General features: G+C 41.7%; 3 protein-coding genes across 7 annotated transcripts; 2 read left to right on the top strand and 1 right to left on the bottom strand.

The window, feature by feature from the left end:
* The first annotated feature begins 3,968 nt into the window (after window positions 1-3,968).
* Window positions 3,969-59,252, top strand: RXFP2 (relaxin family peptide receptor 2). Of its 2 annotated transcripts, XM_040979895.1 has the most exons (18): window positions 3,969-4,046; window positions 16,466-16,612; window positions 19,581-19,658; window positions 22,219-22,324; window positions 23,118-23,189; window positions 30,437-30,508; window positions 31,119-31,190; window positions 32,983-33,054; window positions 34,112-34,183; window positions 36,835-36,906; window positions 37,796-37,867; window positions 41,286-41,357; window positions 41,461-41,532; window positions 44,175-44,246; window positions 46,769-46,998; window positions 47,578-47,988; window positions 52,234-52,452; window positions 58,312-59,252. In XM_040979895.1, exons 1-18 carry the CDS (start codon window positions 4,004-4,006, stop codon window positions 58,569-58,571), a joined length of 2,214 nt encoding a protein of 737 aa, XP_040835829.1. In that variant the 5' UTR covers window positions 3,969-4,003; the 3' UTR covers window positions 58,572-59,252. The 2 variants fall into 2 exon arrangements, with proteins under 2 accessions (XP_040835829.1, XP_040835830.1); XM_040979896.1 differs by lacking the exon at window positions 37,796-37,867 and having other exon boundaries at window positions 58,312-58,571.
* A 31,480-nt stretch (window positions 59,253-90,732) lies between these two features.
* On the top strand, window positions 90,733-523,128 carry FRY (FRY microtubule binding protein). 4 transcript variants are annotated; one of them, XM_040979819.1, is made up of 64 exons: window positions 90,733-90,871; window positions 192,677-192,849; window positions 323,535-323,734; window positions 342,340-342,393; window positions 355,221-355,360; window positions 360,948-361,038; window positions 361,196-361,275; window positions 361,367-361,447; window positions 367,551-367,719; window positions 370,201-370,293; window positions 370,388-370,486; window positions 372,005-372,106; window positions 381,418-381,521; window positions 381,951-382,059; window positions 383,227-383,313; window positions 387,320-387,491; window positions 388,549-388,681; window positions 391,475-391,582; window positions 399,488-399,746; window positions 400,975-401,157; window positions 404,613-404,699; window positions 407,005-407,264; window positions 407,696-407,885; window positions 408,480-408,604; window positions 411,652-411,709; window positions 413,143-413,234; window positions 414,430-414,602; window positions 416,238-416,398; window positions 417,542-417,652; window positions 422,983-423,137; window positions 429,050-429,149; window positions 429,453-429,624; window positions 435,954-436,210; window positions 436,696-436,842; window positions 437,934-438,102; window positions 439,317-439,407; window positions 446,387-446,469; window positions 449,606-449,756; window positions 451,198-451,301; window positions 452,027-452,212; window positions 455,094-455,292; window positions 456,661-456,782; window positions 460,166-460,353; window positions 462,017-462,111; window positions 463,581-464,188; window positions 465,021-465,118; window positions 465,429-465,599; window positions 468,863-469,003; window positions 470,760-470,939; window positions 472,214-472,375; window positions 477,656-477,730; window positions 481,990-482,160; window positions 485,112-485,120; window positions 486,395-486,595; window positions 487,338-487,499; window positions 489,878-490,044; window positions 491,433-491,622; window positions 494,330-494,479; window positions 495,313-495,411; window positions 503,259-503,342; window positions 509,389-509,406; window positions 511,050-511,160; window positions 520,884-521,086; window positions 521,682-523,128. In XM_040979819.1, exons 3-64 carry the CDS (start codon window positions 323,615-323,617, stop codon window positions 521,938-521,940), a joined length of 8,919 nt encoding a protein of 2,972 aa, XP_040835753.1. In that variant the 5' UTR covers window positions 90,733-90,871; window positions 192,677-192,849; window positions 323,535-323,614; the 3' UTR covers window positions 521,941-523,128. The 4 variants fall into 4 exon arrangements, with proteins under 4 accessions (XP_040835753.1, XP_040835754.1, XP_040835751.1 ...); XM_040979817.1 differs by lacking the exons at window positions 90,733-90,871; window positions 192,677-192,849; window positions 485,112-485,120; window positions 509,389-509,406 and adding an exon at window positions 272,504-273,649; XM_040979818.1 differs by lacking the exons at window positions 90,733-90,871; window positions 192,677-192,849; window positions 485,112-485,120; window positions 509,389-509,406 and adding an exon at window positions 272,504-273,649 and having other exon boundaries at window positions 404,613-404,703; window positions 407,009-407,264.
* A 43,662-nt stretch (window positions 523,129-566,790) lies between these two features.
* ZAR1L (zygote arrest 1 like) lies at window positions 566,791-574,679 on the bottom strand. The gene is made up of 4 exons (XM_040979894.1): window positions 574,012-574,679; window positions 573,430-573,522; window positions 571,000-571,074; window positions 566,791-567,029 (listed from the first exon to the last, which is right to left on the bottom strand). Exons 1-4 carry the CDS (start codon window positions 574,648-574,650, stop codon window positions 566,886-566,888), a joined length of 951 nt encoding a protein of 316 aa, XP_040835828.1. The 5' UTR covers window positions 574,651-574,679; the 3' UTR covers window positions 566,791-566,885.
* Window positions 574,680-576,716: the final 2,037 nt, after the last annotated feature.

The following is a 576,716-nucleotide window of genomic DNA, read 5'->3' as shown; positions in this document are numbered from 1 at the left end:
GCTCCTGTGGTCCTTGTTGGCTCATCTGCTACCACTCGAAACTTTCCTTCACAGTTAATCGCCTTAGAGTCCTTGATACGACTGATGTTACAAAACTTGAAAACCAAATGTTCAGATTTGTCTTTCTGTCTTTGTTTACAAAGCTGCTCTTTTCAGATCTATAAATTTCTTATATTCTCTCGGTGATTATTTCCTCAGATATTATCTCCTCTTCATTCTCACTATTTTCTCCTTTGGAGATTCTAATTAGTTCTGTGCTCCAACTTTTCATCCTTTTTTCCAAATCGCTCAATCTGTTTCATCTTCTCACTCCCTGTTTACATGTGCTGTCTCCTAGGAAATGTCCACCTCTTCCTTGTTTCGATTTTACAACTGATTTTCTTAACAATGTTCTGACACTGTGTTGTTCAAAGAAATACTTGCTTTCTATTTCTTTTGCAATTCCACTTTTCTTTAAACATTCTACACTCTATAATTGATTGTTTCAGTGTTTGATGTGTTTGGAATGCATATTGCTTTGGTTTCTATTAACCCTCATGCGTTGATGCTTGACTGAGATGAGATATCAAGGCGTTGTACTTTATGTTAGTCTGAGTACCATCTAGGGGTCTAAATTGGCGTTTCTTGTGTATACTGCTTCGGGGCCCCACTTCTGAGGTGCTCCGTTCCATCCTCTGGATAGTTAGATTTGGCTCTCACACCTCGCCAGGGACTCGAGCTGCCGCTTTGCTAGCCACATCTGTTGGCTGGGTGATTCTTCCTATTACACTTATTGACTGCTCCATGGACGCGTTGGCATTTGGTCTGTGCGTTTTATCTTGTGTTTTCCCTCAAAGATTTAATTTTCCTTACTTTGAAAACTTTAGAAATGACATAAAAGTTATTGTGAAGGAGCTATTGTTTTCATGAAAGAATGCCTTTCCTATTTCTCTGGGTTTTGTTTTGTTTTTTGTTTTTAAGTCCTGGGTTTGTGGCTGTGCTTGGAATTGCTGAACTTGCCAAGAACTAAAATTCCCAACTACATAGACCACGACTTAAGTTATTTTAAAATTGGAACATCAGAGTTGGAACACTTAAATTTTGTGTTCAAAGTGGAGCATGTACCAGGACTCAACTGATAAGACACTCTTCACTGATTAGACCCTGTGAGTCTGGCAGGTTCTTTTCAGCCTGTGAGCTACAAATAAATGTTACCGTAGGTGAATAACATTACTTAGAATTTTAGTCTTAATGAATGGTAAATTAAGGCCTTAAACTCCCTTGGAGAGGCTAGCATATAAATTTACTCACAAATACTTAGCTAATACAGGGGGAAATACTCTGGCTAACTGTAACTAATCCTCAGGGGAATTCTGTCATTGTTGGCCTGCTCTCAGTAAGTTTGAGATCTTTATCTTATGACCTATCTTAAGTGAAATGTTATTGATTATTATAACTTGCTAAGTGATTATCACTCGTCCTTTTGCTCCAAAACTGAAAGTGATACTAAACAGTTAAGGGATCGGATGTTGTAAATAAGATTATGTAGTCTATAGGAGTGAGCAGTACCATCGTTAAGTAGAGTGAATGCTTCATATAACCTTGATTTGGAAAAAAAGCGATCTATAGCCAATATGAAAAAACAATCATAGAATTCCAAAAGTGTAAAGAATGAACAACTTCTGCCTATGTTTAAATATATTCTTCATTTAATAGGTTGTACCAAATAAATTTTGATAACACACACATAAAAGTTACAGCAAAATCTTTGAAAATACCTTCCCGCTTCTCCCCACACAAAACCAGGCAACTAGCATTTTTCATTAAAATCCCTGAATTAGCTAGGATCCCATTAAATTTTGCAGCATAGGAGTCAGTATGTTTATGTAAGGTTTCATTGTGTAAATGCCACAAGTACCAACAGGAGAAGGAAGTGAAGGAAAGGGCAAGAATCAGGCAAGGATCAGTAAAAGAAACTTCTGCACATTTCCAAAGTTGATATTCAGGGATATGTCAGCTTGCACAAGTCTTCTGCCTAAGCTATGGATGAGGCCCTCCTAGGTTCTTCCTCAGGAATTATGTCTCTAGGGAAAAGGGAAATTAACTCACATGGCTTTAAACATATTCGTTACAGTCCCGTGTGCCTTTCAGCCCTCGTAGGTGCAGTTCAAAAGGCTAGATAGTCACACTGCGTATTTCAACTGAAAATGCTGAATGAGAGGGCTAATCATGACTTGCAGTTTCTGCCTTTCAAACCCAAATAATGAGTTAAAACGGTTCTTAACCATTATTTACAATTACGGAGTTCCAGATCCAGGAATGTTAACGTTTCAAACATTATCTCTGAAAAATCTAACAAAAAGCGTAACTATTCCCTTTTAGTGATTTAAATCTATTGCTCAGGCTTCTATTCACAAAGAAATCTAAACTAAATCTTAACATCTCCTCTTATTCCAAGACATTTTGTCCCATAGGAAACATATTTAAGCTTCAAATAGACTTATGATGAATGATCCATGAGACTTAATTTCACTTTAATGTTCACAGTCAAGTGTCCCGTACCGGCAACTAGCATCCATCATCTCTGGGGAACAGAGTGTAAGACAACCCAATCGTCTTGTTTTTTTTTTTTTTTAAAAAAAACAAAGTAAGGAAATTTGTGTTATCTGAAAAAGATCTCAAGGTTAGGAAGGGGAAAAGGTGCTTAAAATGTAAGAAAAGATCTTGAAATATTTCTTTTCATCTTTGACTTTTTTTCTCTCTCTCTCTCTCTCTTACTTCTTGGGGCTTGAAAAATCCGATGAGAATCTTTAAATTATCTGGAAGGTGTCCTGGGGAATTAAACTTACCCATTTCTTCAAAGAGAGAAGAACTAGCTACATTATGTGATGAATAAAATATTTTCATTTCAAATTCTCTTTGCCTTCTCATTCTGTCAGTGCTGGAATGGAAGGAAGGACAAGGAAGACCCTCGTCTTCTATGGCCTGCGATGAAACGAGGCTTTCATCACAAGATGGTTTCTCCAACAGTGTTGTTAGGAGATGGTTAAGAGCAAGAAGTATGAGAATCCGTATCATTCTGTTAGAAAACCTTCTGTCCAAACCAGGGCTACGTGGTGTTATCCGTGGGAGTATTCTCCACTGAGGGAGGCTTGTACTCGGAAGAGGACAAGTTCTACCATGTTCTCTGGGAGAATTCTTTGAGATTTAACCAGGATCGACATAATCCCACAGCCCACCGCCCTGCCTATACTTCATCTTGCACTAACCATGATGTTTATGATCTTGCTTTCCGGATGTAGGAACTAAATTCTACTGAGTGTGTTTTAATAGGCGTGCAACACAGAGTTAAAGCAAGAAATATCGACGTTTAAAAAGGAATATTCTGGGGAAAGTAAAGTGCAAAACTTTGTGCCAATGTTTTACAGAAAATAATTATTGAGTGCAAAGCAATGCGTTTTCATTGTTACTATATTTCTGTGTTCATTTGAAAACATTTGTGTGAGTGGAAGATGTTCTTCAGGAAGTTTTCAGCAAGTGGCTCTTGATCGCTTTACTGCTGCAGAGAAAGTACGCCTGGCCCATGTAGAGCTATTCCCATTCATATTTCAGAATTTCAACACATGTCCATATCTAAATTAGTGGAATTACTCTGCGTGATTTAAGGGAGAAAGGCTAAGTGATCAACACACATTTCTTATCTTAATAATGCCAAAGTTTTATGTATATCTGTATCTTTACACACCATGTGGAAGTAAGGAGCAGGCACATAATTACAGATTTAAAATAAAATGAAATGTAAGAAAGAACAAGATAATCAGATTGCGTGGTGACAAGAGGTGGCCTCCCGCCAGGCCAGGGGAGAGCTGACTGCGAGCATGCTCAGACACATGGGAGGCACCGAAGTTGCTAGATCAGAACTCCTTGTGTACCAGAAGGAGGACACACCAATAACTCCACACTGAAAGCGCCGGGATCTTGCTGCTACGAACCGTCTCTGCAGCCTCAGTAGGATCACCATACCATGCTCTTTGTACTTCACTTCTTCCTTCTGATCAATGTCAAAGGTAAGCTTGCTGATTTCTCACTTTCAGCGGATGCGTTTCCCAAAGAATATGGGATGTCTTTTTCCTCCCGTGGCTGATTGCCGGGTCACAGGGGCACACACCAAGCTTGCCTTGTCACTGTCGTTATCACTAACTGCTGGTAGCCTCATGCAGTCACCCAGCGATTTCTGGATGCTACAAATTATTTTTTTTCCGTGGGAATGTGCCTTAATCTATTTACAAAAGTTGTAGATGAAATTTTTTTAAGTGTGCATCAATTATAACAGACAAGAACTTTTAGTATTTTTAAAATACAACAGATGAATAACTAAGATTTCACCTCGTTAGAGTTCAACCTGTTGAAATGTATTCATAAAATATTTGTTGGTTACAAACCAGACTTCGAAATTGACAGTTAACAGGTAACAGGAAGCCACAGATAAATCTAAAGAAAAACTATCCCTTAGAGTAAATCTAACTCAGATAAAATTGTTAAAAAGTATGCAAAAGAGTAGGTAATTCTCCATTCTGTTTTTAATTTGGGGAAATTTTTATGTCAAGCAGACTGCTAATTCTATAAAGCTGACTTCCCCCCAATTCCCCCCAAAAAACTTAAATCCACCTGGTTTTAAAGAACTTGTTTTGCCATAAGCTTACACACTTGTGAATAATCTATTCCTTGTGTTCGAAGTCTGCTAAGTTTTGCCTTACTGTCATTCCAAATTGCATGTATTTTAATTTATAAGTTTTCATAAAGATATGCTGAACCTCTCAGAAGAAAAGAAACTGAAATTATCTTTATTTTCTGAGAACTTGGTTTAAAATTTTTGAAATACTCAGTTTTATGGAATGAATTCCAACTGGACATTTTTAATCTTAGAATGAATTATAATATTTGTGAGCAAGTGTTTAATAACTTCTAGCAAATGAAAGATTTTTGAGGTATTAAAATATTTAATTTTTATTTAGAACCTAAAGTGATGGTAAAATTCAGTTCAACTTATTTGAACATATCATCTCAGTGCTCTATGAGATTGTTGTTTTGTATTTTAATCTTCTCACATTAAAAAAAAACAAGTATTTTCTAAGGAGAAACAATATTGAAAGTTGCATAAAATTCACATACAGAAAACATTCTATTTCTTTAAGGTATGAACTGAGACATTTAGGTTCTATCCACATTTGGAATATGCAGGATTTTTAAACATAAACAATTTAGAAGTAGTTTCTCAGCTTATCACTCATCTGTGTCATTAAAAGATGATGTGATTAACGATGGTACAGTTCACTGGTTTCTTGTACTAACGAACTTTTACTAATGCATTTAACTGATTAAACTCAAAGAAATGTCAACCACATAATTCGTATTTTTTAAATTTCTAGCACATGTCATATTTCAACCAACCACATAAATATTTATTGTAATTCTTATGTCATCACCTCACATTACTTTTCACTGTTAAAGTATTATACTTAAAGGGACTTCAAAGTAATGCCTATTAATACCATAAAAAATAACTTTTGCTAGTTATAAACCAAATACCTGTCTTTTTCACAGTTGAATTGTTGAAAGGTAAAATATTAAGGCAGTTTATAATAAAGGAAGATCATTGGGAATTATGCAACTACTGCTTTAAAAATTTAAGTCACGAGTTGTGATGGGTTCTTAGCTCTGAATATGAACATTTTAAAAATTATATGATTACCATCCCTCTTCTGGCCACGTTGAATCTGGAGGGTCCAACAGAGGATTGATATTTACTGTCATTAACTGATGGCTATAGAACCTATCCTATTGCTGCATTTCCTGTTATCATTGTTAGCTGGTTTCAAAGCACTTAAATGCAAAGGTATTTTCGTGGACTGTTAGGGATAATATTGCAAATGAAAAACAATTTTATCTGGGAAAATAAAGGAAAACGTATTGAGCATTCCGCCTGTTAACTCCTGATTGTTACTCTTACAAATAATTTGCTAACCTAAAAATTCGGACAGGAGGGCCCAAGCAGCACTTCTCGCAGTGAGCAGTGTTGGACTGCCCCCTAGTGGCCGCCATCAAAGCAAGTCGGCGCCTGACTCAGTTCAGTTCCTCTTGGCGCCTCTGGCTAGAGCAACAGTTTTTGCTACATTTTCGTGTCACTCGATGTCATTCGTGCTGCAGATGGCTGTGAAAATCAGTTATGGCTCAGAGCTGACTTCCCGAGGGCCTAGTGCGGCACCTCTAATGAAGAAGAAACTCATCCGCTTGAGGGTGACGGCAGCACGCTGTTGAGAGAGGAGGGCAAAGTGACTGTGTTGGGAGCGGCACTGTGTGGAAAAGCAGCAGCTGAATACATCTCACCACAGATGTTTCCTCGTTTGCTCATCTCACTGTGAACAAATATGACCAGATGCGTGAAAAAGCAGGTTAAGACCCCCACTGGAAGCCACAGAAGTGCCTACCACTTGAGAGAGAAAGCGAGTCGGCTGCTTTTCCAATAAGATGATACTGGAAGTACTACATTCTGTCATGAAAAATAATGGCCAGAATAACCCTCCACCACAGTGGTAAATGCACAAAATACATCAAAGTGAATATTTGTTTAAGCATCCCTAGGGCTTGGCTGGCTTCTTTGATAAATAAACAACTTAACATGCATGAAGCAAAATGAATGTGCTTGTTTTGAATGAGAAATAATAGTGACCTTGGAAGCCGACTTACTAGAAAATGAAAAATAAACTTTGCAGGCATCCAGTTCTCACTTTATACTCCTGGAAGTGAGAAGTATCTTTCTAAAAATCTGAGCTTAAAAACTGTTTGTGGTGAAGGTCAGTGTTGGGACATGCCCCTTGGGATTGCAGCTCAAAGCTGAAATCAAGCAGTTGGATTAGTGTTCATGTAATAAGCAGCCTTTTGAATGTTTTAGAAAGAAATATAAATAAAAATGAACCATATTGCAAAGTTAAAAGTCTTTCAGTTCAATATTATAAAATTAGAGCTTTCTGGGCCCAGTGTGGTAGCCTGGCTGCTCAAGTTCTCACCTTGAATGCACTGGGATCCCATATAGGAGCTGATTCTAATCCCAGCAGCCCTGCTTCCCACCCAGCTCCCTGCTTGTGGCCTGGGAAAGCAGTCGAGGACGGCCCAAAGCCTTGGGACCCTGCACCCACGTGGGAGACCCGGAAGAAGTTGCTGTCTCCTGGCTTCGGATCCGCTCAGCTCCATCCGCTTGGGCAGTGAATCTTTGGACGGATTCTCTTCCTCTCTGTCTCTCCTCCTCTCTGTATATCTAGCTTTCCAATAAAAATAAATAAATGTTTTAAAACATAAGAGCCTATTTTGTTTTTAAAAATATCAATGAACATGGAATATGGGCTGCAGTACGATATTCCCACACACAAGTCATAGCATGAAAAGACTGCCTTGTCAGCTAGCATTTCCATTGTGACTCAGCTTCTCCTTCTCTCAGCTGTCTTTATACAGTGTGGACTGCATGGCTGTGACCTGTGGTTAACCCAGCGGGTTGCAGAACCTGAGCTGTGATAACTTCTGTCTGTGTTTTGGTCCTCATTGTCCTCCCTCTGTGCCTCTCCTTCCTTAGTCCTTCCCACTCTCTCGTAATCACGATGCTAATTCCCCATACAGCGTGCACACAGGAGGGAGAGGATGCAGTGCTTATCTGTTTCCCAGAGCCCCTTGGTCTTCAGCCCCCTCATTTTGGGGCAAATGCCTGGATTTCATTCTTCCTTTCGCAGCGTAATATTCCACTGTGCATAAAAGCCCTGCGTTCCTCATCCGTTTACCCATCAGTGGGCTTGGTGGCCTTGCTCTCCTCCTGCTCTTGTACGCTGTTCCGGGGAGTGGCCCTGACCTCTCTCTCCCCCTTCTCCACATCCCTTCCTGCCACTCTTCTTCCCTGCTGCTTCCCTCCACATTTCACCTCTGCACACAGCTCATCTCTTCCCACCATTTCTGCATCTCATCTGCTTGCTCCCCTTCTCCTGATGTCCTTCCCCTGGGCTCTCCATCTCCCATCCCCTTGCCTGCTTCCCACGTCTCTAGCTGTCTGTTCTCGAGCTCTGGCTCCACCCCAACTGGCTCCCATGCTCTGATCCCTGCACATGCTCCGTGCTGATGGTTCCTTTAACCTCAGTGAAGACTTCCTCCCCCATGAGTGCCTCCCCTCCACTCCCCTGCCTGGGCTGAGCATCCTCCTTTCCTGTTATTGGTTCTGTTCCTACTATTTCCTGCCATTTCTGTGGCCAGAATGGCTGAATGTGTGCCCAACCAAAACCAAACGACTATCCCAAAGTCTTAGTACCTCTCTTTTTGTTCGTTCTATGGTGGTTTCTTCATGATCCTGAAATCCTGAAAACTGCATATTTGAATGCCTATAAAATCTGGGAAGAACTGACAAGAGGCTATTTAGTGTCACATTTGTAATATACTTATTGCCAAACTTCATACATTGTGCTGTAGGCAACCACTAACCTATTTGAGTATGGAATTTTGCTCCAGGCCTATTGGGAGATGCAATGGAATTTATAGGTTAGGTATTGTATCAACTTTTTAAATTAAATGATTATGTGCATAAGTATGTGCATGTTTGTGTATCTGTAGATGTGTGTGAAGACTCCACTCTATCTAACCTAGGGATTTCTGCTGAAGTGGTACAGGCCAGAATTTGTTATCAGCCAATTCAGAGCATCCCTGGACTAAGCCACATCCTTCTTACCAGTGGTAGAATTATTCTTGTCATTGCTCTAGGAAATTTGATGTTAATAAAATTTGTTTAGACAGGAAGAGACAATTTTAAATATTCCTTTCTCTGACTCTAGTTTACTAAATCTGTTGTTTTTTTTTTTAGTCCCCATATTTCATTCCTAGAATTTCAATCGTGTTTACAGTGATCTGTTCTTGTTTAATAAACTTCCATTCTTTTTCTGAGATTTATTTTATTGGAAAGGCAGATCAGATGTACAGAGAGGAGAGACAGAAAGATCTTCACTCTTCTGGTTCACTCCCGAAAGGGCTACAATGGCTAGAGCTGAACCAATCCAAAGCCAGGAGCTTCTTCCAGGTCTCCCACATGGGTGGGTGCTGAGTCCCAAGGCTTTGGGCCGTCATTCACTCTTCCCCAGGCAGTACGCTGGGTGGGAAGCATCAGAGACAGGAAACAGTGCCCGTAAGGGATCCTGGGGCTTACAAGTTGAGGCCTTAGCCATTGAGACATCATGCTGAGCCCTAAGCATCCTTTCTTATTTTATGCTCTTTGTTCCCTAAGTTCTTTGACAATTTTAATCACACAAATGTCAAATTACTTTTCCATTTATTGATGAGGCAGAGACACAAACATGGAGAGTTTGCTAGAGCTCCCGTCTGCTTGTCAGTACCCACCATTGTCAGCACAGGGACAGTCCAAATATAAGAGCCAGGAATTAATTTGGTGTTTCCCAACTACTCAACTACTCGAGCCAATGCCACTGTCCCCAGCATGTGAATCGGTGGGAAGCTAGAGTCAGCAGCTGAAGTGGGCTAGGTAGTGTGGAATGTAAACCTCTTAACTGCTAGAGCAGATGCCCACCCTAAGCTCTATCACCAGGTCTGACATCATGATGCAGTGATTTAAGCTATTGCCTGTAATACCAGTATCCCATATGACTGCCAGTTCAACTTCTAGTCATTCCACCTCTGATCCAGCTCCCTGCTAATGCACCTGAGAAAGCAGTAAAAGAATGGCCCAGGTGTTTACGGCTTTGCCACCCATGTGGGAAAGCTGGATGGAGTTCCAGGCTTCTGCTTCAGCCTGACCCAGCCAGTCATATGGCCATTTGGGAAATCAAGCCAACAGAGGGAAGATTGTTCCTTTTCTCACTCCACTTTGTCTCTGTAACACTTTCTTTTAAACAAATACATTGTAAAGTAAAAGCTCTAAAACTACTTCATTTCTCAGGTATAAATTTCCCCTTTGTTTTGACACCTGGGGCATTTTCTAATGTGGGAAGATTTTTAACTTCCCACATGTCCTCATAACTGCCTCCACATAGCCCATGGAGCGTTCAGATCAGAACCATGCTTCGAGTTAGCACCATGGGGGCATTTTCTTTGTGTGTGATCAGTTCTAAAGCTCATGCCCTACTGGCAGAGGTAGCACCACTGCTTTGCCAGCACCTGCAGGCAAGCGGCATCACTCAATTCCCAGTGTGGAGTGGACAGAAGAGCCGTTCTGCCCCCTCTTCAATACGTAAGGCTTGGTTCCAGCACTGGGCTTCAGGTAGACTTTTTTTTTTTTCCTGCAAGATATACTGATTTTTGTTGCATATTTTATATATAGCAGGATTGCTAGTTGGGTTCATTTGGATCATTTAACACATGAATTCTTTGTTTTAAATTTGAGGGTTGTAAGGATAAATATTTGTTAAGGGAAGAGCTGAACCTAAAATGTCTAATAATCTTCACTCAGCTTTTTAATATATGGAATGATTCAGAAACGATGACCTTGTAAGGTGTTCCTACAGTCTTGATGTCAGTGGTCACTCCCTGCTTCTACAGAAATGAATAAACCCAGAGCGTGAAGTGTTCGAGAGGAGGCTCCTCTGATTAGGGGCCATGTTCTCTTCCCCATTCACCACCTTGACCTTCATTAGCTCCTGTTTTGTTCAATTATGGTCCAGCCAGACAACACTGAATAGGGCACTACCTGCTTCTTTCTTTTTATTCTGTTTGTTGTTATACCTTGAGAAATCCGATCTCACCCACATAGGCTAAATATTTTATAACACCATAGATACTTATTTCACTAATTTCCTTCTATTTTTACCTTCACAGTTTGTAAAAAAATTTAGAATATATTCGCTTCTATATTCTGCCATTGAACACCATTGCAAAAAATCCCTTCAAATTATGCCTGAGGGTGAAACAAATGAGACAGTCTTTATGCAAGCTTCCTTACAAGCAGGAAACATACTGGATGACACTGAAAAACCTCTGTGCCTTTATCTTAGGCCATTTTCTTTATGATTATTTCCTGTGTTAAAATTCTGTTCTTACTGTAATAGCTAAAGCTAATGTTGTCTACTTAGAATAGTAAGTTGGTGTTCCCTAAAAGAACAGGGTTTCCACAAACACTATGGGATTTTTCTCCACGGTACGTTGTAAGTTTTTTTAAAGTTTGTACACTGTGAAGACCAGACTCCCAGATCTCTGCGGGCTACCTTGTCCTTCTCAAAAATTCACTGGAAAATTAAAAGAGGCTTGGCCATGACAGAAATGTCATAATGTAAAAAAAAAAAAAAAAAAAAAAAAAAACTTAAATAAAAAAATTAAAAAGCAACTAAATCACCAATAAAAGGAAAATAAGAAGAAAAATTAGCATGAAGTATCTTTATGCACTTATCCAATGTCACAGTCAGCAGGTGAATAGCAAAGTTTGACCAAAACTAATCTGGATTGGGATTGTTATTGAGGGCTCTTTGGGCGCTCTCTCTCTCTCTCTCACACACACACACACACACGCACGAGTATATGTGATTCAGAAGCACAAATTACACACAAAGAACTGAGTCCTTTCCTAGCCACTGGAAGACGCAACATCAATGAAATAAATTTCTTTCCATTAGGAGTGCACAGCAAACTATGGGAAACATAAAAACATCTAAAACCATAATGAAATGCCATGAGTTTTCTGTAAGACATTTTGGGAAGAAAAAAGAGGATGTTGCACTTGGAATATATCAATAAACTTTTCACCAAAATGATTTCCAAGATGATTATCAATGATGGCAGAAAGCAGGATAAATGGTGTTTCTGATACAGAGAGCAGTACACATTACCATCTAAGTCTCTTATTACCGTCAAAGTCAGAGCTGCCACAAATGTTTTATCAATGGCACCCAAGAAATCTATAGAAGGTGAAGACCTGCCCACTGACTCAGCTGGGGCTGAAATGATTGTGGCTACTTCCATGTTTTCATTTGCTAGTATGCCATAGAGGAATGTGGCACCATTTTTAAAAAGTCAAGTAACAGAGAGAAAGAGAGACAGGCAGTGGGGGAGACCTCCATCAGTTCACTACCCTTATGGCCAGTCCAAACCAGGAGCCAAGAACCCCATCTGAATTTTCTTCAAGGATAGTAGGGGTCCTGGTACTTGGGCCATCTTCCCCTGTTTCGTCAGCAGGGAGTTGGATCAGAAGGAAGGAAGCCGGAATGTCAACAATTACTCCTCTGCAGATTCCAGCATCCCCAGAGGAAACTTAACCTGTGCCACAATGACACCACTTTTTAAATTTTAATCCATTTCCTTTTTGGGTTGTTTCTCATCTGGGATTGTTATGAATGATGCTTAATTATTCCTAATTTTTAGTCTTTTCTTTTCATTTTAGTTAAAAGGCACATGAGGGTCCTAGAGAGAAAGATATTCCATCTAGTGATTTATTCTCCAAGTGACTGCCACACTCAGGGTGCACCAGCCAAAGTCAGAAGATCAAAATTCAATCCAGGCCGTCCAAGTGAGAGACAGGGACCCAAGCATTTGAGCTGTGGTCTTTCTCTCAGGATGAGAATTAGCAGGAAGCTGGATCATGAAGCAGCCCCAACTCTAACCAGCACTAGGATACAGGAAAGGAATGTCCCATCATTAACTGCTATACTAGAAGCCCACCCCTCTGTGAGTATTGTCACATGAGTCCCTAGTCCCACCTGTTGTGCATGCCTATGCGCATATTCCCAGGAGGAAAACTTGATTCTTAGGATTTGCAAAGCTTCAATTTTGGTAATCAGTAGTGATATTAAGACATATGCATGAAGACATTTGTGTTTCTTTGGCTGGGAACTGGATGCAATGCCTTTTCAGATGCTTCTCACCAGAGTGTTCAGTCTCTTGCCTGTTTTCCCATTCCTTAATGACTGGTAGCTATCCCCATATAGTCTAACTAAGACTTTGTGCAAATATCTTCACTCTGTCGCTGATATTTCCACTCTCTTACCTCTAAATATCTCTTCTATTTTTAAGCAGAAGTTTGATTTTCATTTGTGGCTAGTGCTTTTGTTTGACTTTGCCTTTATTTTTTTTTTCGTGTTCCCCTAAAGTTTCTTAAATTATCTTCCAGAGATTCTATTGTTTAACCTTTCCCATTTAAACCTATAATCCCTTCATATCAACCTTCGCCTCCCATCCTGCTCTGCCATGCCAGTGACCAAAACTTCTGTTCTGTCCAATTAATCTACTTTCCAGTCTCTACCCCAAGAATACCCTACCTGACTTATTGTACCTTTATAGCAAGACTTGACATACAAGAGACACAGTCACTTGCCCTGTCCTTCAAGAGTGGCCAGCTCTTTGTGACTCTTAACTTACCACATACCTTTCCAAAGAAACAGACCCACACCTGTGCTTGTACATGCTCAGATCTGGGCTTTGTACTGAGGTTGCTTTGAGTGTATAGCTCAATCTGGAGAAAAAATTAATGTAATTAAAGCATTAAGTCTTACATTTATTAGGCCTTTAATAGCTTTTAATAATATTATGTACATTATGTAAATGCCCTGCACATGTTATTAGATTCATTCCTAAATATATAACACTGTTGATGTTAGACTGTCTTTGTTAAACATTTTAATTCCTAATGTCTTGTTGTTAATGTATAATTGACCTTATAGAAACCTTGCTAGATTAACTAACCAATTAATATTTTTGGATATCTTATGTTCATAGATCATTCATGAATAATGACAGCTTTATTTTATCTACTGTGATGGCTAGACCACTGGTGTACTTCCACACTGGCTGTGCAAAAGCAAGCAGCCACAGAAATAGAAAACCCTCACAATAACATACACTGTGCACTAAGGCTGTGTATAGGTAACTTTTATTAAATCAAACAAATTACCTGCTCCTTTGAGCTTGCACCATTATTGTAGAGTCAGCGGCTGCCCTCCCTGGAGGCTCTCTCTCAAGCAAAGTTACAGTCAAGTGACAAGCAAGGAACAAGAAGGCACCAGCTGCGGAGCAGAGCGCTCACCTCCCTCGGAAGGCTGGTCCCACTGGCAGATTCTGTTTTCTCACACAGGGTTCCAAACACTGTGTTCCAGACTCCTGCTGTTGGGGAAAAGCCTCTTACCCATCCATGAGCATGAAGAAGTTTCTCATAGAACAAAATGTATTCTTTTGAAGGGCTTGCCTCTTCTTCTATGAGTGTGTGTGCTCTAATTTCTAACAAAGAAATGGTATTTTTTTTCTGATAAATGAATATGAAATGTATGGTAAAAAAGTGGTAACACCTTTGAATATTCTCATTTAGCAAAAAAAAGAAAATCTGCAGCTTTTTACAAGTTCATGTAAAGTATGTCCTTGATGTCACTGGTCTGAGTAATGCAAAAGAGTGGATAGCTCTGACCTGATGTGCAGCATGTGTAGAATGGGCAAAACCAAAGCAGCTGATTAATTCAAGAGATCATTGGGGAAGAAAGGAAGCTGCAGACATTATGAAGGGAGAGAAAGCCAGGAATAGTGAGAATTCACAGCTTAAAGGGAAAGAGCTTTCATCCAGGGGGACAGATGGGGACAAATAAGATGAGGGCTACAAATGCTGAATGGATGAAGAAACCAAAAGGACTTCAGTGAATTCATTGTTTCCATGAAGCATCAAGGCCAATACTGAGAGTTCCGAGTCAGAGAATGGAAAGGTGGTCAGGAGGCAGAGGGCCTGGCTTTGTGCTTCCTCTAAGAAAGCCAGCCATGAAGAGGAGTAGAGCATCAAGCATCTTCGTTCTACAGGCCTGGAGATATGACAGGAACTGGGCAGGTTTGCTTGGTTGTTTGGTAATAGAATGAATGACCTGAATAAAAAAAAATGTAGCATAGAGGCAAACATTTTGAAAATGTAGAAGGAAGAAATTAATGGAGAATCTGAGGAAAGGTATACAAATGGAACATAGAGCAGACATAGGAAGTTTTACTGTGGGCAGGAGGGGAACCTTCACCATTGGCACATCGTGAAATATGTGTACCAGTCCAGAATGTGGTTTCTAACTGGCTTGTCAGAAGCAGCCTGTACAAGCATGATCCTCTCTCTGTGCAAGGCACAGCCATCCAAGGTATATGCAACAAATCAGTAAATGGGTGAGATGAGGATTTGGAAAAAGGTTTACCAAGAGGACAAATGGACAATGGGCTATCCTGGAGACAAGCTATCAACAAATCAGAGCATAGAAGAAAGAACACTGAAGGAAGATGGGATCTCCTTCTCTCCTCTGTACATTTCCTGGGCCTGGTTTCCAACAGGCCTCATCTTGTCTCTCTCCTTCACAGCCACACTTCTCATTTTCTCCTCCCTTCATCCATCACTGTATATTCTCAGAACTTGCTGTGCTCAGGTAGGATTTAGGAAGAAGTAGGCTCTCATGGCAAGTTGAAAAAGTGAGTATTTAAACGCCAAAAGACAAGATGTTGATCTAAAAGAATGCACGCCTAGGGTAATGTTTCTGATCAGAGATTGTCAATGAAAAGACATTAGAAGAGAAATTTTCAAAAGAGAAATGGTGTGGGTCAACAATAAATCATTCCCTCCCCCACAGAGAAAAACACAGAGAAAAACACTTGGCTTTGGTAAGAGCAAACAACCAGTGAGCAAACAACCATCCTGAGGCCTTGCTCTGGGGTCAATCTGCTTATTCCAGAAGGTGCTGGAAAGTGCAGCAACAGCTGCCTGAGAAGCAGCCACAGCACCTCCATCTGTCCCCAGGAAGCGAGGCCATCTGCCATCATCCAGTTGATGGATCTCTACGATCATTAGCACCAGTGCTTGTATAATCCATTCACGTTCTCGGTCACACCAGCTTCACATGCTTCTGCGAGTCTGGCTTAGCTTTGGTGTCCCAAACTCCTGCCCTTTATAAAATGGCTTAATTTGCTGATCCAGGAGAGGCAGCAGGCCTCTCTCACTTAAGGAGAACCCTTGGCAAGGCTGTTGGGGGTCACCACAGGCAGCTTTTGCCTATAGCCCAAGGCTTACACCCGGACATTTTCTCAAGAATCAGAGTAGAAGTGTCTTTGTGTTCTCAGCCCACATTTACTCTATCCCTGGAGATAGTAATGTAATGTAGACCCACTGAGATGGTAACTGGATTCCTTCTACCCATGTGGGAGACCTGAGTGGAATTTCCAGCTCCTGGCTTGATTCTTGGCCCAACCAAAGTCATTGTGGGCATAGGAATCTAGCAAATGGGAGTTCGTTTCTGTCTCACACACTCTCACTTTCTTCCTCTCTGCCTCCCCGCCCCCCCCCCAACTCTGCCCTCTCAAATACAAATTATCATTCAGAAGATTAGACATCATGCACTAAAATAATACCAGGCAAGCTCAACTCACAAGAAAATCAAATGGGAAGACATAGGAAGAATTTGGGCACAGACACTGCTGGTTTCTGTTATGTGATAATCTTATCCTCTCTTTTGCACAGATTTTGCGCTAACTAAAAGCAATGTGGTCATTCCTTTGTGCCAAAAAGGATATTTTCCCTGTGGAAATATGAGCAAATGCTTGCCACGTGCTTTTCACTGCGATGGTGTAGATGACTGCGGGAATGGCGCTGATGAAGAGAACTGCGGTGAGTTCTCCCTCTGGGCTCCCCCAATGCTGCCTGCAATCATGAATCAGAAGGAACGGAATTATAATGAGAGTTATTATGAACTGCAAGATATGACTTGGTATTCAATAGGAAATCCTGCTGCAACACAAATAATCACTTCCCAATTTCTGTGTGGCAATGACCTGCATTTCCATGTGTTTAGACCTTAACCTGTCCTTGCATGCTTATCCATCAAGTGGTTGACTATTTGATTTAGCCATAAGAATATCCAGTTAGTATAGACAAGCCCAATTAATTGGTTGAAGAGCTGTCTAGTTAGTGCCCACTATGTGCCAGGAGTTCTGCAAACCCCCAGGACTCAGGGGGCCCAAGAGAGACAAGGATCTCAACCATGTGGGTTTCTAATGGCCAAACTAAACCAAGGAGAAGGTAAATATGTACATAAATAAGTTAAAGTATCTCCGAGAGCAATACATACCATGAAGAAAATAGAATAGAATCATAACATTGGAAGTTATTGGGAGAGGGGTGTTCAGAGTAATGGCTCAATTGGATAAGTCCCTTTTCAAGCACTGGGATAACGTATTGGGGCTGATTTGTGTCCCAGCTGCTCTGCTTCCTATCCAGCTCCCTACTTGTGACCTGGTAAAACAGTGGAGGATGGCCCACAGCTTTGGATTCCTGCACCTGTGTGGGAGACCTGGAAGAAGCTTTTGGCTATTGGTTTCAGATCTGCTCAGTTCTGGCCATTGCAGCCACTTAGAGAGTCAACCATTGGACTGAAGATCTTTTTCTCTGTCTGTCCTCCTCCCTGTAAATCTCCCTTTTAACAGAAATAAATAAATCTGTAAAAGGAAGATAGAAAAGGAAGTTGTTTGAAGGGAAGCATCCCTAATGATGCAATCAGAGAAAACCTTTTCCAATGATGACATTGGAGTTGAGAAGTAAATGAAAAAGAAAACTGGCATGAAATATTTTGGAGGACTAGAATTCTTGGCAGAGAAAGCAGCCGGTGACAAGGCTCTGACGATGAATGAAACAAGACAGTGTATTTCAGGGACAGGAAAGTCAGCATGACTTGAGCAGAATTATCTAGTTTATAAATAGAAAATGGAAAAAAAAAAACAAGAGTGAGTCCAGATTACATAGGGGTGTACAGCCCAGTTTTAAGCACAAATATTGAGACCATATTTCTTATAGAATCTAGCTTGTTTTTTCTGTGGGGGAAAGTGATGCCAGAGGTTGACATGTCTAATTGGAACCCAGACTTCCTAAATCTAAAACAATGCCACATGTTGTTTTCCCCACACAGAACTATCCTCCCTTTGGCATTTACTGCCCAACCAGCAGTCAGACTGGGGCTCCAGGCCCAGGAATGCCAGGCATCTGGCTCTCAAGTCTGCGCTTCTGCCTCTGCATCCTTACACATGCCTCCTTTCCAGGGAAACCACCTCCTGGCCAGGGTTCCAATGCAATACTCCTAACCGGCCTTTAGGACAGAGTCCAGGTGTCATATTGGCCACATGGAAGTTTGTCACCTGTCTAGACTGGGAGCGATTCCTCCTTGTAGCCACAACACTTCGGGTGTGCCTGTGTCAGCACATGCAGTACCCTGCCTCGTCTCTGTAGTTGCCTTCCAAAACATCAAGGGTCTCTGCAAAGAAACCTGTGTCTTCTTTGTTTTATGTCAGCAGAATCAAAAATAGTAGCGTAGCCGAAAGGTGCTCAGTGTTCAATTATGGGGGAAACCCTTTTGAGTAGCCACGAGTGAGTTCCCCATATCCTCAGCCTTTTCTCTTTGTTGCATGAGTGTCAGAGACAATGAATATTAGTCTAAATCCCGAGGATGTTCTGAGCATAGATTTAATAAGCCACATGAAGGTGCATATAATGCTATTGAAGGTGTAAGGGTGTTATTAGCTAATATATTAATGAGAGTGAGAAATTAAAGAAGTTAGAGAATGAAGTAACCTGAAGACAATTATTTTACTGTTTGGCTTGTAGAAATTTGAGTGTCATAAATTGTGATTTGTACAAGCTTCAGGATAAGACATTATAATGCATATCTTACCACCTTTGTTGTACATGTTTAAGATGCTTCAAAATTAGGCCTTCTTTTTGTGGGCTAAATTTTTTACCCCCAAAAAAGAAAGAAACTTGGCCAATAAGTAGATCACATGAACACACGACAAATTGAGAAGTTGTTTCACCAGGACTCAGTACCCTTTATTAACATTATAACTTTAGTAGCAGTAGTGGTTTATAATACAGTTCCATAGACTCTGGGGTTTCCTGTCCACCTCCCCGAGTCCCCCCACCCCCTATTGACTTCCCCTCTAGTATCACAATGGGTAATCCTTCGTGAACAGTCCTAAGTCCATCATTCTGCTATTGAAGTGTTTCCATGGACAATGTCAGATAGTCCAGCTTCCTTGTGTCAGGCAGTATTCAACAGTTTCACTGAGAGCCCATCTTTGGCCTGCATGCAGAGATGCACCCTGCACTATGTCTCCACATCTGGACCTGTCAGTAGCCTTTAACTCTACTTAAAAATATCAGGTGACATAAATTTTATCCTAACTCATTATTTCCTTCAAATATGTATCTACATGTACTTGTGCAGAAGATTACACATGAGAGAAAGAAAATTTAGATTATATTTTCTTCTGAGATCCTCAAAGATTTTCTGAGATTTAAAATATCCTAATTAGAAATAGGTGATATATTTCAATGAATTTATATAAAGTAGTTATACATTTGCATTGTGTATTTTGTGATCTATGTACCTGAAATATTTATCATTGTAAAAAGGGAAGTGTTGCAGATGTTTGCCTACCTTTTTCTCTCATACTATCCATTTAAAGCCTCGATTATTCTATTCTGTGACTTAAATCTTTCATTTCATTATCACAGTTTTATATGTTTGGCTTGTAGCATGATGTGTGCTTCCTAGAATGACTGACATGTGTTAATCACCATTTCACAGGTGACACTAGTGGATGGACAACTATATTTGGCACGGTCCACGGAAATGTTGACAATGTTACAGTAACACAGGAGTGCTGTAAGTGGTGTTGGTTCAAAGACAGTATCAGCATGGTGAGAAATGTGATTTGTAGTGATGGATTGATATGGGTACAACAGTCCCCATTAAAGCAATGGTTACCCTATCCATGCTTCCAGTTACCTATGATTAATCACAGTATGAAAACAGTGAGTGGATATTTTCAGTGACAAAGATAGATAATATTCACATATGTTTTATAGAAATGTACTGTTAAAATGATACTATTATTTGTTTTTTATTTCTTATTCTACCTAATTAACACATGGAACTTCTCCGTAGCTATGTCTATATAACAAAAGTATAGCACAAATAAAATGGCACTATTTATAGTTTCAGGCATCAACTTGGATCTCAGATTATACTCTCTGCAGATAATGGGATCCTCTGTATATGGTGAACTTTTTCAGAATGTAGATTTCAGGTCAAAGTATCTGACTCTGCTATAGTCTGTCTGTGGTTCTGAAATTAGTGAAAGAAGAAAATGTCCTTCTTTGAGTCCATATTGAAAGATTCCAGGTCCTACTTAATGTTTTAGGAGTACAGTGACTACTAAGGTGTGGCTTCAACCCACAGATGCTTCATACAGTAACAAAAAGCTAGATCGTGGCAAAATCAGTGATGCTACCGTATAAGTGCTGAAACAGAGGAATGATATTTACCCAAGGGAAATGGAAACCCATTGGCATAAATTATGGTTCTCTATGGAAGGGGAAATGTTCCCAGGAAAGTTGCTAGTTGAGGTAGACTTTGAAGTCTTGAATCAGTAGGGAAGAATAAGAGGTAGTAAGATGAATTGGAGAGTAAGACCAGCATGACTAGAGTAGGAAGGCGAGTGCATACTTCAAGATACCTGTTCACAGTGATTCCCAGTACATGAGGAAGAGACACAAGAGCTGTGCCACGGCTGGGCCAGTGCCCAAAGTGCTTTATGTATACCCTTTGGACTGCATATCCGTGCATGTGTATGTATTCATCCATAATTTACGTATAAATACTTGTGTAGATTAATCCACAGTTGCATATATGCATTGATATATATATATAATATATATATGTATATATAAAATGTAGTATAAATACTAAACCAATGGTATGTAGTCATCTCTCCTTGTCCATGGGTTCCACATCTGCCAATTCAACCAACTATGAGTTGAATATATTTGGAAGAAAAGTAATACTATAGTAGCATTAAAATGTTTCCTTATTCCTTAAATGATCTAGTATAATAACAACCATATAGCATTTATATCAAATTGGATATCTTAAGTGCCTGGTGAGGATTTAAAAGTTTATAGGAGCCAGAGTATAGGCTCTCTGGAAACACTGTACCATTTTATAGAACGGACTTGAATGTCTGTGGATTTTGGTCTACACAGTGGGAAGAGCCAATGCATACTCAGAGTTGAATGCATTGTGCATTTTATGGTAGAAGTTAATAGTTATCAGTTACTGTATGCACAGACATTATGTGTCAAGGTATAGATGAAAAAAGGATAAGATTTAAAACTATGTTACAGAACGTTTTCTTCCTGAACTACAACAGCTTGAGTCACACACACACACACACACACACACACACACACACCCCTCATTTTGTAGATTAGCTGGATACACAGAAAGCAGCCATTGAAGCAATAAACTTTTGTGTTATTTATTTATGAATAGGAAAATGCCTGTAAGTAAGATTCTTCTTCCGTCAAAACTGGAGAAAACGAAATAGAGCAGTGAATCAGTCAGCACAGCTTTGCCCTGAAGACGGAGGCATCTTTGGTATCTAGTGGGGAGGGGCAAGAACACTGCAGAACATCCTGCAGAGGCCAGGACAGCTTCCTCAATAAAGAGGGATGTGACACACACTGTCCTTGTGCTCAGGCAAAGGAGACAGTGATGACTAGAATCTAGAATATACCACTGAGAAGAGTGAGGTAGAGAGAGATGCATGAAGCATTTCAGCAGGACCCACAGGCAGTGGGAACATGGTTTACCTGCAGGTAAGGGAGGATGGAAAGTCTTGCCCACTGTTCTGGTGGAAGCAACAGATTCTTTTATTTTCTGTTTTGATCTTCTTGGGAATAAAACACAAAAAAGCATAAGTGAGATGATATCTGACCAGACTGTAATAGTGGCTGTAGCAGAACATGTAGCCAGCTCTTTTCACAACTCCTAAGTTTAAAATATGAAAGTTTTCACTTTAACCTTAATCAGCAAGCATTTATGAAGCAACTGCCTTGTGCTAGTCAATTGAAGTAACCCAATAATATTCATTGATTTACTCAATCTTCTAATATTTTTCAATGAGAATTTAATCTTGCTTTGCTCTGTGTTTTTAACGCAATGCTTCTTTAATGAATACTGGAAACTAAAACTGAAATAGACACCATATTGATCTGTACTGATTTAAGGAGAACTCTTGTTTTCTTTGAATAAATCCATTTGATAAGGTATATATAAACTCATAAAATTAAAGTGAAAACAGAACAATGTCATTTATAGAGAAAGTCATACTTAAACCAAAATACTATTTTTCCTAGTGAAACGTTCTTCTTTTTACCCCTAGTTCTAAGCCAATATCCACAACATTGTAACTGCAAAGAAACTGAATTGGAATGTGTTGGTTCTGACTTAAGGATGGTGCCAACTCTTTCCTGCAATGTGACATCACTGTGAGTACAGCTCGATTCTTGATGATTTTTGTCCCTAAAGTCACATGAAAACCAAAGGAAACTCTTTACTGATGCTATAGAGCCAAATTATGAAATGAGAGAAAGTCTATTTAAAATTACCAGTCATCAGAGAATTCTGTATGCTTCCCTCCTGTGGGGGAAAAAAAAATGCTGCAAAGCACAGTATGTTGGATTAGCCTCATTAACATCTAGCTCAAAAACATCTGTGGTCTAGAATTCTTATGTTTGTTTGCTTTCTGATTTATGCATGGTGACTAATGTGCCTGTGCTGAAATGCTCTCTAAAAGGAAGCACACTCACTTATCCCATCTCATTTTTAATGATGATAACGTATCCACCTTTGCAAAGGTATAAAATCTAGCTGTCTCAGATTGTGCAAACTTCTGTTTGCATACATTTCTAAGAGCCTCAAAATTGGCAGCAATGTCCTCATTTAGCTACACATAGTTGGAATATTTGGTTATTTTTCATTTTGTTTGCTGTATTTTGCTAACTTATCCATGAAATAAAAGAAAAAACAGGGTGGGGGAAGTCACCATAGGCTTTCCATTGTGTGTAAGAGAGACAAATAGGCTAATCTTGTCATATCTTTGCAAAAATAAATTTTTAATGAACATTCGATACTTACATGGAAAGCTTTCAGTCATTGTCATGCTCTTTGTTTTAAACACTTCAGAATAGCATCACATATCTTCTTTCCAAGCATGTTGCTTCTAAGAAAGAGTTTGGCCAGAAAAATCCATAATGAAGTCTGTTTTGCATGTTATTTTAGGTCTCTTAAGAAAAACAAAATCCACAGTCTCCCAGATAAAGTTTTCATCAAATACACAGAACTTGAAAAGATGTAAGTAGATCTTAATAGGGAATTTATGGGAAAACCCTGGTGATGTTTTATTTAAGATGTTTTTGTTCTAAAAATAAAATATAAAATTTATTATCTCCATTGCTAAATATATTCCTAAATGTGGTTAGGATTAGAAATAGAGCATTTAAGAGCATGTTATCTTTCCATTTCATAATTTAAAGCAGCTGAACAGATTTTAACTTCTTCAGAGTTAATTTGGACTAGAGTTAGAGATCTCAATAGGAAAATACACTGTCCCATGCTTTTGCTCAGGATTATTTGGGAAATGACATTTAAAATCAGAGGCACTGGATGTACTTTTTAATTTAGAAAAAGAGTGATAACACAGACAAGAACAGTGCGATCATGTAAATCACACAATAAGACACAGGCTGTCTCCTGGGGGTGGGGAGGAAGAGCAAAAACACACTCGTGCAATCAGCAATGTCAGTTTACTGGAGAAAAATGAATGTTAATAACTAGGGCATAGTGAGATAAGAAACGCTATTAGTGAGAAAGAAGATGTGAATATGCTCCCAGAATTATCTGGCAGATAAACTCATGATTTGGGGCATGTAGTCCTGGAGACCGTCTCTGTTAGAGTTGTAGAAATGAATCATCCTTTCTATCACAATCTCCATGAGTTGTCCAATGCTGCACATAGCTCTTCACTTTGGTTTCCTAGTTAGTAGGCAACTTCAGGACGATTAACTTCATAACTTTTTCATGCTGAAGTATTTGAAAAAGTTCGTTGGATATGGAATAAGAAAAGTTCATTGGATATGGAATATCAGTGGTATGAAATACCTCCTACTCTCATTAAGAATTTGAGAGTATTCAGAATCAATGCATATTCAGTCATTTATCATTTGGATTAATATCTGTCGGTCTTTCTGAGCCCAGTCACTCTGAAGTAATAAAGAGGCCACATTTGCCGAATGGTCGATAAGGTTACAGAATCACTCTAGCGTGGTAATGCTACATATGCTGCCTTAAAAGTACCATGACCTCATTGTGTTATCCTTCCACAGCTACTGTAGAAGATAGAGTCTCTAAAACTGTAAAGTATGTTAAAGTACAGGTATAAAAATGAGCCAAAATTATATTGAGGCTGAACAAGCACATTGGATTGGAAACATCAAGGATTCCATGTTAATGAGTTTAGGTACAGATTTGTGCATGTAGGAAATGATGCAACCTGAGGAATTTTGAATTAGAGTTGTGTGTGAACCCAGGTACTTAATCACACTTGGGTTGGATTATTGCTTCTATCAACCTCACCTACAGTCAGGACCCTCTGTCAGTCCGAGAGCACACAGTCATGAGGGCATTGTTACATGGAAGCAGTGGGATATTCACTCCAGATTTCTAGAATCCTGTAGAAAGGTCATTAAACCGTATTGCTTCTAGTCTTCCTAGAAAATTTCCAACAGCAACATGTTCATTCTGTGAGACAGCATTGTCCTTGTGCTGCCTCAAAAACTCTCCAGAGTTACAAATAAAATAACCCTACAGGGAAGGAAGGGAAAAGATTATTGCTTAAGAGTACCTGGTTATATCCTCTTTCTGGTGTCATACAAGTTTTAAGAATTTCTTAGTGAATCTCCTCATGACCAGTGAGATACTTAAAGATGGCAATGATTCAGTGTTCAACCTATGAACAAGCACCAATTTGTGCAAGAGGCAGAATCAGTGCCCATCTAGAACAATGATGAAACTATAGACAAAACTAGAGACTAAAAGAAATTGTTCTAACAGTTCATTGAACCTCTTCTGACACATACTGTCCCATCATACATTCCTGTACCATGTTGAATTCCTGCCTGCATCTTTTGCTACTCACTTGGGAAAACCCAGTTTCTAGAGAAGAGCAAGCAGAGAGCTGCATAAGCTTTTCAAGCTAAACCCTTTCTTGGTATATAATTTTCTTTTGTGTCAGTACTTTCACAGTGCCTCTAGTCAACTACAGGAAAGGGTATGGAAACACTTGGAGAGTGCACATTCCAAAATTTTTTAGTGAAAAAAGGGTAGATATTAACTTTCATTGCCAAGATAAGCTGGCAACTTCTCCAAGTAAACATTTAGTTCTACTTTTGGGAAACTTAGGCAACACATCACGGCCTGAACATCATCGACACAGCATTCTCACAATAAAAGTTGCTATTTGATTCTCCCAGAGACTCACAGAAAAGATTATCAGTACCTCCTCCAATACACACACAGCAAGAAATACTTAAGAGCTGTATGCAGGCTATAGCAGAGTGATCAAGTACAATGAAAATTTAGATGTCATTATTTAAAGTCTATAATTCCAGTCTAAGAATTCCAAATACTGGAGCTTGGATTCACAAAGTCTGTGAAACATAATCCCTTTCAGGAATGAGGAAACCTAATCTTGAAAAACAGTTCATCTTCCCAAAGTTAATGAGCACCAGAGCTTGACCTCAAACCCAAACCTTGTCACTGTGTGCTTTCAGAAACTTCCCCATATGGTCAAGCCTCAGAGTGTTGTCACCATAAACTATTCAGTACCTAAACTTTAATCCAAAAGTCGCTCCATTTCTTTACTAGAATTATCCAAATACCTTAAAGTAGCTTACAAATTCAGTAAGTAATCCTTCCTGGAACCTCCTCATTCCTCGACTCCTCTGACCTCTCTTTCCCAAACTCCCGGAAAAATTCCCTCCAGCCCCCAACATACTTCTTGTCCCTCTTGTCCTTTTGTCCTTTTCTTCCCAATTTTTCACCACAAAAAGTTCACTCCTTGGGGTGCTTAACTTCTAATGGAGAATATCAATAAATGAAATTTCAAAAGTATTTATTAAACTATAATTAGGGCCATGGACAAAAATAAACCAGAAAGAGGATCAGGAGGTTCTAAGTAAATGATATTTCAAAGAATAGTATAATAAATTTTGTCCACATTACCATGCTCAAAGGATCTTTAAAGCTCCCATCATTCCTATGAATCAGAACACACTTAACCAGTCTTCAACAAAACTGTACAGCCATTTTAAACTGTCATCCGCTCTCATCCTACCACAAACAACTTGTCTCAGCATCCCTCGTTCCTTGAGTTCTTCCCCAACATGCCTTCTTTCAAACTTGTGTTTTATTCTGATGGTCCTGTTTGCCTGAATTTTCTTTAATGTTTGATACCTAGAATAGACACATAGTGCCATCATGAGAGAATATTATCATAACATGATGAGAGCAAGCTGAGCAGAATTAGAACCCTTTCCTTTCTATAGTCTTTGAGCCATCGGGTTGTAGTATCCTTGTGAGGATTGCCTGAACCTGTTAATTCCTAATGCACTTGCCACTACAATGCTTATTTCCATTGCTATGTATGTACATTACTAGTAGTGTGTAGTCCATCCTATACCTGTGCACTTAGCATTTAAAAAGTATTCTGAGTTGAGTCCTTGAATGTATACAGCTTTTCTTGTCGGACTGTGAAGATCTTTTTGGATCATCCCATGTATTCCCTATTCCTGCCAGATTTCTGTCACCTGAAAATAAGATGAACCATCGTTACCCAAATCATGCAGTAAAACACTGAAGAGGACAGCAACAAATTGTCTTTCCATATGTCTTCTTCATCATCATTCAGATAAGGATGTGTCTCATACTTTATTTTGTCCTTAACCACATCATAGCGCCACCTGATCAATGCAATGCCTGACGGGCATGTCACACAATGTCTATTACACTGTGTTTTTTGGATGGTCAGTGTTTCCAAGAAGAAAATGAGGTTGGTCTGAAGTGCCCTATTCCTCATGAACTACCCTGTTCCTTTTCTCTTTCAGATATCCACAAAACACACTGAAAAACCTGTTAGTTTACCAGGCTGACTTTGAGCTCATTCCACTGTAGCATGTGAAACCAAATTCTATCCTGTTTTAAACATGAAAACCACACTTTGTCACTTTTAATTTTCTAGCTGCTCATCATTTCTCCAGATTCCTCAGTAATTTATTATAGTTTGTTGTTTCCATTTCCCAAGTTTATCTGTTTCTGGAGGAAATTTCTAAAACCAGAGGACTTAAATCCCTTTTTACCAACATCTTCTACATCCCAAACTCACACTGCTCCTGTTCAATAGCCTTTCTGTTTGCTTCAGCCCTTGAAATCACCTTCCTTGAAAACACGGGGACAAAGTAGGAGTTGGGCACTGAGTGGTTGATACTTTAATCTTGTCTCACAATGTTCCAAAATAAATCCCAAGAGCCAAGCTTGAATTTTTCCTTCATGTTTTCTTGCTTCTACACAGTAAGTGGAAATACACTTTATTACCCACAGCTATTTTACTTTCTGAATTTAAGCATGACTTGCATCAACTGTGATCACATGTCATGAAACCTTCACTCCTTGAATTTGGGAGGAACCACTCGCTCTGAGTTGGATGGTCCTCCTGGCTCCCTCATAGTGCCATGCACCTCCCCACTCCACTGTTGCATATGTTGTTGTTCATGCAATAAGTACCCTGTTAAAATCAGTGAGTGCTTGTTGAATCAGTGCTGGGCAGTGTAAATGTAAAAAAGAGAGGGTGGGGATGATCCTTAGAAGGAGGAACAAATGTGTGCGAAACGACTCAGGATGCTGGGAGAGACTGCACAGTTTGCCCATGGAAGGATTCCCACTGGAGATGGCGGAGCACAGGCTGGGGAGTAGAATCTGGATTGTAGAGACATGAATATCAGCTGAAGAATCTGGACTTCTTTACTTTTTGTGAGCAGGGAAGAGACATACACAAATACATGCTGTCGATTGTAGTGAGTCAATTAATTTAGTCTGCATTTTTAGGTAGTATTGGGAAATAACCTAAAAGTTATTGTCAAGTGAGTCTCCAGTCTGGAATGTTCTAAATGGAATTGACGTCATTTAGCCATCCAAAAAATGAATTCCTAAATCAAAATTAAATTTTAATTGCCAGATGAACAAATGTTACTGAAATGATCTGAATATTTTTGCTATTGATCAGCTTATTCATTTAGTGATTTTTAAAAAATGTCAAGCTTTTCTAAAGTTGGGGAGGAAAACGCAGTTTCAGATGACCTTTCAGAGAAATAAAATATAATTTATGGCATTGACCATGATACTGTGTCACTGCTACCATGGAAACCAACAGCAGTTCTTTTCATTGTAACATAAACCTTATATAAATTACGAATTTCTTCTTCAGCTGAGTTCTTGTTAAATTGTTATTGGCAGCAAGATGTGATTCAACGCGTCTGCTTGGCTATTGAATACAAAATGCCACATTTGAAAAATAGCTTATAAACATGCATGTCATTAAAGCATTTATTTGCTTTTGTGTCAGGTACATAAATTCCTGGTGTTTTTGCTCTGAAAAGTCCTGATAGCTGAAACAGCAGGAATTCATGAACCAGTAAGTTATTCTTAGAAAAGCCATTCAGAGAAAGTATATTAAATGGGTTCATATCTCAGCTCTGAATAAAAAAGTGGGCACCACTTGCCAAACTGTCATGCTTCCAAATTTCTCTTCACACTTCTGAGCTCCTATTCTACAAAGAAGAAAGCAGAAACTTAAAAAGAGTTTAAGTTTAGCAATCTAAGTCAGAGACATGGGACCAGGGACTCTGGGTCTCTGTGGGTGACAGCCAGCTGGTTAAATCAAAGGTTGGGGACTTTGTGTTATTTGAGGAGTTTAAGTCCTACCTGGTTTCAGTGGAGGGAGATAAGCTGTCCATATGAGATGAGTCATTCCAAACATTGTTTCACTCTTTCCTTTCTTTGATGTCTAAGACAAAAGACAAGGTTAAATTCATAATGTGTGACTTGCACCTATCCAAGATGGAACATATAGGTAAAATGTGCATTACACTCTTGAATTAACCATCTTAAATATCAACAGTAATTTGTTAGATAGAGGAAATTTAATATACCTTTATTAGAGCAGTGCATTCTGTTTCTTCTTCATGTGCTAATATAATATAATTCACATTATTAACTTTCATTACACCAGTCCAAACTCTGAAAACACTAAAGCAGATACTGATCTGTGAGAGTTTATCATATTTGTAATAGGATCTTAATTCAAAAGCAGAATTTATTCTGCTGTGTGAAGTAGCATCCCCACAAAGTACAGAGACTGGGGTTTCGGAGGACACAATGTTACGTTGGCTTTCAAGTTTGCTCTACAGTATAGAAATTGAAATTTTGGGCCTCACCATGGCTATGATGCATTTGCACTGAAGTACCAACCCTTTCCACATGGTGGTTCATAAGAAAAATGGCCATATTTTTACAGCATCCTGGGTAAAGAATAGGTTTACTGAGAATTGGAACCTGATCTTGGCTTTACTTGCTAAAGTCTAAGTGTGTGAATATCCTGGCATCCTTAACATAGTCAAGATCTAAAGGCAAAGACTGGGAAGTTCTCCTAGGGAAAAATTCTGGTATAACAAAATTAGACAACAATGAATGAGCACTTATTCTATCCAAAGTTTTGCAGTGAAGTCCATAGCAGTCAAGACTGTGTTATATAATATTTTAGGAATCAAAATGAAAATAAGAGGATCGAGAGCCATTCAAAAGACTGTGTAGTCATTAGCATGGATATATTTACTGCCCCCTTGATAACCTTTCAAAAAAATGAATTCATGGTTAACCTCCCATTGTGTAGTAAAGAAAATAAAAAGGAAATCTTTTTATTCTATATTCCTTCCAGTGTTATGATAGATCAGTACTGCATTATTAAGTTGCTGCACAAGTTAGAGGATTTATGCCATGAGTTAAAGTTGGTGGACTAGCCCACTCCAATTACTGGTGCTCTATGGAATCTTTCACACCTCATCAATTCACTTGGTGCCTCCCCAAATTCACTCCCTGCTTTGTTGAAGGGACTAGAAAAAGAGAAATAATCTCATGGAGTAAGTTCAGCAAGGAAAGCCAGAGAAATCTCACGTAGGCAGCAGCTTCCCCAGCCCCCAGTCAGAATGGAATGATGCCATGGATCTAGTTTGCAGAAAGAAGACTGACTCCTGTCCTAAGCACAGCACCTTTGAATTCAGTGGTACAAGGCAGGCATAGCCAAATATCCTACAGAAACTGTGTGTGCTGACTAGCTTCATAGCTCTCACTGGCACCTCCACCCTCCCAACATGACAATGGGGCCTTCTGCTTTATAAAGCAATTCCACAAATGGTCTTCAGGCAACAAAAATGACATACTAAATTCCATAAACTTTCATCTTGTGATTTTTTTATCTTTATTCCTACCAGATATCTTCAGTATAATTGCCTTAGTCACATATCCAGGAAAGCATTTTTTGGATTACACAATCTTCAAGTACTGTGAGTTGTTTCTCTATAATTATATTATTACTGCAATTTTAAGTGAAGACTAAACTGCTAGAGATGGTACTTCTTAAAGTTTGACCTGGTTGTAGAGAAATGGGAAGGACAGGTTGTGACAGTGTGCTTAAATTAGTTATTGCAATTTAAGTCTTCTTTGGCCAGAAGACTTAAATAGACTGACCTGCTTGCTTCTCTAGCTTGGTTCACTTTCACATTTTAGCTTCTTACTTTTACTCTAATCTTTGTTAATTTACTATATTTTTTTTTCTTACAATGCTATCCTACTAAGGATATGATCATAAAAAGGACAAAAGCAAAAATCGCCCCATGTACTTAGTTGTTATACTTTTGTAGTCTAACGTAATGCAATATCTTAAAGCATCATTTGTGAACAGCTTTCCTTTCTCTATCCCTGATGCTACATCTGTAGTTGTCTGTACCTCCCCATTGCCCATTAATTTCTAGCTTCTCCCAGCCTATCCAGCTGAGCTGTTTCAGAAGCAGATGTCCATAATTCATAATCATCATAAGTGATTATTATTATAATTGTATATGACCAAAACAGAGTGTTGGGCTTTCCTAATGAACTAATTCATGCTATCCGTAGGTATCTCAACCACAACTGCATAACAAGCCTCAAACCTGGAGTATTTAGAGATTTGCATCAGCTAACGTGGCTGTAAGTATTCTAGTTTTGATTTCCCAGAGCCCCCAGAAATGACCACAGTCTTCAGTAACATACAAGAGTGTTCACAGAGTTTCCACTTCGGGGTGTATGTTATTACATCTCTTTTATCTCCTTCCTTTTTTAAATTTCGTCTGCTCACTTAAAAGACACAAGAAAAAAAAAATCTATTTGCTGGTTCATTCCGCAAATGCTCACAGTACTGGGACCTGGGCCACACCCAAGCCAGAAACCTGGATCTCAGTCTGGGTCTCCCACGTGAGTGGCAGAAACCCAAGTATTTAGTCCTCATCTACTTTTCCTTGGGTGCACAGCAGCAGGAAGGTATGGATCAAAGCAGAGCCACAGCTTAAATGCACAAACGCTGGTATGAGATAACAATGGCCCAGAGTCTTAGCTGCCACACCAAACCCCCATTGGATATGCTTATTTTTCCCACAATAGTATGCTTTGTTCAAGCAAATCAGACAATGGTATTTGGGTCCCTTGTATTTGGAAGTGAAGCTGGCCTTGTTTTTCTGGGTTGCCTTTGCATCCTGTGGTATTTTTGCTGATCCATTTATCCATACAGTGTTAACCAAATGCAGGATTCTACAACCTCAGCTCTGTGAACATTTTGGTCCAGATACTTTGCTCAGGAGAGGTAAGGAGAAGAGTGTGCCCTGTGCACTTTAGAGTATTTAACACTATGTGTGCCACCTGCTCCTTAGATACCAGTAATAGGACCCATCTCCCAAGAACTGCAGCACTAAAAATGTCTTCACGTGTTACCAAAGTCCCCATGTAGAGAAAAATTTCAGTAGGAAACCACCGACCGAGAAAGGCAAAGACTTGTTCTGACTTCTGGAACATTCAGAGAGTTCCCAAATATGCATTCATAGTATTTCACCACTTGTGAAACTGAGCAAACAGCTCCATCTTCCGTCCCCCCCCACCCCCCGGCCCCGGGAGTCTCATATCAAATGTCTGTGCTCGCATCAGAGTGAGAAATACAGTTGAATGGCTCTCAGTCACTTGGCCATTATTTTACAGGCTGGCCTGATCTTATGGAAATAACCATGACTTTAGCTTCTTTGAAACTTGTGTGTGCCTGATCCCATGGCTAATCTTGCAGGCCATGTTCTTAATGTCTTACACCTCTTTATTTTTACACCTGGAAGCTATACTTACTTTGTTAGAGGGTTGCTGGCATGCCTGGTGTATCCTGCCCTCTCCTAATCCTATTTTCATGGACTTCTGAGAGCAGGAGGAAACGGTACCTGGCTTCAAGGGCGTGAGAGCAAAGGAGACCTACTTGTCCTTATTTGAACTTATTCTGGAAAAAATGTCACATATAGTTAAAAAACAATGGTTTAAACATACAAATGTTTTCACTCTTTGCTTCTCAAAATTACTTGTGAATGGTTTGACATTCATTCACTGAGTTGTATGAAATCTATTGAATTCATCATTGGAATGGCATTGAGACAAAAAAAAAACATTTCTGATTTCCTAAGAATTATATTTTTGTCCAGTGGAAGGTAGATGCAAGAAGAGCAAGCAGGTAATCAAGATCCAGCTTGATAAGTGCTGCAACAAAGTTGTAGGAAATTGAAGGGCAGTGTAGCTGCCACCACCGCATAGTAAAAGAAATCTCTCATGAAAGAGACCCCTGAACCAAGTATACAATACCACAAAGAAAAGGGATTGGCATTGCAGACAGAAAGGTCCATCCTACCTCTTTTCTTGGTTTTTTTTTTGAAAAAACATCTCTAACATTGAACATATTTTCAATGTGTTTTGTCAGAATTCTAGATGACAATCCAATAAGCAGAATTTCACATCGGTTGTTTGCTGGACTAAATTCCTTGTTTTTCCTGTAAGTATTCCTCCATCTCTCAACATCTCTCCGTAAATTGCAGTGATATCTAACACTACCTTAGGGAGAAAAAGCTTCTTAAAAAAAATCAAGCTTTCTAACATGTTTATTGGCCAAAATCTTTCCTGTGTTCCTAACTGCAGCTACTGTTGCTACTTCCTGGCCATGAGTCTAAGTGAATAGCAGACCGCAGTCAAATGCATACTTTAAGCCTACTGCTTGATTTTCTTCAACTCCTTTAATTTATTTTAGTTCCAAGGTATGCTATTATTTGCAGTGGTTGGCCAAATGTATTATTCATTTTTAAATCCTAGCTACATTTAAATCTACTGCAATCGCCCAGATTCTCATCTCTCCAATTTTAACAATAATAAAAAAAATCTCCTTTGCTAAATAGTGGTCACTGAAACTCTAAAATCTTAACAGAGCTATTATCACGCTTACATTCATTGCCAATGTTTACTAACACACTAGAAGGATTTATCAGCAAGGAATTTTGATGTTCCTTTGTAGTTGATCATATAGCATCATTATTTTTCCATTTGCCCAAAGAGGTCAAAATATCATAAATTAGCTATACAGCTTAATATGCTCATGAGTTATTTCCTTTCCCCAAGTCCCCCCTACTGTCACTTTCTAGATTTAATGCAATTTCTAGTGTGGTCCCGTCATGCTATATATGATTAGTATTTCCCTTAAGAAGAAATATTGGATGCATGACACTGGAAATGACTACAAATTTAAAATTTACAGGAGGAATGATCATGAACTTAAAAATGATTACTCAATATATAATTTAGACTCATCTCATAAAATCAAGCCATGTACTATTTATTACTAGGAGAAAGTATATCATACTTGGGCATTCTTACAGTATCTGCTTCCTAATTTTGCTGTATACATTATTTAAAGGTCATCATGAAGGGGTAGTTATGTTTTTATACTTCATCCTAACATTAATTTTAACACACACATTTCCAAATTCTAAAATAGTGAAAATACTATTCTGAAAGTGGCTTATCATTTTGTTTCTAATTAACATTTTCTTTTTATATAGGTCTATGGTTAACAACTACTTAGAAGCCCTTCCCAAGCAGATATGCACCCATATGCCTCAACTTAACTGGATGTGAGTGTTTGTTTGATTTGATTTGTTATTTTCCCAAATGAGAAAAAGTAACCATAAAGTTAATGAAGAATTATCCAAAAAGTGCATCAGTGTTTTCTTTCCCAAACCAAAATTTTTTCCCAGTTTAAAAATCCTTGCAGAGTTTGCATGGGTATAAAGATTGTGATTGACCTTCCTCCTTGAGAAATGAAGACCCTTCATTTTCTATTCCTTACCCTATCTGGTCTTTTAGGTTGTTTCTGTTCCCCAAAATGGCTTTCTTCCAGATATACCAAACTATTGCTTCTGCAATCAATGCCTTGTGCATATGGTGTTGCTTGAACTTGAAAAGCCCCACTCCCTTTTACTTTTGGCTAGCTCCAACATTTCTCGGGAGCCAACTTAAACATTACCATTCCATGAAACTGTTCCAGACATGCCACCCAGTTTTGGACACTGCCTCTGTCCTCCCATTGTGCTACATAAAAAACTGCTAAGCCACCCATTTTCTGCATGCCATTACTACTTGAGGTTCATAACCACGTAATTATTGGCTCATTTAGTTGTCTTCTCCCTACCATTCTGTAAACTGGATAAAAGTAAAAAAAAAAGTATCATGTGATTCCAAACCCTAACATTAGGATGATGACCAGCACTTAGCAGTTACTCAACAAACCTTTGTTAAATGTATTTGGCCATTTCCATCCCAATTATCTGTTGTATAACAACTGTTTTGAATCATTACTTATGTTTCAGTCTTATTTCATCACCAGGTTTTCCAGCAGCAAGCAAGAGCTGTCCCAGTCATATGTTCTCTGTGCTTTTAGAACGTGGACTGTATCATCCACAGGACTCTCCTTATCATCAAACTGGGAGACTCAATGCCCATAAAATGATAAAATTTCAATCTGATAGCTTGCACTCCTCTCTAGATTAGCCTCAAATTTTCTTGTGCAACATTATTAAATGATGCTATGTTTATTTATTAACTTATTTTCCTGTATTTGTTAATTTTATTATTTATCAGAAAACTTTTAGAGCACTGAAGATTCCATGTGAGTGTACCAGTACTAAAAATGAATGCAATGATCTGACAATATCAAAATTCATTAAGATGTAAAAAAATAATTAGAAATTTTGAAACTGCATACATAAAAAGGGAAACAGCCAGGAAAGAGGAGATTACCGAGACCCCATCACACTCTTCCTCCATACCCCATAAGAAACACTCAGCAACATCAACTTGGAGGAGGACAGGAACCTGTGCCAGAAACTCTGGTTCCTGGAATGTTCACTTTAATTTTGCATTGCCCTGAACATTAGGATAAACAATAGATACTCAATGAAAATGTAAGAAGTCTTCAGACAGTTTATGGAAATGTATATTATAAAAATTTATCTATGAAAATCAAAATTACATCAAAATAAACTTAACATTTAATTTTACTTTCCCATAAGCCTCTAAAGAATATTTATCTATGTGAAAGACACAGTGACAGACATGGACACAGAGATCTCAATAGACAGATGCTCTCAGTAGACAAAGGCAAGCCAGGCAGAACCCAGGAGTCCGTAATTCCATCCACATTTCCCATTTTGGTAGCAGGTCCCTGACCAGCGAAGCCAACATATGGTACTTCTCAAGTTAAGTACTAGCAAGACGCTGCATTAGAGGGACTGGTGGCAGAACTCAAATCAGCTCTCTGGCATGGCATAGAGGCATCCCACACAGTGACTTCACACACTGGACCACAGCAACTGCACCACCAGGAACTTTTTGAGTACCTGTGGGTACAGTTAGCAAGATGACCTGATCACAAATAAGAATAGGCTTTCAAATTTCGATGTAGAAAGGAGAGAGGTCAGACACTCATGTTCTGTCTGTGTTAAAGACAGGGTGATTTAGCCTTGCAGGAAGGTTGTGTTATGCACACAGAATATACAGTACCTCATCCTGGAAAAACACAATAATAGATGGTAGCATGATGACAGGGGGCTATTATTGTTACTAACAGGGCACCTAGCACAGAAAGCCACTCACTAGAGATTACACTATTCTTTCCTTGAACTTTATAAAGTCTTCACATTAATTGGAAGGGGAAAGAATCAGGATGTCATTATAATGCTTTGTTACTAAGGTTAAATGCCTACGGCAGACTAACTGTATAAAGAAAAGATGTCGCTTTAACTCATACCTATGGAGATTCAAGAGCTCATATGGGATGAGAGGCTTCTTGCTGGCAGAATGGAGACAGCACATGGTGTCAGCACCTGTGTCTGCATTTATTCTCTGTTGACCTCTCTTCTTACAGAGTCACCAGGTTCAGCAATGGGGGTTCCACTCTACTGACCTTATCACTTCTAGAAAACCCTAATTCCAAGCACCATGGTCAGATTCAGTTTCCACCTTGTTAATACCTCAGAAGGAAGATTAAACTTCAATCCATGAAACCTGGCTGGGAGGGGAAGGGGGAGGACACTCTCAAATCAGATTCAAACAGCACCACACAATATTATCAGTGCAAACTCTGCAACACTTACGAGGAAGGAAGAGTAGAACTTGTGAAGAGCAGTAGCAGTGAAGCTCAGAATTGTCGTGTTCAATGCAAAGTAGCTCTGCACATCCAACTTGTGCAAAATTATTAAAAATGTTTTCCGTCTGTGACTTTCAGGGACCTGGAAGGCAATCGGATAAAGCGTCTTAGAAATTCCACCTTTGTGTCCTGCAATTCACTCACAGTGCTGTAAGTCAATGCAGATTTCAGTTGCAATGTGGAAAACGTATAGGTTTGGAAATTGAAACATTGGCAAAGAATTTTGCAATGGTGTTTCACTTACAGCCTTGGTTTGAAAGCAGCAATAGAAAGATGTACACCTTGATTTGTTGATTTAGTGGGGGAGGATGACAGCTTTAAATTGCCCATGGGTTAGGTGTCCAGCTGGTCTCCCTGGTTCTATAGCAGTTATCATTGTTGTACATCGTCTCCATTGAAAATGTACTGGGAAGTTCATCAATGGAGTAAAATCATGTGTATGCAAATGGTTAGCTACACAATGACCAGCAAGCTCTGCAGATGATTCTCATCACTTAATATCTCTCTTCCCAAAGAAAAAGATATTATAGTTTTATTCAAAGTGAGAGAACATCTAATGTATTCTGATTGGCCAAAGATGCTGCTGCTTTTTTTGCTAAGTAGCTTTTTAAGGGGTAGGGGATAGGGACAGGAAGGCAAATGGATTGGTCAACTAACACGTTTGGAGTGGCAATCTTAAAAACGCAAGTATTTGGTTTTTATTTTATTCACAAATAGTTTTCCATAGATAATAAATAGTCGGTAATGTTTGTTGGTTGTATGGGTGCTTGGAAAGCAAAATGGAAAGAGAAAAATTAGAAAAAGACACTTGCTAACATAATCCAACTACAACTTTATAGACCATACTCAGAAGCTCCAATTGCTTGCAGCAGCATTTCCTGGAGAGACCTCGTGTATGTCCTCGGTGAGACTCCTGCCTTAGGTTTCTTTGATTTCCTTCGAGACTTGGAAGGAAGCTGATTCGATTCCTGCCACATCCGTGGCATCTCCCAGTGAGAACTGATGATTGCACAGTGCTGATTCTCACCATGTCTTACAGGTTTCTGCCTAGAAATCAAATTGATTTTGTTCCAGAGAAGACATTTTCTTCATTAAAAAATTTAGGAGAACTGTAAGTAGCATCGTCTACTAGGAAGAATATGATTGCTTCTTCCAAGATTATAAATTTAAATGGCTATGGCGACTGCTCTTCCACTAGTAGCAATCAAAATCCTGCAAACTGCTGATATTAAAAACCGATTCAGGGAGCTGGGCTTGTGGCAAAGTGGACTAAGCCACCATTTGCAACACCAGTGTCCCATATCAGCAGAGTGCTGGTTTAAGTCCTGGCTGCTCTACTTCTGATCCAGCTCCCTGCTAACGCACCTGGGAAGGCAGCAGAAGACGACCCAAGTATTTGGGGCCCTGCCACCAATGTGGGAGACCAGAAAGAGTTCCTGGCTTCTACTTGGCCCAGGCCTGGCTGTTACAGGCAGTTGGGAAGTGAACTAGCAGATGGAAGATCTCTCCCTTTCTCTCTCTCCTTTCTCTTTCTCTTTAATCTCAGCCCCATTTTCTTCTCTTCCTTCCCCTTCTTTCTCTCTGTATCTCTGCCTTTTGAAATAATACAAAATTCATTAATCCATTAAGAAAATCAGAATTATCCTAGAGCCAAAAGTACCTTCAAATCAGGCAGTGGGGTAAATATGGACTTAATCTACCATAGTTTTATTATTTTTCTTTGAGTAATTTTATGTGTTTGTTTTGCAGTAAATTGCTTTTCTATAGCTTCTTAAAATGTATCATGTATCTTCATAGTTGGAGTATACTTGACTTTCAATAAATGTTTGTTGGAAAACAGTTGACTAAAATTATAAATAAGTGAAAAATACTATCCTTTGAAAAATTATATCTGTATCACATATGAAGTAAGGCATACATCTGGGAGAGAGAATTCGTTCCCTTGGAAAATATTCAGAGAACTCACGTAACTTTGTTCATATTTTTCAAGGATCTAATTTTTAAAAAAGCATTAGTATTATAAATTCATTCTTTTATGCATAATTGTATATAATTTAATTGGACATTAAAATTAAGTCTGTTACACTATAAATAGTAGCAATAGGCAATTAGGATATAGAGGCCTTAAAACAAGGGCTACTTAATTGCCCTGCTCCCAATTATTTTGCCTTGTATGATAAATCCACAGATTTTTAACATTTCAGGGACCTGGTATGTGCAATATATCACATTGGATTTAAAATGATTCTCATTTTATGAAAGAAAAATAAAAATAGCTCTCTCAGAAGAGACTTTCAGTAGAGTTTTAGTCAGAGTCTAGAAAATGGGCATGATTAGAGGGTGGGGTAGGGTAGTGTTGCAAGATAAATAGGTTCCTAATTTATATATAAACTGGAAGAAACCGTATTATCAAGTCTACATTTTGAAGATTTTCCTAATCCTTTCTCCTCCAACATGAAGGAAGAGCCACAGCAAATATACTACAAGTCAAAATCCACTTGTAAGACTGCCAGTAATCTATTCCAGTTCAGGCTTTAGGAATTCAGCTGCTAAATTCCTTGAACAATGTAACTCTGCATCTGGGATGTACAAGTGTAAGATCATTGTTCCCTTATGATAACAAACTGATGAACAAGTGTAGGTCCCTGAGATCCCTGAGCAGAGATTGCTTTGTCCATGTTACAGTTTGCAGGACCTTTTCTCGGTGTGGCCAATTGGTATCATCACCATCTGGCTCTATTGTCAGACTCTCTGGCCCCCGCACACCTGTGGCCTTCCCGGTGAGCTGTCAGCTAGGTGTGTGCTTCCTATCTGGAGCCTCAGAACAGCAGTCCCATCTGTCAGAACCTCGATCTTGGATATCGGGACAGCACCCTAAGAGCAACCTTTTAAAATTTAAACCAACAGGATGATCACCAGCTTCTTCCTCCTTGATGCTCTCAGTGCCCTTCCTGGCAGCTGGGCCTGAAGGCTGTTCTCTCACTGTGCGTGTGGCATACCTCTCTCTTGGCACTTCAAGCTCTAAGACCTAAGCCTATCCTTTATAAAGCTAGCAGCTCCCACCTGGTTCTTGAGAAACCCCCTGTCTGGTCTTCCTCTACCAGTACTCATACTTTCCAACCTATCTTTCATGCTTCTTTCTAGCAAAACCGTCATGTTAGAACAACAAATACATTATATCACTGTCCTATTTAATGTCCTTGTTGCCTGTTGTTTAGCAAAGACCTTAAAAATACAGTTCTCAAATATAAATGTGTAAAAGAATCACAGAGAATATTGGTTTCCACAAATATTACCAGGCTCCCTCCCAGAGCTCCTGCTATGATCCTTCTGGGGTGGACACCAGGAATGTGCACTTTGAATAAGCATCCTTTGGATTCTGATTGCCCAGGCTGTCCTCTGGGACTGTGTCTTGGGTAGTTGATCCTCACTTCTCCTCTCCGTGTGCTTTCTGGGGATCACCTCCTCAGCAGCTTGCTACACTTCCTCTCTTGTAACACGTTTTGCTACATGCCTGTTCCGGAAGATGTCCCTGATTCCAAGTATCTGTTTCTTCAATTGTACTCTAAACTGCTGCTTTTTTTTTTTTTTGCCCCACCTAAAATCATCAAACTTTGTGCAAATACTTTCTGATTTCCCAGGGAAAGGTTGATGACTTTCTGCTCCATATTTTCTCTATACTTCTTTACATGTACCTGTTTCATGTTTTTCCTTGCTTTATAATCTACTGCTTAATCTAAGTGTAAGATTCTTCAGAGAAAGAGCTAAACCTTGGTTATGTGTAATTCTAACATACCAATAGCAGCTCCAGAGTATCAAAATTCTATGTTTTGTTTGACTCTTACCTTATTGCTCATCTCTTTTTAATTTCTTCTATGGCTCACAAGTATATCTTGAACCCTTATACAATGTTGACTTTTGATGCTCAGAAATCTATTTTCCTCACACTATGCAGTTTCTTGCCTTGATTCTTTCTGTAACTGACATTCCTAAAGCATTGGATTTTAAGGACACAATTTGTTCTCCAGAGGTATTACTATATAAAAATATATTGGAAATATGAAGACTTATCTATTCAAGATTGTCTATGCAAATACTGAACATCCAATGTTATCTTAATTGGAATGCAAAATAAGTAAAAGACGTAAGTCTTGACCTCAAAAGTTTGGTTGGATAAGCAAGAGATTACATACATGAAGCAAGTCGGAAACCTGAATTATAGAAACGTACAAACAGTACCCAAAACAGGAAATTAATCAAAGTAGATACTAAAGCCAGGATTGTTGGAGAGGGGGTAAGAGGAAATTCCAGACAAGAACTGGATGAGCAAAATATCACATGTCTGTAAGTGATGGAAAACATACCCATTTGGTTGGCTCACATGGCCTTGTTGTGTAACAAGTTATCAGATTGGTTAAATTGAATTCATATTTTTTTGTTGCATCAAATAGGATGATGATAACTGAAGAATAATAGCTAGGTCACTTATTTCCGATGTAATTGCTTTGGGTTTTGTCTGTCACCAACAGGGATCTGTCTAGCAACATGATGACAGAGCTTCCAGCTCACCTTTTTAGAGACCTGCCGCGCCTACAAAAACTGTAAGTTCTTCTCACCATCATGAGATTTAAGGGGCAACATCGTAACCTTTGAAAATAATAACATCCTCATGCTTTTCCCCCCCTCCCTCTGATGGTAAAAAAGGAACCTGTCATCCAACCCTCTTTTGTATCTCCACAAGAACCCGTTTGAAAGTCTTAAACAACTTCAGTCTCTGTAAGTAAAATGTTACGTTGTGTTGGCTATGATGGCGGTGGATTTGTTTTCCATAGAGATCCACTTGTTTGGAATGGGTATGTCACACACAGGAGAATGCATTCTCAGATGGCTTGAGTATCATTGTGACGACAAGTATGTGCTGAATAATAGCAATGCCTCATTTTGTTTTTACCATTCAACATATATAAAATTTATTTTAGTGTGGCAGGACAGAATCATCCCTTCCTGAAAACTGGATTCCCGTGGAAAATTCTCATTGTACAGCTTTTAACAAAGAATTATAGTTGTAAGATGTAAATTTGCTATTGAAAGTTTGACAGAAGTAAATGATGTGAAAATTTTGGTTGCTTTCTCTCCCTTTCTACAAGAAAATCTAATAGCAGATGACAGTACATGCTTTTACATTGTAAGTGTAAAAAGATTATTCCACCAATATGAACATTCAGATAACTAATGTAGGTTATTAATTTTAGATTTCAGCCATATTTGATTCGGATGGAGCCAGGAACTCCACCAGTTGTCCTTTGAACTTCATGAGCCCTTTCCCATGGATGGCAATTGTTGGCAAAGTTCGTTTGCTTGTCATTTTTAGCACAGCATACTACAGGATCTAATGCCAGTGTTTTTTCACTTATTTCTAAAAACAAAGTTGTAATGACACCGTTCATTATTACTAGTTTTCCGTTGTCAAGTAATGTAAAATTTAGGTTGTCACTTAACAGATATTAGTGAATACCCACTAATGAAATAGATTTAGTGCCTGCATATATATATATGTGTGTGTATGTGTGTATATCTATATATGCACGTATGTGCATATATATAATATCCCATTGTTTTTAAAATTAGGAAAGCAGCCTCAGGATATAGGCAGCCTGGTTCTTTCCTTCACTCACCACATATTGCATTTCTCAAAATCAAAACACCAATGCATCCTTTAATGCCCCTTTGAAAGTATAAGCAGTAACCATTTACTCCATAATTTCCTTTCTTCTTTTTTTCCTTTCTTTAACTGTCTCATTTATTTTTCCTAAGATTAACTTACAAATGTATTTTCCAATCATTTATTGGCCTCTAAATTCTGCACCACATAGTCTTAGGTATTCAGAATACATTAGGCTCTGAATACATTAGTGTCTTTGGGACACTATGGAATATTAAACACATCGTCTGAAGAGCAAGATGTCGCCTCTGAAAAAGACACAGTGGGCACAGGAAAACTCAGAACTGCATTCATAAATCTTTATTCAAGTCCACCAAAAAAGAATAAGACATATTTCAAAATAAATACTCAAAATAGAAACTTGATTTTATTAGGTTTTCCCTCCTCCATCCCTTTTCTTATGTGGCAGCTCTAAATTCAAATCATCTTAAAGCAGTGTCCAAACTATCCACCTGTGTGCACAATCCAGACAAATTATGAGAGTGGGAGCCTACAGATGATACCTGACGGGTCTTTGATAACAGTTGTCCTGAATTAGAGCCATGCTTGCTCACTCCATGTATTTTCCATCATAAATACCTATTTCCCACAAAGAAATGAGAACATTTAAATTCAGAGTCTCATAAAACCAACCTGAATGATGCTCTGAAGTTGGAATTAGCAGCAGCTGGGTGAAATATTCTACATATCATGATTGTAAGATCAAACAATTTCTTAATCGCACAAATCACCATTGCCATTTTTAATCAAATAAAGGAATGGAAGAAAGCATTCTCTTAGGATATAGTTTTACATTTAAAATGACAAAATCAGCCCCAACCTATATGACATATAAGTAGAAATGACAATTGCCTAAAGAATTATAAAATTTTTATCTGAATTGGAACTAGTGGATTTAAATCATTGCATTTGGTATTTGACAAGAAAAGCAATGATTTAAAAAAAAAGATTTATCACAGGGATGTATATTTGGCATAGCTAATGCACATCCTGAAGGGCAACAGTGGTGAGTCAAACAGGAGCCTGGAATGAGTTACTGGGTCTGATTCACCTAGCTCCATCTTCGCTGTTGTGGGCATTTGGAGACTAAATCAATGGGTAGGAGATCTTTCTCTCTCTTTTTCCCCCCCCTCCCTTCCTCCCTCACTCCTTCCCTCACTCCCTTTCTCTCTTCCTCCCTCCATCCCTTCCTTTCTTTCTCCATCCTTCTCCCCCTCTCCCTTTCTCCCTTGAAATGTTTTTCTTAAAAGAAGTAAAGCCATGATTAGTCTGAGGTCCCAGAGCCTTCACTATTTACAGAATGATTGAGACATTTGCCTTAAAGGAGAGCTTTTGGCACACACTGGGGTACCTGAATCTCATATCAGAGTCCCTGGATTTTTGCCCTGCCTCCATCAGCTTCCTTTCCATGCACACTGGAAGGTTACAAGTGATAGCTAAAGTACTTGAGATCCTGCCACCACACAGGAGACTCAGAATAAGGTACAAACTCCAGCTTCCACTGGTCCAACCCTGATGGCTGTTGCAAGCATTTCAAGAGTGAGCGAGTGGATGGAAGGTCTCTCTCCCCCAACACCCTTGCCTGATCTGTGTGTCTCTTCCTCTGGTTTTTTTTTTTCACATTTTAAAATGAATAACTTCATTTAAAACAAAAGTTTGATCCAAAAACATTAAACCTATTGTACATGTTTTCCAGAGACCTGGAAAGGATAGAGATTCCAAATATAAACACACGCATGTTTCAACCCATGAAGAATCTTTCTCACATGTATGTATGTATGAAGTGGAGAAGAGAGCATGGGAAGCATTTTCCCATGCTCTCATGTTAACTGTATCACTGCAATGTGTTTTTATGCAACAAAAGTATTTTTATTGAGAACTTTTTAATTTTGTCACCTTTGGTCCCTGTCAAATAGAGTTCAAAATTATGATGTGCCGACTTGAATGACCCTTCTCCCCGGAAACACGATGTTTATCCAATTGAGGCCCAATATGAGATCAGGGTACCAGAATGCCACATATTACACAAGATGAAGTCACTGGCTAAATGGTACCCACAAGACCTGGAAACATTAATTCACCTCATTGAGCAGTGAGCCAGTCGGGCTGCTCTAAGATTTGAGCCCTTAGGAAGAAAGGTGCTTTATAAATTCCAGGTGTTGTTACTGTTACTAAGTGCACTACAAAATGGAGGTAATTAATCTTTATAGTAGTTGTTGATAAGTCACTTTCATATAAAGTGCACTGTGTAAGTTGTGTTAATATGTGTTTATAACATGATCATTTTTATCAATTGTATAATGTTTTCATGATTTCAAAAAGATTAACCCTTGTTATCCACAAAAATAGGGAGAATCCGATGTAAGATTACAAGTTGGGTGCAGCAAGTGGATCAAAGTTGTGGATATGAAGGTGCTCTCTTGAGAGAACGTTTTGTTTTCAGTGTGCAGTAGGTGTGATCACAAAAACACAAGTGCTTGATTCATATCCACATGGTTTGGTTAATTTCTTTTTCTGTGGAACTTCTAGATAATTATTTAATAAGGATATTCTTTCTTTGTTGTAGGTAGACTAATGAGGTCTTCGTAGAAAAGAGAAAGTCCTTTTAAAACTTGATAGAGAAGCTGCTATCTTAAAGATGGGCCTTAGATCAAGGCCAAAGTTGAGAAGGACCAAATGATGAAAGAAATACTTGTTAGCTTACTTACCTCTCCGTGAAGTAATCTGCTTATTCTTACCTAATTTTCCTTGTCCTTCACTTATTGAGACAGCTCCACGTCATCACCTCCACCCCTTCTACCTGCCAACTGTCGTATAGTCACAGGGGGAGGAGACCCCTGGGCACTCTCCTAAAGGCAATGGACGTAACGGAACCTAGAGGTCAAGTCAAGTGTTCCAGGGCAAGAAAACAAGACAATGTTATGTCAAGTTCCTTTAAATGTTGCTAGATATTAGAAAGCTCTGCTGAAAGACACTTGAAGACCAGGACTATTTGCTCTTTCTCTCACACACTCAGCACTAAATTGCCCAAAACCATCTTCTTATAAAAAAAAATATCGGTGAGAACCTACTATGTGCCAGGCACTGTTTTCGATAACACAGTAATGGACTGATGAGAGAGGGGAGCTTCCACGTAGCTTTGGAAACCGGAATAAAAGGATAAATTAATGCATAGTTCACAAATGCTAGGAAGATAAATAAGCAAGCAAATTAAGAGGCTAGAATGGAGGTTTTAAATGGACACTTGAAAAGCAAATGATGTGTCCTTTGAGCAGACCTGAGTGGAGGCAGCGAGTTCTTCTGAAAACAGGTGAGCTAAAAATCTTCCAGAGGGAAAAGCAAAGCAAGGCCCTGAGCAGGAGATGATCCAGGCTGGCGTGGAGAATAGGAAGTGGCCAATGTGTCTGGGTGGAATGTGTGATGAAGGCAGGGAGCCCAGGAGGCTTAATTAGCACAGGGTCTGAACATGGAGCTTCCTGAGGGAAGCTTTGTTTAACTTGTTGGGCTAGAAACTGTATTGAGACATACAAAAAGATTAGGGAAAATAGAGCAGAAAAATAAATTAATAGATATAAAAAATAATACACTAAAATGAGTATGAAGGGAGAAAATCCTGCATGCATGACTTTGCAATACAACCTTCCATCAAATGACCTCAGAAATTTCAACAGCTCAAGCTCCTGTACTCAGACTATAAATACACTGGCCAGGTTTTTTTTCCTCTACCAACTACTTAAGGCATTCAAGATGCTAGTAAGAAACCTGTGTTTAAGGCAGCTGCTTCTTCTGGCAGTGGAAAGATTGAATTTTCTTAGTCTCAAAAACCTTCCTTTTCCATTAGAGACAGGGAGAAGGGGGCTGAAGTGAGATTGCAGTTTCAATCCACCAGCAAGACAGGAATGGTTTCAGTGATTACAGCAGATTTCTAGTATCACAAACCCTCCCCCTTCACCTTAGCTGGACATCCACTTAACACTGATGGCCCACCTTTCACAGTGCCTTAAAGAGTAGCTTATGGGAACACAGCAAATCGCAGAATCCTGAGGCTTTATCTCATGCCTTTCCCTGACTGCCCTTGACCAACCCTCCAAATGTCTCGCTCTTCATCTCTTAGAAAAGGATGCTGGTGAAGTAACATGTTATTTAGTGGAGCCTCACGTTCCCAGAATCACTACTAAAGAAGCCTAGCAAAATTCCATACCTAACCCAGACCAGTACCCCTGACGGCACTGCAACTGTACTTTCTGTATCATTACTGCCAAGTGACTCTTTTTTTCCCTTTGACTTTAGTTATTTCAAAAACTTTCGATACTGCTCCTATGCTCCCCATGTCCGAATATGTATGCCCTCGACTGACGGCATTTCTTCATTTGAGGACCTCTTGGCTAACAATATCCTCAGAGTGTTTGTCTGGGTTATAGCTTTCATTACCTGCTTTGGAAATCTTTTTGTCATTGGCATGCGATCTTTCATTAAAGCCGAAAATACAACTCACGCTCTGTCCATCAAAGTCCTCTGTTGTAAGTATGTTTCCTATCTAAGTAGATTTAGGATGCCTTCTGGGAGCTACACTCTACATATATATATATTATTGGAATACATATGTCAAATGGCATTTAATATGAATGAAAGGTGCTGGGAAAGATTTTGTTTTTTTTTTTTTTAAATGTAAAGTTGCTTCTCTTAGTGGTTCTGTGGCCTGCCTCTGGTGGTTAAATCATGGAAATGAGACAATCAGGGTGTTACGTTAGGTGACAGAATAGGAAGAATTTTTGGTGGGTTATAAAACTAAATTTCTTGAACTTCTCTTCCATTAATCCATGATCCTCAACATGGAGGATTTCTCTTATGATTTATACAAGCATAAAGTTTTCTACTTAAAAAACCACTCCCAAATTCCCCCTTTCATTTTTTTAAACTGTAAAGCAGACTCTGTGTGGCACTTCAGAAGCAATAGAGAAGTTTATTGGCTGCTTGGTCTTCTAGCAGGTGTTTACCTTAGTTCTGCCAAGACCACTTGAAGGAGTTAGACCTAATCAACAGCCTGAATCCAGAGGGGCTAGAGTTATGAACATAACGTTGTATGGATTCCTGCACAGGTGCCGACTGCCTCATGGGTGTCTACCTGCTCTTCATCGGCTTCTTTGATATGAAATACCGAGGACAATATCAGAAGTATGCCCTGCTGTGGATGGAGAGTGTCCAGTGCCGCCTCATGGGCTTCCTGGCCATGCTGTCCACTGAAGTCTCTGTCCTCTTGCTCACCTACCTGACTGTGGAGAAGTTCTTGGTTATCGTTTTCCCCTTTAGTAACTTTCGCCCTGGAAGACGGCAGACCTCATTCATTCTCATCTGCATCTGGGTCGTGGGATTTCTGATCGCTGCAATTCCCTTTTGGGATGAGGATTATTTTGGAAACTTTTATGGAAAAAATGGAGTGTGTTTCCCACTTTATTACGACCAAACTGAAGAGATTGGAAGCAAAGGGTACTCTCTTGGAATTTTCCTAGGTAAATTACGTTTTTTTTTTCCTGTAAAAGCATAATGTTGATACAAATGCCATCAATTTCAGCCTAGACAGACTGTCCACATGTGAACGCAAACTGCCAGTCAAGATGGTGTCCTCTTTCAAGAAAAGCTCTGGCATGCATTTTACGAGTTCTTCTTAAGCTTGTGTTGTAGGGATTCAGTGGGAATCCAAGGAGCTATGTCCAGGATCTTTGGGTAGTTGTGTTAGTCTCCCTAAATTTCTTTGATTTCATGTTCATATACAGTGACTTTGACCTAAAAGAATTCTAGGATAGTGCCTAGTCCTGTGACTGTATCAAGTTATTTGGATGCATTTACTTTTAACAATCTAGTGATGAGTTAAAGAAGTAATAGCAACAATTGTGGAAACTCACTAAAAGGAGATTAGTTAAATGGAAACACCAGAAAATTGGTATCTTTCCATAAGTACAGCTCTTAAATCACCAGTGTAAGGATGCTTAATGAAACAATTTTGTTTTCCTACATACTACATTACCGTGAATAACAAATTAAGCTGCTTAAAGTTAAAAAGAAAAACATTCTAGTTCTCTGTGATGTCTTACTTCTGCTTAGAATTAAGTCTTTTTCCATGTCCTCTATTGAATTGTCGCATTTATCATTTTGATATCTCCTTTTTTCATTTTTTATTATATTTTTGACAATCTTTACATAGTTAATTAGAGCACAAAGGTTCAAGGGATACAAGGATACACACATTTTTTTCTATATCTGGGGTAAAGGGGAAGGTAGAGAGAAGCCCCACCCAGTCTCCCACCCATCCCAGGTCCCTGATGTGGGGCATGCTCCGAGGGTCTTGCTCAAGTGGTTTTGGTAGTTCAACAGTTATGAATTGCTGCCAGGTTCATGTTTCCAAACACAAAAAAATTGCCACAGAATCCACTGGTTGACATAGTCCATCTTAGAGTCTCTGCTCTTTTTTTCACTGCCAACATATGGCTGGAGTAGTTGATTGATTTGTTCTGTCCTCTGTCTTTTCATGGTTAGGGATCTGAGTTCAGCAATTCGATTGAGGGGATCCCTAAAGAAACTTTGTCTGAGGTGAACCCAGACCAGATTCTTGCGTATACTTTGCAAGTACAGGGCCCAGTGCAGTCCATCACCCCAATCAGCTGGTAGTTGCAATTGATGGGTCGATTCTGTTTCCAGCCCTGTCTTCCACATGAACCAATGGGTGTTGCAGTCCAGCCTGATTCTGCCTAGCACACACTCGGCCCGCACATAAACCAGTGGAAGCTGCAGCCTAGTCGAAACGACCCACAATAACCCCCACCAGGCCTGCCCCCTGTCTTGGTTCCCATGTTTACCATTATATGCAGCAGACTAGTACAGTCTGTCCCACATCTGAGACTGAGCTCTCATACATGTCAATGGTCATTGAAGCCTAGTGCAACCCAACCATCTCGACTATCCAGCCTGAACACTCGCTGTTGGGTGCCCTTTTGTCTAGCCACCCCTGCCCCTGTCGTGGTTTTCCTGCCCTCCAGTGGGAGTGGTAACAAAAAAGAGAGGAGCCCACTACTTCCCTTCTAGGCCACTCCCACTCCCGGATTATGCACTCTGCAGGTGATATCCCCTTCTTGTCTTTTGTCCTCATCCTTGCAGTTAACAAGCTCCATTGTTCTTTTTGTCCCTCAAATGTTTTTCATAAAAGTTCTTTTTTTTCCTTTCCAGTCCCTGCCATTGGCTGTTGCCATGGCTTGAAGTCTTACTTCCACAACCCTGAGTTATGATCTTAGCCTTACAGTTCTTTTGACCTCCAGGGCATTCTCCCTCTTCCCATTTGTTTATTCGTGAGCACTGCCACTAGCTCCCCGAGCTGCCAAGGGACTCTGTCTGTCCCTACTCAGAGACTGCCAGTGGTGCCCTACTAAAAAAAACACACACTATTTTGCTAGTTGAGTCCATGAAGATTTGTTTAGCACCTATTATGTTCTGTGCCCTCAACTGGATATTTGAAATATAACAAATCTGACCCTCACAGACCAGAGAAGGAACAGCGGACAAGTAAACATATTCTTCATCACCTGCTGATAAATGCCATGAAGGAAGATTACAGAATGTTCTAGGAGCTGCAGACCTAAGTACTAAGGCAAGGCTTTCCAGGAGAAATGAATACAAACAGAGGCCCAGAAGATGAGAAGGCATTAGCCAAGGGCAACCAGAGGAACAGAGAGAGTTCCAGGAAAAGATGAAGTAATACAGGGGCCCCAGGCCAGGGAACTCATCCAGATGTAGGGCTCAAGAAGGTTCCCATGGCTGGCTCTCACAATTAAGGTATAGAGATCATCTAAGAAGGGTTAAGCATCTGTGACATATTTCATATAGATAATCAAGGCCTACCTTGATAAATGTACCTGTCATAATTATCATCAATTTTCATGTTATAGGAGTCTAGCCTCTAGATAAAACACATGTTTTTCTGCATTGTTTTGTCTTGTTTTAAGATATATTTCTTGGAGTCAACACTGTGGCATGGCAGGTTAAGCTACCACCCTTAGTACTGGCAGCCCATGTGGGGGCCAGTCTGCTTCCTGGCTGCTCTACTTCCAGCTCCTTGCTAAAATATCTTTTAAAGGAGTGGAAGATGATCCAAGTTCCTGGCCTTCTGCACCTGTGTGGAAGACCCAGAAGAAGCTCTAGGCTCCTGGCTTCAGCCTGGTCCAGCCCTAGCAGTTACACCCAGCCATTTGGGGATTGACCCAATGGATGCAGCTCCTGTCTCTGTCTCCATCACTTCTCTCTCTTGCTCTGTCTTTCAAGTAAATAACATAAAATGACAAAGCTTGGGGATGGGGAGGAGAGAGAGAGAAAGAGGAAGAGAAGGAGGAATGGAGGGAGGCGTGAGAGAAGGAAGAGAGAGAGAGAATGAGAGCAAGAAATCTTTCATCCACTGGTTCAATGCACAAACAGCCAGAACAGCCAGGGGTAGACCAGCTGAAGTCAGGAATTAAGCATTCCACACCCCACCCCCCCCCCGTGTAGGTAACAAACCCAAGTACCTGGGTCACCATCTGCAGCCTTCCCTGGCAAATTAGCAGGAAGGTAGACTGGAAGGGTAGCAACTGGAACTTAAACAAGTTTAACTAATTTTTGGATTTTTAAATAGCTTTTGAGAAAAGTTACAAAGATAGTAAAAATTTCTATTTACATCATACCTACTTTCCCCTGTTAACACCTTACACTACTGCGGTACATTTAGAAGAAAGAGACTTTTGATCCTTTCCATAATTAGGCTTTTAGAACTGAGGCAAAAGAAGCATCCTCCGAAAGAGCCATCTTATGTGTAAATTTCCTAACAAATGGCCTAAGGCATATAATTTTATATAATCCCAAATTATATGGCTTATCATAAGATTATGTGTAGAGTATAAAATAGCTTGGCTAAAAAAAAAATGTATCATCCTAAACTTGAAGTATTTCTCTAGATTTCCCCAATTTTGCATAGAGTCCTGGTTCAGATGAACATTTTTAAACCTTTGAAAATATGTGTAAGTTTTATGATCATATGAGAAAGAAAATGATCACATTTAGAATTCATTGCAGTAAAATCAAGCAAAGGAAGCAATTAGGACGTCAGCATTTTAGGAGAGGATGATGTTTCAGGAAAGTTTTATACATACCTTTGGCCTAAGAAAATAATTCATACAGTAATTTTTAACTCCTCTGTGTTTCAAAGGTCTCCGAGTCACACTAAAGAAAACTGTATTTTTGTTTTAAGCACTATTTCTACTTAAAACCAATGCTGTTGCTGAGAAACATAATTATGTTTGTGATAAATTCCAAGGTAATTTTACTCATATTTATGAGATATGGAAATGTAGTTGGCTTTATTTTTTTTTGAGACATGCCTATGATTCCAGTATTCCCTGGAGGTTTGAATTGACAGAGAACAGAAACAAAAAGAGCTTTTCTTTATGCTTTCAAAAGGCCAGAGGTCACTTCTTCGTATACCTAGCTTGAAATTCAGAAACCTATAGTTCTTTGTATAAGACTTCTGTGTATGAGATCTCTTTTGAATTCAGAAAACCCAATTATTTTACCTTATTTCTTTGGACAACGGGATTTTAGCTGAATGCCACTGGCCTTACTAAAAAGACTGCTTCTCAGAACAAGAGAAGGGGGCACCATGTTGATACACAGGTGCCAGGATCTTTTCCTGTTGACACATGCACCAGATACGCTAAGAAGTGTGCTTCCCTCCACAGGTGTGAACTTGCTGGCTTTTCTCGTCATTGTGTTTTCCTATGTGACTATGTTCTGTTCCATTCAAAAAACCGCCGTGCAGACCTCGGAAGTGAGGACTCACATCGGACAAGAGGTGGCCGTGGCAAAGCGTTTCTTTTTTATAGTGTTCTCTGATGCCATCTGCTGGATTCCTGTGTTTGTTGTGAAAATCCTTTCTCTCTTCCAGGTGGAAATACCAGGTCAGTCCCTCCTGTCATTCCCATCTATACTGTCTTTTCCTTGCAGCCTTTGTTTGACAAGGCCGGAACCTAGAGCCTGTAGGAAGTCCTTCATACATGTTTACAGCACCAACATAAGAGTTATCATTGCCCTCAGGGTTGTTTACTTGGTGTTCTGATGTGGAAACTATGTAGTGGTACAATCTGGCTAGGAATAACAAGAATAGTAAAACAGGAGTTCAACTTGCCTCTACTTAAACTAGATAGTAATTCTTAAGCAGCAGCACCCTTGTTTTCTTTTTCTTTTTTCAGTCCAGTTCACTTTTTTATTTGAAAGGAAGACTTACAAAGAGAAAGAAAGAGGTAGTAGTTCACTCCCATCTAGTAGTTCACTCCCAAAATGACTGCCATGGCCAGGGTTGGCCAGGCCAAAAACCAGGAGTCAGGGGCTTCATTCAAGTCTCCCACACTGGGAGGGGCCCAGGGACTTAGAGCACTTTATGCAACTCTCCCAGATGCAGTAGTAGGCAGCTGGACCAGAAGTGGAGCAGCTGTGAGATGAGCCAGCACCCATATGGAATTCTGTTGCTGTAGGTTGTGGCTGAATATGTCATACCAACACACCAACCCCAGGAGGACACCTTAAAAAAAAAAGATGTATTAATTTGTATTGGGAAGGTAGAGATACTAAGAGTAAAAGATCTTACATCTGCTGATTCACTTCCCCAAGTGGCTATAATGGCCAAAGGTAAATCATGTGAAGCCAGGAGCTTCTTGCAGGTCTCCTACACGGGTGCAGGTCCTAAGGCTTTGGGCTGTGCTCTACTGCTTTTCCAGGCCACAAGTAAGGATCTGGCTTAGAGTGCAGCAGCTGGGACACAAATCTGCCCATATGAGATGTTGGCACTTGCAGGCAGAGGATTAGCCAATATAGCCATCTCATCAGACCCCAGCAGCACACATTTAAAAAAAAAATCAAGTTATGCATGCCCAGGTCCTACCCTAGCCTCTGGAGTTAGTCTGTGAGGGCCTAGGCTTATGCACACTGGTTTCCCATAGCTCCCTTTGTGATTCTGTCACACGCACAGTTGGTAGTGCTAACCAAATAATGCTGCTGTAGGCTCTAAGGAGCACAAGATGTTCCAAGCAAATGCCTCATCCCAAAAGCCCGGTTCCTGATCACATCCCTAGTTCAACCAGAGAAAGTCACTTTAATTGGTTAAGACTTCACATAGGGCCCTTTCTGGGATCTAGGGATGACAGCCATTTAGAAGTTCTCCAGAACTTCAGCTTGATTCTTGGTGAAACAGCTTGGGATTGTCTTCAGCTCACTGTTGCATCTGAGTGAAGATTTACTTGGGCAGTGGACGCAGTACAGGGATTAGGGCTTAGTCATCTTGGCACTCCACTGGGGCACTGCACCGTACTGAAAGAGTGATGAATGCACAGATGACCAACAGCTGCAACTGCCTCTGTGCCTCTGGCATGTGCCCTGGGTCATGTAAGCCCTGGCCCTATGCTCTGCTGCCAAATACCACCCAACATCCTTGCCAGCTCCTTAACCACCCACTTCACCTCCACAACCAGCTACAGATGCAGAAGTGAAACTCAGCAGGCAGATGGGGGCTCCTGCTGGTGGGGAGAGAAGAAGCCATAGAGTGTGTGAGATCAGACAAGGAGAGCCAGTTTTACATAAAGAGAAGATCCACTCTATTACTGGTCACAGATGTTCGCTTGAACAGCATCTAAGCTATTACACCCACATGAATATATCAATTTTATGTCCTATCATTTCAAACACAACAGGACTCAAATGTTCATTGACCTTTATTTCTCTTGGAATAAAGTTCAAACACTGGCATTAATAGTTCATCTCTCCCACCCTCCTATATGCCATGATCCACAACCATTGAACTTATCGATCCACTTACCATTGAACTTTTCTCTACTTTTCTGATAGGACATCAACTTTTGCTGAAACGGTTCCCTGCACCTGGATTAAACTTTCAATCCATAATACTGCCTGTGTGTATTCTGGTTCTGCAAGGTTTAACCCTAGAGATACCCTTTTTTATGCTGCCGTTACAACTTCTCTCAACTCCTGCCACATCCCACCTAGGTGCTTAGCTCCACTTATTAACACCATTGAAGCTGCCTCATAGCAGTACAATTTTTTCCTGATATTTATTTTTATTTGAAAAGCATAGTTAGCAAGCAAATAAAAGACAGGATCTTGCATCTAGTGGTTCATTCTTCAACATGGCCACAATGGCTGGGGATCAGCCAGGCTTAAGCCAAGGGCCAGGAGTTTCATCAGGGTCTCTCAGGTCAGTGGCCGGGGCCCAAGCACTTTGGCCATCTTCTTCATTCCCAGGAACATTGGCAGGGAGCTATATTGGAAGTGAAACATCCAGGACCATAATTGATTTTTATATGAGATGTTGGCAGTAGTCCCTCAGCATTACTTTAATATTGATTTTTTTCTTACGTGTTTTCATTGTCTGAAAGTCAAGGAAAAAGAGAGTCAGATCCCATCTGCTGGTTTACTCCCCAAAGGCCTACAGCAGCTGGGGATAGATCAGATTGCAACTTGGAGCCCAGGACTCAATCCATGTCTCCCATTTGCGTGGCAGGGACCCTAGTATTTGTATGGCATTATCAGGAAGCTGGGATAGAAAATGAAGCTCAAACTCAAACCTGAGCACACCAAGATGGGATGTAAAGTCCTAACTTAATCTTCACCACTTGCTGGCTGTTGACATTTTTTTTTTTTTTTTGGAGGGTGATCCCTTCCAAGGATAATCTTCAAGAGTATAAAAACCATACCTCTTCATCTTTGCATTTACCACAGTGCTGTTCACAAGGTGTTATTCAATATGTATGCTTCTGCTATTGCTGAGCTAGGGAGGGGTCATGTAGCATGAACACACGCAGGCTGTCAAAATCACTGACAGTACCTGGATCAGCCAAGGAGATAGCCAGCATTAACCCTCCTGCTTCAGGACTCAGGTGCTAATGTTAAATTAGGGTTCCCCCAGAGTAGAATAGGATGCCTCATTTGGAATAGAACTCACATGTGGAGTTGGGGGACCTGTTTGTCTTTGCCTCACTGAAAGCAAGGGTAACCAGGAGTCATTCTGTCAGATTGGGATCAAATAACGCATCAAACTTCCATTTGGAGCACAACAGAAAAATAGAGCTACTTTTTCTTCAACTCTTTACTGTCTAGACCAGTTAACTTTAAAATTGAAGACAAATAATATTACATTTAAATTCATCTAAAATTGGATAACTATAGATTTCTTTTTCCTACCCATTTTTTTTTTCCGGCTCTGTAGTGCCACAGGTTAAGCTACTGTGTGTGATTGTCGCCTCCCATATGACAGTTGGTTTGAATACTGGCTGCCCCTGATCCTGATCCTTTTTAACGTGCCTGGGAAAACTGGGGAAGGTGGCTCAAATACGTGGGTCCCGACTACCCACAGGGAAAGCCTGAAAGGAGTTTTAGGCACCTGACTTCAGCCTGGCCCTGCTCTCTTGCTGCAGCCATCTGAGGAGGGAATCAGTGGAGGGAATATCTCGCTCAAGCTCTATCTCGTGTGTGTGTATGTGTGTGTGTGTGTGTGTGTGTGTGTGTGTGTGCGTGTACACTTCTCATTCTTTAACTCTGCTTTTCAAACAAACAATTCTTTAGGAAAAAGATGAAGATAAGAGAGGAAAATGTAGGCAAGACAGAAGCAGGAAGAAAAAAGGAAAGAGAGGAAAGCTTAGATCAAAAGAGACTAAATGAAAGAGACACAGAATTGAGGGATGCAAGGAGTTAAGTCAACATGATGAAGAGAAAAGCAAAACAACAATGTGTCAAAGGATAAAAAAGCTACAGGGTGGAGAAAGAGGTAGGGAGACAAAAGTACCCTTGACCCCGATGTTCTGCTCTTCACCTGAATAAGCAATACTTTGAAAGTTTGAAGATAAGGGGAGAAAACAGGTGTAATGAGTTTAGAACATGCCAGAAGTTGGTGCTCAAATGGGAATTCACAGATCCTAATCTATGGCTCCTGGAACACAGTCCAGGAAGTGTTAACCAGTTCTGAGCAGGTCGAGGGAACATGATTATTTGTCCACGCGCCTAAGAGATATATGTTGACAAAAAAAGGTTATATAGAGAGGAGGATAAGCATTTCGTCCTCAGGGAACAAACAGTAAGGCCAGCATTATGTCACTGTAGGTTAAGCCCTAGCTGTTACCATTCCATCTCAGAGTGCAATTTGAGTTCTGGCTGCTCCACTTCCTATCCAGCTCCCCGATGAAATACCTGGGAAAGTGGCAGGAAATGAATGAGATTTTGGACCTCTCTCACCCATCTGGGAGACTTGGATGGAACTTGGGGTCAGCACTAGCTATTGAGGTCATGTGGGGAGTAAACCAATGGAGAAAAGACTTGTCCGTCCATCTTTCCTTCCTTACTTCCTTCCTTTTTCTTGTCTTGTCTTGTCTTTCTTTTTTCTCTCTCTTTCTTTCTTTCTCCCTCTCTTTCTTTCTTTTCTCTCTCTCCTTCTCACTCACACACACACACACACACACACACACACACCCCACACACAATCCTTTTCTAAATTAAAAGAGCAAATGGTGTCATTGCAAGTTTCTTCTCATGGCCAACCTCTGTGGCCTCTTTTCCTAAATATTGTTTTAGCATTAAAAGGCTGCACACAAAAGAAACTCAGGAAGTTTCAAGGATATATCTCTCTGTGCCCTTCTGATCTCATTGATAGGATGGGGGGGAAACCAGCACAGGGCAGTAAGCCTCAAGTACTAGAAAGAGCTAAGATCAAAGTCAGATCTGGCTTAGGAACCGTAAGTTTTATGAATTTTGTCATATTCAGAATTGTTTCACTCTGATTGTGACATAGCAGGTGAAACTACCTTCTGCAATGCCAGGACCCCATCTGTAAGTGGCATTTCAAGTCACAGCTGTTCCATTCCCAGTGCAGTGTCCTGGTAATAGCTTGTGGAAAGCAGTGACAGATGGCCCAAATGTTAGCTTCCTGCATCCACTTAGGAAACCCAGCTGGCCCACCCTTGGCTATTGCAGCCATCAAAAAGGTAGGGTATGTTTGGGATATGTCAACCAAAAGATGGAAGATCTCTCTCTCTCTCTCTCCCTCCTTCTTTCTAAAGTTTCTCCAACTTTTGAATAAATAAATCCTGAAAAAATAAATATTTTTATCGGAAAAGTCAGATATACAGAGAGGAGGAGAGACAGAGAGGAAAGTCTTACATCCACTAATTCAGTCCCCAAGCAGCTGCAATGGTCGGAGCTGTGCTGAGCTGAAGCCAGGAGTCAGGACCTTTTTCCTGGTCTCCCATGTGGGTCCCATGGCTTTGGGCCATCCTCAACTGCTTTCCCAGGGAGCTGCATGGGAAGTGGGGCCACCACGATTCGAACCATCACCCATATGGGATCCCAGTACATGCAAAGTGAGGACTTTGGCTGCTAAGCTACTGCACTTGGCCCTCAAATAAATAAATCTTTAAAGAAAAAGAAAAAGGAACAGGTTCCTTATGCTCTTATCTTCCAATAAAAGGAAGCAATGGTTACCAAAAACACTATTACATTGAAAATTAGAGTTCACAAAGTGTACCCACATATTTCATCTTATTTAGACTCACAACAGCCTACAAATGAGCGATTAGAACTCAGCAAGGTTAAATGAGAGAACTGGGATGCATAGCTCCTGTGACTGTCAACACAAGGATTCCCTTGGGTAGCAGGCAGCCTACGCAGAGGTAGAATCCATTGCAAAGTGTGGTTCATGCTGTATGTCTGCTTAAAATCTCAACTCCTAATTTTTTTTTCACATCTTGTTTCCTTTCCAGGCACGATCACTTCCTGGATAGTGATATTTTTCCTTCCAGTAAACAGTGCCTTGAACCCCATCCTCTACACCCTCACCACGAGTGTTTTTAAGGACAAGTTGAAACAGCTCATGCACAAACACCGCAGGAAATCCATCTTCAAAGTCAAGAAGAAAAGTTCATCCACATCCATTGTGTGGACAGATGACTCCTCTTCACTCAAACTGGTGATTTTGAACAAAATAACCATTGGGGAGAGTCTAATGAAACCAGTTTCCTAGGAATGGTTTGGGGTCTGTAGAGACTTCATGAAGGACCTAGAACAAGGTACAGCTTTAGGAAGATGATGTCTGCAATGCTCTCCATCTTTACCAACAGCAAACCTTCCTGCACAGGGAGCAAGCAGGGCCCTGGCACCACACTCCAAAAGCAGCTGCGTAGTGACTGTGCTAGAAAGTGTGCCCAACGGTCCTCTCTCCTCATGTCCCTGAAAGGCACACGTGGATCCATAAATAGTAGCATAAGCAGCTGGTCTCTAGCTTATCGACATACCGGCCTACCAATCAAGGCGCACTCGTTAGCATGTCACAGTCTGCTTGAGCATCGAGTCGCACTGCCCACAAACTAATAACATTCACGCCAACGTAAGCTTGTGTGGCTGTAAGAGCATAAGTCTAACACCTCTTTCCTTTTTCAATATCAAATAACACCATCAGTATCCTGCTGAATTGGAAGGCAACGATTTCCAGGATGTTTACCCACTCCAGGTCTGACTTCAAGGAAACTGGTGGGATAGCAACTTGGAAAGCAGAACTTCATATGGGACTTTGAAAATGAGGTTACCACATGGAACACGTGACTAGAGAGGCACAATGAGGAAGTCTAGTAGCACTCACATTTCTGACTTTCATTTAAAGTCAGAAGGACCAAGAACTTAAAAAAAAAAAATTTTTTTTTTTGCCCCCTACAGTTTATTAGACCACAAAACAAGATTTAGCACTCCAACCACAAAAATATTATATACTTCAAGGCAATTTCTTTGGAATAGTATCCCGGCTATCGGTGAGTTCTGCTTTCATAGAGCACACAGACCAAAAGTGTTAAAAGAGATGTAAGAACAATGGTTTGGAACCATTTGCTTACACAGATAAACTACTATTTTTTTTTGTAACAAAAAGGCCAGTTAGTTTGGAATTGTGTTTTTTAAAATGAGCAGCACATGTAAAGGTGGAATATTTTTATACTGAATGTATGTAAAAAGAGTTTATGGTAAATAAAATTATATTTTGCATTTGTCCATACATTATTTTACCAAAGGCCTTGAAATGGTGTATTGATGGCTAAATGTGTTTTTCCTGATAAGAACATAGCTAGGACAAACATTTTCTGTTGGTTACAAGTATATCTCACAGTTTTCTTTCTCTTCTTGTGAAAGTTTGAGGCAAACCTTAATCGCTTGACCCAATTCTGAGTTTCTGTGCTGGGATGAAATGTGGGCCGCTGACTGTAACATCACTTTATTTCCTATTACATAGGAAACAAGTGACCTTTTACTTACAAGTGTCCAAGAGACCAAAACATCAAATTTATGTCTCACAGCCATTCTGGTCATTTATTCGCTGTTAGTTAACAGAGACTGAAGCCATCATGTGAGTTCCTTCATTGTGATTAAAATAATACTGATACTAGTGAAATTTTCCTATTATGATTACAGAAGAGAGCGGTTCTACCCATTGCCTGTGCTACCATTTTCTGTTACGCTCTCAAACTCGTTTCCCTCTTTTCTCTTGAAGATGAGGAATTGCTTCATAACTTGTCTTCTGGATTCACTGACATTTTATTACATGTCATTTGCCCGTCCTTGACCATTATATAATTTATTTCCTAATGTCCAGTTCCAAACTGGACATCTGAAAACTGAACAATAGCAGTTATTTGCGTAGATGAGGCAGCCCGTGCATACCAACAGATCACAACAGTTACATTCTGACAGCTTAGAGATGTTTGTCCCAGTCCTCACTGCTTCAAAAATAGAAAGCTATGAGGGAACTTCAAGTTGTTCATGAAAAACATGGAATTAAAATGTAATTTATTTTGATGCAAAACCATTTTGAAATCCATGCACAGACTTTTCATAAGATGTATTTTTTATGAACTATTTTTGACACTTTCAGTTGGAAGCATATTTAAAGTATTTTAACACAAAAATGCACATGCCAGATCTAATAGGCAAAATGTGCATTGGTAATGAGCTCCTATTCTGTCCTCCACAGTTCCCGTTATTCCATCTTGTGGTAGAAGGTACAGCTGGCTGGCTCGCTCTTCTCCCAAATACATAGGGATTCAATGTCAGCCTTATACCTGTAATGCATTTTGTCAGTTTCACATTTTCCTCCATGACATCTCTCTTTATAAAGCAAAACAATGTATTAATGGTCAGAGACCTTTTCATCCACCTGGCATCATTTCTAGCCATAAAACATAGTAAGGAGAACTTCCAAATTAGTTGCAATTTAGTGAAAGGGGTGGTATGAAAATGGGGAATCCTTCTTCACCTCCTCTTCCTCCATCCGACTACATCGTAGAAAATAACATTAAAAGTTATATATATATAGGCATTTAAACATTTAACAGCTGAAGTAACCATGAATGTGGCTGCACCTGGTATCAGAATGAAGACAGGAGCAAGAACTTAGAACATTTTGGAGAGCACAATTCCAAGTTGGGTTTCTGCAACAATGTTGGGGAATTCTCTCCACAAAGCTTGAATAAGCAATGTGCCAGAGTTAATATTTAAAACTTTGTTCAAAACACTTGACTTTCAAGCCTCTCCCATCAAGGCAGCTCAAACATCGCAGCAAGTATCTAACTCATTCCGGGGAATAACGGTAGAACTCCTGGTCTCCCTCCAGATAGGCTCTGGAATAGGCTCTGGAAGTATTTGTTGTTGCTGTAGTTGCTGTTGATGCTCCATTTGCAACTTCTCAGAGACAATGGGAAGAACCAGAATCATAAAGAAAGTGGCCCCAACCCACAAGTCTATCCTGGAAAATCAGTAAACATTACTAGCCACAGAGAGAAAGATATTAAAAGTGGTCCTGGCTGCAGACCAGAGCTTTTCCAGGAACATCACCAGAACCCGCAGCCTCTCCAAGAGGGTCTCATGCAGCTGGTTGCTGTCCTCTACTAGGTCCTCCTCTGTCTTCTCAGCACCTGTGTCTCCAACTTGGTAACCCAGCTCTGCTGCTCCATTCACCTGGTCTCCATATAGCACCATGAAGGCATGAAAGCAAACCCAACATCCTAATGTTTGTGTCTTGGATGACTGTGCCAGATCAAGTGCACAGTAGGTGATTTGCTACAAACACTATGTTTTGCAGAATTTCTCTCATCCAAGGTGACTCTTCACTCTGCCTTAGCATCATTGAATTAGGAAACAAAGTAGAGATCTGGCAAATGCACACAACAGAAATGGAACATGGGAATGCATCACAAATTACACTCAACCCGTCATTTTATAATGACTCCATGAGAGTCTGATGGAACTGACCCTTCCAAAGTTAACCAGGAATATATGTGAGACATATTTCTTGTTAGCTTTCTATGGTTAGCATAAATTAATCTGTACAACATTACCTAAACCTTACTCAAGAAACAAAATTTTATTAGTTAAGTGTATGTAATTTCGTCTTCCTTTACCCTGGTGAATAAAAGTGGGGAAGTGATTCTAAGTCTCATTGTATTTATTCCTATGTATACTGCTTGGTTTATGCCAGTTATCAAGATTGTAAATGCATATGCAATGATGAAAACATTACTTTCTGAACAAAGAAAATGAAAAGAAGTTAAGACTATTCTCCCTTAAATGAATTTTCAATGGGAATGAGACAGAGGATGTTAAATAAGCAGTCATTTTTACTATAGATCAGACTGATCTCTTCATGTACCTGTAAAGATAGAGTAATAAATCCTACATTATCATCCAAGACAGAAATGCACAGGTATATGGCATTCTTATAGCTGAGTGTGAATATATATATATAAGTCTATATATTAAGCAAATGAGCTCAACATGCAAAATTTACATAGGTAAGTTATTTTGAAGGTTTGTAATAGGATATAAACGATTATACATTTAAAATAAGAGTACAAGATTGCAGAATGGTGATGAAAACAGTCATGGTACTGTACGTAACTGTCTTCTCAAGTCTCTTACGTTTCAATCCAAGACTTCAATTGTCATAACGTTTTTATTTACCCTTCATTTTCCTCTGAAGCTAAATGAGAATTTGCAAACTTCATGGGACACATCTGTGAATTGTTGTAATATTGTAATATATTTTCTCTCTGCTTTTCTTCTTCCATCTGCTTTGAAACTTCTGACATCTCTCCTGCTTTGTCTTTTCACTCCTCACTCCCCAGTGCACACGTACGTACGTGCCTACTCATGTCTCTTTCCCTCTCTCCGAATCTACTGCTCTGCCTTCTGCCCTCTGTCCTCCTTCTCTTCCTCTCATGCTGCCTTTGTAGGCAGTGTTTGAGACTCTGCATGTGTGGGCTGTGTCTGGAGAAGGAGTATGTGACCAAACTGAGTCCAAAAGCAAATTGCATACTGTGGTGAGCAAACCCTGAGGCAGACTATTTGATTACAATCATTTTTGTGTTCTCTGCCTGTTGTAAGTGTCCTCTGTTGATAATATGAGTATAACTTGGTGACTTAACAAATAGCAACAGAATCATAACTGAAGTACATCTCGTTGGAACAACACTTCATAAATTGCTGTAAACTTTCATGTAACATTTAATTTTCTAGAAGACAAGTATTTTTGCAAGTACGTGCTTTTGCAGGCACAAAAAAACACAGAAACATCTTTCTATGCTGGAATTTATTTGACAACCATTTTCACTTCAGACACAACATAGTTGAAAGAATAAAGCTGACAATTTTTAAATTTCTTTAAGGAGCTAAAGACAAACGGTTGTCACAGATTCGTAAAATAAAATTCAGAAGTCAAATGGTATAGGAAAAATCACAGAGCAACTCTTGATGTTTAAATACTGGCAAATATCTGAGTGTCCATATAGTAGGTAATATTCTAGGCAATAGAAACATTGCTGTAACTGTATATGCATTTTTTTTCAGTAAATTTGCATTCTTAGTAGGAAACAAACACTAGCAAAGGAAAACGGAGCAAAGTATATAATGCACCTGAAAATGAGATGCTGTAATTGGGGAAGTGGAAGAAGTAGGGAAGATGAGAACAGAAGTCTTGGGCAAAGGTAATGTTTGAGCTTCACACTGCCATTTCTTTTCAGTTTGCTCATCTTTAAAATGGGAAACAATAATATTTCACATAATTCCTGAAGGCTTTAAATGAACAAAAACATATTCCAGCCTTTAGCTTGAAGCCTACAAATAGCTAATCTCGTTTTATCCATTACATAGATCTTTGTATGTTAAGAAATTTTTATGTAATTTCTTCTTTCCTAGTTCAGAGGTTTTAAGGATGTATGCAGATACTATATACATGCACACACACACACACACACACACACACACACACACACACACACACGGATGTCGTGTTTGCCATTCATGTGAAGTTTAGGCTTCTGGAGGTCCACAGCAGCAAATCCAAGAAATTCATCTATAAATTGATCCTAAAACAATAATACCTCCAATATAACTGAAAAAAATGTAATCTTCTCTAGATCATATATTCTCAACTTAGAGCTTACAAATCTTTCCAGAATTTCATATCCGCTTTTATCAGTCTTTTACAGGGAATTGGAATCGCAGAAAAGGAGGAAATGAGTATGGAAAATGATGTTTTGAGAAAAAAAAATTTCAAGATTTCTCCTACCTATGTGAAAGATAGAAACATATGTATTCAAAAAATTTGACAATCACCCAGGTAGGTTAATAAATGCAAGCAAGATTTTCAAATCTTAAATGAGGTGTTGCACTATTGATTCTAAGTAGATAATATGAAAATTGACAAGAAGTGAATATGAGAAAGTTGTTTGACTTGGCATTGAAACTGACAAAGGTTTGTATTACAGATGTGTCCACATTTCTCAAATTCAGATACAGAAAAGATTTGTAATACAAATAAGTTTTGCCTTAAAAATTATGAACAATATTAAGTATTAACATTGCGCGCTATAATATTTGAAAGTGTACTAATATACATATTTTAATTTTAAATGCATGAAAAGTAATAGAAATTGATGAATAGATGGAGGGATGCACTGATGGAGAGATATAACACATGTTAATAACAGCGTTTAGGTGGTATAAATTCTTAGGTTCTCCATAGTTTGTGTGCCTAGCCCAACCTGAGCTCTTTTGGCCTCTATTTCCCTTCCTCTGTCTCTTTCTTCTTCTCACATAAAAGTGGAAAACAAATGAATAAAACTTTTGGTGCTGCTGCTATTCACAAAACGTTGCATTTTTTTTTCTTCCCTCTTTCACTTGCTATTTCTTCAGTTCACCATCATAGGAATGGCTTCCTACTAAAGTGCCAGTACTAATGCCTAGCCTTGAGCCCAGATTCCTTTAGGGCTTCCAGACTAACATACACTAAAGCCCAGCAATGCAATGGTCACTGTTTACCTAGAGAGCTGTGTGTAAGATGCCCAGTGCTACACTGTTCATATTAACATGAAAGTGAACATAACTTGCAGAGGAAGAATGGAGAAACAAACTATAGATTATTCAAATGATCAGGGCTAATCCAATAGTTAAAATGGCCCAATGTGTCAAATTGGAATCTGTTATCAACTTAATATTGATTAGAGTTATGAAAGATTAGCTACAGTTTTTATATAAAATCCGAAAAATATACAAAACTCTTTAAAAGTTTTTTGCATAATATGTAAACCAGCATGCATGGTTTTATTGAGAAAAAAAAAAGCCACACATGGTTTCTAAAACTTTTTGTCTCAAAATAAACTTACCTTTTAATTCCATTGATTTTCACACACTTTTTGAAGTACCTTGGTATACCTAGTGCATGAGAATAATCTATTGCTACTTCAAAAAAGGATTTACTCTTAGGAAAGGAGAAATAAAACGCATCATTTTAACTGTACCTTCATTACTTTTTTTTTAAGACATTAAAAAGTATTATTTACCTGCTGAACTTTACCAATACACACACTGTCATCTTTTACACACACACACTCGTAACTTTTTCTATGATCATGAGATCTTTTCAAATTAAAGCCCCAATGACCCAAGCCCTTGCCCTACATTTCACAGAATAGAATATGCAGAAGTTTCTTCAGGATTCCTGCTGGAGCAGCAGGGGCTTCACAATCGGCTGAGTTTGTTTGGTGAGCCTCTCTCCTCCTGTGTTCTCTGGCTCTGGGCCTCTGCTGGCCTTCACAACCTGAGCCAAAGGTCTCCATCCTCCCCACAGAGGCCGCTGCCAAAGCACAGCCCCACAGCAGAGGATTTCCTTGTCACCCAACTCCTGACATTGCCACTAGCACAGAACTGTAGTCTACAGCATGCACATGCTTCTAGGTGATTAACAAAGATTACAGCTACTTAAAAAACAAAACAAAACAAAACAAAAAACAGGCCCAGCGCAGTGGGCTAACGGCTAAAGTCCTCGCCTTGAATGCGCCAGGATCCCATATGGGCACCAGTTCTAATCCTGGCAGCTCCACTTCCCACCCAGCTCCCTGCTTGTGGCCTGGGAAACAGTTGGGGATGGCCCAAAGCTTTGAGACCCTGTACGCATGTGGAAGACCTGCAGGAAGTTCCTGGCTCCTGGCTCTGGATCGGCACAGCACCAGTGGTTGCTTTCATTTGGGGAGTGAATCAACAGCCGGAAGATCTTCCTCTCTGTCTCTCCTCCTCTCTGCATATCTGGCTTTGTAATAAAAATAAATAAATCTTTAAAAAAAAGTTGAATGTGTTCTCAAAGCTCTTGCATTCATTTCTACCACTGTATTTAGGGCTATATTACTTGAATTTTCTTGGAGTTTTCTCTTTGGAGACACTTGCATGTGTATAAACACATACTTATCTGAACACCAGCTTCTTACTTCCAAAAGCCTGTTCATTCCTTTCTGTAGAAGTTTTATTCTTTGTTCCCACCCACAGCTAGGATTTAAGCCTGCCTTTGCATATCCAAAACATGACTCTGCTTTACTAGACAAAGAAATTCCATTCCAGGTCTCTATCCTTTAGCTGCACAAAGCAAAGGGAAAATTTTGACATACTATCCTGTCTCTAAGCTCACAAAGCCAACAAAAGGTTTCAGTTAGTACCTAATATCACAGGTGAGCGTCAGAAAATAAAATGAAATAAAATAAATAAAATAAAATGAAAGATTTTGCAAGGAATTCATTTCAAAGTTAGGTGTTTGGTGAATAAATGAGCAAATGTCTGGAACAGTATCTAAGGCATAGGAAATGCTAGATCATTGATTATTGGCTGAGTAAACAAATGAATGAAATGTATCATTTGTTGCCTGAAGTCATGGCCTAGTTTTCACTCAAGAGCTGTGGATGGCTGAAATGCCCTCATGCAGGAGTTACGGAGCTGTGTTTCTGTGCATAGATGTATATATACATGTATGTGCATATGTGTATAGGCCCATAAATTATCCCGAACTACTATTCTCTTCCATTCATCTAATGGTACAAAGCCACATTAGGAACTGTAGGTTGTGAACAATCAAGAACACATAGCAAAAGATATCTAAAGAGAGAGAAAGAGATGTCTAGAGGAAGACATTGAGATCCAGGTAAGATTCTTACACAAATTTATTATTTGATGAACAGAGGATCTTTCTTATTATCTGCAACGGAACTTTTAAAAACTGAAACCATATCTTCTTCCTGGTGGTGACCACAGAAATTTAGGAGGTAAAATAAAACTCTTGACTTTGACAAAGTCTTCTCCAAGAATAGAAACTTACCAAAGATCAGACCTTGGTTCCATGCTTAGAAGTTTTCCAAAGTTAGCAGACATTTAATACAGTGGTGAGCATGTCTCTTAAGATGCCTGCATCCCATGTCAGAGTGGGTGAGTCCTTCTCTGCTCCTACCATAGCAGACAGCAAGTAATGGTTCAAACACTTTAGACCACACTGCACAGATGGGAGATTCAGACCGAGTTTCTGGCTCTTCGGTTTTACCTGCGCTAGCTCTAGCTATTGCCAGCATTTTGGAGAAGAAACCAGAAGATAAGAAAGCTCACTCACTCACTCTTTCTCAGATTCAAGTAAAATAAATGGAACTTTGCATACATTTTTTTTAAATCGCTGAAAGATTCAAAGTCTTGGTGCTAAGTTGACATGAACATGAAAAGAAATAAAATTCTATGGACTCTGCGATTTTGAATCCATAAATTTTGAAGATTAATTTTTAACATTATCAGTTTTTTAAATAGTCTTTGGTAATGTCTTTCTGGCAAGTGAATTGGGAAAGCAAAGCAGGGCCCTTTCAGAATTCCCTGGAGACAGACTGGCTTTGCTTGACACTCCTGCCCTTTGAGCTCTGGAAGTCTGCAAGCACTGCTGAAAAGCACTAGGCTGTCTCCCAAGCTATCGGGGACATCGGGAAAGCCATGCACTGGTGCTTTGTTTTCTTTTTAAAAATGCAATTAGTATTACACAAACTAAATTATACCAATATTGGAAGAAATTAAAGTCAAGAATGGAAAATCATAATCCTGTTTAATATAATGACTATTTTCATTTCTTTTCTCACCTGTGTTTTGTTATATCATCAATCCAGTATACGTTTATGTTTTACTACCTTCTTTTTTGCAGGATTGTAAATCTTTTTCATGATGTTGCACGTTGTTATTTTCCTAGAAAAAGACCCATAAATTGTCCTAAGGAAATTTTCAATTAACTGACTTGAACAAGTCCCTGTTGTGAAATATTCCGGTTCTTTCCAGCTTTTCTTATTTATTCAGTAAGTAGGGAAGCATGTTTTATGTGCTGAACACTGCACTAAACATGAGGGACATACAGATAAATAAGAAGTGGTTGCTGCTGTTGAGAATTTCAAGATGAGAGAGATGTGCTGGCTAAAAGGGGACCAAGAAATAGTGAATTGAGGACCTTGGATGATTCAAGCATCAAAAGGTAGGGATATTTTTAAGAGTCTTAAAAAGCATTACCTTAAATACTTAGAAAATAATATAAATAGATTTTGTGTGAAAATGGTGCTCCAGAATCAAGTCAACTTTGGAAGAAATAAAGTTAAATAGAATTTTAAAAGCCAGAACTCCTACAAAATCAGATGCACCAGCAACCTCAGATGGGACATACAGTCCATATCATCATTCCACTGTTTTTGAACACAATATTTATTGCACATCAGCTGTCAAGAGATTTTAAAAGACACTAAGAAAACTGCTTTGGCACAATCTGCAAGCAGCTGTCCTAACAGAACCAGCGAAACAAATCGCCCCAGAGTCTTAATTTTACAGTTCCACTCATGACATTACCACTGGTAACCTTACAAATTAGCTAGGTTTAAAAGGTACTAAATTATTTGCTGCTAATATTTCCAAAATGCTTCCAGTGCTTATTGGATTCCCACTCCCACTATGCTCAAATATTGTTATGAGCTGATTGTGTGTCCCTAAAAGATACATGCCATGTTCTGAACCCCTAAAACCTATAAAAGCAACTTTATTGGGAAATAAAATCTATGTGGAGATAAGCTAATTAAAATTGAGGTCAATAGGTAGAGGCCATAACTCAACATAACTGTTGTCCTTGGAAGAAGAGAGAAATATTGACACACTCAGGGAAGATGGAACTGTGAGGATGGAGAAGGGATTAAAGTGATGCTGCCCCAAGCCAAGGAATGCCTGCAACTAGCAGGAAAAGGAAGGTATGAGAAAGGAGTGTCTATGTTTTTTGTTTGTTTGTTTTAAGATTTATTTTTATTGGAAAGACAGATTTACAGAGAGAAGAAGAGACAGAGAGAAAGATCTTCCATCTGCTGGTTTGCTCCCCAAATGGCTGCCAACAGCTGGAGCTTAGCCGATCTGAAGCCAGGAACCAGGAGCTTCTTCTGGGTCTCCTATGCAGGTACAGAGTCCCAATGTTTTGGACCATTCTCTAGTGCTTTGTCAGGCCATAAGCAGGGAGCTGGATGGGAAGTGAAGCAGCTGGAACACAAATAAGTGACCAAATGGGATCCTAGCACTTGTAAGGTGAGGAGTTAGCCACTGAGCCATTGTGCTGGGCCCAAAAGAGGAGTCATTTTGATTCTATGAGAAAGTGCCTTAACTTTGGCTTACACCTTGATTTCAGACTTCTGGTCTTCATAACTTTGAATGTCTCACTATGTGTTGTGGGATGAGAGAGGATAAACAACCAAAACAAAAATGGAAAAGAAAAAGAAAGAAAGATATTTGATGAAGGAGGATCAAGTTTTAGTTTTGCTACCCCATTCAGTACCAGCATCACCCAAAAACCCGACAAAAAAAGAGAATTATGTGCCTTGCACCCCACCCCTACCCAGGCTTACTCAGCAGCCTTGCATCTTCATTAGATCCTTGGCTGACTGATGCACACAGGGGGTCTGAGAAGCACTCCTCAACAGAAGCAGGGGTTGTGCTCACGGCGGTGGACTCATGTTGCACATACAGCCTTATCTTCTGACACCACTTCAACGCGAGAGTAAGGCTTTACCTCTTTCCTTGCAGAAGGTAGCTGAGCCATTCTGAGTCAACAGTGGCAAGATCTGCAGAATGCAGCTCAGAGTCGTACCACGTGGGTGTAATCAGCAAACATCTTCAGGAGCTTGTACTTGACACTTAGGTGAGCATAGCCTTTTCATTTCTTTTCTTGGAAACTAAGCAGAATGAGTCATAATCTGCTTTCTCTTTGTTCTCTGCCAAAGCCGAAGAACTGTACCACCTACCACCATCCCTTCGAGAAGGGAATTGTTGCCCCAGCTGCACAGGGTGCACTCAGCAGATTTCAGTTTCAACCAGGGATTGCCTCTTCTGCAGTGATCTGCCTCTCCTGATCCTCTCAAAAGCAGCTGGCTTCTTATGGCTAAGGTGAAAGAATAGAGGCAGACAAAGTGTGACATAGGCTGAGGCAGAAATAAAGACCCCATCTGCTGCTTCACTTGCCCAGATTCCTTCAGTGGCCCCCAGCTGGAGCTGAAGCCGGACGCTTCTACCCAGATCTCCTTCATGGGTGTAGAGAATCATCATAGCTGCCCTCCAGAGTCTATTTTAGCAGGAAACGAACTGAGAGCTGCAACCCAGAACTGAAGCTGGATACCAAAATAGGGCATGTCGGCAACTTAACTGCTAGGCTAAATGCCCAGCTACTTGAAAATGCAATGTACTGTCGGCTCTGGTGGGGCATGTGTGACAGAGTTATGGCCTTGGTCCACACTGCTAGTACTGTGTACTAGTCCACTCCTCTGCCTGCTTTATTCTCTTCCTTTCCCTTAACAGAGATTGATCTGCAGGCCACTCCCTGAACGCTATACTCTGCTCAAAGCCTGCTTGCTGAAGATGCCTGTGGCATATCATGAATAAAATATAAGCTGTCTAGCCCTGTAAGAAGAAATAGAACATAAATTTCACACTGGCCATCAAAAGACTTATTCCAAGTCCCAGACCCGCCACAGAGAGGCAGTGTAATATCAGACAAGCCTCTTATTGTCTTAGTACCTTGAGGTCTGTGAGACAAGAATAATTTCTTTCCTCTGTCTCAAAGGCGGTTGTCACAAGGCCTTAATGATGAAATAATGTGTCTTTGGAGAGTCTTCTACACAGTGCATACAGTAGATTCTAAAGTTATGGGTTTTTTTTTTCTTTGCCTTTGGCTTATATCCACTCTTCTCAGCATTAATCCAGCCAAATCATGTTAGAGGAATATTTCTCTGAGATAACCTCACATAAATTTGGAGCTGTCTAAAAAACTTATAAAGGAGTGTCAAAAATTAAGAATTTAAATGGGCTAACAGTTAGCCTAGAAGGTGAAATGCCTGTGTCCCACCTTAGAGAGTGTGGGTTCAGTTCCAAGCTCCAGCTCCTAATTCCAGCTTCCTGTTCATCTGGACCTATGAGGCAGAAGTGGTGATGGTTCAGGTGATTGATTCCCCACCATTCATGTGAGAGATTGGGCTTGTGTTCCCAGCCCCTGCTTCAGCACCAGACCAGCCCTAGCTCCTGCATTCATTTAAGGAGTAAACCAGCAGATGGTTTATGTTCTGTCTCCCTCAAATACATTTTTAAAACATTTTGAGTAACTCGGGGAATATCAAAGTAATCTGCAAAATTACTAAAATAATATATCATGACATCATCATGTTCTAGGCTACATAGAGCTCCATAGTTTGGGGTATTAAAAAAAAACCCGGAGAGTTTAAGATGCACACTTTGGAACAGGCATGAAGGAGGATAGGGCTCCATGTCCTACTAAGGTGCGTGGAAGTGAGTATTGCAGGGGGAAGAAAGCATCAGGTTCATATTTGAGCAACCTCATCTGCAGGGATCCTTCGTAAGGGCTGGTCTCCTCTGAAAGGGGGTAACCATCTGCATGTCAGGAGAACAACAGCTATTTCAGTTCCCAACAGAAGGAGAGATGGACACAGTGAGACAGGACCCAGGAGACATGGAGCTCTTTGGCACAAAGGACAGCAGTAGCCCCTGCAGGGAGAAGCTGTGCCTCTGGAAGCTCTGTCCTAGCCTTCCTACTTCCTACCCATCTCCTACCTGTTTTTAATCACTCTTTTTCCTGAGAGGATATTGATTTCAAACCACTGTAATAATTCATTTATTGACAAATCTCTAAAAAAGAATAGTGGTGGGGGGCAAACCGGCACGGTAGTCTAGTGGATAAAGTCCTCACTTTGCATCCACCAGGATCCTATATGGTTGCCAGTTTATATCCCAACTACTCCAATTCCCATCCAGCTCCCTGCTTGCTTGTGGCCTGGGAAAGCAGTGGAGGACGGCCCAAAGCCTTGGGACCCTACACCCTCATGGGAGACCTGGAAGAAGTTCCTGGCTCCTGGCTTCAGATACGTGCAGCTCTGACTGTTGTGGCCACTTGGGGGAATTAATCAGTGGATGGATCTTTCTCTCTGTCTCTCCTTCTCTGTAAATCTGATTTTATGGAAAAAAAATTGATTTTAAAAAGAAAAGAAAAAAATGGGATTGGACAGACATTACATAGCAGTTAGCTAACTGCTTAGTATGCCTGGATTCTGGCTCCAGCTCTGCTCCTGAGTCCAGCATCCTATGAGAGTGTATCCAGCAAGCAGTGGTGGCAGCTCAAGTAACTGGCTGCCTGTCGGCTGGGTGAAATATTAAAAAAGAAAAATTGGGGTATAATAAAGACCTGTACAAAATAAGCCACCTTTGGAGCCTTTATAAATTAAACTTTACAATTAAAATTTCAGTTTCCTTTTGACAGTCTTTAATTTCCCTTGGCTAAGGCCAAAAATCTTTGAGTTAGGATTTTGTAGCATTGATAAGTACAAAGCATGTTTATACCAAAATCCAAAATAAACCGTTCACAGCCCAAAAAAAAAAAAAAATAAGCAAGAACAAATTCTTTTGATTTCTTCCCCCAAATACTAATAAATTATGAAGAAATAGGTAAGAGTTTACTTGGTGGTCAGTAGAAGAAGGATTAAGTTACACAGAGAAAAATGAAAAAGGCAAGGTCTCTTTAGCTGTCTCTTCCTTCCCCTATCTGATTAAGTCTGTTTTCTCTTCTCCTTAGGGTCTTGTAAACTTTTAAAGGTTGACCTCATTGCCTGCAGAGCCCTGGCCTCCTGAACTCCCTACCCTATATTAGTCCTATTTGTCTCACTCGCTTCATGTTGCCTCCACTCCTCAACTAGGGGCGTGTACTCCTTCCCACTCATGCTCTCATCCCACTAGATGATGGAGTCACAGGTGCTCTGATTTAAAGGTTAACTAGCTCACCAGAGGCTAATAAGTACCACACAAAGAGGCTGCAGAGGTGGATAGGGACAGGCTGCTTTCAGGTAACAATAGGCACCTACAGACATGTGGTCCAAGGGAGCCACTTTGACCATCAGTGATGCTAATGGTGATTTCAGATGCGACAAGTGAACCAGGCCAGACTCCAGCTGGGCAGCAAAGGGAGAGAGAAAACTGCAAGCAGCAAAGCCAACCGCCCTCACTTGACTGAGGGGCTACTCCCGACTCTAACCTCTCCAGGTGATCTGCCTCACCTGCTAGTTTCTTCCTTTTGAGGTTTTGGGAGCATCAATACGAGTTTGCCAAAACCCATTTTGGTTCCCTTGGTTCCCATTATACTGGTTGTTTCCTTGGCTTTAGAACAGAGAGAATTTCAGTCTGTTCATGGTAGCCTCCTGTGTTGCAGTGGTTCTGAAAGATAGGCTTACCAAGACATGAAAAGTAAAGGAAGACCATCACATCTGTGAGAGCCACCATGCGTTAAAGAGCTGGGCATCACACAAAAGATAAGCAGAAAGTCGCAGTGCCCAAGACACTGGTGTTAGACCAGTGAGGTTACCGGGGTCCCGGGTCCTTGATTTTGCTTTGAGAATGAATTTAAAGTGAGCTGTTGAGTTATAAAAAGTGAGCACCAAGTGCTTTATTGGTAAACCAAAACACACGCTCCATAGTTACAATGAGTCCTACTCAGAGCAGCCTTGTCTCTGAATTGTGTTTACTATTAATGTGGCTTGTTTAATAAAAAGAGAGATGCATTCGCATAGGGGGAGGGATATTTGTGGTTTTTCTGGGAAGTAGATGGATATTTCCCAGAATCCAGCTCCTGCCCCTTTTCGGCAGCTGGTGGGTGTGGCAAGTAGCATACCAAGGTATTACGATGAGTGTATGCTGACATGTACATCAGCCTAAGTCAGGCCTGCCCCTCTAAACTACGTGGATAGGCAGGACATCCATCTTCAGATCAAAGGGAACAAATTTATACCTCATAGGCCTTGAAATAAACATGAACTATTATCTCAGGTGGTCCAACTGCTTTCTCTACCTGCCTGTCTCAACAATGTCTTCGCTTTTACGTTAAGAGAAGTTATTTGGCCTGGTGTGGTAACCTGATGGCTAAGACCTTGCCTTGCATGCACCAACATGCTATATGGGTGCTGGTTCGTGTCCTGACTGCTGCCATCCAGCTCCCTACTTGTGGTCCAGGAAAGCAGTAGAGGATGACCTAAAAGCCTATGGACCCTGCACCCACATGGGAGACCTGAAGGAAGCCCCTGACTTCTGTCTTTGGATTGGCTCAGCTCTGGCTGTTGTGGTCACTTAGGGGAGTGAACCAGCAAATGGAATATGTTTCTCTATTTTTACTCCTCTCTGTAAATCTGCCTTTCCAGTAAAAATAAATAAATCTTAAAAAGAAAGCGAGAGAGAGAATTAATGAAGCCTTTAAATACCCTCAGTTCTGCATTTCCCAAGTAACAAACTGTGTGAAGTGCTGCTGACTGGGGAACTTTACTAGGTGACGATCAGTGATACGAAGGCAGTGGGCTTGTGTGAGTGGCACGTGAAGACAGCGAAGGAGGACAGAAACCCAGCAAAGGGGACTCAGTGGAAGAGATCCAATTCTGAGATGAGAAGGGACACATAGATAAATTAGGCACAGGAAGTAGCAAAGCATCGGTGAGGAGCTCACCCAACACCACTGTGCCCAGCACAAACCCCGTCATTTATGACTTGGCTGGTCCAGCAAGACAGAGTACTCAACACTCCTGGGTAATGAAAGCACAGAAATAAGCATGGAGAGAGGTACTGTCCTAGGCCTCTCCTGTTTGTATAAATAATTGTAAAGGTCATATCACTCTGATGTTCCCCAACAGTCCTGAGAAATCCGAATGACTAAAAGCAACAGCAGCTCATTCAGTGAATTGAATGAAGAAGAAAATGGGAGGAGGACAAATGAAGAGATGTATTTGACCAACTTACTTGTATTTTGAAGCGATCTTTCTGTTGGTCCTCATCCTCATTTCAATTGGTTGAAATTGAAAGGTAGGTGGTTGAAAGGTAGGTTTTTGTTTTTTGGTTTTCTTTTGCATTAACAACTGCAGGCAGCTCTGTTACACATGATGGATATGCAGATAGATATGAATGAAATTTCACTTAAAAAGGTCTTGTTTACTAAGTTATCACTGAATGTCAAACAATATTAAAATGTAACACTGTAAATGTAAAACTTACAGGGCCTGCACAGTGGCACAGCCAGCTAATCCTCAGCCTGCAATGCCAGCATCCCATATGGCACTAGTTCATGTCTCAGCTGTTCCATTTCTGATCAGGTTCTCCACTTATTACCTGGGAAATCAGTGGATGGTGACTCAAATCCTTAGGCCTTGCATGCATGTGGGAAGCTCAGAGGAAACTCCCGACTCCTAGCTTTAGATCAACTCAGCTCTGGCCATTTAAGTAGTGAATCAGTGATAGGTCTCTTTTTCTGTCTCTCCTTCTCTCTATAAATCTGTCTTTCAAATAAAAATAATCTTGCCTTTTTAAAAATGCCTTAGAAAGGAAACAATAACTTACCATTTTGCAAGATTAGAGTGTTATCTATTTTTGTTTAATATCTGAGTATCAAAATTCATAATCAGCTTTATATAAGAAATATATAGGTACTCTAATACACAGTTGTTGGAAATGTAAACTAACAAAAGACAGTACTGATATATCTCAGAAACCTAATAAGAGATCTCCAATATGACTCAGACATCTATGCAAGCAAGGCATGAAGCAACCTTACATCTTACACACACACACAAATCAATGACTTAATACCATCAAATGACTGGAAGAAAGCATCAAAGAAACTCTGTGAGAGTTTGACACGGGCAGAGCCTTCTTCATACAGACCCCAGAAGTACAAACAATAAGAGGAAAAGTAGACAAATAGCGCCACATCAAGAAGAGAATCTTCTGTATTGCAAAGAAAACAACAAAGACACAGCCAACAGAATGCGAGAAAATGTTTACAAACTGTGCAGCTGATGAAAATTAATATCCAAGATCTATACAGAAATTCAATAGCAGGGGTTTGGGCCTTGGGGTTGGGGACAACTGCAGCTCACTGCAGTGTGGCGGCTGTGGGGGGTGCTCCTTCCGGGTCGGACCCAATGCTGGGGACTCAAGCCAAAGACACTGCGGAAGGCAGTAATTGAGTCCTCGGCCTTGGGTGGCCAGTGCACCAAGTAGTGCCAGGCTTTGCCTGCTGGCCGCCCAGCAGCGAACTCTGGGGGTTTTAAGATATGTAGTGGCTGCCTGGGGACACCCATGAATAAGGCCAGTTTTAGTGTAGGTGAGAGGTGAATTTTGGATGATTTGCAGTGACAGGGTCATGAAAGTTTCAGGCATGCATGAGGACTGAGACCAGATGGTTTGGAGGGAAGTATCCATAAGATAATTTGGGTTAGACTGATTCACCAGCCCAATTAGGAATCCAGAGATGGACTGTCAGCATAGAGCATGACTGATGGCCACATACCAGTCTACACCAAAGCTATGGATGGGGGCCTGTTTGGCAGAGTTAGGTACCATTGCCCGACTGGACGGTGGAGTGGTCACATTTGGCAGGGTCAAGACACTATCCAGCACTCGAGAGAACTTGGTCTGGGGGTAGACTTTGTGGGGTTGTGTGGGCCCAACCCTGTGGTAATACAAGTCCCCCTGGTTAGCTTGCAAGCTGGGGTTGTGATGGACTAAGCTAGGTGTGACCATAAAGGAACCCATAACAGTCTGGGTAGGTCAAGGCAGCAGCACCCAAATATGCATCCTACAACAGGATGTGGGGTGGGCTGGGCTGCAACTGGAAGGGGACAGAATGGGCAGGGCTGAGCAAACCTTAACTCACAAGAAACAACAGAAATCAGGTTGTAGCACAGCTCATGCCATGTAGGTCCTTGCATATACTGATCTGCGTGAGGCAGAGGCACTAAGCCACAGCATCCAAGGGGCTAGGACAAGTGAGGGGCTCTTCCAAGAGGAGACAGAACAACCACCAGCCTGCACCTGATCCAAGGCAGGGAAGAGGCCCAGTCGGAGATCAAGGGGACACCCTAACTGGGTTGAATTTCCCACCAAGGAGCACATGGGCTGGAATGGGGGCTGCATTCTAATCAGGATACGGTTGTAGTCTCCCCTGGCACAAGTGTGGACTGGGACTGGAAGCACCAAACCAGCCTAGACTCCAGCACCATCTTGTGCTCTGGTGGACCAGGGTAGATGTGTGACAGACTAGGCTAGGTGTCAGCCCTTACTTTACCATGTGTGAGCTGTATGTGGGTATGGAAGAGCCATGGCTGGGTTGAAATATCCAACAGATTGAGTTGAAGCCCAGTCAGGAAAAGCCACTGGTCCTGCTAGAACAGGAGGTGAACTGAGTAGGGCTGGCTCATGGACCCACTGGTATGCGTGAAATCTGGCACTGGGAGAGATTCTGATGGAGGAGCCTGGGCAGCTTCTCTGGCAGGACACAGTCCCTGCAGGTAAGCGCAAGAAGCACAATAGGAAACAGCCCAGAACAGGCTATGGAAATTATCCCAATGGCATACACTTGGCATTGGTTGGGGCCAGACCAGGCTGAACCCGTTCACATCACCTGCTGGCGAATCCAAGCACCAGAACAGAATGTGGGTCAGGAAAGGTTTAGTTGTGACAAATACCAATACACATTAAGGTATGCCAAGGTAAGATGAACCATACCAGATGTGGTTGCAGTGCCCAAATAGCACATGCGAAAACCAGGGGGAGGAGGCAAAGCTGATAGGGGAATTTGGGCTCCCAGCTGGACAACTACTTCCATTGGAAAGCATGAGTCGGGATGTGGGCAGACCAGACTAGGCAGGGCTGTAACACTTGGGGGTCTCATGTGAACTAGATAAGGGAAGGGCCATGGTGGGCTGACTGTCCTGACTGGTGCAAGCAAAAATTAGAGAGAGTGGGTGAGGGTTGGTTGGGCTTAGCCACAGCATTAGCTGGCAGAGGCTGGCACTGGGAGCTAATTCTGTCAAGTCAAATGCCAGAACCACCTGGAGAGTGCATAATCCGGGAGTGGGAGTGACCTAGTAGGAAAATAGTGAGCACCTCCCTCTTGGGTTACCACTCTCACTGGACAGCACAAAAACTAGGACAGGGGCAGGCATGGCTAGACAGAAAGGCACCTGCCAGTAAGTGTATGGGCTGGATAATAGGTTGGTCGGGTTGAGCTAGGCTTCAATGCCCATTGACATGTGCGAGAGCTAAATGGGATGTGGGACAGACTGGACAAGCCTGTGGTACATACTGGCAAGCATGGGAACCAGGGAAGGGTGCAGGCCTGGTAAGGGTTATGGGGAGTTGCCCCAACTAGGCTGCAGCTCCCACTGGTTTGCGTGAGGACCAAGTATGAAGTGTGTAGGATCGAGCTGGACTACAACACCTGTTGGTTCACGAGGAAGACAGAGTTGGAAACAGAACTGACCCAGCAATAGCAACAACCAGCATGTGTGTAAGCTGATTGGTGCAATGGATGGTGTTGGACCCTGTACTAGCAAACTTATGCAAGAATCAGGTCTAGGAACATCTCAGATGAAGTTTCTTTGGAGATCCCTTCAACTGAACTACTGATCTCAGAACCCCAACCATGAAGAGACTATGTCAGCCAGTGGACTCTGAATAGGTTTCATTGCAATTGGAATGGCGAGATTGGCAGCAATCTAGAACTGTTGAACTATCAAACTGCTTGAGCAGGACCCTCAGAGCATGCCTCACATTGGGGATCTTGGATGGATGGGAGGCTGGGTGGGGCTCTTCCCTTTGTTTCTTCCATTACCCCAGATACAGGGAAAAAATGATAATATTAGTGTGGAAACAATGGTATTATCCACTTTCACCCTGTAGCCCATGGCCCTTTGTACCCTGAACAACTAAGTAAGATTATTAAAAAATAATTTAAAAAAAGAAAAATAAATGGAAAAATATACTTTACAAAAATAGAAGAAATTCAACAGCAATGAAACAAACAAGTTGAGAAATGGGCAAAAGATACATTTTGCAGAAGATAAAAAATAAATACCAATAGACACATGAAAAATTGTTTAGGATTATTAATTATCAGGGACATGCAAGTAAAAACAAGCATGAGGCTTAACTTTATCCCAGTTAGGATATGACTTTCATCCACAAATCAATAAATAATTAATGCTGGCAAGAATGCAGTACAAAGGTATTCTAATACAGTTGTTGGGAATATAAACTAATACAAGCATTATGGAAGACAATACTGATATGCCTCAGAAAGCAAATAATAGATCTTCATTATGACTCAGACATGCCAATCCTAGTAATTCATCCTATAAACTGAAATTAGCATATGAAAAAGTTAATTGACCTTTATGTTTATTGAAATTCTGTTTGCAATAGCTGAGATATGAAATCCTTTTTTGCAACAAAATGAATGCCACTGGAAACAATTACGCTTAGTGAAATGAGCCAGGCCCCAAAAGATAAATATCAAATGCTTTCTCTGATATATAGTAATTGAAATAGAATTAAAAAATGTGGAGGGATTAAGAAGGTATCTTGTGATTTGATTACTGTAAGCCCTTGTTTAAATTCCTGTGAAGCTATGGTCTTTCTGCTTTTCACTTGTTGAGTATAATGGTTAGTGATGCATTAGTCTGTGGCTTGAAATCCTGCTTTTGTACAAATTAAAAAAAAAAAAAAACCTGAAGAGGAATTGAGGGAGGAAAGTGGTTATCTTTTCAGATCTATATGTTAATACGAATTTTAACAGTAGACAAGTACCATGTGTTCTCTCATGTGAGAGAGCTCGAATTCAGAAACAAACAAGAACTAGAAAAGGAGATGTCCGTGTGGGCATCACTGCATCCATGTCTGCATTCAGTTATTGATAGCCATGAGCTGCGTTTCCACAAGTCAATGTCTTATTTGGTGAGTATTAAGCCTTTTATTGCAGTGTCAATCTAAATTATGTTACCTTGAAAGTTTAAAGGTAGACAGAAAGGAAGAAAGAGGGAAGATGAGGGAGAAGGGAAGAAAGAATGGACTGTCTTTGTATCTTTAAAATCACATAGAATTTGTTAAGCAATAATTAAAATTGGAAAGTGAAATAAATCAATTTTTACAAGGAAAAAGATTTTTAAGATTTATTTATTTATTGGAAAGTCAGATATACAGAGAGGAAGATCTTCCGCCCGATGATTCACTCCCCAAGTGAGTGCAATGGCCAGTACTGCGCCGATCCAAAGCCAGGATCCAGGAACTTCTTCCCGGTCTCCCACATGGGTGCAGGGTCCCAAAGCTTTGGGCCCATCCTTGACTGCTTTCCCAGGCCACAAGCAGGGAGCTGGATGGGAAGTGGAGCTGCCAGGATTAGAACCTGCGCCCATATGGGATCCTGGCACATTCAAGGCGAGGACTTTAGCTGCTAGGCCACGCTGCCAGGCCCCAACAAGGAAAATTTTTAAAGAATATGTATCACAAGCCTACTAGCTTTCAGCCTCTAACTCCCATTCAGCTTCATTTAGTCTTATTTCTTGTCAATAAATGGTCAAGACACACAGGGGGTGGAGATGTCCATGCTGTGCACACGTAACAGGGGTGCTGATGCCCTGATTTTCACCTCCAGCTGCATTCTCTTTCACAATATACATGTCATTTTTATCAGCAAAGCTCCAGAGTTTGGTCTGCTTATTTTAAGTGCTGTTGGTGATAAACTTCTGACAGCTCTTGTCATTCAGTGGATCCCACTTCTGAATCATGGTAAGAGTCATGGGTGCAGAACAGAAAGCTTCAGAATTCAACCTGCAGTCACTCACATGTGTCATTGTCAGATGAAAGCAGGAAAGTGCTAACTAGAAATGAGATGTAAATCTGCAAGGTTAATGAAGGTGTTTAAAAACTGCCGGAAACAAGTCAGCCTCATTCAAGACCCATTCTTGCAGCTTGTTGGCATTTGTTGCATTAATGGTTAGAGTTTGAGCACCTGAAGCCTTCTTTCATTGCTGGGAATGACACCCTTTGAAATAAGTCAACGTACTGTGGTTACCTTAAGTGACCAAATGTAACCTGACCAATGAAGGTGATTTCTTTTTCTATGTATTTGAAAGGTGCAGATAGAGGGAAGAAAGAGAGCAAGCTTGCATGCTAAGTTCACTTTCCATAGACCCAGGTCTTACAGCATTGGGTCAGGCCAGAATCAGGAGCCTAGGACGCTATCTGGGTCTTTCACATTGGTAGCATAGATCCAAGGACTTGAGCCAACATCTGTTGCCTTGCATGGATACACATCATCAGGAAGGTGGACTGGCCAGGACTCCTTCAAGGCACTCCACTTGGACGTGGGTATCCCCAGCAGAAGCTTGATCACTGTACCAAATGTACCTCTCAATTTTTCAGACCCAAGAGGTGATAGAAATTCTTGCCCTTAGATTGGTTTATAAGATGTCTGTCTGTCGGGCCTGGCCTAGTGTGGCCTAGTGTGGCCTAGCGGCTAAAGTCCTTGAACACACCAGGATCTCATATGGGCGCCGGTTCTAATCCTGGCAGCTCCACTTCCCATCCAGCTCCCTGCTTGTGGCCTGGGAAAGTCCTCAAGGATGGGCCCAAAGCTTTGGGACCCTGCACCCGTGTGGGACACCCAGAAGAGGTTCCTGGATCCTGGCTTTGGATCGGCGCAGTACTGGCCATTGCACTCACTTTGGGAGTGAATCATCGGGCAGAAGATCTTCCTCTCTGTCTCTCCTCCTCTCTGTGTATCTGACTTTGTAATAAAAATAAATAAATCTTTAAAAAAAACAAAGATGTCTGTTTGTCCACCTTCTCATGGTACCTTGTTTTCATCATGTCTACCTATAGCAATTCCTACATCTCTCTAATTTGTCTTGGCTTTGAAGAATAAAAACAGTCACAGTTATTCCATAAACCCAAGTTTTCATGGAAGTCATATAAAAACACTAATGGGCAAAGCTTAAATTTTTCAAAATTAGACTTCTTGTATTTATATCATTATAAGATAAATAAATAGGCAACCCTAATTATAGAGCAATATTTATTCATTTATTCATGCATTTCCTCTGTTTTTTTTCCTTAAGGAGTTCACAGTTTTAATTTTAATCTAATTAAAATTAAGTTCAGTAACACCTCTGGGATTTCACTTTAAAACAAAATTTCTCCTAGAAAAATGAACTCCTCCATATAAGATTTTGAATATAAAGCTTTAAGTGAGAGTAGGCATTTAGATTAGATGCCTCTGTTTCGTATCACAGTACCTAGCTTTGATTCCTGCTCTGGCTCATGACTCCAGCTACCTGTGCAAGTAAATCCTGCAAAATAACAATGATGACTCAAGAAGTTGTGCTTCTGTGGATAGACCTAAATTTAGTTCCCAGCTCCTTGCTCCCCGCTTTGGCTCCAACCCATGGCAGACATTTGGGAAGAGAGCCAGCAGATGAGGGTGCTCACTCATTCACTCTCAAATAACTGTTTTTGTACAAACATTTTAAAGAGTTAATAATCATGTAGGGCCTATTAGTAAAAACTGTGTGAAGACCTGAATGTCCACATTCCTGCAAAATTCGCAAGATAAAGCCGTAACAGTGCAGTGGTATTTGGAATGGGGACTTGGGGATATAGAGTTAATCAGGAATCCTCATAATTAATTCATTGACTTTGGAAAAAGGGAAAGAGATCCCTTCCTCTTAAGGTAGAGTTAGCATTGCCTGTCACTTTGCCAGGAAGGGGAAAATGAAAGATGCAGGTGAGGAACTGTCGTAGAACTCTGATCTGTGTGCTTTTTCTTGGATGTTTTAATTTAGACTCCTCTTATTTCACTGGGAGCAATGAGGATTTCTGGGAGTCCTTTAAGACAATCAAACTGAGGAAAACCTTGGGGAGTCCCAGAGTTGCCTATTTTTATTGGGAGTAGGGGTAGTCTTGGAGACTGCTAAACTTCATGTTTGATGGGAGAACTGCAGGTGTAACTCTGTACCTATTAAACATACTGAAATTATGACTTCATGAGGCTAATTTATGAATGATCATCTGGATAATCTTAGAAATTATCTTTAAAAACTGGTGGATAGAAGGAAAATGTAAGCATTTATTTTGCGTTGGTTATATAAACATGATAATCAAATATTAGGTTATATTTTTAAGAGCAATACAAGAATGAAGAAAAAATAACCAAAAAAAATGGAATGTCACCAGAAATAACCAAAAATGGAATGCAACACAGAATGAAAAACAATTAGGTAATAAATGCTTCCTGATGAAAGTATGTAAGAATATTTCAAACTATTCTTGGAAAATGGGATTAAAAAAGAGAAGCTGCGTTGTCCACAAACTTTTTAAAGATCCATTATACTAGAACTACTTTGCCAAACAATCATACCTAAGTTGAAAGTATGTGTGTCCCGATACCAGTTTGCAGGAAATGTCAAGGAGAGAAGAACTTCTCAAACCATTAGGAATATTATGCAATCAACAAAATCCAGATGATGGGAAACTCTGTAGTTCAGACTACCTGGTTCTGAAACAGATTAATTAAAAAAAATAATAAGGATGAATGAAGTATTTGTAGACTAATAGAAACCTATCAGATTATAAATCGGAAAAGATTCCACTATTGTGTCTATGAACATTTAGATGATATAGACTTGTGAGGAAGCAAATAATAATAGAAAAAAACAGTGGTTCCCGTGGCAGAGGTGAGTAGTTCTGATTATAACAAGCATGTGCTGGGCCTTCCTGTGGCTGACAATGTCTACCACTGAGTATGGATGGCTGGATAGTAGAAACAAAGTATTCATTAATGCAATTCATTAAACCAAATGTTTGTTTTGTGTGGTTTTCTTTACCTTGTGATGTACTTAACTACAAAATTTACATATACTCTTCCTCAATTTGTGTCTCTAGAATTTGAAGTCATTTTAGAGTAGTTTCACGTGACTCAACATAATTGTTATCCCTCTTGGCTTAATGCTAGTCATGAATTCCAAGGCAATGCATGTTTTCCTAAACAGCTAATTTAAGAAAGAATTTGACCATCTTGATTGGGGATATGTTCAAACAGGTTACACATTCATCCAAACTCACCGACTGTATACTTAAAATGAGTACATGTCTCCTTCAGACGTTTGTTTTTCCTTCCTTGCAGCAGGACAGCTGGGACTCACTGGGATTCATTCTCAATCATGCAAACAATTGCCTGAAGATGAGGAAGCCAATTATTAGAAAACTCTCCCTAACCTTTTGGGATAAAGCTTCTTGCTGACTTGGAACTCTAACCTGGTAAGAAACAATCATCTTTCAATTTTGGGCTAATATCATTTGGTATTGTTAGGATAGCAATACAATCTAGCATTATAACTAAGATTCATGGTTACAGCCTTGAATGCTTGCAAGTGCCAAGCAGGGAACATAAAAGTATGAAGAAGCTGGTGCTTGATGGTAGGAACTGTGGAGAGTTTGAGAGCTAGTATAAAACACAAACTTGGTCTGTGGAGGCATTTATTGAACAGGTGCTGATTGAATGAAACAGGCAATGACCATAAATAAACCTTGAACTAGTTCCTGGGAATACTCCAGAGAAAAAATAAATGAGGCTTATCATCATGATGCCTATATTCTAGTAACTTATACTTTTGTAATTATTTTCTTACTATCCTGAAATAAACAAATTAAAATGCTTTTGATGAATTATGCTTAAAATATCTGCAAGATCAAATTTTACCTAATGTTTTTAATTTTCCATCCCTGCTTGGTCCTGATGGTTTAAGATTAATCTTCTAGCTATAAACTTATATTACCATCTTGTACAAATTCCTTCTCTATGTACAGAAATACATCATCTGAAATCTCAGAAAATGTTTTATAGACATGTATACATTTTATTAGTTAAAATAGAACCTAAGCTGTTATACATCAAGACTTAGGATCCTGCTCCTGAATATACAGAATGGAGATAAGTGTCCTTAATTGCTGAGGTCATCCAGCGACTCACAGACCCTCTATATAATGTTCTACCAATCCCTGAGTGTTGTTCTTACTACCTGATTCGCTGCCAGGCTGTAGGAGTAGGAAGGAGGAAGGCTAACCAGAGGCAAGGATGTATCATGGATTCAGTTATCCCGTTGTCCAGAGCCCAGTCACACCACTATACTCAAGAAAGGAGTCTAGGAATTAGCATTTCTAACCTACCGCAACCACTCTGTTTCTGACTAAAGCTCAGATGGTTCTTTAGTCAAAAAGGTAAGGAAGAATGCCGACTGGCAAATAATCACAAGTCTCTGCTACACAAAATCTAGCCTCATAAATGTACGATTTATTAGTGCAGTCCAAGGACGGGGAAGCTAGCACGATAATCAGGTTTTCTTTATTCTTCAGCTATCAATGCTGGATCCTGGTGGTCCTTGCTATCTGGAAGGTGTTCACATCTGGACTTTGAAACATAATGCAGACCCTTACCTACCACAGTGACTCTTGTTTCCGATTTGATGTATTCTCACTTTCCAAGGAGCACTCTTACTCCCCGGGAATCCTTGAAGATCAACACCTTGGTGAGTCCCTTCTTAGTCTCCTGGTGCCACAAAATAAAGTGTTTATAGTCTAAGAAGAAGAAGAGAAAGAAAAAAGAAAAATAAAGAAATGGAACCAATTTAACTAATCAAATAAGCAAGCAAAGACAGTTACAAAAATTTTTAATGGATAATTACATTTTTGGAGCAATTTGTTACATCAAGAAAAGTCTCCAAGTCACTTACTGAAAAGATGGAAAATTATTTGATGTCCATTTCCTTTATACACACACAGCCCTGGGGGTTTATTTTGTAATCACTGAAGGCAACCAGAATTGCAAACCTAAGTGTCTCTGAATAATCAATACAAGGTCTTCCAAAAGAAAGGCAAGGGCTATAATCCTAGTGTAAATTTTTTGGTTGTCTTCCCAGTTAAATGTCACAACCAGTGGCCTCCTCTGGGGGCTCTCTATTCTTTTATTCTACTGAAAAGACTTTTTAGTGGTCGCTTGTGAATAATTATATGTCATGCTTGACTTTCACATAATAAGAAAATTTTTATTTTTCTTGTTCTCTATGGTAACTGCTGAGATACTTCCAGCCTGTTTTTTCTCTTTCTTAAAGCATTTATCTATTTCCCTAGAGGGGAGAATCTGGAAAAATACAAAAACAGTGAGAATGCCAGCAGCGGCAGTCCACAAACACGTTTATTTTAAGCTATGTTTCACAGCATCCCTTCCATCCTGCATTCATTTATCCCTGAAAGGCAGAAAGGTTTTCACACTCGGAGACTTCAGTTGTTGTTGCTTCCTTCGTGGGGAATCATTTTTGTCTTATTTTGTTCCCAGACTATTGAACCTCACTTGTTCTTCCTTGTCAATTCCATCGTGATGCTTTCCCTATTATTCCCACACACAACCAACCGTGGTTCTGTCATGGAGGGACTAGATGCCCACTATTCATTTTGTGAAAGAGAGTAGGTGCAACTCTATTTTTTACATTAAAAAAAATGTAGTTTGCATATATAGGTTACATTCAGGATAATTCTGTCTCATGAGATTACCACTTTCATTGTGGCTGTTGACAGGCTTTTATTCTTGAGATGTAGCCAGGAGGTACGTCGGTTTTGCTTTAGAATCCCTTCCGGATGATCACAACTACTGAAATCAGGCAGACAGCTCAGAAGGGTGGTATTCTGATTCCTTTCCTCTGCCTCTCTTTGGTTGGCTCTTCACCCATAGGGATCCCCCAAAGCATCCTGAGGGGCAACAGATTCTTGTCCCTGTAACTCTGCTCTGTGAGCTTGGAAGAGAACAAGTCTGCCAGGGAAGGCTTCAAAGCCACAGCCGCACACCAGGGTTGACAGCTGTCAGCCAGCTGAGCCCCAGGAGCAGTACACTCTCCACTTCCCAAGGCTTGTTTCCCACATGCTGTCACGTGTGATTCAATTAAGTTGGTCCTTTTGCTCCAATTATTTCTGAATATATTTAGAAAGTAGTCATGTTCACCTGTGTTCGTGAATCTATCAGTAAAGAATACAAACTCATGTCGAGTTCTATCATTTTGGTGCCGATCCTATATGGTAACATTCACGAAGTAGCTTGTTTATTTTCACTGTCTCAATTCTGTCAGCTCACAGTAACTCCTAAGGGAGCTATTGCCTCAGGAAGAGTTACAGCCTTCCCATCGGTTTTTCTCCAAGTGTTGACACCAGGGAGGATAGCACCTCTTCCTTCTTTTAGATTCCCTGGATTTCTACACAGAAATTTATGGAGAGAACTGAAATGCTGAGATGTTAGGTATAAAGAATTTTACAAAGGGGTGAGGCATGGAGATAGTGGTTAAGGTGCCAATATCCCACCTTACCAGAGTACCCGGATTCAATACCTAGCTTCACTCCTAACTCCAACTTCCAGTTAATATAGACCTTGGAGGCTAATGTACAGGTTAAACCTCTGCCTGAAACAGCGTTATCCTATATGGGCACCGGTTCAAGCCCCAGCTGCTCCACATCTGATCCAGTTCCTTGCTAATGTGCCTAGGAAAGCAGCAGAGGATGACTCAAGCGCTTGAGTCCCTGCCACCCAAGAGGAAGACCGGATGAGATTCCAGGGTCTTGGCTTCCACCTGGCCTAGCTCCAGCTGTTGAGATCATCTGGGGAGTAAATTAGCAGATGGAAGATAATCTCTCTTCTCTTTGTCTTTCAAATAAAATGTTTTTTTAAAAATGTAAATTCTGGGAGGTAGCCAGGCTGTTTTCAGTGCTTGGATTCCTGTCACGCATGCTGGGGACCTGGATGGAGTTCCCAGCGTGGAGGTTTTGGCTCAGAATAAGCTGTAATCCCAGACCTTGAAGGTATTTGGGGTAGTGACCCAGGGGAATGGCATTCGCTCTGTCTTTGCTTTTTGAATAAATATAGTTAATTAATTGGAAAGAATATCTGGGTAAAAATGTGACCCTAAAAGGAGGTGCTGAAATATTGAAACAAGAAAGATATAGAAAATGTCTAAGGACCTTCAAAGTAACTAGTGAGCCATCTCCTTAAGGGTTAACATTTCTGCAATAAAATTCTGCTCCCAAGTGTTTAGCTCATTGATTGAGCCATAGACACCATGCTTTCCTAGTCTGAGACCGGCTTTTCAAGCTCAGGTGTTTAGATATAGAGTTTAATTCACAGCCTATGGAAAGGTGGAAAGCATTGACATCATTCTCGGATATTCCTGCAACTCCGTTTCAGCGTTCTACGTCTCTTTGCTATGTGGGGCAGTTCACAACCAGCACTGAAAAACCCATTCTCACTCTGATAACACATCTACATTAACATGGGGGGAGGGAATCTACGGAAGGCCCACTCTGGGTGAAAAAAAGGGTGGGGAGAGGAAAAGAATGGGGCTGGGAATGCACTGCGAGGGGAAGAAATAAGGAAATGAGACCCACGAGGAAAATTCAGCTTTGAAAAGGCATTTACAATCCCACGAGGGATGGGAGGGGACATGGAGAGAAAGGCAAATAGTCACTGTGTTGACACTTGTAAGTGCTGAACTTGTGACTACTGGTAGTTCCCAGTGGTTCACCCACAGGCCCACTCTGTTGTTTTGTTGTTTTTAATAAAGCCAACCAAGGAGCTAAGATCAGTGCTAAGACTTTCCCCAGGTTGTGCAGCGTTTCTGCTTTCCCATCAAAAAAGTACATGAACCCCAAGTGTTGAAGCAGATTTCAGCGGCAACGATGTGGTCTGCTTTGGGTGCCCCTGAGTTGGCTGCAGTTTTAGGGACGTTCACAGCTTGCACGGCTGACAGTGTCTAGAACAGGCGATGATGCATCATCAGGAAGCCGAGTTCCATTTGAGCCCCATCACAAAGCCTTGAGTACATTCAGGTCACCTCCCAACTTCACTGGAGAAAAATCCCAAAAAGCTGTAAAGGGAGAAGCAGAAATCGGGGGGAGAGGGGTACCCTTGCTCCTTTCTGGGATGTTGAATTGCTTTGTACTACCATTCGCCAATATTCCATACTACCTATCAGGGACAGCAAACACCCTGGTGGTGGCGGAGGGGAGATCCAAAGTTTACTTTCTAATTAGTCTACTTGTGTTGAATTGAGCTCCAGCCCAGTCTCCCTTTGTCCTGGGAGTGACTGGCCAGCTGCACTGCCTGCCTGTCTCCCAGGCAGCTACGTGAACTAACTGCTAAAACACTCCTTGACATTCCCACCTCCCTGAGTGGGCACAGCTCCTGCCTTTTGCCTCCATGCTTTCAACCTGAAACACTGGGCTTTCCTGCCTGCAGTGACTCGGACTTCAGAGCTGGCCCCCTCAGGAAGCTGGGAGTTCCACGCAGACAGTGAGAGCGGCACATTCATCTTGTTGCCTGGGGTCAGAGGCAACTTGCTACAGAAGCGCATGCTCCACTGAATGAATGGGCAGGTGTCGGCAAGTAAACCCCAAGTTCTGCCTATGGAGAACTGTAACAGGCTCCATCTCGGCCTGTGGGGACCCTTCTACCAGATTTATCAAGATACAAAGCCTATACCATAAAGTCCACTCTCTTACAGCGTATAAACTCGGTGGTCCCTACAATATTCAATGTTGTGCAACCACCACTACTATCAAATTGCAAAACATTCTGTTAGAGGAAAGGGAAAAAAAAAATCCTACACATTCGCTCCCCCTCCTTCCTTGCCAGGAACCACCCACCTACTTTCTCTGCGGATTACTAATTAGTTCCTTGCTATACAGGACAAATGGTATTACATAAAAGAACGCGTCTCTTTGCATGAACCAAATCTAAAGGAGCTGAGATGTACAGAAATGCATCTCCAATTAGCTTCCACCTTGGGTAAGTTGTACAGCTGCATTTGGCTTCCTCGGGAGATTAAAAAAAAAAGTTGAGCAGGTGTGTTAAGGGCACTTTCAAACTCAAAAGCAAAATCAAAACCCCTAAACCCAATCACTTCTAAACTCTCCTGGCTGTAATTCCAGTCCCGCACCATCCTCGCCGGCCAGCCCAGAGTTTTCCTAACGAATGTCTACATTGAAATAAGATCACCCCCACAGCTGCCGCGGCCACTTCCCTTCCCGAGAAGAGCCAAACGGAAGACGTTTTCTCTCTCTTTTCCCCTGCGTGGTCCATTTATCTATTTATTTTTTTTTTTTTTTTTGCGCTAGCTAGCAAGAGGGAAACTGCAGCGCCCAGGAGCGCAGGCTCGGCGCGCGCCGGTGCCCGCAGGAAGCCGCGCCCAGCCCGGGTCCCCGCCCTGCGCGCCGGCGCCCGAGGAGAGGCCGGCCGGGCGCGGCAGAGGCGTGGCCAGGGCGGCCCGCAGCCAATCCCGACGGCGGCGCGGCCCGGGGGTCCAGGGCTGGCCGGGCGCGCAGGGGGCGGGCCTGCGCTTGACAGTGGCTGTCGCCGGGCAGCGGAGCCCGGGCGAGCGCGGGCGGCCGTGGCGACGCTGGGCACCCGCGCCACAGGCTCTCGGCAAGGCGCAGCAGCCTCCGGTGGCGGCGGTGGGGGCGTCCGGACGATGCTGCGGGTCCTCTCGGGAGCCGGTGTCCTGGCTTCTTCCTAAGGTACCCAGCGTGATCCCGGGGAAAATCTCCGCGCCGCGGGAAGCGCTTTTGTGGAAGTGCCCGCTGGGCTCCGCGGATCCGGGCGGGGGTGGGCGCGGAGCGGTGGGTGGGGCGGCGCGGGGCTGCGCTGTCTGCCCGGCTTTCCCCTGCGAGGAAGCGGGTGGGGGCGGCGGGGGGCGGGGAGAGCTGTCTCCGGCTGCAGCTGACGGCATCCCGCGGGCTCCATCCTCCTCACGCCCTCGAAAGGGGTTTTGTTGCAGGAGAAAGTTTGGTGCCCAGACTGGGCGAGCTCGTGCCCTCGGTGTGGGCTCACGGCACCCTGTGCCACTATCCTACACGAGCAGCACGCGTCGGCGCTCCCTTTCTTGGGGGGATGGGGGAGGTCCCTGGAGACAGCAAGTGGAGCCGGATATTGTGGCTTTTGCTTTACCAACGCGTCAGGCAGTCGGTGCTGTGTTCGGTCCTAGTGAAAGGACTCAACCTTGTCACTGTGCTAAGAGCTTCATTTCAAGCCGTAGCAGGTGCCTCTGGCTACTTCCTCGTGTTTTGTAATTGGCGCGAGCTTTCCACCGGCTTTCTCTGAGTGATGACCATGCACACGCGCTCCGAAGTAGGTAGCGGTTAGGGGCCACCTGGAAGAGGGAGGGGTTGGAACTGGGATGCGAACACCACGTGCGCCCACTTGGAGACTAGAGAAAGTTGCAGCCTGCCCACTGTGCTGGGTCAGGTGCAGATTGTTGTCTAGAGTTCAACTCGGGCTTGAGAAGTAATGAGGGGGCGTTCTGACCGGGTTTTAGACAAGATAATAGGAACACGTGTGTCCTCAAGTAGTTCAGGGTGTTGTGGTTGGGAATTAGTAGGTACTGGGGTTGTCTATTCAAGGCTATTTTTAAATTTCCTATTTTATTTATTTGAAAGGCAGAAACAGAAGTATCTTCTTGACACAGGTTCACTCCCCAACACAGCAGCCAGGGTCCAGACAGGCCAAAGCCAGGAGTCTCAGACTCAAGTTGCGTCTCCCATGTAAGTGACAGGAACCAAAATAATCGAGCTATCTCCTGCCTCCTTTTGTGTGTCTTAGCAGCAAAGTGGACTCTAACACATAGCTAGAACTTAAACCCAGGCACTCTTAGTGAGATGTGACCATCCCAAGTGACACCTAAACCCTTACCCTGAGTTCTGTTGAATTCTCAAAAATAGATCACTGAAGTGAGGTTTCAGATTTTAATTTTCCTTCTCAGGACATATTCTTGCCTCAAGGCAACTTCATGGCATTCTGCAGACCCCTTAGCCCAGGGGCGTCTTGTCGGATCCCTGTGATTACCCACCACATGCTGGCCATAGTACTAGTGTCTTACATGTATGATTAGTTCTGTCAGTTGCTCCAAGTTCTGCTCCCACTGTAGAATTAAAAGAACAAATGATGGTGGTAAGATTCAAATCTGTGCCTGTTTCGCCTCCTGCCTGTGCTCTCATATGCTGCTCTGTGCTGTCTTTCAGCACTGTATGAAAGAGTTGCCTTATGGAAAATACAGTGAAGGAACCAAATATAGGAAAAGATACGGTCTCGGCTGGCGTCGGGTAGCATAGCCTTGTATGCAGCTCCTTTAGCCTCTGGAAACCCACACCTGAGGGGCCACACGGGAGCCGGTGCCTGCTGCCACCTCAGTGCCAGCATAGACATCAGGTGGCAGTCTCCATTCAGGTCAGTTGCCCTCACTGCTGCAGATAAGCTCGTTCTGAAAACAGGTAGGTGAATATTGCCCTCAGTTGCATTTAAGGAGCCATCTGCACTCCCAACCATTCAGGTCTGTTTCAGCTATGCCCATGGAAATGCAGCCTAGGGGTTGGCAGCAACACGTCCCCTGCAGCGTTCATAGCGGCGCTTGCATGCTCCTCAACCAACCGTCAGAGGATTCCTGACGTGAACTGGCCTACTTAAAGGGAAGGCTGAAATGGAGTTAGTCGCTGGGGAAGGTGGTATTAGTTCAAGGATTCCTGAATCCACTAGTGCTGATTAAACAGGAGATTCCCATAGGGCCCTAGGAACAGGCAGCAGATCTTCCTAATGGGACTCAGCGCCTACATGGGCCACCTGTCACCAACACTGTTGAAATGTATGCTTGTCTCGTAAAAGCCCATTTACCTGTTCCTGATTTGATTATTCCCTTTTAGACCAAGGCAACTGCCACTTGACTGTAGAATATGAAAACTTACGTTGCAGATAAATCACAGTAAGCTGTGCTTTAAAAAATCCTCTCTGTCTATCAGCCTTTCCAATGAAAAAATAATAAAAATAAATCTTTAAAAAAAAATGCTGTCTAATATAATCGACAGCTATTGTTTATAATGTCTCTTTCCAGGGTGCATGCGTGCGCATGTGTGTGTGTGTGTTCTTTGTCGGTATGGTTTCCAACTTGCTCTGGTTCCAGATTGATTGGCAGAATTATGCTTCAAAAGAAACCAGTGCATTTTTACAGCTGTGAGCAAATGCTGCCTAGAAACGTATCCTTAGAGTTGAGGTTTTTTCGTGTTACCGTGGTGCTAGGAATCTTAAAGTCCTGTATGCATGCTTTGGGATCGCACATGGACTCCCTAATTATTTGACTTATTTCACTCCTTCCTGTGTAGCAATGAGAAGGCTTGAGCTCAGCCTACAGCCCCGGAAACTCTCTCCTATTTTCTCTAAACAGCTAAAAACTGGAGCAACACCAGTTAAAGTTGCAAAAGTAGAACATGAGGTTTGCTCATTGTCATACTGTTGCTCCAGAATGGAACATGTGCCAAAAATAATTTTAAAAAAATAAGAAGGAATAAAATGTTCAATGACAAGTAATATGCAAAACCACATAAAATTATGGAATTGGGACATTTTGCCTGAAGTCGTGCATGTACAATACCCTCCGAAACTAGAAGCTGTTCAGAATCAATCACTTTGCATTTACTGTTTCTCAAACTTCTAATTAACTAGCAACTTATCCTGCTCTCCACAGCTCATCAAATCCAAAGTGCCATCCATTGTAATATGCAGCATTATTTTTATGCAAAGAAGCAATTGCGACATACTACTTTAATGCAGGTCACACTGATGTCCTTGATTCCATCAATGTTTGTTTGTTTGTTTGTTTTACCGTGATGTAAGTAGCATTGCTAAAGTGTGATGAGCAATCCATTTGTATGAGTCTCAGTAACAAGCCATCACATAGCTTCATCAATTTGTGTCTTCAGTCTGGTGAAGCTTTTGAATCTGAATTTGCAAGGAATTATGAAAATGTGAAACAAAGAGAATATTTATGCCCCAGTACTTTGCCTGTACCTTTACATATACAGTGTCTCTTTGCAGTGCCAAATCATAGAGAAGTCATTTTGAAAACCATTTAAATGGCAATTAAACAGAACATATGCTGTGCCAACAGTGCTTATAACTTAGTAGAAGTGAAAGCAAAGTGAATCTCTGTGAGCAAGTTTACGTATGAGCAGGGACATGGCAATTGTGCTGTGACTACTGCCAGGTTGTCAGCAATTTTATATACATGTTAAGTATTACTCAAAAAGCTTAAATCAGCATGTCTCAGATGTTGGATTTTTTTTTTATTTTATTTTGGAATATTTGATAAACCCTACCAAGTGAACATTCTTAATCAGAAAAGCTGAGTTTTGAAAGGCTCCAAAATTTAAAACATCTCAATTACTTTCTGTATTTTGGAGCACTTGAGAATTCTGCTTAAAGATGATAAACTTTTTCCATTTATTTTAAGGCATGCCCTGAGTTCAGGGATGTCAAAATGTGTATGGTGGTGGGGACCCGTTTTTCAGTGAAATAAGCTGAATATGGTATGCCCACCAAGTGATGTCGTGCCAACCTATCTACCTTTACGCACATGTCAGTCCATCTGTTGATGCATAAGGCCAGCCAGTCCTGGTTGGGTGTCATGCCCACGGAGTGAAGGACTTGTCCCGTTTGGTTCTTTGTGCTAAGCACTCAGGACAGACTGACACAGAGTGAATCTGCCTAGCAAATGTCTGCGGAAGGAGTGAATATCCCCCCATGGAGGGAGACCCCTTGTGTAGTTCACTGCCTCCTGGTTAGAACGCAATATTCTTAAAGACACAGCACTGACAGAAATGCTGAGCAGAAACAGGGATGGGCCCACAACCTAAACACTTTGATTATAGAACCTATTCAAAATCTTGGATGCTGTTACAAAACTACTTCAGGGTAAAACAAATTCCATGGTAGCTTTTATTGATCTTTGTTCTTTGGGGGGAATTTATAATGACATGTGTCTTCATTCTTTTGCATGACCCAGATTACCAATTGCTTGAACTCTGTTTAGTCCAATTTCATATTCTTGGCCTGTGATACTCAGTGCTCATGACCTTGTCTGGGTAGAGAAACTCCATGAAGGAGAAATAGGGAGGGTATTTAGGAAAATGCATATGATGAAAAAGTTATGTGTGGATTTCAGAATCAACATTTTTAAATTTCATCTTTGAATTGATAAGCTTTTGGACATATCCTCATGTGTCCACTTAAGGTCTTTGCTTTACAGTCCATGTTTTACAAAAGCTATTTATTTATTTATTTAATGGAAGTCTAAAATTAGAGATCTTTCAGCCACAGATTCACTCCCCTGATGGCTGCAAAGGCCAGTGCTGTGATAGACCAAAGCTACTGGTTTCATCTACATCTCCTACATGGGTAGCAGGGATCCAAACACTTGGGCCATCTTATGTTGCTTTCCCGGGGCCATTAGCAGGGGCCTGTATCCAAAGTGGAGCATCCAGAACGGGAATGGTCCCCCATTTGGTTTGCAAGCGTCACAGGTGGGAGCTTTATCTGCTATGCCATCACATTGGTCTGTACACCCCATTTTTTAACCACCCAGAGAACCACTGTTATATGTTGACCTTGAATAGCTCACTACCTCCTGCTAGCCAGGACATCACATTCTTAAAATTATGACAGGAGTGAATGCTAAATGTTACATAGAAAAAGATATGGAAGAGACCTTGCTGAGTAAGACAGTCTCCATCTGTCAGTGCTTCCGCTAGCTCACTGCTGCCTGGCCAGGCAGAATACCCCTCTCTGCCAAGGAAAGGAAGCTAAAGGGAGATGCCAGCTGAAGATCTAGCAAGGAGAACAGTTTAGCAGCCAGCTGTGAGGGAGTCCCGAGGATCAGAAATGAATTGGGGCTATCCAGACAGCCTTACCAGCTCTGCAATAACTGCATGTGCAAAGACACACTCAGCTTCTAGTCCAGTGAAATGTGGTACTTGTGAACACATATGTGACACATTGAGGTCACCCATGGACTTCTCTGGTACATTCCATCCACTCAGGGGTGGAGAGGGTATGAATGATGCAGAAGCGGCCCTTTGCTGCCCATTCCCAAACACAGGTGGAGTACTGTGTGTCAGGTGAAGGGACATGGAGGATAGGCCAGAGCTAGCTGTTTGGTGTAGCAGAAATAATTATTAATCACATCTTTTCAGTTACATGTTGCAGAAAACATATAAGTCAGAGGGAATATAACAATACCACAAATGTTTTAAAACATGTATTAAATACAGAGGATGGTATGAAAGAACCAAAATAATCTTTAGCTGCTACTTCTGTAATCATGTGAGGACGTTTTAATGCTCCCCCGGATTTGTTTTAACCAAGTATGGCAAGACATTCACAAACGGAAATGACTGTCGTTAAAACAGACGTGTGTTACACTCAACAGTGTGCCAGGTGCAAGAGGCATGGCACGCTGCTAAGTGGGAACACACACAGCATTGCCAGAGTCAGGCAGGAGGCAGAGGGGACGCAGACCATGTGGGCCAAAGCTCTGACTGTGGCTTCTGCAAGGGGGGAACAGGTAAAACATGTGAAACAGGTTAGGGTTAGCTGCTTAGAACAGTTTCAGCAGTGGATCCAAGGTGCTCCCTGGATGTCTGGTACCTGGCCCTGGAAAGGACAGCAATGTCCTTGGAGAAAGAGAGCCTGATGAAGGAGGGGTGAAGGATGGATTTGCATGAGGGTGAACTCTCAGGTAAGTCCTTCACCATCTCCAGGCATTGACCGACCCTGGGGGAATCAGTCCTTTCAAGATCAGCCATGTCTCAAGCTGTCAAAACACCAGAGTATAGAACATAAAACTCGTGATTAATACAAAGGGATTTTTAAAAATAGTTGCCTAATGAATTAAGCCATATATATATATATATAAATATATATATATATATATTGAATGTTCAGCCAGAAGTGCAGAAAAGCCTGGTAGAGGGTCTGACACATGGTACTTATTCAGTAAACATTAATTAAATCTGAGTCATGGTGCCAGATGGCCTGACCATGCTAGCGCAGTCCTTGATGGATACGTAGTCAGGTGTGCAGTGTTTATTTTGAGCAAAAGAAAAAAAAAGGACATACAGCACACCAAAGATCCTTGGATGATGGATGAACCACCTGGGGTGAAAAAGGAAGATATTAATTTCTTTTGAGATCTTAGTGAGCTTTAAGCAAATACATACTTAGCTGAAAGTTATTAACATCAGGAGAGTTGCTTATTCGCTGTGGACTTGGAATACCAGTAAATGTCAGAAGACATGAAAGTCACCTGGAGTGAAACTGGAGTTACAAGGTGAATTGTATGTTGCGAATTGTGTGTTCTGGAGTAGGCTGCTAAGTGTGGAAGAACTCAAAATAGTGTGAGACAGTGTTTCTCCTGAAGTGCCTGTCACTATCAATCAAGTGATATGGAGCAGTGGCCTTACAGAGTGTTACATGAAGGCAATGAGCAAGATACATGGTGGTGTCAGGCCTAGGCACAGAGTGCTTCAAATGCCCCTGCATTAGTGCTGATGGAAGGTGGCAGTGAACGGGAAGCACACGGGATCAGACTGAGGCCATTGCTTACAATGATGAATGGCACAAGTGCATGAAGGTAGGTGAAGGCACAGAGCTGAGTAATTTAAGCGACTTGAGGCTTTGGTCAGCCTCATGACTTCTTGTTTGGTTAATGATTATAGCACCTTTAAAGTCCTGCAGTGTTTCCTTAGCGTCTTGACCTTGCATGTTAAGAAATAATAAAGGACACATAAACAGGAGGCCAGTTCAGCGCTCTGAGATGGGCAGTCCCTTCACAGGGCAAGCACCGAGCTGGCTGGCTGCTCACAGTGCTTCCGCCGTGTAACTCTACACACCTTCTCCTTTGCATTGTGTAGGAGCTTATCTGTGTTGGTGGAAATTGTGCATCTCCCAGCAGCACAGCTGCTCCTCCATTCTTTTTCCAACATGATGTCATCACTTGTTCCCTGAAATGGCAGTGTCAGCCTGCAGTGGCCGGCAGTGTGTGTGGCTGGATGGCCCTCTGATTTATTTATCCACATTGGTGATATGAGATTTTGAACCCAAGACATGTATTTTTCCATGCTTCTATGGCTTTTTAACTTTTTTTTATGTTGTGTGAAAATGGAGAATTGACAGAAAATAACATGCAAAAGTTTTAAGCCTTTCACTTCTTGGAGTCATCTTCAAGTATTTGTTCCTGAAAGTGGGCCTCGTAATGGTGGGGGCTGTGGGACATCTTTCCTGAGTTGTTATTTTATTGTTAAAGATTTATTTTATTTATGTGAAAGGGAGCATTGTAAAGAAAGAGGGAAAGAGAGCTGCTCCGTCCCCTGGCTCACTCCCCAAACGCTCACAATGGTTAAGACTGGGCCAGGCTGAAGCCAGGAACCAGGGACTGTATTTGGGTCTCTCCCATGGCTGGCAGGGACCCTTGTACTTGGGCCAATTTCTGCTTTCTCAGGTGCATTGGCAGAAGTCTGGTTGAGAAGCATTGTAGCTGGGGTTCAAACCAGTGCTCTGGTTTTAGATCTAGCTTTGTTACCAGTGGCTTAACCCTCAGTGCCACAGTGCTGGCGCCCATGACTTTATTTTCTTTGTTTGAACCAGTAAAATAAAAATAACAACAACCGTTGCATGACTGGTAAAGAAGGTAAGTTGTAGGATTGATACAGGGAAGTTTCTTGGCATAATTGTAGAAGCTGGTCCTGTGGCACAACAGGTTAAGCTGCTGTCTATGTTGCCAACGGACCATATAAGCACAAGTTTGCAACCTTGGTACTCTACTTCGAATTCAGCTCCCTGCTAATGTACCTGGAAATGTAACAGAGGATGGTTCAAGTGCTTGTGGCCCTGTCACTCATGTGAGAGTTCTGGGTGAAGTTCTTTGCTGCTACCATCATACTGACCCTGAGCTGGACTGGCTGAAGTGAACCAGTAGATGGAAGGATAATCTCGCTTGCTTGCTTGCTTTTTTGCTTTCTTGCTTTCTTTCTCTGTCTCTCTAACATGCATGTGCCAAACTCTGCTTTTCAAATGAATAAGTACATGCTCAGAAGTTTTTCATCTTTCTCTTTTTGTATCATTAAAATGGTAGAAATAAATTCAGCCTAAGGTTTTAGTTTGGACACTGATCCTGGTAGCAAGTTGGACATTGCTTCTGCTTTGTTTATATCTCTTTAAAAATAATCTTCCAAAACAGTATGAAAGATTCTAAAATTTCCTTTTAGTCCCCAAGAAATGTTCACTCCAGCTTTGTTTTTGCTTCTGTGGAAGCTGGAGATATAAACAATCTTTGAATACTGCACAGAAATGGAAAACAACTTCCCTGGCCTTCAGAATGATCAGAGCTTAGCCTGGCAGGTGCCTGGGATCCTGGGGATGTGTATGCCTTTGGCTCTTCATATCACCACAGTTCAGGTTTACAGACAGAACTGAGCATAGATATGAAGCATTTGGGAAGATTTCTGTAGTAAATATGCATGGACTTTGCCATCACTTCCTCAACAACATATTAACTTACATAGTGTTTACATTGTGATAGGTGTCACATTATGATAAGTATCCAGTGATTCAACTTATACAGAAGGATTGCACGGTTCATAAGGAAATACTATACCATTCAGGTGAAACCTGTGCACCCTGATTTGGTAACCTCGGGGTTTTCTGCAACCAGTCCTGCAGGGATGCTGAGGCATGGCGTTAGTGAGCATGTTTTTGGAATGGAAAGATCTTTGACTCACTGACCTGAATTTGCTGTCCCCTCAACCGCAGAATGAGAAGGGCAACACTGGAGAAGGCCGGATGGTTGATATCATCCCAGGGGCTTTCAGTTCTTCCCCTACATCCTCTAATCCCAGCAACAGCTTCTGGGAAACAAAGAGGCTTAGGTATTCTTCCCAAAGTCACCCTGTTTGTTGGTGTAGAATCTGCAAGGGAAACCCAGAGTGTCCTCAGTTGTATGCATTGAAGGTCTCTGTTATGCTGTGGTAGAATATCCGCAGGTCTCCATTTGCCATTACTTGTCTGTGCACGTGGCCCATTCATTGCCACTGCACAAGCTTGTTGGGAGTGTGCAAAGTAACTTGTGCAGAGCAGTGCAGTGGTGGTGCAGTGGTGATGCCTGCTTTTCTGTCTGGGGCAGCCCAGCCACGCCCAGGGCTGTGGCAGTCACCCTGCCCTTGCTGTTTGCCATCACATGTGGAAAGCCTCCATAAGTCTAGCCTGGATCCCTGTTCTCCACAAAAGGTCCTGTCTTGTTTTTCTAAGACATGTGATGATGAGGTGATTGGGAAGCAAGGATGGGAAAGGAAGTCTGTTGAAGCAGAGTGAGTTTAAAATCTTTCTTCTCTGCAGCAAGGTGCTCCCAACTCAGCAGAACAGTGCAATTAGATCCACCGAAAGTAGAAAGCAAAGGTTTCTACCCAATATTCTTTTTTTAAAAAGAGTTATTTGTTTTATTGGAAAGACATATGTACACAGAGGAGGAGAGACAGAGAGAAAGATCTTCCATCTGATGATTCACTCCCTAAGTGAGCACAGTGGCCGGTGTTGTGGCAATCTGAAGCCAGGAACCAGGAACGTCTTCCGGGTCTCCCACACGGGTGCAGGGTCCCAAGGCTTTGGGCTGTCCTCATCTGCTTTCCCAAGCTACAAGCAGGGAGCTGGATGGGAAGTGGAGCTGCCAGGATTAGAACTGGAGACCATATGGGATCCTGGCGCATTCAAGGCGAGGATCTTAACCATTACGCTATCCTGCCGGACCCTCCACCCAATATTCTGTTGCCACGATTGGAAACTGTCACTTTTATTTACCATCTTTTTACCCGTGGGTAGTGTATTTTTTTAAGTGAGAAGAAAACCACTGGCTAGAACCTCTAGTTTCTGGTAGAACCACTGATTAAGTAGAAAGTTTGTTTAATTACAGGTTCCTAAGCTCTTAAGTGGTTAGTAGATCTTAAACATTCTTGCAGAGATACTGTAGCCAATGAAGCTTACATTGTATCTCCTTGTTCTTTTCCTTAAAAGGATCCTGGGGAGCTTTTTAGACATTAAATAGCTCGTTTATTTTCAGAGAGTATAAGACATCTGATTGCATTTTTAAATGCACTATTTAGTATAAATCCATTTAAAAATTATTTTTCTCCTGCTTCCTAAATATAGTTACTATTTGCATTAAAAATTCCTAGATTTCTTTTTTGTAAGACTGTCACATCATATAGACTTTAACAGATAATGGAGTTATCTTATGACCTATTTGTAAGCTCTTTGCGTTTCCCAGAGGCACAGCTGATCCCACATAACTTTCCATGATAGGAATTCATCACATAGGTTTTCAGATGCACCAGTTCTCATTCCTTGATTCTTGTGTTGAAGACGCTCGAAAAGCTTCTGCTCAGCTTTAGAGCTGGGGGCTTTATCTGCCTCTACAGAGGCCTACTGCCTACTTCTTGGTGTTTCCAAGAAGTCCAAACTTGGCTTTCACTTGCTAGGGGAGAGCTGGCTGCTGGACTGCTGCTACCTCTGCCCAGTATTCCCGGGCCCCGGCTTTCAGGATCAGCTCAAGGTCTGAGAATTTTCTTGGTGGTCTGACCGACAAGTGCAGGTGGATGTAGCTCTGCCTTGTGTTGGCTGATAGATGACTGTCAGGAGACGTGCAGCCCTGCTGGCTAGCCTCTTAAAAGCAAGCCCATCTGTCGATGAAAACTGCCACTCAGAATGCTGGTGCCTACAGCTGACTCTCAATGATTGCTTCTCCTGGGAACCAAGATGGTGAAGATAATTGAAATTACAGATGAGAATGTAGATCTCACCCCATCAGTCTTTCGATTGGAATTGCTCACAAATGGACCAATTAGAGCCTGTCCTCTTATCTCCTTGATTAGCCCCTGACTTAAACTAATGAGCAATGGGGTGGCCAAAATGTAGTTCCCAGAGAGACGAGCAGAATGAGCCTGTCTTGAGTGGATCAGTCTGTGAAACCTCCACTAGCTGCCCTGTGTGTAAAAAGTACTAAGTAAGATGGATTTTTTTTGCTTTTTTTGCTTTTAAAAACTTTTTAAATTGATGTTTTACAGTTTAACTGACATAAATATTGTACAAATTTATGAAACATGACATTTTACACAAATATATTCAGACACTGCTTCATTTCTTTATCCAAATGTTCTTCCCACTAATGCTTCTATGGTTTATATATTTGGGTGTCCCCCCAAATGCCCAGGTGTTGAAGGCTTGTCCTGGGAGTATTGTTAGTGAGTAATGGGTTAAGGGTGGAAACTTCATTCCCTTATGGTGCCCAAAGCCTTTGGGATGTGATTAGATTAGATGAGGTCGTTAAAGTGGGGCTCCTGTGGACAGAATCGTGCGTGGCGGCTTCACTGGAAGAGGCTGCAGACACATTGCTGAGGATAGAGCTCCCCTTGTCTGTGCCTCCCCCGAGAGCCTTTCTCATGTATGCTGTCCCCTGGGCATCCTCTGGCCTCACCAGATGGGGCCTGCCTGCCACGTCTGGAACCTCGAGTCTTCAGCATTATCAGCCAAAGTAAACCTTGCTTCCTTTCGAAGTGTGGACTTCTCCCAGGCATCTTTTAATGGTAATACAAAGCAGACTAATGCAAGCACCTGCTACCTATGTTTTTCAAAAGCTCTTCAAACTTATTTTCACCCATTGATATTGACAAGAAAATAACATTGGCCATTGGTATTTTTGACAGAGGTCAAAGGAAATAGCATTTATTTGAGATAGAAAGAATTGCTTGATTGTCGTTCAGATAATATAAATCAAGACAGCTCCAAAGAGCAGCTAGAATAGCCAACAGAAAGAGATTGTGTGTGTGTGTGTGTGTGTGAGTGTACACGTGCGTGTGTGTCTTTCTATAGTTTTTGGAGGCAGTTCCTGGTTTTGTGGACATCTTAAATTGCAAACCTGTTCTGACCAGTTAGTTAATTAAGTGAATCCCAGCTGAGAGATGGGCAAGGCTGCAGGATACCGACTTTAACTGTTGATCCAAGCCTGTGGGAGCATTCTGTAGTTTCAGTTCTAGCAGGTCTGAGTCCAGTCATCTCTCACAATTGCCTGACTCCATTTTAGAAAGTCTTAATTTTGTTGCCTGTTTTGTTTTGCAGTCTTCCTTTTAACACTACCTCGACCCTTTACTTTTTAATCTGCTTCCATTTCACCCCCACAAATGGCCTGAAACACACATACACTTTTAAAACATCACTGTTTTGGGGCTGGAATGATTATTACACCTGAACTTTCCCCACTGTGGCACTGGGCCTTGAATCCAGCAGCCACCAAGTGTGCCCCAAGTGGGCAGCCCTCTGTCTTCCCTGACCAGCAAAGGGCAGCTGCTCTGACATTAGCTGTCCTTCTCTCTCTGTTAAAGTCTGGGTGGCCAGATTGGTTTGGTTTGGTTTTTTATATTTCCACTTCTCTTCCCTCCTCTTTCTTTTTCTCTTTGTAATTTGTCTTTTTCTATTTTCCTGACATATTTGTCTCCTCGGTGAGATCACAGTATGTATCTGAAATTTCTGAAGCTATCGGAGCTATTAAAGTTTTCTAAACCAGCACTGCCTCTTTAAAGAATTTTGTTTTTTAATGAGGAATCACTGGGTGCTTTGGTTCACAGGATTCCCTTGCAGATATTTGGGTTGTGACTGCAGGAAGGGTTACTGCCCAGCGATTGCATCCTGGATGCTAAGAAGGGCCATTTTGGTTACTTGCTGTGCTGTTCTTCTTTCTGAATACATTCTCCCCATGTTTGCTGGAGGAGTGGTTGAATCCTCAGCAGTAGTAGTGATTGAGGCCCATGGGGCTGCTCCAGCCCATTTGAATAATCTATCAATAACATTAAAAGCCTTCCCAGATGCGAATGGTCGCCAGCACTTACAGGCTGGTGCAAATTGGATGGGTGCCTTTTTGCTGTTTTCAGATTTTCCTCTGAGTTTGTTAAATAGAGCATTTATCAGAAATGGCAATTGGACACAAACACATTATCACTATGAACTTCTAATCATACTTTTTTTTAAAGCTGAAACTATGGAATTTGATTTGTTGGGTAGTATCCCTTGCGCCAGAAAAGAACACTAAAAGCAAAGAAATCGTACGTGAATTACTGCTAGTCAGTGAGATACTCTTGGAGTGGGCCCAGCTTCCTAAGCTGCTGACCAGGACCAGATGCAGACATTGGTTGTTTGGGAGGCAGAACAGGCAAAACACTGGTCTCTGCTCCTCTTTCATCCCCCACCCGGCAGGCTGCCTCAGACACATTGACCCAGCAAGGGGCTGATGCCAGCTGGACCCTAGACTTGAAAACAAGAAATGAAGGCTAACAACGGACTGAGGAGAAATGACCATATGCTATTGATTTCTTCTAAATCCTAGTTAAGATTCAGGACAGCAGCGGTTTTCCCGTTGAAATCTGCATGGAACACAAGCAAAGTGTATGTATCCCTTTTTCCTTTTGCATTCTTCTTGTTTCTCTTTGTCTTGAAGAAAGGCTGCAGTCTTGATTAGGGTTATCAAAGAAACCCATTTCAAGAAGGCATTTGTAAGAACTACCATTTTAAGATTCTGCCTCTTCAAAGTGTTCTCTTTGTTGACGGTGAGCAAGTTGCATTCAGATTGCTCCTGGAAAGGAAGAAGTTGGAGATGGCATCCCAGGATCCCAAGTTCAGCTATGGACGAGTGATGTCTCAAACCCAAATGCAGTGAATCCAAGACATCACAGAGGATGGTCAGTGGTGTGCACTCCCAAGGTGTTCTGAAAGCTGTAGGGAGATGAGGAAAGGTCAAGTGGGGCTGCCACCTTCACTTTTATGAACACAATTTGATTTTGACTAGGTAAACATAAATTGCTACAATTTGAGGATTTTCCTTTATTGTGTAACACATTATCTAGGCCTAATCTGTGTATAGGAAAAAGAAAACATGTTTTCAGTTTGAGAAGTTTTATGTTAAAGAAGAAGCAACTGTATCTTAAAAGGGGGACACTAAGTAGCTTTTATTTTGCTGGATCTGTTTGGCTGTTCCAATTTGGTTGGCTCATGGTATTTGTGAGCCTCGGTAGAATTTCAAGGCTTAGTGACTGAGGAAACTGTGCAAAGCTGCCTCTATCTCACCTTCAAACATGAACACATGTTAGAGTGTATGCTTTACTGGAAGGAAAAGTGCCTCTGAGGATTATCCAAGGAAAGCAGAAGGAATGGCTCATACTCATCTAATTATGATGGTAAGCTGATGGTCTTATAGTTGATCCCAAACCTTGAACGCATGAGTGCCACATAATCTTTGTTTATAAATAAAGGGCTCTCCTTGGTGTCAGCAATAGCTCAGGGCTTAGTGTACTGTTTGAGGGTTTAGTTTCCTCTTGCTATTATTATTTTAAAGATGCACCACATGGACCTGCTAAAGTCCTCACCTTGAGTGCTCCAGGATCCCATATGGGCACTGGTTCATGTCCTGGTGGCCCCATTTACCATCCAGCTCCCTGTTTGTGGCCCGGGAAAGCAATTGAGGACGGCCCAAAGCCCGGGGAGCCTGCACCCACTTGGGAGACCAGGAAGAAGCTCCTGGCTCTTGACTTTGGATCAGCTCAGCTCTGGCCATTGTGGCCATTTGAGGAGTGAATCGGTGGATGGAAGATCTCCCTCTCTATATATCTCACTTTCCAATAAAAATAAATAAATCTTTAAAAAAGAGAGATGCACCGCATTTATTGGTTTTCAGCATATAACACATGATTTTACAAGTACAGTAAAGCCTCATTTATTCACCATCACATGGCAGCATGTTCCAGGTATGTCCATTTTCAGATGGCTGAAGTGCCTACTTCCTGAAATGAAGCTGTTCTGCTTAAGTAGCCGTTCCCTTTGTGGAGGCTTTGGGCAATGTGGTGTGCATGGTGTGTGCCTGTGACGCTGCCTTGTCTGTGTGCAGAAGCTGGGCTGTCCCCAGATGTGTAACTGCTTTCCTTATTCTCATGGTTATTCTTCATACCTGCTACAGCATACTGCAATGCACAGCTATTTGCGATGGCTATCTCTTTCTGCTCATCTTTTATGCCCTAAGGGTTGCTTTAAAACTGCTGTAGTTTTAGAATAATAAGAGAATTAGGACTGCATCTAATTCCGACAGCTTTGGATATTGGTTTTAATCATTTTTGAAATGAGATTAAAAAGAAGGTTGTGGTTCATTGTAAGGAAGTGGGTTTATTTCACGGTCAATTTTAAACTTTGAATCCCTTAGAAATGATTCATGCAGACTCACTGAGCTCTGCCTACAAACTGTACCTTGTTTGAACCTCTTGACTTCATGTCTTGTATATTGTGCAGTATAAGTAATGCAAGTAACCATTGACTTAACTCTTATGCAAGTAAGTAGAGACATTTTTATTCATATTGATAGTTGTATCTTTGACATATCAGGCACTGTCCATGAACTACATCACTTGAGGCCTGGGTGTGTGTGTGTGTCCTTTAGTGTGAATTCCAAGAGAAATTATTTTTCTTAGTGTGTCACAATTCAGAAATTTGTTTTCAATAAATTAACTTTCTCATTGAGGGAGCACAACGCCTACGTATTTTATTATTCACCTTAGAATATTGATTTCATGCTCTCGTCAACATTTTAACTAGATGTATTTTAGCCTAAAAATTAGACAATTACCAATTGCTTGCTTAAAACTTCTTTAAAGTTTTGGCAGCAGTGAGTGCAGCGAGTGTAACTAGATGTTCTTAAGTTAGGAGAAAACATTTTTTAGCTGTTTCGAGAAATCTGATTATTGCTGTCACTGCCGCTCTTTTTGTCTAGCATTGAGCTGCTTTTTTCTCTTGTTCAGTTCCAGGTTAGAGTTGCTCATAGGTTCCTATGTCTTTTTTTTTGTTTGTTTGTTTTTCTTTTCTGCATCATGAACATCAGTCAACTGGCGATACTTATTCTACAAAACTGGTTACTCTGAAGGCTTAAATCAGATAATTCAGGACTCCAAACTGTTCAGGACTGGAGACATTTAGTTTGTGTTTTTTGTACTAATAGCATTCACAAGGTAATTATAGATCGTTCCTTTTCTTCTTTTAAGGCTTCTTTATAGTTTTTTTTGTTGTTGTTGTTTATTTTCCGAAAGTGCTCTATTCATTTGATTCCAACAGGAGAATATGTAATCATTCATTAGCTTGTAACTTTCCTTCCCTTGCAGTTTACCTAGATGATCCTTCTCCTGTCTCCTTCACTGCACAGTAAAAACACAGCAGGGCTTGATGGACAGAATCTCTGCCCAGGTGGACCCAATCAATGGGTGAGAAGAGGCAGATTTCCCAGCACAAGCGTTTGCTTTGCAGGCTAGTACTGAGGGTGGCTGACCAATGTGGACATCACACTGGAGATAAATCTTGATTTGTTCCTGGGTTCCACCTTTGGTAGAGTTTGATCCTGGCACTGTGAGGTCAAGTGAGCAGGGAAGAACTCCACTGCTAAGCAGAGACCCTTTGTGCTAAGCTCTGGTGTTTGATCACTGAGCTCAATTCCAACACCTTGAGTGGGACCTGGCACACAGCAGGCACTGTGCTTTCTCTTATATAGTAGGAGAGCACAGTGCCTACTCCACTGACTTGCTGAAAGAGCAAACGAGAATTTAAAGTGCGCATAGTAGGCTGTTGTGCTCAAAAGCTCAAACTCCTAAGTAGTTTGTCTCTTAGTTTGGAAGGGTGTTGAAAGGGACTGGAGGTCCTGGCTTTGGTATTTTAAAATCGTCTCTGAACTCCCATGAATACTTTCAAGTATTGTGAGTCTGAGTGTTTGTATGTGTGTGTTTGTTTTTCTCCTAAATAAACATTTGAAAGCAACAACATAGATTCCAGCAATAAGGTGGTGCAGGTTGGTTGAGGGTGATGCGGAGGCAAAGGTGCTGGGAATTGCTTCTTCATCTCACTCGCCTGAGCAGGAAGTGTACTCACACATCTTTGTGAAAATCTCTCCACCACATGTGAGCAGCTGGCTGGCCTAGGGGCTGCATTCCTGGACACTGATTCCCTTGGGCAGGCAGGCCTATCCTCCCTTGGAGCACGGAATGGAGAAACATGAGGCCCTGGGTTTGCAAGTTAGGACCTTGTCATGTGCCATTTAGCTGGTGGAGGAGGTGCTGGACTATCTAGGCAAGCCGTTTTAGATGAGGAGGAAAATCAATAGGTTAGCACAATCTGCAGAGCAGGAATGATGTGAATGTCCAGTGCCATTGTCATTAGAAGTACTTTCAGAGGACACCACTTTCTCTGCTGTACTGATTGTGGGGTTTGGGAGCGGGTGGGAGTATGATCATTGTCTGATCAAGTGTAACTTTTGGCTATAAAGTCTGCAGTGATGGTTATAAAGTCTGCAATGATGGGGCAAATGATCTTTAAAGAATGATGCGTGCCTAAGTAGTGTCTCAATGATCCTGAAAATTATCCAAGACACTGTAATCAGTTATGCTGTGCTGGCTTATCAATATCAACTGTGTATTGTGTTTCTGCATTTCTAATTTGATTACTTGGAAACTTGAAGCACTAAACTGAAAGGCATCTGCATTTTATATCTCAAGAGGGAAAATGACACATCACTTTAGGAAATTGTCTGACTGAAGAAATGATCTTTCCTCTTTGATTTTGCATTCCAAGCTTTGAGCAGCCCTGCCTGGCATTCTATAATTAGAAATATAATATTTAAATCTGCGGCCAGGAAAAAAATGTCAAACTAATTTTCTCTAACCTCACATGTGCTATATTTGTTTGGTTTATTGTCTTCTTAATGGAACAGATTTATTTAAGTTTGAGCAAAGTAAAATTGGTTCATAATACTTCCCACTTGGGATGCATTCTGCTTTTATATTCCCTCACTGTGTTTGGGGACATAGCACAGGAAAGGCTTGCATGTGGTGTTTACACAGCCCATAGAAGTGTGTTGTATTTTCAGCCCAAGTGACACAGAAATGCTTCTGCCCAGAATATCTGGAAGGAAGATACTCAGTGTGATTTCCTGTGCATCAAAATGTACCTTAACGTGCTCATTGTACAGCCTGCAGGGCTACGATAGGGTTGTCAAGTTGGTTTTGTGTTTAGACCACTCTCCAAACCTAAAGTATTTAGAAATTAGCAGTTTCAAAATAACACACTGGTGACTAAATGTACTTTTACAATCGCATAGCCTCATAATCTCTTCTACATCATCTTTGTAACTCACCTCCCACCAGTAGTCTGTGGCCTGATGCTTGAACTTGATAATACAGTGTGGCACACAGCTGCTTTCTAAGACTGATGTTTTGAAGACATTTTTGCTGGTGTTATGTAGTTCCAGGAGGGTTTTGGACCTCAAAGCCCCATTCTTACAACCTGTACCCACCCTGGAGTGTGCTCACTTCACCCCTACACACTGGGTAGGCCCAGAATCCAGTTCTGCCCAGGAGTCAGGGGTATGTAGTTACCTAAGGAAGATAGGAGAGGATACTAGGAAAGTACAAGAAGAACTGCAGCCCTCAAGCCCTGACACTTTTTAGTAGAGTCATGGATTCAGTGCTGCCACACAGGACCCTAAGGTCCATCTTTCTGAGCCCCTTGAATCTTGAGCTTTGTTCTGGGATGGTTTAGAAGAGGCTGTTGGGCATCAGCCATGAGGCTGTACTTTATCTTGGGTAAAAATAGGCATGCTCTTCACAAAAGACTACATAAGAGAAGAGGTTGGTCTGTAATCTTCCTGGGAGTGAGTGGTACAGGAGGGACTCAGAGAAACTAACTTATTTGCATGACATTCTTTCAAGATAAATTGTTTTGCTGATTGTAACTTTTTGATTGAAGCCAGTGTCCAGATCCACAAGATTTCTGGTAAAACGTGAGCATGCAAGTAAAATTTCTATAGGTGTGTTCTCAAGAATGCTTTACTGATGCCTCTTGATATGCCAGAAGAGGAAGTGTTGATCCTGACGCAGCTCTGGCTGGGAACTATTCCAGGGACTTGTAGGTTACACTGTCCCTGACAACCAGGAGAACGTGGTGCATTCTAACTCTGCTATTTGAAACCTCCTGAATCACTTGTCATCCTCGTGTCCGCAGCCTACTTCCAGACCTCACCGGTAGTCTTTGCTTGTCCATGGAAATCTTTGCCTGAGTGTGCCCTGAAATGATGCCAGGAGTCTAGCTCCTTGCTTGACTTCACCTTTCTTTCCTTGTCTTAAGGACTGGCCCGCTGGGACAATAACCTGATACACTGAGCTCGGTGTAAACAGGAAATCTGGCAGCAGTCACTGGATCAAGGACTAACTTTGCAAAGCCAAGTTTTCAATTACTGGGTAATTTGCAAAGTAATTAATCCGGAGTCTACTCTCCCTAGGAAATGGGGTAAGCGTGCCCCACACTGCCTGGGTGCTTCTCTGGGCTGCCTGAGGCTGCAGTGTTGTGCAAGCTGGCTCTTCTGGAGACCAGGCAGCTTTCTGAGGAAATGTTTTCAGGATCAAACACAAGGAGTTGTGAACTCCAGAGCCTGCTGCTTCCCTCTTGAAAGACTGATGATCGTAAACCCTTAATGACTCAGTGGGCCAGAGACTCAATTTAGTGAGTTAGGTCAGGTGGTTTTAACACTTTAAATAGGATAGACTAGAAATGTCAAAAGGTAAAAACTAGACACACACGTGAATATGTATGTCAGCCCATGGGAAGTGGGTATCGCTGTTGTAGGTGTGTATTCTTGTGAGTGCTGGTTAAAGAAGTTTGAGAGTCATTGATATTAAACATAAGCTGTTTGTTTACATATCTTGAGATATATCGAAGTTATAGTCATCATTTTTACTACAAAGTATATGCAAATTACACAAATACTTTAAATATTTAGATACTTCAGATAGCATTTGTTTTTTTTTTTAAGATTTTATTTTATTTTTATTGGAAAGGCAGATATACAGAGAGGAGAGAGAGAGAGGAAGATCTTCCATCCGATGATTCACTCCCCAAGTGAGCACAATGGCCGATGCTATGGCGATCCGGAGCCAGGAGCCTCTTCCAGGTCTCCCGCGCACGGGTGCAGGGTCCGAAAGCTTTGGGCCGTCCTCGACTGCTTTTCTGGGCCACAGGCAGGGAGCTGGATGGGAAGAGGGGCTGCTGGGATTAGAACCAGCGCCCATATGGGATCCCGGGGGGCATGTGAGGTGAGGACCTTAACCACTTGCGCCACCGCGCCGGGCCCCAGATAGCATTTCAAACACTAAAAAAGAAAACAATAAACTTCAGTGTTAATGCACAAAGAAAACCAGTATTAGTTCTTCCGAAGAGTAGAAAATTGGGCTGCCACCAATATTGTTTCCTGTATATTGTCATGGGAATTCTATAAATCCCTGTTACTTTTAGTATAGGGACAATTTTTTTATTGCCCTCAATGAAATATTTATTTTCTCTCAGGGAAGGAAAGCAGTTTTTTTAAGATTTTAACTTTTTTTACTTTAATTATGCAGCAGTGACACAGTATAGGAATATGCGCTCTGGAGCCAGGTTGCTTGCACGATATGACCTGGTGCTACTTGTATAATCTTTGTGTGCCTCAGTTTCCTCATCCAGAAAACAGGGGGATTAGCAATCTTTGTCAGTAAGGACTGAGTTTGTATTTATGAAGTTTGGCACACCAAAAGCATTCCTTCAGTATTAGGCGTTGTTACAGCACTTAGTCAACCCTCAGTCATTCAGTGGACATTCAGAAGATGAGATAGAAGATGAGAGATAGAGGCGACTTTCATCATCTCATGGGCATGATGATGGAGCAAATTCCTGGGCTGGTGGCTAAAATGATGTTGAAAGATCAGGTAATGAAGGGGATGCTGTGATGGGTGGCGAGGATGAAAAATAGACTTGTTAAATGCATGCCATCAATTCACTGAAAGAAAAAAGGTTAAATCTTGGTATTTATTTTGGATTTTCCCACCAGCCAAGCAAAGTACTTTTTGGACTTTGTTTTGCTAGTCTCATTTTTCTGTAAGGGGATAAGCATAATGGAGCTGTTGAATGGCCAAATCCTAGGGGGAGGGGTGGAGCTACACACAGAGGGGACTTCAGGTGGCTGGTTTAATTCATTGAGTGCTGCTCCATATGCCAATCATACACCACAGTTGATTGACCCACCTGTTGGACATGGAATGAGGAATCACTGCTTTATTTGGCAGACTTCCTTTCTGCACTATCCCAAGCCAACTGCTACACTTATTTAATGCTTCAAATATTTTCTGATTGTATTGGATATGTGGCACAAATCCTCCAAGGTACATTTCACCTGGGAAAACATAAGCCCTGTACTGGACTGATCTGATTTCCCAATAACGACGAAGTCGTATTACAAAGTGTATTTCTGAGTTAAGATCCAGGGTTGGAAAATAAAGAAACTGTCAGAGAAGTGATCTAAGTCACATTTGTTAACCTCTTTGCCAATCCCAATGAGGAGAATCCAAGTGTGAATCTAATACTCAAGGAACTCATGATTGGGTAGGAGAAACACATGGTTACAAATGTTAGGGGCACAATCATGGGTTGACTAACACGTGTCAGGGATGTCACAGAGAAGGGCGTATTCCATTACGCTAGGGGTAAAATGCCTGCTCTGGCATCTGTGGCACAGAGCTCAAGGCCTTTGTTGGACACTGAGATGGTTCCACAGTATTGTAGAACAAGACACAATTCTTGTGTGTGCATTGGCCCATCAGAGGTAATGGCTCAGCTGTCAGCATTCCTATGCAGACACATGTCATTTCTGATTCTACAGGAATGGGTTATAAGTCATGTCCCTGACTACTGATATAGTTGAATTTTTTTTTATAAGACTTGTTTACTTGAAAGGCAGAGACAGAGAGAGAAGGAAGGACACAGAGAGTGATCTATCTGCTGGCTCATTTCCCAGCCAGTCACAGCTTCTCACTCTGAGCCTGTGGAAGCCAGTAGCTGAGAACCCCAACTGGGTCTCCCACTAGGGTGGAAAGAGATCCATGTAGTTGAGCCATCATCTGTTGTCTTCCTTGGCACATTAACATGAAGTTGGAGCAGAAACAGAGAAGCCAGAGCACAAATTGATGCTGTAATATGAGATTGTAGCATTGTAGGTACTGATTGAACCTGATGTTCCATAATGCTTCACTCCACAAATGGTTGCAACAGCCAGGATTGGACCAGGCTGAAGCTAGGAGCCAGGAGCTTCTTTCATATGGCTTCAGGGGCCCAAACACTTGGGCAGTTTTCCACTGCTTTCCAAGGCACATTGACAGGGATCTGAATTAGAAGTGGAGCAACCAGAACTCGTAACAGATGCCCATGTAGGATGCCAGCATATCAGGCAGTCGTTTAACTCACTACCACATAACACCAACCCCTAGATGTTTTTCTTCTATAGAAAGTGCAGGTGGTATGATCAACAACACCAGGAATGTAGAAAGTTGATCCTGATATCATTATGCAGTAGCATGTGTCATAAACCAGAGAAGAGTCATTTCAGCCTGTCAGTTACGTATGCAGTTGCACTAACTCTGTATCCTCAGCATGTTAATGCAACTCAAAGGAGTCCCGAAAGTGGGACCAACTTTGGAAGAAGTTCCAGGAGAATGACAAAGTATTCAAGAATACTACTCACCTTTTTTGAAAGTACACCTTCCATAAGGCTGAGACTGTGTTGCCAGGAAGGCGAAAATCAATAAGAAGGGAATGAGAGGAAGGCACTAGAAAGGGGAGGGTCAGATGACAAGCCTGAACAGCCTCGGGGAAAGTCCTGGTGAGTGGTAGACAACCATCTTGGTCAAGTTACACTTGAATTGCCAGTGAGCTGCCTCAGAGAAGATGCTGCAAAGATAGCAGGGAGTCAGGATTCCACAGGATGAGAGATCTGGGGCACAGGGTAGGACTACAGTCCTGTACACCTGGGGAGGGGGAGTAATGCATTTGGAGTACAAGCAGTCCATAAAGAAAACAGGCATAGACTGACAGTAAAGTTGCTTTTATAAACTTCATACAAGGAAGAAAGAGCCACATCTGTAAGGCTATGTCTGCACTACAGATGCAAGGAAGCTCAGAGCGTCCAGAACTTCTTTTAGTGTTCCTTGCAACCCTGCAACCTGGAGTTTCCCAAGAAGTTTTTGAAACGGATGCTCCGTCTGCAATCCAGGTAAGGTGCTTGAAGGTGGATCCTGCTTCCTCTGTATCTTGATTCTCTTAATTTGATCCTTAGAATGTTGGATTCCTTTGGGATTTGAAATGTACTTGGAAAGATTACGGGGCCATCCTGGAGCAGGCCATGGAGAATACTGGAGAGAAACTCAAGGGGAGATCTCCAAAAGATCCCCCTGTGTTTTCACGAGAATAAAGACAGGACCAAAGTGGTTAACATTGTTCTCAGAAAGAATTGCTGACTTCAAGGGGAGAATAGGTGTATTCAAGGAAAGCCTTCATTCAAAAACTCCAGTGGCATTCAAAGAGTTATCAGAGAGTGTATCACAGCCTTCCGTTCATGGGGAAAGGGAAAGTGTTTGCAGAAATAGCCATGGGCTCAAAGAAACTTTTATGAAAATTAGTTTGAGAAAGTGACATCCTTATCTGATGATCAGAAAGATCATAAAACATTGCCAGCACTCACTTGTCTTTTTACACAATTACTATTTTCTGAGATATGTCAAGGTATTGATTTTGCAACATGTGTTATCTGTTCAAGTTGAGTATTACAGATGTACATGGTTATGTGTGTGTATTATGTAATGCAGAGGGAAGATAAGTCTGTAACTTGTTCAGTTTTGAGCTTCTCAGCTTTGACTGCTTATTAATAGCATTTAAGGTTATATTAAATGCCAACTGATTATATTGTAATCTTTGTGATTTAAATGAGGGTATGGATTTTCTTTTCTCTCTTATGTTACAAATTGAACTTTTATATAATTTTATAAACTTTTATAAAATTCAGGATGTTGGCAGATCAAAGATAATTTGAAATTATAACTAAAATTGACTCATTTCTCCTATGGTTAATATAGGCAAATCTACAGGGACTTTTTTTTTTGCCATTAAATGGAAAAATCCTATTTTTAGGAATCCACTCTGTTTTAAAATAGTTTTTGGTCCTTACTTAATCAAAGAAATAGCTCTTGATGTTCTCAAAGGATTAAACCCAGAACTCTGGGTTTCAAGTAAAATGTTAACAAATGCCTCATACAGCTTAAGTTAAAAAGGCCAGCCTTATGTAACTCATTAATGCTGGGGTGTCTGCAATAATTTTATGTGGTACTCATCACTTATTTTCCACTTTTTTTGTACATGTTTTAATACTCATTTAAAATGTTATAAATTAAAATAATCTGGAAAGCATCCAGATTCAGTTTGGCAATGTGTTGATGTCGAGGTCTCTATCACCACTCTGAATCAAGTCCGGATATGGATAAGACATGATTTTGGAAGTCTGCTCTGTCAAATCCTGATCAAGATTGATGGCCGTCTGAGCTTCCAAATTATACCCATGCCTTTAGCCTAAGTGTGGTTTAATTGACTGCAGGTTGAATAGCAAATGGAATTGAGATGCAGTGGAAACTTGAAGCTAAGTCGGATAAAGAGCACTAGTGTTCCACCCAAGTGGGGACCAGGGTAGAAGAGGAAGCTAGGATCTTGATGTTAAGATAGCTCTCCCTGAAACCTGATACCTTCCACCTCTACAGACCTGACTGACTGTGAGCACAGTATTTCAGTATGTCTGTGTAAAAAGACCATCTAGGAGTATCTGGGAGCTCATGGAGCTGATCCTGAGTGCACCAGTCTTTTTTAAAAAGAAAGCATGTTGTGTGTGTTCCAAATGGCTAAAATTTATGCTTTCTTGCTTTGCAATTATGTTTCTGTATCACATAGAAACTGTAAAGAGTGAGACGCAGCCTCAGGCTCGTATAGCATACATATGAGAGCAAATTTTGCCCAGCTGAAATGTGCACTTGTTGGTTAAAACATTTTCACTTTTTTAACTCAACAATTTTTCTTTTAAAACCATTAAAGTCAATAGGACGCCTTTCTGGGGTGTGTGTGTATGTGTGTGTTTTGGTTTGTTTTTCGGCTGTTGGAACTAATTCTTGGCCTTTTGCCATGTTAGGTACAGAGATCATAGAACACCAGGCCCAAGAATGACCTCCTGCCATGTTCAAGGGTAGACCCCACACAATGCTAGGGGCAAGCTATTATTCTGAGACTAGCAATTCTAACATTTTTTGACCTTAAAATGCAACTTCTGTAGTAGCCTGTGGTTCAAAATTTAGTTATTCAGAGCAAATTTAGAATTTTTAGATTGTTGTAGCTTGAGGTGTACTTTGGGCTGAAACCTATTCCTAGGTCAGAACATAAGCTCCAAGACTCCGATAGTCATGCACATCCAAGCTGCCTTGGGCGTTTTGGTGACTGTTCCTGAATCTGTACCTGTGTCCAGCAAAGTTTAGATTTGCTTCCAAATTTAAGAGATATGTAGTGGTAGGAGAATATGGATGTGTGTTCTGGATGCAGCAAGTTATTTATAAGTTTTACCTTGAAACATGACCAAATAGAAGGAAAAAAATATCAAATGACTTGGATAATGTAATTAGCTTAAGGTCGTTGTTGCTAATTCCTGCACACTCTGGAGTTGGTTGTTCAAGTGAGAGGTTGGCAACATGTTCAGTTGCTATAGTTACAGTAACAAAAGAAAGAAACAAGGCCTGGTGCGGTGGCCTGGTGGCTAAAGTCCTCACCTTGAATGCACTGGGATCCCATATGGGTGCTGGTTCTAAATCTGGTGGCCCCACTTCCCATCCAGCTCCCTGCTTGTTTCCTGGGGAAGCAGTTGAGGATGATCCAAAGCCTTGGGACCCTGCTCCCAGGATGAAACCTGGATGAAGCTCCTGGCTCCTGGCTTTGGATTGTCGCAGCTCTGTCCATTGTGGTCACTTGGGGAGTGAGTTATGAGACTGAAGATCTTCCTCTCTGTTTCCTCTTCCTCTGTGTGTATCTGACGTTGCAATAAATAAAAGAAAAAAATAGTGTGAAGAAGACAACTTTGCTTAAAGGAGAAGTGTAATGAGGGCTTGTAAGCCCTAGGTGCCACAAAGCAGCACATGGCCACTGTAGTAGATGATATCTCTTTTACCCAAAAGAGATCTGAGCCGAGGTCTCACAGCTAATAAGGAAGTGCACTAAGGATGTGAACACGTTCTTTTTAAAATACCAAACCTTTTTCTAAATTCCTTAGAATGCTCATTGCTTTACTCAACAAATACTTCCTGATCAATACCTTTGGCTCATGATTTTAAGCAATGTGCTTAGTACTGGATGCTGCTGCTGGTTCTTGTCTGGGCACTACAGCATCGTCTTAAAGACTTCAAGCAGGTGGCACTTTTTCATGGCATGCAGAGACTGTGTATACATTGAAAATACATGTTGCCAGTGACTAATACCCTCCAGATTCAAACATAGCCACTGCTAGTCCAGTCAGTCTTTTACCTACACTTCATTTTGTGTGGTGATGGAACAGCTCAATGTTAAGCTAGTATTTATAATTAATAAAGGACCAGGCTTAATATAGTAGTCACTTCTCAGCAGTATTGTCTACAAAGGGTCCTGCTGAGTAAAAACATCCTCAGGTAGCAGGTGGATGCTGCACAAATGGAAGCTAACTAGCATTTTAAGTAAAAATCCTTAATCTCATGTATGAGTGTCAGGGAAGAGGAGGAAGCTATATGTATTATTTTTAAGCACAACAGCAGAGGATTTCTTGTATATGTGCTGCCAGTTTTATGTTGATTCTTCTGATGGTTGAGTTCGTGTAGCCGTAGAATGCTTCCTTTTCAGCTTTGAATTCAGGGGGCTTTTAGCTTCTTCAGGGTGTCCAGGTATTTTTCTTTTGTGTTTGACAAGACGCAGTATTCCTATGGAAGTGCTCAGAAGGACCTAGTGTAGTTTTTGTCTTGGGCAGCACAGTCTTGCTGTATCATCACCACTATTAGGTTAGTTGTGATCTTTTTAGGGTTATCTTCAATCTCTGCCATACACACAACTCTGAGTGCCTATGGAAAGTCAGTGAAAGGAATCAAGAAGAGGCAGAAGAGATGTTAGCATACCTTGACTTTAACATGTATTTTAGGAAAAAAATAGATTGAGGTGGAAGAGTTGAAGTAGTTTATAAATTTTTAGATTTTATTCATTTGAAAGGCAGAGAGAGAGAGACACAGCAAGACATCTTCCATCCAATGATTCATGCCTCAAATGCTGCAATAGCAGGAGCCAAACCAGACTGAAGTCAGGAACCCAGAAATCAGTCTGTCCTGTGTGTACTTGAGCTGTCATCTGCTGCCTCCCAAGGTGATAGCAGGTGGCTGGGATTGGAAGCAGAGGTAGGCCTTGAAACCAGGTCCTCTGCTATGGGATTTCCCATATGGCATATTAACTGCTGCATCACTCACCCCATAAGTATATCAAAACACATGGATTTGAGTTAACAGGGCTAGACCTCACCAGCCAAATACCCTAACTCCTTGTGACCAGTCATCCATGGCATAGAGCATGTCCCTTTGTGTCCCATGGTCCAGCGGAAATGACTCCAATGAGATCTTAATGCACAAAGGAACGAGGCATTGTTGGGCACACTGGAAATCTGTTTTATGATGCATCTCCTTGCACATCAGTCTGATTACTGATACTGCTGTAGACACAGTTCATGCGTTAGAAACTCATGGTAGCAGTCATCTGGATCATGACAGGAAACGGCCCTTCTAACAACAGGTTGGATGGGAAAAAACGTGCAAGTCTTGAAATGGATGGAATAAAAGAAGAAAAAGGTTACTCAGAAGGAACAGAGGAAGATCAAAAGAAATGGGAAAAAAGACAAACTTCTGTAGTGTCCTGCTGACGTTGAATACCACCCCAGGATTTGATGTAGCAGTTCATTGATCAAGAGGAGCGGGAACCTGTGTGGTTCTCAGCTGGATCACAGGGCCAATAGGTCACCTGTATTCCAGAAGGTGGAGTCTAAACCTCGTGTTTACTTGAGCATTCCCTTTTTCTTTTTGTTCTAAATTGATCGCCCCATCTCCTCAACCCTTCATTTTCCCTTGTGTGAGGAGTGAATGTTGTCTGGAAACATGTTTCTGCTTACATCTCTGTGACTATCATACCCCAATGACCAGAAACATACATCCTTCCAATCCATCGCATTTGCAAAAAGTATAGCAGTGAAATACACACACACAATCCACTAGGAGGATTCTATTACTCTTGACTTAGAGCCCCTTTGTACAAAATCTGCTGCAAGTTAATTTAACAGTCTATCCTTTATTTAATTAAGTCAGAAGTCTTAAAATTAATGTATTCAATGAAATCATAGGAAAATATCCCACTATGAATGCTAAGGATGCCAGCAGTCTTTCAGGCTGTAGCAAAAACAATTGTGAAGAAGTTTTACAGGAATGGATTAGATTTCATTTGAAAGAACATTAAGCAGTATAAACAAGCATGGACAGCTTATGTTGTAACTTACCAAGTTGGATCTTGGAGCAGGAGTCAAGTTTCACAGCAATTTGGGGGTAGGTCAGTGTATATCCACTAGAATGTCTTTTGTCTTTTCAAATCGTGTAAGACCAGTGATACCAAATAATATTTATTTGAGCTGCAAAGTATCTCAATGATTAATTTCCCCCCTTAGGATTGTTTTCACACTTACTGAATGGAATATATGGTCATGTATTAAGAAATTTACAAGGGCCCGGCGCGGTGGCGCAAGTGGTTAAGTCCTCGCCTTGCACGCCCGGGATCCCATATGGGCGCCGGTTCTAATCCCGGCAGCCCCACTTCCCTTCCAGCTCCCTGCCTGTGGCCTGGGAAAGCAGTTGAGGACGGCCCAAAGCTTTGGGACACTGCGCCCGCGTGGGAGACCCGGAAGAGGCTCCTGGCTTCGGATCGGCATAGTATCGGCCCGTTGCGGCTCACTTGGGGAGTGAATCATCGGACGGAAGATCTTCCTCTCTGTCTCTCCTCTCTGTATATCTGCCTTTCCAATGAAAAAATAATAAAAATAAATCTTTAAAAAAAAAAAAAAAAAAAAAAGAAATTTACAAGACATAATTCAAATGATAATTTTTTATGGGGAGACATTTCGAGATATTTTGTGTTAGCGAAAGCCCTAGAGCAGCACTGTTTGGCAATGTGGCACAGTAGAGTAAGATTATACCTGGTGCGCCCACATCCCCGATCTGAGGACCTAGGAATGAGGCTTGCCTCCACTTCTGAGTCACGTTCCTGTTAGTGTGCTCCCTGGAAGACAGCACATGATGGCACAAGTACTTACGTCCTTGTTACCCACTCAGGATGGAGCTCTTGGCTCCTGGCTTTAGCCTGGCTCAGGCCCCCAGCTGTTGCCGGCATTTAAAAAATGAACCATCTGGAACTTACCCCTTTTTATCTGTCACTCTACCTTTCCAATAAAAAAAAAAGCTTTAAAAAGTGAAATGGCATTTTAAATTTTCTGGTAGGCATGTTAATAAAAAAACAGGTTGATTTTTGTAATACATTCTCTAAAGTCCAGTATGCTTCAGACTACCATTTCAATCTGTAATCAATATAAACGATTTACTGGGACAATTCTAACTTTTTTACAACTTTGAAATCGTTGTGTATTTTATTGCGAAGCACATCTCACTTCAGACCAGCAACATTTCTTGCAAGCAGTATCACCTGTGGCTGATGGCTACCACATCGTACTGCACAGCTTGAGAGCAAAGACTTACAGGACCAAATAGAAAAGACAGATGATCTGAAGACACTGGGGCAGCATAGCACCTATTCAAGGGGTTTCCAACGTGTAGAAAATGCATTAGAATAGGATTTGACTAAGCACTCCTCTCTTTGCAGCAGAACAGGTGTACGTGGGCATTTTAAAAATTCTAGCTCCCAAACAAGAGAAATACGGTATTTGTGGGTCTGGCTTACCTCAAGCTGTAGATGATAGAATTTCAGTCTTTTTTGTGGTTAAATAATTGTGCATGTGTGTCACATACTTCTCATCCATTTATCTGATGATGTACACCTGGGTTTGGTATTTTGGCAAAATGCTGCTACAGACATGATGGAGATGGTATCTCATAATGCAGTGAGTTTATATCTTCTGGGTATATGCTCAGCAATGGGATTGCTGGACTGTATGGTAAGTCTATTTTGAATTGTTGAAATCTCCTTACTGTTTTCCACAGTGGCTGCACGAATTTTCATCCCCACCGGAAGTGTATGAGTTCTTTCTCTTCATCGTCACCAGCATTGGTTGTCTACCTTCTGGATAACAGCCATTCTGATAGGGATGAAGGGCGCTGATTTGTATGGTGGTTTTAATTTGCATCTAGCATTTACTGTTATCTAGCATTTTCTCATTGATTTGCTGGTCATTTGCATTTCTTCTGAGAACTCTCTTTTCACATCCTTTGCCCATTTCTTAACTGGATTGGTTGCTTTTATGTTGAAGTTATTTTTTTTTAGTTACTGATATATTCTATATATTAATCCTATGTCAGAGAAGTAGCTGGCAAATATCTGCTCCTGTTTCATTGGTTGTTTCTTCTTCTATTGATTATAACAGAGTTTGAGTCTGATTCAATGTCACTTGTCTTCTTTTGATGTTGTTGCCTATACTTTGAGGTCTTATTGAAGAATTGTTTCCTCATGTTTTTGTGTATCAGTTTCATTGTCTCAGATCTCAAGTTTAGGTCTTTGATCAGTCCTGAGGTGTTATTTTGTGCCTGGTGATTTTTAAGAATCTAGTTTCATTTTCTATATACAGAAGTCCAGGTTCTGCCAGCACCATTTATTGGTGAGACTATTCTTGCTCCAGTGTATATTCTGGACACTTTTGTCAGAAATCAGTTGGCTGGTTTTACAGGTATTAATTTCTGAGATTCTATATGTTCTTCACATGTTGGTTTTAGGCCAATGCCATGCTGTTTTAGTTACAGTACCATTGTAGTATGCTTTGAAATCAAGTGGTATGATATCTCCTGCCCGATCTGTTTTTTTCTTTCCTTAGAATCACTTTGGTTCTTCTGAGTTTGTTGTGATGGAATTTCATTTCTACCATCTGAATAAAGAGTTGTAAGATTTTAGTATTTTATGAATGCATTTTAGGATTGTTTTTTCTAATGCTGTAAACAGTGTTATCACTATTTCAATAGGGACTGCATTGAATGTGTAGATTGTTTTAAATAGTTGAGACATTTTAGAGAAGTTGATTTTTCTAGTCCATGAACAGGGACTATATTTTTGGTTTTTATGATTCTCATTGTAGTGATTTGCTGATTTCTTGGTTATACTTATTCCTAAGTCTGATTTTTTTTTGTATCTACTGGAATATAATTTCTTGATTTCTCTTATGTTCACATTTGAGGCTATAAAAAGTGACTTTTTTGGTATGTTGATTTTGTAACCTGTAATCTTCTGAATAAGCCATTTAAAAATGCATGGCTCACCAAATGTAACATTTTTGATTCAGCTAAAGACAATGAAAACCCCCCCTCCCCACCTTGTTCACAGTATGAATGCATTTGATTCTTGGAGTGTGTTCCTTGAGTCTGTTTAGGTCTTGCCAGAGCGAAGAGTTGAAAGGTGCTGGGGTGATAAAGCAATCCATTGGTCCAATTAGCCTCTAAGCTCTTTTAAAAATTTTATGCCACTTAGAACCATTTGTTCAGTGTTCCTATGTCATGTCAGATTGCAGACTTCTTGAGTGCATGCACAACCTGTTTTGCTCTCCGCCATATCCCCAGCTCTTGATATGTGCCAGCATTGACCAAGTTTGTCTGTGCTGGGAGCAAGCACAGGAAGTGTCAATGCTGATGTGTAGATGTTGCAACCCTTATGCTGGTAGGAATGTAAAATGGAACAGGAAAAAGTATGAAAGAACTACCATGTGATCCACCATTTCCTCTTACAGGTACTGACCCAAAATAATTGAAAATAGGGACAGAAGAGATAGCTGTCCACTCATGCTCATAGCAACATTTTTATGATAACCAATAGGTGGAAGTGATCCCTGGGTTTATTGACAGATGAGTGGATAAACAAAGTGTAGCTTATATAGAGCTACTTCAAAAGTTCATGGAAAAGTAGAATTAAAATGCAGGTTTATTTTACTGAAAAAGATAGAAATCCATACACATAGATTTTGATAATACATATTTCCCATAAACTTTTTGAAATCCCTTCATATGTAAAACAAAATCATAAGTTTTAAAAAAGGGTATCCTGGCATATACAAGTACTATATCATTGATAAATTATTTAAAATAACGTTAAGTGAAACAAATCACTTATAAAAATTGAAGAGATGTATGCTTCTGTTTAAATGTTCATTTAATTTTTTTTTCAATTTGAAAGGCAGGAACATATTTGCAAGATGGAGATCTCTTATGTGCTGTTATACCGCCCAAGTGCCTGCAGCTGCTGGGGCTGGGCCAGGCTGCGGTCAGATGCTGGAAGCTAAGGTGGATCTGGCTGGACCTCCCATGTGGGTGGTGGCAGAAACTCATATACTCAAGCCATCATTGCAGGCTCCCACTTGAGGTGTGTACATTTAAGAACTAGAATGGGTAGTGGCACAGGGACCAGGACTGGATTCCAAGCACACTAAGGGATTTGGATACTGCATGCTGGCCCCTGATTCTATCTGTGTGAGGCACTGGGAACCGTCAAACTTGTAGAAGCAGACAGTGGGATGGTGGATGTCAAGACCTGTGAGAAGGGATGAATAATGGGAAGTTAGTGTTTAAAGGATAAAAGTCTTCAATCTTGCAAGGTGAAAAATTCTGGAGATAGACGTAGTCACAATGGCACAACAATATGAATACATTTAATGCTTCTTAACTCTACATTTAAGCATGGTAAAAATGGGGTGGAATTTGGCCCAGCAGTTAGGATGCAATTAGAACACCCACATCCTACATTAGAGTATCTGGGTTCAATTCCCGGTTCTGCTAATTCCTCCAGCTTTTTGCTAACAAAGACCCTGGGAGGCAGTGGTGATGGCTTAGATGGGCTGGGTTCCTTCTCCCCACAAGGGAGACTGGGTTTTGGTCCTAGCTGTTGGTTCCTGCCCTAGCCCATCCCCACCATTGTGAGCATTTATGGAGTGAACCACTAGATGGAGGTGTACTCTGTCAATTTCTCTACCTCTTGTTCATCTCCTCCCTGCTCTCTTGTTTGCAACTCAATAAATAATTTTAATAAGAGGTAACTTTATGTATAAATATATGTATGTATGTATTATCATAACTAAATGCAAATCATGTATTTCAAAATCCAGGAAAGTTAAATGATGTACCTAAGACAACAATTGCAATTGCAATTTGCAGTCTTGCAATTTTTAAAATATCCAAGGCTATTTATAGTGTGTTTGTATATACATTTTTTTATGAGGATACAGAGCAGGAAACCTATGCACCCAGATCATGATAAATGGTGCTAATACCTTAGTCCCTCAGCTTTGATAGAGCTCAGCCATGTCTTCCTAGTACCATCTGACCAGCAAGGTAAAGATTATCAATAAAATGTATGCGAGACAAATACCTATACTAGATTTATCTGGACTGAAATAATTATACATTGGTGAATTTACACACAAGGGATCTTTTTTTTAAAAGATTTATTTATTTTTATTATAAAGTCAGATATACAGAGAGGAGGAGAGACAGAGAGGAAGATCTTCTATCCAATGATTCACTACCCAAGTGACCGCAATGACCGGTGCTACGCCGATCCAAAGCCAGGAACCAGGAACCTCTTCTGGGTGTCCCACACGGGTGCAGGGTCCCAAAGCTTTGGGCCATCCTCGACTGCTTTTCCAGGTCACAAGCAGGGAGCTGGAGGTGAAGTGGAGCTGCCGGGATTAGAACAGGCGCCCCATGGGATCCTGGTGCATTCAAGGCGAGGACTTCAGCCACTAGGCCATGCCGCTGGGTCCAAGGGATCTTTTTAAAAAAGAATTTATTTATTGCAAAGTCAGAAATACAGAGAGGAGGAGGGACTCTTCATCTGATAATTCACTTCCTAAATGGCTGCAATGACGAGCTGAGCTGTTCTGAAGCCAGGATCCAGGAGCCTTCTCTAGGTCTCCCACTCAAGTACAGGCTCCCAAGCATTTGAGTCCTCAACTGCTTTCCCAGGTTGTAGGCAGGTTGCTGAATGGGAAGCAGGGATGCTGGGACACAAAACCAGTGCCCATATGGGATCCTGGCATGTGCAAGGCAAGGACTTTAGCCACTAGGCTACTTGCTGGGCCCGCACAAAGATGTAAAGATTTCTTCAGAATGCATACTAGGGAAGCACCGGTTCATATTTTCTGCATTAAATACAATATATTTATTTTGCAGTTTTATTTTTACACAGTTTTTAAAAAAATATAATTTAAAAGAATTCCTAGTAATGTAGCAAATGTGTCAGAGCGGTGTTCAGCTAACATGCTATTGTGATCAGTTCTTAGTTCAGTTGACATGTTTGATAGAATAAAAATGACAAGATGATCGATTGACTTGGATTCTTAATGATGACAAAGATGAACATTTTATTTCATCTTCTGCTTGTGCTGAAATGGCCTTGGAGTCAAACTCTTCTCCTGTCAGAGTAAAGTGGGCACGAAAGCCCCAGGTGCAGTAGGGTATCTGTGTCCTGAGAGGCGTAGCCGCACGCAGGGCCCAGCGTCCCCAGTGACCTCCCCTGGCTTGGGCTCCCTGGGAATGTCGGTTGCTCAAAGTAACCAGATTTCAAGCATTAGAGGAAAAAGGTGCAAGCATTTGGTGTCTTCAGTCTCGAGAGATTTGCTTTGTGAAGAGAGCAAGACTCAGTTTTCTCTCGGGCGCAGTCACGTGCTGTCTTGGTCAAAGAAGTCATCAGGTTGAATCTGAGAAAACAACAGAGCTTCTGTGCCAGTTCCAAATCATAGATGACCTGATGTACCCACTCTAATGTTTCAGCAGTGAACACAGCTCAGTGCCTGCTCAGTTACTCCTTACAGATAGATTTTTCTTTTTCTGTTGTCCTGAGAGTCTTGAGTCACATCATGTGCTAAAATAAACTCAAAATTGGCTTTTAAAGTTGTTTGCAGAAAACAGAGCCATCAAAATCAAGAAGAAAATATAGATAGAGAGAGAGAGAGAGAGAGAGAGAGAGAGAAATTTCAGTTTGGAGAGAGATTATCAAGGCATGAAAGTAATGAAAAAACACTTTTAAAAACAATTCATGCATTGCAGTTAAGAGGTTTAACTGCATACACACTCTACATATCAAAATTATGACAGGATAAACAATTAAGTAGAATATTTACAACCAATATGACAGGCAAAGGGTTAATATATAAATAAATCATATCAGTTTTTGAAAACCTTACTGTTCCAATAAAGAATATATTTCCTCTCAAACGCTAAGTAAAAGAGTGGCAATGACAGGGACACTGAACCTCCGAGTCCCTTTGCTGTGCACCTGCTACAGCTCTTGATGCTGGTGTCCTGCCGGTGCAGGCTTTGGGAATCAAGGTCATGCACTGGAGTCCCGGCCACCTGTTTAGCAGACCCACAAGGAGTTTTCTCTCCTTACCTCAACTGGGTTCATTCTGAGCTCTTGTAGATGTTTGGGAAGCAAATCAGTAGATGGAACAACACTCCTTTTTTCTCTCTCCATGCCTGCTTCTCAAATACAGTCATTACATTGTAAAAAGCAGAAATGTAACTGGTTAATACAAATGTTAAAAGTTACTTTTTCAATAAGTAAAACTTTTAATAATCCACCATCTATACTTTTATCATTTATTGTCATGAGAAAATTCAAAATCCTGTCTCTCATATTTATAGATAGATAGATAGAGAGCCTATATACAAGACTAATTTAACTTAAAACAGTTACAGAAAGAGACAGAGGTTGGACGAGGGAGAGGCATAAAAAGAGATTTTTTTCATCTTATGATTAACCCCCTAATGGCCACAACAGCCAGAGCTGCACTGATCCAAAGCCAAAAGCATCCTCTGGGTTTCCCAAGTGTGCTCAGTTCAAGGATTTAGGACATCCTCTGCTGCCCCTCAGGCCATAAACAGAGCATTGGATTGGGAAGGAGAGCAGCCAGGACTCAAAGTGGTGCCAGTATGGGAAGCCTGCTTTGAAGACAGAGGTAAGCCGGCTATGCCACCACACCGGCCCCTCTAGCTATGTTTTAACTTACACAAAGCAGTAGTATTCACTGTAATCCCCTGTTTATGCAATTATTATTATTGTCTATTAAAAGTAACTTAATTGACTAAAAAAGTAAGGCCTATTAAATGAACAATTTTTTAAAAAGATCACTGTTACTATTGGCCAGGCTACAAGGAGGCATTGATATACTGCTGGAAGGTGTGTAAGGTGACACGGTCATTGTGGAAAGTATGTTAGAAACATGTGCTAAGAGGTATCAATGTGCAAATGTAATGTATGAAAGTATGAATATAGGTTGGGGTGAGCACTAAGGTAGAGCAGGTTAATGTATCTTCCGGCATTAGCTTCCCATGTGGCTGCCGGTTCATGTCCCAACCTTTGCACTTCCAATCTAGCTCCCTGCTTATTGTCTTGGAAAGCAGCAGGGAGTGACTGAATCCCTGGGCCCCCTGCAGCCGTGTGGGAGACTCCTCTCTGTGACTCTGCCTTTCAAGACAAAACAAAATATATATTTTTTAAAAAGTATAAATATAGGAGTCTGTTTTTAGGAAATATCTGATATCCACTGAAGAATTATTTATACCCATGAAAAATTAAAGATCACCCAAATAAACCATAATAAGAAACTTTATATGTATAATATTACAATATATTAAAGTTAAATGCTGTATGATATAATGATATAATATAGTTTTATATATTGTATGTTTTGCTTTTACTGTTATGGTTCACTAATAATGACACTAAAACTTAAGAAATCAAGGACTGTTTATTAAAATCAAAATAGTTATTGATATTGCTTTTTGTGCACAATTATGTAATGAATCATTATGTAAATATGTACAATTGCTATAGACTGTGATATATAACACAATTCTCATGTTGATAAAGCTATGCATCTGCACACAAAAAATTAAATGAAAATCACCAAGCTATTAGAAAGTTACTTCTGTATAGCCAGATTCCAAATCATCTCAATTTTCTTTAGTTTCCTGTCCCAAATTTTCTAGAGTAAAGCTAAGTTATTTTTGTTCAAGGAAAAAACGAATTTTCAAAGAACTGAACTGCTAAGCCATTTAATATGAAGACTTTTTCCTTCATAATCTTTGTTCTGACTGCATCCTTCACTTTGTAGATAGTGAATCAGCTCTACCTCGCAACCCCCGCCCCCATGTCCATCAGATTACCATTATCTACCATTGCCCTCCTGCCCGCCCAGTGCTTCCTAGGCCTGGTCATCCAGTCCCCTTTCACAGACAGCTCAGTAGTTCAGTTTAGTTCCTCATTTCCTCCTGCCTGTTTGAAAGCCTTCACTGACTCATCCCTGCCCTTGCTTTCGAACCCTGTCTCTAACACAGCATCTACCATTCTGAATAAGATGCTGCTTGCCTCACCTCGAGTGGGTCCTCCAACAGCCGCCTTACACAGTGGTACTCCCAGGGCACTCCTTTTACTAGCTGTACCCTTTGTTCATTCAGTCATTTCACAGATATTCATGTGACAGGTAGTGTGAAGCACACAAATGAATCAAATGCAAGTTCTCCGCCTTAGAGAGATTCATAGTCCACTTGAGACAGATAGATAATTATTTTGTTGTGTGATGGGTTGCTAGTAAGGTTAAATGTGTTATCCACTGGTGGGGCTGGGATTTGAACCCAGGTCTGATGGCCCCTGGAGCCATGTTACTTCCAAATAAAAAGAGACTGGTGAGTGTTGTGTGGTCGGATAGCCCCTGCTGTCTGTCGGGGAGGGACAGGAGACTGGGCTCCTACACAGCTGTTTGCCTGGCTGAGGTTGCTGAACTGAACCCTCTTGACAGTTCAAATAGCAGTAATTCATGGCACTCTGTGTCGTGTACTGTGCTTCGTGGTTTGTACAACCTAACTCAGTGAATCTTCACAGTGACTTAATGAGATAGAGCAACTTTTTTCACAGCCCAAGAAACTGAGGCATCCACGCACTCATGCATTCTTTACTTGGTCTTAGCCAAAAGGCCGAGAAGCGACCTCACGCATTCTTCAGCATGTATTTTGGGAAGTGTGTTGTGGGGCAGTTTCATGGTTGTGTAAACGTGGGAGTGTCTTTACCCAGACTGAGGTAGGTGCTCTAGCCTATTGCACACCTAGGCCATATGGAACAGCCTGCTGCAAGTAGGGTTCGTGTCTGTGCAGCATGTTATTTACTGAATACTCAGGCAGCTGCAATCCAGTGCTAAGTGTGTACTTCAGCATAGAAAACATGCCACAAAAATTGGATATAGAATTTAAGTGGTGCCCCTGTGTAGTATACTTGAGTGAATGGAATTTATAGAACTAGAAGATGTTCTGGGTGAGATCATAGTAGAGTGATGACTGAAAGTGAAAGCCTGGGACATTGCAGCAAAGGACGGCAGGCTTTATGTACAGGGCAAACGTGGGCTACTCTAAATACATAGCAAAATTATTTTCTTCAATTATAAGTTAACCTTAACTTACTGCAACTTTTTTCTTTATAATCATTTCCCCAACTCTTTTGACAGTAATACCTTAAGATATATACGGTATAGCAGTATAAAAATATTTTTGTAAGCTTTTTCTATTTTAGTATTGTTCCTTTTTTTTTTTATTTTTTTTACATGTTAAAGCTTTTTGTTAAAGTTTAAGGACCTGCCCCAGACTGTTCTTAAGGAGATGGCACTCTTCGAAATATGTCCATGGAGTTTAACATAGTTTGTTTTGGGCGTCATACATTTACTTGTAAATAGATTAAAGCACCAGGAACATTCCTTTCTATTCACGAAAACCTTCCTAGGGTTAAGGTCTGTGTTTTCAAACTTTTAAAAAGCTTACTCAAGTTTACAAAGAGCTTCTACTAAACCTTTCACCGTAGGACTTCTTGGAGCTTCTTTTCTCTTGCCTCTTTATGCATTTACTAGGCAATAGGAATTTTTGAGGACTTCTTACGTTTGCTGGCCACAATTATGTTGTGCAAAACTATCATTTCCATGTTTTGAGGTAAGAATACCAGAGTGAATTTAATCCTTGAACATATTGAATTGAATATTATCTCATTTAAATACAGAAAAGTAAACCCCTAGCTCCAAAGAAGTGGGAGCTACATAATTTGGCAGTTCAAGTGATCCGATTATTGACAACTGCCTTCCAATGTGATTGATCATTTTTCTAAGTAGCATGTGTTCTCGACAGAATCATTTATACAGGAATATTGAGGCTGAGAAATATCAAGTGATTTGTACAGTATCACATAGTAACTGTCTTCTTAGTATCTGAGCTGTTTATTTTTGTGCTTTATGATAAATAGACTTAGTTGTCTCATCTCTGCAAACATTATAAAACAGGGAAAGTCACTTCTGTGTCCCTAGCACAGCCCTGTGCCTTGGCCTACATGGGCGAAGTCCATACTAAGTGAATAGGCATTGAGCTGGGTTGAATTGAGCTGCATCACAAGACTTCAAGGGACCTGTGAAATACAGAGCCCTAACTTGTTTAGATAATTATTCAGGCCTGTGTTGGTAAGAAGTAAAAAAAAAAAAAGACTATGTATTCTACATCTTTGTCAGTGTATGAACTTTACAAACAAATAATGAAAATCTGTTGGCTGAATTTATATTGCAGCATGTGGACCCTACCTCAGGCCAGGCTCTATTCAAGTGGGAAGCCAACCAAAGCAATTAGCTCATTGAGCCTCCCCGTCATTTAAAACTACCACCTCACTGAAAGGTTCTAAGAGCATGATTCTGGAATGTGAGAGCTTTTTCAATCCCTTGTTTCAAGCCTGTACCTTTTTGGAGGGGAGGAGTGAAACCTGCCTGCTCAGATTCCAACCTAGCGAAGTCTTAACATGCACGTTTAAAGAAGACGGTGTGCAAATGAGCATTTGTCTCCTCTTTGAGCCCAAAGATGCAGCAGTCAGGTAGAAACCTGTTAGATTTTGCTTGATGGGAACTGGCTGCTAAGCTGCGCAGCCACAATAGGAATGCCACTAAAGACTTGCAAGCATGTGTGCACAGGGAGTGGAATATATTAAGCCTGTTCTCTTCACCCCCAGCTTGCTCGCATCTGCCAGAAGGGAGGAGCCAACTGTCAAGAGGTCCCGTGAGGACACTCAGCACTTCTCATTCCAACCACAGCATCACCTTGGCTGTAGCAGGGAAGAAGGGAGCTGGCAAAGCTATGCAGAGAAAGCAAGAGTGACATCACACACTGAAGCCCTCCTACCGTGGCTTTGTCTGAGCTGTCACTATCCCAGCCCCAGCCCGTGAATTTATCCCCCTTAACCTCTGAGGTCAGACCTGAGAAAGGCCTCCTCCTTAATGAGAATAACTAGCATTCACTGAATGCATGAATCACGAGCAAGGTTGTCTTTTCCCTCTGGTAATCAGCACAATCATTCTGGAGCAAATGCATTGTGCCTGTCAGCCTTAATGGCAGACACTAAGGTTCAGAAGCGTTTGGTAAATTGGCTGGCATCACAGGGCCAATGAGCAAAGGAGACAGACTCCCACCCAAGCTGTCTTACTCCACGGTCCAAGCTGCTTGTCAATGTACTATACTTTCTTGGCCAGGAAACCTCTAGCCTCTCAATCCTCCCCCCACCCCCCCGCCCCGCACCCATCTCCAGCCAGAATCATTTTTCTTTCTTTCAGATTCTCACAACACACTGGATTTCTTTTGTGGAGTTTACCAGTTCTAATGTTTTACTATTGTCATTTATGCAAGGCATGCATTTGTCCTGTAAAACTGGGGCCTGGAGGCCGAATCTGTTTCCTATTCCTTGGTGTTTCCCATAACACCCTGTGTAGGGTGGTACCCTCAATCCTTTGATTGAGCAGAGCTGTTTCTTTTCAGATCTGGGCCACCTCAGGGCATCTGTCACTCTCCATGTGAATGTGGAAATCTATATAAACTACTTGTAGTTGTTTAGTTTAGATTTTCCTTTTTTTTTCCTGTATTTTTTAAAAAGCAGACATTTAATTGATAAAAACCGAATCATGATTTCCCTAACAAAAATAGGCAAATTGTAAACCATGGCCCACCTTACACCATGTCTCCCTGGCCACGGCAGTGATGTGTACAATTGTCAATGTCCCTATCTGAGCAGGACTCTTGCTTATGCTTCAGATCTGCTTATCCTTTCTGTGGGCCTCTTTGTTCTGTGGCGGAGTTGGAGTTTCCTTGGGCCCTTCAGGGCAGGCAGCAGACACCCCCCTGTCTTGTTGGTTCAAATTAGGAGTTAAAGCAATCTACTCATCATTAATTGTCCTTTGATGTTCTTGTAGTACCTAGATTTGTACACCATGTGGATTTCACAACATTCTATGAAATACCTGCCATGGCTATTTTTATTATGCCAGGAATGGTCCTCTTTTTGTTTCTGTGTCTTGCTTCCTCGTTCTCACTCTGCAAAGCTGCTTCTTGCTAATCTTACTTCCTGGGCCGTGATAAATGATAAGAGGTTTAAGTTCATATCCTGATTGGGTTGTTTGCCAAAGACAGCCGCTTTGATGATGAGCCCAATTGTATAACACCTCCCACATTTTCCTCTTAAACATCTTCCTGCACTTATTTCTCAAGATTTTTGTTTATTTTTTTTTTCTGTTTAACTATTTCATAATCCCTGAGTTTAAGCTACCCAGGCAGGGGTCTTTGTCCATTACAGTGCATTGATATATGTCAATAAATATCTCAGTAGGGAGAGAAGGAATTAATGAAACTAGATCATCCATATTCACCAGTACAGGCAGTGGCAGCCATATTCCTCATAGTGCAAACCTACACAGCATGCTCAATTGTAAAACTTCAGTCAGCGTCCATCCCTGTTGGTTTCAATGAATACCGCAGGAATTTACACTGTCCATGTTGCCTGTTACAAGGCAAAGTCCACAGCTGGTCCTGATGTTACTGATGCTGCTTTTACCTCCTTTTCAGCTTAGCACATTCTAGCCAACAGATTGTCTTGTCTTTGCTCCTTGATGCAGAAAGCCACATGCTGCCGACCCACAAAAGATAAAGGTATAGATTCTTCCACCTTACTAGAAAAGACAGCAAAGTCCCCAAAGCCAGGCTGCCAGAACCTCTTCAGACATATCGTTTATTCATCATCATGTCCAAAGAGAGTTGAATACCCTAACACCCTCATGAAGAAGAGGTGCTAGACACTCCTAGCTGGGCCAAGTGCTCCACGGCTGTTGTCTCTGAGGATGGAATTGTGCTCTTAACATTGGCTGAAATTCTGGAAGACCCCAAAGGAGTGGCCTGGTAGGGCACCTACGGCTCCAATTGCCAGCAGACTGGCATGGCAGCATTCCAAATCCTCCAGTTCAAGGGGGCTGCATTGGCTCCTCACAGTGCACCCTCCCCCCAGGATTGCGCTCTTGTAAGTGCACTTGGGGGTGTGCCTGGCTGCTCTTGCACACCATGTGAAAGCATCACCCCGCAGCTCTCTGCCTTGAAACATTCAGCTTTCTAGAACGAGCCGTTGTGTGTACCTGGAGCACCCAGCTCTCTGTACAGATGTGATTTCATTCTTCACATCTGCTCCCTCTCTCGGACAACTCTGTCCTGTCACTTCTCTAGCTTTGGTCTAGGTTAATAACTTTGAGAGGGAAGGAGCTAGGGTTCAAAAGGTTTCCAAAGGGCCTGTCTCCAGTGGGAACAACTAGGGAGAGAACAGGAAGACAGCTCCACCAGAGCACACTGAGCCCCATCTGCCGGGTAGGAGAGAAAACAGTGCTCCCCCACTCACCTGCACACCCCGAGTCCCAGCCTTCAGTCAATTGCATGTACCGACATGGCAATAATGATCTGTAAATAGAAGCAGATATGTTTGTTGAATCCATGATTTCCTTCAAGTTAGCTTTTTATTTCTGTACATCTATTAAAAAAGATTTTCATCTGAAAGGCAGATTTTACAGAGAGAAAGAAGGAGAAGCAGAAGCAGAAAAGGTCTTTCATCCCCTGGTTCATTCCTAAGTGGCCATTGATGGCTAGAACTGAGCTGATCCAAAGCTGGGAACCAGGGGTTTCTCCAGAGTCTCCCAGGTGGATACAACATCCCAAGGCCTTGGAACATCTGCTGCTGCTTTCCAAAGTCATAAGCAAAAGAGCCAGGGCGTGAACTGGCACCCGTGTGGGATGTTGGCACCACAGAGTAGAGGATTAGCTGGCTATGCCACTGCACAGGCTTCTCTGTTCATCTCTTAAAACTTATGCATTACTACTATAAGTTCTTCATGAGTGTGTTGTGACATGAGTATTTTTAAAAATGTTTTCCTACATAAAAAACTATAAAACTTTGAAGAAGGAGTAAATGCAGTTAGCTCATGCTTACAAGCTAGAGTTGATTAGATAAATTTTGATGCTGCTGAGCAGTGTTTTTTAAACAGTGAATTGTTAGCACTGTCATTTTAAATGATGTAGTAGCGGTTCTGATGCAATGGCTTGATTGGCCAATCCTTCCCTTTTCAAGCACCAGGATCCCTTATGGGTACCAATTTGTGTCTTGGCTGCTCTGCTTCCCATCCAGCTCCTTGCTTGTAGCCTGGGAAAGCAGAAGAGGATGGGCCAAAGCCTTGGGACCCTGCATCCACATAGGAGACTCGGAGGAGGTTCCTGGCTCTTGGCTTCTGGTTTGAGATCAGTTCAGCTCCAGCCATTGGTGCCACTTTGGGAGTGAACCAATAGATGGAAGATCTTTGTCTCTTTCCTTTGTAGGTCTTCCTTTCTATTAGAATAAATAAATGAATCTTAAAAAAAAAGTTTAGAGCAGAACAGAATGGATTGTGTGAGTCCCATGCCCTTAGTAAGGCTGTTCACATGACACTTTTATTCCAGCTCTGTGTTTCTGTCAGTGTGTGGGTTTACTTACGCACATGCTCATCACCTATTTGCATGTGTGTCCTGTGGGTCCTGGAGTCCTCGGTGGAGAATGTGTCTTTGGACCACAGCCAAACTGACTCTCAAAGTTGCAGCTTAGAAGCCCCTTACAGTGTCTGCCAAGCTGACTCCAACACTACTTCCTTCGGGCCCTTTGGATTCCTCCTCCCTTTCCCCAACTTCAAAGTGAATTTTTTCTTTCCACAAAGCCAAATCACACATTCCTGACCAATTGTACCATCTTCAAGAATGTTTTCTCACTATTGCAAAATGACCCTGGGGAAAATCAGAAATAGTGATAAGCAGACACCAGATAAAATGGTATTTCAGCATTCCCGCTTGAATGTCATATTAAAAATGTTTATTGCTATTTAAAAACATTGCGTAAGTTAATGTGGTATTTCAGCGGTTCAAATTTTATGCCTGTAGCTGCATAATACGTGCTAGTGCACTGATATGTAGCCCTGCTTCAGTTGTATAGTACCCAGCTGCCTATGTATTGTATGAGGAAAAACAATGTGGAGAGACCTCAGAAATCCTTAAGAAAGTGACAGAAGTGCTGTTAAAACTGCTCAGTTCCTTGTTCGGTAGACACATGGACACCAGTAGTGCAATACTTATGAACAACTCATCAAATATTGTAAATTGAACAAAAACTCCTACTGAGTGCCAGACATGCCAGCCTATGATAATACTGTCACCTGCTGGTGTCATGCACAAATGAGAGGGCACTAAAGTCTCTGTGTACGTGCCAGTGCTCATGGCAGTGCCTGGCACATATGGAGAACATCTTTGTCAGATTTGGCCATTCACGTCCTTAAGACAGAACTTGGAGTTGAAAGGAGGTTAAATGAAAAGAGCCACAAGAGTGCCAGGTTTCCAGACCTCTCTTTAGTGCTTAAATGTTAGTTGATACATGACATAAAAACTTGTGAAGTTTTATAATCCTCATAAAGGGGCTCGGTTAGAGCTTCAGGTTGAGTGAGCAGCGTTCATTTTGCAGGTGCTTGCACCTGATGACTCAGAATTGCTGTGTGTGATGACAAAGTGACAGTGCAGTCTAACAGGTAGAAGCAGGTGCAGGTGAATGTGTTGTGCCCTGGATTTCTTGCCAAGTCTCCTGATCTATACAAAATGTAAAAGAAAGACAGTGCATGCTAAAGACACCTTCCATGTCTTTGCTCAAAAAGATGAACTGAACTCTGTTTCGCTGGGGCTAGGAAGTGTGAGCTTTGTGTTTTTAATGTGTCAAGAGTGTTATTCATCTATTGCAAGGAGAGAGGAGTTCAAACGTTTCCACCACAGAGAAATGGTGAGTGTTCAAGGTGATGGTTATACCGGTTGTCCTGGTCTGATCATCACACCTTGTGTGACTGAGCACACTGAAACTCACACATATGCACAATTACTACATATCAATTAAAATTTAAAAATTTTTAAATGTGAATATTTAAAAAGATTTTATTTAAAAGTAGGAATGGATACCCAAACATCACCAAAATAAGTTACAAAAGTATTGCAAAAAGTTTACAGAAAAGTAGAATTCACAGATAAGTTTCTCTGATGCAAAAATGTGAAATCTGTGCCCCCCAAATGTGAAATCTTTGCATTTTTTTCATGGAATTTCCCATGAATTTTTTTGAAGACCCCTTGTAAGAGGGGTGTCTGATACAGTGAAAGGTGAGGCAGAAAGCTCATATCAACCCTGGTGACCTTAGCTCAGTTACTTAACCTCTCCGGCACGATCTCTACAGTCGGAGCATGTCTTAGGAAGCAGCTCTGATGCACAGAGAAATGCCCCGAGCTGCTTGTCACTCATTTTTAAATGTCTTGTTATGATCTCGTTTACAACATCATTTCAAACCCACATCATTTGCTGCAAAAAGCCATTCCACGCTTTCACCTTCATAGCATGGTTCCCCATGATTAATAATACAGAGTGCTACAATTGTGCAATATGTTGTCAGCCTTTCCCTTGTGCATTTGACACTTTGTAGTGCCTGCCACATCGGAACAGTCTGCAAGTTGGCTTTTCTAATCTTAGACACATATCAATTATTCACCAGGCTGGCTGCTCTTGGATTTTATCTTATAAAACTTGCTGGCGACTAGCACCACATTTCTAAATCTTAATCTGAAACCAATGCATCACTATTAGGTTTCTGTGCCTTACATAATTGTCAATGTCAGCTAGTTCTGACATTTTGTTTCTTTTTCTCCTTCCTTTTTTGTGTGTAATCTTTTATGAAGACTAAGAAACCATTATCTGGCTATTATTTTTCACTTGTCAGTGTCAATTATGTGATCTCCTGATGTGTTGCTTAGCTTTTGAGAGGAAGAGACTGTAGTATACAAGCAATGTTTTCCACTTAAACTTCTTTTTTAAACACCATGTTGTTTGCCATGTTGAATGAAAAGGCCATAAAATACATTCGCTGTTCTTTTCAAATAAGTGTAGCTCAAAATTACACATATTGGTTATGACTTCTTAGTGCGTAACCAGAAAATTACGTTCCACATAAGATTTCTGATGTTTTCCTGTGTCGAGAATGATTTGTAATGTTAAATCCATGACTTCCAGAAAATATATGGACATGAGAAATTTGTCCTACTTATGATTTTCCTTTAAAAAAATGGACATTGGCAAAGGAAACAAGGCCACGTGAGGTGGGGACCGCGGGATGGCATTCATGAGCTCTCCACATGGATGATAATTAATTCTCTTTTGTATGCCTTTCCGGAGAGGAGCTCCCCCAGACACCGACAGCAGTTGTAAGGTTCATTGTCTTAAGCACATGCTGTCTCTGCGATGCGTGAAGCGTCTGCGTCACACGTTAAAGGCTCCCACTTTGAGGTCTTGATAGCGGCTGATGTCTCTTGAGAAAGGTTGCAGTCTTTCTGAGATGTCAGAATGGCATCCTTAGAGGGCTCCATGTTTATGGGTGTGACTGAAGGTAGGTGCAGGAGTGCTGCCCATCTGTAACATTGCAGCTAGTGACCCCGGGTAAGGGAGAGTCAGTAACCCGTGGGAACGGACTCTCATGATCTGAATAATTGGATTGGAATTAGGGCATTTTAGAAGGCAAGATCTAAATAAATGAAGGAACTGTGAAAGAAGGCACTGGTCCTATAGCTGAACATCATGGCTGTTTTGCACATAGTCTGACATCTCCAGAACAGCATGTATTTTTCGAAAGGACATCTGCAGGGCCTTGTTTTGATATCCAAGAGCCTGATTTTCACTCTGTATTTTGGAGACATTGTGTTGTGTTGGGATTCTACTGGGTCTTAATTTCAACATGTTTATCTGTGCAATACTTTCCATTTCTTGTTAAAAAGAAAATTTGCCCATCTTAAGATGCTAACGTATATCTGGTTTTGCAATAAATTTTTATTATATAACTATTTTAAGCTAAGCACTGTATTAAGGCAGGGGATATAGGTCCTGCTATAGAACATTTTATGTAGAAAACTAATACTTAGTGAAATTTTGCATAGAAAATGAAATGGAATTCATAATTGAGAAACTTGATGAACTCCAATTTAAAAGCTCCATCAGGGAAAAAAGAAATACATATAAAAAAATCACAGTGAAACTTTATTAGTCCATATCCTGCTACTTTATTGGCCCCTTTCCTGCTAGCTGGAGGCTAGGTAGCTCTAAGAGAAGGGCAAGCTCACGGTTCTGGAGACACACGCATCAGCTTAGCTCTCGTGAAAGTCTCCCGAAGAATAACATTGCAGTGTCAGGAGGCAGAGACCACATGGGGAGGCAGGAAGCCAGAAAGAGACTGAGTTTCCATAAGAATTGCATTTATCCTTTCCAAGGGCAAGTCCCCACTGACCTCGTACTAGGCCTTGCCTCATAAAGGCCCTGCTCTGTTTGAACATCACCACTCTAGGGACCAAACCTCCAACACATGGGCCTTTGGGGACACATTGAAGCCATACCCAGACTGTAGCAGAAACAACATGAAAGGCTATAACAGATTTCCAAAAAGGTGCTGCAACTATAGCAAATGAAAACATCTCCAGACCAAGACCAAATCAAAGAGATATGTTTTATGTAGTATTTATGAATGCTTTTCTATTTTTATTTTAAGCTTCATACCATTATGAAATTACATTTCATTTAGAATGGCATCCATTGGGGCCCGGTGCGATGGCACAGTGGTTAAGGTCCTCGCCTTGTACGTCTGGGATCCCATATGGGCACCTGTTCTAATCCCGGCAGCCCCGCTTCCCATCCAGCTCCCTGCCTTTGGCCCAGGAAAGCAGTTGAGGATGGCCCAAGGCTTTGGGACCCTGCACCCACGTGGGAGACCCGGAAGAGGCTCCTGGCTTCTGACCGGCATAGCATCAGCCATTGCGTTCACTTGGGGAGTGAATCATTGGATGGAAGATCTTCCTCTCTGTCTCTCCTCTCTGTATATCCGCCTTTCCAATAAAAATAAAATAAATCTTTAGAATGGCATCCATTGATCACTGTATCCAAACCAAAGCAATGGCAGAGGCTTGTACCAGTAATGCACTTAATTGATGTCAGTGCATGGGCAGAGGAAGCCCCAGAAAGTCACGTATTGTGGCCCTTAGAGCTGTCTGTTTGGTTGTTTCTGTTTTTCTCTGGTGGGCAGTCATCTGAGATGTGAGTACTTTGTCCAAGGCTTTTAGCTTGTAAATTTCTTCTTAAGAGCTTCAATTTTGTGGAAAATGAGTATTGGAAGATGAATATTAGAGACATCTAGAAGTGGGAGAGAGTTCTGAACTGGAGCAATTAGAGCATTCTTACAGATTTGGTACATAAAAATGGGGCAGAAGGAAGGGATGTTCAGGTTAAGGAATGTGCTTACATGGGACCAAGTGCAAAACTTAAAGGAAAAAAAATATCTACATGCAGTTTTGACAGGGAGACAATCAGAAGTATTCAACCATTTAGAATTGAATTTTAAGGAGGGAGCTACACTGGGAGTGGGCATTTGGCATAGTAGTTGTGTTGCTTTGAGGGGTACCCACATTCCATATTGAAGGACTGGCTACTCTGTTTCTGAGTCATCTTCCTGCTGATTCAGACACCAAAGGGCGGCAGGTGAAAAGATCACCTGCTAGCCATGTGGGGCTCCAGGCTCCTGGCCTCTGCCTAGATCAGCCTTGGCTATTCCAGGCTTTGGGGAGTGAGCCAGCAGATGGAAGATTTCCCTCTGCCTGACTCTTTTCTGTTTCTTTTTAAAGAGGAAAAATAAATAAATAGGAATAAAATAAAATAAGAATGGAGTTACAGGATTGTTGTAAGGAGCGTCTTTCAATCATATCCCACCATGGGACCCTGAATTGGGAATCCCCTGGAGGAATGCAGGTAGCCCCTCACCCTTTTCTCTGTCTCCCATTAGAGGGCAAGCAGAGGATCCAGTCTGAGCCCCTTCAAGGTGTGGCAGAGGAGAAACGAGGCTGCCTGCTGGCTCACTCAATAGCCATGGGAACAAGAGCCATTTTCCCACCATCCCAACAGAGACTTGCCCCAACAGAAGCAAGCAGCCTTCACAGCTGTCTAACTCAGCGGCCCCTGGGGACTGCTGGGAGCTGAAAACCACAGCAGAGCTTTCTCCCAACAGGGCATGGCTCGAAGACGAGAAATAGATCATTTTAGAGCACAAATTTTGACCTTTGGAATAGAAGGAGAATGACGCAAACAAGAAAAATAAAGCACAAGCCGTTTGTAACAAGCAGACAGATGATAGAATTCAAACTGCCATATCCTAAGAGCGGATGGAGTTTTTACAACTCTAAAAAACCCATCTAGAGTTTGGAACTTATCTTAACTACTACTACTTCTATTTTTGTGTGTATGTGTGTGTGATGCCACCTGCATCAGGAGCTGCTTGATATTATTTGCTGTTTCACAGCTATTGCTTATTTACATTTTACTTTATGCAGAGAACACACAGTACCCTGTGTGCCCTGCCCTAGTATGTTTTTATTTCATGTGGCTCTGTGACAAATCATAACAACATGATGGCTTCATGCAACACACATTCATTCTTTAATAATTCTAAACATTAGAATTCATGTCTCAGTGCCTCTTCCCCCTGTCTGCAGTTTGGACCACAGTAACATTGGAGGCCCTCCACCCACTAGGTGCGACTCTGGTCACCAGACAAACCACAGTCCAGCCAGCTCATTTCCTCAGAGTGCACAGTGTGACTCTGCCTGATATTTAGCATATCAGTGGATTGGCAACCCCGTCACAATACAGTCACATGAACTCACAGTTCAGCCCATTGCATCTTTTCAATGACAATAAAAGCTTTTCCAGCCTCTGCTTGTCGCTGTGGATTGTGAAAATGACGTGGAACATAGCAGGAAGAACTCCCTTAGTAGAGACCCTGCAGTCGGGGCTAAGGGAACAGATGGCAGGCTTGCTGCAGAAAAGGTCACCCTGGAGTTGAGTAATGACTGATGTGTACTGATAGTGCCTGCCGACTGATAGTACTGATAGAGCTGCCGGCAATAACTGTGGAAGTATCACTTCCTGGGCTGTGAGACCAAGGGCTTAGGGTGAGACACCTGCTACGCTTGAAAGCTAGAAAGTTGAGACTAGTTTAATGGAGCCCTGCACAAATCCATGCTCTTTCTGCTTAGATGCTGCAGAGGCTCACAGCCCCTCTCTCTACAGGCACTTATGCCATACTTGGGACCCCAAGCTGAAATCTCTCCATCCCCTCCTGCCTCTGCTAAGCATGTGAATGGAGGACAGAACTGCCCATGGCCGCCTCTCTCTTATTACGTAATGGGAAAAATTCGTATGTTGTATGTTTCCATTACATAATGGAAACTTGGTGTCCCTTGTTAACATTTAAATGTATTAAGTATTTACTAATGAGCCAGACACTATTTTTAGATCTTTATGTGAGTTATAGCATTTAAATTCTCAGGACTACATGTAAATTCTTAGAACTATATACTCCTCTTGCTTTGTAGGAAATGGGCATAGAAAACTCATGCAAAAATCAGGTCTGGGATCATCTCAGATGAAGTTTCTTTGGAGATCCCTCCAACCGAACTGCTGATCTTAGAGCCCCAACCATGAAGAGACTGTCAGCCAGTGGACTCTGAATAGGTTTCATTGCAATTGGAACTGTGAGATTGGCAGCAATCCAGAACTGATGAACTATCAAAACTGTTTGAGCAGGACCCTCGGAGCGCGCCTCCCGTTGGGGATCTGGGATCTGGGATGGGAGGGAGGTTGGGTGGAGCTTTTCCCTTTGTTTCTCTCCTAACCCCAGATGCAGAGAAAATGATAATATTAGTGTGGAAACAATAGTATTACCCACTTTCACCCTGTAGCCCTTGACCCTTTGTATCCTGAACAACTAAGATTATTAAAAAATAATTTAAAAAAAGAAAAAAAAAGAAAATGGGCATAGAGTGAAGACCAGGTAGATGTGGGTGGTGAAGTTGTCATGAAACTCCGTAGCCTGACACTGAGGCCAACCTACCTCTTGCTAAGTCTACAGGAACAGATACCAATGCTCTTGAACAGACGTCCTTTAAAAACTCCAGGGGCCAAAATTGAGCTGCAGTGGGTTAGAACACTGCGGCAGTCCTGGTATGCTCTATCAAAGCTCCTGTTTGATTCCTGGCTGCTCTACTCTGATTTGGCTTCCTGCTAATGGACATGGGAAGACAGCACACCAATATGGGAAACCCAGATGGAGTTCCTGGCTCCTGGTGTTGGCCTGTCCCAGTTGTGGTTACGTGGTTGTTGCAGCTGTTTGTAGAATGAATCAGGAATCGGTGATTGGAAGAAATTCATCCATCCATTCTCTCTCTCTCTCAATAAATAAATAGATACATTTTAAAAAACAATAATTCTAATGAGAATATGGACATCCTTGTAGTATTTACATGTGTTAATTCATTTACTCCTTTGGAAATCCTTGAGATAGATAACTTTCTGAAACTAAGATCGTCTCTCTTGTCTTTTCAAATTAAAAACACAGCCAAAGGTCATAGCAACTCTGTTACTTATAGAATGGAAATAAGGATGAGACTATCCCAAGTAAAAAGGAAATCTAAAGATAAGGTGGTAGAGATACCTTACTGTATGCTTTCTTACTTCTGTAGTTAACAATGTCTCTTAGTTCTTTTATGAAAGGCCTCTTAAGAGTATTTCTGTTGTCATCTGCTTCACACTTCATTTTGTGTGGCATGACAGAGACAGAAAAGCAGAAGGGGCATTCATTCACTCACCTAAGCTCAGGCTAACAGTCATTAGCTGGCAGGATTGGGGGCCAGGCAGCTTGCCTGACCCATGAACGACAATGCAGGGAGGCAGCAGGACCACAGGGATGACCAGAGGGAAGTGATCTGAGGCCAGTGAAGTGAAGGATGTGACAGGGTTCCGTGATGGGTGACAGTGGTGATTGCCTTCGAGCCTTTCACACAGGGAGGAAGGATTCTTAACTATGAGTATGAGAACACTGATGCACTGTAGCATTTCTACAATCCCTCCTTAGGGTTTATGTTTTTATTTAGAAGAGCTTCGTCCTTATTCACTTGTATAATTAATAGAGTCACGGTGAGATGACTTGTGTTGGTATCCCAGTACTGCTGCAGTAACCAACATCCATAAAATCACAGGCTTAATAGAACACAAATTTGATCTTTTGTAATATCAGAAATCTAATAGCAGCCTCACTGAGCCAAGACAAAGTTTCACTCTTTGAGGATCCACTTTCTTACTGCTTCTCATTCCCACAGGCTTCCCACCTTCCTTGGCCCAGGAGCCCTTCTTGCATGTTCCAAGCTAGGCCAAGTCGTGCTGCCCAATCTCTAACCACATTGCTGTCCTTTATCTTTTGATATCTGGGTTCCAGAAGTGTTAGTATTGAGATTTTTTCTCCGACAACTGTGTCACCTGTGATGTTTGCCCTTCAGCCAGGGGAGGCCGGAGCAGTGAGGAGGAGGAGAGAGGAGAGGACGCATGACCAGAAGGGGAAACATGGGAAGGAGTGCATTGTGTGGATAAGAAAGACCTCATGAGGATGCAGTCCCATTCAGTAAGCTTGGGTCAGTCAGAAGTTTGTTAGTGAAAACTGTGCTTTTCAAATAAAGCTGTAATGCTTTTATGGGAAAATAAAGTATGTGGCTTTTATTCTTCAGAGAAAATAGTTGTGGCAAAATTACAAAGAAGTTGAACTGATCTGCGTAAACCTGGATAATGCTGAGAGAGTAATGGAGTAATGGTTTTTTAGGAAACTCTGAATTCTGTTAGACTCGTACAAGTTGAGTCATCCATGCTTACTTCCCACTTCTGGATTCTACGTTATAGCTCTGCAAGCATGGGACACTTGATCTGTATCAAACAGAAAGATGACTCTGGCAGCCAAACAGGTTTCTATTTAAAAGGGATTAAAGTGGACAAAAAGAAGGGGAAGAGAGGTTTTTATTGCATTCATTTTTGTCCATTTCCTCAGTTCTTCCTGGTTTATTTTAAAATCCTGCTCACATGATGCCAGGATTTATATTTATAGGTAAATATATATACTTAATAAGTATATAAATATAATAAGTATATAAATATATATACTTAATAAGTATATATATTTACCTATAAATATAAATATATATATTTACATAAATATAAATATATATATATATATTCATCAGACCTGACCCCATGTAAGGAAAATCTAATCTTAGTTCAAGAGGTATTTTAAAATTTGAATATTGTTTTGTTTACTGATCTTAGATTTTGCTCCAGTGTAATTTCTAGCTCTTTATTTCCAAGGGACATCATTTTCATTCCTTCCCTATTCGTCTGTAATTCCACTTTAATGCTTCTGTGCCTTCGCCATAAGTCTTACACTTTTATTCTTATGAATAATCTCTTAAGATCAGTGGAGAAACCAGTTTGACTGTAGCAGTGTTGTTGGCCTTGTATATTTGTATACCAGGAATCCTTGAAAATTCCATAATTGTCTTTTAATCAGGTACACTAGCTTAATCCCTACTGTCAGCAAGCAGTATCACATGCACACACTTCATAAGCTTTTTCAAAATAAAATTCTGTCATTGCTTGTAGTTTGCCACATTCTAATAAAGGACATCAATGATTGCTTTGATTCTGCTTCAGTTATCAAGGACCCTACTATCCAAAATAAGCAGACAGATGACGGAGTTTGGTAACTAGTTACAGAAGGTGAATTTGTTCAGAGAAAAGACCCAGGAGTAGGCACTGGGCCTCATGCTACGATGCTTGTTGGGATGCTTGCTGTATCACAGTGCCTGGGTCGGATACTTTCCTTTGGATCCAGGTTCCAGGGATAGTTCAAGTAGTTGTATCCCTGCCCACAAGGGAACTGCATTCCTGTTTCCTGGTTTTGCCCTTATACCTGCTCTTGTGGGTTTCTGGGGAATGACCAGCAAATGGATGGCTAGTCTGTATTTGTCTGAGGGTCTTTGTCTTGTCTTTTTTTCCCTCTGTCCTTCCTTCTCCCACTCCAAAGAAATATGTTTTAAAAATTGAAGAAGTAGGACCCAATGTGATGCCTTAATTAGCTAATCTTCCCCTTGCAAGATCATTGGCATTCCATATGGTTGCTAGTTTGTGTCCTGACTGCCACATTTCCCATCCAGCTCCCTGCTTGCGGCCTGGAAAGCTTCGGGAATCTGCACCTATGTGGTAGAACTACAAGAAGCTCCTGGCTTCTGGCTTTAGATTGGCTCAGCTCTGGGCATTGAGGGCATTTGGGGCATGAACCAGTGAAATCCTCTCTCTGCCCCTTCTCTCTGTAAATCTGCCTTTTCAATAAAAATAATTTTTTTAAAAAAAGTAATAGAACAAAGACCTAATCAAAACCGTGTCTGGGTTGTGTCTGTTACAACCTAGGTTTCAATTTAATGTGCTAATGTTTCGTGATTGATGTGCTGTCATCAGAATGCTGGGCAAGTGGTCAGTTAGTCATGCCTGCATGGGTGCAGGATTTGGAAGTAGACACCTGGAAGTGGTATTCAAACAAGTAATGGAAATAGAATTAGTTGATAATGCAAATGTTACATAAATCTTTTTTAAAGGTTTATTTATTTATTTGGAAAACCAAATATACAGAGAGAAGTAGCTACAGTAGGGTTAGGTGTCCAGGACTGCGGCAGCCGCAGGATGCTCCTGGCTCAGAGTTACTGCTGCAACATGAAGCTTCTGACTCGAGTAAGACCAAACCAAGTCCTTCCCTGGAGATTTTGTGAACTGAAGCTGGGATAAAGGAGACGTTTTCTCCCTATTCGTATATGTGTTCCAAAGCTGCAAGATCTCCCTCCTGGGACAAATCTCTCTACAGTGAAGAGGAGAACATCAAAAGGCAGGATCCAAGTCTTCTTCCAAGGATTGGGACCCCTGGAGCAATCTTAGGTCCTTTCCTCCTAAGCCTTGGGTATTTAATTCATTTAGCTCCTCCCATCCCATGTGCCCACTCTAGGCTAAACATGTCTGATTTCATTTTCCTTAAAACTAGATCTAGAGTCAACATAATTCAGTCTAATATAGTACTCATTATTCTCTAGGAAGTTGGATTTCTCTAGTTGGCTGACTGAATTGCCTCATTAGTATTCTAAATCTGTGAACAGTGTTCTGGCTACAGGGAAGCCCTCATACCAGAGTGGCTTCCAAAGGCTTTTCTTACAAGCATACCATATTAAGGAACTGAGCTATAAATATTTACTGATACTGGGAAAATTTGTTTCTTGCTGTGGCATAAGTAAATAAAATGTGTTTCCTAAAATAGGCATTGTTGAGTGATCCCTTAGACAAATATGATATTACACAGCACAGACAAGGCCACAGTGGTTGCTTACAGTCCTGTTAGGGCATCTTTGCTCTCTGCAAAGAAAGTTGCCCTCCCCAACAGGCTGTGTCTGCCATGCCCTGGTCATAGGACCCATGTCAACCCAGGCAGGCCTTGGCCAAATGTACCAAACTAGAGGAAATGAAGCCCAGGGTACTTCATCTTTGTCATCCTCGACCTGTTCTGGTATGTGTCATGGTTGGTCTTACAGAGCTGTTGGTTTGATTGATTGAAACTGCAGAAAGAGAACAGTGTGTTAAACTAATGCATCTTCCTCCAGATCCATGTCCACAGTTTTCCCACTCTCACCAGCATCTTCAGATAATTTCTGTCTAAAAGCACTTCCTGCACTCAAAATGCTGGTCATGTCTTTTTAGAAATCTCACTTCACCTTGATTTTCCTTCCAAATGAAGGCAAATCAGATCCATTGCTTTAACTACTCATGCTCACACACACAAAAATGACTCATGGAAAATTCTTTATTTTAGAAACCCATGCAGGTGAAATGATTGGAAAAGCACAAATTCACAAATTTCAAAATCATGAAAACTAGAAGGCAGCCACATGATAAAACTTTCCCTTTCCTTTGCTCATCTTCCCAGTGCTCAACATGAATAAACCAATCCTTCGTTACCATGTACTTTAACAGAACGCGGCACAATCTTTGTACTCTGTTACACAGTTCAACTTTTCATTGATTTGTTAATCATTTCCCCTTGGTTGATTATTGCAAAAGATAAAAATATTCTTTGTAATAAATAGATTGAAAGAGTAGTCTTAATCTTTATAAATTCTTTATCAACTAAATTTGATTTGTCTAACATCTCTAGCTTCCTAGATGGACATTAAATACTTTGTTCATAGTTACTAACTGAATAGGGCATTGGAAAATAAGGACTTTCCGTGGCTAAGAGTCTTGTAGAAATCCAGGATAAATGTAATACTTTCTATAATTTTCCCAAGAGCTTTCAAATTAATAATTTAACAAGCTTTCACTGTAAAACTGCATTAGTGTGCATCATTCAGGATGATTGAAATAGCTGTGCCCACAGACACCCAGGGAAATGTAAAGTGCAGCGAGAGTGCAAGAGGGAGAATCTGTTCAGCAATGTGATCTAGTTACTGTGATTTCAGAAGCATCTGTCGTGCAAGTCCTTCATCTTACAGGGAAACCGAGGCACCAAGAGACGGGCCCTGCCTGGGCACACCCTTAACTCCTCAAGTCACTGATGAGCCGCGTTGTCCTGCAGCTAGCATAACATGGCATAGGCTCAGCGTGAGATTTTTTGTGTTGTGATGTTGGGGGACTATGCTATGGTGGGGAAGCAATTATGACTTGTTTCCAGTACTCTCTCTTAGTAACTGTGTGTCTTCACTGGTGTCATTCTGCCTGTCACAGCCTCAATGGCTTCTTCTGTAGGAAAGTGCAGGCCACCTCACCAAGTAGGTCTGAGCACCACCTTTCAGATGTGTGCGTAAGTACTGGGGATTGTAGAGCTCTGGCTGGAGGTGGGGCATTCATAGTTCTGTTGCTGAGATCAACTTCCATTGTCTCCAGGCCTTCCTTCTGAACTTGGGCTCTATGGAATGTCTGGTATTTGAAAATGCCACTTGAGGAAATACCAGATAGACTTATTGAATGATGTGGTCTGAATATATTATTTAAAAGAAAAAAAAACAAGTAAAAGTTGCTTTTGGAAGAAGCTTTCAATAGAAGTGTGATTAAAAGAAATTATCCATCAAATCAACTAAATATCAAAACATCAGATTTTCTTTTTAAACATTTATTTATTTGAAGTTAAAATATCAGAGAGAGGAGAGACAGACAGAAAGAGATAGAGACCTGTCTTGGCACATCAGCCACAATTAGTGTGAAGCTCGGAGCCAGAAGCTTTATCCTTGGTTGTACATGTGTGCCAAGGGCCCAGGTATTCCAGACATATTCCTCTGCTTTCCCAGGCACATGACCAGGGAGCTGTAAAAGAATTGGAGCAGCCAGAACTCAAAACCCAAGCCAGACCTCCATTGTGGAACACTGGCATCATAAGTGGCAATTTAACCTACTGGGCCAGCATGTCAGCCTTTAACTAACTTTTTAGCCAAGCATTGTATTTTTTATTTCCTCTAGGAATATGTCTTAACTGTTTCCCATCTCAAACTGAATTTTCATTTCTTTATTATGTTCCTGCTCTAATTTGGTGGCTCTTCATAAACATCAGTTAAGGTAAATGGAAACAATGTTGCTCTCCCACCAGTGAAAATACTCGGAGATGTAATTCGCTTCTGTTTGCAAAGTGCCTTGCTAGGGTCTGGGGAAGGTTGCTCCTGTGGGGAAATTGAGATGGTCACAGTAACAATAGCCACAACTACTCATGACAGACAAGTATGTAGCGCAGTCTTCAGATCTTAGGGTCGCAGGTGCGGAAAAAGACTTATCCTGGTGATTGTATTCACTGGCTCCTTGAACTGGAGTCCTTGTGACCTTGATTATGGAGATTGTCTAACATCTAAAGACAACTGAATAATTAAGAATTCTTGAATGCGGTACAGCTGCCTTTTTCAACACATAGATTCAATTGCAATTGTATAAAAAAAATGCAAGTGTATAGAAAGTTGATCCCATGTTTTGAATGGTCAAGTGGAAGTAGTGTATCATTTCACCATTGAAACCCAGAGAAAAAAGCCAAACATTGTTTTAGCTGGCAATCTGAAGCTTCTTATCAGGAAAAATGTTTTCTACAAAAAAAATGACATTTTAGTTTTATCTCTTTTTTTTCCTGCATTGAACTTGAAGAAAGTGAGCTAAAGTAGGAACCGTTAAAGACAAAGAAACTTGATAAAACCACATTTCAGTGTGTACCTAATAAAACACGTGTTTCAGTTTGGTGACACTTCCACGCTCCCTGGTTACACTCCCCTCATATCTTACAACACTTTGGAGTAACTGCACACATGCCTCTACCCTCTTCCTTCACCTGTTCTCTGGAAACACCTGCTCCTGACTTCCTCCTCCTCTCCCTGACTGCTCCCTGTCCATCTTCCCTACTGGTCTTCCTCTCTTCCCCAACTATTCATGCTGAGTGCCCCAAGATGCTGCTTCCCAGGCCCCCTTCATTTGCTACATGTCCTACTGAGCTTGTCTCCTCCTATCTTATATACTCAAATATCAAAAGATATATCTTCAGTGCTGACATCTATATTCACTTTTTTTCTTTTATTATTTATTTGAAAGGCAGAAGTTGGTTTGGGGGAGGAGTATGGGGAGGAGAGAGATCTTAACAACCAGCAAACGAGCCACTCTTCACATGCCTGTTGTAGCCAAGGCTGGACTAGGCTCAAAGCAGGACTCTAACTCAATCCAGGTCTTCCTCTGAGGTGGTGGGAACCCAATTACTGGAGCCATGCTGTGCCACCCCCCAGGGTGCGCATCAGCCAGAAGGTGCATCTGAAGCAGGAGGAGTTGTGTCTGAAACCGGATACTCCAGTATGGGAAGCAGATGTCCCCAGCAGCGTCCTAACCGCTGCATCAAAGCCCATTTCCAACTCATTTTATAGATGGCCTACATGGCAATCCCAGTGACATCTCAGATTTAGCATGGCCAAAATAAAACCAAATCTCTGTTATACACTTGTCTTTCCTGTTTCAATAGATAGCACCGTCATCCAACATCAAAACATGAAGTCTTCTACATACGCTGAGGATGATTCTCTTACCTTCGGCCTCCACACTCCATCCATCCTGTCAACCCTGCTTGCTAAACAGGCTTTAGTGGTCTTATTCATTGTGAACCTCATGGTTTAGAACAGCACTTATAGAAAGTGCCGAGAAAAAAAAAGGTGAGCATATGACTTAACAAATTTAAGCAACAGCAAGATCCGTTAAATCAGATTCTTGAATACTAATCAAGAAAATAAAATATTAGCTTTCTATTATTTTTGCTGATGCAAATCATTGAAATTTCTTCCTTTTACATTTGAGATCAAGGCCACCAAAAGGAAAAAATATGGTGTGAGAAACCAAATTTCTGACCTGATGCAGGAGGGTTAATGCAACTTGTGACATGGTCCTTACGATCTTGCTGCTGCTGTCTTTGCTCAAGTTTGAACAGAAGCACACAGCCAGTTGTACAGACTCCTCCAGTGTATGTGCTGTGTTTTTCTTTTTAAAGATTTATTTTATTTTTGTTGGAAAGGTGGATATACAGAGAGGAGAGACAGAGAGGAAGATCTTCCATCCAATGATTCACTCCCCAAGTGAGCACAACGGGCCGATGCTATGCCGATCCGAAGCCAGGAGCCTCTTCCGGGTCTCCCACGCAGGTGCAGGGTCCCAAAGCCTTGGGCCGTCCTCAACTGCTTTCCTGGGCCAAAGGCAGGGAGCTGGATGGGAAGCGGGGCTGCCGGGATTAGAACAGGTGCCCATATGGGATCCCAGACGTGCAAGGCGAGGACCCTAACCACTGGGCCATCACGCTGGGCCCGCTGTGTTGTTTTTTACATTATTTTTATTGGAAAGACAAAGTTGCAGAAAAGGAGAGACATAAAGTTCTTTCATCTGCTGGTTCATTCCCCAAGTGGCTGCAGTGGCCAGAGGTTCCTGAAGCCAGGAGCCGGGAACCTCTTCCAGGCCTCCCATTAGTTGGTGGGTGGGTGGTTCATTCTCACCATTAATTAAGTCATGGCTGCTTGCCTGTGTGGCTGAAGCCACATACATTGTGCGTGTCTGTTTATCTGACTCTCAGCTAAGCTGTGCCATTTCCCTAATGGAGAGTTCGGAGGCCAGACCCAGTGACCCCTTTACAGATCCTGGGGCCGGAAGCCCACTATTTTATTTACACTAACGCACCATTTAAGGCATGCTTATCATGGGGCCGGAGGTACTCTCAAGACTGCAGCAACAGAGTTTTGCCTCAGAAGAGTGTGAACTGCTTCTTATTTCTACGTATCCTTTGGGGGTTTAATATTGGAAATTGCTTTCCCTTTTTTTTTTTGGCGACTCTCTCAGAGCTAAGTTGCACAAGTGACCATGGCCCAGTTCCCCAATCTCCCGTTCTCCTTGCACAGTTGCACAAAGTAACTGTGAAGTTTCACTCTGTTTAGAGCCCCGCCCTTCCTGTTGCTAAGCAGATGAACTGGGTTACATAAATCCTCAATTTCTCAGCTGTGGCAGTGAAACAGAACAGCAGTAGCTAGAAATGAGGACAGTTGGAATTAGACAAGCTACCATCAATAGGAAGTGGTTCTTACAAAGGTACCAGCTAAGAGGACTTGGAGACAGAACAAAATACTACTCAGCTCCCCCATTCTAATATTTTACTTTCATGAAGACCTGGGAAAATACATTCTCCTTTTGTCATATGTGTGTTTCTTGGAGTTTTTTTCTTTATTATATGAGTAATTTGCTATCGTGGCTAAAAGAAAAAAAGCAAAGAAGAAAAAGACACAAAATTTCACTACAGTCCAAACCCAATTAACATTTGGGAATGTCTCCCTCAGGGACTTGCACTCGTTGTGTTATCATAGATATACTTGTTTATGTATTTGTTCATTTAAGCCTAGCTATAAATTATCTGGACTTTAATCCTTTAATTAGAATAATTATTGAGTTGGGCAGTTATTAGGATGCATCCTAAATACCAAGGATTAAATCTGTGTTTGCAGTAAAAGTCCAACATCATTTCTGACCACAGACCCTTGCTCATCTCATTTATTCAATTCTCTTTTAACAAAGCAAGTTGAATAATGGCCTGTCTCCACAAGACGGTCTGGCATCACCAGGCCACCTGTGGCTTCCCATGGAAATTTCCATGCAACAAGTCTTGATTAAGGATTACAGGAAATTCCTTTTGGAGCCCTCATGTTTATAGAACATGCTCACCTGTTTGGTTCTCATGAGTCTGATTCAGGCTCTGACTCTCCGGAGCACAGAAAACTGTATGTGGGCGTACTTAGCATACCATCTGGTGGTGAAAAGCAAAATCCATGTACCTGGTTGTCTTTAATGAGGCTTTCCCCTGTGGACACATTAGTGCCTTCCCAAACTTCTGCTTTGTAAGCAGTTATATAAACAGCAGAGAAGCAGCTCAAATAGGCATGCTGTGGGCTGGACACCAGGGGGTGCTAGAGTGACGTGATGACAGGCTTCTGGTTTCTTCCTGGCTCTATCATGAAAATGAGACAAAAACTATTTAAAATAATGCGCTACCTTCTGGTGAATCCATTTATGAGCCATTATACAATACAGCATCTTTCTGTGAGTCACAGCTTTGTTATCCTTCTCTTCAGTATCTTCTCCAAAGCCCGCATTTGTCTTGCTGTGGGGAATTCAAAGGAGATAAAAGTAGTCTTCTGGAACAACGGTAGACTCCTATTAGAATAACAATGGCCTCTCAGTTTTCTTTTTCCCTTAAGGAAAATCTATTCTTCCAAAAACACGACTTTGCTCTTATTCAGTACACACAGTAGTCCTCACACAAGAGTCATCCGTGTTAAAATATTCAGGGATTCTAGTCTGCACTCAGCTGTTAGAGCCAGTCCCCAAAGGACAAATACTGAATGTTCTCTCCGATGTAAGGCAATCTTCAAGCAAAAATGAATAGGTAAATAGGTAAATAAGTATATACATATACTCTCACGGATTAACTCTATAAGGGAGTCTGGCATACTGGGAAGAGAAGATACAGTGCAGTAGGCATCTTTACTCCCAAATAAAAGGAGAACTCCCAATGAAATAGCTAAATACACCTTGACAGTATGATACTGGATTTTCTGCCTTTCTCTAAACCTATGATGTTATAATACATGTAAGTGACAGCATTGTTAACTTACTAAAGGACTATACTACCATGATAATATGGGAGAAATGTGAAGAGAGAAAGGAAAGGAGGAGAGAATCTTTAAACATTAAAAAAAAAAGCTGTAGCATGTAAAATAATGATAAAAATGGGGCAGGGAGAGGAAAACATAGGATTTGTCCTTTGGTCAGTACATGCCCACTTTTCAACTTAAAAGTGCACCATGATGAAGTCACAGTCTGTTGAGAAAATTAAACTGGCATTTGTACATTTTATTTAAACCAGCAGGTTTTATTTTTCAACATTGAATTATCTTGAAAGATATATGTATTTTTTTTTGGTCAACATAAGTTACTGAAATTCCTTGAATGCATTAGAGAGTTGTGTACTGCTTGACAACGGGGACACGTTCTGAGAAGCGTGTCAGGCGATGTAGTTGTCAGACATCATAGGATATAAGATGCTACGTCACTAAGTAATAAAATCTTAGGGGAACATGATTGTCTGTGTGACCTGTGGCTGACCACTTTGGTACTTAAGATTTGTCTGTAGAATGTCTTTGGAACCACCCCTACCTTCATTATCAGAGTGTCAGAGGCACATGATGCTAAGAGTGATGCAAGAGATACACAGTGTTTTACAAAACGTGAGATTTGCAAGGTGTGTTAGAGAAAGCACTGAGTATTTAAAGATGGAGATCAAACAGGCAGAGAACAGCAGCAGGAGACGATCAGGTTGGGCTTGGCGGGAAAAGGGATGTAGTGAGAAGAACACGTGAGAGCAGCACCAGCACCTGTGTAGGCAGGCTGAGCAGGGAGAGATGCACTTCATCTCCCACTCCATCAGCCAGGAGCCAGGTGCCCAGCTCCATTGCCATCTTCCCACTGGGAGGGGCCCGTCCCTCATTAGACACGTCATTGTTTTCATGCTTTTTCTTTGCTGTTAATGTTGTGGCTTGTTTGGACTTCCCTGCCAGTTTCTTTTTGGTTTTAGTTTAACGTTTGTTAGGTTTATTGTATTGGTGTTTCTTTCACCAGAACATTTTAAAAATCCCAGCAGTCACTCCCCCTTCCCGATGTGACTGACTGATACTGTGGTCTCTCACTCCTTCACAGTTTTGCCCAGTCACTTGAGTGTATGCTGCTGTAACGCCCGGGGAAGCTGCCCTAGGAGAGAGGAGAGCAGGTCGTCAGGGTTCCTACAATGCATGGTCCTGCTGGCTGGCACAGCTCTCACCAGGCTGTGTCCTCTGCATCAGGACCATGCCCATCTCCCTGTGAGAGCTGAACTCAAAGTGAGTTGTGGCCTAATTGCTATTTATACTCCAATTTTATGCACACTGTTAAATATCTTTGAGTAATCCAAGAACAGTATGAATGCCTCATGAAAAACCCAGAAAATACATATAAGCAGAGGATGTATTACAGAACACTAAATTCCTAGCCAGTTTACTACTAACATTGGAGTGTCTATCCTTCCAGATATTTTTCTGTATCTCTCTATATTTATCTATCTTTCTGTTACCTTTCTATGGCTGTTTTTATGGAATTCTCTGCTACACCTAGGCCTTCTTAAAACGGGTTATCTCCACATTTTCTTATTAGTAAGTATTCATCTCCTTAAGAGGATTCAAATTGATAGCATGGCACACAGAAGTCCCTCTGGGGGGAGTTCATGTTTGCTCTAATGCTTAAGATGTCTGTTAAGATGTTCATGTCCCTTATCAGTGTCTGGGTTAGATTTCTGACTCTGGCCCCAGTTCTAAGCTCCCATCATTTGGTTGATGTGGCTACATTCAGTTGTTCCGAGCAAATCTTTTTGACATCTGCACGTAAGTTACAATCAAATGACTCAGTCCAACCCATATTATTTAATTTTAAAATGTTAAAGATTTATTTAAAAGGCAGAGACAGAAGCAGGCAAAGATCCCCCGTCTCTGCAGTCGCTCCCCTGTGTGCCTACAGACGCCTTGGCTGGGCCAGGTTGAAGTGGAGAGCCGGGAACTCCATGCACATCTGCCTACTGAGTGTCGGGAACCCTCTGACTTGGGCCAACACCTGCTGCATTCTCAGGCAACTGCAGTCAGGAACAGAGGCAGAATCTGAGCTCAGTCACTCTACCATGAGTGTATTCAATCACTAAGCCAGAGGCTTACCTTCCTGCACATATTCTCTCAGCCTAATGTGTGTTGGTTTAACTATTCTGGGATACACTGCAGAGAAAGTCCAGAGTTTTTCCGTAGCTAAGTTTCTTCAATTTTTTTGCAATCCTTTAGTTTAGAATTTGATTTGAGCAGCTTAAAATTAAGTGATTAACTCCATGAAGCTTTAGTTATAATTACTAACTGTGCCTTGTGGCCCTTTGGGACACCAGGTGGCATTGAGTTTCCTGGGGGCATTGAAAGACAGATGGTGAAACTCCATATGACATATCATGTATGGAATTTGGATAATTAAGATAGTTTTCAAACTGCTTACATAAGCTGGGCTATGTATGGACACCTAGACGCTGTTAAATGGACATTTTGTACGGTGGTATTACTGCATTCTGTTTTAACATACTAGTTAGTGTTTTTAGGGGAATACTTCAAAAGCTTCTGAAAAAAATAAGTATTATAAAAGATGCATGGATTCCTTTTTTTTTTGCACATAATAAAGTGACCTTTTAATTCTGTTTTCCATGAGCTGTTGGAAACTCCCTGATACATCCATGTATGTCTGATTATTGAGACCTTCCTTTGTCAGTGTCAGATACTGCACTGGTTACTGGGGACTCCATGGTAAAGAACTGAAGTCCCCGCTGTGATAGAATTCACTAAGAAGATCAAAAGCAAAAGCAGGCAATTCCTAGGAATGAAGGAGAGTGCTTGGACCAAACCAACCAGCACTGGAGCATCCAGCCTCCCTGGAGAGCGATACACAAGTCGGAACTGGTCAAGAGCGGGCAGGAGATGGAACAGCCAAAGGAATCAGTATTTTGGTGCAAGAGCCACCTTCCAGGGGCTGCGAGAAACTTGCCACACTTCGAGCTTGCCTGGAGCCGAGGCACAGCTGGTAAAACCAGGCCTACCTCCTGTGATGCTTAGGAGCTCGGGGGAAGGAATTTGGATTTTTTTTGTCCAAAGAATGACAGAGAGCTGCTGAGGAGTGATTAAAAAGTTGCTAGAGCTGAGGCAAAGAACAAGGCAGGGCTGTCTTGTTATTTACCCATGACGGAAAAGAGTAATTAAGTATTTTACATTCATCAAGTCTGACTGTTCAGCTAGTACTACTACACTTTCATGCCATGGGAGTTGGCCTATGCTGTTTCTGCCAGAAGCATGTCGCATGCAGATAGTCTGTGTCCATTTGTATCTTACCGCTAAGTAAAGACAGATAATAAGTACAAACATTAGTATTATGACAACCTTATTCATGACAGTCAGCAGATGGAAACAGCCCAAATGTCCATGACAGTTGAATGGAGAAATAAATGATAGTGTGCAGACAAGGAAATATTATTCAGCTTTGTAAAGTTGTAGCACAAGCTACAACACAAATGAACCCTGAGGATATTATGCCATGTGAGTCAGCCAATCACAAAAGGCCAAAATTGTATGATGCCACCCCTGTGAGCAACATATGATAGTTGGATTCCTAGGAAAAGCAGACAAGTCTTGGCCAGGGGTTGGTGGGAGGAGTAACTGTAGCAGAGGTATAATGGATACAGAGTTTCCATGTGAATTCATGGGAAAGTTCTGGAGGAGGGTGGTGGTGATGCTTGTGCAATAGGTTCAGTGTGCTTTAGTGCCTTGGAACGGTGCACTTAATAATGTTTGAAATCAAACACTTTTATCCATGATTAAAAAAAATGAATGATTATTTCTCACCACAAACATCCTGTGAAGCTGTGAGGCAAAGACAGCCAGACAAGTATAGCTAGAACTGTACATGAGGGGTGGATTTTTTTTTCCCCCAGGAAAGATAGAGTAGAAAATTCTACAAGGAAATAAGGCAGATTGTGCTATTTGATGAGGCAGGTGGAGGATGGATTCTTTATTTCAGGGACTGGTGGGCTAGTCTGGAGAGTAATATTTAAAACATGCTTTATTTGTAATTTGTCATAGAGTAAATGAGAGAGAGAACAAGAACACTCCACCTGCTGGTTCACTCCTCAGATACCTACATCAGAGGAGGTTGGCCAGGCCAAAGCCAGGAGCCTGGCACTCCATCCGTGTCTCCCATGGGAGCAGCAGCAGCCCTAGTACTGGAGCATCCCTGGAGTTTCACAGAACGTGTGTTAACAAGAAGCTGGAATTGGAATTGGAGCCTGGGTCTTGAGCCTAGACACCCTACTACAGAATGCGGGTATCTGAACACTGGCTTCCCTGTGGCACCCCAGTACCCTCCCCTGCACAGGGATTTTTCAGGTGAATCTGGAAACAAGGCTCGGCTAGACAGGACTGGTGAAGTAATATTCAAGGCAGACAGAGCAGCAGGGAGCCAGGCTAGAAGGTTGCAATGAGCTTGGCAGAGAGAACGAAGTTGCTGTGGGCTGTCAAGAGGGGATGAATAGAAAAGTGAGGGGCAGGAACCAGATTCCAAAGCCATTACAGAGTCTCAGGGAAAGGGTGTTTTATTCTTACTGCCTTGGAAGGCACTGGAGGGTGTTGAGCACATCAGAGATGTAGCCAGAGGCAACCTCACTGTGAGGGGTGGAGGTAGGAGATGTCTGAAGGCTGTTGGCAAGAGGCAGGTGATGGACAGAGGAGGAGAAGCAGAGAAGGGCATGGATTTGAGTCACTTGAAAGATAGCCCCCACGGGATTTATGTGCATCCTTCATAACTGAAGGGGAAATTGACATGGTCACCTCCCCACCCCACCCAGTTTTTGCTGGGATTCTGGATAAATTGGTACCATTTAGCTGTGAAGTTACTGAAACTCCAATGAAGTGCCATGTTAGTGAAACCCCAGGTTCCTTTCTTGTCAGCAATGAAGTGTTTTGATAGAAGAATGTCCAGAGTTAGAGCCTTGACTTTCAGGTCAAGGTGACTTGGGTTTGAGTGAGCACCCCTAACCAAGTCCAACTCCTCTGATTTCAAGTCTAATGAGGCAAATACAAAATCCTGTTATGGTTCAGTGTGCCCTCTAAAAAAAGGTGATGGGGGCGGGGGCGGGGGGGGGGCGGGTTGCTGCTTCTTCCTTGTAAAAACTCCCCTCACCAGACGCGTCAGAGGAAAAACCTGAGTCCAAAAGCAAGTATACCAAATATCACCTAAAAGATTATCAAGCTGACCTCCGAAGACACCTCTGTTTCCACCCGTCCCTGTAGAAGCAAAAAGAGAGAACTAAATTGTACAGTGCTGCTGTTTTCAGTGAGGCCTTAGGGAAGTAGTGCACCCAGACTGCCAGACGCAAGGTCTGCCTCAACACCTGCAGCCGTTGGCAACAACGGGCTGATGCTAACCAATGGGGAAGAGTAAAGCTCTCCTTTGCAACAAGAGAAGCTGAAAGGTGCCTAGGAATAAATCTGAAATTCATACTAGTTGTGATGGGAAGTATCACAAAATAACTCCAAATGAAAGGTCAGCTATCATATTCATAGGTGAAAAGCTTCAAGGTCAAAGTCAATTTTTACCAAATTGACCTTAAAACTCAATGAAATTCAAACTCCTAGTAGCCTTGGCATGGGTGTGTGAAAGTGTAGAGGCTAAAGTTTTTATGAAAGCACACATACTCAGAAAGCCAAAGACACAAACATAAGTGTTTGAAGGCCTTGTCTGGAGCCATCCAGTGTGCATTAAAGCTCTGCTAATTTAGTCATGGCTTTGGTGCACAGACAAAGCTGACCCAAAGAGCACAGAGCATGTTCATGCAAATATAGAAACTTGAGGTATGGCACTTAGTAATGGCATTGCACATCAATTAGGAGAAATGACTGATATTCAGTAATAATGCTGTGTATTTGGTTTTAAATGTATATGTATCTGTGTTCATACATACATGTACATATAAAATGTCATACTAAGCACAAAAATTAAAAATTCCGGATGGATTAAGGAACAAAAAGGAAACAACAATAATGTAAGAAGTGTATCTTTAGGGCTCGGTACGGTGACCTAGTAGCTAAGTCTTTGCCTTGAACGAGCCGGGATCCCATACAGGCACTGGTTGCAATCCTGGCAATCCCATTTCCCTTCCGGCTCCCTGCTTGTGGCCTGGGAAAGCAGTCGAGGATGGCCCAAAGCCTTGGGACCCTGCACCTACGTGGGAGGCCTGGAAAAAGCTCTTGGCTCCTGGCTTCAGGTTGGCACAACTCTTGCCGTTGTGGTCACTTGGATGGGAGATCTTCCTTTCTATTTCTCCTGCTCTCTGTATATCTGACTTTGCAATAAAAATAATTTTTTTAAAAATATATCTTTAAAATCTCATACTAGGGAAAAATTTTTCATACAGGCTATTGAAACTAGTTACAATTCTGATTGCATTAAAATTAAGAGCATCTGATCAAAACTGAATGATGAGCTAAACAATGAAAGATTATAATTGTTTCTGATCATAAATGAAAAAAATACTTTAAATTGCTGATATTCATTTGAAAGACAGTAGCAAAGAGGAGAGAATCAAATCATCCATCTACAGATTCACTCCCAAAATGACTACAAAAGTCAGCATTCTGAATGCAGAAGCCAGGAACTCCACTCTGGACTCCCCCAGACAAGTGACGGGAATCCAAGAACTTGGACCATTTATCAGCTGCCTCCAAGGCAACTTAGGAGGAAACTGGATCAGAAGTGGAGGAACCTGGATGCAATTGGATTCTGCTAGGGAATATAACCTACTGCACCACAAACAACTATCTAGTATATATTATAATCGTAAATCCATAGGATATGGAAATAGCCGGATACAGAACTGAGCAGACAAATGAACATAAATTGTGTAAAATAGATTGAATGGGATTTGAAACTAAGCTCAGTTCAATTATGTAGATATCACATGCAGACTTTACAGATAACTCATGAAATTGCTCAGAAACTGTGACATTTGTGAGAAACCCAAGACTTGGGTTTCACAGGGTGACAGTGTGATTGGAGTTTGGTGCCAAGTCAGTGCCTTCCTCGTGACTTTTTCAAATCTTAGAAAGTCAGCAACCACATGAAATTTTGAAGGACACAGAGTTGAGATGCAAAGCTGGGAAGACAGAAAGTCCCAAGGCCAAAACCATGAACAGTTCATGGAGTTGGTGGACAGGAAAAGCCACAGCAAGCCAGATTGTGGGTTCAAATATGTGCTGTCAACCCAAATACCCATGGTTGAAGTGAAGGTGGGTGCCGTGGCAAGCCGAGCACCATAGCACAGGCAGCAATTCTGAAAATCATTTGCTACTAACCTCTGGCCAGTGGACCACCTCTGTCCTTGCTGCAGCTGCACTGAATCTGAGAGTCAGTGATATCCTTTGAGCAAGATGAACCCATGAAAATCAGAATTGAGATCTTCAATTTTGTGTGTGGGTTTTGAGCTAATGCCACTCATTCATTCAGTTCCAGGATTCAGTGCTTCCAGACACGTGATTCAGCTCTGGGTGACAGGAATACATCAAAGAGGCAACAGTCTCTGCTGCCCTGGAATTTGCATTGTAGTGGGAAGAAAGAGATTAAAGTAATCCTATGCATTATGTCTCCAGCCACACCTGAGAACTACTGAGAGATTACATTTTAAATGTTTGTTTATTTTCATCATTTGAAAGGCAGAATGATGAAGAAGGAGCCAGAGAATGAGTGATTAAAAGGGGAGGGGTGAGAGAGAGAGAGAATCTTCCATCTAGTGGTTCACTTCCCCCAAATCCACAACACCCAGAGCCAGGCTATGCTGCAGCCAGGAGCCAGGTACCCTTCTGGATTTCTCACATGGGTGGCAGGAGCCCAAATACATGAACCATCATCTACTGCCTCCCAGCAGATGCCTTAAAGGAAGCTGGACTGGAAGCAGAGTAGCCAGGACTTGAAGCAGCACGTCGATATGGAATGCAGGAGTCACAGTGGCTGCTGGACTTGCTGTGCCACAGGTCCCTCCTCACTCTTCCACCTGCACCCCTTCCAAGAATCTACATTTTTTTTAAGATTTATTTTTATTATTTTTTTATTGGAAAGGCGGATATACAGAGAGGAGAGACAGAGAGGAAGATCTTCCGTCCGATGATTCACTCCCCAAGTGAGCGCAACGGGCGGATACTATGCCGATCCGAAGCCAGGAGCCTCTTCCGGGTCTCCCACACAGGTGCAGGGTCCCAAAGCTTTGGGCCGTCCTCCACTGCCTTCCCGGGCCACGGGCAGGGAGCTGGAAGGGAAGCGGGGCTGCTGGGATAGAACCGGCGCCCATATGGGATCCCGGGTGTGCAAGGCGACGACCTTTAACCACTTGCGCTACCGCGCCGGGCCCAAGAATCTACATTTTTTAAAGTACCTTTAGTGATTTGTATGTGCATTAAAATGTGAGTAAAATTTTGAGTTTAGAAGTCACTGACTTTTCTACATGCAACTTCTGAATTAGTTGATTGCAATGCACTTTCTGCCTGAAGTGACACCCAGCCTGCATGTTGGTTACTGGCAGTTGGTGACACCTCATAGAGAAGGTGATAGGACTAGTACTTGTGATCAGATGTTATGACAACGTTTACCAATTCATTCTGAATTTAGGGCTGTGTTCTTTCCTCTAAATGTGCCTTTCTATTGTGCTGAGCAGCTAGCTAGCAGCTAACTCAGGTGACTTTGATGGCAGACTGTGGTTTTGTTATTTTTGGGCAGCTGGCTATTTGAGGGCAATTTTGTTCTGATATTATCTGCCTATAGTGAAAATACTGAACTCTTGGGTAAATACAAACGGAGTTGCTCTTTTCCTCATTGCCAACATGAGGAGGGAAGCAGGCAGTGCCTGCGGGTGAGTGCTTGGAAGGACTGGCTCTCCACTCTGACTTCCCGCTTCAGCGTCCAGCATCACCACTTCCACAGTGTTCTTTTCCTGTTTCTCTGCCCATACACATCCTAACCATTCCTTGATGTCCAGTCTCTTATCAGTCTTTCCACTGATAGTTTTCTTTGCATCTCCAACTGGAGTCATTATTCACTTTCAACTCCTGAACCACCCACTCTCTCTGATTCACAGTCATGCATGAATTACCAGAGCTCTTCCACAGGCAACTGGTGTGTCATGTACATATGATACAGCACCACGGAAAGCCTGGATTCCTGTTGACACGCTCACACTTGTATCTTCAAGTTTAGATTTTTTGATTACTTAGGTGCCATGTCTTGGTTATCTTAGTGTGAGTTTCTTAATACATTGTCTTGTACAAATTAGTCATTTGACAAGCACTTCATGATTTTCAGCTTCTATTTGTTCTATGGGTGAGAAAACCTGTTCTTTGGAAAAGCCAAGAATTTAGCCTACAAATTATAGCTGACATCACATAGACATTTCCATGTGTTTCATTGGAATGGAGCTTTAAGAAGCAGACTAAGAGTTGGAGCTGTGTGGTGTTTATCTGGGAATGACATTTCTCAGGTTGCTAAGGAGAAAGAATTCTGAGTAAATGCTTGTTTGTTCTCATGTGTGAGATGACAGGAACTGGATGACTATTTGGAGAGCAAGATAATTGTCCTCCATCATCTGAAAACAAGCAGAAAAGGAATTTGGAATTCAAGTTGAATGTCATTTATTTTTAGCATCATGTCTCTTGTATAATGTCATCACCAAACGTTTGGAAGAAAGCTATAGCCCAACACTAAAATGGCCTTGTTGCAGAAGCAGAGAATATGAAAACTACCGGAAGAATTGTGGGCTTTTTTTTGGGGGGGGGCCAGCATTTGGAAGGGCAATTCTGTACCAAAAGTGACACAATTCCCAAAGAAATGGTTTCCCTCAGTTTATGCCTTCATAAGCAGTTCACCCAAGAAAAGAGGGGCTGAGCAGGTAGTAACAGTTGATCGAATAAAATGCTAGAGCCAACATAAAAATGACTTTCTTGCATTCTTTTCTTTCTTCAAGAGACACACACTCTGACTCCATCATTGCTTCCCTTTCCAAAGTTCTCCCATTTATATTGATGGAATGCAAAACAGGTTGTCTTACTCTGCTGTTGATTTTTTTTTTTTTTTAAATAGCTTAGCACTTCACTCTGTGCTATAGGCAGGCTGGAATCTTGCTGCAAACTGAATGGCCAAATTCTCAGTGTGGTGAGCTGAAGCTCTCAGCAGAACCAGATTCCTTGAAGATGGAGAAAGCAAGAGACGGAGCGAGACACTGAAAGATTATTTTGGAAGGCTTACATTCTCTTTCTATGCCATGGCTTTTCCAAGATTTTCACATTCACTGAAAAGTTCCACAGCCCCAAAATGAAGACCTTGCTCATCTAACCACAGAGCAAACCTCAGCTTGTGCTCTCTGAATGTGCATGACAGAATGGGATAACTCACATTTCCTTGTTCAGAGAGTCAGTTGGCAGTGCCACCAAACTTAGGGTACTGAAGACAGAGAGTGGGTGTGATAGCTGTGGCCAGTGTGCTAGCCAGTTCTTACAGTCTGTGTGTTTCCCTATAAAATTTCTTCTTCCTTTCATTTCTCTGGTTCTTCACACTGTTGGTATAATTATCTGCCTATAAACATGGAACAAAGGTGGCTCTTGGTATTTTTTTTTTTTTTACAAAATTTTAGTATGATCTTCATGAATAGAAAAAGTAATGGCCATGTTAAAGATACCTTAACATGATTAGCATAAACTCCTGTGTGTAGATTTAACTTTTAAAAATATATATGTATATATATATATTTTTTTTTTTACTGCAAAGTCAGATATATAGAGAGAGGAGAAGAGACAGAAATATCTTCCATCTGATGATTCACTCCCCAAGTGACCACAACGGCCATTGCTGTGCTGCTCTGAAGCTAGAAGCCAGGAGCTCTTCCGGGTCTCCCATGCAGTTGCAGGGTACCAAGGCATTGGGCTGTCCTCGACTGCTTTCCCAGGTCACAAGCAGGAAACTGATGGGAAGTGGGGCTGCCAGGATTAGAACCAGCACCCACATGGGATCCTGGGCGTTCAAGGTGAGGACTTTAGCCACTAGGCCAAGGCACTAGGCCCAGATTAAACTTAAAAAGTCTACATAACTGATCATTTTATTTTGGAAGTTCGAACTATCCTTAAAAGATCATATCCATGCCTCATATATGATTTGAGGGGTTTTGCAAAAGTTGAACTCAATTTAAAGTAGATTGTCATGAAACTGCATGATATTTAGACCACATTTGTGTGACAGAAGACTAAATAAACTTACTAGAAGAGATAGCAGACAGATTGGGAGAAGGAAGAATGAGTGAATACTATCAGGGTTCATTTCTTTCCATGTTTTATTATTTTTTAATGTTTTCATTGTGCTTCCAGCACCCTCAGATTTCCAGAACCAAACAACCCTACTGCCTTAACCATACCTTCTCAGCTGAGCCCTTAGAAGTACATCCTTTGAGTGGAAGATCTTTTCCCTGAACATGAAGGGAGAACAAAGATAGGATGAGAAAAGGTGTTTGTGGGGAGGGGGCACATTGACAGAGAAGTCAGGCAGCAAGAGGAGGCTGCCTATACTGTTGTATTAAGTTCAAGTTCCAGAGAAGGAAACTCTGTTTCCGCTAACATGGGCAGCTGGCATTCGTGTCTTGGTTCACACTAAACACTTGCTGAGTGCCTTTGCAGACCCAGCGCTGTGCTCCGGGAGGCCATGAGATAGGCACACATCCTGTCTACTCGCAGGTGAGTCTTGAGGAACGTTCTTCTGGATGCCGTCTTAGTTCCAACGGCAGAGCACTCCAATGCCCCTGGTTGTACCCAGCCTTTTCCATGTCCATCTCCTTGGGGTCTTCTTGAAACAATCTCTTCTCCTTTGAATCCCAAGGTATTATTAGCCTTGTCTTCTCTCATTTTAGTTGCTGCTCTTTCTTTCTCTTTTACGTGACAATGTTTTGGTTGTTGGGTTTGCTGTCGCCTGGTTTGTTATTCTAAATGCTCCTTTGGTGGATAGGGAAGTTTTCGATTTTCTGCTTTATCATATTCTGAATCCTCATTAGTACATCGCGTGTGTTTCTGAACTCTTCATTCTGTTCCACTGATTTTCCTGCTAATTTGTGCAACTGTAGCATTTCCATTGTTAAGGTTCTAAAATGTGAGTGTATTCTAAGTTCATACCAGTGAAAATAGAAGATGTTTATTTGGCTGCCAAAAAACTTGAAATATGTGAATCTTTTTGGATTCATTCATTTATTTTATTGGACAGTCAGATATACAGAGAGGAGCAGAGAGAGAGAGGAAGGTCTTCCATCTGATGATTCACTCCCCAAGTGAGCACAGTGGCTGGTGCTGTGCCGATCTGAAGCCAGGAGTCTGGAGCTTCTTCAGGGTCTCCCACATGGGTGCAGGGTCCCAAGGCTTTGGGCCGTCCTCATCTGCTTTCCCAGGCCACAGGCAGGGAGCTAGGTGGAAAGCATGGCCACCAGTACATGAACTGGTGTCTACATGGAATCCTGGCACATGCAAGACAAGGACTTCAGCCTCTAGGCTACTGCGCTGGGTCCATGAATGGTTTTTTACGGTGCATGTTTTCCATGAACTATTTGAAGTGCTGTCATATGATCAGTTATTAACATGGTGCCTTATTTCCTTTATTAGTCAGATTATCTTTATTTCTCCCTCCTTTCCAGCTTTCTTTTCTGCACACTCTTTTTCTTTCTTGCTTTTTGTTTTTAGCTTTTTAAGAATTTGCATTCACCATTGCTATGCCGATACCCTAAATATATTGATGTATATTTCCTAAGGTAATGGATATTCTGTTTCCATAATACATTTTCCAAGTTAGGAACAATTTGGATATGTTAACGTTACATAACCCACGCTCTATATTCAGCTTTTCTCAATCGCTGTAATAATGCCATTAATAGAAATTTATACCCCAGCATCACCCCTTCTTCCTTTATCGTCTTCTTAGTCCAGGGACCAGCCCAGCATCAAGCATTGCACTAGGTTGTTTTGCCTGACTGTTCTCTTTCATGGTGGGACAGGAGGTCCTCACTCTGTCTGTCTTGACCTTGGTATTTTCAAAGACTGCAAGTCAGTTGTTGAACATTCCTTGTTCCCAGACTGTTTGATGTTTCCTCTTGATTACATTCAGCTTCTGCATTTTTGGCAGGAATATCAGAGTCACCACGTTGTGTCCCTCTCATTATAGCGTATCAAACAGGATGTCGGCTTGTGCCAGGACTCGGGATGTTAACTTTGAGGCCTTGATTAAGCACGTGTCATCCAACTTTCTCTCATCATTTTAGAACTATTTCGTCAAGTTTCCAGACGAATTTAACTGACAAACTGACATTTTTATTGAAAATCTGCCTGATTTACATATCAATTTGGAAATAATAGATGTTTTCTATCTTTGAAGTCCATTTTTTTTTCTCAGTAATATTTTATAGCACTTTTTTCTCACAAATTTCCTGCTCAATCCTAGGTTTTTAATATTTCAGATTGCAGTTGGAAATAAAATTTCCTTTTTCTTCAAATCTTTTTTCCTCATTAGAAGGGAAGAAAAAGATTTTTGTGTATTTGTATAGCTACCTGACCTATCTCTATTGTTTTCAAATTTTTGTGACTCTTGTATTTTTAGGTAATCATATTTCTTGCAAATAATAATATTTACCTCCTCCCCAGAATCAGGTCAGCCCTAACTGTCTGAATTTTTAGCTTGGATGCTGATCTTTCTTAGGGTCAGTTTCTTCATCTGTAGAGTTGGTATTGAAATGGTTTATGTCACTGCTGTGCGTGGTCAATGCCATAAAGGTTGTAAACCTGGAGTTTGCTGTTCAGGAACACGTCAAGTTCTTAATACATGTAAGCTAGCCATCACATACATCTGGTACTCGTTAAGTTTGTTTTCATTACATATTGAATGTTTGTGCTCAATGTATATGCCAAACAACTCTTTCGTAAGAACATGATTTTCTCATATCATGATTGTAATGAATATGCCTGCCGCATTATTATTTCTCATGGTTTTTCAGTCAGTGGGTTTTACAAGTATAAATTCTCATCTGCAAATCAGTGGTCTTTCAGCATTGTATCTCAATTATTAGAACTCATAATTGTTTAAAAACATCAGTTTCTGATGTTGTTGCAAATGTCTATTATTTCACTATTTCTGAATATTTTGGCTATTAGTGTTAGATGATAATTTTATCATATTTATGATTTTTTTCTGATAATCCTTGCATCTTCTAATTTCTTGGGTCATAAAGTGGTGCTGGTGTATTTTATTAACTACTTTTCAGTAACTAACAGAAAGATCATGTCTTTTTCTACTTTTTTGAGATTAATTTCATGAAGTTAAGTAATTATTAGCCAGTTTTTATCTTTTCATTGTTTTTGTCTTTTAATTGTTAAGTGAAGTGGACCAAGTTGAAATTCTCTGTACTTGACCTGCTAGATATTTAGGGCTTTGACATATATGCTTCTAATATCAAATTTTAGATTTTTGCTTTGTTTCTCACACTGTCCTTTTTTGTTGTTGTTGTTGTTGTTCTTGTAAGTTTTATTAAAAGGATTTGAAATATTTTGGACTCCAGAATGACTTCAGTAATACAGAAGTATGTTAGCATTTGTATATAAAATAATTTTAGCTGTGACTCAAGGGAAATTACATTTTTTAAATCATTCTTTCAAGTGTACTTCAAAAAGATTGTAGAATATGGAATTAATAGGTAATTTTATTTTGGTGCAAGAAATTGTTGGAAATAGTTGAATCCATGCATATACTTTTTTTATGACTCAGGTTTCCATAAACTTTTTGAAATTCCTGATATAACTTTTTCCATAATTATTGGTATAGAGGGACCTGACAATTTTTTTCAATTACTTTGTAATAACTTTCTGTGAGATTGTCTATTTCTTACACATTTTCATATTTGCTAAAATAATATGTATATGTTCTTCATACATAATTGTCCTGATGTGTTTCCAAAGTAATGTATTTGTTCTTCACTTTCATCTTTGCTTTGACAAACGTTTTGGTGTTTCATTATCATTTTAGAGGAGCCACTCTCAGAGGCCAACATTGTGGTGTAGGGCATTAGGCAGCTGTCTGCAGTGCCAGCATCCTGTATGGGTGTAGGTTCAAATCCTGGCTGCTTCACTTCTCATCTAGCTCCCTGCTAATGGACTAGGAAGTAAGGGGAAGATGGCCCAAGGCAACAGTCCTGGCTGTTTCAGCCATTTATTAAGTGAACCAGTTGATAGAAAAGTAGTCCCCCTGTCTCAATCTCTCCCTTTTTCTCTGTAACTTTGCCTGTCAAATAAATATTAAAAAAATTGTTGGATTCATCAGTTTGATGACTTTTTTGTTTATAAGATTTATTTGTGCTTATTGCTCATTTATTTGAAAAGCAGATTTACAGAGTGAACAAGAGAGCAGACTGGAGAGAGAGCCACAAATCTTCGGCCTTTTGGTTCATTTCCCAAAAGACCACAACATTCAGTTCTGGACCTGGCCAAAGCCAGCAGCCAGAAACTCCATGCAGATCTCCCACATGGGTGGCAGGAGCCCAAAATCTCAGGCCATCATCTGCTGCCTTCCCAGACACGTTACTGGGAATCAAGACCAGAAGTGGAGTCGCTGAGACTTGAACCGGCACCCTGATAATGAATGCTGCTGGCCTTGCAGGCATTGGCTCAGCTCACTGTGCCACAACCCCAATCTCCAGGTTGATGATTTTCTAATTCATTAGTTTCTGATTTTATGTCTTTTAAATCTGTCCTTCATTTTCTTTAAAGTTATTTCTCTGTCATCCTGAATCATAAATTTGATTCATGTAATTTGTTCCAATTTAAAAGCAGAAATCTTAGTTTAAAAATTCTACGTTATATTCCTTAGTGTTGAACATATTTGGAGATGAGAGGGGATTGTGGAAACTGTAGGATTCCAATGTTTTTTGTCTTCCACATCCACAAACAGGTAAAATGCCTTAATTCCCAGCTCACTAGCTGCAGAAATAAAGTAAGCATCAATTTCCATGACCCTCTTTTCCACCGCACTGCTCCTTAACTAAAAAAGACATGGGAATGAAATAGGTGGAAACTGTTTCTAGTGGCATTGTAACCCACTGCCATTAGAGACTAGAAAAACCCTTTGGAATGAGCAGGACTTAAAATAGCCAGCCAAGTGCTTTTAAAGCAGACTCTCTTATTCTTTCAAAGGGACAAAGATTAGTTTGTATTGACACAAGGTGGATAAACAAATAAACCTGTTAGTTCAGATAGGGTTCAGGGCACCCGATTTAAAGGAGCAGCTGCCAATTCCTTCAAGCACCCGAAGCTAGGCCTCCCGCCGGACCGCAGCCCTGCCAAGCCGCGTGTCACTGTTCCATCCTGGCCCCATTACATGTTTGCCACAAAGTCACACTGGAGAAAGACTGCCCTCTGCTTCCATTGGAGTTCTCCCAACAAAGCCAATGAACTGAACCATGGGAGCAGAGAGAACAAATGGGATGTGAATGCCTTTATTCTTGCACAGTGCACCTGCCATGCTGATCCCCTCTTGCCTCAACTTGTGTTAGTGAAAAAGGCAAAATGGGCAGTAAAAGTGAGAGACAGCATTTGTGGTCTCACATTTCAATTCTTCCTTTTTCTTACTAAGGGGATTGTGATCAAGAATAATGAGTTGCATTTAGCGCTGGTCCTTTCCTAGGGGAGAGGATGGCACCCTAATTGAACATATAGTGTGGGTGGAGTTTGGGCAGAGTTGAATGCCTGTGAGGATTGCTGGGAATGCGCGATGGCATCTCCACTTGCAGCTTCCATGACAAGTGCTCATCATAGCATCTTGTCCTTCCTGTACTGGAAGAGCCTGGGCTGTCTTGGGAAAGTGGGGGTGCCAGGTTGGCATTCAAGGGTATGAAGAACAAGTGCAGGGCTAGAGACAGACTCTATGGGAAATATTCTAGGCCATTTATCTCCTATCTGTCTCCCTGTCTGTCTGGCCCCAATGTCAAACTGAGGAATGTTTTGTAATAAGAATCAATTTAGTCCTTCCTTAAGTACCTGTCTTGTCTAGGCTTTCTCCATTTTAGATAGAATGATGTTTAATGTATGTTTTTATTTCTGTTTTTTTTTTTCTTTTGCACTGCATGAAACAAACACTTCTCTCTTTTCGCCAGAAGCTACTTAAGTAATTCCATGAAGCTCACAGAGACCCAGGGTTCCCAGTGTGTGTGGAGGGCCACTTCTGTCCAAAGTGCTGAACATAAGCAGTTATCCTTGCTTCCTCCTTCACAGCCCCTGCCTCTTCTATCGATCTTCTCAATCTTAAAGATGAAGACACAGAAAGTCAGCAAGTCAACTAACTTATCCTGCATCACACAGCTACCAAAGGCCAGACTCTGGACGAAAACCTAGATTTTCTGGTCTCTTGTGTAATGTTTCATGTGCTCACCCACAGCATAGCAATTTCATGCTAGGGAGTAAATCCCAGATGGCCCAGCTTAATGCCTTGTTTACCTTCACACAGAGTGAAATCTACCATCTCCCTGGGGATGACATGCTTTGTGGCTTATTCTATTTTATGGATTTTAATTTTTAACAAAATATTACACAAGCAATTCTTGAGAGATCAGATAACACCACTGTAAGACCTGTAGATACTGGCCATTCTCTAATCCACTATAACTGGTTCTGGGATTATTCCAAGCAGTTAAATTTATAATTTGAGAGGGGAGAGAGTAAGAACTCGTTCTCACCTACCAAATACTGTGTCCAAAGGAAAGCAGGTCTTCCTTTCCTGAGAGTTTTCTGTTTAATCCCCCACTCTGTGCATCTCTAGCCTCTGAATTATTTCTACCTGAAAGGTAGACTGAATTATTTCTACCTGAAAGGACTGACTCCTAGTGCTAGGAGAAAGAAAAAACACTTTTTACTGAAAGTGTTTGTAAATGCATACAGTAAATGTTAATGAAAAATTATTTTAATAATTTTTAGATGGGAATACTTAAGCATACCTGATGAAAGTCACTCTTCTAATACATGTATCAAATATTCACTCTGTATACCACAAACATGTTCAACTAAAATCATGAAAAATGACATTGCAGGGGGACATTTGGTGGAACATTTAAGACATTGTTAGAGATATGCATATCAGAATGCCTAGGTTCAAGTCCCAGTTATGTTCCCAGTTTCAGCTTGCAGGTGGCATAGCTCCTTGGAGATGGCATATGATGGCTTGGTCCTCCACACACCAGCAAACCCTGGCTTGACGCCCACAGTTCTGGCATCGGCCTAGTCCAGCTCTGTCTGGGACCTGTCCTGAGTGAATTGGCAGGTGAAAATTTTTCTCCTCCCCTCTGTCTTTTTCTCTCTTTCAGATCAATATTTGTTTAAAAGATCATGGCAAGGTGTTTTATATTCCATTTGAAAATATAGCTGCCATTCAGAAATTTCCCCTCTAATCATTCTAAAAATCAGTGAGCTAATAATCAGACTAATGAGGAAAGTGTCAGCCTGCGCTCATCAGGTTTTTTTGTTTGTTTTGTTTTGTTTTGTTTTGTTTTGCTTTTACAAAATCTGGATATCCGTTCTTACCCTGTTCCTCCTCAAGTTTCCTTTTAAATTTTTATGGCTGTTTAGAATCTATACAACTGGCAGAGCTAATTTGAAGTCAGTGTGCTTAATTTGGAATTCACAATATTTCGATTTATCCTGCCTGCAGAATGGCATGTAGATAACTGTGGGAACTTGAGAGCAGACAACACGGTCAACTGCATCTGTGAAATTCAGTGCAAACCTGGGTCTTTGGTTGGCACAGCTCATATTTCTCAATTTCTTCCCTTATGTTCATTTTTCTACTTAAATCGTTCATTACATTTCATTTCTTATTCAGTATATCCCCCGTGGTTGTCCTTTGCAGGGGCCAGGCAGTTTATTCCATCATATTGCATTATTTTCTTGGGTTCATTCAACTGTGAATTCCTCTCAGGAACTTTGCCCAGTGCTTTGATGGGCACCCTCCATTCTCCCCGTGCTGAACTGACGTTTCTGATATACAATAGAGCCTGATAACATGCTTACCACACTGGGCAGAATGTGCCCTTGGTGGATGGTCTGCTTACTCTTCCACCTGCCCCAAGCCTGGTGGATGTTGGCACTCACAGATGGGATCCAGGCTCATAGGATTTTTTGTGTCAACAGAGAAAACTGGTTTCCTCAGTTCCACCTGTTATTCCCTTACTTTTACTGCAGTTGGGAGTCTTCCTCTTGTTCGCTGTGGGCTTTTCTCTCGGAATGGGTCTGTTGATATTGCACAAAGCTATTGCTATCTTCTAGACTCTAGAGGTGTCAACCAAATGAAAAAGCCCTGCAATCTGCTTTCCTTTCTTCCTCTTTCACATGTAACTAAAAAGAAAAAAAACACTTATGCTTTTGGTTTTGCATTCATTCATTTTGAAATGCAAACAGACTGGTTGCTGAAAGTTGTATTTGAGCCGTTTGTAAATTCAAGAAAATCAATCTTACGAGATTGGAGTCAAGTGTTCTGGCCATGCCCTTCCATGCCGGTCTTTTAGCCTAAATACTTCTGTTGATCTTGAACTGTTCTTTTTATTTTTTCAACTGCCTTTCTCCTGCTGATATGAACTAGTTAGGTTTTTATGTTTGCTTAGGTCTGCAAAAATACAACCTTTATGTTCCAGATTGTAGAAAGTTCATGCAAGAGAGAGGACAGAAATTTTGTATCCACACGTGTACCCTCTTCTTAGCCACAAGTGCCTTTTGCCAGAACACACTCGGACCCTCAAGTCAGAAAGATGAGCCTCAAGCTCCCCAGTGCAGCAGGCATTTACTTGGGCATTTCGCATATACAGGGCACCATGCTAGGTATTAGGGGTATCTAGAAAACTAAGAAATTTAGATATATTTCAGTAAAGAGGCAGCTAGCTCAACTGAGAGACTCAGAGATGACTTCTTAATAGAGCCTAAAAAATTGGGGATGCGGGATGTACAGTACAGGGAGCAAGAGAAGAAAATGAAAGCGATGAGAATAAGGCCAGCAAAGACTCCAGAAGGAGGTAGCAACAAGAACTCAGCTACCAGCTGCATCCACCACACGCAGACGGGTTGCTGAAGAGACCATTGTGAATCAAGTGATTATAGAAGTGAACTGGTGTTGGATTCTTAAGGAAGTACTTGGACACACCCTGGTGTCAGAAGGCAGCTAGCATTGGATTCCTACCTGTGGTTCCATAGGGATCCATAGACAGAGCCATTTGATACCAATGTGAAGATATGTTTTGAGAAGCAGGTGAAAATTGTGTATGGAATCTAGATAGGTGTATGGAGAACTGAGTTAAAACCAAGGTGACAAGAATAGAGGAAGTTATACATCAAACAAGTATAATTGGTAGCACTTGCTAAGCAATAGATATGGGCAGTGGTGAGAAGAGGGAATTTGGGAATGAAGCCCGAGTTAAAAAATTCCTCAATTGCCAGGAAAAAGCAGGCTAGTTGACAATTTAGAGGTGATCATGGCTTAAGTTTTAGAGTTGTTGAATTTGGAGTAATACTAAATATCCAAGCAGATGAGGCCCGTTGTGTTGTTGGCACTGCTTTGTGAATCCACATCGGTAACTCTAACATAGATTTGAGAATCACGTGCCGCTAATATTTGGTATTGAAAACACAGAGGTTGATCATGTCATCCACCAACTGACAATGCCTGCTTAAAAGCCCAGGGTTGGGCCCGGTGCAGTGGTACAAGTGGTTAAGGTCCTCGCCTTGCATGCCCCGGGATCCCATATGGGCGCCGGTTCTATCCTGGCAGCCCCACTTCCCTTCCAGCTCCCTGCCCGTGGCCCGGGAAAGCAGCCAAGGACGGCCCAAAGCTTTGGGACCCTGCACCCGCGTGGGAGACCTGGAAGAGGCTCCTGGCTTTGGATCGGCATAGCATCGGCCATTGTGCTCACTTGGGGAGTGAATCATTGGACGGAAGATCTTCCTCTCTGTCTCTCCTCCTCTCTGTATATCCGCCTTTCCAATAAAAATAAATTAAAATCTTAAAAAAAAAACAGAATTGGAAGACACTCACATGGGATGCCAGCATTATAGGTGGTGGTTTATCCCACTGAGCTACACACTGACCCCATATGATACAGCCTCTTAAGCGTATGAGGGACTCTTATATAAAATGCTATAAAGAATTTGGTTTCTGGTGGTTTTGGCTCTTGGTTTGACAGAAAAAAAAATCAATTATAAAAATTGCTGAACATTCCATCTGAATTTTAAATTTGAATTGCATTGAGTGAAAATCCTCTACTGCTTTTTCCAAAATTCTTGAATTTTCCAAAATTTCCAGATGTCCAGTTTCAAGACTTTGAGACTTCGCTGTCTGTTTAGAAAAGGGAATTTAGAAAAAGCGCAACTTAAATACCTGAACTTTCAGGTTAAAAAAAATATATAGAAAGTCGTGAGAAAAATAAAGATATATAAAAGCTCAAATTAAGGTCATATTTTGGAGTGTACAGGACATTATTGTGGAGAAATGGAAAAGGAAAAAACCACAGGAGATTTTATTGAATTACGAGGCTAACTTCTCCTCTCTATAAACATCAAAGTAGAAACAGTCATTCAGAGAAAAAAACCCAGCTTTCCTAATAGGGAAGCATTTCACGAACATGGTGCGATCGCTGATCCTTTGCAGAGAAACTTGTTCGACAACAAGAAAAATACAGGTTTGCGTAGAGCAGAGCAGCGGCTGCTCAGTGAGACCTCCACATATTTTCTGCCTGCTCTGAGGACACAGTGTAGCATCATTTGCTCCTTTCCACCAGTTAATGTCTGCTAGCAAATTCCTGGATCTGCTGGAATAAATTACAGTTATAAACACCATTCATCTGGCCTGAATCAGACTCCTGAGCCTCATTTAGATGACTGAAGATTGCTTTACCTTTTCCCACCTTCTGCAACACAGAAAAAAAAATGAAAAAAGAAAAGGAGTGGATTACGCCCCGGTTAGAGAGCATTAAGGACTGTTCGTCCAAGGGACCAGTGAAGGCCCATGATGAAGTAAGTTTTGTTTTAAAGATTTACTGGTTTTATTTGAAAGGCTGGTTCATCCCCCAAATTGCCACAATGCCTAGGGCCGTACCCTGCTGAAAACAAGAGTCTAGTTGGCAGGGGCCCAAGGACATGGGCCATCATCTGCTGTTTTCCCTGGCACATTCACAAACAGTTGGATTGGAAGTGGAGCAGCCTAGATACCTACCACTGCTCATAACAGTGGTAATGACTGCAGCTGTTTAACCCACCATGCCACAATGCCAGTCTCAAAGTGACTTTGTTTTGAGACACAACTTCCCCAATAGCATTTGAAAGAGCGTCAGGGTTGAGGAATGATGATACTTGTTATGAGTGAAAAGCGGGGGAACAAAGTTCCATATTCTACTAAGTTTAGAAAATACAAGATTGCTCTAAGATTCAAGAGTTGAACCTCCTTCTTTTCCTGGTAAATCAGACAGAAAGAGGAGCAATGCATTGGATATTTCCTGGATGATTCTTCGCTGAGGAGATTGCCAGAGCTATGTTAAAACCAGACATCACGGTTGATTCTTTTGGCTCACTTAGTGATTCTCTTTTCTTTCTTTTTATTTAAAAATTTATAAATCAGGCTATTTCAACATAAAAATACAGGTTACAAGCTTCTGTTGAAAAATCAGAAGATGAAGCAGGTGTGACCTTCAGTCATGCACAACCATAGTGCGCTGGGACCCAGGAGCCCACGACCCCCATAAAGGTGTTGACCTCAATGTGTGCTGTCTGCCATGCCAGGCTTCCCATGCCTGCATTCTTTTTACACTGTATTCTTACAGCCTTACTCTTATTTCACTTGCGTGGTCCCAAAGTTAACTCTCCCAACCATGTGGTACCGCTTAAATGGCTGAGTTCATTCCATCAACTTTGCACAGGCTCTGAGGTTGATTGTAGATGGGAATGGTGACAGAACAAAGCTTGCAAAATTCCACAACCACACATGCAAAATGTTGACAGTACTTGTCTTGGGGTTGTGATACTTTAAAGTATTTTCTGCTTTGGATCCAGTGCAATGGCTCAATTAGCTATTCTCCCCCTTCAAGTGCGGGGATCCCGTATGGCAGCTGGTTTGGGTCCTGGCTGCTCTACTTTTTATCCATCTCCCTGCTTGTGGCCTGGGAAAGCAGTGGGGGATGACTCAAGGCCTTGGGACCCTGCTTCCACATAGGAATCACAGCAGGAGCTCCTGGTTTCCGATTGGCTCAGCTCTGGTTGTTGCTGCCACTTGGGGAGTGAACCAGGTTTCCGATTGGCTCAGCTCTGGTTGTTGCTGCCACTTGGGGAGTGAACCAACGGATAAAGATCTGTCTCTCCTTTTCCTGTAGGTTTGCTTTTGGTGTATATGTGTGTTTATATAGTTTTCTTTCTTTCATTTACTTTTCTCCCCTAAATATTCTGCAACAATGAGATACTCCTTTTGTAATCAAAAGAAATTTTTTGAAACAGCTCAACAATCTGAACTGAATTATGGCTTCTTTTTAGAATATAACTACAACAAAAGATCTCCATTTGGGGAGGTTATTTATTAAAATTCGGGCATCTCCTACTTTCTAGAATAGCATATGAAATAAATCCCTTTTGCCTAAAATAGTAAAAATAAATAGGTAGCTTCATTTGCAGTAGGAAGACTGGAAGTTGGAAATTTTGGATCATCTGATTGGTGGAAATAATTCCTAGATTTGAATAGGTTCCTTGAACTCAGTTATGAATCACCATGGCATGCTTTGCTTTAAAATCTTTGGTAAGACATGGGTGTGTTTGGAATTCCGAGTTGGAATTTAATTTCTGGGTATATGTAAGGAAATCATAGTTCCTTTCAACACTTGAGGGTAGAAAGGAATTCTACTTTTGAATTCCTCATTTGATTCTATTGCTTTCCCTACCCATGGAAAATGGCCAAGAAATGAGCTGGGTAGCAAGGAGATACAACATTGTGGGAAAGGATTAAGAATTAGAAAGAAGGGCAGACATCATGGCACCTATAGTTTACAGATTTCAGCGTCAAGGAAAGGCTAGACTTTGAATAATTCATTCTGGTAGTTTCTTGGTTCCTCTTAATATTGTGTTCTCCTCTGTAATAATAAAAGTGAGTGAAATACTGCATGAGGAATGTTTGGTACACGCTAGTACCTTGGGAATGCACATAAATTATCAAATTATCATTGTAGGTTTGTGTTTAGTCTCACTGTGAAGACAGTGGGTGGGAGTTTCACATCATACACAGTGCCTGGGTTTGAGTCCCAGGTCCTCTCCTGAGCCCAGCAGCTGCTGATATACACATGGGAAAAGCAAGCAGTGATACCTGAAGTGCTTGGCTCTACCACTCACATGAGGGTTCTGGATTGTGTTCCTGGCTCCTGGCTTCCACCTGACCCAGCCTGGGCAGTCACAAGCCCTTGAGAAATTAGCCAGAGGATAAATTTCTTTGTCTGTCTCATGTGTCTGTCTCTCAAATAAAATAACTTATTATTAGCACTGGATTAAGATAAAAATTTGGGGTCATTTTTATATGAATTTCAAGTTTCGTTGACTAGAGATTAGAAAAGGTATTGTATTCTATCACAGCATAAAACAAATTAGTATTTAGATATTTGTTTAGTGTCCTGTAGTATGGTTCATTTTTGAGATGTTGTAAATAAGTTTGAAAAGACAGTCTCCTAGAATACACAGTTCTCTCTCCATGAGGTCAAGGCTTTTAATTGTGATATTTAGATTCGAGTTATGCTAGATATTTTGTTTTCTTCACACTGGTTTCTGTGAACTTTGTTTTTACTCTGTATAATTGGGAGGAATCATAAGAGAATGCTAACCATATCAGGTTTAATTGGCATTTAGCGGTCATGACTTAGAAAGCTTTTTCACTGAATGTACCTAAAATAGCATAGTATAAAAGTGTGTAAGACATATAAGATGATGATCACATTTCAAGTGTTTATTTACCTATTTGAAAGAGAGGGAGGGAGGTTTGGGTGGCAGGGAAGGAGATGGAGTGACAGCACTTGTCTCCCTCCTCTCCTAGAGGTTGTAACATCAGGACTGGGCCAAGCCAAGAATCCGTTGGTAGGTTGATGGAACCAAGAATCCATCTCTATCTCCCTTAAGGATGCAGGGAGCCAACTCCCCACGGCATCACCTGTGACCTCCTGTGTGTACATTATGAGAAAACTGCAGTGACACCAAGCTGGGACTGGAACCAAGGCATCCTGATATGGGATGTGAAGGTCTTAAACACTGCACCAAATCCCTCCCCTAAGGGTTTTTACAAATAAGTGTATGGCATTGCTTTAGCAAATGGCACAGTCCCAGGATTGAGCTACAAAGGTGGTATGCTGGTACATGCCAAGGGTCCTCACAGCCTCTCGGACGAATGTGAGGCACAGGACAGCAGTGGGCAGGCTGTGCAGACCAACCAGCTCATTTCCTGTAGCTCTACAGGCCTGGCATGTCCACACCTAAACCAGGAAAAACAGCAGGTGTTTATCCCGATTTGAAGACCTTTAGGCTGAAAGTTTCCGTTTTTTTTTTTTTTTTTTTTTCCTGGTACTGTGTGAAGAAACTCTTGCCAGGAAGGGAGGGGGCGGAGCCAGCAGGGGAACAAGAGGTGTTTCCTTTGCTGGACAGCTATTCCCACTGGAGAGCATGAGTTGGGATGGGGGCAGACCAGACTAGGCAGGGCTACAACACCTGTACACCTCATGTGGACTACATCAGGGAAAAGCCAGGCTGGGCTGATTATTCCTACTGGTGCAAACAAAATTAGAGTGGGTGAGGGTTGTTTGGGCTTAGCCACAGCATCAGCTGGCACAAGCTGGCACTGGGGCCTAGTTCTGTCAAGTCAAAGCACAGAACTAGCTGGAGAGAGCATAATCCAGGAGTGGGAGAGGCCTGGGAGGGAAATAGTGAGCTCCTCCCTCTTGGGTTACCACTTCCACGGGAGGCCATGAAAACCAGGACAGGGGCTGGGGTGGAATGGGGTGTGGGACAGACTGGACTACTGCTACACATACTGGCAAACCAGGGTAGGGGGTGGGCCTGGTGAGGGTTATTGTGGGTCGCTCCAACTAGGCTGCAGCTCCCACTTATTTATGCGAGGGCAGAGTATGTGCTGAGCAGCACCAGGTTGGACTGCAACACCCATTGATCCCAGTGGAAATCGGGGCTGAAAACAGAACCAACCCAGCAATTGAAACCACCAGCTGATGGGGTGATGGACTATGCCGGGCCCTGTACTCACTAGTACATACAAGAATCTGGTCTGAGAACACCTCAAAGTTTCTTTGGAGATCTCTCCAATCAAAATGCTGGACTCAGAACCCTAACCAAGAAAAGAGAGAAGACAGAACAGGTCAATCAACTATCTCAGCTATATATATGTTGGCAGCGAAATATGGGGCAAACAGAGACTCTATGATGGACTATGTCAATCAGTGGATTATTCAAAGACCTCATAGTGCTTGGAGTTGGCAAGATTGGCAGCGATTCATAACTGGTGAACTATCAAAATAACTTGAGCAAGAACCTCAGAACATGCCCTACAATGTGGGACCTGGGAAGGATGGGAACTTGGGTGGGCCTTCTCCCCTAATACCCCCCTTTAAACATGAAGGAAACAATATGGAAATAATGGTGTTACCCACTTTCCTGTAGCCCTTGAACCTTTTTACCCTAATTAACTATGTAAAGATTATCAAAAAAATAATTAAAAATAAATAAATAAATAAAAGTTAAAGAAAAAAAAGAAACTCCTGCCAAGAACTGCCATCTGTTTTCATTGTGGCTTTTTTACTCATTCCTTAAGCACAATTCCTGGCCACTGACTGTAAGGATGAAGGCATCCTCTGGGAATCTCACATGTTTGGAGTTTTCCTGTGTTTAAGTTAAAGCAGGAGGATAAGGGGTCACGTATTGTGGCTCAGTGAGCCTAGGTGTCTCAAGCAGTGCTGAAATCCCATGTCAGAATGCTAATTGGAATCCTGGCTGCCCCAGTTTCCATCTAGCTTTCTCTAATATGCCCAGAAAGACATCAGGAGATAACTCAAGTTCTTAAGGCCCTGCCGTCCATGTGGGGGATTGGGATGGAGCTCCTGGCTCTTGGTCAGTCTCGTGTACCCCATGCTTTGGCCATCTGTGGGGAGTGAACCAGCAAATAGAACATTTCTCACACTCTGTGTCTTGCTCTGGGCCTCACTGTGTTTTTGAAATCAATAAAGCTTTTTCAACCATGTAGGATGTAATAAATAATAATATATAAATAGTTCAGCATAAAACAAGTGGAAACCACTCAAAAAGCTCTTGGTTTATTGGGCCTGGCCTAATGGCCTATTGGCTAAATCCCTGCCTTGCATGTATCAGGATCACACATGGGTACCAGTTCATGTCCTGGCTGCTCCACTTTTCATCCAGCTCCCTGTTTGTGGGCTGGGAAAGCAGTGGAGATGGTCCAAAGTCTTGGGACCCTGCATCCACGTGGGAGACCTGGAAGAAGCTCCTGGATCTTGTCTTTGGATTGGTTCAGCTCCAGCCATTGTGGCCACTTGGTGAGTGAACCAGCAGATGGAAGATCTTTCTGTCTCTCCTTCTCTCTGTAAATCTGCCTTTTCAATTCAAATAAATAAATCTTTTAGAAAAGCCTCTTGGGTATTTGTATATTTTTTTTCACTGATCTTGATGCATATAATGAAATCAGAATGAGCATGTTCATTTTTATTAACTTTGTCAGTTAATTTTGTTAATTGACCTCAGTCAGTGTTTCTGAATCCCTGGTCAGTTGTACCAGGGGACAGTATAACATTGGGGGAACATTTTTATAGAGGCATAATCAACATGTAAAAAATTACCCATATTTAAAATATATCATTGATACCTTTGTTACATTCCTTCAACTTCATGGGGATGAAAGTTCACCATTTTTCCCCCATGGGGGACTGTACCTAAGGGGATCCATAATGGAAGTGCAGCAGAAATTAATATGTTCATAGGTGGAAGCAGAGAGAAGTGTGTCCCCATGCATTCAGTGTAAGGATGAACTCACAGAGAAATGACTGATAATCTCCTAGATTGTTGGGAGATGCTTCAGTGGTAGCCTGATGAACTTGTGAAAACTCACAAAAGACACCCTTTGTAAGACTGGAGGGGAGCAAAGTGGGGAGGGGAGGAAACTTGGGGAGGAGGAAGGGAGATCCCAGTGCCTTTTAAACTGTGTCATAAAACAATAAAAAATGAAATCTATCCTTTGAACAGTTTTGATATAGACACCTGTGAGTCCCTCACCAATGGTCCTGACATTTTATCCCTTGGTAATTCCCTCCTTTCTGTACTTACTGCCAAGCAGCCATTACTTTGCCTTCCGCCCTGCAGGTCTCTGCGTGTTCTAGAATTCTATGTAAACATAATTGTCTAATATGCAAGCTTTTTGATATAGCTTCCATCTCTCAGTATGGTTATTTTCATACTCATCCATATTTTTATTGCTAAGCACTAGTTTATTCTATGAATGGGCCACACTGATTTGTTTACTTGTTGATGATATTGGATTTCCAGTGTTTGGCTCTTGGAAGCAAAACTGCCATTATATGATGCTTGTCAGAATAAATATACTTTTCTTTCCTTTGGGTAAGTGCCCAAACATGGAATTGGCTGAGTTGTAGGGTAGCTATAGTCTTAGATTTTCAGAAACTGTCAAAAAAATTTTGTTTTCCAAGAATGGTCTTGCCATTTTACACTCACACCAAATATTGAGTATCAGTCCTTCTGGCTTGTACCCAGAAATTGGTGTGGTTGATCTCTTAGTTTTAGTCTTACAATGTGGACAATGGTAATTCAATGTGGTTTTAATTCACATTCCTTTAATGGCTGACTATGCTGAACGCATTTGCACGAACTTAATTGCCTTCTGTATTTTGGTGAAGTGTCTGTTTGGATATTTTGTCTGCTTTTAAAATTGTGTTATTTGTTCTCTTACTATTAAGCTTTCCTGACATAGTCTGAATTCCAGCTTTTTACCAAATATCCTGCTTTGCAAATATTTTCTCCCAGTCTGTGTCTTAGCTTTACCTTCTCTTCATAGTATCCTTCAAAACGATTGAGATTCTATTTTTATAAATTTAGTTTATTTATTTGTTATTTGTAGATCAGAGCATTTTGCCTATATTTTATTCTGGAAAATTTGTAGTTTTGAATTTTGTGTTTAGGATGATTTTGATTGAATTTTTCCATGTGATGTGAGGTATACATCAAAGTCATATTGGTGTGTGTATATGGATACCTATTCATTCTATCACTATATGTTGAAAAACTTTGTCTTTCTCCACTGGATTTTCTTTGTACCTTTGCTAAAAATCTGTTCATTTATTTATGAGTTTGTTTATCTACTCTATGTTCTGTCTCAGAAATCTTTTATGGTACAATATCGTGCTTTTTTAAGTGCCTACATTTATTTTTTAAATTTATTTTACTTTTATTTTTATTGTTTTTATTATTTCCCATGATATAATTTTGTAGGAATAGGGCTTCATCCTACCCCTTCTTCTTCCTCCCTTCCAATTTTCCCCTCCTACTATTTTACCCCATAGTATTACAGTAGTACGGTCCTTTAGTAACAGTTACAAGTTTAACATTCTGCAACGTAAGTGTATTATGGCATTGTAGGCATAGGCAAAGGCAGAAATTCTAGTATCTTACTGTCAAGGTGTACTTAACGGTTTCATTGGGAAGTTATTTGGGAAGTAGAGATGCATACTGCAGTGTATCTTCACATCTCAGTATGTTAGTAGTCTCCATTAAAAAGCTCTTCTATGAGAATATATGTATATACTTATTTATCAAATACCTAGTTCTTTTGTGTTTTGCTCAAGGGTTGTGGTATATAAGAAACAACATAATATTTGTAATTTTTGGACTGGCTTATTTCCCTGCGCATTATGGTGTCTAGTTGGGACCATGCTGTTTTAAATGGCAGAACTTCATTGTTTTCAATGGCTGTATCTTATTCCACGGAGTAGAAGTGTCACAGCTTCTTTACACTCCTCTTCCAGCAGGCATCTAAGTTGTTTCCCGGTCTTCACTACTGTGGATTGTACTGGTGCAAATATATACACATAGTTGCAGGCCATTTCTCATATGTGAATTTCATTTAATTTGGATATATTCCAAGGAGTGGGATAGCTGGATCATACAGTAGATCAAGTTTCACTTTCTAAGTGTTTGGATCACTTTTTCAAATTCTGATGGTTAACTCCCCAAATGACCACAATGGTTGGGAATAGACCAGGCACAAGCCATGAGCCTGGAACTCCATCCAGGTCTTTGTGTGGCCAGGGCTAAGCACTGGGACCATCCTCCACTGCCTTCATGGACACATTAAGAGGAGCTGGATCAGAAACAGAGCAGCCAGTACTTGAACCAGCACTTCTATGTGATGTGGATGCTTGTAAGTGGCAGCTTAGCTTGAGTGCTGTAACTTGAACCTTGGTATTTTTATTTTAATTTCAAAGTTTTCACTGCTATTGTATTCTGGATTTTCTCCTCATATTTACCTTGTATCTTTCAGCTTTGTTGATTTCCTATGTTAATTAAAGTAACTTTTAAAAATAAATTCCAAGGAACTTCTATATCATTTTATCAGCAAACACAGTTTTACATTTTCCTCTGAAATTCACTTCTTACTAGATAGCACTTAAATAGAACTCCAGTGTAAGGTTAAGTGGTAACTTTAGACCCCTTTTCCCTGAACCTGAGCTTAAAGTGAAAGTATTCCGTTTTTTTCATTGCTAAGCATGATATCAGCTGCAGATTTCACATAGATGTTCTTTATTAGGTTGAAAAAAACTTCTGTCCTTATTTTATTGAGTGTCTATCAAAAACACCATGCTTAAGGCCTGGCATTGTGGTGTTAGATGTTAAACCTCCATGTCCAGTGCCAACACTGGCTATAGATGCTGGTTTGAGTTTCAGCTGCTTCATTTCTAATCCAGCTACCAGATAGTGCTCAAAAAGACATGGACAATGACCCTGGTGTTCACCCCCAATGGGGTCCTCCTCCTCCTCCTATAAATTAATTGATTAAAAAAAACACAACCACCCATCTAATCTGATGATGCTTATAAAATAGCTTAAATTGATGAAGTTATTATTTTGCCAGAATAATACTACTAGCATTTATGTGAGGACATTTCTCAAATTATTTGCTGCCTATTTTATAAAAATGTAATGTTTTTAATCTAAGTGTTGATTTAATTAATTCACTCATGTAGATTACTTCTTTTTCTCAAATTGTAAATCGAGATTCCAGGACACTAAATAAATCAGTCTTTGCAAATGATCTGTTTGTTCATCAGGATTCAAAATTTATAAATTCGCGTTTTGTAATCAAGAAAAAATTTTTAAATTAAAAAATGTCAAATATGTTTCTGAATTCTGTGCTTTCTGTTCTGACAGCTTCCAACCAAAACACCAAACCTGAGCATTAAAACGAAGGCCATATCTTAAAGCTAAAATGAACAAAGTGATTTATAATGATGTAATTTAGAAGACTTGGGGTACATTTCTTGGTTACCCAGGTCCAGGATTGGCAAGATCTTTCTTATCATAAGGCCAGTGTTAATGTTTGGGTGTTTTGGTTTCTCAACCCATACCAAGAGGAACATATGGCTACAATAAAGTAATTATGTTCCATTGAATGAAGGTATGGCATTTATATCAGCCTTTCAATTCTCTGGACTGGTCAGTATATTTTGTCCAATTCTTGCCAGCATCCTGAAGTGGAAAGTTGACTATTTTGCTGTGATGTAAAGGAATAGGATACCATGTCAAAGGTGACATGCTTAAGGAACTGAGCTCAAAAGTGGCCAGACCTGTTGGCAGTCTCGAGATCTGGCTCAGGGAAGATAATGAATGCTTGCACCAGACAGTGACAGCAGACAAGGAGGAGAGAACACAAATATAAAATTGTCTAAGGAGTAAAAATTACATGACTAAAAGTAGTCCCAGTGTGTCTAGCTTGGGTCTCTGGGACCTTTTTATAAAGTAAAAAAAAAAAAAAAAAGAGCAATTCAGTAGCTGTGGTTTTGGAGGAGCTAGGCTTGTATGTGCTGAATTCTCGCCCAGAAATGGTCATTTTGCGATTGAATGCAGAGATGCAGAGGCATTTGGCATGGGCTTGGACGTAGATGTCATTGCACCGATGAGAGTTGAAGTCAGAGGTGGGAACGGCCAGAGGTGAGCGAGCAGCTGGTGTGCCCCAGCCCTCTCTGTGATTGAAGTCACTGGCCAGCTTGGTTCTGCCAGCCACATTTCTGAGGTTGCACTGTCTAGTAACCAGGCGAAATATTTCAGAAACCTCAATTATTTCACAAATGCAAAACCCAGTACAGTCCTGTTAACAGAAGACATGACCTGTCCTTCCTCTCCCAGACTGTGTGGTTGTGTCAGGGGTGACATAAAAAGGGAAGTCTGTGTTATACCCTCCCACCCAAGAGGCCCACACCAGCTCCCCCCAACACACACACACACACACACACACACACACACACACACACACACACACACACGCTGTGTCCTACATGCTACCTTAATTTGAGATTATGCCAAGAAGCAGCAATTACATTCTGGTGAGTCTCACAACACTGAGCAAGAAAGGGTGCAAGCATAAATGAAATTGGGTTTCAAGCCAGTAGGAAATGTCTTGACATTTTTTAAAAATGATACAGTCTGAATGACATTGAAAGCTTGCCTAGGTTCGGTTTCAGCAAATCCCTGCATCATAGTTTCTAGAATAATTAAAGGTGGTTTAGCAGAAGCATTACTTACAGGAGCCAGAATTTTCTAAATGTCATTTTACATTTTATTAGCAATTACTAACTGGTTCTTTAAATTTTGGAGTTATTTTTGTAACACTAAATTTTTAAAATTTTTTAAGGCTCTCAAAATTCTCCACCTCCTCCCAAAAAGGCCCCCCCCCCACTAATCTCCCTTGTGTTATTACAGTAGTAGAGTCAGTCCTTCATAAGCAGTTATAAGTCCATCATTCTTCTATTTAAGTGTGTCTTGACATTGTAGGTATGGATAACAGCAGACAGTTCAGCGTCCTATTGTCAAGATACATTCAACAGTTTCATTGGCAGTGCATCTTTGATCTAGAAGTAGAGATGCACACTGCATTGTATCCTCATGTCTGGATGTGACAGTCTCTATTACACAGTTACTACTCCATAGGTGAAAAGCCATAAAACAAAACAACAGGAAGAAAGCTAAACAATTTACAGTGCCATGAAGTTATGTGTCACTGCAGAAATGAAAAAGAAAAACAAAAACTTTCTTGAAGGAAATGATGCTATTGTATGACCTATGCATTAGTGAAGAATTTAATAAGAGAAAATAAACTATTTTGAAGAGATGAAAATAAAAATATCAAAACTCACGAGATCCAGTAAAAACAGTACTGAAAGGACTATTGATGTTTTGCATGAAGGTTGCCTTATATCAGAAAGAACATGATATTTGTAGCTATGATATAAGTAGCTATCTTCTAGAGGACTAATTTATGCTAGCTTTAAAAAATATGTGATAATGCCCCTGGCTATTTTTCTTTCAGCCCCCTTTTCTCTGGGACTGTCCCACTGTGTTCTCCTGGAGTCTAAACTCTTGTATTACTAAAGACCCATTGTAAGTGTGGATCAGAGACAAGTGGCTTGTTTGGGACCCCTTCATTTCCAAAGCCTGATGCTGCTTGAGTCTCTTATTTAAGACTGCATTATTTTTTCTGTGTAACCTGGATGCATCCTTCTATATACCTCACATCTCTGTATTATTTATAATACTTAATGCATGTAGATGGGATGTCAATAGTTATATTTTTTAAGGAAAATAACAAGAAAATAGATTGTATATGCTCAGTGAGGATGCAAATTTTTAAAAAGTGCTTTTTATCTGAAGTTGAATATTTGGACACAGAATCTATGGGAGGGTTGGGGGTCATAGTGTTGTTGGTTGCCGTTAGTGGACATAGCCAGTGCTGTGTCACACCTCAGTGCCATTTTGACAGACTACCCTGGTAGGCCATATCAGTTCGTTGCTTCACAGCCCTCTGCTTCAGGAAAGGTTAACCGGGTGGCTTTCTGTTTTGTTTTGTCCTATTTTGTTTTCTGTAGCACCATCCTTGCATGGAGTGGCCACTCTGTGTTGTAGTTGCTGGTTTATTGCAGGTCTGCTCCCTCCCTAGATGAAGAGATTCTCAAGAGTAGAGACCTTGGACTTGGCATGGTGTGAGATAATGGGAGTATACCTCAAAGAGTGGGTGTGTAACAAAGTAGACTCCTAAGTTCAGTGTGCTACAAGAAAGAATGAAATCCACATGTTTGAGGGAATCTACCAGAAGGTCAGAGGAAATATATTTTTAAAAAGACTACATGCATTTCAACATTTTTTTTAGTGTCAAAATAAGTTTGTCTTTCAATTCCAAGTTTCCATGAGCTATCTAAAGTACTCTCATGGATGCTCAGTAGGTGTACTTGCCAAAAAGCAGGGAGAAAAATGGGCTTTTATAGGGTCCTGGTGAATATGAGCAGCTGGGACCTGAGACATCAGAAGAAAATGAAGAGCATCATAGAAGCCAAAAGGGCGGAGGATTCTAACAGCAAAGGATGGGGGTCATCTGTATCTGTTACATTTGTCAGCCAATTAATACTGAACATCTTGCTTATATTTTAGAAACTGTGGAAAGAATTCCTCAGCCATAATCACACGCTAGGTACTATTGCCATGTTCTTGTATCAAGCAAAGGTGCCATGGCAATGAGAGGTGGCAGATGCCCTTCTGCAGACAGAAATCCATGAGCTACTTGACTTGTTGACATCTGTCATTCTGTACTATTGTTTCCTTCTGCTAACAACAACAACAAATAGATGAGGAGCTCTCAGGTTCAAAACTGAATAGATACTTTGAGAGTGAGAAACAGTTGTAGGCAGATTTGGCTGATACATTGAAGCAAATGCTGCATCTTACCAGACGTAAAATCTACTGAGAGGGCTGTTTCTGGGAAGGGTAATAGCAGTAAGGAAGATTATTGCAATATAAAATCTCATCATTCTCTATACAGTTGACACTTTTTCATAAAGACCAAAATAATTCAGGAATGTCTTTGTGAAACTACTAAGATTCATGAGGAAATCATGGCTACCAATTCAGAAAAATCTCTTCCAATCAATAATCTCAATGAAGTAAGATAGTGTGTTAACTACCAGGATGAATAACATATTTATGGAATGGTCACATCATCTAATATAAAGTACACAACTTACCCATGGATTACAAATTACAATATGAAAGGGTGCGTATTTTGTACTTAAAAGAGAGTGAAGGTGTTGGTACTTAAATGAGACAATGTTCAATTGCATATTGAAAATAATTTATTATAAGGGCGGACTTTGAGCTCCATGGTCAAGGTGTTGTTTGGGACACCAGCATCTTGTACCCACCTGTTTGGGTTTGACTGTCCACTTCTGATCCAGCTTCGTCATAACACACACACGGAGACAGCAGTGATGGTCCAAGTCCTTGGGTGCCTGCCACCCACCTGGGAGATCCAGACAGAGCCCGAGGCTAGTGGTTTTGCCTGGCCCAGCCCAGTTTTTATGGTGTGAACCAGTGGATGCAAAATAGATTTCTCTCTGCCGTTCTCCTCTCTCCCTTTAACCACCCCCATCTGCCTTTCAGATGCATTGAATGCATCAATCATTCAACCTTTTCAAATGGTTATGCTGTAAGTTTTGAGATTTCCCCTACCCCATTACCTAGTCTCATCATTCTTTTCACCATTTGTGTAGAGAAGAATTAACTTCCTCTTGGCTGTTAGTAAAGGAGGCAGAAGGACCTCACATCACAGTTTGGGTATTCTCACTTAGATGGAACCAAGCTGGTGCTTCTGCGGCTGGTCATCATTCATGTTACTGCCATTTCAGATCTTCCAAAAGGATAGTTTCATAAAAATCTGAATTCTTTTTTTTCTGCTTTTTTCCCTGACTTTCATCCCATGGACCTCAGCTCCATTACAAGGGACAGGCCTCATGCGTGGTCAGGATCACCACGTAGTCCTGCAGTTGATGCAGTGGAAGCCTGCTGAAAACCAAGAGTTATGCTGGGAAAACAGAACAACTTTCCATTCCTTTGAGATGTCATGCACATTTATACATCATACAATGCTGCATAGTGGTGTCATTTAAAGCATTAACTTTTTGGAGTCAGGTAGAACCTGTGTCCACATCTTCCTGTCTGATGGCCTCAGCGTCTTGGTATGCACCTCTGTGAAGCAAGGCGATTCCAAGGGATCACTGAGGTGTAGCACACGTCCAGGGGTCAGTGAGAACTTGGCCAGCACAGAGTGCAGTCAGTGATGCTGTGATGGCCATACATTCCTGATGCACATATCTTTCCAGCCAACCCTGTAAGAGCCAAGGCAGCATCATAGGGGCACACTGTGTGTAATAACAGCACCCTTCCCTAGAAACCTCTACCGTGTCTGTCTCAGATGCGGGTTTATATAGCCCATGCTGATAATGTGACTTACCAGCTGGAGCTTCGCCCTGCCCAGAGCCACACTTGACCCCATTAGCATACAGTGTTTTGTGTTCTAGGGCTCTGCCCTGGTGTGAACTACAAAATTAAACATGGTTCTTGGGATTCTGAGAACAGAAATGTATATATTTCTCTTATTAAACCATTCTGTCACATTACTTTTTATTTCTTTATGAGACAAAGTGTATTTTTAAAGAAGGGAGATTCAGGCAGTTTTTTCAAAGCGTATTGTACACGTACCTAATTGCTATGAAGTTCATGGTACATTTCTGTGACAAAATAGATTGAAGAAGGAAATAGTGCAGGTGATCCTCAGTATTGGTAAAAATAATAATAATGATAATGATCTGACATATAAATGTGATTGCTGGATTATAACTATACGTGCTGGGTTATAGTAGCTGTTCTACTGGATATACTTGTGAAAAATATTACTGTCTTCAAAACATCTATTATTTTTAAAGACCTGCTACTGAAAGAGCTTAAGGATAAATGAGAAATCACAAACAGTTGTGTTCTTGACTAGATAGGGAGGCCCAGTTCTTAGATTTAGGTTTGGTTTTTATTTATTTGATGGCTTATATTTGCTGGCTTGCTCCACGGTTACCTACAATGGCTTAGGCTGAGTTGGGCCAAATCTAACAATGGAATGCTGAATCCAGTTCTTCCATGTGCATGAGAGAGACCCTGTTTTTTGAACTATTACCTGCTGCCTGTGTTGGTCAGTATTAGCAGGAAGGAGTAACCAGCTGAAGCCAGGTGTTGAACCCAGCTACCCTGATGTGGGGTGCACAGGCCTCTTAACTTCTGCGTCCAAAGCCTACCCCTCAATTGCTAAAGTTTAAGGGGTAATAAAAACCTGCCTTCATTCCAGGAAACCTAGTAGTGATTCCTGAAACAACACCTAAATCCTTTGTCACCTTCTGTCTCTGCTGATTCCAAATGCTGTGAAGAGAAAAGGCAGAGGTGAGGGCACAACCCTGTTCACAGCTGGCCAGGATCAATTGTAGAGAGAGAGTTTCTGCACTATCAGCTGACGTAAAGGGTGAGCAACATTTCCATGTAAATAAAGCCAAGTCAGGGAACAAAAATACAAGATCTGGAAGTTGAAAGGAAATACGTGATTGGATCGAAGAGGAATCTTCAGGGTAGAAATGCTGATGCCTCTTAGACGGTTAGAGCCATTTCAGTTGAAAGCTCAGCAGAATTCCTGCAAAGATAACATTGACTTTGTTGGCTGAGCGGGGACTGTCATCACTTGTTCAGTCAAAGCTGGCTTGCTAGACCTCTGCCTCCCTGGCCAGAAGTGTGAGCTTCTAAAGAAGCCAGATGGAGCACAGGATGGAAGGGGTGGGTCCCCACAGTGCTGGTTCCCGGCACTGCTGCCTGACACACACCCACCACCGGTTCCTTCCTGGTCATAGTCAGGCATCCCTCATCTCCCTCTTAAAGCCAACTTCCATCTGGCTACAGGCCAAATGAGAAACTGAACAAAGAAGGATGTTTGTTTTGGGTTTGGATGCAGTTTGGAACTTAAAGATATTAGGGAGTGTTTAAATTCTTCCTCTCAGACTATTTAAATTCTGTAAGAGTTTGGACAAACAATAAAAAAAAATGAGCGTTATAATTTGCATAGGCATTCATTCTTACATAGTAAGTTGTGTTTGCCTGATGACATTGCACCGATAAAACAGAAATTTCACGTGGCAGTCATGAACCACTGTTATTAGTATCCATAAGAACATGAGCTGGGGTGTCCCATCTGCTCAGATTCCCCAGTCCTTTTTTTTTTTTTTTTTTTTTTGAATCTCTGCTTCCCCGTGCTATTAGCTGTGGAAAGGAGGAGCTACTTAGTAATTCTACACCTGTTCAAGTCCACGCCTATCAACTTGCTTAGCTTCCCAAACAAGTGCAGGGTAAAGCATGAGAACGTTGGAGTCGGGGCGGAGGTGGCGGCGGCAGCTGCTGCTTTTGGCTTTGGGGACTTTTGCTTAGAGTTTCTCATGTGTCTCCTATGATGGCAGTTGATGACAGCAATTTATATTCCAGAACGAAGAGCAGATTAAATTCGTCTCAAAATGATTACAAATCATCAAGACGGAGTAGCCTGCCACCTGAACTACTCATAGGAAATGACATTAGAGGAAGACTTCAAAGAAACATTAAGAACCTGGAACCTATTCATCTGAGGCGCCCCAAAAAGAGACCATCTATATTTCCAAGTAAGAAATTTATTTCTGTTTATGTCTTGCCGTTCAAACCAAGCAAAACAAAGTAAGAACTCTAGCTCTGTTATTGTCAGATGTTAATTTCAAATGTACTTGGGAGACATTGAAGACTAAAAGAGCCAAGTAAATAAGGGTTTAAGAGCGGTTCTTCAATAGTGAAGGCACCCTATGTCTGCCTTTGCTTTATTGATTGTGACATCTTTAAGGATCTGTCAATTGGAAGATTTTTTATTTCTTGTCAGCATCAGGGAGAGTGTGGAACTGCTTTGTGTGCAGTCCCGAGGAATTCCATGCCGTGTTTCATTCTCTGGTGTGTTTTATTTTTGCAAGTTACTGGATTGTTGAGTGAAGCTAGTGTTTGTGTGCACCCGAAATTAACATCATTAAATACTCCAATGCATGCTTCAAATTCCTGTCTTGCATCAGAGCCTAAAACCATTTGTTGTGAAGGGCTCAATTAAACAATGTGGATGGTGAAATGTCTGAGAGAACAGGAGACACATGGATCGCCGTCCTGATGAAAGGACTCTGATGTCTGCTCCAGATGTCTAGGCGGGATTCTTAGTGGAGGGCCTGTGAGATAGCTGCGCTGCCAAATCCTCACTGAGCTAGCGGAGTGATTCCTGGAGAGTCTGCGTGACTCGGTCAACTTGATCTCAGTGCTGTTTGCTTTGGAATTTCTAGGAAAAAAAAACTATAAATGAAGTTTTTGTTGTCATTTATTGATGGATCTTTGCTTGCCGAGGGTAGATTAGAACCAACTGCTCAGGGTTAAGTCTGTAACAATAGAGATGGAAAATTAATCCAGTAAGTCTTATTTCACAAAAGTTGTATTGATTCCTCTAATGGTTGACTGTTTATGCTGTCTTAGGAAAAACAGCTAGCTGATGATGTAAAGATAGGAAACCCAGGGGCACAAAATTAAAATTTCAGTTTCTGATGGAAGGTGTTGCTTTTATGAGGTTTTTCTGTTGGTTCAGTGATGTTGCCCGTTTATCAAACTCTTCCTCAGAAGAAAAGCAAAGCTCAGTGGAACAGGCCGGCAGCATGAGTTTGTTGGGGCATCATAAGAGAAATGCTCCATGGGAAGCACTTAAGTGTCTCAAGTACCTGACAAAACCCAACCACTCTCTCCTGATGGTACCAGGCAACTCACGCAGACTTTTGCAGTAGTTGCTTGACCTGAAGCCCTTTCTGATGAATCAAGTCACCATCGCTAGTAGAACTTTGTTACAGGCTGTTTTCTATCTTCAGTCTTCCTCTCTTCCTTATATACTTGGATCTATGTAGGTTGCAATTCATCCTGCCTTTGTCAGCTAGCACTAACACATCCCAGAAAGGCTTCTCCTTTGACCAAACCACAGATCCCCAAGAGGGGATCCTCCCTCTAGTAGCCTTAGCTCTGTTCCTGCCAGGTCCTGTGACCCCTGGGATGTCACCTACTATCACAAAGTTATGAAGAGATCTCTTAACTTGCATCTTATATATTCCGCTTTCTAAGATCTTGAGTTCACATAATTAAGTTGGCACAGTGGAGTCATAGAAACAGCATTAAGCTTCAGAGAGCTGAGTTCTATTCTGAACCATGTCACCATGCCCCTACCTGCCTAGGTGTGTGATCCACTGACCCCCCCATGGCCTTCAGCTATGTCTTTTATTCTGCTTGTTTCTGACATTAATGCTGTCCTTGGGGATGGCAGCAGTTGGGCTTTTCCATTCTCTGCTCTTCTGCAATGGACAAATCAGAGAGTAAATCTGCCCACAGTTTGAATAATATCAGACATTCAATCTCTAAATTCCCTTTCAAAGAAACCACAACCCCACTGTCATGTGGGTTCTGCCTGAACAGTGGATGGTTCAGAAATGCCACTGAGCTAGTCCTCCAGTCCAAGTGCCAGTCCACACCCTGAAAGAAGCAGGGTCCAGACTTGGAAGCATTCTGATTTAATGTTGCTATGCAATTACACATAAAACTCATACTTAATAAATGTGAGCCTTGAGGGTCAGAGAAATTAAGAAGCATCTCAAAATTCATGAATGTCAAAACTAGGGCTCAGACCTAAAATCTTTTGACTCCAGTATTGGAATCATTTTCTGTTCTCTGCCGCTGCCTCCCCGTGGTCAGCTATTGCTGTCAGTTGGCTGAGGAGTTCTGAGTGTTGGGCACACAGGGGTATTCCCCATCAACTTTCACTCTGACCCTTACATGCAACTGGCACACCTTTATCTTCACCTGAAGTCTCATGGTCAGTCCTTCTGAAGTGATGAATTGATTGTTTGATAACTTCATTCATTCATTTAAGACTGTTGCTGAAGGACAACACTATTGTAATAACTGGGGCAGAACAGCTGGGGGAGAATAGGGAGGGAGAAAAAGCAAGAAGACAGTGAAATACTTATATGTATAAAACTATATTATGGAAAATAATACAAATTTTAAAAAGTAAAAAGTCATAATACTACAAAACAGAATTGTAATTAACATTTTAACATGATTAATAAGCAGGGATAATAGTATTATGTTAAAAGGTATGGTTAAAATAATATTTTTCAAAAGATGAACATATCAGTAGAAAAATGGATAAAGACCATGAATTCACATGAAAAGAAATCCAAATTAAAATTATGTATATAAAAAAAGAACTGTTCACTTAGTTCTTTTTTTGTGTTGGGGCTAATCTTTCAAGAATCCAGCTTCATATTCCTTTTGTCCTTATCCATTTATCCTCTCGGAACCATCTCACATTGCAGAAAGTTACCCATCTCAAAGATAAATGCATTTCACTGCCTTGCTTAGGATTCTTTAGCATTATTCCTGCTCCTCAGATAAAGTCTGAATTCCTTAACATGAATAGCATAGAATACATGCTAAAATGTATCTACTGCTTTCAGCACAACCCCTTCCCTAGCTTTCCTTTGGTGTGTCAATAAATTCAGCGAACTTCACATCCCTTGGCCCTTATGCTTGCTTCTCTAGAGTAGCTACTGCATGCTTCATCTGATAGTTTCACCTAACCCCCTCTTTGGGTTCAGGTTATCAGTTTGATAATCATCTCCTAAGAAGTTTCCAGGACCCCTCACATTTGGGTTGTCCATTCTATGCCGTTCTTGTAACATCTAGACCTCTCCCTATCACAGCACTTATCACCTTCTATGTAATCTTGTTTATTTGTCCATATATCCCAATAGCCAGTGATTCCAGGACCACATCAGTGTTTTAAAGCACTGTACACTTGGTACCTATCACAGTACCTGAGACATAACATGCATTCTCTAAATATTTATCCAACAGACTCATATTGTGCTGAATGGAATTGACTCTTGGCATGCTATGTAGGTTGTCCCTCTTTGAAATCCTCTTCATGCCAGCCTCCTCTCGACACACACACATATCCCTGCATTCCTGTTCTGCCATTTTCTCTGTTCTCCACCTAGACCTGGACATGAACCTGGACCTGTGAAAGCTCAGTCCAGTCTTCCATCTTGTGAGGGTCACCTATCCTTCTCCTTCTGATCTCTCCTTCTCTCTGTTCTCCTCTGTGCCAGCCCCTCCTTGTCCTCAGCACTGTGTTACATTAACTTTATATTCTATAGAAAGTATTTAAAAAACATATACCCTGTACTTCCTGGAATGGCCCAATTGTCCATGAGAGGAGTTCACAGACTACATGTCCAGTCAACATCTGGCGGCTAATTAACTGATGTGCTGTAGCTGTATCAATCCTGTGGGATTTGTTAGATCCTAATTCCAAGAAAGAATTAGTTGGTAGGTGGAGACTATCGAAAAGGAAAGACTTTATACTGACTTTTCTTTCTTGTTATCACACTATAATGCGTGGCTTTGTATTGTTTTTGTTTTTGTTTTTGTTTTAGGTTGGTTGGTTGGTTGCTTTGGCATGGTGTCAGTCACTCATTGAACAATATGTTTGAGTTTTATTAAATTCCAGCAGCCTAGGCTTTGGAGTTAGAACAGTTCCTGGTCTAGGCTAATGGGAAAGTTTGTCTACATGATGCCTTGAATATTGTACAAGTTTCTACATACTTCCAAAAGAAAGAAATGAATGAATCTACTGGACACAGTGGTATATTATAGAAGAGAGTCAATATATTAAAAAATCTGGTTATATTTATAATTAAGTAAATTTTGAACATTTTGAAGTAACGCTGTTTTGTGTTTGGAGTAAGTTTTATTGGAAATGCTGGCTAGCCATCAGAGTAATGACCTCTCTGAACGTACACAGCCTGGCTGACAGGTGAGGATGGATGTCTGCTTGTTTCTAACCACGGGGATGGCCACTCTGGTGAGGCATGCCCTCTCACTCACAGCCTGGATAGTGCTGGTCTAAAACTCCCCAGTCCCAAGCTTTCTGAGCACCCTCATGCCTCGACAAGTGGAAAACTCCACGCCGAGTCTCGTGTCATGGTCACAGTCCACTGCAGCGGCACTAACCTTTGGACTCTGGCTAAAAGGTATAAATGAAGCAAGAATTTCCTGTTTAGATTTGGGTTTCTTTCCCCCAACTATCTGTTTATGTATATGCAGAATTCCCATATCCAAAGACATCTGAGATTTGAAACACTTTCCCCCCTAAATAAAAAAAAAAAAAAGAAAAGAAAAGAAAAAGAAAAAAAGTTGCTCGGCCTGTGTCCTGCTCTCTGTTAGAACTCTGGTACCTGGAGATTTGGACACTTGAAGCTGTTTGTTTCCATTGAGGTGTGGAGAACTGGCCTGGGGAGCTCCAGGGCATGTGCAGTAGAAAGAGTGCTTCCTAGCACTGAGACCACCTGTCCTTTGTTCAGTAACCACTATGAGATGTCAGAAACCATGTTTCAAATACCAGGGTATTTTCCAAACACTCATCCACAGAATTTTCCATGTGTATGTGCTTAAGAGCTGGGAAAGTAATCAGTCAGGTAGAAAATGATGTACAAGAAGAAATATATCACACCCATTCCACCAGCGACACTGCTTGCCTATAATTGCCTTGAATAGTCACATCAGAGCAGGACACACACGGTGGTCAAAGCCATGGGCATTTTGAAGACTCTCTTCTTACATAGGGACCTCAGCCCGGGGATTTCTTTGTCAGTATCTGCTTCAGAACCGGGCTCAGTTCGGATCCTTCCTCTTACCACGGAAGGAACCTGGGGCAAGGCAGAACCTGATTTCTCAGCACCTGTTTCATTACCTGTGAAATGGGATTATAGGAGCCGATTTTATAGGTTATAGCAAGCCAAAAGGAGGGATTGTGGGATTATGAAATGATGCGTGTCTGAGGCTGTATCATTCTTTCTTGGTTTTAATGATTTGGATCATTGCAGGGAATGCTTTTTCTTCTGAGGGCTGGCTCATGGGTGCAAATGTAGCACTGCCAAATTTTCACACCTAAAATGTTACCCAGAGTTATTCATCAGACCTTTTGTTATTTAAATTCTATATAATAAGACATTGCTAAAAGAGTCATTGTAACTTTTTTTTTAAGAAAAGAATGACATGACATGGAGACTCTTCATGAATAAAATCCACAAATTTTCTTCAATGTGAATCATTAAACATAAGTTTATCATTTGAAGCCTCTGAAAATTATGCAATATTAGAAACAGCCATGCCTGTGTTTACTAAGTGTGTTATAGCCTTAATATGTTTGATGTTTTTGCCTGGTTTTGTCTTTTGAAAGCTTTGCTTTTGGAAATTACGCCCTTGAGCTTTTTTTTCAACAAATAATGAAATAGGAAAATAATTGGTTTCTTCTTGTGATGTTTTTAAAGACAGCTTGTATAACATTATAAGTGAATTAACCACTTGAAGTTAAAACATTTGAAGATTCAAAATATATTTTATATTTTATTTTATATTTTTGAAAGGCAGTTTGACAGAGGGAGGAACGAGAAATCTTCCATCTGCTGATTCACTCCCCAAATAGCCACAATGGCAAGTACTGGGTTGAGTCAAATCCAGGAGCCTGGAATTCCATCCACTTTTCCTATCTAGGGATGACAGCCCAGGCATTGGGTCCATCAGGTACATTTGTAGAAGCATAGCAGCTGGGACTCAAGATGCCAGCACTGCAGAAGGCAACCTAACCCAGTGGACCAAAAGGCCAGCCACCTGCAAAAGGTTAAAAGTCAACTTTTAACGTTTTTATTTGAAGTTTTATATTAATGGCATTGATTAATAAAAACATTGGCACAAAACATGAAGCAGCATGCCAACTTAAAGGAATATTTATTTCTTGGAGAAATTTCTTAAGGGGAGAGTTTTGTTTTTGTTTTACTTTGTTTGCTTTTCTAAAGAGAAGACACGTTTAATGAGATGACTAGTAATTACTATGAGGGAAAACTAAAGCATTACTGGTATGATATTTGTATATATTACTCATAGTCAAATGGAAAATGCTTTCCCCTTTATACAAGCATTGATGATATACCCAGTATATGAATAATGATTTATAGCGCTACAATAGGCTTTTCTCCTAATCGTACAAAAAAATGAGATTCAGAATCCTGCATTCACCATACAAGTAAAATGAGAAGTGCCTTAAAGACTTTTGCTTAAAAGCAGGTAGTTCCTTTGTATTGCTCTACAGCTAATCTACAGTTACAGATTTGACAGCTCCCTTCTGCTTTTTCTCTCCCCTTAAATGCTGCTTTAGATATATTCAAACAGAGACCCTGGAAATATTTATGTTCATGGAATTTTTGTGTTTATTCAGCATATTTTAATAATATGCTGTAAGCATTTGCGGTTGTTTACATTAGATATTGTAGTTTTTAAGAAAATGTGTGGAAGGAACAATGGTGATCTGCTTACTCAGTTACATTGGAAGCAACTCACCTCACATTCTTTGTTTCAGTTCATTTGGGTAAAGGAGCCACCTAAGAACTCTACCTGTATTATTTAATTTTCATACTACTAACATTTTGTATAATCTAGAAGACAAATTTGTAAATAGAATTTACGTAAGTGGATTACATAGATGATCATTTTTATTTGACACCAATGTGAACACTCTTTACAAAATAAAATATATTCCATTGTGAATTTTTAAATATTTAGTTATTTATTTTGAAAGAAAGAGCAAGAGAGAGAAAGAGACGTCTTCCTTGTGTGGCTCATTTCCCAGACGCCCACAATGGCCAGTTTTGAGCAACAGCCAGACTTAGGAGCCAGAAGCCTCATCTGGTTATCCCACAAGTGTGGCTGGGGCCAAAACTTGGACCATGTCCCTCTGCTTTTCCCGGGCTGTTTTAACAGGGAGCTTTGTTGAAGTGAAGCAGCTGGAACATGAACTTGCACCTTTATAGGAAGCTGATGTCCCAGGGCATGGCTTTCCCTACTACCCCACAACACTGGCCCTCAGTCATGAGTGTAAGTTTTTGAATTTCCATTCCAAATGGAGTTAATCCTTTCGTGCTGACCGAGTGGTTGTCAGGTGTGTCTTTGAACATCCTGGAAGCCATGTGGATGGTGTATGCTTCTGTCATTGGATTAGCTTTCTGGATGGTGTTTCCTCCACTATGAAATAATTTCTCTTCCATCTTTACATTTACCAAAGACTAAAACCTGAAGCCTAAAGCTCAAATGAATGAATAATTAATCCTGGACAAAGTTTAAAACAACTCCCCTTTTTTAAAAAAGAGAAAAAAGATACAACTTAAAGAATCATTTTTTTAAGTTATCAAAATATGTACCCAAGTGTAAATGGCAGGTACACCTGAGGAAGACTACATCTATTCAACAAGTCTCAGCTGTCTTCTTGAAAAGCTCCTGGATGCAAAATGCTGTGTGTCACTCACCATTGACAGTAACCATTTGTTTTCCCATGTAATTGTTACCTGGAGAGCAGAATGTGTGAACTCAGGCAGCCTTGCTTCTCTGACATCAGTTAGTGACAATACTGACACTGCATTAGTGGCCTTCAGAAGTAGTAATGGTATTTCCTTACAAGGAAGTCGCAGGGGGCTGCTTTGTGGAAGGGGGGGTGTTATTCCTTCTTTTAACATGTCTTTTCTCAGCCCATGAAAAAGCAGCTTAGTGGGAAAGAGTCCTTATTGGATGTCCATCCCCAGGGTCCAGTTCTGGGAAGGCTTTCTAGTCTTCTAGGAAGATCCTTGAACCCTGCATGATCAGACACATCCAGATCCCTGCAGAAGCTTTTCCAGGATCCCTGGAACGTTTGATTTCAAGAGAGGGCCCTGGATTCTGACTGCATTGTTAGAACATACATGTTTGCCGAGAGCTCTTGATGTTTATCCTGACCCCTGGTTGAGGACTACTGAGGTAAAAGAAGAAAATATCCTGAAAGATTAAGGTTAGTCCTAGTCTCTTCCACATTTTGCAGGAAGGAAGCAGGAGCTGCCTGACAGGACCCCTACCTGCCGCTATCATGCAGTGCCTCTCCCATACCTTCCCACTACCACCCTCAAAACTCCTGCCAAGAAAGATAACCAAGGGGTTCTTTCCTAATAATGTCTTGATATGAACTCCATTGTGTACAACTTTTCTGCGGCCCAACTCATAGCCACATAAAGTCAGAGCTGGACAATGCAGAGGGCAGATCTGCCATCTCAAGGTCATTGTTCTAGCCCCGCTCACGCCATAGGGTCCATTCCATCACTGAGCCTCTTTGTGCCCCGAACAGGTTTCTTTAAAATGTAACAGTGTCTGTTAGAGCTGGTTAGAATACAAAGATGAAAAACATTTTGAATCCTTAAAAATAAAAGCTCTCAGCAATACAAATAATGTTAGGAAATAAAGAAATGCTGAATTAAGTTAATAAAGGCCATCCCTGGTATTGAAGGCTGAGCAGAAATGCCTGATTCAGAAATGGAATAAATTATAGCTGCGTATTTTTCTTTTGTTATTGAGACATTTCCATCCAAAATAAATAGCAGTCTGTGTTATGTCTCAAAAGAAATATTACCAAAATATAATTACTTTTTAAAAGGATGCCATACATCACCAAGTAATAATTTAAATAAAAAGATTATACAGTTTTGGCACACCAAACATCCCAAAGTTATAGCCTTTCATATTGGCTTCATTTTTGCAAAAGTAGAGTTATCTCTGCTGTTTCAAATACAGGCAAGTCCTTCTTTAACAAAAAGTAGGTGACTCTAAGCTGTGTTCTAAGTATTTACGCTAATGATAGAAGCCATTTTATTGGCAATAAGTCACTTTCTGATTCCCAGAGCAGACACTCCCACATGTGTAAACAGATGGGCAGGAGGAAAGGAAATGACCAAGAAGATTTTCTTCAGGCACAACCTAAAATAGAAACTCAAAATTGCCACAAGGAGAGCTGGAAGGTGACAATGAGAAAGAACCCCAGGAATGTGTCTTAGCAGGAATGCAATAATGAGAGACTCACACTTCTAGGCACCTCCTCCCACAGGAAATATGTGAGGTGGTTTTCCTGTTACAGGTTTGTTGTGTTAGAAAGGGCAAGACAATATGCAGATGGGAAACTGGATTTGGTGCTCGTCCTGCAGGAGGGGAAAGCACCCTGACAGGCATCCAGGTGGTGACAAATGAAGGAAGCGGGAATGACATTGCTGCTGCCCTCATTAGTAGTTGGTAGTTGTTCCCCTTGTGAAAGTTTTAAAGTTTCAAAGTTCTTGATCATTCTTTTGGAGAGTATACCTATTTATTTGAAAGACAGAGGATAGGAGAGGGAGAGACAGCCACAAGAGGCTGCAGTGGCCAGGTCTGGGCCAATGGATCCAGGGATCTGGAACTCCGCCATGTGAGGTTCCCACAGGAGTGCAGAGACCCAAGAACTGGGATGGTCTCCACTGCCTTGCCAAGCTTTTTGACAAGGAGTAAAGTGAGAAGTAGATTAGCTGGGACTCAACCTTGTTTCTGCTAGGGAATACTGACATCAGAAACGGTTTATCCCAAGAGCCACAATGCCAGCTCTGTTCTCAACCATTCTTGACTAGATTTCTAGATATTGTCAGTAGTAAGATGGGCTTTTGTTAAGAGGCTGCTTAGGATACCCACCTCCCACTCTGAGTGTTTAGGTTCAAGTACTAGCTCTGCTTGCAGTTCTAGCTTCCTGCTAATGTGTCCCTCGGAGCAGGCAGTGATAGCTCCAGTGAATCTCTATAGCCAAGTAGGTGGACCCAGATGGAGTTCCCGGTTCCTGGCTTCAGCTTGGCCCAGATTTAGCCGTTTTAGGCTTGCAGTGGTGTGAAGCAGCAAGTAATGGGCCTCTGTCTTTCAAATGAGTACTTTTTTTTTTAAAAGATTTATTTATTTATTGGAAAGTCAGATATACAGAGAGGAGGAGAGACAGAGAGGAAGATCTTCCATCCGATGATTCACTCCCCAAGTGAGTGCAATAGCTGATGCTATGCCGATCTGAAGCCAGGATCCAGGAACTTCTTCCGGGTCTTCCACACGGGTTCAGGGTCCCAAAGCAGTCCTCGACTGCTTTCTCAGGCCACGAGCAGGGAGCTGGATGGGAAGTGGAGTAGCCGGGATTAGAACCGGTACCTATATGGGATCCCGGGGTGTTCAAGGCGAGGACTTTAGCCGCTAGACCACGCCACCAGCCCCAATGAATACATTTTTAAAAAGAAGTAATGATTAGTTAATACAAGATTGAATGGAATGATGCAGGAATAGAGAGGCTAGCTTTATTCTCTCCACCCCCAAATAATAACAAGCATGAATTGTAAGAGAATTTTTGAAAAATTCATGGGGAAAAATTAGAAGATATATTTGTTTTTGGTGCCAGGAAGTTTGAAATATATGCCTAGTTTTTGTTTTGTAATACACACATTTTCTATGAATTTTTTGAGGTGTCCTAGTATGCGTATTGCTACCCGCTGCTTGTGTTTGCACCTTCCCTGCGACTCTCCTCCTTGGCAGGCCTCCCTAGCACAGGTTGCACCTGGCACACTTGAGCAACAGAGGTAGACATTGCTAATATGCATGAAATTTGGATGTTGAAACAGAAACCCATCCTTGCACATTGCTTTCATTCTGTTTGAAAATGCGGTGTGTGGAAGGAGATGAAAAGTTGGCTCAAAACTGAACTCTATTTGCAGTATTTGGTGCAGTGATTAGAAATTTGCTTGGGGTGCCCACATTCAATGTTGGCTGGAGTGCCTTGTTTTGGGTCCTGCTTCTGTTTGCCTTCCATTTTCTCACTAATACACACACTGGGGGCGGGTGGGTAGCAGCAGGTGATGGCTCAAATGCTTGGGTCCCTGCCACTTACCTGGAAGACTGGGAGTGAGTTCTAGGCTACTGGCTTTAGTCCAACCCCAGCTGTTGCAAGTAACTCTGCAGAAAAAAGATCCACCTCCCTGGCTCCCCACCCCTCCAGCTTTAATCTCTGTCTTTAGCATAAAATTAAAACAAATAAAAGTCTGTAGAAGTCTACCATATTCTTTCAGGAGCCGTAGTAGGGTATCATATTTATGGTTTCATTTCTTTTAAATGTGGACATTTGGGATTAGGAAACATTTTAAATAGATTAATATGTAAAAACTGTTCACAAAATACACATTAATCAACTGAATGGAATTCGGCCCCTATCCCAAACCAGAATGTTTTTAAACTCCTGGTCTCCTGGATGCTGTAACTAGAATCCCAGGATATCATCTCTCTGCCAGACACTCATTGCTGAGCTGAGTGACATGAGATCTCTTTAAATGCTGTATTATGAAACTGTGATATATAATTTGCAACTTTAAAATACAAGTTTAAATATTTGAAATACTCTGAGTTGCATTCATAAGTGGCAACAGTTTTCCATTCAGTTTTTAAGGAATACAATTAGGCAAGAAGTAGACTACAGTTTAAACGTATTTAGATTACATTATTCGGAAAATAAGGAGAAAACAGCATTTTTTTTTTAATCAGTGACATGGATTCTTCAAACTTGGACCTTGCCAGCCAACTCTGTATATGAATGATTTATCTCAGTTTTTTATTTCATCGTTGTTACTTTGTTTAATGATAGAGCATCCTGGGAGACTGCTAACATTTACTCAAAAGTTTTGTTCTCTCTAGTAAGTTTTACTCGCATAAATGGCTCTAAGTCATGGATATTTACTGTTTCCCATACTCAAATGGCAAAGTGCTGGGTGCTTGTCCTGTTGAAGGATTTAAACAAGAAACACAACATACTTGGCAGTGAGCACAACGGGAAATCAAAGAATCCATGGACTATGTGAGAGCATCAGATTCAGTACATTAATGGATTACAGATGAGGGCCCAGCGCTTTACCTGGGCAGAGAAACCAGTGCCCTGCATTAGAATGTGTGCATTTTACTCGAAGCTCTACCTCCTGGGTCCATCTGCTGCTTACCACACTGCAAGGCAGCAGGAGATGGCTCAGGAAGTTGGGTTCCTGGCTTTTCCCAGATCCAATGCCTAGTACTACTGGGAATATTTAATGAGTCTATGGATAACAGCTCTCCATCTCTGTCCAGCTCTCTTTCTCTCAGATGATGTATGAAAAAGAAAAAAAGAAAGAAAGAAAAAGAATGAAAGAAATATAGACCTAGCTTATCTCAAGGTTTGTTGATTTTCACATTCCAGGACATGGTTCTTCATGAGATCATCATTAACAGCTAGGTTAAGATTCTCAATGCAGTTTTTTTTTTTTTTTTGTGGTGAAAACTCAGGACAAAATAATGCCTACGCCACCAGAGGCCAGTGACCCATGCAACATCAACTTGTGTTTATTAATCTCTCACATGTTCACCGTTGTACAGCAGACACTGTGGTATCAGGCAGGCTGCCAAGCAGGTGTAGGGGCAGAAGTGCCCGTCCATCCTGGTGGAGGAGACAATTAATAGACATGAGTATAGTCTAGACCTCACCTGGCTCTATTCTGCAGACCTTCCTTAGAGAGAAGTCTGTTTCTTTGCTGAAGACAGCCGTAAAGTGAGAGAGAAGGAATTTTACTTTAATGTAACTTATTTTTAAAAAAACCTACTTTTTAAATGTATTTAAGAGAGGGAGATGGGGGAGATGAAGCAAGAGGGAGGATTTGTTCTCTAGGAAAGAGGAGGATCTGTTGGTGTCCTTGGCCCTCACAGATTCAGATTTGTTGCTGTTTCCTTACACCTGTGTCCCTGGGCTGCCTTAAGTGCCTGTTTCTGTTAGTGTGTCCCTTGTTCTTTTTGGTCATGTATGGATTTTTTTTTCACTGTCTTCCCCTTCTGTCTTCTGTGGACTATGCGGATTCACACGTGAAGTTCATGACCCTTCCTTGATTGCCAAAAACAAAGATGTAACTGTGCAAACCTCCGTGTGGACAGTAGATCCCACAACATGTCTGGAAAGAGGAGGACAAGTGGGCCTAGGTATTTATTCAGCACAAAGGGTCTGTCCTTGAAAAGCATTCTTGTTGAAAGGTGTGATTAGTGGTAAAGTAAGCTTATGAATAGAGAGGGCATTCAAATTACTGACAGAAGGGAGCGGGGGACTAGAGACATTGACGGGGAGGAACAGGAGTGAGCCAAGTGCGGTCATCTTCTTGGAACTTTATGGAATACATGCAATTTGTCCTCATTATATTAATTTTTAATTTTTTAAAATTTGATAAAAGCAGAAGAAAAGCTGTGTCAGCGATACAGCATCCCATGACACTCTCAGTGTCCTTCCTACCAACATCCAACCTCTGGCCATCATGGTGGGTCTTTTATACTTTGCCTTTCCCTTTAAAATTCTCTAAATTTCACATGTCTTTAGAATTTCGCCTTTTTCACTCCCTGCAATAGACAGAAGTTCTGCTCTTTTCAGTGTCTACTTCCAAGTTGTTTTTGAGTCCTATCATTGTTCATCTAAAGCACATCCTGTAGCTCATCAAAACCAAAGGGCCATCTTACACACTTCTCTTTGGTATAGGTAGCTAGATTGGCTGAGCAGTTGATTTAAAAGGCAGAACAACATATTGAGAGAGGAAGATCTTCCATCCACCGGTTTGCTCCCCCAAAAAGTCTGGGCCAGCCTGGAGCAAGGAGCAAGGAACTCCGTCCTGGACTCCCACATGGGTAGTAGTGACTCAAGTACTTGGGTCACTTTCTGCTGTCTTCCCAGGCACTTTAGTAGGAAGTTGGATTAAAAGTGGAACAGCCATGACTCCAGGCCACACTGCAACATTGCCAGGGGCAGCCAAACCCACTCTGCCACAGTGCTGACCTGTGAGACTGCTCTTTATGTCCACCATCATCGTAACAGCATGTGAGGACCATTGGAAAATATTGTGAAAAGCTGAACAGATTTGGCATTGTCTTGGGAGTATGTTCTTTTCATCCTCATGATTTGGTTCTGTGGGAGGACTCCTTCAGCCCATTTTTTTTTTGTTGTTGCCTAACAAGGCTCATACTCTGCAGGGGGCAGCTAGAGTTCAGAGTGCGTTTTGTTTTTTTTCCTTTTGTACGCATGCAATCGGCCTTCTTCTGAATAGAGCCCTGACAAGGTGACATTGTGACTGGAGCTAACTATCCCCCCATCATCCTGTTATTTGCTCAGGCCATCCTACTTAGCAGGGATCGCACACTTCTTAGAAGCTCTGGCAGTGAAAACTTTAGTACACTCATTAGTAAGGGATAAGGCTCATATTTCTCCAGTCTTAAGAGGATTTCTCTTGTTAGAAACATGGCTGTATTTATCTGAACAGGCTCAGTGACCTATTTAGCCAAGACCCACAAAGGACAGGGGTTGTTCAGGGACAACACGGGGAACTTGACGGACAGTGTCCCAGTGGATCGCAACCGGGGCAGCCACACCATTCTGAGTTAGTGGAATTCTACTATGTTTTTAATGCCCAGAGTACTTTTAAATTGTGACAAGTTTTTTTTTATTCATTTGGGCCATGAGTACAAATAAGTCTAGACTCTATTTTTCAACTCAGTTTACAGCAAAGCTGTGTCCATTTTAAAAGATAATTGAACTCCATATATCATATCGCTGTCATCTGGATACATTAGCCATACTGTCAATTAATAGATTTCCTTATCTAATGCATTTCTGTAATTTATTTTACAAAAATATGTGTAGTGTTCAGAAATGTGTCCACCCTATTGTGTGATAAAACATCTACCCATACTATTCCTAATAAGTGCACTGTCTTTTTGTGCTTCCATTGTCTGTGTATTTTAATTGTTAGGCCTCTGAATAGAAGAGTTCAGTTTTCTTAATCACCCAGTGATGCCTGCTCACAGCAGATGCTTGGGCGATGCTGTTGTCCCAACCTGCCAGTGCCATGTCACACCCCCCTGGATTCTGTTAGCAGTGCATGAAACCAGACAAATAATTTATTCATCCTTTTTGCCCTCAATTCTTCCAACTAAAGTTGGAGTAAAAACAGCCAATTCTTGGACATTCATATAAAAATCCCCAGATTCCAGAACTGCATTGCCAATGGTAGTTGTTCACTTGTTGGTAGATTTTCTCCAGTTAAACAGGAGACTTCCTGGGACTGGCTGCGTTTTCCTTTTGTTAGTGCCCCTGTCAGTGCGAAAGGCCCCTGGCTTTCAGAAACAGGCCACACACTTGATCAGACTGAGAGCTCCAGTTTTCCCCCCGGGCACAAAGGGAAGGCTTTGTCCCTTATCCTGGCCGCTTTCTGTGTGCTGGCCTGGACACACCTAACTACTGACTGTATTTGGCCCTGCTGTCCTTTCCTTGGCGTGTGTTTTCACAGACTTCCTCATCTTCCCACCTTGTTTTCTGTGACTCATGTTCTATTTCAAGGCTAAGCTCAAATGTCATCTCATTTCTCAAACTGTCCCTTACACTTCTACCACTAGATAATTATTTGTACTTTACTTTTGTTCTCTAGACCTCTGCTCATCATGTTTTTGTTGTATTTAAGTCTATATACGTGTGTGACTATCACCATTGCCAACTCAGGCTCCAAGAATGATGAAAACAAAAACAGTGCAGCAAGTGAATGATGAATGAATGAATATTTGTATTACCTGCCTTTTCTTACTCATTGGTAACACGTACTGAGCTATTTTTTGTCTAAGAAGCTGTAGTATGTGTTTTCTATTAAACTACTTTCTTCTTTCCTATTCTCTTGTCATCCACACTCTGGTGTCTTGATCCTACTTTAATATATCCCTAGTGAACAGAACTTGTGTTTTACAATATTAGCTACTTTAAGTCTTGTGTGGATGTGTTAAGTGATAAATATAAAAACACCATGACTGCACAGCAAAGCCAGTACTACTTTTGCAACTTCTTTTCCCTATTTATTGTAACTTGGGTAAATCCAAAGTCATTTCTTTGTGTGTCAATCAAGTTGCATGTTTTTGAGTCAGTGTTCATTAATTTTATTTTATTTGAGAGAAAAAAAGGCAAGATCCCATCCTCTGGTTTACTTCCCAAAGCCTGGGGTGGAACAAGTGAAAACCAGAAGCTGGAACTCAATGGATTTTCTCCACACAGGTGGCAGGGATCCAGGCACTGAGACACCACCTGCTTCCCCCCAGGCTCAACTTTGGCTGGACTGCAGAGCAGAGCCAGCACTCAGACCCAGAGACTCTGGCTGGACTGCAGAGCAGAGCCAGCACTCAGACCCAGGGACTCTGGCTGGACTGCAGAGCAGAGCCAGCACTCAGACCCAGGGACTCTGGCTGGACTGCAGAGCAGAGCCAGCACTCAGACCCAGGGACTCTGGTACGGAATGCAGGCATCCTGAATTAGCCGCTCAGCTGCTGCACCAAATGTCAGCTTCGAGTTTGTGTTCTTTACTAATTTATTTTGCTTCTGCATTCTTCATGAACTACCAACAATTGAAAGCTTCTTTTTGGCCAGTTCAGATTTAGAAAATCAAAATTTCCAGCACACTTGATTTCTGTGTCCATTACAGAATTCTGTTTTGTGCATCAGTATAGGAGGGTGAAGTAGCAAAAATGAAAAGCAACGACCCTATAATAACCTGTATGTGTCAGAATAAAAATGAGCTTATGGGAATGATGCCTAGGATGTATACCTCCTGTATTTAGTAAGCAGATGTCAAGTCCTTTTCCTAGGAAAGTATATTGAAATGATAACTCTTTGATGTATGAAATAGAATGTTTACCAAATGAAGCAACATAGCAAACATCTCTGGAATAACCAGCTTTACAACTGACAGCAAACTCCTCAGGGCAAGAACTTTATATGTTTGGCACAATTACACCTATTGTACACCAGTGCTATTTAAATATTTAATAACAGCTTCTCCCACACCGATCACTGGCAAGTCTAGCTTTCCTGATTTGTCATGCCTATGATCAAATATGTGTTTTACATTCTTCATTTTAGTGGCGGTGCCATTGTCTAGAGATGCGGCAGGTGTTCTGGGTGACTAGGAAAGAGAGGATTATCAGTGAATATCAGACAGTCCTGGTTTTCAACTCTTTTGAAGAAATCTTCACTTTTAGCAATAGATCTTCTAGAGTGAGCTATGTTTTCTCCTTAAATCACTTTCTTTTTTTAGAAAAAGATTTACTTATTTTATTGGAAATTCAGATATACAGAGAAGAGGAGAGACAAAGATATTTTATCTGATCATTTACTCCCCAAGTTACCAAGAAGGCCGGAGGTGAGCTGATCTGAAGCCAGGAGCTTCTTCCAAGTCTCCCACGAGGGTGCAGAGTCCCAAGGCCTTGAGCCATCTCCACTATTTTCCTAGGCTATAAGCATGGAGCTACAAGGGAAGTGGGGCCACTGGGACGTAAGCTTGTGGCTATATGGGTTGACGGCACATGCAACACGTGGACTTTAGCCACTACGCTACCATGCTGGGCCCAACAATCACTTTCTATCATTATACACTAGGATTTGGACTCCTTTATCCAGATTTATTGATGCCACTTTAGGCCTCTCACCTTAACTCCCCATAGGTCAATGTGGATTGTGTGTTAAGGACTCTTCTGGAAAAAAAAAGACCCTTCTGGTATACCTGTAGATGTTTTTCACTTCCCAAATGTCTAGTTATTACCTATTTCCAGTGTATTATTTGTGCCTTTTTACTCAGCCTCATATGTTTATTCACTTGTATGTTTCTCTGGAGATTGACTAAAACCAAGTGCTACTGTGTCGAATGTCCAGCCTGTTCAGTGTATTTCTTTAAAGGGGATTTACCCAGTAATCACTATTATGGAAGAAGAGAGCTGTTGTGGCAACAGATGGGAGTTTCCAGGCACATCCTTGTGGGTAACCTTTAGTTGGGCGGATTTTAGAAGAATAGTACACTATAAAGGCATTGGGAAGAGCAACATCGCTTGGAACTGGGAGCCAGACTTCTATTGATTGTGTGGACTCTGCCCTTGCCTTTGTGTATCAGAATTCCAATCTGTGTTGAGCAGAGAGCAAGAATTGAGCTAAAGGCAGGTTCACTGCAGTTAGAGGAATTTGAGGCAGAGAACTTGGCTAACAATGCTGCTACAGCCTGCCACCTTCAGCTTGTGACAGAGGGAGCACTTTCACCTCCATCCACTCGTACTTTCTTGCCCGGTAACCTCTCTTGTAACTTTTGCCACAATTTCCCTATGTCTGGCCAAGTCTGGAGCTCTCATTCATGCTCACGCAAAGCGATATTTGTTGTTATTGTGGCAGTAATATTCAACCAGCCCACAAAGGGATTTGATCTGTTGTTTTGATTAATAGGTTATTGCGAAGGTCCAGGTGTATGTGCCAATAGTAAGAAAGTTATAAAGCCATATGAACATGCTGCTCAAGTGTGTTTAGTTTCATTCAGCTTGTCTTCCTTTCTTGGAGTTCCCAGTCTCCAGTTGTTTTTGCTGAAGTGTCCAAGGGTGACTCGGGTGAGCAAGAAAATCGTTTGGTCTAGGTACACTTCAGGATCCTTTCTACCTGTAGCCACATTCACTTCTGGAAAATTGAACATCACCAAGGAAATGAGCCTCAGTTAGATTTTTCTGCAGGAACGTGGAGAATGATGGGTGCACTAAATACATAAAGTTAGGAAACCTTCAATTTTTAACAACTACTGTACTCCCCATTACAGTGATGCATACCTATGTTACTCTCACACCTAGGATATTAATATATTTCAATGTGTGGGATACATCAAGAACATACATTATATACACAATTTTAAGTGCAATATGTCTGATTTACATCCCCTGAATATCTTTTAAAATGTATGCTCCCAGCAAGTTCCAGAATATTAATTTTGACCTCTAAAATATTGACTAAGCTCACCTCACCTAAACTAAATGTCCACTTTGTTTTAGTACAATCCATAATATTGGACCTGGTGCAGTGACTCAGTGGCTAAATCCTCACCTGGCATGTGCTGGGATCCCTTATGGGTGCCAGTTTCATGTCCTGGCTGCTCCACTTCACATCCAACTCTCTGTGGCCTGGGAAAGCAGTGGAGATGGCCCAAAGTCTTGGGACCTATACCCACGTGGGAGACCTGGAAGAAGCTCCTGGCTCCTGACTTTGGATAGGCTCAACTCTGGCAGTTGTAGCCACTTGGAGATTTAACCAGTGGATGGAAGATCTCTCTGTCTCTCCTTCTCTCTGTAAATCTGGCTTTACCATAAAGATTAATAAATCTTTTTTTAAAAGAAACTCATATTATTTTTAGGAAAATATCTTCACCTTTTCCTTGTCATATGTGGTTCACAGAGTTACCGAGGAGATGTTTTCATTGTGCAAACACCTTTCAAGCACTTACCACATGCCAACCACTGACCGCTCTGATGTCTGATGCTTCTATCTTGATAATTGTTATATCTTATTTGTGAACTGATTGTTTATTATATTACGTTGTTCTTTGATCTTACAGTAATTTTTTACTTAAAGCCTATTTTGTCTAGCATTAACTATCTCTGCTCTCTTTTGGTTAGCTATTTACCTGAAATATCTTTTTCAATCCTTTCATTTTTAATCTATATATGTTCTCAGATCTAAAATAAATCTGTTGATAAACAGTAGCTGAATATTGCTTTCCAAAAAGTTCATTATGGAAATATATGTCTTTTGATGAAGGAATTTAATCCATTTACGTTTAAAGTCATTACTGATATGGATGGTCTCACTATTGCCATTTTGTTTTATTTTTTGTAAGACTTGCATATCCAACCCTTATTAATTACCTGCTTATTCCCTTTCTCCCTTCCTTCCAGGCAATGAGCTTGGTTTATTTTTTTTTTCATGATATGCTTTTATTTCCCTCTCATTTCCTTTTACATAAATCCTGTTGCCTCTGTGTGTGAAAAGTAGGTAACATATCGTAAGGTTGTATGAATCTGTTTTAAAATGATAACAACTTAACTTCAGTTGTATAGAAACTGCATTTTTACATCACCACCCCAACCAGTTTATAATATCAATGTAAAAAGTGAGAGCTTTACTTACTCTATGCCCATTGTTATAGACTTACAATTCTTTTAAATGATTTTGTGAGTTAAACCAATTAAATAATGAACAGTAGAGTTACAAAACATAGCCACAATATAGCTCTTTATATTTGTCCATATGTTTGACTTTTACTGAAGAACTTTATCTTTTTACATGGTTTCAAGTCATTATCTAGAATCATTTATATCCACTTTAAAGAGTTACTTTATAGGGCAGCTCTAATGATAACTCCCTCAGTCTTTATCTGAAGATTTCTTTCTCATGTTTGATGAACAGTTTTATTGGATATAGTATTCTCAGTTGACTTTTTTTAAAAAAAATCACTTAATATCATTCCAGTACTTTCTAGCCTGCTAGCTTTCTGCTGAGAAATAAGATAATTTTATTATCCATGAAAAATCACTTTTCTGTAGTGACTTTGTTCTTTTGCTCTGATTACTTCCAGTTTAATTTTAATGTGTGTCGGTGTAGAGTTCATTGAACCTATCCTGTTTGGAATTTGTTGATACTCTCTTATTTGTAGATCCCTGTCTTTTCTCCAAATTGGGAATTTGGAATCATTATTTAATCAAAGAAGCTCTGTGCCTTTTCATACTTCCTTTCTTCCTGGTATCTTCGTATTAGTTCATTCAGTGGTGTGGTGTAGTTGCTTAGGTTGTATTCCATCTCCCTTTTGTTCATCAGGCTCCATGATTCCAAGTGATGTCTTCAAGTTCACTGATTCTTCTGTGTGCGATTCACAGATTGCTGTCTTGTTCAGCTTCCAGTCTGTATTCTCTTTGAGAATTTCTAAGACAGCTGTTTTAAAGTCTGTTAAGTCCTGATGAATGAAGATTTATTTTGTTCCTTTAAGTGGACCATGGTATCTCTTTTTGTGCCTTGTAATCTTCAATTGAAAATTGTCTGTTTGAAAGAAAACAGCCTTTGTCCTCATCTTTGAAGGTCTTAACTCAGAGCAAGACTTTTGTGAAGCTGCCCAGTGTATTTCAAGATGCTTTTGTACGTTTTGGGAGACGTGTCTTCCTTGGACCTGTGCGCATGATTTTGCTTTGAATGCACAGGTGCCTTTAAAAGTCTTGATTCACTTCACAGTCTCATGTTTGATTCTTCTCAGGGCCACAGCTCTCTTATTTGTATCCTTGCCCATATTCTCTTGTCTCTGGGTTCCTATAGGTACTGTCTCCTCACAGCTGTCACAGCACAACCCACTGTGCCTGCCACCACTTTCATCAGCCTTGACCTTGATATCCAAATTTTGTTCCCATTTCTTTCAACACCATCAGGTAGACCAGGCAGAAGTCCAGTTGTCAGCTGTTAGACAAGATGTAACATCACAGCCAAGCTCCTCACTTATCCTTCTGTCCCAAGGAAAGAAGTTGGAAATGCATGGCATACCATGTAGTAGAAGGTGGGACTAAGAATGAACAAAAATGCCCTTAAGTCATATTCTTATTTTAGGTCTTTTTTTGTTCCCTCAGGTACTCACTTGTTTGTTGAAGCTACGTGATTTGTAGAGATCCCACAAAGCTACTCTGGTTCATGTGATGTTTGTTATTTTAGTGTTAAACTGAGGAAATAAGGACCTAAAACTTCCTCATCTCTCCTCTTGCTGCTATTACTGTTGCTCAGTGGTAACTCATAAATCAGAAAGAAAAAGGAGGGAGATGTGTTTTATTAAAACTGTTAATATTACACATCCTTGTGCAAGGAAAAAAAATAAGCTTCACAACTGAGAAACCATAAGAAAACATCTATTGGACTTGAGAAGAAAAGGTAAAGGTTTGAACAAGTCAGAGATGTACATTTTAGAGAAATTCAGGAAATACAATTCTCAGACTTGGTACTCTATTAAATGCATGAACCGAGGACTTAAAGGTGCAGATGAGATAGAATCAAGAGAGAGCAGTGGGGCCAGTGCAGAGGCATAGCATGAAAATCTTCCATCTATGGCATCGGTGTCCTGTATAGGTGTTGGTTCTAGTCTTGGCTGCTCCACTTCTGATTTATTCCCCCTGCTTATGACCTGGGAAAAGCAGTGGAGGATAGCTCAAGTCCTTGGGCCCCTGTGCCCATATGGGAGACCTGGAAGAAGCTCTTGGCTTCAGATTGGCTCATGTCCAGCCAATCTGAGGTTAACCAAACAGATGGAAAACTTCTCTCTCCTCTTTCTGTAAAGTGTACCTTTCAAACAAAATATAAAGAAGGAATAGAATCAAAGGTCCGAATAGCTGTTATTTTAGGCAGTTTCTTAGCCTCTCTGGTTTCAGCTATTTTATCTCTAGTCCAGCTTCCTGCTACTGTTTACCCGAGGAAGTGGCAGAAGCTGGCTCCAGCACAGGAGTCCCTGTCACTCAGGGGGTTCATAGACTGAGTTCTGGGATCCCGACTTTGATGTGGCCCAGGCCTGGCTTGTTGAACCTGTAGGTGGAAGTTCTCTGTTTGCATGCCTGCCTGTCTCTCTTTCTCTTCCTCTCAAATAAAATTGAAATGAATGTATTATACATTTTTAGTTGTAAAATAGGAGTGTAAAGGTTAAAGTCACAAAGGTTAAAAGAGAATATACTTTAGTGCCTAGTAAATAGTAGGAAGCTAATAAAAGCTAATTTTTTTTTCTAGTTTTTCATATACCCATTACTGGCAAGAGTAATTATGCAGCTCAGGGGATGGCAATGCTAGCTTAATAGAGAATATGGAAACTTCAAGAGTGGCTTTTAAAATCTCAGGTTTTTTTTTTTCCCCTCAAACAACTATGATTCAGCAGTAACACATACTAGACAAATTCTATATAAGGAGCTGTTGTACTTTTGTTTATTTTTCTCAGACATGCTGTCCCAAATGTCCTAAAATTATTATCTGATTCCCAGAATATCCCGCTTAAGTTGGACAAGGTGCAAGGTCATGTTTAGCATACAGCTTGGCTCCAGGTGGTAGAGTACATTTGGAGCAAAGTGATAAAAATAATTTGTGTCCTGGCTCTTGAGCCAATATTTTGTTATCAACACCGAGTTCTTTTAAAGATTCTGTGAGAATCTTCTCCAGTGGCTCTAATTTGATGGATTTATAGCTGTATAAATATATATGTGTATTCATAATGACATTTTAAATGTTATACTTGGAGATTATGAAAGGAAAATTGAAAAAAAGAATTTCAATAGCCTGGATTTCCCCTAAGGCACTGACCGTTTTTTCTTTTTTTAGATAAAATTACATTTTCTTAGGCTGAGAATCAAATTTCTGTCAATACTAGAAAATGTACATTTTAATGCAGCCACTGTTGTACATTTACTAGATATTTAGCTTTATAAATATTAATATAGTGATTCTTTTAAAATGAGAAAGAGTAATTTTACAAGTTACTTTGGCATTATTTTAAAATAGGCTAGTCAGTTTGTTTAATCCTTGATAAATAACATAGCACTTATGATTTATGCATCCTATTTTAAGCGATGGAAATTATGTATACAGATATTCCTTTCTGATGGGAGAAAAAATTGTTGGCTCATAAAACGTCAAAGCTCAAGGGTTGGGGTGGTCCAGATTCCCAGGAGGGCATGATATGAGCCCTTAGTGTCACTGTATCCTCAGATCCTTCTAACTCACACCCCTCCTTCCTGTACCACCAATAAGTGGAATTTTGCATGGTCATGCATTTGATTTATCGCATTATATGCCTTGAATTATTTTCAAGAGAAACAAACTATGCAGATAGCAAGCAGCACCTAATTCTTCTCTCATTCCCCACTGTTCTAGTGCATTTCTTCTACCTCGTTTACCTCTTGAAGTAGTCAAATATGTCATCAGCAGGTCACCACCCCAGAGAGAGGAACAACCACACTTTTGTGTCTGAAGAAACGACACAACAGTAGTGGAACTCTCATTATAATCCAGTCGCACACACGTAGAGATACTAGTGTCTAGCAGAAAGGTGAACGCCAGCAGATGGCTCAGTCTGTGCAAAAATATGACATTATTATTCAGAGATCTGGCTCAGGGACAGTATAGTGCTGTGTTTCTAGGGCATGACACATGAACATACACAGACAGACAATAATTACCTAGTGAATGCCCCAATCTCCTGAAAGTTCATCTCTCAAATGAAAAGGTTGCCTCGCACAGAGTCCTGATGTAACTGGGGCAGGTGCCTGGCTGGGTGACTGCTGACTCATCTCCAGGCATGCCGAACTCTGAGTGGTAACCAAAGCCAACACCACTTGTCTTCACTCCCACTCGGGCACGTCCCCTCATTTCTGGACTGTTGCAAATGGCAGGAATTGGTCTTCCTCCTTGGTCTGCTGATGCCTTGCTTGTTCTGATGTCTCCCAGATCTCTTTTAGAATTTGTTTTAAACGTGAGCCTTCCTGGGGCACTACCTTGACATAGAACCTGGGTTGGCTCTTTGCTTAACATCCTCCACAAACCTTGCTGATGGCATTCTGACCATTTGCTTTCTCCCCTGAAAAACTGCAATCTCTTTGATGATAAAAGCCATCTAATTTTTATTTTCATTTGAAACACCTAGCATAGTACCTGGCACCTATGCAAGACTCAGTGAACACTTGTTTATTGAATAAATAATGATTGAAGAATGAATGAGTGGCTCCTGACGTGTACACGCCAGCATTGCAGCTAACTTGTACTGCCTTCAACATGACAGACATAGTGCTTGGTATTTTAGAAACATTGACTTCGCTAATCCTCATAACAGGTGAGGGACATATCTTTGTTTTGTGCGTTTTATAGATGATAAAAGTACAACCTTACAGTTATTGCTTTCTTTATACTGAAGCAGCTCTTCATTTTGTGGCTGCTCACAACAAAATGGATCAAAATTATTGCTGCTGAAAAAATAGCTACAAATCTGTTCTCTATCCTACTATTGGTGCTAATAGAGAAAGGAAAAAGATAAAATTTTTCATACAACAATGTTAAATATTTTTGTTGACCTTCTTCAATCCTTTTTGCATTTAAAATACGTTGCTATCTTCTGTATGGTGTGTCCAAGCCTATATATGCATATATTATTTTTAACCCTATATTTACCATTTATCTTAAAACTACCTATGTTTATGTTAATACCACATTGTACTCATGTTGATAATATATTTTATCTCCATAACCATAGTAGTTATGATACTAGTGTAATAATATTTCATGTGAGTGAATGTGCTTAGCCATTACCTGTGATTGGACATTGTGTCTCTTCCACAATACTCGTATGAAAATATTTGAATATATATGCATTTTTATTGAATGACTTTCTCTTGAGTTTTCAGAAGCAGAATTTCAGAAAGGAAACCATGCTGATTATGTAACAGTGAAAGTATCAGGGACCCAGACATTTAGCACTATTTTTGTAGTACCTAGGGGATATCTTTTAGAGAAAAGATCAATTGCAGTGAGCTTTTGGGGTTGACTGTCATTCACTGGGTACTCTGTCTTTGAAGGAATGACCCAGGCCCCACCATCCCGGTAAAGCACAGCATGGGGAAGATCACAGTGCAGCATCTTTGGCTCACTGCCACCCAGATGGGTGACCTGGATGGAATTCCTGGCTCCCCACTTTGACCTAGACCACACAGGACACTGCAAACATTTGGGGAACGAGTCAGCAGAGGAGAGATTGTGTGTGTATGTGTCTGTCTTAGTGTTTTTCTCACTCTCTTTGCCTTTCAAATAAATTAAATAAATACCAGTTTGTGAAAGCTGGAGGATCCGTGTACAGATGGTAAAACTTGCCTACATTGTACTGGTGATCCTAGGGACTTTATGCTGAAAATGGTTGGATTTATTGTAAGAGAAAACAGATCATCAGCTAGTGTCATTGTGTCTGCCTTCGGGTACAAGTGGCTTCGGAGCCATTTTAGAATTAATTTCTAGGCCTAACTCAATGGCTCAACTGCTTCCTCTTCCTCGTCCAAGCACTGGTACTCCAGATGGTGCCTTTTCATGTTCTGGCTGATCTACTTACCATCTACCTTCCTATTTATGGCCAACGAAACAGTGGAGGATGGCACAAAGTTTTGGGACCCTGCAGCTACGGAAGACCCAGAAAAAAGTCCTGGCTCCTGGTTCCTGGTTTTGGATAAGCTCAGGTCTGGCTGTTGTAGACAGCAAATGGAAGATCTTTCTCTCTGTCTTTCCTTTCTACAAATCTGCCTTTCTAATAAGAATAAACCTTTAAAAAATTTTAAAAACGAGTTTATTTTTAAAGCTGGTTTACTTATTTATTTGAAATATGGAAACTTGAGGGGATGAGAGAGAGAGAGAAAAAAATGAATATTTCTTTTACTAGTTCACCTCCTAAAAGACCACATTTAGCAGAGCTGAACCAGGCTGAAGCCAGGAGCCTGGAAGTACATCTGGGTTTCCCACATTGAGGGCCCAAGGACTTGGAGTCCATTTTCTGTTGCCTTCTCAGGTACTTTAACTGGAAGCTGGATTAAAAGAGGAGCATCTGGGACACAAGCAGGCATTCAGTATGGTATGCAGTTATTGTAGACGAAAGCTTAGCCCATTGCATCATGCCATAGAACTAGTTTCATGGAATAATTCAGAAAATAAACTGTTGCTAACAAAAGGACAGAATACTTTTTATTTTTGTGGTTTATACCAAACACTGGCAAGTACTTCCTCATGTCTGGCCTGTAGTAGTTAATGACTACATATTTGTTAAATGAAAGAGTAGAGAGCAGATGCATTGTAATTGGAAAGATCTGGGTTTGAAACTTGCATCTATCACTTATGAACATCTGGCTCTGGGCAAGTGACTTAACCTTTCACATGCCTTCTTATAAAATGAAGATAAGGTGAGTGGCTGTTCCTGGTGGTTTATACTTTGCTCATGTATGTTGTTATCAAGGGAGAGGAAAGCCAGAGATCGACTATAGGAAAATAGTCTCAATAGAAGAAATGAAATAGGTAGGGAGATGAGAAAGAAGTGTGCACAGGAAATGTAACCTCACCCAAAGTCAGAGAGCAACAGGAAAAAAAGGATTGGGGTGTGGCAGGAACCCCTCAGATCTACAGAACTGTACAACGAGACATAAGAATTATAAAAAAAAAAGTTTAAAAAGAAGCCTTTGTAATTCATTATGATTGGGAAAGCCTAGGAAGATGACTTTATTAACCACAGTTGTCTTTTAAGTTCCTTGAATTCTTCTCAACTGTAATGAAAATTTAGAAACAAATAAATATGTGGACAAAAAGAAAAAAGAAACAGAAACATAATGGAGAGGTAACGCAGCCGCAGATCTGCTCATGCTTTTAGTCCACTTGGGTAAGCTTATCTTTTTGTACTGCTTTATTTATTTGCTTGGATTACACTTGTAACCCAGACAACAGAAAACTGAAGTATTGTTCTTTAGTAAGTACAGCCACTTAAAAAGCTTGTTTGAAACGAATGGAAAATGGAGACAAATGTACAGATTCTCTCTCCTAATGCCTGCAGCACCTAGGGTTGGACCAGTTGGGGTCCATGTGGGTGGCAGGGCCTCTTGCCTCCCCGAGGTGTTTTTGCTGGAAGTGAAACAGGATCTCAAACCCAGGCACTCACATTTGGGATGCAGGCATTACAAGCAGCATCTTGAGGCATACCCCAAATCCTGCCCCATTTTAGGACATGTGAAATAATTTGTTTTGGACCTCTCATAGGGAGAGTTCCTTTTAAATGTTTGACATGAGATGGAAATCCTTGCCCTAATTTGTCCCTTGCTCTAGGAGTAGTATGCTCAATACCACAGTGCATGTTTGTGTGTGTATGCGTGTATGTAATTCAGTCAAATACTGTTGCACATTGCAAATGCTGGTGGACACTGTTAAACAAAACAAAACAAAACAATACAAACTAAAATTGGAAAGCAACAATGACGACAACTCTCTCAGTCTCCTGCTGTTGATATGCTCAGCCACCTCTCATTTCATACTCAAGAACTGTTGGCAATGCTGAGCCACTTGCAAACAATATATTTCTATCTCCCTCTGTCCTTTATTTAAACAGCACCTCTGACTTGAAAATACGAACACTGATTGCAAAAGCGGTCAGCTTCCTTGTGGACCCCAGAAGGATCCACAGTCATCAGCTCAAAATGCCAACTCCCTTGATTCTCTCAAAGTAAGTCCTCATAGCTCGTAAGGTGTGATTCCTGCTTGTTTGGTTTGTGATTTGCATAGTTCCATCTTTCCCCACCACTACATTAAAAACAGATAATAATTAAAATGAAAAAAAATTTAAAACATAGCTGAAATGCCCATCCCAAAATAAAACCATCATCATATTTAAGAAATTAAATCTTGCATATACAGTTAAATCTTCTTGTTTACTCCATCCCCTAGAGTGAATAGCCATTGCTTCCTGATAATGACGTACTTCATGGCAATAAATGCTTCTGTTATTTTTGTGTTTTCACACTGCAGGGTCTGGGAGGCAGCAGCTGATGGCTCATGTCATGGGGTCCTTGTGGTTGTGCAGCAAAGTGAGCTGCCACCTGGCAAACTGGGTGCTGGTTCGAATGCTGGTGTTCTGCTTCCAGTCTAGCTTTTTGCTCATGCATCTGGGAAGGCAGTGGAGGATGGCTCGAGGGCTTCGCTGCCCACATGGGAGACCCAGAGGAAGTTCTGGCTCCTGACCCCCTGCCAAGAGGAGCCTTAGGCTGTTGTAGTCACTTAGGGAGTGAATCAGTAAATACAAGATTCTTTCTGTCTCTCTCTCTCTCTGACACTCTCTGTCACTCTCCTTTTCAAATGAATGAATACACTAATTTTTTTTACAAAGGGAATTGGATTCCTGGGTGTTCTACATGGAGTTTCTGACTCCTGCTCTGGCTCAGGAACATAATAGGCCTTTGGGAAGTGACCCAGTGGAAACACTCTTGTATTTGCTCTCTGTTTCCTCTCTCCCCTTCTCCAGCCTCCACTTGGACCTATTTAAACTGTGCACTAGTCTTAGCCAGTGTATGTGTGTGATTTCAACAGGAAGACTTTCATCTGCACAACACAGCAGACAAAATCCCCAACTTCAGTTTCATAAACCTCATCTTCCTGCGTAATCCTTTCAAGTTCTGTTTGACTTTTGAAATGCATTTATCTCTAACGCACAAGTAATAGTTGCACGGAATTATGAAGCACAAGTTGATATTTAGAGATATAGGTATATATGCATGTTAGATTCAACACTCACCAAAATGCTCGATTCGCTGACCACCAGGTAGGAATAACTCAGCCGAATATATAAAAAGAATTTAGATGGCCTTTATTTTAGGGAACCACAGTCACGGGCTTCCCTTCCCCATGCAGCAGACAGACAGACATGAAGGAGCGAGCTGCAGAGGAAGCAGAGTGTGGAAGAGACTGGGAAGGGGCCTTTAAACTCTCCTTGACACGGAAGCCAAAACGGGGGTGGCAGGGGGCACCTCAGCACTTATTTGTTGGGGAGTTACTGGTTTGTGCCCCTCATTGGTGCAATGGCGGTCTCTTCTTTCCTCCATCCTCCTTTCTGTACCCTCCCCTGCCCTCATGCCTCTCAAAAAATTGCTCTTAAATATCATTATTTTGTAGCAGTGTGTGTCTAAAACAGCGAACCTTTACATAGTATAGTGAATCTCTCAAGTTTCAATTTAACCTAACTGTATGAGTCTGTGATTGTTACAAATTCTAACTTTAGGTAACAAATATGGCGGCGGGGGGGGGGGTTGCTTCAAAAGGTTTGTGGAAATGGAATTAAAAAATAATTTTATTTGTTGAAAAGAGTTATGAAATCTCTACATGTGAAAGCTCTTCCAGTGGTTCCTGGAAAATGTATATCGCGAAAGAAGTATGCCTGGCTTTCCAAATTTTGGGCAAACATATCTTTTAATTCTGTGTTTCCCAGAATCTTTTAAAAGTACCCTTGCATTTACGATCCAACAAAAATTTTTAAACACAATTAAATGTGAGCATGATACTGCATCAACTCTTTCACAGCACATTTGTTATTTAAAATACCCTTTGGCTTCTGCTTTTGACAAGAATATGTCAGGAAAATGGCTAGTTTTTAAGTGACACGTGATCATGTAGTGAACATCTTTAATAAGTGAACCTGGTGATCTTAACAAGTCATCCCTCTGTGTTTAGTAAAAAGTTGGTGATCTTTTTTGTCTTAACAAAGCTTGTTATACCTGTAGTCCTTAGTCCAGCTCAGTTGTAAGTTTTTAATCACAAGCAATGTACTTCATACTTGAGGGAGTTGGAGCCTCACTGATTACTGGAAGGATGAAAACTTAAAATCCCACTTAGAGCTTCACTGGAAGGCATTCTGCTCTGACATGCATCATTGTGCCTTTAGAAAGTCTGGCCTGGGGAATGCATTCCCTAGGCCAAGTCACACCTGTGATGTTCAGTGTCCCTGATGCTTTGCTGCATTCTGCCTGCTCTTTCTTAAAGCGCAGTCACCTTGAGGTGTACAATGGCTTCACACCACAGCAAGAAATAAAATTGAGGAATCAAAAATTCTGCCAGAGGGCTAGCACTGTGGCACAGAGGGTTATGCTGCTGTCTACAGAGCCAGAGTCCCAGAGGCACGCTGATTCAAGTTCCAAATACATGGACTCTGGTCCAGTTCCCTATGTAATCTAGCTCCTTGATAATGTCCCTAGGAAAGCAGCAGAAGGTGGCCCAAGTATTTAAGTCCTTAGACCCAGGTGGGTGACCAGCTGAAGCTCCTAGCTTCACATTGACCCAGCCTGAGCTACTGTAGACATTTGGGGAGTGAAGCAGCAAATGAAAATTCTCTTTTTGTAACTCTGCCTTTTTAAAATATCTTAAAAATTCTTCCTGGATAAATATGCTGTTGTGAGCGTTGGGGAAATAGTGCATCCCTTAAGCCTCACCCCGACCCCTGCATCCTCGCACCAAGCTGCACAGTCCCACCACTGCCCCTGGTTGTGTGCAAGGTAGTCTGTGCTTGCCCAGAGCTCCAGAGCCACTGGCCAGGGAAGGGCACGAGGAATGGCCCTGGTCTCCAGCCATAATTGAGATGTATTTTTTTTTAATTTAAAAATAGTACTGTATAATCCCATATCCCAATGAGAAAGTAATTTGAATGACATGCCAGATCACCATGGAGATACACACTAGCTCAGGAAGGCTTCTTATGATGAGGAAAACCAAGGCCCTGATAAAGGGACAAGGGGTGAGGTAGTCCTGGCAAGCAGCATTGGAAGGTTTAGAGAAAATTTGGGATCAAAGTGCACTGGTCTCAGAGCCTGGGGAAAGATGAATCTAAAGTCCATGTCAGGCCAGAGTTGTGATTGGGGTTCCCTTTGTGGGATGATCCAGATTCCCAGTGGCATCCAAGCCGTGGAACGACCACCTTCTAACTCTGGTTTGCTCCCACCTGACGCAGGGCGAGGTGCAGGACTGTGGTCCATAGCTTTCCTTACCTGGAGTCCTGGAGATTAGCTGTGATGGTGCTGAGTGTGTAGACATAGTGCTTCTCTGGGTAGGTTGCTTTTCACTTTCTTTCCTCAGACGCTAGTCTGGAATCAGTGGGAAGCCAGTGTTCCTGGCCTCTTTGCTTGTTGTGGCTGGACCTTGTGGACTTCCATAGCGGGTTGAGGAGCCTGCTGCTCTGTTTCCTGTGGATTCGTTATTTCTTCCTGTCTCACACATGAAGCAGTTCAAATCCTGGCATTAACAGTTTACCTGTCTGGGAGCTGAGACATGTCCCTGATGCCACTGACCTGCTTTTAGGTCTTGGGAGCTTTGCAGACTGACTGGGGACAGGAAATAAAGCCTTGGACACATGGCCAGAGTGTTTTTAACGAATCCTATATCACATATGTATGAATACGTATTCTAAACATGTTCTTACCCATATATTCATTCACTGCATTGTACAAAGCCAAGACTGGGTTGCACAGTGGACCAGCACACATTCGTAGGAATAGTATACCCAAGCACTGGTGGAGGCCATCAGGTTGTCATGGCAACACGAAGGCGACAGCTATTTGTTAGATTCCTAAAACGAACAATCTCAACTGTTTGCACTTTTAACTCTTAACCAGTGAAACATAATTCTCTACTTGTTTTTATATTTTGGAATGACTTTGTTCTGCCTCCTAATCCAAGTAGTCATTGAAATATAGTCAGTAACTCCTCTGTCCTCCATATAGTTTATTCAGAAAATGGTATTTATATTTGTCTCTCTTTTCTCAACTGAATTAGCATAAGGAAAATGTCAAAAAAAGTTACATTTGAAAACCATGCCACACAGACATAAAAGTTGGTCCTCAAGACATTATACTTACCATTAGAGACATAACAAAAAATATGTATAGAAGTATAGTGTCTATCCAGCTGTATTAAGAGTTGCCCTCCTAGGGCCTGGTGTTGTGATGCAGTGGGGTTAGCTCCCTGCTTGAGCTGCCAGCTTGAGATGCCAGCTTCCCACTTGGGAATGGTGGTTCAAATCTTAGCTGCTCTGCTGCCAGCCCAGCTCCCAACTAGGAAAGCAGCAGATGTCATTCCAAGTAGTTGGCCGTTCCTGGTTTTTGGCTTTGGCTGGGACCAGCTCTGGTTGTTTTAGATGGTCATTCTAGAAGTATACCAGAGGAGAGAAGGTACTCATATTCTCATTCCATGTGTGCTTATTGAATAAATAAATATATTTTTAAAACATTTGGCTGACTCATTTTATACAAGTGCTCAGTGATCTGTGCTGCAGGTGTTTCGTTGCCTAATTGTGAGGGTAATTCTGGAAATACAAACTTTGCTGACAGTATAACAGTATATAGTTGTGAAGAAGAAAAGCAGAAAAATAAACCTGGAAGAGGCATGCTATAAAGCCCATATCTTTCTGAAAAGGCAACCTCTTATCTAGGTTGTTGCACTACTGAAACAGGGGCCACTTAAATTTGAGTAAATCACCATAGACTGTGAAGGGGTGTCCTTGAACGCTAACAGGTCTGAGGTAATTAAAATATTATAGAATGAGTTAGATTCAAATAGCTTAGCCAAAGCAAAAGAGAGAATTCTAAGACATAAAATACAGTTCCTGTAATGAAGAAGGTATGGAAATTTGAAATATATAAATTTGAATACAACAACAGAATCACGCACTATGAGGACATGTGTTGAAGCCAGGCGTTCCGAGGAGGCTGCCTGGCGTCCTCAACCCTTCTCTGTTGCGAATGAAAATGCCCCCAGTGTATCTGGAGGAGTGCTAAACAACTAGTCAGCCTTTTCTAGAATTTTCCAGATTATAAAGATGTTTGGTACTCACATTGTTAAAGCTGCTTGATCTGTTAATCTGGTAATTCTAAAATTGAGTGAATAAATATTGGTTCCTAACGATTGTTGATTTGCATTCTAAGTGCCTTTAAACTACATGTTTTGTAATTTGTTCTATATTTGGGCAAGGAACAAAATCTACGATGTTATTCAGATTCTAGAGCATGCTTTTTTTATATATAGCGTCAGAATTTACTTCTCTTTGTTTTTACTTCTTCGATACCACTAACAGCATCTTCATGGTCACATCCAAAGTATATTCGGGGTACATGCTTTCTTGGGATTTTAAGAGTTAATGTCGGAGTGGCTGTTCTTTGACCATCTCTAACTTATCCTGGGTTTGTATTCCCTTTATTTCTTGTTGTGTAGAAATAAGGACCATTAATGGATGTAATGTGCCGTGGGGAATGCATTATTCTCACTTCAGTTCTGGATTCACTCCTCCTTTGCCTGGTGAATGCTCATGAGTACAAGCTGCATCTAGATGCTAAGCTTTGCCCTGGTATTCACTCATTCTGCCTTCCCTACATTTCCACTAGTGCTGACTTGGCTCAGGTCCTTATTATTTCTCATCTGTCATCTTTTGGAACAGTTTCTTGAGTCATCTCCCTGTCTCCAGTCTTGTCCTTCTTGATCTGTCATTTCCCAGGCTGAGTTCCCTGAAAGTCTGACTCACTTTAGAACTTGCATCTGGGGGATGGTGTGATAGTGTAGCAGGCGGGGACTCGATCTCAGCATCGACATCCCATGCGAGCACAAGTTAGAGTCCCAGCTGCTCCATTTCTGACCCAGCTCCTTGCTTGTGTATTGGAAAAGCAGCAGTGGCTGGTTCAGGTCCTTGGATCCTTGCACCCGTGTTAGAGACCCAGAAGAAGCTCCTGGCTCTTGGCTTTGGATCAGCCTAGTTCCAGCCCTTGCAGTTAGGAGTGAACCAGTTAAGAATTTTCTATGTCACTCCTTATCTCTCTCCAACTACCTTTCCAAGAAAACACATACACACATAAATACACACACAATGTAAAACTTTATCTCTCTGTCACCTACAGGACGAAGTTTGAACTTGCCCACTGCTGTTAAGGGCTGGCCATGATCTGGTTCTCCTTTTCCTCCAGTCTCCTTCTTGCCGCTAAGTGTTGTTCCGTGACTATAGTTACTTTATATTTTCTTCATTCTTCAAACATTTCCATTCCATGAGTCTGTAAAACCTTTTGTGAACTAAACACTTGTTACATGACAACTATTGAGCTAGAGCTATAGTTGACATTATTCTCTGTGATATGCGTTTCTGGCACCCCAGCCCCTTCACCTAGCCACTGGTTATTCTTCCGGAATAAGCTCATGTGGCACCTCTTTGAGGAGGTGTTAATTCTCACACACCTCTGTCCCACACAGAGAGGCGCCCCTGCACCTGCTCCTGTGGTTACCTCTGCCTCTGTACTCACCATCCTGTTTCTGTGTCTGTAATCCCTAGACTAGCATGATCTATTAGAAGTACAATGCAAACTATAGATATTATTTTAAGATTTTATTTTTAAGTTTTCTAATGATAACCATTGAAAAGGAAGCAGCCAAGTTAATTTTTTTTAAAGATTTATTTATTTTTATTGCAAAGTCAGATATATTCAGAGGAGAGACAGAGAGGAAGGTCTTCCGTCTGATGATTCACTCCCCAAGTGACCACAATGGCCAGTGCTGAGCCAGTCTGAAGCCAGGAACCAGGAACTTCCTCCAGGTCTCCCATGCGGGTGCAGGGTCCCAAAGCTTTGGGCCATCATCGACTTCTTTTCCAGGCCACAAGCAGGGTGCTGGATGGGAAATGGGGCTGCCGGGATTAGAACAGGTGCCCAAATGGAATCTCAGCATGTTCAAGGCGAGGACCCTAGCCGCTAGGACACCGTTCCGGGCCCTTATTTTTTTTAAAGATTTATTTTATTTTATTTTATTGCAAAGTCAGATATATACAGAGGAGGAGAGACAGAGTGGAAAATGTTCATCTAATGATTTATTGCATTTGCTTTTTTTCCTTTTCTTTTCTTATTGATTTTTTTCCGTCAGCTTTACATGATATCTTTTTTACTTTAATATTTATTACAAAGGTGAGGACATTACAGACTCACGTGGGCCTCTGTTCCAGTTAGGATGGAGAAGGTCAAGCTCAGCAGGAGGGTGAAGGCGGCTGAAATAAGTGACTTTTCCCCTCCTGTGTCCACTGGGTGTGGTGGAGTGGGGCTGAGAGTGAGGTAAACTTAACTTTCCATCATACACAGTCAGTTGTTTTTAAAATTTATGTAAGAGAAGTATTTTAAAGCTCTCAGTAAATGAAAATTTAGACCATGCAAACTGGAAGATTTATTGGAATCTACCTGTGCTATTCAATGCACCCAACAGAATCTTCAGTACCTAATCCATCCCTATCAAAAACAAAGTATGTGTGTATAATATAATTAGGATAAAATAAGAAATGAACAAAACACGTGTTACAGCACAGGATGATCCCATGATTTGAATGCAGCCCATCATGTTTCAGAGTAGAGGATGAGCAGCATCATTAAAAATAATAATAATAATAAGTGCCTGGTGCAGTAGCCTAGCAGCTCAAGTCCTCACTTTGCATGAGCTGGAATCCCATGTGGGCGCCAGTTCTAATCCCGGCAGCCCCACTTCCCATCCTGCTGCCTTCTTAGGGCATGGAAAATCAGTGGAGGACAGCCCAAAGACTTGGGACTCTGCACCCACGTAGGAGACCTGAAAGAAGCTCTTGACTTCTGGCTTTGGATTGGCTCAGCTCCAGTCTTGGTGGCCACTGGGAGCGAATCAGCAGATGGAGGATCTTCTTCTGTGTCTCTCCTCCTCTCTGTACATCTGACTTTCCAATAAAAATAAATAGATACTTAAAAAATAAAAACAATAGGATACAGTAATTATATGCTAGGTTTCTGCCCATTCGTGGATGGAATTTTTTGACAGATTACTGCTCTGCTGTTGGCCGCATTCAAAATGTTGTAACACTCTGAAAAAAAAAATGTGAGATAATAAACAGGAGAATTCTGGGGGTGGGGGGAGTTAAGATTCAGTGATTACTAAGACAAAAGGCTTGTCTGTCACTCTCAGCTAATAGAAATGATCCCAACAGCCAGGTGGGATACACGGAGTAAAACACACCTGAACAAACACGCCTTGAATTTGGAGAGAGCCTGCAAGTCAGTGCTGGGCCGAGTTCCCAGGGCACACTCAGAACTCACCTGCCCTGCCAGGTACCTCCCACCTACTCTGTCCCTCCCCGCGGGAAACATTTTCTCCTTGAGAAAGCCCCAAATCTGATTGTTTCTTACTTTTCATGCTTAATCATCACACTAGTAAGCTTGGCTGATTATAATCACTAGTGTGATGATTGGTTAATTAATCAATTGAAAGGCAGAGAGATGGAGATCTCATTTGCTGGTCATCACCTCCCCACCTTGCAAATTCCCACACAGCTGAGACTCAGCCAGTCAATGCAGGGGACCAAGAACTCCATCCAGTTCTCCCACACGGGAGGCAGAGACCCAAGAGCTTGAGCAATTACCTCTGCTTTGCAGAGCGTGCCTTCGCAGGAAGATGGCATTGGCAGTGGAGCCTGGACTGAAACCCAGGCAGCCTGACGAGGAATGGGGCATCCCAATGTGCGCACCTCTGTGAGTAGTTTCTGATGGTGGAATGAATCTAGTATTCCCTGAAGCTGCCCAAACAGTCCTGCAGAAAGGAGACCCCTCACCCACAGCTCCGTGTACCTTCAACTAAGAAACCAGTGCCAGCTTCTAGATTCAGGCTGATTGTCCCTCTGGGAGAATGCAAATGGAGTGGACTAGCAGGTGTCATGTGAGAAGTCACCCATAGGAAAGAAAAACAGAAACTGAAGAGTTTAAGTCTTTGGCTTTCTCATAGCCTGCTAATGAGAAATGTGAGAGATTGTGAAATAATACTATATATAGTTATATAGTTTATATATAGCTATGTAGTTCCTTTTGTCATCCTATGTGTTTTTTTTTTCTTATTTATGACTTGTAGGCAACACACAAAAAGTTGCATCCTCCATTTTTTCCCTACGTCTTTAACAAATGGTCAACTTTCCATGTAGATGTACCCTCACAGACTCAGCACCTGCCATGTGGCAGTGGAGAGTATCATCTTCTCCACTGCATATCCTTTCCCTTAGTGAATCTTCTGTAGCCCGTGCAGTTAGCTGGATTCTCTGTGTTCTGTGCCTATGCAAACGCTCTGAAGAAATGATGCAATTGGTGAGGAAAGTGATCAAACCTCGGCTGGTGAACTGACTATTGGATCCTTCTGCAGTGTGTCTGGGTGACTGTGTTGGTTTCTAATATGAATAGGAGTCCTGAGGTCTGTCCGCCTCCTGGACTGAAGAGGATGGATTAAGTCAGGAGGAAAGATTGACATCAGAATAATAGGCTGTTCTTTCTAAGAATTACAGATCCTGTCATTGTTGGAGGATGTGAGTCCTGAAGGCATGGCATTCCTCCTGAAGAGCTGTCAAAACAAATGGGATTCCAGCTGGGTTTGAGCACAGGGTGGGGTAGAAATGAATGGAAAGTGATGAACCTTCTTATTGATTGCCTTGGGGTGGAAGGAACAGCTAACTAGACCTAGAAGAGGCAGATCCCAAGTGTGCTTGGATCCAGCCTGTGAGGGTAAGAATGCGACAGCACAGGTAATGGGCTTGTCCTCCAGGACAGGTGAGCCAAGGGAGCGGTGAGCTTCAGGCAGAGGCTGTAGTCACCGTGGGAGCTTGTACTGTTGGGCAGAAAGGGGAGCAGGTGAGAAAATGTTCATGTGGTTGATCAGAGTCAGATAACAGAGTGGCTCCAGGCCCCACAGCAGCACCGAGGAGTGGTCAGGGCCCTCAGGAGTCTGAGTGGGAATTTGTCATTTTAAAATGGTTCATTTGTTTATATTCACCAAAACAGGAGAAAAGGGGGCCTTGGTGGTTCAGGAACTGGAAGTTTGGCAAATCTCCTGGTAGGATTTCAAAACCACCAAGGCTTCGCTTATGATTCAAGGGAAAATTCAGGAACATCAGAGACCAGGAACAGGTGGCACACGATCCCACATAGGCTAATTTATTGGGGGAAGATAAACAGTAGTATGAGCTTGACACCTCCCGCCCCCAAATATCATGAAGGAGTACAACATATGATCCTACAAAACATAGTTGGCTTTCTACCACCCGTAGAAATGACAAGTGTGCTGGCAGATGTTAAACCTACTAGTCAAAATACAGATTAGGTTTTGCAACCACAGATTGGGCCAAAATTATGCACTCTGGCCCCTAACTCCAGCTTCTTGCTGACGCAGACCCTGACAGGCAGTAGCAAGGCTTGAATAGTTGATCCCCTGCCACCCGTGGGCAGTGCCTGAAGTGAATTCTCAACTCCTTGCATTGGTCCTCCAACTGTGGCAGGCATTGGGTAGAGTGAACCAGTGGATAAGAACTTTCGCTCTCTACCTTAAATGAAAAAAAAAAAAGGATTGAAAAAAAAAATACGCAGAATGAAAAGGATGATGCTCTTTTGATGACACTCCAGTTCCTCTAGATTTTTCTTTGTGATCCCTTTCCTGACGACTCCCACCCATCCTGCATCCTGCTTCCATTTGCTCTTTCCTCCGTATGCTCCCTGGTGCGAGTGGAAAGAAGTCAGTCTGTGGTAGTGATGGGCCCTTTGTGTGCCAAAGACCCTTTGGACAGCAGACCTATTGTGTACCTGTCTCCTTACCTTGTCTTTCCCAACTGATGCCTACCCCCAACCTAGGATCTTTGGATAAATACTTGATATCTCAGTGAAAAAAAATACACACTTTTTATTTTGAAGAAATTATTTTTTATTTGTTAGATGTATACATGTATTCATTCACCCAAGGAATAGTCAACAAATATATAACTCACAGTCTGGGGTTCTAGACATTAAAGACATGGTCCCCTAAAAGTCCCACACGTCTGAACAAAACTAAGATAGTCTGCTTCTAAGAAGAATTCAGCTGTGCAAATTATTTGGTTGCTTGGTTGTGTTTGATTGTGTTTGAAGGTACAGATGCCATAGAGTGAAAACTTTTTGCCCCACCCTGCAAATCCATGAACTGAAGTATTTTGGTCATGGGAGGGACAATTTGACCAAAATAGGACATTGAACATCACCTGGGTAATAATAACTTGAGAAAGTTCAGATACAGGCATGTGAAAATACTGTACCAGGAGAAGGAAAAATAATACATTGAACCATACCCAATTAGAATAACTTGGAGAAGAACACATCCGGAACTTTGATATCCCAAAGAGATGAACCTGGGCGGGTATAGGTGAATGTTCACCCAAAAACAGAAGCTCACTTGGGGAGATGCTGAGCCCCTCTCCCAGTGACCCCTCTGGTCGCTTGGCTTGAGCATGTTAATAGGTAACTTTGCAAAGTAGCAACAGAATAGAATATCTTAATCCAGTTTCTCCAACTTCTGTGATGTGATCTCAGTTCATTTCTCATGGTCTTGCTCTTGTCTATTGGAATGTTGAATGTGCTAGTCATGCTTTCTTTTACAATGGTTAAAAAGTCATGAATGAGGTGGAAACTTACTTGACACAATCAAATACATTGCTGAATGTGAGTTGCCCATTCTCCACAGCATTGTGTTTGCAGCTTCACATTGACTTGTTTCTGCTGACTTCACTAGTCCTGGAATTCATGGGATGGAAGGTAGGAAATCTCAGTTCAGATGGAAAAACATCCTTCCCACTATTGTATTGGATGGCTGAAGAGTTTTACCTGGAATTTTCTGCTTTGGAATTATGTTTTGTGTATTAATGGTTTTGCTATTATTTGAGGGAATATTTGAAATATTGCTGGCTATAATAGAGTTACATCTTCTCTGGAACATGTGAGAATTCAAAAGCTAACAGTAATATTGATATCTTATGTGTGTAACACCACACAGATTTATAAGCAGTGTCTTAACCGTCAGAGTAAGCATAGGAGTCGGATGGTGTGTAATTCCTGTTTTCAAATTGTAAGTCTAAGACTTTGGGATATAATATAATTAAATACATTTACAAGTGGTAGAGTTGGATTTAAACCAGATTTCTCTTAATTCCAGCATTCCCTGAAAGGTTCTCTGTGGCAGTTTAGCTTCACAGAGTAAGGAGAGGTGGATTAGGGCCCAAGTCCATCGGATTATGAGCCGCGTGGCCTGGAGAAAGTGTGTGACCTCCACAACACCCACCTGCCCTGAAGCCACATGGCCATGTGACGATGGACTTGACCTCACCTTTTGGGTTCTTGCCAACTTTCAGTCAGGTCTTGCCTGTTTAGTCGGGCATGCAGTAACCACTCTATAATATTTGTTACTTATGTTATTCTCAGAACAGTCGTTAAGGAGGCATGTTTTCATTTTGGTAAGAGACATGCAGTATGTTGTCTACCAGTGAGATCGTATTGAGTGTGCAGCTGAGTAGTATTAAGTACGTTTCATGTATTGTGTAACTGACCTCTAGAAATCTTTTCCTCTTGCAAAACTCAAACTCTACATGTTAAACATTTTAATCTCCTCCTTCCTCCTGCCCCCAGCACCTGGGATACATCATTGAAGTGTACGTATACAGGATTTGTGTTTTAGTGATGGGCTCATTACAATTAGCAGAAGATTCTCAGTATCACTCATGTGGTAGTGTATTTCAAAATTCCCTTCCTTTTTGAATAATGAATAGGATTCTGTTGTAGATGTCACTCGTCAGTTAATGAACTTTGTTTCCATCATTTTGTACTGTGAAAAGTTTGCTGTGAACATCATCGTATACATATTTTAAATTTGCTGTAACATATGGCAGTTCTGGGTTTAATTTCTTAAGGTTATTCCTAAACTCTTTTTTCCTAGTGGCTTCACCATTTGCATCCCTGCCAATTTTGTATGAGGGTCCAAATCTTCCCACATCCCCTGTGTTATTCTCTTTCTGTGTTGTGTTCATATAGCCATTTTAATAGGTATGATTAAGTAGGTATTTTAAGATTTTATAAGACTCAGGACAGTGTTACAGTCTATTTACACTTCCGACCCAGCTCCTTGCTAATGTGCCTAGGAAATCAGTGGAAAATGGCCTATGTACATGAGTCCCTGACACTTACATGGGAGACCCAAGGGAGTTCCGGGCTCCTTGCTTTCTCATAGAGCAGCCCCAGTCATTTCAGGCTTTTGGAGAGTGAACCAGAGAATCGAAACTAACAAGATCTCTCTTGCTGTTTCCATCCCTCCCTCCCTCCTTGTCCTTCTCTCCCTCTGTTCCCCTCTTCCCCTCTCCTTCTCTTCCTCCCAACCTCATCTCCCTCTCCCAGTCTCTGCCTCGCCTCTTCCTTGTTCCACCGTTCAAATAAACTTTTTGTAAAAAAAAAAAGTGTATATGACTGATTTCTACTCTCTAATGTTCAAGCCTAAGATGATGTGTCAGGCTCAACTCTAAGACTTGTTGCTTGTTGTCCTGTTATATGCAACAAGAAATATTCACTAGCCAAAAAAAAAAAAGAAGTCATCTAACCATGTGTGCGCTCCCGAGAGGAAGGATTTCCTTCTGGTCCTTCTCTTGTAAACATATTCACACTAAAGGTCAGCCCTTCTTTATTGCCATTCCATTCACAGCCTGAGTTTCTTTTGCTTGTAATTTAACGTAACTGACTGACACAGTTTGGAAAGAAATCTCAAATAAAAAGTCAAATATCAATCCTACTCTCCTGGAACTGTAATTAAGTTTTTGTTAAAATTCTTTGTTCTACTCTTCTAGTCTGTTGGTGTGATGGATATTTTTTCTGCTTTCCGTGCTGAATTTGGAATCATGTCTTCAGAAATATCTTCTAGTTCACCAGTTTCCTTCCAACAAGATTTAATTTCTTTTTAAATCTATCCATTTATTTGCAGTTTTGATGACTAAATTTTATTATTTCAACAAGTTTATTTTCCTAAATATTTATGTATTTAAATATTTTATTGTGTCCTTTTTTAAAATTTACTTCAGAGGCAGAAATTCAGAGTTCCCACCTGCTACCCATTCCTCAAATGCCCACAGTATCCTGGAATAGGTCAGGCCGAAGCTGGGAGCCAGAAGCACAGTTTAAGTCTCCCACATAGATGGCAGAAACCTAATTACTTCTGTCATCACTGCCACCTGCTTGGGTCTCCATTGGCAGGAAATTGGTGCAGGAGTCAGAGCTTGGGGTCACACCCAGTGTGGGTACTCCATTATAGGACAGAGGTACCTAATGCCTCGACTAAATGCCTGTTCCCTATGCGGATATTTTATGGTATTTCTGGTCCCTGCACTTACTGCCAACACCAACTTTTATTTATTTAACCATGGTAAATCCATTTATTTTGGGTGTGTGCCTAGTAATTCCATTATCTAGAATCCTTGGGGGACATGGTTCTGCCATCTGTTGCTCCTGCTGACTGTTCCTGTGATGCTTTGTTTTTCTTTATGAATTTAACTGCTTTGCTAGTTAGTGTTTTACTATGCAATATTTATTTCTATTAACTTTTATGTGTGTGAATTCTTTAAATATGGGACAAAGATATGTTCTTTCTGAGACATTTTATATGTGCTTTTACCAGAGTGCTATTTGAGGCACTAACAGAGTCAACTGCATGTGGGGATCTGAGACACTTTGAGTGTGAATTTGAGCCCTAGATCTTCATGAATTTTCCCTGTGAGTTCAGGTTCTCAGAAGTGAACCTTCATGATTAGTTTATTCAAATTAAAGGCAGAGTGACAGGTGAAAAAGAGAGAGAGAGAGAGAGATCTTCACTAATTTCCACCACAAATGGCTGCAATCTCCAGGACTGTTCCATAAGGAAGCCAGTGAAGCCAGAAGCCCAGAACTCCATGTGGTGGCAGAGGCCTGTTTCCTTGGGCAGGCATCTGCCACTTTCACAGGTGCATTAGCAGGGAGCAGGATCAGCAGCAGACCAGCTGGGAGTGAACCAGCGTTCTGATATGGGATGCCAGTATCACCAGTGGCAGCTTAACCTACTGCACAGTGTTGGACTCAGCAGTGATTCTGATCCTCTGTGCTTGGTGCATGGATTTGAAAATCTAATACTATGTTGAGATTTTCTGTGAAGGTGAGGATGTTTGTCATTTCTTTCTTTCTCTCTCTCTCTCTCTTTCTCTCTCTTTATTTAGAAAAAGCCTCATTTGCTTTTGTTTATTTTTTGCTTCCTTTTTGATTTGTTATTATCATTTTATGATACAGTTTCATCCTGGGTTTCCCTTACCTCCTCCCCAAGTCTCCTTCTACCACCACTGAGTTCCCTTATATTATTACTATGGTATTTCATAAACAGTCGTATGTCCATCATTGTGGGCTTGGCAATGGCAGAGAGTCCAGCATCCTATTATCAAGATATGTTTAACAGTTTCATTGGGAGTCCATCTATGATCTGGAAGTAGAGATGCATACTGCATTGTATCCTCACATCTGGATATGATAGTCTCCGTTACACATGCATCCTCTTAAATGAAAAGCCACAGTGCAAAATCAGCAACAGGAAGAAAAATAGAAATTTACAATGCCATGAGGTTAAATAGCATGTTATTGGATATGAAAGTCTCCATTACACAGTTACTGTACATTTGTTGATTTTAAAGAGGAACTCTGAATCCTTCCCGGCTGTGGGCAGTTTCTTGGCTTTTCACTTGTGTTTTGTGTGTGTGTGTGTTCATGAAAATCAAAATGGAAGGTCATGTAACAAGTTCCCTGAAGAGAAACTCTGATGCAGAGGTCCAGTGAACTCTTAAGATTTTTCGTTGAGGCTTTTGATCTAAGAATTGTTCACTCTCCTTATAGTTCAACAGTACACTTAAGGTATTTTGAATATTTTATCTAGGGCAGGCATTAGATGCCATCGTTAAGACATCACGTGGGAATCCTGCTTTCGTATCTGAGAGACTGGCTTTGAGTCTCAACTTCTCTCCTGATTCCAACTTGCTTACATTGTGCACCCTGGAGGCACCAGTATGTGCCCAAGTAGTTAGCCCGCTGCCACCTGCCTCCAAGACCTAAATTTAGTTTCAGGTTGCTGGTTTCAGCCTGACCCAGATTCAGTTGTTGCAGGTATTTAGAAAGTGAACTGAAGAGTTCTCTCTTTGCTCACTCACTTTCTCGCTCTCTCCACCTTCCAAATCAATTAATTATCCAGAATATTCATTTTCAAGCAAAATTTCATTCTGTATTGCTATTCTCCATATTACCAGAAACAGAAGCCTCTACTCATAATTTTGCCAGTTCCATGTTTTATTTCACATTTGGGGCAAGTTTGGTAGAATCAACAACTTGTAGTGAAAAGAAGCTGACACCCCCCGCAAAACACACACACACACACACACACAAGAAAATGGGTCTAGTATAATGGCCTAGTGGCTGGGTCCTCTCCTTGCACTCACCAGAATCCCATATGGGCACTGGTTCATGTCCCAGCTGCTCTGCTTCCCATCCAGTTTCCTGCTTGTGACCTGGGAAAGCAGTCGAGGATGGGCCAAAGCCTTGGGAGCCTGTAACCATGTGGGAGACCTGGAAGTAGCTCCTGGCGTCTGGCTTCAGATTGACTTAGCTCTGGCCATTGTAGCCACTTGTGGGATAGATCAGAGTACAGATGTTTCTGTCTGTCTCTCCTTCTCTCTGTGTATCTGCCTTTCTAATAAAAAAATATTTTTTATTTTTGCAAGAAAAATGATGACATAAGCAGCTAAGTTATTCCTTTAACATTATACCTTTTACATACCTACACTGACTTTATAACTGAAAGGCAACAGCAGACTCATCCTAAATCCTGACTCCAAGGCTCACCTCAGGTGCCAGCTTCCCTGGGGATGGAGAAACTGGCCTCTGGCTTGCTAGTGTGCAGAGCTACTGAGTGACACATTTAGAGCTGTCCATCGTGGATGGCCTGGCATCAAGTGCGTGGAGATGGTGTCTTTGAGACATGCTGGAACATCATTCCAGAAAGAAGCTCCTTACTAAAGGGCCAGCAGGGGTCCTTATGAAAAAGCAGCAAAGATGGATGCGTTTCAATGCTCTTGACAGGCAAGCCTTTCGCCTTGACCCCCCACTGCCTCCCACCATGGCATTCACCCAGGTCTTTAGCTTTCTCCATGCAGTCTTTCTAGCCAGCTATCATTCATCAGGAAGAAAAGCCTCTCTCTCTATGAATAGGCCTGCGAATCTTCCTCTGTGGAGCCCTTGTCATCACTTTTTGAGCAAGACAAAGATGTATTTGGAGCTATTGGTGAAGGCCAAAGATCCAAGATTTTTTTTCTTTTTATTTCCTGGACCAGTTATATGTTTTGAAAATTATAAAGCCATACAAAGAGTTCATTCACTTTTTATTTTGCTAAGAGCATTCTTTTTTTTAAATGCTAGTTTCTGCTGCTATATCAGTGTGTTCCATAATGAACCACACCACAATCTGTCTTAAAGCAGCCCACATTTATTCTTTACTCTTTTAAAAATATTTTTTATTTACTTACTATTTGAAAGGCAAAGTTCCAGAGAGAAAAAGGGACAGAAAAGAGAAGTCTTCCATCTGTTGGTTCACTCCCCAAGTGGCTGCAATCCCATTGAAGCCAGAAGCCTGGAGCTTCTTCATCCAGGTCTCCCATGTGGGCACTGGGACCCAAGCACTTGGACCATGCTTTGCTGCTTTCCCAAGCACATCAACAAGCTGGACTGGAAATGGGGCAAGACCAAGTGAATAGCCACCAGTGTGGCCCCACTCTGTCCCTATGGCCAATGCAAGTCACACAGACAAACCCAGATCCAAGGGTGAATAGACAGATTCTTCTTCCTTTCTTTAATCAGAAAGACAGAGGGACAGAGAGAAAGAAGCCCACCCTGGTGGTTGTGTGTAACACAATACTCTAGGGGCTAATGCTTCAGCTGATGAATGGGGGGTCAGATTCCCCATAAATTGGGAAGGTGAGTTACAGATGCTGAGTCCCTACCTGCCTTCTTTCTGGGTCAAAGCCCCTGGTGCTTCAGGTCTGTCCCCCAGCCAGAGAAAGCTCTCAGTTTAATGGGTTTGTATGGTTGAATCCCATCCTCCTGGAGAATCTCTTTAGGTTAAGGTCATGTTACATGATCTGGCCATGTAACATGATCCTTAAGTGAGAGCTACTCATTTTCAGAGGCTCAGGATCAGGGCAGGACATGTTTGTCATGGGTGGCCCTGTCCAAAAATGAGAGAACCCAAGAGAAGTTTTGGTGAAAGCCAACTTTTGTTGTATAGTCACTTTGATTTCACACAATTTTGTGTGAGAGAACGCACTGACAATCGAAAGCCCTCTGGACTCGTTGTTCTGATGCCCGGGTCTGTTAGCCTGTGAATGATGGAAATGAGCACAGAGTCACAGTTTTGGAGTTGGAAATTCACCTTCACTGCTTATAAGCTGCCTGGCCTGAGCTGGTCAGTGGCCTCCAGCACCTGTCTCCTGCAGGCTTTTACTAGTTGCTGCCCCTGGGTACCCCACAGTTGGGGAAGATGGAAGCTCCCTGAGACTGTTTCCCCTGTTGCTGGGGCTGAGCTGTGCAGTGTTTCAGCACAAGTGTGGGTGGTAGGGACAGAGGCCTGCAGTACCTCAGTAAGAGTTTTCACTCCTTCTCTACACTGTGACCTGGCTCGTATGGGTAGGGAAGTGAAATGTTGCAGGGTGTTTTTTTTCTTTTTTTAAGATTGATCATACTGATTTGAAAAGCAGAGTTATTGAGGAAACAGACAGAGAGAATGTCATCTGTCCTCTGGTTCACTCCCCAAATGACTGCAATGGCTGGACCTGAATCAAGCTGAAGCCAAAACTTAGGAATTCCATCCAGGTTTCCCTTGTGGATGCAAAGGCCTGAATGCCCAGGCCATCCTGGGCTGCTTTCACAGCGACATTAGCAGAAAGCCAAGCTGGCAGAAGAAGAGCCAGGACTTGAGCCTGGAAGTAAGGGGCTGTCTTGCCCTCTGCAGTGTGGATTGGCACCCTTGGCACAGACAGAGGTGGGTGGTGTGCACAAGGAAAAAACCACAATGCTTACAGTAAAATCACAGCCTCTCTCAGGGTCCAAGGTAGTGGTGGGATTCTTTGTGCAAAGACCTGTGAAATGTGGCTATTGTCATTGTTTTTGCCCTGGTTAAACAAGCTGTGGATTCAATTATGAGCCTGGCCCTGACAACAGAGCCACTGTGGACAATTTTAATCCAGAAGCTGCTTCTGGGGTTAATTTAAGATATGTAACAGCCTTGCCATGGAGAGTCTATCCTGCAGGAAGTGGGGACATGGACTTAGAAAAAGATGACATCTCTCAATGTGTCCCTGTGTGGTTTAGAGTGGAACTGTGGTCTGCAGCTGTGCCACTGTGCCTGTTCCTCTATGGGAAATGTGTAGTATTAAGACACACACACACACAACTATGCACAGAATTTGAAATTGTTTTCAGCACAATGACTTTATAAGATACTTTTTTATTGCAGGGAAAGAGATCTGTATTCACTCTGCCTGCAATAGTCAGGAGGCTGATTTTTTTTTTGTATCAGATTTATTTGTTTTACTTGAAAGCATTACTGAGCGACAGGGAGAAACAGAGATCTTTCATCCACTGACTCACTCCCCAGATGGTTGCTTCGGCCAGAGTTGGGGCAGTCCAAAACTGGGAACCAGGTCTGCCACATACATGGGTGCAGGACCATCCTGTTTTGTTTTCCTGGGCTATTGGCAGGGAGATGGATCAGAAGTGAGGCAGCTGAGATATCAACCAACACCCATTTGGCATGCCAGCACAACAGCAAGATACTTAGCATCCTATGCCACTGCACCAGCCTCAAGAGCTTAAATTTGTTGCTGTTGTTAAAAATTTATTTTATTTATTTGAAAGGCAGGTTTACAGAGAGAAGGAGAGATAGAGAGCAATCTTCCATTTGCTGGTTCACTCCCCAGATGGCCGCAATGGCCGGAGCTGAGCTGACCTGACCTGAAACTAGAAGCCAGGAGTTTCTTTCTGGGTCTTCCACATGGGTGCAGAGGCCCAAGGACTTGAGCTATCTTCCACTGCTTTCCCCGACCATAGGCAGGGAGCTGGATGGGAATCAGAGCAGCCAGGATCCCCTAGGATGCCAGTGGTACAGATGGAGGATTAGCCTGATGAGCCCCCAAGCTGGTCCCAAGATGTTGGGATTTAATCCAGGTCTCTCATGTGATCACGTGCTGCTCCCTGGGGTGCACATTGGCAGGCAGCTGGATTGGGGGCTGAGCTGGGACTTGAATGCAGGCACTATGGTATGGGATGCACGATGTCCCAGGTGGCACCTTAGCTCTCAAGGTAAATGCCTACTGCCAAATTTGCTTTAGTTAAATTTCTCCAAAAACATTTCCAAGTACCCTTATATGCTTGTTTAGTGCTAGGCCCTAATTATCAAAATTCTGTAGCGGCAATTGCATGTAGTTTTAGAAATCAGTGCCGATGAGAAAAATACATACTTAACAAATTAAAAAGTTAATTGAGCTAATTCACATAATCTGCCTACCAAAATCACTGAAATTTCAACAAATTGATTTCATATATGATCCAATATTTAGAAAAATATAAAAGGCAAATATATGAAATTATGTTTTTCCTGACTGTGATTTATTAGGAAGCTTGTCTTAAATTTTAGTTGGTCATAGATTTGTTTTTAAGGAGCAGACCAGGTCCACCTCACAGATTTTTATTTAATTAATTTGAAAGGCAGAGATATGGTAAGAAGCTCTTCTTTGAATGAGTTCTTGGCTTATGAAGAACACAAATTCATAAAGCAGCATAAAACTCCAATATATGTGCTTACACCTGACCCTTTATATTTTTAAATGTGATTTGTAATGAGACCCTATGTCAAGCCTGAGTCAGTGTGTTTTATTATTATTATTTATCTTATGATACAATTCCATAGGTACTGGAATTTCCTTTCTCCTTTCCCTAACATCTCTCCCACTGATTTTTCCTGTATTTTTATAATAGTATAGTCCTTCATAAGCAGTTGTTAAGTCTGTCATTCTGCTGTTTAAGTGTATCCTGACATTGTAGGTATGGACAATGGAAGAGAATCTGCATCCCATTGTCAAGATATTGTTAACAGTTTTATTGGGAGTCCATCTTTGATGTGGACGTAGAGATGTATACTGCGTTGTGTCCTCACATCTGGATATGATGGTCTCTACCATAGTTATTCTGCATGTCCTTAGATAAAAAGCCATAGAACAAAATCAGCAACAGGAAAATAGAAACTTACAATGCCATGAAGCTAAATTACATGCTACTGAATGGCCAGTGTGTTGCTGAAGAAATGATAAAAGAAATGCATGTGAATATTTTCAATGATAAGAGAACTCCCTAGTGCTTACAGAGGCAGAAGAGTGCTGTGTGTCATTTCCTTGTTTTTGCACGCAGCAGTGCAGTCCTCATGCTTGTCCTTGGTGGTAAACACTGACATTGGTGCCTCAGTCTCATGGAGGTCAGAAAGTTTGACATCACCTGGGTCTGGGCATGAATGGAGCCCAATCTACCTCTGTGACAGTGCTGTGGGGACATGTCACAGGCCAGGGGTTACAGAGGGCATCACTACCCTCTGCTTGCAGGAGACAGTCTTTCACCTTGGAGTCTTTAGCTAATAACCACTGTAAAGAAATGATTGTACAAAGCCTCAGTTTCTTAATTGGTAAAATGGATCTAATTTTTTTCCCCCTACTTAGGGCTTCTTAGGGATTTGTTAAGTCTGGACTGAAATCATGCATGGTCACATGTTCATTAAACTATTTGCATTACCTAATACCAGATGTTAGTGCTGAGAGCATGATAGTTTATAATTATACATTAATACATAGATGAGACCGAATTTCTTTTCTTCTTTGAAATGGCAATGGGATATTAAAGACATGCTTCTAGATTCTCCTGAGGGTGTCTGGCTTAACTTTTGCTTCCTGACGGATATCTTCCAAAATGTACATTTTCTATGGAGCTGCAGAAAGCGCTGCACTAAAATCTGTCCCAGAAAGCTTGGTTGCTTGTCTCCAAATACTGTTTGAGAAGTGCTGCACCCAGGGTTCTTCTGACAATGTCCCTCTTCAGCCTTGTGCACGGGAGCATTTTGACATAAATTCTTAATCGTGTAGAGTAAATCCTTTTACGAGCAAAGGCCGGGGACAAATATGCTTGCCGGCCTTAATGATTGCCTTATATGAGCATCATAAAAGCTCTCCCATGTAGGCCACTTCTTCTTCCAGAATATTCAAGAATGTGGGTTACATGGTTGAATTACAAGAACACTAAGAACACATAAATCAATTCCCGGTGCCGGAACACCCATGTCAGAGTGAATTCAACTGAGCAGAGAACTGAGTGACCAAGATCCCTGCATGGGCTGAGCTAGCTAAATGACCCCACCCCACTCACAGCAGCAGCAACAGTCAAATGTCACTTCAGAGCCCCAGTGCTCTCAGGCCTCACAGTGGCCCACACCTTACCAAAGATGACATAAAGGAAAAAAAAAAAACAGTCGATTTAACTCAGCCAAATTCTTTTTTCCTTTAGAAACAATCCAAGTTGTGTCCGTTTCTCAAAAGAGTAAACTCTTCTCCAGATTAGGGTGAAATCTGTGTGTAAAGCATGTTTGTAGTTGATGGTACATCAACTGGACCATTTTTATAGGTCAGCGTTTTCCTTTACTTCCCAATAAAATCATTGTTTGAGGTGTAACTTTGTTCCAATAATTAGTCAGATTTTATAAGCGTGCTAATGTATTTTTAGCTTGCTGTCTTCTTTAGCTAATATCCACTGCAAAGAAATGGTTTTGCCTTTTTAAGATTCCTTGAATTTCAATGTGATTTAGTTCCATGTCCAAATTATGCACCTCAAAAGAATCAACAAAAAGGTCATTTAAGACATAAGTTTCTTCTTTCAAATGCATGGGTTTCTATTTGCACTTACTGTAAAATACTTGAAAAATGGAATCGTAAGGGCTAGCATTGTGGAGCCGCAGGTTCAATTACCAGCTACAACAGCAGCATCCCTTTTGAGCACCGGTTCTACTACTGGCTGTTCCACTTCTGATCCAGCTCCCTACTAATGTGCCTGGGAAGCAAAGGAAGCTTTCTCAAGCTCTTGGGCTGCTGCCACCCATATAAGAGACTCAGATGGTGAAGTGCCAGTCTTCTGGCTTGCACCTGTCCAGCCTGAGCTGTTACAGCCATTTGGACATGAACCTGTGGGTAGGTGAAAGATCTCTCCCTCTTTCTGTCTCTCTCTTTCTGTCACTCTGCCTTTTAAATAAAGTAAAATCTAAAGAAGAAAAAAGTATAACTGTAGAACTGCCCCCAATGAATCTGTATTATAGCTATTTATAACTACATGTATTTTTATATATAGTTATATAGAAATGATTTTAATTCTGATGCTGATATAAGATCAGTCAGTTCTGGTATTCCTTTACATCCTCTCCATCTTTGTGAGTCAGTCTTTTCAATAACACTTCCAGGAGCCTGGAACTACACCTGGGTGTCATACTTGAGTGGCAGAGTCCAAGTCACTTGGGTCAGCTTCTTCTGCTCACCGGTGTGTTAGCAAGGAGCTGGATGAGAAGTGGAGCAACTGGGACTCCAGGCTGGTGTTCGCATGGGACGCTGACCCTCCCAGGTGGCAGCTTAACCTGGCCCCTATTACATATGTCTTAATAATGTCAATCTTGTACCTTCTTACTCCCCAACTCCTCTCTTAAGTGTTTTCTTTCTTTTCGGGCCAACTAATAATGGTTTATTCAAGAATTTGTCTTTAAACTTCTTTGACACAACTACACCTAGAGATTGTATAACATTTTGTCATACCTCCTGTACTGTCCTGAAATGAAATGCAGGGATACTGTAACTTCTGCCTACGTAGGACTTCCGTATTTAAATGCCTATCTGCCATGCGAAAGCACGCTGCGTCTCAGCACGTCACTGCTCTGACATCATTATATGGAAAGACATGTGCAAATAGCCGAGCATTGCGCGCCTCTTGCAGTCACCAGAATGTGCCCCACGCCTCGTCCCGCAGGCAGACTAACACAGGTGTGGCCCAGATGTGGCCAGGCATGGCCTTAGCTTTAGCGTTGTGATTCTCCAAACTGAGCAGTTGTTAAAGCTCCAGACACAACAGAGTACACAGTTTTGTCTGAGCTCACATACTAGCTGCATTCCTGGGAAATTTAGAAGATCTTACATTTGCGCAAAAGTATTTTATTTACATGTAAGACAGATGAAAGACTAAAATCCACAAACAAGTGTTTTCCTCTGTGTGGATTAAAGGGGAGCATTTGGAAATCATGTTGGGGCCACGGTTGTGACACAGCAGGCTAAGTTATTAGTGCATCACATCCTGTGTTCCGTAGCTCATAGGAGTTGTGTGTGCTCTACTTCCATCCCACCTCTCTGCTAATGTTCCTGGGAAGGCAGAAGATGGCCCAATGGGACTGTCCACCCATTCGGTAGGCCCAGATGGAGTTCTCGGATCCAGCCTTTAGCCTGGCCAAACCCCAGCTATTTGAAGTGGCCATTTGAGGAGTGAACTAGCAGATGGAAGGCCTTGCTCTCTTCATTTGTTCATTTCCCTCTTGTAACCCTGCCTTTGAAATAAATCATAATAGGGGGAGAAAAAAGATGGAAAAAGAAAGTTAGATTGGGAGTGCATGGGGTGATTTTTTCATTGTTTAGGGGAGCCGTCCCTTGATTAGTTCTGCCTCCTGCTGGTGAAATCTAGGAATATCTATCTTCCCCTAGCACTGGCATGACCAAAAATATCAGCACCACTAAGAAACACTAGGAAAGAAAAGGGCCAGTGCCTGAGATATTAAACTGGATTGTTTTATTGAAGAGTGTAGTCATTATAGAGACCTACATGGTGGTCCGCACCATCCTGAATGGACACCATGTCTCCTCTAGACTGTAAGCTTAGGGAAGATCAGGACGATGTATTGCAGTGTCCAGAGTGTCTGTCTTGGTGCCTGGCAGCTGTTTTGTGCTCATTAGCCATCTCTTAACTGAAGACTGATAAACATCCAACTCTTATCTTCAAAAGAACTGATATCACTTCTATTAGTAACCTACCACTTTTATCAATTTTTGTTGTTGGACATGTTACTAGTAAGCTATTCAGTGCGTAATTGTCTAAACCTAGAAAATAACTAATATTTGTGCCTCACTGAAGCAGATTCTTTTGTATTGAATTTTCATTAGTATTTATGGACACTGAATTTTCCCTCCTTAAAAAGCATTTTCTTCCATCGTTATAAAACTAGTGCAAGATTCTTGGACATAATAAGGGCAGAAAGAAAAAACAACACAGACAGTCTGTATTCCCAAAGACATTATTATCCATCTGTAGAGATGACTGTATACGTAGGATTGTTAAAGCTAATAGCTGAGTGCCATTTGGAATATGATGTTAACGACAGTGAGAAACTAGAGATCATGATGAGTAATCAGGATGTCCCAGGAGGCTCAGGCCTCGTCTTAAAGGATGGAAACGACCTGAAAGGGAAAAGAGGACCACTTTCTGGCAAAGGAAGAACTTAACAAAGGTTAACATGGCAGGTCTAAAAAGAAGACATCAAGCAATGTTCAGTGACTCTGATAGGTAGAAGGAGCTGCCGTTTGCCTACAGGAGAAAAATATAAAGAGAGGAAAGTTGGCAGAGGAAAGACAGGCCTGCTATGATTGTATTTTATATGTCTGTTTTGAATGTTTGAGGTTGATGCCAGGTTTAGTAGACTAAGCTTTCGACTGTGACGACAGCATCCTTTAGGCATGGGTTTGAGTCCCAGTTGCTATGCTTCTGATTCAGCTTCCTGCTTATGGCCTGGGAATATGACATGAGATGGCTCATGGTCTTGGAACCCTGCACCCGTGTGGGATGCTTTAAGAAGCTCCTGGGCCCAGCGCTGTAGCGTAGTGGCTAAAGTCTTCACCTTGAATGCGCCAAGATCCCATATGGTTGCTGGTTCTAATCCCAGCGGCCCCATTTCCCATCCAGCTCCCTGCTTGTGGGCTGGGAAAACAGTCAAGGACAACCCAGAGCCTTGGGACCCTGCAACCATGTGGGAGACCTGGAAGAGCTCCTGGCTCCTGGCTTCAGATTGGCTCAGCTGCAGCCGTTGAGACCACTTAGGGAGAAACTCATCGGACAGAAGATCTTCCTTTCTGTCTCTGATCCTCTCTGTATATCTGCCTTTCCAATAAAAATAAATCTTAAAAAAAAAAAAAAAAAAAGAAGCTCCTAGCTCTTGGTTTCACATCAGCTTAGCTCTAGCTACTATAGCCATTTAGGGAATGAGCCAGTGAATGGAAGCTTTCTCTCTCTCTCTCTCTCTAACTCTGCCTTTCTTTTTATTATTATTATTATATTTTTGACAATCTTTACATAGTTAATTAGGGTAAAAAGACTCAGGGGTTCAGGAAAGTGAGTAACACCATTATTTCCATATTGTTTCCTTCATGTTTAAAGGGGGGTATTAGGGAGAAGGCCCACCCAATTTCCCACCCTCCCCAGGTCCCGGATGTAGGGTATGCTCCAAGGTTCTTGCTCAAGTGGTTTTGATAGTTCACCAGTTATGAATCACTGCCAATCTCGCCACTCCAAGCACTATGAGGTCTTTGAAGAATCCACTGATTCAAATGTTCATGAAAAATATGTACTTTGTCATTCTATCATTTGTATGTGATTTTTTATAATTTCATGTCATCTTAGTGACCCTGATGTGGAGAAGAACGTACTGAGGGCATTGTTTGAGTGTTTTTGATAATTCTAACAAATTGTTGGCTCCATTGCTGCAAGGTTGAGACACTTTTTTCAAGGTTGAGACCCAGGGATTCGGTGAAGTTTAGGCAGCACCGGTACTGCCTGCAGTCACTTACCCTGCGATGAACATAAAGATGAAGATGGAGATATTTTGCTCATAGCAAACCCTCCTTCCTTTCATGTATTTTTTTGTTGTTATTTTTAAATCAGTATTCTATTTGTCTTTATGAGATAACACTTTTAGTTTCCGTTATAGCCAAAGGCTTAATGACTCTACTAAATAAACACATAAAAAGTTTAAAAGAAGCATAATCCAGCAGCAAAATAGACAGGAGCAATAAGCAGTAGTTAAATGAGGAAACATTCGGCTTCATTCATAAAAGGTAGATGGCAATAGTTACAAAATTACTAGAACTAGAGTGTCGTTTAGTGTCTATCAATTTGACAAAGTTTGACAAGGCACTACCTACAGTAAAACTGATACACATAGGACTTTTGTGTTTTAAGATGTATTTATTTATTTTGAAAGGCAGAGCAGTAAACTAGACAGAAAAAGCAAGAGACAGGGAGTTCTTGCATCTGTTGTGTCATTCCCCAAATGGGTGCAACAGCCAGGGCTGGGCCATGCTAAAACCAGGAGCCAGGGACTCCATCAGGGCCGCCCCTGCGGGTGGCAGGGCTCAGACACTTGGGCCGTCTTCTGCTGTGTTCTCAGGCACATTACAAGGGAGCTGACTGAGAGATGAAATAGCAGGGACTGGCATATGCCATCCAATATGGGAGGTGGAGGTCTCAAGTGACATCTTGACCCTCTGTGCCACAAAACAGCCCTTTGAGTATGTTTTGTTCAGTGCCTCATGCTCACATTGTAAGCTGAGGAAATTGGGTGGCAAATTTGACTGTTAAGCTTTATTGATCTCAGTTTACCTTTCAGTATTGATCACTACTTCCTGATATTGTGAACATGTTTTATTTATTTTTACCTGCTGCGTGGCCAGGGCTTGTGAATCTGATTGCCCACCAATGTTAATAGTTTCTGTGGTTCTGTTTAGATTGAGAATTGTCCCTGTGGAAGTAAATGGTTTGGGAGCACACCTAGACTTTGAACAAAGTTACTGCAAACCCAGACATATGATAGTCTGTAGAAGCTGGTGGCTTGGATCCATATGTGGTATTGCCCTTGGCATGTAGAAGACTTTTAGCAAGTTGGAAATAAAATTTATGGGAGCAGACAAATGTTCAACATCTGCCAAAGCGAATTGTGAAACAAAAAGTGTATTTACTAAAAGTGCTTGTGCTTTCCAGCCACCTGAACATGCTCAGTATTTACAGGTTACATGAAAAGGTCGAAAACAGTAACATTGACATTGAAACTCCAACTCCTCCCTGGGTGGAAGAAAAAGGGCCTATCTGTCTCTCAGTCAAGGACAGCCTTGTGCTTTAAAAACTGTAAGGTCATCTAGTGATTTTTTTATAAGCTGCATGGCTATGAGAAAATATACAGACTCATCTGCTGGTGGAATCTGTGCCAAGAGAACCTTTGGAAGAATAATAGCAAAATTCATGTGAGTCCAGTGAATTTCCCTCTGTTCTTTGGATGCTGACTCCTTGAAGGATCTGCAGGCAGCCACAGGCACAGCCAGAGTTAGTCACAGCCAGGATTCGCCATCTGCTGCTGCTCTTGGAAATGGAAGATAATGGTGATGATTTTAATACTATTAATTATTTATCATTAGACATTTATGAAGACCCTGCTGCTTTCTGTTCTCGTGCTCTAAGTTAAACAAATATGAACAAAAATGCAACCAGAAGTGTTTATCTCCTTAAAAAAAAAAAGAGAAGAGTTGGCTTTAAGAAAATTTATACTAAACTTGACTTAAAATTTATTTTCTATGTGAGGAAGAACACTGGGAGGATAATACATTCTGGTTGAAGAAATGTAACATATAGTCACATGACCCTGAGGCTTTTCCTAAAACGCTGAGATTAGAACAGGAGTGTAAATGTGAGCCAGCAGCATAGGGAGATTTCAATCCCTCCCTCTTCTGGTCACATAAATACGTCTGAATAAGTAAATTGAAATTTTCCATGATGAATAACTATTTCATTCATCAAAAGTAAAATCAGATGAATAAAATTGAATTACTTAATTTCAGTAGCTTTGAAAAAAAGACGCTGAGGTCGCCTACCCATATGCTTGTGGCAAGACACATCTCATTAATGCCATTGTAGTGGATATGGTTAGTTTCTGCTAAAATAGCTCCTGTGACAGGAGACTCTTCACCTTCCCCCCAAAGGAAGTTAATCTTGGCAGTGTATTTATTGAACATCTACAATGTGCATGGTCTTGTAGAACTTACCTGTGGCCAGAGAAATGAGATAAGAAACAGTAAATGCAACAAACACTGAGTTTGTTCTAGTTTCAGATTTTTCTTTTTCTGTTCTTCATATAGTGATTGTTTTGTGTTCCAAAAAGAATATTCACTGCCCTCTGGAGTCACCTGGTTCTCAAATGCTATACTCCTATTGGACTAAGGCATTGGTCATGTGTATTCATTTGCTACAGTGGCTGTGACAGAGTACCAGACTGGACAGCTTAAACCACAGACGTGAACTCTAGAAGTTCAAGGACAAGGTCAAATCCTTCTGAGGCTGTCCCCTTGGCTTGTAAATGGCTGTCCTCTCACTGTGTCTTTACATGAGTTTCCTTCTGTGTGGGAATCCATGTCCTTTATTTGTAGAGCCACCAGTCACACTGAATTAGGTCCCACTGTACTGACCTAACTTAACCTTAACGTCCTCTTCAGGATCCCAAGTGCTGCTGTACTGTGAGCTCTAGGATTCTAACATATACATTTGGAAGAGCACCCCTGCTACACTTCTCACCCATTCTTCTTCAGATAGCATCCAGAAGGGAGAAGGCAACCCCATGGGCAGAATCTGGTAGGACAGCCCCATCCCGGGCTGGAGACATCCAGCTTAACTTTGTTAACTGATGTTGAGCTCACAGCCAATGAGAAATTCCATCTTTGGAATTCGATCTTCTTCACACTGACTGCCACCCTTATTAAACCATCTTTATTGATGTAAAGAGAACAGATATTGTGTAGCTCATAGATACAATTTTTGCTTTCTTTCCTTTTTCCTTTTGTAATTTTGAAATGACATATGTTTAATTTATCTTAGTGAAATAAGACCAACTCAGAATGAGGGAAGTCACTTTTATATCTGACTTGTGGTAGTTAATATGTGGAGTACAAAAAATAATTCTATAATGTATGTGAGTGCAGTTGACTTCTTGAGGTTTGCTTACTGCTTTAATAGCTCTGGTCTGTCACTTTTTGCATGGTTTGTTTATTGTAAATGTGTCTATAGTCATTGCCAGATGTCAGGCACAGACCCTGGGTGTAGAGCAGGGAACAAGGTAAACACTATCGCTCTCTCTCTTTAGCTTAAAATATGCCAGTAAACCCCACCAGCAGATATGTGAATAGCAAACACAGCATAAATTCAGATATGTGCTGTGTAAAATGAATAGATACATCAGGGTCAAAAGGCACTTCACTTTTTGTAAGTATTTTTTTGGAGAGGAGGGACAGCCAAATTGCAGAATTTGACCCTTGTTCTGAGATGAAACATTTAAATTTTTTTTTTGGTCTGTTATTCCAGCATGTCTTAAACATGTATAGGTAAGATCTTAGTTGTCAGTGACTAGTGGCCTCTCACCCTCATATTACTTACAAATGTGGTAAGTGTGACACCTTTGCCTTCACCTAGCTCATTAATTAAAACACCCAGCAGGTCAGAACAGTACCAGCAACCATAGCCATTAGTGTCACATAGTTGAAGGTCCCATCATCAAATACAGGATAACATGGGACTCTAATTAGAAATCATAGCAGGATTAAAGCTGCTTACCGCTAAGTTTTCTGTATCACTAGACTGCATCTTAAATGTTCCTCCAGTTGTGTAACACTGAATCACAAAAGGCCTTTGAAGTTGTCTGTCTGATGATTCTTAAAGGTCAAATCCATTTAAAGTATTTCACTCACCATGCAGGGATATGAATGTCATCTTTAATCAGAAAGAGTGCCATTGGCAAAACATAAGGCCTATGTTGGGCAGTGCCAAGGGCTCAAGGTCATGTCGGTTTTAAGTGGATACCTGCCCATGTAGGCACACTCTGGAAGCCTGGAGCAGTGTGTGTGCAAGGTTAAAACTCAACCCAGGTGAACTGCAAAGTACACCCTCTCCTTACCCTCCCTTGCCTCCAAGTACCCGGTCTGTACTCGTTGCCCTGGCCCAACATATGCCTATAGGAGATAGTCCCCACAGGCATCCTCAGCCAGTGCACTGAACTGACTTTAATTTCTCCCCTAACCCAGGATACAGGGGAAAAAATGATATTAGTTAGTGTGAAAACAATGATATTACCAACTTTCCTGTAGTCCTTGACCCTTTGTACACTAAGTAACTAAGATTACCAAAAATAAATAAATTAATTAATTAATTAAATAAAATGGAAAAAAAAAAGATCTCACACAAAAGTGACAGGCTGCAGCCAGTTGAGCCACCAGTGCTTCCCAGGGTCTGCACTGGCAGGAAGCTGGAATCTGTAGCCAAATGCAGGAATCAAACTCAGGCACCACAATGTGGAATTTGGGAATTCCACCGAACGCTAGGCTAAACACTCACTCTTAAGTCTGTGTCTTTAATTCAATAGGGAGTTAATCCCAGGATTTATGTTCACATGTGTGTGGGTGGGTAAGGAAGAGTGTGTACAAACACACACAGTTACTTTATAAAATTAGGAGAGAGGTTTGAGCCATACTTCCTTGTGCTTGGAGTTAATGGTGAGAGGGGTAGAGTGACTGATGTGGAACCTTTCTGTAGCACGTTGTGCACTCTGCTGTTAGTGATCAATCTTATAAGGACCATTATTTTCATCCTTCAAGTGAAACGCTAGAGTGGCTTGACACTGGAATAGGAAGTCGAATTCTTCACAGACTCCCCTACACCCACGTTTACTACTGCCACCACCCAAAGGATAGGTGGCAGGTGATCTCATGAGCAAAGCATGGGCAACATTTATTTCTAGAAGCCATTCTTGTTTTCAAGCATGGCTGTCACCTCTTGCCATGAACTCTGCCTGGCCTGCTCTGGGCCCTCTGCATCCTGGGCAATGTTGGGAATTTTTTCAGACACTGAACAAGCAAGCACTTCTCTGCTTCCAAGTGTTTACAAGGGTCGGGTCCTGAGAAGAGCATGGTGTGTGGAGATCAGGAACAGGTTCCTCTGTGCTGGGACAGGTGCGGCTCAGGTTGTGCAGGCATAGCGGGGCCATGGCTAGCTGCCGACCTGCAAGTTAGTGCAGGGAGCCTCATACACGCAAATCATCCAGGAGCACCATTTATCCAGAACAAATGAAGAAGATTATAGCTGCTCCATACTTAGATTCTGACATGCCATCCACAAAATATTAGCTGGCTGTGGACAAAACGGTTTAGATAAACAGCCATGTTTGGACCCTCCTTTAAGGATAATTTGTATTTAAATGCCTCGGATTTTTTCCTGTGTGTAACTCAAAGGTATTCTAAACAGAGCCTTCCCGTGTTATGCAAGTATATGAGACTACATCTAAAGGTTCATGGACAAGTGAATCTAAAATGTTTCCTTTGACGAAAAACTTTAGATCATGCAAATGGAGGAATTTTCAGAAATTTCATGATAGATGTATAATATGGAAAAACTATGCGTAAGTCCTTAAAATTTTTCACCAAAATAAGACTACCTTTAAATCTATCTTCTAAGAACTGTGTAGTGGTGACTACTAGAAATGAAAACCCAAGGCTGAGTAATACACGAAGAAGTGAGGCTCCACTTTGTTTTGGAGATGAAGTCCCAGGTCGAGCTGCCCCAGCTATGCAGCCTGTGCCCAGGGCCCTGCGGTGAGAGCAGCTGCACAGTGGTCGGTCACATGCACGCGGAGAGGTCACACGATGAAGCAGGAAGCCAGGGCGAGGCAGGCACCTGGCTTGTTGTCTCACTAACAACCCATTCCTGTGGGAACCAAGCAGAGTCCAGGAGAACAGCATCCGTCCCTTCTACAGAAACCTCCCCTGCTCCTGGGCTCCACCTCTGAAAGGCTCCACACCAGGGACCAAGCTGCCAGTTCATGACCTTTGGGAGGACAAGCTTAAGCCTTCCAAACCATTGTAGAAGGTGTGTTAATTAGCTCATTTCTGGATAAAAGACAGCCTCAGACTAAGATGTCGTGGGGTTTCTGGGTTAATGCTGCTGCCTTGCGAACAATCAGCTCGGTGAGATTGTTCCAGGAAAACTCTGTCCTGTCATTGACAGGTGCTGGAAGAGCAGTGTGTGGTTTCATGGATCATTTTCTGCATGGGCCTCACTGTCTCCCAAGGCCTAACAATACGGACATTAAGGAAATTTTGCAGTAAAAGCAAAAAGGGATTTCAAAACTAATCTCTAGAATAACATCTCTCTGGTAGGATATTTTAATCAGAACAGGATTTTCCACACTGTCATCTAATTTCTAACCTTGTGTAACTATTAGTTGATCTGTTTTCTACTATTTCTTGAGATTCCTATGAAAATCATTTGGTAGATAGATTGCAAAAGAATATGTTTTTATATGGAATAAACAAAAGGAATGTTCTCATACTCATTGCTTCTGGACTCATCCACGAAAATAGATTTCATCTTAAATTTAAATGTGTTTTTTCAGCTAGTATGTTTTAGACTCTCTTCTGTGCCAGGCACTAAGCTAGTTGCTGGTAATGCGTGGCCTTCCACTTACTTCAGGAAGCTCAGAGTTTAGTGGTGAGAAGAGGACTTGCAGACCGTCCTGTGGCTGAAGCCCAGACTTGCAGATTATACGAGAAGGAAGAGGTCTTTCTTGTACAGCAACCTGAAGATCCATTGGAACAGCGTGGCAGCTGCACGGAGGAGGAGGACATGAAGGACTGAGTGGCCTGTGAGATCATCACATTGGGCCAGGTAGAGATTTAACAAATGCCTTAGGTGGGACCATGATGGTGGGAATGAAGATGAGAAAACAGATGCCAGAACTATTGTAGAGGTAGAATTAGTGGTGCTTGCCAAGTCTTTGGATGTGGGGAATGAGAAATCAAGGTGTTATTGGATTTCTAACCTGACCGAGCAGGAGCAGCAAGGAAGGAATGCACCTGTCCCTCTAGCACCTAAGTCCACAGGCTCTCAATAGTGATGGTTTAACCCTTCACATCACAGTCAGTCCTCTTCAGATACCTGCCCTAGAACATTCCCATCTCTCCCACTCTTCCTAAGAAGAGATAAAACCTCAGGATCACATGAGGCATGTTAGGACTTTGATGCAAGCAGTCTTTAGTAGAAACAAAGCCTTGCCTTGAATAGCATGGCTATGACACCGTTCCTGTAGAAATCTCTCTCTTCACATACAATGACAGGTGGATTTCCCACCTCTCTACCTTCACAGGTGTTTGAGGACATGCAAAAGAACACAATATTTTAGTCCATCCATTTCTTTCCCCAGTAGGGATCTGGGATGAGACCCTTACAGTTTTGGCTAGTAGGTTAGACTCAGCACATGACACGATCTTTCCTCACCCAGAAATACTGATTCTGTCTTTAGAGCTTCTATCTCCTCAACTGCCCAGGCTTCCTGCCCTCTGTTATGGCTTCAGCCTCTGCTTGGAATGCCAGCATCGCATATCAGAGTGCCAGTTTGAGTCCGGCTGTTCTTCAGATCCAGCTCCCTGTTACTGTACCTTGGAAACACACAGTGGAAGATGGCCTGAGGACTTGGCCCTTGCCACCAACGTGGAAGGTCAAGGTGGATTGCCTGACCCCTGGTTCTAGTGAGGCCCAAACATGGCTGTTGCAGTCATTTGGACAATCACATGGTGACTGTCCCCTCCCCTCTGTTACTCTACCTTTCAAATAAAATAAACCCTTTAAAAAAGAAAGCTGACCAAAAAATTGGATTTAAAAGGTAAGTATATTGTGATGCAAAATGTTGAAATCTGTGCACAATTTTTTCACTTCCACTAACTTTTTGAAGATCCTTTCATATGTGTAGATTTCAGAATTTTTGCACCGAAACAATCAGGTCTTTTCATTCTGTTTTCACAAGCTTTTCAGAGTTCACTCATGTCTGCGCATTTATTGCCTGCATCTCTGTTCATCTCCAGTGTCTGACCAAGTGTCCTGTGTGATTTATTGTGTTCACTGGCAGACTGAGTACAGGGAGTAAAATGGTGACCAAAACAAACATGGGATCTATATAACGAAACTGATAAGGAGAAAAACATGTTGAAAAATAATTACACAATACTTGCAAATGGTGCTACGTGCTACTGAAGAAAAGGAAATGTAGCAATAAAAATGTTTTTTCGCCGTGGCTCTGGATTGAGACCAGAGAGTTTAGCAAGGCCTTCTCTGAGGAAGTAATACTTTGCATGATAGAAAAAGAAGCAGAACTGAAGCAAGAAAACAGCCTGTGGACAGGTGGAACAATACTGCCAAGGCACTGAGATGGAAGAGTTCAACGGAAGCACCTATAGAACAGGAACTGGAGAGAATGTAAGGGACACTGGAGGAGACTGGGAGGGGCCAGCCACAGCAACCCTGCCAACCCTGGAAACAGGAAACTCGAGCTTATGAGGAAGCAAGAGAGAAGTCCTGGAGAAGGATGTGGCTCACCCCTGTCAAGTGCTGCTTAGTTGCCAGTTAAGAACTGAGCTAGGTGGCTCCATGGACGCCATATGTCCCCTTAGCATGAGTGTGCCCCAGAACCCAGCCTGGAGGGAAGAGAAGCATGGGGACTGAGAGAAGAGCTGAAGGCTGTGGGTAAAGGCAGTCGAGGGGGTTGGCAGAGTCTGGAAGGGAAGTTGGGGTAAGAAGAGGGTTTCTGTATCACTGTTTGCGTCCGAGTTCAGAGGTACACAATATTTCCATAAAGGCAGTGAAGCTGGGCAGTCCTAGGAAAGGAAAGGGTTAGGATGCAAGAGGCTGATGCCAGTGAGGTCCCTGGGAAAGATGGAAATAGAACCAAAGGTAGCTTTGTAGGTTTCATGGAACACATGGGGTGTAGCTCTCTGCTGCCATCCAGGACCCTGAGAAGGTCCTAGGCGGAGGGGGACGGGGAGGTTGTACTGTGGACAGGGTTATTGCGGAGTGAAGGCTGCTCATCTGACCCGGGAGGACCTGACAGGCACACTGCTGTTCTGTCCCTGCTGCTCACACCCTTCCCTGTGGACTCCCATCAGAATTCTTGAGAGCCCAGCCGTGTCCCTAACCCACTGCTTATCTGCAGACTCATGTCCTGTGATTTCCACAGTGATAGGCCCAAGACATTACACAGAAAATGTCAGAGGTAGGAACATCATAGGTGTTCAATTGCACACTATTCTGAGCTGCTTGGTGGTGGTGTTTGCCATCCTGCCTGGGCTCGAAACATCTCTTCTTCCAGTGGGTCTGCACTGAACACTCTGCCTGTCCAGTGCTTACTCAGTAGCCATCTCTGTTATGAAATGAGCTGTGGCAATATCACGAGGCTTACATTCAATTAGCACACAGGGTCTGATGCTCTCCTTGCCTTCAAAGAGCTACGAGCAGTATTGGAACATATCCTGTAAGGGCAAGGAGGGACTGCTACAGAAAGTCTTGCTGTTTTCATTTTGTTTCCTATATTATTACAGTACTAACATACGATATTTTTTAAAAACCTTCCTACATGTCTTTTTAATATTATGGTATGGAAGCAGGTGCTTCTGACTCCGGTGATGTTACTCCCTGATTATTTCAAATGAATGTCACAATCCTTCCTTCCCTCTATGTTTAATCTGTAGTTCTTATATCCCTTGGTCTCATCTTTGGAAAAGTCTGTGATGATTTTTTTTTCTGGTAATTTTTTTAGTATCTCGCAGTTCAGCCTGCTGACCTTCCCGTTTTTATAAAATGTGATATAAAGTTGGAACCTTTCATGTAAGCACACTAGCAAAATTATCCAAACACTTTGTCTTACGTATCTCTCGGCATTCTTTTCACTTTTTTCACTGATTTTTCCCACCTGCCTGTCCACTCCCCACAAGCAGGACCTGCAGCAATGAGTAGAATTTAGGCAAGAGCTTCTGGTTTGTTCTGTCTTCCCATGCAGGTCCCCTGGCTGACCCTCACCTGGCCCTTTTTGTCTTTGTCTCTTGGTTTCGTGCTGTGGGCAGTTTCCGCACTGTGTACCCTGCTGCTTGCACTCTCTCTCCTCTCCTTTGCATATTCATTTGAGAACAGGACGTCATTGTGCTGCAGAAACTCAGTCTTTTTTCTGTCTCTGTCAACAACAATCTGAAACAGGGAGGCAGGAGCCTCTTCCTTGGGCTTCACCAAGAAGATGACACTCCCACGTACCTGCAGAAATCATGAAAGTAAGGAAAGCCGCTTGCATTGTGTACACAGCCGCCTGTGCTGGATGCATGTTGTAAGCTGTCTCATATTCATCATTCTGCTATTGCATTTAGGAGTGCTGTTCCCATTTTGCAGATAGTTAAGTCAACCCCAGAAAGATTCAGTGACTTTTGAGAAGTGTTTCAGCATTGACAGATGGGACTAGAAAGCATCCCTATTTCCTGCCTCAAGTTGAAAATGTCTGACAGTTCTGTCACGCTCAAGAGCTGGCTTGACTGCAGGTGTACCAACTTTCCAGCCTTCTGACCCGTTCTCTGGAAGTCAGGCCTCCCCAGTGCTGGAGTCCAGATTTCACCAGCAGGTGGCAGTGTGGCTGCACCTCAATTAGGCACAGGGCAAGTGGAGCGAGAACCCGGGGATAAGCCTTCCCAGAGCAAGGGTGTTCATACTTGAAATAAATAATCATTTACTGAGATGAAACGATGTTTAATGAATCTTAAAGTGGCTCGCAGAGCCATGCAATCCACTTTCCAAACATTTCAAAATGTAAAACTCCCGTTAAGCAAGTCCTCTTTGCCCGAAAGTCTTCTCCCCTTTACTCCTGGTGAGAGATGCAACAAATCTTGTCCAGGATTTACCAATTCTGAATAGTTCTTAGAAATTGAGTCATATAAAGCATGAGCCTTTGGGGTCTGATGTTTTAGATTTAACGTAACAGTTTTGAGATTCAGCCATGTTATATCCTATAATTGTACTTCAATTCCTTTTTATGGTTGAATGAAAGTCCATTGTGTGTAGATATCTTGTTTGCTCATCATTCATGGACGTTCATGTTGTCTGCACTTTTTGGCTGTGCACATGCTGTATCTTACACACTTTAATGTATGCCTCCATTCCATTTCATTAAAAGATTATCCTAGTTTTCACACACCAAATTAATTCCACAACTCAGAGCAAAAATAAATCTTAAAAAAATAGATTTAACTATAAGATCATGCACTCTCCCAGCATATGCAATAAAATAGCACATCTTTTTGTCTGGGTTATCAGTGAAGTCAGGAGCTAGTTCACAGAAACTTTCTCCATGCATATAAATTCTTTTAAAGAAGCTTATCTAACTTGTGAAGATGACAGGATTTACATATTATCTCCCCAGACATTGATCCTAGAGTTCACATTCAAATGCAGCTTATTGTGCATAGGTTTAATGTTGTGCGGATTGTAACTAGCTAGTGCTTTATAGTCAGTCAACTATTTTGGAAGCAAGTGTTACGCCTCTGGTTATGGCAACAGATTGGCAGATACATGTCATCATGTTGAGTGGTTCATGTCTCTCAATATCACTTCAGTATTTCCTGGAAGAGGAAGATACGTGAGAAAACAGGATAAACAAGAGCAGGAACGGGAAAAAGAAGTGAATTTAAAAAAAAAATAGCAAAAGGACAGTGCAGGAAGCTTCTCAAATGTTACATTTGAGCATCTTAGAAGTGGATTTTGGACCTGTAGCTAAGATATAAGATGTCTGCCTTCCTGAATTCCATGCCCAATTCCAACTCCTGACTCCAGCTTCCTGCTAACACCATTTCTGAAGGGCGGCAGGTGCTGGCTTGAGAGAATGGCTTCCTGGCTCCCATGTAGGGGACCTGAGTAGAGTTTCCAGCTATAAGCTTAGACCTGGGACAGCCCTAACCTTCGCAGGTGTTTGGGCAATGAATTGATAGATGGGAACGTGCTCTTCCTTGCTCTCTTTTCCCCTGTCTTATCTCTCTTCTTCTTAGATAAAAAAGCGTATAAAATATGCGGTGATCCCTAGACACTGTGCTCCCCACTCCTCAAAAAAGTTACTGGCTGGTGCCTTAGAAGGTGCAAAGAGTAACCAGTGGCCAGAGAGTATGCCCCAGGGTGAGTCTGTGGGTAAGGCTGAGAGGTTTCTTCACTTAGGAAACCTTTACCTAAAATTTAATATTGGCTTCAGTTACGTGGATAGGTAGCAAACTATGATAGTAATGGCTGTATCTGACTCTGCTACCGCTTGAAGTGACAGTATATTGCTGTGTTATTGTGCTCATTCTGTAACCTCCTGGCTTCTAACTCATGTTATTTAATGTGTTGTTGAAGAAATAGACATATGCATGATGTCAATTTGAGATTTGCAAATAATACTAACTGCATTTCTTTTTTTTTTATTAATAAAATTTATTTTGACATTCTTTACATAGTTAGTTAGAGTAAAAAGGTTCAAGGGCTACAGGAAAGTGGATAATATTAGTATGTTTTCCATATTGTTACCTTCATGTTTAAAGGGGGGTATTAAGGGAGAAGGCCCACCCAATTTTCCACCCTCCCCAGGTGCCGGATGTAAGGGCATGCTCTGAGGTTCTTGCTCAAGTGGTTTTGATATTGCCACAGTTATGAATCGCTGTCAATCTTGCCACTCCAAGCACTATGAGGTCTTTGAAAAATCCACTGATGGACATAGTCCATCATAGCTGAGATGGTTGGTTGACCCGTTCTGTCTTCTCTCTTTTCTTCGTTAGGGTTCTGAGTCCAGCATTTAGATTAGGAAGATCTCCAAAGAAACTTCTTGTATGTGCTAACAAGTACAGGGCCTGGCACCGTTCATCGCTCCAATCAGCTGGTGGTTGCAATTGCTGGGTTGGTTCTGTTTTCACTCCCGACTTCCACTGGAACCAATGGGTGTTGCAGTCCATCCTGGTTCTGCCCCGCACATACTTGGCCCTCACATAAACCAGTGGGAGCTGCAGCCTAGTTGGAGCGACTCCCCATAACCCCCACCAGGCCCACCCCCTACTCCGGTTTGCCAGTAAGTGTAGCTGTAATCCAGTCTGTCCCACATCCCATTCCACCCCAGCCGCTGTCTTAGTTTTATGTCCTCCCGTGGAAGTGGTAACCCAAGAGGGATGAGCCCACTATTTCCCTCCCAGGCCTCTCCCACTCCCAGATTCCAGCTGATGCTGCGTCTAAGCCCAAACAAACCTTGCCCACTTTAATTTTGTTTGCACCAGTAGGAATAATCTGCCGAGCCCAGCTTTTCCCTGATCTAGTCCACATGAGGCGCACAGATGTGGTAGCTCTGCCTAGTCTGGCCTGCCCCCTTCCCAGCCTATGCTCTTCTGCGGAAGTAGCTGTCCAGCAAAGGAACCCTCCCTTATTCCCCTGCTGGCTCTGCCCACTTCCTTTCTTGTTCTCAGGGTGGTTGGACGCTGCGGTCCCTTCCAGTACAGGCAACCTCACCTCGGCATTCCATAATGTGCACTAGTCTTTGTTGCGACCAACCCTGGATCGACCCACACTGGTGCCTGGATTTGCCAGCCTGGTCTTGCCCCCACGTCTGCCAATTGTATGCCAGTGGGTAGCTTTCCATGGCCTTTTCTGGGCTGTTTCCTATCATGTTTCTTGCGTTTACCTGCCGGGTCTGTGTCCTGCCAGAGGAGTTGCCCAGGCTCCTCCATCAGAACCTCTCCCAATGCCAGGTTTCATGCTTACCAGTGGGTCCATGAGCCAACCCTACTCAGTCCACCTCCTGTCATAGCAGGAACTGTGGCTTTTCCTGACTGGCCTTCCACCCAATCTGGTTCTTGCTGTTGGATGTTCCAGCCCAGCCATGGTTTGTCCATACCCACGTATGGCTCACACATGGCTCATTAGGGGTTTGAGACCTTGCCTAGTCCATCGCACATCTGCCCTGGTCCTCCAGAACACCAGGGGGAGTCGGGGTCCAGCCCGGTTTGGTGCATCCAATCCCAGTCCACACTTGTGCCAAGGGAGACTACAACTGTATCCAGATCAGAACGCAGCCCCCCTTCCAGGCCACGCGCCTCTTGGTGGGAACCTCAGCCCAGCTAGGGTTGTCCCCTTTGCTCCCCAACCGGGTCTGTTCCCAGCCATAGATCACTCGCATGCCAGTGATTGCTCAGACTCAGCTTGGCACAGCTCCTTACCTGTCCCGACCTCTGCCTTAGACACTGTGGCTTCGCATCCCTGGCTCATGTGAACCAGTAGGTACAAGAGCCTAGCTCGGCATGACCTCTGCTCCGTCCTGGTTTCTAGTTTTACTTGTGGGCTAAGGTTTGCTCAGTCGTACCAGATCTACTCTGCTCCCTTACCAGTTGACACATTAGCCAGCTGTTGGAGCTACTTTTGAAGGACAAGCCCCAAGCCCAGGCTTCTTGTAGACATGCATTACCATAGGCCATGGAGATGCAAGAGCTGTCACCATAGTAAAACTGAATGTCAATGGTTAAATATTTATGCAAGTGAAAATTCAGGAGAGGTGGGGGAACTGCAAACATTAACAAGCTCTTAGAAGAACTTACCAGAGAACAAATATAGATGATGCCTCAAATTGCAATTTCAGCAAATGGGGAAGTGGTTCACAAATAGAAGTTAATTTATACCCAATTTTCAGAAACGTATCTCTTCTATAAGTCACTGTGACTACACGTTATCGGAGTACGTGAAGGATAGGAGAAATTCTAACCTTGAAATGAGCTGAAGAAGCTCACAATGGTGGGGTGCTTCATCCTCGCCAGAAGAGTCACTTATTTCTTAGAAGCTTCTTTTCCCTGGATGGGCATCTTTGCAAAATCAATCTCCTTTATGACACAGTGTCGACTTTCCAATTTCTCTTTAGCCAAGTACGCCTTCCCAAAGGCGCCTTCCCCGATGGCCTTAATCACATCGTAGTTGTCCATGGTGGCCAACTGCATGGAGGTTGCTGCTCCGCTGGCTTCTCTGGCTGCCCTACTAACTGCATTTCAAAGTCATTGGTTTTCTTTCTGATCCTGTGTGTCCTGTTTTATTCACATAAATACATTAGTCTGAGAAGGCACCCATACGTTTCACAAGACTGCCCAAAGTAGTGACCAAAAAATAGCCAGAAACCCTCCAGTGTTACACTGCCCAAAACAGGAGCCACTAGCCATTTGAAGCCATTCTGCACTTTTAAATAGTTATTTGTGTATATTGATTTGGTAGGCAGGGCAAAAGCAAGACTGAGAGCTAGAGTGAGAGATCGGCCACCCGCTGGTGAGATACACCGGTGACCACAACGGCCAGGTCTGGGCAGGCCCGTGGCTAGAGCCAGATCTTCCTCCTGGTCTCCCACGTGGGGAGCCTAGACTCGGGCACTTGGGTCTTCATCTGCTGCTTTTCCGGGTGCAATGTCAGAAAGCTGAATTGGAAGCAGAGCAACCAGGACTCGAAACTGCAATATGGTACAAGATCCCTCTGCCCCAAGAAGCAGGCTTATGCCCTTTTACACTGTGTTATAATACATACACTAAATTTCAAATGTTTACTGCAAAAGGAAAAAGAATATTGAATGTCTCATCAATTTTTGTACTTATTATATGTTGAGCTATTTACTTTGGCATGTAGGTTAAACACAGTATATCAGTGAATTCTGTTTTACCTGTTCATTTGCAATTGCTTCACTATGGCCAATCAAAATGTACAGTTGTACATGTAACTTCCATTGTATTTTATTGTTAGAGCTGAGTCCCAAGCCTACCCATGTCCCATAACACTCATCTTTGTTATTATCATTTCGCCTTGCCCTAATGGTGGGACCCCTTAAGTTTCTGTGTCCTCATCTATAACAATGGAGAGCAAGAGGAGAGAGCTGCTGTCTGTTTTCCAGGCAAAGCCTTTCTCACTGCGAGAAAAGCTGTGCCATCTTGCCTTTGATCCAGAAGCCCATAGCAGGGTAGGTCTATGGCCCTTTTCCTTACTCGTCAACTACTCTGTGTTTTAATGATCACAGAGCTTAAGTCGTGCCTGTGAAAAGTAAGGACACCAGAATTCTTGATAAAATATATTTTTAAAAAATAGCTCTCAAGGGTAAGGGAAAGAGTGAAGTTCCTTTGGGGAGCAATAAAAAAAAAATGATGGAAAATAAGTCTTGAAGGAGGGTGGAGTGGTGAGCAAGCATGGTTGCCACCCATCCTGTCTTTATGCAGAGAGGCAGGAGTGACATTTGGATAAGACCAGACAAACCACCAGCACATTCCTGAAGTTGCTGAATGTCCATTCAAACAGTTGGACACTCCTGCACATGCCCCCAAACCAAAAGCTGAGAGTTCAGCAGCCCACTCCGGCGAACAGGACAAACTGGTCTTTTAACTCTGTTTTCCAAAAACTTTTCCAAGTTCTGTTTTGTTTGTGCATTTGTTTACCTGCAGCTATGTATCAGAAAGGGTGAAGGGCTCAGCAGGGACCACTCCTCCTCTATACTGACCCAGCATCCAAAGCTAGAGCCCCGGGCATGCACAAACCCTCTCAACCCCCAGATCTCCTTTGAGATCATGGAAAACATGAGGCCAGGGACAGGTAGGATAGTATCAGGCGCCTCATGAATGAGAAAGGAAACAGGGCAAGCACGTAAGCGGATCACTGAAGCCGCCACCCAGGGGGGTAGGGGCTGACCTCACCAGGAGCTTGGGTTTCTCGTGGCCAACACCGAGGGTCACACTCATGACTCCTCACCTCCGCATCTGTGGGCTGCGCCAAATGACCTCACCCAGCCTCAAGTGTCTGCAAAGATCATTACTCTCCACCTCGTTCCGACGCCTGGGCTGAGCATGTGGCAGAACTGCCGGGCCACCGGCCCGCAGCCCCACCCTCCTGCACAAGGCCCGCCTGTCTGCGATTTCCCACCCTTTCTAAACAAACACTTTTTGCAAGACTTTCTCCATCCTCCAAAGTACACTGGCCCCAGCACAGTTGCTTTTTCTCACACATCTGGGGTGGGGAAGGTGATGGCTGTGCCTCTAGGCTCCACTGCATGGGTGTGGAGCACAAGCTTCTCCAGGGCAGCCCCAGGGGCTCCCGCTGCCCAGACAGCTCAGGGAACAGATGGCCATTTTGCAGACTGGGAGGGTGGACGCTGTGATGCTCAGCAAGGTACACACTCAGTAAAGTGCCAGTGCCAAGTACAGTAGACCCCCGCCTTTAACTCCTGGATTCCACTGTGCTTAAGCCCAGCTGTGGTAGCCTGGCTCTTGGCTGTTAGCTCTCCTGGGCTGCTCTGAATGTATGCTCTCTTATCGGTTACTGGTTTTCCTCTAGACCGAACAAAGCATTTTGATGCTGCCTCGTTCATTTCACAACAGACGACTTGATCCTTTCTTATCGCTGTATCTCCTTCTCATCCCCATTTATTTTGGGGTCTTGGTTGTCTTCTCATGCCATGCAGCTGGAGTGTGTGTTGATCAAAACATTGTTGATAGAGTAGTTGCTGAGAAAGCAAATCAGGTGAGACCAAGGGTTGTACAAGCTAGTACATAACTGAATGTTCTGCTTCTCCCATGCTGGGACTTCTCTGAAGTGTGTGGGGAAACTCGGGTTGCCCTGAGAGATGAAGTAGTTTGAGAATGAGCAGTATCATCTTCGTTAAGTATGGAAAGAACTTGTCTGAGGCGATGATCTGCATGTCACAAGAAGCCAAATGGACAGCTTCCTAATTGTTGGTCCCTCAACCTTTGTTGGTGCTTGTAACTGTAAACATGCAACCATCACTATAGCTAGAAGAGAAAAAAAATGAGCATAAGTAAAATTTAAATGGCAAGCATAAGTAATCGAAAAAAATCCCAGTTTTATTGATTTTGAAATTATGGATTTCTTTCTTACAAGGTTTACTTATTTGAAAATCAGAGTTACAGTGAAAGAGAGATCTTCCATCCACTGGTTTAATTCTCAGCTGGAGATCATGTCTGGAACTGGACAAAGCCGAAGCTAGGAGCCTAGGACTCTATCTGGGTCTCCTGCGTGGGTGGCCAGGCCAGCTTCTGCTGCTTTCCCATTCATGTTGGCATGGAGCTGGAGTGGAAATGCAGTTGGACTAGAACTGGAGAGAGGAGATGCCAGCATCACAGGCAGCAGCTTAACCCTCTGTGCCAAAATGTTGGCCTCCAAATTATAGATCCCATTAACTATTACATTGAAATGTACCTTTCTGGAAAAGTTGGCCTGCCCTTTTATGACTTTAATGTTTATTTCTGCATATGAAATTGGGAGCATCAGTAGGAACATTCACTCCTACTCTAGGAGGTCTTTAATATTTGTCAATAACTTGTGGAAACGTCTTCATAGTGACTTTACTGCTGCTATGAAAATGATGTTTCTTGTTTTGTTTGACTCTCATTTGAGGAAGAACCCACATTCTTTAACTCTCCTTAGATAGCGAACAGTGTTTGGGGAAAGCATGATATTAACAGAAATGTAATTGCTTCTTACCCTGTTAAACATTAGACATCATTTTTGGCAAATGATAATATCCAAAGAAAATACTATTACTTCTTCAGAAAGGACATAATGTTTTATAAGCATATATCAATAGTTAGCTACTTATACAGCTACTTATATAAGAAGTCAAAAATCTATGGAAGAATACAACTTATAGGTAAAAGTTTATTTTGGTGCAAATTTTTAAAAAGTCCTTGCATTTTCTTTTCTGTGATATGTATTTCCCATGAACTGTTTGAGGTGTCTTCCTATTGTCTCTCTTTGGATCTGAATATGAATAATTTCTTGGGTTGGCAATAGCATCTTAAAATATAGTAGTAAAGTTATTGGTAATGTTGTATGCCTCCAGGGGAGGGATTGAAGCGGGGAGACCCTCCTGGGTTTTCTTTATATATACATGTATACATGCTCTAAGGAATACTGAGCCTGCTATGCCTTTGTTCTGTAGAAATTAAGGTCAAATCTTTTTCTTGTTTCTTTTGTAAAGCATATATGTACCGTATCATGTCCTCATTTTAGCTGTAGCTTAGTAATATCCAAATATGTCAGCCCTGCTTTGAGAATTTGATAAGAAGATTGCACTGGATAAATCTGCAATGTTTCTAAGCTAACCTGAATCTGCTCAGCTGGAGGTTTATTTGGGGTATGCAGTCATAGGTACACCTGTTCAGGCTTTTTTTCCCCCAAACTTCAGTCTGCTGGCAGGTCCCTATTCTCCTTGGTTGCTGACTAAGATAGCTGGGATGAGTCCCCCGATCATGAGCAAGGTCTCTCTCTCCTCCTTTACTACCCTGACCGTGGCATTAGAGGAGCATTTTGTTGTGTATACTGGGTGCAGTGTCTGGCTGCAGATCTGCTCCTTAACAGTTGAATGTGCCTTGGTGTTCGTCTGGTCCTTTCAGGACACCCATGTGATAAGCACTGCTTCACAACCAACTCTGCCATAGCGCAGCTTCCACAGGGTAGAGCAAGGACTTAACACTGGAAGGCAACATCACTCCCCACCCCACCCCCTTCTAATTAGCATCTCCTGAATATTTACTCTTGAATTCCTTGTTTGTGTGGAACAGCATGCTGCACTAACAGGCACCCCCATTTCGGTTCTTTCTAAGGATGTGTTCCTGTTAGTGTTTTAGAGGCACTTGACAAATGCCCCCTCCTGTGTTTAGCTTTATCCACACAGGTCCTCAGTCATACAACCTGGCCCAACTCCTCAGTTTCCTGCATAGAACACTCAGTAAATATCTAGACTTGGAAAAGTGCCTTGGAGGACAGCAGACCTTTGGGAGAGCCTTCCATGTATGGACAAGCAAGCAGGTGAATTCCAGGCTCTCCTTCTGTCTCTCCTTGCTGCTCCTCTTCTACTTCTATTCTTCAAGATATTTCCCTTGCACAATACTAATGCCAAACGCTTTTGTTCTGGTCCTCAGTTCCTCAAAATACCTCCTTAGTTGGGCCCAATGCCCAACAGGCTAATCCTCTCCCCTGTGACACCAACATCCCATATGGGCGCCAGTTCATGTCCCAGCTGCTGCTCTTCCAAGCACTCTATTTATGGCCTGGGAAAGCTGACGATGTCCTTGGGACTCTATGCCCACGTGAGAGATCTAGAAGTAGTTTCTGGCTCCTGATTTTGGATCAGCTTAGTTCCAGTGATTGCAGCCATTTGGGGAGTGAACTGGCAGATGGAAGACCTTCTCTCTCTTCCTCTCTCTGTACGCACACCTTGTGAGCAGTAAATAAATAAATAAATAAAACTTGTTTTGAAAAAAAAAAAAGTTCCTTGGCTTCAGAACTATGCAGTGAAAAAAATTGGGTTCTGCTATTTTTTTTCTTTAATGAAAACCGTTTTAGGAGGCATTTTCTTCCCTCTTGTTTACATCTGAACTCTGCATAATGAAGCTATTATATTAAAAAAATGTAGATGTCTTTCAGTCCATTGGAGTATTTTCAAAGCACACGGAATCTGTGTGCAGGTTTGTGCAGCAGATTGGATTTGTATAAGAAGTGACGGTTGTGTTGTAGGCGCTTGTGACTGGAACATTGTCTGGCATTGTGTCGTATTGTTCTCAGCTGTTTGTTGGAATAGGATAGTTCGTACCAAATTGTGCATTTAAAGTAGGTCAAAGAGACGTTTATTATTTTTCTTGACACTCGCTTCTTCAGGTTATTTCTGAAAGGGCTCCAAATCTCCTACTGCTTGAAGAAAAACCAACCCTCCCTTTCTCCTTCCTTGTCACCCCTGATCTCAGCTGCTGTCTTTCTAACTCAATCCAGGGAAGCTTAATTCGATTTGGAGCAGTTCTTCTCAAGATACATTGTATACTAATGGGAATGTAATACATTTAACGCTTCTTCGGAATTTGAACCTGCACATCAAAAAAACTGATAAAGTGATTTTTTTCCTTACATTAAGTGATTTCGTTTGGGGGGGAGGGAATTAGGAGGCTAACAGAATGTCTCTCTTCCACCTAACATTCTCTGCATGAATGTGCATGCCACTGTATGACAGTAATTATACATCTGTGCTCATGTGTTTCATGTATAGGGACAAGGGGGCGGGCCCAGTCCTAACCCAATCAACTCAGTCAGGTGCTTTGGAATCGTTAGGTGATGGCTCTTCCTGTTGGCAGGCATCCAGATGGTTTGCCTCACTTGTTTTCACATTTTGCTTTCTAGCATCACACATTTCAGTCTCAAAAAATTTGTCCAAAATACTAGGAAAGTTTAAGTTAAATATGAATGAAAACACAAACCCATTACATATCTATTGCACGGTTTTTCCGCAGGCAGCAAGTAAAACTCGACAGGCATGACAAGTCTGTTTCTCTGTGTATGTTCATGACACCTACTGAGCCATGAGGGTTAAAGCAAAAAGGAGGACCCAGCTCTCCTGTAGTGAGCACTGGGACGTGTGGCTATGGCTAGAACTGAGGCAGGGGGAGGGTGAAGGTCCCAGACTGGGCGATGCAATCCTTGCAACATCTTCCACCTTCATCCACCTCAGCTACTCTGGAAGCTGGGACATGGGCCACCATGTGGTCACGCTCTGCTCTGTGACTTCCTCCCGAACCACTCAGGACTTGCACTAACCCATTGGGTGTCTTGACCACCAGTAGGCACTCCCTTCTGCCAGACTGACTCCGGGGCAGATGCAAAGGCTGTTACTATCCCCTCTACAACTGGAAAAGGGAAGTTCAGGCTGGATTCTCAAGACTTGTCCCATCTTCATGCCACACTAGGCATCTTTGTGAAGACATCTCCTGCATGGTTGAATTCAATCTACCTGAAAATAGTACACCGTTTATAGGTTTCTTCATTGTAGGGATGCCAGTCCCAGAAAGCGGTTCCTCGCCCAGGCTGTAGTGTGTCAATGAGGTGGGGTGGAAGCTGCTCACCAGGAGGGCCTGAGTCCTTCCCACAGAACTTTCTCAGAAGAATTTGGTACTATGATTCTCACCTTGCTTAGGATTTAAAAAAACGCACACACACAAATTAGGATAAATAACTCAGGTTCTAAAATTCTTTAGACTTATGCTATATGCCATTGACTTTATTTTTTGCCTCTTCATTTTTTGCACAATACTATTATTATTCCATAAATGCAGGTGACATCATTAACTTATCACTTACTCAAGGTACCACTTTCAGAGTCTTTTTGACAACACTGTTTCCTCAGGCCTTCCATTTTCCTGAGTTACTGTGTTGCCACCTTCTCAGCCCCTAGCCCTTGTGCCTGTCCCCCCACTTAAAGATTCATTGTTATGTCCTCCCAAGATTTTTATGGAGAAAGCTCACATTTTTACACCTAGGAAGGTTGAGATAGGTTTATGTCATTTTAACTGGTCATTGAAGTCACGTAGCAAGCCAGAAACAGATTCAGGTATTATTATACCAGTATTTCAAAGTACCTCTGCCCAGGTTCCTATGATGCCCTTAAAATTTTTTATAACCCCCCCCCCAGAGAGAGGAGAGACAAAAGGATAAGTGTTTTATCCCAGTTGGCAGTAGGTGTCATTCTGTTTGATTCATGGGCCTTTCAACAAAACAAAAGGCCTTTTCAGTTCTTTTACAATATATGCTCTCTTTAAAGGTACTCCAGTGAGAAAAAAAAGCAGAGTCCAGGCTAGATCTCAGGTTCTGACAGAAACTGGGCTCCTGGTTGCCAATTCAGTCTTTACAGGGAAAACTAGATGGAGTGGGAAAATGTTCTTTTTCTCCCTAGAATTTACATTTTCCTGACAGTTCCTTTGGAAATATATGGGACATTCTAGCAAGTTATTATGTGGATAGTAGTATCTAAATATGCTTCAGGCCAGCCCAAGTCTCATTTGTAAAGTCAACAGAGAATCTGTGTGTTGCAGAGCATGTTTGCATATTTGCAACTGATTTTATGCTACTCACTTACTGTTCCTAAAGAGTTTGCCTTGTGTTCAAAATAAACATCTAAGTCCCCTAAATGGCACACAGATGTATTTCTTTTTTTTTTTTTCAGTTCTGTTGTGATGTCTTGGAGGGCACAGAATAAAAATGTATGCAACTATGGTTGAATTCAGCATTTACTATGTGCAGTGAGTAACTTTCATACAGTATTCATGAACTAGTTCCAACAACTGTGGGAAATTAGGTACAACTCTTCAGAAAGACCATGGCAGTGAGGACTATGTTGAGTTTTGCTTGGATTTCAAATAAACTTATCTTTGTATTATATTTTTCCTATCAGCTTTTCAGACCCTTTTTGTATAATTGCCATTCAACAGATGGGATAACTTAGGCTTAATGGGGTTAATAACGTGCCTGAAGTCTCAAAGCTATGAAGGGCTAGGTGTCCAGTGGCAACCCAAGGTGGTGACTAGAGAGCCAATATGACTGTTAGTTCCAAGTGCTGCACAGCCTTCACCACCATGTAAGGTGGAGTGGCAGCAGATAAGGTGGATGTGCGAACCCAATTTGTTTTCACATTAATTATAGTATCAAAGTAGAACCTTTGGGTACTGTTTTACCTAGAACCCATGCAGAGTACAGGTTTTGAAAGCAAGTGTGCCCAGGTCAGGATTACATCCAAATTAGCAGAAGTCAGCTTGATGAGAAATTTCTGAAGGCTGGGGTTAGGAAGCCAGTGGTTCAGTGCTTGCCTTAGGTGTAAGTAGAAGATTGTGAAGTGTTTTGTATTGATACAATGTCTTAGCACATTGCAGAATGTGAGTCCAAAGATTCTATTTCAAGTTGATTTTTTTTCCCCAGTTCTTTCTCTTAAACATAACAGTATATTGTACTTTTTCTCTTCCATTTTCTAAGTGACCTGTAAATATAGGAAGTCCTATCTGTGTGTTGGTTTGAGGGGGTTGCCCAACATCTGTTCTGTTGACTAATTATTAACATGGTTTATTAATTCTTTCAGAAAACATTAATCATAAATGTCCTGGAGAGGGGAAAGATCCTGTAGTTTAGCAGGTGGTTGGCCAAATCCCACCTGCTCAAATACAGCCTGTCATTATGAAAATACAATACTCTTAATCCTATCATCAACCTGAATGATAAGGTGAAGCAAAGCTAAGGGAAATCAGGACACCTGATAGCAAGAATTCAGGCGGTAAAAAGCTATTATGCAGCAAGCAACCCAATGCCATGGTTCCTTATCCTTGTCATAAAACTAGAATCAGCTTTACTGGGCGCGATTAGAAAAGAGATGTTGGAGAGAGATCCATGGTGGAGTCGGCGGCGACATTCCGTAAACAAGCACGCGGAGCTTTTGACAGCGTGGCTCCTGCAAAGACTGCATTTCGGGGAGGGGGAGGCGCAGATATGCAGTCCGCTTGGTTCCCCGGGACGGGCAGGGAGGAAGAGTTCAGATCTGTCTGCTTGGTGATCCAGTTTCCCTACTGCAGCGGGGCTGACGGAGAGGGCTGTTCAGCGCATGGCTGCAGCCAGCTGTAGGGTGCAGCTTAGGCTACCGCAGCGTGCTGCAGTCGTGTGGATTTCAGGGGAAGTAGCAGCCCGAGCCGACCCAGACTGCTCCCAGCAAGCCAGGAAATTCCTCCCCCAGCCCAGGCAGAGGCCAAGCGGTGGCTCAGGTGGAGCTGGGGCCGGGGGCGGTGCTCCCAGCCCATCCCTGGGCCCCCGCAGTGGCTGTGTGGGCAGGGAGGCCGCCAACACCGTGTCAGGGAAGCCGGCCAAGAAACCCTCCTTCCTGGGAGAAAGCGGATCACAGTTCAGGTGGGGACTTCCTTGGTACCTGGCGCAACAGAGCAGACGGACTGCCGGCGGCAGCAAAGCGTTTCTGGTTATGGCAGCCCAGAAATGAAAGCAGCAGCGGCCACCGCCTCTGAGGGCTGCAGGGAGATCAACACCCAGGAGAAGGAGGAGGAGGAGTGGCCCGGAGCATCTCTCTCCAGCTCCCCAGGGTGTCCTTTAAATGACTTGGATCTGCAGAGCCGGCCTCTCGGCTCCTGACCCCTGGCTGCTAGCACTAACCTGTGACAGGCACATCCCCAGCCTGGTACCTGCTCCTCCAACAGCTCCCACTGCTAGAAGCTTCTTTGTATGCTGCAGACATGGCCAGCCAGCAGGATTCCGGCTTCTTTGAGATCAGTATCAAATATTTGCTGAAATCCTGGAGTAACAGTGAGTAACAGAATATAACCTTTTTGTTTGTTTGCTGGATATTGCGTAAGGTTGGCGAATGAGCATGGAAATCTCAACTGGACACATATGTTTGTGAACCGAGGAAGTTTTTTTTTTTTTTTCTTTTTGGGGGGCTTCCATCTGTTGTGAAAAAAAATTTAAAATGTCGGAGGCTGAATTAGGATTGCTTAAGTGCAAAGGGTGCAATGGAGCTACAGTGGATTTTTGTTTGATTGAATGTCCAAGGGAGATAGCCCTTCAGACTGGGGCATGGGAGCAGACATTCTGGGTTGCATTTCCTGCCTTAGTGTTTATTGGCTCTGCTCCAGATTTATCTAAATATTTTTTGTGAAGTACAGTTTAATCAAAGGGGTGTGGCAGGGTTTCCGAGGACTTCATCATTGTTTGATTAGGGTATTGTCTGGAGAAATAAAAGTGTTTCAGAGTGCAAAGCCCAACGCTCACTCTCAGTGCAGAGACGGCCCCAGCCTCGTCTCCTCTCCTGCTAGTCCGCTGGGAGGATGTGCAGAATGTCATTTCATATTCGCATTTTCAAAAAAAAAAAAATCTGGGTGTTTGCTCTGGTGCACTGAGCGTGCCTGTCTGTAGCGTAAACAAGGGAGGGTCTGCCCCTCATGGCTGATCAGACTCCCACAGAGTTCCACTGGTGACCTACATAAAGACTTGAGCCATATGCTCCTTCAAAAAGCCAACCTCTGGGCTTTCGGGTCTGGAATCAGATGCGACTGAGCTCCCCCCTACCCTGGGAATTTGCGATGCCTTGTCTTGTCCCAACACCTTAAAAGCAAACTCTTCTGCATTTCACCACCCACCTTTGTGCTTGCTTCAGAGAAGACCCCATCCGATAGCTCTGATTTTGTATGGTTTTCAGTTTTTAAAAACATCATTCTTTTTCCAAAAAATATATATATACTGTATTGTGTGCATATTAATTAATCTACCTGCACTGCAAGAGTGACAGTTAATTACCTTTTGCACAAATGCCCTCTGGCCTAGATTGTTCTTATGTAAACAAAACCTGGGCCAGACAACCTGTGTCACGGTTGCTTTGAGGAAAGAACCAGAGTATCTTCAGCCATAAGATAGTCAGGTGTGTGTCTCGCTAAGGATAGCCATAGAACCCATGACTTCTCTCCAGTCCATTTCACCCCGCTGTACACCTTGGGTGGCTTGTCTTTAACTGTTTTGCTACAAGTGCGAAGCCATTTGGGAGTGATCCGATTGCCCAAGACAACATCCCTTTATTGGTGAAGGCCATCCATCATCAAACTTGGAATCATGATTTGTGTACTTCACGCTCGAGGATGAATCTTTCTTTGTCCTTTGGCTCTTGAAGAGAAGTTGGTACAGAGGATTCTTGATAGAGCAGTTTCCCAACGACTGAAAAAAAACTCCCTTATGAGTTGGGCAGGAGTATGTGCTTTCTCATCATCCTTTGATTATTCTAAAACCTGACTGTGGTCTTCTGTCAGCTTTGTCATTGCCTCATGAGATAGAAAATTATGTTGTGATGACACCAAGGCCAGTGGGATCTCCTTTAAAAAAAAAACCTCTCTCGTCTGATCTTTTGACAAAAGACTCTAGACAAAGTGTGTACTCTCTGCCTTCTCCCCCTCTGTCCCACGTGCACACATCAGGAATGGTTCAAAATGATTCTTTCTGCTTTGAGAAAATTCATGCCATAATTTTGAAGTCTTCCGACTCATTCCATCAGCAGTTGCTGAAAACCTACAAGGTGCCGAGGTGCCGAGGTTCCGGGTTGGGAGGCTCCAAGAGACGAAAAAGATACAGTTTCTTACCTCTCCTCATTTTTTTTTTTTTATTTTAAAAGCATAAAGTTGGTGATTCTGCAGGGTTCCTTTATCAGACAGTCCTTTCTTGAAAGAGGAAGAGGAAATAAACTTTGTTTATCTTCCTCAAGCTTGTTACAACACTAACCTGCTTACAGCCCAGCATAGCTCTCATTGCTGAGTTTCACATCTCTTCCACAGCAGAGAGAGAAAGCAATCTACATGGCTGAGAGCACAGACAACAGAGGCCTTGGGGCTTAAGCTACTCTGTAACCTTGGCTAAGAGCAGGTACCATGGGCAAGCAGCTCATTGTGCCTGCACGTGCACGCCTAGATCACAGGTTGGAGAGCCGAGCGTGCCCGCCCACATACCTGCATGGAGAATCAGCTCCTAATTATACAGTGGCACTTATTTACAGACGCACAACAATTAGAAAGCAATAAAAAACAAAAAACAAAAAACAAAACTCTGTCACTGGGGTTGCCTGCTGTGCAAAGTAGTAGTAACAAGAAAGATGAATTTCTTATGTATTTCGAGGGTAAGATTTCCCTTCTCTCTCTCTCTCTTTTTTTTTTTTTTTGTAAACAAATGCCACACTGTGTTTGGGAGGGGTGTAGTTTTCTGTATAATTATCTCCTCTGAAGACATAACGAGCCCATGAAGGAAGTCATGAAGGAAGTCACTGCCTATGTTAGTTTTCACTTGGGTCCTTTTGCCATTCCCTGCTTCATCGACACACCCACTTGATGAGGTTGCTGTTTCCTGTGAGTGGTGCTGGGGACTGAAATGGCCTTGGTATCTGGGAAGAAGGTGTCCTGTGCTCTTTCCCTAGTCAGTGAGTGATGCTTAGAGCTGTTGTCCTTTGGTGTTGGTAACCATAGCCATCATACAGCCTTCTCCATTTAGCCTGCTTGTCTCATGGTCAAAGGTACCTGCCCAGCTCTCTCTCACTTTGAGTATCACAGCTCCTGCCATTTGGGCCCCTCTGAGTTCCTCGTCCATCCTCTCTCATGCTATGTTGCCACTGCAGCCATGTTCCATGTAATCACTTCCCTCTGCATTTAACTGCCTTGCTCCCCAACCCGTGCTACTCGCCTAATCTGACACACTCACCCGTAATGCACAATCTGCAGGGCTCAGTAGATGTGATTCAGATCTCTACCTCCTGCATTCGTATAGCCTTGCATGCTTAAGTAACCACTCTGCCCTGATTTTCTCATCTGAGAAACTGAGGCAAAAATAATGGATCCCATTAGGAGCAAATAAAGTAATGAACTATAAAGCAGCTAGCCCAATATCTGGCATGTTGCAAGAACTCAGTCAACATTGAAATAATATTAGCTTCATTCTAATGCTTGCCTCTATTCTGAACCCACTTGCTGTCAGACTTGGACCACTTTTCCTCTTAGCCTTGGCATTCTCAGTGGTTATTCTCTGAGCAGTCAGCACTTGCCACACCCCTAGTGAAGAGAACTGAACAGATGCCAGTATGAATTGCTTTCTTTGGGCCACTGTTCCCCCAGATTTATGTTTTTGATTTTGCCTCATTTTCCACATCAGCTGCTATCAGAATGTCCCTCCCTTTCTAATGTGCCTTCTGGTATCCTGGGAGTTGTCCTGGGGATTTTCTCAGTGACACAAACTCCCCTTGGCGTTTTGGATTTTCTGGAGAAGCAGCGTAGGGCAGATAGCACTAAGGTATTGCACAGAAAAGGAGGGCTCACTTTGTACTGCTGAATAGAGCTGCCATGTGGGCTGCTATTGCCTTCTGAAAATAGAGGTCTAAGTGACTTTCTTGGGTTTCTGTCTATCTCATGACATGCAATGAACCTGGGGCCCAAATACATGTGCAGGCACCAAAATCTATTCCTTCCTGTAACATTTGGCACTCTCACAATACCCTTGAGGAAAACTTGTGAATACTGGTTAGCCATTTCAGATGGCTAGAGTTCTGGTGACATTCAAAATACTCTGGGGAACCAACCAATCTCTTTGCAAGAAGAGGACGGGACTTGAGTGCATTGTGTAATATCCAGTGTTGCTCTAGAAAAATGCCAGGAACAACTCAAGAGCTGAGCTGATCCAAAACCAGGAGTCTCTTCCAGCACTCCTGTACTGCAAGCAGGAGTCTGGAATTTGAACCAAGTCTCCCATGTGGGTAGTAGGGACCCAGGCTTATCAGTCATCGCCTGCTGTTTATTAGGGCGCATGTTAGCCGGAAACTGAAATGGGAAATGGGGCAACCCATTCAGTGGTTCTTGGTACACACACATTCCGATGCCACAGGTTCTATCTGCTAAAGGAATTTATAACCCTATAATGGAATGTAAAACCTGAGTGGCATATATGCCCTCCACATAGAAAGAGCATCTATCCTAGGGTTCAAAGGAGTCCAAGGTAGATTTTTCTTTTAAATGTGTCGATAGTCTCAGACTAAAAATAACTGTCACTCTGTCTAATATTTAGCTCAGTAACTCATATATAGGACAATTATGTAATTGTCCAAGCTGAGACCATTTTGAGAATAAAGGTAGTAATGCCAAGATGTTGGATTTCAACTGGGATTAAATGGAACAAAAGGGAGCCACGTGACCTTTCTGTTCATTATCTTTACTCTTTCAAATAACCCTACAAGATCGTGCATTATCCACATTTTATAGGTGGGGGAAAAAAAAAAACGATTTGCTCAAATCCAGGATGCTGGTGTGCTGGTGCATGCCATAGTCTCCTCCCCTAATCCTGCAAAGTAGTGCATTGTTTTGGTTGTTTTTTTTTTCTTTTGGATGTTGCTTCCCAAAGGGGAAACTCGGTGTTTTATGGCTACTTGAGTTTTTGAGGGATGGTGTCTACGGTGGTTCTGTCCAACCCTGAACTCTGTCTCTCCTCCTGGGCAGTACTGGAGAGCACCATGCCCTTCTAATAGGCTAGTTAAGGAAAAACAACAACAACGATAAGCTGAAGTATTCAGAAGTCTTTGTCATCATCACTGCAAATAATATGAAGGCAGCTCAGTGTCCAGTGGTCACTTCATTTAATGCACACATATATAGTCACAAAATAAGGATTTAATAAAAAGGTACATTTATTCTGCCAGGAGTACGTTATGTTCATCTTCATACATGTGCAGAAAGATATATAGATACAGCTATAATAAAAAAAATAATGAAATATGTAGGGGTGAGCTTTGCCTCTCTTAGAATGGCCCTAGGGTTACTTTACTGAAGTGGTCTCTGCTGTGTTATGTAAGTTTTCCTGTTTAGGAAGTGGTGGCAAACTCCCATTCATGCTTTGTAGTATGAGCAGAGAAAGTGCTGCAGTGGGATAATGGAAATTTATCCATAACTCAGACATCTCATTTCACCTGATAGCTCTGGTCAACTCCACCATAAAACCAGCTAAAGGAAAGACTGTACAAAATGGTTGAATGTCAACTTTTCTGCCTGCTTTTGCATTCTGCCTAATAAAGTTGCCAGCAAGGATCGAAACAGCAAGGAGAAATGACCTGGATAATTTTACAAGCTGGAAACAGCCCAGGGTATTTGAGAAAGTGGCCAATATTTAGATATTCCCACTGATAGACTAAGAAAATATTCACTTTATTTGAAAGACACCTGTTTCAGAACATTTTGATACCCATGACTCATTAGTTTACTTTTGGGTACAGTTCAGGGTCCTGAATAGATTACATATGCCCTCATCTTGACAACAGCCTCTACTTGTGTGTTTTTGAGCTTTATATCGTGTTTCATATTCAGAATGAGCTGGGCACAGATGTGAGTTTGGGCTAATGAAAAATGGTGTTTTGCTCTACTGGAGTATATTCTATAGCTTGACAACCCCACACAAAAGCTTTTTGTGCAGGTCCTGTTGCTGGTGTTATACCTTCCACTTACTTAGGGCCCAGTATGTTCACCAACTGCAGGCACACTGTGTTATTTGATGAGTGAGGTGCATTGATTGTGAATAAACTAGTTTCTTGTACATTCCTGATTTAGGCTAATAAGTCTTCGTTTTCTCCATGTTCCTATGATATGAGCTGTCTACAGAGCGTCATGTGGTGACATTTCAAAGTGTGCTTGAATTAACAAATTGTGGACTTAGCACACAATTTTCTTGATTTGGGCTCTTAAAAAAATTGATGTAACTTCATATTTGTCTTGTAACAATACACAGAGACAAATCCATCCCACCCACCTATGTGTCAAGATTACTGGATTTATTTGTATCCTGGCATTGCTCTTCGCCCTCTTGTTTAAACACTTAGAGATTTCTAATTTTTCCACAATGTGGCACCTTTTGGAAGCCAACCATTATTTGCACACTGCCATGAAACTGCTTCAGTAAGCAGTCACTTCTTGGAAACATGAGTGGCATCTGTGGAGTAAGATAGTACACAACTTAATCTCATATTTTCTCAGTAATCTGTCCTATGTGATAGAATTTACTCATCACGTTTATTTAAATGTTGTTCCATCCTGGAACTTCCACCTACATGACTGAGGCAGTGATCTTTCTTTGGGCTGAAGGGCATATCTCTAGACCTCAAGAAGCAGTGGAGGAAAAGTCTTTTCCATAAGCACATCTGTATTTACTTTTCAATAGAATGTTTCTGTCTGAGCATGAGTTTTTCCAGGCTATTGCTCCAGCATGCCTTGCTCTTCAACAGTGTCAGCAAGTCACACACTATTTGATACCTGTTTATTAGGCATTCCCTATGGACAAGACATACTTTTGTTTGAGCAGCCTCACAAATACATCTCACTTGGATCCCACAGCAAGGCTCTCAGAGCTTCCCTTGCTTTCCTCTCTGGATTCAGAAATTTGGAATATTAATGCAGAAGTTCCCAGGATTTAAAGATTCTCCAGGGAGTGGTGGAGTGGTAGCTGATGATGTTTACAGCGGCAGTCTAGGCCCAGGGAGTTTTGTTTGGGAGGAAGTGTTTGACAGACACTGTTGGCTTTCATTTCATGGACTTCTGTTTTCACTATATCAGAAAACAGTCAGAGGCCTGGGCTTTGCAGGCTGCTTTCTGGAGGAACACTTCCAGGTGATGCTCTTTGCAAGATGGCTGACAGAGGAGAAGAACCCTTGGCCAGCCTTCAGTTTATGGATGTCAGGTTATCATTCTTAAAGTTAGAAAAATGCAAAGAGGAGTTACTGTGTTTACAAGAATTTTGCTCATGGATAAAGGGGGAAACCGATTATCCTTTTGTGTGCTTCTGTCACCTTTCTAAATATGTGAAAATTAGAAGTGTGTGTGTGTGTGTGTGTGTGTGTGTGAGAGAGAGAGAGAGAGAGAGAGAGAGAAAGATGTGCATATCCATGAGTTTAGTGATCATGAATCTCACCTACATTGTTACAAATATTCTTTTTCACACACAATACACACCACAGACCCACCCCCCTCCACACACACTTAAATGTCAGTCACCCAAAACTCCAGATGCTAAGCAGTAAAAGTTTATATTCTGCCAGCATATCCGACTCTGTAATGAGTCTGATTTGGTTTAATTCCTTTCTAGTGTTTAGTCATTTGATGAGCTGCAGATGGAAATTTAAGCCAAAGCTATAACATTTCAGCTAATACTTTTTATGATGCATAAGAATTTGTTGTCATGTCATTTAAAGGAGTTGAAATCTTTTTCAAGAAAGCATTCAAATCTGCATTAAGGGCTTTTATCAGCTTTAATTCGATATACAACTCTGACTGCTTTGCTGTGATCAATTGCCAAGTGTGAAGTAGCTGTGCAGGGAAAGATAGCTTTAAAATTCCAGGATTTCTCAGCTAATGCCCCAAGTACAACATGGAAATATACAATTAAACTTCCATTGATATTTTTCCCTAAGCCCAAGAAAACTAAGTTGACTTCTTTGAGTTTAGCCTTAACAGGTAAATATGTGTTTTGGCAGCCATGAAAAGAATAGGGTATTAGATTAACTAGAGAGACACTTTAGTAAAATTCCATTTGAATGTTATATGTATCCAGGAGAGATTTGACCAATCAGTATAATGGCTTATTACATAAGTGTCAGATCAATAAAATGCTGCAACTATATTAACATCGGGTTTTTCTTCCCTGTTCTTCTGTTACTTTTCTGTGTGTGACCTTGGTTGTCTCCTTTTCTCACTTCCTTATACGAAAGGAACAGACTTGACACTTGGTCTCTCAGTGATTAATGTGAAGGGTTTTAAATGCCTCCGCTGAAAACAAGGTTTATGTAAACATCATAAGAGTTGACAGTTAATTCTCCCATGAAAGCCAGACTGAAGGAGGTTGAGTCATACTTTATTGAACCTGATAGATAAGGATAGGCTTAGTCTCCAACCTGACTTTCTAAACTTGGTCAACTTTCAGACTAGCTTGCTTTCCAGTATTCTGAAAAGAATAAGAAAGTAAATTTGCACTCCACACAGCCTGCCAGATTCTTTCTACTATTATTCTTTGTCATAAGATGACCGTGTGTCCAATCCAGTGAATTTGAATGGGACTGTATGGCCCCTGAAGACCCGCCTTCAGGGTCAGTAGATGGACCCTCCCCTTCGCCCCCTGCCTGGCCTACATGGTATTAATGAAAATTACTGGCAGAGTGGGAGTTTAAAATATATGATCATACAACTAAAGAGAAACCTTCCAAGGTTTCAGTTGAAACATGCTAAAATTGACAAGGTTGTAGGGATGCAAAATACTATAATAATTGTTTTTTTATATTCTCTATCTGTGTTGCCCAAAGAAAGGTAAAAAGTTCTGTGATAGCATCAAAGAATTTTTAAATTATACTAAAAAAATTGTTGAAGGTGAACAGATTGCCTGTGGACTGAGCAAAGTGTGTAAGCATCTTAATACCTTTTCACAAGCGGGAGCACCAATTGGAAGACAGAGTACAGCTTTGCTAACAAACCTACTTTTCAGCTTGTAATTCCTGAACACCACATTCTTCTTTATCTGAAAGAGAAATAGAGAGATACAGAGAAAGAATTTCCTACCCACTCTCTTCCTTCCGAAATGCCCACGACAGGCCAAAGATAGGAGCTGGGAACTTAATCTAGGGCCCCAGGGCTCCCGGGCTCCCACGTGGGTAGCTAGATGAACCGTCACTGCTGTCTCCTGGAGTCTGCACTTGCGGAAAGCAAGATTTTCAACTTTTTAAAGAAGTATCAGGGGCCACACAAAATGCTGTTTTATTTTCAGTAGGACATGGTGGTGGCCCTGAGGCCGATTATCAGCTTCTCCTTCAGATTGAGACTATGACACCTTCTGGGTCTCCCCTCCAATTTATTGGACTGAGTACAACTGTAAGAACATAGGGAAATCAGACATTTGTCCTGGCTGCTGATTTCTCTCCACTCACACAACTCTTCAGTGTTTATATAAAAAAAAAAAAAACAAAAAAACTTATCCTAGCTTTTGTTTATTGAGATATTATCTTGGAGGTATTGAAAACTTTGGTCATTCTAATGTGGCAAGAGGAACTATTTTGTTTTTTCTCTAACAGTTTAAAAAGAACTTTAGAAAGATTATCAGTAAGTGAAAATCCTAGCACATTTTGTATGCCCCCAAATCTGCTTAATTATGTTATCTGCTGTTTCTTTTTCCTGTTGTCTACTTTGCTATCCATTTCGATCCTTAGTTCACTTTCTTAGATGGATAGAGTTGAAATTCAAATAATATTCTTTTGAACTTAATCACTTCTTCTACAAAAAGGAAAGAAGTGAGAGGAGAAGGAAGGAAAAAAGGGAAGGAGAGGGAAGCTGTAGATTGTAATGATTGATTAAGATTCCACAGATCCTTGATTTCCATTTCGAAATCCCTCATCACTAATCCCAATACAATAGCATGTTGTTCACAAGTTTGGTATTCAGGTTAATACACGGACTATGTTACTGTCATCTAGTTCATTTGAAATAGATGCCATTTTAAGATGCCGTAACTGATAGAATAACTTTATAGTGGCTGAAATAATAAAGTTTTTAGTTAGTTTACCCAACTCTACAGCTTCAGAAATTAAGCAGTTCCAGGCGGGTTTGCAAGCCCACGAATCCAGAACAGCCCTTTCTTTAGACTTATAAGTGCATGCTCAGTTCTAAGTGTCCTCACTTCATTTCAGGCTCAGGAAGCAAGGAGGCCCTGGTTAGGCTTTCTTCTAACAGGAAAAAGATTTCGATGAAGGACCCGGCAAACTGCCCCTTGCATCTTTCTGATGGGAGTTGGGTTATAGGCCTTCCCTTAGACCAGATCTGGCAAAACTGGATGAAGTTGCTGCATTGGATTAACTGAAACATGATTCATACTCCATCACTGGCTGGCCCAACTTCTGTGAGAAAGGGGCTCTCCCTGCTACCTGAATAAAGGAAGAAGGGTCGGCATCTAGCAGTGACTGATGTAAAGTAAGAACCGTACTGCTGGGTGACTGTTAGTAACTCATGGTTTGTTGCTGTATGACACTGCATTAAAAGCAGGAACAGAAGCTTGTATTTCTAAGCACTTACAAGATGTCAAGAGCTATGCTAAATCGTTTTATATGCTCTAATTTTCACTGTGACACAATTTTACTTATGAGGAAAGATGAAAAAACCATTTGTACTCTAAGTCTAAATCCACACTCTAGTATGAGTACTGAAGTATACTGCCTATCATTGCTCACCACATTAACAACAGATGCAGTTGATGACCCTTAGATAGGAATTGATATATACACAGATGCTTCCTCATAAATTGCTGAGTTGTACTTGTCAAGAAGCACAGATGAAGCATTTTGAGAATACTCAGAGATCATGCATCTCTTTGCCATCAGTTTCGGCAGAAAAGGAGGGACATTGCCTGATGCTTTCTTAGGTCTGCTCAAAAGCAAGCCAAGTTTTTCATGGCTTACCACAGGAGAAAAAATTATATAGGTGAATGTGATGAGATCAGGCAGTTGAGACTTTTATACCCAGTTTTCAGAAAAGGAGAAACAAAGTTATTAGATTCATAGAAATCTGTAAAGATTAGTAAGTATAGCATATATTTCTTTAATTCCAACTAGTAGGAGTAGGCGAATGACCTTAATATCCCTTCTCAAATATCAAAAGCCATGGTTCTTACTTCCATTTCATGTGGAATTACAGAGGCTTCTATGTATCTCATCATTCAGATTTAGCTATTAATTTGATAGGTTTTTATCATTCATTCACTGTAGCTATCTATGACTCGCACAAGCTAGGTCCTGCATTGATTCAATAACAAGAGTAGCTGAAATTCATGGGTTACTCTGCTTTAGCCTTGTGCTAAGCATGATCTCAACTAAACTTTGTCAAATCCTATTGAGACAAATACATTTCATGCATGAATAACTAAAATCCAATAAATAAATAAATAAATAAGACCACCCAAAGATAGTGCATCAGTTAAGTGATGGTGTTGGATTCAAGTCTGATTCTGGTTCCCGAGCCACTGGTTTGGTATTGCCATTCTAACCAGAGTCTTTCTCAGTCCATTTCTCTCTACTCATTTTCCACCAAGACATCTGCAAGTGTCAGGTGCTCATTTTCTTTGTATTCAGTGCAAGCTGGAAACTGGAATTCAGTTGCTGGGGGAAAACTTTGACCACCTAGTTGACAACCTTTGGACACCATTGGTGAAGACAGCAGAAAATTAAAACAAAATTCCAATACTCAGATGGTTTAAGCTGAACAAGAACCAAGTCTCTGCCCTCAAGGAGAGTCAGCTGAATCAATAATTTCAATAAAATGTGACCAGTCATCAATCCATGAAATATTAACTGTGTGAATATTAACATGTGAATAGCAGTGAGTCTTATTAATATGATACTCTCATTATTGGCCCCGAAGGCCAGGTTGCCCCTGTTTGCTGGGTTGCTTATACACATCTCCAAAAATGGGACCTTTGTTCACAAACATGCTGAAGCTAGGACTTCATCTTTCCAAGTCCCTTCTTGGGCTCAGCTTTCTCATTCTAAATACTAAATTTTGTAGTCCATCATTGCCAGCCAGAAACTGAAGTCCTTTTCAGTCCTACAGTTGCGAATCATCCAAATCACTGCTAAACCTTATTATGTTTTCCTTCCCGACTGACATCTTCCACATCTGGATCCTCATCACCATCACCCCTGCCAAGGCCTGATTCCAGGCCTTCATCACCTTCCCTCTAGAGCGTACAAAACTTGTCCTCATTGGCTTTCTGCTACCGGAGCTTTTCCAGGACAACCCAGTGCTTTCCCAGGGCTTTCGGTGTTAATTGTTTTTTTTAAGATTGATCTATTCTTATTGCAAAGTCATATGTACAGAAGAGAGGAGGAGAGAGAGGAAGATCTCCCATCCATTGATTCACTCCCCAAGTGACTGCAGTGGCCGGTGCTGTGCCAATACAAAGCCAGGAGCCAAGAGCCTCTTCTGGGTCTTCCACACAGGTGCAGGGTCCCAAGGCTTTGGGCTGTCCTCCACTGCTTTCCCAGGCCACAGGCAGAGAGCTGGGTGGGAAGTGGGGCTGCCAGGATTAGAACCGGCGCCCATATAGGATCCCAGCGAGTGCAAGGTGAGAACTTTAGCCACGAGGCTATCACGCCAGGCCCTTTGAGTATTAGTTTTTATCCTTAGTATTACACTGTGTGTCAGTTCTATGAAGGAGTCTGTCATAGACAGGGAATCCATGACACATGCTATAGGAATCAATGGTTATAGGCACACTAAGGATCATTAGGAAATAATAATCCTTTTCTGAATTATGTGTATTGATAACGTCTGTCCAAGCCATTTGTTTTGGTAGCGTTAAGAGGTTGATGGGATGCAGAAATGGACCCCATCTCTGGTACATAGTCTATAATCTAAAGGTCAGTGATAGTCCCAGAATAATAGTCATCGTTATTAACCAGTGGGGAGGTAGAAATATTATTATACTTCTAGAAATGCAATTTAGAATGAAAGAAATGAAATCTGCTCCATGTTTTTATGCTGCTGAGGTGGAAAGAGCCTTGATCTCACGGAACATGATAGAGAAATTCGGGAAAAGCTTACCTGAAGTTAAGTGCAAGACCCAAAACTAACTACGGTTAATATATTAAGTGAGTGGAAGCAGAGGATGTAAGTCCTCATGGAGAGTACACACTCCAATGATGGAAGACTCACTCAACAATTCTCAAGTGTCCCTCGTACACAGTGTAACAGCCATCAAACGGGCTTGATGGCTCATTAAATATCATATTGTTCTGCCAGACAAGGCCCTTGTTTTGGAGGGTGACTAAGAGACTGTCACTTCTTGGGCCAGGAGAATAAAAATGCTCTCTGGGCTCTGGGAAAAGGATAGAGAGAAATTGTTGATACTGTTTCTAGGCCGTCCCACCCTATTTCAGTTGCAACTTGGGCCATGTTTTGTACTGACAGATTGATGCATTCATCTCAGTGTTTTCTTGAAGGTTCTTTGATTAACCCACGCAAGGGAGAGAAGGTTAAAAGGTTCAATGGGCAGTTCTAAATTATTGTTGAGAAGACCTCCTCAAGCCTATTGCTATGGGAGCTGTCAATATCATGGGAGCTCAGAGCCTGAGCCCAGGGATCTGACTCCTTCACTCTAAGTGGAAAGTTAATGCAGCCTGGGAGAACCAGCCAGGAGGACATGCCATCTGGGTTATTTGCTTTAACCTTTTCTTGCTGAAAACAGAAGTGAATCACTCTCTTTACCCTGCCCTGCTGCCGAGGGAAATGATGCAACACTGGTCACGTGGTACCAAGAAGAAAGAGCCATTATGCAAACTCGGTTCTTCATTGTGCTCCACTGTAAGGGGAGGTTCAGCATCCATGCTGGGCAACAATACAGAATCCTGGTTCTGCCTCTTGGGTTCTTGTCTATGTTCCACATTGGAGCTGTGATGCTATGGTTTTGTTGTTCTCTGTTTTAGCTTTACTGCCTTTTTTGACCACTAAAATTCACTCATTGTAATTAGAATACCAAATATGGGAAGAATTCAAAAGACTGTGTCACTTGCTTTTGACTTAATATTTTTTTCTGTGTGATTTGGTACTGTTAGAAATGTATGCTTTGCCTTAGTGACATACTTGTATGAATATTGAGCAAGTTGCTTGAATTTTGATTGTTTTCTAAAATGTTTGGATTATTTAGGATTTTTTAATTTATTTCTGTGAGAGAGAAAGAATGTATGTGTGGTGGGGGGAGAATGAGGGAGAGTAAAAGAGAGAGGGAACACTGCAGTAAATTGGTTCACTCCCCGAATTTTTGTGATAGCTGGGGCTTGACCTGGTTAAAGCTGGGAAACAGGGACTCAATCCAGGGTTCCCAAATGGATGGCATGGACTCAGCCACTTAAATCATCACCATCCCCTTCTGGGATCTGCATTAGCACGAAATTGGAATCAGGAGCTTAAGGTGAAGTGGTTATCGAACCCAGTACATAGTCAGATTAACTCATTGTCTTAATTACTACATCGAGTGCTCACACTCTAAGTTCTGATTCTCAGAAAAGATAATATATAAACACACTATTTGATTTGCATACTATTTACATTATCTCTAGTTATATGTTTGTAAATAATAATACACATATCTGTGTACACCTACTCATAGAACCATGAGTTAAATTTATGAAATATTTAGCAAACTCTGCTATAACTGTTCAATAAATGATAGGCATTATTACTAGCAACTTGCTCAACAAATGTTTGTCTGAATGCTTCTATGATTCCATGGTTTAGTCATGTTTGCTCATTGCCAAGACCATGTGACCAGGAACCAGGGAGTCCCAGGGTCCATCTGTGACATTTTCTTGGCTTGGTGATCTAAACTCTACTGTTCTTTAGAGAGGACGTTTTGATAGAATAATGGGTTTCTGAACTTTGAAAAAACAAACCATGCGATAATGTTCAAGATGGAATAACTTCCTTCTAAGTTCAGAGCTGAGCGAAATGTCTAATAATGTAGCAAGTCACCAGTATTTGCTAGAGTTCTAGAAGTTTCTGCAAGCTTCAAATGAATTAAACCTGAAGCCAGGCTTCTGTCCTGTGTGTGGGTTTAAGTGTCATTCCCATGTCCCCTACAGTTGCTTCACACTTCCACTGCAGCAACGGCAGCATTGTGTAACTATGCTTTGCCTGAGTGCCTCGTGTGCTAAGAATCAACCTATCTTCTCATTTTTATGTGCCCTTATACATTGCAGGACGCAGTGACCCTTGCCAACCATTAATGCTGCCCAGGTGAATAAAATTACTTGAAATGGGTATGGGATTTTTTTAAAATAAAACTTAACTAATGTTTATTCCATCAAATGTATCCCCACCTAGCAAGTGAAAGCTTTTTTTTTTCTTTCTTGAAACTTTCAGAACTCAACGTCTGATCTCAGCCACAATGTTTCTTTCCTCTCAACCCTCTCCTGTTTCCTTGACTGATTTCAACAAGCTAACTCTCAGAGTGTGCTCACAGAATTTGGTCTGATGTTAAAGTGAAAGAATTTCTAATGTGTGTAATGACCAAAGTGAGGGGCTATTTCTAAGATAGATTGTTTCCAAAATCAATAAACATTGCCAAGGATTACTGTCTATAAAAATATTAACTCATTCCTACATTTTCCTCGATGTCCTTTGTTACACAGATTTATCTGTTGTTTATACTTTCCAGCATCTTACCAATGGGAAAAAAAATCATGCTCCATGCAATCTACTGAACTAACGTATTTCCTAACTAAGGTCTTTTTCCATGTAAAGGATGCTGCTGTTTGATATTTCTTTGAAGAAACGAATTACCTTGTAGGAAAAAAGTTTATATCCTGCAAGCACGCACACAGGCTAGACATGCCTGAATAAGTTTCAGGAAGTGCCTGAATAAACCAATACCACACCTTTTCCCTCTTCTCAATTACTGACATGCTTATGCTTGGAGGGCCCTGAGGTCGATAGGATTTGGTGATTCTGCAGCTTGCTCCTTCTTCTATATGTTTCACCAAGATGGCCTGCACTGATGAAATAAGGGGATATAAAGAAGAGAGAAGTAAACAAAATTGCTGGTTAAATCAGTGATGTGCCTGTGCCAGGTGGTGTACTGGGACCCGGAGAGGCTGACCTACATACTCATTCAGAGAAGGAAGTGAGTCATCGTTTTCAGTGGGAGGGAAGAGGCTGGGAGCAGTGGTTTCACAGAGGCCATGACATTTGAACTTGAAGAATGCTAAAGAGAGAAGGGGAAAGGGCATTCACAGTGGTGGGAAGGGAGGACAGTGTGTGGGCTTGTTGGCATACAGAGGCGAGTTGGTCCCCATGATGAGCAGGACTGCTGAGGGATTTAGGCTTTGATGTTATCCTGTTACTAGACAGCCAGTAGGCTTTTAAAAGCAGGAAGCAGCCTCCCCAGTTAATTTGGGGGAGTCTTGGCTGAAAACGGAGGGAAGGAGAATTCCCATGAGGATGACCTTAGGAGAGAGAGATGACAAGGACTCAAAGTAAAGAGTACAGGAGTATGGGTGGTGGAGGAGGGCACACATCCAAGCTGCTTGCTTGTTGAAGGTGGAATGGCCATAATTGAGTGTCTTCCCTAGATCCAGCCTGTGTTTAATGTGTGGTGAAACCTGTTTGTGCCATTGCCCATGACACCACCGTTCCCTGCTCAGCACTGGTTTGTCTCCCAGCTGCTCCACTTCTGATCCAGCTCCCTCCTGATATGTCTGGGAAGGAAGCAGAAAATGGCCCATGTAAAGACTAGGAAGGACTTCCTGGCTCCTTGCCCTGATCTGGCCATTGCAGTCATTTGGGGAATGAACCAGTGGATGAAGAATTTCTCTTTTTGTTATTATTTTCCATTATGTGGTTTTGTAGGTTTAAGGATTCTCCCCTCCACATCCCCTTTCTTTCCCTACACTATTTTCACTCATATTACTACAATAACAGAGTCACAAGTCTAACATTCTTCTATCTAACTGTATCATTTCATTGTAGGTACAGGCAATGGTAGAAAATCTAGTATAGTATTGTCAAGACATATTTAACAGTTTCATTGAGAATACTCCTTTCACACATACTGCAAAATATCTTCGTGTTTCAGTATGCTGGTTCATCTGTGAGATTATGTGTGCATACATGTTTACATATATATCTATTTTTTTGCATGAATGTTGCCTTATATCAGAGAAAGTATTATATTTGTCCTTTTGGGACTGACTGATTTCACTGAACATAATGATTTTTTTTTCTTTGTTTTCTAATGTGGACTATTTTATTGCAAATGTACAATTTCTTCTCAATGGGTGAGTAGTATTCCATGGAGTAGATGTACCATAGCTTCTTTATCCACTCCTCTCTCCGTGGGCATCTTGATTGTTTCTGTCTTCACTATTGTGAATTGTGATGCCGTAAATATTGGGTTGCAGGTCACTCACTTTCTCATATGCAGGTTTCTTTTGTCCTCTCTCTCGCTGTCAGTCTGCATTTTGAATAAAATAAATCTTAAACTATGCATTGGGCCACTATTGTGGTACAGCAAGTTATGCTGCTATTTATGAAACCAGCATTTTTGTGAGCGCTGGTTCACATGAATCCTGGCCACTCTACTTCCTGTATAGCTCCCTGCTAATGATCCTAGGAAAGCAGTGGATGATGGCTCCTGCTCCCCAGCCCCACCTGATGTGAGAAACCTAAATGAGTTCCAGTCTTCCATTTAGCCAAGCTAAGCCACAGTCATGGCCATTTGGGCAGTGACCAGTGGTTGAAAAACCCTCTCTTCACTCTGTTCTCTCTCTCCTCTCTTCTCTCTCTTTCACTCTAACTTTGCTTTTAAAATAAATAAATGTTTTAAAAGTATCACTTCTTTTAAAAAACAGATAAAAGTAATTGAGGATTAAAGTTTTATAATTATAGTTTGAATAGAAATTGTGCTGTTTAACATAATATTTTTGTTGAGGGTAAAAGATGATATCTTGATAACACAAGATTGCTAAAATACACCAAAGCAGCATGGAGTTGTTTCATTTAATAAGAATCAGCTGCATCCGGCCACTTATTCTTTCATTATTATCTCCAGGGTATAAATTGACAGATTTTTAAATTATTTTGATTTTTAATGAAATGTAAGACTTAGGTCATTAAATGACCTTGAACCATTCAAGTGTCAAGTAGACTCTAGACTCCTACTAGATGTTGCCTTGTTGACAAGATATCTTTTGGGACAGTTTTGGGGTGTCACTTCCTAAAGTTGCCTATCCATGTGTTGTATATCACCATCTCCTAGGAAATCTAGGGTGTAATTTTCACAGGAAACCAAGGCATTGTAAAAGTTCCCAGAGAGAGTATGTGTTAAATTCAAGGTGAATTCTACCAACTGCTTTTGTTTCACTCATGTGTATATCTGTAGATATGTGTGTCCTGTTCTGACCTGCAGCCATTACCAGGGTTCAGCCTTCTGACTAGTCAGAGAGTATGCATCTTGCTTTTTGGGTCATGTGTCCTTGCATAAATCCCCCTAACCGAATGTCTCCTAATCTTAGATGAATTCATGAACACATTTTCCTGTTTTATGCCCATTCAATCTCTAGCCTGTTTAGAATAGTTCAGTCACATTCTTTCAATGCACCTATTTGAAAAAGCTTCTAGAAGCTCTCCTGACTTTTATAGGCTGCCAAAGCATGTTTGTGACTCCTCAGAAAGCCATACAGAGTTCCAGTAACAATACGTAATGCCACATAGCTAGCCATCGTATGACAAGTCGGTTAAAGGTGTGCCCAACTTATCGTAATAAAGTAACAGGTTTTAAACTTTACACCTGTACTGCCTTCTGTATGCTCATCTGTTTGAATGAATATTGCAAAATAACAAGACTTACAATTAAATTGTAATGGTCATACTCAGGATAGGCACATTTTAGGAAGACATGTCAATAGACTCTGAAAAAAGTACTCATGCGGATTAATCAAGTAGATAAACCAATAGCATTGCAGATGAGAGTCAAGGTAAAGAGTCAAAGGGAGAGTTTGTGTGACAATAAGACCAAATTTTTTATAAATAATCAAATGTTTCTATTCCTTTCTCATTATTTTCACCCCAGAATGTAATTGGGTAAGGAAATTAACTATTTTACTTTTATTTGGTTAAGGGAGAGTTTTTTTAAAAAAGTTTCTTTTGGCGGGTCTCAGGACGGGGCGTCTCATGCCTGGATTCCGGACGGCCGCCATGGGCACATGGTGAGCCGTCCTCCCCGGGCCTGCTGGGTTCCAGAGGCTGCTTCCTTTGGGGTGAGTAGACCGAGGGGGGAGGCCTCTGGGACCCGGCAGGTCCGGCACCCAGCCACCGCCCTCATTGGGCGGTGAAGGGGATTTGGGAGGGGCGCGACCTTGGGCCTGGGAATTTTAAACCTCCAGCAGCCTCCCGGCGGCTGGCGGGTCTCAGGACGGGGCGTCTCATGCCTGGATTCCGGACGGCCGCCATGGGCACATGGTGAGCCGTCCTCCCCGGGCAGCCAGTGCGCCATTGGTGCCAGGCTCCGCCTGCTGGCCGCCCGGCTGGGGAGCTCTGGGGATTTGGTTCTTTGATTCGCTGCTTAATTAGCTCCAGGTTGAACTCATTGTGATTCTCGGACCTCAAACAGGCAGTAACTCTTTCCTTGTAAAAGTTGTAATCACTAATAATGCTGGGCACCAAATACCAGTCCATGCAGAAGCCTGGGCTTGGGGCTTGTCCTGCAAAAGTAGCTCCAACGGCTGGCTAATGTGTCAACTGGTAGGGAACAGAGCAGATCTGGTATGAATGAGCAAACCTTAGCCCACAAGTAAAACTAGAAACCAGGAGGGAGCAAAGGTCATGCCAGGCTAGGCTCTTGTACCTACTGGTCTGCAGGAGCCAGGGACACGAAGCCACAGTGTCTAAGGCAGAGGTCGGGACAGGTGAGGAGCTGTGCCAAGCTGAGTCAGAGCAACCACTGGCATGCGAGTGATCTATGGCTGGGAACAGACTCGGTTGGGGAGCAAAGGGGACAACCCTAGCTGGGCTGAGGTTCCCACAAAGAGGTGCATGGCCTGGAAGGGGGGCTGCGTTCTGATCTGGATACAGTTGTAGTCTCCCTTGGCACAAGTGTGGACTGGGATTGGATGCACCAAACCGGGCTGGACCCCGACTCCCCCTGGTGTTCTGGAGGACCAGGGCAGATGTGTGATAGACTAGGCAAGGTCTCAAACCCCTACTGAGCCATGTGTGAGCCATACGTAGGTATGGACAAACCATGGCTGGGCCGGAACATCCAACAGCAAGAACCAGATTGGGTGGAAGGCCAGTCAGGAAAAGCCACAGTTCCTGCTATGACAGGAGGTGGACTGAGTATGGTTGGCTCATGGACCCACTGGTAAGCGTGTAACCTGGCATTGGGAGAGGTTCTGATGGAGGAGCCTGGGCAACTCCTCTGGCAGGACACAGACCCGACAGGTCAGCGCAAGAAACATGATAGGAAACAGCCCAGAAAAGGCCATGGAAAGCTACCCACTGGCATACACTTGGCAGACGTGGGGGCAAGACCAGGCTGAATCTGTCCACGTCATCCACTGGCAAATCCAGGCACCAGTGTGGGTTGACCCAGGTTCGGTCGCAACAAAGACTAGTGCACATTATGGAATGCCGAGGTGAGGTTGCCTGTACCAGAGGGGACCGCAGCGTCCAACCACCCTGAGAACAAGAAAGGAAGTAGGCAGAGCCAGCAGGGGAATAAGGGAGGGTTCCTTTGCAGGATAGCTACTTCCGCAGGAGAGCATAGGCTGGGATGGGGGCAGACCAGACTAGGCAGAGCTACCACACCTGCGTGCCTCATGTGGACTAGATCAGGGAAAAGCCGAGCTGGGCTGATTATTCCTACTGGTGCAAACAGAATTAAAGTGGGCGAGGTTTAGTTGGGCAGCAGTAACTGGAATCTGGGAGTGGGAGAGGCCTGGGAGGGTAATAGTGGGCTCATCCCTCTTGGGTTACCACTTCCACGGGAGGACATAAAACTAAACAGTGGCTGGGGTGGAATGGGGTGTGGGACAGACTGGATTACTGCTACACTTACTGGCAAACCAGGGTAGGGGCGGTCCTGGTGGGGGTTATTGTGGGTCGCTCCAACTAGGCTGCAGCTCCCACTGGTTTAGGTGAGGGCCAAATATGTGCGGGGCAGAACCAGGCTGGACTGCAACACCCATTGGTTCCAGTGGAAGTCGGGAGTGAAAACAGAACCAACCCAGCAATTACAACCACCAGCTGATTGGAGCGATGGACGGTGCCAGGCCCTGTACTTGTTAGCACATACAAGAAGTTTCTTTGGAGATCTTCCTAATCTAAATGCTGGACTCAGAACCCTAACGAAGAAAAGAGAGAAGACAGAACAGGTCAACCAACCATCTCAGCTATGATGGACTATGTGAATCAGTGGATTTTTCAAAGACCTCATAGTGCTTGGAGTGGCAAGATTGACAGCGATTCATAACTGTTGCAATATCAAAACCACTCGAGGAAGAACCTCAGAGCATGCCCTACACCCGGGACTTGGGGAGGGTGGGAAATTGGGTGGGCCTTCTCCCTTAATACCCCCCTTTTTAACATGAAGGTAACAATATGGAAAACATACTAGTATTATCCACTTTCCTGTAGCCCTTGAACCTTCTTACTCTAACTAAGTATGTGAAGAATGTCAAAATTAATTTTATTAATAAAAAAAAAAGTTTCTTTGATGAAGATGGTTGGCATAATTGAGGGAAAAGACAAACTAATCTAAAATATGTAGTTGGGAGTAGAAGTGAGGAAGGGAATGGTGAATAGACTGTAAGAGCCAGTGAAGGGAATTGAACACACACCTACTGGATGGAAGAAAGGCCAACTATTTTTATTTATTTTCATTTTACTTGATAGAGAAATAAAAAAAAAGAAAGATCTCTATCTGCTTGTTCACTCTCCAGTTGCCCCCAACAGAAGTTGGATCAGACAGAAGCCAGGGGCCAGGACCCCCATCTTGGCCTTTTGTGCGTGACAGGTACACAAGAGCTCGAGTTATCACCTGCCAGCTTCCAGGGTGTACATTAGCAGGAAGTTGGAATCTGGAGTGAGCTGGGACAAAAACCTAGGTACTGCACTATGATGTCCCAAGTGTCTTAACACCTAAGCCAAATGCCTATCCATCTACTTAAATATTGAGGATGCTTTCCTCAATGTTTGAATGACTCCTAAATTTTGAGATGGGCATTAGCTCCATGAAGCCACTACACTCAATGTACACACTGTAAATGGTTCTGCTGTGGTGGTGGTGGAAGTCACAGTGGTAGTATGCCTGTTGTTATAACGCAGCCCTACATGTAGGTACTTTATGAGTAATGAAATTAAGAAATAAGTTTTATGTTAGTCCAAGAAAATTATACATCACTTTTTCATAACATAATCTCCATGAAAAGATTGCACATATACGTAGATTTCTATTTTTTTTTTTTACCGAAATCAATTATTTCGGTAAAATAATCACCATTATTATTTTTAAAAAGATTTAGTTTATTTTTTATTGGAAAGTCAGATATACAGAGAGGAGAGACAGGGAGAAGATTTTCCATCCGTTAATTCACTCTCAAAGTGGCTGCAGTGGCCGAAGCTGAGCCAATACAAATCCAGGAGCCTGGAGCCCGAAGCCTCTTCCAGGTCTCCCATGCAGATATCAGGTCCCAAGGCTTTGGGCCATCCTCCACTGCTTTCCCAGGCTGTAAGCAGGGAACCGGATAGGAAGAAGGGCTGCTGAGATAAGAAGCGATACCCATATGGTATCCTGGTGCATGCAAGCTGAGGACTTGAGCCACTAGGCTGCCACGCCAGGGCTAAGTAATCATTATTTTAAGAGATTATTTATTTGAAGAGCAGAATGATAGAGAGAGAGACCCAGAGAGATAGTGTCTTCTTTTGTGTCTTCCATTGCTAGATCAGGTTCCAAAAGTCTGTGACAGCTGGAACTGAGCCGGGCTGACGTCTCTTAGATGAAAGAGTGTCCCAAGTATGTCGTCTGACATTGGCTGCTTTCCCAGGTGCATTAGCAAGGAACTGAATGGGAAGTGCAAGTGGAAGAGCAGGGCTGGGAACCAGCACACCCATGGAAATGCTGGCATTGCAGGCAGCAGATTAACCTACTGTGTCCTAATTCTGGCTCCACATGTAATCTGTTCATTTCCCCGCACAATTTTTAAGTACCTCTCTACTAAGAATGCACAATTTTTCAGCAAAGTATTACCAATTTAACTTCCCACCTGCATTTTCAAATATGAAAACTTAATACAAATCAACATATATTCCTTGATGATTTGCTATGTACAAAACACTGAGGTGGAAGCCTGGTGAATAGTGAAGTGTAAGGTGCTTTTTGTAGAAGAGTGAAGTGGAAACTCATGTGACATTAGTAAGGGTAGAGATGGCACAGGAAATAGCACAAGCCAGTGGCTGATCATTGTAATGTGGATGATACAGTTGGGACTCAGGGAGGATTAAGATACTTTAAAAATCTGTTTCATAGTCAGCTGGATATTTTTGGTCTTATGCAGATTTGGGTGCCATGTGGAAGCATTTAATATCAGAAATCTCTCTGACTCTCAATTCAAGAAGGCAATCTGGTACCCACGAGCTGAAAAATCTGTGCTCCTGTCCTTTGGCCTGGCATCTGTTGGGCACACAATCTTGAACAATGTGCTTGAGTTTTCTCTGCTAATCTCATTTCACCTGATTTCATCTCGGTTTTTGAAATGATTAATAGCTGTTTCCTTGTTGAATCAGTAACTCAGTGTTTTTATCACTTGTTTGTCAATACACATGATCATGTGTGTTGACTAATTAATACATAAATACAGAAAACAGGCTTTTCCTGAGCAGCTTTCCATGTTTGTTTGCAGAAGTTTTTCTCTCTGTGTCTAATGTTGTAGAAGCAATAATTGTTCTGGAGCTATGATCGCCAGCAGAAATAGAATACAAGACACCTGTAATTCTAAGATTTTTAAGACATGTGAAATAAGTGTAATAACCAGTATTACCTAATCTAATATACCAAAAATGTTATCACTTTTATATGAAAGCAACTTCAACTTTAATAAATATTTTACATACTTTCTTCCTGAATAACCAATAAATCAGCGCATCTGAATTTGAGCACCAGATTCATCAAAAACACAGATCTCTATTTAGATTTTATAAAATTTGTAGTTGGAAAAGTAGTTTCTTATTTGAAATTTGTTCCATATGTACTTAAAAATTTTCCCAGGAACTGAATCATATGTTAGTTTTTAAATGTGAATTGTAACTAATTACAAAAATTATTCATTTCTTCAGTTGCAGTGGTCAACTTTCAAGTGCTCACTGGAGTTGTATTATGGCTAGTGTCTATTGTATTGGACAACACAGGAATAAGCATTTTGAATGTTTTTCTTTTCAATAGATCCCAGACTTTTAAGAATTGGAATCATTTCATAAAGAATGATGATATTCTAAATCTGGGCTTCAGTTTGAGAGTATTCTTCTCCTATGCTTGGTTATGTCATTGACGTCGGCTTTTCATTTCTGCCTGTAAGCCTTATGACACCTCTTTTGAATGAAGATCTCTAGTTGAGTCTACCCACTATACCGTTGTTTCTAACCTGGTGCCGAGCAGTTGCTGCTTTTCAGAGCATGCTTCTGAGTGCATCATCTTTGCAGATGAGCAGTCTTGGTTGTCAACCTGTGATGCTTGTCCAAGATTCCACATTAGATAGTGACAGAAATAGCTCTGGGGAGCTGCTGCTGTGGTGCTGCTACTCAATCTGTCACCTGCAGTGTCAGCATCCCATATGATCACCTGTTCCAGTCCTAGCTGCTCTCCTTCCAATCTGGCTCCCTGTTAATGTGCCTAGGAAGGCAGTGGAGGATGGTCCAAGTGCTGGGGCCCCTCTGAGCCAGGTGAGAGACCTGAATGGAGTTCCTGGCTCCTGCCCTTTGTCTATCCCAGCTCTGACTAGTGTGGCCATTTGGAAAGCGAATCAGCTGATAGAAGAGCTTCATCTCTTTTAATGCTGCAGTTCAAATAAATAAAATTTAGAAAGAGAGAGATAAAGAAAAAGAAAAAGAAAACAGCTGTTAAACATGGATGCAGGAGTCATTGTTGCCACATTGGTAAGGTCAAGATGGGTCCTGGTGTTTTGCTTTGGCTAGCCTGAATTTTATCTGAAAAAGAACCCCCCCCCCCGTTTAATCCACATTTTCTAATTCTCCAAACTATCAGAATCCTAAAAGAGGAGTCAGAATTTGAAGAAAAATATGATATAGATGGATGGCAGAAAGAATCCCTCAGGTAGAGCAAGACTGTGGGGCTGATGGAGCAAAGGGGAAGCTTGCCTCTAGCAGAAAGCTGCTGCTTTTACTATATTACAAAGACACACTTTATTGTGATACAAAACAACATGGAAATCGTGGTGCTGTCACACCACATTGCTATGAATAAAGTTCTCCTTAGAATTTGCTTCTAAAGATGACTCACAACATTGGGTGGTGATGACCAGGGAACCCTTTGCTGAATCTGTCCATTACCGAACACTGATAGAGCATTCCACAGGTCTTGTTAAAGACTGGACAAAATATAGGGACCAATTCTCTGCACACCTGGATTAACCATTTTACCAGAAATGACACATTTTAGAAACAAGGTTAGTGGTTTAAGGAACAAAGCTTCAACTTTGCAAATTCTTCTCTTAACTCCACCCACTTGAACACTAGTGAACTGCTCAGAGCTCAACTCCCAGTGATTTCTTTCATTAAGATTTGAAGCATATCTGGAAATATCTTGGTTACTGGTATCATAAGTTGTGTGAATGCTCTTTACAATGAAGACAGTTATCAAGAGATCATTTTTTTTCTTAGTTTTGTTTTTTTTTTTTTGCACTCAAGTAGCCACTGACTTAAAACTCAAGACCAAAACAAAAACAAAAAAGAAAAAGAAAAAAGCTTGATTGAACTACGTGTTAGAACTATCAAGTATCAAGTATCAAGTACGTAGGTTTTATGGCATCTCTTTGAGATTGAGAAACAGAACCCATGAGCCTGTTGAAAGAAGAAACATAGCATACCCCCAAGGTGTTTTAGCTCACTTCTGATGCTTAATTACATTTTCAGTAGATGTAAAGTTGCTAGTGAGATCGCTCTATTCAAGATGATGATTGTAATAAGGCATATATATGTTCCTCTGCCCAGGGAGAAATTTTGCTGAATACTCAGTTCATTTATCATTAAATATTCCTGAGGGCTATGAAAAGCTGGCAAGCCTGGCTGCATATTAGCATCACTGAGAAGATAGGTTCTCATCCCATCATGGACTGAGACTCTGTAAACCTTGCTTAGTCCTGGAGTCTGGACTTTTGATGGAGATCCTAGATCTGCCTAAACTTCGAATCTTTTTCAGACCTTTCTCCAAAAAATAAATATGAAGAAACAGGGTCAGTGCAATAGTTTTCCAAAATAGTGTATTTAAGACAGAAGCCATGGAAAGATCAAGGTAAGAATTACATACATAGGGCCTGGCACAATAGCCTAGTGGCTAGATCCTCGCCTTACAAGCACCAGTATGGGTGCTGGTTCCTATCCCAGCTGCTCCACTTCCCGTCCAGCTCCCTGCTGTGGCCTATGAGAGCATGGCTCACAACCTTGGGAAACTGCACCCATGTGGGAGACCCAGAGGAAGCTCCTGGCTTCAGATCATTTCAGCTTGTCCCCAGCTGTTGCAGCCACTTGGGGAATGAGTCAGTGGATGGAGGATCTTTCTCTCTGTCTCTCTCTTTCTCTGTATATCTACCCTTCCAATAAAAATAAATACATCTAAAAAAATGAATTACATACAAAGCAATAGAATTGGAGCAAGTCTTTCGGTTAAGCTGATCATGGAAAATATCAGAGAACACTTTCTGGAGAAAAAGCGTTTAAAGAATTTTTAACACATTTAAGTTTTTTCACTTATTAATATTCCTTCTTATTATCCTCTCAGATGTTGGATATAAATACATGTGATAATTTGCCAGAGAATGGGATGTCCGAAGGGGTTGAAAGTAAGCCTCTATGTAGTTTTGGTCTGTACCTGGAGTCGCACACCTGGTTGGTGAACACTGGCTGCTTTACCCATAGCTTGTTCCAGAACCCAGCCTTGTTCCTGTACCCAGCCAAACCAGTATTTTTCCTCGAGGCCCTCGTGATAGATGTTTGTTTGCTGCATGTGTCTTTAGGCAATGACAGGCTTGGCAAATGCTACTGACAAGAAGTCAGTGCTTCCCAACACAGTGACACATTATCTTATATGTCCCCTGCCCTTGTGATGGCTTCCACAAGGAAGAGGTCAGGCTGCAGGTGACATTTGCTTATGTTCTGCTCCATTTGGTTCCTTCCTTAAGACGGCCTCAGGGAATCCTTGTCTCTGAGAAATCTGTTATTACAAGGCTGTGAATATGTTCTGTACTGTACCGTGTGGCACTGGCATCTGTTATCAATTTCCATATTTCTATGAGGTTTCATTTTATTTATTTGAAAGGCAGGGTTACAAAGAAAGGGAGAGAAAGAAAAAGACTTTGCATCTGCTGGCAAGCGTGCGTACACACACACACACACACACACACACACACACACACACACACACACACACACACACACACACACACACACACCCATGATGGCAAAGGCTGGGCCAGGTCCAAACCAAAAGTCTGAAATTCCATCCCAGTTTCCCAGGTGGGTGACAGTGGCCCAGATAAATGTTTATTAGCAGGAACTTCAATATGAGATGCTGGTGTTGCAAGCAGAAGCTTAATATGCTGTGACAAAATGCTGGAACGCTCCATGCCAATATCTTAACTTGTATTTACTGAATTTCTGGGAGGACTAACATGTATGTGTTTGTACAAAGGAAGTGTAATCATTTTGTTCTTGAAACGTTTCATTAAATACTTACATATCACAAACTGGTTCTAAAGCCTCTGTTTTGAGAAATAATTGCGTTTTTAAGAGTAATAACGAAGCCTACTAGATTCATTGTCAGCTTACTTTCTTCCTCACGTCAGGGAGCCTGAATGATACAACTATCACAGCCGTATCATTTCACATGTCGGCTGTTTCTTCAAGCTGGAAAAGTTGTCCTGAGTTGGTGTCCAAGTGAGATTTCTTGCTTCTTATGAAATAATAGAGCAGATAGTCTTAGAATTAAGGGAAACAGGTAGAATTCCACAGGCTACATTTAATGGATAATTATATGTGGGATCCTCAAATCCTTGATGGAAAAAAAAATGTATTATGTTGGATTCCAAGCTTATTTACACCTGAGTAAAGCTTAGCTTTCTTTTGCCCATCAAGTTTTTGAAGTACCCTTCAATCAGAGAAGAGAATGGAGAGTAACCTTCATTCTTTTCCATTGCTGTCAGCCTGAGCACACACCTTCCTGAAGGCAGCAAGGAAGCTAAATGCTCATTGGCCACCACCTTGCAACCACTGAGCCCGTGCTCTAAGAAGCATTGGATCTGACTTTGAGTCATGACGCCAAGGCCACACAAAGCAGAAAGGAAATCCTTATGAAAATTAGACTAACTGGGCAAGAAAAACATTCTCAACTTTAAAGTCATCCATTCTGTGAATACTTGAGGGTTACTAGGGAACTTCCAAACATGCCAACGAACCAGTTTATTTTTATTAAATTTTAGATTACACTAACAAAGTTTGAAATACATGGCATTTATTCAGAATCATTGGGGAGATAGCCATCTATGAACAAATCTCTCCCAATCATGTAATTTATCTCTTGAAGTGACAAACATTTCAACTTAAGAGATGAAGACATTTGAAACTGTATTTTATTCTCTTTCTCTCTTTCTCTCTGTGTATTTCTGCTACAGAATGTTGTCCTGGTTTAACCACATCTGAATAAATTATTGTCAGATTTATTAGTTTTTACTAGGGTTCTAGAAGCATAAAGAGATACCTCTTTTTATCCTACAATACTCTTACCCAACCCTCTTTATAAAATTTAAGTTTTTTGTTTGCTTTTGTTCCCAGATTTTTGTAACACTGTGAGCCATCAATTGGCTCATATTGTTAGTAAGAGAAGTCTCCGAGAAGTTTATGGAAAATTAATGCATGAAAACATAGTGCATATGTTTTAAATTTTTACAAAATTAATTTTTTTTCCTAATCTTATTTTTCATAAACTTTTAAAATATTATTGGATGCCTGACCTTTCCTAAGGTTCTTGAGCCGTGATTTGTAGCTTTGCTGTTGCCATCCCTTGAGTTGGAGGGGAAAAGATTGTTAGAATTCTGTGTAAGGCAGGAGAAATAGGTCCAAGCTGGCAAGGGATCAGTGAGGTGAAAGATAGCAAAGGAGGCTTCTGTCTCTGGAAGTTCAAGAGATGCAAAACTTCTGAACACAGTCAAGTACAGAGTTTGAGAATGACTGCTCATTGTCTACAGGGAGGAATGCGTTAAGGTTACTATTGTCTTGGAGTCTCATTCATGTTAAGGAAAGTGCTAGAGTGAATATTAGTAAATGTGATAACGCTGGTTCTGGGTGACCTATGGCAGTCCTTTTAAAATTTTCTTTCATCAACTCTAAAGTAAAAATGGCAACCTACTTGATATGCTTAGTATGAAGACATCATGAAATATTACATGGAAAACACCTCACATGGTGTAAGGCAAGGTCAGTGACCTGGGCATACAAGCTCCCTTTGCTACACTCCTTCTCACACTTCCCTTAAATGTTTTTTGTTCATTGGCATCTATTGATAGAGTGGAAATGCAAAATAAAATGTTTTTTATTCTGATTTTTATAAGACTGCACCATTCTAGTAGTTGAACAGCAGACACATCATCTAAGAAGTTGGTCTAATAATAGCATGAGAGACTTGACACCAATGAAGTGCAAATTTTCGGTCTGCTGAACACCAATTATGATATAGGAGGAAGACTAAGTCCTTATCTGTCCAAACACAGACGCCTCCATAGGCATGCTGTTATTGTAGAGTTGTTTCGAGCCTTTTTCATCAAGTGTGCCTGAAACGTCCCATGTCCCTTCCAGTCCACACTTTAAGAAGCATGCCTGACCCTGATTGTGCAGAAATGCGGGCAGACCCTGAGCCATCCTCACCAGAGCAAGCAGGCCAGAATCACTCCAGGTGTGCCTTCTGATGAACTGCTGCTTTCCTTCTCACGAAATGTTTCCGTTCATCAGTCAGTTCTCCCATGCTGTCTTGTAATTTCTGTCTGTGTAGCTAAAGAAAACCTTCAATTACCCTGAGTAAATCAAGAATAAAAAAATAAAAAGACTTTGGTTTCCCAGTCTTCACAGCTGTGTGAGCGAAGAAATGGATTTTCATCGGGCCTCCTGCAATGCATCTGTCAGAGTTATGCACACTGGCAAGCCCATTGGTTACACTTTTAGTTTGTGTTTAAGTGAAATGTGCATTTTTCCTTGCTATCCCCTCATTAGCCTAGCTCTCTTTGCTTTTAAAGGTGAGAGTGTAATGTTGCTACTGGCTGCGGCTTGGTTTTATGAAGTAGGTTTCCCACAAGTTGGTTTAGTCTGTATCATTTCAAATCAGATGGCAGTAGATTTGAATCCAAATCTCTTTATGAGTTATACGAGTTATGTCAACAGGTGTTTAGTGCTTGCTTTTCCCTAAGGGTGCGTGGTTTCTCAGTGGCTCTTGGCCTCCAGTGGGGATTCTCTGCTGTTGGTGTCGTCTGGGAGAATACAAGCCGTGTAAAGCCATTTGTACTTGGGGCCAGGAGCCCAAGTTCCCAGAGCAACGGTTTATCGCCCTCTCTGCGTTATCTTTGCCCTTACATTTCTGCAGTCACAGGACCGTGTCCTCAGCCAGTTAAGCGTGCAGGATCGCGCATGGGTTCAGCATGCATGGACTGTTTATGAAAAGCCGTGTGGGTTGGGCTCATGTTCCTGGAGTGCTTTGAACAGCTTTATTAATCTGTCAGCATAGTATGTTCTTGTGGATAAATATAGACATACGGGCACTATGTGAGTTGTAGGTCACGGTCTTACTGTGCAGCTAAAAATTGTCCCATTGGTTTGAACAGTCTGCCCTGGCCGGAAGGCCTGTTTGAGTGTATCTTCTACTGTAGCTCTTTCTCACCTGACTAAAAATATATCTTGGACCAAAAATACAAGAGCCCTACCTTGTGGCTGAGACACTTAGGGTGTCAGTGAGCAGTTGGATCATGGAGCCCGTCATTATGTTTTTCTGCTTTGGAACGTAGTCCGTGTAGCCGTCCCAGACGTTCAGTTTGGGTTTCTTTTCAGGCCCATGGAGATTACAACAGCTTGTTGGAGACGGTCCTGTGTGGTCAGCTTCATCAAAGGGCTCGGTAGGTACAGGAGGCTGATGCCGTATGTGTAGCTTCTCATGTGCTGTTCAATGCAAAGGCGGGAGGATTTGCTTTAAAAGTCTCTGTGGGCAGGGGCGGGGGAGCAGTTGTATTTACTGGCAGCGGCTTGCTTAGAGGAAAGCCATTGTTGGGAATCGGGAGTAACGGCTTTTACATCTTGAGTGGGGATTTGTAGTATTTCGGGGCTGAGATCTGCTCCTTTTTTATGTCTGAGTCTATGGAATAATCAGCTGTGATGTAATGGAATTTTTCTGTGCGCTCAGCTGTCATGAAAAGATTTGTTGTGACCGTACTGTAAAGTGCTGATCTGTAACAAGAGCTAGTACATATTTGGAAAACAATTCATGCCACACTATTTAATGTTACAGCAAAGATAGGACTTTAGCGTCATTCTTTTAAATACTAAGTTAAATACCCTCACTTGGCTTGTTCTAAGCATTGTGATCAGCTTGAGGCAGTTTCTCCTCGGCTTTGGCCTAGGTTACACCAACATTCAAACAATAAATGGTCTTTTTTTTTTCAATGATGATAGGGAATCCCTGAGTCTATGGAACTGTATCATGAAAAGTAAAAATTAAAACAAGTAGAACAGAACCTCAACCAACATTACATGGGTCCACAGCACAAGCCACCGTTTTTTCCTTATCAGAATAGTATTGTGGTTACATTAGTTCTAGCAGACCATTTTAAACAATATTTTGCAACAAACAAACAAACAAACAAAATCTAATGACAGCGAGTTAATTATAAGTGTCTTGGACATTGGCTGTGTGACTTTCTATGTCGTGAAGGTAAGGGAAGATCATTCTGAGTGGCAGAGGCGCAGCGTGCTGCTCTGGGAGCAGAGCAACATTTTGTTTACTTCAGGTTTGGGAGACTGAACTGCCTGTTCATTAGTCTACTGAGCCACCGTTTATGAAAGTATTCAGTATTTACGTGTTAACAAAATCCTTATTAGTTATTGTTTTACTCTTTTTGTGATGTACAAAGAGGAACATATTGCTCTCTCAGAAGTTTTTAAATGCATAACAAGCATATAAATTATAGGATTAAAAATTGAAGTATTAGGTGTTGGGGAAAACACTGTATCATAACAGAACTCGTGGGAAATGTCTGTTAGGTATCCCTTGGAAATGTTACTGACCCTATTATATTTTATCTCAACAAACCTCTTCCATGGTCTGCTAGCTATCTTGACTTCTTTTCCACTCGTTGCCTTTCTTGTTCGTGATATATAAACTTTGCTCTGGTAAGTGATCCCCAACAGCTAAGCGATGTCTGTGTCTCAGTAGGTTTATCACCATCTTAAATTATATAAACTTCTGGCGGGCCTGCCTCCAGAGATTTGTATACTGGACGTTTCTATGCCTGTGTATGCATCAACAAAACCTAAAATCTGTTTTTATTAAATGAGCATCTTCATAAATAATCCCATAGGGAGCAGAAATTCAATAAATATTTTGGTGTGGTAAAAATCAAACACTAACAAAATAATAAAAGATTTCAACTGTGTATTTAATTCATGGAACAAGTGTTTACTGAGCTACTGTTTGTATCATACCGGAAATCCTTTGCTTGCCATAACGGTTGGAAATATGCCTTATATTGTAATATCACTAATAACATTAAGTTGTATGTGTATCATAATTATATTTACACATCATTACATATGTAGGTGTATATTTTATAACAGAATGTATGTTGTAATGTGTATTGTACCTGCTCATAGGTGTATAACTTTAAGATATAATGCATATCATGTTAACAAAGTTGTTGTAGGATTAGATGCTCCACAGATTTCTCACCCCATCACATAATCTCCAAGAGGTATAGCTGAAACTTTGGTTTACAGCCTTTATTTGTTTAAAAATGGCAGCCGCTGGCACTGCCCTAGTGGAAGGCACCCACACACCATTCGGCACAGTTTTACGCAGGGACCCTGCATGTCCCCACCAACTCAGGTACAAAAAGTTACTCCTATTATTCTCTTGCCCTCAGTGCTTGACTTCAATGTGGGTCTAATGGATTAGCTCAAGAAGCAGGTGTGCTGTCAGGCCCCAGGCTAATGCCCAGGGAGCTGACCCCTCAATCTCCATAACCTTTTTGTCCTTGACTCACAGTAAGAAAGATGCTTTACACTGCGTGACACAAAAATACACATGTATGTGTCCCAGACAGGCTGAGAACGTGAACTTTGTGAAATAGGGCTTACCTCACTGTGCAGCATGCTGTCACACTGCTGTTTTCTCTAAGTCTAGCTGGTTGAAATCAAGCTGGTCAGAATCCACTAATCGGTTCCCTGAGTCAGTACTGGGTCACTGTTTGCAATGTGACATATTGTGCTTTAAAGATCCTGTAAGCCAAGTGTTCCCAACACACCGTTAATCACATTCTCAGCCAAAGAGGTGGCTGTTGACCTTAATAGAATTTTCTGCTCCTAGGCAGGTTGGTATTTTAATTGTCAGAGAGCATTGCTTGGTAGCAGAAATAACTCTCCCGGCACTCCTGATGTGAGTCATGGGTTGAATGAAGGGTTTCTAAGCTGTGGATAATTCGTGATCTTGTTCATCTTTATGCTTCCTTACTTGATGCCACAAATATTTCACAGTGTGCTAAAATACGACAATACAAAGAGGAACATAATGGGTTCTCTGCCCTGTGGCACTTCAATGTAATGGGGAGATGCATAGAAAACATATGAATGAGGTGTCAGAACGTCAAGAGGAAGCCAGAACTCTGGAAGACAAGAAAGGCCATACAGAAAATCAACAAAGGGAAGGACCAAGGACTAGCTAGCCAGAACAGCCTATCAGAACTCCAAGGAAGCGAGCCACCATGACCCTTCTTCTTTGCCTGACTTGTATCCTTTCTCTAACCCTCATGCCCCAGTTCTTTCACATTGAAGCCTTCCCTGCCAGTGACTTTCAGGTTGTAGCTTTAGTGTTCCATCCCCAGGACTCTTGGATCTACAACAGGTAAACCTCCCCTGCTTCTCTCTCACAGCAGCCTTCCCAGGTCTAGTTCTTTGTGTGTTTCTTAGATAATGCTTGTCTCCCCTGCAGACTGATACAGTGTGAGGGCAGGAGCTGTGCCTGTTTTGCTCCTGTAACGGATAGCCACATGATTGGAGTGGCATGGGCCTTCAGAAAATATCTGGTGACAGAATGATGGCCACATGAATGGATGAACAGTCCTTGTGTTCTTCCACTGGGTGTCCAATGTTGTGGCATTTTTGTGACTGAATATATTAGATTTTTTAAAAAAGCCTTCAAGAATCTGCGTGTGTTTGTATTTCCCATGGAGCTTTCAGAGTGCCTTGTACGTACTAGGACATCAAGTGAAATTTGTGCTCAATGCAGTGATTAATCCTGCTTGTGGTCTTTTGAGACAAAAATACTTCTGAAAGGACCCAAATTATTTTGTAACACAGATGAGAAAGAGTGCCCAGGAACACTCTAAGACGCCTGCATCTGTCCCTGCTATACATTAGGCATAAGCAGGGTGACAAACTTACAACCTAAATAGAATTTCTGCATTGCTACCACTATGAGACACAGGAAACTTTTTACAAACATGCCTTAACTTTTAAAGAAGGATTTATTATGAATGTTCCAGATAAATACTACAGGGGACAAAGAGTGTAATGTACAAAAAATTGTACTCATATTTGACAGCCGTCAGTATTTCCCATGTTTGATTTACTCAAACTTTCTGTGTTAGAATATTTTGAATCAAATGCAGAAATTTTCTGATTGTGTGCCACAGAACCAGCATATATTCTAGGAAACTCACATGTTTTCTTACCTACTATTTTATATCTAACAAAATATGTAATTTTTTTGCTGTCACCTGAGAGCCCATATTCAAAAATTTTGTTATTATTAAAAATATATTTTAACAACTGGTTGGCTTGAATCGAGATTCCAGCAAAGCCTGTGACTCACCTTTGGCAGTTTTACCTCTTGCATATGCTATTTTTTTTTTATCTTTTACATTGATTTCTAGAAATTAGCAGTATCTTTGATAGAGTGCACTTAATTCTGTGTGATCTCTTTGGTGGCCTTCTGATGACACTGCACTTGTTCTGCTATCCTGAATGGACATCAGCTTGCATGTTCTGCATGCTTGTTGAACATAAATACAGGATTTTGTTGGACTTCCTTTCTGTACTGGCTGGCGGAGGACCTCTCTGTTACCACCAAGTATACATAGCCAAGTCCTCAGTGTTTGGGTACAAGAACTTTGCCAAATATCCTGCTGCAGGTAAGGAAGTTTAAGAAAGAGTCTAGGGTTGATCACTGTGACATGTCACTGTGAAACTCGTCTTGCAGCATTTTCTTTATTGGACAGGGTGAAATGATAGGATTTCTGATCATTTCCTTAAGACACAGGCTCTTCCTATGTGTTCTGAAAGACACTATCCTGGTCCATGCTCTCATTAAGCTTTTCTTTTTTTAATTGAAAAGGCAGATGTACAGAGAGGAGGAGAGACAGAGAGGAAGATCTTTCGTCCGATGATTCACTCCCCAAGCGGTCACAGTGGCTGGAGCTGAGCCAATCCAAAGCCAGGAGCCAGGAGCTCTTCCAGGTCTCACATGTGGGTGCAGGGGTTCCAGGGCTTTGGGCCGTCCTTGACTGCTTTCCCAGACCATAAACAGGGAGCTGGAGGTGAAGTGGGGCCGCCAGGATTAGAACTGGCGCCCATATGGGATCCTGGGCATGCAAGGCAAGGACTTTAACCACTACGCTATGGTGCCAGGCCCCTCATTAAGCCTTTCAATGCAGTTATTGTTTACTTTGTGTGGTTCCTGCAATAAATAAATAAATTAGTTAATTCCCATCTTAAACAGCACATCAGATTAACATTTTTGATAAAACTCCGCAGACTTCTAGTTACCTTCTAAATGAAGTGCACATTCATTAGCTTCTCATTTAAGAACTTATTATAATAAGAGTAATTAAAAGCCTACATTTTTATAGGAATTCAGAGCTTCAGTTTTTCGTAAGTACTTCACCTGCACAAATACTAAATTGTGGAATTAATAAGGTTCGGGTACAATTTTATGTAAGCATGATTATTTAACCATTTGTTGCAGATACTGTACTAAATACTATTTTGTTCTGTTCCTGGGACAAGGACAAGATGCTTTTATTGTTTTAAGGACGGTATGGTTCCTTGGTGACATTGGAGTTTGAACATGCATGGTAAGGTAGAGATGTGTGGAGGGAAAGCGGTAGGAAGAGGTGGTAAGGTTGCTTCTTCTTTCTGTATGGGATGAATCCCACCTGTCCTTGCATACCACCCACACCCCAGTGCAGGCTTACTCAACAGCTCAGAAGAGAGGCATCAACCTGGCCTAGCCCAGGCTTTTATAGGCATTTTCAGGCATAAAGATGAAATATCTCTCTCTGTCTCTATCTCCCTCTCTCCACTGTCACTCAGATTTTCAAATAAAATAAATAAATCCAAAAAGACTAACAAGTGATGATTCAAGAGCCCGGTTAGTTCAAGTTCCTTCCTCAAGGTCATGCAGGCCACACTGGCTCTCTGACCTTTGACTCCAAATCCACTGTTTTTCCCACTGTATTTTGCCTGTAAAGTATAAGCTTTGTTGTGGGAGCTACAAAGCTATCTGTTGTTTTGGTAGACAATTGAAGTTGAAAACAATATTGTCAACTGGATTAGTTGTTCTCCTTTGCTTTCGTATTTATTGACACCAATGGTATCAGGGTAAACTCTGTGCCAGGAGCTCTGGCATTGCCTGGGCACTGATGAGGAATGCACACTTCCCAGCCCCACCTGAGCCCCTTACCTAGATGCAGGAGCCAGCCCTCCAGGTGAGTCTGACCCACTAAAGATTCTGAGCATCAAGGAGTCCCATTGTAAGTCAACAGATCTTAAAGTAAACATCAAAAAATTTGAAGTCTTGTCCAATTGATCACAAATTTTAAATCTGTAGAGTCCAAATTAGTCCAATTTTGAGCTCATAGGAAATATAAAGAAGTAAATGATGGAAGGAAGGGGGAAGGACCAGCAAGGAGCACATGAATGAGGCCACTTTGTCAGTTCTCTTGGTGAGAAAGAGGAAGTTGAAATTCAGGATTGTCCTGCTTCTGGCAGGTTATTCAATCTCCTTTTGATGAGAAAGGACCTTGAAATGTCAGTGTAACCTCATCTTCCTTTGCTCCCAATCTTGGCAGATATTCTTGGTGACGGTGCCGACTTTGAAAATCAGTGAAAAGTCCATGTAATTGCATCTTAGGGGATGACAGACACTTATAAAGGAAGCCACTGAAGTGTTACTGTAATTCTCGATGATAAAGCTTGCGAAGGCAGAGGAAGAGAAAAAAGATAACAGGACAGCAACTCCGTGCTCACTTTCTCATCATCAGACTGCTTGGCTGTTTCCAAGATATTTAGTCTTTGGGAAAACAAAGTGGTTTTGAGATGGACTTGGATGGAAGTAAATAGAGAATGAGGCCTTGAAATACCCTGACTCTTTCTTAAGAAAACAGACAGATGAAAGCTCTGTCGCCCAGGGAAGGATGCTGTCTAAATATTTCTGAGATATATCATTAATCAGATTTCATATTTTTGCTCTAGATCTCAATGCTTGATTTTTTGTACTACAAGGCTTTTCCAGAGCCCTTGGAATGGCTAGAACTTTCAGTGGACTGGTCAGGCAGCTGGATGTAAGGGTTCTCCCTAGGCCAAGGATATATTGATCTTTCCTGGAAGAACTCTATTCCTGGAAAGCCTCATTCTCCAAATCACATTTACTTTTTATTTTGCCATCCCCTGAAGACCCAGAACTAGCTTATGCCGAAATAAAACTTCTATGTAGGCTAATAAGATCTTAAATAAGTAGCTGATTTGCTTTTCTTTTGTTAAATGAGATTTTCTTTTTTAAAAAAGGGACTTCTTTATTTGAAAGGCAGGAAGAGAGAGATACAGAGAGAAGCACAAAGTTCTTCCATCCACTGGTTCACTCCCTAAAACCCAAAGCAGACAGCCGGGAATTCCACCTGGCTCTCTGATATGCATGGCAGGAATGCAAGTACATGAGTTATCAGCTACTACATCCTAGGAGCACTGGTAGGGAGCTGGATCAGAAGGATCGAACAGCGGAGACTCAGTCCAAGCACTTGAATATCAGGATGCAGGATCCCAGGCAGCGGTGCCACAGTGCTCATATTATTTTTTTAAACACAGTTAAGAATCTACTGTGATAGCACTATATCAACATATATTGATTGTGTAAAGAACATCGGGAATATACATGCAACAGAATGTTAAGCAGCCTTTAGGAAGAAGGCAGTTGTTGCAATATAGCTATGGATAGACCTTGAAGATATGTTGCTTACTTGAGTAAACCTGTCACAAAAGGACAAATGTTGCATGATCTCACCTGTATAAGCTGTCTAAGAGAAATATTCATAGAGTCCAAGAATAGAATGGTAGCTGCTTGGGACAGAAGGGCAGTGGGTTATAAGTGGACAGAAAGGTTTGGTTGAGCAAGATGGATAAGCTCCAGGGCTCTATGGCACAGTGTCATGACGTCATCAGCAGCAGCAATGTGTTATAGACTAAAAAGTCTGTTGAGCAAATAGACTTCATGATAAGTGCTATTTCAATACGTTTTCACAAGATTGGGAGGTAAGGGAAAGCATGTAAGATATCAACAAATCAAACACATGGACTCAGATCTTGAGCTAACTACTTGAATCTTCTTCAGTTGCTCAAACTAATTGCTTCTTCTTATCCCAACATTTCCCACTTTTTAATAATGGTCTTCAGAGGAAAAGATTGCTGTCTGACATGTTTGGAGGATTTTTTTTTTTTTTTTAATGTTTATAAGATTTTATTTTGACATTTTTTACAAAGTTAATTAGGGTAAGAAGGTTCAAGGGCTACATGAAAGTGGATAATACTAGTATGTTTTCCATATTGTTACCTTCATGTTTAAAGGGGGTTATTTAAGGGAGAAGGCCCACCCAATTTCCCACCCTCCCCAGGTCCCAGATGTAGGGCATGCGCTGAGGTTCTTGCTCAAGTGGTTTTGATATTGCCACAGTCATGAATCGCTGTCAATCTTGCCACTCCAAGCACTATGAGATCTTTGAAAAATCAACTGATTGACATAGTCCATCATAGCTGAGATGGTTGGTTGACCTGTTCTGTCTTCTCTGTTTTCTTCGTTAGGGTTCTGAGTCCAGCATTTAGATTAGGAAGATCTCCAAAGAAACTTCTTGTATGTGCTAACAAGTACAGGGCCTGGCACCGTCCATCGCTCCAATCAGCTGGTGGTTGCAGTTGCTGGGTTGGTTCTGTTTTCACTCCCGACTTCCACTGGAACCAATGGGTGTTGCAGTCCAGCCTGGTTCTGCCCCGCACATACTTGGCCCTCACATAAACCAGCGGGAGCTGCAGCCTAGGTTGGAGCGACCCACAATAACCCCCACCAGGCCCACTCCCTACCCTGGTTTGCCAGTAAGTGTAGCAGTAATCCAGTCTGTCCCACACCCCATTCCACCCCAGCCGCTATCTTGGTTATCTTAGTTTTATGTCCTGTGAAAGTGGTAACCCAAGAGGGATGAGCCCACTATTTCCCTCCCAGGCCTCTCCCACTCCCAGATTCCGGTTGATGTTGCGTCTAAGCCCAAACAACCCTTGCCCACTTTAATTTTGCTTGCACCAGTAGGAATAATCCGCCCAGCCCGGCTTTTCCCTGATCTGGTCCACATGAGGCGCACAGGTGTGGTAGCTCTGCCTAGTCTGGTCTGCCCGCATCCCAGCCCATGCTCTCCTGCGGAAGTAGCTGTCCAGCAAAGGAACCCTCCCTTATTCCCCTGCCGGCTCTGCCCACTTCCTTTCTTGTTCTCAGGCTGGTAGGGCGCTGCGGTCCCCTCTGGTACAGGCAACCTCACCTCGGCATTCCATAATGTGCACTAGTCTTTGTTGCGACCAACCCTAGGTCGACCCACACTGGTGCCTGGATTTGCCAGTGGATGATGTGGACAGATTCAGCCTGGTCTTGCCCCCACGTCAGCCAATTGTATGCCAGTGGGTAGCTTTCCATGGCCTTTTCTGGGCTGTTTCCTATCATGTTTCTTGCGTTTACCTGCCAGGTCTGTGTCCTGCCAGAGGAGTTGCCCAGGCTCCTCCATCAGAACCTCTCCCAATGCCAGGTTTCACGCTTACCAGTGGGTCCATGAGCCAACCCTACTCAGTCCACCTCCTGTAATAACAGGAACTGTGGCTTTTCCTGACTGGCCTTCCACCCAATCTGGTTCTTGCTGTTGGATGTTCCAGCCCAGCCATGGTTTGTCTATACCCACATATGGCTCACACATGGCTCAGTAGGGGTTTGAGACCCTGCCTGGTCCATCCCACATCTGCCCTGGTCCTCCAGAACACCAGGGGGAGTCGGGGTCCGGCCCGGTTTGGTGCATCCAATCCCAGTCCACACTTGTGCCAAGGGAGACTACAACTGTTTCCAGATCAGAACGCAGCTCCCCTTCCAGGCCATGTGCCTCTTGGTGGGAACCTCAGCCCAGCTAGGGTTGTCCCCTTTGCTCCCCAACCGGGTCTGTTCCCAGCCATAGATCACTTGCCTGCCAATGGATGCTCTGACTCAGCTTGGCACAGCTCCTCACCTGTCCCGACCTCTGCCTTAGACACTGTGGCTTACCGTCCCTGGCTCCCACAGACCAGCAGGTACAAGAGCCTAGCTCGGCAAGACCTCTGCTCCCTCCTGGTTTCTAGTTTTACTTGTGGGCTAAGGTTTGTTCAGTCGTGCCTAATCTACTCTGTTCCATTACCAGTTGACACATTGGCCAACTGTTGGAGCTACTTTTGCAGGACAGGCCCCAAGCCCTAGCTTCTGCATGGACTGGTATTTGGTACTAAGAATTATTAGTGATTTAAAGTTTTGCTAAGGAAGAGTTACTGCCGGGCGGCCAGCAGGCAGAGCCTGGCACCAAATGGCGCACTGGCCGCCCGGGGACAGCTCAGCACATGGCGGCTGTCCGGGATCCAGGCATGAGACGCCCCGTCCTGAGACCCACCAGCTGCCAGGAAGCCGCTGGAGGTTTAAATAACCCAGGCCCAAGGTCGCGCCCCTCCCAAATCCCATTCACCGCCCCATGAGGGCGGCGGGTGGGTGCCGGGCCTGCCCAGTCCCGGAGGCCTCCCCCTCGGTCTACTCACCCCGAAGGAAGCGGCCCCCGGAACCAGCAGGCCCGGGGACAGCTCAGCACATGGCGGCTGTCCGGGATCCAGGCATGAGACGCCCCGTCCTGAGACCTACCCTGGAGGATTTTTTTAATTCTAATTTCCTTTGCCTTATTTCCTGGGTAATTGCTTGGCTTGAGTGTTTGCAGTACCTTTTAACATATGATTTCTCGAGCACCCTTACAAATGCATTAATAGACAATTTATTATCGTTTTGTACACAGTTTGACATGTTCTCACAGTAGCTGTGTCATCTTCCATTTATGTTTCATAAAATGTTTCTGTAATAACCATAAATGAAACAAGTCCTGTGGAGGAGGAATTTTGGAGCAAAAATGTAGTCCTAAAGAAAGATCCCAACCCTCGGAATGCGTGAAATACACCGGCTACTAAAACTTGGAATTTCCTTTTTTGTTGTACAGTTACACTAATCTCTAGAAAGTAAAGTTGTAGAATTAGCCTACTATTTCTAGAAAGACTACCTACTCTAGACCGTTGGTTACCACTTGGAATCTCAAGGGCTTTGAACAGAGTTATTATGGTTTTTAATTCCCAGTGCATGTGGTCAGGTTTTAATAATGAGAACAACAGAAAAAGCATTCAGTATTTTTTGGAGAACTGGAGAACTGGTCCTGTGCATATCTGTCTTTGCAAGCCAGTAAAAATCAGGCAGAACATCACTTTTCCCAGGAGAGTGGTGTAGAGGGAATTGGGGAAGCTTTGTGCCTACTGAGCATTTTGATTAAAATTCCCACCTCCACATGAACTGCACATAGGCCAAGGGGCTGGATCAAAAAGTGGACTCTGCCTGCCAGGAGCGTCTGAATTTTCCTGGGTAAAATGAAGAATCTATGCAGCCTTCATTCCTCTTTGAAGCAGCTCCAAACTGTAGCATCTGAAGACTTTGGGCAAGTGGGGAGGAGCAGGTACCTCTAGCTGCCTGTTCTTACTCTCTTCTGTTAGTCTTAGTTGCAGTCTGATGTGTGTGTGTCTGTGTGTCTGTGTGTCTGTGTGTACATGGAACAGTTGATGGTGCCCCATCTTAGCACAATATAAGTTTCCTTAAAGCAATGCAATGTTGTCTTCCCATTACCTAAAACAGCGCTTGATGGTTACAGATTCATTTGATGGATATTACTGGAAATGAATGAATGAATGAGCAATGAACGATACCTTCTGAGAAGCTGTTCTTTCTCTAAAAATCTGACTAGAAGAAGTCAGTTTCCCTGTAACATTGATTGTAACTATTAGCCTCGCAGACTGTTGTGTAAAGAAACTCCGGTTAATGTTTCCTTTCATATGGTATAATACAAGTCTCACTGAACTACAAATTGCAGAAGGATGCTTGTACTGATGATGTCTTAGTTAGAAAATAGTCATTCCTGAAAATGTTGCAACTTATGGAAACTGTACTGATATTCTAAGAGAGTAGAAAGCAGCTGACCTGCAAATTGAAGTATCAGTGAAATTAGGGCCAGGAGTCGGGGGCAGAATCACGTTTGAAAAGTGATCATCTCTGGTCAGAAACTATTAAAGATGAAATGATTGCCCAAGAGAGCTAAAACAGAATGTTTGGTGTAAATAATAAAAGCATAAAATGTCACTAAAACCACCCAGAAACATCGAAAAGGAACATAGATTGGAACAAAATACAATGAAGAAAACCAACAAACAAGAAGACAGCAGAGAAAATTCGAAACATGCTAGTCTAAGAAAACGTCAATGGGGAAGTGTGAAGAGGAAACAAATTTCAAAATAATTCGTTAATGCAAACCCTAATGAGTATGTGAAATAACGCCCTTCCTGTCCACCCAATCAGGCCCCACCCCAGAAGCGCTGGTTGGATAAATCTCCAGACTAAATGAACTATTACATGAGGCTAGGATGATGGGATGAACAAAGAAGAAAATAAAGCTGAAGCTAGAAAGTGCTTCACATGGCTGTTCCCAAGCCATTTTTTTAGAAATGACTCTATATCAAAGAACTGAAAAGCCTGATATGCTTTTAAGACCCTATGTAACCATAATAGGTCAGGAGAGCAGAGAAATCTTCCAACTTCTCAGAGTGTGTGAGGAAGATGTTAAGTATAACCTATCAAGATTGTAACAGGTAACTTACAGACAGCAGACTCGAATCTGCATTAAACATTAGCAAAAAGTATAAAGGCATACAGTGGGTTCCAAGAGTGATTCTGACAGCCCCTTAACAGAAGGTCATGTGCACAGAGCAGGGTGGGACACCAGCGTGGAGCAGGAGGACAGGAGGAGGCTTGTATCCCAACCCTGGAGATTCCCAGATCCCCACCAAGGACTATCAGTATGGGCACCAAGGACTGTATCCCAACTGCCAAGGAGACCACAGGGAATTGGAGTGCCCTGCAGGCCGAGAACTCTGAGGTCATCCATTTCCTATCAGATCTCCGACATGGGATGGAAGAAGCCCAGATCCTTCCTCATAGGGTCTAATGTCATCGGAATAACAGCTGGGAGCCCTGAGTGGTCCTCAGAAACAGAAGAACAGTAAACTTCCTTTGAGACCTGGGAGAGGAGCTTTCTCTGGTCCTAACAGTTCCAATTTTGGCTCCCCAGCCTCTCTTTCAATGACCATCAGGGTCATGCCAGAGCCCCCCAAAATTAGATCAGATAGACAGAGACCAATAAGGAAAGCTTAAAACAGACGGGAAACAGCTTGCACTCCTATATACCTAGCTAGGTAGAACACAAAGATTAGTTACTCCTCACTAAGGTACTGAAGATTTCTCTGCACACCCCTCCTAAAACTGTTCTGCTCCTCAATTGTTAACATATGGCTTATTTGAGTCATAAGCCTGTTCAAACTATCCTAAATTTTGCGTAGTTCAGTAGAAATCACACTTGAATACTTTAAGCCGCTAAATATATAAATGAAAATAGACACACACACACACACACACACAAAGAAATGACTGTAAGAGGTATATTCCAGATGTGTTTTGTGACAATCCAAAATAAAGTAGAACTGTTTATTTAAAATAATTCATCCTATGCAAGAAATTTATCTTTTTAAAATAGGTTTCTTCATTTGAAAGAATAATAAAAAGAGGGAGAGAGACAGAAACAGCTCTTTCTTCCACTACTGGTTCACTCCCCCAAATGCCCCACAGTCAGGAATGAGCTCAGCTGAAGCTAAAAGCTCCAAACACCATCTGGGTCTCCCATGTGGATAGGAACTCAAGCGCTGGGGCCATCATTTGCTGCCTTCTTCCAGGATGCATACTAGCAAGTAGCTGAATCTGAAGCTGAGGCAGAACTCAGTCCCAGGAACTCTGATAGGAGATGTGGGCATTTGTGGTTTAATTTCAGTGCCCCACAGTCCCTATCCATAGGCAAGAGATTCAAAGGAAGTTTTCAATACAAAGAAAAATTGTTCCTTCAGCACTCATAAAAATACTTGAAAAAGTTTGTGGATAAACAGAAGTAACAGATAAGTTTACTTTGGGGCAATGAAAAATTTTAAATCTGAGCATATTTTTTTCATATTATTTATCTTTCACAAGCTTTTTAGAGGACCCTGTATTTGGGTGGGGAAGATGAGCTGGACAACCTGTCAGGACCCTTTTATGGCAAGTGATTCCATTTTCTACTTTCAGCCCTAGAACAAAGAGAAAGCTGACCCTAGCTCAGAGCAGTTGGGTGGCATTGCAAGTGCAGGCCCTGTGGAAGAAGAGGGTCCCACCTAGCCCCAGCCAGGTGACAAGGAGATTCTGATGTGTCCCTTGAAGGGTAAACGTGCTTGTCAGGAATAAGGAGCAAGGGAAGCACCTCAGGGGGGAAAATAGAAAATCCCATCACTTCTAGTCTTAGCAAAGCTGAAAACAGGGCCTAAGTGTGGCTGTCCTAGAGCCCATATTCTATTTTGCTACTGCAATCAAAAGTAAATTTCATTTTAAAGGAAAACCCATGTAGAACTAGATTTAATTCTTAAAAATGTTTTTAAGTTTCTCTTACTCAAAAGGCAGAGTGATGGAGAAAGAGGGTGGGGGGATTTTCCATCTGGTGGTTTGCTTCCACAAATGGCCACAACAGCCTTTTAACCTGAGCTAGAAAGAAACCAGGAGCCACGAACTCTATCCTGATCTCTATGTAGATGGGCAAGGACCCAAGTGACGGGGTCATATTCTGCTGCCTTCTCCCGTGGATTGGCTAGAAGTTGGAATGGAAGCAGAGTAACCAGGACTAGAACTCACACTCTGATACAGTTTGCTACTGTCACATGGCAGCAGCTTAAGTCACTGCACCACAGTGCCTAGCATGGATTTACGTCTTGGGAGTTGAATCTTTAGGGGGCAGGGATTGATCTGTATTAAAACACTAAAAAAAAGTTTACATCTTTTTGAAATGGAAACCTTTTGGCAATTTGTTATCAACCTTTTACCCACTTATTTTTACCTTTTTGTGGGACTTAGGACCATCCTCATGAAAATGAATGAAGAGCACAGGCTAGATGGAGTCATCGGTGCCTTCATCCTGGGGGACCAGCAGGTTCAGGCAACTGCGTCTTTAAGTTATTCCATTCTTTGTCTCTTCTATTGCTTCTAGTATTTCTACCCGTAGGAGTTATACTTCTTATTTAGAACTTTCTACTTCTGGATTATCAGTGTCTGTCAATATTCATATGGAATATGGATAAATCTACCCAAATTCTTTGATGACGAAATTCCTTATATAAAATGCTGTAGTAATTTTATAGAACTTATACAATCACCCTGTGTACTTTAAATAGCCCCAACTTATTCATACTCACTGCAGTTTAAATAACATGGAAATTGTTGTCACACTGTGTAGGGAAGAAAAAAATTTATGTGTTCAGTAGAGGCCTTTTTCTTGGAATATTTTCCATCCAGTTGGTTGATTGAATCTGGATAGATGTAGGACATATGGACCAACTCTGTTGTGACCTTAGAAACCACATATACTGGGTAAGTTATAGAGTGAAAGCAAGCATTATTTCAGTGGGAGCTAAGGATTTTTTTTTAACAAAGATTTATTTTTATTGGAAAGAGAAGGAGAAACAGAAAGATCCTCTTTCTGCTGGTTCTCTCTCCAGGGACCTGCAACAGCCAGAGATGAGCCAATCCAAAGCCAGGAGCCAGGGGCTTCTTCCAGGTCTCCCATGTGGGTGCAGGGTCCCAAGGCTTTGGGTCATCCTCTACTGCCTTCCCAATCCACAAGCAGAGAGCTGGATGGGAAGTGGGACAAATGGGATACAAACCAGCACCCATATGGGATCCTGGCACATGCAAGGTGAAGACTTTAGTCAATAAGCTACCACGCTGGGCCCCTAATGATCTTTTTTAAAGGTAATTTTCTAATTTTTAGACTAGTGTAGACTTTGTCACTCATTTTTGATGGTCAAGGAACATGTGTTTTTTTGGTTTTGTTTTTTGTTTGTTGTTTTGTTTTGTTTTTTGTTTGTTTGTTTGTTTTTGGCCCTTAACTGCATTGTCACAAAATAATCTGTATTCTTGAAAGGTGCCATGTCATAAGTCACAATGTTTAGTTTTGAAAATTTAGCATGTATTATGAATGATTATGGTAGAATATAAGGAGCAACTGAAACTTGAAGTAGATTGGATTCAAGGAGACTTGCCCCAGTACCCAATCCTGTGTCTCCATCTGCCCCGGAGATTGGTGTTTGAAAGAATGATGGACACTGTCTCCTTTAGTCACTGTCTACAAGGCTAGCATAACTCCAGCTTGCTAAGGCTCTTAACTCAAACATTTGTAGTCACAAAGATACCTGGCTTTGAAGTACAGGTGCTTATTTTTGACAATAGCAGTGAATTAGTTCTTTGACCTCTGAAATGGAAGATGTGTCTAACAGATACTCTGGTGTCTGATTTTCAGCTACCGAATTCAAAATACAGTCTTGGGGAAGGACTGCCAGAGGTCATTCTAATGGAAATTCTCTCACTACAGTTATGGCTTATGGGCCCTAGAGCCCTAGACTTATGAATCTGTTTTTACAGTTCTGTGTTCCATCAGCCCCTTTATTTCTGTCACCTAGAAATGGATTTCAACCTGTGGAAAAACTAAGAATATGTAGCTGTACTTACATGTTTCAATTTTCCAAATTGCAGTCTCTGGTGTAATGCCCTCAATATGTTAGGGAGGTACCTTGTTCCAACAGGAGGGCACTCTGTCTTAGAGTCCAGAGGGTGTGTAAGATGTCTACGCCAAGACAATTATAGGCAGAGCAAGGGGAGTGGCCAGGATTTTATTGTCATCACCTGATTTTTTTTAATATGTAGCTTGAGGATAAGTAGCACCTTTTAGTCAGCTACTTCCAGTGCCATTTAATTAATGACTCTTTCATTGCACATGCTGAACCCTGTTCATTATTTATTTATTTGTTTACTTGCTTGCTTGAAAGGTAAGAGTTACAGAGAGAGAAGGACAAACAGAGGCAGAGAGGGCTTCTCTGCTGGATTACTTCCCAAATGGCCTCAGTGGTCCCTGCTGGGCCAGGCTGAAGCCAATGCACTCAGCTCGTCTTCTGCCATTTTCCCAGGCATTAGCAGGGAGATGGTCAGAAGTAGAAAACCAGGGGCTAGCATCCATGTTCTGTATGGGTAGCTGGGTATCACAGACAGTGAATTAACATGCATTACTACAACACCTGCCCTGCACCCATTTTGGAAGACACTGACCTCTGACACCCTATGAATGACTCTGAGACCTCCAGAAAGAAACCAGGATTCCATTTATAGTTGGGAAAGTAATTTCTTATCTCTGCACAGATTCCATGTCCATGGACTCAGCCATCCTCCAATCAGAAATACTTGAGAAAAAAAAAAAGTGCACTGAACTTGTAGTGTTGTCTTCTTGTCATTGTTCTTAAAACAACATAATAATTATTTGCATGGCCTTCATGTTGTATCAGTTCTGTAAGTCTCTTAGAGATTATTTATAGTAAATAGCGTAATGTGTTTAAAGAGAGACTTATTGTGTTACAGTTGAGAGAGCACAATATTATTATGGAACTTTCCAAAGGGTACAGCTGGGAGGGTACATAGTTCAATTATACTTTCAGGGCCAACTCCAAGAAATAAGAGGAGGATTTGCTGAGTAAAGAATGACAGGTGGAAGCAAGCAGGGGAAGCCAGGAAGGCTGAAGTTAGATTGCAATGCTGGTGGGTCATGTAAAGCACCAGCAAAGTTTGGGCACAGGGTCCAAAAGGCTGCCAGGGGACCTTGAATCCAGGCTGGTGTGTTTGGGATCTGATATGGAAACTAAATGCTCTTGACAGTTCAGAGGGAAAAGGTGTTTCAATGAATGTTGGGCAGAAGACAGATTCATTTTGTGTGTAAAGGAGATGAGATAAAGTCAGCCAAGAGGCTGCATTCATAACCAAAGCCATCAGTTTCCATGGACCTAGACTAGGATGTGCTGATGCAAATGGTAGGATGAAAGAAGTGATATATAGTCCATGTTCTTGTTCTGCCTTGAGGGCTCATATTGGTTGTTAGGCTGTAGAGGTAGTTGGAGATCTGAAAGGACCCTGCAAAAAAGGAAGTGGTGCTTCCCCTGTAGGTCAGGTGAAATGAACTGGAGAGGAAAAGGAAATGTGTGGCAGAGGAAATGAACTGGAGAATCATCCACAGAACTGGGGATATGTTTGTGATTCAATAAAGGAAACAAAGTGCATGTGTGTTTTTCTCAGTGCTGGGCTTGACTTAGAGCTGTCTACAACTGTAATTTTCTAAAGGATATTCAGCTTTCATGTAGAACTCTGCTCCTTTTTGGTCCGTGACATCCCTCTCATCTTGGTTTCCAAACTGCAACTTTCCTTTTATCTCAACACTCTTCCTTGAACTTTGTTTCCAATCCTGTAAAACTCTATTCTCTCTATTTTAAAATTATATTTTATCATTATCTTGTCCTCAGCTTTCTTTTAATACCTACTGTGTTGAGAGTGAAAAGTAAAACCCATTCTTTAGATGGCATCGAAATAGAATGTGAGTTCCTTTCCCAAGCAAAAGCCACCGGGCTTCTGAAAATTAGTGCTTGGAGACCTCTGAAAGCCCCAGAATCTTAACATATGAATAGGAGCACAGAGCTCCTGTTACTAATAAAACTTGGGCAACAATTACTTTTTTCTCATATACATTTTCTTAGTCTTTTTGCCTGATACATAAAAAAATGATACCCAACACACCTGAAATATGATCAATTTATTGGCTTGCAATAAGTTCGCAGTGTGATTTGCTTTAAGTAGTGGCGATCAGAGGAATTTTGATCTGTCTGGTATGATGCAAATATGATGTAATCAAAAATTAAATTCTAATGCCATTTCTAAAGGGAAAAACCAGGTTATGATATCAAGTATGACATTTTTATGTGATAGATATCCTTGTACTTATGGTGGAATGCAACCCATCTAAATATTCATGATGTTATTTTCAGCCACTAAGAACATCCACTCTGTTTTTCAGCATCTCCAGTTGGCAACGGTTACATCAAGCCACCAGTTCCACCTGCTTCTGGCACACACAGGGAGAAAGGGCCACCAACCATGTTACCTATCAGTGTGGATCCAGACAGCAAACCAGGAGAATATGTCCTCAAGAGCTTATTTGTCAACTTCACCACTCAAGCTGAGCGCAAGATTCGCATCATCATGGCAGAGCCCCTGGTGAGTGTGTGCCCCGAAACCTACCCTTCTCCCTGTCTCTATGCTGAATGCAGTCACTCTGCATCCACATCCGTGGGTTCCACAGCTGTGTGTTCATCCAACTGTGGACCAAAAAACTTGGGGGAGAGAGGGATTGCATTTGTAGTGAATTTGTATAGACTGTTTTGTTTGTCATGAATCCCCAAACAATACTACAACAATTTGCATGCATTTGCATTGTATTGGCTAGAATAAGTCATCTGGGGATGATTTAAGGTGTTTGGAAAGATGTGTGTAGGTTTAACGCAAACACTATGACATTGTATTGTATTTTGAAAAATAATAATTAGGCTTCTTGAGTTAAGAGGGAAAAATAAATACTGTGCCTGGATGGCTCGACTGGTTAATCCTCCATCTTAGGTGCCAGCATCCCATATGGGAGCTGGTTTGTGTCGAGGCAGCTCTGCCATCCATCCAGCTCCCTGCTTGTGGCCTGGGTAAAGCAATGGAGAATGGACAAAAGCCCTGGGACCCTACACCCATGTAGGAGACCTAGAGGAAGCTCCTGGCTCCTGGCTCCTGGCTTCAGATCAACAAGACATTTGGAGAGTGAACCAGGGGATGGAGGAACTTTCTCTTTGTCTCTCCTCTCTGTAAATTCTGACTTTCTGATAATAAATTTTTTCTTAACCTTGAAAAACAGGAAAAAAATTTATGAATTAGGGAGTTTAAATCAGTCATACAATTTAGTAGCCTGACTCACTGCTGCATTTCAGACTGAATAATTTAGCAAGAGTAAGTATTAAATGTAGAAACTTCTAGTTAGAATGTCTGCTGTGAACAAACTTATGTGGAAAAGTGGAATTGAAAGATAATATGTGTCATCAATGAACTTTTTGAAGATACATTACTATGTTAGGGGAAAAAAAAAAAACCTCTTTTGTCCTATTTTAAAAAGAAAATGAGGAAAACAAATCATCTTTGGTCAAACTGCTGCCTGAACTCCGAATTTGAGAACATATGGTTCTCGGGGCCCTCTTGTCAGAGGGAGCGTATTGATGAGTGATTAAGAAACACTCCTTGGATTTCTAAAAATTGGAATCCAGGGACCTTTCGATTCACCTCTAGGTCTCTGTAGGATGCCCTTGGACATCGTGTTCCTCTTTGCAGATGCTTGTCTCTGAATACAAGGTGTGTGTCATCCTGATAATTGCTCTAACAGGGCTCTAAGGAGGCTGAATTGCCAAAGCACAAACCAGGAGGAAGAACGTACACTTGGTAGATTCAGATTACAATACTTGTTTTCTGGCCTTGGCGGAGGCACAGACAATAAGAAAAACAGGGATGGAATTCAGAGTGGCAGCTGTTTCTGTGAAGCTGGGTTTTGTCTGTCCTGTGGGGATACTGAAGCAATGAGAAGACAATGAGAGGATTGCTTTACACAATCATAGGTTAAAATAATTAAGGGCAATATTAGTGAGCCCACCATACGGGTCTCTGGAAAGATATAAAAGACCATGCACATTATCTGTAAAAAATAATCTTTTTGAGGTTAATTCATAGATATTAAGTTATGGTTACATATAAGAAATCCTGATGTTATGCTGATATACATAATGATAATATGCTGTATTTTTCTAAAAGCAAAAGTTAGAAGAAAAGATTAAGAATGTCTTAATCATAAGGAAATGATAAATGATTAAAGAAATAGATTGGTTATAAATTAATACATATGTCAAAACATAAATGTCACATAAATATGTGCATTTTTATTTATTAGTTTAACATACAGTACTTTTCAAATAACCTTTATTTTAAAAATCACAACTTATGGCTTGGGAATCAAAATCCAAAGATTTTTGGGCCCGACACAATAGCCTAGCTGCTGAAGTCCTTGCTTTGCACATGCCAGGATCCTGTATAGGTGCTGCTCCATATCCTGGCTGCTCCACTTCCCATCCAGCTCCCTGCTTGTGGCCTGGGAAAGCGGTCAAGGATGGGCAAAAGCCTTGGGACCCTATACCCACATGGAAAACCTGGAGGAGATTCCTGGCTCCTGGCTTTAGATAGACTCAGCACCAGTTGTTGAGGTCACTTGGGGAGTGAATCAGCAGACAGAAGATCTTCCTCTCTGTCCTCCTCTCTGTATATCTGGCTTCCCAATTAAAAAAAAAAAATTAAAGATTTTTACTAAGTGTATTTACCTTAGGGTTATTAACTATTATTCTTTTTAAGTTTTTACTAGGTAACTGGAAGTTATTTTTATGTGTTCTATTTGTAAAATTCCATACATCTACTGAATTTCTGTAATTATGGAAACTTTTTCTTACTTTGGTAGTTTTACTCATATAGCTTATTCTTAATATACTACCTCTTTCTACATTCACTTATGGATTTTATTTCTAGAACCCTTAATAACAACAATGGTTACTATCCATAGTATACTTGATATGTCTCAGACACTGTGTTTAACTTCTCATCTTGCTTAGTCTTCATTTTGGATAGATAACATTTATATGCTTGATAATAGAGAAAGTGGCCCAGAGAAGGTTAAGTAGGTGACTTCAGCCCACTCTTTGCTCCGCTGCCAGACTTTGCCATGGTCATTGTCATGTAGAGATATTTTTGTTCCCTCTTTTACCTACATGGGGTTCTTTTGTAGCTCCAATCAGCCAAGTCAAGCACCTAACTTTCTATTATCCAGACCAGTGTTAATCCTTGGAAACCTCTTGTGAGACAGCAAAGAGCCTCTCCCCAGACAGAAGCAGGGAAGGAAGCTGCCTGTGTGTGGCCCAAGGCTCACGGGACAGTGGGAGAAGGAGAGGGAGGTGAAACACGGAAGAGTCCTCTCATTCCTTACCACTGGAAAGTGTGCAAGTGCTTGGTGAAGGCTCTCTGAAATTGTGAATCCTCCTGAGTTTTCCTAAGGAACTGGCAATTTTGGTGTAAAGGTTCAAAGATGCTTAAAGGATTGCATTCTGATTCTTCATTTCACCTGTTTTTGAAATAAATATTTAAGAGTTCAGAGTGTAAAATAGTCTGGGTCATGAAGTTTGGTAATTTTGTATGAGTTTTTCTTGAACTCAACATTACATCTGAAGTCTCTGGACCATAGCACTCCGCTAATTAGAGGTAGATATTTTGTTCCCTACTCCTGAATCCCTGTGTGAGACCGAGAATAAGTTCTTGGTTCCTAGCTCAGATCAGCTGAGCACTGACCATTGTAGTCCTTTGGGGAGTGAACCAGTGGATGGAAGACCTCTCTGTCTCTCTGTAAAAATCTGTCTTTCAAATAAAAATCAGTAAAAATGTTTAAAAGAAAATTCCTATATAGGATTGCCCTTCATCAGGAAGTCTATTTGTGTGCCTCATGTAAGAGGTTTGGCTAGGTACTCAAAAGACGTGCTTGATGGTTTGAACTAAATAAATGTATTCAGTTGATTTTTGGAAATTGTTACCATTTTCTGAAAAGAGACCATTCCTTTTGGCGTTTGGTAGATATGCAAACTTCGATACCTTGTCTATTTCTTATCTGCTGAAAAATGATTGGTAATGTTTTGTCTTTTATTGCTTATTTGTAGGACGGTAAATGTGGGTGACTTCTATGTCTTGTTACCTAATTCTATAAGTACAGAAGTAGGTATGTTTTGCTGTAGTCATAGAAAGAATTGTTATTTTGAGGTGTATAGAGATAATTTAAGTGAATTTTAAAAACTACCCTACCATTTGTTGTGTTGAGTTAGATTTATTAAGAAATATATTGAATCCTTTAAAACTGAATTAGAAATTAGTTTGTATCAAATTGCAAATTATTTTCTCCCCTGACTAAAACTTGAGATAGCAAAGGTAGTGTGTGCAAGTTTGGAAGGATACATTTATGATGTTAGTCCTACTGAGGAATCTATATTTTTCAGTTTTATTTTGAGAGACCAACTCAAAATTCTACTGTGAACATTGTGAATGCAACATCAAATTAAAGTTTGAGTTTTATTTGTGACTTTGCAAATTCCAAATACCTAAACTTCATTTTGGAATAAGGGGACAACAAAATGAAAGTGTTTGCCAAATCAAATTTTGGAATTCTTTTCTCTATAAATATCTTTCTAAACATCTTTTGCTTGATCAGCAGTGTTGCTGTTTGTACCCAAGGGACACTCGGGTCATATTCATTAACATTGATGGATAAGCCAGTAATTCAATTCTATTTTTATTGCTTCATAGGGACATTTGATAGCATTTGCTTCTGTCCAGTCATACCAATTATTTCACCTTTCCCAAGCAAAGTGTTCTAAATAATCCAAATGGGACCATCTGTGTCTCTTTCATATGTTTGTTTTTAAAATGACATAATGGATATGATTTTTTTTCCTCCTGGCATTGATTTCCTTGCCTATAGTTTAAATTTTTTCCTTCTCAAAGTGCATCTAAGTTCATTTAAAAATCAATGTCGATAATTAGCAAGTCACTCAGACTTGTCTATATAAATGTCCTTATTTCTCTCACAATTGTTAATGGTGGTTTAGCTGGCCATTGGATTCTAGCTTAACATTAAGTTTCCCTCTTTTGTAGTAATACTTTTGTGGTGTTGCCTCTGTGTTGAAATGTCTGATTGATTGATTATATTTTCCTGAATTGTTTATTTTTTTCTCCTTTTATGATTTTTCTTTGTCTTTGGTGTCTTGCAATTTTATTTCACTGATTTGGGAGATAAATTTATATTTTTTTCCTCTTGGAGATGCTTGTGCTATTTGAATTGAGTATTTATGTCTGCCATCAGTTATAAAAGTCACTCCATATGTAAATATTTATCTTTTCACTTTCCTTCTTCTGGAACTCCTGTTAGTTGTATATTTGGCCATCTCATGCTATATTACATATATTTAACTTTATGTGTATATGTATATACATACATATATATTTAACTTTATTATTCATATTTCTTTCTATCCACTGCATTCTTGGTTTTTTTCAGACATTTTAATTCACAATAGTCTCTTGTGCTTTGTCTAATCAATTGCTTAACGCTTAGTGATACTTTTAAATTTGTCCTATTTTTGATTGCTAGAAGAGTTATGTTTCTCTTGTAAAATACTTTTTTGATTTTTTTTTTTATTGTGTTTTGTTCTCTTAAGTTTGTGCATTTTTTTTCATGGCTTCAGTGATCTTAAACGTATTTTCTGTCCTCTTGTAGACTACAGTTCTATTATAAAGCCATTTGAGATTCTGCTGTTCTGTTTCTGCGGGCTAAATTTGGCCTATGGTAGATGGCTTGCTGTGTACTTTGACGAGTTTTTAATGAGTTCTTTAATGGGACTTGGCTTTCTGTGAGTCTTCCTTATAGTCATGAATGTGGGATGTTTCTCTAGCATGGCTTTGTATCTTTATATTATCCTAGAATTATCACTGTTCAAGGCCAGATATTCTATTGGCATCTTGACTTGGGGATTTCTGCACCTGGCAGATGACATAGATAGAGGTCCCTACACTCTTGTAAAACATTAGCCAGTCTTTGGTTGGGGAGCTAAGGGGACAACCCTAGCTGGGTGAGGTTCCCACCAAGGGGCACGTGGGCTAGAATGGGGCCTGCATTCTAATCAGGAAACGGTTGTAGTCTCCCTTGGCACAAGCGTGGGCTGGGATTGGATGCACTGAGCCAGGCCAGACCCCAACACCCCCTGGTGTCCTGGAGGACCAGGGCAGATGTGCGATGGACTAGGCAAGGTCTCAACCCCTACTGAACCATGTATGAGCCATATGTGGGTATGGACGAGCCATGGCTGGGGTGAAACATCCAACACCAAGGACCAGTTTGGGTTAAAGGCTAGTCAGGAAAGGCCACTGTTCCTGCTAAGACAGGAGGTGAACTGAGTAGGGCTGGCTCATGGAACCCCTGGTATGCACAAAATCTGGCATTGGGAGAGGTTCTGATGGAGGAGCCTGGGCAACTCCTCTGGCAGGACACAGACCCTGTAGGTAAGCGCAAGAAACATGATAGGAAACAGCCCAGAACAGGCCATGGAAAGTTACCAACTGGCATACATTTGGCATGGGTCAAGGGAAGACCAGGCTGAATCTGTTCACGTCACCCACTGGCAAATCCAAGCTCCAGAACACTGTGGGTCAAGCCGGGTTCAGTCGCAACAAAGACCAGTGCACAATACAGAATGCCAAGGTGAGATTGCCTGTACTGGATGTGACCGCAGCACCCAACCAGCACACGTGAAAACCAGGAGGGAGGGGGCGGAGCCAGCAGGGGAATTAGGGGTGGGTCCTTTGCTAGACAGCTACTCCCAGTGGAGAGCATGAGCTGGGATGGGGGCAGACCAGACTAAGCAGGGCTACAATGCCTGTACACCTCAGGTGGACTAGATCAGGGAAAAGCCAGGCTGGGCTGATTATTCCTACTGGTGCAAACAAAATTAGAGTGGGTGAGGGTTGTCTGGGCTTAGCCACAGCATCAGCTGGCACAAACTGGCACTGGAGGCTAGTTCTGTCAAGTCAAACCACAGAACTAGCTGGAGAGTGCATAATCTGGGAGTGGGAGAGGCCTGGAAGGAAAATAGTGGGCTCCTCCCTCTTGGGTTACCACTTCCACGGGAGGCCACGAAAACCAGGACAGGGGCTGGGGTGGAATGGGGTGTGGGACAGACTGGACTACTGCTACACATACTGGCAAACCAGGGTAGGGGGGTAGGCCTGGTGGGGGTTATGTGGGTCGCTCCAACTAGGCTGCAGCTCCCACTTATTTATGCGAAGGCAGAGAATGTGCTGGGCAGCACCAGGCTGGACTGCAACACCCATTGGCTCCAGTGGAAGTCGGGGCTGAAAACAGAACCAACCCAGCAATTGCAACCACCAGCTGATCGGGGCAATGGACTGTGGCATGTTCTGTACTTGCTAGCACATACAAGAATCTGGTCTGAGAACACCTCAGATAAAGTTTCTTTGGAGATCTCCCCAATCAAAATGCTGGACTCAGAACCCTAATCAAGAAAAGAGAGAAGACAGAACAGGTCAATCAACCATCTCAGCTATATGTTGGCAGCGAAATACAGGGCAAACGGAGACTTTGTGATGGACTATGTCAATCAGTGGATTCTTCAAAGACCTCATCGTGCTTGGAGTGGCGAGATTGGCAGCGATTCATAACTGTTGAAATATGAAAACAACTGGCGCAAGAACCTCAGAGCATACCCTACAATGCGGGACCTGGGGAGGATGGAAAATTGGGTGGGCCTTCTCCCTTAATACCCCCCTTTAAACATGAAGGAAACAATATGGAAATAATGGTGTTACCCACTTTCCTGTTCTTGAGTCTTTTTACCCTAATTAGCTATGTAAAGATTGTCAATAATATAATAATAATAATAATAATAATAATAAACATTAGCCAGTCTTTTCAAATTCCCTGTGATGATTTTTTTTTCTTGTTTTTGCTTAGGATCCAGGCCGAAGCTACTTGAATATCTATTTCTTTCACTGTACTGATGGATAGGTTTTTTTTTTTTTTCTGTAGTCCAATACATCTCTGTTTAGAACCATATTTGTGGTTGGACATTTTATTTCCAATGTCCTGTTTCTCCAGTCCACAATTTCCTGCCTCCTCCTTAGAGAAGAGAAAGGCCTGCAGGATAACAAGAAAGTCCTTCCGCTGGGTGACCATTGCACTGCTCCCCTTCCTCCTCATCTTCCTTTCCCTTCATCTTTCTGGTGATTTCATTTTCTCATTTAAAAGCTTTATTTTTTTTTAATTTTTCTAATTAATTTGAAGGGCATAGAGACAGAGCAATAAAGAAACAGATAGATACCACCTTCCTAAGACCCACACACCAAATGCCTGCAGTATCCAAGACTAGAAACTGGAAGCCAGGACCTCCAGCCAGTTGTCCAAAAGCAGGAGGTGCGTTAGGGGTAGTTGGTCAAGGATCTAAATACCTAGAGGCACAAACTGCAGTCTTCCAGGATATGGACTAGCAGAAGTCTGAAACTGGGTGAACAAGAACATGACCACATGCCTGCCAATTTGGGTTGCGGTCATCCCAAACGTTTCAAGCACAGAGCCAAGTGCCTGTCCCCAAATGATGCATTTCTTTTTAAAATGTTATCATCCTATCCAATACAGCCACATGTGTATTGCATGTGAGTTTGGATTGTGTTAGTCCATCTCCTGCACAAATCCTCTGCAGAATTCTTGGATTGTTTCTCATGCAGCTAAAGCCAAGGGGAGCCTTTGTGCTATGAGAACCACGTACAAGCAGAGGTTTCAAGGACAATGGAGGGGGTCCCCAAGATAAATAAAAGGAAGAATGAGGAATTTGTCACTAATTCTTTCTCCTCAGTTCTAGTCCAGTGAGTCTTTTCCATTCCTTTCACAAAACCATTTCACACTGTTCCACGTCTTAATTGATCACAGCCTGTCCTTGTTCTACCATGCGCCTGTATGAACTTGTGGTTCTCATCTGCCACTAAACATGTATACATATGGCACTCTCTTCCTTGAATACCATTAACATCCTCACTCTGCCTTCTTGCCAAACCCCAACTCAAATACCTCATCACCTTAGTTTCTTCCCTGGTGTTCCTATAAAATCATGTTTATGTCAGTACACACTCAAATAGAACCAGAAATCTATCTGAAGTACCATCCTATTCTCTCAAACACCCTCGTTTGTTGTTTTTGGATTAATTAAAAGACTAGACACAAAATATTAAGTTTGAGGAGTAAAGGTTATGTTAATAAAACTTTCAGTTATGTGTACTTAACAGTTTATAATGTAAAATGCATTTTATGAAGATCAGGCTGAGGTTGTTTTTAAGTGGAAGCTGCAAATCGCTTGGAGGCAATATCTGTGTCTCTCTCTCACACACACACACATGCACACACACACACACACACACACACACTCTCACACCCCACATCCATGAATTGAGAGCAGTACTTTATATATCATAGATATTGTCTTTTTTAAATAAAGGAATAATTATAGGAATGAATATAATAGGAATATGGTAAATTACAGGAACCTGTGTATTTTCCAGAAGTCATCTCGCTTGCAGAGGTATGTTGATAATAACGGATTTTTGGCCTGATAATAATGGATTTTGTTCTATCCTTTGTTCTTGGCAGATGAAAGCCCTGCAATGTTCTGAGTACAGAGACATTGATTTTTCAACTTCTTGTATTTTGGCATCTGAGTATACCTCATTATTCCCTTATGTGGTCACCTGCCCTAACTCCCACCCAACTAATGAGTAGAAAATCAAGTTGAGTCTTAGTAGTCGTAGTCTCAAAATGTTCACTCTCATATCTGTGAATTTCTCTTTGTGTAGCACCTGCCACTATAGTTAAGGCACTTAGCATCTTAAAAAACTCTTCTCCAAAAACAAGACTCTCCAGAATTTCAAAATTCAAGAGCACCCATCAGTTTTGACTTTGTGGATTGAATTAATAAGAAGTAGCATAGATCATCTACACTGATCTAGGTTTGAATCTTCATTCTGCTCCTAGTGTGTGCTTCTGGAAAAATCACCTAAATGTTACTCATCACTACTTTTCTGTAAAACGGTGGCCACCACAATGCTAGTTTTTGGCACTAACATATGCGACAAATGAAGTACACATATTTACTCCCTTATCTCTTGGTTTACAAATCGTGGCTTAGTGATTCGAGGCTAGTTTAGTCTTCCATTGTCTCTGCAAAAGGCTGCAGTGGATGGTGAATCAGGAATTAGGCCAGGGATTCCATCTGGACCTAGTCATTCTCATGCTTGACAGAATCACATAGATAAAAACTGCCGTCTTCTCTTTCTGCTTTGAAACATGAAAACAGGACAAGATCTTCTTGACTTTAGGGAATGACAACAGAGTGGGAGAGGGCTGTGCTCATCTACCTCTTAATGTCCTGCAGTGTAAATCCACATTTAGGATGAAATATGGTGTGAGAATGGGGGTGGTTTTATTATTAGGATTTCTTGAGACTGATAAACCTTTGCTAATAAAAAAGAATTAATGGACGGGATGTAGGCAGGACTTTTCAGGCATTGCCACTGTGTTGGGTTTGGCTCACAGGTGTGGGCTCTCAGACACTGTGATAATTTGTACAGGTGCTGACTGTGTCATGTTGGAATGGTGGCTTAAAAATAGCACAGGGTGATCAAGCTGGCTTGCTGGCATGAAAGAACAATGGAAGAGACTTCTGTTTCAAAACAAGATTAAAAGTAAACTGGAAATAACATAACATATTTTCTTGGGTAACAAACTCTGTAGAGTGCAGGGTGCCAAATTTTGCACCACACAGCATGAATCTGTAATGAGGTATGTCATGCCGTAAGACCAACCTGTATGAACATCAGGCATGGCCAGCTGGCACACACACTGGAAGACCAAGCAATTAGCTAATGAGAGCATTACTGCATGCTAAGGTTGTTCCAGGTTCAGGAACTAATGTCTGTCGACATGCCTTTGTTCCTTGGCCCCGTGTCTCGCTCGGGCTTCCTGCTCCTCCTGGTTCTGTTACAGAATTGAGTTGAGGACACTCTTCCCATCATGCTGAAGTCCACAGGGCACTGTGCTGTTCCAATGACACTGATGGCACCACCAACAAACTTAGGATGAGTGGCTCTTTTTGTCTGATGAATTTGTGACTGTAAATCATCAGGGAGATACACACTCCCAGCAGTTTCTTCTTTTGATGTTAGACCCTCTCTGGCAATGCGAAACAGCTTGAGATTAGTAGGCACTCCACTGGCAGTGATAAGAGAGCTCACTGGATTTTGCTATGCTTTGGTTTGTTTTTGTTTAGGGACCCAGAGAGAGGTCAAGCACTTAGCCCTCCCTTTGCTTGTTACCTCGTCACGTGTGTGACTTGTCTGCAGATAACTAGCTGTGAGAAATTATCAGATCCTTCCCCCTTTGTTTTAATATTTCAGGAGTATGGCTATTGGGAACCCCGCTTTTCTGAACAATGGAAATATTAACTCTTTAGATCAAATTCAGGTCTTTATCACATGTAGGTCTTCGTGAAACCTTTCAACGATTCACTAACCTCAGCTCTTGCACAGTTCACTTGTATTTCATCATACCCACGACTATAAGTTGGTGGTTTTCTGCATTGTCATACATGCCAGTCTGCCTGTACTGAGCAAATGTTATATGCTTGTTGACTAAGGCTGTGTAAATAGCAGAACTGCCAGCCTAAATGTGTCACTGCTCCTTGGGTTCCAGTCAGCTTCCCAGAAGGGCAATCAGCTAATCTCTTTGGCCAAGCTCCTCCTTAAATAGAGGCCACTATTGCTCTGACCGACCTAATAAGGGAAATATGAAGGGAATAAAAATAATATATAGATGTAACTCCGTGTGGAGTGCAGTGATAGAATCAAATTGATGCTGTCCTGAGTGCAGAGTGAAAAGGGACTGCTCACTTGGGGAGTATTTATATCATACTGCTCTAAGTACTGGCTTCTCTTCAAATTAGATAAATAAGTACATACATAAATAAATAGCTTAAAATAGCTGTTCTTAGTAAAGCAGTTTGAACTGGCCCCTTGTTTGCTTGCTCCATAAAGACAATCCCCAGAACTCTGAAAACTCACAGAAACACAGCAGTTAGTGGGTACCGTCAGCGATAATTGTTGAACGGGTCCATTTAGCTGCCAAAGGAGGTGATGTCTCAGGTGAGCCCATAATCCGCTTGTTTTTGTACATGGTTAAGCTAGTTCCTTTTCCTTGTGATAAACGTGCTTGGAATTACGTACATTGAGAACTTTTTTTTTGTGGCTCCCAAATGAGACTTTTCAGCTGTGAAATTAGATTTTAATATACCACCATAGCAAAAGTCCAACTGAAGCTTAAAGCAGATAAACCATGAGAAAAGTATCACAAAGAAATAGAAAACATCAAAAGGGTTTTGTACTTCAATTTAATGATGTCTAGTTCATCCATGGGTAAGACAGTCATTTTGATGCCTGGTGATCTGTTTAAAAATGCAAAACTAGGTGATAATTTCCCAACTTATCATCGGTTCTGTTTGATGATTCACTTCTCTGTATAATTTGTACGGGCATCATTTTTTAATATAAAGAAAATATCTGGGCCCAGTGTAATGTTTCAGAGGCTAAGTCCTTGCCTTGCATGTGCCAGGATCCTGTATGGGCACTGGTTCATGTCTTGGCTGCTCCACCTCCCTTCCAGCTCCCTGGTTTCCAGTCTAGGAAACCAGTCAAGGATGACCCATAACCTTAGGGTCTTGCAGCTGCATGGGAGACCTGAAAGAAACTCCTGGCTCCTGGCTTCAGATTGACTCATCTCCAACCATTGCAGCCACTTGAGGAGTGACTCAGTGGATGCAAGATCTTTATCTCCCCTTCTCTCTGTAAATTTTGACTTTCCAATAAAAATAAGTAAAGCTTTAAAAAAAAAACACAGAAGATATCACTTGAAAATATATTATGTTGGTGAGAAATAAAATATAATGTGCTATAATAATAACATAACACTAAGTACTGAAGTTCAGTCCTTACCATCCCTTTGACTCATTATTGCTATTTTCATAATACTGAAAGTCATCAATAAAACTTTAGGCAGAATCTCAAATTATGATCAGTACAAGGTCATGCTGAAGAGCACTTATGATCTATATTTATGATCTATATTTTTAGATATTTATTTTATTTGAAAGAATAACAGGGAATGGGAGAGGCATAAGTAAACTGTCTTCTCTCTACTGGCTCACTCCCCATATCGCTGCAATAGCTCGGTATGGGCCAAGCCAAAACCAGGATCTAAGAGTTCCATCTTGGTTTCCTGCAGCAGTATCAGAGACCCAAGCACATAAGCCATCATCTGTGGCCTTCCTAAGCACTTTACTGTGAAGCTGGACCAGAAGTGGAGCAACCTGGACTTGAACCACAACTCCAGATTGGCACGTGGACATGGAGTGGCTGATTAACTTGCTGCCTCACAACACTGGCTCCTCTTAGATATTCTTTGATGTCACTTAGATATGTAATCAGAATATCCCAAGTTAAAATATTTCTTGGAAGATACAATTCCATTTGATATTTCCTGATTGCTTTGGAAATGTCTACTTTCATTTCACAAAGTTGTGTTTACAGATTGAAGGGGGGTAGGATTAGAATGTTCTAGTAAGTTTTCCAAGAATGAGTCAGCCCTGTGGCATATATCTAAGCGGAAAGACTAGCCTACGGAGGCCACAGAGAAAGTATGCCTGAAAAAGTGGGAGAACAGGTGGGAGGCGGTGTGACTTGTGGGAGAAGACGGCGGATGTCAGCTAGCAGTAAGACGCCAGTGAAGATGAAACATCGGAGAGCCTGGGTTCAGTTCCTTGCTCTTGCGCCTGATGCGAGTGTCCTGGTAATGTAGGCTCTGCAAGGCTACAGGTGATGGCTCAACTGCTTGTGCCACCACAGCCCTGGTGTTTGGGGGTATGTATGCAGCCAACCAGCAGATGAGAGCAAGCACACTCACTCTCACTGTATCTCATCTCTGTGCCTTATTTAAAAAAAAAAAATGGGAAGGCATATTGGTGACTAGCATTGCTGAAGCTGAAAATCCAGGAAGGGAAAAGTGCTATAAACTGTCCACCAAATCTGTCACTTGAAAATTTATCAGGGTCTGCTCCTGGCTGTGTGGCCTAGTGGCTAAAGTTCTTGCCTTGCATGCGCCAGGATCCCATATGGGTGCTGGTTCTAATCCCAGCAGCTTCACTTTCCATCCAGCTCTCTGCTTGTGGCCTGGGAAAGCAGTCGAGGATGGCCCGAAGCTTTGGGACCCTGCACCCGTGTGGGAGACCTGGAGGAAGCTCCTGGCTACTGGCTTCGGATCCGCACAGCACCTGCCCTTGCGCTCACTTGGGGAGTGAATCAACAGACGGAAGATCTTTCTATTTTTCCTCCTCTCTATATAATCTGACTTTGTAATAAAAATAAAATAAATCTTAAAAAAAGTAAAATTCATGAGGGTCTTTAAGGAGGCTATTTTTTACTGGTGAGAGAAGAACCATGTTGTGAGTGGTTGCAGAAAGCACAGCGGAGACAAGTGTAGGTCATTCACTGAAGGACTGAATTTGAGGAGAGCTGGATAGGAAGTAAAGCCAGGGGTGGGGGTTTAGCCAACCAAGGCATCATGGTAAGGTGGTTTAAATGTGTTGACAGCTGAGAGGCAGACAGGAGGGGACAGGAGTTAGGCTGCACACAATGGGAGGGAGGACCTGCTGCTGGAGCATCATGCCAAAGGAGTCAGTAGAGGACCGCTTTACTGCCAGTGTGCTCGCAGTTTGTGCAGTGCATGCAGCAGGCACAGGGGGCTAACATTGGAAATTCTGTGATGCTGACATTGTGATACAGCAGGTTAAACTTTGGCCTGTGATGTAGTCATCCCATACAGAAGCCAGTTCAAGTCCTGGCTGCTCTGCTTCCCATCCAGGCCCCTGCTAATACTCCTGGGACAGCAGTGGAAGAAGACCCAAGTCTTTAGGCCCTCTGACACTCCTGATTTTGACCTGGAATGGCCCTGACCATTGTGGCCATTTGTAGAGTGAACCAGCAGATGGAAGATATCTGCTATTCCCCTGTCTCTTTCAACCTGCTCTTCAAATAAATAAAATAAATATTGATTAAAATTAATGGTACTTTATATCCAAAAGAAAGGAATATAGTCCAAACACAAACTAGTGAAAGTGCTATCTCAAACTCCTTGGTGAGTGCTATAATTCATTGTTTTCCTTGCTTGCTTTTTTATTAACTTTTTAAAAGATTTATTGATTTTTGTTGGAAAAGTAGATTTACAGAGAGAAGGGGAGTCAGAGAGAAAGATCTTTCATCTGCTGGTTCAATCCCCAAGTAGCTGCAATGGCCGGAACTGAGCCAACCTGAAGCCAGAAGCCAGGAACCTCTTGTGCGTCTCCCACATGGATACAGGGTACCAAGGCTTTAGGCTGTCCTCAACTGCTTTCCCAGACCACAAACAGCTGGATGGGAAGTGGAGCAGGTAGGACATGAACTGGAGCCCATATAGAATCTCAGTTCATGCAAAGTGAGAACTTTAGCTGGTAGGCTACTGCACAATCTTCACATTTCATATCACAGCAGCATCTTAAGTGCTACTACCTTTAGTTTATCAGAAATACTCTCTATTATTCTTATGATGTAAGTTTTTCTCTCTGTGTTGTGAGTGAAAATCAGCATGCTTTGCTCTGATTACAGATATTTATTTTAGTAATGAACTGAAACAAAAGAGAATCTATTTATCAGTTTCTTCAAACATCCTTTATGGAAGAATCTTCAAGGGTTGTAACAGCAGTTGGCTGTTAGTTATTGGGTGATTGTTCATTAGCTATTAAGAGGAACCTGGCCTTTAGTTTACCTGTGGACCAACTGAGGCAGGTTTGGTAGGGACCCAGTCAACGTGAGTGGAGGATGTTTTCAAGATGGCTTATACCTCTCGATCCCTAAGAGCTTCTTCTGTCTTCAAAGTTGAGTCAAGGCTGACACAACTGATTGAAAAAAGATACATATGCCCAGTATTTTTTTATTTACATTTTTATATATGTATTTGAAAGGCAGAGAGTCAGCTAGACAGACAGAGCTCCCACCCACTGGTTTACTTTCAAAATGCCCCCAACAGTTGGAACTGGGTTTGGGCTGAAGTGGAGAACTCAGTCCAGGTCTCCCAGGTGAGTGGTAGGAACCCAAGTACTTGGTGTCACTGCTGCCTCCCAAAGTCTGCATTAGGAAATGGTTGGCTGGAGGCAAAAGCCAGGGGCAGGTGCAGAACCCATGCACTTTGAAATGGGATTCTGGTGTTCTCACTGCCCTAAGCCGCATTTTTCTTTGGTTCCAGCTGAAATAGGGCACCCACAGCTTAGTTCTAGATGAAACACCTAAATGTCATTCCAGCAGTTGGATCCACCGAGCTCTGCTGTCTGATGAGGTAGGGCAAGTTCACGGGGCAGTTTCCTCCCGTGTTCTGCGGAACAAAGAACACCAACCACAGTAGCTCCATTCTGAAATTCTTTGTTCACAACTCAGACCATACATGTATAGAGTTTCACTGTCGATGATATCAAAACCCTCAGTTAATTATCTGTAAACATGTTCGTAGCGTCAAATGCACTGTGTAGTCTACAGCCTGGAGAAGTTCAGTGTGGCTGATTGGCTGTTGTTTTTTTCTTGATTGACTTTACAGCCACTTCACCATTAAATTAAAAGGTTTCCTCTAAATTACACATTACAAATTAAAGTCACAGTAGTAATGTAAAGCTTTTCTTTTTCTTCAGAAGGGCAATTACTCTTTATTATTTGTTTTCCTGTTTGCTGTAAGAGAACTTTTTGGGTACCCTTTGAAGCTCCCAGAAAGCTGGGGTTAAATTTTAATTTTAGTGGAAGTATGCTTGGCCCCACAAACATACCTGGAAGTTAGGTTCAGCTTCTGACCATTGTGAGAGAGGTAACACATTTCATCCTAGGCAATTCCGATAATGGTGTGAAAAGAAACTCATCATAGCAATGGCAATCAGTTACTGAAGGCTTTACCACCATTGGGCTGTGAGGGTGTGCTTTATCCTACCCAAGAGATAACTGAGAGAGAGATTAAGTGAGGTCTGTATGATGTAAATGAAGCAAGGTAGAGACTTTCAAGAGAGAAAGCTAAAGGCCCTCCCAAGTCAAAGGGAAAGTTAAAGGGCAGCCTGGCCTAATGGGTGATTGTGAATATATGCACAACCTTAGAGCAACCCTATGGCCTAAAAGGACCTTTTTTTTTTTTTTTTTTTTTTTTTTGCTTGCGATATTGCTTGTACATTGCTTTTAGTCCTGCACCAAATTTTGGGTGAGAATTAAGTTTCACAGCAAAGTCAAAAATACAATAGAAGTTCTTGTGAAAGGTCAGTTGAGGTTTTCTAATGTAAACAAAGCTGTGATGATAAGGCAGAATGCTTTCTGTAGACCTTTGTCAGTCTCACATTACCTGTGCAAAGAGTTAAACGTAGGACAAAGTGAAATCCCATGCTGAAACTTCACTAGTTACAGCTAGTAAATGTGTGATTGGGAGGTTGTCTCTTAGCACCAATCCAGTGAGTAGATTCTATTTGGTTTCTAAATACAAAGACTTTGGGCATTATGTTTCTTGCAAATTTGCAAAATATGTCAAGTCCCAAGGTAAATAATTTTTTAAAATCTTCAAATAAACTCCCTAATTTTTTTTATTATGTAGTTTTCATTGAAAGCACAAGGTTCTTTTTTCTTTTGTTTTTTTTTTTTGCAATTGGCAAAACTATATGTAATTATGGCATGCTTTTTTTTTCATTTTTGTACACATTGGAGTGAATAAACCAAGTTGATTAAAATGTCAATCAGCTCATGTATAAAGGAAAGAAAAACAGTTAAAATCTATTTCCTTAGCAATTTTCAAATATACAGTAAGCATTATTCTATGTAGGCTACTATGAGAAGTTTCCAGAAGCCAGGTAATTTGTGAAGAAAAGAAATATGTTGTTCTCAGTGTTGGAGTCTTGGTATCCCATATGAAGGCACCTACCAGTACGGTGAGCGTGTGCCGAGGGCCGGTGCCTCAAAGAGAGAGCTTCATTAGTGTATCTACCTGCTCGAGGGGCAAACAGCCACCGTAAGGCCTCTTGGCCTCTTCTCAAAGGGCACCAATTCCATCCATGAGAATTCTGCCCTCATGATCGATTGCCCTTCCATGGTCTCTACTTTCTAACACCATCACTTTAGCAAACAGGAATTTTCAAGACATGTTCACACTGTGTTATACAATAAATCTCAAAAACATATTTCTCTTTTCAGCTAAAACTCTGTACCCTTTGACCATCCACCACCCCTACCACCAACGGTCTATGGTAACCACCATTCTGTGCTGCTGTGGATTGGATTTTTTCAATCCCACAAATGAAATTTTGTATAGTATGTATCTCTCTTTGCCAGGCTTTGTATCAGAACCTCCACTTTGTCCATGCTGTCAAGAATGACAGTATTTCCTTAAAAAAAAAAAAAAAAGGCTGACTAGTATTCTATTGTGCAGTTAAGTGACATTTTGCTTATCCATTCATCCAGAAATGCACACTTAATATGCCTATTGTGAATAAAACTTTAATGGGCTTGTACATGCAGCTATCTTTTTACTATGTTTCATTTCCTTTTAAGTAACATTGCTGAATCATGTTAGTGCTACTTTTAGTTTCTTGTGTAACCCCTATTCTGTTTTCCATAATGAAAATCGCTAATTTACATTCCCACCGTATAAATAGTACTGTTTCCTCCACAGCCTTGCCAACACTTGTCGTCTTTGTTTTTGCTTTTATTGGTAAGTCATTTTGATGGGTATGAGATCATATCTTACTGCATTTTTAACTTGCATTTCCCTGAGTGTTATTTCCTTAATGTTTTTGAAACACTTATACATGTTAACATCACGAATCTTAGCAGTAATGATCTGACACTGTATGCTAAGGTCAGACTAGCAAAGGAAGAATTTCTCACACGTTTAAAAACAGTTGCCTCCTCATTTCATAAATACAGAAATGAATAAGAACAATTACATCAAACAGACAATGTTTCAGAGCCTGTAACATTTTCTTTTTTCTTCCTAGGAAAAGCCTTTGACGAAATCTCTACAACGTGGAGAAGACCCCCAGTTTGATCAAGTACGTGATGTGTTATGTGTGTGTTGTGTCCTGGTTCTTATTTATTTTGATGTGCGCAGAAGACAAGATGTGGCTTGCAGTTGTGCTGGTGAATGTCCTCAAAGAGAACAGTAGTAGATGGCCTAAAATATGTTCCTGGGCTCCGTGCAATGGCTCAGCAGCCACTTGCTCCACTTGCAAGGACCAGGATCCCATGTGGATATCAGTTTGTGTCCCACCTGTTCCACTTCCCATCCAGCTCTCTGTTTATGGCCTGGGAAAGCAGAGGAGGATGGCCCAAAGCCTTCAGACCCTGCACCCACATGGGAGACTCAGAAGAGGCTCCTGGCTCCTGGCTTTGAACCAGTTCAGCTCCAACCATTGTTGGCTGGTGCAGCCATGTGGGGAGTGACTCAGAGAATGGAAGATTTCTCTGTCTTTCCCTCTGTCTCTGTAATTCTGACGTTCAAGTTGCATAAACAGATCTTTTTTTAAAAAATCCAGATGACCTTCAATTATTTAAGAGTTCATAATGCTGTGAAAGAGAGGCTATCTCAACCATAATTTATAAAACAGTAAAAAATCTTAGATTCGAAACAAGAATGTAACATGAACAGACCAATTTAGGATGATGAATACAATGAAAGAGACTTGAAAACCAGTCAGGACTAATAATGGAATCCTTATCTACCTACTAGAATAGGTAGTAAACACAACAAATCAGGATCTGATAGATAATATTTGAAAGTCTTGAGGAAGGTTTGAGGTCTGTGTATAAGAATGAGGGATAACAGGGCAAGAGGAGGTGATGATGTACCCACTGCAGCTGATGACCAAGAAGAAAATTTAAACCACCTTGAGTAGTTCTGTGGCCTGTTCTGCCTTGATGATTTATTATGGTCTCTTGAAAAATACACAGCATATAGGCCTTTGAACTTGACTTGAGTATGAGATGCAAGGAAGATATCTCAGCTTTGTGTGACCTAGAAATACTACCCTATTCTACAGAGTCAAGATCGTCTGCATTGTTTATTCCTCTGTTCCCTGGGAGAGACCTCAGAAGTTCATATCAGGCCAGCCCTCCAACACCTCTGTGGCTGCAGACCTGCTCTCCTCTTTCTGGTAGAGCTGCCTGTTTCTAGAACACTGCTGAAATGGAGGCTGGGCCTCATCTCTGTGTCACAGGGCTTGCTTCGCTAGTCACACTGTTAGTTGCTATGGTTACATGTCAGTAGCTGGAGTGGTCAGAGATGTGTACAGATGGTGTACGATGCTTGGGGTCACCATTTTAGAACTATGGCATGTTGCAGCTCTCTCCGCTCTCTTTAGGAATATAAAGGTGTATTATCTATCTCCTATATGTTTCCACTATTTTCTATCCGTTGCCTTTTTGTTCTATTATCATTGCCCTTGCCTCCAAAAAAAAAGTTTTCTTAATTGTTCTCCAATATAGTGTACCTCTTTTTTTTATTATTATCTGAGAAAATAATTCTAAATTTTATAATCATGGGTAACCATTATTCCTAAATAATTAGGCTTCAATGCAATTTCTGAATTTTTGTTCGGCCTTTAATTCTGCATCTCAGCATTGTGAAAAAGAGCTAGCCTTCAGAATTAGATGTTCCTGGGTTTAGGTTCCTATTTGGGCACCTCATTGGCTAGATTCCCATTAACCTTGCAGCTTAAAGAGTTGCCTGTGACCCTGCAGCATCAGACTCACCTGAGGACTAGGTAGGCCCAGCACCACGCAACCAGCAGCTTAACAAGACCCACAGGTGACTCCAGATCTAGCTTTAGGTTTGAGAGGCACAGCCGTGTTACCTGTAGAAGCTTCAGCAGGAAACCAGTAGTGAGGGGTCACTGAGAGCTTTCAGGAAAGGCACAGCAAATTGCCCTCTGGTTACTAAATCATAAATTCACAGAACCTACAAAAGGTACCTCGCTTTTGGCCATACACTGAGGCCCAGACTGAGATGAAGCTTGAAGTTGGTTCACCTGTGGATTCCATGAAAATGAAGGCAGCAAAGGAGCTTTCAAGTGTGTCGGCTGTGGTTTGAATGTGTCGTGCTGAAAATTCAGGTGTTGCTCATGGAATGGCAGTAAGACACGAGGTCTGTAAGGGGTAATTAGGCCCAGGTGATGGCTTGCATGTAAATGAGACAGGGTACGGTTGTAAAAGGGCTCGCAGAAGCAAGTGGGTCCTTTTGACTCTGCCTTGTGAAGACGCATTACTCTGGAGGTGGAAACAGGACCTCGGTAGAGAGTGAACCCAAGTCAGCCTGCACTTCTGAGCCTCCAAACCTGTAAGTTTACGTTCTTCATAAATTACCTGGCCCCGGGTCACTCGTTACAGAGGCACAAAACCAGTCATGGTGGTGCCCTTCCGCTGTTTCAACCAATGAATTATAAGAATTGTGTTACTCCTAGTCACTTGCCCTTAACAAAATCATGCGACTTCTCTTGTTCTGATCAGTAGAATTTTAATCTGGAATTCTGTAGGAGTTTGTGTTTGGGAAAGCGCACACTGGAGAGTCTACGTTGGTACAGACTCCGTGTGGTAGGAGCGATTCCATACCCCAGGAGCAGACCTCATATACTAGGAGCTTTTCTTTTTCTTCGGAAGGGCAATTACTCTTTATTATTTGTTTTCCTGTTTGCTGTAAGAGAACTTTTTGGGTACCCTTTGAAGCTCCCAGAAAGCTAGGGTTAAAGTTTTGGTTAGTGGAGGTATGCTTGGCCCCACGAACATACCTGGAAGTTAGGTTCAGCTTCTGACCATTATGAGAGAGGTAACACATTTCATCCTAGGCAATTCCGATAATGGTGTGAAAAGAAACTCATCATAGCAATGGCAATCAGTTACTGAAGGCTTTACCACCATTGGGCTGTGAGGGTGTGCTTTATCCTACCCAAGAGATAACTGAGAGAGAGATTAAGTGAGGTCTGTATGATGTAAATGAAGCAAGGTAGAGACTTTCAAGAGAGAAAGCTAAAGGCCCTCCCAAGTCAAAGGGGAAGTTAAAGGGCAGCCTGGCCTAATGGGTGATTGTGAATATATGCACAACCTTAGAGCAACCCTATGGCCTAAAAGGACCTTTTTTTTTTTTTTTTTTTTTTGCTTGCGATATTGCTTGTACATTGCTTTTAGTCCTGCACCAAATTTTGGGTGAGAATTAAGTTTCACAGCAAAGTCAAAAATACAATAGAAGTTCTTGTGAAAGGTCAGTTGAGGTTTTCTAATGTAAACAAAGCTGTGATGATAAGGCAGAATGCTTTCTGTAGACCTTTGTCAGTCTCACATTACCTGTGCAAAGAGTTAAACATAGGACAAAAATTTGTGTCATTCAAGGAGAAGCAAAGGGCAACTAAGGTTTTAAACCACAATTTGGAGCTATTTCCATTTAAATCAACAAATTCTCAGTTTCAGAAGCATGCTCGGATCACTTTTAAGAATTAGTTTCTGTCCTCCAGAAATTCTGTTACAGATGGAAGAGAGATTCGTCTGGAACACTATGATGTAAACCCTAACATGTAAGTAGGTGTTTATGCTCCGGTAATCAGATAAGTTAACGCTTTAATGCTAGGAAGATGAATTAGCTTGAGTCACAAGTAAGCAGATCCACCAGATTTAAAATTTACCTGGGGGCAGGTCTTAGGCACAGCACATCCCATACTGCAATGCCTGGCTCGAGTTCCAGCTCGACCTCTGATCCAGATTCCTGCTAATGTGTCCCTTGAGAAGTACCCAACACAGCTAAGTACTTTGTACCACTCACATGGGGATTCCTGGCTGGAGCTCCAGGCTCCTGCCTTGGTGGTTGCATGCATTCTGAGAGTGAATCAAAAGATGGAGGATGTCTCTCGTTGGGTCACTCTAGCATTATCTTTCAAATGAATTAATTAAAAACTAAATAGAAATATTTGTTAGGAACAGACATTTGGCCAAGCAGTTAAGGTTTTTATATCCCACATTGAAGCATGTTGATTCTGTTTTCAGTCCTGGCTCTTGACTCCAGCTTCCTGCTAATGTGCACACTGGATTGTAACAATGATGGCTCAAGTAATTAGATTTTTCTGCCCATGTTAGAGGCCTGGATAATGCTCTCATCTCTACTCCTGCTCTCCACACAACTGCCATTGTGAGCAGTGAATGGTCAGATGAGAGCTCAATAATAATAAAATATACATTCTGTGTAGATGAACATGATGTGGTCCAGGGTATATTGAAGAGGAGGGCTCTGGGTGGATAAAGGAGAAGTTGAAAGTGAGAAAGAACAGAATATAGAGGAGTCACTGGCAGAGAGGTGAACTGGAGCTCATTGCAGCAAGTCCTAGGGGCCAGCTTCTGCCTAGACACAGGTGAGGAGCTCAGCTAATAAAGAAATTGACCTGCAGGGGAGGCAGCTGAAGGAAGGCTCTGCATCAGTTTATATGTTCTGAATTTTCAAGAGAAATAACTGAGACTCATCTGTTTTTGTGGTCACTCAGAGTGGAGCAAATGAATAAAGACAAAGAAACTGAAAGAATTTAGAATCAAGAGATGGGATCCACAAAAGAGTGGCCAGAAAAAGGAGAACCCTAGGAAGAGGCTGTGTCAGGCAACAGTGGCCCAGCTGGTAAAAGAACCTAGCAACAGGTACAGGTACTTAGGAGCTCATCAGAAGCCAGCTTGGAGAAAGCCTTTCTGGTCACTGAGGTGTGGAATGCCTTCTCACTATGGATAGATGGCTGTTAGCTGGACACATGCTTTCACAGGAAAGTTACCATGCCCTGTTGTGACTGGCAGCACTTGAGGAGTAAGTGTCACAGCATAGTCATGGCCCCAGGTCTGGGGATGAGCTCCCTATCTCTGGTCTGTGGAGAGCGAGCTGTGAATGAAAGGCAGGTTGCACTCATCACTTTCCTTCCAGTGGTTATCTTCCAATTAGCACATTTTGCAGACTTCTTTTTTCCGTGTAAAGCCTGAGGCATTGTATTACATTCTCCAGAGGAAAAGTGCCCTCTCTCTGAATGTGGACTTGAGTGGGTGGTGATCAAAAACAGCTCCAACAGCAACCTAACTCAACCTCAATGGAAAGTAACACTTTAACCCTTTCCAGAGGGCGGTGACAATGCCTGCCTGGTAAGGGATGAGTCTGAGGAAGATTCTGGCTGTTGAACAAATAGTTACTGTACTGTTCATGTATTTTCCAGCTACATGCGTGTGCTGTCTGATTTCTGTGCCCTTGGAATCATACCTTGCCTTATATAATGAGGAATTTAAATCCATGTGAGGAATCCTTAACCTGAAATGCTTGAAATTGGGTGTATTGCAGATCTAGTTTTCTTTTTTTGTTTTTTTTGGGTTTTTTTTGCTTTTTTTTTTTTAGGATTTCAGATATTTCCATACACATATGAAACATTTTGGGGATGGGACATCTTATGAGATGTTTCTAAAATTCTAAAAATTTTATAAAATTTTTAGCTTTCAATAAGAATCAGATTTTTTATTTTAAATTCTCATATTAGGGCTGTTCAATCAGAATAATTTTATAGTATGTATTTTATGTATTTTCCTGTGAAAAGTATTTCTCCAACTCTGTGTCTTAAAATGGTCTCATATTTTGAGGGGAAGTTACTTTCTCTTTGCAAAGTGAAATACTATTAGTTCCCAGAGAAGCTTGTACTATAACAATCATCTCCGATGGGTTGTCTTGCTATGCTGTACACAGGGAGAAGCCACTGGAGGCTAAGTCAGCTGCACTGTAGGATCCTGGGCAGGAAAACCCCTCATGGGGAACCTGGTAACTTATGCTATTTGCTTAACAGATTTCAAGAGGGGAACAAAAGTCCATTGGCTAGCCATTGAATTGGTCCCTGATGATGTTTCAGGTAAAGGTATGAATAGTCTGTGACAAGAAAAAAAAAAGTGGGATTTAAAGATCAAGAGTAGTTGGCAGAGAGGCAGGAAGCAGAAGCATTGCTACTACAATGCATTGGAGTTAGAGGAGATGGGGAGACCAGGCATAGGTACATGGTGTGTTTCGTGGAACCCTCCTGCATAGATGGCCCCAGCTTATAGCACTTCCACTGATCAGTTTCCAGCTTTACTTTGATGAGAAAGCAGTACATGTTCTGTGCCCTTACACACTTCGAATGTTGACCTTATTCTTTTCCCTGGGCCTAGGGCTGTGTGGTCTGGTCCTCTCCTGTGATGCTGGGAGGAGGAGCAGCTGCAGCTACAATTACAAGCTGATATAATCAGCGCTTTGCAGCCCGAGAGTGCTAGGATGTGGTGTGGAGTAGGTTAAGGGTAGGAAGAGCACTTGTGTTTTCATCTTCCAGCATCTTCTGCTTTCAGCAGATTTGTCAGGAACTAACCCCATGGCTAGGCACAGAGCCTCTGTACTGAATGAAATACGGGAGCTTCATGCTATACCGTCCTGCCAACAATTATGTCCACATTGCCCATGTAAAATTAACACATTTTTTCCAGCGTGGTTGAGCTTCCTGAGAGTCTGACATGAGGATGAGTCAGATATATTACAGTAATTGGTTTTATTCAAGTGGTGGAGTCTGGTTCCAGAATAGGCACAAAAGTTGCTATGCCATACTAAGTGTCTCTTTCCATTAGCCTTGAAGTGAGCGGTTGCCTGCAGCAAACAGAGGAGCCAGGTGTTCACTGCTTTTTGCGTATGAGCCGAGGATAAGACTCCTATCACTCGGCAGCATCTTTGGATAGCATTTGGAAGGCTCCGGGAAGAAGGCACTGTGTTTCCATCTGCAGAAGGCGTAAAAGAGTGGAAACACAAACTCAGTGGAGAGCGTTCTAATGAAAGCACCTGTGGCTTGTGCTTGGCTGGTGTATGGTTTGTTACCACCTACCATACCCATAAAGTGGCATTTATCAGGCTCAAATGAGCAAAATTCTGTCACCACCTTCTGCCATCCGTTCTGTAATTCACTTAGTCTGTGAGCTCGTTGCGTCATTGTAGGTGCTTCAGTTTCAATATTTAGAAATGGAAGAAGGAAACAGACGTTTGGGAAGTTCTTTATGTGCCCCACATTTTGACAGCATCTCACTTTGTCATCGGAACACTCCAGGACACTCGAGATTCTTAGTCTAGTTAAGAAGGGACAGCGCTGCAACCTGACCCTGAAGCTAACTGATTTCCCCATTAGCTTACTGAAATGACGGAAATGTGGCATGTTGACCTGTCAGGAGCACATATTGGGCTTTCACATTAATTTTAGAAATGGCTGTTTGAAATTTAGTGTGGCTAGTCTCCACGGGTGTCATCTGTGTCTGATACTTTACTCAAAAAGGAACTTCTCTTGGAATTTTCTTCAACATGTTACATATTTTATGCACTTATTATTTCCATGTTAAATACTTTATTTTTTCTGTTCTTTTTCATACTACTAATCGTTCTCCCTCTCATCTTTAATGTTTATTTTAACTGACACATAAAATCATATATTTATGGGATGCCATATATTTCAGGAGAATTATGCATATTTCAGATTCTTAGTATATTTAAAATGCCATCGACTAACAGGGAGTACACGGAAAAGGAACCATCCATTTATAATATATTAAGCTAAAATAGCTTTTTAATGTCTTGGGTAGTAACAATTTTCTTTAAGAGGAAGTAGATGAAATTTTAACATTTCAACATGGAGGCTAATGTTGCAGTCCAATGAAAATGTATTTAAATGATGTAAGTGAAAATAATAGGCAGTAGAGAGTAAAAACAAATAAGCCAGCATTGGGCTTAGAATGTTAAATGTTTTATGCATCATTCCTTAAATTATTCTTCAACAAGGCAGTGTATTGTATTGAGATGAACCAAGTCGTTAAAACGTAATAATGACGATGTTCTCTTTACATGTAGGAAAACATATTTAGATTTTTATATTTTTGATATTATAAAATTAGTGTTTGTCATTCAGCATGCCATTTTCTAGCAACAGTGATAATGCGATTGAGTCAAAATAAATTGAAAATTACTAGATCAGCATTTTGTGTAATTGCACAGCGATTACCCTGGTCCGTAAGATCGGGCTTTGAAAAATTAAACCATAAGTGAAATTACATTACAGTTATTTGTTAAATACAGCACTCATGAGAAGTCAGCTTTGTTAATGAGAAATATAGAAGGACTCCATAGAGGAATTATTTAAATATTTCTGTGTAACATTTTCTCCTTTACATTTAGCAAGTGAAATAAAATGCTGCTGAGAAATCACGTCTTCTCTGCAGCATAATGGACAGTGTCTTTTAGCCATTTCTACATAAAAAGCTAAAGTCAACATTGAAAGGTTTGCAGAGTGCATTTAGTGTTCTCCTCCGTCTCCCTGCCTGCCAAAAGAAAACACCGGCATGAAATCGCTCAGTGAGCCTGAGCACTTCATCTCTTCATGCTGCCCAGTACCTAGCTCCTGGGTGGTGGAAGAATATAATCATTGAAAAGCAACAAGAGCATCTTTGTAGTGGCCCTGCCCACTCTGCACGGCAGCACAGAGCCAGAATTCATCTCCCCATTGGCTCCGCTCCCCATAAATGAAGGACTTGAGTAAACGAGAAGCCACTAGACCTTCCTCCCTTCCTGAGCGTCAAGGGCCAGGTCTCTGCAGATTCCACCCTTCCTTCCTGAAAGCCCAGGCTCTGAAGAGCAGCACCAGAAAGATGGAAAAAGCACACACACACATCCACCCAGGGCTGACCTTTCATCCCTCCTCCGATGCTCTCAGTGTACTTGGCCATGCCCAAGGACACCCAGTGACTCTAGTCTGGAGAATGACTGTTTAATCAGTAGGATAAATTATTTTCATGATCATACCTGAGAATTGATGGGTTATGCCTAAGTAAAGTGGTGGATCATATGTGCTTAGCAGTCCAGCTGAAGTTTCTTTTAAAGACAGAAACGTAACAAGTCTGTAATGTAATTTGTAAATATCCCACCCAAATATTCTGTATCTAACCTTATTTTAAAATGGTTTGGGCTTTACAGAGTAGTCACAGTGACAGTGAGGACAGATGCCAGGGATGGACAGACGACAATTTCCCTATTAACATGTTATATTACTGTGGTCCATGTGATACCATGCTGTTGATGAAACTCCACATTTTATCTGTTCCATTTGTTTTTATCCACTTCTTTTTAATCCCAGGAGACCATCTAGGACACTCCTTTACATTTAGAGTTCACATCTCCTTAGGCAGTTTTTTTTTTTTTTAAGGCAGTTGCTAAGTTGAGTTAGAAAAGGAGATTCTTTGGGTTTTACTACCCCATCCCTAGAGCCTCTGGGCTCTGATCCCTCTTTCTCTTAGAAACTTTTTTCATTTCCTAGTTTAAAACCTTTTAAATAATGAGGTCAAGGAAATAGCCTTCCTTATGCTGGTGTAACTTTACATAAAAACTACTAACTTCTAAGCAGTTATGGCGATCAAATTCACAACCAGAAAAAGTTTGTGGATATTGTTGGAGTTGGGGGAGAGAGGAAAGGATCCTCTTTTTTAAAAAGGTTATTGTTTTAAATTTTAAAAAATTAATAGTGATAGGTTCATAGAGCAGATTGAATGTAATGGCCCATTTCTTCTCTCTTCTATTTTTCCATTGTAAAGATCATGTACAATTTTATTTGGACACCTGTAAGCTCGCATGGGTAAGACAGCAAGAAATAAGCTAGCAAGAGATAGAAAGGGACAATGAAAGCCATGGATGTCTGTTTCACAGCTGCTGTTAAAGTTGAGAATGGAAAGTTCTGTGGACTGGAAGCATGTCCACTCCTTTCCGAAGCGTCTCCTGTTTTATAGAAGGAGGTTGAGCCTGGCCTGCTAACTGCAGGAGTGTGCTAAGTTAACCAAAAAATTCCATTTCTTCTGCCACTTCCCCAGCTCCAGCCGAGAGCATCATCTCGCCTGGCACTGTGGCAGGAATCTCATTCAAGTGTGTTTTTTCTCTTCCACACATCTCTGCTAGAGTAAACCTCCCACACGCCATTTTTATGGGCTCATGGCAGAGCTCTGTAGAGACTACACATTTTCTAGAAAAGAAACTTTCCAACAATATATTCCTCTACTCTGTCTTAACCAAACTCTTTTCAACTTCATCTCCTGAATCAATATGCAGTCATAATGGAACACATCATTACCATTTCCAGCTTTGGATCTTTGTATAGTTTAGTTAGTTCTTATCTCTTTATAGTTCTAAAAACTTTTAAATTAATATAAAATACTTGTGTGTTTTTATGGGATAATGCAATATTTCCATAATGTGCTGCTCACATTAGAAATTTCGTCTTTCCAGGTATTTATCCTTTCTCTGTTTCTAATGTTGACTTATTTACATGAAAGATGAAGTTAGAGGGAGAGACAGAAAGTGATCTTCCACCTGCTGGTTTACATCCCCCCAACTGACCACAACAGCCAGTGCTAGGTCAGGCTGAAGCCAAGAGCTTCATCCCTTGCTTGAGCCATTTTCCACTGCTTTCTCAGGTGCCTTAGCAGAGAAATGGATCAGAAGTGAGCAGCCAGGACTGGAATCAGAATTTATCCTGGGTATCAGTGTCTCAAGCAGCTTAACCAGCTGTGCCGTAATGTCAGTTCCCCTTTCCTTTGTGTTTTTAAGTTACCAGCTCTTGTCTTTCAGTTCCTCATGGTGAACTAGTCAGCCCCTGTGCTGTGACTCCAAGAACCTGTTACTTCTACCTGCCTGTTTTCTTACTGATCATCCAACTTTTCTCTACCTTCCAGTCCCAATCCTTCCTAGCCTCTCACAATCTCTGCTTTCAGTTCAGACCCACTTTCCTTACTTCCACAAACAAGGGAGAACATGTAGTTTGTCTTTCTGTGTCTTGTTTTTTCATTTAACATTAATTACGTTCATCTCCCTCTATGTTGTTTCACGTATAAGGATTCAGTTCTTCTTGTGTCTGAATAATATTCCATCATGCATATGAACCACATTTTCTTTATTCATCTGTAAATGATCACTTGGTTTGGTTCCATATCTTGACTCCCCTTTCTGAAACAGTCCAGGTAAATCCTTCCTTCATTTCCAGCTCCGCTTACCCTCTCCCAAAGCCCCTCTTTTCCATATATATTCTTTGTTGGTGTGTGTGTGGTATGTGGGGACTTCAAAAAAGTTGATAGGAAACCAGGGCAGGTGACTGTCTGGCAGGTGACTCGGGATGCCTGAGTTCAAGACCTGGAGTCGGCTTTGAGGGCCGGTACCTGCTTCAAGTCCTGGTAGCTACTTCACTTTCTATCCAGCTTCTTGCTGATACACAAGAAGTTGAGTCCTTGTCACATACTTGGAATGGAGTTTCTAGGCCCAGGCTTCAGAGTGGCTCAGCCTTCTCTGCTGCACAGGTTTGGAACATAAACCAGTAGTTGAGATCATTCTCTCTCTCTTTCTCTCTCTCCCCATCTCATGAAATTTAATTCTTTTGTGCATGTTCATGGGAAGTGGAATCAGAAGATGAGTTTATTTTGATGACAAAAATGGTTTAAATCTATGCATGCAGTCTTTAAAAAAACTCATGGAAAATGCATACTATGAAAATTATTCATGAATTTTAAATATTTTACAACAAAAATTATTTTTGAAAGTGATGTGTTTCTTTTTATTGGAAAGGTATATTTCCAGAGAGAAGGAGAGACAGAGAAAGATCTTCATCCACTGGTTTACTCCAAAATGGCTGTTACAGTTGGAGCTGAGCTGATCAAAAACCAGGAGCCAGGAAGTTCTTCCAGGTCTCCCACACGGGTGCAAGGTTTTGGACCCATCATCCTTTGCTTTCCCAGGCCATAATCAGGTAGCTGGGTGGGAAATGGAACAGCCAGGACATGAATCAATGCTCATATGGGATGCTGGCATTCTCAGATGGTGTGTTAGCCAGTTGAGCCATTGCGCCTATTACCCACTCCACATCCAAAAATGTATTTTTAATCCCATTTTCCCTTCATACTTTTTTGAAATCTCATATCAAAAAGATTAAGAGTCTTATTTTGCATATATGTACACTTAACACAGAATCTATACCAAGTTGAGATCATTACCAATTAAATGACAGTAATACATGATCCATCCTAAAAATTTTTATGTCATAAACTTTTGAGAGATAACAAATGAAATGTGCTGTGTATATACCATCTATTTATTTCCCAAATAACCAGAAATGGGCAAAATTTTAACAAAAACATAATTCGAATCTCCCACGCAAGTAACATAAACTGTATTGCTTTGGGTCGTTGAAGCTGCGCTCCAGTATCTGCACTGGCAGGGAGCTGGAATCAGGAACTGTGCCCAAGAAGGATCCCAACAACTCCTGTGAGAGATGTGGGCATCTCAACACTGGGCCAAAAACCCTTTGTCCATGATATATTTTTGAAATGAGTCATAATATTTTATGAGTGTGCACCAAAATCTAAATATTAAGATATTTGGGTTTAATTTGGGTTTAATTTAATCCACATATTCATTAGGTATTTGGGTTTAATTTTTTCTTTGTAATGAATAAGGTTCACCTTCCTCAACATTCTTTTGCCTCTCTAATTATGTACCTGAGATGAGTCTTAAGACTGATGTTCTTCAGAATGATTTTAATTAGATTCTTGATATGAGATTCTAAACTACCCTCTAGATATGTTATGCCTAATGTTTATTTTTATTTCGTGATTATGTTAGGAGCCCCGTCAACATAAAGACATTTAATGCCTTGGAGATACATTGATAACGGTTAGGAAATAAGGGACTGTAGCAGTGTTGCAGTGAAGATTGCTTGCAGCTCTGACATGGGCATTTCTTCCTCGCTGGCAGTGCCACACAGCCTTTTTCATCACTTAACCTCTCTCCCTGCAGGTCATCAGCTCCATGAGTTCCCTGGCTGAGTACTGCCTGCCTTCCATCCTGCGGACATTATTTGACTGGTATAAAAGGCAAAATGGCATTGAGGATGAATCACATGAATACAGACCAAGAACAAGCAATAAATCTAAAAGGTACTTTTTTTGTCTGCCTGAGAATTGGATTTCTTTTTTATTTTTAAGAAGTGTCACCCAAAACAGGAGTTCAGAAGCATCTCGGTGTTCCTGACCGTCACCAGGGTTCTAGCAGGTGCTAAGGGGATCCTGTTGTCCATAGCAGCTGATCCATTTGGAGTACCCAGTGGCTGCCAGATGCTGTGGGTTAAAAATCACAGGAGCTCTTATTTTGACATTGATGGAGACAGGATATAAAGGGCCCCAGGTCATCCTCTGTCTTCCACAGACACCCCAAAACACCAGGTCTTGCATGGTGTGTAGGGGATATCTTAGTCCTCATGCCAGTTACCGTGAATGCTCAGTGCATAAGAAGGGTGCTGTGCTGCACGGCAGTGGGAATCCTGGCACCGTTGCTCAGCCATCTGCTGTTGGGCAGCTCACCGCTTCCCTGTGCCTCAGCCCGCATGAGAGTAAAAACAGGGAAGTTGGATTACACCATGGCGACTTCTCCTTCCAGCTGATGACTGTTTAATCTGGGTCCCGCTTTTCTTAGGAGTTTGAAAAGTGGAACTTGCCACTCTATGAATGTGTTAGCAACTGCAGAACTTAAGATTCTCATGCACTCCAGGTAACGTGCATCTGCCCAGAACTACTTCAAAAGGTTTACGAAATAATAGAATTAAGTAAGTTTATTTTATACCAAAAAAGACTTGAAATCCATGCAAAGTATTCTCAGGACATGAATGTTTCAGGAACTGTGAAGACCCTGTGTGTACGGAGGTGTCAACATTTTTCTGTACCAAAGTAAATACAGAATTCAATTTCTGCAAGTTAATCGAAGTGCCTTGGTGTGTTTGAACTATGACAACAAAATAATCTGCACAATAACACTTAATGTGCTTGCCTTTCTTTTTTAAAAAATACAAGTTTTTATAAGCAGTTATATTTCTCCATAAAAGTTGATTATGCATTTTTAATGATGTTAATGATAAGTAGAGGCCAGTCACTCAATGAGACATTAACTCTGATTTTTGCTCTCATTTTTCTTAATCTAATGCTTTTCTAAGAGTTCTCTTAACACCCAAGACCTGCAATTTTATTAAATTACATTTCATCTAAATTTATCCTTTTGTTTTATAGGATACTTCAGTTTAAGCAGAATTCGTTTGCTTATCATACTAAATTTTTACCTGATTTTTAATGGGATAGTTCACACAACCTCAGAGTGACTGTTTGCAGTGTTTGTAATTCGTGAGCAGGATGGCACAGCCACAGTCACTGTCCAGTTCCAGAACATTTCCATCGCCCTGCAAGAAACTCGAGCTGTTAGTAGTCTTCTTGTAAAAGCGTTGCAGTTTATCAGATGCTAAAGGTGGAATTTCACTTCTATGTCTGAAAATAGTTTGGTCGGGCCTGGCACCATGGCCTAGCAGCTTAAGTCCTCCCCTTGAATGTGCCGGATCCCATATGGACGCCGGTTCTAATCCTGTGGCCTGGGAAAGCAGTCAAGGATGGGCAAAAGCCTTGGGACTGTGCACCCGCGTGGGAGACCTGGAGGAGGTTCCAGGCTCCTGGTTTGGATCAGCACAGCACCGGCCATTGTGGTCACTTGGGGAGTGAATCAACAGATGGAAGATATTTCTGTCATATATATATATATATACATATATATATATACACATACATATATATACACATATATATAACTGCAATAAAAATAAATCTTAAAAATTTAGTTTTAGAAAAGTATATAAATAGGATGATTTTACTATTTTCTACATCTCACTTGCAGGCTATTATAAATTATCTGGAGATAAAATGTGTTTTAATTTTGTTCTTTGGTCAACATATAATTACTAAAAGTTGATTTTTTTAAGAATTCAAAATGTGTTTTGATTGTGATACTGATTTATTTAGATTAATCTCTGAACTCTATAGAGAATCAGAACACTAACTCCACATTTTAGCTCCGTCTGAATGTTCCGATAACTCCTGTAATTGCTGCTTTCATTTCCCTTGAGTGCATCCGCAGGGTCAGACCGGGGCTCCCGTGGTAGATGTGTGGCCAGGTTCCGGAGGAATCTCCACACCATTTTCCGTATTGGCTTCACTAGTTTACGTTGCCATCAACAGGTTATTAGGGCACCGTTGTTTCTCCGCGTTTGCACCAGCCTTTGTGGGTTGTTTTGTTTTTTGGATAATTGCAATTCTGAGGTGAGGTAAAAACCTCATTGTGGTTTTTATTTGCATTTTTCTCGTGACTAATGATCTTGAATGTGTTTCTTTGTATCTCTTGGTCATTTGTGTTTCATCCTTAAAAAAAAAAAAGTCTGTTCCTATTCTTAGTCCATTTCTTAACTGAGTTAAGAAATGTTACATTTTGACTTAATTGTTAAGAACTGTTGAGTTTGGTTTTGTTGTTTGGTTCATTATGTATAAATGCTGGATATTAATCCCTCATCCAATGTATAGTTTGCAAATATTTTCTTTGGTTCGGTCAGTCATTTCTTTCCTTTGTTGAGTATTTCCTTTGCAGTCCCGAAAGTGCTTAGCTTGGTGTAATCCTATCTCTGCTTTGTCTTTATGATTTGTGCTTCCGGGACTTTATGAAGTTCTGCTTATGCCAGTATCTTGCAGTATTTTTTCTGTATTTTCTTCTAGTAATTTGATAGTTTTGGGTCTTAGGGCAGCTCAACTCAATATTAAGACATGAAATCAAACCAGATGTCCATCAACCAATGACTGGATAAATTGTGGTCTATATACACAATAAAATACTACTCAACTGTTAAAAAAAGAACAAAGAAATCATGTTTTTCACAGCAAGCTTAGAGACCGTTAGGATTAATGAAATAAGTCAGCCCCCAAAGACCAATATCACACTCTTCCCTGATTTGTGGTAACATACGTAGTATTTTTAATGCCATATGTGTAAGCAATTGAGATTCTAAGACTGTATTATTTGTACTCGTGTCTTTTCCCTTGAGAAACTGTGGTCTTCCTCTTTAGTATTTGATTAACTTTGTTCAGTGGAGGGTGAAACTTGTGGTTGTGAAGTAAATTAGAAGTATGTCATTGTGAGAATTAACAGAAAAATGAGGTGAGAGTGAGAGGGTTGGGTGAGAAATATCACTATACTCTTAAAATTGCATGTATGAACTATATGTGTTCCCCTTTTATAAATTAAAAAGATTTTTCAAGAAAAGAAAATGAATCTGCCTGGGAAAAAGCCAAATGAATGAGAGTCTCTAAAGCGTAGTGTAGCTAGTAATGAGACTATCTTACAAGGAAGAATAAATAAAGTACTGTAGGGAGACGCACACACAACCAGAATAGTCAAATAAGAGGGTTGTGCATTTTGCTATGATTTCTAAGATTAGCATAATATCAACATTTTAACTGCCAGCTAAATTTGTCAAATGCCTCCAGCCTCCTGGCAGTTAGACCTCAAAGCAGCTATAAAAAAAGACTTCATTATTGGAAAAATATATGTCTGTTTTATTTGAAAGCATACCTTGGCTTAGCAGATGCAAGAGGGTCAGAAGCACAAATTCTTTCTGCCAAGAATTGCTTCTTCCTCAGAGTCCTCTGGCCACTTTCAAAGATATATCAGGCTACTTTCAAAGATACCAGCCATATCCAATTCAGAAATAGCCCCTCTATTGCTGTGGGCTGCCTTGGAGAGTCCTCCTTCCTTTTGGACTTCTTGTTTGCTTATTCTATGCTGTTCTGGATAGAAGGCAAGCCTGTGAACGCCTTCCTTTCTAACACAGCTCTGTACTCTTCCCTTCCTCCCAGCTAGCACTACTGCATAGTCCGCTAGTGAATCATAGGGAACTTTCTCTGATTGGTTTTATTCACCCTTCTTCCTACTGGGAGGGCTGTTCATCAAGGATTCTAAATGAATTCCTGCCCTTGAATGAATTCTGCTTGAAAGACAAAGCTTCTACTTCCTGTTAACCCACTCTGCAAGGTCACAAAGTGCCACCAGGAGTATTTGGTGGTATCTGACAGATGGTAAAGTTCCATTCTTTCTCATGCCCTCTTGATTCAGCAACAAGAACAAAACACTCCAGATTTAGAATAGTCTTGAATAGGATGCTTAAGCCAATAGTTAAGATGCCCATATTCCACACTGGAGTGCCTGGTTTCAACTCCCAAATCTAGCTTGCCGCCAGTGCAGATCTTGGGAGGCAGCAAGTGATAACCAAATAATTGAGTATCTGCCATTCTATGGGGGGTAGGGGTGACCTAGATTGTGATCCTGTTTCACAGTTTCAGCCCAGGCCCAGATCTCTCCTTCCTTTCTCCCTGTGACTCCGGTAAACAAACATTAACAAAATAGTCTTCATTGATTCTGATGTATCTTCCTGACAATTCTGAAGTCTAATTATCCTTCTACATTGGTTTTATCTAATATGCAAGTTTTGGATATTTATGTGCTTAGGAGATTATGCTAAATACTTCACCTGTCTTATCTTCCCAAACCTTTAAGTACAGAAATCTAGAAATCTAGAATCCACTCTAGAAATCCAGAATCCCAAATCCTTCCAAATCTAAAAATCGCTTTAATGATGGTGTCGTGCCACAAATAGAAAATTCTAGAACTGACTTCAGGTAACAAGTAGCAAGGTACACCCAAAGGACAGGTGCAAAAGAAGTATCATGATCATCTTCAAGTTACGTGTCTAGTGTGCACATCAAACCTAAATATGCTTACATGTATGTTCAGGTGAATTTTGATGAAGAAAAACCTCTGAAATCCAAAACACTTCTGGTCCTAAATATTCAGATAAGAGAAAATCAAGCCCTATATAATTATTACTCTCACTTCATAGATGGAGATTACAAGTGGAAGAAATGTACTTTTAAGCCAGAAACGTCCACAACAAAGTTAGCATTCTTGCACTCTTGTCCACTGCTTTGTGCCAAGAAGCTTGTCAGTCATTCCTCTTGTCAACCTTGCTCAATTCCAGATGAGCCCTCCTTAGTCGCCATGCTAAGCAAGCAGAAAGTGTGATGGAGAGGGCACTCCTATCTTGACTGTGCTAATTCTACTCTCCAGCGTTTGAACAAACTTGAAGGACTCTGCTTTCTTCCTGCTGCTCTTCATTTGTTCTTCCAACACCTCTTCATTGTTTTTCTCTTTTCACTAAATCTCAAGTGGTAAAGGATAAAAGGAAGAGAATGGGGGCAGGAGGAAAAAAAAGGAAAACAATTATTGGTACTTTCTGGCTCTTTATTGTCCCACTGTGATTGGAAAGCATCTTGTTTGTTAGATCCTTTCACAGAGTCCTCATGATACACTTCCAGCATAACATCCCTGTCTTATATTTGGAGCATATTTTATAGGTGATATAAATCCTGGTATGCAAGATGCCTTAGAGAAGCCCACAGAATGAAATTATAGACTCATAAATGGCTCCTGAAGTTAATGTAGTTGAAGCTGTTTAATTCAAAGATTCTTACTTCAGATCCAGTGTTGCCTGATAATACAAAGAAAGCTAGCATGCACCTGCCACTGCCATCTTGTAATAAAAACGAGTTTGCATTCTACTTACAGTATCTTTGGTGCTATTTAACGTGAATATTTTCCATTTTACAGTGATGAACAGCAGCGAGATTATTTAATGGAAAGACGGGACCTCGCCATTGATTTTATTTTCTCTTTAGTATTAATAGAAGTTTTGAAACAGGTAAGCAAATAATTTGCTATTACTTTTAGTTTTGTATCTGCAAATTTATTGGATTGTGAATGAACTCCACATGTTTATAGGTTGCTAGTGGTCATTTTATAGTTACTAAAAGCACTATTACTGTTATTCTTTAATGGCTGTCTTTTTTTCCCCTTAGATTCCGCTTCATCCTGTAATAGACAGCTTAATACATGATGTTATTAACTTGGCTTTCAAGCACTTTAAATATAAAGAAGGGTAAGATGTTGAACTTGAGTAGTTAAAACCTCACCCACAGTTTCTTTTTAGAGACTGGGATCCATAACTTGTCTGGTTATATCTTTTTCAGATACCTTGGTCCTAACACTGGCAATATGCACATTGTGGCAGACCTGTATGCAGAAGTCATTGGCGTGCTGGCACAAGCTAAGTAAGTGAATTTCAGAACCTTATAAGCTCACAATAATCTGCGATTCTGTGTGTGTGTGTGTGTGTGTGTGTGTGTGTGTGTGTGTGCGTGCGCGCATGTGTGTGCGCGCGCTCATCCCTAAGACTAAATAGAAGTTTGTCTGCAGTAGCCTTCTCATTTAGGAAATGGGCCAGAACCTACTGAGTCCATAGCAATCAGACTCCTCATTCAAAAAAGGAATTGGACTAAACCAAATCGCTTTTCTTTGTACCCAAAGTGTAGCAGCTTTTAAAGCTTTGCTCTCTGCAGTCCCTGAGCAGTCACCACACATCAGCCATAAGTGGGAAAATTCCTTTCCAGCATGGCCTCTTTCTTATAGATCTCACTTAATTCAGCAGAGCTAAAAATGTCCCAGACTCTGTCATGGAAACAAGTCAAGGGAAAGTTCTCATTGCTAAATTTATCTGGCCCCATAATGCCGCTTAGCAGGCTAGAACAAAGTGGTGTTAGACTATGAGCCATAATACAATTCTTCCAAAAGTGATATCACCACCCTACTCACCTACCTTCATTTTACCCAACCTCGAGGCAAATTGGACAAAATCCCAATGTCTGGGTTGAGCAAAATGAGCCAGACTTAATAGGAGTTCAAGCCAAAGGCTAGCTTCAATCAGCGGTGATGCTCCAATCCTTGGGAAATAAAATCCTCAGATTTTTATCCTGTTAGACAAAAAAAACCACAACTTATATTTAAAAATTTATTATTACTTACTCAGCAACCATTCCTAGTCAAAACATAGAGATGAGCTCAAGAGGTAAACAAGGAGAATTCTTTGGCATGGCTTAACCTAACGCAGTTCATCTGCTCATCCTAACCATCTCTCTTTTTTTTCCTTACGCATAATGCTTCAGTGTTGAGAAGAAGAGAAACTTCTAGGGAATGATACATGGATGCCAGTGAGAAATATTAGGCTCAAGGGTTGACAGCAACAGGCAAGGAAGTAACTGGCCAAAGCATCCATGGAACTTACCAATAGGGACATGCATTAGACAGAGAGGTGAGGATGCCTGCGTCCTATGTCCCCACGTTGGAAAGCCAGGGTTTGATTTGCAACTCGGGTTGCTGACTCCAAGTTCCTGGCAGTATAAGCTCTGAGGGGCACCAGGTGATGGATCAAGTAGTAGAGTTTCTGTCATTCAGATAGGAGACCTAGAGTATCTGACTCCTAATTTCACCCTGGCCCAGTCGTGGCCATTGGGAACATTGGACAATAACCAGTAGACGTTTGTCTCCCTGCCCTCTACATAAGTTTTTAAATACACATATCAGTTACAAAAAAACTAGTGATAGGGTCTGGCATGATGACTCAATTAGCTAATCCTCCTCTTGCAACCGCCAGTATCCCAAATTGGTGCCCATCTGTATCTAGGCTGCTCTGCTTCACATCCCACCACTGCTTATGACCTGGGAAAGCAGAGGAGGAAACCCAAAGCCGGGGCCCTGCACCCACGTGGGAGACCTGGAAGAAGCTTCTGGCAGGGCCAGGGTCTGCAGTTGGCTGGCTGGCATCAGGCCTCTGTATGGACAGTGCTCCAGGACTTTGCAGTCCCCAGCACAGCCCTTGAACCCTCACTCAGGGAAAAAAAATTTGTTGCTCTTTAGTATTTGCCTTCTTCAAAATCAATTAAATTAAAATTAGATATTCTTAAGTATGTTTGTTAATTTGCTGTTGTAGTAATTGCAGACTCAAATAATGCATTTTATGTTCTCAACCTGGTGCTGCGTTCTTACATTTTATCAGTTGATGATATAATCCTAAACTAGTGTCTTACCGTGAGTTGTCACATTACGTGTTTCACATCAGGACCACTGGTTGATCATTATCTCAGAAAACCTCTGCTTTCTTTGTACTTGGGAGAACAACAAAAAAAAAGGTGTGTACAGTGAAGTTAACTTCATTCCTATAAAGTTCAATAATAACCCTAAGTTAGATTATTTATCTAGTTCTCAGTGGCGATGCATATGAAATATTTTCTTCATTGTGATTTTAGTTATTGGAATTTAGGTCTTGGCTTCTTGGCCTTTTGGCTAACATCAAGCATGAAACTAAATCCCTAATCTTAGTCCCGCTGGTAATGGTGGTGCTTAGTTCTTGGCTTTAGGGCGAACATATTATGTTAGTAAATGATACACATGTTGATAAGTTTTTACCAAGTCAGTTACATTTAAATTATGTTTTTAATTGCTTTTGTGTATGAACTTGAATGGTGATGATCCATTCTATGATCCAATTTGATTTCTTTCCCTTTATAGTACATACCTTTATATATTCTTATGCTCTCATAAAATGTATTATAGCTTTTAAACGAGGATTATTTTTATGTAAGTTTTATGATATACTAGAAGGCAGGTAGTCATGTAGTTTTCTTGTATTTGCTGTATTCAGTACTAAACACAGCAGGGAAGGTCCTAATTTTATTTTTCCCTAAGGTCATTTTAAAGGGACCCAGATTTTAAGTGCTAATAGATTTTTGGATTATTTTTGTGCCAAAATAACACATTTTTGTTATTTTGAACTTTTACAAGTAAAAGATATTTATTTTCAAGTGAGGAATAAACTTTCAGTCACCGACTCATGAGTATATGAAATACTGTGTTATTCGGATGACACACCCTTTTCTGCTTCTTGTTACATTTTTGGATTGATAATATGAGAACCAATATTAATATGCGAGCCTTCTCTGTGGGGAAAGCCTTTACTTCCTTCTCAGCAGAAATCAAATCATAGGAATAAAATTTCAAGTTGGAAAAGGACCTTGAATAACCTAACCAAGTGCCCTTGAAAGAGCCATCTCTGTAACATGGACAGTGTATTCAGCTGCTGCTAAAATACTTCATGCGACAGAATCTTTGCCCTTTGTGGAGATAAATCTGCTCAATACGTTTACTGAGCACCTGCTATTACTTGGTCATGTGGCATTCACATCTAGTCAGACAATAAATAATATATTCAGCAACTAAGTTATATAACCAAGATCATTCTGTTTTCAAATGTCTGTTTCTGCAGGTTTTTCTCTCCCAAAATATTCGCTTAGGTGCTTGGAGAAAATGCTTATTGCTCCTTCAAGTCCCACTTCTGTTTTTTATAAGATTTACTTAGTTTTTATGGAAAGGCAGATTTACAGGGACAAGGAGACATAGAGAAGGGACATCCATCTGCTAGTTCACTCCCCAGATGGCTACAATGGCCAGAATTGAGCCAAACTGAAGCCAGGGGCCAGGAGCTTCCTCTGGGTCTCCATGTGGGTGCAGTCTTCCAGGGACTTGGGCCACCTTCCATTGCCTCCCATGGCATAAGCAGGGAGCTGAATGGAAAATGGAGCAGCCAGGACATGAACTGGCATCCATGTGGGATTCCAGCACTTGCAAGATGAGGATTTAGCCACTGAACCATCATGCCACATCCAAGTCACTTCGCTTTCAAACTGAACACTTTTATTTAATGAAGCAGTTAGATGTCTCTTTGCTAGTGTGGCCTAGTGAGGTACAGAACCAGGAAGTTTAAACAGCCAACCTTGACTTCCTCAGTTGCAGTTATGAAGGCTGGAAGTTCAAAATCAGCACATTGGTTTCTCCCTTGGCTTGTAGATTCTGTCTTCTCCCTTTATCTTCATCTGCTCTTCCATCTGTGTGTCTGTGTCTTCCTCGCCTCTTTGTGTAGAGGCACCAGTCCAGTTGGATTAGGGCCCACTCTATCGATACTTTATCTCTTTAAAGACTTTCTTTCTAAATAGTCTCATTCCAACGTACAGAGGCTAGGACTTCAACGTGTGAACTTGGCAGAAAACACAGTCAAGCCTGTAACAGTAGCTTGGGACGGGGCGTAGGTTGTCAGTGTCCATGAACTCCTAGTGATGCTGATGCTGGCCTTGGGATCACACTTGGAGAAGTCATGGTGCAGGTGTAATTGGATTTAAAATCCAGCTCTACTGATCAACTATGGGATTTTATCAAGTTATGAACTGTCTTGATTTTCTTGTCTGTGAAGAGATGTAATAATAGTACTTAGTTCATCCTGTTGCGAGGACTGAATGAATGACTCTATGTAAAGTGTGGCCCACCACGACTATCATGGTGGTAAATGCTGTGTATTTACGTACTATTGTCATTATCAGCATCATCATCATTTTCTGTAACAATGAGAAGAGTAATGACATTGGAGTTTAAAAATTGTATTACAAAATGTGAAGACTAGAGTTTTAAATTTTCAATTAAGCAGATATTATCTAAAGCAAATCAATTTTATTTAAATTTTGCTGATTTACTCATCTGAAAATCAATATATACTTTTTCAGTATTCATATTTTACTTATAAATGTGTAACTGCTTTTTCTGATGTTATTTTAATAGTATGTTTTAAATATTGCAGTGTCTAGTCTAGAATGCAATCTTGGAAAATGTTTTGTAGAAATCCAAAAAATTTTATCATACATCAGGAATATGTCCTGGAATATTCTTAACTATATTAACAATCCTTTAGAAAATACCACACTCATAATATATGTAAATCATCTTGAAGCTATTCCTATTTTATTCTCCATTGGCTTCTTAAAATCATTTTATTATATCATGAGATATGCAGCAAGTATAAAAGCAAAAATAGACAGTTGGAAAAAGTGCTACGAAGCAAACAATGTGTAATCTCTCCACGTAAAATAAGAGCTAAGAAATTGGTAGCACTTGCAGATTTCCATCTGAAAGCCTCTCATATTGGATTTTGCGGAGAGAATTCTGTGTGTTTGCTGCCCATTTTGTTTGTCCTAAAATTTCTACTTGGAAGTGCCAAGGATTTATTCTAAACTTTTGGAAATTTATTAGTTTGCCCCTGGCCTTTATAATTGCTATTGCGTCTTCTAATCATGTCTGGAACTTAATTAACCATTTTCCTCAAGCTAGAAACCTCAGGAGGCAAAATACAATGAGTCCTATCACCTTTTCGTGTGTGTGTGTGTGTGTGTGTGTGTGTGTGTGTGTGTGTGTGTGTGTGTGTGTGTATTCAGTAAACTAAACATCTTGGAAGTAATTTTTATCTCTTTTCTCTGAGATACTTTTGAGTTTCCCACTACTTTCTTCTTAGCCTAAAATCTATTCTACTTTTAAAATACAGGATAGTTTTAAGAAATTTTTTACTTTCAAGCAATACAAATACTTGACATGCTTTGAGGATAAGAACTGTGTCTTTGTTTTGCATTCAACCAATAAAACCGCAAAAATCCCATGCATATAGGATTCATCTTCATTTTAGATGGGATTTAAATGTTCTCATTACTACATTTTTCCTTTGACCTAAAAATACTTTTTTTCCACAATTATTCACCTAAAACTATAAAAGCAACAGCAATAGAAACTTTGGGAACGGATGTAGGAATCTGTTTTGGCTTTATTTGGAGTACAAGTCCAAAAATCACTTGTTGTGCTTGTCAGAAATAGCGACCTAGTGTGGAATTGTTCATGAACTCACAATGTGATCCTTGGAGCCCCCAGGGTCTGCAGGTTGCTTGGACTTGTAGTTTGCCATCCTGTTCAACTTAACAGCTAGACTATTTTGAAAGAGTCTGATTCACTGTAAAACTATGTCTCTCACCTGAAGGAGATGTTGAATGCTTGATAAAATAGGAAGAGAAAGGAGAAAACTGAACTCCTTGCCGAATCCCAAGCATCAAGTCCATCAATGACCTTTATGCCTTGTTGGGAGGATCTGTCATGATCCCCATTGCAGTGACTTTCCTGTCCATATCTTTGCTTCACTGTTACTCTTGGTAATGTGTCCTTAATAGGAGAGTAGATTTCAGTGTAGTTCCATAGTTAGAATTCTAGGGACATAATGATATTCCCTCCTTTTTATCCTTCTCTGTCTTAATTTTTAAGATAACATATGTGTATGTTAACACTAAAAGGTTTAAAGCTCTCCTAACTATGCTATTTAGCAAGTAAAAAGACCCTAGTTCAGCAGGAACACAAAGACTATAAACAAAAATCAAGTGGAAAGATGCTTATTTCACTTTGTAAATTTGAGAACAATCCTACCCACTGTTTGATAAATCACTTCTGTTCTCTTCTTAGGTTCCCTGCTGTAAAGAAGAAATTTATGGCAGAATTAAAAGAATTACGGCATAAAGAGCAGAGCCCGTATGTGGTTCAAAGTATTATCAGCTTGATAATGGGAATGAAATTTTTTCGAATCAAGATGTATCCAGTGGAGGACTTTGAGGCCTCGCTCCAGTTCATGCAGGTAATGTCTTGTTGAACTTAGGCAAGGGAATAGCAGCTGGAGCAGTTTCCTTAGTCCAGTGATAGACCTGCAATGTCGGAACCTGTTAGATGGTCGCTGACTTTCAGTGGTCCGATTTACAGTTGTCTGGCTTTGCAAGAGTGTGAAAGCATTCACCATTCAGTAGATATCCTCCTGTACATTCTGAGTTGAGGTCTTTCCCATGCTGGTATAATGCAGTCCAGTCCTCTGCACCCTGTTAGGGTGGCTCCATCGAAAGGAAAAACAAGAGTTAAAGGTGAGAATGCAGAAAAATTGAGACTTTATACACTGCTGGTATGGATGTAAATTAGCACAACCACTTTGGATAATGGACTGGGAGTTTCTCAAAAAGTTGGACCCAGAATTACCATGTGATCCAGCAATAACCCTGATTATGTAGTCAGCTCTTAATGCACAGGGAATCAATTCCTGGGCCCACTATGTTTATCAGAATTCTTAGATACACACATTATTACTTTAAAAGATGTGGTATTACATATAACCTACACCTATTATCCTATATACTTATGTCATTTCAAGATTATTTATGTTATCTCCTATAATGTACATGAGGTGTAAATAATTATCTTGTACTTGTTAAGGGGAAAATGACAAGAAAATAGTCTTTACATGTTCAATACAGATAGAATCACGATAGGCCTAATAACCTAGTACACATTAACAACAACCTAACATTTTGTTTCCCAGCGTTTTCAGTCTGCTCTTGGGTGAATCTATGAATGCAGAGCCTGTGGTTATGGAGGCCCAACTGTATGCCCAATAGAAGTAAAAATATGCATCCCTATTAAAATTTGAATACACAAATGTTCACAGCAGCATGATTTATAGTAAATAAAGTAGAAATAACCCAAATGTCTGTAAGCTAGTGAAAGGTAAACAAAATTGGATTGTCCATATGCTAGGATAAAAATAACAAACTACATGCTTTAACATACATGATTCTTGACAACATTGTGCTAGATAAAAGAAACAAGACACGAAAGATCACATATTACATGTTTTCATTTATATGAAATGTACAGAGTACAAACCCACAGAAACTGAAATGAAATGAACCAATTCCTGTGTCTGGGTGAAGGGATGGATAAGGCGATAGACTGCTAAGGAGCCTATAGATTCTTCTCGAGACCATTCACATGTTGTAAATTTGAGTGTGATAACATGAACAATTGCAAATATATTAAATGCTGATGAATTGTACCCATTAGATAAATGGTAGTATATGAGTTGCAACTCAAAAATGAGACAGACTTTGTCTATATTTCGGGTCTAAATTCAGGCTCTGGTATAGATGAGCTCTGCAACTTTGGCCAATCCTGCTACTGTGTCTGCAGGTGGCAGTGATGGCACTGACCTTCAAGAGTGGTTCTAGCAAGCATTAGTAAAGGGTAACTGTCCCGTTATTTTGTATCCCACTCACTGATGAATTAATAATGCAGGTGTCTATGTAATTAAATGACAACATATGTGAAATAATTGGGCAAAGAGTCACAGTCCTGGAAACTGAAATGCTCCATTCTATTTGAGAAAACGGTCTCTGTGACTTCCCGTGTTGGCCTTACCCGTCTTGAGTTGGAGGTATTGCACTGAGTACTTTAGGAATTACTATCAGTGATTGTCCTGATGGGAACTGAAAAAAAAAGATAATGTAGATATTAGTGAACGTATCATTGAGTGCCTATAGAATTGGACTCCTGAATGAAAATAATTAGCCGATATAGTCCGTGGTATGTTATTGCCAATGAGACCCAGAAGGAGGAGCTGGCAGAATTCTGGGCAAGCCAGCTCACCAACAGAATGAGCCCCCTGAGAAACCAAAAGTGCCCTACAGGATCCACTGGCAAAGGTATCCTTGCCCAAGGAAAACTATTCCAAATGTTTCCCTACCTGAGCTGGAGAAGAGAAGCATTCCAGACTCGCTTATGAAACTATCCGAATAATAAACACACCTAAAATATCAAGATGGACAAGTAAACAGCTCTGTGCCCAAGACTGTCAGGCACAGGGCCTAAAAGAAGTTTAATATCTTCAACCTCCTCCCATGTTTACCTTCCCTGGGAATTAGTATTTGTGGGCTAATCAAGAACTCGGGGCCCAACACACAGTAAGTAATCAATAGGAATTTGTTGGAAGTGAGTGATTGAATGAATCAGCTAGAAGTTCTGTGGATAAGGATGTATGCTTGCTGGTTGAAGCTACCCTATCTTTTTCAGAACAATCAACTGAGATAGAAGTAGAAAGAGTGAAAAAAACCAGCTTTACTATCACCGGAGCCATTGCACACATTTAGATTTCAAGATAAATGTATCCACTGATTTTCCGTCGGTTTTTATGGAAAATTTTATGTTGAGGTGGATGGAATATGAGCCCCTTAGTTTAAATGCGTTTTATTTGCACATTTCCATCTACTCTTCCTTTATTATTTTTTCTCCTTCCTAGGAATGTGCACATTATTTCCTGGAGGTCAAGGACAAGGATATCAAGCATGCCTTGGCTGGGCTCTTTGTTGAAATCCTGGTCCCAGTTGCTGCTGTGAGTTACCTTGTTATTGCTATGAACTGTTTCTAATTAGATTGCCAGATCAACCCCATCAGACACGTGTTGTTTACATGCATCTCTCTTTCAGGCTGTTAAAAATGAAGTGAATGTTCCCTGCCTTCGGAATTTTGTGGAAAGTCTGTATGATACCACACTAGAACTTTCTTCTCGAAAGAAGCATTCCTTGGTTAGTAATTCTGAGAAAATCCAAAGCACAAACAAACTGCAAAGACTAAAACTCCTAAGTCAAGTTGATTAAGGATTCTGTAAATGGGAGAATTAGCTATGGCTCCTCAAACACTAGAGCTCTCATGTAATGCTGCCCATGATTGAGTCTTGATACTATTAGAGGTTAGGCTGTGTTTCTCCAAGGGCCCCTACTGGTTCTAGAGATGCTGTTGTTTATTGTTAAGATTGGCTTAACTTGATTTTTGTTTTAATTTCTGGGAATTTTTTTTTCTGTCTGAAGTTTATAACAACAGCTTTTCAACCACCTGGAGTCTCCTCTGGTTAATTTCTATCCTGAATCACAATTCCAAGCAGAGAAGGGGGTTGGGAAACAGATAGTTGCCCAAAGCAAAGGCTCTCTAAAATCTTGAAAAACAATTATGGGATGACTTCAATACAAAAGGACAGCACAGAAAATTGTTTCAAATTACCACTGCCTTTTACTCTCGGTGATATGGAGGCCCTAGTTTAAGGGCTAGGAAGTATATGGTAGCTGTAATGATGGACAGGCAAAAGCAGTTGGTGTAGGTGGCTGGTGACCTGCGTGGCTGGCTGGTGTCCCAGCACATAAACATCACTACCATGAGTTGAGCAGCTTTTCAGGTAGGAAAGATGACTATCCTTGTTTGTCTACATGTCTGTTGTCCTTACGATAACTGCAGGCAGATTACTGATGGACAGTGGAGTGGTGCTCAGTCATAGCAGTTCAAAGCTCATTAAAGTTAAGGTCATGAATTTGAACATTGAGTCTCATCATTGTGATTGTCCCTTGCTAATTCGAGTTAGTAGATGACCCAATTATGTTTTTGCTTGAATCTTTACTGTACTTAAATTTGGGTGACGGAAAAGGTATCCAGAAGATGTATATGCAAAAGAAGGATGGGTGTGTGTGGTATGATGTATTAGCTTTTCTATTTGCTCCAGTTGCAGTGGGAAACTGGCCCCATTAGACAGGAAAAGCACAGTAGTACCTCTGTTTATACAGCCATAAGCAAATTCCTCTTGTGGTTAAATTTGTCTTGGTAGAGTTTACCAAAATGTAATAACAGTTCTTTCAGGAATCTTCCTTAATTATAGGAAGGTTGCATGCAAAAGAAAATATATACACCTACCCCTAAGACAGAGACAAACTAGTGCATGTTTATGTGTGAAACGGCCAATAACATTTATGAGATTAGAGTGCCTTTCTGCTTTTAATTTTTTTTCCAGTCATAGAGGTTGATCTATAGTGCGGTGTTTTTAAGATTTGTGAGTGCAGACTACATTAGGGAATTACATTTCTGTCGTACTGAATAAGAAATGTATTGTTATAAACTGTGATCCTGGAAGAGTTCATCCCCACCGTTATCAGCAAGCACCTGTGAGCTACCCAGCAGCCACCTCCTCATCCCGGCCTGCCTGGCCAGAGAGAAGATGTCCATGGTGGGTGCGGGGACGGCGTGTTACCATCCTATGACCTGATCTCCTTTCTTCTCAGGCTTTGTACCCCCTGGTGACCTGTCTGCTCTGTGTCAGTCAGAAGCAGCTGTTCCTGAACAGGTGGCACATTTTTCTCAACAACTGCTTATCCAACCTCAAAGTTAGTATCTTTTTTCTTGTTATTTTATTTTTTTGTAAAAATCAATAGTACCCTAATTGGACCAGGATATGAAATTCAGGGAGTGATTGTGGATGTCTGTGCTATTGGAATGAAAACGTCTAATAACGTCTTATTCCTTAAAGAGTCAGTTTTAGAAAATGAGTAGGGATAAAAAAAAAATCACTTAGATTTGGTAAAATAGATCTGATCTGATAAGCATCACTTTAAAAAGGTAGAATTAAAAGCCCCCTTACATGCATCTGCTCTCAGTTTATCAAATAATTTTAAAATAAAGACCACTATTAACTGATGGAAATGTGTGAGTTTATTTTGGAAGCTCACATAAGTCTTCCATCATTCCTCTGTCCCCTCCAGTCCAGGAAAATATTTGAAGATTTAAAAGCTCCATTCAATCAAAGGATTGACCTAGCACACTGAACAAGGCATGCTGCTGTCTCAGTCCTTTGTGACTATTGGATGGAATTCTGTGCGAGCTACAGGGCAGCCTGTTAGTCCCAAGCGTTGACCGCTCTGTAGCTGGTAGAACACGTACTGAATGTCAGCTGGCATGAGGAACAAGGTCATGTTCCTGGAGACCCAGGAGTCTACAGTTCAGATTATGATTAGGTTGATATTGGTTGATAGGACTGGAGTGATACATTGGCAATTTTTCTTACCTGTGGATGAAAAAGAACTAAAAATCATCCTTAAGTGTAAGTACAATTAGAATGAATTTTGCACACTCATTGGTAGTTAAGATGCAGTTCAATTTCCTTTACTGGTTTGATTTTTGCTGTTTGAGTTTTGGAATCTAAAATCTTGTATCTGTTTATACATGTTACCTTGTTTTTTTCCTAAAACATTTTCATTTGGTGATGTGGTTAAGATTATGTTATTTTAGCATTTACCATAATTACACAATAATGGGCATTAGGCACTCTCTCAAGCACCAACCATGTACTGGCTCTAAAAGCTGATTGTGAAATCCAAGATTAGAATCATTCGTTTCCTTCAAGTTGGCAGTGAAATATAATAACAGTGGATAGAGAGTTAAGCTTTTAAGTGCTCTGAAAAATGAAATGCATTTCAAGGTTATCAACTGTTACACAATGACCACCAATTTCAGGTGCTTCACTTGAAGGGTTGTTCTTCTGTCATAAAATGCTACCATACAGCCCAGTCTCCTTTTATTATCTGCCCAACTTTTAAGTTAATCCAGTTATTAGTTGTAGTAAAGTTAGGCTTTTTCTTTTATATTTTATACAAATAGAAAAGTGATAGTTCTGTTCAAAAAAAGAGAAATGGGTAAAAATTCTGGTTGTTGGTTGTTGTTGTTTTTGGTCGGTATGCTTAATGTATCTTTGAATTTTTGGTTGGAATCAATGAATTTTTGAGGTTGACATTTTGGGGTTGTTATGACAATGTATTCTTATAGCCAAAAAGGCCAAAATGTTCAAAGTTGTTTTTGAAATGTAGAAGAGCATCTGCTTCAGAGTTTAATTGCTTCACAGTTAGAAAACTCTTCAGAATTCTTTTTGCCAGAAAGACATAAAAAGGGGCCTGGACTCTGCGAGTATTTCCCTGTGTAAATAATGTCACACATACAGAATTTCTGGGAGAGACGGTAAGATCAGAACATGTGGGTTGGGCAGTACTGGAGAGAGGCAGAACCACATTCCAGAATTCAGAACAATTCATCACACGATTGTTAAATGCTCCACTATTTGTGTGAGGTATTGCAGGAGGAACTGGAAATGGAAAGGGTGGAGAAGGCAACTTTGTAAAAGTCAGACAGAATGAAGTCTTACCTGAAAGAGCTAAGCGTTTCACTGGGGGATATGTAAGGAACTTTGATGGGGCGTTAAAGATTGAGAGTACAGAAACACCTTTGTAATTTTTAGAGGTCTCATGTCCAGGGAAGCATGAAAGAGGTAGTTATGAGGCAAAGTAAAGGCAACAATATTCTGCTTTATGGATCATAAGCTATTGGAATTCATTCCCCAAAGCTAACCGATATCTAAAAGTATCTGTGATGGGTTTTGGTGGTATAAACATTATATTGCATATACTTACATCTAAACCCATTAGGAAAGTGAGTAGGATCCTTAATGAAAACTCACTAATGTGTAGAAGACTTTCTAAGCATCGTCAGTGTCAGTAGAGTATAAGAGCCTGGGGGAAAATGAACATGGCTTCAGAAGGAAGCGTTGTCTTCACTGCTTTAATACTTTATGGAATTTAGACCTACCCTGTCATTTCATTAGAGATCACCCACCTACACTGTACCCCTATATACCTTCCAGCCACTTTCTCTCCTTGTAGCCTCATCCCACTCCAGGTGTTCAGGAGAGTGAGCCTAGTGGTTCTAGTCCTGCACTTGATCTTAGCTAGCATCTTTGGTGTAGTCAGCACTCATTTAACTCATTTAGCCAGAGACAAGTGTACTTCAAGAAGTTGGTGAAATAAAACTAGAATTCTAGGTAATGTTTATTTTGGTGGAAAAATCTTTGAAATCCATGCAAAGAGTCTTCAGAAAATTCATGGAAGATACGTATTATGAAAAAGAGTCTGCATTGACTTCATTTTTTTATACCAAAAAAGAGCAATCATTTAATTCTATTTTTCAATGAGCATCTGAACTCCCTCCCCATAAACACTATGCCACCATCAAACCCTGAGAAATTTATAGCACTTTCTCACCAGAACTTTCACATCTCTCCAGAACTCTTCTTGAGCAGTGATAACCAATATTTATCTATCTATGTATTTTTGTCAAAATCAGTATATTGGGCTCAAAGAAAACATGATTAATTTGTTTCCTGTCTGGCATACAACACCCAATTCTGGGGGGGAAAAAGAGAATATGTTTTGCTTTGAATAGGTCTTTTAAAATGTAACATTTATTGTGCTCATAAAAACTGATTTATTGTCTTTTAAACTACAATTGGTAGGATTTTTAATGTATTTTTATTTTATTAATCTTACATAGTTGATCAGGACACAAAGGATCAAGGGTTACAGGAAAGTGGGTAAGATCATTGTTTCCACACTGATATCATTTTCCCCCTGTACCTGGAGTAAGGGGAGAAACAAAGGGAAAAGCCTCACACAGCCTCCCACCCATCCCAGGTCCCCAATGTGGGGCATGTTCCGAGGTTCCTGCTCAAGCAGTTTTGATAGTTCAGTAGTTCTGAATTGCTGCCAATCTCGCCATTCCATGCACGATGAAATCTTCAGAATCCACTGGCTGACATAGTATTTTCATGGTTGGAGTTCTGAGATCAGCAGTTCAGTTGGAGGGATCTCCAAAGAAACTTTGTCTGAGGTGACCCCAGATCTGATTCTTGTGTGTGCTTGCCAGTACAGGGTCCCGCACAGTCTGTCACCCCAGTCAGCTTATGCACATGCTGGTCATTGCAGTTGCTGGGTCAGTTCTGTTTCCAATTTTGTCTTCTATGCGAACTAATGGTTGTTGCAGCCACCCGATCCTACCCACTTCATACTTGGTCCTCGCACAAACCAGTGGGAGCTGCAGCCTAGTTGGGGCGACTCCCCATAACCCCCACCAGGCCTGCATCCTACGCTGGTTTTCATGCTTGCCAATATATACCGCAGACTTGTCCAGTCTGTCCCACATCCCATTTAGCTCTCATACATGTAAATGGACATTGAAGCCTAGTTCAACCCAACCAACCCTCACCCACTCTAATTTATGTTTGCAACAGTCAGCCAAGCCTGGTTTTTTCTCTGATCTAGCTCTCATGAGGCCTAAAGGTATTGTAGCCCTGCCCAACCTGGTCTGCCCCTATCCCAACTCACGCTCGCCAGTGGGAATGTCTGTCCAGCTGGGTTGCCCACATTCCCTCTGCTGGCTTTGCTCCCTCCCTCCCTAATTCTCACATGTGCTGTTTGGGCGCTGTGGCCACATCTGGTACGGCTCACCTCACCTTGGCATTCTGTATTGTGCACTGGTTTTGGTTGCAACCAAACCTGGCATGACCCACACTCTGTTCTGGTGCTTGGATTCGCCAGCAGATGATATGAAGTAGTTCAATCTGGTCTGCCCCCGACCTATGCCAAATGTATGCCAATGGGTATCTTTCTCTTGCTTGTTCTGAGTTACATCCTATCGTGGTTCTTGCATTCACCTGCAGGGACAGTGTCCCGACAGAGGAGTTTCCTAAGCTCCTCCATCAAAACCTCTCCCAATGCCAGATCTTGTGCATACTGGTAGGTCCATGGCCAGCCCTACTTAGTCTACCACCTGTGCAGGCAGGACCAGTGGCCTTTCCTTGCTGGGCTTCAAGCCATTCCAGTTCTTACTGTTGGATGTTTCAGCCCAGCCAAGGCTCATCCATACCCAGACACTGCTCACACGTGGCTCAGTAGGGGCAGAGACCTAGCCTTGTTCGTCCTACATCTACCTATGTTCTCCAGAACACCAGATGGTGCTGGCATCTATCCCGGCTAGGTGCAACCAGCCAAGGTTCACATTTGTGCCAAGGGAGATTGTAGCCATATCCAGACCAGAACGCAGCCCCCCCACTCCAGCCCCTGCACCCTGCTGTGGGAATCCTAACCCAGCAAGGATATACTCTCACAGCTCACCAACCGAGTCTATTCCCAGTCCTAGACTGCGCACATGACAGTGGGTCATCTGAGCCAGTTGGCTTAGCCCCTCACCTGTCTCAGCCTTTGCTTTGATGCTGTGACTTAGTATCCCTGGCTCATGCAGACCATTTGGCGTAAGAGCCTGGCTCGGCATGACCTGTGCTCCATCCTGATTTCTGTTTTTCCTTGTGAGTTAAGGTTTGCTCAGCCCACCCCACTTTCTGTTTTAGGATGCACATTTGGGTACTGCTGCCTTGACCTGCCCAGACTGTTCGCAATTCCTTTATCCATAAGTGATGGCAGGTTCCATGGTAATACCTAACTCAGCCATCACCACCCCAACTCGTGAGCTAACCAGTGGGACTTGTATTTCCACAGTGTTGGGCCCACACTTCCCCCACAGAATCTACCCCCTCCAACCTGGTTCTCTCACATGCCAGTTAGTGTCCTGACCCTACCAAGTGTGACACATCCATTGTTCATCACTCAGTCAGGTACTAGCACCTACCCCTGCCAGACAGGCGCCCAGCCATAGCTTTCATGTGGACTGGTGTGTGGCAGTCAGTGATGCTCTAAGCTAACAGTCCATCTCAGGATTCCCATGTGGGTTGGTGAATCAGTCTGGCCCAAATAGATCTTGTGGACTCTCCCCTCCAAACCACCAGGTCTCAGTCCCCAAGCTTGCCAGAAACTTCTGACTCCATCACTGGGAATTACCCAGGAATTATTCCCTCACCAACACTCACACTGGCCTTATCCATGGATCTCTCTAGGCAGCAGTTACATACCCTAAAAACCCCAGTGCTCGCCACCAGCGGCCAGCAGGCAGAGCCTTGTGCCAGATAGGCACATCAACTGCCCAAAGCCTAGGACTTGGTCACTACTTGGCAGCAGTGACCATGGCCTGAGTCCCCAGCAATGGGTCCAGCCTGGCTGGGGCACCCCTCTAGCTGCCACACTGCAGGAGGCTCCTTTCACCCCAGCCCCCCAGCTGAACACTGCCCTAGCTCTTCCTGCCACAAGATGATAGTGGCAGAGTGGAGTTAGGACCTTACTCCAGTTCCCAAGCTTCCTTCATAGTGTATTTACCATGAGGGAAGAAGTCTCTTGGGCCTGGAATCCCCTAGGACTTGGTTATCACTTCGCAGTAGTGACCATTGCCTGAGTTCATTTGGGAGGGTTTTTACATTTATTTTGCAAAAATAAATACAGTAGATGTGCGAGGCTGTGTTTCATAATAATGTATTATGAAAAGAAAAAATGGTGAAGAGAAATCTCAACCTCAGAAGTTAAGAAATGCATTTGCTGTCTGTCGAGTAAGGATAGCAAACACTGTTAGCTGGAGATTTGTTCTCTTTTGAATTTTTCTAAATTTTATTGGAAAGGCAGATTTACAGAAAGATAAAGATCATTCATCTGCTGGTTCGCTCCCCAGATGGTCACAACAGCTGGAGCTGAATTGATCTAGAGTGAGGAACATCTTCCAGGTCTCCCATATGGATGCAAGATCCGTAGGCTTTGGGCCATTCTCCACTGTTTTACCCAGCCATAAGCAGAGAACTGGAGAGGAAGTGGGGCAGCCAGGACATGAACCAGTGCTCATATGGGATGCCAACACTTGCAGGTGCCAAGATGAGCCAGTTGAAGCGTTGCTCTGGCCTCCTGTTCTGAACCAGACCCCACAGGTTACGCTGAACTCTTCCCCATTCTTGCGTAGATTTTATCTATGTTTTGCTGAAAGTTTTGCTCTGGTACTAATACTTCTGTTTTCCTGAAAATTTTGCTCAGCTAAGTGTCACCCAGCTTAGCTTCATAAAGAAACCAAATTGCTGTGAGAGAAAAAGAAATAGTTTTGTGCTAGATTTTATATTCATTCATGTATCTACTAAGTCCATTGGTCAGCAGTAAGTCTCCCTGGTACTGTGAGTAAGTGATGGATAGCAAGGGTCCCTGGTTTCTTAGGCATAGTTTAGTGGAGGAGACAGAGATAAGTGAGTAAATGAGAGGAAAAAAAAAAAACTTTCCAGTAGTGATAACTGCTTTAGAGAAAACTGAATAGGATATTGTGACAGAAATATATGATCAGGGATGGCAGGCAAGGAAGGTACAAGCCAGGTGCTTGAGTTCCAGTAAGAATCTCAGCACAAAGTGTGCCTGCCACAAAATCACTGGATGAAATTTGTTTTTTGAACTTTGGCAGTGTGTGATAGTCACAGTGATGTGTAAGAAGCTTTTAAAAATTATTCTATGACACTAGTAATGTTTTTAATATTTTTATCTTACAAATGGAAGCACTGAATAAGGTTTGAAAGATTCCACAGTAACTACCTGTGTGCATTAAGATGGATGGCATTACTGCTGTTCTTGTAGGTACCAAATTTAATCAGCATGACATTAACTATATTGTGAATGAATATGTGGTTTGCGTGTCTTTTCCCAAAAAGTTTAAAGCCAGAAGTATTTTAGATTTTAGTATTTTTCAAATTTTGGAATATTGGAGACTTGTTGAGCATACCTACAATGAAAATCCAAAATTCAAGGATGTTTGATTATGTCAGTGCTCAAAAAGTTTGAAATTTTGGAACATTTCAAGCTTTGAATTTTCACATTAAAGATGCTCAGTCTGTAGTATCGGGTATAGGATTAGAATGGAGTATTGTTTCAATGTTGACCTCATTTTTGTACCATTGGGTAAATGTTTTATCATCTATGTTCCAGATCTATCAGAACAAAGTCACATTTCAAAGTAAAATTAATAATTTCTAATAGCACACCTAAACTTGACCTAAATATTAATGATCAAACCCCCTATTGTCTCAGACAGCTTTGTCAGTGAACCTCAGGGCCCAAAAGAATATAGAAATACATTGTTATTTAGTCAATGAAGATGCAGAATCCAATGAGAGAAAGGTCTTTGTCCTTGAAGCAGAGAGCTTTGCCACAGAAGTCAATGTTCTTACGCAACTGTTATGAATGTCAGAGTCATGAAATTACAACTATACTTGCACCATCTCTTATGTTAGCTGCTAAGGGAATACTGGGACAAATGAAGTCCTCATTTACAGAAGAGTACAGTCTAGTAGATCCTAATGGTATGTTTGAACAGCCTCCATATTAAGCTGAAGCATTAATGCTCAAAGATTCTGCAGCCAGATTGCAGAGGTCCAAATCTTGACTCTATTTATTATTTATGTTTCCTTGGGAAATTTGTTTCAGCTCTCTGCCCTGACTTCATCCTCTATAAAACGAGACCAATAGCAATATCTGTTCCACACATGACAATTAAATGGCAGGCATCATTGAGAGTGCTTGCTGCAGTAATGTTGTAATACACACATTCCAGTTTCCAAGATAGCAAAACTTAAAATTCTACTCCTGTTCCAGCTGTTGTTCACTAATCTTCAGATTTTGAGGAATTCATTAGGGCCCCTCTTAATTATCAAATCCCTAAATTAACAACATGTGAGGGGACTCCTGGAATACCAAAATGCCATACAATGTAAGACATTGATTACTATTACTATAATATCAAAGATTAACTTCAGCTAGAAACCAATGGTCACTTCCTATTCAGGTTCTGCATAGAAAGAAAACCTTGCTGGTGCCCCAAGGTTTTGAACTACTCAAATAAGTTTTGGTTTTAATGTTCTATCTGCTCTTTGTAGTCCCTGAGGATACAAAAATGAATCAAAATGCGTGGAGCTCACAGTTTGGTGGGAAGCATTCAAGAAATAAGATGGAATGATACTTGAGGAGACAGAAGCAGAGGCATTCAACAATGTCTCTGTAGGATGCAGGAAGGAATGGAGAACCAGGAGGAGGAGAATGTAAGAGGGAGTGCCATCCAATTGCAACTTCCAAGGAGTAAGAACAGGCAGCCATTCCAGGCCCAGGGACTTGTAGGAGGGTGGGGCAGTGTGGCGTGCACCTGCTACAAGGAGGAAGCAGGAGCCAGTCAACCAGAGGCTTCTCACTTGCCACGTTATAGAATTTAGATGCTGTTCAGTAAATGATTAGAAACCACTTAGACTTTAAACACATGGGAGTGAACAATCATGTTTATTTTTAAACTTGCATTTGACTTCAGGGAATGAAAGACGATGAAATTGGTTTAGTTGGCAATTGCGGTAAGCAGTGATGTCATCTTGAAATGCTCAAAATCAATTGCCAATAATAAGCCACAGGCAAAAAATGTATATATGTGTATGTATATGTGTATGCATGTATATATGTGTATATGTGTAAAATTAAAACAGCTCCTTTGCTCCTCTACCTCTGTGGGAGCACAATGGTTTATTTTCTATATTGTTGTATTCCTAAAGAGTGTAAGGACAGCAGTCACAGAGACACCAAAAAGGTAAGCAGCAGGAACAGAGAAGACAACAAAAAAGTAAAAACAGCCCCAAGATGAATCCTGTCCTCTAAAGATCGTGGGTAACATCCTGCCCTTTCTCACCATGATTTGCAAAATCAGATAACAAATGTGTATATGTAAAAATGTCAAATGCTATGCAAATGTAAAACCCCGACATATGCCTACTGCCTGAAGTACATGAAAAATGGTGTTAAAAGAAGTTTGGGTGCAAAAAAAATATTTTAGGCCCTGTGCCTCTGCCACCCACATGGCATGTGCCTCTTCCAGGCATCCAGAGAAGGGTCACCGGTTTATCAGTAGTCTGATCATTTCATTTCTGTTGCAGAACAAAGACCCCAAGATGGCTCGAGTTGCACTGGAATCACTCTACAGACTTCTCTGGGTTTACATGATTCGAATTAAATGTGAAAGCAACACAGCTACTCAGAGGTAAAGAGTTGGCGAGGGTTCATGGTAACCACCTCAGTTACTGCAGCGGGTGCTGGCTCTCGCTGTTTAGAAGCTGTCTGAGGCTGACCTAAGTCCCAGGAACATTTGGAGGCTTTCCTTGGTGCTTAGCCCGGCAGCCAGTGCAGACTCCTGTCTGTGTCAGGATCCGCAGTGTCCACTTCCAGACTTAGATTTGCCATTTTCACAAAGGAGGCATCTTTAATCTTCCAACAGCCCTTCATGTCCAAAAACACTTTTCTCAGAGTAATTATGCTAATGAAAGGGGTGAGGTGCTGTTTGTTCTTTCTCTGGATTCTCTGTGATGCTCAGATAAGATGAGGCAGCTGCAACGCCCCCCCCCTTGAAGAGCTGGAACTCGGCCAACCTTGCTTGTTTTCTCTCCCCCATCCCCTCTTTTTTTTTTTTCAGCCGACTTATAACCATCATCACCACGCTTTTCCCCAAAGGGTCCCGCGGTGTGGTGCCAAGGGATATGCCTCTGAATATCTTCGTGAAAATCATCCAGTTCATAGCTCAGGTAATGCGGATGTTGCTGGCAGTGAGAATGGTCCAATGGTTTTTAAGCAGCCAGTCTCTTCCTTCAGAGTATAGTTTTCAAAGATGGAAAGCCCAAAATATCCTGGGTGTTTAGACCTTTCAGAAGGGTTTTGAGAACCTTCACATTTAGCCGGTTCTTTTTCATTTCAGAACAAAGGATGACATACATGGCCCCAGCAAGTGTTTTCAGCATCTGACAAACGAAGAAACATTTGTGACTGTCAAAGTGACGCTGTATGAGGTCACAGAGCCGCTTAGTGAAGGAGTCTCCTGACTCTTGCTCCCTGTGTAATTGCTCTGTTTATGTGCTCTGGGTGCTGAGAGTTAGGGAGGAATAAAGGGTCTCATGTTTGCAGGAAAGCAGACATAACTCCTGCCCTGTAAAAAAAAAATTGAATAGGAATATTATCATTTATCCAGAACTCATTCTTCACCAATAGCCATTCCAAGGATGTTATCAGTGTACTTCCAAATTGGCTCTGGGATAGGCCACTGTTTGCACACAAACATCTCACAGCAGAATGACCAATACTGAGTTTTTCTCCCACTTCCAAACCCACTCCTGCTCGTGAGACTGGGAGGCAGCAGATAAAGGCTCAAGTACTTGGGTTTCTACTGGTCATTACAGAGATCCAGATGGAGTTTCTGGCTCCTGGCTTCAGCCTGATCCAGCCCTGGCTGCTGTGGGCATTTGAAGACCAAATCAGCAGATAAAAGACCGATTTCCCTCTTTCCTCCCCACCCCTGCTTTGTCTCTTCTTTTCTTTCTTTTAAACTCAATCTTAAGAAGTTACCAACATTTGTGGTACAGGTAGAAAGAGTTTGGCCTACTTGTAAGGGCGACCAAATAGCTCGGGTGTTAGTTGATACACCATGTGTGTGAGAGAGGAAGACTGACATGCTCCACTCTAACAGTTGATGACAAACCTTATGTAATGAAGCCTCTGTGCACAGTGGGCAGGGCCAAGCAGCGCCACCAAGGGTGCAGCTGGCCCTGATGTCCCTCAGGGCTTCCCTGCACCCTGAGGCTCAGCCCGTCTCCCTCTTTGAGCAGTCAGCGTTACATATCTGGTGCATATAGTGAACATATCCATTCCCTGCTGCATTTGGGTTTTCACACTTTGTTTTTGTGTTCTTGTCCCTCCAGGAACGTTTGGATTTTGCAATGAAAGAAATCATTTTCGATTTTCTTTGTGTGGGAAAACCAGCCAAGGCGTTCAGTCTCAATCCCGAGGTATGAATGCCCCTTTCATGCACTTCTAACAGAGCCCATATTCAGTCTCACCTTGGCTTGGCCACTTGCGGGAGGGAGGCGAGGGACATCTTCTCTTAAAAACTCTTCTCTTTGTTTCTGTCCATGTCCACATCCAGATGGCGGCATTTCAGAAGTGACATTTTGGATGAATAGTCTTAGATTGAAGCAAAGCTGCTGCCGTGTCTGTTCTTGTAGAGTAGAATAAGTCTTGCCCACCAAGTTCTGCTGCGCAGTACCAATATTTTCTATTTGTGAAAACTAGGTGCTTTTACTGAAACTCTTTGGTGTAGGTTAACAATTTCAACATTGGGAAAATGATAAAGAATGGATACAGGTAGTAATAAAAAAAATACTGAAGCATGTGAAATTAGACAATGTATGCACAGGGAGGTAGCTGTGAAGTCTCCCATCACAGGGGCCAGACTCATCTTGGACTCCAGTGCGTGGTGGGCATGATGTGTAAGGTAGAACAGCATGGGTGATGCAAATGGACATCACATTCCATTTTAAACTTCTGAGATCACTGCCAGCCAAACCTGGCAGGCTGCCCTTCTAGAACCCATTCCCTGCTGGATTCTAGAAGGAAGAGCAGTGAGGTAGACGTTTGGCACAGCAGTTGAGAAACTTGGGACCATCACATCTCATATCGCAGTGCCTGGTTCTGGGCCAGTCCATGTGCTTCTGACCCACATTTCCCATGGGACCTACCCATCAGACAGCAGGTGATGGCTCAAGGGCTTAGGCCGCTGAACCCGGGCTGAGCTGCAGCTCCTGGCTTCAGCCCTGCCCTGCCCTAACGGCCACAGGCATCTGAGCACTGAGCCAACAGGTGGAAGCTCGCCCCACCCCCATGCAAATACAATTAAAATGTGTAAATAAAAGTTAAAATAAAGAAATAAGGAGTACCAGTTCAGGAGTCAGCAGAATTGAATTTTCCTCAGTGAATCTCAAACAATATCTGTCAAAACTAAGAAAATGATTTCAGGAAGTTTGTAAGACTTTATATATATATATGCACACACACACACATATACACACACTATATATACAGACACTATATACACTATATAGTGTATATTTCTTATATTAATGAACAATTGGAAAGTGAACAACTTAATAGCAATGAGAAAAAGCAGCATTAACACTGATAGAAAATTTTTGCACTGAAAATTATTCGCTATTGCAAGGAATTTATGTACTAAAGTCCAAGGTGCGCTATAATGTTAAACAGTGATCTGGACAGTTGTAATGCCACATTCCAAATCAGAGTACCTGTCGAAGTACAGAGTACAAGTCATGGCCCACTTCAACTTCCAATATCATGCTAATTGCCTGAGAGGCAGCAGGTAATGGCTTCAAGTGGTGGGGTTCCTGCTTACCTGCCTGGCAAATCACAGTTGAATTCCAGTTCCAGGCTCCTGGCTTCAGCCTGGCTCAGCCCCGACATGGCAGTCACTTGAAGAGTGAACCAATGGATGGAAGATTGTTCCTTCTCTCTTCCGTCCTCTGTCATCCCTCTCTCTCTGTCACTCCCTCTCTTTCAAGTAAATAAATTTTAAACATTTTTTTAATGAAAAAGCCTAACTGTAAAATCCAATGCTATAAATCTTCCAGAAGAAAAGAGAAAAATCATTGTCATTTTTCAAGTAGCCAAAAATTTTAGGACATGAACATTATAGCAGAAAAACCTGAGTAATTGGTCAGCATAAAAATAAAAATGTCTGCACTTTAAAAGATAATAGGAAGGCACAGACTGCGACAAAGCGTTTACCGATTAGAGAGAAACCTGATAGTCTTGTCATTTGCAACAATATGGATGATTGTGAAAGGCATTGAGATACGCATTGACAAATTAAAAAAAAAAGGCATGATCTGAGCCATCTGTCTGACCTAGAAAAGTGAATCTCATCGAAATTGGGAGAAGGGTGATGTTTCCAGAGACTGGAAGGGGTGAAAAAGAAGGGTGAGTAGGGAAGATTGTGTTGTATATATCTAAACTGAGTACTTTATCCAGAATATGTAAAGAGCTCATACAGCTCAATAAGAAAACTACACAACTCGATTTTTAAGTAAACAAAATGGGCCTCTTCACAAAAGAAGTATCATTAAAAGTATCATTTAAAGTATCATTAAAATGCATTTTATGAAACAACTAAATGTGGATTTCAAGTTATTTTACACAAAATAAACTTTATCTTGCAATTCCATTTTCTGTGATTTTGGAAGTGTTCTTGCAGTAATAGTCAGTAGGACCGTGAAAAGATATTCAACTTCATCAATAATTGAGGAAACGAGATGTGCTGGGGAGAAAGATAAAGAATGCGTATGATTGTGGTGTTAATGCAAAAAGTTGCAAAGCAATTTGGAAATTTCTTCCAAAATTAAACATATACTTACAGAACTCGTCCCCAGAGTACTTACCCAGAGGAAATCACATGCCCACAAAAGTTTGCATGAATATCTTGTAGGAGTTTTATTCTTCACCACTGAAATTAGGAAAGCAAGTCATGTCTAAAAATTAGTGTATGCTGAGCAGCTTCTGAATCATCAATGCAATGGGATACCATTCAGCAGTTAGTAAGGCGCAAATGATTGGTCTGCACCCCAGCATCTCAGGGGCAGTTCACTGAAGGAAAGCATCCCAGACCAAGACCCAGAGGCGTTCTGCCGTGGAGTTCACACATACGAAAACACTAGGGGTGGGGGACAAAACTGATTACAGAGAGGCAGAAGGAAGTGTTGGGGGATTGTGCAGGTATTTGGGTGTTGATGGTGATGGCAATTATCTGTATGGTTCTCAAAACTTACTTAGGCAGCTAAAAGGCACAAATTTTTCTACATGTGAATTCTATCTCCATAAATCTGACTTCCAAATACTAAGTGGATAGTTGGACTTCCAATATGGATTTTTCAGCAATTATTTGTCAGTCATCTTTAATCCTGATACCAATCCTATGTGATTCAATGGTGTTATCTTCCTCATATTACAGAAAGGAAGCTGGTAGTTGGACTTGGCAATGTTTTATAATGTCCCAAGACAGACAAATTATAAACAGGAAGAAGTATGATGTGGAACTGTATTTGAGAAACTCAATAAATTATAATTACCCTAATTATTAGTACTGATACATTATAAGATATATGAAATTATATAATTATATGTATGTATGTGATCATATAACAACATATAGTTATATAATATTATAAAATCATAATTATTAATGATAATTATAAGGCTTTCTTCTGTAGGTAGTATATTTGGGAAGTTACTACTTTGTGAGGCTTGAAGACATCAGTGTAGGTGTTTTATATGTGGTTGTTCAAGGAAGTACGTGTGTGTTGATACCTTCTGACCTTCCCAGAGCAGTGCTGAGTCACCTGCCCACTCCACATGAAGCCTTATCGAAGCCCCAGGAAGATGAGCTCTGGCCCTGAGCAGCAATTGCTCTTTGACAACCATGTGCTTTCATCAACATAGGTTCTGCAGCATTGGCTTCCAAAAACTTAATCTCTAACTTTGCTGGCCATTGTGGATCACAGTCAAGTCTGAGCATTAGATGTTAGCAGTTCTCATTTGGGACTCCGGGCATTTCATCTTGACATGTTAAAACATGTGTCATCTCCCTTCTGGGAGGCATAAGAGCCTTTTGTTCACTTCCTTTGCCATTGGTTGCATCTGATCCAGTGGGTATCCACTATCCCCCTGAGATTCATTCAGCAACCCCGCACAAAGTACAATTTCTGAGCATCTCCCACATGTCCTCCAAGCCTAATGAAAATCTCTCCAGCTGTTTTCTTGTGATGCAGCAACAAACCCTGGCAGAAACTCAATATCTTGTTGATAAGATTAGCCTACACTTTGGTGACTTTTAATGATGTTCTAACCTAGACCACAGGCTAAGCTCATCTTCTCCAAAAGACCAATGGTTTCATTCTGCTGCAATAATTGGGCCTCTCCTTTCATCGTGAACATGTTGTCTTACAGAGAATGAACATTGGTTTACGGGCCTTCTTGGTAATAGCAGATAGCCTGCAGCAGAAAGATGGGGAGCCTCCCATGCCGGTGACTGGAGCTGTTCTTCCTTCCGGAAACACGTTGAGAGTGAAGAAAACATATTTAAGTAAAACGCTCACAGAAGAGGAAGCCAAAATGATAGGTGGGTTTCCAACATGTGTTTTAGCAGGGCCTTACGCCTCTTAAATGACCAGTAGATAATGACTTTCGCTAAGATGCATTTAAGTTTTTACACTGTAGCTGTTGAAGCATTCCAGAATTAATTGTTTTCATTGATTCCTGCTGTGTTTTGTTTCACTTGCCCTTTAAACTTTTTGGAACTTCCTGGTAAATGCAAGGAGTTTGCCATTTAAATGTAAGACTTTTTAACTATGGCTTTTGAAAACATCTAACGTTGATTACCTGCATTTACAGTAACTTTGCAAGGCATCTGTGTATTCTTGTAGGTAATCTCTCTTATAATTAATTTTTTTTATTCTTATGGTTCATTTCCTTTTTTTAAAATTCAGTAGAATTAGTCCAACCTGTGCTTTAACCACCACATGTCCTGTGGCTGTACTGTGAGTTTAACAAAATTTTATTTTTAACTTAGCCATCTTATTCCAAAAAAGGTGATTGTGTGTGTGTTTTCTTATGAAGTGCCCAAATTTAGAAAACTGCTACAAACTTTGTTATTTCCTGGATTCCAAAGACAAGAAGGATAAACATGCTGAAACTTTTTACTTTAAAATATTTAATCTTTAATGACACAGTGCCAAAGTAAGTTCCAATGATTTTAATGCAGGAGCAATAACAGTTAGTAATTATTTGAGGTAGAGCTTTGTGTTTCATTTATTTTTACTTTTTTGCTGAAGTATTAGAATTCCTACTAGTTGAAATTAAATGATTGTTTGTAAAACATTCCCTCAGTGCAGGGCACAATAGAGGTGCTTCGAAAAGTTCATGGGAAATGCATGCTACAAAAAGCTCTGTGTGGACCTCTAAACTTTTGCACTGAAAGCTTACCTTTTTATTTTCCACGGGCCTTCTGAAGTAGCATTCCATGCCAACAGGCCAGAGAGAGAATCCGATCCACTTCTTGTGCTTAAGGAAGGCACTGATTGCACGTCTAGACTAGATAACGTTAAAGGATGCATCTGCCGCAATGCCACTCTTTGATAGATTTAGCCAAAGACTCAAGTGTGACGCTTGCTTTTCAGGAATGTCTTTATACTACTCTCAAGTACGCAAAGCTGTGGACAACATTTTGAGGCACCTTGATAAAGAAGTGGGGAGGTGTATGATGCTCACTAATGTGCAGATGTTAAACAAAGAGCCAGAAGACATGATCACGTGAGTACGATGGGAACTGTTACCAGTAAGGCATTACTTCAAAGATGCAGATAGCAGTTTTTTCTTTTAGTCATTGAAGTTCATTCTCATTGGAATCAAGAGTTCTAAGAAAATATTAAGGTTACTAAAAAAAAACACTTCATCAAGATTTGGCTAACTGTAAAAATAAGGTCTGAGATAGGTCTATTTTGGTTGTATCTCAGTGTCATTAGGCTAGGAAGTTAGACTATGGGGCCCATGGCTCATTTACTAGTCCACATTTTGCAGAAGTGACTGTTTCCAAGCTCCATCACAATCCATGTGAAATAATGATATCGCCAAGTTACTAACATTCCAGCTTCATAAAGTGCAGGTTGGTTGGTTTCTAGTGACAATCCCTGCTTAGTGGTTTCTAACTGTGTCATCCTTCTTAAGGAAGAATGAATCATTCTGAATGAGTTGTGCATGTGATAGAGCTGGACTTCATTCCAACTCCAGGCTTTGGTGGCCCTTGAGAAGTAAAGCAACGCATGACAATCCTTGGCTTTGGTAGCCCTTGAGAAGTAAAGCAACGCATGACAATCCTTGGCTTTGGTGGCCCTTGAGAAGTAAAGCAACGCATGACAATCCTTGGCTTTGGTGGCCCTTGAGAAGTAAAGCAACGCATGACAATCCTTGTTCACTATCTATCTCTCTCCCCTTTTAAAATCTCTGTCTCAGCACTGTAACTTAAAAAGTATAACTGCTGCCTGCAATGATGCAGAGACCCAAATGGGCACCTGTTCCCATCCCGACTGTTCTACTTCTGATCCAGCTTCCTGATAATGCTTCTGGGAAAGCAGCAGAGAATGTACCAGTTGCTTTGGTCCCTGCATGGAAGACCTGGCTGAAGTTCCTGGTTCCTGACATCAGCCTGGCCCTGTGCTGGCTTTTGTAGCCATTTGGGGACTGAACTAGCAGATGGAATCAATAAGTCTTTCTCGTGTGTGTGTCTGCCTGCCTGCTTATAACTCTGCCTTTCAAATAAATTAACTAAATCTTAAACAAAAAAGAAATTAAAAAAGAATAGGTGCTATGTGACAGGAGCTCTGTAACTGATGAACAATAAAGAAAACTACATGTAATTAGTAAAAATTAAAAAATAATAGAAATAAATAGCAGTAAGGAAATTAAAAGCTATTAAACAAAGCTGTACAATTAGTAGACATCACAAGGTAGAGGACCAAAACTATTGGACTCAAAACCAGAAAAGAAGCAGGTTTAAAGGTAAATGTGGATGTTCTAAGAAACACTTCACACTTTTTCTATGATGACTCTTTCCTTATTCATATTCAAGCAGTCTTAAGACACCCCTCTTCAAACAGGGTAGAAATATTTTTCATAGCAGACTTTAAGGCAGCTCCCTGGGTGGAAAATAACTCACAGTTTGATTTCTAAAAAAGTAAGGGAAATGTTAGAGAATCTTAGATGTGTTGAGGAGAACAGGGTGGAGGCCACACAACGCTAATGGACGCAGTCATCTCGGTTGACATCTGAGGTTGATCCACCACTTTCCCAGGCCCTGCTTAGGAGGTGAGTTTCAACATTATACATTCTGTGTTGCTCAGTCTCTATTCTTCAATCTATTTGTGGTTCATGCTAGCAGAATAATTTTTTTCATTTAAGCATCTCAATAAATTTTCCTAATTATGTTATTTTGGGGATTCTCATTGCTTTCCATAAAAGTCCAGAGAGCAGAGAGTGTGGCAGGAACCGGAAATTATGATTGGTTGGTTTCTAATCTGGACTTAGAAATCTGGCAACATCTCCTTTAACCTTCTGGCCAGTCAGGGTCATTTGTTTTCTAACAGATATGAAAATAGTTCCAAGCTGTTTGAAACATCTGGTGAGCAAGCTAGGAGAGCTATTGAAACTGGGAGCGATGGTGAGGCTTCCACGTTGTTACAGAGGTCTCCCTGTAGACAGCTCTTGTTGAGCTGGTTAGACAACACTGTGCAGTTCCTGCTTCTCATGAGTCCTCATCGAATTCACGCCAAAGGAGCTAGAAAAACACAAAACAATCTGAAGACTTTTGCAAAAGCAGAGCATCTGAGAAGTCAACACTTGCTTTATTTTAGTTTCATTTTAATAAACTTAGCACACCACAAAATGATGTCACAGAGCACAATGGCCATTTGGTTATGCTCATTAGATCACAGAGAGGATGAAATCTGCTTGCTGCATTTCCATTCTGATCTTAGTCACTGTGCCAAAGGGAAATTGCTCCTGTATGTCTGTGCTACTTTGCATTTCTTTAAAAAAAAAATCTCTGAGAGATTCTGGTCTTCCATCTGCTGCTTCACTTCGCAGGATCCTAAAACTCACACAGGTCTCCACAGTTAGTGGTGGGGGCCCAAGTGCCTGGGCCACTATCTGCTGTTTTCACTGTGCACCAGCAAGAATCTGGATCCGAACCAGAGCAGCTGAGATGCAAACTGACACTCCAAGGATGAAATTGAAGCGACTAGGTCAAATAAACCCAGTAGACCACAGTACAGGCCCTTGCAATTGAATTTCACATTTGTATTCTATGATTGTACTAATTTAGTGCCAGTTTTCTGTATTTTTCTCAGGAGATTGAATCATCAAAATGTAGATGATGCTGCTATATTGTCATTTAAGTTTCTTGAAAGAGTTCATGGGTGGTTTAATTTCTCTAGGAAGGGTTTTGATAAAGTGATTGAGAATCTATTATTTATTCAAATAATCACATCTATTTTTTTTTCATTCTCACAATCTTTTGACCTACATTGACATTTTGCCTTTGAATTCTAGGGGTGAGAGAAAGCCCAAAATCGATCTTTTCAGAACCTGTGTTGCTGCTATTCCTCGACTGCTTCCTGATGGGATGTCAAAACTTGAACTTATTGACTTGCTGGCTAGGTAGGTAAAAGCCATTGTGACTATCATTTGACAAAAATTGATGTTAACGCTTTCTCACGATTCCGTTAAAAATATACAGTGATTATAATATGCAAGCATTTGTTGAATGTGTTATACTTGGTACTATGTATAGATAGGAATGCAGAAATTTTAAAAATTCAATTTAGAGCAAATTTGTAAGCTCATGAGATAACTAAGGAGCCAAGATCTGAACTGGTGCAAATTGGTGGCACCCAAGTGTGACCCATGAGTTTGGTGGGCGGGTGGAAGGGTAACTGTGGACTAAGCAGCTCCTGAGATCCCCCTTGGGGAAGGGGAAACTTGATGTGCCTGTTGCAGCCTGCTTTTGCTTACTACAGTGAATACCTGAAGCAACTGATTTTGTAAAGAGTTTATTTACTTCCCGGTGTTTTGGGTTCAACCTCAAGGTAGAATAGGTACCTTGGTTCGGCACCTGCTGAGGGTGGCAGAGCCTGTGTGGAGGAAGAACCACATGGTGATGCAGGAAGGTGGATAACCCACCCTCCCACAAGAACTCCTCAGAAGTTCACCTTAGGCCCACCTCCTTGCTAAACACCATTGCATGATGTTTCTGCCCACTCAGTGTCATTGACTCAGGACTCTGGGATTTAAATGTCTGCATTTTCAAGCTGTAGCACTGCCCTTTGAAGGGAGGCAGATTTCAGAGAGAGACTAAGTAATGTTAGCAAAGGCATAGAAAGGTGACCAGCCAGCAGGATGCTCCTGGCTGGCAAGAGCTCATCAGTGTCTGACTCCAGACTAAGCTCTCTGATCCCCACAAAGGGGATCCTGAGCAGTTTCAGCGCTTTGGAAACCCGCCCCCAACCATATGTTACCGTCTTTACCCCTTCGAGAATGAGCAGTCCATCTAGAACCTGAAATTTTCTTGACTTGAATAAAGTGACCTCTCTGGAGGCTAAGCTTAGCTATCTCCCGTTGATCTGAAATTCCCTTTGACAGGTATGCATTCCTTTCATGTAAACATCAAAAGTGACTTGTTACCTAAATATACAAGACAGAATCATTAGATCCATGGGATGCGTGGCATGAGGAAGAAGCAAACTCACCACTGACTCAGAAAAAAAGTTCAGAAATTCATGTATGAAATAAAACTAAAGTCTTCGGTTTATTCTTAAAAATTAGCAGAGACATTTGCACTGATGAAGTTTTCACTAGGGAAATAACAGGAAAATGGCATTTCAGTCTGCTAAATCTGAGAATGGTAGATAAAGGGAAACCTGATGATGAATATTGGCCAAATGAAAGCTGCATCATCTATGGCCTCGTTTATGCATCTTCAGCTATCCAAGAGTACATTTCCTATCAACACCGAATTAGTAATGCAGCTCCCATGTGTTTCTGCGCAGCACACAGTGGCTCCTGAGGCCTGTGAGTGTCCACCAGAGCCTCCTGTATCTTGACTGTTGTGCTTATAATGTTGTCTTCCGTAGACGCAGTTTGGGTTCCTCTAATGATCAGCTGTTGCTCGCCAGTCCTATCTTTTGTCATCTGCTGTTGATCCCCATTCCTCTGTGTTCCACAAGTGAGCACAGCCATTTCTGTCTTCCCCAGGACCACTAGCACAAGGTTTATTCATCCTGTGATGTTTACAGAAGATCCATGAGCTTCAAAACCACAGTTTCACACCTCATTACCCTCTGGCCAAAGCCTTCTACCTATCTTGCAGGAGCTTATCACTTCTGTTCCCAAGGACATGTTTGTTTGGTTTTTACTGCCATGAGGCTGTGGTTCATCCTTCTTTCTTCCATTTCATGTTCAGAACATACTTTAAAGGAGAATGTCAGGTTAAAAACAAATTAGAATCTAGGCCCTAATTGTTAAGCCCTAGTAACTAAAATGTGAACAGAGTACATGGAAATAGCAGGAAAGGGGAGAAAATAAGAGAGTTTCAGTTCTCAGTAAAGAGAAGATCCAAGAGGAGTAAAGGGTGGGTCTCCAGAAAACAATACAGTGGACATGGTGACTTGAATGAGCAGGAGAAAACAGACTAAGCTACTGTAAAGGCCATCCATGCCAACATTGAGCCTCATAGGATCAGGAAAGAGATGGACAATGAAGAAAAACTGAGTCAGAGGCCAAAAACACTTAGAAACTGTAAGCCATGGACCATAGTTGGGAGGGTGGCATGAGGAAATGTTTCTGGAAGATAGATCACATGTGTGAAAAGGCCCCTGTGGTCAGGTGAACTGATAAACCACTGCATGATCCTCGCCAGAGAATGAGAGCCATCCTCTGAAAAGATGGAGGAAGCACACTAGTTGAGACATGATCATGGAATCATCCAGATCTTCCTAGCTCTGCCTGCCATCACTTCCTCTGTGATGATGCAAGTTATCAGCCGTCTCTTCCCATGGGTAAAATTGAGAAATACCATGTGCCTTTGAGGACTGATGATGGTGCTAAATGGCACCAGGAATATTTGCTCTTGGTTACTGGAGGGAAAGAGGTGTCTTCAGGGAAGTCAGTTATCAGTTCCACTGAGGTAGAACAGGTGTCAATTTCCTTAGTGAAATTGTCACTGCTGGTTAGATTCAGGAAGACCTTTGATATACCGAGTTTGTAAACTGGCACACATCCTTCAAGTGAAATCCCCGATGCCCTTTTGTGATGAATCTACATGGGAGACTCTTCCCTCTGGAATCACCTTGCTGGTAACTGGGCACACAGGAGTGTGCAGGCCGTGGTGCCAGGCATGCAGGGAGCGAGTTGTGCTAGACACGATGGAATGTCCATCCTATTTCTAGCACGTCCTGTTTATGATTGCGTGCATTCTTAGGATGCCCAAAGGTGAATGCTGTTTTATGAGAGCAAAGAACAACAATCAAAAAATCCTTGAGAATTCTAGAAAATTACTGGACTATATGGGAAACTCGTAAAGAAGCCTTTCATGGGTTTTAAAGGAAGCCGGAGGTTTCTTCTAGTCAAAGGGGTATGAGAACTTTTGTTTCAGATGGTTTATACTCACATCCGTGGTCCCTTTTGAACCTGAAAAACTTGGCTTTCTTCACAATTGTCCACAGAAGACTAAAGCTGACCTGGGCTCTCTGGCCCTCCCAGCTCAGTTCCCTGTTAGGACCTTGAAGATGTGTCCTCTATTATCACCCCCAGACTTTTCCAGGAAAGCAAAATACCACAGATGCACACACCTCTGGCTGACCTTGTTGTGGCCAATAGGTAAATTGCCTGTGCAATGGAGCAGGCCACCCTCCCTCCCCTGGCTGCTAAGCTGTTGACTTTATACACATTGTCCAGCCGGCATAGTGAGCCAGGAACCTTGCTAGGGAAGCTCTGAGAGCTGTGCAGCCCTTCCTGTCGGCATGTAAGCTCCCTGGGGATGCTTCCTTCCCACTTGTAGCAGGGCCTACATTGCTCTCTTGTCTGTATCTTTACATAGAAGTAGGAGCTAGCTTCTCGGCCAGGCAGTTGCCATTTTCTCTCTGGCTCCTCTCCCAGATGTTTCCTGCTTCATCTCTGACCCCCGAATCGGCCTTTTCCCCAAGAGCCCACACACTCCTGCCTCTGCTCGCTTCCTGGAGCCCACGTACACAGTGAAGCTTTACTGCTCAGTGTTTTCTCTCCCCTTTCCAGACCTTGACCTCATTAGTAGGACAACCACCTTGTGACATCGTGAGAACTAAATGTATGCAGACCATTTAGGACGAGCCCTCCTATCCGGTCAGGGCATAGTAAATGTGGGCTGCTACTTCCGGCATCTTCACATCTGATTAACGGACTCTGCAGCGCATCTTTCTATGCTGTTGTTAGGTGAGCTGGATACAAAAACATTTTCAGATAAGGAGATTGACTTCAGAGAGTAAATAAAGATGTTTGCATAAATTCACATGATTTCCTGAAATCAGATATCCATGGTTTTATGCAAAATCAGTGAATATCTTTCTATGCAATATTTTCTACCACTTGTGGATATTTCTAAGATAATGCATATGTCAACTCCTTGATCTTCAAAAGTACCTGAATATTTAACATTTATTCTGCCTCATGTTACAGTGCATTCCGCACTGGTGCAGGTGGTTAGTTGTTCTGAGTAGCTAAGAAGGAAGTAGACTCAACTGTACTTGTGTATTGCCCCAGGCATTCGCTTCAACATTTTTTTTTTTTATTGAGTGCTCCTCAATGCCTTGTAAGTATATGGGAGTCTGTTCTGTAATCCCCACTCCCAGAGGAAATTGTTGTCATTGCTGGTGAGCCAATGGAAGGGACAGCATGTTGGTCTGCAAGCCACTTGTTTTGGAAACCCTGAGCTTCACCTTGGAACTTTTGTTCTGCCGCCCTCAGCAACTTTAGGAAGCTGTAGATTCCATGCCTTTCGAATAACCTGTGGTTCTTCTTGGCATTGTTTAGAGGAGGGCATTTCTTTCATTGATCTTTTCTTCTGAGTAAAGTTTGTAAACTTAAACTTAACCCCTCTGCTCAGCAGCATGGGAGGGACCACTGCAATTGATGTTAACAGAGCTGAATTATTTGGACACAGCAATGAGACATACCCAAATAAACATACCCTTTAATTTCGATTCCTTGACCATCCTAGCCTTGTTCTCTAGACATTCCACTTTTAAGATCAGCTAGGCTTCCGATCACTAAAGTCCTTTCCCCTCCCCTAGTCCTGTGTCTTCATCCTTCAGGAATCCTTTTATGCCCCTTCACTTCATCATGTACGTGAACACCATCATGCCAGGAGGTAGAGTCATCTGGAATAACAAGCGCCACATAGCCCAGGGGCTCACAGGGGACTTGCAATGATCCTGCCCAGTCGTGGGTTTAAAACTAAAACAGATTTGGGTGGTAGATTGTGCATGAGAGCAAAGTTACAGGAATTGCAGAATTAATCTCATTTACAAGGCCAAAAGTATTTGGCTCTTACGTAAAGGTCCCATTTAGATGGAAAGCAACATGGCTTGTATTCCTGATATAGGCCTACAGTCATGATCACATTAATTTCAGAGCGTAGGAGGCTTCAACAACAGAAATTGTTGTACTGATTGTGGAGATCAAGGTGCAGGTTGAGTTGCTTGCTTCTGAAATTGAGTGAGAATCTGTTCCTGGTCCCTCTCCTAGCATCAGAGGCTTGCTGGCAGTCTTTTCATTTATTTTTTTGCGATTTATTTATTTTATATGAAATGCAGAGTGACAGGGATTAACAAGGAGGATTTTTTTTATCCACCATCCACTCCTCAAATGCCTGATGCAGCCAGGACTAAACCAGGTCAAAACCAGGGGCTCCATCTGAGTGTTCTCCATGGACAGCAGGAAGCCAGGTACTTGGGTCATCTTTTGCAGCCTCCAAGAATCTTGGTCTGAAGCCCATGGAAGCTTATTTCCTGACATTAAGGATTGCATGTTATCAATGCAGTAAAGAGCTATAGTAAACTTAAGAAGAGGCCACAACTTCAAATGCTTTTCACAAACCAGCATTTTCAAACTGTGGACTATAAAGATGACTCAGAGCTGCTCCGACAGTGGGTCTGTTTCCCAAACAAGTGGGCTTTGGGCATTTGAGCAGAGCAGCTCAGTGTGTGTGTAAGTATAAAGAATCTGTTTGAATAATTATGGAAGCTGGTCACTTGAAGGTATGCAGCGTAAGCATCAGGGTAGAGGCACAGAAGAGCCAGGCTACCAGTTGGTAGAAGACTGTCCACAATAGAACCGGGAAAAAGAAAAGGTACAGAGAGCCAGCCTGACCCAGCCCTGGCTTTGGCAGGTTTTTGGGGGTAGGGGTAGACCAGCAAGTGAAAGCTCTCATTCTCTCCGCGTGTATGTGTGTGTATGTGTTTGATTTCCAAATTAAATACGTTTTAAAATCATGTTTCACTTTTAAAAAATACCTTCTCACAGAAACATACAGAATATCAGGACACTGTCCCAGCCAAGTTGTCACATGAAATGAACCATCACAGAAATTATATAAAATGTTGAAAAAAAAAAAACCCTGTCTTGTGCTAATTGAAATGGAGGAAGCTGAGAACTTGTGCTTTAGACAACCTGTCATTACAACTCTTAGCGCAAGCCCTCTGTTTTCTCTCAGCAATCTCGACCTGTTTAATAACTATAGATTAAGTTGCCTAAACCTGGTCTGAAGAATGAGCATGGATCTTCCTCTTCAATAGCCCTGTAAAACATTTTGTACAATAGAGACGTGAAATATATTCCCTGGCTCAGAAAACGTCTGCCCACTGAAGAACTTTGCATCTGACTTATACAATTTAAATATCCTGTGTCGCAAATGTTTGGGGAATTGAAGAATTTCAAATTTTTAGATATTTGAGGACTAGGGACTATTTTTGTGTTTACGATAAAATATCTTGTAATGGGACACAAACCTAAATTACCAAGCCTCATTTTTCTGTATTTATTATGCACCAAGCCAACCTAAAGTGATTTCATGCAATATTTTTAGTGTGCCTGTATCAGACTGTGGTCCCATCACATAAGGCCAGGTGTGGAATTTGCCACTTCTGTTCTCATGACACTCAAAAAATGGTGGATTTTTGAATTTTGGTGCATTTCTAGTTTTGAATTCTCAGGTCAGGGATGTGCAACTTTGGTTGTCAAATTAAGACCAATTAGTATACTTCATGGTTTAGAGAATTGAATAATGAGTTTCCTTATCAAATTGAACCTTTTAAATGCTTTAATAATATGTAAGTGGAGCAACTTCTACTAGACTTACTCAGGGGAGAAATTCTTGGTGAAGGAATCCTGACTGTCTTTCATAGTTACCAGGTGAGTTTGATCAAATTCCTTAGCCAAGCGGACCACAACACCCTTCTCTTTTGTTGGTGATCATTTTGCCCCTGTTTGTAGGGGTACCCACTGAATCAATCGCCTTCTTCTTGGACACATCCAGGCTACTCAGTCTTAGAAATTCTGTCTTCCAAATGGCTTTGATCTTCATCTCTCACTTCCTCACTCCTTTGCTGTGATTGTTTCCCGAATCTTGGCAGTTACCTGCTAGCTGGTCCCTAGCCTCAGTCTTGTTCATTCAGCAAAGTATCATCCCCTTTCCTGCCAATTTCTTTTCTCAACTCACTTGAATTCCATTTCTTCCACTCTAGCTTTCCAAGTGAAGCTTACTTTCTTCTAGTAAGAAACTCTTACGGGGTGCTTACCACCATGTTGCATATGGGACTGGTCACTTACATGGATCATTTCTGGAACCTTCATAACAGTTATAAGATACAGCCACAGGCCTGGTGCAGTAGCCTAGCAGCTATAATCCTCACCTTGAAAACGCCAGGATCCTGTATGGGCACCGGTTCTAATCCTGGCAGTCCTGCTTCCCATCCAGCTCCCTGCTTGTGGCCTGGGAAAACAGTCGAGGACGGCCCAAAGCCTTGGGACCCTGAACCCACATGGGAGACCCAAAAGAAGCTCCTGGATCCTGGCATTGGATCAGTGCAGCTCTGGCTGTTACAGTCACTTGGAGAGTGAATCAATGGGCAGAAGATCTTCCTCTCTGTCTCTCTTCCTCGCTGTATATCTGTCTTTGCAATTAAAAAATAAAATTACAGCCACAGTGAGTGGCCGCTTTCACAAAAGGGATCTGAAGCTTACACTGAGTAGCAAGTCCAAGGTCCCATGGTCAAGTAGCTGACAAAGGACTGATGCAAGGCACTCCCTCTCAGTCTCCCACATGGTTGGCTGTGACCTCTATGTGGGTACTTCAAGAAGTGTGTGGAAAAAAGGGAGTTAAAAGATAAATTTATTTTGATGAAAGAAAAAGTTTGAAATCCATGTGTGGTTTTTTTCATAATACGAATTTTTGAAACCGTCTGCTACCTATTATTTTGTAGATATGGGAGAAAAACAAATGAAGTAGATGGTTTTCTTTTACTTGCTTTATAGGCTTTCCATTCATATGGACGATGAGCTGCGACATATTGCCCAAAATTCTCTTCAGGGTTTACTGGTCGATTTCTCAGACTGGAGAGAGGATGTGCTGTTTGGCTTTACCAACTTCCTGCTCCGAGAGGTCAACGACATGCATCACACCCTTCTTGATTCCTCCCTGAAGTTACTGCTGCAGCTCCTGACCCAGTGGAAGCTGGTCATCCAAACGCAAGGAAAGGCCTATGAACAAGCCCATAAAATGCGCAATTCAGAGGTAAGTTTCACACACTCCCTGGCAGTGGAAACTCCTTTAGGTCCCACCTTTGGGAATGAGTAGCAACCCAGGGAGCCTTTGCAATTTACTAAGGAACTGCCTCTGGATTTGCTGAATGCTGACTGAAAAACTCGGGCTTCATATCCCAACAAAGTTAGATTTTTAAGACTAACCAGGCCACTGCAAGAGTAGAATTAGGTTGGGGTTGTTTATTTGCCTGATTATAAATTGTTTCTCAAGCTAAAATGAATATAGGCTGTGAAGTTGGAGTTAGCTATGGATACCATAATGGAACATGGATTTTTGAAAACTAGCTGATGTCCAGTTTTTAAAATTTTCCTGGTCAGCAGCGTATTGGCTGCTTTGACCAAGATGCACAGGAAGGAAGGAGAGCAGGTTGAAGAGGACAGTTGTCAGGGGAGCCAGGGTCTCCGTTGCCAGCTGGTGACTTGGCGATGATCCTGAACAGATGGAGATTCGAGGATCTGTCCGGAGGTGAGCATGGCAGAGGGATGGAGGTCTACGGAGCCTCAAGGCGACACAGGGAGTGGGGAGGACCCAGATGGGCAGACATCGGAGGGAGGCTGCTGCAGTCCCCCTCCTTCCTTACATTCTTCACATGCCAAAGATGCTAGACAGACAAAGGAAGATATGCTCGTAAATACAAAATATGCTTGTAAAAGCAAAATGGAAACGAAGGAGAATTCTACTCCCTTGAAGCCTGCCTTCCCCTTGCTTCAGATCAACTTGGATCTAGCAGTTGGGAAAAGTTTAAGACCCTTCCGGACAAATGTGCCAAAACTAGATCAGAACCCAGGAGGCAGACAAGTAAGCACGTCTGAAGAGAAAGTAAATGTTTAAGCTCAGCTTCCTAGTATCCAGAAGTCTACAGGAAACTCAAGTGAAAACCAGTCAGTCTGTTTCGTATGTGCAGTGTAATCCCAAGTGATATGGACAGAAGCAGTTGTGTTTCTAATACTGTTAACCGCCTTTGAAAAGTTCTTTCTCAGCAGAGGTAACAGATGGCCACAAATGATCTGAGACAGGAAAAAGAAAGGGAGCTAGGACAGTTCATGAATAATAATGAATTCATCACGTCTGGGTCTAAGCCATTGTCAGTTAAGTTTTGCACGCTGAAGTATTACAGAAGATCTGTGCATCAGTATTTTCTGCTTCTTCCATTGTTACTTTTTGCTGAATGTAGCATGTTGCTCTTGTTACACGGCAGCTAATCCCAAATGGTTCAAGCCACAGAATTCAGTCGGAGCGAGGCCCTCACTGCAGTGTCCTGCATGCCGTGGAAGGGTTTGCCTTGGTGTTGCTCTGCAGCTTCCAAGTGGCCACACGCAAGCTATCTGTCTTAATACTCAAGGAGATCCGAGCTTTATTTGTTGCCCTGGGTCAGCCTGAGGTATGGATTCTTCTGAATTTTTCCAGTGCTTGTCTTCAAACTGTTTTGAAATGTAGACCTAAAATTACAAATAATATATTATTATTTCATGTTCTTGTATGTCCTACATGTTATCTAAAATTATTCATTTTGAATTTTTTTTACATATGTTATTTTAAAGATAGAGTGTCTGGGAGCATAAGGAAGGGAGGGTGGGGAAAAACCTCCTAACCACTGGTTCACTCCCCCATTGGCCATAGCTGTCAGAGCTGCAGCAGGTCCAAGCCAGCAGCCTGGAATTACATCTGGTCTCCCATGTGGATGGTAGAGGCCCATGCTATTAGTCCACCTTTTCAAAGCACGTTTCAGGGAAATGTGTTTCCACTGCTTTCCAAAGCATGTTGACAGGGAGCTCATGAGAAGTGGAACTGCCAGGACTTGAACCCATATTTAAGTGACATTTTTCCACTGCTGTTCCTAATTTGATATTCCACAAGGTTGGTCCCAAATGCTTGGCCTTTAATTGTGCAGTAACGTTCATAATCTACTAAAGACAGATCCCATATATCAAGAGCAATAAATATGTTCTTGGGTTAATTTTTGTTCTGGATCATTACCTTTATAGTGTTAGCATATACTTATGAAAGGAGATATATTAAGGATAAAGTTGGAAAAAGAGTTTACCCCATTGAAATAATCAAGGTAACAGCCTGGCTGATGAAAAGTTGTATAATCTCAGTGAAGGAAGAAAAATGGCCTTACAAGGACATGTCCTCTTGAGATGGGAGAAGGAATCGTGTTACTAAGCATGATTGAGTTTGGCTAAACTTCCTGAGTCAAGAACTGCACACCTAGTTCAGGTGTTACGGTTTAGCCAGTTGTTAGGGTGGCCAAACCTTATCTATAAGTTGATGAAAGACACACAGATTGTCTTACATCATGTCAGTCTTCAGAAAAACGTCGCTTTCTAGCCGTGTTTTAAAGTATGAATGATTGTTTTACCATCCTCAAAATTGTCCACAGTACCACAAAGTATTTGCAAACCTCTCACATTCCTTTTTATAATCTTGGCTGTAAATAGCTCTGTTATATTTCAGGACCATTTCTCCAATTTCTCATCAATGTGTCACTCAAGACATGCTACATTTTAGAAGCTGCCCCTGTGTTTCAGATGATACAATAATGACAGCAGGAATTACTATGTGTATGTTGGACACTGTGCTAAATGCTTTTTACTTAGACCTTGTTTTGTGATAACAGAACAATGCCATTGTTATTATCCCAATGCACAGATTGTGAGACTGAAGTTTAGAGAGGTTCATGCCAAAATCAGCAGTGAGGATGTGCTAGGCGCCTCTAAACACCTGCTCACTGCTGCTCACTGGGCAACTTCAAGCGTGTCACTCATGTGTTGCTTTCTCTATCAGCCAACTTTCTTAAGTCATCCTCATTCATACATGAATACAGACATTCCAAGGTTTTCCTATAAAGCTTAGCACTTCGTTTTATATTTACAAATGTCTCTGTAAGTAAATGGTAGCAAGTGATTATGTCATTCATGTCTCAGAAGTCATTTAAAATGTTTGCAGAAAGGAGAGCTACAGGATGAGGCTGGAGCAGATACTCGGTGTGGCAGCAAAGACACTACTTGAGCTACCTACATCTCGTATCAAGAGTGTTGGGTTCAAGTCCTGCCCTGCTCCTGACTCCAGCATCCTGCTAATGCATGCCCTGGTGGGGCAGCCGGGGATGGGTGGAAGGCAGCAATGTGGGCTCAAGTACTTGGTTTCCTGTCACCCACAGGAGAGACCAGAAAGGCGTTCCAGGCTCCTGACGTGAGTCTGGCTCAATTCTGGCCTGTTTCAGGCATTTGGGGAGTAAAATAGTGGATAGCTAATCTCTCTCAGTCTCTTTGTCCCTATCTTTCCCTATCCCTTTCAAATAGATTTTTAAAAATAAATTCTAAAAGCTAATTTCAAAGGAATTTGGAATTCATGCATTTTTTATAACAGACATTTTTCATAAAGTACGTCAGCACAGTCTATAATAGCAATGATATGGAAAACACAAATACCCATCAAAAGAGGAGTGGATAAAGAAACTGGTACATAAACTATATAAAATACTACTCATCCATTTAAAAAAATGAAATTCTACAATTTGCAACCAAATAGTCCCAATTAGAGGCCATTATGCTCAATGAAATAAGCCAATCCCAAAAGGACAAATATATGTTCTTTCTGATATAAGGCAACCTTCATGTAAAATACAAGATTAATAGCCCTTTCAATATTGTTTTTGCTACATCTCATAGGTTTTGATATTTTTGCTTTCTTTTCATTCACTCAAAAATTTTTTTCTTCTTTCCTCACTGACTCATAGATCACACAGTAACATTGTTTGTTTCAAGAAAGTTTTTGATTTTCTTTTTCATTTCTTCAACACTTTGATTATTCTGTCGCTTGTTACTTCCTGTTGTTAATTTTCTATTTTTTTTTGTTTTTATGGTTTTTCATTTAAGTGGATGTACATTAAGTGTAATAGAGACCTTCATATCCAGATGTGAAGATGCAATGCAGTATGCATTAACTCCAAATCAAAGTTGGACTCCCAATGAAACTATTAAATATATCTTAACAATAGGATGCTGGACTGTCTGCCATTGTTCATACCAATAATGTCAAGATACACTTAAATAGCACAATGATGGACTTATGACTGCTTATGAAGGATCTTACTGTAAAAATGACATAGGGGAAATCGGTGGGGGTGGGAGGGCAGGCTTTGGAGATGTGGAGGGAAACCCCATAGCCTATGGAACTGTTTCATAAGATACATATATTTAATTAATTAAAATAATTTGTAAGTATATCAAAATAAACTTGCCTTTTCACTCCATTTTCTACAAGCATGTTGAAGTACCCTCATGTGGCCATATATATAATTCGTGTGGAGGAACTTACAATGAGATAGTCTGCCTCAGACCCTTTCCGATTTACTTCTTTTAGCAAAAGGCTGTACACTGTATCGATACCACAAAGCGCGCATCTGCTGTCTCTGGCAAAGTCTCTGAGACTAAATTTCAATCAGAGGCGGCACTCTGTCAGTTGTTTTAACAGATCAGTGACATTCATGGGCCTGGCAAGGCAGGCTTTCATTCCGTAAGATTACCGACTACATGAACGCTTCCGTGGATAGTGTTTGACAGGGGTGTCTTTGAACTTCTGGAATATGTCTTTTCAGTACAGTGTGAAACTGGGGCTATAATTATCTTCCTCTGAAAGTTGCAAGAGTTAGCTCGGCGGCGCAGGGAGTCTGATTCACGGCCTTTCGCCATCTTGGCGCTCATTCTTCTGTGAGAAAACTCTTATCGCTCTGCTGCAAGCTGTTCTGCTTCAGGGACGAGATGAAGGCAGTGGGGCGGATGGGAAGGAGTCGTTTCCCGTGGAGGGTAATCGCCTGTCCTTTGCACACAGGATGATGACAGGCCCATGATTGATGTCATGGATCAGCTGAGTTCTTCCATTCTGGAAAGCTTCATTCATGTCGCAGTTTCAGATTCAGTAAGTACACGTTTGATCCTAATTACTAATAGCACCCTAACTGTAAGTTCTCATCTGGCCTAAAAAAGAATCAGAGAAAAAATGATCTGGAAGAATGAGGCTGGATGGAGAAGGTGGGAGCTGTGTCAGATGAATAAATCAGCACAGAGCTACTCCAGACAATGAATGCCAGCTTAAAAGACAGAAAAATTTCAAACGTAATTTCGAACTTTACAGGAGTTGCTCAAGATGTTTAAAATGAATTTGCTTTTCTCAGCATACTTAACACTTTCTCTGTACTTGGAGCTATACACAGGGCTTGATGTTGTGCTTAATATGTAACTTCTCTTTGCTTGCTGTTTATAATTTACAAGATGCTTTTGCATTTATCTCATTTGACCCTCACATTTAGTGAAACTCATGCCCATTGAGTCGGTAGTTGCAACCCCAGTAACACAGAAGCAAAATGTCAGAGCCAGACTTAATCCTCTTTGGGTTCAGAATCTCATTTCCTAAAGAAGTAGAAGGGAAATGGAAACTGGTTTAAGTTACCCTTTTACAAATAAAAATATCACAGCAAAACCCCTATTCATTTCAGCTAAAGTGAAGCAGGGCAGATCTGAGATTGCTTGAGGAATCCACATTGCTAAAGCCTGATACAGATGCTTGATAATACAAGGAAAGCATCCAGGGAAGTATACATTATGAAAAAAGAAATGCATGGATTTAAAAAAAAAAGAAATTTACACGAAAATAAATCTGTATTGTTTTCCATGAACTCTTTGAAGTGCCTTCCTAATTATAAATGACCATAAAGACATTTGTGTGCTTTTTATTCCTTTTCCAACTGAACTTGAACACAGATCCCTGTTTTTAGCGATCATCTTGCTTAGCGTCATCCTCACCTTTGCCCACACTATTCACCAGGCACCGCAGACCTTAAGAGTGAGAGTGAAAAGTCTGGAAAAATGGTCACCTCTGTTTCATATGCATGTCTACTTCCCTACAGATAATGACATTAGATTTTGTTCACGTGATTTTGTTCTAGCTTTAGCAGATTCAGAATCTGAAGCTACAGGTAACTAGGTCAGCAATGTTGAATTTAGGAAGATGCAGAAAAAGTGGCGTGGAGAAATGGCGGAAGCAGGGCCAACTTTGTGCCTGGTGTTTTTACATCTGTAATCTCCTATAATTTACTGAAGGATCGGGCTAGAGCTCCTTTATAATTCCCAGGTAATCAGTCAACTCGAGACTGCAGCATTCATTTCCCCTGGTCATGAACTTCAGACAAAGCTCATGTTGGAATCGCATGCCTAGACTTCGACCCTCACAGCCCATTAGCCACCAAGGCCACTACTGAAGCACACTTCCCCTTGGGAACTCATAAAGATAAATCGGTCACATTAAATGCCCAACAAACATAAAGGCCATTTCCTCCCCTGGCACGGTAACTAGACCATTAGAAAATTAGTGTGTGTTATACTTTAATGTGTGAACTTAGGAGAGAATGAACTACAAAGGCTTATCTGTATCTGAAATGCCTATAGAACAAAATCAGATTTGTATCTAGAGGTTTTAAACTATATGCTGTTTCGAATACATTCAATATACTGTCTACCATTGTCTATATCTGCAATGTCATGATACACTTAACTAGCAGAATGCTGGACTTGTGACTGAAGGACTGTACTATTGTCATCGTATAGGGGAAGAGCAGTGGAGAGAGGAATGGGGGAATCCCTGTGCTTATGGAACTGCGTCATGAGAAATAACAATAAAGAAAAAATATGTGTATGTATTTTGGTCTGACAGCATAAGGCAAGAATAAGTAGTTATCTGAAAAATATCTATTGCATTCCTGAAAGGAATTAGGCTCAGCGATCTCTATGTGAACGATAAGGTTTTCGATCTAAGTAAAAATAAACTCATAGTAAAAAAAAATATGAAAATTGCAGGGATTCAACCATACCTGTGAATTTTGAGGATAAATAACCTTTACTAATTTCAGGGTTTCTTTTTTTTTCCCCCCAACAAATCTCTGCTGAGCCACTTCTAATGCTATAGACATGAAAATTATCACAATATGACCCTGGTTGTTAAACTTTGCAGTTAAGCTGCTTACTATCTAGCAGGAAAAAAAAATCTTTGATGAGCACCCATCAGGACCACATGTGGTAGGTGCGGAGTGAGTGTTTTGGGTCCCAAGCTGGCCCTTTGCAGAGGTGGCCAGCAGAAGCCTGTAGAAGGGGCCCCACCTGTTGAGCCCCATCGAGGCCAGATACCTTGAGCTGAGATTTGAGGCACTGTCTCCTTCCTGTTCCCACAGGCAGCATTGCCCTTGACACACAATGTGGATTTGCAGTGGTTGGTGGAATGGAACGCGGTCTTGGTCAATAGCCATTACGATGTGAAGAGCCCTTCCCACGTCTGGATTTTTGCACAGTCTGTCAAAGACCCTTGGGTCCTCTGCCTCTTCAGCTTCCTACGGCAGGAGAACTTGCCCAAGCACTGCCCCATGGCCCTCAGCTATGCATGGCCTTACGCCTTCACCCGGCTCCAGTCCGTGATGCCTCTGGTAGACCCAAAGTAAGGGACCTCTCTGATCTCCCCCTGATTTGCTGCTTTTGCCATTTTCCCTCCTAAATTGTCATTCTGTCCAAAGGATTCAGATGTTATCATCTCCAATTTGTGAACTTCACACTGCAGAATTCTTAAAGCTTAATAAAGCAATCTATAGTTTTTGTCTAGAGAAACAGTAAAGGGAAAAAACATATTTGTCTTGATAATAACTCTGGTTAAGTATGGAATCTTACTGAACTTTTAGTGGTTGAAGCCATCTTAACATCAGTTCACCTGCTCCACTTCTCATCCAAGGCAGGTATTTCCTAAACCATGCCCCATGTCCTTGAAGGACAGCTGTCTTTGTTTGGGTGCCTCCTGTAACCTTTATTGGATAAGTGATAGTTCAAACCCAGAGCTTCATCTCACTTGTGTTTTTGACTGCTTTTCTTTTCTAGTAGCCCAATTAATGCCAAGAAAACCAGCACTGCCGGCAGTGGGGACAACTATGTGACGCTATGGAGGAATTACCTTATTCTGTGTTTTGGAGTTGCAAAGCCCAGTATTATGAGCCCAGGACACTTAAGAGCTTCCACTCCAGAAATAATGGCAACCACCCCTGATGGTACAGTGAGCTACGATAACAAGGTGACATGACATGCTTCAGAAGAATTCTTCTGTAAGGTTTTTTTTTAGCTTGTTTGTCTAGCATTCCCAGTGCAAATTGCACTGTGCCTGCCATCTGGAGTATTATGGGATCAGATTTTCATCCTGCACATTCCTGAGTTCCATTGAGTGTTTATGTGAATAATTTATGACTCCTCCCTGACAAGTGGGAACTGGAGATAAAGAGAAGTTGAGGAACTTAAGACCATCCAGTGGCTTGTATTTATGGGATCCCTGAGGTCATATTCGTGTTGCCCATGTCACATTGCTCTCACTCCTCACCACCTTTAAAACATACCCTGAATACTTTGTTAAAGATGCTTTTGTAAACTGAGTTTTCTAAAACGGAAGGAGACTACCATAATTCTTTCTCTTTTAGAATTTGTGTTCCAGATGAGAAATGCATTTGTTGTGATACATCTGTAGGGTTTTTTTTTTTCTTTTTTTCCTGACTTGATGGCAGTGCCTTGGGATGTGGTTTAGTACTTTGAAAGTGTTCTGTGGAATCTTTGTATGATTTAAAGAACCATCAGTTAGCATACTGCTTCTTTTTGACGTTGACTCACCTTGTTTCAGGCCATAGGCACCCCGTCCGTGGGAGTTCTCTTAAAGCAGTTGGTGCCTTTGATGAGGCTGGAGAGCATTGAAATCACAGAATCCTTAGTTCTAGGATTTGGAAGAACAAACTCCCTGGTGTTCAGGTACAGTAGTTTTGATGAGTTGTTCTACATTCAGACATGCTGCTGCGCTTGTAGTTTAGTTGGTGACAGGTTGAGTTTGTGCTCTGGTGTTTCTCTGGAGGATCAATAGGTATTGCACGATCTCCTTTGTCGCCTCTAGTTGATGTGCATTTAGCAAGCATGCCTTGCACCTGGCTCATGTCTTGCTTTGAGTCGCAGCAACTTTGATTTTGTCTCCTAGAGTTTTTTCAATGTATGAGCTTTGTGTCAGATTACTGTAAGTGAAGATAACTGAGTGTCTGTCTCCAGTTGGGTTACACAGAAGTGATGATATCAAAATCATAACTGTATGTTAAAAAAAATAATAATCTCATCTGCTCATCAGCCATTTATACCCACTCTCAAGGTCTAAAAAGTGACAGAACCATTTTGGTATATTTAATCATGTGAGTTGAAGCCTTTTGCTCTTCCTTAATGTGGGAGGGACGTCAAAAGGTTTGTGAAATATAGTTAAAAGTAGGTTTATATGGTACAAAAATTTTTTAATCTGTAGACGTATTCATGATAAATATTATTCTGAACTTTTTGAAGAGTTCTTATACAAGTAGATTTCAAAAATTTTTGAAACAAAATAAGTTTGCCTTTTAATTCCATTTTCCGCATGCTTTCTGAAGTCCTCTCAGACACCCAGTATACCTGAATTTTTAGGTTCTGTATTTTACATCTGCCCTCAGATAATAATTCTAACTGATATAATGTCAAAGTCTTTAAAAGACAGCTTCGTGATGTGTTAGTTGGGATTGCCTCTGATGACTATGCTGAATATTTGAAAACCTAATCTAAAAAGATTTGTTGAAAAGGCAGAGTTGGAGGGACAGATGAAATGAACCTTCCATCCACTGGATCATTCCACAAGTGGCCACAAAGAGAAGTGGAACAAGTCAAAGCAAAGAACCTTAAGCTTGACTTGGGTCTCCTGCCTAAGTGGCAGGGCCCAGCCACTTGGGCCATCTTTCATTGCTTTCCCAGCATGTTAGCAAGAAACTGGAGCAGAAATGAAGCAGCTAGGACTTGAACCCACACCCATATGGCATCACAGGCTGAGCATTAACTGTACCACAACTCCAATCCCAAAAACCTAATTCTTAAATGTTTTCATGTAGATAGAAAATGGAAGGTTCCACGCATCTCTGAAAAGTAATATGTGAAAAACAGAGACAATTAAAAATGTTATGTTATTTATGTTTAGAGTCGGTTTTTAAAAATTTTTTAAGGATGTATTTTATTTTTATTGGAAATTCAGTTATATAAAGAGGACAGAGAGGAAAATCTTCCATCCAATGATTCACTCCCCAGGTGAGTGCAACAGCCGATGCTATGCCAATCCGAAGCCAGGATCCAGGAACTTCCTCCGGGTCTTCCACATGGGTACAGGGTCCCAAGACTTTGGCCACCCTCAACTGCTTTCCCAGGCCACAAGCAGGGAGCTGGATGGGAACCAGGATTAGAACCAATGCCCAGTGGGATCCCAGCATTTGCAAGGGGAGGACTTTAGGCACTAGGCTATAGTGCCAGACTCAAGAGTCAGAGTTTATTTTTAAAAGAAGTTGTGGATTATAACTGCTTTGGAGCCAATTAACCGAAGTTTTAACATTATTAATTAGTTAAGACAAAGCATCATATAGACATATAGCAAGATAACCAAAACAATGCTGGAACTAATAGTCTTTATCAAAGAAACATGTTCTTTTGCATGTCTTGACATCTTACTATTCTGAAAGTAACCTTAAGTAAGTAACATAGTTTTATGAATTGGAAAAACTGAAAGTGTGGGTTTCAGTTTTCTCAACTGCAAATTTGGTGTAGTAAATATAAATGAAGTGTATATAAAAACAAAAGCATTTAGAGTAGAAGAATCAATCTCAGATTAACAGAGGGTACCTGTTAACTTATCATACCTTGTAAATGTTTGTAAAGGGTACCTGTTGGATAGAGAAGACCATTAATATTGTTTGTATTTCTTGATGAAAAGATGCCAAGCTCTCATCTGGGGAAGACAGGAAGCATAGCAGAATTTTTATCTGCATAAAATTCCCGTCCTTGGATTTTTCTGGAAGATGTCATCTAAAAAGAACACAGTGTCCTGCCAGAAACATGACACAGATTTTAGGCAAAATTCAGAGAGAGTAGTCTGACATTAGCCTAGATCCCATATGTTGGTGTGTTTTGACATGGTAATTCCGGAGTTATTTCCTAAAGAAGAGACTAACTAGATTAGCAAATATCAAGCTGGGAACCAGAGAATGAGAGAAAGGGTAAACTATGTATTTTCAACACAAGCTTCATATCAAAATGGCCTAAACTTATATTTGTCCCCCATCAGAGAAAGAGGTTGATAAGAATTTTAAGGAGCAAGCTAATCCTGTTGATGCCAATATCCTCTATGGATGATGATGTCCCAGCTACTTCCCATGCAGCTGCTTACTAATGGCCTGGCAAGCAGCAAAGGATAGCCCAAAGTCTTGGGACCATGTGCCCACCTGGGAGATCCAGAAGTTCCTGGTTCCCAGGTTTGGACCAGCCCAGCTCTGGCTGTTGCAGCTACTTGAGGAGTGAACCAGTGGATGAAAGATCGATCTCTCGCTCTCTCTATGTAACTCTGACTTTCAAAGAAAGTAACAAAATAATAAAATTTTTAAAAAAACATTTAAACACTTGTCCATAGTTTGTATTTATTATGTAGCTCAAAGAGAAAATTCACCTCTGAAATCCAAAAAGACTCCATTTATTCAAATGAACTATGAATCAGTCTCCGGAGCTCAGATCTCACTGGCCATGAACTGCACCAATTACAGCACAACACTGGGACAGGGACAAATAATTGAACAACAGGCTGACACATCTTTCCAGTTCTCCTGATGGGAAAAGCAGAAGTCAAGGAAGATAATATTGTCAGAAGCTAAATAGAGAATTTAAAAATGCAGTGATTGGGTGCTGAATAGATATATTTGTTCCAAGTTAGTTGTCAGTAACAGTGAATACCAAATGTTGATCTTTCTCCTTCATAGAGAATTGGTGGAAGAACTTCATCCATTGATGAAAGAAGCTCTGGAACGCAGACCAGAGGTGAGATTTTGAATTTAAATAATTAAGACTTAGTTTATGTGGACAACGATGGGAATTTAAATCAAACCGAAAGACTTATCCTAAAGAATGTGAATACCCTGAAGGCCAGCACATGGCATAGAGGGCTAAGCCGCTGCCTGCGACATGTGCGTCCTGTATGGGACCTGGTTTGAGTCCAGTCAGCTCCACTTCTAATCCAGCTTCCTGTAATGCACCTGGGAAAGCAGCAGAGGACCGCCCAAGGTTTGAGTCCCTCATACACATGGGAGAGCTGGAAGAAGTTCCCGCTCTGGCTTTGGACTAGCCCAGCACCAGTCATCATGGCCATTTGAAGAGTGAACCAGAAGATGGAAGATCTCTGTGTCTCCTTTCGTTCTGTAGTTGTGCCTTTCAAATAATAACATATATGCTTTTAATTTTGAATGCTCAGTGTCATTTTCATTATTTTTTATAGTTTGATTTGCTTCCACTTGAAGGATTTTTAATGAAGAATTATTTATTTATTTGAAAGGCAGAGTTACAGAAAGAGAAGTCTTCCAACTACTGGTTCATTCCACAAATTAGTGCTGGGTCAGGTCAAATTCATGAGCCTGGAATTCCTCCTGGGGCTCCAAAGTCTGGGATGGGGCCTACCCATGTGGGTCATTCTCTGCTGCTTTCCCAGGCCATGAGCAGGGAGCTGGATTAGAAGTAGAGCAGCTGGGACTTTAAGAGGCACCCATATGGGAAGTCAGAATCTCCCATACCGTCTGAACTTGCTGTGTCACAATGCTGGCCGCTTAAAATATTTTCATGTCCTAACCATCTAACTTCAAACAACTTCAAAGATTAAATAGGAATTATTCCATTGTCTTGCAAAAGGTTTACATTTAACTTTGGTTTGTAGATTTTTTTCATAAGGAATCAGATGACCAAGAATATCAGTTGTCTGCCCATGTATGACATTATTTTCGCTGAAATGAATCCACATGTTCTAGCATATAAAAGAAACTTATAATGTATCAGAATGAAAAAATAAATTAAAATATGACCAAAAAACCTTCTCCTGAGGTATATTTGATGAGAAATAGCAGAAATTGAGCAGATTGAAACAGAATCCAAGTTGCCTCCGAGACCAGGGCTGATGGGATTAGTGGTGTCCCCTCCGCATATCTCAGATGCCGAAGCCTTCCAGCAGGTGCTGGTAGCAGCTGGGAAGGGAGGCGTGCTAGCCCTCAGCATTCCAGCCTTAGCATCTGTGCTGACCTGCTTAGGATCTGTTGCTCTCCTAGTCTGGGATAGCAAGGACTTCTCAAAAGATAAGGAAGAAGGCAAATACCTGTTGCCTTTTGAGCTTAGTAAATTGCAGTTGAGTTGATGCATGCCTCACCTTACCACACTTTTCTAAGCCAAGGTAACACTGTTTTTCCTATCTGCTACCTCCCAACATGCAGAATAAGAAGCGCCGGGAACGGCGAGACTTACTGAGGCTGCAACTGCTTCGAATTTTTGAACTTCTGGCTGATGCTGGTGTCATAAGTGACAGGTGGGTCTTAATTCTACCAAACTGGTCAATTTTTTTTGTTTGTTTTTTAAAAATATGTTAACCTTTAACTCAGAAAAAAAAAAGTACTTTCCCTTTTCATAAAATTAAGCAGCAAATTTACTTTATATCTATATATATATATAAAATATATATTTAAAGATGTCTTTATTTTGAAAGCCGGAGTGACAGAGAGAGAAGGGAAAATGTGAAGTGCTCTTCCATCTGCTGGTTCACTAAGTGGCCACACTGGCCAGGGCTGGACCAGGCTGAAGCCAGGTGTCAGATACTTTGGCCAGGTTTCCTACCTGGGTCTCAGAGGCCCAAACACTTCAGCCATCTGCTACTGCTCAGGTCGTTACAGGGACTGAGTGTATCTGACATTGGAGGTATAAACAGTGGTAGGAAGCCTAGCATTTTAGTCTATCTTCAGTTCTCGCTATGTTAGTCTCCATTGTACAACTCCTCTAGATGAATATATGTACTTGCATGTTTATATACATAAGCATATATGTACACATATGTATATCCTGTATTTTGCATGAAGATTGCCTTATGTTACAGAGGATATATGATATTTTCCTTTCCATTGAGTGTGATGGTCTCTAGTTGGGACCATTTTGTTATATAGGATATATTTTCATTTTTTAAAATGGCTGAGTGGTGTTCTGTAGAGTAGATGTACCAGCTTATTTATCCATTCCTCTTCTGAAGGCATCTAGATTGTTTCCATGTCTGTTATTGTAGATTGTGCAGATATAAACATAAGATTACAGATCACTTTCTCGTGCAGATTTCCCTTCCTTTGGCTATATTCCTAGAAATGTGATAGCTGGGTCATATGGTAGATCAATTTTCAGTTGTCTTAGCACTCTCCATACTGACTTCTTGAGTGGTTGTACTAGCCTACACTCCAACCAACAGTTAAGTAGGGTACCATTTTCCCCATGTGCATGCTAGCAGGTGTTGTTAGAAGCGTTCTGAATGTCGGCCAGTCTCACTGGGGTTAGGTGGAACCTTGATATGGTTTTTTATTTGTATTTTTCCTAATACCTTGTGAGCCTGAGCATTTTTTTATATGTCTGTTATAGCAGCAAACTTAGTGTAGGGTTTCTGACATGCATCTTGTATTCCATGAGGCATGCACTGCTTTGGACATGAAGACTAACCACCTAAAACTTGGTTTCCTTAATTTCAGCACAAATGGAGCCTTGGAACGGGACACACTAGCCCTGGGAGCTTTGTTCTTAGAATATGTGGATTTGACCCGCATGCTGTTAGAAGCTGAAAATGACAAAGAAGTTGAAATTCTTAAAGATATCCGGGCACATTTCAGTGCCATGGTCGCCAACTTGATCCAGTGTGTTCCAGGTAGAGTGTCTGATCACTGCAAATCACCTATCTTGTTTGCAAACATTCATGCTTTCCATACTGAGCCTTCCTTGTTAATCATAAAGGACTGTATACAAATGTAGGGTCATTTATTGAGAAACTTGAAAATACACATGAGAACAAATTGTAACTCAGCTCAGGGATGGGAAAGGGAACAATGGAAATTCCATTTGACTTTTTACACATCATTTCTCTTTGCTTTTAATTTCTACCTCAAAGTGAACATGTGTGATTTCGTAAGAAAGGGTTAACTCCGAAGGCCCATTCACCCAAATGTGTCATTCTTTCCCAGCATGTTTGTGCCAACCTGTAAGCGTGTAATTTCAGCAATATCGCTGCTCCCCGACTCACTAAATAGAATTTTACATAGATTACTGTATGTTATATTTCATTAATTATTACTTTTTTGAGAGAATTACCTTTCAGAGAGCAAGTGGATGTAAGACATTTTCATTATGATAGAAGCTTGGAAAACAAAACAGCCAGTCAATTGGATATAAAAAGAAATCGAAGGGCTTCAGATATAATTTCAAAAAGCTGCAACCCCAACTAATACTCCTGCTTCTGGTGGTGTAGGTGTTACATCTTATCAATCCTCATTTTGGAGGAACCCAAATAAAGACTTGGATCAACGTTTCGGTTGACATGCATTTGTTTAAAGCAGTCTGTGCTGCACAGCCCTGCTCTTCCTAAAAGTAGGCAGTAGTGTCAAGAAGACATTTAGTGTATCAGCAGCAACGAAGTGGCAAGTGTCACAGCTTCTTAGATATTAAAGAATGGTGACATTGCTCCCATTTTTTATCTGTGTTCCTTATGAGTCTAGCTGCTACTGACTACTGTGGCAGGAGGCAGGAGATGGACTTCCAAAGTCCTGCTTAAGTTTCTAAGATAAGCTTCGTTCCCTAAAGAAAAAATAGCACTATGGAATGGAATTGTTGTTTACTCAAAAAACTTAGGAGTATATCACAGGGGTCCTCCAGCACATTCCTGGGTGTTGAGCCCAGCAGTTAAGGCACCGCTTCTGAATCCTGTGTGCCTCAGAGTACCTAATTTTGATCCCCAGCTCTGCTTCCTACAAAATGCAGACCCTGGAAGAAGATGTTGATGGCTGGAGAGGCTAGGTTCCTGCCTTTTATATGGAAAACCTGGATTGAGTCCTTGGCCCTGGCTTTGGCCCAAGGCTGGGCTCTGCCCCAGTGGACATTTGGGGAGTAAACCACAGGGTGGGAGCTCATCTTACCTGTCTTATCCTCTCTCTTTGTCTCTTTCCTGTGTGTGTGTGTGTGTGTGTGTGTGTGTGTGTGTGTGTGTGTGTGCACATTTGCATATATGTTAGCCTTCCAAATTAAAATAAGTTCAAGGCAAAATAAGAATAAATCATGAATCTATTTTGATTGTAGAAAATTGTGATATCCATGGATTTTCTTTCTTACTGTGAGCTTTCCATATGCCTTTAAAGACCCCTCCTAAGGAAGCAATCCAAATTTTTGGCACCAAAGTACATTTATCCTCTAATTCCGCATTTTCACACACTCTGGAGCTCCTTTATGGAACAGTGATCTGGACTGTGCTGCGTAATAGAATCTAACTCTTACTCTTTGCTTTTCTCCCTAGTTCATCACCGAAGGTTTCTCTTCCCCCAGCAAAGCCTGAGGCACCATCTTTTCATCCTGTTCAGCCAGTGGGCAGGACCCTTCAGCATTATGTTCACCCCTCTGGATCGATACAGTGACAGAAACCATCAGATTACAAGATACCAGTATTGTGCACTGAAAGTAAGTGTCATTAAAAAAAAGTATCATTTTCCTCACTTGTTTTTGCCAGATCAACGGTCTGTTTTTTCCAATGCACAACCATGCCTAAAATAGAAGTCTAACATATATATTGCTATGTGATTGATCTGGCATGTGATAAAATATAAATGCATATGCAAAAGAATCCAGTGGGTCTGCACATAAAGATACATGCGCTCACACTGACTTCAAAGTGGACATATCCATGTTGATAACTGTAGATATTTAAATCCAAGTATTCCAGATCTATTCCCAATTCCGCAATGCAAAACTTTGGCAAGCGCGCACTTTTCCGATGTTTCTACAATTGAAGAACCATATGATTTTTCTAATTTACCCTTTAATACTTGCTCTACCCAGGAACTTTCAGCCTAAAGCACAAAGTGACATTCAAGCTTGAGATCTACCAATAGCCATGCTTCCCTTTTAGTCTCCTACCTTTCACTCTTGTGATCGGCAGAAATAAAATTTCCACACATTGAGGACTGACGTAAAGCTTCAACAGTGTGACTCTGTACTAGTCGAAAATTCCCTGTGTGGCAGCTCTGTCCGTTCTTTGACTGGTTCGGTTGGCCTTGGTCTCAGTGGAGCCGATCGAAGCCGTTAGACCTGGGCAATGTGCGTTCATCAAGATCGCCCTTTCCTTCATTCTTCTCCTCTATGTAGAAACTGATTTCTGCACTTTTCAGTTTTTGACTTTTTCTTAAGGATCATGATTACTTTTATATTTCTCAAAGCTTGCCGACTCAGAAAATTAGTCATAATTCATTCAAAAGGCAACGTTTGAAAAAGTGTTATTTATCCTATAAGCAGAATTTACTCAAAATCATTACTGAAAAATGTTTTAGATGTGGTTGTTAATTCCCTTTGATTATGCTTTCATCCTAAAGATTGGTTATAGTCATGAAATTACATGTTCATGAAAGATACACTTCCAAGGTTTAACTCACAAAAGAGTCAAATCACTTTTTTGTTAACTCTGCTCATAAAGTCTTTAAAGTCTTGAAAGAATAACTATTTTAAGAAGTCTCTGGCTTACGACTCAGTTATGTTTCATAAAAACAGCTGCGTATCATTAGGTCTGTCTTGGTTTTATTCTCATGTTTTGCTGTGTTTTATTGTTAGGCCATGTCAGCAGTATTGTGTTGCGGCCCTGTTTTTGACAACGTGGGCCTTTCTCCAGATGGCTACCTCTACAAGTGGCTCGACAACATTCTAGCCTGTCAGGATTTACGAGTAAGTACTAGGCAAGCATGCATTGTTTTTAAAAGCATTGTGGATAACACATCTCTTCATAAATAAACTATACAAATTGTTTGTACAACTATGTTGCAGGATCAAATACACAGTAACATGTACTAATATGTGTTATAAATTAGTTTGTAAATAAAGTCTTGACAAAACTCACCCTGTGTTCACAGTAACATTGAAGTAGCAGTGAAAAATAAGATCGCTAAAAGCATCATTTGTAGGACCAGCATTGTGGCACAACAGGCTAAGCCATTGCTTCCGACACCAGCAGCCCGGATTTGTACGTGGAAAGGCAGTGAATGCTAACCCTGACTGCTTGGGCCCCTGCCACCCATGTGGGAGGCACAATGAAGCTGTTGGCTCCTTGATGCTCTGGCTTAGCCTTGACTGTAGTAGCTACTTGGGCGGGGGACCAGTGCCTAGGAAATCTCTTTCTCTCCTTCTGTCTCTCTCATCCTCTCTTTCAAATAAGTAGCTCATACAAAAAAATGCTTCCAGATAACCAGTGGATCAAAGAATTAATAACAATGGAAAATATGTAAATCAAGAATAATGAAAATATCAAGCCGTGAGCTGTGATAAAACCTTGCTTGGAAAGAAATGTGTAGACTTAAAAATATATACATTAAAATAAAGACCAACTATCAGTTGCCATTAATATCAATCACCATATAGCATATCAATACCATATCAAACTCCTGAAAAATACATTGGATAAAGTGACACATAAAAATAAACATCCCTAATTATTAGTGTCTATAAAATCAAGTAATCATCAGAGAAAAAAATAGTTAAAAGTCTAATAAAATTAATAAGTCCATGACAAGTCTGATCCAGAAAGAAAGTAATTTTAGCAGATGCAGGAAAAGTATATGATAAAATTCTACATTCATCAGAGCATTTCCTAGAAAAACTAAAATAGAACATCTGTAGCCTGGTTAAAAATGTCTTTTTAAAAACCCAATGTAAACATTGTTTTTAATTAGAATTGAAAGACTGGTGCAGTACCTAGTGGTTAAAGTACTCGCCCTGCACGTGCCAAGATCCCATATGGGCACCGGTTCTAATCCTGGGTGCTCACATCCCATCCAACTCCCTGCTTGTGGCCTGGGAAAGCAATTGAGGATGGCTCAAAGCCTTGGGACCCTGTACCTGCCTGAAAGACCCGCAAGAAGCTCCTGGCTTCTGGCTTTGGATTAGCTCAGCTGCAGACACTGCAGCCACTTGGGGAGTGAACCAGCAGATGAAAGGTCTTTCTCTATGTGACTCCTCCTCTTTGTCTATCTATCCTTCCAATAAAAATAAATCTTAAAAAATAATAATTAGTATTGAAAATGTTCCCCCTGAGATTAGATTAACCAAGGAAACTCACTTTCAACATTTCTTTTAATATACTGTCGAGCCATTGAGTGGTTGAGGAACAAAGAAATATGAGGAATGAAAAAAATGCTCGTTACTCAGAGGATGCGTTTATGCAAGTGGAAATCTGAAATAATCCGTAGATAAAGTGTTGGGATTAGTAATTCAGTTTAGTTAGGTGGGTAGTTAGAAGATAAATAAATAATTTCAGTATGGCAGGAATAAGAAATTACAAAAATCCTATAAAATATAATAACATTTAAGTTATTAATTAGCATTAAATTTTTGTGAATAAATTGTACAATTATATAATACCAGGCCTGGTGCCATGGCTCAGTGGCTGAATCTTCACCTTGCATTCACTGGGATCCCATTTAACCACAGGCTCATGTGCAGGCTGCTCCTCTTCGCATCCAGCTCCATGCTTGTGGCCTGGGAAAGCAGTCGAGGATGGTGCACACACATGGGAGACACAGAAGAAGCTTCTGGTTCTTGGCTTCATATTGACTGTTGTGGTCACTTGGGGAATGAACCAGCAGAATGAATATCACAATATCTTTCTGTTTGCTCTCTGTAAATCTACCTTTTCAGTAAAAATACATAAATCTCTTTTAAAAACCTTAATATATATATCTCCTGCATAGCAGGATAAAAACACTAATGAGAAACACTAACATATAAATAGGAGAATAGCTCATGCTCAGGAATTTGAAGATTTAATGTTGTGAAGATGTCAGTTCTCTAGAGACAGTGTAACGTCAAGCTTCAAAAAGATATTTCTTTTACATTTTTATTTACTCATTTTTAGTTGAAAGGCAGAGACAGAACCAGATGTACAGAGATCTTTAACCACCTGGGTCACTTCCCAAATGCCTTCAGCAGCCAGGGGAACACCAGGCTGAAAACTGGGAACTGGGGACTCGATGGAGGTCTCCCAGGGGAGCACTGGACTGAAGCTAGGAACTGGGGACTGACTCAATGGAGGTCTCCCAGGGGAGCTCGGGGCTGAAGCTGGGAGCCAGGGGACTCAGCAGAGGTCTCCCAGGGGAGCACTGGGCTGAAGCTGGGAGCCGGGCACTCAATGGAGGTCTCCCAGGGGAGCACGGGGCTGAAGCTGGAAGCCAGGGACTCAGTGGAGGGGTCTCGTGGGTGGCATAGAACCCCTTACTTGAAACTCACTTCTGCCTATCAGAGTGAAAATCAGCTAGACTCTTATGTGGAGCTGGAACTTGAACCGAGACCCCTGGATGTAGGATGCAGACATGCCAAGCAGCATCTTAACTGCTGACACCGCTGACTAAACACCCTAAGAGGTTTGTTTTAAGATAAACATGAGTTGCAAAGGATCAAACATCACTAAGACAATTTTAAGCAACACAAGCAAAGTTAAAGCACTTGTTTTAATAGGCTTATTATTAACCTACAGGGATTAAAACACATACCATTGGCCGAAGAATAGATAAATACAGTTAGTAAAATATAGAAGGCAGCTAGAAAATGACCAACCAGCATACAAGGACATTTATTTCATGTCATAGGTGACAGTAGAAAAAGGAAGTTTTTTCAACAAGTTGAGTCAATTGGATAGCTGTATCACTCCCACTAAAATGATTGTGGGTGGATTATGTACCTAAGCATAAAAGCTCAGATACTACAATTTCTGAAAAAAATACAGAATAATATCTTCATCCTGGGAATTAGAGTAAAACTTCTTGGACAGGATACAGCCATCATTGGCCATGTGCAAGAAACAAGTACTAACTTTCACTCCCTGAAAGACATCTGTAGTAGTGAAAAGAGCCGTAGAGTAAGAGATGTTGCTATCACGTAACCAGCAGAGTTCTGACCTAGACTGTGGAAAGGACCCCTACAAATTAATAAGGTCAGACTGAGTTAAAAAAAAAATAAACCGAATTTATAAAAGAGGCTCCTTAAATGATCAGTTAATGTAAAAAGTTCTCAAGCTCATTTGTAACTGGTTCATTCAGGTGGCTATTATGAAATCCTTGGAATTGGGTTAGCAACAGGAGTTTATTTCTTATGCTTCTTGGCCATTTTCCTGGCTGTACCCTCACATGGCCGAAGGGTAAAGGGAGTCGGAGCACCAAACCCAGTTCTGATGACCAGTCAGTTCCCAAAGCCCTCCGCTGCACGTACTAACACAGTCAATTCTGCCAAAGATGTGGACAAAGGGGGACCCTTGCATCAGTGATGGGAATGCAGATTAGTACAACCCCTGTAGAAGCCAGTATGACTGCTAAAAATTCTAGGAAGGGACTTGTCATATACCCAGCAATGCCACTACTTGGTATATAGGCATATGCCAAAAAGATACAGTATATCAGAGAGATACCTCAGCCTACATGCTTATAGCAGTATTGTTCACAGTAACCAATCTGTGGAATCAACCAGGGTATCCTTTGTTGGATGAATGGATAAAGAAAAGTGTGAGATACACACACAATAGAATATTATTCAACCATATAAAAGATTAAAATTCTTTGATTTGAACAAAAATAACAAGAGAACATCCCACTGGGTGAAATAACCTGTTCTCCCTTAGAGGTGGTAGTTAAAAATCAAAAAATCAATCAAAGAAATGCCAGTATCTGTTTTAGTGCGACTATAGTGTCTTGTGAAACTTTGAGTCTTCATCTGGACCTGGTGGTGGCCGCAGTGACATATTCAGTTAATTTATCATATTGTCATAAATTGTATGCTGTATCTACTTCATTCCAACACAGATTTTCTGAAGTGCATCAAAAACCAGCTGATTTTCTTTCAAGTGAGATTAACTTGTAAGGAACTGGTTTTTTTTTTTCTTAAAAAAATTTATTTACTTTTATTGGAAAAGGGCAGATACACAGAGAGGAGATACAGAAAGATCTTCCATCTGCTGGTACACTCCCCAAGTGGCTGCAATGGCTGGAGCAGAGGCAATCTGAATCCAGGAGTCAGGAGCTTCTTCCAAGACTCCCACACGGGACAGGGTTCCAAGGCTTTGGGCCGTCCTCGACTGCTTTCCCAGGCCACAGGCAGGGAGCTGGATACGAAATGGAGCAGCCAGGATACAAACCAGCGCCCATATGGGTTCCTGGCAAGTTCAAAGCCAGGAATTTAGCTACTAGGTTACCATGCCAGGCCCAGGAACTGTTATTTTTAAGTCCTTGGGTGTGATGGATTCAGCTCTGATTTTACTGCTAATTACTTAAACCCGTCAGGGAAACTCGATTGAGGATGTCTGGTCAGACAGTTAAAATGTATCTCCCATCTTGACTCAAACCCCACAAGAAAAAAAAAAAAAGGTCAGAACTGTTGCTTCTCCAAGTGGGTACACCTTGCAAGGAGAGTGGGCAATTTTCCAGAATGGGGGTTTTGGGGGAGGAATGTGGCCTCCTGGCACCAGGCATCTCCTGGACCACTGTGCACCCTTCCTGATGATCTCGTATCCCTAGGAGATTTAGGTCTCATCAGCTAGCAGTCTTCATTCTACTTAGAATATGTTTCAAATGGAAACCTCTGGTCAAGAAGAGTCTGTTGGGACTGGATTTCTTTTTTTAAAAGATTCGCACTCAAGCTTCATGCAGTGCACTTATTAATTGAGCCTCTTAATAATATTCTGATTTTTCCTTAGAAGATTTTTATGTAGAAAGAGGATAGCTTTTTTTTTTTACCAAGCACATATGTTCTTCAAGCAAATGTTAAATGGAAGAAAAAATATTGCCAAAAATGTCTGTACCACCTTTCCAGAATTAAAAATTGAAAATGAATAAATTATATGATAGATTTAGATAGTCAAATTTAATCTGTACATTTTAGATTTCCATTGTAACAAAGAATGTGTACCTTAAATAGTCAACCAAAATAGATTTTACTAAGTTTATATTGGCTAAGCTTGACTTTGTGTCTTTCTGTAGAATATTCTTAACTAGCAATGATTTTCTTCCTCTGTTCAGGTTCATCAACTCGGCTGTGAAGTTGTTGTCTTGCTACTGGAACTCAATCCTGACCAAATAAATCTTTTCAACTGGGCGATCGACCGATGCTACACGGGTTCCTACCAACTTGCGTCTGGTTGCTTCAAAGCCATAGCCACTGTGTGTGGAAGCAGGTATGAACCTTAGTGATTGGCAGCAAATGCAATTCGTGATGTATCTGTTTTGCAATAATCTGAGCGAGTTTTGAGAAAATACAAAATGCATGTCCTCAGCAGATGACCTTGTTTTCTCATTTTCTTGGAGGAGTTATGGTTATTGCATGCCACCACCACTACCCCGCCACGCCCCAAGGGGCAGACTGATTTACTCCTTCCAAATGCCTGCAGTGCCCAAGACTGGGCTTGTGCCAAGGCTAGGAGCTAGGAACTCCAGGTCTCCCTTAGGGATGGCAAAGACCAGTTTCTTGAGTCACCACGGCTGCCTGCCAGGGTCTGAATTAGCAAGAAACATGGAATGAGGAGCCAGAACTGGGAATTGAGAGCAGGCACTCTGACATGGGATGCAGGCATCTCAGTCAGCTTCTTAACCAGGAGAGTAACTGTCCAACCCAGCTGGCATTTTTGTAATTGCCTCAAAACTCACAGTTTTGGAAACACTGGATATGTATTTGAAAATCATTTTTTAAAAGATCATGTTCAAAGAATTGAAAAAAATATGTTCAAAGCATTTGTGATAAGTGTGAGCCATACACCTGTTAGCTGTCTTCAGATCAGTCACAGAAAGTAGCCTAGCAATAATCAACCACATTTACTCAGAACTTCAGAAAAAAAACGAAAAGTATAGCACTGCAAATTCCACAGATTACGCTTTCCAAACCACTCCCCACAAGAGCAGGCACTTGATCTAGAAGTTAAACCCCAGCACCCCACAGCAGCATAGTTAGATTCCATACCCAGCTTTGGCTCTTGACTGCAGCTTCACATCAGTGTAGACCCTAGGAAGCCGCAAGGTGACTCAAGCAGTGGGATTCCTGGCCTGCATCCCTGACTGCCTAGCTTCAACTGGCCCAGCTCAGACATCCCCAGCACTTGACAACGAAACAATGAGTGGGAACATTCTCAGTCTCTCTCTCCTTCTACCTCCCTCCCTCCCTGCTTCTTTCCCTCCCTCCCTCTCTCCCTCTTCTCTCTCTCTGTCTCTCTCTGTCTCTCTCTTCTCTCTCCTCTCTCCCTCGCTCTGTTTACTCTCTCTCATATTAAAAAAAGACTACAGCACTACCTTGTTATGTATATTAGCCATTCAAAGCTATAATTTATTGAGTGAAATTATTTCATAGTAAAGATGCTGAATAGGTAAATGCAGACTCCCTAAAGTTGCATAAACTATACAAGAAAAAAATTATATAAGCAGGAAAATTGAGGGAATGCAGCTCCAGTTTATTTTTAAAAAGACTTTTCATAGATTGAAACGTTCCTTTTAAGTTAAATGTATTTTAAATAGTAATCTTGAACTACTGGAAGAAGGGAACAAAAATGAGTTTGTTTTAGATTCTAACCTATTATAGGTCTAACTTAATAAGAACAGTATTTAAAAGATGCTATTTAAAGATATAGATTTCTGTTTAAAATATTTTTTTTTAAAAAGTAGCAAATATCATTCTATATCTGAAGCTTTTATTTTCCCTATCTTGGTAGTAGAATTTTTACTGTGTATCTCCAGAAAAACTGCAGGAGACGGATACAACCCAGACTGATTTTCCGTTCCATTTTGTTTCCTAATAGAAGCATTAGTTAAAATTGTTTATACCTATAAGACATTGCCAAAATAATATTGTTACAAAACCTCTCATTCCAGATTGTTTTTTTCTATTTTCAGATATCCCAACATTTTAAAAATAAAAATGATGGCCATAACAACTTGATTTCAAAATATATGTTTAGAATCTATAACTTGTACCGCTTTTCTCTGACAAATACAAGCAACGAAAGTTTTGCCTCTTAGCTGTCTTTCACCTAGTGAACTTGGCTGGAACTATCGTAATCAAATTTATTTCATTCCATGATCATCATATAAAATATCATACTACATTCCTCTTACTGAATCTGGGTATTTTCCCTTAAGGAAAACTGAATGCTTTTTGAATTTAGCGATATTGTCCCAATCTCAATAATATCTCCAATCACAGAAATGTTAGGTCAGAAAACATTCCATGCTCCAGATAGATCTGGTTATTTGAGGTATCCTAGGTCACCCCTTAGGCTTCTTAGACACACGTTGCATGTCTGTGCACATGTGATGCCTGTTGGTCCTCCAGGAAGGACACAGGGCTGGGGACCCCAGGACCTCACAGTGGCTAACACTCCTGCCGCCTCTCACCAGGGGCAGATTCAGAGTTTGAGCTGAATTTGTTCTTTCTCAGCTCATGTAGTCTAGACAGGGCTCCAAATATATGCCCTCTTTGAAGTTATGTCTCAAAACATTCTTTTTTTTTAAAGAAAAACAAGTCTGCTGTCCTAAGCATTGACTTGATTTGTTCGCTGTGAGTTTACGTCTGAAAAGCAATTAAGCACTTTATCTTATGAAATATGGTCCTGAAGAGTCATTTCCATGATGAATCGTTCTTTAAATGTCTTATCTGTATAGTAATGCCTGCAAGCCATTTTCCACAATAAAGAATGTTTCTTGTAAAATAAATAATTACCTCCTTTTTTCAAATAAAAATGATCACATGTTGAATTTAGTTTATGAAAAGATTCCTCTATTAATGAGCCTCTAAACACTGGGTCATCTTAAAAGATTAGATACTGTTAAGTGATCTTAACAGAAAGAGCAGGGGCTGCCAGGATTAGAACCAGTGCCCATATGGGTCCTGGAGCTTTTAAGGCGAGGACTTCAGTCAGTAGGCTACTGCACTGGGCTTAAAATCATTCATTTTTACATTTAATTATATCAGTTACTTTTGTGATTAGCTGTGATAATGAAGAAATTCATCTTCTGTGTTCTTTTTTGTGTATTTTACAGAGCTAGGGCAGTGTGTATGTGTGCATGTGTGTGTGTGTGTACAGGTTAGCTACAGGAGGCTGTGCTATGACCTGGGACACTGGGAGATGGGAAGTCAGAGTGGAGCTAGGGAAGTGAGGATAAATAGCAAATGTAACATTGATTTTGAACAAGTTATCATGAAACAGGTTTATGTGTTGCACTAAGAGCGGTTAAATGTTGGTCAGGACTGTAACACTGCATGAAAGGAAACAGCTGACCTGCCAGACAGCTTTAGTTCAAAGAAATACTTGGTTTCTGTGCATGTTCTTACTAACTTCCCCTCAACTCCCTATGAGATCAGGGTGGAACAGATAAGGAAACTGAAAAAGAGACCAAATGGCTCTCCAAGGAGATAAATCAAGCTGAATGGTACATTCCGTAGGCCATTTGAAATCACTGCCTTAACCCGCCAGAATTCCATGCACATCTACTTAAATACTCCTTTAAATTCTTTTTTTTTTTTTTAGTGTTCACCCTTTAACATAATCTTAAAGTGTTTATTAGATATTTTAGAATCTTACATAAGGTCCAAATTTTAATTTTTAAAGAATTTGTTTGTTTTCAGGGATAGTTATTTCGTTCCAAGTTAACTTTCTATAAATCAGACCTAGCAAATTTGGATTCTCCAAAGTGCCTCACGTTTCTTAAGGAAATCCCACCCGTCTCCAGGCAAGGAAGGCTCAAGAAGATGAGGATTCAGGAGTCGCTGTGGTACTCTGTACCTGGTGGCAGAGGGCTGTGTCCCATCAGCCTGCTAGAGTGTTTCAGGAAAGCACAGTGGAGATTTTTTTGGCTCAGATCTTTCATATTTAGGCTCCTATTTGATTGTTACCCTGTATGATCACAAGTGTTAATTCTTTTTAACCCTTCTTCTAGAACGTTTTATTCTGTTTTTCACATCTTAGAACAACCTTATATTTATGCTCTTTTGCTCATTTGAAGTGTTTCTTCTTCCCTTAGTCTGGTTTTCTCTCACTTTCTGCATCTGTCCATGAATTCCACACTCAAACTTCTGCACCTCATTCAGTGCCCTCAGTGCCTGGTGAAGTGTATCAGCAGGAGGGTTTGTCTCCACCTTTTCTGCCTTTAAGCCCCCAATGAAACAACAGTATTTTTCGGTGATCTTTTATGTATAAATATGTTATTGAATCCCAAAGCCTGGAGACAGAGCGGTGGGTCTGGCATCTCTGCTACTGTGGGACTCAGAAAGGAGTTCCTTTCTACTTTTTCAGAGAATTTTGCTTCTAGATACTGCAGTTTGTAAGAATTCCAGATTAGATGGGCTTATAGGGCACCCCCCCCCCCCGTCCTATCCTGGGTTGTCTGCAAGGCTGAGAAGACCCTGGATTAGACTTTCACTTCTTTGGAATCAGACCTGAATAGGGCATGAGCCCCACCCCTCAGCTCTCCGGGATTCCGGTAAAGGAAACGGAGCCAGAGGCATTGGTGAAGCACCTGGCACACAGTGAGCACATGGTCTTGGCCATGCTGTCATGCCCACTGTTGTCCAGGGGACTTCCACAATTACCCAGCAGACGCACTAGCATTTCACTGTGTTTATTTCAAGTAAAAGTTTCAGAGACATAATCATTGTAGACTGCACATAGACAACAGCTATTTTGCAGGGACAGCAAAGCCATGTCTACCAAAACTAAAATGAGCCTTTGGCCCTGAATGGCTTCTTCTAGGCATCTTTGCTAAAGAAACACTTGGTGTTTGTTGCTCTGTGATAGTGGGAAATTGAAATTAGCCTAAATACTGTCAGTATATGTCAGAGGTTGGCTTGCCCAGGACACAGACTCTGAGATGGAAGTGGCACTACAGAAAATGTGTTGAGGAGTGCGCTTGGGGCTGACGTTAACAGAGAAGGAATGGAAGCAGGACCGAGCAGAGGAAAGAAAAACATGATTAGTGCCACGGGGCTAGTCCTGGGTGGCAGGCCTGACTCCCGCTTGGGCAAACTTCTCTGGCGAAAGTCATTTTCAGAGAAGAATTCAGCTCATTCTCTGTCACTAGACTTACTGGCCGGTGGGTTATCATCATAGTAAGATCACGAGTTTTTTAAAGGCTTGTTGTGCTAGAACAAAACTTTTTAAGCAATGTTATTTTCTAGAATTAAATAGTAGCATAGAAACATAAAAATATGTACTATTATATACGTGTATGTTCTATAATATATGATTATATAGAATAGAATTAAAAATAGAAGCCACAGGTTTTTCACCCCCAGAATATCTGAAAATTTCCTGAAATTAACATCAGTCAGTAAGTACCCTCTACATCTAGACCATCATTATTTGTTTTTCCCACCAGCAGTTCTGGATTTATCCTCCCTTTTCTACTGTAAAGAAATACAGTGAAAAGAAGTCATGCTTAAATATCAAGAAAAAAAATTTAATCTCCATATTCCGTTTGGTTGTACTGCCAGGGGCCGCATCATCTAGTCAGTGTATTCCCAGACCCTTGGTGCAAGTCTGCTGGTTAGTTCCTTAGTGTCTTACGGATATGCCCCCTCCCTCAGGTCGCTGATACCCCTGTCCTGATCCAAGCTCCTCATCGATTGCCTTTTGGATTGTTGTCACTCCTTCCACACTTGGGCCCTGCTACCTGTTCTCCCACTCTGCCCTACCCTTTGCACCCCTCCCCCCAGCCTCACCAGCTCTGCATCATTAGTACCTTGTGCTGTATTCCTTATCATTATCTAGCACTTCGTGAATTTGGGTGAGTCCATTGAAAATATAAATCGAATGAGCTGGTGGTGTACACATCTCCTCTCCTCTCTTCTCCACTCATATTTGGTTTTCATCGATCTGTTTGCATCAGATAAACTTTTGTGTTCTTTTACACTGGCGTCATGATAATCCGGTTTAGACAAAAGCAGAGGATTGACTCCAAACAAAAGGCACAGGTGGAAATGGGCCTAGGGATGTCACTGGGATGGAACGGAGATCGTGGTGCCATCTAGAATTTGGGGAGGTGATGATCTATCAGGATTACCTGCCAGGCTTTCTTACGAACTGTGCTGTTTGTGTGTATTTTTTAGGAACTATCCTTTTGACATAGTGACACTGTTGAACCTGGTTCTGTTCAAGGCTTCCGACACCAACAGAGAGATTTATGAAATCTCCATGCAACTCATGCAGGTATGTTTACTGCGGTCTCATTGGCTAAATTCCCACCCTTGAGCAACAGGAGGAAATAATATCTGATTGCTGCCTTTTTTGATACACATTTATTCATTTGTGTTTATCACTGTGGATGTGAAAGGCAGAAAATGAATTTCATAATCTTCTCTAAACAGAGTAATTCATGAATGCTTTTCCTAAATTACCATATTAAAACAGGAATTCATTCATCTTGTAACCACTGACTTGAAAATACAAATATTCCTCAGACTGCCGGCTGATATTTCTCATACTGTTTCTTGTCTTCTTGCCTCTTTGTAGATCCTTGAAGCAAAGCTCTTTGTATATTCAAAGAAAGTTGCTGAACAAAGACCCGGCAGCATTTTGTACGGAACCCACGGCCCGCTGCCGCCCCTCTACAGTGTGTCACTCGCCCTGCTGTCCTGTGAACTGGCCAGGATGTACCCGGAGCTCACTCTTCCACTTTTCTCAGGTACCGCAGAGCAGTCGGCAGTGAGATACTTGAGCGACTCTTCTGTGAGTGTAATTTTAAACGCAAAGTATTTGATGCTATATCCGCAGGTCCGAATGCTTCCAAGCTAAAGCCAGTTACCAGCAGTAACTTTGAAAATGCTTTTTGTCAAAAGTGATCTGAATCAGTTTAGATGTAAATATACATATGACAAGTACAGAGATGCTTAGATCAGTAATTTTACCACTACATATATGTTGCATGTGTATTTCCCATCATACACCATGTATGCCTGCTCAGATAGCTTTTGGGAGTTGATTATGGCAAAGCCTCCATGTTGCTGTGTTACTGGGTTGTGGAGAACTTGATTGGAGCACATCTTAACAAGCAAGCCTCATGAATAACTGCTGAGAATCTGTTCCTAAGGAGTTGGATTTCTCAGTTAACTTCTTGCCTAAGCTCATGTGGCTGTTGGCCTCAGGGCAGATCTTGGTATCTTGAATTCATATTCTTTGACTGTCGGCCTCATATTCACATTCTTTTACTGGCCTTTGTCCAGATCCTCCTCGAACCCCTGCCTCGGACAGCCCTGACTGGAATCCGTCCTTCAGGCTGCAGTCTGCGTTCCTGGGCAAAGCCAGAGATGCACATAACCTCTCTGTTCTGCTGTCCTTGCCTGCCTGTCCCACGTGTAACTGCCTGCAGTAGCAGGTGCCATTTATTGAGCGTCAGTATGCAGCAGGCGCTGCAAGTGTTTTAGGTGCTCACAACCCGTGCGCCCCATCAGGACTGTACCACTGTGGTGAGGACAGAAGCTGTGGAGTGAGGTAGCCTCAGTTCAGACTCTAGCCCAGCCAATCTGACTGTGTGACCTTGGACCTGTCACAGAATCCCTCAACTCTGCAATGATAACCACCTTAGAAGATGTTAGGACCAGCATGAGCTGACAAAATGCAGCTGGCCCAGTGGTAATATGGAATTATCGCCAGCATTACCACCACCATATGTATTTTACAGGTGAAAACTAAGATTTAAAGATATTACAGAATTTACTCAACAAACTGGTGCCATGGTACAGTGGCTAAGGCCACCACCTGTGCTGCCAGAGTCACATGGGGACACCAGTTCATGTCCTGCCTACTCCACTTTCAGTCCAGCTCCCTGCTAATATGTCTAGAAAAGCAGCAGAAGATGACCTAAGTATTTGGGTTTCTTCCACTCATGTGGGAGACCTAGGTAAAGCTCCTGACTCCGAGCTTCAGACCAACATGCACTTCTGGAGAATGAACCAGTATATGGAAGATTCATTCTCTCTCTTTCTCTCTCTCTCTCTCTTTCTTTCTCTCTCTCTCTCTCTCCCCTTTCACACATAATTTTAAAGCATATAAAAATATGTTAGCTCAAGCCCTTATAGCTAGGAAGCAGCCAAACCAGGATTGTTTGTACAACTGTCTTCCTCCATAGTGATTACTATAGAATTAGAACTCTTAAAAAAAAATTCCCCAACCTGTCTTCTTTCATCCTGCCAGCATTCTACAATAACCTCACACACCTCTGAGCAGCGTGCTGGGCCCTCTTGTCGTCCTTGCTTCTCCACATGCTGTCCCTTTGTTGGGAATCCGCCACACCCTAGCTGTAGCCTCCTCAAATCTTCTTTAAGTCCACCTCTTTGCAAACCACTTTCTCTGTCTTGAGCAGTTAGTCCAAACTTGCCTGAAACAGTGAAGAGAGAGAAAATTCTTATTGAATCAATCGATCCTTTTTGGAAACTAAAATTTATCTTTATTTACTCCAACTGAGGTTTGGTCTTGAGGAGAAAGAGTGAATAGAACTGTCTGTCTCATCAAAGGGCCACAGTCGAGTCATAAAGATAACTATGATACCGAATGAGAAGTGCAATTTTTGTAGAACGAGTGTGACATGTAAGAGACAGAATCTGAGGAGCAATCAGTATTGGAGCCGGGGTAAGGTTTCCTGGAGAAGTTGATGTCTGAGCTTTAGTTTGAATGCAGAGTAGGATTGTCAGGGTGGACCATTCCTTGATAGACATTGCAGATCAAGGCAGATTCCAGGTAGAAAGTGGCTCCACCAAGCATTCAGGAGGTGATTAGAGGTCAGTGAGGCTAACAGAACATGTGGGGAGTGGGTGGAACTAGCCATGGTCATGGACGACACATGGAGAGGCAGGTGACAAGCCTTGGAAAGGGTATTTGTAGGTTGGCAATTTTCTGTTGCTGGGGTTTTGAACATCACTCATGAGTTTCAAACCAGAAGAGGGTGAGCCTAAGATCAGCTTGCTTTCTGGCAAATCTGGCTTCAGGGTGTATGTGTCTTGGCAGCAGGGAGTGGAAAGAGGAAAATCTAATGTAAAGAAAAGATACCAGTTAAGAAACAATGACAGTGGGCCCAGTGAGGTAGCCTAGCGGCTCAAGTCCTCACTTTGCCTACACCAAGATCCCACAGGGGCAGCGGTTCTGATCCTGACAGCCCTGTTTGCCATCCAGCTCCCTGCTTGTGCCCCAGGAAAGCAGTTGGGGATGGCCCAAAGCTTTGGGACCCTGCACCTGTGTAGGAGACCTGGAAGAGGTTCCCTGGCTCCTGGTTTCATGTCGGCACAACTCTGGCCATTGCAGCCGCTTGGGGAGTGTGAATCGATGGAGGATCTTCCTCTCTGTATTTCTGACTTTCCAATAAAAATCAATCTTTAAAAAATGAAAAGAAACTGACAGTAACCCAAGGAGGAAGATACTAAATGGACAGGAATCAAAAGCTGCTGGGCCATGCACTAAAGAGAGGGCCTGGTATGATGTCTGGGTGGGGCTGGTGGTGAACACTCACCCAGAGAGCCAGCACAGTGAGAGGAGAGGGTTTAGGGGAAAGCAGACCTTGTGTGTGCAGTGGGGGGTGTTGCGTGGGGACTTGTACTAGACATGCCCGAGCCTAGACTGGCCAGGACACGAGAGAAAGCCGACACCACTAAGCCGACACCACTGCTCCAACAACAAGAAGGTACAGAGCCAAGAGCCCAGGGAGATCAGGGAGAGAGAGAGGACAGTGGGAAGGAATGCTGTACTTAACACTAAGCTCTTTGGGGGCAGGGGGAGTTTTGCTTATTTGAAAGCCAGAGATACAGAGAGGTGTGAAAGAGAGAGCTTTGATCACTGCTTCGCTCCCCAGGTGACCACAACGGGCCAGGCTGGGCCAGGTAGAAACTAGGAGCTCCTGGGTCTCCCACATTGGTGGGAGCCCAAACACTTAGGCCATCCTCTGCTGCCTTACCCAGGCCATCAGCAAGGAACTGGGTTGGAAATAAAGTAGCCAGGACATAAACTGGCACACATGAGGCAGGCCAGCACTGCAGGTTTCGGCTTTACTTGTTATACCACAACACTGACCCTAATACTTAGCTCTTACCAGCTACGCCAAGGTACAGCTAAGGGTTCCAAGAGGGAAAGAAATCATATTCAGAGAGGAAAGAGCCCAGCCAGGAGGTGGGTTTCCTAAAAACCTAGAGAAAAGTGAGGATTTGGGAGGGAATGGACATGCCACATCTTCAATGCACATCGCCTTCCAGGAATTGTGTAACGATGACCCTCCACGTCTCAGTCCGTTGGTGAATGTGTGTTTTTCTCTGGAAGGAGGCAGCAGAAGTCGAATTGCATTGAGTGAGACAGGAGCAAGGAGATTCCTGGAGCTGGGAGACGCCCATCAAGTGGGAGAGAGGAGATAGATAACCTAGCATGTTTAACAAGATAAGAAACTCGAACGATGAGTTGCAAGCAACTTCAGCCTACACTCTGAGTTTACCTTTTGGGCATTTTGACTTATGAGTAATACCTTTCCAAAATAGCAAGGAAAAATTAAGTGGTTTTAATGGATTCACACCTGTTGCTTTTTATGTCCTTTACTCTTCCAAGCCCTGTGGTAAGTGGGTTTTTTATGGTGCATCATTTCGGGTGACCTGATTACCCTAAGCAACAAGATAAGTTATTCAGGTCCCGCTCAAAGGAGGCAGCAGGTGCATCGGGCAGCCCACTGACACCAAGCATGCATTTTCTTGTTTCTGAAGACACCAGCAGGGGTGTTGCTCACAGGACCTTGGCATTGGCTTTTCCTTTTTTCACTTCCAGAATGCCTCTGCTTAGGATGATGTCTCAAAGAGACATCCTTAACCCTTTCTGGTCTCGCATCTGAGAGACAAGGTGTCAGAACATGTAAGCAGTGATAACCCAAATATGTCCTTGCATTAGAAGGTGACTACTGCTACAAAAGAAAACCTATAGATTCTTACACCAGTTTAAATACGGTGTCATTTGTCCTATATTCACTTGCCCCAAAATTGTCTTCGTAACTTGTTTCCTTCATGTACTAAGACTTTGCTTATTCCACTGAGCCTTGCACAGAGTTGCCCCTAGAAAAATACCCCAAATCTTGGAATAACAAAGCCATATGCTTAAGGAATCAAGTAAATTTTGTTTTGTTTTTTTTCCACATTTATTTCTTTTTTTATTGTTATTAACATTGTATTATGTGATACAATTTTATAGGCACTGGGGATTCCCCCACCCTCCATACCCTCCCCCATAGTGGATTCCTCCACCTTGCTGCATAACCACAGTTCAAGTTCAGTTGAGATTCCTTCATTGCAAGCATATACCTAGCATAAAGTCCAGCATCTTATGTCCAGATAAGTTCAGTGGCCCTTGGGAGACCTCTCTGGTCTGAAGGTAGAGCTAACAGAGTAAAGTTCGGTCAGTTAAAACCCCAACAAAACTCAGCATCATATACAACATTATGGAATTAATTGCCATAGTATTGAGTAAACAATATGTTAAAAATAATGCAAGTTCAATTCTTCAAAACATCTGGGTTGAGACAGTATCAATGATAGGTTCAAAAAATAACAAACAACCAAACAAAAATTACAGGTTAAATCAAGGCAAGCATGTGGTATCTAACCTTTTAATGCTAAGGGAAATGAGCGAATCAAGTAAATTTTGAAATGGTCTGTTTAAGACCTAACAGCTTAGTTCTTTCTGATTATTATAAAGAACATCAAAATATTGTTTTTTTTCTTCCAAATAAATTTAATTCTGACTTTCATTTTAAGAAAAGGGGAGCGGTTCGGTGGGTTATTTGAGTGTAATTTTGACACATGTGGTGTTTTGGTTGTTTATTAACCATGAGCACCCCTAGTGAGGGAACATGCCACACTAGATAATAACAAGTGTGTGAGACCAAGCGTTCTAATTTCCCAAAGGGTAGAAGTTTCTTCTCTAGACATAAGGAGGTAGATGACTTCACAGCCTACTGCATACACCCAGAGCTATGCTTCCATGTCTGTGGGCACTGTGATGAGATTACAAAATGAAATGCTGAGGGCAGTGAAATCAGGCAGAGGTGCTCGCAGTGGGAGTGATGGTGAAATGACTGGGCCGCAGGAATGGATGCTCCCCTTTGGATCTGCTTACCGCACACAGTGGCAGGCAGCCCTTGCAGGCACCTTCCACCTGTCCTGCAGTTTTTAGTAGATGCCCAGAACGGGGCTTGTTTCATCGCTGGATTAGTGGAAAGATAATAACCGTCTCCAGTATAATCCTAAGCACACTGACAGCCTGCTGAGAGTGCGCTAGCCACAGTATGGTTATGGCTTTAGTAAAAATTTTTGTTTATGCATGCATGATTTATTTTTACATGAAAGGCAAAGATGCAGAGAAAGACCCAGACAGAGACCTTCCATCCACTGGTTCACTCCAGACTGCGGCCAGGAGCTCAGAACTCAACCCAAGTCTTCCCCATGAGAAGCAGGGCCCCAAGGACTTAAGCCGTGGAAGCAGAACCAGAACTCAAATCTTCAGGATACAGGCATCCCAGGGAGCACCTGGACTGCTATGCCAAATTTCTGCTCCTGTTATTATGCAGCATAGTCCTCATGTGAACCCCCCTGGGAGACCCAGGAGACCCCGTTTTAGACAAGGATTCCGAGGAGCCCATAATCCCTGCAGCAATGTGTGACACACATGGACACACACACTTGCCCTTTTGGCTCCAAGTGCCCTGTTTTGTCCGCCCTAATGTGCCGCCCTCACTAGCAGTGGATTTGAACTCATGCAGCCATCCTGCTCACTCCACTCCCGCCACGCTGGTGCTTGTCCTTGCTGTGCTGTGGCCCTTTCCCATGCCGAGCACTAGACATGTAGTGACAGGCTTGAGGACAAGGCTTGGTCTGAGAGTTTGGTGGCCTAAGGTTTCAGAAACCTGCTTGCAAACAGAAAGAACTCTTCTGTTGGCAAGTGGGTGTTCACAAGTTGGGATAACACACAGCTCCCCATTTTTACACTTCTCTGTAGAGGTCAGCCAGCGGTTCCCCACGACACACCCCAAAGGACGCCAGACCATGCTCACCTACCTGCTGCCTTGGCTGCACAACATCGAGCTGGTAGACAGCAGGCTCCTCCTCCCTGGCTCAAGCCCCAACAGCCCGGAGGATGACGGCAAGGACCGGGAAGGAGAGGTGACTGCTTCTCAGGGGCTCAAAGGGAATGGCTGGGGCTCACCGGAAGCCACATCGCTGGTCCTCAACAACCTCATGTACATGACGGCCAAGGTAAGCTCAGAGCCCCGCATAGCAGGGCTACATCACCAGAGAATGCCCCGTCTCAATAAGACTCTATACTGCAAACCCAGGCAACATAGGATTCACACACCCCAGGGTACAGGGTAGGAATGATTGCATGGTGTGGTTGCCCAGTATTGTGGGTGTCTTTAGTGCCACTGAACTTTGCATGTGAAATGGTTAGGATGGCAAATGTTGTGGCATGTGCTTTTTATCAGTTTTTTTTTTTAAAGCCTAGCATTTAAAAAAAAAAAATCTCCTGGAGAGCCATTATACGTGTGTAATTTGCACATTTTAATTTGCCACCTGCTGAAAATGGCATCTTCCTGATGACTGACCCTGTCTTCCTGTGTCTTGGGATTTTTTCCCGAGACAGACATGACGTTCAGAACTACTTACCATCCTGCATTTGTGCACCCTTTCATTTTTCACCTGGGTCTCTTGGTCTGGTGTTGATGTCGTGTGCCGTGCTGCAGTATGGAGATGAGGTCCCGGGGCCTGAAATGGAAAATGCTTGGAACGCGCTAGCCAACAATGAGAAATGGAGCAACAACCTAAGGATCAGCCTGCAGTTCCTCATCAGCCTGTGTGGGGTCAGCAGCGACACGGTCCTCCTGCCTTACGTAAGAGTCCCCCACGCTTCAGGCTGTGGTCATGGTGGGCGGGTGGGAGGGCTCCTGTGTGCACCTCCCCAGTTAGAATATACTCTTTGTTTCATTGTAAAAGAAGGAGATGGCCTTGTCCACTCATCTCTCCTGAGCTCACATGAATGTTCCCCTCTGTGCCCGCTGCCCGAGATGCAGGGTACACATACAAGGGACACGTTTGCCATCCCCTTGCTTTATGCCTCGGGATGCAATAACCTGGAAATGAAGGAATGGGTATTTTTCTAAGTTACCGAAAGTTGACTTCTCTGAACATTGGACCCATTATGGCAGAGGCAGTAGGGAACAGTTTATGTGATTAATATAAATGCTCTTGAACTGGACTACAAAGGCAAGCAAGTCCTCAGGATTTCCTCTTCAAATCCAGACAGCAGAAGAGAAATGTCGACAGAGGAGAGTTCTCCTGGGATGTCCGGTATTTGCTGTCTCTATTTAAAAGTGATAGGATCAACAGAATAGCTGCATGTTTAAAAGCCCAAGTGCACCAAGTCTTTCTGTTTCCTTGTTTGCATGAGAGAGTTCATGCCTTCCTGGTGTTTGGAACTACCTAAAGCCTCACAGGGTTTCCACTTTGTAGGTCAGGCTAGGGGACGTACAAGGCTTTAATCCACAGGTATGTTTAAAATCTCAATAGAAACAACCAAGACTCATTCGTTTCCAAGGAAGAGGATAGCAGGGGACTGGATGCCGTTTTGAACAAAAGCAGCTTGTTGTTTTTTTCCCAGGGTTTGTGCTAATAAGCATGTCTTCTCCAGATAGCACATTAGATGGCAGTTTTAAAGTCAGGTGGAATTGACGTACTCCATAAAGGAACTTTTTGAAAATGAAACCATTAGAAAGGATGGGGCCTTGAACAATACGCTTGTCTGATGTAAATGCGCAGCAAGGTGATTGTGGGGCGCATTGCTCGGTTCCTCCCGGGGTGGCTCAAGAGGAGCATCAGGATGACAGCTCCTGGTCGTGAGCAGCTTCCCTAGATGAACGAATGGGTCCCTAGCCGAGCATTCTCGTGGACTCTGGGAAATGTGGCTTGTTCTCTTTCTGCTCAGATTAAAAAGGTGGCCATCTACTTGTGCCGTAACAACACCATCCAAACCATGGAAGAGCTTCTGTTCGAGCTGCAGCAGACCGAGCCAGTGAACCCCATTGTCCAGCACTGTGACAACCCGCCCTTCTACCGCTTCACGGCCAGCAGCAAGGCCTCTGCGGCGGCCTCAGGTGGGCAGAGACCAGCTGCCTGGGTAGATGTCCTGGCACAAGGTTCACTTTTGGGGAAAGGAGCACTGGGCTGTGATCTCGTGTAACTCTGCTTCTTTCCTGGGTACTCAGTTGTTTCAGCGATGTTGTGGGCACCTTGTAACTAGAACACTTAGCATGTTTGTGTAGTAATGAAGTGATCTCTTTGGATGACCAAGAATCAACGACACACTCCAGTGCCGTGGTAGAAGTTGACTTTATGCTGATCTGCCCCTTAGCATTCCCTGTTTTTATATGTCTGAGGGGTTCCATTGGCTGATACTCTTAATTTTGTCAACCACACTGGCTTGAGCATCTTTATCCCGACAATCCAAAATCTGGAACTTTTGGGAAACCTATATGACACCTTAAATTCAGTGTGTTCAATGTATACAAGCTGTTTTTCATGCATGGAATTATTGGGCCATGTGTATAAAGTGTATACTAGTATTTAAGAGGGTTCATAGGAAAGTGGAATTCAAGAATCTTTGTAAAAAAAATTTGGAAATCCATGCAGATTTTTTAATAATATCCATTTTTATATAAAACTTAAGTGATTTTGATGTACGTTAGACAAGATTTCCCTTCCCCAATATGCAAATATTCCAAAATCCTAAAAAGAAAAAATAAAACTCAGAAATCCAAAGCACTCTGGTCCTGAGTATTCTGGGAGAGGGGTCCTCAACCTGTATAATCACTCTGAAAAACTGGGTACGTCAGCATCCTTTCACCACAAGCATACCGGCCAGCCCCCTGGGACTGTGCTGCCCCGGCCTGACTCCCCCAGGCTCTGTGTGCTCTCTTTGCCCTGCCCTGCTGCCGGAGCAGTGTTCCTACTGGGAGGCTTAGAATTCAGAAGTCTGGCAATTTGCACTTGCTTCACCAGCATTAGCTGCATGGCTCCTGGACCCAGAAACCCTAAGGCAGCTCACAGCAGGGCACCCACTGAGCCCCTCACCTAAGTAACCTAAGGAAGAGGTTTCAAAGGTCCCAACCTCCCTTTGGAGAGGAGCTGAGGAATTGGGTTTGATCGTAACAGGTGTCTGGGATTCTCCAATTTGGGTGGTACAAGCTTAGAAGGTTGTTTAGAATGTCTGAGAGTGCACACAAGATCCAAGGAAGCTCTACAATAGGGGGAGTTTACAGGGAGTCTGAGACTTGTCTTTCTCTAAGGGTCTCTCTTATCCCATCTACAGGAACCACTTCCAGCAGCAACACGGTGGTTGCTGGCCAGGACAGTTTCCCAGACGCCGAGGAGAGCAAGATACTGAAAGAATCTGATGAAAGGTCAGTGCGTGCATTCCACTGGCTGTCTGGTACGGCTGGCAGCAGCCGTCACTACCAAGGCATCAGAATGTGTCTGTTGGGTTTCCAAAAGTTCACACACCCGCTAAAAACCGCCTTAGTTCTTAGAAATACAATCTGACTTTCCAGCTCTACTCTACGTCTGTAAAGATAACAGCTTCTTCCCTGCGGAGAAGATGAATAGGAGAAGGGATGCAGACCCAGTGGCTGAACCCACAGGTCCACTCGTAAGAACCCCTAGTTGTCATGTAGTGGGCATGGACCTTCGGGAATTAGAGGAGACTGCCACGGAAATTTTCAAAGCTGATTGTTGGCTAATTTCCTAGGGCTAGAGTGGCTGGCTGAGGCAAGCTCTTTAATTGGTCCCTGTTCTTTTTGACTCTCTTCTTTGTCCCATCTCAGCTAACCAAGAGCACGGTCTGCCTTTTCTGACTCAACAAAGCCTCCGCTCCATTGTTTTTCACTCCTTAAGGGTAATATTTCTCTTGCCCCCTTACCTGTCTTCTCATTGCCTACGGACCACTCATCAGTGTATAAAATCTGGCTTAAACTAGTTTCTATTGATTGGAAAGAGCACGGAGGCAAACCAAGAATGGAAGAAAAAGGCCTTGCATGTGAAAGTAAGGACCATAAGGGGGCTCCTCGGGGCACTGGCACCTGCTTGGCAGAACCTCTTACAGTGGAAAGTAAAGAGAGCTCTTTCCCTTAAGAGAGAGCGACAGGGAGAATATTCAGTGAGTCCAGTAAGGAAGCCAATCACTTCGGCCAGAAGGCTCCACAGTGCTTCCTGGCTCCCTCTTGGATTTCTTCCAGAACCCTGGAGCCCAGCAGGAGCTGTGTGGGAGCTTCCCTGATCCGGGACTGGCTGGTCTCTGGAGTCCCCAAGGCTCATTCTCTGCCCTCCGCTTCAGGGTCCTAGGCTGCTGTGGGACCTTCAGGCCCAAGAGCATCCCTAAGCACTTCCCTTCAGCCTAAAAAGCTCATTCCCAAAGGCCAGTGAAGTGCATCCCTTGTCCCTTTGTAGTTCTCTAATAAAAGCCTTTCATTCCTTCTGTCTGAGAAATGAATAAAGCTGTCCATATGTCATGTTCAGTGTGAGGTTACTAAGTAGTATGTTCCTTTTTAAATCTGTATTCACTGCTTCTGTAGACAGCTACCTTATGGTTAAAAAAATCACATTATTTCTCTAAAGATATTTCTACTTTCTGATCATTGACTGCTCTAGTCTGAGATTCTCATCTGAATTTTGGGTAGAAAGGCAGGCTCTCTTTGCCTCTATTTACAACCTGTTCCCAGGGTTTCTTTAGGACCAGAGCTGTAAGTGTCATAACCAGCTGGCCCTGGCACAGGAAGCAGGCTTTCTCTGTGATAACAAGGTTGGCTCCGCTCTGCTTCTCCCTCCCCTCTGCTGGCCCTCCAGAGGCCTGGTGCAGGTTTCCACACTAACTTTTTATACACATTCATACTCATCAGATTAGTTAATACTGAGCATGCCAGCGTACTTACAAAAGGCTTTGGAAAATGGAATTAAGAGATATGTCTGTTTTAGTGCAAAAAACAATTTTGAAACCCGTGTCTGTGAGGGCATGTACAAAAAGTTCACGGAAAGGCATAGTATCAACAAAGCTTGCATGGTTTTCAACAGTGGAGGCACCAAAAGAAACATATCTGTTAGTTTGATTTTCCCACAAGTGTTTGAAGTATCTCTGTATCTACTTATTTACCTATAAATGTATTGATTGATTTTGTGTTTGTCAATGTACATATATATACAAATATGTGTGTGAAAGTATGTACATATACATATATAAACATATATATGTGCATGTTTGTGGATATTCTACCCAAAGGATTTCGCCATTCCTCTGATGCTAATCTCTACCCAGATTATTTCTTCATCCTGTTAGAGAAGGGCCTGGAGGAGGATGCTGCTTGGCCTTAAAAACTACCCAACACTCCTTAGGATCTAGCTCAAAAAGCAAAGGAGAGGGCTCACCGTCAGTCTGTCCTTCCTCCCTGCCTGGGTCTCTGAACACAATTCCAACCTGACGTCCTCCACAAGCTGTTGAGCAGCTAGGAGAGCACAGCAACCCCAGGCAGATGGAAAGCTCCATTGTAGAATTCTTCTGTCACCCTGCGTTTGGTCCTGACTGGGTGATATTTGAGCTGTGCTCATGCCATTTGTAACTTCATGTTCATCAACGGAGGTGTGATTAAAGAACTTCTTTAAAACGAATCACTTTATCATTTTTCTAATGTCCTAGCTGCTAGTCTGATTTAGATTATTGCACTGCCCATTTCGTATGAAAACTACCAGGTGTGCTAGGTATCCTGTTTTAGGAATTCTCAAAGCAATAGTCCCAAAGACATGATGGTAAAGAATGTTTGAAGTGTAAGTTTGCAGGTGCCATAAGGGGTAGGGGAGGTATCATGCTCGGTGCAGGTGTTAAGATACTACTTGGAATACTGGCATCCCATACTCAAGTGCCAAGGTTCAAGTCTTGATGATGCTTGATTCCAACTTCCTTCTGTTGCGCCCTCTTGGAAGAAGCTCATTATGGCTTAAGTAATTGGATCCCTACCACACTTAATATAGTCCCAGACTGAATTCCTCACTCCTCGGCCTGACCCTGACCCTGACCCCACTACTGCAGGAACTTGGGAGATCTCTGTCTATCTGTACCTCTCTGTTTACCTTCCAGATAAATAATATTTCTAAAAACAAAACGTATCTGGGAAATAATGGCTCTATTAACAGTCAGAAGAAAAATTACTGCAAACATCTAAGAAGTGAATAAACCAAGGTTATGACAGTATATTACATTTCTGTAATGCAGCAATTCCGATCACTGGCGCAATGATCCAAGATTATTTCCCTGGGACAGTAGTCAACTTTATAGTGCATCCAGGACTTTTTAAAATTTCACTTATTATTATCATCATTATTATTATTTTATAACACAGTTCCATAGACCCTGGGATTTACCATACCCTATCTTTAGTCCTCTCCCCTTCACTGAGTTCCCCCTGTATTTCTATAGCATACTTCTTCATAAACAGTCTTGTGTCCATCATTGAGGGCATGGACAAATGGCAAAGAGTCCAGCATCCTATTGTCAAACAGTTTCATCGAGAATCCATCTTTGGTCTGAAAGTAGAGATGCATACTGCATTGTATCCTCACATCTGGATATGATAATCTCCATTACACAGTGACTATACATCCCTTAAATGAAAAGCCAAAATACAAAATCAACAACAGGAAGAAAAAGAAATTTACAAAGCCATGAAGTTAAATAACATGCTACTAGATATGATAGTCTCCACTATTCAGTTACTATACATCCCCTTAAATGAAAAGCCACAAAACAAAATCAACAACAGGAAGAAAAAAGAAATTAACAGTGCCGTGAAGTTAAATAACATGCTACTTGTATGACTAATATGTTGCTGAAGAAATGATAAAGAAAATCAAGAACCTTCTTGAAGAAAATGATGCTACTATATGATCTATGAGTCACAGGATGTGGTTAAGAACCTGCATTTTTTTTAACATATTCATCACTCAATACCATGTCAATTAACTCCATAATGCTGTAAATTGTTATTGAGGTTATGGTGGGGCTTTTAAGTAGTCGGGATGATATTCTGCCAGTTCAGCCTTCAGACCAGAGATGATCTCCCCAAGAAACAGTTGAATTTATCTGGACAGTAAGATGCTGGACTCTATGCTTGGTATATGATTGCAATGAAAGAATCTTGACTGGATTAGAGCTGTAATACTGCAACTAGGTGGAGGAATCCACCATGGGGGCAGGATACGGGGAGGGATTGGGGGAATCTAAGAGCCTATGAAACTGTCACAAAATGAAACGTAATCAACAAAAAAAGGACTTAATGAGAAAGTTTTGAAGAGATGAAATTTTAAAAAATCAAAATCCATATGATATTGTTTCTGCTGATCTTTATTGGTGAAATGTCTCTTCTAGACAACAAATAGATGGGTTTTGTTCTTTTAATTCAGTCTACTAATCTATGATGTTTGATGAGTTTAAGCCGTTTACATTCAGGGTTAGCATGAATGAGTAAGGTTATTTGATCCTGTCATTTTAGCAATTGGTTATTCATTGATTTAGCCTTCTGTTATTTTACTGGATGTTCTTCACATTTGCCTTTGGTTTTAGTGAGTGCTATTCCTTTTCTCTGTCAAGAGAACATCTTGAAGTATCATTTGTATGGCAGGTTTGGAAGATACAATCTTTTAACTTTTCTTTACTGTGGAAGAATTTTATTTCATTTTCAAAAACAGGAAAGTTTTGCTGGGTATTTTATCCTAGGCCAACAATTTTTGCTTCCAGAATCTGGAATATGTCTCTCCATTCACTTCTTGCCTGTAGAGTTTCCTGTGAGAGATCTCCTGTGAGTTTAATTGACATTCCTTTATATGTCAGTTGATTTTTTTCACATGCACATTTAAGGATCTTTTCCTTATGTTCAATTGAAGAGAGCTTCAGTATCATATGCCGTGGTGAAGATCATTTTTGATTAAGACTTTTGGGAGTTCTGTGCCCCTCCTGGATCTTGTTTCCCAATTCTTTCTCCAGATTAGGGAAATTTTCCTTATTATTTCATTAAATACATTTGTAAACCCAGCTTCTCTTCCTGCACCTTCCGGGACTCCCAGAACTCTTATACTTGGCCATGTAATAGTGTCTTTCAGTTCTTCAGTACTTTTCTAGCTTGACCCAGCTCTGCTTCCAGCTTTTTGTTTGTTTCCTCTTGTTGGCAGGAAATATCCTCCAATTCTGAGGTTCTTTCTTCTGCTTGCTTCATTCTATTTTGGAGACTCTCCACTGTACTTCTAGTTTGCTCCACTGTATTCTTCATTTCTGATATATCAGCTTTCATTTGATTCATTTCCAGTGTGACATATTCCTTAAATTCTTTGAACGTCTGTGTTACATGCTTCTTGTCATTGATAAGAAGTTTTATACACGTGTTTTGAATTCTGTATCCCCCATTTTCTTGATATATTCCTCAGTGAACTCTAAGGTTGGCAAAGGGTTTTGCTCCTTTGCAGAGGAGTCTTCAGTAATTTTCATTGTATCTTTGCCTCTTCTTTTGCTTGCTCATGGTCATTGTAGTTCTGGCTTCAGAATCTTCTCCTTGGGGCAGGTTTCTAAGCTGTGAAACCCATAGGTCTACAGTACGATGTTACTTATTGCACTTGGTACATGGCTCTTTGTTTGCAGTCACTTGTGTCACTCCAGTGAGTTCCAGGTCTGGGTTCTTATGTTAGATTTCCACCATGGTCACTGTAGCCCCAGCTCCTGGATCATCAGTTTCCACCTCCTGTGATATCGTGCTGAGGCTGCACTGTTTTCTCTACAACCTTTCTCTCACTTTCGGTTGGAGCAGATCCCAGGATTAGGGACACACTAGATGGCCTATATAGCTGGGTTGTTGGTGGTGGTGATCTTGCTGGAACCTGTTAGCTGTTAGGTGAGGGCCACATGGACCTATTTTGAGTTGTAAGATTTCAAAGTTATTATTTTCCCTATGGGACCCATGTAATGCACTGAGCTCAGTGAGTGTACTCCCAGTTCAGCACATATGGAGCTCACTGTTGTCTCTGCAGTCTTAAAGCCTTTGCCACACCATACAAAATGGCACCTGATGTGCCACTACTTGAGTTCTTGGTCTGCTGGTCATCAGGTCTAAGGGCTATCCGGACCTGTCTTGGGTAGAAACTGTAGGATGCCACGTTGTTGCAGTTCACTGAGCCAGAAATGAATTCACTGCCAGCTCAGTGCATGCACAGTCCTGTCCCATAGCCTTTGCCCTCTTAAACAAAATGGCATCTCTTATGTAGATATCTAAGTATGACATTTTTGGGTCATAATAGTTATATGCATGCTGTATATCATCTAATACAAATAAATATGTGCCTAACAATACACCTACATGTCCTAGGCCACAGCCGTGCCCTGTCTTCTCAGTAGTTGGATGATAAATATGCTATTGATTCTCAAAAGCCTGAAAATAAGGCCTTCTAGAAAATCTAGATAGAAGCATAAGAAATAACACGTTAGAATTGGATGTTGGTTTGCAGTTTAGGAAATGTGCTTGTATCATTTGATTCTTGCTGAAAAAGAAATCGATAAATAAAAGCTGAAGTTTTATTCTTTTCTGGAAAGAAGGTAACCAAGCAAGTGAAGGTTCTTGGTCATGGTTGAAGATCCAGTGAAGAACTTGGTCAACTTGTCCTAAAAGTCACATGTTCTGCCCTATCAGAAGAAGCACGGCACTGCAGGTGTCTCTGCAGCGCCCCCTACCTGTCCTTGACAATGGACAAATGATTTATACTTACGCGACCACAGTGTCTTTGTTTGGAAAGTAAATAATGCTTATCTTGTAGATGCATGAGCAGAATAAATAATATGGCAAATATGAAGATATTTAATCTTTCTTCTTCTACTTTTGGATTCCTTCTTACAAAGCCACAAGACACATCAAGCTAGAGCCTTTGGTTGTATTACACATGTATACAACTGCCACCTTTCCCCGAAAACTCAGAATGTGAAGCTGGGTAGAGTCTAAGACTTATGAAGAAATTGTCTTTGTGTCTTCCAGTTCTATCTGTTTTCACTTGCTGAGGCATTCGGCAAATATTTATCGGTCACCTGTCATGTTCCGTGCTGTGTGAATAAGGAAATCTCATGATTCAGCATGAGGCCCATTTCCATGTTACGGTTTTTCCTATTCAGTCAACAAGTTAGCCATGACATTTTGTGGTTGAACAGGTGTGACCATTGACTCTCAAATAGGAAGATGCTTGGGGTACAGTTGTTACAATGTTTTTTAGTCGTCAGAATTAACCAGTAAGCAGGAGTATGTTGATGCATTGCAGCAGGTGCAGGATGCACATTGATATTTCATGTGGTTGCTCTTGTCTTTGCAGGTTTAGCAATGTCATCAGGGCCCACACCCGCCTAGAATCCAGATACAGCAATAGTTCTGGAGGATCCTATGACGAAGACAAAAGTAAGTACCAAGGGGCTGGGGGCTTCCGGAGTGAATGCATGTGACTGGGTGATGGGAAACTAGGATTTTGATCATTCTAGTTCTAATTACTAAAAGGGACCCCTAAGTATTTAATTCCCATTTAATCCAGCTATGCAAATCAACATACATCAGCAACTTAAACATTTTAAAAAAAGCCAAGAGGTAAACAAATCAAAACTAAAAATTCAAATTATTACCCAATCCTCCCAATCCCATGTTCACATATTCTTGCCATGGTTCCCTGGCGATGCCATTGGGTAGAGGCAGGTAGGATACTGTTGATTTAGAGAGCAAATACTGTGGTTCAGTTTTTCTGCCTTACATGGGAGTGGGTATAACCTTTAAGCTTTGTGACTCTGCCTGCTCAGGACAGGATCTGATTGCACACTGAGTCTCGCAGTGCTGTCATCTCAGTAGCTGAGTGAACGCTGTGCTAAACTGGGAGATGGCTTTGTTCCAGTAATTTCTTTGTACTTTGAACAAGTGGGAAAACGAAAAGGTCAGTGCACACTCATTGATTCTGTGCAAGCCATGGATGGTTTCTGTGGATACACAGCAAGTGTAGGGAATTAGTTGGTCATGAGTTACAGAAAGTCTGAAACCAAACAAACACTCCCCATGATATTTAGATATGCTAAGGAAATCCATTAACTGTACTGTGGAATTAATTGTACTTCATTTCATTCCAAATGTGGTGGTGTCTTAAGGGTTAGATTCATATTGTAGGGCTTTTTTTATTATTACTTTTATTGGAAGATCAGATATACAGAGAAGAGGAGAGAGAGAGAGGAAGATCTTCCGTCTGATGATTCACTCCCCAAGCAGCCACAACGGCCGGAGCTGAGCTGATCCATCCGAAGCCTTGAGCTCGGAAACACTTCCAGGTCTCCCGTGAGGATGCAGGGACCCAAGGCTTTGAGCTGTCCTTGACTGCTTTCCCAGGTCACAAGCAGAGAACTGGATGGGAATTGGGACCACTGGGATTAGAACTGGCGCCGATATGGGATCCTGGCACATGCAAGGCAAGGACTTTAGCTGCTAGGCCACCACACACCAGGCCCTGTAGTTTTTATTTTGAATGACTTCCTTTTTATTAAAAATGTTCAGTGTCTGGTGAAAGCTAAGTAATCCCATGACTCTATATTATAGATGCCCTTGCGATGCCACCTATTGCATAGACAGGCAGTTTTCCGTCATCCCAGATAACAATGAAAGGAGCATCTAGAATCCAAATGTAATTTTTGCCATCTAGGTCTGGTTACTAACTCTGCCCCTCTAGACCTGTTTACTAGAGCCATCGTTACTCATTTCTCATTGTGTTAGAAACCACCAACAATCGACTTTTGAGGATAACGCTGACTTGACCCACCAGAATTCCCTTAGCTCATTTCCCTAAGCAGGAAGGCTTTTCTAGATTCTAGTGTGTGGCATGGCTTGAATCCTGAATTGGCATGATAGAAGGATTCTCTTCTGCCAGCTCTGACACCTAATAAGATCAGAGTTGTACCCTGGACCCAACAGTGTTGAGCCAGCCAAGCACACATAATGACCTTTTGGTCAGCAACGGACTGCAGCTATGACGGAAACTGCCTCACATTGCAGGTGTGTGGTAGGCAGTACCATTCTGGTTTGTGTAAGTTTATAATATTTGCACAACACAATCACACAAGACACGTTTCTCTGAATATGTCCCTGATATTAAGCAGTACATAATTGTACGTCTTAATACCTTTCAGAAGTGCAACCAAGAGATGGGGGAGGGAAACTAAAGATGATGTAATACATCCTTCACTTTACACCTGTCCCAAGGTTAAGCCAGCTTGTCTTAAGACCTAGACCTTGGTCACTATCAAGTGGCTCCCAGTGAAATTACTTACCTTGAATGTCGCAATATGAGAGCATTAAAAAGAAGTAACTCCTTACTGCTATACTTATTTGAAAAAGTGTTGATGAAGTTCATTCATTTAAAAAAAAAAATTATTGGTTCCCCACCATGGACCAGGAACTGTAGTGGTGCTTAAAGAACAACAATGCGCAGAATAAAATCTTTACTCTCTTGGAGCTAGCTTGCACTGCTGTGAGGGGAGGTGGTGCCGGTGAACTGGCTATCCAGCTAAGAGAGGAAATTTGAGGCTGAAGCAGATTAAGAGGTGATATGGAAATGAATTTCAATACAGTAGTCAGAGCTTCTGGGGTGAGATGACAGGGATCCGAGTGAAGTAGAGGAACAAGGCAGCATTTGTGCAAGAGCATTTCAGCCATAGGGAACGATATGACCACCCTGAAGCTGTTCAGAAACTGGCCTGAACACAGAACAGCAAGGAAGCCCGGATGACTATGTATAGAAGATTAGCTACAAGAGAACAGGGCCAAGCCAGGTGAGTCCTCAAAGGCCATGGTGTGGACTTGAGAGTTCATCTGGAGGATAAAGGGAAGCTTTTAGATAGTGTTGAATAGAGGGATACAACTAAGCTATCTTGGAAGGATTGCTCTGTAGGTCATAGTCTGCAGGGGCAAGGATAAGAGTAGGAAGAGAAGAAAGAAGCCCTTGCAAGAACCCTTGTTGTGAAAGGGTGGTAGCTGAAACCAGAGGAATCCTGAGGGCGGGGGGGCTAGTGGGCACATGGACATGCTTTGAAGTAATAAATTATTGAATATGATGATTACAGTAAGATATTTAGCCTGGGTGTCCCCTCTAAACAATAAGGATCATAATAATAGGTACCTAATTATTGTACTGTGTATACTTAAAATGCATAGAACAGTGCCTAATGTTAGGACTTTTATTGTAATTTCTACTACTGTCATCATCACTATGATTATGATTGGCTGTGAGATGTGGATGGGGGCTCAGGCTCCTGAAGTGCACAATTGTGTTTCGCTTCAGTGAGAAAGCTGGAGCAGCAGTTTGTGCAATGCTGGGCATTCAGATGAGTTGCTATTTTTCTTTGCTGTATAATAAATGCTATAAATTAGTAAGCAAGTAATGATTAATCAAGCAATTAGCTAAACAAGTCTTTCTAACTCATCTGATTATTTGTTACAGATATGCATTTTTAAGGTTCTGAAAACACCAAAAAGGAAAAATGGAAATCTTGTCTCTTTTGCCCTGCAGATGATCCGGTCTCTCCCTACACGGGCTGGTTGTTGACTATTACCGAAACCAAGCAGCCCCAGCCCTTGCCGATGCCCTGCACGGGAGGGTGCTGGGCACCCCTGGTTGACTATCTCCCAGAGACCATTACACCCCGGGGGCCACTCCATAGGTAAGCTGCATGTGGCAGTGGAGGGAAACAGACAGTGAGGCAGAGAAACTACCGTTCCCATCAACGCAAAGGGAATTTTAGTAGGACTTTGTGTGAGAGCTGCCAGCATGTTAGCAGAGCTTGGCCAGCTGTGTACCCCTGTGCAAAGCTGCCTTGTGGGACACTGAGTTTTTCCTTGGTGTCCTCTTGATGTGGATATTTATTCTGTAATGCTTTTAAGACTGTAAACAACTTGGAGACTGTCTTCAATGTCTCCATCACTTGGCTCTTAGTAAACTCCCCATTATGTGATCAGCTAAACCAATGTATCTTTTACTTACGGGACTCTATGATCTGTCAGAATTTAACCTTGGAGCGGCTGATGCCATGGTGTAGCAGGTACAGCCACCACGTGTAACACCGGCATCCGACATGAGTGCCGGTTCAAGTCCCAGCTGCCCTACTTCCAATCCAGCTCCCTACTAATGAACTGGGAAGATGGTAGCAGAGAGCCCAAGTGCTTAGGCCCCTTCAGCCAAAAGAAAGACCAGCAAGAAACTCTGAGCTCCTGTCTTCAGACTAGCTCAGCTCCAGCTCTTGTGGCCATTTGGAGAGTAAACCAGCAGATAGAAGGCTCTGCCTCTCTCTGTCTCTTTCTATTCTATGCATTTTGGATGGATGGATGGATAAATAAATAAATATTTTTTAAGAAATAGCCTTGGAAAGGGCATGCAGTTAGAACCTTGCAAGGTTCGATCCCCAACCCTGGCTCCTATCTCTAGCTTCCTACCAATGCAGACTCTTAGAAGCTGCAGTGATGACTCAAATAGGTGGGTCCCGGCCACGCACATGGGAGACAGAGGTTGAGTTCCTGATTACAGCTCCAGCCTAGCCTAATCTGGTCCTCGTAGGCATTTAGGGAATGGATCCATAGATGGGAGCTCTCTGTGTATATCTTCACCCCTCAACAAAAACTTTTTGCTTTAAGATTTATTTATTATTTTGGGGAAGTGAGATATATAGCGAGGAGAGACAGAAAGGAAGATCTTCCGACCACTGATTTCACTCCCCAAGTGGCCACAACAGCCAGAGCTGAGCCAATCAGGAGCCTAGAGCCTTGTCCGGGTATCTCACGTGGATGCAGGGTCTCAAGGCTGTGGGCCATCCTCAACTGCTTTCCCAGCCCACAAGCAGGGAGCTGGATGGGAAGTGGAGCTGCTGGCATTAGAACCAGCACCAATATGGGATCCTAGCACATGCATGGTGAGGACTTTAGCCACTAGGCTACCATGCCGGCCCCCAAAATCTTGTTTTTTAAAGTAGACCTGTTTCCCTAGATGATGAGGTTTATGTAACTCTTGAATGAGGCCTCATGGTTGTAGCTAATTGTGACTTAATGATGTTATCAGCACATTTCAATCCTCTGTGGGGGTGGCATTCACTTTATCATTTCGTTGCATAGGTGCAATATTGCTGTCATTTTTATGACTGAGATGGTGGTGGATCACAGTGTAAGGGAAGACTGGACTCTTCATCTCCCGTTATTACTCCATGCTGTCTTCTTAGGTAAGACTGGATCAGCGGGGCCTCGGACCACGGAGAGTTCCTTTCATTGAGATTCTGCTTGCCTCTCTTCTGAAATATTTCAGTCTCTTTTTTGTTGGTCTTCTGTGACACCTGCTGTAGATTTTTTTTTATGAGTCATTGTTTGAAATCGTCCTGTTTCTGAAATGTAAGTCTAATAGTATCTCACAATGCTATATCTAAAAAGATAACCATGCTAAGTTGGGCTGTTTTGAGGATCTGTAATTAATGGAATACACTTAAAAGCCATGAGACATAGTGCATAGAAAGAGAGAATGCTGAGCTCGGAGGACCAAGCCCTGGGCTTCAGGAATACCTCCATTGTGGTGCAGAATGTAAAGGAGCTAGTCAAGAAATCCCATAATGACAGGAAGAAAAAGGCAAATCCTGTTAGAATCCTTCACTAACCGAGAGATCCAAGGAAGAGACTATGTCAGGAGGGAGGAATGCTAACCATGCTAAATGCTGCCCAGAGGTCAAGAGAAGCCCGTCTGTCAGCATTTTATGAGAGCACACGAGTTGAGGAGTAAAGCATTTTGTTTTTCCTAAGCCCAGCTTCTTTATGTCGGTAACACAAGCATGAACAAAGGAAACTAAACATTCTTTGAACCTGTTCTCTCCTCTGTGTCTTGGAATCTTTACTATCCCTGGAATCTAAACGAGATTAACGTTTGTTTATAGTAAGAGCCTGCATGCTTTTGTTCCAGGTTTGGATCATTACCGGCCCGAAGTCTTTGAACACAGCAAAAAATTGCTTCTTCACCTCTTGATTGCCCTCTCTTGCAACAGCAATTTTCATGCCATTGCTTCCGTGCTCCTGCAGACTCGAGAGATGGGTGAAGCTAAAACCCTAACTGTTCAGCCTGCTTACCAACCTGAATATCTCTACACAGGTAATGAAAGAAGCAGAGGCAGAGAAGCTGAGACTGAGGCAAGCGGGAGAAAGTCAGTGGAGCCCAAATGTACTTTTCTCCTATGATTGCCCAGCTTCCCAAGTGAGGTCAAATCACAACACAATGAAATACGCCACATTTCACTTGATGTGAACTTACTTCTCAGAAATCTTCATTATTCAATGTTTTTAATATATCCTTATAATTGTGATTACCACTCTCATTACCACGTTCTTGTTGCTGCATTGGAAATTAAAATGTTCATTGGCCAAGACCATGAGTTTAGAACACTAAGGATGAGAATGGAAAAAACTTTGACCATCACATTCTGCCTGAGAGCAGCTCTTGGCCAAAGTGCCAGCTGTGCTTCCCAGCTCCCCCGAAGCAATTTTCACTTTAATGAGTTTTTCTGGATGGCACAATTTAGTGAGAGCTTATAAAGTCATTGTTGCTATTTTGAAACAAAAATTATCTTTGGATAAGTGGGAATAGAGACATTAGCTGAGCCAAAGGACTATGCCATCACAAACTATGAAAATAGACCATTGGATTTTCACCGTAGTGGTTACCTGTTTTGCTGTTCGTGAACACATAGCCAAAAGGGTTAGCCCATAGTTATTATTTAGAATGAAAATGTCTTAAGTGTCTTAAAGTGATAACAAAGATTGCCAACTCACAGAACTCGGGAGGCATTTTGAAACTAACCATGTTATACATCACGTGGACACTGGATATGGTCTACAGTATGTCCTGTACTGTGTGTGCTACACCACAGGGGCCAGCGGACCAAGCTGTTCCTCACTACTTGGAAAAGGATGTGCAGTTTACTCATCAGGAATACACTGTACTGTCTTGTCTTCTGGCCCACATTAACATATTTCTTTGAGAAACAAATCAGAGTGTGTTTTTGAGATCTCAGACGCACTGCCTACATCTTAAGCTCCTCATTTGAACCGAGCTACATCTACCTGAAAATAACCCATCAACAGCTTCTCAGACACAAACAAGTCTTTGGACACCAGATGTTTCAGAGAATCTGGAGAGTTCTAGAGCTCTAATTTCTGGACGTAGGATGGTACTGCACAGAACATGGACTTGGACTGAGAAAAATGTGAAGTCTTAAGTTATATATCGCTGAATGCATCAGTTTTACGTTTATTATACCACCAATGTGATATCAAATGATTTAAAGCAAGAACTTATCACTGACTTTATCATTGACTGTTTCATTTAGATAAGGTGAACAAATGTCATGTATTTCACCATACGGCCTTAAAAGCGTGGTGATAGTCTAACCTCCCTCCCTCCTACCCATGGTCCCACCCTCCTCTGCCTTCTTTGTTATTTTGCTATGACATACCTTCAGTTCACTTCACACTCATAGGCTTAACACTCCATGGGGTGAAGAATTCAACAAATAACAAACAGAAAAGAAAAATAATAACACTGTTCCTCAAGAATATAAACAAAAGCTACAAACAATAATCAAATCTCAAAATGTAAATTTTGTTCATGCACTTTACATTTTTTATACCATGAAATCAGGGAACACACTTATCTTTGGGAGGGAACCGGCTTATTTGACTTATTTGACTCGGAATGGTGGTGTCCAGTTGCACCCAATTTGCTTCAGATGACAGGATTTCATTATCTGCATGGCTGAGTAGCAGCCCATCGTGTATGCCTGCCATGTTTTCTTTATGGTCTGGGTATCTCTGTTGATCCCCTATCTCTGCTATTGAGCTGCTATAAACACAGGAATAGGCTAGCTCTTCATGTGCTGTTCTCATTACGTACGGATGAATTGCCAGGAGTGAGATGGAGTCATATGGCATATAATATTTTCAGATTTCTATTCATATATCACTGCTGAGATTTTAAATTATTTAGATAATGATTTTACTTTTAGAAAAAGAATACACACAGTATTCCTAGGTGAAACAAAGCTTAAAATGATGAGAGATCTTCCTTTTTATATGCATTTATTAAACACCTGGTTTTAGTTATAGCTGCTAAAACCTATCTGACAGGCATTATCTTTAGCTTGTTCCAATAGGAAACTAAACTCAGGAGAATCATATGAGCTCCCTGGGGTGAAGCTGCAACTAGCAGAGAACATTGTTCGAACCCAGGCCTTCTCCTCTTTCAGGAAACCTGTCAGTAACCCAGGACTATGTTCTTTTTAATGATTACTATCTAGAAGGAAAAGAGTGTCACATGTATATATTGTCCAACTCACACAACAGCCAGAGAAATAAAATCTTAATTTAAAAAAATGGACTAAGAAAAATCAAACCATAGCATTTGTATATACAAGAGAGCTTCAAAAAATTCATGGAAAATGTGGTGGATTTAAATTTTGGCACCAAAATATTACTCTATCCTTCTTCCCATGAACTTTTTGAAGTTCCCCTATACCATATTTCTTTGAATATCATGCAGCATAATCCGTTACATGCTAATATGCATGTAATATTTAAGCCTCTAGAAAAATTTACTCAAAAGCACTAAGCATAACTTACTCTTCAACCACTGAGAGACTGGTACCCTGAGAAAGGATGGTCCTGTTCTTTTACAGTTAGTAATCAGACGGCCTTGGCCTGGCCCAAGCACACATGCAGCCATGCCTGTTCCGTTCTTTCATAGAAAGCATCAACTAAAACAGCAGAGGAGAAAAGAGCAGACCCCCTTTGTTCCCAAACACCTGCTGATTTATACAACAGCATGAGTGGTTCCGTGACCTTGAATGATAGCAATATAAAAAATCAGGGATTTTCTGCCTGGCCTTCTGTAACTGCTCACTTGCGTTTGCTCACCGTCAGGCCCCGTGAAGCACGCTGACAGTCCCCATGTCTAACACACACCGCTCTTGTCCCACCAGGTGGCTTTGACTTCCTGCGGGAGGATCAGTCTTCGCCGGTGCCTGACTCTGGGCTGAGCTCCAGCTCCACCTCCTCCAGCATCAGTCTGGGAGGCAGCAGCGGGAACCTCCCACAGATGACACAGGAGGCGGAAGATGCCGACACGGCTGCTGAAACAGATGAGAAAGCAAGCAAACTCATAGAGTTTCTGACCACCAGGTAACTAGGCCATGGGCTGAATCGTGTTGCCATTTTCATCTTGGTCTTGTAGAAAAGTGCGAATCCCTCAAACCACACACACGGCAGTGTGGCCCTGGAGCTCTATGCAAGAGCTGTTTGCTTAGCTTAATTGCACTGTTGAGTCTGCACCAAAGGTACACAGTGAAGTTGCCTTGGCTCCCGCTGACATGGAGCTGATGGACAGGGAGATGCTGATACAGTCATGAAGCAGCAGATGGAGGTGTGGGTGAGCACCCCGTGGGGAGCAGGACTTTAATCAACCATGAGGGAAGCCAGGAGCTGGGTGTTCTGAGACTTGGCAAAAAGCCTCACTGTGGAAACCAAGGGCATTTGCCAGTCACCCAAGGAGCAGCTGTCTGCTTGGCTGCTCCAGAGAGTCGTTTTGTCATTGAAAGTCAGACATGAGAAACAATAGGAAGCATCATAGGAAAGGAATCAAATTAACAGATCAAAACCCAGACAAACTGAAGCACCCCTGTTATTTTCGGGTCTTCTGATTAGCGATCGAACTCAGAAAGCTGCTAAATTTGTAACATCCAGAAATCCAGAATTTGCCCGAAGCCCTTGCTTCCTGTGGCCTGGGGGCGTGCCTTCTTTCCTCAGTGTGTTACCTGCTGGGAGTGTAGTCTCTGTGAGTTTTAAATCCCCCAAGATTTTTTTCTTCTTCAGCTAGTACATCCATGAATGCCAGCACTGTGGGGAAAAGCATTTTCTTTTCTCATTTTCTTTTACACTACGCGTCAGCCTATGTACGATGCAGGAAGTTTAGGAAGGAGGCTGAGGCGTCCTACCCACAATGTGTGAGCCGACGTGCGGGCTCAAGAGCTGAATGGTTTGTGCAGGGCAAGTGTGGCTGTCACTGCCGGCTGTCTGTTCCATGTGTTGGGAAGCTTGGCTCCATCTCTTGCCCATTGTTGAAAGCCAAGGAGACAGCAGAGTTCCTGGCTTCGCTGTGGTTGTTCGGTATCTGACAACTTCCTTGCCTGCTCAGTGCCTTGCCTCTGCAAACGCCGAGAGGTGGGAATGGAATCTGGGTCTCCATCCGTATTTTATTCACCATCATGTGTTATTTTGTTTGGCAACTGTGTAGCGACAACACTATGGCAATAACGAGTCTGATAAATCATGAGGCTTAAATTTTGTAAATAAATGTAACTTTTTAAAAAAGCCTGAAACACTAGCTATATGGATTTTGTGTATCCTGGTAAGTTCTGTAAGACAGAAGTGTACTTCTGAATTTGTTATTAACATTTTTAAAAATACATGCTATACCTTGATATCTGAACAGTATTATGATTTTTATTATTCCAAGCGAGCTCTGTCTGTGCCCATTTGTGTCTTGTGTAGGGCGTTTGGGCCGCTCTGGTGCCATGAAGACATTACTCCCAAAAATCACAACTCTAAGAGTGCTGAACAGCTCACCAATTTTCTGCGTCACGTGGTGTCCGTCTTTAAGGATTCCAAATCAGGTACTTGATCCTGCTGGGTCCAGTTCGTCTTCGTTGCTTTTCAGTAATGGAACTTGTCTCCCTTCAGGACTAGATGTCTTCTGTATGTGGCCCTGACACTTGGCTGAACTGAGTGATCTTGAACAGTATGTGTATTTGCAAATAACTTCCCAACCCCACTTGTTCTGCTTGTTAAACTGTGCTAATATTAATTTTGTTTAGATAAGGCCATAAGAAATAAATCTGAGTAACTGCCAGTCTCACCTATAAAAATGGCCAATGGGGGCCCAGCGCGGTGGCCTAGCAGCTAAAGTCCTTGCCTTGAATGCACCAGGATCACATATGAGCACTGGTTCTAATCCCAGTGGCCCCGCTTCCCATCCAGCTCCCTGCTTGTGGCCTGGGAAAACAGTCGAGGATGGCCCAAAGCTTTGGGAGACCTGGAGGAAGTTCCTGGCTCCTGGCTTACAGATCTGCTCAGTACCAGCCATTGTGCTCACTTAGGGAGTGAATCAGTGGACAGAAGATCTTCCTCTCTGTCTCTCCTCCTCTCTGTATCTGACATTGCAATGAAAATAAATTAAAAAAATTTTAAATGGCCAAAGGGAGGTATTGCAGTAGTTTAAACTGCCAGTTGGGATGCCCTCAGCCAATAGCAGGACCAGTTTTAGTCCCAGCTACCTTTTCAGCCCAGCTTCCTGCTAATACACCTGGGAGTCAGAGGACGGTGGCTGCAGGACGTGGTCTCCGCCATCCACTTAGGAGACCCAGATGGAATTCTGGGCTCCTGGCTCTGCCCTCGCCTCGCCTTGACTGTGGCAGCATTTTAGGGAGCAAACCAGTAGATGAAAACATTCATATATTCTCTCTCTCTCTCTGTCTCTCATTCTTTCTCTCTCCCTCCCACCACCATCTCTTTGCCTTTTCCAATAGATGAAAATAAATATATTTTAAAATTTTTAAATGTTCAACTTGCTGAATTGGTCAAACTACTTTTTAAAATTATGATAAAATATTTCACTTTAAAAGTATTTGCAGTTCTTGTGCAAATAACCATTCAATATTCTGACACTGTGGAGGGGTCACTGTTTTAACCATGAAAGCATCATAATATTTGAGTGTTTGTTCTCCTTAATGTTCGTTCCAGCTCCAACTTGGCCCAGACTGTGTGTGTGAGATTTAAACTGGATTCCTCAACATGATGTAAAAATTCTGCATTTGTTCTCACACTGTGCTGACAGTATGAGTCTGTTTTGCTGGTTTTCCCAGCTGCTCCTGATAGCACATCTGGCCAGTTGCAGTGTCAGTCAGATAAACCACATGTCTTTATAGTATCATAGGATATCTATTAAGAAACCAAACTAAAAAATGCCGATAAACTGAACTAACAGTCATCCCAGGAACAGGATTCCCATTTATTTTAAATTTCTCCTTTGGCATCTGTTTGACTACAATGATGACTTTTTAAGGTTTTGAATGTCAAAAGGGTAAGAAGTACTGTCGGTATACGAGCTGTTCATTTGTCCAAAACTTTCATTGTATGAATGTAATAAAAATGAGGATGCATAGGAATGTCTTATATGGAATTCTCAGAAGATAATTCAAGCTGCTTAAAGTTTATTTTGGCACCTTGATCAAGTTATTATTCATTTCCCAGATCTCCTTGTGCAACCCTGCTTGCCAGCGGTTTTCACTCTGTGCACACTTGTGTGAGCACACGCACGCACACACTTACACACATGCACACACAAGCACGCTCTGTACTCCTGGAAATACTGTATAGTTCTCAAAACAGCATGGCTGCTGTGCAGACAACCCCTGGAGCGCACAGGCAGAGCAATAACAGAGGGTAGACCTGGATTGTATGGCAGGTCAGTGTGGGTGATGGGCAGGTGTCCTCAGGTCACCTGAAGGTGTGTGGCCTCTGTGCTGCAGGCTATAAACACCTTTTGCATCCAGCCAGCAGGGAGACATGTGAGCATGAGTGGACAGTCACTGGAGCTGAGCTCATATGCCAGGCTCCCAGAGCAGGGATCCCACACTGCCCCCTGCTTCCTCTGGCTGGAAGGCAGGCACATACTCACTCCTAACTGCATGAGCGGCTAGGAGATGAAGGCCTACCATGAGGAGGGAAGGAACCCACTTCCGTTCCTCAGAGGGCACTGTTACAGGGCCTGCTGGTGTTCTGCAAGCCTCTGTATCGCTGTCGCCTTGGTGTTCATGCAGAAACAGGTCAGCTTTTGCTCATTGTTAAATGAGTTAAGTAGTGGTAATATGTGTTTTGAAAAACAATGATGTGGATGAAACTCTCTCTCAAAAGATGAACCATTCCCAAACTGTGACCTCTTCACAAGGGTTTCCTTCTGTATTTAACCCTCTGAAGGTGTCCAAGTTCATTTTTCAGGACTCTGGTTTGCTCTGCAGGAGAAGTTTTAGACTAAAAATCTGTCTTTAGGGTTAAACATCCAAGCTACAACCAAGGACACTGTCATGAAATAGCCTGGTGGTCCACTTTCCTGTGACAGCCAAATGTGCCTCGAGGCCTCTGGGCCGTGCGGGCAGCCGAGTCGGTTCCTTGGGAGACATGGCAAACTCTGCCAGGTCTCCCACATGGGTAGCAGGGGTCTAAGTGATTAAGCCATCTTGCATGGCTTTTCCAGGAACATTAGCAAGGATCTAGACAGGAAACAGACAGGCAGGATTCAACCCGGCGCTCAGATGCAGGATGCCAGTGGCACAAGCAGCGACTCGGCCCGCTGTGTCACACCACCAGTCACTTACATTTCAACCTTAGCACATTTTTTTCTGATAATGTGAGTGTTTAAACTACATCTGCCTCCCAGAGTCACAAAGCCTCAAATTCAAAACCAAAACCACCTTGCTCCACAGCTTGTTTTCTTTTTTTGTTTTCTACTGACACTTTCCCTCTGTAAGATTTATTCAGGATTTTCAGAGTTGAAAGATGAAGTGATGGCAGAGGGAGGACAGGCAGCGTATGTTCCAGCTGCTGGTTTATTCCTAAGTGGCTGCAGTTTGCAGGACCGAGGCAGGCTGTGACTCGTACCCCAAAATTCCAGGGAATCCTGCATAGGTGGCAAGAGAGCAGGTGGCCCAGTGCTTGAGCAAACATCTGCTTCCCAGGATACATCAGGGCAAACTGGATCAGAAGCTCAGTAGCCAGGTCTCAAACAGTGCCCCTATAAGGGATGTTGGTGCCCAAGATGGGAGTTTAGTCCACTGTGCCAACACTTGTCCCCGCGTTTAAATGGTGGGCTTCTCAAACGAGCATACCACCGGAGTAGCTCTGGGCAGTTAGCCCATTTTAAGCTCAGCTTAAAATAGTGACTGTAATACGTACGTGTGCAGAGTAACAACCAGCCCACTCTCTGGCCCTTCCCGTCTAGGTTTCCACCTGGAACAACACCTGAGTGAAGTTGCCCTGCAGACAGCCCTCGCCAGCTCCTCCAGGCACTATGCCGGCCGCTCCTTCCAGATATTTCGAGCCCTCAAGCAGCCCCTGTCGGCCCATGCCTTGTCTGATGTTCTCTCGAGACTCGTGGAGGTCATCGGAGAGCATGGAGATGAGATCCAGGTAAGGAAAGAAGAGCGCTGAGGTCACGTGACACAGGGCAAGCTCTCACTTCCCAGAGGAGTCACTGACTTCCTTTGCCCCCCCCCCACTCTTTATTTTCTCACCAATTATTCCAGCCATTTGGACAGTTTGTAAAATTGATAAAAAACACTCCGGGGGTCAGGGGGAGGAAACATTGTTCTAAAAATTAAATGAATAGTACCTTTTTTATGCCAGCCAATAACTGGAAATGCTGCGGTGGCCCCCTCTTTGTAGTAATTGGTGGTGGTGGTACTTAGCAGGCAGGGGTAGTGTTGATTTTGCGTTGTTTGTGTCACCACCCCAGGATGCAGCTCCACAATCACCCTTCCCGGAGCAGGGGTCTCTGTCCTGTCTGTGTGAAGCGCTAACCCCTTGTAGGCTGAGCCTGCAGCAAACTGGCGAGCGCTTTAGAAGAAAAGAGAAGAATCACTGCCAGGAGATGGGGAATGGACAGGTGGCAAGCCAAGGCCGTCACGAGCTCTGCGGCTCAGGCCAAGCCTTACTTTCCCATCAGACATGTTCCCACGTCTCAGGAAGCCAGCACCCCTGGGGGTTCTGCTTCTCTTTCTCCTTCTATCAGAAGTGCTGTCGGAATTGTTGCTGAGTCACAGCCCTTCCTCATCTCTTCAGACATTGCAGCTCTGTAAATGCCCAACGTTCCCCTCGATAGGGGCCCGTGCTCACCCCTTCCCGTAAGATGTCAGACTCTGGGGCTAGTGATGCGGCACGATAGATGAAGCCATCGCCTGTGATCTATCCCAGGCTGCTCCCTGCTGATGCACCTGAGCAAGCTGCAGGTGATGGCCCAAGTGCTTATGCTCTGGTCACCCAGGTGCCAAGGAAGAAGCCCACCTGCTCCCATAGGCTGAAATGGCAAATGCTGACCTCACGTAACTGACCCATGCCCCACCTGTGCCCTGCCCACTTCTCCATAGCCAAGAGAGGGTGAGTCAGGTGGTAGGTCTCTTCCCACAGAAAACTGGGCAGGCTGAAAGCCTGAACTTTCAAAGAACAGGGACCTGGAGCAGGTACAAGTCACCCTGCTGGGAGACCTCAGTGGAGTCCCAGCCTCCTTGTTGTGGCCTGGTGCAGCCCCAGCCATTTCAGCCATTTGGGGAACTAGCAGATCAAAGATTTTGTGTGTGTGTGTCATTGTGTCATTCTCTCTGTAACTCTGCCTTCCAACTTAATAGATCTTTTAAAAAATGTATTTCTGGGCCTGATGGCGTGGCCTAGTGGCTAAGGGCCTCGCCTTGAATGCACCAGGATCCCATATGGTCGCTGGTTCTAATCCTGGCAGCTCCACTTCCTCTCTATCTCTCCTCCACTCTGTATATCTGACTTTGTAATAAAAAAATAAAACAAATCTAAAAAAAAAAGGACAAAAAAATGTATTTCTATACCTGATGAGGCTTTCAGCCCCAGGCAAGCAAATCTTTATGATTATCTGCTAGCTCCTAGGCCACCTGAATTTCCTAAGTGGCCTTTTCTTTTGGTCTTTGGGCTCATAATGGAAGCAGCTCATAAACTGTCTTGCTTTCAGTGATATTCATTATTGGCGTGAGGTTTGCATTGATTAGCTGTACCTTCAGGAAGATAGCAGTGGCAACAAGTAACACCAGATACCATCTGTGCTTGGCAGGGCTATGTGATGGAAGCGCTCCTTACCTTAGAAGCTGCCGTGGATAACTTGTCTGACTGCTTGAAGAACAGCGATCTCTTAACTGTGTTATCTCGGTGAGAAACATTTTAATGACATTTTGACATCATCAAATAGATTTGAAATGAATATTTGAGAATCTTAGACTTTTGACAGAGCTCAAAGAAGAAAAAAAAAAAGTCTAGTTTTTGAAGTTTATAACCCGAACAGTGTATATGTTGGTTTCTTAATTTAAAAAAATTTAAAAATAGAAAAAAAAAGGGGGGGAGGCTAGCATTGTGGCACAGTAAGCTAAGCCCCTACCTGCAATGCCAGCATCTCACATGGCCTCCAGTTCATGTCCAAAGGTACTCCACTTCCAGCCCAGATCTCTGTAAGATGCTCGGGAAGGCAGCGGAGGACGGCCCAAGTGCCGTGAGAAAGTGTGACAGAGTTCCTGGCTCCTTCTTCAGCCTGGCCTCACCCCTGTCATTGTGATCACTTGGGGAGTAAGCTAGCAGACAGAAGATTCTCTCTCTCTTACTTTGCCTGTCAAAAAATCTTTAAATAAGTAAATATATAATTTACAACACACACTGTTTATCATATCAGTAAGCAGACTCTAAATATTTGCAAATGAATATATCCAGTCTGAGCCATTGTTACAAAAATGGTTGGAATAGATGATGGCTTAGCGTAAGAGGCCTACCTTGTGTGATGTCTGTCTGCTGCTGCTTAGGTTTGCTAACACATTTCAGTTCCTTCTGTATTCCACAGTCTGTTGATGTAATGGAGCTCATCTTGCTTAACACTGAGTCACTGATTTTATTTTATATCCTGTTGAGCCTTGTTTCATTTTTAAGATGAGCATTTTTAATGGGTAATCTTGACATGATTACTAATTTCATACATATTGATGTGAACCTACGGAATATCCAAACTGGTAAAAAAAAATTGGCAGAAATATTGAATTTCCAGCACAAATAGAAATTATTTCAATGAAATTTTATAAGGGCAAAAGAAATTATTTTGGTTTACTAACTTTAGGTAGTAATTTCCATTCCTTTTCCTCTTATCAGCCAACAGAACATTTAAGTTTGTGTCTTGCAAGTACGTTTTGTTTCCTGATCACTGGTACCCAAATTTAAATAAAACTAAATGCAAGATCGATAAAATCTTAAAATCAATTGGTTTTCTTGCAAGGGTGTTGAATATCCAGCCTATGGGCTGGGTAACATCCATGAAATTATCTGGTTTGGCCCTGCCAAGACAATTGTATGTGGAACTCAAAAATTCAACAAATCAAAAAGGGTCATTTGTAAGTCAATAATTTCATACCACCTGTATGAAATTATTTTCAGTAAGTGAAACCAGCACTGGGATTTGTTCTTGTTTTGCTGACAAGGGTTACTCTTTTATTTTCCATAGCTTTATCAATAAGGAAGAGAAACTAATTAGTAATGCCAAAGAAAAGCTTCCCTTCATTGGTGTTTCTTGGTGGGCTGAAAGGGACTGGTCTTTTCACTGAAGTACATTGTTGTTCTGTTACACTTGTTTTTATACCCAGCTCTTCATCACCGGATCTGAACTCCAGCACTAAATTAACAGCAAGCAGAAAAAGCACAGGGCAGTTAAATGTGAATCCTGGAACTGCCAGTGGCAATCCCGCAACTGCAGAACGGAGCCGACATCAAAGAAGCTTCTCTGTGCCCAAGAAGTTTGGAGTTGTCGACCGATCCTCCGACCCACCTCGAAGTGCCACACTGGACAGAATTCAGGCTTGTACCCAACAAGGCCTGTCCTCCAAAACCCGAAGCTCATCCTCCTTAAAGGACAGTCTCACGGACCCATCCCACGTAAACCACCCAACCAACCTGTTGGCCACCATCTTCTGGGTTACTGTCGCTCTGATGGAGTCTGACTTTGAGTTTGAATATCTGATGGCCTTAAGGTTGCTCAATAGACTACTGGCACACATGCCGCTGGATAAAGTGGAGAACCGAGAAAAGCTTGAGAAACTCCAGGCACAGCTCAAGTGGGCTGACTTCTCAGGGCTGCAGCAATTGCTGCTCAAAGGCTTCACCTCCCTCACCACCACAGACCTGACTCTGCAACTTTTCAGTCTGCTGACGCCGGTGTCCAAAGTATCCATGGTGGATTCATCCCAAGCTATTGGTAGAGCCAATGTCATTCATTCTTGCAGTTCTGGCGGTTGCTATGTTCATTTTTACTGTAATGAGATGATCTGTACTGCTTTCAACAGTTCTGCTTAGAACTGGTTGTTTGTGAATAGTTTGGATTTTTTTCTTTAAATATTTGGCATGGTGTAACCTTTTATATATACTGTTAAGAAGCAAAAAAAAGGGCAGAAATTATATCTAAGGTATTAGAGGTTTTGGTGTGCTACCCAGATCACACTGCAGTCACCATTAGTTTATCCCATTGCCCTAAACAGACCCATCACTAAGCTCTCTTTTTTCTTTTCTTTTATCGAAAATATTGTTTTCTTTTTCTTTCTTGGAAAATTCTCTTGGCTGCTGATTGTTTTTGAATTCAGCCGCATCAGCACACCAGGTTTTAATACCGTAGCATAAAGCCTTGACTTTAGGTCATGATACCAGAGCTTAACACAGATACCAAGCCATGCTTCATCATTTTTAGAGTTCTGCTTCATAATTAAAGAATTAATACCATGTTTTCCCACACAAATTATTCTTAAAATTCATTTTTCGTAAGCTCAGTTTAATCTGGGCTAGTCACCCTTTCACAAAGAGGCCATTACAAGATAAGCAGTGTATCTGAAACACTGCAGGTCGGCTGCAGCTTGTCCTGCATGACTGGTATCGTTGTGGTTGTGCGTTCCTTGGTGAGTTTGTGTGAGATGACATGTAAGCTGATGCAAAAGAATGCTTACAGCATCTCCGAGCCAGACCTGCCACGTGCCTTTTTGCCGTGCAGAAGTAAAATGGGCTCTGTCCAGGATCTCATCGTGTCTTCTCTTCCTCAGGGTTCCCACTGAACGTCTTGTGCCTGCTGCCACAGCTGATTCAGCATTTTGAAAACCCTAATCAGTTCTGTAAGGATGTAGCAGAGAGGATCGCTCAGGTACGAGTGTCACTTCCACATTCAGGCGAATGCCTAATGTTTCCAGACCCAGAGAGACCCTGACGTCCAGCGATGTACGTCTCAGGGTGGCTCATGTAAAACTGTCCTGTTTACTGCCTGTTATAACAATAAACAGAAAGAATTGGTGAGGTTTTTCTTAGCTAATTACTAAGCTAAGCGGTTGTGTAGGTACAAAAAAAAAATGCTTATCAATGTACTTTCCAAACTTCTAGGACTTTCAGCATAATTTCTAACATTTCTTCCATTTCGTCTCTAAGTGTATCTTTCATTGCTTTTCTTACCTTCAAAGGTTTGTTTAGAAGAGAAGAACCCTAAACTTTCAAATCTTGCACATGTTATGACGCTTTACAAGACGCACAGCTACACAAGGGATAGCGCCACGTGGGTCAGTGTGGTCTGTCGGTACCTTCATGAAGCCTATGCTGACATCACCTTGAATATGGTCACCTACCTGGCAGAGGTAAGCATTCAGACTGAGGATAAAACCTATCGTAGCTTCCTTGAGTCGATATAAACACACCCACAAAACTGATAATACACTCAACTTCCATTTATTGAGCACCTGTTACATAAAAGCTGGTACAGACAGAATTCCAGTCCTCTGGTTTACTGCCCAGATGTCTGGATGGCAGTGGCTGGGTCAGGGCCAATGTCAGAAGCCATCACAGGTCTCCATGTGGGCCGTCGCATGGGCCACCAGCTGCCTCATGCCATGCACATTGGCAGGAAGCTGGACTGGGAGCGCAGCTAGGCCATGACCGCATGGTCCTGCAGGCTTCCCAAACAGCAGCTCAGCCTCTAAGCCATATGCCACCCTAACAGAATCATTTTAATCCTCACAGCCACCTGTGGGTGTAGAGACCAGAAAAACAAAGAAACCATGACAGTTGGAGTCATTTGGCCTAAGTTGTAAGCAGCAGAGCAGGCCTTTCAGCCTAGCTGTAGCTGCCACAAAGCATAAACTCCAAGTAATACATTGATACCCATGGTGCATGGTAGAACATGTGAGCCTCATTGTTCTGTGTGCTGAAATATGGATTTACAGGCTTCACAGCTGCTTGCTCTGAACTAATATCATCAATTCTGAAATCAAAATTTTTTATTTCTCTTGTATGTTTTTTTTAACCTAGAATGGGATTTTTGTCATCACCCAAAAGTAGTCCTGGCACAGTTGTTAGAAAACCACCATTCTGACTTTTAATAACAATGGTACTAGAAATACAGAGCATATTGGACAAGTGATAAAATGTGTTCTATTTAGTATCTCCAGTCTTCAAGTCATACACAAAACCATGAAATGTATGAGGTACTGCTAACTTGTTTTAGGTGGTCCGTGTTGGTGTGCCTTCAGGCATAGCATCCGTACCTCCTGTTAGGATTTGCTAAAAAAGAAGATAAGAACAGTCTGTCCTAGTTCCCCTTTCAGCTGTATCGATAATCCGTGCTCGAGCTAGGTTAGTAGAACGCACCATGACCTCAAAGGCGCTGCACTTCCAAGATGTGTGCCTAACATCCGGCAGATGCCGCATCTGTGGGCATTTCCCACCGGCCCTGCAGGGCTTCGACTTGCAATGAGTGGATGGCATTCAGACCATAAACAGGCCGGGATCCATTCGCTCTCTCCGCACTGCATCCCTGGCGTTTTGGAGAACATGTGCTTTCAGCAATCACCTGGCCACACCTGTTCCCACATACATCCAGCTCGGCCCAGCACAAGTGTCGGGAGCACCGGTGCGGGTGCCCTTGGCGTGAAGGGTGGAAATGCCGTTTTTAAAAGGTGAACGGTGAGACAGCAAGTCCTTCTCTGGGATCAGTAACCATAAAAATTTCAAAAATGCAGAGGGAACGCGGGGTCTAAAGAGAAATCCTGTCATTCTGTTCTATGAATGAAGCTTTTTAAGGCATTAAGCTACATGAAATAACCCAGGCACAAAAGGATGCTTGCATGATTCTCTCCAGAGCAGATACACAGAGACAAAGCAGTGCTCACCAGGGGCTGGAGCAATGGGTAACCGGGCTGTTTCGTGAATATTCTGCGAGTGCTGAGCAAGCTCTGGAAATAGTTACAGTGGTTACACAATGTCAGCGCGCCCGATGTCACTGAATTGTGCACTTAACATGGTTAAGTAGTGTTTTTTTGTTTACATATATTTTACCTGGATAAAAAGTTAAAAACCTAAAAGCCTAATTTGTTCTTTTCAGCAGTTTTTACAAAATTGTCGAAATCAATTTTACAAAATTGATTTATTTTTTTCAATTGGAAGGTCAGATATACAAAGGGGAGGAAAGACAGAGAGGAAGATTTTCTACCTGCAGGTTCACCCCACAAGCAGCCGCACCGGCCAGAGCTGAACCAATCCAAAGCCAGGGGCCTCTTCCACGTCTCCCATGCCAGTACAAGGTCCCAAAGTTTTGACCCGCCCTCAGCTGCTTTCCCAGACCACAAGCAAGGAGCTGGATGGGAAGCATGGCCACCAGGATTAGAACCAACAGACATGTGGGATCCCAGTGCGTTGAAGGCAAGGACTTCAGCTGCCAGGCTGCAGCGCTGGGCCCCATTTCCCTAGTTTCAACATTTAAACTGCTTCCACAGCATTCTTGCTTTTGTCCTTTTTTTTTTAAGATTTATTTTACTTACTTGAAAGAATAAGAGGCTGAGAGACACAGGTATCTTCCACTCTCTGGTTCACTCCCCCAAATAGCTGCAATGACCAGGGCTCTGCCAAGCTGAAGCCAGGAGTCAGGAATTTCTCCCAGGTCTTCCACACAGATGCAAGGGCCCAAGTACTTTGGCCTTCTGCTGCTTTTCCAGGTGCATTATCAGGAAACTGGATTGGAAATGAAGCAGCCAGGACTCGAACCAGTACCCATATGGATACCAACATCACAGACCAGTGGTCTGTGATTTTTCTTTTTTAGCATTTTAAATCATGCTTTGGGGGCAGATGTTTAGCCTAGCAATTAAGGTACCAATGGAGAGGGCCCAGCAAGGTAGCCTAATGGCTAAAGTCCTTGCCTTACATTTATCAGCATCCCCTATGGGCACCGGTTCATGTCCTGCCTGCTCCACTTCCCTTCCAGCTCCCTGCTTGTGGCTTGGGAATTCAGTCAAAGACCTTGTACCTTCACGGGAGAGCTGGAGAAGGCTCCTGGCTCCTTGCTCCGGATCAGCTTAGCTCCGGCTGTTGCAGCCATCTGGGGAGTGAACCAGCAGATGGAAGATCTTTCTCAGTGTCTCTCCTTCTCTCTGTAAATCTGACTTTCCAATAACATAAATGAATAAATCCTCCAGTGGAGAAACCCTCATATCACATCCCAACACCCCAACCAATGCCTAGCTTCAGCTCCTGAGTCCAAATTCCTGCTATCGTGATGTGGCCCCTAAGAGCCCACAGTGAGTGCTCAAGTAGCTGGGCTCCTGGCGCCCACGTGAGAGAGTGGCACTGTGTTCCCAATCCCAGCGACTACAGGCTGCTTCTCTCCCCAAGATGCCTGCAGTCGCTGGGACTGGGCCCGTTGAAGGGTTATTTTCTTAAACTTTGCCGTGTGGATTTGTTTGTGTAAGCAGACCTGCCCAAACTGCCTCAGATGTCTTCATTTCTTCACTGTTAGAACTCGGTTTTCCCCTTGAGGAGACTTACAGTGGGAATGGTGCTGGCAAGCCCAGCGCTGCCCCGCGGACCTGTGTACACAGCTCATGCGAGCTGCCCTTTGCCTCCACAGCTGCTGGAGAAGGGCCTCCCCAGCATGCAGCAGCCGCTCCTGCAAGTCATCTACAGCCTGCTCAGCTACATGGACCTCTCTGTCGTTCCCGTCAAGCAGTTTAATGTGGAAGTACTGAAGACGATTGAGAAGTATGTGCAGGTGAGTATATGGATAATTCCATGGAGCAGCCCGGGAGTCTCTCCAGAAAGCCCGAGGCTTTGCCCCTGTTCATGCCTTGTATCCGTGACCCTCTCCAAGCGGTAGCCTATGAAGAAAGACAGGACAAGGCCCTGGCCTTCAGAGGATGTAGTTCTGCCTGTTACGGGTTTCCTGGCTGGGTGTCAGAGTACACACATGCGGGGAGGGCAGACACGGGATCTCCGTTTCATGTCCCGCTCAGAAAAGAGGTAGGGAGTCTGGATGTGTGCCAGGCGTCCCAACCCATGAGGGAGTAAGATGTTAAAAATCACCACCTTCAGGCTAAGGGAAATAAAGTTAAGAAAGTTGCATGAATATGCTTGAAAATACCCCCCCCAAAACAAACCATATATTGGGGATTATAAATGATAATGACAAAAATAAATCTGAAATGTTCCTCTGTTTGTTCTCTAGGGTGTACTTAGTGAGTTTCAGAGTTCAAGGGCAAACATGGCGGTTTTTCTAGGCTCACTGGCAAATGCATCCAGCCTAAATGTTAGACACATCTTTACCAATCACACTTCTTAACTGAAATTAAAAGCGTTTCCTAGCCACACATCTTGTGTTTCAGGTGATGCCATGTGGTAGATGGGAATGGCGTTTCTCACTTCATCTCACAGGAGACGCAGGGTCAGGTCCCTTCTTTCTGCCTGTCATGTGTTCTATGTCATGGTTTCACTGGGCTGCCCACTCTGTCGCAGGCCTGTAGGCTGGCTCTCACACTTCATTACCTTACCTTGCGTGGTAGCTAATTTCACAGTCAAACCATGACCTCTTTTTGCAGTATTTGACAAGGCAGCAAATGTGTTTTGCTTAGAGAACTTTGACTCCAAGTCCTAGGGAAAAAATAACACCATCCTCCATCCTATTTATCTGTGTTCAGTGTGTAATAGGAGAAGCACCTTTCCCCAGTCCCAGTCTAATTTATCAGGGAGGAAAAAAGATGGTCAAAGGAATAGTAGGCATTTGGGGACCCAGTCAGGAGAAGAAAAGCAGAACAGGTTGAAGGCACAGAATGAGTTAAGGCACAGAAGCTGAGAGCTTGCTTGATGTGGGGAAACTCCAGTGGGAGAATGACCCCTGCAGGCCAGGCTCAGGGACTGTGGGCGCCTCTCCAACTCCATCCACCAGAGGGCGCACCCGAAGGAGGCTAGGCAAAGATGTGGCTTGGCCCTAGGCATTCCGAAAGTATCCCTCTAGCTGAATAGGATAGAGAACTGAGACTATAAACAGGAAAACCAGCAAAATAGGCCAGGGTGATCTCAGCTGGGCTGATGCCAACAGGAATGGAGCGCAGGGAACAAATTATCAGGAAAAACATAAAGAGTAGAGAACAGCCTCCAGGTCCCAGATAGTGAACAAGATAAGAAGGGAGAAGAAAAGAGAGCTAGAAAAAGAAACGCTGATGCCCAGGAAGAGCCAGGGCCAGGGGAAACAGGGCGCTGGGAAAGTTAGGATGTGAGAAGCAGCGAGCAGGCAACTGCAAACATCACACCTCAACATGGTAAACTTGCTTATTTGAATACAAACAGCATTGGCCTTTTATTCTTGGCATCCAAAATGTAGCTCATCTGATGCATCAGTGATGTTTTTGTGCCATTTGCCTTTTACTGGTTTGTGGGTTCTGACTGCTGGACACCGGAGACGTGTCCCTAGCAATGCGTTAGCTGTAAGAACCAGAAGCCTTTTTCACACTGGGGTGTTTTATTGCCCACAGACCGTGCACTGGAGAGAAGCTTTGAATATCTTGAAGCTCGTGGTGTCTAGATCTGCCAGCCTCGTTCTGCCTTCATACCAGCACAGTGATCTGTCAAAGATAGAAATCCATCGCGTGTGGACCAGTGCTTCGAAAGAATTACCTGGGAAAACCCTGGACTTTCACTTTGATATTTCAGAGGTACTTAGCTATAATAACTGTTGTGGTGAGCGTTCATAAGAATCTATACTGGCAAGGTCAAAAGTGTTGCCTGTTAAAAGGAATACCTGTTTTATACTTTTTTTGAGAGAGAGCCAGAGAGCTCCAGTTTTCCGGTTTACTCCCCCAAATGCTTACGACAACCACAGCTGGACCGGGCCTAATGTGGAAGCCAGGCAATCTCTCCAGGTCCCCCATGGGAGTAACGGGGATGCAGCCACTTGAGCCACGAGGGTACAGGCCAACAGGAAGCTGAACCCAAGAGTGGCGCTGGCGTCACACCACGGCGCTGATAGGGGATGCTGCTGCCCAAGTGGGTCCTTAGCCATTACGCCCACTCCTTTAGATTTTATTTTTAAGTACATTTTAAGGCCTAAATTAGTTTCTCTACATTTTAAAAGTCGCATCAGGCAGCATGTTGACCTCAGTATTGACAGCTTCTAAGATGGAAACTAATCTCAGAGATATGAGAAAAAGAAACTTTGAAGATACTTTAAAATGGGATGGACTTGAGCATTTTAAGCCATGACTTTTTCTCGGTCCTTATCAGAAAATTGTCATGTCACCTCCTTTCAGCCACAACATTTTTCCTTCAATGACAACCCAACTCACTGGGATTCACAGGAATAAGCCATGTAGCTGGCTTCCCCAGGTCACAGACCGAATCTGCCTTAATAAAGAGGCAGGAAACCTAGGACATAAATGGCCTGATCTTCTCTGATGGTCTGTGAACAGATCATTGATGCTAAACAAGTCAACAAACACTGCCCACAACACTAAAGGAACATATTCCCCAAGAAATGGGTCAGGTCCACATATATAGCACTATTTAAACAGAATAAGCCAAGTTGAGTTTTCTGATGAAGACCAAACTCGCCTTTTTTCTTTCTAGTATTCAGGAGAAGACACTGTGTTGCTGCCATGTGTTAAAAAAAAAAAAAAATTAAGACGTTAATTTCAAGCTGCAACACACAAAAACTGATTTTGTTTTTCTGCAAACTTCTCATCTTCATTGGTTGTTTCTAGCATGTTCAAGAACAAGCGGCTGGATTTGCTGTGGGCTGCCAGCAAGGTGGAGATGCAGGATTACTCAGAATGTGTATTTGAATACTGGGGGGATGGCATGTCCTTGTCACACTGCGCTCTCATCTTTTATCAAACAAGCAGTTTGTGGCCGTTCTAGTTAGAGCAATCCCATATACCATATTAGCATTCATGAGATAGAAGAAATGTGTGTTGTGTTCTTTCTTCTCAAGACACCAATCATCGGGAGGCGGTATGATGAACTACAGAACTCCTCTGGGCGTGATGGCAAGCCCAGAGCCATGGCTGTCACTCGGAGTGCATCCTCCACTTCATCAGGCTCCAACTCCAACGTCCTTGTTCCTGTGAGCTGGAAAAGGCCTCAGTACTCTCAGGTATATAATCCGATACTGACAGCATCAGGAGGGAGCTGGGACCTGAAGAGCCCATGAGCATGGTTCATGCAAGATCCTGCCACTCGCCACCCCTGCAGTGCCCCTTAAGGGTGCAGTGCTTCAGGGAGGTGCAAGGGAGATCTGAAAACAAAATCTGATCCCTCACATGACAACCCTTTAGACAGTCCAAGAAATCTGGGTCTTCTGCCACTTACCCCAAGGTTGCCTTTTCTGCAGATAGCACTGCCTTAATTCTTCCAACCAACGTAATAGCACAGGGCTGCAGAGCTGCCATGCTCGGGGCGCACACTTCAGCCATGGTTTGCACATAGGATGAGCTATGCAGAGTGGAAGGAAGGGCACCCATCAGAATCCAGGCCTGTGCGTGCTTCACGGGTGACTGGGTCACAGTATTCATGCCGTCCAGGGAAAACATGTGCATTATTCAGGGGTTTCTCGTGGCAACACATGACAAAACCCACCAAAAGGTAATGGAAAAGGAATGTGTAGATTCATCATCTTTCTTTGCTGCCTGTGGAGGTGGATTCTAGTACTGGAGGATTAGACCCTCCACGATGCCCACATCCCTTCTAGGACAGTAGGATACTTATGACCAATGCACATCCTGCCACATCCTTCCAAACATCTCTAGGAGACTCTACTACCTAATGCAAAGTTAACTGTCATGCAAATGTTTGTCTTTGTGCATTTTATGGAATTTTTCTAAAAAGTCTGTACATGTTCACTAGAAACACAAGATATTTTTTTCAAATATGACTGACTCATGGCTATTTTCCAAACACAACCACCCTTGGGATAACTTAGACCAGTACAGTCCAATGAAAACATGACATAGGCATCATTTTATATGTTCTAAGGGCCATCTGTTTAAAAAGGGGCTGGTAGGGGAGGCCCAGGTGAGTTCGACTTTGGGGCTTGGGTAAACAGACCTCCTGGCAGTGTGGCAGTTGCTGGGAGGACTCAGAGTAGGTTGGGCTCAGTGCTTGAGGCCTGAGCCCTAGCCACCACTGCCATTCAGTGGGCAGATCCTGGGCCTACAGGTAAACAGAGTGCTAACCTGCATTGGGCTTCACATAATGACCACCTGGCAGCAAGCTCTGGAGTCTTGGGGGTGTGGAATTACTGCCTAGGGACATTCATGGATAAGGCCACCATATGTGTAGGTGAGGAGTGAATCCTGAGAGACTCCCAATGACAGTGCCACTATAATTATAGGTAAGCGAGTGGACTGAGACCTACTGGTTTGGAGGGGACAAACCTGAAGATCTTTATGGGTCAGACTGATGCACCAGCCCATGTGAAAGCTAGGGTTGGGCCCCTGTCTAGCAGGGCTAGATCCCAGTGTTGAAATAGGAGACAGGTCACATTAGGCAAGGCTATGACACTAACCAGCACGTGAGAGAACCAGGTCCCAGGAGTAGATTCTGTGGGGGATATGTGGGCCCAACCCTGTGGAAAAATATGTCCAGCTGATTAGTTCAAGAGTTGGGGTGGTGATGAGCTGCCAAAACTCTTGGGTACAGGCACTGAGGATAGTCTGGGCAGATCCAGGCTGCAGCACCCACATGTGCATCCTAAAACAGGGTGTGGGGTGGGCGAGGCCGCAACATCCTCCAGCTCATACAAAAGCCAACACAGAGGGGCAGGCTATGCCAGACAAGAGCCTAGCACCCCCTGGCATGCATGAGATCTGGGTCTTGGAGTAGGCCGAGTGGGGGAACTTGGGAAGCTCCCCTAGTGGGTCATAGCTTCTGCTGGTGAGCATGTGGTCCAGGCCTGGAGATCAGGCAGGCTCGGCAAGGTAGCTCCAGCTATTGCCAATGTGTGGGTTGGTTTTGGAAGGGAGTGAGCCAGGCAGGGCCAAGCAAACCTTAGCTCACTAGCAAGTGCAGGTACCAGGCTGGAGCGCAGGTCATGCTGGGCTAGACTGTCATACCTACTGGTTTGCATGAGCCAGGGATGGGAACAGATTGAACAAGGCCAGGTTCTAGTACCTGCCAGTGAGAGTTGGAAGTTGGGGCAAGCTGGGTCAGACCAGGCTACAGCATCCAAAGGCAAAGACCAAGACAGGAGAGGGACTATGCCAAGCTGGGTCACAGCAGCCACTGGCATGAGCAGGATCTATGGTTGGGGAGCAAAGGGTACACCCCAGGTGGGGTGTGGTTCCCACTGGTGAGTGCAAAGGCTGGAGTAGGTGCTGCTGTCTAATTTGGACATGACTTCAGTCTCCCTCAGCACAGATGTGGACTGGGTCTGGAGTGTGCCAGACTGAGCTAGACTCCAGCAGCCACTGGTGATCATGACAACCAGGGTAGGAGTAAGGTAGGTGGGGTTAGGTCTCTGCCCCAGCTGAGCCATATGGGGGCTGTGTCTGAGTGTGGACCAGGCTTGGCTGGGCTGTAACACCCAACAGTAAAAACTGGAATGGGTAAAGGCTGGTCTGGAATGGTCACTGCTCCTGCTAGGACAGAGGTGGACTAATTAAGTAGGGCTGGCCCATGGGCCCACTGACAGGCACAAAATCTGGCACTGGGAGTAGTTCAGATGGAGGAGCTTATGGAACTCCTCTGTTGGGACACAGTCCTTGCAGGTGAGCACAAGAACTATGATAGGGAGCATCCCAGACCAGGCTAGGTCATGATAACCACTAGCATACAATTGGCCCAGTTTGGGGGCAAACCAGGCTGGATCAATTCATATCACCTGCTGGCGAATCCAAGCACAGAATGGAATGTGGGTCAGGCCAGGTTGGGACGCAACAAAAGCCAGTTCACAAGAGGTCCGGGACCGGAGGCCAGCTGGGCTGGACTGTAACCCCCACCAACTTGAGCTGGAATAGGGGTGGGCTGGGTCCAGCCAGGCTACAGCACCCACTGGCATATGCCAAGGTTAGGCAGACCATGCAAGACTGGGCCTAAGCACCCAACCAGCATACGTGAGAACCAGGGGAAGGGAGAGAATCCAGTAGGGGTTGCGTGGGGCTCCCTTGCGGGCCACCACTCACACTGGTAAGAGCTGGGATAGGGGCAGACCGGATCAGGTGGGGCTATAACACCTGTTGGCTTCATGTGAGCTGGACCAGGGGAAAGCCAGGCTGGGTTGACTGTTCCTACTGGTGCATACATAAGCTAGAGTGGGTGTGGGTTGGTTGGGCTTTGCACAGAATCATCTGGCAGATGCTGCCACAGGGAGCTAATTCTGTCCAGTTAAACTGCAGAACCACCTGGAGAGTGCAAGATCTGGGAATGGGCCCATAAGGGAAACAGTGAACACCTCCCTCTTGGGTTGCCATTCCAACTGGTAGCATGAAAACCAGGACTGGGGCAGGCATGGTGAGACAGAGTGGCACCTGCCAGCACATGTGTGAGCTGGATAGTGGGGCAGGTTGGATTGAACTAGGCTTCAAAACCCATTGACATGTAGGAGAGCTGAATGGGATATAGGACAGACTGGACCAGTCTGCTGTACATACTGGCAAGCATGGGAAACAGGACAGGGGGCAGGCCTCGTGGGGGTTATTGTGGGTCACTCTGATTAGGCTGCAGCTCCCACTAGTTTGTGTGAGGGCTGAGTGTGTGGTGGGCAGGATCAGGCTGGGCTGAAACACTTATTGGTTTGTGTAGAAGACAGGGCTGGAGAAAGAACTGATCCAGCAGTTGTAACCACCAATGTGCATGCAAGTTGATTGGGGCAACGATCTGTGCCAGACCCTGTACCAGCAAGCACTCAAGAACCAGGTATGGGATCACCTGAAATGAAGTTTGAGGATCCCCCCCCACCCCGCAATTGAACCACTGGACTCAGAACCCCAACCATGGAGAGAATTGCAAGTTCCATGATCTGGTTATAGAGTGCATATGTCAGAGCCGGGCCTCCTCAGTGGCCTAGATGGAGCAGTGGACAGCATAACCAGGTGTACATGAAGGATATGGAGTACGTTGAAGTCTGCAGAGGACACCTGGTTCAACAGAGGATAGAGCATAGAACAAATTAACTACCACAGCCAAGTGTTGACAGTGAATATCCAGGCAAGGCCTAGAGTGAACTATGTCAAACCAGTGGATTCTGGAGAGATTTCATTGTCCTTTGAGTGGTGAAATAGCAAATCAGAGCTGTCAAATTATGACCTCTGGAACAGGACCCACAGAGCATGCCCCATATCAGGGACCCTGGTGTGGCATCGGGTGACTGCCCTCCATTCCCAGGGTGCAGAGGCATTTGGAAGGCTGGGTGTGGCTTCTTTCCTTATCTGTACCCCCAGAAACAGGAAGGGGGAAAAAAGAACGTGGAAATAGTGGTCTCAGTCACCTTCCTGTGGCCTTTGACCCTTAGTACCCTAATCAACCATGCAATAATCATCAAAAATAAAAATAATTCTAAAAATATAAAACCTTAAAGAAGAGGGGCTGGCACCATGGTGTAGCAGGCTAAGCCTCCACCTGTGACACCAGCCTCCCATGTGGGCAGTGGTTCTTGTCCCAGCTGCTGCACTTCCAGTCTGGTTCCCTGCTTGTGGCCTTAGAAGGTGGCAGAGGATGACTCAGTCGCTGAGCATGTACCCATGGGGGAGACCTGGAAGAGTCTTCTGGCCAGCTCAACTCAGCTCTGGCCAGTGCAGTGCGGCCATTTCGGGAGTGAACTAGCAGATGGAAGCTCGCTCTCTCTGCTTCCCAACCTCCCTCCCTCCTTCCCCCATTCTCTTTGTAAACTTTTTTAGTAAATCCTTTAAAAAAATAAACAGGAAAATTCACTTTTTTATGTTTTTCAAATTTATTTTCATTGAAAAGTGTTTCCACTTTACAAGTCATAGAATGACAGATCCTGGACGCACTGGTTCACTCCCCAAATGTCCACAACAGTGAGGGCTGGACCAGTCTGAAGCCAGGAGCCCACAACCCGGTGTAGGCCTGCAACCACTTGTCATCACCTGTTGTCTGCTAGGTGTGTGGTGGCCGGAAGTTGGATCAGAGATGGAATTGGCACTCCAACTATAGCACTCTAATATGGGATTATGGACATCCAAGCAGTATCTTAACAACTACACCAAACACGCACCTTCATAATTAATTTTAGTGACACATTTTACTTACCTTAATCTAAAATATTTCGATGAGTTTCCAGTATTTTACTGTGAATGAGATATTTTACATTCTTTTTCCTACTAAATCTCTGTGTATTTCACAGGCCAATTCCCAACATGTGGCTGGGCTTTGCTGTAGGACCTCAAAGTGAAAACTTGCTTGTCTCTTTCTTTTCCAGAAGAGGACAAAAGAGAAGTTGGTACATGTCCTTTCTCTGTGTGGCCAAGAAGTGGGATTAAGCAAAAACCCATCAGTAAGTTCTGTTGCATATGTCAGTTATTTCAGTATTATATCTTTTTTGTCTTTGTTTGAAAGATTTAATCTATGAATGGCAAATGTGATATTGACCATGTAGAAAAAAATTGCTCAGTTTTTCACTCATGCCGTGACTTTTAGTCTCACTGGATTCAGAAATAACTAAGCATTTTCTTGTTGTTGTTGTTGTTGGATGCTTGTTCTAGTTTGAGAATACTCAGTCATTTTCATTGTTTTGTCTTTCTGGGCTTTTTTTTAAAATAAATTTGCCCAGTCTTCCTTATAAAACATATGTTTTTCTATAGCACTTCTTTGTAAGTATTACACAGAACAATCTTTTAAAAGGATGCAAAAATAGAAATTATTTAGAACTATGTGGATTTCAAAAAAATTTGCAGCAAAATGAACTTTTTTACTTTAAATTTTTCACAAGCTTTTTAAGGTACCTTCATAAATATTCCTTTTTGAATATAATTATACCCTGACCACATTTCATGTCATTATTTTACTCAAATTTAATAAAGATGAAAACAATTGCATATTATAGTTTTTCTCATGTACACATTAGTACAAAATATCATGCCATTAGACTTTAAAATGAATAAGCAACTGAAGTATTAATAAGTAGTAGCATATAAAGTTTTCAGAAAAGTTGAATTGTATCAGTATACTTGTAGCCAAAACTTATAAAAATGTCAGTCTTGGTTCACTAAGTATTGCTTTTTTAAAAAAAATTCCATTTTGGGCCTGGCACAATAGCATAATGGTTAAAGTCCTCGCCTTGTACATGCTGCGATCCCATATGGGTGCCAGTTCTAATCCCGGCAGCTCCGTTTCCCATCCAGCTCCCTGCTTGTGGCCTGGGAAAGCAGTCGAGGACGGCCCAAAGCCTTGGGACCCTGCACCCGTGTGGAAGACCCAGAAGAGCCCCTGGCTCCTGGCTTCTGACTGGCTCAGCTCTGGCTATTGCGCTCACTTGAGGAGTGAATCATTGGAAGGAAGATCTTCTTCTCAGTCTCTCCTCTCTGTATATCCGCCTTTCCAATAAGAATAAATAAATCTTTTTAAAAATTTTCCATTTATTTGAAAGGTAGAGGGGTAAACATAGGTCATCCATTGACTGATGTACTTCCCAGTGTCTACAGTAGACACAATGGGGGGGCCTGAAGCTAGGGACTAGGAATCCAGGCTGAGTCTTTCACGTGGGTGACAGGGACCCAAGCATTTGAGCTATCACCTGCTGCCTCCTAGGGTGTACACTAGCAGGAAACTGGAATCAGAAGGTGAGCCAGGGGGGTAGTGTCATGGCTTAGCAATTAATCCTCCCTCTCCAAGTGCCATGATCTCATATGGACACTGGTTTGTGTCCTGCCTGCTCCACTTCCCATCTGGCTCCCTGCTTGCATCCTGGGAAAGCAATCGAGGGCAGCCCAAGACCTTGGTACCCTACACCCACATGGGAGACCTAGAAGAAACTCTTGGTTCCTGGCTTCAGATTGGCTCAGATCCAGCTGTTGCGGCCATTCAGAGAGTGAACCAACAGATGGAAGATCTTTGTCTCTTTCTCTTCTTTGTGTAAAATCTACTTTTCCAATAAAAATGAGAATTTTTATAAAAAATTTTTTAAAAGGTTGAGGCAGATAATGAACCCATGCACTATGAGTTGGATGCAGGTGTTTCAAGTGTTGCCCCAAACACCTGCATCTCACCAAATACTTTTATTCCATCTATATTATAGTACCTGTATTGTTTATAGAAGAAAAACATGCTGGGGTGTGTGCACTGTGGCTCAGCAGGTTCGGCCACCACATGGGAGGCCTGTATCTCATCCTGAGCATCTGGGATCAAGTTGCACCTTCCCCTCCACTTCCAATGCAGCGTCCTGCTAACGCCCTTGTGAAGCAGCAGGTGGCAGCTTACACACCGGGTCCGTCCTTCCGATGCAGGAGAGCTGGATGGAGCTCTTGAACCCTGATTTCAGCCTCACCCAGCCCTGGCTGTTGCAGGCATTTGAGAAGTAAACCAGCAGATGGAAGATGCAAAACCCACACCCTCAAATAAAGAGATAAATAAACAAGCACTTTTTAAAAAGAATTACAAACTAAATAATATCCCAGATGAAATACAAATGAACAAGCAAGTTGTTCTGTGAAGATTTTTTTTTTAATTCCAAACTATTTTTACAGCAAATACTTGTTAAAGTGCTATTTCTTATCATTTGGGAAGGTACTCAGCCGATCTCATCCAAGCATGGTGTCCATTTCAACTCGCTTTTAGCGCTGTTGGTCAGTGGAATTGTGGCTGCTCCTGCAACTTTATTTGAGGCAAAGGGCAGAGTGGCAGGGGAAACCAAGCCCCAGGTCACAACAGAGACAGAGTTGTGCTTCTGCAGTGCGGCACGCTCAGCCAGGGAGAGCTGTTTCTTTCTGTGCTTGTATCTGGTGCTTTGTCCTCCAGATTCCTGCTGTCTGCCCCATGCTGAGCCTTCGGAGCTAGAAATGGCAATCACAGCAGCACTGCCTAGGAAGGGGAGCCTTTTCCTGAGGAGGTCTCTTAATATTTATTTATTTAAAAGGCAGAGGGACAGGAGGCGGGGGAAGAGACAGGAGAGAGAGAAAGGGAGAGATCTTCCATCTGCCACTTCACTCTTCAGATTGCTTCAACAGCTCGGGACTGAGACAGGAGTCAGGAACTCTGTCCAGTGCTCTTCCGTGTGTAGTAGGCACCCAAATCCTTGGGCCATCTTTGCCCCTCCCTGAGTACATGAGCAGGGAGCTGGATGGCAAGTGGAGCAGCCAGAATTCAAGTCAGAGTTGGAAGCATTCCCTCCACCCACTCTACCAAGCAGGAGCTAACAATCAGAGACTTTATGTCCCATCTCTCAAAGACTATTCAGCTGGCCCTTCCTCACATTACAAATTTGCCATCCTATACACAAAACTATGTATGATGTGCCCTTTGATGCTGTATCTCATATGGCATTCTTAAACACTAGCAAAATATATATATATATATATATTAAACCTATTCATTTTTAAAAAATCATTTGCTTGCTTATTTGAAATGGAGAGAAACAAAGAGAAAGCTCTCTTCTATCTGCTGGTTCACTCCCCAGTTTCCAACAACAAACAGGCCTGGGTCAGGCAGAAGCCAGGAGCCGGGAACTCCATCCCAGTCTCCCACATGGGTGGCATGAACCCAGGAATTTGGGCTGCCATCTGCTATACTTTCAGGTGCTTGAGCAGGAAGCTGGATCCCAAACAGATTCACCAGGGCTCAAGCCAGTACTCAGTGTGTATCCCGAGCATTGGCTTAGCCTGCTATGCTGCAATGCCCACCCTTCTGTGTACTTTTGAGAGATGTCCGTTACACCTACTTATGTGCTGGTAAATGATGTAACTGTCTTTCAAAACAGAGTAAAACATTATGAGAATGCTTTAAAAAAGTTTGTGCAAAGGTGTGTCATGGGAAAATTATGTATAGGTGTCAAAAAATTGCAACCAAAGAAGCTTACATTTTAATTACACTTTCTGCAAGCATTTTAAAGTACTTTGATATAAAATACATGTTCAGTGGAGGCGGAACAGCAAAACCTGTTGGTACTTTGCAGTTTCTCAATACTGGCTTAGGGGAAAGAACCCAAACATAGAGGTTAATCTTTAAATCTTACTATACTAGAAACTTGAAAGACACACTTGGCTTAAATCAGCAGGACAAGAATGTGGGTATAAATTATGGAAAGTGTTTCCTGAGCCACTCTTCTTTAACTGAAATGAGCAAAGCTTTACTTTCTAACTTTCTAACTACTGTTTAACTTTGCCAGTTCCTGGTTTATCTCTAAAAAGGTTAAATCCTTTGCTCCCACAGTTTATTCTACAATAACCCGTCTGGATATCAGTAGTCCTTAAACTGTTAACAAGTATTTGTTGTGTGTGTGTGAATTGCACAGTTTCTACACTCAGAACAGTGGAAAAGTTGTGAACACGGTTGTTACAGAGAGGATCCGCTCTCCAGCCAGTAAGTGGCAGCAGTCCGACTCTGAACATTTTCCTGTGTGTGAACTTGCGACTCTGCCGCGAGTTTAATCTGAAGGCACCTGTCCAACATAAATAATAAAAGAACATTCTAAAAATACCCACTTAAGGAATTAGGTGTGTACTGGAAATACAGTGCTAGGAGGAAGGGCCAATTACCGTTTTCCATTGCACAAACAAGGGAAGGAAAGCCGGTTCTCAGGAGCGGACTCTCGGTTTCTAGGTGATCTTTTCCTCGTGTGGGGATCTGGATCTGCTGGAGCACCAGACGAGCCTGGTGTCCTCCGAGGACGGCGCCCGGGAGCAGGAGAACATGGATGACACCAACAGTGAGCAGCAGTTCCGAGTCTTCAGAGACTTCGATTTCCTAGACGTGGAACTGGAGGATGGAGAGGTAATGCTGCTTTTCTGTCAGTCAGCCCTGCCACCTTTGCCTTAATAACAAATCGGTGTCCAGCTCGCTGGAGAGTGGGTTTTCGTAACAAAGGCCTTCTTTCATTGGGAAGCTGTAAACTTGATTCTGAATCAACTTATTCAAAGCACTGCCACTTACTTAACTGTGGCAAGAGTCACCACACCCTTCCTGCCGGAGCCCAGAGCAGAGCTGCTGAGTTACTTCTAAATGGCTAAGACCTGAGTTTTAATGACCACACCGAGGCTCTGCATGTGTGTTTGTGTGTGTAGTTAAAAGGAGAACTTGGGAAAAAATATTACAGGAACATTTCTGTTCGGAACATACCTGTTCCCTGGTACCTGGATGACATTTGCTAAGCATGTCATGTGAAATGAGAAGGTGCTCAAAGTTGGTAACTTCAGAGTCAACTACAGAGCGAGAGCAGAGCCTGAGGGCCTCAGCACTTCTGTGCAGTGTTTGACGAAATCATTAGAACTTGAGACAGAATCCAAAACACAGGAGAGAGCTCTTTACTCTGCTCTTTGTCAGTGGCTAGCATTCCAGACACCTGGAGCGGCTGAAGTCAAGCCTCAGCAAGCAAGTGCAGCTGCGGTTTATTTTGGATGGTAATCTTGGTAATAGATGCTGTGATGAATCATGTTTTTTAAAGGATAGGCAGGTGGAACATCTCCCTTTCATTCAATACCTAAGGGATGTTCCAGCTGAGAGGCAGCCCTGCCTCCCGGCAATGAAAACTCAGTCTATTTCAGTGAGATTGCCTTTAGTAAAGATGCCCACTACTGAATCTGGCTCATATTTAACTATGTGCACTGTATTTCTTAGAAGGCTTTCCACTCATCTTAAGATTGAGATGGAAGTCAAACATTACTAACCTGTGCTATGGCAGCTAGCAGCCTGCTAGCCTCCCTCAAAAGATGTGATTGCTTGATGCCCAACCCTCTTTGGTCTGGTGGAGGCCCAAGAGCTGTCTGTTTTTGTCCTCTCTGCCTTACTCATTCCCCAGGATTGTGTCTTCAGAATAAACAATATTCTTCTCATCAATCCTATCCCCTGGAAAAAAAAAATTGAGTAGACTTGGTGCTTAAGGGGCATAAAAAACACTGAGCCTTAAATTAATGGCTGATGTAATGGTCACCTAGAATTGTCTGAGAACCAGTAAAAAGTATTAGAGTCTTGCTTTGACCATAATTAGCAGCAGAGAAAGCAAAGCTCTCAGGATTGCTTTTAAAATGTAACACAAAGCACTGTTGTTTTGAATACTTTTTAAATGTCTCAGAGCTCATGTCAAGAGTAACTTTCCTAGCATGAAAGTGACTTACACTTGTTCTGAGACTAGAATTTAAGCTTAGGCACCTTCTACGCTCTGGAAGTTAAACTTAGGGACAAAATTGATGCAGCATGAGCGGCAGCGTTGGCCAGTTGCAGAGAACACGACATGGCAGAAATGCTGTGAAGTGGAGGAATCAGGAAAAATGAAAACCAACAAATTTATTTTTGCCATTTTGTGCATTTCTTTTTCACTTAATTGAGAACCAAAAAAAAGAGATAGTCTGAAAGCTCCAACCTGCTGGCTTATCCCCAAATGCCCACAGTGGTGCAGGCTGAGCCCAACCAAAGCCAGAAGCCTGGAGCTATTTGGTCTCCAACATGGGTGGCAAGGAACTAACAGTCATCACCTGCTGCCTCCAGGGTGCTCATTAGAGAAAAGCTGGAGGGGAGCGGTGCTGGGACTCAGACACAAGCACTCAGGGAGTGAGATGCAGGCATCCCCAGCAGTGTCAGCCAACAACCAATTCCTGATAAGTGCAATTTCCATCAAATCTCCATGAAAAAAAACAGCATAGATGTCCAGCACTTATAAATATACCAATGTCTTTCAGAGGCAACACATAACAAATACTATATCTTCCTTCTAATCTTCTCTTGGTTATGTTAGACTGCAACTAAAAATAAAATCAGTGATTAAGATATTGTTTACAAATTCAAGAGTTTGACAGTGAACCTCCTATCCAAATAAAACATCCAGGAATGCTTTTGTACTTCTATATAAATTCTTAGTAAGTGATTCTAGCATGCCTATAGAGTAGCAGAAGGACAAGGCTTGGTGCTTCATCTCTGCCAATGAGCTAACAGTGCTGCAACAGGACACACTCAGGTCCCCTTGCTTTTGGCTTCCTTGTCTATTCAATGACTATAACATTTTCCCAGAGAGTTGACAAGGAATTTGATGCCATTACCTATGATCAGCTTGTAGATTCTTATCAGGCATGTGGTTGGCAATAGTCTTCTCATACTTTCATTGATGAATAATTTTAGTATTTCCTCACTTAAGTTTGGCTTCCTGATCAAAATATGATTTCCTTTCCTATTTAATATTGTGTTGTGAACTTGCTGAATAATATCTGTAAAGGGTTTGCCCTTGACTTTTGACTATGTTTAAAAGCTGCTGCATCTTTGCTGTTAATCGCACTCTGCATTGAACACATCATGATCACCAACACTTTCAGCTTTGTGAGCTGGATCAGATAAAAATGTCACCTTTTTTCCCCCAGTGGATAATTCTCTTTAGTTTCCCCTTGCATTTAGCAATATTCTCACAGATAATTAGGCATCCTGAGGGGAAAAAAAAAAAGTGTTGAGGAAACCAATGTTGGCCGTGAAGGACAAGGCTATTTCAGAAACTGTCCTTGTGAATTTGCTACCCTAATACACCAACATCACAAGGAAGTATGGAATTTCTGGTGTTGCATACTGATTCGTCTCTTTGGGTTTAGTGTATACGTACCTTGTTTTAAAGTTGCATCTGTGGAAATATAGATTGTTAGTACTGCTGGCTGCTGTTAACACTAAAACAAATGCACTTGACTTTCTTTAATATAACCACTTTAAATAGACCTTTTGTTTTTCTGTCCATTCAATCTGCTACCCAGGAACTTCAGGTAAGGTGATGCTACTTTCCGTTTGGATATGCTAGCAGATGTTTTACATCATAGCAGATGTGTAACAACATATTGCTTTTTCCTCCCTTCCAGCATATGTATGCTTATTTGTGTGTGCATTTCAGTTTAGGTGTGTGTGATAGAAGACCTATTTTTCATAACTATACTATGTAACTATTTTAAATGTAAGTGCAAGATTTTTCTAAAAATATCTCTGCATAGTTCTAGAAGTTGCATCATTATGTCTCTTGAGAGAAAGTGAATTTTTCTAGCTGATTCTGGAAATCGTGTAATTTCTGTTTGATCGCACAACTGGATGGCTTTTATTGTCACTCTTAGTAGAAGTGAAAGCAATAACTGCATCAAACAGTACACCATTTACCAATCCAGTTCAATCTTTTTGTTTTACAGGGATTAGATGTCATCTCTATGACTATACATATTTTTACTCAAACCTTTTGCAAGTAAAAATGGGTGCTGACAACATTCAAACCCAGGTCACTGCTGTAAACCAGGGTCATGCTGGGCAAGCTGGCCTGTGATTGTATCTGTGTCCTATCAGAATCATTTTAAGTAGCTACATTTGGGGGAGCATATTTGGTCATATTGGATCCAAGTTCCCTCAGCAGCAATTCTTGTTTACCAGGATTTCAATATAGAAAGAATATTTGGAAGAATATTAATTCCAATACTTCTGTATTATTCTACTTGTAAACATGTCTACATTGTTTGGTACATTCCTATCAGTATAAATCTTGAGTGGTTTGATGACTGGCATGAACATTTCCATTTGGAGTACGTAGTGAGTCTCCACAGTTTCTTAGACATAAAAACACCCATTATCGTGAAAACCACTGATCTTTCAATTTTGGATGTAACACAAAACATAAATCTGGAATTTATAGGAGGGGCAGGATGGATGGTGGCTCTGACGTTAGGAAGTGCCTTTGCCATGGTAAGAACACTTGGGGAGTGTCCAAAAGTCATTTAAAAGACTTTGAGGCTGAACCGTAACACTGGTGTCAAACCCTCAGCCACCACCCAAGAAACCATTTCAACACCCTTGCCTCTAACAAAGCTGTTGGGTCCTGTACCAAGATACCTTGCTTTCATGGCCTCGCTGACACTCTTTTCCTATCAGGTAAGCAAATGTTTTGGTACCCATGCAGATAGGGCAGTTAAGAGTTGGTAATGTCTGTTTGGAGGCTGTGACTAAGTGTGTGTGTAACAATGTGCATGGTGGTGTAAACACCTGGCTGATGGTGTGATTTCAGGGGGAGAGCATGGACAATTTCAACTGGGGAGTGCGCAGGCGTTCCCTGGACAGCCTGGACAAGTGTGATATGCAGATTCTGGAAGAGCGCCAACTCTCAGGAAGTACCCCCAGCCTGAATAAAATGAACCATGAGGATTCCGATGAGTCATCTGAGGAGGAGGACCTCACAGCCAGCCAGATCCTGGAGCACTCAGACCTGGTAAGTAGGAACTCTGCCGCTCACAAAGGGGAGACTTGCTTTTCCGTCGTGAATGCAGGAGGGTCATTTCCAGTGGCCCCAAAAAACTTTCCATAGCTGCTGAGGTCAAAATCTGAACTGTTGGGTGGGGCCCGATTCTGCCGGACTTCTTGGCTGTGGCTTGCAACTGGACACAAAGACAGGCATGCAGGGGACTTCGCAGAGTTCATGGACAGAAAAAGAATTGAAACAGGACAGTTTATGTAGATGGAAAACAGTTTTGAAATCCATGTAGAGTTTTAGTAATGTACATTTCCCGTGTAATGTGTCTGCCTGGATTTTAAAATCCCTAACACCAAAATATACTTTTATCTTTCCATTTTGCAGCAGCTTACTGAAGAGTCCTCTTACATGTTATATACCCTGAAATATATCAAATCTGTGAAGGCCTAGATGTCTTCCACATTAACCTTTATGATACTGGAATCTCCGGAAATAACTTTTTTCTCAGCTATCTAAAAGCTAACAAGACAGGGCAGTCATCTAAAAATACAGGATTGGGGTCTCAGGGGCCGTGCCATAAGCCAGAGAACCAGCTGCTATGTGTAAATTCCAATCGCAGGGCAGCATAGAAGTTAGAATATTAATCCCTCTCCGCCCACAACTAGAGAACAATGGCTTCCACTTTTAAGTAAAGAATAATTAGACCTTTTAAAGAATGGGGACTTCGGTCTATGTGTTATTTCCTTTGCTTTCCAAACAGATCATGACCCTCTCGCCCTCTGAGGACACTAATTCCTTGGAGCTGCTCCACACGGCCTGTGACTCGACCCCCGCTGACCCCCATGCCTTTAACGCCAGGATGGCCAGCTTTGATGCTTCTTTGCCCGATATGAACAATCTGCAGATTTCTGAGGGCTCAAAGGTGAAGAGATTTGGGCAATTATTATTATGGTTTCTTTTTTAAAAACAAAATATGTGTTTCCTTTTTTCTGAGAATTCCTAGGAGAGGATGAAAAATAGGATTATCATTATCTTTCTGGCTTTTTTTTTTGGAATACATGAATTCTGTGTGTGTGTGTGAGCTTATGTTTTAAAGTCATTTTTCCCTCTATAACAACAGCCATTATTTTAAGGTTATTTAAAAAGAAACCTTTTGCTTGAAAACTGTTGACTGAAGGCGAAACAAACTGATGTGTGTCTATGGGAATTGGTGAACTGCTTTCATTGTCAGGACGTCTATAAAACTAGATGCAAAGGGACATGTGGGTGTGTGCGTGCATAGCGGGAAATTTTTCCCCGTGTAGGAACCAATTATACAATTTGTGCTTTGAGTCTATATTCTCCTTCTGGCACTATTGGAATTTCTGCTGTCCATCATAGGATCATGCCAGATTTGCAGACTCTGAAGAGAAAAGCAACTAATGGACATGATCTCCTTATTGAATTTAACAGGAAGAATTAGTAGTGTGTATTTTATTTTTAAACTTTATCTTCAGGCAAACCCTGTCCATAAAACTATACTGCTATACTGTTGGGCATATATGCAAACACAGAGTATAATTTTATTTCCTTACATTAGAAATAACCAACAACAAATACCAAAAGAATTTATTATGATACAAAAATTTATTTATCCTGAATTTGATTATGGTTCTGTAAGCTTAAAAGAGAAAGTAGGACAAACTTTTGTGAAAGTATATTCCTCTGACATATGTAATGGAAAAATATTAAGACTGGCTATTTTGTATGTCACAGTGTACAGAAAACAGATCTTCAGACTAAGGTTAACTGACAAATTGCAATTTCAAGTTTAAGTAAGTCTAGGATGGCTGTCCTGCAAAGGGACTGTGACCAGCGTTCTGAGAGTTAGCAAAGACAACAACAAACTTAGCTAGTTTAAAATTCCAGACCTAAGATTAAGAAATATATTTCATGATGAAAAATCACAAAATATACTTGACGTTATTAGCATCTGACTTTTCTTGGTGCTGGTATAGTAATTTTCCCATTTTTCTATTTTGAATGCTCAATTACATAGGTATGTCTTAGAAAACATCACCTAATTCATTTTTGGAGAGCTATTCTGATTTTCCCCAGAGCTAGGTTTCAGTGAGATTTCCTGTATTCTGTGATGATTTATAAGAACTCAGCCCTTGTCTTAGATAACATTTTTGTGCACTGATATCCAAGGGAGAGACTCACTGGCAGTACTGTAACTTTAAAAAGCAGAACAAAGCCGGCACAGGTAAACCTCGGAAATTCAGTATTGAGCCATCTTGTTTCCCTAATGTATGTGTAGCATTCTTATTTATTTTCTCTCCAGTCCTAGACTCAAATTACTGTAAATGGGTAGCAAGATGTTAGTCCATGAGAATGCCCTAATTCATAAATATTTCTATTTTCTTAGTTTGTAAGAAAATGACTCACGTCTTTTTCTTCCTCTCCTCTCCTGATGGTGTGATCCAGTTGCCTGCCTTCCTCTCAGAAAGAACAATCCGTTCCCTCCCCACCCCTCCCGGCTCATTTTCCCCTGGCCGGAGCTCAAGCCCAGCCTCTTTTTCCACTTGTTAAGTCTCTTTCCTGTCTCACTGATCTCAGTTCTGCCTGCCCTGGAGCTCTTGTATTTTACTGCTCACTTCACAATGTTGTTAACAAGATGAGAGCACATACTTACCCGTTATCTTCTAAGGAGTGAGGCATATATTGTATGCATGTGGATCTTAGGTTTTTCCATAAAGTCCTCTATCTACCAACAGGCTCGGTGAAGGCTCTGAGTCACTTTGAGCACACCACACACGTGGTGCTCAAGCCAATATGACAGGCACTGATGATTCCAAATTCTGGCTTCCATTGGCAAAGGGATTTGCATTGGAAAATTTTCTGAATAGGCTTGTTCTAGCAGGCTAGGGTGGTATAAAAAAGAAGCACTTCTGATACAAAGATACTGATCATCCAGGCTCTGGCTGTGATTACAGCCTGGTTTTTGGCAACTCCCTTTCCCACATGGAAGTTCCTCATCTTTAAAATGTGGAGGTTGGACCAGGGGAATCATGATTTTTTTCCAAGTTTAGCATTTACTCCCCTTAAGCATAGGTCATCTGAGAGCCCCTTTGAGAACTACTGTAGAAGAGACTGAAAACACTGGTCAAGAGTGAGCAGTCTGTATTCCAAACAATTTGTGTCGATTTCCTGAAATTGCAGTGTCGCTAGAAAACCTTTCCATCCCTGCCCTTCTGGGCATTTTCCTTTGTCCTGTATGTATGCTTAGACACTGGGGGGATTCTGTTCCATCTCCTGCAGGCCGAGGCCATCCAAGAGGAGGAGGACGCCACCGTGCAGGAGGATGATCTTTCCAGCTCCATCAACGAATTGCCAGCAGCTTTTGAATGCAGTGACAGCTTCAGCCTGGACATGACTGAGGCAGAGGAAAAAAGCAACCGAGCCCTGGACCAATTTACTCTTGCAAGGTAGGGAAATGTTTGGTAGAAATACTCAAGTGCCTTCAAACTCAAGTTCAGCATCAAACCTGTATTGCGGGGACTTCCTAATGAAGGAACCCAAAGTGACAAAGACCTTGTTAAACCTCAACTGAATTAGCATCATCCAACCCCAGTGCAGGGGAAAGGATGCCCAAGTAAGACATGAAAAGCCAGAAAAGGGGCTGGGGACACGGTACAATCCTCAAAGTTTATTTCTTTAGTTAAAAGGTAAACTTTGAATCTTCCATCCCCTGGTTCAACTTTTCAGATGAACCCAAAGGTTGGGCCTGAGTCAGGTGACAGTCAGGAACTTTACTCAGATCCCACAGGTGGCAAGGGCTTAAAACATGGGCCATCTTCTGCTTTCCTAGGAACATTAGCAAGGACTCAGAGTAAAAATTAAAGCAGCAGGGACTCAGACAACACTTTTATGGGATGGTGGTATGGCAGAGAGTGGCTTAACCAGTTGTACAACAGTGCTAGCCCAAGACCTCATATGCTCTGCAGACAGACCTAGCAAGTCTTGGAGTCAGTTCCATTTTGAGTTTAAAGACTGAATAAGAGATTCTTTATAAACTGGCTACTTCTCTTTAAGTATCTTCCAGCTTAGCAGCTGGACCCCTGAGACCAGTGAGGTCTCTAAAAAGAAAAATAAATTCATATATACATACATATAATGAGGAGAGGAAGATTTAAAAACAAGAACATAGGCACAGCAACTAGAGTAAGTCATTAATGATCATCCTGCTGATTTACTTTGGGTGAAGAAAGCACAGATCAGATCCCTCACAGAAACATGGAGGGAAAGTTTGACATGGTCAGACAGAGGCAATGGTGGGCAATATCTGTCCATCGATGGGAGAGATTAACGTAACACTTTGTGAAGATTTTGCTTCTCTTTAATCGTCACTTTTTTCCTTCCTCTCTGGCTCTCATCCCCCAATTTGGACCTGAGGCATGTACTTTCACTCATTAAAAGGAGAAACCAGGAGATTCTAATGTTTAAAATCATTTATTTTTACAATGAAAAGTTGGAAGGAAGGAAAGTGCCAAAACCTAGGAATGAATGTTTACTTTGAGACAAAGCACTAAGGAGGATGAGAGAGAAAACTCTAGTTGAACACTAAGAGCTACCCTGAATCTGTATTAAGGAAATTAGAAATGGAAGAACTGTGGAGATTCTAAAAGTGAAAATTCTTCATAAAATTAAAAAAAGAAGAAAACCCCTGCCAACTGCTGAGTGAAATCAAGTCCCCGCAGCCTCTAGAAGGGAAGAGTGTGCCACGTTGGGGGTCCTCGAGCCCGCTGACCCGCAAGGCTGGTATCAGTGCGACCTGGTATCTTCGTCTTCACCTAGTCTTTTTTCTTTCTTGCAGCTTTGGAGAAGGTGACCGGGGCATGTCTCCCCCACCATCACCCTTCTTCTCGGCCATCCTTGCTGCCTTTCAGCCCACAGCCTGTGACGATGCTGAGGAGGCCTGGCGCAGTCATATTAACCAGCTCATGTGCGACTCAGATGGCTCCTGCGCTGTGTACACATTTCATGTGTTCTCCTCTTTGTTCAAGGTAAGGGCACAGTATTAGATGTGAGCTCCAGTTGCAGTCACACACCCCCAGAACCTTGGCAGTTTGTACACCCAGCAACATTGGAGTCACACATGGGCGCTCGCAGATTGTACCTGTTCACCTGTAACACTATCCATGACTACTGTACTCAGGAGATGAAGGACAAGTCAACAAGTAATTGGTGGCTGAAGGCTGAGTTTTATTGTTGTCTGCTGACTGTACATAGTCCCATGGGTTCTTCCTTTCAGCATAGTTTGATCTATATTTTTACTCTCCAGATTTCATCAGTGGATTGGCAGGGTTTGGAGAGAAAAAAGGAGACAAAAAGAAAAGAAAAACGTGCCTTAGAATAGAGAAACACAGGCCTTCCAATAGCGTTGGAATTAACCAGACCTGTGTGTTGAGTTCAAAGCACACAGTAGCCATGAAAATGGCAATGTTGCAAAGAATACTCAGCTGGCAGACAAGGCCACCAGTGAAGAAGTGGTAACCTGAGAACACAGATATAATTTAGGAGACATAGCCTTAAGAAAATCGTGTGTGATAGTGTTCCTCTGTTTTGAATACCTAGGAAACAGTTAAAATTATTAAACAGGATGGGCTGTTTTCTTAAGGTGTCCCAATTTCTTTATAACTCAAACAGCATTACCACAGACTATCTAAGGGTATGTAGAAAAATTTTGCTACCAAAAATTTTTGTAATCCTTGCATACTTTAAGAATACATATTTTCCATGAACTTTTATATATTCCCTGTGTACAAGGAAAAACAGGTAGGAATGATATCATTCCAACTTTGAATAGACTTGGATGATGAATGGGAAGAGCCATTAACCTCTGAGTTAATGCTTAGACCTATTGAGGCTATCATGAGGCCTGTCATTTATCTATCATCTGCTAAAAGAGCCATTGCAGAAGGGAAATATGGAAAAAGAAAAAACTATCAAAAATGAAAATTATATCCTGTTTAAATGTGTTACCTCTAAGGACTAGGACACCGCAAAGGTTAAGCTGTCTTAAAACATCTCAACAGCTTTCAGTAACTAGTGTCTCTTGACTCAGTTTTCTGAGCAGGAATGGTAAGCATTGTAAATCTCTTATGACATGGGGTTACTAAACCCCTAAGAGTATCAGACCTAACTGCCTCTCAGTCTTACTCTAGTGAATCTCATTCAATAGACAAAACTGCAGTTATTTACTATTTTCAGGAAGACATTTGTTTTTAAAAAATGATTTATTTATTTGTATTGCAAAGTCAGAAATACAGATAGGAAGAGAGACAGAGAAGATCTTCCGTCCGATGGTTCACTCCCCAGGCGGCTGAAACAGCCAGAGCTGCGCCAATCCAGAGCCAGGAACCTCTTCCAGGTCTCCAGTGAAGGTGCAGGGTCCCAAGGCTTTGAACCACAAGCAGGGAGCTGGATGGGAAATGTTGTCGCCAGGATTAGAACCGGTGCCCATGTGGGATCCTGGCATGTGCAAGGCAAGGACTTTAGCCACTAGGCCACTGCACCTAAAATGCATGCTGTTTTTAATGCTGAAAATTTTTCACATAATCCATTTTTTTTTTTTTTGGGCTGTTTGCATTGCCCATCCAGGCACTTTATTTATTTATACTTTTTTTTTTTTTTTATTGTTGCTTACACTGTATTATGTAGTACAGTTTTATAGGCGCTGGGGATTCCCCCCACCCCTCCCCATACCCCTCCCCCCATGGTGGATTCCTCCACCTTGTTGCATAACCATAGTTCAAGTTCAGTTGAGCATAATCCATTTTTGAAGGATTGTATGCCAGAGGTACTAAATGATGGCTCCCTAGGCCCTCCTGCTGGGTGCTACTCTGTCCAGTCTTTAACTTATATGAAAATCTGTTAGAAAGCTGAAGGGACAAATTCAGAATGCTTTTGGCCTTAAGCACAATAACCCAATCGGTTTCCAAGAGGTAAGAATTCTAGAAATACTTTAACATTAAACTGATCATATTGTTTTCAAAATGTTTAATAATCCATACATATGAGGGATCCTCAAAGTCCATGGAAAATATAGTATAAAAAAACTATAAATGCATTTTGAACACCAAAATAAATTTACTTTAAATTTAATGAATATTTATTCATTACAATTGGCATTTTCTAATGCAATTTACAGGCACCTAATGGTTGGTATTGTTTGATGGATGTATTGATTTCCCTATACAATGGCAAGTACAAATTAGGTTTTATAACTCAAAGGGGATGACAGCTCTTCCAGAAAAAGCCAGTGCCTTTGAATGGAATTTGTTAAAACATTGTGTGCTTGGAGTTCAATCTGCCAACCAGTAGAAATGTAGCAAAAATAAAAACCAATACTTACTGAAAAAAGTCTTGAACATTGACACTTTGGAAAGTGACGTTTTAGGGAGGAATTTTCCACAGTGGATGACTCGGCTTATTTAAGATGAACATTCACACGCCTCTCTTCCCCTAGCTACCTTTGAGATTCCATGCTCATTTCATACTTTTATAATGGCCACATCTTTAGTGCTGTCTCCAGGAAAAAGAAATAAGCTCATGAGATAATATGAACAGAATTTAAAGCATGTTGTATATGATAAATATATGTAACAATTTATGAGTCAAGTGAAAATTGATTTTTTTTAAATCACACAACAAAATTAGTACACGAGTTAAACTTGGCCCTTTACAAGTGGTCACGATTGTGCCTTGCAGAATATTCAGAAGAGGCTCTGCTTCCTAACCTGTGACGCAGCCAGTTACCTTGGGGATAACCTCCGCGGAATCGGCTCCAAATTTGTCAGCTCTTCTCAGATGCTCACGTCCTGCTCCGAGTGCCCTACCCTTTTCGTGGACGCCGAGACTGTGAGTATCCTGGACATGGGCAGCTCAAGCTATAATAGCATGTTGCCATCAAGGTTTCTCCTTAAGGCACCTGAGGTGTTGTGAGAAACACTGTTGTGTCAGGTGACTCCCCAGGGTTTCTGGGCCGGCAGAGTCATCACTGTCCATCAGCATTCCCACCAAGGCAGAGCCATGTCAGAAAATTTCAAGTCTGCCTCTGACCCAGACACCATGTCATGTCTGACTTTGCCATCAGGGACAACGGGTGACCTGCCTGATGGGTCTGTACCCTAAGTCTCGTAGGTTTGTGGTCCTCTGGATTCACCATGCCGAGCTGAAAATAAGGAAATTAAAGGGGGATTATACCAGTCTCTGACTGACCACTGAACCAGTATCCTCCATCATAGCACAACCAACAGACCTACGAATGACCAAAGTTTAGAACTCATGAGGCTGTGTTTTCATTTTAAATGTTCTTGAAGAACTACTTGTTCCAAGAACTGATTGGTGATTAGCTGTCTCACAACAAGGAATCTATTCAAAATTATTCTATCATAAATCAGCACAATCTCCTTAGAACTGTTCTGTACAGTCTTTGGACTGTCACTAGATGATGATGGTGGGGCTCATGTTGAACCAGATTGTTCCAGAGAGGCCCCACTGTAAACAAACACCTGCAAAGCTGGTCTACCTCCAGTCAAACAGTGGGAAAGATGGATACTTCATAGGCCAGTTACAGCTAATTGTGGAGCAAAATGCCAAATTTCATAGTTTTTAAAATTATATTTTTTATGCATCCATGCATTTGTGATGATATCTACTTGTTGTAATAAAAATTACTTCTCTGCCTTTAGCTTCTTTCTTGTGGACTTCTGGACAAGCTCAAGTTCAGTGTTTTAGAACTGCAAGAATATTTGGATACCTACAACAACAGAAAAGAAGCCACTCTCTCAGTAAGTGCTTGTTTCTGTTCACAAATATTCAGTTAGAAACCGAGTGAACCCAAACCACTGTGAGTAGAAGAGTTCCTCTCTTCCTAAACTCCATCATTTCCTATAATTAACGGTTAGAATATTGATTTTCTATAAAGACTACCACCATGAGACTATTGCTTAATGTGCATCTGCAGGATATGTCACTTTATCCGTGTGATACCTTTCTTTTTCTAGTTGTTGAGCCTTTCCTTCCAGGGACACTCCCATCCAATGCTACTCATGGCAGAGCTGCTTTGCCCAGTTCCTGAGCTTTCTCTTGGTGTTAGCGCCAGTTCTACCTTCTTCCTCCCTCCAGATGTTGAGGGTAAAATGTCAGTGTTCTAGAAATCACATAGGCAAGGCACCTGCTTTCTGACGACAGCAGGCAGATTTCAGTGGTTCAGAATTATGAATAATGTGTACTATACGGTGATAGCTATGGCTTCTTGTAATCTTCCAGATGCTTTAGAAAGAACACGGATTCCAAACTCACATGAATTTTGGCTCAGGTCATAGCTCAGGTGACTTGAATAAGCAATTTACCTTCCCTCACCAGAATGCCAGTGATAATAGTAACTATACTGTAGAATCATTGTAAGGGTAAAGGAGTCAGTGTACAAGATTTAACTCTTAGGAATGATTCCTTAACTCATTTAATGCTGGCAACTTGTATTACTACCCTCATTAGCTAGCAAGTGGGAGGGAAGGTAGAATTAAAATCCACATCTGAGGGGAATGAGAGATTCATACTATTTACTGTAATACAGCATTGCCCTGAAAAGAACCATTGTGAGAGTACCAGCCTAGGTTTGTGTATTTGCTATAAGCGATGTTCTTTGTTTCAGTAATACTTCACCTGTCACTGTTGTCCAGCTTTTCAGCCATGAGGAAGGAAAACAAATGCTTTCCTGCTGGTTGGTGAACCAAACTAACCTTTTGTCATTGCTTCACACTGGCAGGATGTCACTATCATAGGCTGTCTTACAGCAGAGGAAGCATGTCCTGTAGAAGCCAAGATGAAGGTATACCTCAGGTCAGGTTCCCTCCCCAGCCTGTGAGAAACACTCCTAATACCAACCGTAAAGGGAAGTGAATGTGTAAGTGAGTAATGATCCTCAGGGCAGTGTATCACAGTGTGAAGTTAATATTAAGTGGTGGTCTCTTAAAAACTGACAGACATTTAAATTTCCAACAAATAATCACTCATCTCCCCCCTAAAATCCCTTTCTAAAGGTCATGACAGTACACTGTCACTTCACTGTCTCTAGAGACTTAATTGTTCCTGACATAAAAGATATTTTGAATTGGTGTCAAGTCTTAGATTAATGACTTTCCAGGTGCATGAAAACATGCTCACCTTCAGTAATCAAAAACTGCAAATTAATGCCACTGTAAGATATCCTTTTGCTACAGTGTGTGATGACAGCCCATCAATGCATGGTGGTCTTCAACATGGCCAGGTAGATACCCAGCCTTCCTCTCCATGGAAACCTACTCACCTCTATGGAGAGACTAAAGGTAATGGTGTGAAGAGAGGAACAAAGCACTGTGGAAACTGAGACAAGCCCCACAGTCCTAGGCAAGGACTAGAACTCAATGGGCTGCTGGCAGCATGCAGACAAGAACTGCAGTGACATTGCTCTGGATGACACACTCTTTGAGACAGAGTAGACACTCTGACAACTAAAGTTGAGCTACACGCTGCCTTTTCTAAAACTAGGAAGATTTATAATAGACTATGACCTCCAGAGTTTAAGAACAATACAACCATAAATTTGGTCAATATAACCCAGCAGCCTCATTACATCTGGTTCATTTTTCTCACCAGCCAACTCCTCTTCTAAAGGAAACTATGGAAATTATTGTTCCTACCTCCACCATACCCTCCTATGATGGGCTCCAAACTGAGAATGAAGGCTTCCCCAAAATTATACCTTACCATCTCGGAGATATGGGATTACCCATTGGTGGGCTTTGCATTACAGATGCCCAAGTGAATTTTTCAAAGTACAGACTATCCTTTGTGTAAATGCTTATTTCTGGCCTGAGTGTAACCTCAGGTTCTACCTCTCATTTTAACTCGCAGACAGCAATTCCACCCAAATGTTCATCCCCTAACGAATCATTCCTCCATACACTGGAGTTTCTGTGAGAAGATTCCTCCCCTGCTTTAAAGAAAATCTCAGATTTCTGACTAAACCCATTCAGATCTCAGAATTTCTGTGACACAATCAGGACAGGAAGAGAAAAATTATCCCTGAGGCAACCGGCAATTTCTCATTTTATCCATACAATGATTTAAGGGAAAGAGAACAAGATTATACCCTGAGCCATCATTGACAGGAAAAATTATGGTATGATTTAGAAGAAATGCCTTTATAGCCTATGAATTGTATGTACTTTAACAACATGTTTTTTTCATATTACCACTTAGAGATTTTAATATCCATATAACTGAATAAAACTGTTTATTTAAAACTGATGGAAAGATGAAAAATAGACAATTGATCTATCAGATGTGCACACAGCATCACAAATACAAGAAACATCAAAAAGCAAAGCAATATGAGACCTCAAAAGGAACAGTGTCAGATTCCATAGGGGAATTGAGAAAATGAAAAATAAAATCCAAAGAAGGATTACAAAGATAGTCAATGGAGACAAATGCAGCTATTAATGCCAACTATGAGTGGGAAATCCAGCAGAAAGAGATGTTTAAGAAACAGAAATCTTAGAAATAGTTCAGTAAACCAGATTCTAAAAACAGTTAAGAGACTAGATCAATCAGAAGAAATATACAAATGGGATATTTCAAAATAATTTCCAATCAGATAAAGGGAAAAGAAAAGAATTACAGACATTTTCTAATACTTTGAAAACATCAAATAAACAATATTCAAAATGTAAGAATACCTGAAAGGAGAAAGTAGTAACAGCACAGAAAATATATTCAATGAAACTAAATCCGAATATTTCCTCAAACTGGAGTACTACACAGATGTCTAAGGAGACCCATAAAATCCCAAATAGATATGACCACAAAAGATCCTGGTGGCTAGAGGCAGAGGTGGGTTGCAACAACATTTGCGATGTTGGCAATCACAGAGGAGAGTGCTGGTTTTAATCCTATTACTTCCAATCCAGCTTCTTGATAATAGGCATAGGAAAGCAGTCAATGATGACCCAAGTACTTAGGTCCCTTCCATGTATGTAAGAGACCTGGATGGAATGGAGCTCATGACTCCTGATTTTGGCCTGGCCCAGCTCTGGCCATCTGGAGAGTAAATAAGTATGTGGGTAGAAGATCTCAATCTCTCTTTCTCTCCCTTCCTGTTTGCTTTTGAAATAAAATCTTTTGGCAAAAAAAAAAAAAATCCTCATGGCAACACATTCACTCGAAAGTGCAACACACAGTCAGCATTGTGTTAATCAAATGCTGCTGCCTGAGATGCTAGGGTCCCATATAGGCACTGGTTTGTGTGCCTTCTGCTCTATTTCTGAACCTGCCCTCATGTTGGAGACCTGGGTGAAACTCCTGGCTTCAGCCTGGCCCTGTGCTAACCACTGCAGCCATTTGGGAGGTGAAACACTAGGTGGAAGATTCTCTCTCAAATACATACGTATTTTTTACATTAAAACCTGGGCAGACATTGCAGCATAGGAAACCTGCATCCTGTATAGGAAGAACTGGTTCAGGTCCTAGCTCTCTGCATTTCTAATCCAGCTCGCTCTTAGTGCACCTGGAAGGCAGCAGATGATAGCCCCAGTATCAGCTTGGCCCATTCTCCACTATTCTAGCCATCAAGGGAATCAACCAGCAGATGAGAGATCTCACTATAACTCTCCCTGTGCCTTCAAAGAAATGTCTTTAGAAAGAATGCAATCCAAAGATAAGCATTATGCCAATCATATCATCCCCAAACTTAAGATGTCACTAGGGATACTTGTGCCCCATAGCAAGGTCAAGGACTTGGGTTCAAGTCCTACCTCTGCTTCCAATTCCATTTTCTATTAATGTGCACACTGGAAGCATTAATACTGGCTCAAGCACTCGGGCCCCAGCCCTCAAAAGGGACATCTAGACTGAGTTTCTGGCTCCTGATTTCACCCTGGTCAAGCTGTCGGTGTTGTGGGCATGGGGAGTGGTGGAAAGAAAACGAGCAAGAGGAAAAAACACTTAGAATTCAATCCAGCACTCTGTCAGTTATCCTCTGCTCCTCTTCCAGTCCAGCTTCCTGATAATGGACCTGGATGAAAAAATTTATCTTCCAAACAAAATGAAAATAAAGACAGAGTATTATTTTTTTCAAGACTTTTTACATCTTCAAGAGTTACTTTTAGGAGAACACTGATTAGATTTACAGCAGATTTCTCAATAGAAACTTTACAGGCCAAGAGAAATGGAATGATAAATTCCTCATCCTGAGAGGGGGAAAAAAACTGCTAGCCAGGAATATTTTACTCACCAAGGCTGTATTTAATAAATAAAGGGAAATAAAGAATATCCAAAATGAACAACAGACTAGCCTTATAAAAGATGCTTAAGGGAGTCCAACATCCAGAAGCCAAGATAGATCACTGCCACAGGTATGTGAAAGTATAAAACCCACTAAAAAAGAACAAAATATTTGAAAATATTTTTTCAATAAGACTAAATTATTTGCCAATAAGAACTTACAGTGATAACAGACTAAGCTTTCCAATTAAAGATATGGATGAGTTGAATGATTAAAAATTACAAGGCCCAATGATATTCTTTGTATTAGAAACTTTCAATAGTAAAGACACAGGCTGAAAGTAAAAAAGACAGTCCATCTCAGCACACTTTTCAAGACAAGAACTGTAAAAAGCAAAGATGATCACTAAATAATGATCAAGAGATCAGTGAGATATATTGATTATAAATGTACGTGTGGGAGCACCTGTGTTTGTAAACAAAACATTAATCAGAGATGCTCCAATATAGTAATAGTCAAGACTAACACCTCACTTTCATCAGCGAACAGATCTGGGTAAAACTTAAAAGCAACAAATATCAGTTAAACTATAATATAAACAAAAAAAACTAAGAGACATTTATAGAACATTCTATACAAAAGCTACAGGTTACCTATTTTTCATCAGCAGAGAGAACGTTCTAGAAGCTAGACCATATGTTAATCCACTAGAGAAGCCTGTACAACTTCAAAAAATGAAATATCATGTAAGAGGGAGTTCATAACAGTAAAAAGCTATATAAAAAATATAGGAAGATAGCAAATAAACAGCCTAACAGTGCATCCCAAATCACAGAATAAACAAAACAATCACAGTAGAAAAAAAGGTCAGAGCAGAAGTAAATGAAGTAAAGTAAGTCGCAGTAGGAGAGATGGATCAATCTCACAGTGGCAGTTTTAGCCAGAGCCATTAGTCAAGAGAACGAAAGTGCATATGAATAGGAAAGAATGAGATCAGGTAATCCTTCTTTGTATAATATGACACGAAACCACATATAGAAGAGCTCAAGGGTTCCAACAAATAGTCTTCCTGAAAAGCAAAAGCAATACCATTCACAATAGCACACAGACAGTAAAAACACCATAGATTAAATTTAACAAGAATGTGAAAGATCCCGACAATGAAAACTGCAAGACACAGAAAAATGGAAACACCTCTCATGAGGATAGACTGAAATAACCATAAAAGTTCTTTAATACCCAAAGCAATTTAAAGACTCGGTGCAGTCTCCATCAAAATATCAATAGCATTCTTCATCAAACTAGTAAAAAAAAAAAAACCTAAAGCTCATATTGAAGCACATAAGCCCCTAAATAGCCAAAGTTAACTTCAACAAACCAGCTGGAGACATCACATCTCCAGATGTCAATATATTCTACAGAGCTATTTTAACGAAACCATATGTTACTAACCTAAAACCACATACATACATAAGATACATGAAGCAACAGAACAGAATAGAGATCATAGAGTCCAGCATGGTGGCCTAGCAGCTAAAGTCCTTGCCTTGAACATGCTGGGATCCCATATGGGTGCTAGTTCTAATCCCAGCAGACCAGCTTCCCATCCAGCTCCCTGCTTGTGGCCTGGGAAAGCAGTCAAGGATGGCCCATAGCCTTGAGACCCTGGACCCACGTAGGAGACCCAAAAGAGGCTCCAGGCTTTGGATCAGCTCAGTTCCAGCCACTGCAGCCACTTGGAGAGTGAATCAACATCCCTGTATATCTGACTTTGCAATAAAAAAAAAATGTATCTTGGGCCTGGCTGTGTGCCTAATGGCTAAGGGCCTCACCTTGAATGCACTGGGATCCCATATGGTCGCCGGTTCTAATCCTGGCAGTTTTACTTCCTCACTATCCCTCCTCCTCTCTGTATATCTGACTTTGTAATTAAAATAAAATCTGGAAAAAAAATGTATCTTAATAATTTTTTTAAAAAGAGATCCTAGAAAGGAATTCATTTGTCTTCAGTCAACTGGATTTTTCTTTTTTTCTTTTTTTTTTTTTTTTTTTTTTGCTGTTTAGTTTTCCAGACATATTTATTAAAGGGAGAATTAGAGGAAGAGACACTGAAACCAAGAGACCCAGCATCAGTGTCTTCACTCCCCAGATGGCTAGAATTACCAGAGCTGAGCCAGGCTGTAGCCAGTAGTCAGGAACTCCATCCAAGTCTCAGGTGTCTAGCACATGGGTCATCCTCCAATGCTTTCCCAGGCATATTAACAAGGAGTTGAAATGAAAGTGAAAACAACAGCTGGAACTTCAGTCACAGCCTATAAGAAATGCCAGCATCACAGGCAACAGCTTAAATAACTCCATTGCTCTAAAATGCCATTCCCAAGCCAGCCAGCCAGCCATGTTTTGACAAAGGTACCACACACACTGGAAAAAGATCACTTCAAAAACAGCCCTGAAAAAGCTGCAAATCCACATACAGTAGACTGAAACTTGACAGCTTCCCTCTATCTCTCATTATGAGTGGGTATTTATTTTAAAAATCAACTTTAAAAGGATCAAAGATATAACAACTGAAACTAGAAACTTCTGGAAGAGAATATATGGGAAACGTTTCAAGGCATTTGAATAGGTAACAGATTTTTAGATAACATTCCAAAAGTACATGCAGAAATCCCCCTATTGGATCTTTGTCCAAGGAATTTAAGTTACTGTCAGAGATAACTGAGTTTCCAAATTTACTATGGAACTAGAACCTGTATCCATCTAGTGACAAAGAAACTGATAGCTATACAGAATGGAACACTGTTCCAACATAGATTTAAATCCAGTCATTTGCAACAACATGGATGGAATCTGAGGTCAGACAAGTAGTGATACATGAAATCTTAAAAAAAAAAATTGAAATCCTGTTCATGTAAGTTGAAAGAATGATCGAAGTTACTGGGTCCTGGGAGAATGGGAATAGAGAGGAAGGATGGAAAAATGCTGATTACCAAGTAGTAAATTATGGCTTTATAGCAATGAGATGTTTTGGCATTCTATTGCTTGATTACTATAGAGAATAAAAATGTATGTATTATTCTAAAGAGGCTAGAAGGATTTTTTGTATTTTTAGTATTTTCACCATAAAGAAATGAAAGATGTTTCAGGTATATGTATGTGTGTGTGTACAGAAGCACATGCATAATGGAGGTATAAATATATACATATTTAAAAATATTTATATATTTACACTTATGCCTGTATCAAAACATTACAATATCCCACAGCTATGTACAATTTTTATGTCAGTTAAAATAAAATGTTTTAAATTCTGTTTTTTAAATGTTCAAGAATTTCTGAATTTACCTATGAATCTCTTTCTGATAACAGTGGCTTGCAAACTGTAAGGCAACATTTGCAGGAGGATCAAGAGATGGCGTCGTCACGTGTCAACCAGGGGACTCAGAGGAAAAGGTAATAGAAGCCTATTTAAAATGTATTCCTCTGTGCTGACATTGTGTTGCTTTTGATCCACCTAAGAAGCACAGAGCTTCAGAGACATAGGTGGAACGAGTCATCTCACACATTCACAGGAAAGAGTAAGAATGACTTATGTCATGCATGACTGTGGTGTTCTTTTTTGGCAAAAGGTATAAAATCTTTTTTCTGGACACTGTCTAACTATACTAATTATTTCCTAATTCGTCCTTAATCAGAATATAAACCAATTTCATTAGTTTTCCACTGAACCACTCAGTTCCTTCAAGAAGGCAAGATTTCTGTTGACCTTTCAGCAGTCAGATTTGCTCACTCAAAGAGCTTCATGGGAAATTTACTGCAAGGGAAATTGGACAGAAAGAAAGTGAAAGAATTAGAATTACTGCAGTTTGTTATTCAGTTCTTCCCATATAGCCTACATGGTGGATGCAATAGTGAACAACAGACAAGGCCTCAATCCTTGTTGAGCTCCTGCTCTTACCAGAGAAAACAAACATGAATCAAGAAACTACGCCAATTATCAACTGCAATGTATCAGTAAGAATGGGAAACTACGAATGGGTACAACCTCATCAGTAGCAGGGTTCCACTGTGGATGTGTCATCGCTGATTAACTGATGCTACTGGTAGACACAAAAGAAGCACTACAATTTAAAAGTTATCTAAATTTCCCAATTTATGGCCACTTAACTAGAAAGCCTGTGCTTTCTGATTTCAGCCCAGTTCTCACTCCGCCATATTCTATTAGAGAAAATTTAGTCCGGAAAACTGATACCACGTTGGGATTTACAATTGGAAAACACATAGCCACTTTTAGTGTAGTTTGTACACTAGTATACAATAGTTGTCTAAACATCTTCACTTGATCACCAAATATTCTCTATAGTAAAACTTTGCATTAGTACATTGACAATATTTGCGGAAAACAGGTTGAAATGAATCATTTATTTGGTTGTGTTTATTATACCTTCTTAATTAGCCCTAGGGATAACCAGAAATTGTAGTTATTCTATTTCCCAAACTTTCAAATTTTAAAATATATGTTCTACCTCTGCTTGTGGTCTAATTCCCATTAGATAAACAAGGCAGCAATTAAAGTGAGTTAATTTCCTAGTTCTTCAGATAGATATTGTTCTGACTCATTTTCTCTTCATCCACATTCTTTGCTTTTTTTTATATTTACTCTTCTCTTTTTGTGTTTTTTTAAAGTTTAAAAAAATAGAGTTCTTCTATTCATTCAGTTATTTCAATTAAGATCTTCAAACAGCTCATTAAAACTTCTTACTATGGGAAAACTATACATGGATTTCAATTTTTATACCTAAATAAACTTACCTCTTCTTTCCATTTTCCTGAACTTTTGGAAGCACCTTTATGCTGCTACTGTTGTTACAATAATAGCTTAATAAAAAATAAAGAAGAAACTAATGTTTTCCAAAGACTGTACATATAGCTCACTTGATCAACAATCCTTTCAAATTAGGGCGTTTCTAATTTTGAAGATACAAAAGCCAAAATGAGAGAATATCACTAAAGGCCATATTCTTTCTATTTGTCCATACTTTACTAGTTTTAGAGAGCAAAACATTCACAGAAAAAAAAAACTAGAAAATCACCTTAGTGTGTGTGTTTTGGCAGGTCCTTAAATCATGTGTATATATGAAATATTAGGCATGCACAGAACTCCCCAAAGACATAAGAGAATTTGTCAGGAAAAGGTAACAGAAGAGCAAATTTTAGGAAAACCAACGAGAATTTAATTCCATTATTGGTATTAGTTCAATGTTTCACAATTTTACTAGGTGGCTCAGGGACACCCTGTGGACCACAGAACTCAGTTATCCTGAGCAAGATGCTTTAGGTACCATGCATGTGACAAGTCTAGGGACTCAGGCCAACATAGAAGACAAAATGCATCCCACATGAAAAGATGTTGGCAGTTGTATTCAGTAGGGCAGTGCTGGGTAGTTTAACTAGTGTGAATGCTTTGCTGAGCTCTTTGTTGGCATTTGTTAGTAAATCCTGTAAGTAAGCTGGCTACAAGCCATGCAGCTCCACCTATTCCGTCTCCAGTCTCACCAGCCTTGACTGGGCACTGCATCTGTGCTGAGTTTTGTTCCCATCATGAGTAACACACTACAACAAGGCCAAAAATGAGCTATATGGACAAACGGTTTTGAGGGGAGGGAATTTATTCCATACCAGGTATACTTTGGAAGAAATGAGAGTATCACTCCATTTAAATACTGAGATCTTATATCTGGAGTTCATAGAGCTGTTATTTTTCTGAGTAGAGGTACCATTTGTCTTCTACTCCAAAGCAAAACCCTAGAAATGTTTGGCCTCAGAGTACTGCTGTCTTTTATAGGCAGGTTCTTTTTCATGCAAATTAAGTTGATGTCAGTTATTCTGAGCACCCTTTTGGTGGGGGGGGGCAAGTAAAATAAGAACAGCAAACTCATAGGAGTGGTCTTCAGAAAGCTATGGAAAATAACATGATAAAACTATGCATACATTTCAACTTTTGGCACCAAAATAAATTTAATTTTTCCATAAACTTTTTAAAGTTTCCTTTCAGAATTTTTATCTGGATGCAAATTACAAAGTAAGCATACCAGTAAGTTTATGCATGTATGTTTTAAAGGAAATGTGCACTTTTATGAAAAATAAGTATTTACCTAAGTAAACCCAACAAAATAAATTCTTGAAGCCAAAGAGATCAGTGTATCAGCGATCATAAGCAGACTGGCATATGCACTTTTCCCAACTGCCCGGGCCTACCCAGTCTGATCTTTGCTAGTAGCCTATTTTTAGTTATTGTTTAAAAAAAGAAGTGACAAGTGTGGAATGCTGTGGAACTTTTTGCGGAAGAAAATATTGTTCTTCGCTAGGGTCCAGATAATTATTTTCCATTTTCTCTTTCCAACATGTAGTTGTAGACATCAAAAAAATGAAGAAACAACATACTGATGGTCTGTGAGCTCTATAATCACTTCAGAGATGTGTTTTACTAGACTGCCTTCATGTTTTTAATGTTTTAATTTCTTCAAATTTTAAACATTTTAACCAACTTCAGATTTTAAAGCTAAATGTTCTCACACAAACAACCCAAAACAGGATTTCTAATGTCTCTAAATATGATTTAACAACATTGGGCCTGCCTTCCTAAATGACAACAATGAGCTAGAATTAAAAAAGCTATCCCTATTTGGACTCTGCTCCAACTACTCCCATTAAGTTCTTAACAATGATGGTGAGAGGCATGTGTCAATCCTCCTGGTGTTTGAACTGTTTTCTTCAAATAGCAAAGCATTTCTCGGAACCCAAGGAACCAAAATAGGAAGTGAAAGCTGGATACAGAGGGCTACAAAACACAGGAAATATTATTGGTAAATGTGAGAAACCTCTGTGCAGCACCTGTCTGCTGAGCTCATCGATGTTGGAATATTCTCAATGCCTGTTTAAAATAAATCATGTTTCTAAGGAAAGTGTTTCTAGTATGTGGGAAGCATATTTTGGTAAAGACCTTAAAAAAAGAAACATGGTTAGTAAATTATTTGTCTTCTTTGTGTTATGCCAATTCTCCTCCTAGACCAAGGCACATAATACATTAAATGGAAAAAAAAAAAGTGATTTGCCCATGTCTCAGTTCCACAGGTTTTCAGATCCACTCTACTGTTTATTTTCCCACTCCATGCAAATGGAGAGACCCATGTGGTCATGACCTAAAAGCAGCATCTCACATAGAAGGCTTTGGTTCCCATTAGCCTTTTCATCTCCCAGTGAAATTCATTCTGGAATGGCCACTACTAAGTGGATAAATTAGCCTAAGTGTCAGGCAGCTACTCATTCCTCAGTTTTGATGGGCCCTTCTTAGCAGCTTAGCTTCCTAATCTTTTAATTTTTTCCCTCACTTTGAGAAACATCTCTCTAAATCCTATGTGTAAGTCTAGAAACCTATATTTGAAAAAATCCTTGTGACCAAAGAAAATGATTCACACAACAAATTCAAAACAAATTTAGTCTCTAAAACATTGTTAGGTCTATAAAAACTTGTAAAGGGATTATTTTTTAAACCCTGAAAAGAAAATATTAGCCCAAAGAAGAAACATGATTTAACATTTTCCATAAGTAGTTCCCTAGGAAGGCACTTTTCATATCTTTTTGGGACTCCAGCCTCAAACCAGAGAGATGTTAACCTGTGACTCAGGAAAGGATTCTGAGATAATAAATATTTTGGAGTCCTGAACCAGCCTACCTAAAAAGGAGAGTTTAGGAAGCACACTGAGAAATGTTCATCCAAGTTGGACGTCTCCCAGGAAGGTTTAAGCCCTGAGAGCTAACTGAATTCATTGACAAGGACATATTTTAGCTCTAAGCTGCAATCAAAAATTTTCATATTGCTTTACTAAACAGAGAAAATTTTTATGCTAAGTACTCTAAGGATATTGTTGGATCATAACCCTGTTTTTTGGAAAACCGTAGAAAGATGAAATGGTTGCTTTACACTGGACCTATCATTTACTCAGTACTTGCTTCATTTCACACTGCTGAAAAAGTGAATTCCATGGAGAAGCAGTAACTCGCTAAAGTACCTACTAAACATTTGAATCATGTGATGTTTTACAAAACATTCACACAGTGGAGAGAGCATATACATTTATGGATTTAAGATTCACTCTGTTTGCCTGGATACAACACTGTACAAGAAAACCTTCAAAGTGTTCATGAGAATGTATATTATGCAAAAACTGGAGTTTTAAAAATGCAGCACAATAGCTATAGAAACCTCTGAAGTTTTCTTGCATATAGTAAAAGTTATGGACACAGGCTTAAAGATCTCTGTCTTCCAGAGGTTTGAAAGATATACATTCAGTAAACACAATACAACCACCATTAATGTGTAGGCCCCTCATGACATCAGCAACAGGTGAGGGAAGAAGAAACCCTTAGATAATGAGTGGGGATTACTGGTGACTATCCTTTAATTATGTTTGTAAATACTAATAAATAGTTTTGATAGTTGTATCTTATGCCAGTTCCTTATGTTAAAATTCAATAAATTAAAATCATAAGAGTTTTTTTTTTACAGACTTTAAAATCTGGGTTTTTATTGTCAAGGATCAGCATACTCAGATAAATCCTTAAATATTTTGACAATTTAGAACCAGATACACTGGCATATAGTTACAACTGACCAAATCAATTCTGTTTAAAAATTCCATTTGTGCTTCTAACCTTTATCTGTAAGCTTTCCTTAAACCAAGTCTGGTTATTTTGTAGTGATATTTAAAACATGAGCTGTAGTTGCACAGGTCCAGTAACAAACTTATTTTAGAGTAAGCATCAGTTCTAGGTTACTTTCAGAAATAATCTACTGAAGAAACAATAGTCAAAGTTAAATGTAGAAAAATGACATATCATACTTGTTTGAGAAGATAGTGCTTAAAATTACACTATTCGGTACTCCTTTAAGATATTACTTATATGTGAGGAAGACAGTACAATTAAGGAAATAATTGTCTTGTTTAATCATAATGTTAATCATATGCAGCTTTAATTGGGTCATAATATTTAGTAGATATGAAAATGAGCAAATTAGTAGCCCTACCTTCAATAATACAAAGAATAATGTGATTGGGGGCTACAATTTAATCACTCAGCTGTCCTCATAATTATGCTATGTTCATGCACAGTTCACATTTATACACTGAAATCTTCAAGCAACCAAAGTTTTGACTTCCAGACTTCAAAACTGACAGAATCTAAACGAACTAATCAGAGTCTGAAAAAATGTAATTTTTAATATTCCAATGATACAGTTCCCTTTAGAGCTTGTTTTTAACTGAAGCGCTGTGCATGTCTGGGTACATTTCACAACCATTGATCAGGTTTGGGCAAGCAATGCTAATACTGCTGCCGGTTCTGCTCTGGAAGAGGGTCGCGCTTTCTGATGCATGCATACACTGACCCTGTACTTTCTTTCCTTTCCTTTGTTTCCTGTGCCATGCTTGCTGTGTAGCAAATGGAATCTCTTGCAGTAAGTTAACTTTCTTTCATACTCTTAGTCCATTTAGGCATGGACCCATAACAAACCTTATTTTTACTGTTACTATTATATCTCTTAGCATGTTTTCCCCTTTTTATTTATTTTCATTTTATTTGGTACATTGAGATGCAGCAGTTTTTCAGCAACATTCTAGGATGCTTTTGCCCCATGGCAGAAACCTAAATTGCTATGAATTCTCATTATCAGTGGAATATTCTGAGTAATGACTACCATTATTTGGCACTTAGGAAAGTCAGAGTTTTCATAGCTAGGTTTCCCTTAAATTGTTTAGACAACATTGTTTTTAAACCATTTTTATTTGCAAGTCCCTGGCAGTTCTTTTATTCCAGATTTTCCATAAAGAAGTTTAAATAATAATAAAATGTTTCATTAAAACAACAAAACACCAAGATTGGGTTAATGAGTACAGCAACTTCATCAGACTAGGGCTGGTTACCAGTACTGAGAAAGGAAACTACATTCAGGATGGTCTTAGCATAAATTCTAGTAATTTAAAATCAGAATCAAACGTCAGTTAATAGTAGCAATAGAATATCCTTCCTAAAACTTAAATTCTTATGACATCTTTGGTTAAACTGATTTGGGGAACAATTTTAAGTCGCACTAGATGCTCTTAATTCTGAGATGAGTTATTTATAATCTATTTGCAGTCTACTTAAAGAAAAGCCTGTTTATCCTTACTTAACCCCACACGAACAGTGAAGTGTTTAGTTTAAACCATACATCTAACCCACTTTCACTTGTGACTGTTGAGCCACAGAAGTCGATCTGGTGAAGTCTGTTCTTTCACAGAATCCCATCTGCTGCCTTGGAGCTAACTCATCCTTAGAACTAAGAGAGAGCTAAAAGGGTAGCAAGATCACTGATGCTGGGTTACTCAAAATCGTTTTCTCCTCCTAACACACATAATCCATACAACAGAAACACTTGGCTCAAGGATCCTTTTGAAGGATTTTATTTTAATATTCCTCCACCTAATCTCTTGGATATCTTATCGATTTCATTTTTTAACTGTATCTGATCTCTTTCTATATGTCTTTAACTTAAGAAATGTTTAATGGACTGTTGAGCAGAAGCCTCATCAGTAGGAATGACACACTGCTTTAAAGAACTGTAAGCTGGTATTAACACAGACTTTATAAGTGTCTGTACCATACATGGCAACTGGAACTGCAACACAGTAATTGCCCAAGCACTGACTGAATTTAAAAATCCAACAGCTAGAGCTACAAGGATTTTTATAAATAAGACATTTGTTTTTAAAAATAATTTAGTTCTTTAGAAAATTAAGACAACCACTCTACCACCGTAATTTGCATATATTTACTTGGCAAATGGACTGAAAATTTGGAGGCTCACTCAGTCCTTTTATAAATATTGCTCTTCTCCATATAGTCATTTTTCATCATATAGGCTATTACACTCTATGTTATACTGTGTATGTCTTGATGGCATTTGTGGACTGGATTTTGTTTCTCTCTTTTCTTTGGAATGATTACAGCTAGTGAGGTTTCCTTAATTTTAAGAAAAGTTTGCTTGCCTCCAATGAGGTTTTCCTGATTCAAGAATGACCCTGCTCCTTTAATAACTTCTCATGCCAATTTTCTCTTTAGCAATTGGAACTGTGCCAGAGACTCTACAAGCTACACTTCCAGCTGCTGTTGCTTTTTCAGTCCTACTGTAAGCTCATTGGCCAGGTGCATGAAGTTAGCTCCATGCCAGAGGTGAGTTTGTGCACTTCCCAATTCTGGATTCTGACACTAAAATCATTACTGGTTTTTGTTATTCTCCACTCCAGACACCATTTATAACTGCCACATGATTTTATTCCCACAAAACTATTTTGTTGAAGCACAAGTCTCATTTACTGCTATTCTAGGTTTTACATTTTTTAAATGTCTGGGATAGGGTGAAGTGTGGAGACTTCAACATTCATAGCTGAGAGCAGAATGTGAGTACCTTCCTCCACTTGCTTGAATCTCACTGAGTGATCCTTATTTGAAAAGAATTCCTTGCATTATGGTTTTTCTTCTTTACATTTAGCTTTTCATACCTGCCCTTACACTGAAGAAGGAAATATCTATATGCTATGTGAAGTTTTATTCAATCACAGGACATAATATCTTTTAATGTAAAAAGTAAAATAATTTAAATATCTTGCTTCCAAGAAAGCCAAATTTTCCAGTAAGTCGAAGTGGAAATGAAATAATGGCATTATTCATTGGATATCACGAAAGTGCAAAAGATGAGTACCTAAATTGCAGAGGGATGAGAAAAGTTGAAATAGGAAATTTTTTGGATGGATATCTCCCCTGAACAGAATCTTGAAAGAGGAGTTCTAGTTCTAGAGATCATGTGGAGGTTGCAAAGCAACAGTCAAGTAATAAACAGCCTGGACATAGACATGGTGGTTAAAAAAAAGTGGGGGGGGGGGCGGGATGGAGTAAAGGAAAGAGAAGGAGAGGGAGAGGCACAGGGAGGCAGGAAGGAAGAAAAGAACTAAAAGAGAGCTATAATCAATGTAATACTATTAGAATATAAAATGCAAACCAAAAAGGAGCAATGAATTAAGGCAGGACAAAGAGGCAAAAGTGAGGTTATGCAAGATGCTGCACTTTAGAATACCCTAGACAGATCTCTGTAACTGCTTTGTGGAGTGGATCTGGTAAGATCTAGACCCTATTTATAAGGCTTCCGTAATAGTTCAGATAGAAGATTCTGACAGAAATGCTAGGTACGAAGAGGAGGAAGGAAATGGCAAGTTCTTAGAGTAAAAGATCAATGCAGCTGACATAAGGGAGAAGGATGGGTCAAGAACAACACTCAGATTCCACCTCAGAGGAACCGGATTACCAGCGGATTGCCACAGCTAGGACAAAGATGTAAAAAGAATGGAAATAATATACATCAGGTGGTCAGTCAAGCCTCCTACCTAGAAAATAGTCTGTTTCATGATGATTGGCCTCTTCCAGGTAGTTATGAGTGAGATTGAAGGCTAAGGGAGAGATCTGAACTAAAGGTATAGATATTGTCCTCCTCATCACCTGCCAGGAGTTCATGAGACTATTTCATGGAGAAGAGTGGGATGAGGATGGATCTTGAGAAATCTCCCTGTCTAAGAAAGGAATGCAGACAGAAGAACCTTCCCTTAAATACCTTCTTCACAAGAGGTATCTGCCGTCTCTCTTTTTGAGGGGCTCTTCCAGAAATTTTGCTCTACTAACAGGTTGATACCCATTATTTGCAAATATGATCAAAACAAAGCTACATCTTCTTACTCTTCTAAGCAAGTAGCAACAGAATTCTTAGGGTCTGTTTGGCTCAGATGACAAACTCATGCCATTTTCCATGATTTAAAAAAAAATAGAGCAAGATGTCTTATTCTACAGGTATCTGACCCTTGTCTCCCTCCACTCCTCCTGTAAGTATACACACAGAATTATGAACACACTACTCTACTCCTGCTATAGTGACCAGAGCGAGAACTGTATGAAACAAAAGCTCTGACTGATTGTACAGGGAAGGGAGGGAGAAACCTCATCACTCTGTCTAGCCAGTCAGGACTAATTGAGAACGAACAGAGACTTCCCACTGTGGAATAAAGGTCATCAGGAGGGCCCATAGCTCTCCTTTCCCATTACTGCCTATCTTCCCTACTGGAAAAATCCTACAGACCTCACAGGCCCTGAGCCCAGTTTCAGGAGAAGCTTCCTGGAGTGCCCATGGCTACAACACTCTAGGGGAGGAGTCCCCATTGTATCTCACCTTTGTATGACCCAAGATGCTACTATACAGCATCATGTTGAAGCTGAGGTGTCTGCCATCATCACCCCATACTCCACACATCTGAGGACACTTTCCCAGCCAGGTGGAGTGCTCTCTCTCCCTTCCCTCTGGAAACAAGCTGTACAGGAAGCATTCATCCTCCCCTTCCAGTTGGTCCTGCACCCCACCACCAGCGACTTAAAGCCTATAGCCAGTAAAGCAGCTATGACCCTTTGCTCAAGCAATGCCCTGCCTCAGTGGGCCCAGGCATTCCAGTCCAGCAGACAATCCACATTAGAGTCAGCAAAGCAGCAATGTCCTTGCAGTGCTTAAACCAATCCGCGGAGGCAAGCAGGTGCCATTGTAGCACCTAGTTTCTCAAGATGATCTGCTCCTCAGAAATGGTGCACGCTGGCCCATCAGAGAAACCACAGCTAGGCCAACAGAGCAGAGTGCCTTCTGAGAACCTGCAGCAGCCTGGTTCCTCGGTGTCAGGGAACTAGATCTTTGTCAGAGCCCACAGGGTACCTTGTGTTCATGTGCTCTGGTCCAGCAGAGAAGCTGCACCCGAGACAGTACAGCAGCTGTGCCCCCTTGGGAACTGAACCAACTGAACCAACCCTAGGAATTTGGGGCTCTAAATCCATAGAGTACCCATGAACCAAGTGCCTAGGCTCTCAGGGACCAGGTAGACTGGTTTAAAAAAAAAAAAAACTACATTCAAGTGGCCTTGCCACTTCAACCCCCTGGAGAATTGGAACTTATGGGCCAGAGGAGCAGCTGCAATCCTGATGTCTGAGCCAATGTGGCACCTGGCCATCAGGGAAACAGTTTTAATATCTCCCTCTCCTTTGAGTCCAACAGCCATAGCACACATCCCTGGATCTCTACCAGCCTTCCAGCATATGAGCTGCTGAGGTTCCCCATCTCCCTCTGAAGTACAGCCAACTTGTACCATTCTTTGTTGCCTGGAGCCCAAGGCATTGTGGTAGCCCACCACTCCTGAGTCTTTCTGCACCTGGCTTCATTAAACCTGGACCACTGTTATGTCCTTCAACTCCAGGGTCCAAAGTCTACTGTGTAGTATCTTCTCTCCTGGTGCCCAAATTACCTCTGCACTGTTGGGTCTGGAACCTAATTTGTAATTGTGCCCTGCTCTCTGGCACACGAGAGTTCTGGGGCTGTTACTTCCCTCCCAAAGTCATGGAATGCTCTGCCATAACCACAGGGATAGAAATCAGCTACATCCCTTGTCCCTTAGGGAGTAAGAGTCACAGTCCTCTACTTTGTGGGGGAACTCTGTTAACCCATGCCTGAGGAAGCCAAACTGCATGTACATCATCTGTGCCATGGTAGTTCAGTAGTGCACTGAAAGCCTAGAACTGGGACCATTCCACAGCCACTGCTACCAACTATATTCTATAACACAGAAATCGTCTGGCTGCCTGTGGCTTGTGTCACACCTGACACCAAGAGGCATCCCCTCAGCTATACCTCCCCAGTATTATTATAAATAATGAGAGATACCCACAGCCCTATCTACAGAGAACCCAACAACCTAACTTTCCCCATCACTGCCACAAACTCAGGCTAGATCATCTGCAGTCCTTGCTGTGTTTACTACAACTAACAAAGCTACAAGGAGATTGTCCTACTTCATCCATCCAGAACCAGAGCCAATAAATTCTATCCAGCTGACACCCTGGGACCTATCTGCAAGGGAAAATCTTTCTCTATGAAAGCCACTCCTTAATATTGGAAAAAGTTGTTCTAACAAACATACATACAGGGACACAAAAAAATAACTATGAAAAACCAAGGAAACATACCACCAAAGGAATACAATCCCCCTGGCAAAGTAACAGATCTTCCTGGCAAAGTAAACTTACAGACTGCCTGAAAAGAAATGCAAAATAGTATTAAGGAAAACAGCAAGATATAGAAAATAGGGATCCTCTAAGTCATGAAACTAGTAAAATTATCAAAGCTCTGAACACAAAATTCAACAGAGATATATATCCTTTAAGAACCAACGGATCTTAGGCAGGGAAGAAACCTGGGATTAAAGTAAAATCACAGTTAAGAATTTCAACAGCAAACTAGAGCATGCAGAAAAAAATTCTGAACTTGAACACATGTCTTTTGAAATAACAGAAGAAAATTTTTAAAAAATTTTTTAAAAATACTGAATAAAACTTATTGGATTTATTGGACATTAAATAAACATTCACATTATGCGAGGTTGAGAGGTGGAAAAGACAAAGGAGCCAAGAACTTATAAATGTGGTAAATGTCCCAAGTCTTGGGACAGATGGGGACTTGTAGATCCAAAGGTCCGCAGTAAGACCTTAACCCAGAGAGATCTTCATCAAGATTCTTTATAATACAAGTGAAAAACACAAACAATGTTAAAAGCATCACAAGTAAAATGTCAAGTGACCAGCAAGTAATCACCATTATTTCTCAGCAAAAGCCTTACAGGGTAGGATGTAGGAACAGAGCTTTGAAACAAACAATAACAGAAATGTAGCCAAGACTGCTATTCTAAGCAAAGCTCTCCTTCAGAAGTGAAGGAGGAATAATGACTTTCCCAGACAAGAGATAATTCATCATTTAGAAAATAAAAAGCTGGGCCCAGCATGGTAGCCTAGCAGCTAACGTCCTCACCTTGCACATGCCACAATCCCATATGGGCACCGGTTCTAATCCCGGCAGCCCAGCTTCCCATCCAGCTCCCTGCTTGTGGCCTGGGAAAGCAGTCGAGGATGGCCCAAAGCTTTGGGACCCTGTACCCATGTGGGAGACCTGGAAAAGACTCCAGGCTCCTCGCTTCAGATTGGCTCAGCCCCAGAAGTTGTGGCCACTAAGGGAGTGACTCGTTGGATGAAGATCTTCCTCTCTGTCTCTCTTCCTCTCTGTATATCTGACTTTCCAATAAAAATAAATCTTAAAAAAAAAGAAAAAGGAAGTTTTAAAAAAGGACAATATAATCATGGAAACACATTAAAATGTAAAACTCACTGGTGCACATAAATCCACTAACAAAATTCAGAATATTCGATTAGTGCAATGGTATAAATCTTTCAAATCCTTAGTATAAGGGCTAAAAGTCAAAATATTCTAAAGTATCTATAGCAACAATTAGTTGCTAATGCAATCACAGTATATGAAGATACAACTTGTGAAAGTAAATAAAAATAGAGGGAGGGTAAAAGTCTAGTTATTAGCAACTTAAAACAGTCCATTATAACTACAAGATGTTTTATTAAGCTCTGTGGTAATCATGAAGCAAAAATAGTTTCAACAGCTACACAAATGGGAAAGAAGAAACCATGGCATAGGATTATGGAAAATGACCAAGCCACAAGGGTAGACAGAAAGATGAAAGGAATAGAGATCTACTGGGGGAAGGAGGTGGGGAGAAAAGAAAATTGGCAGAAGTCTTGTCAATAATAAGTTATTATTTTGAACATAAATAGGTTAAACTGCAATCAAAAGACATAGAGTGGCTGAGTTTTGAAAAATCTATCTACGCTGGCTTATTTTGGCCCTCGGACATACATGGAGTTAAAGTGAAGGGATGAAAGACCTTCCATGAAAAAGTAACAAGAGAACGAATAGTCACACGTAAATAGGTTTCAAGTCAACAACTGTCAACTGTCAGAAGAGACAAGGTCATTGTCTAATGACAAATGGGTCAATTTATCAATAGAATGCAGTAACTACATATGTACCCAACCAAATATGAAAGGTAATATTGATGGGCATGATGAACAAAATAGAGACCCACATAATAGCAGGAAAATTCTGTACCCACTTCCAACAATAATGGTTCAGAGAGAAAATTAAGGAAACACTGGACTTGCACTAAAGTAGACAAAATGGACTGAACAAACATAGAATGTTAACTCTCAAAGGTCATTCTTCAGAACAGATCAGATGTTAGCCCACATAATAGGTCTTATGACATCAAGAATATGCCAATCATTATCTCGTACCTTTCCTTAATTAAAAATGGAAGAATACTAGAAATCACAGAAGGAATCATAATTCACAAACGTTTAAATAACAAGCTCCTGAAGAATCAATAAAATATCAGCCACAGTCCAGCCTATCCATCACAATATGCATCATGACCATGTAGACCTTATCCTGGACATGCAAGGCTGATTGAACATACAAGGATCAATTAAAATAATACATCACATCAGTAAAGGAAAACACAGGATCATCTCAGTTGACAGAGTCAGCACTTGGAAGGCTTTACATCCTTTCTTGAGTAAAGGCTGTTAGTAATTCAGATATAGAATTCAAGTTACTCAGCATAAGAAAAACCATTTATGAAAATCCCACGAATGCAATAATCTATGGGAATGACTGGGAGCTTTTCTGATGACGCAATTAAAGCACTAATGCCCATTCTTACTATTTCTGTTGAGACAGCACTAGAGGTACTAGCAAGCAAACAAGAAACACAAGAATCCAGGCTGGAAAGGAAGAAGTAATTATCTCTATTTGCAGATGACATGATCATGTATACATGTATATATGTGTGTGTGTGTATATATGAAATTGTTAGTGATCTATACGTATCACAAATATATATCACATAATATATATATCACAAATATATACATACATATTTCAAAAATTGTTACAGAAAGTTGCAGAATACAGAACCAATATGCAAACATACTCTTTTATATACAAATAATGACCTAGATAAAAGACTGGGAGTTTTTTTAAATTATGAGTATCAAACACAAATACCTATGAATAAGTTTAATCTCAGAGGTAAAAATACTTGTACACCAAAATTTTTGATAAATCAAAGATACAAATGGAAACTTCTATTTATGAATGGGAAATATTTACATGATTAAAATAGCCATATGACCCAAAGAAATATATAAATTTAACATAATCCATCAAAATTCCAATGAAACTCAAAGTAGAAAAAAATAATTCTTGAAAATACCAAAGAATACACAGAAGAAAACTGAAGCATTTGCCCCACCCTCCTTCCTCCATAACTCAACCCCTCCCCACCCTAATCAGAAACCAAATGGGTATGCATCCCTCTCATTTTGTAAACAATGTTAAAAATGGTTTATGAAAATATCAAAAAATAACCAGAGCAAAACAGGGACACCACTAACACACACATAAAACTTGAACAGCTAAACCAATGATAACAAAGAAAAACAGGCTGGAAGTCTCACACTTACTGGTTTAAAGTTATTTCAAAGCTAGAGTCATCAAAACAGTAAAGTATTTGCATACAAACAAAAATATAGGTCGACAGACAGAAGAGAGAGCTGAGAATTTAGTTCAAGCATATATGGTCAGCTCATGTTAAACACAGCCGTGAGAAAAAACAAATCACTTCAATGTGTGGCACTACAAAAAATGGTTTTCCACATACAAAAGAGGGAAACTGTACTCTTAAACCACACACAAAGATCGTAACTCGTGGAAGAAAACGGTAAAAGCTCTACAGTGTTAGCCTTTGTAACGACTTTTAAGTATTACACAAAAGCTCAGGATTCAGGGGCAAAACAAATAGTTCTACATCAAATTAAAAAGATTATTCACAGCAAAGGAAACAAGCAAAAACAGAAAGGCAACCTACCAACTAGGGAAAAATATTAACAAACTAAATATCTGACAGAGGGTTTATATTGGAAATTTCAGCTCTTATATTATTAGCAGGAAAAAAAAAAACCCAAAACTATTAAAACAGGATCAAGAGACTGGAACAGATATTTCTCTGATAAAGATATAAAAATAACCAACACAAATGAGGTATGTGGAAAGGTACTTAACATGACTAATATTCAGGAAAATGCAAAAAGTGAGATATGACCAGACACCCATAAATGACTTATCAGATAGGCAAGGGATGACAATATTAGCACACAACGAATGTTGAAGAAAAAGAAAACCAAAAGATAGTTTTGAGAGAATATGGATTGGCATAGCCATTAAGGAAAACAGTATGGAAGTTTCTTTAAAACTTGAAATGACCTGATCATACAAGGCAGCAGTCAATCTACTGGCTTTGTAGCCATAGGAAATGAAATCATCACTTCTTAAAGGTAGCTGCTGCCTCATGTTCTTTGCCATTTTTTCACAATAGCCAAAAATACAGAAATAACCATAATTATGTCCATTAACGAATGAATGGATAAGTAGAATGTGCCGTGTATAATTTATACATATCCCCCCAATGACCATTGAAAAAAGTTCACAGATATAGAATTGAAAGTTTATTTTGGTGTAAAAAAGAATGAAATTATGCAGTTCTTTCATAACAAACATCTCCATGGACTTTGTGGAGAGCTCATATATATACAGATTTAAAAATTTATCCAACACAACAAACCTATTTCAAGTCTGATTTCTAAAACTCAATAAAGAACTCTTATGCCGTGGAATATTACTTAGCCCTTAAGGCAGTGAAGGATGGCCCAAAGCCTTGGGACACTGCACCTGCGTGGGAGAGCCAAAAGGCTGCTGGCTTCAGATCGGCTCAGCTTGGGCCATTGTGGCTGCTTGCAGAGTGAATCAATAGACAAAAGATCTCTGTCCTTCCTCCTCTGTCTACCTGACTTTCCAATAACAAATCTTTAAACAAAAAAAGAACAAGGATTTGGAAACCAGACCATCGAGTTCAAGTTCTAGAATTGCTTTAAAAAAAAAATGCCATTTGTCACAACATAGGTGGAATCTATAGGACATTGTACTTAGCAAAATAATCTAGACACAGAAATGTAGGCTCTCACTTATATATGCACTATTAAAAGGGACAGAGAATGCTAGAAGGCACAGAGTGTTAACTTGTGGAGATCATTTGTCAAGAGGGACTTGGAGAGGGAGGATCAGGAAATCCAATGTCGGGGAAGAGGAAAATGGGGCTACATAGGTCAAATAGATACAAAACAACAAATATGTAGAATGTGTAGAGATTGAATGTAGTGCTTGATAACTAAAGTTAATAAAACTAATTTATTTTCAGCATTTTAAAATTAATTTTAGTTGCTCTTGACACAGACATACACAAAAGGAAAAATTATGGTGAGCTGGCAGATATGTGTATCTGTTTTACTAATCATTTTATTATCTATATCCCATTATAGCATGTTATAAACCTCAAATACCCATACACAAAACAGCAATTGGGGTATGATCCTAGAGCACTTCATTATGTGTTATGTACCGTGTGTATGTTTTTTTTTAAAAAAAAGATTTATTTATTTATTTATTGGAAAGGCAGATGTACAGAGAGGAGGAGAGACAGAGAGGAAGATCTTCCGTCCAATGATTTACTCCCCAAGTGAGCGCAACAGCCGGTACTGTGCCAATCTGAAGCCAGGATCCAGGAACTTCCTCCAGGTCTCCCACAACAGGTGCAGGGTCCCAAAGCTTTGGGCCGTCCTCAACTGCTTTCCCGGGCCACAAGCAGGGAGCTGGATGGGAAGTGGGGCTGCTGGGATTAGAACCAGCGCCCATATGGGATTGTGGCAGGTTCAAGGTGAGGAGTTTAGCTGCTAGGGCCATGCCGCCGGGCCCCATGTGTATATGTTTATGGACCCACTGAGTACATTTCTTTTGAGACATAAAATAAGCCTGTGTCCAAATGCAGTAAGAAGTAAAAATGATATCTTTTTTTCCTTCAACAGTTGCTGAATATGTCCAGGGAACTGAGTGATCTAAAGCGAAACCTGAAGGAGGCCACTGCTGCCATTGCTGCTGATCCTCTCTACATAGAAGGAGCATGGTCTGAGCCAACTTTCACATCCACTGAGGCAGCCATCCAGTCCATGCTGGAATGCCTCAAGAACAACGAACTTGGCAAAGCTCTACGGCAAATCAGGGAATGCAGGTCACTCTACTGTTTCTTTTAGAGATGGTTTCGGGAAATGCACATCTCATCATGTGTGTGTCATGCCTGGAAGCTAACTCGCCACAGAAAGCATGTCTGTATATTTTTTATGGCTTTTCTCAGGTCTTTACCATTGACATGCCAAAAACACTTGGCATTCAAAATGTACCCGTTTGAAATATTGTGGTCAATTCTGGCCATATGCCATCCATAAAATGCTGCGGCACTTCAAAGTATATCCCTGTATAATTTGTAATGACTACCTGAACATACCCTCTTTAAGGTTTCACAACAATATTTTTAAATCACATTCACATTCATTGGAATTCAAAGAAGTGTAACCAAAATGCTATTAGTATAAGGTCATATTTAAAGAATATTAGACTCCATTCTGCATTTCTTATACTTTTGATGTTTTCAAAATCAGTAATATGCAACATTCTGACACTGATTATAGCAGTACTTGCACAATTCTATATTGCCTCAGTAAAACTTTTTTTGTGAAAAATTAATCTTATACTAATGAACACTCGTAAACTCCTAGCTGTGTGATAAACAATGTCTCTAACATGTGCTATTTTATTTTTGACTGCAGAAGTCTGTGGCCCAACGACATCTTTGGAAGCAGTTCTGATGATGAGGTCCAGACACTACTGAATATTTATTTCCGTCACCAAACTCTAGGACAGACGGGTACTTATGCACTGGTGGGGTCTAACCAGAGCCTGACTGAAATATGCACCAAGCTGATGGAACTGAACATGGAGATCCGGGACATGATTCGCAGGGCCCAGAGTTACCGTGTCCTCACAACTTTTCTTCCAGACTCCAGTGTTTCCGGCACTAGTCTCTGACAGGAGCTTCCCGTCCCCCATGGGTTCCAGGCTGGCGGTGCTGCCATGCTGGGGCGACGTCATTCAGTGTCTTCTCAGTCTTCACAAGGCTTGGACGGACTGTTCTCCCTCTTGTTACCTGTCGGACTTTTTCTAAAGAAGATGGCAGAACTTCCAATATGTAGCAATACTCTAGGAACCAAGGTAGCATAGGATATCCCGAGACAGACTCCATCCGTCATGCTGTGTGGCGCAAATGTGTTATTTCACTGAGCAAATGCAACTCACTACTGAAAAAGTGACTTCCATTGCATACCAAAGCCGACTACACTGAACAATAACTTCCTTTCTAGAAAAGAATTTTAGATTGGCAAAAGTGCAGTGTTTTCTTCACTTAAAAAATTTTATATTCTAAAATTTGTACAGTCTTTGCTTTTTTTTTTTTTTGCTTTTTTTATTTCCTTTTTTGTTTTTCCTTTTTGTGCTGTTCTGAGAATGGGGCAGGCAGAATGAAGCTGGCCACTGAAGACATTTAAGATGGTCTAAAGCTGACAGCCTGTATATTCGAAAAGGGAATTGTAAATGAATTACAATTTAATGCACACTGTTATTTGAATACAATTACTGTACCTAAATGGAGCTGCTGTGAAGTACCTTTTCTCATGTTGCTAGGCTACTGTTTCTGAAGGCGCTGGATCTCTGCACCAAAAATGATCCAGATAGACTCTTTTTAAGGATCGTGGCTGCTTTTTACAAGAAGGTTGCTTTTATGAGCATATTTATACTACAGATCAATGAGTGTTAATTTTAATTCACTTTGCCATTTTGTAGAGAAAATTCTTTGCATTATGATTTCCAAGTCTTTTTATCTGTCATGCATGCATATTTTAATATCCATTTGGATAGTCAGGAGTAGAATCTAAAGGCAAAATATAAGTTGTCACTTTGTTTTTTAAGAATGTCATATTTTATTTGTAATATATGTAAAAGGCCATTGTTAGTTTTCTCCTTAAACTTAATGCTGTCAAGTGTTAGATGTGTGCATGTGAACCTGTTACACATCCAAAACATAGTCAGAGTTTATCTATGTAACTTATTCACTCTGTAAATACATTTAAAGTTTTTGTGATGTAATCTTGATTGATATTCTATTCAGAACTTTCTTTAGACTAAAAAAAGTGACAAAATACATGTTGACCATGGATTTTATTTCTGAATGGCATTCATTTATGTTTTTACATGTGGGCTGCCACAGTGGAAACTGCAAAAGGTGCTTCTATGTGTATCCTATAATGACACCCATGGTACATGGCCCTGTGAAGGCTGAACCAAGTTTGAACTCTTTGGAGGTAGGCAACAAGAATCATGACCTTCAGTTTTCTTGGTAAGCCAACAAATACAAATAAGAAGAATGAGGGCTCCATGGGGCAATAAAATATCATTAGATTATCCAGCCCTAAGTACTGAAATTGACTCTATAATGAGCAGGAAATGATAGAACTTTGCTTCTGTCATGATCACCTATCTACCCCACTAAGAAAAATAGGGCCATCAACATATGTGATTGGATTTTTACTATCTTATCATTCGTGTTTTACTTGGACTAACAAATGTACCTTCCGTTACTAACATAAAATTATTGAGTCATCAGTAGCAACTTTCCACAGTATCCTGTAGCACAGTGTCTGATCTAGGATGTCTTTAAGTTGCCATAGAAGCAAATATTAATAGATTTTAGTAACTGTCTGGATTGCTGTAAACATTCTTCTAATGACATTTTCAGCTTTTCTGAAAGATATTCACTATTGCAGAAGACAACTGAATAATCTCTGAAAAATACCTGAAAATCTAGGTTTCTCTGGGTAACAATAGCCAACTCTGTGTTTTATTGGAAACTACAGAATGAAGTGACCAACCATGACTGAGTCTTCCACCATGCCTACTTAACCAATCATGAATCATGATACTTAGTTAAAAAAAAAAAAGTGGGGTGGATGTTGTGGCTCAGTTAGTTAAAGTCTGTACCTGCACTGCTAACATCCAAATAGGCCACCTGGTTTCAATCCTGGCTCCTCCACTTCTGATCCAGCTCCCTCTGCTGCAAGTGGGAAAGCAGCAGATGACAGACTAAATGGCTGGGCACCCACATGGCAGACCTGGAAGAAACTCCTGGCTCCTAAACTTTGGCTTGGCCCAGCCTTGACTTTTGTGGCCATTTGGAGAATGAATCAATGGATGAATCAATGAAATCAAACGAAAGCATCTGAGCCATCCTCTGCTGCTTTCCCAGGTTATTACCAGAGAGCTGGATTGGAAGTAGAACGGCTGGGCCTTGAACCGGTGTCCATGCAGTATGCTGGCATAGCAGGAGGAGGTTTAATCCGATATGGCATGGTGCTGGCTCCAAGGTAGTAAAGATTTTTAAAAGAATTATTGTAATATGAAAGGCTTCTCCTAGTGTTCCTCCATATATTTACATCACTCATGACTCCAAGAGGAAAAACAGAGACTGCAACCCAGTCCCAGCAGAGCCCAGCAATGACTTTAGATCCACTGATTTCCTTGGCTGTTGTGCAGCGACCCTGCTGCTAAAAGATTAACTTTCACTGCCTTCCCCAGGGATACAGAAAAGCAGAGGAACCAAGGGAGAGAATAGACATCCAACAATGATTTCAAAAACAAAGTGAAATGTCACCATGTATCTCAGCACTTTTTATCATGAGAAGGTGATAGCGTTGCTCATTCACTGTGAGGTAAAGCAATCCAGAAAGGTGCTTCGTGATTTACACATGAGTTGATGACAATTACAATCTCCAAAATTTCAAAATACAACCTTGTATTTCAGAAACATCAAAATGTTTCATGGGCCCGGCGCAGTGGCGCAGTGGTTAAGGTCCTCGCCCTGAACGCCCGGGATCCCATATGGGCGCCGGTTCGATCCCAGCAGCCCCGCTTCCCTTCCAGCTCCCTGCCTGTGGTCCGGGAAAGCAGTCAAGGACGGCCCAAAGCTTTGGGACCCTGCACCCGCGTGAGAGACCCGGAAGAGTCTCCTGGCTTCGGATTGGCATAACATTGGCCGTTGTGCTCACTTAGGGAGTGAATCATCGGACGGAAGATCTTCCTCTCTGTCTCTCCTCTCTGTATATCCGCCTTTCCAATAAAAAAATATATAAATAAGAGAATAAATCTTTTTAAAAAAATGTTTCAGTCCCACCCATGGAATAGAATGTTAAGAAAATTATTAAGACAACTGCAAAATAGTGTTTCTTAGCGTAGTGTGCAGCCACGCACAAAGTCAGGTTTTAGGGCATTTCAGAATCTACGTCCTAACAAACAGTGAATCACAGAATTCTAGAAAGAATCAGAGTACCTACGAAAGATACACACACACACACACACATACATATATCAGTAATTTCAATTTGCTCCAAACACTTGCTTAAACAACCTAAAATGCAAGCTCAGAGGTGAATTTTATAGTATGTTGATTATATCTCAAAAAAATTCAAATCTATTTTAAAGCATTTACTCATTTTTATTGGAAGGGCAGACATACAGAGAAGGAGAGACAGAGGGAAAGATCTTCTGTCCACTGATTCACTCCCCAAGTGGCCACAATGGCTGCAGCTAAAGCAGGCTCAGGGTCCCAAGGCTTAGTACCATTCTCTACTACTTTCCAAGGACACAAGCAGGAAGCTGGATGAGAAGTGGAACAGCCAGGACATGAACTGGTACCCATATGGGATCCCAGAGCATACAGGCAAAGATTTTAGCCGCTGGGCTATCGCATCAGCCCCGTCCCACAAAAGTTCATCTTTAAACATCTCAGGTGCTTGGATATCTGTCATGAACTGACATGGTTTCTCTGCTTGGTATAAATGTGCTGCCTGGCCCTGGCAAGGCACTGTTCTGGAGCTTACATTTGAGTGCCAGCAATCAGACTTCCACCTGTCAGGTGGTGAGGAGTGTGATGAAGGGCAACACACAGGTGCGCAGAGTAGCTGGGGCGTGGTTGATAGGAGAGGTACTAAGTTCATAGAAAATGAGTATTACTGTGAACAGCTACATGAATTTCAAAATTTTCATATTGACTTATTTTAACTTTTCTAAAAGAAAGACCCAGCAGATCTAAACTCTCCACAATGTTGTATGCTAATTCTAGCTCCCGAGAACTAAAGCACCCACCTCAGAATTCTAGGAGTCCCTTAGACAAGTACAAAATACCATCTTGCTCTCTACTATTTCCAACCTCTCTTCTCTTTGCATCTATAACAAAAGCTCAGCTTTGCCAACATGGCTAAATAGACATGTCCAGCATTCATCTCCTTCTCCCCCAAAAAGAACTAAACAAGTAAATAACTGCATTGAAAGTTGAGTTCCAGGGCCTAGCACAATGTCTCAGTAGCTAAATTCCTACCTTGCACACAGTAGGATCACATATGGGTTCCAGTTTACATACCGGCTGCTCCATTTTCCATCCAGCTCCCTGCTTCTGGCCTGGAAAAGCAGTGGAGGATGGCCCAAAGCCTTGGGCCTCTATATGCATATGGGAGACTTCGAAGCTCTTGGCTCCTGGTTTCAGATTGGCTCAGCTCTAGCCGTTGCAGCCACTTGGAGAGTGAACCAGCAAATGGAAGATCTTTCTCTCTGTATGTCCTTCTTTCTGTAAGTCTGACTTAAGTATAAAGATAAATCAATCTTTTTTTAAAAAAAGAAAGTTCTGTGTCCAAGAGAACATTAGAACAGAACAAAGCAGATACAAGTATTCTGCAGGACACATAGAGCTGGAAAAGGGGATCTACAGTCATTAGAGCTTGGAGTCCAGCAAGGGAACTCACTAAAGAATACAGAGCTAACTGAACTGTACAGCTCTGCTTGAGAAGGAACTTACACTGTCTTTCCCCAACTACCAAAGCACAGGTTGTAAGCAGTGTTAACCTTTTTTTTAGAAAAAAAAATCTTTTGATTCATTTTAAAATCACAGATATACAGAGAGATTATCCATTCTGTTTCACTCTCCAGATAGCCACAATTACTTGGGATGGACTAGGCTGAACCCTGAGCAAGGAGCTTCTTCCAAGTTTTCCACATGAGTAGCAGGAGCCCAAGTACTTGGGCCATCTTCTCTTGCTGTCCCAGGGAGACAGCTCAGAAATGCAGCAGTAGGGACACAGTCTGGCACTGAAATGAAATGCCTGCATTGTAGGTGGTGGCTTTATCCACTACATCACAACACCAGACCCCAAGTGTCATATAATCTTATGAAAGAAATCACTATTGGAATCCATGCTACCCAAGGGAGAGAAGTCTCAAATATCTCCATTCCTGTTGCCCAATACTACCACACCAACCAGAAGGACCACAGCCTCAGAAAGACAAGTAAATTTAGGGGCAACTGTGACCACCATCATCTTAGCCCAAGAATTGTCTGCACTACCTAAATCAGGCTCATGATAGGAGGGAGGACCCTGGTTTCAGAATCTTAGAAGCAAGAGTGCTTGCTCTGTGAAATTGTTTCCATTTTCAATTCTTCCCTTCTCCTCTGTCAATGCACCCCACTGCCGAGAGCAGTGTCATCACCTTCCAAGCTGGCACTGTGGTTCCAGTCTGGTTTGGCATTGACAGGCAGATACCTATGATCACTCAAGGCATGGGCTCAGGACTGTCCCTGCCCTTGGGTGTCACCAAGGCTTGCACATCCATGTTGGGAATGAGAGTAGCCCCCCACTTCCCTATCATAATACCACTGACTACAGAGGGTAGACTACACTTCAGATGGAGCTAAAATCAAATTGAACTTGGCAATTCAGCTTCAGGGGGAAAAGGCTTTGAGCATGAAAGCTGTTTGTTAAAAATAGAAACAACTGCTATGCTAGATGGATATGTATCAACCTAGGAATGTAAGAAATATGGAAAAGCAATGTAATGCTATGGGAGATTGCCCCTGGATCTCTGCTTGCCTAGTCCACGTGGGAGGCCATAGGTACACTGTGTGCCTGTTGAAACCACTGACAGCAACCTAGACCCCAACATGGCTTATTCAGTAGGCATGCAGCAAGAATGATGGGCTGCAACCCAGTCTCTTCCCTGCCTCTTTAGCAAACTGTGCTAGGATTTCCTTAGTAAACAATTCTACGAAGTCAAATGCTAACTTCACCTTGTTTGTCAGCAGGTAATGAGTTTGCCCTTAGACAGAGCTTCCTGTGCTTCATGGCCTTTAACGTCAGTGGAAGAGAGACATACCTACTAACCTGTCACAACGTTGTTGTTGGGTGGAAGTACTGTCAGGACCACCCTTTTGCCTGCCCCCTTTCCCTATCCTATACAAACTTGTGACTTCTTTCAAACAGACATCCCTCACCATCAGTTTGTCTCCAGTGTTTCTGCTGCAAAGGAGCACTGCTGCCTCCCTTGGTGGTCTCAGGGCCTGCTGAATAGAAGACCCTCGAGATAATACAACACCTCAAAAGGAATACAATGACACATCAAAATAGTGCTTCAGAGAAAACAATTAAAGGAAATTAGGAAATCTTAGCACATTATGAATGAGAAACACATAAAAGGGATCTTAAAAAAAAAATACCATACAGCATCCTTGCAGATGAAGAACTCAGTAAGTCAAATAAAAAGTATAGCTGAAATCCCAAAAAAATAAACCAAATAGGAAAAGCTGAACATGAAAATAAGTCTCCTGGATACCAAATAAGTAAAAAAAAGAACACAGCCTCCACAACTTAAAAACACTATCAAACAAATGTATTTTAATTTTAATCATCCCCAAAGAAAAAAACAAAAACAAAACAAAAAAAAAACAAAACAGAACATAACCTAGAGAATAGGGATATTCAAAAATAAGAGTTCCAAAGCAGGGCCCAGCAGCATGGCCTAGCAGCTAAAGTCCTCGCCTTGAACTGGGATCCCATATTGGCGCCGGTTCTAATCCCAGCAGCTCCACTTCCCATCCAGCTTCCTGCTTGTGGCCTGGGAAAGCAGTCGAGGACGGCCCAAAGGTTTGGGACCCTGCACCCGCGTGGGAGACCCAGAAGAGGTTCCGGGTTCCCAGCTTCAGATCGGCACAGTACCGGCTGTTGGCGCTCACTTGAGGAGTGAATCATTGAATGGAAGATCTTCCTCTCTGTCTCTCCTCCTCTCTGTATATCTGACTTTGTAATAAAAATAAATAAATAAGTCTTTAAGAGTTCCAAAGCAGCCAAACAAAACACTAGAAAAATCCTCACTATGGCACATTAAAGTCAGATTTCTGATAGGAGGCAGGAGGGCAGGCTTTGTGGTGCAACAATGTAAGTAACTGATGAAGGTTTCCATGGTTATGGAGGTGGGCAGAGTTTGCGTGGGATTGGACATGTCAATCAGACCTCAGACCAAATCCTGCAGGGGCAGTAGAGCACTGGCAGACCTATGACCAGCTTGAGCCAGCATTTCCTCTCCTAATAAGGACCAGAGTGGCACCTGCTCTCGCTTCCGCATCAGGAGGGGTATAAAAGCTGCCTTCGCACGCCTCTTTTGTCCTTGTCTTTACATCTCCACAGCTCTCAGCTTTATCTCTGCCTCTCCATTGCATGGAGAAAAGGCCCCAAAAATAGATTTTGCCCCAATAAAGATCCTGTGTGGACAGCTAATCGAGGCTTTTCTTTCCCTGGTGGTTGGCAAACCTGACAACTGACAGTGATGCCGAGCATCTCCTGTTAGAATGGCAACTGCGGTCCTGGCCATTCTGCTTTCAAACCAATCTCCTGTTAATACACCTGGGAAGGCACCAAAAGATGGTCCCAGAACTTGGGACCCTGTCACCCATGTAGGGTATCAGAATAGAGTTCCTGGCTCCTAGCTTTGGGCTGGCCCACACCCGGATCTTGTGGTCATTTGAGGAATGAAACCCTGAAGGGGAAAATATCTTCCCCTCTCCCTGCCTCTTTCTGTTGCTCTGTTCACCAAATAATTAAATAATACATACATACATACTTGTTAAACTGCAACACAATAGAATTCTAAAATCTGTACTAGAAAAACATCAGGCCACTTTTATGGAAATTCCCTTAGATTGACATCATGTGTCTCCACAGAAATTTTGCAAGAATGAATAAAATGATAGAATATATTCTTGAAATTTCCCAGCTAGGATATTTTATTCAGGAAAGAGCTCTCTTTTATAAATAAGGAAGAAATAAAAATCCAAAGATGATGGCATAGGGTAAGGACACTTTGGTCTTTAGACAGGATGAAACACAAAAAGCAGATTACAGGGAAATATAGGGGTCAGAGAGTAGGCAGGGGAATACTTGAAGAACCCCGACACAGCTAAGCTGCGGCAGTGGCAGAGCAGTATTGCAGTGGACAGAAAAACGCCCCAGTGGTCAGCAAGTGGCAATTCAGACTCCAATGATCCAGGCTCCAGCACCAACCAGACAGCCAGCAGTGGCCTCTGCTCGGCTCTGTGGCAGCCAGGTGGGAGGTTGGGTTTGTGTGGAGAGCTTGGGAGGTGAATGCAGTTTGAGACCTGCCAATCTCACTAAATACCTTGGCCAGGCATGAGCGGAGAAAACTCAGGGGGCTCTGGGCACCATCTTGGGTGGAAAAGCAGAGTACACGCTTGACAGAACAACCCAGAGTGGGCTGGTTTCTGGCTGATTACACGGAATTAATCCAACAGGGTGGGCAGCACCAGCTTTGCTCCTTGTAGGGTCTGTGTGTCCTTGGAGCTGAAAGCCAGCAGTCCCAATTCTCCAGCAACGCCCCACTGGGTGCCATATTGTGTAGTGGGGCAGCAAGTGTGGATTTCAAGTGAAGGCCCAGAGTGGGCTTGTTTCTAGCTAATTACACTGACCTGAGCCCACAGAGAAAGCAGTACAAGCTTTGCAGGTGCAGGGTCTGTGCAGTTCTGGAGCTGACAGCAGACAGCTCCAGATCTCTGTTGGTGCCCCTACAGGAGCCATCTTGCACAGAGAGGCAAGGGCTCAGAGCATTGACAAACAGCAGGAGCAGCAGTGGTAAACTGCGCATTCGCTAAATTTGATGTCAGTGTTGTGGGAACAGGCACTGTTAGACCGAAGGGAGGACAGCTGAGCTCCCCAAGAGCTAAGCTGGGAACAAAATTACCTCCATCTTAGAGCACTACACAGGCTCCGCAGGAAAAAATAGTTCCATCAAGGCACACTACCAACTCCACCCAAAATAACTCCAGGAGGCATTCAGACATTGGCCATCAGAGGTAGATGAGGTCAGTGCTGTCGACAAAGCAAATATTCAGGACAACTGGCACTTTCCTAATCCAGGGCACTGATTAAACAAAAAATCAACTTGTAGATCTGTAGATAATACATCTTAGAAATCTGCACTAAGGATAAGAATCCACCAACCAGAATGGCAATGACAAAAGAGAAAAGACAACAGCACTATGAATGTTACTAAAGATTCTCCATCAAAGGAGCAAAAGCCTCGACCACCCTCAGAGTTAACTAAGAAAGAGATTGAAAAAATGGGGGACACAGAATTCAGAAAACTCATTATAAAGCTTCAGATCAACAATGAGAAGCACATATAAGAGTTCAAAGAATTTAAGGAATATGTTATACAGGAAATAGCAGCAATGAATCAAGTCAAGGGTGATATATCAGAAATTAAGAACACAGTGGAGCAAATTAAGAAAACAGTGAAGAGTATCAAAAATAGAATGAATGAAGCAGAAGAAAGAACTTCAGATTTGGAAGATATTTTCTGTCACCATGAAGAAACAAAAAGCTGGAAGCAGAGCTGGATAAAGCTAGAAAATGTATCCAAAAATTTAAAAATATGATTAAAAGGCCCAACACAAGAGTTATAGGAGTTCCAGAAGCCACAGAAAGAAATTGGGATTAAAGGTGTATTCAATGAAATAATAAATAAAAACTTCCCTAATCTGGAGAAAGAATTGGGAAACAATATACAGAAGGGCCACAGAACTCCCTATGGGGTTGATCAAAAATGAACTTCACCACAACACATGATAATCAAGTTCTCTTCAACTGAACAAAAAGAGTAAATCCTTAAATGTGCATGTAGAAAAAAAAAATCGAGTGACCTATAGAGGAATCCCAATCAAACTCACCAGAACTTCCTGCATGAATCTCTATAGGTCAGGAGAAAATGAGAGACACATTCCAGATTCCAAAAGAGAACAATTTTCAGCCCAGAATAACGTATCCTGCAAAGCTCTCCTTTGTCTTTGAAAATGAAGTAAAAGTTTTTCACAATAAAGAAAAATTCAAGAATTTGCCTCTTCTAAACCTGCCCTACAAATAATACTCTAAGATGTTCCCATGTAAGAAAAAAAAGGAATAGCAGCTACCAAAAACCAAAGCAATGTGGAGGACATTCCACTAAAAGGCTAACTTGAAGAACTCACTTGAAGAGCAACCCATCACTAAAATGACAGGATCAAACTGCTCAGTATCTATAATAATTCTGAATGTAAATGGCTTAAACTCATCAGTCAAACACCATACATTAGAGGACTGGATCTAAAAACAAAACCCATTTATCTGCTGCTTACCGGAGACACATCTCACCAACAAAGATCAGAGGAAACTGAAAGTGAACAGATGGAAAGATATTCCAAGTGAATGGTAAGGGAAAACGTGCAGGTGTAGCCATTCTTATATCAGATTTAAGGGAAGGACTCGGTCACTTTGATGTGAAGAATATCAGAAGAGATGAAGAAGGACACCACATAATGATCAAAGGATCCATTCAGCAAGAAGAGGTCACCATAATCAATGTATATGCACCAAATGTCAAGACATCTAACTACCAGAAACAAACAGTAATGGATTTAAAAGGGGAAACAGACTCCAATACAATCAGTGGGAGGTATTGATACCCCATTAACATAAATGGACAAATCAAAGAGATAGAAACTCAGCAAAGAAACAACAGAACTCAACCCAACTCTAGAGCAAATGGACTTAGTTGACATCTATCGAACCTCTCATCCTAAAGAGAATACACTTTGCATTCATCAGTGCATGGAACCTTCTCCAAAATTGACCATGTTATAGGCCACAAAAAAAGCATCAGCAAATTTTTAAAAACTGAAATTATACCATGCATATTCTCAGGTCATCAAAGAGTGAAGCCAGAGACCAAGAAGTTAAAACACCAAGGAAGACTTGCAAACACATGGAGACTGAATAATATGTTACTAGTGAGCAGTGGGTTAGAGAGGAAATAAAAAAATTGCTTGCAACAAATAAAGGCATCAACACAATATAGCAAAACTTATGGGACACGGCCTGTCACCAACACCTTGCACCAGGATGAGTCTGGGAGGGGTACAGGTCTTGGGGTGGGGGCGGCTTGCAGCTCCCTGCAGTGTTGCAGCTGTGCGGGGTGCCTCTGCTGGGCCTGATCCAAGGCTGGGGACTCAGGCCAAAGCCACCGCCAAAAGGCAGTGACCGAATCCTTGGCTTCGGGGGGACAGTGCACCAAGTGGTACCAGGCTCTGCCTGCCGGCCACCCAGCAGCAAACTCTGGGATTTCTAGGATATGAAATTGCCTGTTAGGAACAACCCCGAATAAGGCCAGCTTTAGTGTAGGTAAGACATGAATTCTGGGTGATTCCCAGTAACAGGGTTATGAAACTTTCAGGCAAGTGTGGGGACTAAGACCTGATGGTTTGGAGGGGAATGTCCATAAGATCTATTTGGGCCAGACTGATTCACCAACCAAATTAGGAATCCTGAGATGGGCTGTTAGCATAGAGCATCACTGACTGCCACACACCAGTCCACACCAAAGCTATGGATGGGGACCTATCTGGCAGGGCTAGGTACCATTACTTGATTGGGTGGTTAAATAGTGGACTGGTCACATCTGGCAGGGTCAAGACACTAACCAGCATGTGAGAGAACTTGGTCCCAGGGTAAACTCTGTGGGGTAAATGTGGGCCCAGCCCTGTGGAAATACAAGTCCCACAGGTTAGCTTGCAACCTGGGGTGGTGAAGGGCTGAGCTAGGAATGACCATGGCACATGCCAGCACTTACAAGTTAAGGAACTGATGGCAATCTGGGCAGGTCAAGGCAGCACTAACTGAAGGTACATCCTAAAATAGGAAGTGGGGTGGGCCAAGCTGCAACTAGAAGAGGGCAGACCAGGTAGGGCCAAGCAAACATCAACTCACAAAATAGGAAAGAAATCAGGATGGAGCACAGGTCATGCCGAGCTAGGCTCTTACACCAACTGGTCTGCATGAGGCAGGGATACTAGGCCACAGGATCAAAAGCAAAGGCTGAGACAGGTGAGGGGCTAAGCCAACTGGCTCAGAGGACCCACTAGCACATGCACAATCTAGGACTGGGAATAGACTCGGTTGGGGAGCTGTGAGAGTATATGCTTGCTGGGTTAGGATTCCCACAGGAGGGTGCGGGGGCTGGAGTGGGGGGGGGCTGTGTTCTGGTCTGGATATGGCTGCAATCTCCCTAGGCACAATTGTGGGCTGGGGCTGGGTGCACCAAACTGTGCTAGATGCCAGCACCATCTGGGGCTCTGGAGAACCTGAGTAGTTGTAGGACAGACTAGGCTGGGTCTCTGCCCCTACTGTCTGAGTATGGAAAAAGCTTTGGCTGAGGTTAAATAGCTAACAGCAAGAACTGGAATGGACTGAAGCCCAGCAATGAGGGCCGGCCCATGTGCACCAGTATGTGCAAGACTTGGCATAGGAGAGGTTCTGAAGGAGGAGCTTGGGAAGCTCCTCTGTTGGAACACAGCCCCTACAGGTAAGCACAAGAAGCATGATAGGGAGCAACCCAGACCAGGCGAGAGGAAGATACCCACCATCATACATATGGCATAGGTGGGGGGCAGACCAGGCTGAACCCATTCACATCAACCTGCTGGTGAATCTGAGCACCAGCATAGAGTGTGGGTCAGGCCAGTTTTAGTTGCAACACATACCAGTGCACATTACGGAATATCAAGGTGAGGTGAGCCATACCAGATGTAGTTGTAGCACCCAAACAGCACATGTGAAAATCGGGGGGGCGCAGGCAAAGCTGGCCGGGAAATGTGGGCTCCCCTGCTGGACAACCACTCCCACTGGAAAGCATGAGTTGGGATGGGGGCCGACCAGACCAGGCAGGGCTACAATACCTGTGGGCCTCACGTGAGCTAGATAAGGGCAGGGCCACGGTGGGCTGACTATTCCGACTGGTGCAAGCAAAAATTAAAGTGGGTGAGGGTTGGCTGGGCTTTGTCACATCATCAGCTGGCAGAGGCTGACACTGGGGGCCAATTCAGTTAAGTTAAATGCCAGAACCACCTAGAGAGTGCATAATCTGGGAGTTGGAGTGACCTAGTAGGGAGATAGTGGGCACCTCCCTCGTGGGTAAACACTTCCACTGAAGAGCATGAAAACCAGGACAGGGGCAGGGGTGGCTAGACAGAAGGGCACCTGCCAGTATGTGTGTGGGCTGGATAGTAGGTAGGTTGGGTTGAACTAGGCTTCAATGCCCATTGACTAGTATGAGAGCTAAATGGGATGTGAGACAGACTGGACTATTCTGCTCTACACACTGGTATGCATGGGAACCAGTGTAAGGAGCAGGCCTGGTGGGAGTTATGGGGAATCCCCAACTAAGCTGCAACAACCATTGGTTTAAGTGAGGACCAAGTATGAAGTGGGTAGGATTGAGCTGGGCTGCAACAACCATTGGTTTAAGTGGATGACCGGGTTAGAAACAGAACTGACCCAGACGGACTGTGCCAGACCCTGTACTGGCAAATTCACACAAGAATCAGGTTTGGGATCATCTCAGATGAAGTTTCTTTGGAGATTACTCCAACTGAACTGCTGATCTCAGAACTCCAACCATGAAGAGACTGTCAGCCAGTGGATTCTGAATCCAACGCGATTAGATTGGCAGCAATTCAGACCTGTTGAAGTATCAAAACTGCTTGAGCAGGACCCTCGGAGCGTGGCTCACATTGGGGACCTGGGATGGGTGGGAGGCTGGGTGGGGCTTTTCACTTTGTTTCTCCCCTGACCCCAGATACGGGGGAGGGGGGGAAGTGATAATAGTGTAGAAACAATGGTATTACCCACTTTCCTGGAGCCCTTGACCTTCTGTACCCTAATCAAGTAAGTAAGATCATTTTTTTAAAAATCAATTTAAAAAAAACCTTACGGGACACAATCAAGGCAGTGCTAAAAGGAAAGTTCATTCCAATCAGTGTCTATGTCAAAAAAACTAGAAAAGCATCAAGTAAATCAGGTAACCTTACAGTTGAAGAAGCTAGAAAAAACAGCAAAGCAATCCTAAGATTAGTAGAAAAAACAAATAACCAAAATAATGGATGATATAAAACATATAGAGACCAAAAGAAATATATAAAACATCAATGAATCAAAGAGCTGGTTCTTTGAGAAAATCAACAAAATAGACTCCCCACTAGCCCAACTAATCAAAAAAAGCAAGAAGATATGCTGTATCAATAGCATCAGAGATGAGAAAGTAAAAACAACAGATACCTCAGACATACAAAAAAATCATCAGGAACTATTACAAGCAACTGTATGCAAACAAACTAGAAGACCTAGAAGAGACGGATAGATTTTTGAACACATACAATCCACAAAAAATTGAATCAAGAAGCAATTAACAATCTAAATAGACCTACAACATGGAGTAAGACTGAATCACCAATTAAAGCCTTCCCAATCAAGTAAACTCCTGGACCACATAGATTCATTGCTGGATTCTCTCAAATGTTTCAAGAGGAACTTACCCCAATCCACAAGCTCTTCCAAACAGAAAGAGAGGCAATTCTTTCAAATTCTATGAAGCCGATATCACCTTAATACCAAAGCCAGATAGCGAAATAGAGAACTACAGACCAATATCCTTGATGAACATGGATATAAAGATCCTCAGCAAAATACTAGCCAACAGGATCCAACAGCACATCAGGCAGATCATTCACCGGGACTAGGTGGGATTCATCCTAGGCATGCAGGGATGGTTCAACATTCACAAATCAATAAATAGGATATAGCACATCAACAAATTGAAAAATAAAAACCATATGATCCTGTCAATAGATACAGAGAAGGCTTTTGATGAAATCCAATGTCATTTCATGCTGAAAACCTTAAACAAGACAGGCATAGAAGGAACATTCTACAACACAATCAAAGCAATTTATGAAAAACCCAATGACAGCTTCCTACCAAGTGGAGAAAGATTGGAAGCCTTCCCACTAAAATCTGGAACAAGACAGGATGTTCATTATCACTACTACTTTAATATTGTAAGTTCTTGCCAGAGCTATTAGGAAAAAAAAAAAGAATTAAAGTAATCCAAATTGGAAATGAGGAAATGAAAATATCTCTACTTCCAGATAACATGATTCTTTACATAGGAGAACCAAAAGACTCAGTCAAGAGACTGTTGGAACTCATAAGAGACTTTGGCAGAGTAGCAGGATACAAAATTAAAGAACACAAGTTGATGGCACTAGTGCACACAAATAGTTCCATAGCTGAGAAATTGTAAGTACAGTCCCTTTTAAAACAGAGGAGAGGATTCTTAAATACCTAGGAATTAAGCTATGTGGAAGACCTCTGTGACAAAACTATAAAACATTTAAAAAAAAAAAAAGAAGTAGAAGAAGACATTGAAAAATGGAGAAACTGGAGAGAATCCAGATGGCAGAATAGGGTAGGACACATTTAAACAGACGGAAAAACATTTAATCAGGATGAAGCAGAGAGGACATATTTCAGGAAACAGGAAAGGACAGAACAACAGCAGAGGGGTACCTGGAGACTGACAGACACATGAAAGCAGCGGACACAACGGTTTGTGTTGCAGTGACTGATACTGCAGCAGCATTTGGCTAACTGGCGATCTGAACTCCACCAGCAACCAGGTGGGAAGGGACTTTCACTGGGAGCTTGGGAGGTGAACCCAGACAAAGAACTGTCTGTCCTGCTGATCTGTTTGATTTGACCAGGAGCAGAGACAAAGCAGCAGATCCCAGACAGGCAGTGCCAGAACAGGGTGGATTGCATAGCCCAGTCAGCTCCCTAGAGCTGAATTGGGTGCCATTTTGCATAAGGAGGCAAAGGCAAGAGAAAGGACTGAGCATACGCTGAGCTGGTAGTGAACTCATTTCTGACTCGGTGAATTGCAACAACATGGTATTCTACAGGTTCCACCAAAGACAGGTCTGAGTAGCCCTCAGATCTGATGGCCAGCAGATCAAGAACTCTAGTAGTGGTACCTTGGGTGCCATTTAGCACACTGTGGCAATAGCTTTAGGACTGCAGGGGACAACAGTGAACTGCGCATGTGCTGAGCTCGCAAGAACTCATTGAGTTCTGTGGATTGCACTGGTCCCGCAGGAAAATAATACCTTCTGTGGCATCATACTGGTCAAAATAGGTCTGTGTGGCACCCAGACCTAACATCCAACTAGTTCCAACAAGATCAGCCCCACCAACAACCAAATTATATAGGACACTTGGTGTCTCTCTAATCCTGGGACCTGCTCCAACTAGAAGTGGGAGAAAGGTTGCAGAGAATGGTGCAGCCTCAGCACGGTATCACAGGAGGTGGAGAGTGGTGATCCAGGAGCTGGGGCTGTGGAGACCACGGTGGATATCTGACATAAGAACCCAGACCTGGAACTCGCTGGATTTGTGGCACAAGTGGCTGCAAGCAAAAAGTTGTGTACCAACTGCAATAAGTAAAATTGCATTGTAGACCTATAGATGACACAGCTTAGAAACCTGCCCAAAGGAGAAGACTCTGCTAACCGGAAGTACAATGATCAAGAGCAAAAGAAGAGACAAAAGCACAATGAATATTACTGAGCACTCCCCTGCAAAGGAGCAAAACCCTATGCCAACCTCAGAGTTCACTGAGGAAGACATCGAGAAAATGGGGACACAGAATCCATAAGACTCATTTCAAAGCTTCTGATCAAAAATGAGAAGCTCATGCAAGAGTTCAAAGAATTTAAGGAAGCAATAAAGCAAATCAAGGCTGACATATCAGAAATTAAGAACACAGTAGAGAAAATTACAAGTACAGTGGAGAGTCTCCAAAATAGAATGAAGCAAGCGGAAGAAAGAATCTCAGAATTGGAAGATATTTCCTGTCATCAGGGGGAAGTAAACAAAAAGCTGGAAGCAGAGCTGGATCAGGCCAAAAAAAGTATTCCAGAATTGAAAGACACTATTAAGAGGCCAAATATAAGAGTTATGCGAGTCCCAGAAGGTGCAGAAAGAGAAGCTGAGTTTGCAAATGTATTTAATGAAATAATCAAGGAAAATTTCCCTAATCTGGAGAAAGAATTGGGAAACAAGATCCAGGACGGGCACAGAACTCTCAACAGGCTTGACCAAACGCTATCTTCACTATGGCACATGATAATCAAGCTCTCTTCAATCGAACATAAGGAAAAGATCCTTAAATGTGCACATGAAAAAAATCAATTGCTATATAAAGGAATGCCTTTACATAAACTCACAGGAGACCTCTAACAGAAAACTCTACAGTCTAGAAGAGAATGGAGTGACATATTCCAGATTCTAAAAACAAACAAAAAAAAATTGTCAGCCCAGTATAATCTACCCAGCAAAGTTTTCCTTTGTCTTTGAAAATGAAATAAAATTCTTCCAGAGTAAAGAGAAGTTAAAAGAATTTGCCTCTTTCAAATATGCCCTACAAATGATACTTCAAGATGTTCTCTTGACAGAGAAGAGAAATAGCACCTACCAAAACCAAAGGCAAATGGGAAGAACATCCCAGTAAAATGACAGCAGAAGACTAAACCAATGAACAACCCATTCCTAAAATGACATGACCAAAGTACCACCCATACATATTAAACTCTGAATGTAAATGGCTTAAGTTCAAACATCATAGACTAAAAGACTGGATTAAAAAACAAAACCCATCTGTTCATTGTCTGGAGGAGACACACTTCAACAAAGATCAGTGGAAACTATATCGCATGGGTTTTGTTGTTTTCTGTTGGTTTCATCTCTTCAAAACACTTTCTTCTGATTAAATCATCCAATGACTCATAGATCATGCAGTGGCATCAATTTCTTCAAGAAGGTTCTTGATTTTCACTTCTTCAGCTACACGTTATACATTTAATAGCATGTTATTTAACTTCTTGGTGTGGTTCTTATCTTTTTTCCCCTGGATGTTGATTTTGTTTTGTGGCTCTTCATTTAAGGGGATGTATAGTAGCTGTGTAATGGAGACTGTCATATCTAGTAACATGTCATTTAACTTCATGGCATTGTAAATTTCTATTTTTCTTTCTATTGTTGATTTTGTATTATGACTTTTCATTTTAGGGGATGTATAGTAGCTGTGAAACGGAGATGTGAAGATGCAGTATAGCATGCTTTTCCAGACAATGATGGACTTACAATGAAACTGTTTGCTATATCTTGACAATAGGAACCCGGACTCTCTGCCATAGTCCATGCCTGCAATGATGGACATATGACTGTGTATGAAGAACTATGTTAGTAATGATATAGAGGAATTAGGGGGGGGAGGAAATTGAGGAGGGGATAAGGGAATATGGAACTGTATCATAAAATGGTAATAATACTAATAAAATGTAAAAAAAAAAAAAAGAAAAAGAAAGAAATGGAGAAACTTACCATGTTCCTGGGTTGGCAGGATCAACATCATCAAAATGATCATATTACCAAAAGTAATATATAGATTCAATGCAATCCCAATCAAAATTCCAACACTATTTTTCTCAGAAATAGAAAAGATTTTAAAAGTTCTTCTGGAATCACCAAAGACCACTAATTACTAAAGCTATACTCAAGAATAAAAACCAAGCTGAAGGAATCATAATTCAGACCTCAAGATACACTACAAAGCAGTGGTTATCAAAACAGTCTGGTACTGGTACAGAAACAGAGAAGATCAGTGAAACAAAGTAGAAATACCAGAAGTGAGCCCACACATGTATAGTCAACTAATCTTTGACAAGAAAATGAAAAACAATCCAGGCAAAAATCCTCATCTATTCAACAAATGCTGTTGGGACAACTGGATAGCATCTTGCAGAATCAAGACGCAAGACCCACACCTGTCACATTATACAAAAATCAGCTCTAAATGGATCAAGGACCTAAATCTACACCCAGAAACTCTCAAACTATTAAAGGAAAACATAGGAGGCACTCCCCAAGACATAGGATCAGGGAAAGACTTCTTAGAAAAGTAGCCAAAAGCGCAGGCAATCAAAGCCAAAATGAACAAACTAAAAAGCTTCTATAGAGCAAAGGAAACAAAGTGAAGAAGCAACCAACAGAATGGGAGAAAAATTTTGCACACTACACAAGCGATAGGGGACTGATACCCAGGATTTACAAAGAGCTTCAGAAACCCAGGGATAGTGAAAAAAAAAAAAAACCTATTTAAAAATGGGCAAAGAAAATGAACAGACATTTTTCAAAAGAACAGATTCAAATGGCTAACAGACATATGAAAAGATGCTCAGGTTCCCTAGCCATTAGAGAGATGCAAAGAAAACCATATTGAGGTACCACCTATCTCCATTAAGACTGGCCCACATTCAGAACTCAACTAACAACAGCTGCTAGCATGGATGTGGGGAGAAAGGCACCCTCCTTCACTGCTGGTGAGAGTATAGGCTAGTACAATCACTGTGGAAATCAGTATGGAGAGTGCTTGGAGAATTGCAAATAAACCTGCCCTATGACCCAGCTATCCTGCTCCTAGGGATATACCCAATAGAAATGAAATCTGCATATGAGAAGGGGATCTGTAGTCCTATATTTGCAGCAGCACAATCTACAATAGCAAACACATGGAAATAACCCAGATGTGCGTCCAAAGAAGTGTGGTTAAAGAAACTGTGATAGATCGACTCCATGGAATATTATTCAGCTATTAAGAATGAAATTATATCATTTACAATAGGTGGTCCTAACTAGAGACCATTATGCTCAGTGAAATTAGTCAATCACAAAAGAACAAATACTGTATGTTCTAATATAAGGAAACCATCATACAAAATGTAACTTCAATAACCTGCTCCACACGGTTTTTTTTTCTTTATTTTTTTTCTGCATCCCATGTGTTTTGATTTTTTAAATTTCAGTTTCATTTATTCCAAATACTTTCTTTTCTCTTGTCAAATTCATCGCTGGCTCCTGGATTACATGGTGGCATCATTTTTCCCAGGAGACTTGTGTTTCCTTTTTGTCACCCATATGTTGGTTATTCAGTGGCTTTTTCATGGTACTGTAATTTGTTGTTGTTGTCGCTGCTGTTGTTCTAATTAATACTAGTCGCTGACCTTATTTCATCGCTTTTCATTTATGGAAATGTATAGTATTGGAGTACTAGGGACTACCATATCCAGATGTGGGAGTACAATGCAACATGCATCCTTGCTTCCAAACAAAAATGGATTCCCAATGAAACTGTTGGAAATGTGTAAACATTTGGATGCTGGACTGTCTGACATTGTATCAGCAATGTAAATAAGAGATCGATGGAATAATGACTCCATATGATGGACTATACCAATGTAGCAACATAGGGAAAATTTTGTCAGGGGTGGAAGTTTGGGGGAGAATCCCAATCTGTACCAAATTGTACCACAAAATTCAAACAGTCAAAATAAAACATAACCCCCCAAAAAAGAAATAACTTTCCAAGACAACCAAAATATACAAGAATGTATACCACCAGGTCAGCCTTAGGAAAGAGACTTTTAAGGGAATCATGAAGGCATGTTAAAGCTGAAAACTCAGAAGGAACAAATGCTATTCAAAATAAAAAGGGGGACTTTTTAAATATCAGGAATAAGGCATTACTTATCAAAAACAACCTTAAACTAAGTAGACTAGCTGGTTCGTGTCCTAATTGCTCCAGTTCTGACCCAGCTTCTTAGCAGTGAACCCGAGAAAGCAGTGGGAGATGGCAAATTCGTGAGCCTGTGTACCAATCTGGACGATATGGATGGGGTTCAAAGTTCTTGATCAGCCTGGACCATCCCTGGAAGTTGTGACCAGCAGATCAAAGACTTCTTCTTTCCTTCCTTCCATCTTTCCTTTTTCCCGTCCCTTTTTTCCTCTTTCCCTACCATTCTTCCTTCTTTCTTTCTAATTCTGTGTTTCATATGAATAAATCTTTCAAATAGAATGGATTAAAACACAAGATCAACAGTAAGTTTTCCATAAGAAACACTTCATCCATGAAAACAGGTTGACAGTGAAAGGATATGGGGCTGGTATTGTGAGGTACAGCTTAGGCTGCCACCTGTGATACTGGCATCCCACATGAGTACCAGTTTGTGTCCCAAATGTTTTACCTCCTATTCAGCTCCCTGCTAATAAGCCTGGGTGTGGGAGATTACCCCCTGGAACTCTGCCTGCTTGGCTTATGTGGGAGATCATGAGGACATGGCAATCTGTGTGCCTGGGGGAGGCCCCTGGCAATGGTCTCGGCAAACCAAGACCTCAACCTGACCTGATCACTGGTTATATAAGCGAGAGTGGTGAGCTGTACCCCAGTTTCTTCTCTGTCCTTAGACGAGGTGTGCTGGGACTTTTTGATAAGCAAATCTGAGAAATCAGGTGTGGTCCACATTTCCTGCCAGCTTACATGTTGTACGTGACCCACAGCCACATATGGTAAATGTGACATGCAGCATACCTGCCAGCCACGCGTGTTGCACATGACCTACTACATGACTAAAGGATTCATATATAGAGAGAGATGCCTTCTGGCCAATTACATTGTCATTATTGGGTGAGAAGAATGTCAGGAGAAGCCCTTCTACCTTCCCTATAGTCTATAGCTTTCTTATTCTATATAGATTTGTGCTTCCTTTACAATAAACAGACATGCTCAATCAGACTGTCTCCAGTTCTTGTTGGTGAACACTGCAAACCTCACCCCCCTCAGTGGTCACAGAGGCTGGTCAGCAAACCTTTCAGACCCAACAAAGAAAAGATGGTTCACATACTTGGGAACATGTCACCCATGGGAACACGCCTCTGCAAAGAAGCTCCTACCTTCATGTACTACTCTGGATTTTATCACTGGAGAGTGAAGCAGGAGCTGAAGATTTATTTTTCTCACTCTCAATCTGTGTGTGTGTGTGTGTGTGTGTGTGTGTGTGTGTGTGTGTGTGTGTGTGTGTTTAAGCTGTCTCCATCTCTGTAGCTCTATTTTTAAAATAAACCTTTTTTGAACATAGAATGTGAACAATTTGGAAAAGATTTTATGCAAACAAGGAAAAATGTCTAGGAATAGCTATACTTATTTTAGACAAAATATACTTTAAGATAAGAGACAAAAACGTCACTGTGTACTGACCAACAGATTCAACAATATACAATCATTATAAGTACATATTTCCATTGACAGAAATACCAAATTACATAAAGCAATTATTTAGAGTTAAGCTCTAGAACAGTAACAGCTGGAACCTTAAATGCACCACTTTCAACAATGAGCAAACAAGACAAAAAATTAGTAATGAAACATCAGAGTGAAAATGCACACTAGAGCAAATAAACCTCAAAGATCTTTACATTACACTAATTGCTGTATACATTCATTTGATCAGCAGAGACAATATTCTCTAAGATAGGTAACATTTTAGATCATAAAACAAATCTCAGGGGCTCAGGTCACCTGGCCTGGGTCCTTGGGACCACCTGCATGGTGGGTGCTGAGTCAGTAATCCTCAGGGGTGGGAGGCCCAGCGGAGATTGGGTCGCCTGGCCTGGAATCCATAGGCCCACCTGTGAGAACTGGTTGTCTTCAGTGTAAAGTAGAGTGCGCTAGATGGCAGGTCATGGTGCACATAGAGGATATGGCAGCCCACTGGGGGCTGAAGAGGGCGCCACAGCAGAGAATGAAGAACAAAATATATGGACACTCCCCCAGCCAACAATGACTGCAAATATATCGACAAATGGAGAGATTCTAAGGTCAGCTGTGTCAGCCAATGACCATTGGAAGGGGCTCCTTATTCACAAATCAGAGATGAACAGCGTTTCAGAACTATCACACCCACCTGGGTAGAACCTTCAGAGTGTGTGCCACATTGGGACCCTGGGTTGATATCAGGTGGCCATTTCCCATCCCCAGAATGAGAAGGTCATTGGGAGGTTGTGTATAACTTCTCTCCTTATCTCCCCCTTCCCCCAGAAACAGGGAAAAGAAATAAAAAATTTGGAACAACGATCATGCCCACTTTTCTCTAGGCCTGGATCCTTCCCACCCTGATCAACTGTGTAAATATTTAAAATTTAAAGATAAATAAGTAAATCTCAAAAAAATAATATATTTCCTAATGGAAAAAACTGAAAAAACAAAACTAAGACTTCAGTGACTAAAAAGTACTCCATAAAATTGGAAACTGACTACATGTTTTTTTAATTTTTTTTTTTTTTTACTATTGTTTACACAAGTGAGCGAGATGCATACCCATGTGGCCCTCTAGTGATGGTGGGGCAGGTCAGGAATGGAAGAAAGTGAGTGGGACAAATGTTTCAGTTTTCTTCTTCTTTTCCCCTGTGGGCACAGGGGAGGAGAGGAAAGCAAAGGAGCTGCTCCTTGCTGTCAAACTACACCAGCTCTTTTTTTTTTTTTAAAAAAAGATTTATTTTTTCATTGGAAAGGCAGATATACAGAGAGGAGAGACAGAGGAAGATCTTCCGTCCGATGATTCACTCCCCAAGTGAGCGCAACAGGCCGATGCTATGCCGGTCAGAAGCCAGGAGCCTCTTCTGGGTCTCCCACGCGGGTGCAGGTTCCCAAAGCTTTGGGCCGTCCTCGACTGCTTTCCCAGGCCACAGGCAGGGAGCTGGATGGGAAGCGGGGCTGCCGGGATTAGAACCGGCGCCCATATGGGATCCCGGGCGTGCAAGGCGAGGACCTTTAACCACTTGCGCCACCGCACCGGGCCCACTACACCAGCTCTTATTCGAGGATGACAAATGATCCTTTGATGACACCTTGAGACAAGAGTGTTTTTACTCAGGTGGTTTTTATAGTTTGAGACATGGTTGATTTTGTTACATCAGATTTGAGAAAATATTTCCAAGGTCTACTGATTGACAAAGTCCACCTTAATCAGGAACATGCTACTAGCATAGCCAGAATCGATCAATCTGTTCTGCTTTCCATCCTGTGACAAGGAATTCAATGTCCCCTGCTCGTCTAGATGAGCTGGCTGTCACGTCCCCCATGTACATCTGGATACGTTGTCAACTGCACATGCATCAGCAACTGAGGATACCCAGTCCTGATACATGCACTCCAGGGTTAAGCCACACATCCTGTGATTTCCTAGGGTGGTCGGAGTCCGAGTCCAGAGATCTCACTGTGAAGCCCCAAGAAACCTTGCTTAGGGTGACTTGATTCTTATGTACTCCAGCCAGTAGAGGGTCAGGTGCAAGTATGTTACTTGCACCAGTCAATGCACATACCAGTGGATGCAGCTGCATCATCAGTTCCACCCTACCCCATATGTCACATGAACCAATGGATGCTGAGGCCTAGCCCAGCCAGCCTGCCAGACTTTGTCCAGTGGGTGCCATGGCCTAGTCAGGGCAACCCCCGATAACTCTACCAGGTTTTTGCCTGTGCAAAACTCTGCTGTTGCCTTGTTCAGCCCAGCCCATATGCCATCCAGCTCTCAGGCACACTCATGGGTGCTGTGGCTTAGCTAAACTCAGCACACCCCTAGTCCCAACTCCTGCCAGCAGATGCATCAGCTTAGCACAGCCTGGTCCTCTCCCAGCTCTCACGTGAACTGGCAGGTATTATGTTTCAATTCAGCTTGACCTGCACCCTGTTCTGGCTCTTGCTCATACCAGTCTATGTTGTGGACTGACCCATCTAGGTCCACCCTCATGCTTGCTTCACACATATGCCAACTGTTGCTGTGGCCAGCCAATCATAATCAGCCCCTAGTCCTGGCATTAACTAGGAGGTATTGTGGCCTAGCCTGACTAGCCTATTATCTGGCTCTCATTGATAGGTGCTACCACCTACCCAAGCCTGGCCTAGCCACAGACCCAGCTCTCATGTGACCCACAAACTACCATGGCTAGAAAGACTTCTCCTAAACCCATTTTGACTCTTGCAAGCATCAGTGGGTGCTGGAACACAGCCCATACACATGATGGGTGTTGCAGTCTTACCCAGTCTGATCTGCCCACAACTCCAGCTCTCTCACTCACCAGAGGGAGCTGCAGCCCAGCAGGAGAGCCACCAATGTTGCCCTACCAGGCCTGCTCCCAGCCCCAGGAGCTTCTGGGTTTTTTTGATTGAGCAGAGTAAAAGTGAATCCACCACCCTGCCAAAATCAGATCAACATGCCCACCCAGGAATATTTGGAATGCCTAATCACCTTACCTCTTCCACTTACCATGATGAGTACCTCTGTCAGGAGCCATGTACAAGCATGCACAAACTGAGGAGCTGTTTCCTTCTCCCATCTTCCACATCTAATATGTGTAGAAGCCCAGTGCTGGGGGTGTCTCTCCCTCCTCTTTCGAGAGGCACCCCACCTCCCGGTTTTCTCTCTGGAGGTGCTTTCCCCTTCACTCTTCCTTCCCTGCTCACCTGATCCCTTCACAAATAAAACTTTTCTGTCTGCAACAGATTCCTGTCCTGGCTTTTTATTTCTATACTAAGCTGAGAAAAGAACCCACTGGCATTTCTGCTAACATTTTCCTTGGCACCCCAAAGTGGGGCATGAAAAAAGAGACTTAGACAGGAGCCACGTGGCCCAACTTCACAAGGTCTGTATGCCTTCCCTCAAGTGGGATTGCATGCATGGAAGTGAAACTTGGCACCCATGGCTCTGCATGAACATGGAGGACCCCCAGCCACGGCCTAGCTATGGTCGAACCTCCAGAGGGATTGTATTATTAGTGGGGTAGTGTTAGGAAGGGCGGCTGTTTAGGTCTTCAGAGGCCCTAATCCCTAAAGACACCTCTTTGCCCTTTCCTATCACCTTTATTTTCCTTTTGGGAGCAAGGCCATAGGTGTGTGTGTTCAGAAGAAACCTGGAGGAGGACCGACAATCTCTGGCAGAGGCGACACTTCTGTGTGACTAGAAACTCCCCAGGTGGATTCTGAACGCCAACCGCCCAAATGGGTATGCTAGTGCAAAACTCCCAGCTACAATTCGGGCTGGTCTCTACTCAGTGGAAGAGGGGTGAGACTCCTGGCCACCCCCGAGAGTGTGCAGCTTGGGTTGATCCCCTAAAGTGACTCGTGCGGAGCTTTGGATGACCCCCTCTACACTCCCCAGATGAGTTGAGAAAAGGCCAGTCCCTTTGTTTTGTCTCCCATCTCCATTATATCAATCAAGCAGCTTCCACCTGAAACCCAAATAGCCTTAGAATGGGAGAGTGCATTTGGAGCTGTGCTGCTGGGAGATTCTTCCCTTAGAAGTTCTGATAGCCACAGGGAGTCATTGAGGAATTCAAGGAACCTGTAGCCAGGTAGAAACCTTATTACCTTTGAAGCCAGAACCAACCACAGAAAAGGGAGGGGCATTCTTGGAGCCTGCCAGATGAGGAATTTAGGACTGAGGTTCTGTTTATATTCCTATTGTGATTCTTACCTGCCTCCATTTGGGATGGGGAAATTCCCAAATCAGCTAGCCCAAGGTAATTTGAGAAACTTGCCTTTGCCACTTCCCAGTTTGTTTTGCGGCAAGCCTATTTTAAGGCACATTCCATGCCTTGCCAATTTTCAGCCACATTGAGATCACACACATATCTATGGGCTTTTATTTTGATCAGGCCAAGAAGAAAGTTCAAGCAGTAAGTATTAGCAGTCATGTTCCTTAGCTCCAGGGGCTACTTTAAATTTTCAGGGAAAAGAATCACAGTGGAGAAATGGTTACCAAGGGTTCTGGAGCCTCCATAGGGGATGAGGCAATGGGCACAGACAGGTGGGGCTATGCAGGGGTAATAGTGGTAGTCCCTGTTAGTTATTTAAAAGAATGGAAGAGTTCTAGTTCTAGGTTATAGGATATTAAGATACTTTACGCGCAGCTAATTCTCGCAATCTGGTTCTTTACCGTGAGCTGAAAACACCAGACGCAATGGCATATCTTAGGAAGTTTATTCCAGCGAGGCAGGAATAGGGGAAGGGGAAGGAGGGGGAAGGAAGGTAAGAAGGAGGAGAGGGAGAGCAGGGGAGAGGAACCAAGGAGAGAGCAAGAGCAAGAGCAAGAGAGAGAGCAAGAGAGAGCAAGAGAGAGAGAGAGAACCGAGTGGGGCAGGAACAGGGGAAGGGGAGGGAAGGGAGGAAGAGCAGGGGAGAGGAACCAAGGAGAGGAAGAGAGAGAGCAAAAAGGAGCGAACCGCACCTGGGGGCCTTTTTTGTCTGCCAGGTGTGGGGGGGCGGGGATTGGGAGGGATTGAGGTCAAGGCCCCAGGGGATTGGTGCCTGTAGGCGAATGCCTGGGGATGATTGGTGAGTGGGCGGGGTTGGGGAAGGGGCTGGGAGATTGGGGGTGGGATTCTCAGGTGGAATGCCAGGTTACATCTGATTGGCGGATGGCTGCACTGGCGCGAATCCCGTGAGCTGTGAGGAAGAAATGGCGCAGGGTCCAGGGTGGGATATTGGAATAAATCCTTATAGTCCCCAAGCTCGTGGATCCTGTCCTGGTGGACAGCAGGCCCACTCCTGTAATGACCATGCATGGGGTCAGACTGGACTTACCCCAGCTCTGATATACACTTCGGGTATAGACTAGACAAGGGAAAAGGGGGCAAGTCTCTCTCTCTCTAGCCTATTCATTGCCTCTTTGTTACTCAGATGGGATTTAAAATTCATGAGTGGACTCCCAGACTCCTCTAGGTTGTATCCTTAAAAATTGGGACATATTTGGCTCATGGACTGAGAGCAAAAAGGACTTGATCCTTTTCTGCATGAAGGCCTGGCCCAAATACTCCCTTGTTAATGGTCAAACTTGGCCTCCCACAGGGAGTCTTAATTACCATACTATTTCAGAATTGGGCAATTATTGTAGATGTTGGGAAGATAGGTAGAAACTTCCTATGTTCAAATATTTCCCCATCTCCTGGATCACCTTAAGAATGGCAGAATAACCAATATGTTAAAAAAAAATGCTTGCAATGAAAGAATCTCAACTGAATCTGAACTGTGGTAGTGCAACAAGGTGGAGGAATCCACCATGGGTAGAAGGTTTTGGGAGGGGTGGGGGGAATACCAGTGCCTATAAAACTATAAAACTGTCACATAATGCAATGTAATCAATAATAATAATAATACAAAAAAAGAATAGCAGAATAGAAAAAAAACCTAATTCAGGCAACGGAGGAGTTAGCCATTTCAGATTCAAAGGAAGAAGTGAACAAAAAATTCTCCTCCCTCATTGAAGGAATCACCTGAAAGATTCCATCAGCCCCTCCTTCACTGGGACCTAGTCTCTGCTTATCTCATGGGGGGGGGGGGGAGCCCTGCTTCCCTTATCCCCAGGCATCAAAGGAAAGGCTTCTAGGCCTTATCCTAGAGTGAAGGGAGAAGCCATGCTGCTTCTTCAAGCTGTGAGAGAGGAGAATTTGGTATACTGATTAGTTATAAGCCTTTCTCTTGGAGAACTCAAGGACATAAAAAATGATTTGAGCAGTTACACCAACAACCCTGATCAATAGGTACAAACTTTTGAATGACTCCAGTCGGTATATGACCTAGCTTGGAAGGATGTAATGTTACCGTTAGACAACACCCTGACCTCCTTAGAAAGAAGTGGGGGGTAGGCTCCAAGATGGCCGACCTAAGAGGACAGGCATAGAAAGGGATGCAGTGAAGGAGGGACAGAGCACGGCTGAAGGGAGTGCAGTGGACCAGGGAACTGTAAAGAGGAGTGCCAGAAGCTCCCTGGACATCGAGAGGCCAAGAAGAAATACATAATTGGGAAGGAGTCCAGAGAAAGAAGGCAAGAAACATTGCGACTGGCACAGAATGTGAGTCATCCTGGGAAAGGGGCGCGCCAGCGGGAAGCCCAATCAGCCCAGGGTTGACGGAGAAAGCTGGACGATTTCCCTTTTGCGAACGTCTCCACCAGCACCAGCGTCTCCTCATCTCCCCGCACCCCCTCTCCCGCCCCGGCAGAGCCTCCAGAGATCAGAACAGTGAGACTGCTTGGCGCTCCAAGCGACACGGGCCTCAGGTGGCACCTGGCTTGGAGGCTTTGTGGCGCTGGCGCCAGAAGCTCCGGGACTCCTGGGGTTCCAGCATGGCAGGGGCTGCTGGGGTGAAGAGCCCATCGGATCTCGCTACCTGAGGGAACCACACTGAACCTGACCCTGTTCGGTACCCCTACCCCCTCCCCCACGAAAATCTCCAAGACTGAGGCTGTGTGAGAACCGAACACTCCAACTAGTGTCGGGGCTGGTGTAACGCTCATACGGAACCCCAGTGGTGTGGCACGGCACCAGCAGAGAGTGCAGCTTCACTTTCACTGTGGGACGGGCACAGGGCAGCTCAGCAACATGCCAGCTCCTGACCTTCACCTCAGAGCAGTGTCCCGCTGCGGAAAGCCCTAGAGCTTCGAGGCGGAGGGCGCCAGTGGAGAGTGCAGCTCCAATTTCTCTGCGGGGCCAGCGCTGGGCAGCCCAGCAGCACACCAGCGCCTGACTTTCACATCAGAGCAGCGTCCCGCTGCTAAACACCGGAAAGCTTTGAGGCAGCGGGCGCCAGGGGAGAGTGTAGCTTCACTTTCTCTGTGGGTCCCACAGCATGCCAGCACCTGAGTTTCACAAAAAAAGCTAGACCAGCAAGACTTCAAGTCACCCACTAGGTATCAGCAGAGGTCAAAGGTGTGAAACCAGCAATACCTCATAGACATGGGGGAAAATCACAAGAAAATAAATGAGCCAGAGGTAGGAGCCAGTACCACCCCAAAAACTCACCAAAAGGCCTGGTCAATCACAGAGATTACAGATGAAGAAATTGAAGACATAACAGATAAGGAGTTCAGAAAAATTATTAGGATACTCTTCAGAGACAACGAAAAACAATGAGAGGAACTTAAGGAATTTAAAACAAAATTACTCAAAAATGAAATCCTTGGCATTAAACACACAGTTGAGAGCTTAACCAATAGAATTACTGCAACAGAAGATAAGATATCCGAATTGGAAGATTCCCATAATGAAAGCAGACAGATCATTAACCAGCTGGAGACAACTTCACAAGGCGTCCAAGGCAATCCAGAAAAATGAATGACACCATGAAGAAGTCGAATATCAGAATTATGGGGCTCCCAGAAGGAGTGGAAGGAGACAGGCATACAACCAGTGCTCTACGAAATTACACAGGAGAACTTCCAAAACGCCTGGAACATGAGCCCAATCCAAATCCAGGAAGGCCAGAGAATGCCCCACAGGATTGACCGAAAAAGATCCTCTCCCAGACACATGGTAATCAAGCTCCCCTCCAACGAACACAAGGAAAGAATCCTGAGGCTAGGACAAAGCAAAGACAAGCTTACATTTAGAGGCAGGTCCATTAGAATCACCGCTGACTTCTCAGAACAGATGCTCCAGGCAAGAAGGGAATGGAATAAAATCTTTCAAATACTGAAACAGAACAACTGTCAACCAAGAATATTGTACCCAGCAAAGATCTCATTTCTATTTGAGAATGAAATTAAATACTTCCATAGCAAAGAGAAATTAGAAGAATATGCCAACACAAAACCAGCGCTACACAACCTCCTCAGAAATGCACTACTTCCAGAGAAAAAGGATCCAAACCACAAGCAAAGATGGCAAGTGGGAAGACCACCACATTAAAGCTCACACAAGGAAAGACACTCAGAAACCAACATCCTCAAGACACACACGCATGGCAGGACAAAATCGCAATCTCTCAATAATAACCCTTAACACGAATGGCCTCAATTCATCAATCAAAAAAACACAGATTAACAGACTGGATTAACAAACAGGACCCAACTATCTGCTGCCTACAAGAGACACATCTAACCAGAAAAGATGCTAAGAAACTGAAAGTGAAGGGATGGAAAAAGATATTCCACACCAATGGATGGGAAAAAAAGGCTAGTGTAGCGATTCAATTTCGGATGAAACAAACTCCAATGTAACATCAAGAAGGACAGGCAAGGGCGATATATATTGTTGAAAGGCAAGATTTGTCAGGAAGAAATTACCCTTCTTAACATTTATGCTCCAAGTCCAGATGCACCCAGCTACGTGAAACAACTACTTATGGACTTAAAGGGAGATATAGATGAACACACAATAATTCTCGGAGACCTGAACATTCCATTAATTCCAATAGATAGATCAAGACAAAAGCTCAACAGAAGCTACAGAGCTCACACAAACAATAGAACAACTGGACTTGGTAGACATTTATAGAATATTTCATCCTAAGGCTGCAGATTATACATTTTTTTCAGCAGTGCATGGCACCTTCTCTAGGATAGATCACATGATAGGACACAAAGCAAGTTTATCTAACTACAACAAAATCAGAATCATACCATATACCTTCTCAGACCATCACGGAATGAAACTAGAAATCAACAATTCAAAATGCCCCAGGAAATACGTAAACTCTTGGAGGTTGAACAATATGCTATTAAAGGAGTCATGGGTTAGAGAAGAAATCAAGGACGAGATAAAAAAATTTATGGAAACCAATGAAAACTCAGACACAACGGTCCAAAACTTGTGGGACACCACCAAAGCAGTGTTATGTAGCAAGCTTATTGCAATAGTGCTCATGTCAAAGCACAAAAAAAGGAATCAAATACAGGAATTAAACACACACCTCCAGGAATTGGAAAAACAGCAGCAGACTGATCCCACAAATAAGAGGAAACAAGAAATTATCAAAACAAGGGAGCAAATAAATCAAATAGAAATCAAAAAGACTATTCACAAAATCAATGAATCAAAAAGCTAGTTTGAGAGGATAAATAAAATAGACACCCCACTGGCCCAATTAACAAAGAGAAAGCAAGAGAAAGTGAGAATTAACAGCATCAAAGATGACAGAGGCAATGTAACATCAGACACTGCAACCATTAAGAAAATAATCAGAAATTATTACAAAGATCTGTACTCCAACAAATCAGAAAACCATTTGGAAATGGAAAGGTTCCTAGACTCCCACCACTTACCAAAACTCACTTCAGAAGCAACAGGACTGAATAAACCCATAACTAAAGCAGAGATTGAATCAGTGATCAAAAATCTCCCAACAAAGAAAAGCCCAGGCCCAGATGGCTTTACCACAGAATTCTACAAAACATTCCAAACAGAGCTAACCCCAGTCCTCTACAAGCTTTTCAAAACAATAGAAAAGGAAGCACCCCTTCCAAACTCATTCTATGAAGCCAATATCACTTTAATCCCAAAACCGGATAGAGAATTAACAGAGAAGGAGAACTACAGACCAATCTCCCTGATAAACACTGATGCCAAGATTCTCAATAAAATCCTAGCCAATAGAATTAAAAAAAAAAAAAACAAACAAGCAGATCATACATCCAGACCAGGTAGGATTCATGCAGGGAATGCAGGGATGGTTCAACATACAGAAATCCATAAACATGATACACCACATCCAAACACTGAAGAACAAAAACCATATAATAGTATCAATAGATGCAGAAAAAGCCTTCAACAAAATCCAACATGACTTTATGTTAAAAACCCTAACCAGGGTAGGCATAGAAGGAACAATCCACAACATAATCAAAGCAATATACAAAAAACCCAATGCCAACATCATACTGAATGGAGAAAAACTGGATCCCTTCCCACTGAGATCTGGAACAAGACCAGGATGCCCGCTATCCCCACTGCTATTCAACATAGTCCTAGAGGTGCTTGCAGAGGCCATAAGACAAGACAAAGAAATCAAAGGAATCCAAATGGGAAATGAAGAAGTCAAACTTTCACTATTCACAGACAACATGATCCTTTACATAGAAAAACCAGGAGACTCAATACAGAGACTGCTAGAACTTATACGAGAATTTGGAAATGTGGCAAGGTACAAAATGAATGAACAAAAATCAATAGCCATAGTGTATGCAAACAGCCCCAAGATGGAAGAAGATCTAACTAGCAAGTTACCATTCAAAATAACAGAAAAGCATGAAGTATCTAGGAATAAATTTAACCAAAAGCAATTTTTGAAGAAAATTACAAAACACTCAAAAAACAAATTGAACAAGACCTCAAAAGATGGAGCAACATCCCATGCTCCTGAATAGGCAAAATTAATATCATTAAAATGTTTATACTACCAAAAGCAATATACACTTTCAATGCAATCCCAATCAAATTACCCAAAACATTCCTCATTGAATTGGAAAAAATGATACAAAGGTTCATCTGGAAACACAAAAAAAACACGAATAGCTAGAACCATTCTGAAGAATAGGAACTTATCAAGGGGAATCACAGTTCCGGACCTCTGGACATACTACAGGGCAGTGGTTATCAAAACAGCCTGGTACTGGCACAAAGATAGAGAAGAGGATCAATGGAACAGAATAGAAACAACAGAAGGAAACCCACATAGATACAGCCAATTAATCTTTGACAAAAAGACAGATGACAACCCAAACAAATGGGAAGGTCTATTCAACAAATGCTGTTGGGACAACTGGATGATAGCCTGTAGAAACAAGAAGACAGACCCATACCTCTCACCATACACTAAGATCAAATCTAAAAGGATAAAACACTTAAATCTACACCCAGAAACCTTCAAACTTTTGGAAGAAAATGTTGGAAACACACTACAAGATCTAGGTATATGCCCTGACTTCGTAAAAAGGACTCCAAAAGCAATAGGAATCAAGACCAAAATAAACAAATGGGACCTCAAACTAAGAAGCTTCTGTATAGCAAGGGAAACCATCAACAAAGTAAAAAAGCAACCCACAGAATGGGAGAAGATCTTTGCGCACTGCATAGGTGATAGGGGGCTAATCTCCAGGATATACAAAGATCTCCAGAACAACCAAAACAAACTACTCAAAAAATGGGCATGGGAAATGGGCAGACATTTCACAAAGGAACAAACCCAAATGGCAAATAAACATATGAAAAAATGCTCAAGCTCTCTGGCAATAAGGGAAATCCAAACTAAGACATCAATGAGGTACCACCTAATGCCAGCAAGGATGGCACACATACAAAAAAAACCACCAACAACACTTGATGACGAGGATGTGGGGAAAAGGGAACCCTACTCCACTGTTGGTGGGACTGCAAACTTGTACAGCCTCTATGGAAATCAGTATGGAGAACACTCAAACAACTGAAAATCTGCATACCATATGGCCCAGCAATAGCACTCCTAGGAATATATCCAAAACACCTGCTCTATGAGAAGCTAACATGCACCCCTATGTTTATAGCAGCACAATCAGTAATTGCAAAAACTTGGAAGCAACCGAAATGCCCATCAACAAAGGACTGGATAAGAAAGCTATGTCCATATACTCCATGGAATACTACTCAGCTATTAAAAAAAAAAAAAAAAAGAAAAAAAGAAATGCAGTTCTTTGTGGCCAAATGGGCCCAACTGGAAACCATCATGCTAAGGGAAATGAACCAATTCCAAAAGGTCAGATACCACATGTTTGCCTTCATTTAAGGTGAAATGATGTCACTCCAAAAAATAGTACCTATAAATTGTAATATTATTTCAACCTGAAACAGCCTGTATCACATGCAATAGGATATTGTGATGTAACCAATGAACCAACAATCAATGCAACTCAGATTGCTTACATCTTTGATCTACAAAGAACTGTAAAGCCTAATATACTTTTAATGCCCTATGCTACTCCGTAATGGGTCAGGAGAGCAGAGCAATCTTTCACCTTCTTAGAATGTGTAAGGAAGTCATTAAATATAACCTATCAAGAATATAACAGGTAACTTATAGACAGACTCGAATCAGCATTAGATATTAGCAAAACTATAAAGACATACAGGGGAATCAAGAGCAATCATGGCAACCTTTTACCAGGAGGTCATATGTACAGAGCATGGGGGAATCCCAGAGTGGAGCAGGAGGACAGGAGGAGGCTTGAATCCCAACCCTGGAGACTCCCAGATCCTCACCAAGGACTATCAGTATGGGCACCAAGGACTATATCCCAACTGCCAAGGAGACCACAGGGATTTGGAATACCCTTGTAGGCCGAGAACTCTGAGGTTATCCATTCCCTATCGGATCTCCAACACGGGATGGAAGAAGCCCAGATCCTTCCTCACAGGATCTAATGTCATTGGAACAACAATTGTAAGCCCTGAGTGGTCCTCAGAAACAGAAGAATAAACTTCCTTCGGGAGTTGAGAGGGGAGCTTTCTCTGGTCCTTACTTAGTTCCAGCTTTGAAACCCCACCCTCTCTTGCAATGACCTTCAGGGTCGCGCCAGAGCAAGCCCCCCCCCCCAAAAAAATTAAAATTAGATCAGATAGATCAATAAGCAAAGCTTAGAACCAGATAGGAAACAGTCAGCTTGGACTCACATATACCTTACTAGGTAGGACACAAAGATGAATCACTCCTCACTACAGTATTGAAAATTTCTCTGCACACCCCTACTAAAACTGTTCTTCGCCTCAATTGTTAACATATGCCTTAATACAGTTATAAGCTGGTTTGGACGATCCTAAAATTCACCAAGTTCAGTAAAAATTATGCTTCAATACTATAAACTGCTAAATATAAAAATGAAAATTGACACGAGGCAGCTGAATATTACCCTATATAAGGTGTATAGCCAGTTGTATATAAGCTAAAATTCAAAAGTCAATGAAGTAGTCACAGAACGTGGTTAACAATTTGCATTTTCTAAGATATTCGTCACTCAATACCATGGCAATTAACTCCATAATGTTGTAAATTGCTGTTGATGTTATGTTGTGGCTTTTCATTGGACAGGAGGATATTTTGCCAGCTCTATTTTCAGACGAGGGATGGTCTCCCCGACAAACTGTTGCATTTATCTGGACAATAAGATGCTGGACTTGGGCCCGGCGGCATGCCCTAGCAGCTAAAGTCCTCACATTGAATGCCCCCGAGATCCCATATGGGCACTGGTTCTAATCCCGGCAGCTCCATTTCCCATCCAGCTCCATGCTTGTGGCCTGGGAAAGCAGTCAAGGACAGCCCAAAGCTTTGGGATCCTGCACCCATGTGGGATACCCGGATGAAGTTCCTGGATCCTGGCTTCAGATCAGCATAGCATTGGCCATTGCACTCACCTGGGGAGTGAATCAGACGGAAGATCTTCCTCTCTATCTCTCCTCCTCTCTGTATATCTGACTTTCCAATAAATAAATAAATTTTTTTTAAAAAAAAAGATGCTGGACTTGATGCATGGTACATGTTTGCAATGAAGGAATCATGACTGGATTTGAACTGTACTACTGCAACAATATGGAGGAATCCACCATGGGGGAAGGGCATGGGGAGAGGCTGGGGGAATCCCAGAGCCTATGAAACTGTGTCATAAAATGAAATTAAATAATAATAAAAAGTGATATATAGGCAGGGAGAAGGGAAGTCTTGATCCCCTGTGCTCATAAAAATGTATCATGGGGAAAATAATCTTGAAAAAAGTATTTACAGACATATTTTTGTAGTGCCTCATGTTGATGAAGATTTACTGTTTTTCCTACCCTGTTGAGGACTGTGTTTACTGCCTCCATATTTAAGGGGATGTGCAATAGAAGCGTAGCAGAGACTGATATGTTCAGATATGTTCAGATCTGCAGACAAAGTGCAGTAAGTCTCTATGCATCCAGAGCAAAGAAGAACTCCCACTGAACAGCTGAAAATATCCTGACAGTAGGTGCTGGACTCTGACACTGTCCATGCCTACACTGTCAGGAAACACATCAATAACAGCATGATGGACTTGCAATTGTTCCTGAAGGACCACCCATTGTAATACTAGAGGGGAAATCAATAGTGGGGGAGGCAAATTCGGGAGGGGGTGGGAAATCCCAAAGTCAATAGAACCATATCATAAAATTTTTAAAAATTAAAAAAATAGATCTACAAAAAATTAACAAAAAAGGAATATATCTTAGCACAATCAAAGCAAGGTATGACAAATCCACAGAGAACACCATGTCAAACAGGGAAAAGGTATAAGCATTTCCACTTAGATCCAAAACTGGAAAAGGATGTCTTCTCTCACCATTATTACTCAATATAGCTCTGGAAGTTTTAGCCAGAGTCATTAGGCAAAAAATAATAATAATAATAATAATAAATAAAATAATCAAAGGGATCCAAGTATCCAAGTTGGAAAGCAGGAAGACAAATTACCCATGACTCCATTAAGAGGCTATTAAAACTCTTACAAGTTTGGTAATGTTGCAGAATATAAAATCAACAAACAAAAATAGCCTTTGAATGCACAAACAATGCCATGGCTGAGAAAAAAAAAACTTACCAATCATTATTACCATTTACAATAGCTACAAAAAAAAAAAAAATTAAATACCTTGGGCCCAGCGCCATGGCCTAGTGGCTAAAGTCCTCACCTTGAAAGCTCCCGGATCCCATATGGGTGCCAGTTCTAATCCCCGCAGCCCCACTTCCCATCTAGCTCCATGCTTGTGGCCTGGGAAAGCAGTCGAGGATGGCCCAAAGCTTTGGGATCCTGCACCTGCATGGGAGACCGGGAAGAAGTTCCTGGATCCTGGCTTCAGATCGGCATAGCATCGGCCATTGCACTCACTTGGGGAGTGAATCATCAGATGAAAGATCTTCCTCTCTGTCTCTCCTCCTCTCTGTATATCTCACTTTGTAATAAAAATAAATAAATCTTAAAAAAAATTAAATACCTTGGAATAAATCACTACAATAAAATTGAAAAATAGTAAATGAGAAAATCATACAAAAATGAAAGAATTTGTCAGGTTTGTGGATTGGAAGAACTAATATCACAATGTCCATACTACCCAAAAGCAATTTACAACTTCAGCGTAATCCCAATCAAAATACCAACATTTTTTTCTGTTATGAAAAATGATGCTAAAATTAATATGGAAATAAAGAGACCTCAAATAGCTAAAGCAAATTAAGCAGTAAGTTGGAGACATCACAATATCAGACTTCAAGACACTATAGTGCATCATAATCGAAACAGCCTGATGATGGCACAAAAACAGACATGTAGATCAACAGAAAAGAGAATCCCAGAAATTAGTCCAACATCTAAAACGAACTCATCTTTCACAAACAACCTGAAATCAAACTCTGGAGAGAAGTCTCTTCAACAACTGGTACTGGAAAAACTGGATCCATGCATGCCAAGTGTGAAACAAGACCCCTACCTTACACCTTACAGGAAAATCAACTCAAAATAGATCAAGGATCTAAATCACCTAATACCATCTCATTACTACAAGAAAGCACAGGGAATGGCTGCAAGAATAAAGTGTAGGCAAAGACTTCCTGGAAAAGATACCAAACACACGTAATTGAAGCAAAATTGGTCAAATGGGAGACATCAAGCTAAGAAGCTTCTACACTGCAAAGGAAATCACTAACAAAGTGAAGAGGCAACCAACAGAATGGGGGAAAATATCTGCCAACTATGCAACTGATAAGGGATTAACATCCAGGACCTATAAAAAGCTCTAGAAACTCAACAAAACAGAGTCAAGAAATGGGCAAATGACATAACACACAATTTTCACAGGATGAAGTACAAATGGCCAACACACCAAAAATCCTCAGGATGACCAGCCATCAGGAAAATGAATATAAAAAACACAAGGAGATTTCCTCTCACCCAACTACAGTGACTTTAATGTCTTTCATCCAATATGAAAAAATACATATGCTGGCAAGGGCATAGGGAAAGGGGTACCTTAATCCATTGTTAGTGGGAATTTATACTGCCTTCTATATTGGTTGTGCTAGTTAAACTGTCCACATATCTAAAAATAGATCATATGACTCAGGCATCCCATTCCCTCAGAATTTATCCAAATGAAATAAAATCGGCATAAGTTATCTGTACCCCTTCATTTACTGCAATTCAATTCACAATAGCTAAGGAATAAACCCAGATGCACATCAATGGATGGCTGGATACAGAAAATGTGATACATACACAAGCAGAATACCATTCAGCCAGAAAAGATAAAATCCAATCTTTTGCAACAAAAAATGGCTAAAACTAGAGACAATTATGTTTAGTGAAATTAATCAGTTTCAAACAGACAAATACCATGTTTTCTATCATATGCATCAGCCAATATACAATAAAGTTCAGGAATGGAATGATCATATTGAGATAGGACTATCAATTTTACCCAAGGCTTATACTCTAGTGGAACTGTGGCCTTCCCACTTTGAACTTAATATCATGATTATTGGCAAATTAACCCCGTGAGTGTAGAGTGGGTTAAAATTATGTCTTTGCAAAGACTAACAAAGGAGGTGGTATTATGGGAGGGAATGACAAAAGTGTGGTCATCTTGGAACTGTACTGCTGGAGTGCATATAATCCTTTTTATTTACATAAATAATTTGAAAAAAAGTGTACTAGTTCCAGAATTTCACCTTTAAGCATCTCAAACAAGGATTTATTTTCCTTTACACTTCCCCTTGCAAACTGCTAATATAATAATCTGATCCTTATCTGCCTTCACTCTTCTGAACCAGTTTAAATCCCACTAATCATAATCATTTCCCTATTGACACTTAAAAGAATGCCTTACCTACCCTCTCCCATTTAGCTGGTTAAACTGCAAGCCTGGTTGTACGAGAGATCGGCCTTTTCCACACTTGAGTAGGATGCACCTGTAACCAAGCCTGCAAGGTAGCACTAAGCAAATCTCAAATAGTCCTGAATCTCAGACCAGACTCTTGGGGCTGGTATCTTAGCACGGCCTGCTAATTCTCTGCCTTTGGGTGTGGCAATCTACTTGAACACCAGATCAAGTCCAGTTACTCCACTTTCAATCCAGCTCCCTGCTAAAGTGCCTTTGAAAGAAACAGAGGATGGATCAAGTGCTTGGGCTTCTGCACCAACAGGGGAGAATCAAAAGAAGTTCTTAATTCCCAACTTTGGATCAGCTCAGCTCAGGCCATCATGGTCATTTGTGGAGGAAACCAACACATGGAGGGTCTAGCCTTCTGTCTAATTCTGCCTTTCAAATAAAACTGAATTAAAATCTTTTTTAAAAAGTGGGCTCTCAACACTCTTGGACAACTCTAGACCATAAATGTATCAGGTAACTTCAATTTCCTGATGCCTGAGATAATTGCTTCACATATCAGCCTACCTCCTCAGCTTCCTAATATCCCAGCTGACGACTTTGCTTCATAATTCATTATTCCATAACTTTATAAACAAAGGTCAGATAATTAATAAATCTGAAAGACAAAACTTTTATTAGAAAGTAGGATTTACATAGAAAGAGAAACTAGTTCACTTGGTAAGTGGCCACAAAGGCAGGAGCCAGGAGTTTCTTCAAGATCTCTCACACATGTATAGGGTATAAAGCTTTGGGGGCCATCCTCTACTGTTTTCCCAGGCCACAAACAGGGAGCTGGAAGGGTAATGGAGCAGTCAAGACACAATCCAGTGTATGCAAGCAGAGAATTTAGCCACTGGGCCAGGCCTAGTCTTGTCTTTAAAATCAAACATAAAATTTTTCCCTTGATCCAGCATTGCAAAACAGATTAAGCAACTACCTAAAACACCAGCCGAACGCCTAGTCTCCAACATCTTATTGAGAGGTAGCAAGCCCTTTAAGAGTTGGGTCCAACAGGAGGCATTTAAGTGAAGGGGTCATCACTCTTGGAAGAGATTAATTCCTATCTCTCAGGAATGGGTCAGGCTTTAAGGTATTGGTTATTATAAAGTGAGGCACTGCACCTTTTTTTAGCCTTTTCCACTTTCATTCTTTGCGAATTCTGCATACACTCTGATATGATACCAAAGACAAAATGTATGGGTCCACTGAATCTTGTATTTTCTTTTTTTTTTTTTTTTTTTTTTTTATAAGATTTTATTTTGACATTTTTTACATAGTTAATTAGGGTAAGAAGGTTCAAGGGCTACATGAAAGTGGATAATACTAGTATGTTTTCCATATTGTTACCTTCATGTTTAAAGGGGGTTATTTAAGGGAGAAGGCCCACCCAATTTCCCACCCTCCCCAGGTCCCGGATGTAGGGCATGCTCTGAGGTTCTTGCTCAAGTGGTTTTGATATTGCAACAGTCATGAATCGCTGTCAATCTTGCCACTCCAAGCACTATGAGATCTTTGAAAAATCAACTGATTGACATAGTCCATCATAGCTGAGATGGTTGCTTGACCTGTTCTGTCTTCTCTCTTTTCTTCGTTAGGGTTCTGAGTCCAGCATTTAGATTAGGAAGATCTCCAAAGAAACTTCTTGTATGTGCTAACAAGTACAGGGCCTGGCACCGTCCATCGCTCCAATCAGCTGGTGGTTGCAGTTGCTGGGTTGGTTCCGTTTTCACTCCCGACTTCCACTGGAACCAATGGGTGTTGCAGTCCAGCCTGGTTCTGCCCAGCACATACTTGGCCCTCACATAAACCAGCGGGAGCTGCAGCCTAGGTTGGAGCGACCCACAATAACCCCCACCAGACCCACTCCCTACCCTGGTTTGCCAGTAAGTGTAGCAGTAATCCAGTCTGTCCCACACCCCATTCCACCCCAGCCGCTATCTTAGTTATCTTAGTTTTATGTCCTGTGAAAGTGGTAACCCAAGAGGGATGAGCCCACTATTTCCCTCCCAGGCCTCTCCCACTCCCAGATTCCAGTTGATGCTGCGTCTAAGCCCAAACAACCCTTGCCCACTTTAATTTTGCTTGCACCAGTAGGAATAATCCGCCGAGTCCGGCTTTTCCCTGATCTGGTCCACATGAGGCGCACAGGTGTGGTAGCTCTGCCCAGTCTGGTCTGCCCCCATCCCAGCCCATGCTCTCCTGCGGAAGTAGCTGTCCTGCAAAGGAACCCTCCCTTATTCCCCTGCCGGCTCTGCCCACTTCCTTTCTTGTTCTCAGGCTGGTAGGGCGCTGCGGTCGCTTCCGGTACAGGCAACCTCACCTCGGCATTCCATAATGTGCACTAGTCTTTGTTGCGACCAACCCTAGGTCGGCCCACACTGGTGCCTGGATTTGCCAGTGGATAATGTGGACAGATTCAGCCTGGTCTTGCCCCCACATCAGCCAATTGTATGCCAGTGGGTAGCTTTCCATGGCCTTTTCTGGGCTGTTTCCTATCTTGTTTCTTGCGTTTACCTGCCGGGTCTGTGTCCTGCCAGAGGAGTTGCCCAGGCTCCTCCATCAGAACCTCTCCCAATGCCAGGTTTCACGCTTACCAGTGGGTCCATGAGCCAACCCTACTCAGTCCACCTCCTGTAATAACAGGAACTGTGGCTTTTCCTGTCTGGCCTTCCACCCAATCTGGTTCTTGCTGTTGGATGTTCCAGCCCAGCCATGGTTTGTCTATACCCACATATGGCTCACACATGGCTCAGTAGGGGTTTGAGACCCTGCCTGGTCCATCCCACATCTGCCCTGGTCCTCCAGAACACCAGGGGGAGTCGGGGTCCGGCCCGGTTCGGTGCATCCAATCCCAGTCCACACTTGTGCCAAGGGAGACTACAACTGTTTCCAGATCAGAACGCAGCTCCCCTTCCAGGCCATGTGCCTCTTGGTGGGAACCTCAGCCCAGCTAGGGTTGTCCCCTTTGCTCCCCAACCGGGTCTGTTCCCAGCCATAGATCACTTGCCTGCCAATGGATGCTCTGACTCAGCTTGGCACAGCTCCTCACCTGTCCCGACCTCTGCCTTAGACACTGTGGCTTAGCGTCCCTGGCTCCCACAGACCAGCAGGTACAAGAACCTAGTTCGGCAAGACCTCTGCTCCCTCCTGGTTTCTAGTTTTACTTGTGGGCTAAGGTTTGTTCAGTCGTGCCTAAACTACTCTGTTCCATTACCAGTTGACACATTGGCCAACTGTTGGAGCTACTTTTGCAGGACAGGCCCCAAGCCCTAGCTTCTGCATGACTGGTATTTGGTACTCAGAATTATTAGTGATTACAAGTTTTGCTAAGGAAGAGTTACTGCCTGTTTCAGGTCCAAGAAGCACAATGGGTTCAAACTGGAGGGAATTAAGCAGCAACTCAAAGAACCAAATCCCCAGAGCTCCCTGGCCGGGCGGCCAGCAGGCAGAGCCTGGCACCAAATGGCGCACTGGCCGCCCGAGGACAGCTCAGCACATGGCGGCTGTCCGGGATCCAGGCATGAGACGCCCCGTCCTGAGACCCACCAGCTGCCAGGAGGCAGCTGGAGGTTTAAATAACCCAGGCCCAAGGTCGCCCCCCTCCCAAATCCCATTCACCGCCCCATGAGGGCGGCGGGTGGGTGTCGGGCCTGCCCAGCCCCGGAGGCCTCCCCCTCGGTCTACTCACCCCGAAGGAAGCGGCCCCCGGAACCAGCAGGCCCGAGGACAGCTCAGCACATGGCGGCTGTCCGGGATCCAGGCATGAGACGCCCCGTCCTGAGACCCACCAGCTGCCAGGAGGCAGCTGGAGGTTTAAATAACCTGAATCTTGTATTTTCAACCTCCAGATATGCAAGCTCAATAAAATTCTTGCCTACATAGAGCACCCAATTTCTGATAAAGTATGCAGAATTCCAAACCAGACTATGACAGCATATCAGCTGCTTTAGTACCTACTACCACCGACACAGTAACTATTCTTGTCCCCATTTTAGTCAAGAGGAAACTGAAATGTGGAAAGTAAACAACTTCCCTACATACACACATACCATGTACTGTACTCAGGATTTGAGGTTAGACCATCCGTCTCTAGACTATCCCTCCTGACTGGCTTATCTCCTTCATTTGAAGCAGTGTAAAAGTCTTTGTTTCTTTTGTCCATCTGTTTTTCTTTTTTACTCCATGAATTTCCATCCCCTTGGTTGTCACTCTTGCTCAAGGCATCACTCTGCTTATGTATTAACTTCCTAGCATGTTTCCTCCTACTCCATCTAATCTTCTTGACACTGTTAAGTGAGCTTTTTAAAGAATGCGACATCACAGCCCCGCTAAAATCTTTTTATGGGATTTAACATACTTGTCCTTGGTGTTCAGAATCCCTCATGAGCCAAGCCTGCTTTCTTCCACCTTCTGTCCCATATTAGGTTCTGAGAGTTCCTATTCTTAGATCTGGCCAAACATTTGACCCACTACCTCCTAGCCTTTGTTCTTCCCATTCCCTGAACAAAAGCTATCTTCTCTCAGCTACCCTCAATCCACAGGTCTTATTTCTCATGTGATCTGTTCCCTGCCATCCTGACCTTGAAAAGAAATGCCAATATATTAGAACCATGCAGCAATTCTTGACGTACCTAGATTCTGACTTTTGCCTCTTTAATCTATTAAAAGACATAATAGCATCTACTGAACATGACTGCTGTAATGGGTTACAACAATGTATGGCACATACCAAGTTCTGTTTCAGCATTTCCTAATTGTTTAGACTTAAACCTTTGGTCATCTCTACATTCCAATGCTTGTAAGATCAGGTTTATCAAAGACTATTTTTCTCTTCATTGTTTCTTTTAACCAAGTGGCAGCATTGGAAAACGTATTATCTTAATATTTTCACCTAGTAGTCACCAATCAATGTACTTTCATTATCCAGTTAACATGCATTTTACTTTATTCATACTATACAACTATTAGTCAACCTACAAAAAAATACAAAAGTCCGATTAACTTTCCAATGCCAGGTCAGAGCCAAGTTTCACAAAAAGGGAGACAGCACAGTAACTTACAAACAGCTTTTGCACACTATACAAGCCATATTGCCTGTCACACGATGTATTTAAAGCTGTAAATATTGCCACAGGAGAATTTCTTGTCTTTGCAGCGCCCACACAGTTCCTGCCGATGAGGCCTTGTTAGATCAGCGTGTCTTTTCTTTTGAGGACAGGAACAACGAGACTTTGAACAGGTCTTTAGAAACAAGGAACAATTTCAATACTAAATGATTAAATTTATGTTTTAAATATCAACCTCAAATCAAAACACTTCTCTCCACTATCCCATTCGTCTTCATTTTTCCTGAGTCCTAAGAGATGTCTATGAGCAAATTGTACAAAACAACACATATAATGCCACATGTTATCAACACCAGCATCCCACATATGCCATGGTTTGTGTCTCTGCTACTCAACTTCCTATCCAGCTCCATGCTAATTCACCTGGGAAGGCAATGGAAGATGGCCCAAATGCTTAGGCCCCTAACACCAACCTGAGAGAGCTACACGGAATCACTGACTCTTGGCTTCAGCCTGGCTCAGCCCTGACTGATGCAGCCATTTGGGGAGTGGACCAGCACAGAGAAATCTCTTCAAATATGCCTTCCAAATAACAAACCTTAAGAAAAATTTGGGCCTGGCACAGTAGCCTAGTGGCTTAAGTCCTCACCTTGCATGTGCCAGGATCCTATATGGGCTGCTCCACTTCCCTTCCACATCCTTGTTTGTGGCCTAAGAAAGCAGTTGAGGACAGCCCAAAACTTTGGGACCCTACACCTGCATGAGAGACCTGGAGAAAGCTCCTGGCTTCTGGCTTTGGATCAGCCTAGTGCCCACCTTTGCAGCCACTTGGGGAGTGGACCTGCAGGTGGAAGATCTTTTGCTGTCTCTCCTTCTCTTATAACTCTGATTTTCCAATAAAAAAACAAATATTTTAAAAATAAAAACTTTAAAAACTTTTCATTTCTGACTGTGGTGTATGAGAATTTTAACCACGACTCCTGAATAACAGAAATCCCATCGTACAAATGGGCACTCAAGAACTATCAAGTGTTATGGTAAGAAATGCAAAAATCTAACATTTGGGACTGTTTTCCTTCTAAAGCTACCAACTAATTGTGAGATTAGTAAAAGACTGAAAGGTGGGTAATAAATTGATGCAGCCGGCAGATATATTAAAGTATTCCTGGTACACAACTCGGGTTTTGTGTTGGGACTAAGATGAACCCAGAATAAAGATGAACCAAACATAGACCTTTCTGCATAGTGCTGAGGCCCCATTTACAAACTTGATAGGTGAACTAGCAAGTTAAGGTAATTGTTTGCCTATCTGCCTGTCTAAAGTAAACATAAACCCTCTATGGAAGACTATCCTCGACCACGGTTATCACTCCAGTTTTTCATACAGGATATTTAACCCTCAATTAAAAAAACAAAAACAAATAAACAGGTGTATGAGAAGAAAGAGCAACACACTTGAAAGCTAAGTAGACTGCAATTCATTCATCAGGGTTAAGCTATAGGAATTATCTGACAAATTTCAAAATCACTAGGCTCAATCTGTTCAAGGAGACTAGGTTACTATTTCTAGAAAAGAACTAGAATTTTAAACATTTATTTGTTTGAACAACAGAGTTTCAGGAAGACAGAGATCTTTTCTCTACTGGTTCATTTCTCAAATGGCCACAACAGTTGGGGCTGGACCAGGCTGAACTAGGAACCTGGAACTATCTGGGTCTCACAGGTGAATAGCAGAGGCCCAAGTACCTAGCCATCTTTTGCTGCTTTCCCAGGTACATTAGCAGGGAGCTAAATTGGAAAAGGAGGCAGCCATGTAAGATGCCAGCACATACCTGCATGCTACAACACTGGCCCCTGCATTTTTTTAAATGTTCTTGAACAAAAAAATACAATAACTCAAGTGACTAATTTTAAGTACAGATTCAAAGGAGCTGAAATTAAAATTAGGTCAGAGTAGATGGGGGCCAGCATCGCATCTTAATGGGCTACACTGCCACTTTCAATGTTGACATCACATATGGTCATTACTCTACTTCATGATCCAGCTACCTAATAATGTGCCTGGGAAATCAACAGGAAATGCTTGAAGTCCTGGCTTCAGCCTAGCCCAGGCCCAGCCGCTGTAGTTATCTGGGGAGTGAACCAGCAAATGCACCTCTCCTTTCCCAATGTCAGTCTCATTTGGAAAGTGAACTAGTTAGATAGAAGATGTATTCTTCTTTCCTTCTCTTTCCCTCTCACTGCCCTTCTCCCCACCAATTCTCTCTCCGCAACTCTTTCAAATAAAAGTAGATCTCAAACAAAAAAAAAAGAAAAAGAAAAAAAAAGCCTATGATTCCTAAACAGAGTAAATGATAAATACAAAGGAGCCGTAAGTAGGTACATCATTGCAAACCTCCGACAAGCAAAGCGGAGCTCAGTTTGTTACAAAGCAAGCAGATTTAAGAAGGGATTGGGGAAGAGATTACTTCAAAGGAGCTGAAAAGAGAACAGCAGCCAGTTCACAGAAACAAAGTCAGATTCTTAGAGGACAGAACTTCACTCAGCCTAAAAATTCTATACTCCGCAAAAAAATCTCTTCCAACGATACCCCCCAAAATATAATGCGTCGCCTCCATACCTGTACTACAGGAAGTATTAAGGTGTGTTCAAGGAAAGGCAACATGATCCCAGATGCAAAAGGATACCAAAAAAAAATTCTCAAGAAGACCAAAGAACAAAAAAGATAAACGCATAGCTAGTGCTATATGCTTACTTTGTAGTTTTTATAAATATAAATTCAAAATATGGATAAAATTAAAGTGCTCAAGAACAGCATGGAAGTTAGAATAAAGTGATATAGAATTATACTGTTCTAAAATAATTATGCTCTCAGGGAGAAGACTAACAATTTATTCAGATTGATAAATCAATGAGTCAAGTCATTTCTATGGTAACCATCAGCAAAAAAAAACCAGAAGAGAAAATGGAGGGATTTTTTGTTAAATCAACTAAAGTGAGCACAAGAGAAAGCAAACAAGATTGTATAAATATCTTTGTGTATTTATACCCAATTTTTAAAATGCATCTGAATGTGAAGTGATGAGCGATGTTGGGAAGGTAGAAGAGATGCGGAGGGGAACTGGTCAACAGATACCATTACAGGTAGAAGGAGTTAGGTTCTAGTGTTCCACAGCACCACGAGTGATTGCAGTCCACAATAACCTACTGTGTATTTTACATACAAAAATAGAGGAGTATGAATTCTCCAACTATAAACTGATGATCAAGAGAGGAAATCACCTTGAGTTGATCATGATACATGGCATGAATTTACTGAAATACCACACTGTACCTTTTAATACTTAATTGTGCAAATTAATCAAAAATAAAAGTTTAATCTTGGTTGAGACATGTTAGTTAGCCTGATTTAAATGACATTAAGTGCATGAATCAAAGTATACTCCATAATAAGCACAGTTAAATAAAACAAATTTAAATTATTTTAATCATAAGCAGACTAAGAATGTCAGACTAGTGAAATGTGAAGAATTTATAGCATGCATCTCTAATTACAGAAAAGTATTTTAAATTGAGGCACAGATTTAAGTTTCAAGGAATGAAATCAACTACATGACACTTTTTTGAAAAGGCTTCCTTTAAGCTATTTTAGATTCCCTCCCCACATCCAAACTCGAGACAACTTCACAGAAAAATTAGTAACTAGTTCTCAGACTTTCTAAATACTGGTGACACCATAGATTGTAACCTTAGCTCCTTCATGCTAATTTATCATATGTCTTAGCTTGTTTATAGGAGATAATGCATGCACAACACTTAGGCCAAAGTCTGACACATGCTACAAGTTTAATATTTACCCATTATATCACATTCTAATTATACAGTGTCTCTGGGATAAACACACATATACACTATGCAGAAACAAACCATGTAAGGTAACCAAATCATAAAGTTCTGTCCCTTGCATACAAAAAAAAAAGCAAACTAGAATTTATGCTTTTTCCCATTACAAAATTTCAAATACAGAAAATGTAATATTCCCAGATTAATCTCCACATCTATCAAATCCCAACATATTGCCACAGACACTTCACATTTCAAAATGATAGTATTATAAACACGATGCAAGAGTTCTGCATGCTTACCTGACATTGGATTGCTTCTACTCGATAAGGGTTAAAACTCTTCTGACATTTGCAACAAAGTTGTTTGAAATAAACCTGAAAAAAAATGTTTTTTACTTTTCTAATACAAACTCATTGTAGACTCTTTAAGTCCCAATTTTTTAAAAAACGTATCATACTTAAGTATTTGTTTGAGAGGCAGAAAGAGCATGCCCTTTTCCTTATTCATTTCCCAAAAGCCCACAACATCCAGGACTGGACCAGCAGAATTTAACTGGAAGAAAGGGTTCTGGAAACACAATCCAGGTACCCCTTGTGGATGACCAAAACCCAATGACCTGAGCCAACCCTATGACTTCCCATGAAGAGCTGCATTAATAGGAGGCTAGAGTCCAGAGCTGGAGCCCAAGTCGAACCCAGGCACTATGATTTGATGTATGGGCATCCTGTCTTAACTGGTAGGCCAAATGCCACCCTTCATTTCTTAAGTAATCCATGTTTTCATTTTTAAAAAATATTGATTTTTATTTGAAAGATTCTTAGGAAAAGAGACCAAGAGGGCTTCCAGCCACTGGTTCATTCCCCAAATGGCCACAACAGCCAGAGCTGAGCAGTTCTGAAACTGGGATCTAGGACCTTCTTCCCAAACACCCAAGTGGGTACAGGATTCCAAGGCCTTGGGCCATCCTCTACTGCTTTCCCAAGCCATAATTAGGGAGGGATCAGAAGAGGAGCAGCCAGGACACAGACCGTTGCCCATTTAAGATGCAGGTGCTGGGCCCGGCATGATGGCCTAGAGGCTAAATCCTCTCCTTGCATGCACCGGGATCCCACATGGGCACCAGTTCATGTCCATGGGCTCCATTTCCCATTCAGCTCCATGCTTGTGGCCTGGGAAAGCAGTCAAGGACAGCCCAAAGCCTTGGAACCCTGCACCCATGTGGGAGACCTGGAAGAGGCTCCTGGTTTGGGATAGACTCAGCTCCAGCCATTGTAGCCTCTTGGCAAGTGAACCAGGGCATGGAAGATCTTCCTCTTCGTCTCTCCTCTTCTCTGTACATCTACCTTTCCAATAAAAATAAATTATAAAAAAAGGATGCCAGTGCTTATAAACAAAGGATTAGCCTGCTACATCTACCAACCCAGGCCCCATTTCTTCATTTTATATCTTTCTTGTCAACCCTGTGTGTGAAGGTCTTAAACTAATACTACTATCAGTCACTTCTTAGTCTTTTGATTTCATTTTCCTTACTTGTAAAATTAGAATACTACCACTTCAGTTTCCCATGTTATGTCAAGTAGCCAATTATGTACATATGATTAGGCAAGGCATGTCCTTTTTTTGTCCTGGTCCATTGTCTGAGTTTTTCAGTATTTTTTCATTCAAAAAATTTTTCCTCTGTTCTCTAAAACCCTGCATTGATATCACAGTGCCAACACTTATATGCAGTTCACCAACCTTTATGCCATAGATCCCAGTGCATAAATAACCAAATCATATCTTGTCTATATCAATCCTATCACTCTTGTAAAGACATCTATGTATTGTACTATTATATTTCCTTGCAACACTTAGCAAAAGGAAAAAAGGGTTTAATTTAACAGAAGGGAAGTTACTTCAACTTGGTTTAAAAATCTTCTACCTCCTGGGTCTACTAAACGGCTAATCTGAAAAGCCCAGTTTTCATTCAAAGGTTAGCATCTCTCTTTGCCCTCTCTTCCACAGTTCTTTAGCTCGAAGGCAATATTTAAACATGGTACAGCACAGAGGATTCAAGCTCAAATCCTTTTAGAGTTAATGAGACAGGTGTGCTGTAGGCTGTTGCAAAGAGCATGAGCAAAGCAAATGGAGGCAGAAGCTTCCTAACAGGCACCTGCTGTCCACATTCTTGAAGGAAGGTCTACAAAGAATGCAGCCTATGGCTGTTCATGAAAATCCAGAAGTGCAGAGTTAAATGTGAAGCTTTCCCAGTCTTGATATTTCTCCTAATTTAAATTAATATTTGGGATATTAACAACAACCGGAAGGCTCAGTATCTTACAGACTAACCTTTATGTTAAATGATTTCTGATTGCCCCACCTGGTGGACAAACAGGTGAAAATTCTTAGGGGTTAGACTTAAACCTGTTCAAAATACATCCAACAACAACAACAAAAAAAAATGGTTCCAAAACAATATCATGAAAAATAAATAAACGCTGCCAGAAAAGCCCAATTGAGATGAAAACAAAAGCTCATCTACATAATCTGACATTCCAATGGACAGAATTACCAAACTAAACACACTTCCAGAGTGCAGCTCAGGAACACACAGGGCCAGTGCAAGTCAGCTCCGCTCCAACACTCTGAGCACTGTGTTGTAGCTCGAAGCGAATCCTTCCTCCAGGGAACACCTGAGTCCACCCCACACCCCTCTCAGTGTCCCCGCAACCCCCGCCGCCATGACCCACCTTATTAGTCCCAGCAATGCACCACACGTAAGCACTCTCCCATCTGGTCTTACAATCTTTACAGTGGAAATAGCCGTATTTTGGTTCCAAAAACTGAAAATAAACAGCAAGAAGCGTTTTTACTATCTTAGGGAAAAGGAAAATTTAAAAAAAAATTAAGTCTTAAGGATTTGTATCAGGAAAAAAGTGCTACCTATATTTCACCTATCCTCAATGCTGCCATGTTCATTTAGTTTCTCATCTCAAATATTAAAAATCCGTCTTGCTGTTGTAACTCAGTTTCCCAACCTATTTTCCACAATGCCAGAACATTCTCTTCAAAACCAAACCCTATTTCCTGTTTCACTAACTGAAGCCCTTCTCTCATCCCTAATAGTAGTGTTTGCCAAACTTTTTCACTGACTTAGTTAAGTGAGACGGTCATCCTATTTTACCAAAACTTTACAGAATTCATAGGTCATTATTGCAACAAAACACTCTCCACCAAGCCTAACAAGGAAGCAAGAGAAAATTCACTCTAACTGTCCCAGAAACAGGAGAGTGAGCAGACCAAATTGGTTGAAGAGTAGAAAGAAAGGTTACCTGGAAGTTTGGCTTCTGGAGCAGATCTGGCGGCGGCTTGTTCTTCCCTTCTTGAGGTGATGTGGCCTCTGAAACCCCCAGCTCCTCTGGCTGTCTCACTTTCTTCTGCTGCTCTTCTGACTTCAACTTGGGTGATCGCTGCTGACCAGTCTTCACAGGACTGCACAATGCCTCGCCTTCTCCATTGCTGCCACCCACCTGCAGCCGGATTAAACCTTTCCTACTGGTCATGGGCAAACAGGCTTCCCAGCCTTCCGGGGGCAGCCTGTGCCCAGTGCTGGCCCTAGGGGAGCAGCTGTGCAGAGTGCGAGGCCCCAGCGAGCACTGCACGGACTTGTCTACTCGTGGATTTGCCTGCACGCCCACCTCCCTGGTGTTGGGCTTGCACAGCTGTAACTTCAAACTGGGGTTCATCTGCGCGAGAATAGCCTTCAGCTGGGTTCGCTTGTAAGGGTCCATGCAGTAGTCAGAGGCGTTTGCTGGTACCAGCAGCCCAGGTCTGGACAGGAAAGTGGGGGGACCCACGTTTTGCTTCCAGTCAGGTTGCTTGTGCCCCAAGAGTCCAGGCTGGTCCAAAGGTGGTAGTACGTTCCCATAACCCTGGTACAAGCCATAGCTAACGTGAACAAACTGCTCCATCCGTCTGCCAGGTGCTCAGCAGAGGCCAGTATCCTCGGGCAGCGCGTCTGCGCCTGCGTTTTACCCTCCTGCTTCGCCGCCACCCTTGCTTCCTCGTGCGCAGGCTAGCTCGTATTTATCCCTAGCTTCCTCATTTATTTCAGATGTGAATGGTAGTTGCTGCCTATTACCCTAATGAAGTAGGGAGGCCCTAACCCTCCACAGAGGGCTAACTGCTACCTAATTCCTAATTGCTTCTGCCTGTATCTTTACTTCACCATTCCTACTGGCTTTTTCAAAGCTGTTTTTCATTTCTGACTTATTTACACACATTTTTCACTGATAATTCATTTTTTCCAGTAATAACCACTTTACACATTCCTTGTACACCGTTGGTGGCAATATAAATTGATAGACACTGTAGAGATTCCTGAAAAAATAAAAAATGCAGTATCATATGATCCTACAATAATTCCACCATCATGAACTCAACATACTGAAGAGATAGTTGCATTCTCATGTTTCATTATGCCATTATCCATAATAAATAACCTACAAGAACGACCCAATTGTGACATAGAGGTTGATGCTGTGGTGTAGTATGTAAGGACAATGCCTGTGGTGCTGCCATCCCATATGGGCACCAGTTCAGGTCCTGCCTGCTCCACTTCTGTCCAACTCCCTGCTTGTGGCCCGGAAGGCAGTGGAGGACATCCCAAAGCCTTGGGAACCTGCACCCGAGTGGGGATAAGGAGGAAGCTGCTGGATCCTGGCTAGGACTCACCCAGCTTTAGCCATGGTGGCTATTTGAGGACTGAACCAACACAGATGATACCTCTCCACCTCCTCCTTTCAATGGAGTATTTTTCTGCCCTTTTTTTTTTAATGAAAGGAAATCTTGCCATTTGTAACAACATGGATGAAACTGGAGGACATTACCTTAACTAAACCAATCAGGAAAAAAGAAAATATTGCTTGATCTCAGTTAAATTGGGGCTCCAAATACACAGAAGCACAAGCAGTGGTTACAGGGATTTGCTAAGAAGTTTCAAGTGCTCCTCCCACACTCACACACACAGTAACTCTGATGACATGGACATGTCGGTTACTTAAGCATAGCAACCATTCACTAGGCAGATGCACAGGAAAACACTGTTAGCCACATTAAACATACTGTAAAATTTCATGAAAAAGTAAAAAAAAAAAAGGAAATCAAATACAACTAATAAATTACTTGAAGAGTGACATTAGAAGACTATATTCTCCCCCCTACACACACACACACACACACACACACACACACACACACACACACAATGGCTTCATTGGCTAATCCTCCAACTGCAAGGTGCCAACAACCGATAGGGGCACCCATCCAGCACATCTGTCTCTCCTTTCCTCTGTAAATCTGCCTTTCCAATGAAAATAAATAAATAAATCTTTCTGGGGGGCGTAAAACAAGAGTTCGGGGAAGAAAGCACATTATAGCACAGTTAATTAGATCCCTAGTGTTAAGAAAATAAAGAACAAAGTCATGGGGTGAGCAGTGTGTATAAAATGAAAAAAAAAAGAATTTCAGAAGGTTGTGGGAGATGCCAGCATTTCTCACCAGTCGGCTCCTGGGAAGACAGCCCAACCTCCCTACTCAAAAAGGAGGGGGCAAAAACATATTATTCTGACTTAGCGAGTAAATGTAAACGTAACAGTAGGATAGCTCTGTTTATACTGAAACGGACTTCAACCTTGGATCTTGTTACCAGGTAAGCTAAGCCCTGATTCAGTTTCCCCACTGGACATCACCAACCAATTTCTAAGATTTTGGTGAAACTGTGACATTCCTTGTAAGTTCCAAAGCACAAGTTTATCAGATGTTCTAAAGCAGGTCGTGATCGTCCGCTAGAGACCACAGACCTGCATTATTAGACTAATTAGACATCGTGGATCCAAAGCTTCAGTGGGGACAGCACACAGCACAGGGGTGACTATGCTGCTGGGGACAAGAGCTTCATTGCAAGACTGCCTCACTCGGAGTCCTGGCTTCGCTTTCCATGCACGCACACTGCAGGAAGCAGCAGTAACAACGGCCC

This window comes from Ochotona curzoniae, unplaced genomic scaffold (assembly GCF_017591425.1).
Source record: "Ochotona curzoniae isolate NIBS_2020 unplaced genomic scaffold, NIBS_Ocur_1.0 contig_3332, whole genome shotgun sequence".
NCBI lineage: Eukaryota > Metazoa > Chordata > Mammalia > Lagomorpha > Ochotonidae > Ochotona > Ochotona curzoniae.
The sequence above is the reverse complement of the archived record's forward strand: the minus strand, read 5'-3'. Positions and strand labels throughout refer to the sequence as shown.

Coding starts and splice junctions, on each gene's coding strand:
- RXFP2 (XM_040979895.1), top strand. CDS start 4,004: ATGCTCTTTGTACTTCACTTCTTCCTTCTGATCAATGTCAAAG. Junction 31,191..32,982: donor TTGCATCAGCTAACGTGGCT/GTAAGTATTCTA, acceptor GTGTTTTGTCAG/AATTCTAGATGACAATCCAA. Junction 52,453..58,311: donor CTTCCAGGTGGAAATACCAG/GTCAGTCCCTCC, acceptor TTTCCTTTCCAG/GCACGATCACTTCCTGGATA.
- FRY (XM_040979817.1), top strand. CDS start 273,580: ATGGCCAGCCAGCAGGATTCCGGCTTCTTTGAGATCAGTATCAAATAT. Junction 469,004..470,759: donor CGATTGAGAAGTATGTGCAG/GTGAGTATATGG, acceptor TATTGCCCACAG/ACCGTGCACTGGAGAGAAGC. Junction 472,376..477,655: donor AAAGGCCTCAGTACTCTCAG/GTATATAATCCG, acceptor TTTCTTTTCCAG/AAGAGGACAAAAGAGAAGTT.
- ZAR1L (XM_040979894.1), bottom strand. CDS start 574,650: ATGGAGCAGTTTGTTCACGTTAGCTATGGCTTGTACCAGGGTTATGGG. Junction 571,075..573,429: donor GCATTGCTGGGACTAATAAG/GTGGGTCATGGC, acceptor ATTTTTTTTCAG/GTTTATTTCAAACAACTTTG. Junction 567,030..570,999: donor TAGAAGCAATCCAATGTCAG/GTAAGCATGCAG, acceptor TTGTTTCTAAAG/ACCTGTTCAAAGTCTCGTTG.